General features: G+C 40.8%; 3 protein-coding genes, 4 long non-coding RNA genes, 1 other non-coding gene and 3 pseudogenes across 28 annotated transcripts, besides 19 other annotated features; 6 read left to right on the plus strand and 5 right to left on the minus strand.

Moving 5' to 3' along the window:
• Nucleotides 1,778–1,897: an enhancer, noted in NCBI's record as "active region_22643". NCBI's record gives its function as "activates an Ori minimal core promoter by ATAC-STARR-seq in GM12878 lymphoblastoid cells {active_cell/tissue: GM12878}" and the evidence as "EXISTENCE:reporter gene assay evidence [ECO:0000049][PMID:35858748]".
• On the minus strand, nucleotides 2,180–20,287 carry LOC107986382 (uncharacterized). The gene is made up of 3 exons (XR_001742515.2): nucleotides 20,144–20,287; nucleotides 17,572–17,640; nucleotides 2,180–2,486 (listed from the first exon to the last, which is right to left on the minus strand). It is a non-coding gene; the product is annotated as an uncharacterized LOC107986382 (long non-coding RNA).
• Nucleotides 20,288–72,478: 52,191 nt separating this feature from the next.
• LOC124901000 (uncharacterized) lies at nucleotides 72,479–84,429 on the plus strand. Its single transcript, XR_007058811.1, has 2 exons — nucleotides 72,479–72,607; nucleotides 84,326–84,429. It is a non-coding gene; the product is annotated as an uncharacterized LOC124901000 (long non-coding RNA).
• A 105,898-nt stretch (nucleotides 84,430–190,327) lies between these two features.
• On the minus strand, nucleotides 190,328–207,958 carry LOC105379028 (uncharacterized). Of its 8 annotated transcripts, none has more exons than XR_001742727.3 (3): nucleotides 203,246–207,958; nucleotides 198,054–198,105; nucleotides 190,328–195,469 (listed from the first exon to the last, which is right to left on the minus strand). It is a non-coding gene; the product is annotated as an uncharacterized LOC105379028 (long non-coding RNA). The 8 variants fall into 8 exon arrangements; XR_007058813.1 differs by adding an exon at nucleotides 202,396–202,458 and having other exon boundaries at nucleotides 190,328–198,105; XR_001742725.3 differs by lacking the exon at nucleotides 203,246–207,958 and adding an exon at nucleotides 202,396–203,065.
• Nucleotides 201,865–202,847: an enhancer, noted in NCBI's record as "H3K27ac hESC enhancer chr5:71403221-71404203 (GRCh37/hg19 assembly coordinates)". NCBI's record gives its function as "activates a minimal SCP1, AML or CMV promoter by ChIP-STARR-seq in naive and primed H9 embryonic stem cells {active_cell/tissue: H9 hESC(naive and primed)}" and the evidence as "EXISTENCE:reporter gene assay evidence [ECO:0000049][PMID:30033119]".
• On the plus strand, nucleotides 201,946–304,036 carry MAP1B (microtubule associated protein 1B). Of its 2 annotated transcripts, NM_005909.5 has the most exons (7): nucleotides 201,946–202,186; nucleotides 210,169–210,270; nucleotides 278,214–278,296; nucleotides 281,085–281,225; nucleotides 288,337–294,838; nucleotides 298,034–298,272; nucleotides 299,555–304,036. In NM_005909.5, the coding sequence occupies exons 1-7, from the start codon at nucleotides 202,003–202,005 to the stop codon at nucleotides 299,708–299,710; spliced, it is 7,407 nt and encodes a 2,468-aa protein (NP_005900.2). In that variant the 5' UTR covers nucleotides 201,946–202,002; the 3' UTR covers nucleotides 299,711–304,036. The 2 variants fall into 2 exon arrangements, with proteins under 2 accessions (NP_005900.2, NP_001311184.1); NM_001324255.2 differs by lacking the exons at nucleotides 201,946–202,186; nucleotides 210,169–210,270 and adding an exon at nucleotides 274,258–274,378.
• Nucleotides 203,253–203,547: an enhancer, noted in NCBI's record as "tiled region #7919; HepG2 Activating DNase unmatched - State 4:PromP". NCBI's record gives its function as "activates a minimal TATA promoter and a strong SV40 promoter by Sharpr-MPRA in HepG2 cells {active_cell/tissue: HepG2}" and the evidence as "EXISTENCE:reporter gene assay evidence [ECO:0000049][PMID:27701403]".
• Nucleotides 216,749–217,252: an enhancer, noted in NCBI's record as "H3K27ac-H3K4me1 hESC enhancer chr5:71418105-71418608 (GRCh37/hg19 assembly coordinates)". NCBI's record gives its function as "activates a minimal SCP1, AML or CMV promoter by ChIP-STARR-seq in naive H9 embryonic stem cells {active_cell/tissue: H9 hESC(naive)}" and the evidence as "EXISTENCE:reporter gene assay evidence [ECO:0000049][PMID:30033119]".
• Nucleotides 252,581–253,080: an enhancer, noted in NCBI's record as "H3K4me1 hESC enhancer chr5:71453937-71454436 (GRCh37/hg19 assembly coordinates)". NCBI's record gives its function as "activates a minimal SCP1, AML or CMV promoter by ChIP-STARR-seq in primed H9 embryonic stem cells {active_cell/tissue: H9 hESC(primed)}" and the evidence as "EXISTENCE:reporter gene assay evidence [ECO:0000049][PMID:30033119]".
• On the plus strand, nucleotides 263,938–264,011 carry MIR4803 (microRNA 4803). Its single transcript, NR_039967.1, has one exon. It is a non-coding gene; the product is annotated as a microRNA 4803 (primary transcript).
• Nucleotides 274,147–274,736: an enhancer, noted in NCBI's record as "H3K4me1 hESC enhancer chr5:71475503-71476092 (GRCh37/hg19 assembly coordinates)". NCBI's record gives its function as "activates a minimal SCP1, AML or CMV promoter by ChIP-STARR-seq in naive H9 embryonic stem cells {active_cell/tissue: H9 hESC(naive)}" and the evidence as "EXISTENCE:reporter gene assay evidence [ECO:0000049][PMID:30033119]".
• Nucleotides 289,365–289,454: an enhancer, noted in NCBI's record as "active region_22644". NCBI's record gives its function as "activates an Ori minimal core promoter by ATAC-STARR-seq in GM12878 lymphoblastoid cells {active_cell/tissue: GM12878}" and the evidence as "EXISTENCE:reporter gene assay evidence [ECO:0000049][PMID:35858748]".
• Nucleotides 304,037–313,873: 9,837 nt separating the features above from the next.
• On the minus strand, nucleotides 313,874–414,711 carry MRPS27 (mitochondrial ribosomal protein S27). 3 transcript variants are annotated; one of them, NM_001286748.2, is made up of 12 exons: nucleotides 414,620–414,711; nucleotides 408,552–408,629; nucleotides 392,103–392,173; nucleotides 390,002–390,060; nucleotides 336,118–336,159; nucleotides 332,485–332,599; nucleotides 328,590–328,668; nucleotides 326,914–327,029; nucleotides 322,737–322,839; nucleotides 320,528–320,670; nucleotides 318,154–318,321; nucleotides 313,874–315,619 (listed from the first exon to the last, which is right to left on the minus strand). In NM_001286748.2, the coding sequence occupies exons 1-12, from the start codon at nucleotides 414,690–414,692 to the stop codon at nucleotides 315,380–315,382; spliced, it is 1,287 nt and encodes a 428-aa protein (NP_001273677.1). In that variant the 5' UTR covers nucleotides 414,693–414,711; the 3' UTR covers nucleotides 313,874–315,379. The 3 variants fall into 3 exon arrangements, with proteins under 3 accessions (NP_001273677.1, NP_001273680.1, NP_055899.2); NM_001286751.2 differs by lacking the exon at nucleotides 336,118–336,159 and having other exon boundaries at nucleotides 414,652–414,711; NM_015084.3 differs by lacking the exon at nucleotides 336,118–336,159.
• Nucleotides 328,733–329,027: an enhancer, noted in NCBI's record as "tiled region #4397; K562 Activating DNase matched - State 5:Enh". NCBI's record gives its function as "activates a minimal TATA promoter and a strong SV40 promoter by Sharpr-MPRA in K562 cells {active_cell/tissue: K562}" and the evidence as "EXISTENCE:reporter gene assay evidence [ECO:0000049][PMID:27701403]".
• Nucleotides 339,473–339,767: a silencer, noted in NCBI's record as "tiled region #3458; HepG2 Repressive DNase matched - State 12:CtcfO, and K562 Repressive DNase unmatched - State 5:Enh". NCBI's record gives its function as "represses a minimal TATA promoter and a strong SV40 promoter by Sharpr-MPRA in HepG2 and K562 cells {active_cell/tissue: HepG2 | K562}" and the evidence as "EXISTENCE:reporter gene assay evidence [ECO:0000049][PMID:27701403]".
• Nucleotides 375,321–389,995, minus strand: LOC107986422 (uncharacterized). The gene is made up of 2 exons (XR_001742742.2): nucleotides 385,421–389,995; nucleotides 375,321–378,129 (listed from the first exon to the last, which is right to left on the minus strand). It is a non-coding gene; the product is annotated as an uncharacterized LOC107986422 (long non-coding RNA).
• Nucleotides 395,803–396,758: an enhancer, noted in NCBI's record as "NANOG-H3K27ac-H3K4me1 hESC enhancer chr5:71597159-71598114 (GRCh37/hg19 assembly coordinates)". NCBI's record gives its function as "activates a minimal SCP1, AML or CMV promoter by ChIP-STARR-seq in naive H9 embryonic stem cells {active_cell/tissue: H9 hESC(naive)}" and the evidence as "EXISTENCE:reporter gene assay evidence [ECO:0000049][PMID:30033119]".
• Nucleotides 396,318–396,547: an enhancer, noted in NCBI's record as "active region_22645". NCBI's record gives its function as "activates an Ori minimal core promoter by ATAC-STARR-seq in GM12878 lymphoblastoid cells {active_cell/tissue: GM12878}" and the evidence as "EXISTENCE:reporter gene assay evidence [ECO:0000049][PMID:35858748]".
• Nucleotides 402,583–402,832: an enhancer, noted in NCBI's record as "active region_22646". NCBI's record gives its function as "activates an Ori minimal core promoter by ATAC-STARR-seq in GM12878 lymphoblastoid cells {active_cell/tissue: GM12878}" and the evidence as "EXISTENCE:reporter gene assay evidence [ECO:0000049][PMID:35858748]".
• Nucleotides 402,883–403,172: a silencer, noted in NCBI's record as "silent region_16079". NCBI's record gives its function as "represses an Ori minimal core promoter by ATAC-STARR-seq in GM12878 lymphoblastoid cells {active_cell/tissue: GM12878}" and the evidence as "EXISTENCE:reporter gene assay evidence [ECO:0000049][PMID:35858748]".
• Nucleotides 406,478–406,978: an enhancer, noted in NCBI's record as "H3K27ac hESC enhancer chr5:71607834-71608334 (GRCh37/hg19 assembly coordinates)". NCBI's record gives its function as "activates a minimal SCP1, AML or CMV promoter by ChIP-STARR-seq in primed H9 embryonic stem cells {active_cell/tissue: H9 hESC(primed)}" and the evidence as "EXISTENCE:reporter gene assay evidence [ECO:0000049][PMID:30033119]".
• RN7SL153P (RNA, 7SL, cytoplasmic 153, pseudogene) lies at nucleotides 408,868–409,159 on the minus strand (annotated as a pseudogene).
• Nucleotides 413,762–414,303: an enhancer, noted in NCBI's record as "H3K27ac hESC enhancer chr5:71615118-71615659 (GRCh37/hg19 assembly coordinates)". NCBI's record gives its function as "activates a minimal SCP1, AML or CMV promoter by ChIP-STARR-seq in naive H9 embryonic stem cells {active_cell/tissue: H9 hESC(naive)}" and the evidence as "EXISTENCE:reporter gene assay evidence [ECO:0000049][PMID:30033119]".
• Nucleotides 414,304–414,844: an enhancer, noted in NCBI's record as "H3K27ac hESC enhancer chr5:71615660-71616200 (GRCh37/hg19 assembly coordinates)". NCBI's record gives its function as "activates a minimal SCP1, AML or CMV promoter by ChIP-STARR-seq in naive H9 embryonic stem cells {active_cell/tissue: H9 hESC(naive)}" and the evidence as "EXISTENCE:reporter gene assay evidence [ECO:0000049][PMID:30033119]".
• Nucleotides 414,443–414,772: an enhancer, noted in NCBI's record as "active region_22647". NCBI's record gives its function as "activates an Ori minimal core promoter by ATAC-STARR-seq in GM12878 lymphoblastoid cells {active_cell/tissue: GM12878}" and the evidence as "EXISTENCE:reporter gene assay evidence [ECO:0000049][PMID:35858748]".
• Nucleotides 414,833–415,042: an enhancer, noted in NCBI's record as "active region_22648". NCBI's record gives its function as "activates an Ori minimal core promoter by ATAC-STARR-seq in GM12878 lymphoblastoid cells {active_cell/tissue: GM12878}" and the evidence as "EXISTENCE:reporter gene assay evidence [ECO:0000049][PMID:35858748]".
• Nucleotides 414,844–462,866, plus strand: PTCD2 (pentatricopeptide repeat domain 2). 11 transcript variants are annotated; one of them, XR_948298.3, is made up of 11 exons: nucleotides 414,844–414,980; nucleotides 416,643–416,735; nucleotides 421,083–421,212; nucleotides 425,729–425,846; nucleotides 429,489–429,567; nucleotides 430,265–430,356; nucleotides 433,093–433,206; nucleotides 437,433–437,507; nucleotides 447,112–447,225; nucleotides 452,674–453,294; nucleotides 453,892–462,866. XR_948298.3 is itself a non-coding variant. In NM_024754.5 (10 exons), exons 1-10 carry the CDS (start codon nucleotides 414,854–414,856, stop codon nucleotides 452,896–452,898), a joined length of 1,167 nt encoding a protein of 388 aa, NP_079030.3. In that variant the 5' UTR covers nucleotides 414,844–414,853; the 3' UTR covers nucleotides 452,899–462,866. The 11 variants fall into 11 exon arrangements, 8 of the variants coding, with proteins under 8 accessions (NP_079030.3, XP_005248658.1, NP_001271334.1 ...); XR_241790.6 differs by having other exon boundaries at nucleotides 454,075–462,866; XR_007058635.1 differs by lacking the exon at nucleotides 447,112–447,225 and having other exon boundaries at nucleotides 454,075–462,866.
• RPL10AP8 (ribosomal protein L10a pseudogene 8) lies at nucleotides 467,690–476,864 on the plus strand (annotated as a pseudogene).
• Nucleotides 489,308–489,357: a silencer, noted in NCBI's record as "silent region_16080". NCBI's record gives its function as "represses an Ori minimal core promoter by ATAC-STARR-seq in GM12878 lymphoblastoid cells {active_cell/tissue: GM12878}" and the evidence as "EXISTENCE:reporter gene assay evidence [ECO:0000049][PMID:35858748]".
• YBX1P5 (Y-box binding protein 1 pseudogene 5) lies at nucleotides 512,030–512,997 on the plus strand (annotated as a pseudogene).

A 522,832-nucleotide genomic window follows, 5' to 3' on the forward strand; every position in this document is an offset into this window, starting at 1 on the left:
GCTTAAACAATGTACATTTATTATCTTACTGTTTCTGTGGGTCAGGAACCCAGGCATGATCTAAATGGGGGCTACACATCAAGGTCTCTCATGAGGCTACAATTAATATGTCAATCAGGACTAAGGTCTCATCTGAAAGCTTGAATGGGGAAGGATCCACTTCCAAGCTCATAAGTCGTATGTGTTTTTGTTTCCTCCAGCACCTGGCATTATGCTTTGCATGTGTAAGAGGCATTTGTTAGGAACAAAAGGGCATTTTGACTTCCATATACAGAAATATGTGGATGGGTAACTAAGTATGAGTGAAGTCACTACCCAGGGATTGATCTCTATGTTGAAGGAAGGCATGGGGATAGAGGTAATAATTTTCTAATCTGGGTGAACTATACCCCAGTTTGTGATAGGGTGTCTGGACAGATTACAGCTCTGGGTGAAAAAGTCTAAATAACAATGATAACAGCTTCCATTTATTGAGCAACTAACTTGTGCCAGATACTGTGCTGAGCAGATGAGAATGCAGAGGCCTAGGGGGGTTAAGTATCTTGCCTGAGAGTCATAAAGCTAATAAATGGCAGAGCTGGAAAACCTTATTCTATTAATGTCAAAGTGCATGTTCCCAACCACTACGCTTTATGCCCTCTGATAGATGGCCTTTTGGGTAGGGCACAGAGCAATTTAGCTCTGTGGGGAGTGAGGTATAGTGCTGCCTTAATCTCACAGTTCTTTTGTCCAAGAGAAATGTTAAGAAAGGATAAAAACTTTCACAGCAAGGTACTATTTAAATTGCTTTCCTTTTTATGTGGGCTAGTTTTAACAGCAAACAAGCCATAAATCAATGCCTAACCTCTGGCACAGCTTAGCAGTTAGGGTTGGGGAGAGGAGAAAATGATCACTCACAGTCAGGGTTGGGGAGAGGAGACAATGATCACTCACAGTCAGCAGCAGTGCCTGGAGATGGGCAGTGAGGCTGGTCTTCCAGAGTGGGTGGTCAGCAGAGCAGGATGCCATGGAGCAGAGCAGGAAGCCAGTGGCAAATGTGCAAGACCAGGCTGTGTTCCTTGTCAGCTGTCCCCTTGGCTTCCAGCCAGGGCAGGATTTTCTCCTCCAAGTCAGGTTATTATGCCCTTGTGGTTTGGGGGCTTCAAGGTCCCAAACCATTAACATCATAATCATATCACTCTCAGCAGATTTCTGTCCAGCATCCCCCATGATTTATTGTGAACACAAATAAGAAACACACTTATCAGTCAGGACAAGCCAGCTACCAGCCAGCCTAACTAGTAAAAATAACTAAACAATTTGATATTTCTATATACTGCACCCAGATATGCACAAACATATGCCCTTAAATACTAAGGCATTAGCATTAGTATTCTTGGCACTAAGGAAGTAACAATAATGATGCAGTGAATTATCACGGGAAGGAGCAAGGTCATTTTTCTTCCAGGATTTTTCAGACCCAGCATTTACTGCATGTCCTTCTGATGGTGGCTCTTTTTCTGTTACTTGTTATACTCTAGAATATTTGATGTTTTCTTGAAACTTCTTAAACTGTGCTAGGATGTGTCACTCATGGGCCAAAAGTGCTCTACCTCATCCCAGCTTTCCAGCTCCTCTTTCTCTCCTGACAGATGCTGCCATCCTACACCTCCCCAGCCGAGTACCACTGGGTGGAGGGACAGGAGACACAGAGACTTATCCCTTTTCTGAGTGTCACTGTCCATAGACACGCTACAAATATCTGGGCTTGTCAATGCTATATGACTAGAACCAAGTACTAAAGTGTGTGTATGCATAAGGGAAGGAATGGCTGGGCATGCCCAGACAGGCCAAAGAGTCAGTATTGAGGCAAAGTTATTTATAGAAGACAACCTGAGAATATAAACAAGTGACAGTTGAAACAGAAGGGAAACGTGAAAAACTGTCTTTATGGTGCTTCTTAAACTTTGCTGCACATTAGGATCATCTGTCATTTTGAAAACTTATAATATCTAGGCCACAGCTCCAACTAATCAAATCAGAATCTCTGGTGATAGAATCCTGGCAAAAATATTCTTTAACTCCTCAAGTCTCCTACACTGATGACCTAACAGAGGAGAAGTCTCACGCATATTTACATGTAAAAACTATGTTAGTTAATATCTATCACTGCATAACAGTGTTATCACAAACTCAGTCGTTTAAACAACACACATTTATTATCTCACAGTCTGTGGGTCAGGGATCCAGGCAGGACTTAACTGGGGGTGGTGCTTCAAGGTCTTTCATGAGGCTGCAATCAAAGTGTCAACCAGGGCTGAGGTCTCGTCTGAAAGCTGAGTGGTAAGTATCCACCTCTAAGCTCACATGGTTGTTGGCAGGATTCAGTTTCCTGTGCCTGTTGGACTGTGGGCCTCACTTTTTTTACTGACTGTTGGCTGGAGGCTGCCATCAGTTCCTGTCTATGTGGGCCTCCGAGTGATCACTTGTTCATCAAAACAAGCAAGCTGAGAAGGTAAAAAAGAGAGTCTGCTTTAGCAGGATGGAAGTTATTACAGAGTCTAACTGCCAAAGTGACATCCCATCTTCTTTCCTATATTCTGCTGGTTAGAAGCAAGTCATAGGTTCTGCCCTCCCTTAGGCGGGGGGATAACACAGAGGTGTGAATACCAGGAATTGGGGATAATTGTGGGCTATTTTAGAATCTGTCCAACACAAATACTATGTAACACAGTCTCTACTATTCTATGCACATCTGGCAGTCAGTAAAAAATTCTAAGTTACACAAAAAGGCAAGGAAAAAATCAAACGATTGTCAATAGGTGAAGCAATTAACAGAACAAGTTTCAGAGATGATCCCAATGTTGGTGCTAATAGAGAGAAACTTATTAGTAGACAGGCTTATTTGTAGAATCACCATAGTTATGGTGACTCCATGAACTTGAAGATAGAGCAATAAGAACTATCCATACTGAAATACAAATAAGAAAGGAGTGAAGAATAAAAAGAACACCACATCCAAGATCTGTGGGGCAACATCAAATGGAAGCTCAGAGGACTCCAAGCGTACAGACACACACACACACACACACACACACACACACACACACGACTTCTTATATCCAAACTGCTGAAAATCAAAGGTAAAGATAAAATATTGAGGACAGCCAGAGAAAAAATACACTTTACAGTTGAGGAGCAATGATAAGAAATATAGCAGAGTAGAAATGATGTGAACCAGAAGACAAAGGTGTGACATCTTAAGGAATTTTTTTAAAAAGCTGTTAGCCCAGGATTTTATACCCAGAGAAAATACTTTTAATAGGTGAAGATGAAGTAAAAACTTTTCAGAAAAAAGACTTATCATAGGACTACAATCTCATGAGAAACCTTAAGCTAGAGCCACCCAGCTAAGCCAGTACAAAATTCCTGACCCATAGAAGCTGGGAAATAAAACAAGTTCATTGTTTTAAGATGCTAATTTTGGGGGGTTGTTTTTTATGTAGCAATTAATAGAGACAGCTTCTCTGGTAAATTCTACCAAATATTTAGGGCAGAAATAATAACAGTTTTAACCAAACTGTTCCAGAAAATAGAAGAGGAGAAAATACTTCCCAATTCATTTTATAAGGCTAGCATAACCTTGATACCAAAACTATATATAGACTTTGTATAAATGAAAATTAAAGACCAATAACTCACATAAATGTAGACACAAAAATCCTTAACAAAATATTTGCAAATTGAGTCTAGCAATATATAAAAAGGATAATATATCTTATCCAAATGGGGTTTATTCTGGGAATGTAAGATTTCAAAATGTTAGAATAAATCAATTTCACCTTATTAACAGACTAGAAACAAAATATCATATTATCGCAATTGATGCAGAAAAATTATTCGAAAAAATTTAATATCTCATTGTGTTAAATCTCTCAGTAAACTAGTAAAAATGGTAACTTCCTTAAATTGATAAAGAATATTTACCAAAAACCCATAGCTAATATCATGCTTAATGGTGGAAGACTAAAATAGTTTCGCTGAGATTGGAAATAAAGCAAGGATGTCTCCTCCTACTATTCCTATACAGTATCATACTAGATATCCAAGCTAGCATAACAAGGCAAGAGAAAGAAATAAGAAGGTATAGATTGGAAAGGAAGAAATAAAATTATCTTAATTAACAAACAACATAATTGCACACACAGAGAATACCCGCAAAACCTGTAAAGATGTTTTTAGGTCTTATAAGTGAATTCAGCAAGATCATATGATACAAAGTCAATATTTTAAAAATTAAGTGTGTTTATATTTACTAGCAACAGACATTTGAAAATAGAAATCTAAAAAATAAAACCATTTATATATAAGACATAAAATACTAGAGATAGTATTGGCTAAATTTGTATGCTGAAAACTACAAAACATTGGTGAGAGATAACAAAAAGAGCTAAATAAATGAAGAATTATACCCTTTTCATGGATTAGAAAACTCAACATTGTTAAGATATCAGTTCTCTCCAAGCTAGTCTATAGATTCAATACTTAATCAAAATCTGGCCTGGCATTTTTATGAAAATTTTTCATCTAATTCTAAAATTTATGTAGAAAAGCAAAGACAACAGAATAGCCAAAGCAATTTTTTAAAAGACCAGATTTGGAGGACTCACACCACCTAATTTCTGTATTATTATAAAGCTACAGTAATTGAGACAGTGGGGTAATGGTGAAAGGACACACATGTATATCAACAATACCAAATACAGATTGTGTGTGTGTTATGTGTGTTTGCGCATATACACCCTCACAAACTGTATCTACAAAATTGATTTTTAACAAGAGTGTAAAGGCAATACAATGAAGAAAAAAAGTATTTTTTTTCAACAAATGATGCTGGAAAAATTAGATACTCATTGTTGTGATATTGCAAAATATATATTTGGTCTTTTTCCCTGGTTCTTGGCTCAAAGCTCCTAAAACTTTCAGAGTGACAGGGGTGATAGAAACATCTTTTATTATAATATTTGGTCTTAGCCCTGGTTCCTGACGCAAGAGCTTCAGGAATCTCTGGAGTGATGAGTGTCTTTTTTTATACTAGTGAGATGACTGGGACTGGAGGTTCTTAGGTAGCTTCAGGATGAGGGCTGGTCACCAGAAAGACCAAGGTGTGATTAGAGATTTGGAACTTTCAGCCCTACCTCCTGACCTCATGGGAGGAGAGAGGGGCTGGAAATTGAATTAAATCACCAATAATTCAAAGGCCAATAATTCATCAATCATGCCTATGTAATGGAAACTCCATCAAAACCTTAAAGTACGAGGTCAGAGACCTCCCAGGTTGCTGAACACATTAGAGGTTCTGGGAGGGTGGTGTGCCGTATGCATTTCTCCCATCTGGTTGTTCCTGAGTTGAATTATTTATAATAAAGTGGTAATAGTAAGTAAACTGTTTTCCTGAGTTCTATGAGTCATTCTAGCAAATTATTCAACCCAAGGATGGAGTCATGGGAATCTCTGATGTATTGCTGGTTGGTCAGGGGTACAGGAGGCCTGGGACTTGTGAATGGCGTGTATAATGGGGAGCAGTTTTGTAGAACTGGCCCCTTAATATATGGGGTGTGGTGTTAACTTTGAGCAGTTAGTGTCAGGATTGAATTGAATCATTGAACATCCAGCTGGTATCCTGGAGAGTTGGAAAATTGTTGTAGGTGTAAGAACCGTAAGAACCGCACATGCTTGGCTTCAGAAGTGTTCCAAAGGTTTGAACGGATAATACTAATTGGAAAAACAAACAACCAAACAAACAAATGAAAAGAATCTCGGTCCATAACCTGCACCATGTAACCTGAAAGACTATACACTGAAAGGTAAAACCCAACAATACTTTAAAAATCCTTGTTGAAAACATAGGATAAACTCTTTGTGAACTTGATAGAGGCAAAGATTTCCTAATGGAGACAAAAAGCACAAGCCAGAGAAGACAAAGTTAAATGCCATCACAACGAAAACTTCAGCTTTTTGAAAGACACTATTAAGAAAATTTAAAAAAAAATCCAGAGATTGGGGGAAAATATTTAAGACAGAATCTGAGGAGAAACGGTATCTAGAATTGATAGAAAACTCTGAAAACCATAATAAGAAAACAAGGCCGGGCGCGGTGGTTCACGCCTGTAATCCCAGCATTTTGGGAGACCGAGGCCGGTGGACCAACTGAGGTCAGGAGTTTGAGACCAGCCTGGCCAATATGGTGAAATCTCTCCTCTACTAAAAATACAAAATTAGCTGGGTGTGGTGGTGCATGCCAGTAACCCCACCTACTCGGGAGGCTGAGGCAGGAGAATTGCTTGAACCTGAGAGGCAGAGGTTGTGGTGAGCCGAGATCATGCCATTGCACTCCAACCTGGGCAACAAGAGCGAAACTCCATTTCAAAAAAAAAGAAAGAAAGAAAAGAAAAGAAAACAAGAAACTCAATTTTTAAAAATAGGCTAAAGATTTGGATAGATCTTTACCAAAGAAGAAATATGATGGCAACTACTAATAAGTACATAAAGAGATGCTCAACATCATTAGTAATTAGGGAAATAAAATTAAAATTACAAGTGAATACCACCATATATACCATAAATACAAGAATAATGACATTTTTTTACAATCTGAAAGTACTAAGTGTTGGCAAGGATGTGAAACAACTGGAACTTTCATACATTGCTGGTGGAAGAGCCATTTTGCTGGTTCAGCAACTTGGGAAAACAGTTTGGTAGTTTCTTATAAAGTTAAATACACACTTATTGTACAGTTCAGCAATCCTACTCCTAGGTATTTATCCAAAATAAATTTAGACATACGTCCACAAAAATCTTGTACCTGAATACTTACAGCAGCTTTATTCATGATTGTCCTAAACAAGAAGCAACCCAAATGTCTGTAAACTAGTGACTGGATTAAAAAAATTTGTGTTACAGCCTTAAAATGGAATACAATTCAGTTGCAAAAAGCAATAAAGTATTGATCTAGGCAAAATTACAGAGACAAAAAGCAGATCAAAGATTGCCAGGAGCTGGGGGTAGGGAGGGAAGTGGATTGACTACAAAGGGACATTAGAAAAGTTTTTGGGCTGATGGAAATATTGTACATCTTCATTGTGGGTGTAGTTACACAAAGATCTGTACATCTACAAAGGATACATTTTACTTTATGACAATTATATCTCCATACAGGTGACTTTTAAAAAATCGTGAAGAGATGAAAACTCAATTATGATATCTTTGCTTCTCACCAATATTGTACTAGAGGTCCTGGTTTGTACAATAAGACCGAAAGAGGAAATAAAAGGCTCCATATTGTCATTATTGGTGGATAGTATAATTTTCCACATAGAAAATAAACCAAAAGTGGTCCAAGAAAAACTATTATAATTAATAAGACAGTTTAGCAAGTTCACAAATGATAAAATCTATATGCAAAAGTCAATTCCATTTCTATTTGTCAGAATTTGCACTTTAATAAAGATATTATTTATAATTCTACCAAAGAAGATTACCTGTGAATAAATCTAATGAATGCTGTGAAGAAAATTGAAGACAGGGGAAGAGAAATGCCTGCCCAGCTCAGTAACCAAGGTGTTTCCCTGTTAAAATACCTATGAAATTATTAACAGGAAAAAGATTATGCCATTGCTGGAACTACATTGTGGCAGACTGCAAGGTTGTCTTGGGAAACACAAGTTCACCTAAGACAATATGAGGAAGGTATAAAACAGTGTAAAGGAAAATAACTTTGGGCACATATCCAGTAGCTGGGGCAGTCAGCTCTTTGTACCCAACAGAGAACTCCAATATTGCCTTTTATTTGGGTATCCACACAGCCCAGGATCCACTGGTGAGTAATAGAAAGTTGGAAATAAAAACAAAAAAAAATCAGTCTAACTTATTTTCCTTTAATATTTGATTTATTACGATAATAATAAAAATCACAAAATGTTTACATGGAATAATACAATGATCACCCTTGTACCCACCACCCAGCTTCATGAAAAGTTTGCCGTATTCTAGTAATGTTTTCACTTTCCTCTATTTCTGTTCATGAGGAAACAATTGCATGGAAGAAAAGGAGGATGGGTAACAGGACAAGTTTGTCTTTACCTCTTTTTTCTCATGATTATAAAGGGAAACAAAAATTCCATTCACAACTCCAAGACATAGCATGATGCATGTTAACATGGGTAACTAAAGAGGCAGTATCTAGAGGATTCAGAGAAGAGGCAAATGGTGATGTGTCTTTCAAATGCTCTTCATAGGTGAGCAAGGTGTGTCAGCAGGCGGGCAAATGGCCATGGATTAGGACCACTGTCCATGATGACATGTTGAAAGTAAACCCAAGGGTAGACCTGGCCCCAGAGCTCACAAGCATCACAAGCTGCTAACTGTGGACAGTGGTGAGCAGAATTTACTAACCCACCTCACTTGAAATTTCTGGTGTGTATCTCTACTTCTGTCTCCTGATTTTAGCCTGAGTGAGCATTGAGGGTTTTGAATTCTATATGGGTGGTTGATCAAGATCAAACCACAAAGATTATAGGAATATTTGCAGAGTTTAAGGATCTACATTGACATTATTAGGGTTCCAGACGGGGTTGGGAAAGGGTGCTAAGTAAATCACAGAGCCTTCACTTCCTAGACTCGGACACAGACTCAAGGAACAAGCAGGGTTTCTAAGGGGATTTCAGCCTTGTGGGGTCACAGGAAAGCCCAACTGGCTTTGACAGGTATGGCCTCTTACTGCTTAAATGTTGGGCTCTTATTTTAGATATTTTTGCCCCAGGGTTTAGCTGCATTTCTTCCTCACTCAGTTAAAAAATTCTCACTAGGTTCAAAGACTTCATAAGGATGTTTAAACCTACTTCACTGATCCAGGAAATGGTGCCTGGTAAGAACTAAAAATAAACCAGAAAGGCTCAGGCTGGGTTTCAATGGCAGACTCCAAGGAGTTCGAAGGATTTCTAAACTTGGCCAAAGGCTTTCCTGCTTTTCTATTTCAAGTTCATTCACTTGAGAATTTTCAAAATCTGAAGATCATTCCTTCCTTTTCCTGGAATTGAAAATAGAAGAACCCTGGCTTAACTTTGGAGCAGATTGCAATTTATATTTTGGTCCTTCTGTGATGCGATTATGATTGTATAATGAGGTAGTTAAGGGTATGGACATTGGAATCAGACAACCTGGGTTCAAACCCCAGCTTGTTTACTGACTGCCTATCAGGCCTTAACCTCTCTCAGCCTCAGTTTCTTTTTCTGCAAAGTCAGAGTTGATATGAGGATTAAATACACACATTATGTGTGTGTTTAACACAGGTACTAGAACACAGTGAGTATTCAGTAAATGGCAGCTCCTACCTTACTCTTATTATTTCAAACAAAACTTTCTCTTAATTTTCTATAATCATCTTGGAAATGAAGCCAATAGTATTCCAGGTTGTGTGTGAGTGTTAGTGTGTGTATCTGTGTGGGTGGGCGGAAGGTGGGGGGTGGTCAATACATTCATGTAACTTCTAGTCAGAGCTGCTACTGACTAACATCTGTTTCCTCATATTGCTGGGCACACAACTAAGGCCACCTTTCCCAGACTCCCTTGTAGTAAGGTGATGCCATGTAACTATGTTCTAGCCAAAAATGTGAACAGAAGTGGTATGTGCCATTTGTAGTCTTGGCCCATGGATATTTCCCTTTAAGTCCTCCTTCCTGCTCTTTCCCCTGGGATGGAGATGATTGTGGTGATCTTAGAAACTCTAGATGAAGATGACAGAGCCCCTGTCAGCCTGAGTCCTTGAATGACAGTTGGGGGATGGAAGCAAGACAACCTCCACTGAGAAGGAACATCTACCTTGGACTAAGATAAACTTCTACTGTGTCTGAAACATTATGTTATTAATTGTTATTTGTTATAATAACTAGATCCAAATGCCTAGTGCCTTCTTGATCACCTCCTTCCTTAATTTATACTTCTTTTTAGCTTTCCATTTAAAATTCTTGACTTAAGTAAAAGTTAAAGCAGAGTTTCCCGGGAGGCCAATTAACCAAAATCAACATCTAGGAGTGTCTATTGATTTTACGGAGTGCTTCTGCTCTTTATTTCCTAAGACCCAGGGATCTTGGGAATTAAGCCTCACTAAGACAGAATTTTGAGGGTGAATGTGGGAAGGTTCGGACTACCTGGATTTTACTGTTCTTGACATCAGAGACTTAAGTGTAACAAGTAGAGTTCACTTAGACACGTGTCTCCATTTGAACATACTTAAAAGGGTTCGTGAAAACGAACAAAGGCTTAGTTGAGAATGACTAGAATCACTAATGGAAATTAGATTCAATTTAAAACATACAGTTAATTGCAAAAAGTATAAAGAATATACAGCAGGTTTTCACATCAGTCTCTAGTTCCTGCCTACTTACAGAATAGTCACCCTTAACAAATAAAATTCAGGAAAGAGTCTCTACTCCAAGTCTCTGTATCCTCTTTTGTGGGTTCCCTGTTGCTATTGTCCCCAGGCCACTGTGCACCAGAATCTTTCTTTCTTTAAGTACTTGCTTTATGTACTAAGTCTTACTAATTGTCTCCAGACAACTCTGCTTTTTCCTAATGTGCCTGGCAAAATGTTGGCTGCTTCCTTTACCTGTTAATAAAAATGATTGCCCATTCGCACCTGCTTGTACCACCAGGTGGGCCTGAGGGCAGGTCTGCCCAACTTGGTGCTGCTTCCCAACTCCCAAGTACCTGAGCACACCATCTAGGGGCCTGGGGATCACCCAGCCCAGTCCACCATGAGTGGCACCTGAGCACTCTTCCTGGGATCTGAGGTTGGCTCCATTCAACTTGGTGCTACCATCAAAGCTGACACTCACCTGTAGGTCTGGGGACTGGACCACCCAACCTGTTGCAATGACTGCCAATACCAATGTGGACCACTTGGGTCCCGGAGGGTTGTTCCACTACTACTATTGCCATTAACCATGCCACACATTTTCTTCCCAATAGCTTGAGAACCTACTCACCCACCCAACTCACTGCTGTCATTCCCAGCACCCAAGCAATCCACCTGGAGGCTCAATAATTGACTGGCTTGGAGCTGCTAACACCAGGACCAGTGTATGCCACCCTGGGGCTCAAGGACAGGCATGCTCAGCCCACCGCTGCCACCACTGAGGCTTCAAGACTTGCCCAACTGATGTCCTAATCCTCAGCCAAACTTTACCACAGCCCCCATTAACAAATGCACCCTAAGCCATCAAGGAAATCACAGACGTCACTGATGTAACCATACAGAAACTACAGTACTGCATGCACCCAGAATCAAAACCAAAGTGCCCTACCCAAAAAACACAATAGATATAACTTCAGGAAAAATTCCTCCCCTATGAAATCAAATTTAAAAAATGGGAAGAAGTGACTGTTACACCAGATGTGCAGTTATCAATGTAAAAACATACGAAACTTTAAAAAGCAAGGAACTGTAACACCTTCAAAGGAATATAATCATTTTCCACTAACAAATTCCAACCAAAAAAAATTTACAGAATTCCAGAAAAATTCAAAATATTGATACTGAAGGAGTTCAGTGGGATACAAGACAATTCTGAAAAACAATATTAAAAAATGAGAAAAACTATTCAGGATATGAATAAGATATCCTCATATCAAAGGGACAGATTTGAAAAAGAATAAAACTGAAATTCTCAAACTGAAAACTACATTGAATTAAATACAAAATACATTCAAAAGCCTCAATAATAGGCTAGGTCAGGCAGAAGAAAGAATATCAGAACTTTAAGGCAGGTCATTTGAAGTAATCCTGTCAGATTAAAACAAATAATAAAGAATAAGCAAAGCCTTTGCAACATGTGGGGCCCTTTCATAAAATGCAATATTTGAATTTTTGGTGTTCCAGAAGGTGAAGAGGAAACAAAAGAGTTAGAAAGCCTATTTAACAAAATAATAGATAAAAACTTCCCAAGTCTAGCAAGAGATTTAGACATCCAGATATAAGAGGCTCAAAGATCCCTAAACAGATAAAATTCAAAAAGGTCTTTTTCATAGCACATTATAGTCAAACTGTCAAAAATCAAAGACAAAGATAAAATTCTAGAGAATCAAGAGAAAAACACTTAGTCACAATAAAGATATCCCCGTCAGACTAACAATGGATTTCTCAGCAAAAACCTTCAGGACTAGAGAGAATGGGATGATATTTAAAGTGCTGAAGGAAAAAAAATTCCAGCCAAGGATACTATGTCCAGTAAAAGTATCATTCATGAAGGAAGAAGAAATAAAGTCTTTCCCAGAGAAGCAAAAGCTGAGGAAATTTATCCTTACTAGACTGGCCCTTTGAGAAATGTTTAAAGGATTTCTATAACTGGAAGAAAAAGAACAATAAGTACCATCATGGAAACACATGAAAATATAAAAACCACTGCTAGAGCAAACACACAAACAAGGAAGAGAAAAACTTAAATGTTACTGCTACAGAATACCACCAAACCACAATGAAAACAGTAACAGAGAAAGAAAGAAACAAATGATATACCAAACAAGATATTAAGTAATAAAATGAAAGGAATAAGCCCTTATATATCAATAATAAACTTTAGTGTAAATGAATTAAACTTGCTACCTAAAAGATATGGACTGGCTGAATGGATTAAAAAAATGATTCAATGATATACTGCCTATGAGAAACTCATCTCACCTCTAAAGACACATAAAATGACAACAAAGTGATGGAAAAAGGTATTGCAGGCAAACAGAAAGCAAAAGTGAGCAGGAGGAGCTATATTAATATCAGAGAAAACAGACTTTAAGACAAAAACAGTAAAAAAATACGAAGAAGCTCATTATATAATGATAAAGGGATGAATTTAGCAAGAATATATAACAATTCTAAACATATGTGCATCCAATACCAAAATATCCAAATACGCAAAGAAAATATTGTTAGGCATAAGGGGAGAGACAGACCCAAATATAATAACACTTAGGGACTTCAGTACCCTATTCTCAGCATTATACAGATCATTTACACTGAAAATTAAAAGAACATTGAATTTAAACTTCACATTAAACCAAATGGACCTAACAAATATTTACAAAACATTTTATCCAACAACTGCAGAATACACATTCTTCTCATTGGCACACAAAACGTTCTCCAGGATACGTCATATGTTAGGACAAAATCAAGTCTCAACAAATTTAAAAAAAATCAAAATCATATCAAGTATCTTCTCAGACCACAGTAGAATATAAGCTAGAAATCAACAACAAGAGAAACTTTGGAAACTGTACAAATATATGAAAATTAAACTACATGCTTCTGAATGACAAGTGGGTCAAGGAAGAAATTAAGGGGGAAATTAAAAAAATTCTTGAAATAAATAAAAATGAACATATTATGTAACAAAACCTATGGGATACAGCAAAGCAGTGCTAAAAGGAAACTTTTTAGTAGTAAATACCTACATCAAAAAACTAAAAAGATTTCAAACTAATTATTTGATGATGCATCTCATGGAACTAGAAAAACAAGAACAAACCAAACCCAACATTTGTAGAAGGAAAGAATTAATGATGACCAGAGCAGAACTAAACAAAATAGACACTAAAAACCAATACAAAGAATCAATGAAATTAAAAGCTGAGTCTTTTGGAGATGAAAATCAACAAACCACTTGCTAGGCTAACCAAGAAAAAAATTAGAGAAGACCCACGTAAATAAAACAAGAAATGAAAAAGTAGACATTACTACTGGTATCACAGAAATACAGAAGATCATCAGAGACTAATATAAACACCTATACACTGACAAACTAGAAACTCTAGAGGAAATGGATGAATTCCTGGAAACATACAACCTACCAAGATTGAATTAGGAAGTAGCAGAAACCTTGAGCAAGGCAATAAGAAAAAGCATGATTGAATTAGCGATGAAAAGTCTCCCAAAAAAGAAAAATCCAAGACCAGATAGCTTCATGGCCGAATTCTACTAAACTTTCAAAGCAAAACTAACACACCAATTCTCAAAAAAATAAGGAAAGGGAAATATTCTCTTCAAGGCCTCAAAAAATTAAGGAAAGGGAAATATTCTCTTCAAGGCTAGCATTACCCTGATACCAAAGCTAGACAAGGATACAACAAAAAAAGAAAATCACAGGCTAATATCCCAGATGAATATAGATGCAAAAATTCTCAAGAAAATACTAGCAAGCCAAACCCAACAACACATCAAAAAAATTATATACTATGGTCAAGTGGGATTTATCTCAGGAATGCAAGAATTGTTTAACATACATGAATCAATAAACATGATATATCAACAGAATGAAAGACAAAAACCATATAATCCTCTTGATAGACACAGAAAAAGCATTTGATAAAATTCAACATTCCTTCATGACAAAAACTCTCAACAAACTGGGCTTAGAAGGAATTTACTTCAACATAACAAGGGTCATATATGACAAACCCACAGCTAATGTCAAATTGAATGGGGAGAAACTAAAAAGTCTTTCCCACAAGAAGTGGAACAGGACAAGGATGCCCGCTTTCACTACTCCTATTCAACATAGTACTGGAAGTTCTAGCCAGAGCAATCAGGCAAGAGAAAACAATAAAAGGGATCCAAATTAGAAAAAAGAAAGTCAAATTGTCCGTCTTTGCTGATGACATGATTTTACATCTAGAAAAACCTAAAGTTTTCACCAAAAACACTTTTAGATCTGATAAATAAATTCAGTAAAGTTTCAGTATACAAAATCAACATACAAAAATCAGTGACATTTCTATATACCAATAATAAACTAGCTGAGAAAGAAATCAAGAAGTCAATCCCATTTACAATGGCTACAAAAAAACCACCTAGGAATAAATTTAACCAAGGAGGTTGTAGAGGTGAAAGCAACTCCATCTTGGTTGCTAATCAGCCATGTTGACTTCTCATTAACCCCAGTTCCAAGAAGGCCTCTAAGATTTCCAGTTTATCTATTATTCCTTGTGTAAGAGCAGACACTTAACATAAATCCTGCCCTTAGGTCAAAGCAACCTTGATGTCATTGTACCTCAATTGCCCTACATATCCCTTCCAAATCACATGTACCAGTTTCCTATGGTATATAACCCCTGAATCTGGATAAGGGCAGGGATCCACCACCTTGTCTTGCTGCCACCTAAGACATAGACATAACTTCTGTTCATAAGTCATGATTAAATGTTTCTTTCTAAGAAACTGGATTTATCAGTCTCCTTCTTTTGTCTGTCAGCTTCCATGGACTTTGGGGGCAGGTTTGCATAGGCCTGCCCACCATGGAACAGAGGTGAAAGATCTCTAAAAGGAAAACTACAAAACACTGATAAAATAAATTGAAGAGGGCACAAACATCCCATGCTCATGGATCAAAAGAATTAATATCATTAGGAAGACCATACTGCCCAAAGATATCTATAGATTCAATCCAAGCCCTATCAAAATGCCAATGTCATTTTTTTCATAGAAATAGAGAAAAAATTTAAATTTGTATGGAACTGAAAAAGAACCTGAATAGTCAAAGCAATCCTGAACAAAAAGGACAAAGCTGGAGGCATCACACTACCTGACTTCAAAATATATTGCAAGACTATAGTAACCAAAACAGCATGGTATTGATATAAGAACAAGCACATAGACCAATGGAAGAGAATAGAAAATCCAGAAATAAATCCACATATTTCTAGACAACTGATTTTCAACCATGGTGCTAAGAACATACATTGAGGAGAGGACATGGGAAGCTGGATATCAATATACAGAAGAATGAAACTAGACTCCTATCTCTCACCATATATAAAAATCAACTCAAGATGGATTAAAGACTTAAACATAAGACTGAAACTATAAAATTAATAGAAGAAAACATAGGGAAAACACTTTATGGCATTGGTCTAGGCAAAGATTTTATCGCTAAGACCTCAAAAGCACAGGGAGCAAAAACAAAAATAGAAAAAATGGGATTATATTAAATTTAAAAAGTGTCTGCACAGCAAGGAAACAATCAACAGAGTGAAGAGACAATCTACTGAATTGGAGAAAATATTTTCAAACTCTTCATCAGACAAGGAACTAATACCCAGGTTATGTCAGAAACTCAAACAACTAAGTGATGTTAGGCATATATATATCATCAGGGAAATGCAAATCAAATGTGATATCTACCACAATGAGATATCATCTCATCCCAGTTAGAATGGCTATTATTAAAAAGACAAAAAAAAAAAAACAAGTGCTAGTAAGATGATGCAGAGAAGAGAAAATTTTTATACATGGTTGATGGGAATGTAAATTAGTACAGCCACTATGGAAAACAGTATGAAGATTCTCAAAAAGTAAAAACAGAGTTACCATATGACCCAGTAATCCCACTACTGGATATTTATCTGTAGGAAAATAAATCAGTATATCAAAGAGATACCCATACTCACATGTTTATTGCAGCACTATTCATAATAACAAATATATGGAATTAACCTAAATGTCAATCAATGGACAAATGAATAAAAAAAAGTGTTATATGTACAAGGTGGAATATTATTAAGCCATTGAAAAGGAATGGAACTATGTCATTTTGAGCAACATGGATGGAACTGGAGTTCCATTATGTTAAGTGAAATAAGCTAGACACAGAAAAATAAATTTTGTATGTTCTCTCTCATATGTGAAAGCTAAAAAATTTGATCTCATGGAGACAGAGAGTAGAATGATAAATACCAGAGGCTGGAATGGGGTGTGGGTGGGAGGGGAGGATGATGAGAGGTTGTTTAATGGATACAAACATACAGTTAGATAGAAGGTATATGTTTATATGTTTGACAGCAGAGCGGGGTGACTGTAGTTAGCAACAATGTATTGTATATTTCAAAGTAGCTAGAAGAGAGAACTTGAAATATCCCCAACATACAGAAATGATAAATACTCAAGGTAACAGATACCCCAAATACCCTGACTTGATCATTACACTTTCTATGCATGTAACAAAATATCATATATACCTCCATAAATATGTAAAATATTATGTATTAATACAAAAATGGCTGGCTGTTAATGAATATAACTAGCTTACCAGAGCCCTCTAGCTGCCCTCTTTCTGCAATAGTGATGACTAGGAAGTTGCTAAGCTTTTTCACCCTTGTATAGCACCTTGATATTTCCTGTGTGAGTCACACCATTACTATCCCTCCAACAACAGAGGCTGAAAAAAATTACACTCCAGGCCTTGTTTCTCACACAATAGGGCTTGGCAGCATGCTCCACCCTCAGATTCTATTCCTAGGGCTTACCCTCCAAGGAGTCTGCAATGGACTGGATGTTTTTGTCTCCCCTTTTTCCTCCCAAATTCATATGATAAAAAGCTCATCCTAATGTGATGGTATTTGGAGAAGAGGCCTTTGGGAGGTCATTAGGTCATTAGGATGGAATCCTCATGAATGGGATTCAGGCCAGTATAAGAAGAGGCCAGAGAGCTAGCTATTTTTTGCTCTTCTATGTGAGATACAATGAAAAGTCAGATATCTACAAACCAGGAAGTAACCTCTCGCCAGACACTGGATCTGCTGGCTCCTTTATCTTGGACTTGCCAGGCTCCACAACTGTAAGAAATAAATGTTTCTTGATAAAATAAATGTTTGTTGTACCAGTCTATGATAATTTGTTATAGCAGCCTTAACTGACCAAAACAGTAAATATATTACGTACATACAAGATGTGAACACAAACCAAAACTCCTTATTGAGTCCACTAAAGCTTTCCATGAGAGTTCTGAGAATAGTTCTGCCAAAACAAGTGTTGGAAGGAGTATGAAGGGGTTGCTGGAGCTTGGAGGTAGTGACCTACCAATTCAAATTAGATGTTATGTAGCTCATGGTAGATGTGTAGGTAGATAGCTAGCGCCCTTGATTGCCAATGAGTAAGCAATGTTAGTTGAAAAACAGAACTAGAATTAAGGGTAGTTCTGTAGTTAAGGATACAGATTCCCAGGGTACTCCACTATAATCCACACTGTACTTGCAAAGATTAAAATATTATTCAAAAGAAACAAAATTGTATGAAGGAAATTCCAAAATCCCATAGCCTTCATATTCCAAAACCAGGTTTTTTTGAAAAGAATTCCAGGATACATTTCAAAACAGAGAAGTTTCTAATTTTCAGATCATTATTCATTCTGAAGTTATGACAAAGCAACAATTGATTTGAACAGGTAATGCATAATTAATTGAAGTCAATAAATTAGAATTCCCCTTAAGACAGAATCAGTCCTTCTTGTCCTGGATCTTTGGCTGTTTTCAGCAGTTTTGTACTGAGCTAAACTAGATGGGAAGTTTTCCTTAAGAATTTCCAAGGAATGGGAAGAATGGTGAATACTTGGGAGTACATCTTCCTTAGGGAAGGAGAGAAAGGAATGTAGGTTGCACAACCAATATGCAGTAGGTGCTTTATAGATACTATTTATTCACTTGATGTTCTCAAATATCAAAGTTAGTGTTATTATTTTCATTTCGCATATATAGTTAAGCAAGTTGAACACGATCAGTTGACTATTAAGTAGAAGACATAGTACTCAAATGTGACCTGCTGGGCTTCAAAACTCATCTTTTCACTGTCAGATGCCCTGGTATCTATCACAGAGCATGAGTTATCTTCCTACTAAATGCAGATGGTTTAAGAAGAGAATGCAATAATGACTATTATAAGGTCAGCAAGAAGTTCTAGTTCTACAACTGAGCCCTAGAACTTTCTCTCTAAATACTTCAACAGGAGTCTTGTTTCTTCTAATGTTCAACTGCCTTCTGACCCAGGCTGAAGTATTCCTTTGTAATTGGCAGAGTTTCAATTCATAGTGATTCAGTAGTACAGAGAAATGGGTAGGCTTTGATTTTTCAATCCATTTCAGCCACCAAATCTCACTCTGCTCTCCTTTCTTTGGCCTCTAGTGAAGTTGTTGTTGAGCTTTAGTATACATAAAAAACAGCTGATGGAATTGTTTAAAAATGAATGTTTTGGCTTCTATCCTAGAAAGCCAAGAGGTTTGGGGTGAGGCCAAGAATCTGCATTTTTTACAAACATCTCAGGTGATCAGGGAAATCTGAGTTTGTAAGTGCCTTAATTTTCCTTATTACTCTCATTTTCCTTTTATGTTTTTGTTTTAATCTCACACTCTGTTGGGATTGGGATTTCTTTTATAAGCCATGCTCTTTTGTTCTCTGCACTTCTAGAACTGCCCTGCTAGTGTATGGTCTGGGGGTATGAAGGCTCAGGACTAAAACCAGAAAAACAGAGGTAACATCTAATAGCTAGAGGCTCTAAGAGGGAAAATGCTTCAGTTAGGAGGCATAGAAGAGGCTACTAAATAAAATGTTAGTGGTGTAATATTATTCTTCTGGAAAAAATATGGCCATATAGTCAAGACAAACACAAAAGAGGGACACAAACCTGAAGGAATCAAGCCAAAAAGGTAAAATCCCAGAACAAACTGAGGCTCGTGAAAAGTGGTAAGGGCAAAAACCAAGGGCTCTTAGGAAGCTACACAGGGATTAAGAGCAACGAAGAAATAAAGGCCAGGAGCAGATGATGTAATGTTGACAGACAGCAAGACAAGCAGCACTGCTCATTTCCTGTTTTACTTCCCTACTCCATCAGGGAGAAGGATCTCCAAGCTGCAAATTTATAGAATAAACATTTCTTAAGGAAAATGTAATCCAAAGATGAAGTTGGGGCTTGGGAAAGATCTATTTGCACAGTGAGTGCGGCTTTTAAGACCAGAAGAATTACATTACAGAGCACCCCAAATTGGCACTGGAGTTGCAAGGGTTGTTGGTTATCTTTAAGGGCTATGGAGAAAGAGGTGCCAAATGACCAGAGGCAAGCAAATCTCTTGATTTTTCTTTAAGTTTGTTTTTAAAAAACCACTGCTCTGAATACCCTGTAGAATCCTAGAAGAGATGACAATTCATTTGGAGAAAGGAGTGTCTGTAAAGGAGTCAGCCCCTCCACAGGCTCAAGTACCTATTGGAGGCAAAGCTTAGAAGGATACATTTTTAGCTTAGACCCTTGGTGCCAGGCTGCCTGGTACTGGGAGATGGGTGGCTGGCTTACCTCGACTCCACTCAGAGGAAGGCCTTGCCAGAAAGACCCGGGAATGCAAACAATCTCCTGGCAACAGTGATCTCCTTTGCCCTGCCAATGTCTGGTGAGAGAGAGAGGTGGAGAGACAGAGAGAGAAGAAGAGAGAGAGAGAGAGAGACGCAAACACACACACACACACACGCACACACACACACACACACACACAGAAAACAGAGTTAGGAGTGAAAGAGAGAGAACAGAGAGAGTCAGGGTAGGAGGGAGGGAGAGAGGCAGGGAGAGGGGAGGGGAAAAGAGCCTGCTTCCCTACATTTGGTCTAGCATTTGGCTATTTGTTGACATCTGTGTCCCATCAATTTCTGAGTTGTTGATCAGAGTCCAAAGCAAAGGAATAGCTCAACAAGAGGAAAAATATGGGTTTGTCATACCATCCAGATCCCTCCCTGATCCTCTCAGCTGGTGATATTACCAGTAAAGAGACAGGGACTTCTGAGGAAGGTGGCTCTGACCACCAGGACCTCTGTAAAGACTTCTAATTGAACTACTTAAGGCAGAGGTTTTCAATAGGCAAGAGACAAAGGGGTGGAGCAAGATTTCCCCACAAGGGAAATTAAGAAATGCCTGGAGACACTTTGGTGGTCACAACTGAGGGGAAGGAATGCCACTGGCACCCAGTGGGTAGAGGCTGAGGATGCTGCTATAATTCCTACAATGCACAGGACAGCACCCACAACAAAATCTTATCCCAAAATCTAGCCCAAAATATTCATAGTGCTGAGGTTGAGAAACCATGTTTTAAGGGGATTTAACACCAGAGGCCTCAGTGTCCAGTGCCCAGGGCCATCCAGTAGAGTCATTGGAACAAAGAGGACCTTAGAAATCATGGTTCCTTCCCTTTTTACAGGTGAAGTGTTTGAGGCTCAGGGAGTGAAGTGGCTTGTCCAGGGACCCAGGCCATGGATTGAGGTGATTAAGAGTCTTGGAGTAAGACAGACCTGGTTTTAAATCTCAGTTCAGTTACTTAACATCTGTGTGACTTGGACATATTTTTGATTTTGGACGAGTTACTTCACCTCTTGGAGCCTGAATTATCTGACCTGTTCAATGGGCATCCTATAATAAGTCCTGCAAAGCATAATGTCAAGGAATATGTGAGAGGATGCATATAATAAATGACATCTCTAATTATGAGTAGTAGAGCTGGAGCCAAAATTTGGCTCCTGTCCTCAGTTCTGTTCCAGTTCCATTGTTTCACGTTAATACATCCCAAATCAGGACCACCCATCACTGCTGAGAGGCATGTAGTATGGTAATTGTGAGCTCTGCCACTTGGTCCAAGTGGATCAGGATTCGAAGTCCAGCTCTACCATTTTCAAGCTGATAAATAATCAACCTCCCTCTCAGCCTCAGTTTCCTTATGTGTAAAATGGGATAATGCTATGATCTACCTTATAGGCTTCTGGTGGAAGTTAGAATCAGAACCCATATTAAACACTTCAGGCTAGAGTCAGAAGAGAGTAAGGACTCAGCATATATTAGTTATAGCTAATGTTTGTGGCAGGTTGTATTTTCCCCCAAATGGCTACCACAGCATCTCCCCAATCAATATACTCTTTTTACAATGTGACTGTAACTCTCCTCCCCTCCAATAGAGGTGGGCAGTCTATGTTCTCTTTATTTGGATGTAGATAGACAAGTGGCTATGGGGCAAGTGATATTTTGTGACTTCTGGGGCTAGGTCATGAAAAATGATACACCTTTTTCCTGCATATCTTGGGATGCTCACACTTGAAACCCTGCCTCCATGCTGTGAGGAAGCCCAAGCCACACTGTGGAGAGGCCCATTTGAAGAGAAACTGACAGACAACACTAACTTGCCAGCCGTATGAATGAGCCATCTATAAGTGGAACCTCCAGTTCCAGGCAAGCTACCCCAGCTGATGCCGGCTGGAGAGAAGTGAGCTGGCTGCACTGAACCCTGTTCAAATTGCAGATTAATGAGCAAAACAAATGATCAATGTCATTTTAAACTGTCAGAGGTATTCAAACCAGAGCAACTCCATCTTGAACAGGGGCTTGGTAAAATGAGGCTGAGACCTCCTGGTTCCCAGGAGGTTAGGCATTCTTAGTCACAGGATGAGATAGGAGGTCAACACAAGATACAGGTCACAAAGACCCTGCTAATAAAACAAGATGCAGTAAAGAAGCAGGACAAAAGAGTTCATGACCAAGAACCCAAAGGCAAATGCAACAGAAGCAAAGATAAATGATGGGACCTAATTAAGCTAAAAATCTTCTGCACTGTAAAAGAAATAATCAGCAGAGTAAACAGAAAACCTACAGAGTGGAAGGAATATCTTCACAAACTATGCATCCAACAAAGGACTAATATCCAGAATCTACAAGGAACTCAAACAAATTAGCAAGAAAAAAACAAATAATACCATAAAAAATTAGCCTAAGGACATGAATAGACAATTCTCAAAAGAAGATGTACAAATAGCCAACAAACATATGAAAAAATGCTCAGCATCACTAATTATCAGAAAAATGCAAATCAAAACCACAATGAAATACCACCTTACTCATGCAAGAATGACCATAATTAAAAAATCAAAAATAATAGATGTTGGCATGGATGTAGTGAAAAGGGAACACTTTTACACTGCTTGTAGGAATGTAAATGAGTACAACCACTATGGAAAACAATGTGGAATTCCTTAAAGAACTAAAAGTAGAACTATCATTTGATCCAGCAATCCCACTACTGGGTATCTACCCAGAAGAAAGGAAGTTTTTATATGAAAAAGACACTTGTACACACATGTTTATAGCAGCACAATTCGCAACTGCAAAAATATGGAACCAGTCTAAATGCCCATCAACCAACAAGTAGCTAAAGAAAATGTGACATATATATCATACACATACACATACATATATTATGGAATACTACTCATCCATTAAAAGGAACAAAATAATGGCATTTGCAGCTACCTGGATGGAATGGGAGACCATTATTCTAAGTGAAGTAACCCATGAATGGAAAACCAGACATCATATGTTCTCACTTTTAAGTGGGAGCTAAGCTATGAGGACGCAAAGGCATAAGAATGATATAATGGACTTTGAGGACTTGCGGGGAAGGATGGTAGGGGGATGAGTGTACAGTGTACACTGTTTAGGTGATGGGTGCACCACAATCTCGATCAGAAATCACCACTAAAGAACTTATTTATGTAGCCAAAAACCATCTTTTTCCCCCAAACTATTGAAATAAAAATATATATTGCCAATATCTTCCCCCATGCTGTGACTTTTCACTGTTCTAACGGTGCTTTGATAAATAAAGTTTAATTTTAAAGAAAAAAAAAGAAGCTGGCCAAAACCTGCCAAAACCAAGATGACCACAAAAGCGACCTCTGGTCATCCTCAGTGCTCATTATACGCTAATTATATTGCATTAGCATGTGAAAAGACACTCCCACCAGGGCCATGACAGTTTACAAATGCCATCGCAATGTCTGGAAGTTACCTTATGTGATCTAAAAAGGGAAGGAACCCTCAGTTCTGGGAATTGCCTGCCCCTTTCCTGGAAATCTCTTGAATAATCCACCTCTTGTTTAGCATATGATCAAGAAATAAGCATAAAAATAGCCAACCAGCAGCCCTTGGGGTGGCTCTGTTCTTTCAGTAGCCATTCTTTTATTCCCTTACTTTCTTAATGAACTTGTTTTCACTTTACTCTGTGGACTTGCCCCAAATTCTTTCTTGCATGAGATCCAAGGACCTTCTCATGGGGTCTGGATTGGAACCCCTTTCCAGTAACAAACCCACTAAATGTTAAGACAGCTTGTTATGCAGCAATGGTTCAATATTATTTTTATTAATCTCCAAAAAGAAATTCTCCTTCTCCTTATATCATCTCTTAAGCCTCATCATCAACACCAAGAAGAAAACCAGACATAGTAGGAAATGTTGCAGCTTCTTGCCAGATCTCCTGTGATTCTTCTGTATATCTGGAGAAGATGATCAAACACCACTACCGGTTGAGGATGTGATATATGGAGATTCGGGAATCTGAGGGTTTATCTGGGGACATAGTTCAACCGATCTCTTTTGGGAGCAGGTTAATTCCAGGGCCTGACAGGCTTCTTGAAACTTGTGAACAAGGTTCTCCAACAGCACTTACTCCAGTGTTATTTTTCCCTTCCCTTCTTCCTTGCTTTCTGCCGTGAGTGTGAGACATGTGTGGGAAGGAAAAACAACGTTCTCCTCCATTCTACGTGAGTTTTTAGCTGGGACTCCCTCTAATAAAAGACAGATTAACAAGAGAAAAGCAAACAAATGTTTAATAACACACACACCTCCTGTAGATCTCAAATTAGACTTTAGGCTTAAATATTTTGTTTCTCTGAAACAAAAAAAGGAGTGTATAGGAAAAGGCCCTATTAAGATGCAATGGCCAGGAAAAGCACCATAAACCAAGGGTAAGATTTTCTATGCAGATTTAAGTGGATGCCTTCTCCACTGATGAAGAGTTTCTGATAATTTAGTAATCTTTCTCCTCCTGGTGCAGAGAGGGAGGCACCCTTAAAAATGGGAATTTCTTTTGTAAATGTAAATTTCTCTTACAAAAAGACAACTTTTCAGAGCTACTGCTGTATCTGCAGTTTGTCAAAAGAACCACTTCAAATAATCCTTATGCCAAAGAAGCATATTTGAGGGTGGCACATTCTGGTCATATTTTGGGGTGGCATGTCCTGAATCCCATCACATAAAAGGCCTTTTTTCCTCTTGAGTTTATTCACTCCTTCATACCTTATTTATGGCTTTGAAGAATGTAAGGTGAGGATAGAGTCTGATGGTGAATTGAAGAAGATTTTTGCCCTTCTTAGGAAAGCAAATGGAGTTGTTATATCCATAATTGTGCATACATGCTATGTCTGTGTGTCTGTCCATGTATGTGATAGAAGGAGTGGGAGAAGGAGTGCTACTGGGATTAGAAGTTAAAGAACTTCCCACTTTTCTTCCTGAGAACAGTAGTTGTTCAGATCCCTTTTATGTAGCCCCATTGGAAAGGTACCCAGTGTGACCACTCAGAGCCACAGATGACTAAACCCAACAATATGTCTTCTTCTTCTTTTTTTTTTTTTTTGAGACAGAGTCTTGCTCTGTTGCCCAGGCTACAGTGCAGTGGTGCAATCTTGGCTCACTGCAACCTCCACCTCCCAGGTTCAAGCAGTTCTCTGCCTCAGCCTTCTGAGTAGCTGGGATTATAGGTGCCCACCACCATGCCTGGCTAATTTTTGTATTTTTAGTAGAGACGGAGTTTCATCATCTTGGCCAGGCTAGTCTTGAACTCCTGACCTCGTGATCCACCTGCCTCGGCCTCCCAAAGTGCTGGGATTACAGGCGTGAGCCACCGAGCCCAGCCCAACAAGATATCTTCTTGAGGGGTGAGTAAGCAGGGCTTGTAAACCAAAAATTATCTAACACAGGTCTCAATCAATTTAGAAGTGTATTTTGCCAAGAGTAAGGACATGCCCAGAAGAAGAGAACACAGAAATCACAGAAACAGTCTGTGGTCTGTGCCTGTCTCCAAAGATGAATTTGGGGGCTTCAATATTAAAAGCAGAAAACTAGACTGGAGGGGAAAGAGGGAGGGTATGCTAATCCACATGTTGTAAGACAAAGGAGAAGGTAGGGGAACAGTCAACTATGTATTCATCTCATGCTCAGTAAATTGGCACCTTATATAAGGTAAGGTGAACATAGAGTTATCACCTGTGGAGATATTTAACCTTTAACTGTAGCTCTCTGCTTAGGAACAAAAGGAAAGGCAGTTTCTTGCATGACTCGGCTTTCAGCTTAATGTTTTTTTCTTTTGGCAAAGTGAATTGGGGTCCTGAGATAAGTAAGAAAGAACTCTATGTTTTATTCACAAGACAAACTAGCCCTTCTAGGTGTTTTACCAAAAGGATGAAATGGTAATGAGCTACTGGCTCCCTCCCTCTGGGAACTTCATAGGCTGGATGCTGAAGATGACCCCATCTCTCTTGGGGCAGGTGTCCAAATCTGGGAACCCAGGCTAGGGGAGGGGCAGACAGATACTTGCTGGTTTCTGGAAAAAGGACAGTATGTTAGATGCACAGCTTTCTCCAGGATCACATAGGAGACTTCTACAGTTCTGAAAGCTTCGTGTGCCCTGTCCTCTGCCTCCTCAACCTGTGTATCTTCCCCCTTCCTTTGGGGGAAAGAACCACAGGAAGAACTAAAGGAGAGCTCTGGGTTCTACTCTAGAGTGTGCTCAAGAGAAACAAGTAGGAAGTGGACTTGATACTTAGTATTCCCCAGTGACCTTAGCATTGGAACCCCACTTTTGGAAATGCCTGGGAGAAAATGTTAGAGTAGCTGAAGGATGCTTTTAGTCTTCAACAGAAAGCAGCTGTGTGTTTCTCAGTGCCCTTCTGGGTCCAGTTGTTACAAAGACTCAGCCTAGCACCTTTACTTCTGCAAAGTGGTGTTTGAGTCATTTGTCATCAGATGCACTTAAGGTAGGAGCTGTTTCCTGGCCTCCTCTTCTTAGCTCTTCCTGTACAAAAAAAAAAATTGGCATGTTTCCTAATGATGTTATTAAAGAATGATTTCAAGCATGACACTGGCTATCACTTACATAAGTTATGAAAGTCAAGAATCTGGCCCATGAAAGGTATCCAGCAAGGCTGTTACTGAAAGTGGTACAATTCAGTGTTTTAGAAGGTGGCTAAATGATCTGTGAGCTGAATGGGGCAGTGTGGTGGGAAGGAGGGGCCTCTGTTATGTCACTAGGGGAGGAAGAATGTGCCAAGGGAGGCTGCCATGGAGGGGACTGAACTGTGACTCATGCCAATGCTGGTGGGCTTGTTGGCAGAGAAGGGAGATGCCCCTGTCCTCTGAATGCTGGATGCTTTCCAGTGTCCGACCCTCTTTGCTGGGTCACAGTGATTTCATTTTTTTTTGGCTTTTTATAGTTGGCTGTGAAAATAGCCTTTCACCTTCAATGAATCACATTTAAAGCAGACAGGGAGTATAGGAGAGTAATGAGATTAATTGGCCTCCTTTTGGACTTCCTGGTAAGTCCAAGGGGCAAATTTGTGATGTGTCACCAGCAGCAACACTTTGTTGATCTTTGGACAGAAATGACAAAGCAAATACCTTTGAGGAAGGCAAAAGGGAAGCAAGTTGAGGAGATCCCTTTTCACTCCACTAGCTGGCTGCTAATCTCGGCACGCAGGTCAGATTGAACTGGAGCTGGGACATGGTCTGAGGATGCTTGGCTTAACCTCTGTTGGCAGAGGCCTGCCATGCTTGGCTGCCGCAGGAGGCCAGACTTTTCCAGAGAGTGAGGCTGGACTCAAGCATGATGGGAGGCTCCTTATCTGCCCCCACCAGGGTCTTGGGGCAAAGCCAAGCTGCTTACACCATGTGACTGGGAATGGCAGTGACTCAGAGGGAGCAAGCTAGAAGGGAGGAAGTGCTGGTGTCCTCAGCCATTGTTAGGGAAGAACGGAGGAGCCCAAGAGGAAGGCTCCAGCGCTGAGAGGACCACAGGCCTGAGGCAGTTGCCTAGCAACGGTACCCAAGCGCCTCCCTCCACCAGCCTGTCAGCAGCGTGAGGCCTCTTACCAGCTCCTACCCTCCAGTTCCTTCCTTCAAAGCCGCCCTCTATATGCCTTTTCACCAAATTCCACCTGAACAGAAATGATCCTGGGGGTGTGGGTCAGGGGGAGCCTCCAGACCACGGAATGTCTTAGAGAGCTGTGCTTTGTGTTGCTAACTGTAGTTAGGAACTCAGATGCCAGAGCCAGACCTGCATGCAAATTCCAGGGCCAACACTTGTTAGCTCTGTCATCTGGGGCAAGTTTCTTAACCTCCCAATGCTTGATTTTCTCCATCCATAAACGATAGAGAAAGATAGTACCTATCTCAATTGGGGCAATTTGAGGCTTAGTGTGGATGGAAGGATGGACGGATGGATGGATGGATGAGTAAATAGATAGACAGAAATAGAATCAATTAAAATAGTGCCTGGCACATAGAACGTCTACGTATGCGTTCATTACTAGTAGTCCTGGAGGACAGTTGGACACAAGCACTTGCTCCCAGGTGGGGCAGAGGAGCTGGGGAGGGAGCCCCAATCTCCAGTTTCATGATGGCGTGTGGTACTGGAATATCTGCTTCCAGGCCACTGTTCTAACAGTGGCTTGCTGTGGGCTCTTGGGCAAGCAGCAATTTTCCCCTTGGAGGATGGACTGAAAGGGTCTGGATTTCCTCAACTTCTCCTTGCCTTGTAGCATCCTGGATGTGACTGAGCTGAGTCACCTCTGTCTCCGCAGCTATGGGGGGATTAGAAAATGTGACAATAGGAGGGGGTTCCAGCTGAGCCCCAGAGGGAAGGTTTGGGTGAGCAATGGGTGAATAGTCTCAGATGGGGGGTGTTTAGTCCAGACCTGGGAAGGGGCAGGCAGCCAGGCTCATACTGGTATCATCTTATATTTATTTTTGTAGTTGCTCTAGGTGTTATGTATCCATTATATATACCTACCTAACTTCTCACATTCTATTTAAATTTCGCATTTTACCACTTCGAGTAGAATGTAGAAATCTTAAACCATGTATGTTCCACACCCTCCTCCTCCCTTTATGTTATAATTGCCATATATATTACACCTATATGCATTGAAAACTCTCCCTTCCAACAATGTTTTAATTTTGGCTTCCAATAGTCATACATATTTCTAGAGGACAAAATGGTTTATTATATTTACACAGATGTTTACAATTTCTGTTGCTCTTTCTTCATTCCTGAAGTTCTGATTCTCCCTCTGGGGTAATTTCCCTTCAATCTGAAGAACTTCCTGTAACTTTCTTTTTAAGTAATTTTTTTTTTTTTAGACAGAATCTTGCTCTGTTGCCCAGGCTGGGTAGAGCGGTGTGATCTCAGCTCACTGCAGCCTCTGCCTCCCAGTTCAGGTGATTTTCCCACCTCAGCCTCCCAAGTAGCTGGGACTACAGGTGTGCACCTCCACGACCAGCTAATTTTTGTATTTTTAATAGAGACAGGGTTTCGCCATGTTGGCCAGGCTGGTCTCGAACTGCTGGCTTCAAGTGATCCACCCGCCTCGGCCTCCGAAAGTGTCGGGATTGCAGGCATAAGCCACTGCACCTGGCCTAAAGTAGGTTTATTGGTAATGAAATTTGTTAGTTTTCTTCCGTCTGAGAACGTCTTGATTTCATGGGATACAGAATTATGCGTTGACAGTTCTTTTCTTTCTAGCTTGAAAAAAAATACACGGTCAATTAAATTGTTAATCTATATGCAATGTGTCATTTTCTCTGGCTGGTTTTGATATTTCTTCAGCCTTTGGTTTTCACAGTTTTCTTCTGATGGTTTTATTTGCATTTGTCTTGTTTGTGGTTCCCTGAGCTTCTTATTATCGGCAAATTTATGTCTTTCACTGAATTTGGGAAATTTCTGTAATTATTTCTTCAAATATATTTTTTTTTCTGCACCAATTTGTGTCTCCTCTTTTTTAGGGACTCCAGTCACATGCATGTTAAACTTTTCATATTGTCCCACCCCACAGGTCCTGAGTCTCTGGTCATTTCTTCAACCTACTTTCTCCCTGTCCTTCAGATTGTATCGTTTCTAATTAGTTTCAGTTAATGGACTCTTTTTTCGGTCATGTCGACTTTTTTGAAGACGGACTCCAACTTTGAGTCTATCTGGTGAATTTTTTATTTCAGATATTGTATTTCTTATTCTAAAATTCCATTTGGTTCTCTTGTTATGATTTCTGTTTCTCTTCTGAGAACTTTCCATTCAATTCAAGAGTGCTCCCTTTCTCCTCATGAAGAATGGTCATAATAGATGTTTCAAGGTCTTTATCGGTAATTCCAATATCTGGGTCATCTCGAAGTTGTCACTGGTTGATTGACTCGAGAATTAGATTTTTCTGGTTCTTGGCAGGTTGACTATTTTCGATGATATCCAAGACAGTTTATATTGTGTTGTGAGACTCTGGGCCCTGTTATACTTTGTTGTGAATCTCTGGGCCCTGAGATTCTCCTCTGGATAATGTAGAGGTTGTGTTTTGGCAGGAAATTACACCAGTCAGGCTTAGACTGTGAGTTCTGTCTCACCTTCTGTTGGTGGGTGGTACCAATGTCCATACAGTTTTGAAAGCTGTGCTTTTGGGGGAAGCCATTGAGGCTTAGTTCTCAGAGCCTTTGCTATACTTCTTGGGGTGTGTTCTACATATGCACAATTGTCTGTGAGCTCAGGATTTGTGACAGCTTACAAAAAATGGGGGATCTCCTATTTCTGCTCTCTCCTCCGAATGATTTTTCTCACACTTTCCAGCATCTGGAGTCTCCTTTTTGGAGTCCTCTCACTAGAAAGATGGAGTTTGCCTCTGAATTATATTCATTGAAGCAGGAAATAGGTGAGAGAGAAATAATAGGAAGTCCCCCTACACTTTGCACGACTGGGGCGCCTCTCCTCAGCTCCTATGTCTGGAGGGGTGACTCTTCTCTCAGAACTTCAGATGCCCACCACACCACCACATTTGGCAATTGTGCTACTATGGGGCAGGGACTGGCTTCCAGGAAGGGCTTTGAGAGAAAAAAGAGAAAACAAAACAAAACAAACCCTGGATTCTCCTTACAGTCTCCAGCTTACAGGGGCTGCTTTTCCTAATCCTCTGGCCAGAAAGACAGGCTTTCCTCAGGGTTGGGCTTTTCATGGCATGGCACATTTTCTTGATTTGGCTTGTCCTTGGGTCAAACCTAGTAGACAAAGGAAGGAAAAAGAAACCAGGAAACTCACCATGGCTGTCCTGGTAGTCCTTCAAGTTTTGATTTGCCTTCCTATTTCAACTATTATGATTTACTTTTATTTTTTAGAATCTTCAAGTGGCTGTATTTTCTATTTTGTTCAAGGTTTTATTGTAACCAGCAGGAGAGATAAAACTGTAGAAAGCATATTCCATCTTGCCTAGAACTGAGAGCCTCTAGTAAGAGCATTTTTTTAAAAAAACTTTTTATTTTGAAATAACTTTAGATTCACAAAATAGTTGCAAAGATAATACAGAGAGTTCATGTTATACCATTACCTAGCTTCCATTTATGCTAACATCTTATATAACCATGGTACATTAATCAAAATCAAGAAATTAACGTTGATACAAAACCATTAACTAAACTATAGACTTAATTTAGATTTCCTTAGTTTTCCCATTAATGTCCTTTTTCTGTCCCAGGTCCTGGTCTAGGGTACCGCATTATATCTAGTCATTGTGTCTTCTTAGTCTCCCCCAAATGATGACAGTTCCTCAGTCTTTCTTTGACTTTCATGACTTTGATACCTTTGAATAGTAGGAGTTAGATATTTTGTAGAATGTCCCCCAGTTTGGGTTGATCTGACATGTTCTCATTCATGGACTAAGGTTATGGATTTGGGGGAAGAATAGTGCCTTTCTCATCTCATCATATCAGTGGATAGTGGATATCAATGTGACTTAACATGGCGATGTTAACCTTGATCACTTTGTTAAGGTAATATTTGCCAGATTTCTCCATGGTAAAGTTACTATACGTCTCCTTCCACAAATAACTTGTTAAAAGTGAGTCTCTTTGTCTAGATCACACCCAAGAGCAGGAGAGTGAAGCACCACCTCCTAGAGAGCAGGGTATCAAAGAATTTGTTATATATTACAGCCACTAGAGTAATTAGTAAATTTTGAAAGAAATACTTTGAAGCTGTTTCCCTCTTAAAATTTCACCCACTTATTTGATCATTTATCTAGGGTTCCTGCCAGCAGCAGTTATTACTGAGGTGTTTTAATGATGATTTTCTATTTCATTCATTGCTTCTACGTTTACTTGTTGGAATTCTTCTGTAGAAAGATTTGTCCCTTGTCTCCCATTTATTTATTTATGTAATCATTTATATCAGAATAGACTCCCAGATATTTATTCTTTAGGGTTATAATCTAATATTATCACTATTTAGTTATGAAGCACAAATTGTTGTGTCTTTGGCTAGTGAGAGCTTCTTCAGTCTGGCTCCTTTATTCTTCTGCCATGCCTCCATCCGTTTTTCCTCCACCCTAGAACCGGCCATTGCTCCAAACAGCCTTGGGTCCTTTTATCAGAGAAAGATATTTAGAAACCAAAAATGGCCATTGGGCTTATGATATTTAGAAACCAAGAATGGTCCACCGGGCATGCTTGTGGCTATGAGACTGTCACTGTGTCCAGGCCCTCTCAGCGGGCAGAGCTAGGAGATACATATATGTATGCTAATCGATGTGTGGCCATAGCATTTGGCTCAGATCTTGCCTATAAGAGACATCCTGCAAGATGCCACCATCTATCTTGTTCTGTGGTTTTTTGTGGCCACAGCTTACATTCTCTACCACCCCGCAAGCTCTTGGAGAGCAGAGTTCATGCCTGAGGCACTGTTATACCCATGCTGGTGCCTAGCACATATGGAGAACTCAGTGTGAGTTCACAGATTGCATAAATGAGTTTTGGGGAATCACAGGCCTCATGATCGTCTTTTTCTTTCTTTCCTTTTATTTTCTGGTGGTAAGAGCCACAGGTGTTCATTTGAGGGAGATATTTAAAGTTATTAAAATAAAAAAGTTTTGCCATTTAAAGGGTGATCTCGCTCATGTAGAACAACTCAGTCCTTCACAATGCTGGAAGCATGAAGAGTTCCTGCATTGTTACCGAAACAGCTGCTGTTTGGGGAAATTTGATTGGCTGCTTGGCCGGGGACAAGCTGTGCTTCTGTTTGAAGTCCCCATATTTAGCTCTCCCACAGATGCCCAAGGCTAGAGCTTCATCTACCCTGCCCCCAGCCAGCCTGGCCCCACTGCCTTAGGTCCCTGATTGACCAGCCACTCTCAAACGTACGGAATAAATATTTTGTACTTTCACCAGGCCACTCGTTTTGTGCTCCTGAAAGCCAAGGACTGTGATTATAATTTCATAGCTCAGGAAGCCTCTGTACCTGTCAGGTTGGTTTCTTATTTGCAAGCCTAACTGTTTTTAGCTTCCAGTTTTCTCTAGGGCCTTCTAGGTGGGAATCTACTCCATCCCTGTTTCTAGTTGTGATGTCCCTGCTTCCTCTCTTGCCACCGGCATCCCCACCTGCTCTCTCCTCATCTTGTTTGCTATCATCAGGCAGGCTGTCCATAAGCAGGTGCTCAGCCAGTGCCCCGGGATGAGTGTGCATGTGGGCTTGGCTTGCAGGGGAAAGGTGTGGCTGGGGCTGCCAGGGCCCATGTTGAGAGCTGTGAGAAGGGTGGCCAGCCCAGACAGAGGCGTTCCCCTCCTGCTGGACTTACTTCCTGCCTGGCTAAGAGGCAAAGCAGCATGCAGTTCCAAAGCCCCTGGGTTGGGCGCCAGAGCCTGCAGGTTCAGAGTCAGCTAATGTTTGATCTTCTTGAACCTGACTCAGCAGCCGCCGGAGAGCCACCGGGCAGGCAGAGTGGCTCCTTGCAAGTATCACGGAATCACATGGGTTGCTGTGAGCCACTGCCTGGTATTTGCTGTGGCTATTTGCTATAGGGATGTCTGTGAGTAGCCAGGGTGTCTCTCCCCACACCCCATATACTCGTAACAAAGATCTCAGGGGTGGAATATGATTGAAGGAAAGTGAATTTTCTGGGGAGGCAGAAGGGGAATTCAGAGTAAGAACAGGCCTGGGAGATAGAGGTCAGACTCAGTGAGGAGAGGGGAGGAGTCATGAGCATCTTCCCAGGACCTCCAGATCAGCAGGAGCTGAGAGGCATGCCTAGATCAGCAGTGACACGGCATCTTTGTTGCTCATCTTCACTCTCTCTCTCTGCCTCTCATTTCCCTCCCACTCAGAGGACTGCAATACAGAGTGACAGAGAGCAGCACCCTATTCGTGCCCTGCATGTCACTAAAGGAAACAGAAGGATTCCTTCGACTACCACCTGCCTCTGGCACACAGCTGAAGTGTCCCTGGGAGCTGTGGGACAGCTGGCCCTCCTGCTGTCCCCACCCCAGGCAATCTCTGAGGAGCTCTGCAAAGGACTGGCTTGCATTTGCTTCTTGCACACTCCAGTCCTCCTCATCCTCCAGGCCCTACCCATCTGTTCTATCTGAGCTGATGGGAGACTAGAAGGCAGAGACAGCCTTTGGGATAGTTGTGTTGCCCCAGGGGCAGTGCCACTGCTATGTGAGCACTTAACTCACTTTAAATGGCTCCAGCCTGCGCTTCCTCTCCTCTGACTGGAGAGACGATTCCACAGTATTAATTTCCTATGCATAACGTTCTCCCTGGGCCAGGCTTTCAGGCTGTTATCCTGAGAATACAGACAAGCAGCGTCAGAACTCCACCCAGACTTAGCAAATTCTTCAATGCCAGCAGATGATTTTCTAAGGCAACTTAACTTGAGAGAGTTCCAAGACAGAGTTTACCAGAAACCATTGGGAAAATGCCTGATTGCCCTGGTGGCAGCCTGGGTGACCCTGGATTCGGGGAAAAGAGAAGATGGTAATACCTCAAAGAGCATTTAAATGAAACTTCTTGAAAAGAAAAATGTATTCTTTTTTTTTGGTAAATACTTTTCAAGGTTTTATTGCAAACCGAAATTGATTTATTACACACACACAAAGTTGTGAGATGGGAGGAGGGAAGGATAGTACATATTATAACCATGTTAATTACAGTACATTAAAATGGTGGTTTATATGACAAATAAGCCTGTAAGTTTAAATATACTAGTGTTATAACTCAATGTACAGATTTTCTTTATACAACACATATAATTACCAGGAATGCAAAAAAAAAGAAAACATAAATAATGCCCATTTTACAGGTGACATTTTAAACAATGAACACACAAACAGTTCTGGCTGACAACTGGGGCATTGGTCCATAAAAACCCTTTCTAAAAATAGAAATAGTTGTAGCAGCAATGCTCTTTTTAAGCAACTGAATACAAGTCATTAGAAGACCATTTCAATAAATTTTAGTTATTAACCGTATCTTACAAAAATGTCTACACATAAATTTATCTTCCAAATATGGAAGAAACAAAGTCCCACGTTGTAGTGTCCTGTAAGAGTCACCTTGATGCTTATAACAAAATCCATCTGTGGTCAAGCATACCACACTCATATGACCGTTAACACAGCATATCCACAAGGAAAAATAAAGAACTGAAACAATCTGCGATAGGAAAAGAAATGTATTCTATCGAATGTTAAAACTTCAAAAATATTTCTATTTTAGGTGGACAGACATATATATTTAATTTTCTCAAATAGCAACCATTGAAACTAATTTAATTTTTTTTCTTTTTGGGCAGCTAATTGTCACGGACTGCTAATGCCATGGTGTCCTCAGTGGTTTTGAAGAGGTGTGGCATTTCCTACCCCTACTTAAATGATCTCAGACTGACTCTCTGAGGTTCTCGTGGGGTTTTTTTCTATGTTTTCCCCTGTTTCATTTACTCTAGACTATATGAAAACTCTTGGGAATACCAGTGCACCTGTTTCTTGGGCTGCTCGTTTCCTTAATGTATAGCTTCTAGTCTATTGTGAGCTAGCAAACTGGATTTACAGACGTATGATTGTGCTTAAAGTAAGAATGATTAGATAAAAATCCTAAGGAACATACACACACACAATTAGAATTAATAAACAAATTAAGCAATGTTACAGGATACAAAAATCAGTTGTATTTCTATACATGACCAATGAACAATCCAAAAATAAACTTAAAAATTCCATTCTCAGTAGCATTAAAAATAGCAAAATGATTAGGAATAAATTTAACAAAAGAAGTATAAGACTTGTACACTAAAAATTATGAAACATTGCTAAGGGCAATTAGAGGAGATCTAAATAAGAAGGACATGTCCCATCTTTATGAATTAGGAGGCTCAATATTGTTAAGGTGCCAAGTCTTCCCAGATTCATCTTTAATTCCTGTAAAAATTCCAGCCCCAGGCCAGGAGTAGTGGCTCAAGCCTGTAATCCCAGCACTTTGGGAGGCTGAGGTAGACGCATCAATTGAGGTCAGGAGTTCGAGACCAGCCTGGCCAACATGGTGAAACCCCATCTCTATTAAAAATGCAAAAATTAGCTGGGCTTGGTGGTGGACACCTGTAATCCCAGCTACTGGGGAAGCTGAGGGACGAAAATTGATTGAACCTGGGAGGCAAAAGTTGCAGTGAGGCTAGATTGTGCCACTGCACTCCAGCCTGCATGACAGAGCAAGACCCTGTTTCAAAAAAAATAATAATTCCAGCTCCTGGCCCCACTTTTCACAGCAATGAGGCTGAACTTATATGGAAAAGCAGAAGACCCAGAATAATTAAAACAACTTTGAAAAAAGAATAACAGAATTGGAAGACCTTGTCTTCTCAATTTCAAAACTTACTAAAGAGCTACAATGATCAAAACAGTGTGGTACTCACATCAGGGTCAGCAGATAGATCAACAGAACAGAATTGAGAGCCCAGAAACAAAATCTGTACTTACAGTCTCATCTCAGCTAATCTTAATGGAAGCAAGGTATGAGTAAACTATGGGGCAACCAGATTGGTTGCTCAGAGGTAATGTATTCTTTCTTTCTTGACGTCTGGAGTTTGGGGATGGTTAGTGTAGCTTTGTCAGTATTCCCTGTGCTGCACCTATTCCAGCCTTCCTGGCCATCCTCCTCTGAACTCCTAGAGGGCTGGTGATTGTTTCACAAAGTCAGTACTTACTGCAAATTCTTTTATCCTGCTGCTGTTCTATATGTCTTGGTCAAGAAGGCAGAAATCTTGTACTGTAACATTTTGTGTCCTTTGGAAGGCCCAACAAGGCCTTGTCATGTCCTCTACTGCTCAACTTATTTGCTCTTAACTCTGAAGTTGTCAAAACACTGGGGAGGCAGATCCTTAGAGTTAGTGCTTCCAGCAGTGCTTCTAGCAGCAGGGAAGCGCTCCAGCAACCAGGTGTCAGGGACATAATCGAGCCAGGATGTTTGCAAAGCTGGGTCTTTGAAACTAATTGCTAGACGTTTCAGTCTCTGAAAACTGGACATTTTGGTTTCTTGTGCTCTTCTAGTTTTGTTTTTTCCCGCCATTATTCATTCCTTCTGTTTGGTAAAGATGATAAAATTCCAAAATGTGTGCAAAATGTTCTCTGATATACAGAAATAAGATGTTGTCTTTTTTATAAATTGGGAGGAGAAAAGACAAAATAGATTGCATTAACATAGATGAATTTTAGGGAACCTTTGCTTTTTTATTCTTTCGCGCCCTAGAGACCATCTAGTCCAACCCTATGCATTTTACAGATAAGAAGATTGAGGTTCACAAAAAGAAAACAAAACAAAACATGACCAGGTTAATGTGGCTTGACAGTGGCATGAGCACAATTCCATCTCAGTTCAGTCTCTACAAAGGTCAGGTGGCTTTGAACAGCAAAGCTAACACCGCGTGGAAAATGCAGGGAGGAAACCAAAGTGGAATAACTATTTCTACATCTGGGTAAAAATAATCCCCCAATTTGCCGACACCTAGAAGATCACAGGCTTGAGGGTAAAAATAAAACTTGCTTTCTGACAAAACAAATCTTGTCAGACTCATCTATTCTCTCCTTGCCTGGGAACTTGGCTGTTCAGAGGGGTGCAGCTGGCTGCATGGGGGTTCTGCTGGATTGAGCAGTGTGTCTCCCTCGGTGCAGGTTCCCTTGCCACCTTTGGCCCAGGTGACTCTGGAACCTGCTGCCAGGTTATAAGGAGCTTCCCTAGTCCCTCCCATTCCCAGGAGGGAAGTACCACCCATGGGAGATATGGCACAGGAACATGAAAGTTAGAGGATACCAAGAGGCTGAGCCCTGACAAAGGGTTTCACTTGCGCTTTATTCCCTTTTTTTAATGCCAAGCATTTCCGACCTTGCTTCCGCCCTCTGCCTAAAGGTAGGATCTTTCAACCCTTTGAGTAGTCTCAAAATTCCAGGGCTGGTGTGTCACTGGGTAATAGTGACAATCTTCAGAGGGGTTTGCAACAACTGGTGTGCAAAGGAGCTCTAAGTTTTTAAGAATTGACCCTGCAATCGAATTCTAGGATAGGGAATGTTCCAACCCATTTCTTCTTTCACGAAGAGCAGAAATTAAGAGCTGTGGTGATATCTACTCTCAGTCATCTTTCACCTTATTCGGACGTCAGTGGATAAGCTTTCCTCTCATCTTTCCTTTAAAAATATGCGTGGGCATGCACCTCATATCAAAGGAGCAAGCTATGGTGATTTCTAAACAAAAGGATTGTTTACAAAAGCTTTTCAGACAATACAGCTTTCTCTGACGCTGCGGATCCTCAGCCCATCTCCTGGAAGGGCCTCAGAGAGTCAGAGTCGTAGTGTATTGTTTCCATCTGCTCTTCAAGAGAAGGAAAGGAAAGAACCCTCCACTGTGGTGTCAAGGGGCCTCAGGCCCATGGAGCACAGTCTTCTGAGATGCCCATCACGTGCAGGACTGGCGTATTGTAAATGCTCTGCAAATGTTTGCTGCCCTGTGCCAGGACAAAGTGAAATCACCTGACGAAGGGAAAGTTGAGGAATGATACAGTTGCTCCTTGGAAGGGTTTTTGGTAAACCTGAGGCTGGGTTCATCTATTCCTTCCTTATTCCCTTTCCTGCACCCCTCTATCTCTTTCACCAAGTTTTGGCCCTCACAATGACACTCACATTTGCCCTTCTTCTCTAATTTCATGGACTCTTCCCTTGCGACCTCATCGTTATCAGCTGCATCCTTGGCAGCCTCCTTGCCAAGGCTGAGCTCTCTGCGGCTGAGTGCATTTCCTAAAGCACTGCTCCTATCCTGATAACACATTGCCCCACCCAACCACTGGCCTGACATCCCATGGCAGTAACTGACTTCAGACTCTTCTGCAGAGTTCTCAGGTGCTTCCAAGGTCTGCCCCCAGCCCTACCTATCTGGGTCCGTTTTTATTACTCCTGAGCCCATGCTTCCTTTCAACAAGACAGGTCTGCTCCACCTCTTGCAGGGTCCAGGGTTGCTCCTGCTTTTGCTTTTGCTGTACTATCATTTCGAATATCCTCTCTTTCTTTTCATGTAACTAACAAAACACTCTGGCCTCTAAACCCAGACACACCTCTTGATGAAAATATCACCAGATAGTCTAGTTCACACTAGTGATGGTGGCAATGGTGGCTATAGTAGGAACAGTGACAGATTGCTAAGCACCTATTGTATCAGCCAGTGTGATGCAGTAGTTAAGATGACTGCTTCTAGACAGGTTGCCTGGGTTCGAATTCTCTTTCTGTCACAAACTAGCTATTGACCTTGGGCAAGTTACTTAACATTTCAATGACTCAGTTTCCTGCATTATATATTGGGGAGGAGAATGGTGCCTACCTTGTAGAGTTAATCTATGTATTATAATAGTACCTGGTGTATAATAAGCACTGTCAGAATGTATCACTATATAGTAATTTATTTGTAGTCTTAAGAACAGCCCAGAAAGGCAAGTATTCTTATTTATATTTTACAGAGAAGGAAAGTGAGGCACAGAGAGATTAAGTAACTGTGCATGGTTACAGCTAATATGCAGCAGGCCCCAGTGAGGGGCAGAGCAGACCTGCCCTGCAGCTGAGCTGGACTTTTAACTCTGGTCTGCCCGCCCCTACTGACCAATGCCTACCTTCAGTGGTTATGGCACTTATGGCTATTTCCACAAAGTTTAACGTTCGGGTGTCCTCTAATTCTTCCCTGAATGCATGCTTATTTATTTCCCCAGATTTTAAGCCAATTAAGGGGAGGACTGTTTCTCACACATCGTGTAGTCGTACAGCGAAGGGCAGAAAGGGATCAAGGGCAACTGTATTCCTGTGAGTCAAGGACAGAAATGATTAACTTAAGTATAGGCAGATGGCTATGCATGGCTGGAGACCCAGAGGGATTCTCTCACCAGAAGGGCCAGGCCTCTGACCTTCCAATCCCCACAGAACTGTCCCATGGTCAACGATTCCACCCAACCAGGGAGAGGATCCCTGAGGTCCTCTGAGACTTCCTTACCAGCAGAATCATAGGAAACCTCATCAGTAGCCATAGAGCATGGACACTGGTCAGTCAGAACACACATCCGAATGGATATCGGCCCTGCCTGAGGGAATGGTTATATCCTCCAGACCTCTCTGGACTGTCTGGAGATTAGGCTTGGTTTGTGTTCTTTTAGGTGATGGTCAGTCAGTGTGGCCACAAGGAGAGGGGACACAGGAGAGGTGAGGGAAAAAGTTTATTATACTCTCAGGTCCTAAAGAGAAAGAGCCACTGCACAGTGAGTGAGGTCACAGGGGAGGGAGCACCAACGGAACCGTGGGGAGTGGAGAAAGAGAAGGAACCATGGGCAAAGGCCTTTGCTGGGGAGGAAGAGGCACCAGGGGCTTTTGTGGGTGCCTTTAAGTGTTACTAGAACACAGCCAGGGAAGGGTAGGAGGGGAAACTTGTGGCGGAGGCCACTCTTATTGCACTGGTGCACCTGGTTACCTGAGCAGGTGCTCACAGTCTGTTTGTGGGGATGTTGAGGCAACAGGAAAATATGAAGTTTTAAAGTTGTTCAGCTGAAGAATGACAAGATTCACACAGGTAGAAAGGAGAGCTTTATTTCTCATAAAGGATTGCAGCCTGCAGGGTGAGCATTCTGCATGGCTGGGAAGTGTAGCCTCCGGCCAGAAGCCAGAAACCTGCACTTTGAGGGTGGTAAGAATAAGACAGAGATTTATGCTGAAGGAGGTGGCCAAATATACATATTCAATAAGCTACAGAAGGATCCATGAATATTTATGAGAGGAGCAACATGAGCATGAGCAATTGAGCTTCATGCCTCTTCATGGGTCCCATGTACAAAAATGGTGGCATTAGCATAATCCCAGGGTGGAGACTTCAGCCCACTGACATCAAAAGGTGAAGAAGAGGACACAAAACCCTCACTGAGCATTCTCCATAGACTGGCCAGAACCACTCCATTGTAGTCTCTTAAAAAAGAATGCTGGTCAGCTGTTGTGTCAAAACTGCAAAAGAAAGTTTTGTTGTGTTAAAACTGAAATTGCTGTGTCAGGCAGTTGGTTGATACCAGTGGTGGAGCAAGTCTTTCACAAGCACTGGTGCCCGTTAAGTCCTTAGGGAAGAAAGCCCTAGTGGTGGTTAGTGAGGGAGGGGCATAACGAGGCGTGTCCGATCTCCCATCCTGCTATGACTGAGAACTCAGTTTTAAGATTTCTCTGGGATCCCCTTAACCAAGAGAGGGTCCATTCAGTCAGTTGCGGGGCTTAGAATTTTATTTTTATTTCTCAAATTTTACAATACCTGGCTTCATGTTTTCCTGTGCACCAGGGGCAAGTAACTGGTAACATCAGTGCCTTAATGCTATAGCAAGACTGGGCAAAGGGAAAGTACATTTCTTAGGGGCAGATTTCCGGCAAATTTTTCCTTAATAGGTCCCTTAAGGAGAGTCACCTCATGATCACAAGATGGCTGCCACACTTCCAGGCATCGCATCTGAGGAAGAATTAGACCCTTTGCTTGATATCTTTCATTTACCCTCTAGGTATTCTCCCCATTCTTCTTTACCCTATGTGATGATTAATATTAAGTGTCAACTTGATTGGATTGAAGGATGCAAAGTATTGTTTCTGGATGTGTCTGTGAAGGTGTTGCCAGAGGAGATTAACATTTGAATCAGTGGATTAGGAGAGGCAGACCTATCCTCAATGTGGGTGGGCACAAATCCAATCATCTGTCAATGCAGCTAGAAAAAGCAGGCAGAAGAAGGTAGAATAAGACAGTTTGCTGAGTCTTCTGGCTTTCTTCTTTTTCCCATGCTGGATGCTTCCTGCCCTTGAATATCAGACTTCAGGTTCTTCAGCCTTTGGACTCTTGGACGTACACCAGTGGTTTTGCCAGGGGCTCTCAGGCCTTTGGCCCCAGATTGAAGGCTGCACGGTCAGCTTTACTTTTGAGGCTTTGGGACTCGGACTGAGCCACTACTGGCTTCCTTGCTCTTCAGCTTGCAGAGAGCCTATCTTGGAACTTCATCTTGTGACTCTGTGAGTCAATTCTCCTTAATAAACTCCTTTTCATATATACATATATCCCATTAGTTCTGTCCCTCTGGAGAACCCTGACTAATACACCCTATCTTCTGCCCAGGAGGCTGAACTACATGAAGGTTGTTTCCAGGTTTTGGTTGGGATAGGACAATGGGGAGTCCCAGCAGATGAGGGAGGGAGGAGAGTGAGGTATTCCCTTGTTCCCTCCCTCTGGAATTGCCTGGGGTTGGCTGTACTTTTCAAGCAAAGGCCACAGCTCCTCTCCAGGTAGCCCTCCTGACACAGCTCTCTCCTGGGTGTGCTCCTTTCCCTGGGCCCTTTGGGTCTAGGGATGGGAGCAGCTCTGCTCTTACTAGCCTTGGGTACCGCACTATCTTTGTGGTCTTGTAACTGCTTGTTGGGTTCACCTTGCCTGCTGCCTAGACAGAGCTGATTTCTCAAAACAGGGGAATTGCAATAAAGAGTAATTCATGCAGAGTCAGCTGTGTGGAAGACCAGAATTTTATTATTACTCAAATCAGTCTCCCCAAGCATTCGGGGATCAGAGATTTTAAGGACAACTTTGTGGGTGGGGGGAAGCCATTGAGTCATGAGGGCTGATTGGTTAGGTAGGAGATGAAATCATAGGAAACTGAAGCTGTCCTCTAGCACTGAGTCAGTTCCTGGCTGGGGATCACAAGATCAGATGAGCCAATTTATCAATCTGGGTGGTGCCAGCTGATCCATCAAGTGCGGGTCTGCAAAATGTCTTAAGCACTGATCTTAGGATCAGTTTTGGGAGGGTCAGAATCTTGTAGCCTCCAGCTACATGACTCCTAAACCATAATTTCTAATCTTGTGGCTAATTTGTTAGTCCTACAAAGGCTGTCTAGTCCCCAGGCAAGAAGGAGGTTTTTTTTGGGAGGGAAGAGGGCTATTATTGTCTTTGTTTTAAACTATAAACTAAGTTTCTCCCAAAGTTAGTTCAGCCTACACCCAGGAATTAACAAGAACAGCTTGGAGGTTAGAAGCAAGATAGAGTTGGTTAGGTCAGATCTTTTTCACTGTCTCAGTTACAATTTTGCAATGGCAGTTTCAGTCTCCTTACCTCTGCTAATTCAAGAAACTATTCCCTTGAATTAGCCTAGTTTGAGTGTGCCCTCTGTTTCTGTTGGGACCTGAGTGCTATGGGCCTCACAAGCTTCCTCTCTCTTCTGGAGACTTCCATTTATGTTCATGGACCACATCTGATCACATGGTCACAGGTAGCTGCAAGGGAGGCTGGAAAAGCAAGAATTCAACTCTTCCGAACTCTATAATGGCAGACAGCAAGGGAGAAGGAGGTTGGGAATTACTGTGGAATCCACCAACGAAAATATCTGCCACCAACAGTAAAGATGTGAAAATAATTAAACAAACAAGTGAAAAGACTTCCAGGCCCAAGATAGACTCTGATACCCCACCCTCTTGTCAGCTCAGTATTGACCTTTCACAGTCATGAAGTTGAGCACTCTGGTCAGACGTCAGGGCTGCGGGGAACCTTAATGTTCACCTGATCAGGCCCCATATGTATTATTGGAGCCCATTTGGGACAGCACTGCTATGTGGCCATCCAGACTCACACATTTACAGGAACAGAAAGTGCACTACTCCAGAGCTCTAATCATTAGAAGGTGCTTTCTCACATAGAGCTGAACTCTTCCAAACTCCCTGCCTCTCCTTCTGCTCTGCCCTCGGGGCTAGGGGGTGGGCACAGACAACTGCCTTCTCCTCATGTCAACCCTTACAGATGTGAGGTCCTGGCATCCTCTGCCTAGGCCTCTTCTTCTCCAGGTTGCATATTTCCAGTTCCTATAGTTTTCTCTTGTTCCTGCAATACTGTACAAAGTCCTTTGCAAAGAAGCCTCAGAGTTGCTTTCTTTTTTTCATTTCAAAGACAAATTTAAATCATTTTCTCCCAAGTAAGCCAGGTTTAGAAACCAGAAATCTAGAATTATTGCTGACTCAATTGTCGTGTCTCTGCCATCACCTCACTGCAAAACATTTCTGTCCTAGAGGGATTCACACACAACACGAAGCAGCGAGGGCACTTCTCTGTCTGAAGCACACTCTGTATCTGCCCTTACAGCTGCCTGCCTGGCTGCACCAGGCAGTGATGGAGGGGCCCTGAAGTCTAATTCACACAATGCTCTGGAACTCTCTTATTAAGGCCACTAGATGGAGGGAGTGGACTCAGGGATCATCGGCAGTGCCCAATTAATAGTGTGCATGGTGGAATGGTGTCAATTAGTAATACTTATATTGCAGCATGTCCTCCAATCTATTTGTTCAAATATATTAACAACATCTCACGATAGCAAATTAAAAATTAACCCTTCATGGGTGTCTCTCCATATGCTATGGATGTAGGGAATCATTTTAGGACAGAGACTAACATTCTTTTTTTAAATGTTTTTTGTTGTACTTTAAGTTCTGGGGTACATATGCTGAATGTGAAATTTTATTACATAGGCATATACATGCCATGGCGGTTTGCTGACCCATCAACCCATCACCTACATTAGGTATTTCTCCTAATGCTATCTTTCCCCTAGCCCCCCACCCCCCAGCAGGCCCTGGTGTGTGATGTTCTCCTCCCTACGCCCATATATTCTCATTGTTCAACTCCCACTTATGAGTGAGAACATGCGGTGCTTGGTTTTCTGTTCCTGTGTTAGTTTGCTGAGAATGATGGTTTCCAGTTTCATCCATGTCCCTGCAAAGGACATGAACTCATTCTTTTTTATGGCTGCATAGTATTCCATGGTGTATATGTGCCAAATTTTCTTTATCCAGTCTATCACTGATGGACATTTGGGTTGGTTCCAAGTCTTTGCTATTGTGAACAGTGCCACAATAAACATACGTGTGCATGTGTCTTTATAGTAGAATGATTTATAATCCTTAGGTTATATATCCAGTAATGGGATTGCTGGGTCAAATGGTATAGTTCTAGATCCTTGAGGAATCATCACACAGTCTTCCACAATGGTTGAATTAATTTACACACCCACCAACAGTGTAAAAGCATTCCTGTTTCTCCACATCCTCTCCAGCATCTGTTGTTCCCTGACTTTTTAATGATCACCATTCTAACTGGGTGTGAGATGGTATCTCATTGTGGTTTTGATTTGCATTTCTCTAATGACCAGTGATGATGAGCATTTTCTCATATGTTTGTTGGCTGCATAAATGTCTTCTTTCGAGAAGTGTCTGTTCATATCCTTTGCCTACTTTTTGATGGGGTTGGTTTTTTTTTTTTGTAAATTTGTTTAAGTTTTTTGTAGATTCTGGATACTAGCCCGTTGTCAGATGGATAGATTGCAAAAATTTTCTCCCATTCTGTAGGTTGCCTGTTCACTCTGATGATAGTTTCTTTTGCTGTGCAGAAGCTCTTTAGTTAAATTAGATCCCATTTGTCAATTTTGGCTTTTGTTGCAATTGCTTTTGGTGTTTTAGACCTGAAGTCTTTGCGCATGCTTATGTCCTGAATGGTATTGCCTAGGTTTTCTTCTAGGATTTTTATCGTTTTAGATCTTACATTTAAGTCTTTAAACCATCTTGAGTTGATTTTTGTATAAGGTGTAAGGAAGGGGTCCAGTTTCAATTTTCTGCATATGGCTAGCCAGTTTTCCCAACACCACTTATTAAATAGGGAATCTATTCCCCATTGCTGGTTTGTGTCAGGTTTGTCAAAGATCAGATGGTTGTAGATGTGTGGTGTTATTTCTGAGGCCTCTGTTCTGTTCCATTGGTCTATATCTCTGTTTTGGTACCAGTACCATGCTGTTTTGGTTACTGTACCCTTGTAGTATAGTTTGAAGTCAGGTAGCATCATGCCTCCAGCATTGTTCTTTTTGCTTAGGATTGTCTTGGCTATGCAGGCTCTTTTTTAGTTCTGTATGAAGTTTAAAGAAGTTTTTTCCAATTCTGTGAAGAAAGTCAGTCGTAGCTCGATGGGGATAGCATTGAATCTATAAATTACTTTGGGCAGTGTGACCATTTTCATGACATTGATTCTTCCTATCCATGAGCATGGAATGTGTTTCCATTTGTTTGTGTCTTCTCTTATTTCCTTGAGCAGTGGTTTGTAGTTCTCCTTGAAGAGGTCCTTCACATTCTTTGTAAGTTGGATTCCTAGGTATTTTATTCTTTTTGTAGCAATTGTGAATGGGAGTTGACTCATGATTTGGCTCTCTGTTTGTCTGTTATTGGTGTATAGAAATGCTTGTGATTTTTGCACATTGATTTTGTATCCTGAGACTTTGCTGAAGTTGCTTATCAGCTTAAGGAGATTTGGGGCTGAGACGATGGGGTTTTCTAAATATACGATCCTGTCATCTGCAAACAGAGACCATTTGACTTCCTCTTTCCCTATTTGAATACACTTTATTTCTTTCTCTTGCCTGATTGCCCTGGCCAGAATTTCCAATACTATGTTGAATAGGAGTGGTGAGAGAGGGTGTCCTTGTCTTGTGCTAGGGCTTCCAGTTTTTGCCCATTCAGTATGATATTGGTTACGGGTTTGTCATAAACAGCTCTTATTATTTTGAGATACATTCCATTGATACCTAGTTTATTGAGAGTTTTTAGCATGAAGGGGTGTTGAATTTTGTTGAAGGCCTTTTCTGCATCTATTGAGATAATCATGTGGTTTTTGTCATTGGTTCTGTTTATGTGATGGATGACGTTTATTGATTTGTGTATGTTGAACCAGCCTTGCATCCCAGGGATTAAGCCGACTTGATTGTGGTGGATAAGCTTTTTTATGTGCCGCTGGATTCAGTTTGCCAGTATTTTATTGAGGATTTTTGCATCGATGTTCGTCAGGGATACTGGCCTGAAATTTTCTTTTTTTGCTAGAGACTAACATTCTAATTAGAGGAGTCTCAGCTCCTCCGTGGATCCTGCCACAAGGGCAGGAAAAATGGGAGAGATAGAAGAGATGAGTGGGTCATTAGGCAGCAAGCTGAATTAGAAAGAGGCTGGAGTGAGGATGAAGCCAAAAGGATGCGGCAGACATGTTGGTACAGGGGCAGAGAATGGGCCAAAAGGCCTTTCTGTGGGCACAGCTGTGGGGCTGGCCAGCCCAGGAAATAAATCCTTAAACTCTGGGTCTGTGGAGGGGCATTACTGCTGAGCATGGAGCAGTGTACCTTGAAGCAGGTGGCTTCAAGAAGGATTTGAATGGATTCTGGCTCAGCCTGGACTCATAGAATGCCAGCATTAGGTATGACCTTGAGGAGCTCAAGTCCAACTCTCTCGATTGTAGACAAGGCAATGGAAGCCCAGATAGGCTAAATGATTTGTTCCAAAGCACAGGGATAATAAGTAAGGCAGCTGGAGTGGAGGGCAGGATTTCTGATTCCACATGTAGTGTGCTCTCCATTGCATGAAGCCACTCCATTGTTATTTTGTTGTCTATTTTATTTATGAAATGTTTTAGGTCACTCACTCAACAAATATCTATTACAAATCAGACACTGTGCTGGGAATAAATACAAAGTTGCCCCCCACTCACACACTGCTCTCGCCAAAGGAGTTCACAGTGTTGCAGGAAAGGCCAGTAAGAATAAATAATTACAAGCAATGTGATGTGAGCCACCATAGGGGTCAAGAATATGTGAGCCATGAGCACAGAGGAGGGATCTAGGGTTAGTGATGGCTTCCTGAAGGAGAATCAATATAACAAAAATTCATTTTCATAATTATTATGCTTTAATTTAATCTCAACAATGCTAGACACTGGAAATAGCCCAACAGCAAAAGAAGGGTAAGCTAGGAGAAGGCAGTCTGGCACACAGGTGGGGAGCATGATGCATGGGCTTTAATTCAGGCAAACCTGTCTTCAATCCCATTCTGCATTGCTTCTGCACTGGGTGGTTGTGGGCAGTGATGTTTGCTCATTGGTCAGGTGGGGCCAATAATACCACATGGTGTTGTTGCTAGGATGAAATGAGAAGAGGCAGGTCATGAATTTAGCATAGTCAGGCACATAGTCGGCCCTCGATCAGTGCAGGCTTTGGGTGACTCTTGACTCACGTGGATTCCAGGTTCTGTGGCTCCAGCTGCCTATTTGGTTGGCTTTAAGAACGAGTACTTTCCCCAACCCTCAGCCTGCCCTTCATTTGAAGTGGTGAGAAGCCTCTGAATTCACAGCCTCTGAGAGCATCAACCTGTAGCTTCCCTGAGAAGAGACTACTGCTGGGAGAACAGCTGCTTCCAAAAATTCTGATGTGCTTTCTCTCTCGCTCAAAGCCTGCCGTGTTAATTAGGAAGACTGCATGCATGAACACTTGGCTTTTCTTTGCTTTTCTTTTTTAATCTCTTAAAAAAAAAACCGTCTTTTGATCAGCACCGTGAGTAAATTGCGAAGTCTCGAGTCTTGCAAAGATGTGTTAAGAATATGAAGAAGGTGCTGCCTCCTTTGACAACTGCCTCTGCACACCCTGAGATGGAGTTTCAGGGCATCTTGTCCTCTGTTCTCGGTTCCCAGATGGCCTTGCACCTGGAACAGCTCTCCTACTTTCTGCTCCCACCTGAGCCCAGCCCTAACGAGTTTGTGCAGAATTAGAAAGGTCAGGCCTAGCAGGTCCTCTCAGAAGCATGGGAGAGCTTGCTGATAAGTGGCGACCAGGTGAAACAGACTTCACCTGGGTCTGAGGCAGCCTAGGCTCACGTGATAAGGCTGTGGTTTTCCGGAGTCCTGGGAACTGCCCTGACAATGACCACCTGGGTTCACTTCCCTTGGGAGAGGGGAGGTGGGGAGGTGGGGAGTTAGGTGGGGGGAGCATTGCACTGCAGAATGGGAAGGACAGAGGTCAGAGCTGCTAAGCAGGTGTAAAGGAATGTGGAATCAGGGTTTCAAACTTCTATCTTCCTTTTGCTCCCCTATCAATTACTCTGACCTTGTTTTGTGACTACAGGAATCAAAAGAGGATGTACATGCCTAGATTTCTCTCATGCCACTCCCAAAGCAGGATTTAGGATTTTCTTGTATCCCTTAAAAAGAAAACTCACACTACAGGCATTCGTGAAAAATGTAGACTTTACTGATGATTTATAGTTGGCCAGAGAGGGTCTATATTACATAGCACATGGAATTTCATGAAAGAAAGAAAGATATGTATTAGACATTTGTGTGTGTGTGTGTATGAGTGCGATTGAAAGGGAGGGAGGGAGAAAAGTAGAGAAGAAGGAAGGAGAAAGGAAGGAAGGAAAGAAAGAAAGAAAGAAAGATGAGAGCAAGAGATTAGGGTCTCTTCTCACCAGGATCGTGCTTTTCTGAAGTCATACTTCTCTGTGTTCAGCCCCAGGGTTTCCCTCTCTCTACAGTGCTACTCCATGAAGCCTCCAGTTCTCCCTTTATTCCTGTCTGCCATTCTGAGAACTTTCTGAAAGACCTCTCTATTTCTTCCTGTCTGATCTGGGCATTTAGCTCAGGCTCCTCCAGCTTGCATCTCCCCTCTCACCATTGGCTCAGTCTCCCCCAGGCCTCAGTCCTATACCTGGCTTCCCTGGGCCCTCCGGCTCCCTCCTCTCCCTCTGCGTTTCTGCTGGGCTCCTTGTAAATGGTGCAGGCCCCTTTTGTCTTTTCATGGTGCAAAAACATTTCTATTTCCCAGGACCCACGAAGTTTTATTCATGGTTGCTTTTTTTTTTAAAAAAAAGAAAATTTAGAGAGTTTCTTCAGCTCATAAAGAAAAATCACCAAAAGATACTCTGATCTGCCTTCCAAATAAACATAGAGTAACTATCTAACAAATGTAGTGCAACTAATCATAGCAAATTAGCTTTTCTGGTACAAAACAGTCAGTCAAAATATGCTGGAGGCCTTGTGCTATCCAGATTCTTTCTTGGAGTAAAGCGAAAGACATGGCTTACGTAGCCTGCCCCTCCCTCTCTGTCTTGGCTGTCGGTGCAGTGTATCCAGGTATTAACTTTGCTGGGGGTGGGTATTTATCAGACAGCTGTGTCATAGGAAAACACCCGTGCCATCTTTCTGCTCAGCATAGCACTGAGGAAGGTGGTCCCAGGACCGTCTGTACCTATCTATCACCCTCAGGTCTGGACTCCACGCTGTGATTCATCACCACGCCCTCTCAGAGCTGGGGGCAGGTAATCTGGGCAGGGACATGAGAAATGGCCTGCAGTTTGTCAATGGCAGTGATCCAACACATTCGCTCATGGGATACGTCAGCGTTCAGAACGTAATAGCCTGCAACCAAGAAAATGAAATGTTTGAATTAGTCCATGAGAATTTAAGTTGAAACAAAAAGTGGTGTTGGATAAAATTTTCTTCAAGAATTTTGTTTTTCTTTGGAGAAAATGAAGATCTAGTTTTTGATTGACATGACAGAGCCCAAGCATACAACCCACTCATTTCAGGAGTTGACTTGCAATTTTATACATACATATATATATATAAAAAATATGCGTGTACATATAACATTATACATTATATAAATAGATATAAATTATAATACAATAACATATATTACTCTATATATCACTATCTATAGACATAGATCATTTCAATAACACTTTTCATTAAGTATACCCACCCCCTTCCCAGCTTTCTTACAGGTGTCTAAGAGTGTGTTTGTTGTTCCCGTTATGGAACAATAATCAGAAAAGCTGGCAGACTGAAGACTAACCCCAGATTGCAGCTGCTTTGGGAAGAGAGGACAAAAGTATCAATTTCATGAAAGTTTAGCTGATGACAACCAAGCAGTGTATTTCCAACCTCCATTTCCCCACGTGGCTTTCTGAATTCCTCTCCCCACCAAGAGGCACAGCTCTGCAGGGCTGCAGGTTCTCGCGCAGAGAAATGCAAAGCTGAAAGCCTGACGCCTGGGCTCAGTCCCGCGTGCCCCTCCCGGCAGGGCACGCACTCTCAGCCAGTTGAGCTAAGTGCCTGGGGCCTAGGAGGGGAGTATGCAGAGGCTTGGGGTGGAGGTGGTGCAGGGCCCGGAAGACTGGGAGGGCCTCCCTTTGTCTGTGCCAACGCAAAGCAGGATGGTTCCCAACCATGTGGCTCCCCTTCTCTGAGGCTGCTTCTCCTCATGGGGTTAATTATACCAACCTGAATCTCAGGGAGTGTGAATTAATTGCCAAACACTTTACAATTATCAGGAGCCCACGAGGTGCTTCACCACCATAAAGCATTACATCTAATTATTGTTCATAATTATAAAGGTTCGGAAGCACTAAGGTCTCCCATGGCAACCTTCACACACACACACACACACACACACACACACACACACTCTCTCTCTCTCTCTCTCTAAATCACACACACACAGTGATAGACTTTTTCATTGCAGTATTAAATGCAGCTCATAAACCTGCCATATTATTGGGTAAATATTTATTTTTATAAGCTGAGATAAGTGGTCAACTCTGGGGTAATGATTCCTTTTCTAAATGCTTCAGACAGACCAGGCCCTCAGTCTGATGACAGGCACAGGGCTCTGAGCATCAGCCAATGCGACTCACGTAATCTACAGCAACATCTTTATCAGATAGACATGATGAGGACATGAAGTGTGATTATATTTTTATGGCTTGTCAGTAAAAATTAAAATATCCTGATTGAAAGTGTTATAAAAATATAGCAAAAGCATATCCCTAAATAAACAGTGTAGGAGAATCTAAACCATCCTTCAATTGAAAGGCTGATTTACAGGGAGATGATGTGTCTCAAAACAAAAGCACAAGGGTATGAGACTTGGCAAGTTATCAGTTTGGCTTACTGACTGTTGAAATAAAAGTTCAGTATAAAAGCAGTTTGACATATACAGCCATCCCTTGGTATCCACTGGGGATTAGTTCCAGGACCTCCCATGGATGCCAAAATACACGGATGCTTAAGTTCCTGAAACAAAATGGTGTAGTATTTGCAACCAAACACTGCATGTTCACACTCATAGGTGGGAATTGAACAACGAGAACACTTGGACACAGGAAGGGAAACTTCACACACTGGGGCCTGTCATGGGGTGAGAGGAGCAGGGAAGGATAGCATTAGGAGATATACCTAATGTAAATGATGAGTTAATGGGCATTAACTCGCTATGGGCACACCAACATGGCTCATGTATACATATGTAACAAACCTGCACGTTGTGCACATGTACCCTAGAACTTAAAGTATAATAAAAAAAAAGAAAGGAAAAAAAGGTGTAGTATTTGCATATAACCTATGCATATCCTCCTGTATACTTTAAATCATCTCTAGATTACTTGTAATACCTAATACAAGGTAAATGTTGTGTACAGAGTTGTTATGCTGTATTATTCAGGAATAACGACAAAGAAAAATGTCTGTACATATTCAATACAACTGTAACTTTTTCCTCCCAAATATTTTCAATCTGCTGTTGGTTGAATCCATGGATACGGAGAGCTGACTCTGTGTGTGTGTGTGTGTGTGTGTGTGTGTGTGTGTGTGTGTGTGTGTATGGCTTCATTTCATGCATGGTTGTGGTGCCATCAGTGGAATGAAATCAACCTCATTCACATGGAAGTACTTAAAATTCAGCCATGTGTCTAGTCTGGGGCATCTGCTGTATGAAGTTTCCTAAAGGGAAACTTGGTTTTATAATAGATGTCTGGAAATCCTGCTGCTGCTGCTGCTGCTGCTGCTGCTGCTGCTGCTGCTGCTGCTACTGGAGAAGTCTTGTTTGGATGCTCTCCCCACTACCATTTGGTTGAGGAGTATATTGGTGGGCTTTGTAGTTACTAGCGGGGACTTGGCTTTCTTCTGTTCTGCATACCTGGAGCCTAGAGCTAATTTCCTCCATGAATTTCCTCCTGGGAGAAGAGCAATTCCGGCTGCTTTGCTTGACTGGAGTGTGGAGAGAAGAACACTAGGTGCTTCTGGTAAAGTCTTTGGGTCTGGGGTGATGGCCAGTGCTCTTAACTCCAGCCCACTGACCCAGTGGGGTGGAGCGATGCAGGTAGCAAAGGACAGACAGTAAAGCCTGACCATGAGCCAAAGGAGGAAAAGCTAACAAAGAAAAGAAAAGAACCACGGTGCTCTAGTGAAGGTGCATTCCTGAAGAGCCGGCTTCTTTGACTGTGCCAAGTGACCAGGTCTGGTGACTCTGTCAGTCAAAAGCACATGATAGGTATACTTTACCTGTACTGTCCAGGGAGGAATTGCAAAAGAAATAAAAATAAAAAATAGGCCTGCCTCACAATAGGTCCCAGACTAGATGTGATAAATGGGAATGGGAGCTGGAGATCCAAATGGAAAAAGACCTCAATAGGCTACAAAAAAAAAAATTGATAACTAGTAGTGAGTTGATCAAGGGCAGGTGATTGTGGAGCTGTGGCCTGCAATCAGAGCTGAGGTGTGGTTCATGAGGCTCTGCACAGGTAAGAGGGGCAGTGTAGAGTAATGGTTGGGCTGCACAGACTTGAGCTGGAATCCTAGCTCAGCTACTTTACCAGTGACTTCACCTTGCCAGCCCTCAGTTTCCTCTTCTGCAAAATGAGGGACAATACAACTGGTATATCTTAAGAAATCATTATGAGAATTAAATGAGCTATTGTATGTAAAATATTTGCCACGTTGCCTGACACACGGTGAGGGCTCCATAAATATTAGTGATCACTAATGTTAATCAATAAGTTTGAAAAAGCGGAGAGATGTAGATGAGTAATGGGAGAATATATAGGTTAGAGACATTAAGATTTAAGAATGGGGCAGTGTAATAATTGCTTACTGTCTTAGGTAAGTGTTGAAGTATAGGGTTTTACAGCTTGGACTCAGACTAAGATTGTCTGGGTTTGCATTCTGACTGCCTCTTACTAGATGTGTTTGGTAAGTTATTTACCTCTTTGTGTCTCAGTTTGCTCCTTTGTAAATGGCAATTATTATAATAATATCTACCACATAGGACTCTAATGAGAAGGAAATGAGTTAAGTTGTAAAACACTTGGAGCAATGTCTGGCACAAAGTCAGTGCTATATAATAGTGGTTATTATCATTGATATTATTATGTGGTTGTTTTGTATATAACCAGTGAAAATATATTTCTCAGTGCTAAATAAAAACCATTACTAATTATTAATTTTAAACACAAAGTATCCAACCGAAAACTGTTTGGCTGACAAAATAATCTGTGAACTACCCCAAGTCATGACCAAGTGTCTGAGGGGCCACTCATAAAAAGAAAGGATGTTGTTGACATTAGCAGTTCGTGTATGCCACTATGCTGCCATGATGGCAGTGGGGGTGTCCATCACATTTAAATCATGTTCAAAGTGAAATCCTGGCTGTAAAATGAATGCTGGAGGATAGGCAGTGATATCCAGGTGCAATAAAAATTCAGGAGTACATGGTAGTATTAGAGCCCAGCGGTAAATAGAGTCAAGTAACAAAGAGTAGAATATGAAGCTTCTTGGGCACCCTACTTCATGCCAGCCAAGGGCACACCACCATCCTCATGCAGCCACCACTGGTAACGAAAAGGAACAACCATGACAGCTTATATAGCAGTGCTGAGGCACATGTCCAGTACCAGTGCATGAGGTACATGTCTAGTAAACGTTGAGTCACTAGTTGGTTAGCATATTGCTTACACATTACCGAGCCCTTGCTTTAGTTTTTATATCATCATGAGTTACTATGCAAAGGTCAAAGGCCAGGGCAAAAGTGACAGAATCTGTGCTTTTGCAAATGCAGAGACCAAACCCGAAGTGATGAGGAGCTGATGTGGGCAGTCTGGCAGGTTCCAGCCTCCTCCTCCAAGTGGATCATATATGAGCATAGTATAGAGCTGCTAGCAACATGGAGGGAGAGTTGGAGAAAGCATAGTGTTGGCTTTGTTTGTTGGGAGTTGCATAGGAGATGTGACATCATTTGATTGTTAATTCACCCCTCTGTTTATACAACAAATATGTATTGAGCATCTTTGTGCACCAAACTCTGTACCAGATTCTGGATTACAACAGTGAACAAGATGAACGTGGCCCCTGGACTGTCGACAGGCCACCATGGTAGAGTTGGTAGGTGTTATGGTAGGAAGAATGGGGGCACAGACCATTTCTGAAGAGGGAAGGTAGAGGTTTGGGGCTACCCAAGGTGGCTGAAAAGTCCAACTCCCTAAAGAAAAAGAGATAAACCATCCATATTTGGTGTTCGTCTTAAGCAAAATCAATACATTTTGCAGCAGTCTGAAGGAGTTGTTTAAATGGCAGAGCTTGTCCCATGATAATGCCCAGCCTGTTTCAAAGCATGGCACAGCTCAGTTAGGCTGACTCCAACAAAAGCTTCACCTTCTTTATGTCATAAGCTCCTGAGGCTTGGGCGGGGCAACACAGAGGGAGTTACAGGTGCAAACACAGGATAGGGCCTGGAGGCGAACAAAGGCCGTACAGTCTGTTCCACTCTACAGATCTCGCCAAGGAACGGATGAAACTGCAGAGTGATATAAAGACCATTGACATTTTTTTAAAGACCATTGACATTTAAAAGCAAGATTTCAGTTTAATATTTCTGAAGAGCCTCAAAGACATACACAAAAGGTTTGAATAAAATCCATAATAAAATCCACGATGAATGGATCTCCATACTCCACCTCTTACCTCATGCCACAGTGCTTTGTCCAATTATCTTCTAGGGAACATGTGAAGTTGAAAAATGAAGTGGGAACTAGTGCTGTTAGCAATGCTATGGCGCCTGATACACTGCCATTTTTTTTTCTTCCAAAAAAAGTAGAAATAATTTTTTTTGCACGCTCTTCACGCTAGCCTACCAAACCTTATGGAAACCTCTCAACCATGCCATCCTGAGCTTTATCTACTGTACCTAAAGAATTTTTTGGTTGTATATATTACATTCAAGTTGGCCAATAGCATTTTCTCCATTTTACAAAGAGAATTCTGAAAAGCCAGAATGTAAATCTCTGTAGCATCTGAGGAAAAAAAAAAGAGAGTAACTAATAGCTCTAAAGGAAAATAGCGTTGAAAGAATCGAGATTCATAATTCACACGGATTTAATTACTCATTAACTGCTTGGTCTGAAACGCTGTGCTATTGCTCCATATTTTAAGCATCTCTTAAATAAGATTAATTTTTAGAATGGCAGGTAATGTTCCTCACAAGAGGAAAATAACTATTTACTCATCATCCTAGATTATATATTAAAAAGCATTTCATTGCAATTCAATTTGGTGAGTCAGAATCTTCACCCAGAGATTAGTTATCCCCATCCTGGTGTGGTGATTGTTTCCTGAGGGAAATGAGGATGAGGCAAAGAGGATGGGAGGATGGGACCTGGAGAAGACCTGTGGGCTTTTTGTGGGCCCCAAATGCGGATCGACTATCTGGGCTGCATGCGGAGACTTCACCTACGTGATAGCCCTTTTAAAAGGGTTTAATCAACAATGTTGAAATAGGCAACACTGTCTTTTTAAGATCTTGATTTTTAATTTTATATTTATTTTCCAGTTACAAAAATGAACGCATGGTATTCATTGAAAATAATTAGAAACATTTTTAAAAGCACAAAGGAATAGTGACTCTCAAAAATTGTACCTTTGGAGACACACATTGCTAACACGTCTCTTTACTGATGAGTTTACATCTATAACATTTTGAAAGAGGGACAATGCTTGATGGGAAAGGCAAAGGCCATGGGGTGGGAGTGTCTTCATATGTCCAAGAAGCAGCAAGGAGGCTGGCATGTCTGGAACAAGAGGGAGAATGTGAGAAGAGGCTCAGAGAAATACATAGGTGCTTTTGGTCAGAGGAAGTATTTGGGGTTTTATTCTAAGTGAGATAGGAAGCCACTGAAGGATATTCATCAAAAGAGTGACATAATTTTCTAAAAGATCTGGCTTCTTGGGAGAGGGTAGGAGGGTGACACACAATGGTAGAAACAGGAAGCCATTTCAGTAACCCCATCAGCAAGAGATGATGATGGCTGAGAGAAAGATGGAAGTGGTAGAGAGAGTAAAAAAAAAAAAAGGGTTAGAATCTGGATGTAATTTCAAGGTAACACCTAAATGAGTACTGATAAATGGCCCTCCAGCTCCACTGTCCATGAAGCTTGGCCACCAGGCACTCTTTGTTATTATTGCCCAAAGTGCAATCTCCCAGTGTAGCCCCACACTTACCCAAGCTATCCTAGACATTCTCTTCCTTGCACACTTACCAGGCACCCTAGAAAGCCCCTTTGTTCCTCCTCCCCCTCACCACCACTGCTCCAACTGAAAGGAAAGGCAGCAGCCACTTCTTGCATCGATAACCTTCTGTCATATTCTGTCAATATCTTCTGTGACATTATAATATGCAGTTGAATACAAAGAGAATCAACTGAAATAAAACACCACCAAGTGTGTCCCTTTCAAAGTGAAAGGCAGAGATGTTTTGCAGGCTGTTGATTAGCATGCGCAGCCACAGAACTGCTTGAGATTTAGCGCTTATGGCAGACACCTTAGAGAAGGCGTGAGGACATGGTGCCCTGGAACAGGAAGCTGCAGAGGAATGGAAGTCGGAAAGGGAAATTAGACTTCAGAGAATGTTGTCTCCCGCAATAAAGTGAGCAGCATGGACTGGACACTTTTGCATTCAGAAAGGATATTCCAATTTCTCCTGAAAGTGATCGTAACAAATGAGGTTCTTAATATGTCCCATTTTGAAACCTGTGTGTTTCATCATTCTTAAAAGCAAAATGAGTCATCTGTTTTTCTCACTATCCTTGAACCATAAAAAGAGCGGTTTTGATTCTATTGTATTTCCTTCTTCCACACTGGTAACACGAATGCAGAGGCCCCTGTGGACCACCGGCAATAATGGAAGCCATAATTGTGACTTGTGGGACGCAAGTTCATGGTGTCCCTTTCCCTGGCCCACCAGATGTGGGTAGTGTGTGGGCCTCCTCTGCGGACAGTGTGTCTGGCACCTAGGGCTGAATATTTAAATCCCCGGGAATTATCTTGGTATGTTTACATGAAAGACAAAAATCTATTTATAGTAACGAAACAAACTGGTTTATTCCCTTATCGAACAAAAATAATCAAGTAATGCAAAGTAGTATAAGTAACATAAGTTTTCTACATGTAAAAATGGCTTGGATGGAACTCAAGGGCATTATGCTGAGTGGAAAAAAAAGCCAGTTTCAAAAAATCGTGCACTTTATGATTCCATTTATGTAACATTCTTGAAATGACTAAATTGTACAGATAGAGAAGAAAGCAGTGATTACCAGGGGTTACAGATGATGGGGGGCTGGAGAAGGGGATGGGTGAGACTATAAAGGAATAGCATGAAGGAGATCCTTGCAGAGATGGGATAGTTCTGTGTCTGAATTGCAGTGATACACATGGGATAAAATGGCATAAAACTATACACACATTGTACCAATGCCAGTTTCCTGGGTTTGATATTGTACTGTAGTTATGTAAGATGTAACCATTGGGGGAAACTGGGTGACCTCTCTGTACTATTTTTGCAATGTCCTGTGAATCTATAATTATTCCAAAATAAAAGTATTTTAAAAAAAACACTACAGCATACTGTGATTAAAAGACTGAAAAGGCAAGCCACAGGCTGGGAAAATCTTTTGCAATACATTTATCTGACAAACAGCTTACATCCAAATATTTAAAGAATTCCTACAAATCAATAAGAAAAAGACAAACAAATCAATACAAATGGGCAAAAGAGGATATTCAGATGTCCACTGAGCATTTGAATAGGTGCTCAACATCATCAGTCATCAGGAAAATGCAAATTAAAACCACAATGAGATTTCACTGCATACCCATCAGAATGGCAAAATTTAAATTTCACTGCATACCCATCAGAATGGCAAAATTTAAATTTAAATTTAATTTTAATTGTAAAATACATACAATATAGAGTTTGATGAGGATATAGTACAGTTAGAGTTTCTGTCTATTGTATATGGAAGTGTAAATTAGGTCAGCCACTTGGGAAAACTCTGGAGGTTGAACTCTCCAGGAAGCAAGTTCTGTGATGAAGATTGCCATGTAGGAAGTTTATTGGGAAGTACTTTTGGGACCAACACTTGGGAAAGGAAAGGAAAAAGAAAAGAAGAAAGGAGGATTGGGTAGAGAGAAGAGTTGATATACAGGCAGTCTCAGGAAAGACTTCAGGTGACCTTACAAGGAACTCTAACCCTGGAATGACCATTCAGAATTTTTCTGATCTGGATCAAGGGGACTTGTTTTATACTTCTGTGCTGATCAGTCATTGGATGTGGGCTGGCCTGGGAAGAAGGAAGAAGGTGTGACCTTCGCTGAGGCACCTCTTCTCAGCCAAGGAGATTCTTGAAGAGGACTGACCATGGAGGGCTGTCTCCCAACAGCTGGTGAAATAGTCTTCATTTATGAAGGGAGACCTGGGTAACACCTCACAGTGCCACTGTGGTCCACCCCTGTACCAATTGGATTCACTTCATCATGAGGCTTGGAGTGTAGCTCTTCCAAAATCCTGATGGACTTCTTCTTGAACAAACTGTAGTCTTTGATATTTCAGCTGGGAATGAGGCTCATCCTCCCCATCTGCTGCTACCCAATCTAGATTTCTTTCATCCCCAGTAAGCTCCTCTGGGGTATCAATGGCTTATTTGATGGTATGACCCAGAACCTCATTTCCAAGAGAGCCAAGTCCCTGGTTACCATTCCCTTCTCAGGCCAGGGTTGCTGCACATGTCCTTTTGCCACCAGAACTGGGCATAGGAGTATTAAGAGATACCCAAATGGATTACACTGGTGTAAATAAGATTCCTTCCTGCCCTCCTCTTGATGATCTGTGCCAATTATTCTTGTCAGTATAGTGGTTCCTTTTCTTGACAGCTGGTCTCTTGGCAGAATGAGCCTAAAATTTCCAGGCTTGTTTAGTGGTATTCTTACTGTGTTCCCTAGTATATAATGATATACATGATAATGTAGATAAATCTTACAGACATTACATTGAACGGAAAAAGCCAGAACCAAAGGTTCTGTAGAGCCCAAAGTTTCTGTTTAGAAGTTCTGTAGAACTTCTAAACCTACAGAGCCCAGAGTTGCAGGGATAAGAAACACAAAATCTCTCAGTATGTCATTGGGAGTCATGTTAGGTGAGGCCTTTCCCCCTTCCATCCCCTGGCTCCTGGACCAATATATTCAATCTATTAGGAACATAGCACCATATAAAGGTCATTGATTAGAGTGTACGCTCCATCCTTGCAGGATACCACATCCAAATTGGCACTTCTGCTGTGTCTCCAATAGGTCATTCCATCTCTATCAGGCTGACTGCTTCTGGGTTATGTGGTATTTGATATAATTAGTGGATCCCATAGTGATGTGGACACTCACACAGACTCTTTGCTTTAAAGTGGTGGCTCACTCTGTAAACCCTTGAGTAATGGAGTTGGTTTAGACTCTGTGGGCAGAAAGACAAATCCATATCCAAATATGTATCTATTACTGTCAAAATGAAACACTCCCTTAATTTCATTCATTAACTTGCAGGGGTACAATGTAATTGACCTGCTACCAAGTGACTGGTTGACCTAATTAAGGGACTTATCATTGGCCTCTGTTGTTGGCAGGTTGGACATTTGACAGCAGCATTAGCAAGATCAGCCTTTGTAAGTGGGAGGCATCCTGTTGGTACCATATATAGTCTCCATCCCCACCACTATGATTACCCCATTCTTGTGCCCATTGTGCTGGCTCTGGCATGGCCAATGATAGGGGTGGCTGATGTCAACTGGTTGAGTCATTTTTGTCTCTTTGATTTTTTATTGTTTTTCCATGGTGAGTGCTCTCTGGTAGGTGTTAACATGCAATACGAAGATTTTCACTCTTCATGCTCCCTCCCATATGTCCATTTCTCTACCCAAGACTTCTTTTTTCTGATCTTTCTATCTTTCTCCTTTCTAAACCTTTGATCAGCTGACTAAGCCATTTGTCACTGCTCATGAAATCTTTGTGTATTTGATCCTCTGGCTACTTCTCTTGTCACATAAAGTAGATGACCAGATTCACTGCCCAAAGATCTGTTCATTAAGAGGATTCCCCCTCACCACTGTCTACAAGTTCACCTGTCAGTGTGAACCATCAGTCATTTTTGGCTTATGCTCAAATCCAAATCAACTCATCTATGAACTGAGTTTAGACTTTTTCCTTCTCTTGTCATCTGGTCATAAGGGACCCCATGTGGTTATAGAAATGAGCTGAAGGAGAAGCAAGTTCTTCAGCTGAAGCAATTCCCAAAGAGGGTTGGGAGCTGGCAGCAGTCCTGCAGCTGGGGGGAATGTCCTGCAGGAGAATCTGAGGGCCATGTTGCAGTGCCTACCAGCTGCATTAACTAACATTAAACATATACCTACCCTGTCACTCAGATATGTCACCCTTAGGTATATATGAAAAAGAAATGAGTGCATTCATTCATTTAAAACCTACATCTTAATTTTCATAGCAACTTTATTCATAATAGTCCTAAGCTGGAAGCAAAGCAAATGTCCATCAACAGGAGAATAAATAAATAAATTATGCATCTGGTTATACAATGGAATATGAAACTTCCATTTAAAAGAGCAAACTACTGAAATACATGATAGTGTAGGTAAATCTTACAGACATTATGTTGAGTGAAAAAAGCCAGAACCAAAAGCACATACAGTCCAATTTTATTTATATTATTTACCAAGGACAGGCAAAACTAACTTAGGGTATTAGAAGTAAGAATAGTCTTTACTTTTGGAGAAGGCTGGTGGGTATTGCCTGGGAGCTTTCTGGGATGGTAGAAATGTTTTGTATCATGATCTAGATGTTGGTTACATTAACGTGTGTGTGTGTGTGTGTGTGTGTGTGTGCATGTGTATGTAAAAGTTTATTAAGCTAGACACACAAGATTCCTGTACTTTACACATTGCACTATTTTTTTTATTTTATACTTCAATTTAGAAAAAAAGCACAGCCCAAGCACAGTGGCTCACTCTGTAATCCCAGCACTTTCGGTGGCTGAGGTGGGAGGATCACTTGAGCCCAGGAGTTTGACACCAGCGTGGGTAACATAGAGAGACCCTGTCTCTACAAAAAATAAAAAATTAGCCAGGCATTGTGGCACATGCCTGTAGTCCCAGCTACCCTGGGAGGCTGAGGTGAGAGGATCATTTGAGTCCAGAAGGTTGAGGCTGCAGTGTGAGCCATGACTGCACCACTGCACTCCAGCCTGGGCAACAGAGTGAGACCCTGTCTCTAAAGAAAAGAAAAGACCCACAAATTAATAGCATCTGCAACTGAAACAGAAAATAAAATATACAATAAAAGAGTATACTATGTGGTTCCTTAATTTGTGATGCCTCTGTTTTGGCCTTCTCAGCCATCTTTAAGAGGCAAAGTTTCAGGACATAAATACCATGCAGATGCCACCCGGCTGTGGATAAGTTACTTGGAGTCACAGTGTCATGAATTTACCCAATCTGATTCTTTTTTTGGGTTGAAGGATTTCTGCTCAGCTCTGTCCCTTCCATCTATAGCAGCTTCTTCTCTCTGACGTTCTTGGAATAATTTCCATTTCTACAGATAACTGCATTTGACAAAACATAAGCATGCTCCACTTCCCTTCTCTCCACCTCTAAATCTCCTGCCACTGGTGTCCCTCTGCCTTTTATGTTGAATTATTTGATGTCACTATACCTTATCTATTTTCAAATACCTTGTCACTTCCCTTTCCCCACCCCTCAAGGCTTTCTATGTGTGAATGATTTAGTAGGACTCAATAATCAGATATTTAAAGGTACCAGCTTCTTTTAAAATAAGACACGTTTTCTACACAATATGAACCCTTTATACACTGTGATATGAGTTATATACAGCCTTGTTCCCATGTGACTGTGCCAGGCAATGATCTGTCAGTGCTGGGGGTAGACAGGTGTGATGGGAGCATTTTATTTAAATTATTGAACCATTTTCTTCATTTGTAAAATAGAAAAGTCATAGGGTTACTGTGGAAATTATGTCAGTAGATATAAAACACTAAAACAGTTCCAGACAATGGTGAGTACCTGGAAGAGAATCTGATCAGAATCATGATGTTCACTGAGCATGTGCAGAATACATTCGTGAAAACCAACAACAGCAGGAAGATGTCTCATGCGTAAATAAATGCACCTCACTTGGGAAGGACAAGTCCCGAATGGGAAATGATCTCCTATTGTTAACAGGCAAAACAGAGGATGTGATTTAAGTTACATAGGGATAATTTTTTTTGAAGGTTGAGCTGAATTAATTATTAAAGACACGTTATGAGCAGGCAGGATAATATCAAGGAGGTCTAAATTATTTACACTTTATTGCTCTCAGTCTATGGGTGTCTGACATGTCTCATCTATTGGGGAATTCTGCAAAGTGTTCTTGGCTCAGAATATTTTCTGATAATGCATTCTTCTAAGATAATATTGCAGCATCTTACTCATTTAAAATCATCAGAAGTTCTTAAATTCCGTATCGCAAAGATTCTGCTTTTAGAAATAGCTTCTTTCAGGTTTCAGAATGTAGCTTCTACTTTATGAATTATGAGAGGGAAGAGATCTTTCCAAGGAACATGTCAGTTCTGAATGTACAATCAATGCTCTACTATTTCTGAAAACCTTAATGTAGATGTAAAAGCAAGATTAGGAAGGTCTTGCCTTCCAGATGCACCTTACTGCTTCCTCTACTTGTGTCATCCACTGGTGCCTTGGAATTCCAAAGGGCCCAAGTATGCCTATGTACCAGATTGTGTTCATTAAGTTCAGCAACCATTGTATCACGCCTACACATCCTCTGGGCAGGATGCATGGGAATGGGAGGGGACCAAGATGTTCCCATGGTAACAAGCTGTACAAATATGAAAATGGGGAGAGTATCTGTGAACAACTATGAAGAGAATTTGACAAGAGATGAGGGCTCACTGACTAATCTGGGGCTCTTTTTCATCTTTACTTATAAGCAGAGAGTTAGGAGAAGAAAAATCCTGTGCCAGGCTGGGCGTGGTGGCTCACACCTGTAATCCCAGCACTTTGGGAGGCTGAGGTGGGTGGATCACCTGAGGTCAGGAGTTCGAGACCAGCCTGACCAACATGGTGAAACCCTGTCTCTACTAAAAATACAAAAATTAGCCAGGCTTGGTGGCGCATGCCTGTAATCCCAGCTACTCGGGAGGCTGAGGCATGAGAATCGCTTGAATCCAGGAGGTGGAGGTTGCAGTGAGCTGAGACCATGCCATTGCACTCCAGCCTAGATAGCAAGAGCAAAACTCCATCTTGAAAAAAAAAAAAAAAGAGAAGAAGAAGAAGAAAGAAAAGAAAAGAAAAAGAAAAGTCCCATACTGAATTCATTGTAGTTGGCATCTATCAAGCATCTAGATTCACTGTTTGAGACCCATCCTAGCACTTCCATGCCTCCCCCAGGATTAATGACTATGGGGTCCCAGCAAAGGTCAAGTGTCTGGGATAGGTTCTAGGAGAATGCAGTACAGTACATCCAGTATTTTCTTTCTTTCTTTCCTTTTTTTTTTGAAACAGAGTCTTGCTCTGTCATCCAGGCTGGAGTGCAATGGTGTGATCTCGGCTCACTGCAACCTCCGCCTCCCGGGTTTAAGTGATTCTCCTGCCTTAGCCTCCCGAGTAGCTGGGACTACAGGTGCCCACCACCATGCCTGGCTAATTTTGGTATTTTTAGTAGAGGCTGGGTTTCACCATATTGGCCAGGCTGGTCTCGAACTCCTGACCTCATGATCCACCCGCCTCGGCCTCCCAAAGTGCTGAGATTACAGTCATGAGCCACCGCACCCGGCCACATCCACTATTTTCTATTTGAAAATGTTCCCAAGTCTGGAGAGTCCTGGCTTTAAAAATAGCTTAGTATACAGTAGTATAGTAAGGAAATTATAGTTAAAGATAATTTACTGTATATTTCAAAATAACTAGGAAAGAAGAATTATCATGTTTCCAACACAAAGAAAAGATACATGTTTGAGGTGATGGGCATCCAGTTATGCAGATTTGACCATGACACATTGTACACAGGGATCCAGATATCACATGCACCCCCAAAATATGTACAACTATTATATATCAATAAAAAAGTACAAGAAGAATAAACTGTGAAAAGATCAAGAGTCAAAAACAGAAAAGAAAAGAAAGAAATAGCCTAAAGCTAGAATGTGGGGTGGATGCAGGGATGAGGGTTATGCCAGGTTTCTCTTTGACCATTGTATGCTCATAAGGAGGTTTCTATGCTAAGAATCTCTATGTCAAGATGCTTAACTTGATTCATACCCTTTGGTTAAGGAAGAAACTAGGAATTTGAGGGACATGATTAAAAACTTCAATTAGGGACCATTTGTAGCACGTATTTATTTTCTTTTTGTAATTCTGCTATCATCTCTGGGCATCTTCTTCCAGATGTTTTGGCTGGTCACCTTGACTCTAATGGAGTCTTCAGATTATTAGAAGATGCAAGAGGAGAGCCCAAAAGTTCTTGTTCCTAACCCTTGGATATGCCTGATAAGGCCTTGTGAATCCAAATACCACATTCCTTCTTTCCAGCCATGAAGTACCTGAGAGTGGCTCTGCTTGGGCAGGTCTTGGCATTGGGCTGAAGGTGATGTCCTCTATTCCCTAGAATGGGGTAGGGACTGGGAGCCGTTACACATGACAGTGGACTGAGATGCTTTGTCTGAGTTAGTTCTTACATCTCAATTCCAATATGTGTGTCTGAGTTCATTTGGGCAGCTATAACAAAATGCCATAAACTTGTTAGCTTATAACAACAGAAATTTATTTCTCTCAGTTCTAGAGTCTGGGAAGTCCAAGATCAAGGGGCCAGCAGATTCAGCATCTGGTGAAGGCCTGCTTTCTGGTTCATAGATGGTGCCTTCTTGCTGTATTCTCACATGGGGGAAGGGGCAGGGCAGCTCTCTGGGGCCTCTTTTATAGGGGCACTAATCCCACTCATGAAGGCCTGTTGATCTAATCACCTCCCAATGGCCCCACCTCCTAATACCATCACCTTGGGGGTTGAGATTCCAACACATAAATTTTGGAGGGACACAAACATTCAGACCATAGCAGATTAATTTCCAGACTCTCAGAGAAATCCTTATCAAATAAATTAATTCAGAAGAAAATCCCCAAACTAATTAGTGTGGATCCTTTTTACCGTTCCTGTGAGTCAGAGCTGATGTGCTCACTGCCTGTGTCCCCTCCTGCCCTTGCCCCCCGCAGGGAGATAACTGAGCCATGCCTTTTGCCACCCACTCTCCCTGTCCTCTTTGCATCTTTGGCTGGCAACCCCAGAGCACTTTCCAGATCCTCTGCATCTCTCTTCACCAGATCTCTGGCCATTCCTAATTCTACATTCTGGACAGTTCCTGGCCTGTTGCTCTTGCTCTTTGCAGGAACTGTGGATGAAGCCTTGCCAGGACACAGGTCCTCAGTGCCTGTCACTGAGGTGGCCCTTCATTTAACTGAAGTCCCATTACATTAATAAGCCTCAGTTTCCCTCCCCTCAGTGACTTCAGGAAGCCTTTCTGTATCCTGGCTCTTGTTCTATGATGGTGTGTTCGATCTGTAGAGGTGGGTTTTTTTTCTTTTCACCAAATCTCAGCATTTTTCCTTTCCCTCATACTGGAGGGTTGCTTTCTGTTTCTTCCTTCCTTACCTTAGTCTCTATTACAGCAGCCCTGAAGTCTATCTGCAAGTGTGTGCATGGATCTGGGGAATGGGCAGGTAGGATTCTGGGCTCAACAGTCACATTTCTTGCTAAATTAGTGTGGTCCCAGGGGAAGGGGCTTCGGCAGATGAGGAGCCACAGAGGAGGGGGATGCAGAATTCCCCTTTCCTGGCTGATTTCTGTTTTGCCTAAAAACCATGTGGCTGTGACACCAGGGCACTGCTGTCTCCCCAGACAACAAATTTTAATAGCTCTCCTTTACTGCTGGCAATGATAATGGCTAACACAGGCTGGCTATTCACGACATGGTAAGCTTGGTACAGAATCTATCTTATTTAATCCTTGCTTTGAAGCAATTCTATTATTCTCCCCATTGTACAGATGAGGACACTGAGGACCAAGGAGTGGCAGAGCTTTGCTAGAAACTCAACTCTGACCTCAGAGCTGGAGTGCTTCCCCTAACCCCATGCTGAAAATAGTCACTGCTGTTCCGGGACTACCCTGCCAGCTTCTTAGTTGTCAGATTTCGGAAACTGTATCAACTCTCTCAAGTGGAGGGGACACTTTGAACAAATAAATATTGACAAGCACTGTCAAAATAGCTGGAGATTCTGACCCTGTCAGGCTAATCTCTGTTCTCCCTGTGAAAGCTCTGGCTTCCGTCACTCTGGGTCACATTCCGGCCTGCCTTCCTGTCAGAGTCCTACATTGCTCTCCTCTCCTCCACAATGTGCATATTGCAAGTTGGTCATCCTGTGTGTGTATTTACTTGCTGTGGCTTGTTTGGGTTCAGTTTTTTGAGTGTTCGTTTGCTTTTCCCAGACAGTATCAGATCCAGCCTTTCTGCCCCACCCCTTTTTGGAGGTACCGCTCTTTTCTACGCTATAAATGACTGACCAGTTGGGACTGAACTTGGCTGGGACAATCTCTGTTTTCACTCCCCTTCTATGTCCATCCTCTGTACTTTCAAAGTCTCCTGGGTACTCTCCTTCTTTCCTACAAGGTTGCAACTGTGTACCTTCTGTTGCCTCTCCTAGGCCTGTTGCATCCTGGAACACAGTACAGCCAATAAATGTTTGTTAAATGAATGGATGAATGAATGTAGTTCTCAATATGTATAATCATGGCACTCTGACAAAGCTGCTGTTATAATCCCTTTGTAAAGGAACCACATGCTTAATTTTAAGATAGAAGGATTGCAGCAACAACATTGCACGAGTTTTTCTCTTTTGACAGTTTCTGGTTCATCCGAGATCCCTGCACCTGCCAAACAGAAACTCACATTCACTCACACACCAGTTAGGTAAGAAGCAGCTGGCTAAGTATTGAGCTATTCTTGCCCAAGTCCACCATTTCCATGTAGGGGGTTGAAAGGAAGCTGATCATTTTCCTTCGGTTTTTTAAAGAATGTCCTTTGGGCTTTTTAGCATCCTTGTGACAGGCATCATGTTCATCTCAAGCTGTTTGGTGAGTACAGGGAGATGGGTCCCTGTGTCAGGTGCTATATTCTTGTTGAGATACAAAAGCTTCAGTTCTCAACTCTCCAGCCCTGCAGGGGAGAATGAGGTCTTATCAAGATTGCTTGGCAAAGTGTATTATTCATAAACCCACCTGGCTTATCACCAAAAAAATGTTGTGTTCACTGAGAGAGGCTCTTAAAGAATTCTCTGTTAATATTTGCTTTGTCATTTCAGAAAGCCTTTAGCTAGGCCTGATCAGACAGTTATTTCTGGCTGGGTACAAATTCTGTTTTCAGAATATTGCTTGGCTCTTTGTTCCTTTCCCCTCTGTGCTGCCCACCCCCTTGCCTGACTCATCTCTTCTAGAACCTTCTCTGTCCTTTCCCAAACCACTGGGAGTGATTTACTAAGTACATTTCCCAGCCAGCTCCCAGACACTGGCTAGAAAGACCAATTTACAGGAACAAAATGTCCCCACATTGTAACTGGGTCATGGTCCAAAATTTATTTGAAAATCAGACATTGGAATTAACAATGTTTTTTTTTTTTTTTCTCAGAGAAATAACAGTGGAGAGAAGGTCTCACGATATCCCCAGAAGCCACTTTATCTATAATGAAGCTGAATTGTAACACAAATGAGGGATCTAGGAATAGAATATGTGTCGGTGCAGAAGAGGGGACTAGTGGGGGACAGTAGGGGAGGACAGGAGGAGAAATTGGAGGGGGAAGATTTTTCTCCCTCTCTTTATTAATACAGTTCTAGTCCTGGGCCACAGTTCATAATAATCAGGTCATGTGCACACAGCCTCTTGTGGCCTTAGAGTCAGAAGTGATTGGAGTTCAGGGTCTGACTCAGGTTAAACAGACTCATACCAGCTAGATGTGCCAACCAGAATGGCAGTTAAAAAAATTGCTGGCTATCAAGCATGTTGCTACCAGTGCATTTCCTCCCTGGAAGCAAATCTGCAAGGGAAGCTGGAGTGCAATCAGAAAACTGTGTTGAGCCTCACTTAGATCAGGGATCAACTGTCACAGGACTAGACAGGACAACTTTAGACCCTACTAGTCTCTCTTCTGGCATTCTGCATAATCAAGGCTTGGGAGTTGCTTCTTTCACATTCTCTTTTCTGGGCTTTCTGGCTTTTCTTATTTATTATTATTATTTTTTGCCAGATACATTGTTGCTTTAATTATGATGATGTCTTCAATCAGATCAGAGCCAAAATTGGTAGCCTGGGAGCCATTCTGGTTTTTTTTTATTTGTTTGTTTGTTGGCTTGTTTTAGGTTGATGTAGTATTGCTCTTATCCAACATGTGCGGATTTTGTAGTATAACTAGTGGGAAACAATTTACTTTCTATGTTCTCAGGGATCACTTTAATTCAATGTCTCCAAACCTCCAAACATGTTCCAACTATACCTTCAGCTATAGATAGCATCACTATTTTGTGTGGAGGAGGCAGAAGTGGTAGAAGAAAGAGTGGAATCAGTCCATCTTATTCCACAAATCTTCAAAATTTAAAAATATTTGCTGCCTCAAATTTTTTTCAGAAGCAGCAGGAATATAAAGTAGAACAAAATACATGAAAAAACATAAAGAGTTACTTATTATCTTTTACCCTTAACTGAAATACTCTTTCTTCTAGAGAAAATGATGTCAGCTAGATGTTAGAAAGAAAGATGAACACACTAATTTATACTCATGTGCAAATGACTAGGTAACACTTCTAGTCACATTTTGAGAGTTTTCTTCTTTTGAGAGAGGGCATATAGTGATACATATGTATCTTTAGTAGAATTTCAGGCAGTGTAAGTAGCTATTTCACAGAGTAGGAAAACTTAAAGAGTATTGTGGGAAAGGTTTCAGGTTCAGGTTGGTCTTTTGCTCTGGAGTTCAGCTTCTCTCTGTTACTTATATCTTCTTTTCTTTCTGGACATCAATCTAAAAGATTTGCAAGCCTCCAAGGTTTATCACAAAAATTTTCATTCCAGTACTATCAGGACCTGTAGTTGTGGGAGTAAGAGGGAGACCAGGCTGCTAAGGGGAGAGTGAGGGCAATTTTTGGCACATTTGCACACTAGAAGTCTCCTCTACTAGCTTAACCTAACCTTTGATCCATTTCTGTTGTTCACATTTCTCACCTCTTTCCAAATGCCCAATTTTTTTTTTTTTTTTTTTTTTGTGACCATGAGCTCCCTGGCCACTTTGCTATTGGTTGACTATGACAGGTGTGCTCTCTCATCTCAGGGCCTGCCTTAGAATGCTCTTCTCCCAGATTGTCACAGCGACCCTCTGTCAACGTACTCAAATCTCTGTCCAGTGCTACCTCTTCAGAGAGCTTTCTCTGACCTACCAAAAACAGCATCTTCCTCCATTTACTATCCCCTCACCCTGCTTTATTTTTCTTCATTGCACTTATCACTACCTGGCGTATTATGTCTCTGTTGTTTAACTTTCAATCTGTCTGTTAATATCGGAATGCTAGCTGCACTTGGGAGGGATTTTTGTCTGGCTGGTCCAAAGTTAGATTCCTAGTACGAGGCCTGTGCTGGGCACAAAGTGGGCCCTCAACAAATATTTGTTAGATGAATGAATCTCCATCTTATAAATGAGAGTTTGAAGCTTAGAAAGATTAAATGACTTAGTCAAGGCCATAAGTGCCAGAGATGGGATTACAACCCAAGTCACGTGATGCCAAAGCCTATATTCTTAGCCATTGCATGTGTGTGTGTGTGTGTGTGTGTGTTTGTGTGTGTGTATCTCCCAATCTTCTCCATTAAACTCTCAGATTCTCCATCATAAGGACTATTTGTATTATATCTTGTAACCTAAATGCCTAAAATGCTCAATATGTGAAGGGGAGACTATAAATGTCAAAGGAAAAATATATCTTTGGCTAATGGATGAGTGCTTGAACAAAGAGAAGCATGTTTCCGATGAGGACACAGTACAGACAAAGACCTAAGAAACACACTGGGAATTGCAGAGTTCAAATGTCTTCCTAAATGGCTAACTTATCACCAGGGGCAGCCTAGGCAGTGCGAAAAATAAAGTCTACTGAGTAAGTATAATCATTGCACATCCCCTTTTAGCAGCTGGAGTCATTGTCCCACACCTTGCCTCACAGTGCACATACAAGTTTAAATGCCTGAGATTGCTAATTTTCCAAAGACTTCATTATCGTGAGATGAGGCCATGGCAAAAATGTGCTGGTCTTTAAAACAAGGACAGATGACAAATTGATAGCACTATAAAAGGGCCACAGGACTTAGCGCTGGCTCTGAACGTCTACCAGACAGCAGACACAATATATGTTCACTGAGAGTGTTGGATCTCAAAGATACCAATGAATTTAGAGGTGTCTGAGCAACAAAAAGATTTATTTTGTTTCTTAAATTCAGAACTCTGGACTCTCAAGGGAAGACAGTGGTTTGGCAGAAAGCAGTGGTAGAATAACCAATTATTCTATAATATTTTTCAGAGCCAACTTCCTTCTAACATTTTGTTTCCATTGCCACGGTAATCCTGCTTTCCTCAGCATAAGGAAGCAGGGAAGAGGTGAAATAAGAGCCCTCCCTTGGAATTGGATCATGTGAGCCAAAATAGTCAGATCCTTCCAGTGGGCCAGCTGGAGAAGGGTCCACAATTGTCTCCTAGAATCAGGGCTGTATACAATGACATGCACATCTTTATCCATCATGGAAATTGGTCGCTTACAATGCATCCTTTTTGTAGGCTAAAATAACTGGCATCCTTCTCTCCCGACCCATTTACATCCCCTTTTCCCTCATCACTCATCATCCTCTGCCCTTCCCCCAAACACATTGTTGTTGATTTTTATTAGCTCTGAATCAAAGAAAATGTGCTGGAGAATATTGCACCAGGGAAGCAACATTTCAATGCTTAATTACTTGAGGTGCTTCCTAAATTAAACTAGCCGGTTTCCTACCCTCTTTAATATTTTTTCTTTCTGTGTAAAGATGAAGTAAATCTCCTGTCAAAGGATTGGAGAGAAGGAACCAACCGTCTTTCACTCACCCACTTAGAACCTTCTGGAAGCCCTGACTGCCTTGCTGTAAGGTCGGCTGAATGGAAAGAGACAAAGGCTGTTGGCCCTGATAACAGAGGACATGGAGAACACTGACGGGCCAGCACAGAGAGGTGTGTGGAGAAATGGATGCCCTGTAGGGTATGCATACTACGTCTTGGCTCCTTTGAGAGATTGAGTGTTTAGATCTGGAAGAGTGTCTCTCTGGATTAATAATAAATAGATTTGTAGCTTGGACTGATGTAAATAACAAGGTTAACAGAAGGTATTGAGAAAGGACATCTCTCACCAGATCAGCAAAACAATAGACACATGTCCTTGCCCCTGGTAGGGAAATGGGAGTAAAATGTACCCTCATTCGTAACTGGTAGAAATATGAATTGTTACAGCTTTTTTGGAAGGCCATCTGGCCACAGCTATTACACTGAGCCACCTGCTCAGAGAGGCCTTCCCTGACCATCCTATCTAAGGCTCTAAGGCAGCATATTCTGAGAGTCTCTATCATATGTCCTATTTCACTTTTCTTTGTAAAATTTCCCATTATCTGAACTTTTATATATATATAATATATTCTGTGTATCACTTTATTAACATATAATTAGCATACATAAATTGCACATATTTGAAGGGTACAATTGAATATATGTGCACAGTGATGAAACCACCACCACAATCAGGATAATAAAGAAGTCCTTCACCCCGAAAAGTTCTCTCCTGCCCCTGGATAATCCATCCCACTAATTCCCTATAGGCAACCACAGAACTGCTTTCTGTCTCTGTTGATTAGTTTGCATTTTCTAGAATTTTATATAAATGGAATTATACAATATGTTCTTTTTTTAATCTGGCTTCCTTTACTCAGCATGATTGTCTTGAGATTTATTCAAAATACAAGATTTGTTCAAAATATGCTGAGTATAATGTGTTATCAATGCTCCATTGCATTTTGTTGCTGAGTAGCATCTCAATGTATGGATGTAATTTGTTTATCCATTTGCCTGTTGGTGGAGGAGGCGCGGGGGCATTTGGATTGTTTCCAGTTGTTACTGCTTATTCCAAAGAAAGCTGCTTTGAATGTTTGTTTCCAAGTGTTTGTATGGATTCATGCCTTCATTTCTCTGTGGCATATATCTAAGAGTAAATGGCTGCATCATATGGTAGGTTTAATGTGATGCTTAACATTTTAACAGACTATCAAACTGTTTTCCCAAAGAGACATATGATTTTACATTTCCACCAAGGGTGTATGAAAGGTCTCATTACCCCACATCAAAAGAATGTATAAAACAAATATGTACAGTTTAATTTAAAAATTAATTTGGGATGTACCCACCACTCAAACATGAGAAAGAGAACACTTCCTGGAACTTAGGGGCTCCTAGACTCCCTCTCTCTATCATGCCCTTCCCTTCCCACCAGAGATAACCAGTGTCCTGAATTTTGTGTTAGTTGTTCCCTTGATTTTCTTTATCACTTTACTACCTATTAATATATAGCCCCTACACATTAACTTGTTCAATTTTTCCAGTTTTTCATTTTTTGAAATGAAATCCACATGACTTATCTCCTTCACTTAGTATATTTTTGAGATACAACCACATGAATATGCACAGATATCGCTCACTTAATTTAACAGCCATTTATTATTCCATTGTATGAACAAACCTCAATTTTTATATCTGTTGTACTGTTGATGAGCATTTGAGCTGTGTACATTTGCACAAGTAAATGTGTATATATTCAAGAATGTTTGAACATATGTATGTATATACATATATATACATATATTATATATAATATATGTACGTATATATACAGTTGACCCTTGAACAACATGGGTTTGAACTGTGTGGGTCCACTGAGAGAACTTTTGAGTGTGCAAAACTTGTTTATTATTGTGTACATATATTCGAGTTTTTTTCAACCAAATATGGATCAAAAATACAGTATTTGCTGGATGCAAAACCCATGTTTATGAAAAGCCAGATTTTCCTATACGTGGGTTCTGCAGGGCCAACTACAGGACTTGAATATGTGTGCATTTTGGGATATTCTGGTGTCCTGGAACCAATCCCCTGCATATATCAAGAGATGACTCTATGAACGCATATATTATAGAGAAATTGCTGAATCATAGGGTATGCATATGTTCAGTTCTGTAAGGTACTGCCAATTGTTTCCCAAAGTGTTTGTGATAACTCATACTCCTACTAATAGCATGAAAGTTTTTGTTTCATAACAACAATACTTAACATTGTCTGATCTTTAAAGTTTTGTCAAACTGGAAGTTGTGAAATGGTATCTCACTGTAGTTTTAATTTTCACTTCTGTGAATACAAAAGTTTGATAATTTTTTCGTTGTTTATCAGCCTTAGTATTTTTTTGTGAAATTTTTCATAATTTTTCCCATTTTATTGAATTGGCAATCTCTGTATTATTAATTTGTAGGAATTTTGTATACATTCTAAATACTAAATCTTTGTTTATATTAGTTGCAAATATCTTGTCACAATTTGTGGCTTGTCTTCATTGTCTTTATAGTGTTTTTTAGAAAAAAAATTTTCAATTTTCATATATTGTTTTATCAATCTTCTCCTTTATGGATTATACTTTGTATATTTATATTTTTAAATTTTTATTTTTAATTGACAAATAACAATTATATGTACTTATGAGGTACAATGTGATGTTTTGATATGCTTACAATGTGGATTGATTAAATCAGGACAATTAACAAATCCATCGCTACATACTTATCACTTTTTGTGGTGAAAACATTTAAAATCTCTTTTAGCAATTTTGAAATACACAATGCATTATTATTTATCATAGTCACGATTCTGTTTAATAGATCACTAAAGCTTATTCCTCTTGTCTGACTGAAACTGTTGTTCATCACATTTAAGATGTTGAAAAGGAGTAGTAAAAGCAGATATTTTTCGATGTTTCCTGATCTCAAGCATTTTTACCATTAAGTATGTTGTTTACTGTTACTTTTCTTTCACTTATCATGTTAAGGAAATTTCTTTTTATTCTAAGTTTCATAAGAGTTATATTTTTGTTAAATCCGAAAGAATGATATATTTTATCAAATGCTCTTTCTGCGTCTCTTCTGTCGACCATGTGTTTACTCTTATAATTTATGACTATGATAGATTGTACTTACTAACTTTTAAAGGTTCAACCAGCCTTACATTCTTAGGATATACCCAATTTGATCTTGACGTTTCATCTGTCTTTACACATCGCTGAATTCATTTTGTTAATATTTTGTTTAGGATTCTTGCATCTACTTTTTAAGTGAGAATGGCCTGATATCTGCCTTTTTATTCTTATCTGAATATGTTATGATGGATATTCTGGATTCATAGAATGATTTGGAATATGTCCTCTTTTTATTGTTTTTTTTTTACAGCTTTATAGAGGTATAATCTATATAAAGCTAACATCCCCCTTTTTTTGCCAGAAGACAATGAAGAAAACATCTACCTTTTTTTAAGCGTACAGTTTGATGTGTTTTGGAAAAATGTATGCCTTATGCAGCTATCACCATGAGTTTTACAATACTATTATCACTCTGAAAAATTGTGGACAATTACAGTTGGATCTTTTTTAAAAAATCCAGTGTATCAATCTATGTCTTTTGATTAAAGTATTTAGTGCAGTCACATTTAGTGTAATAATTGATATGTTTGGATTTGTTTATGACTTTTTGCTATTTTATATTTGTCTAATCTCTCATTTTTCTTCCATAACTGCTTTATTTCTTACTTTGCACTACATAAATATCTTTTATTGTACTATTTTAACTCCTCTATTAACTTTTAGCTATATTTCTTTGAATTATTTTTGGTGATTATTCTGGGGATTAATATATGTGTCTTTATTTTATTATAGTCTACTTTAAGTAGCCTTATTTTCAATAAGAGATAATATGTTTGCCCCAATATAGCTTCATTACATTCCTCTTCTTTGTAATATTATTGTCATATATGTTTTCCCTTCAGCCTGAAGGACCTCCTTCAACATTTCTCATAGTGCATGTCTGCCAGGATTGATTTCCTCACATTTTGTTTATCTTGAAATTTTCTTATTTTGCTTTCATTTTGAGGAATAACTTTATTGACTATAAAATTCTTAGTTTACAGTATTTTTTCTTTATGCACTTTGAAAATGTTTGTGCAACGTATTTTGACGTCCATTTTGTATGGCAAGAAGCCAGCCATTAATTGCATCATTGTTCCCCTATATGAAATGGTCATTTTTCTTGTTGCTTTGAAGATTTTTCTCATTAGCTTTCAGTAATTTGAATATGATGCATCTAGATATGGTTTTCTTTGTGTCTATACTACTGGGATACATTGAGCATCTTGGACCTGGAAGTTAATGTTTTCACCAAGCTTGGGAAACTTTGTGTTATTATTTCTTCATATACTTTCCTGCTTCTTTCTCTCTGTTCTTCTGGAACTCCATTTAGACATATGATAAAATGGTTCATATTTCCCAGTAGATCTCTCAGTCTCTTCATTTTTCTTCCATCTTTTTTCACTGTGTTCTATGTTCAAGGTCACTGATCCTTTCCTCTGCTATCTCAAATCTGCTATTGAGGCCATTTAGTAAATTTTCTTTATTTTAGTTAGTGTATCTTTCAGTTTTAGAATTTCCATTTGATTCATTTTTATAGTTTTCATGTATCTGTTAGGGTCCCTATGTGTTCACTCATTATTAGTATATTTTCCTTTATTTTAAAGATATAATTTATTTTAATTTGTTGAATATATTTATAGTAGCTACTTTCATATCTTTGTATGCTAAATTCAACATCTGTGCCTGCTTAGAATCAGTTTCTATTGACTTCCTTTTTTCGTGAGTATGAGTAACACTTTCCTATTCTTTGCCTGTCTAGTAATTTTTGGTTAAAACCTGGGTATTGTAGGTAATACACAATAGCAATTCTGGATTTGGGGTCTTGGGGGGGTAATTGTTTTCTTGTTTGTTTGTTTTAATGGGCAATTTAATTTTCTGGACTAAAGCTTCAAAATCTGTCTCCTTTATGGTGTGAAGTTGCTGATGTCTCTGCTCAGATTGGCTTTTAAAAAACACCTGGCCCCTTGGGGCTCTCTCCTGTGCTTGCATAGTTTAGTGGTCAGCCAGCAATTAGTGCTGAGGGTGTGTTCAGACACATCAAGTCAGTAAGACTTCCACCTTCTGACCTCAAGAAAATTCGGACTTTCACTTTCCTCCTCTGCACACTTGTAATGGTGTAGTTTAGCAGTCAGAATGAGGGTGTGTAGAGAGTTTATTATTTCAGCTCTTCCATGACTCTTTTGCCTCCAAAATGTCCCCCTTAAATTTCTAGCAGTTTTCCACTAATCCTGAACCAAACCTGCCACTTCTTGCAAATAAAGCTGCAGGGTTTCCCTGCAGAGCTATAGGGGATAGGGAAACCCCACACGAGAAGGCTCAAATTCACTGTTCTATGGAACAATCTTTTTGTTCTGCCATTCTTAGAACTAAAGTCTTAGATATGCTTTTCCTGATATAGCCTTCATATGCTATTCCCATACTTTTCTGTGGGTCTATAAACAGGAAACATTTTTTTCTACTCGGGAATTGTTGGACAAGCTCTTGGAGGTTTTCTTCATGCTTCATACATAAGTATACATCTGCTGGACATTCACAAAACATAGTTTGTGAGTCCTAGGGACTTAGACTGTGACTCCTCCCAGTACTCTGGCAGGTTCTTGAGGCTTAAGCCACAGCTTCTTCTAGTTATCCTGCACCTCCGAGTAAATTTTGGCAAGAATTCCAAGACATGGCCAATAAGAAGCACCAAGAGAAGTTTGTGTCAGAAAAGAATGAGAAGGCAGCCAATTAGAAGGACCTTTGAGGGATGGTCCAAGCACAAGTTTATGAAGAGCTCAAGACCAGAGTATCTACTTGGTCCTCCAAGAATTGGTCCTGCTCTGGAGGCTTGGATCCTACATTCTTCAGATGGCCTGGGAAGCACAACGTTTTTCCTCTTAGTGGTCCTTGTCTTTTCTTTCTCTTTTATAATTGTCAAAAAGTGTTTGTGTAAGTTTAGAATCATATATTCTTTGAATTTTTGTAGGCCTAATTTTTTTTTTTTTTTTTTTTTTTGAGACAGAGTCTCACTCTTTCGCCCAGGCCGGACTGCAGTGGTGCTATCTCTATCTCGGCTCACTGCAAGCTCTGCCTCCAGGGTTCACGCCTTTCTCCTGCCTCAGCCTCCCAAGTAGCTGGGACTACAGGTGCCCATTGCTGCGCCTGGCTAATTTTTTCTATTTTTAGAAGAGACGGGGTTTCACTGTGTTGGCCAGGATGGTCTCGATCTCCTGACCTCGTGATCCGCCCGCCTCAGCCTCCCAAAGTGCTGGGATTACAGGCATGAGCCACCGTGCCCGGCCAGGCCTAAGTTTTAAAGTCACCCAGGCTTGTGGTTTTCTTTGTGCAAATATTTCTGTCTATGATTTAATGTTATATTTATTTATAGTTAGAGGACATTTCAGGTGTCATATTTTATTGTGTGCATTTTGGATATGTTGTATTTTTCTATGATTTTAAAGTTTCATTTATGTTTTCTAGTGTATTAGTTAAAAATTATTTCTAGTATCTTGTATTTATTTGTTCAATTTCTATATCATCTGTAAATTGTCCCATTTACAGCATAGGCCCATTTACCAAGGCCATTATGAAGACACTAGTGAGACATGCATTGCTGAGACATTCAGTGGTCTCTCCTGTGTAGGCCAGGATGATGGTAGGAAACATAGTCACTGAATTGGCTCCTTAACATCCATCATAATCAACAGAACCCCAAAGTTAGAGAGGCCAATTGTGACACTTAACTCCCAGAAGCCAGGGGGCCACAGTTAATTATATTAACTGGCAAGGTTGGAAAGACAGTCAAGAGGTCTTGATCTGTAGGGAGTTATGGACACGGTGAATAGAATATGGGGTATCTTAGGGCAAGCTACCATAGGGTGGTACTTAACATTAACAACAAGAAGAAGGCAAGGCAGGCCTCCCAAAGTGCTGGGATTATAGGGGTGAGCCACCATGCCCACCCACGTGGATCACGAGGTCAGGAGATTGAGACCATCCTGGCCAACATGGTGAAACCCTGTCTCTACTAAAATACAAAAAAATTAGCCAGGCATGGTGGCACATGCCTGTAGTCCCAGCTACTCAGGAGGCTGAGGCAGGGGAATCGCTTGAACCTGGGAGGCGGAGGTTGCAGTGAGCTGAGATCGCACCACTGCACTCCAGCCTGGTGATAAAGCAAGACTCCATCTAAAAAAAAAAAAAAAAAAAAAAAAGAAGGCAGGAATGGAGGAGCAGAAGCTTGAGTGCAGTTATCCCAATAAAAGTCAAGAACAAGGTTCCCAGAAGGAAATCTCCAGTAAGCACAAAATTAATAATTTCTCTATTCCTTGGTCAAAGGGACCTGCAGTCACTTACTTAGGTGAATGTACACTGGGGAAAGAGGACTACCCAGGCATTTCAAATACAATTAGATACAGGGTTGGAGTAGCTGTTGATACCTAAAAACACCATTTCATCATGGCCCACCCAGTAGAGTAGGGGCTAGCAGGAGCCAGGTAATATATGAAATCCTGACAAAAATATTGCTTACAATGGGTCAACTGAGTTTGTGGACCCACTCAGTCGTCATCTTCCCCAGTTCCTGTGTGCATAATTGGTATCAATATACCTGGCATTGGATCCTCAGCCTATGAGATAAGAGCTGTCATTGTGGGGCCAAATGGAAACTTCTGAAACTGCCTCTCCTGGCCAAAATAGTAAATTTAAAAATACCTATCACATTTCACAAGGAGATGGCAAAGAATAATGCTACCATTGAAGCTTTAAAATATGCAGAGGTGGCAGTCTTTATTATATATCCATTAATTAGTCTGGGCCCTGCAGAAACCAGATTAATCTTGGAAAATGAAAGCAGACTACTGCAAGCTCAAATAAATAGGCACCTTAATTGTAGTTGCTGTACTATACTTGGGTGCCCTTGCTAGAGCAGATTGATAAATAAGGCCTCAGACACATGGTATAAGGCTAATGCTTTTGTGAATGTGTTCTTTTCTTTTCTGATCAGAAAAGAAGTTTAGAAATAGTTCATGTTTATTTGGAACAGACAATGAATATTCATTTATAGTTTTGCCCTAGGGCTGTTAATTTTCCTGCCCTCTGTCGTAATACATTCCAAAGAGATCTAGACTGTCTGAATATCTTGTAAAACATCACATTATCCCATTACATCATGCTGATTGAGACAAATGAGCAACAGGAGGTACTATATTGAAGTCCATTTAAGACTCATGGGCTCCAGACATTGGGAGAAAAACTCTATGATGATTCAAGAACCCGCTACTTTAGTAAAGTTTTTAGGGGTGTGGTGGTCTGAGATGTGCTAAGACATCTCCACCAAAGTAAAAGAAAAATGATTGCATCTTTCATCCCTTACCACTAAGACGGAAGCACAGTGCCTGGCAGACCACTTTTTTAGGTTCTAGAGACAACACATTCTGCACGCAGGAATATTGTCCTGGCCTATGTGCCTGGTGACACAGGAGGCTGCCACCTCTGTATGTCACCCAGTGTAGGAAAGAGCTCTGCAGCAGATCCAGGCTGTGGTGCAAGCAACCCTGCTATCTTAGGCAGTTCATGCTGCTATAACAAATTACCATAGACTGGGTGGTTTAAGCAGCACATATTTAATTCTCGAAGTTCTAGAGGCTGGCAAATCCAAGCTTTAGCACCAGTAGATCTGGTGTCTGATAAGGGCCTCTTCTTAGTTTGCAGATGACTGTTCTTCTCGTTGTATCCTTACATAACAGAGAGAAGAGAGTGAGAGAAAGCTCCAGTTTCTCTTTTTTATAAGGGCACTCATCCCATTTATCAGGACTCTACTACTCTCATGACCTAATTACCTTCCAAAGACCCCATCTCCTAATATTATCACATTGAGGTTTAGGATTTCAACATATGAATTCTAGGTGAGGAGACACAAATATTCAACCCATAACACGTACCCCTCAGGCCATATAACACCTGTTAGAGGCTATGGTGTTGGCGGTATCAGTGGTGGGAAGAGATGCAGTGTGAAATTTCTGGCAAGGCTGTGTGGGTGGATCACAGCACGGGCCTTTGGAGTTCTGGAGCAAGGTCATGCCATGTGTAGCAGAGAATTATGTCTCTGGAAAAATGGCTCTTGGCATGATACTGGGCCCTGGCGGAGATAGAATGCTTGATTATTTGGAACACAATGGCCCTGCACCTGGAACTATCCATTCTGATCTGGGGTCTATCAAAACTGTCAAATCACCAAGTTGGACCAGACCAGGAGTGGTCTGTTGTAAGATGGAAATGTTACAGGATTAAGCCTATGTAGGACCAGAGGGCGCAAACTAACTGCATGAGTAGGTTATCCACACTTCCATGTCGCTCGCTAAGGTCGCACCAGTACCCATCTCCCAGCTCACACCTATGGCTGCAGGGGGCTGTCACATGATCAGCTGAGGCAGGAGGAAAAAGCCTGAACCTGGTGTATAGCTAGGTTGACTTGGTAAGAGGAAGTAAGCTGGAAACAGATGGTGCTGCATTACATCCATATTCAGGGCTGACTTGAAACTCAGTGAAAAGGAATATATTCCCAGGCGTGGAGCTGCAACCTGTGGTCATTCACTTTGAGTGTAAGGAGAAGTAGCCCAATGTAAAATTCATTTATAGATTCCTGGGTAATGTCTGATGACCTGGTTAGACGGTCAGAGATCCAGAAGGAAAAAACTGGAAGATCAGAAACAAGGCTGTGTGGGGTAGAGGCTTGTGGATGGACACATGGGAGTGGGAACAATGTGTGATTTTTCTATCACACTTTAACACCCACCAGAAAGCATTCAACAGAAGAATCATTGAATAATAAAGTAAACAAAATGAGTCAGTTAGTTGACATTAGCCAGCCCTCATCATAGCCACCCCAGAACTGGAATCATGGGCTTGTAAATATAGTTGCTGTGGTGGCAGAGATGGAGGCATCTGTTCAGGGAACCCATTTCACCACAACAAATTTGTGGGAATGGACCCTTGACCATAGAATCCACTGGTTGTATCATATACTACACCATACAGTGTACAGTATTCAGTGCAGGCAGCCTCATAGAACACAGGAATGGCCTACAGACAGCACAGCTGAAAACACAGCATGAGCTCTCACTTGCAAAGGCCAATCTAACTCTTGCTCCTTCTGAAAGTACAAACAGACAGCAGCCACCAATGTTTAGCCTTCAACATTGTGCCGTTCGCAGAGTAGACCAACTAGCCACTAGTGGCAAATTAAACACTTTAGGATCCCTCCATCTTAGAAGGCCTAGTAGCTTTCCTCACAGGGATACCTATTCTGGTTTGGATTTGCCTTACCTGTCTGCATAACTTCAGCCAGTCCCATGATTCAGGGCTTACAGAATGCCTGACATGCAGGTATGAAAATCCATACAATGCAGCTATCCAAGCAACCCCCTTCATAGCAAAGGATTTGTGGGAATGGGTTCTTGATCATGTAATCCATGAGTTGTGTCGTTGTATCACATATTGCACTATACATTGACAATCAGTCTCATAGAACACGGGAAAGATCTGCTGAAAGCAGAACTGAAGCATCAGTTTAGAGCCAACGCTCTGTAACGAAAGGTGCCATTCCTTAAGATGCAGTATATATACTAAATCAGAGACCTCTATGTAGTGCTTGTTCCCAACAGGAAGAATACATGTGTCTGGGAATCAAGGGGTGGAAGCAGGAGTGGCTCTACTTGACATTACACTCGATGATCCATTGATGAACTTCATATTTTTCATTCCCACAACTCTGAACACTGCAAAGTCAGAGGCCCAGGGGGTGTACTTTTGCCAGGATGCAGAGCAAATATCCCATTGACTACAAGCTATGCCTGTTGTTAGGGTCCATTGATCACTTGGTGTCCAAGGTCCAGCAGGAAAAAAAGAGGAATTTCCATCTTGGAAGGGACAGCTGACCCTGATCAGCAGTAAAAGGTTGGGCTGTTCTTACACAATGGGGGCTGAGAAAAATGCATGTGACAGTCAGCTGATGTACTTAGGCAGCTCCTGGTATTCTCTTGTCCAGTTTTCACTGTGAATGGATATATGCAGTGAACCTGGCTTGAGACATCTCAAACCCCTCGATGATGAAGTTTTGGGTCATACCAACCAATAAAGTAGCAAGATTTGCAAAACAGCTGAAGATAATGAAAATTTAGAATGGATAGTGAAGAAGGGAGAAGATATATATCAGTTGCAGCTTCATGACCAACTGCAGCAGCAGGGGCTGTCATTATCCTACTAATATCTCTCTTCTAAGATTTTTCTGAAGGAAAGAAGCCCATAGGAACCCTGAAGGAGTTGCTCCTTGAACATACACGGAAAGGAGATCTATGTGGCACAAAGGGTAGTATGTGACAGCCATGGAGGCAGGCTGTTCAGACTCCTTCAAGAGAGCCAGGTGTGGGAAGCATAGCTGACTGAGAATTTCTAGCTATTGCCCCTTTGTATCTACCATAGTTTTCATGCCTATGCCATGCTTTCCCTGGCTGCTGCCAGCCAATGACTGATATCATGGAGAGTACTACAGGCGGTCTCCATTTTGGCCCAATGCCAGACATATCCAGTAGGCAACATTTGTTCAGGAATACCTACCTCTTCAGCCTGATCTAGGCTTTCTTAGAACTCTGTAGCAATTTGAGACTCAACTTACATAATTATTTCTTTCCTGCCTCCTGTTACAGGTGTCAAACCTACATTGCAGCCTGAAGGATGTCTTCACTTCCTCCTGCTCCTTCGCCTTGTATCCTTCATAGATTTTTCCCGCAATAAAACTTTGCATATCTAATATCATCTTGGTGTCTGCTTTTCAGAGAACCCAAACTGGCATTGTTACATGGTCTTCCATTACATGTGAAGTGATATGATATTAAGTCAAGATATACTAGGTTAAGGATACACATTGTATTTCTCACAGCAACCATAACAATATAAAATAAGGATATATAGCTTAAAAGCCTGTAGGTGAGGTAAAATAAAATGATGTTTTAAAACTAAAATACGTTTTAAAATTCTTTTTTAAATTTTTTTAGAAAACAAAGGAGTCAAGAAAGAAGTGATAAGTAGAAAGAAACAACAAATTGGTCAAATTAAGCCTAACCATATCAATAAAATATAAATGAATTAAACGGTTCAGTTAAAAGTCAGAGATTGTTTGATTGAATAAAAAGAAAGATTCACTTGTATGTTGTTTATGAGAGATATACTTTAAATACAAAGCCACAAAGAGTTGAAAAAGAAGAATGGAAAAACTATACCATACAAACACTAATTATAAGAACTTTGATTTGACTTTGTTAATATCAGACCAAATAAACATGAAGTCCAAAAGCAATACAGGAATAACACTAAAAATCAATACAACTAAATTAAAAACTAAACAAGTCCACAATTATGAGCATAGATTTTAACAGTCCTCTCTCATTAATTGAAAGAATATGCAGATTGAAAATCAGCAGCAATATAGAACTGGGGTCTTAAAACTAAACTCATCTAAAAACTATAGCCAAATCTGGTTACCTTATTTATTTAGGTATTGTTTATAGCTGGTTTTGTATTATAGGAACAGAAATGAATAGTTGCTATTGAGAGTGTGTGGCCTGCAAAGCTGAAAATATTGACTGTCTAGCTCTTTACAGAAAGTTTGCTGACTTCTCACATAATAGAGGTAACTCAGCCAACAAATGTAATCTAATTCATATTTATAAATCACTTCCCCTACAATTACAGAGTTTGTATTCTTTTCACGCATCCATGGAACAATGTGTTTAGCAACATAAAACAAATCTCAATGCATTTCAAGTGATTGTATATATGTTCTCTCATCACAATAATTAAATTAGAAATCGGTAACAAAAAATATATCTATGAAAATCCTCAACTATTTGAAAATTTAGCAACACACTTTGTAAATAACCTAAGGGTCAAAGAGGAAATCATAAGAAAAATTTTAAAATATTTTGAACTGCATGGAAATGAGAGAACAACATGTCAAAATTAGTGGGATGCAACTATAGAAATCCTCAGGGAAAAAGTTGTAGCATTAAATGCTTACAATAGAAAACAAGTGAGATATAAAATCAATGATCTAAACTTTCACCAAAAAAGCTAGGAAAAGAGCAAATTATACCAAAATACATAGAATATAAAAATATAAATATAACAGTTCAAGTCAATAAAACAATAAGCATACAAACAATTGGCAAAATCCACAAAGCCAAGAGTTGTTTCATTGAAAAAGATTAACAAAATTGATGAGCTTAGAGCAAGATGGATCAAGAAAAAAAAGAGAGAATAATTCAACAATATTAAGAATGAGAGAGGACATTACTACAGCTCCTATAGGCATTGAAAAAATAATAAGAAAATTTTATGAACAAATTTTAATGCCAAAAATTTGGTAATTTAAATGAAATAGACAAATTTATTGAAAGATAAAACTAACACAAGAAAAAATATAAAATCTGAATAGCTATACATATCTGTTACAGAATTTAAATTCATAATTTAAAAAATACACACACACACACACAAACACACACACATACAGAAACCAGACTGCATGGCTTCACTAGTGAGCTCTATTCAACCTTTATGCAAGAAATAGTATCAATCTTATATATACTGTCAGAATGGAGAGGAGAAGGAGATGTTTCCCAACTAATTGTATAAGGTCAGCATAAGTATGATACTAAAAGCTGGCAATGACACTAAAGAAAAGAAAATTACAGACTAATATTCCTCATAAACCTAGATGCAAAAATTCTTACCAATATTGCAATTAGAATCAAGCAATTGAGGATAATATATAAAGACCAAGTGGGGCATTGTTCCAGGAAGTCAAAGTTGGTTTAATATTAGTAAAATCAATAAAAGTAAGTTTGTATATTAACAGAATCAAGGAGAAAACATACGATTGGCTCAATAGATGCAGAAAAAGCATTTGACCACAGTCCAACATTAATTCATGATGAAAATAAAAGCTCTTAACAAATTAGGCATAAAAGGAAACTTCCTCAATCTGATAAAGGCAATCTACAAAATAACAACAGCTAACATGATATATTAAAACTAAAATATTGAATGTTTCCCCTCTAAGATTAGTAACAAGTCAAGATTATCTGTTCAAATATACCACTTACATTCAACATTGTATTGGAGATCTTAGCCAGGGAAAAAAGCAACCATTAAAAAACTAAGAGACAAAAGAATTGGAAAGAAGAAGTAGAACTGTCAGAGGTTGCAGACATAAATAATCTGATTTCAAAGGAATCTACCAAAACTATTCAAACTAATAAGTGAATTTAACAAGGTCACAGGATACAAAGCCAATATATAAAAATAGATTGTATTTCTATATATTAGGAATAAAAACTAGAGCATTAAATATAAAAGTTTATATTTATAACAGCATTATAAAGCATAAAATGCTGAGGAATAAATTTATTAGAAGATGTGCAAGACCTCTGTACTGAAAACTATCAGCTATAAAACATCACTGAAACATATGAAGAAGACATAAAGAATTGGAGAGATGCATCATATTCATGGATGAGAATACTTAATATTGTTCAACTATCATTTCTCCCCAATTTAATCTAGAGATTTGATGTAGTATTAAAATCCCAGTAGGTTTTTTTGTAGAAATTATCAAGTTGACACTAAAATTTAGGTCGTAATAAAAAGTAAATAGAATAGTAAAAACAATCATTAAAAAATTACAAAGTTGGAGCATCTACACACACTACTTTCATGAGTAAATACAAAGCTATAGTAATTAAGACGGTATTGACAAAAGGGCAGGCAGATAGTTCAATGGAACAGAATAAAGTCCAGACATACATCTATACATATGTGGTCAGTTGATCTTCTCTAAAGACATCATGGTGATTCCGTAAGGAAAGAGAAGCCTTTTCTACAAATGATGCTGGAACAATTGGGTAACTGTATAGCAAAAATGTACCTCAACTGCTACCTCAGACCATGCACAAAAATTAATTTTGAGTTGGATTGTAGATTTAAATGTAAAGGCTAATCTTATATGGCCTCTTCAGAAAAACATAGGAGAATATCTTTGTGAGCTTGGGATAAGCGAAGATTTTTTAAACAGGACACAACAAGCACTAACCATTTAAAAAAAGAATTTATAAACTGGACTTCATCAACATCAAAAACTTGTGCTCTGACTTTCTTCCAATTCTGAGGCTTACTTATTTATTTTCTGTTGAAGTATTTGCAACGAGAATATTAAAGAAGTCTCTAATATAAATAATAAACAACCAAACAACCCAACACAAAAATTGGCCAGAGTTGAACAGACGCTTCACAGAAGAAGATATCCAAATTATCTGCATGCCATAACGATATGTTTGATATTACTGGTTATCAGAGAAATATCAATTAAAACCACAGTGAGATTCTGCTTCACATCCACTAGAATGAAATTAAAAAGGTTAACAACACCAAATATTAGTTAGAATATATATTGCTGGTACGATCCCTTTATAAAATTGTTTGGCTCTTTTTCATCATGTTAAATAGGCACCTATCCTACAACCCAGCAATTCTCTTCCTAGATACCCAGAGAAACAAACACATATGAATCCGTATGCAAAAGCACTTGTACTTGTACAAGAATATTCATAACTGCTTTAATCATGATCAGCGAAATCTGGAAACAACTGTCTATTAACATGAGACTAGATAAACAAGTTGGGATACATTTATTCATAAATTTAATCTGCTTAGCATTAAAAAGAAATGAATCACTGAAACCTGCAACAAAATGGATGAATCTGAACTATATTAAGTTGAACAAAAGAAGTCATATGTGAAAGGTACTTACTGTAAGATTTCATCTATATGAAGTCCAAGATAACCTAAGGTGATAAAAGTCCACATGGCAGTTGCCTCTAGGATGGAGCGAGAAGATTGCTTGGGAAGGGATACTAGAAAATATTTTGAGGTGATGGAAATGTTCTATATCTTGATTTGGGTTTGGATTAGATGGGTATATACATTTGCCAAAACTCATCACCTGCTGAAGTTTTGTCCATTTCATTACATGTAAAATATAGCTTAATTTTTTTAAAAAGAAAACAAGAAAATATTGAGGGCTTGCTGTATGTCAGGCATTGTTCCAGGCGCTGGGAATGTAGCCTTACACAAACAAAAATATCCCTGCCCTTGGGAAGGTTAATTCTAGATTATAAATCAGATGTAGAAATTAAATTCCAATATGCTAAATTGAATCTCTACCATCACAGGTTCCCCCGATGGTCAAAAGTGGCTCAGGATGTCCTACCTCCTTCCCACTCCCCATTAGCCATCTTGCCATCCTGGTGGAAGGTGCTCTCAGGATGTGAAGACAGGCCAGCCCACCGTGTTTGGAAGTGGTGTTTTGGCATTTGGGATTCCCCATAGGCCAAGACATGCTAACTGAACTGAAAATGAACCCTGAAAGAAAACTCCTCTGGGCCATATTTCATTTCTATGTAAAACAGGATTCATTCCATGACATGACAGGAATGGGATTCAGTGGGACTGGCTTGGTTTGGGCAGGTGCTTCAGGGGAGGCAGCGGCAAGGCATCCTCAGAACCTAGGATTTTGTCAATCTGCAGAGGCTGGTTTTCACACTGACCTATTAAGGGTGGGCTTTACAAAGCACATTTGGCAGATTTCAAGAGGGTAGAGGAAGAAATAGATCTCTTGCTGAGACAGAAGTTTAAATCCAAACAGCCTCCCGGGCAGCTCCAGGCATCCTGGGAGCTGTCAGCCTTTTGTGGAGTGGCCAGGCCCCCTTGTTTTCTCTAGAGTAGCTAGGTCCAAACTTGATATTAGATCTGAGAAGGGAAGAGGTTGTTGTGGAGACATCTCTTTCTCTGCCCTAGTCTGCCTCAGAAAGCTACTCACTCATATACTATGGGCAGGTTCCAAGGTGCAGACAGTATGAATGTGCTGGGCTGCAGGGCACTGAGATGGGCAAGAGTGGAGCCTGCTGGTACGAATGAACAAGAGGACTTTCAAGTTCTTTCTGGACCTCTTAGAGTTGATGTTGTGGGATGCCTTCTTTTTCTACTGAGAATTTGACAAATATTTTTATTAGTACTAATATTTATACATATAGTGGTTTGTATTTTATAAAACACGTTTCGTACAATAATCACAGCTAGATTTGTTGTTTGTGTGTGTGTGTGTGTGTGGCTGCCTATCTTAGATGCCCCCAGAAGCAGACCCTGAGATAAGAATTCAAATGCAAGTACTTTACTTGGGAGATGGAGGAAAAAATGGTAGGGGAGTAGGGAAGAGAGACAGAGAGGAAAAGGCAGCCAATTAAAAGTGCATTATGAGGTTTGTTGCCATTAGGGAAAGAAACATGAGACTCTCACCTGAGTTATCCTATTCCAGAGGGAAGGTTACAGGGATATTTCCACACCAGTTACCATCAGACATTGGCTAAGGGCCGTTCCTTGGGGGACATTCATTCCTTGGAGTGTTTGGCCCACCTCTCAGGCAGCAAAGCTGGTCTGGTGGCAAGAAAAAACCCTCAGAGAAGAAATGCTCGTGCCCACAGCTGGTGCTCACTGAAGTGTAAGGCAGGAAGTGGCACCACTATACATCCCTGTGCTCAATACTCTGTGCATTTTGGACTTAATAATCACAACAACTCTGTAACCCTGGGATCAACACCTCCATTTTAAAGAGCGGCAACTGACACTTAGAGAGAGAGGTTCAGTGGCTGCATCAAAGTTGAACTGCTCAGGGAGAGATGGGGCTTCTAACTCCAGAATTCACTCTTACCAACTATGCCATGCTGTTTTGCTTCTTAATTCCTCTAAATACACCAGAAACAAAGGTATTTTCTTATTTTGTTTTATCAATAAGGAAATGGGGGCTCACAGGCATCAACTGCCTTGCCCAAAGTCTTCCAGCTGCCTCTAAGTAGAGGGGTGCCTGCTCTCTGAAGCCCATGCACACCCTGTTGATGCACGGCCTGGTTAGGCCGCTTTACATTCCCTGTTTGCTGCCTCATGACAGACTCTGGCTTTTCTTTTGTTCTAGCCTCTGGAAGGTTGTATTTATAACTTCCTTGAAATGGGCTTCTTGAAAAATCCATTGTCCCACACAGCGATGTTAAGAGCTCATTGCCCAGGCAGTCCCTCTTATCAGCCTCTTCTTAGGGAGAATTTAGTTGATTTACTTGCTTTCAACTTCTAAGCCTTCATTTGTTTCCTTCCTCAATCGAACAAATTAGACCTCTAGTGTTTGAAGACAAGCCTATCAGAGAGGATATTTAACGCAATTAGTAGAAAAATTAAAGTGAAGTCCAAGATCAAGTGTTTAGAATGGTCAGATTTGACCGCAATAAGCCAGCCCTATTATTGGCTTGAATTTACTTCCCTTTGAGCCCAGAGAAAAATACTTCCTTGAGTTTCCAAAACCACCAGGTTTGGTCCTGAGCCACAGCTGCTTAGGGCAGACAGGATAATCTTGTTCTGCATACAGCTCAACCTATGGGGGTAAGAATTCTGACAGGGCCAAAGGAGATCAGGAGATACCGCTGGTATAGAACTTACTCCCAAAAAAAATGGCCCAAGGAAGGCCTCACCCATGGCTTGAACTCTTCCTCAGAGCCAATGGGGAACTAATTCAGCTCTCCAAGTTTCTGTCCCATTGGAGTTTGGCCACTGGTCTGACATCCAGATGTCTGGCTTCTCACTTCTGTGGGCAGATACATCAAACATCCGGTTCCCAATTAAGATAACCCTTTAAGAGAGCTTATTGGGAGGAGGGCCACTGGCAGATAATTTCCAGCAGCTGCAGATTTGGATCTCCAGTGGAGTCCACATTGAGGCATTGTGTGTGTGGCCGTGGCCATGACACAATGTGTGTGTGGCCCAGCCAAGACTGGACACAGCCCAGATACCAGCCCCATGCCATTCCTGTTTGACATAGGGCTCCTGTGATGGCCAGCTTTGCTCTGGGCTCATTTGCCTTGCTGAGCCCTTCTCAGATCTGCCCTGCCGTCTGGGGCTTACCTACCCATCCTCCTTTCTTAGCTGCTTCCTTTGGCTTGCATCATGTTCTAAGGCCATTCCCACCTACTCCTGCCCTTTCTTCCCTTCACAAATGTTTCCCTAGTGAATTTCCAGCACTTCTAGTTCCACCTGATGTTGCTCTTAAAGGACTCAAAATGATAGTAGCTGGTACACAGAATGGGGTTTGGGGGTCCAGCTCACTCACCACACAGCTGGCAAAAGAATGTCATCCTGAGAGAAATATGGGGTGCAGATAGTCCCTGGAATAAAGTGGTGTGGCTCAATTGCTGAGGATGTCATTGGTAGTGACCAGAAAAATATGTCCCAATAGAGGAGAATGCCTTTGCCAGTACAGTGATTCAGGCATTTTAGATATCTAGGGAGAGCAATAGCTACAAGGACAGTTATTACTATATCGTATTGACACCCCGTGGAGGGATAATGAGAAACAGAGGGCAGTTAATGAACAGTTCAGAACTAAGTGTGAGAGCCAGAGGCCTCTTATCTACTGCAGTAGGAGGATGATCAAAGTTGAAGAGAGGATACAGGATTCAGTTTTCCAGAACTCCAGAGATGTTTAACTGCTCAGTTAAGACAGGACTATTATGCTAAACTCAGAGGCCTGGTTGGGAAAAGCTGGGACCCTGGAACCTAGGATAGGAACCTCATGGTGGATGCCCTCAAGAATTTTAGTCATGTAGACTCCCCTGTACCTTCGGAACTTGCTAAGGCAATCCACCCATCTCTATTAAGAGCTGGTACTTCCCCTAGTGGGAAGATGCTGAAGAAGCCCTTCCCTCTGAGGCAACAAGTGCCCCTCAATAGCTGCCCACACCTCCTCTCTTGGCTAACAGGCTGATAACTAGAGTTAAATCCCAGCATAGTGTGACTGAGACATGATGGGCTTGATAAATCAGGGAAGAGATTATACCCAGAAAGAGCTGAAAAATTAGGTAGTATGTATCAGCACAGGAAAGGGAATACCCTTGGAATTGGATTTCCAGGGTGCTTGATCCAGGGGGAGCAGAACGTAAAACTGCATTAACAGGAATTCATGGACTTGGTGCACTTTCTTAGGACACAGGCAAGAACCCCCCAGTATGGGGCCAATGCCTGGCTAAGGTGGCTCTTAGCAACCTAAAGAAAGCAATGGCTAACATCGAGCAAAGTTGACTTTCCTGAGTTGCCCCAGCAGAGGCTGGTGGAGGAAGGAATAAAAAGACTTGAGGAGGAAAGAATGTTGGAATCAATATTTTATGTGAGGTCAGAAACCCACTTGAAGACTGTATTGCATAGGAAAGCCCAGAAGACACAGCATTCACTAGGGCCATCAGGAACATGCTGGTGAAGCCCATGGTGGCAGGGAGAGCTGGGCTCATGGATAGGAATGGGAGCAATGGAGCCCTGAAGTCATAGAGGCCAGGTGGCAGCATTAACCACTGGATGCCAGGGGCTGCCATTACTACAATGACCGGCAATGTCAGGGGCAGCCAAATGTGTTTGAACACAGGAAATTGTGGAGATGGTCAATGTAATATGGCCAAATAGGTGGGAAGCCAAGAGTGCTGCTTAATGCCATTAGAAGAAGGTAAGAATAGAGGAGAAGGAGGCTGAGGTAGGTTGCCTCAATACAAGGTCATGATCACTTGCTCAGTTACTAGCCCTCAGCCAATTTTCTGATCTGAAACCCATTGACTAAAGAGATGGTTGGGTCCCTAGGAGGAAGGACCCTGCTATACCATAGCATGTAGACACTGTAATGATTCCCTCAGTCCTTCCTCAAAGGGACCAATGGCCATTTACTTGTGTGACTGTATACTGGGAAAGTGGAATGGCTAGACATTTCAAAGAAGTATTGGACACAGAGTCTGAGTTGACATTGAAACCCAGAGACCCAGAATGTTTCTATAGATCCCTAATGAATGGAGATCTGGCAAGTCTGGCTTACTATGGATTCACAGGGACCCATATTTTGTATTTGGAATAACTCTCACATTGAACCCCTGGCCTGCGGGTAGGAGCTAGCACAGTGGGGAAGGCCAAGTAGAAGCCTCCAAAGCCTTCTGTTTTTGGCCTCCTGGAGAAAATAGTAAATAAAAACAATATTGCATTTAAATTTTTCTTTTTGGTAGGTCAGAGTGGGGGAGGTATGAATGATGGAGATTGGTGCCACCATTTAAAACCTAAAGCATGCAGGGCTGAATAGTAGTTCTAATCATATCTCCATTTAATTAATCAGTCTAGCCCCCGCAGATACATGATGGATCATGAAGAATGGCTATAGACTACCATAAAATTAATTAAGCAATAGCCTGGATTATAGTTCTGTGTTGAACATAGTATCTTTGCTACAGTAATTTCATAAATTCTCATATACATGGTATGTGGCTGTTGATTTGGCATTCCTTTTTATTCCAATCAGAAAGAAGGAGCAGAGACGGTCTGCATTTACATGGAACATACAATGACATTTAGTTTTGCCCCACAGCTATGCTAACTGTCCCACTCACTGTCATAACACAGTCTGAATAGGTCTGAGCTATCCAGGAATCAAGGATTGCAAGCAAGAGTAGGCCCACTTGCCATCATGTCCAGTGACCCATCTGGGGACTTTGTGCTTTACACCCCCACAATACTGGGCTTTGTAGGATTAGAGGTTCTAGTCTCTAGAGAGGGTACATTCCTGTGGAGATATAGCACATGTCCTGTTGAACTACAAGTTATGGTTGCCTCCTGGGTACTTAGGACTGCTGGTGCCCAAAGACCAGAAGGTGAGAGGTAAAGTCATCATTTTGGTAGGGAAAATTGTCCGTGGCCAGCAGGGGAGGTGAGGTTACTTTTACACAATGGGAACAGGGAGGAATATATGTGAAACTCAGTGGAGCCAACTGGGCACATTTTAGGATTATTTATCTGGTTGTACTGAGGGCTCAGATTACTTAGGAATGAGAGTTTGGGGTCATACCACAGGGCAAGCTCTCAAGGCCTGGTGAGGTGACACTGAGGATGAGGGGAATTTAGCATGGACAGTGGAGAAGGGAGACAATGACCAATTGCAGAGATGGGACTGAGTTTGCCCAACTAACCTGAGTTTCTCCTCAGGAAGAGAAGCCCGCAGGAATGGAAGGGAAGCTGTTCACTGAACACATGTGGAGAAATGGATGTGTGTGGCACAAGGAGTGGATGTGGTAGCCATTGAGGTGCTCCACTCAAATCTCTCTTCAAGAGAACCTTCAAGGACAGCAATTCATGGGCAGTTTTCAGCTGTGCACCTGTGGATCTAATGCAGCATTCCTATTGAGGCCTTGCTCTCCATTGGTTGTTTCTATCCAGTGGCCAAGCATGATAAAGCTGCTAGAACCAGCCATACCTGCCCAACTTGGAGTCCTCTAACAACAGATCTTTGCTCTGGGGCTTCCTCTTGGCCTGGCTCAGAGTTTATCAGTTTCACTGCACCCTAAATCTCCTCCCACCCAGTTCTCCTTTTTTCCCCTCTTTCCTTGCACAGGTCTCAGCTCTGCATGGGGTCCTAAAAGGTCTCCCTGTCTATTCCTGCTCTGTCCCAGGACCCTTCACAAACATTTCCCTTCTGCTTATTTTATTCTGATGGGCATCTGCTTCCTGGATGACCCAAAGTGGCATAGGAGGTCTCAGAAAATGGTAAATAAAATTCCTCTTTGCTGCCTCCACCCCCACCTGTTGCACACGCAAAAATTAGAAATAAAATTCTTCACTTCAATATGGAGAAGTAACTGGGCTCTGTCTGGGCATTTTCACAAATGCCAGGAAATAAGAATAACTGTCATGGAGAAAATCTTTAGTCCAAAGCTATTTTCAAGTGGCTTCATAATTCCAAGTTCTATTAACTTGTGTGAAATCTCTTATACTTGTCAGGTCAAATTCTTGTTTTCTGCCATGATTTAGAAGTTTTCCTGCAGAGTGGCAGAGGACAGTAATTGAACTTGTGGTCCTGAATTTTGATTGGATGAGGATTGGTCCAAATCAGATCTCTTTCAAGTTTCTCTGGGATCACCAAGGGCAACAGTCCCCTTGACTTCCAGAGAAAATCATGAAAAAGCATTAACATGTACTTTATAGCTAGCCTTGATGGACTGAAGACCCCTTCCTTATCCATCTTTTTGCTTCCAGTTGGACACCTACCAGGTGAAGGAGGGGTCTCTGCTAGGAGGAGTGTTCTTTCTCCCCCATCAAGGGCAAGGGAAATGGATACAAAAAAGCAGGAGTATTTAACCCCTTGCTGACTTCTGGAGATGACCTTTCTTCCATCTGTCACCACCAGCCAGGGCTTCAGTAGAGCCAAAAGAGTATAGCAGTCTTTGGAGAGAAACATTCATTCATCTGTTGATAGGAGTTGTCTGGAGCTTAGGTAAAAATTGCATTTTCCTCACCGTCTCTACCTGTGCCTAGAGAGCTGAGAGGCTGAAGCAATAGCAATAACTTTGACTTGGTCAACTTGTGTGCATCATAGTAATAGCGAATATTTGTAGTTTACAATGCATTTTATATACACTTTTCACACAGTTTCCATCTTGCCTGAATTCCCAGTTAAAGTTATCAGTTGGGTTAAGGCAATCCTATTAAAATGTCTCCTGAGTGGTAGGCATTTAGTGAATGTGTGTTGCATGGAACTGAGTTTATTGTAATTTAGTTGCTTATTTGTCAGTCTTCCCCACTGGTTTGAGTTCCTTGAAGGTAGAGGCTTTGTCTTTTATCTCTGTTATGTACAGCGCCTAGTACAGAGCTACACATAGGGGGAAATCAGTAATTGTCTGTTGACTGAATGAATGAATGAATGAGGGAGCAGAGCCATAATACACAAGCAAGGATGAATATATTGGAGTATCTAGAAAACAACATAGGAAAGATAGATTTGAGACTGTAAGCAATGAGACACAAGACCATCTTATTTAGTGGGAGGTGAGAGTGGTAGCAGAAGTTGACACATGGGAGGGCTTATACTCAGAGAAATAAAAGTCCATGCACTGTGGGTCCTGGGCCATGAAGAGTGGCATGGATGATGGCAGGGGGAAGAATATGGGTTGGTGCAAGTCCTCACCCTAACTTCTGCTCTGCCTCTGCTTCCACCTTGGGTCCAGTCTAGCTGGCATCAGCATCAGCATTGCTGAATGGAAGAGGGAGCCTTCCCTAATTCTCACTCCTGCCCCTGACTCTAGCCAAGCTTAGTTGCATGCAATCTAAGCAACCATAGCTTCCTTCAGCCACTGTTTCCTTTACTCTAAGTCCTTGGCCTGACATTTTATGTGGCATGGGCTCATTCAGTAATCTGTTACTCCTCAAAGATGACAATAGTAACTCATAGTGCTTTTTCCATAAAAATCAGTGGCTGTTGCCCATACATGGAAAATCTGTGAAATGCTTCTTCCATCCACTCCTCTTGACCATGCTCAATAGAATAAACTTGCCAGTGATTCCCCACGTGGTAGAAGCATTCTTGTGGGTAAGCTTGTACCTTATCATGGGAACCCGCTATTCCTTCTGAACAAGTCAGCAGGAATCATTTCAGAAGATGTGCACTCTGGGGTAGGAGCAGAGGGGGAAAGTGCTCATGTTAGGTATCACTGAATTCCACCACAAAATGTACCATAAACTTCTAGTTTCCAGTTTCATTCTGTAAATGAGGAAAAACTTAACAGATATTCATAGAATTAATTAATCTGATGAGCTGTGAGGTGAAGCAGAGTTTTAAAAAGGCTGAAAATATGTGTTATTTAAAATTTAATTATGAGAAAAAGGGAGGTTGAACAGGTGAATGAATAAAGAATAAATGTCTTAAATAGGATGATCCTAGTCACTAGAGCTCCCACACATTCCATATTCAAATGTGACCTATAACATTTCTTATTACAATCATTTTCGTACTTGAAGTAGGAGTTGATTCAGCCTAGATGTGAATTTAGGGAATGCACATGGAAATAACAAGGAATAACAAGAAAAATAACTGCTATGTATATGCTCAGTGATCTGAACTACATGAAATGAACAAAGAAAAAATAATGCATTGAAAAGGAGCAAGACCTTTTTGGAAAAACATAAGACTTAATCAAAAGATATTAACAAATATGTTTAACTATTAAAAGGGACCTAGATTTATGTCTTTAATTTCTAAACAAATGGGAGATATACCGTGTACATAGATAGGAAGACTCAATAATGTAAATAAATAATTCTCTCCAAATTATTCTATGAATTTGATGCAACTTTAACAAAAATTTTGATTCTAGAATGTATCTATAAAATCAAAGAGCCATGAAAGGACAGTGTTAAAAATGGACAAAATTGGGCTGAGAAGGAAGATGATTTTGGGCCCATGTGTTGCAGTAACAATGCTGTTTGCTAAGTCATATAGCTCTTGCCTTCTGGAATTCTGAGCACATGCCCACTGAGAGTGAGGCTAATCAATTGCTAAGATTCATGGGATTTGATAGTCAATTGTAAAGCTGTCAAAATATGTTGATTATTTCTTGTGATCTTGGTTAAGGTAGAGGAGGAAAGACCAATTTTAGTCCAAGGATACTTCACTAAAAGCAGATAGAGAAAAAGCCAGGTCAGAAAATCAGATTTCCAAGGTCCAGAATAAGACATTAATCATGTGTCTTACTAAACCACATAGATCAAATTATCAGCTTTGCACCTTTCCTGTGAACAAGATAGGTGCCCTGAGTTGGAAAGTTTGATAACTTCAAAATTATAACAGTGCTATCGAAGATGTTGGAGCACCCTGATCTCATATACCTTCAAACCACTTTCTACTAGACTCCCTTGTTGGATGAAGAAGAACGTAGAGGAACAGGTTTCACACATCAGCTTTTATTGTCATAAGCAAAGAGGATATGGTCATCATAACAGGTGGCCAAGCTGATGTACCTTCAGGAAGTAACCAGATATGGAGAGATCTTACTGGTTTAGCAACTGAACTCTCTCAAAATGAAATAAATAATTAGCTAGGATTTTTGTGGAAGCTAAAGCCCAAAAACCTAAGCCCAATGAGCAAATTTGAGTTGATCTTGGGCTGCTTAGGAAGTTCCTGGGCCCAAGTACAAAGGATACTGAAAAAACTCAGAAGTGTTTTGTTAAGGTGATATAGCCTTACAAGGGGATCCTTCCCAAGAGCCTCCTTTTGGGGTAGCCCTGAAGGACATTGGACAGATCTTTCCTCCCAAAGGTAAAAACTGGAGCAGAGAGGTTGGCTGCTCAATGCATGTATCCCATTGCCTGGATAATGATTCAACAAGCAGATGCCTTTTGAATTTGCTGGTCCTATCATTTTTCTTACTATCCCTGTCTGCCAGGAATGGTATACAGTCTAGACCTGAGGTTGATATGTTTTATCATGGGAGTTTGTTTCCCAATCCCAAGTTACTGAATAGGAGTTTTCATTTTGGTTGCACTTTTTACCATTCCTTATTAAAAACAGAGTTCTAGTCTTGACCTAGCAGTTGGACTTCCAGGAATATATCACACAGATATATTTCCACATGTTGGGTGATGCCATAAAGGAAATGATAGTTGATGGAAAGAGACCAACAAACACAGGTAAGCATACAAATTCCTTTGCTGAAAGTAAATGACATACAAACTCAAAAGACAACTATACAAAGTATCCTCCTCCGTCTAAGAAGCAAACCTCCCTGGCCTCCAAGTCCCCATGAAGGCACCCAGGTGCTGATAATACTACTGAGACTTTTAAAATATTCTTTCCACTATTTTGGGAGTAGGGGTGGTTTGCCTTCTTGGCTCCCCTCCACAGCTCTGAGGCTCCGGCTATGTGCCCCCAGGTGGTATGAGCAACTAGTAACAACCTCAGGACATCCTTGAGTGCTTTTGGGGGGGAATCAAAGGTCATTTTCAAGGATTGAATTCACAGGGCATCCTTTCACTGATCACAGGGCCGTTGCCCTTTCTACCTCCTATACCTGCATCCTCCTCCACCCAAGGCTCACTGCTCTTGCAGCATCAATTCAGCAGATTTAAGTTTGTCTTTAGAAAGCATTTTTTACATTATAGGCAGAAAACAAAACAAAGTACCTATTTCTATTACTATGATAACTGAAACAAGTATTTGAACTACCAGGGAAGGAAAGGGGTTGTATTAAATCAAAGTATTTCATGTTTTACAACTAGATGATTTGCCATTCCCTTCTCATTATGTGCTTAAAAGTAAGATGTAATTGTTAACTGAATTATTGAAGTGAGAGTAGCCAAACCAAAAAGGTGACATCCCCTGCCTTTGGCAGAAGATGCATAAACCATGCCACAGGGGAAATGGTTGAGAAAAATACTAGGGCTAAAAATGGATTCAAAAGAAAGGGGACTCTGTGGTTCTGCGGTTCCAGGGATCATAAGAGAAGAAGCAAGTATTTTGCCTATTTATGTCGTTTTTTCATGTCTATAGCTGTTGAATAACTGGCTTAAAGTCTACTGAAAAAAATTTAAACCATACTTATTGTTCTTCTCCCAGATCAATAAATGAAAAAAAAAAAAAAACCACATGACTCAGTTAAATCAAATCCTCTATCAAAACCTGAGTCATTACATGAAGGGAGGAAGCAGATGGATTAAAATGGCCTTTTGTTACAAGGATAATGGCTGCAATTGCTCAGCATGTTCAATATGCCAGAAGCTTTACATAAGCTGCTCTCAGCCCTATATAAGACACTGTAGGATTGGTGTAGTTTCCCCCACTGCACAGGGATCACCAAGACAGAGATGTTATACAGCTTTCCTGGTTCTCCCTGCTTGGACCAGGAAGAGGCCAGGCAGGTCTGTGTGCCTCCAAATTTGTCCATTGTCTCAACTTCTCATTTTCAAGTGAGAGAAAGAGGGAGGTGGGGCAGGGAAAGGCTGGGATGAAATTATTTGAAGAACAAATAATAACATTCTTGTAATAAAAGGAAATCAATCTATGCACAGTGAGTTTTATTTAGTAGTTGAAAAAATGAGAGCCATACTGATCATCATAAGGATTCTGTAAGCTCTGGGGAATAATTGTAGTGGGGGTGGGGAGGATTTAAAGAACCCATAGATAATTCTTCCTCTTCTAAACCCCTTTACACTTTATTTGAGCACATTATCTGGCGATATTAGGGCTCAATAGATATTTGGAACCAATAAGTAAATTTGTGTCTCTATCAAAATAGCATTGGTTTTTTTTTTCATCTTTGTGAAATTAATTCAAACCTAAAAGCTGTTGGAACTTTATTCTGAGCCTTAAGAGGAATGTGGCTATGTAGCCTGAGTCACATGGCATACAGTTGCAACTTCTCTCTTTTCTTTTCCTACAAATGATTAGGAACAGAGATGACTCCCTCCAAACATTACTCCTCTTTACAGCAGTCTTCCTTGGAATGTAGCACAGTGTACTAACCAAATAGCTGTAATGTATGCATTGGCCTTATATGTAAAACGTTTCAACTCTGCTGAAACTGTTTCTGCCTATGTAAGTGAAACCTTAGCTTCCCCACTTTGGAGCACTGACTCCATCCCTTTGGAGTCAGTGTTTCCCAGGTGACTATTGTCAAGTTTTGTACTCAAATAAATTCTACACCTAATAATATTTTTAGAATCTCATTATTAATGGTTGGCACCCTGGATGACGGGTATTTCTGGGTGCTTTAAATCTCCCCTCCTGGGCAGTAAGTATTTTAATATCAATAGCCTCTTACATTTATGCCACACTTTATGGCCAGATTTGGTATACATTATTTTACTCGGTGCAATTCTATGAAGTTTGAAAGACAGGCATTATTTATCCTTGTTTTGAGGACTTTGAGTCTCAGAGAGGTTAAGTGATTTGCCCACAGTCACATAGCTAACAAGTGGGAAAGCTTAAGCTTAAATTAAGGATTTCTAACTTCTGTTCTCTTTCCAACATGCAGAGTCTCTTATGAGAGATTTCTCTTTCGATTCTTCCGTGCAGTTTAACACAGCCAAGCCCTACATCTTGCTCCTAATAATGTTCCGTAAATGTCTGTTGGGTGATTTTTATGAATGAATGGCTGAAAGATGGAAGGAACGAATGAAACATTGTGAACTGGTCTAATGAGATTTGCATTTGGGCGATTTGACTTTCAGATCTGGATGGAAAGTGTTCTACACAATTTTTTTGTCTACTCACATTTCATTTAAATACATGACCTCTGGGAAGTCCTCAAAGGAGATAGCTTTGCTGCACTTTCTAGTTGAAGAATGTTTGGTTTGGGTCCTTTCAGAGGCCATAAATCTCTCTAATTAGTGCCTAATGGTTTTGGGGATGATTCTGAGCAGGTAAGCCATTAATTGAAAGAAGAATGTCATCTGCCACAGAGATTTCTCATTACATTCCATCAAATTCGAAACAGAGTCCAGTTTGGAATTCTTTTATGAACAGTGTAATTACACCACATCCTATAGTGTTTGAAAGTAGCTCTCACATTAGCATCTCTGTCGTGAGTGGGAAGGGATCCATGTAAACAGGAGCTGGGCCAGATGGGTCTCACTAAGACCCTCTCCCCACCCCGTTTCAGCTTCATTAAATTAAGCTATCCCTATGTGTGTGCAAAAGACATAAATCAACCTTTTACTTCTGTATGCATTAAAGAAATGCATCCGCTTCCATTAATTAAAAATCTCTGTTGTTGACAGTGATCAGGGTAGAACAGACGTTTCTTCCGAAGGATTCCAGGGCAGCAGATCCTGGTCAGATGCCACAGGCCTCAGGCAGGCTGGGCAGCAAGCAGAGTTCAGACATGAACCAGCCGTCCTTAACCTTGTCCTTGTCCTGGGAGGGAAGGGGCAGCAACCCAGCCAACCCAGGCCTCTGTTTCTTCACTGCAAAGGGGTGCTATCCAGGGGAACATGGCAGAAACCCTCCATGGCTGTACAGATCACAAGCCCCTGCCCTCATGAGTGGGACTCACTGGGCTTGCCAGTCACATGTAGCAGCAGTCACTTTACCTTGGGGTCTCCAGTTTTCCCCTAACTGTGATCGTTGTTTGTGATTTTCCTTTTCACTTCACCTCCTACCCTCCATCCCTTCCCCGACCCCAAACATACTCATAACCTTTTCAGGCACTCAATGTTTTCTTGCTCTGTTTCTTCCCTTCTCTGTTGCAGTTGCTCCTAAGATATCGATCAATCATTTACATCTTAGTAAGAAGTGTATAGCCAGTGTGACTCTCTCTATATATTATATATCGTATGTTTGTACATATACATATACAGTATGTAGTGTGTACATATTACATACTCCATATATAGTATGTGTATGTACATGAGTGTCTGTGTGTATACTATTAAGCTTAGCACCTCATTATAGGAAAAAAAGGTTTTGTGCCTGATTAAATAATTTTTCAGACTTTCTTCTTATATATCAATGTCCTTTTTCTGTCATAAGACAAATATCATAATAGACAAACTGGGGGAAATTTTTTAAAGTAGAGGAATCTCACCTATAATCCTATCCCCCATAATTGACTGCTATAAATATTTTGATCTATTTTTCCTATTTTCTTCATTTATAAAATAATGAAATATTTTTTGCTTACCATTCATACATTACACCCAATTCAAGAAAAAAAAAAAAACATTTGACATACAATTTTTCTTCTTATTCACCAGAGCTAACAAATGTTCTAAATTTGGTGATTTTTGTGTTAACTGTTCCCATGCATTTCTTTATCTTTTACTACAAATGTATATGTCTATAAACAAAATATGATATTGCTTGCATAACTTTAAGTTTCAAATAAATGACATTATACTACAACTTGCTTTTATTGATCTACAACTTGCTATTTTGCTCAAATTATGGTTTTGAAATATAACTATGTTGATACATGTGGATCTTATAACTGCTCTATAATATTCCACTGTAAGAATATTAGAACCCTCACAGAAGGGAGAAGGCAGTGCTCAAGGGATGTGCTGTGATATCAAAAATTGTCTTTTGATATTCAGAATTCACAGTCCAGGCAGTAGGTAAGTCAGGAGTTGATTATTAAGCTTTTAAAATAATTTTGCAAAACTTCACACACTCAGTATAAATTTAGATTAGGCATATCGTTCACCTCACTGGCCTGGAGTCCCTTATATCGACCTTTGGCACAGGGCAGTTCACCAGGAAAAGCCTCCGAGCTGTCAAATACATTAGTCTAAATGATCACGCTCGTGAGCTACAGTCAGAAGAGGATGATGCAGCTCTCACCTGAAAGCTACTCACTCTCTTACTTGAGGCATGATTCTGACAAGCTTGGTTTCATTATTTCCAAGTCCATGGTAGATTAGGGATAGCAATTTTAGAGTAGGGAGCCTGACAAGGAAGACAGCAGATAGAAAGGAAATGTGACTCCCAGCTCTGCCCTGCCGTGTTTATCCTCTCGCATGCAGGCTGATGAGCAAGAAAAACAAAGAATCAGACAGAAGAATTGAGGGGCTTTAGCATAAGGCAAATAGCTCTTTAACTACAACGTGAAACTGAGTCATCAGGAAAAAGCTGTACACCCTAGAGAAGGTGGCGAAGTGTGTGATATATTTTAGCAGCAATTCTATTGCAAGTCAGGTATTTAGAAATTTTAACTTTGGAAAAAAATAATGCTTGATGTATGCAGGGTTTACAACTTAGTAAACATTTTCACAAAGTTTGTCGTCACCACCAGTCTGTGAGCCTAGCTGAGCAAGCATTTTGCTTAGGAGCAAGGAAACGAATCCCAATGGCTTCAATGTCCTTCCCAGGCTGTCCACCCCGGGTTCCTCTGGCTCTCCACTTTGCGTGTTTCACCCTAGCAGTGTCGTCCTCCTTTCCTGGAACCCTTCCCTGGACACCTGCGCCAGGGCACTATTAAGTCAAAAGTAATAACACTGATGTGCTATAGGTGACTTCTCCGTGAACATACGCTTGAGGGCTGGACAGCCCAGTTTGACTCCTGGCTTAGTCACTTAATAGTAGTGTGGCCTCTCTGGGCCTCAATTTACAGATCTGCCACATGGGGGTAATAGTTCTACCTACACCTTAGGGTTATTTGTGATAATTAAATGAGTTCATTTACATAAAGCATTTAAACAAATACATAATATGCATTACCCAACCTATCCAGAACAAATGTGAATTCAGAAGTAGTTAGGAAAAATATATAAATGATTTGAGAGTACAAACTTGAATAGGATAATGCATCCCTGCTCTTCATAGAATATTTTAGTGCTTCTGTCCTAGTCCTACTTGATTACTAAATAGGTTTTATTCCAACTTAAAATTATTTACTTATATTTTTAAAAGTTGGGTTTATGGCCCAATAAGCTAATCATGTTTGAGTGCCAGCAAACTGGTACAGTCTGTTCCTGCTTTTAATTTATGATGTGGTTTGAGTCCCTGTGTTTGCAAAAATTTGGGAACATTGTTAATGACAATGTAATAAAAGATTTTAGTAAACAAATTTTAAGTACACAAATGAGGGCTGTGCCGCACGCAGCCTCATGCTGACTTCCTTGCCTGGTGAAGCGTCCTGCTTTAAGAAAGCAAAGTTGCCATTTTTTTACATTATAACAAGACCCTTAGTTAATGACAACTGTATGATGTTTATAGGAAGCCGCAGAACAATCCTGTGTTCTACTGGCAGCTGGTGGTTGGAGTAGCAATTGGGAAGATGTCAAAAATTCACACTTGGTTTTTAGCAAATAAATGTTTCAATGTTACTTGATGCAAAACCCTCTATTTTTCTTACAGTATTTTGGAATTGGCTGGAAAATGAGGAAGAAAGGGTGAACTGCTCGGGGGGAGCCCTCGAGAGGATCTTCCTTTTTTGTGCACTCTGTATTATTAAAGCAGCCCCACAGCGATTGTGCCTTGTCTCCCCTCTCTGTCCTCTTCTGATCATTTCTATTTATGAACATAATTTTACGTAATTTTAGTCATAATGTGGATATTGTTTTGTATTCTTAATTTTTCACCTATCATAAGCAATGCAAAAACATTTCTGCAAAGTCTCCACTTTTCTTCCTTAAAGTTGTGTGTTATTTTCTCTTATAAATTCAGCACTAGTTTATTTGCATCCTTGAACATTTTCCAGTATTTTTCTGTAATTATCTTTTTACATGTAGTTTTTGTCTTTTTTTTCTTCTTTTGAGTTGCTGTCCTGAGACTGTTGCCCAAGGTTGGGATTGAGGAATCAAAGAATGTGAACACTTCTGTTACATCGTACTGTTGGGACTTCCAAAAAAATGTGAACTAACTTATCATTGTGGAAGTGATTCTTTTTAAGGGAAGATAAAAGACAATTCTATATTTTTGAGAAAAGAGAGACAGGGCAAGAGAAGTATCAAAAGGAAAGAAAAGATGAGGAATAGCATTAAGGGCCCATTACAAATAGGATATAAAAAAAAAATCCTGAAACCCATGAGATGAGACAAGAGGGGATGTGGAAGAGAAGAGAACACCTCTTTTTTTTTTTTTTTTTTCCTCAAGACGGAGTTTCGCTCTTATTGCCCAGGCTGGAGTGCAATGGCGTGATCTCAGCTCACCACAACCTCTGGCTCCCAGGTTCAAGCGATTCTCCTGCCTCAGCCTCCTGAGTAGCTGGGATTACAGGCATGTACCAGCATGCTCGGCTAATTTTGTATTTTTAATAGAGACAGAGTTTCTCCACGTTGGTCAGGCTGGTCTTGAAATTCGGACCTCAGGTGATCTGCCTGCCTTGGCCTCCCAAAGTGCTGGGTGTGAGCCACCGCGCCCGGCCGAGAACACCTCTTTACCTTTTAAAAGGAGCTGGCTGATCCTTAAAGAATCCTCACCTGACTGCTTTTCTTTCTGAAAGCACGTAGGGAACATAGGCATGAACTCTTGCCATCTGCAAGGATCCCAAACTCAAGGGCATGTTGGATTTCAAAATGCAGGTCGCATGTTTATAACTTAAAATATAATTTCCCATGAGAAAAAAAGTAATAATAATGACATTTCACTTTTTAATCATTTTACAGTTTGGGGATATGGTACAGTTGTTCCAGTATAAATGGATATGTGGTTTCATTTGAGCCTCACAACAATTTTGGGCAGTAGGGTTGACTCTGTTTGGTTTGACACATACTAAGAAACTCAGAGCAAGAGACTTAGTATTGTCATAGCAATACATATGTGGAGTGCTTTTTTTATTTAAATGAAATTCACTGGTGGGAAACCAAAGCCCAGACTTTTCCAAAAATGGCATCTCCCTCCTCCTCCCCTCTTCCTCCTCTAACCCATGTCCTCTGGGCTAACCTTGCCTCTTTCCACATCAACACACTTGGCCACATTCCTGGTGTAGCACGTAAAAGGCTGTTTTACCCATGATTATTAATAATTTAGAAAAAGGGCAAGTTAGAAAAATATTTGCCTCCTAATTTCAAGATTTGAGGCAGTCTGTAGGCAATGATGTGAAATACATTATGCTAAGGTTATCTTTCAAGCCTTGGGCCTGTTTTGTTATACCGCTGATGCTCTTTTCCCTGACCCAGCTCCAAAGATATGAAATCAGATTGTCTGGAGTTGTGGTTCAAGGCTCTGTATTATAAAACAGACAAACAAAAACAAAAACAAAACTCTAACATGAAAGGAGACTTAAATGAAAAGATAAAGCATTTCTTATGTAAATAACAAGAAGACAACATAGAGGTGTCATTTCTCCCTAAATGAACTTTTATGTTAAATACTTCAAGATGATACTTGGAGAAAAAAAAAACTGTGAAGGGATTAGCTGATGCTAACGTTTGCTTGGGAAAATTAACAAGCATGAACAGGCTGGAATTTCTGAAAAAGAAAAGTAGTGGGGGGATTTGCCTTATGGGATTTTATAGCACGTTAGGAAGAAGCCAGCTCCTGCTGTCTTGTGGCTCTGGCACCTTCCTCACGCAGAGGCATAAGGTGACCTAAAGTCACTGTGCTTGTCTTCATCATGCCAGCACTGAGTTTTTGAGGAGATAAGTCTGGCTGTGTGCAAAGCAGGTGGAGCCAGACATAAGAGGAATGACTTCATTCTATAAGAACATTAGAGAGACTGTGGCTTGTAAGATTGAAGAAGACGTGTGTTGGTGGGGGTGTGGGGAAATGGCCACTCTCTTCTATCGGGAGTGGGTATTTATGCTTCAGATACACATGTATGAAGTATTATGTATATAAGAATCTTCTCGAAAATCTGCTAACCCTTCAACTCATTTCTTTCTTTCCTTCTGAACCCCCGTGTTATTCAAAAGCTTCCAATCCCCCAAATGTCTCAGTTTTCAGGAGCAGTGAGCTCTTCAGGGAAGATGAGGGGCAGGAAGCCATTTTCTCTTGTGCATCGTTTGTTAAGCATGTGTTTGCAAGTTACAAGTGGATCAGACAAATGTCCTTATTTGCCCAGACAATCCTGGTATATGACATTGTCCTAGTATAATTACTAACAGCTCCTCTTGTAGATGTCCCACTTGGGATGATAAACTACATGATAACCCTATTTAAAAGGCAAAGACTACCTGTATTTTAATATGGGAAGACAATAGCTTTGCCTAGAAGATAGATGCGTGACCTTGCATGTCTCTTTAATAGAGGAAGAAGGTCCCCCACACCTCCAACTGCCTCAGTGTGAACTTCCCTTGGCTTGACTCAAGGGCTTTGACTCAGGGGCTTGACTCAAGTGGTTTGAGTTAGCCTTGAGTCCTCATAAACATGGAATTATTGAGTGTTGCATCAAATGAGTCCCTTCCAAGCTGCCATTTATCTTACCAGAACTGAGTGTGTGCATGTGTATGTGCATGGGTGTGGTAGCAACGTCATCTTTCCATGGCTAAGAAGAAGTGTGGACATACAGAGAAATGCTCTGTATTACTGCAATTGCTTTTGCATTCTGTTTGCAATGAAGAGGGAGGAGAAAGAAGAGATGGAGGGGGGCAGGAGGGAGAGAGAAGTGGGGAGCAGGAAAGAAAGGGAGGGAGGGATATTTAAAGCCACTGACAATTCCAGGGTCCTCTCCCTCCCCAGTCCCAGGCACACACTTCTGTGAGAGGGGCTCTGATATAAAACCTGTCCTGGAAGAGGCAGCCTAAGTCTCAGACGCTGCTGTACAGAAGTCCTGTGACGTGGCAGTTTCTATAGCGACGAGTCTCTTTCATTGGAGAAAGCTCCCTAAAGCAGGATACACAAAACCCTAGCAACCGGTTGAAGGCTTTTTTTTTTTTTAATATGAAGATTTTTCTGCACTTGAATTCAAAAGCCCCCTTCCTAGGAAAGCAGCTTCGTAGCAGGCAGGAAAGGGCTGCCTAGCGTGTCCTGGGGTGAGGATTTGGAAAGATTTGAAAGCTGTTGTGGACCAGGGTAGGGAAAGCGAGAAAGAGAGGTTGCAGTTTAGTGCTGCCTCGACTGGCTGGATCCAGTCTGAATTCACCTTCCAGCCTTTTGTATAGGGACCCACCACCACTGCCAATTAACCCATGATATGAATCCGCCAGGGACAAAACAAAACTGCTACTGCCTCAGCAACCCCATCATGGTCTTCCCTTTCACCTGGCGTATTCCAGGCATCTTTTGCAGGGAGAAGTCAACTCAGGCATGCACACCTGAGAGCTGGGAAACAGTAAGCCTGCTTACTTGGCACAAAATAAATGCCCCATTTAGCTGATGCTTAACTCCTGCCTCTTCCCATCAACTCAGCACAAACGTCACTTCTTCAGGAAAGTCTACTGAATAAGAGATTGCACTTGGCAGCATGTAAAGAGACCCATCTGAGTAGTTTAACCAAATAGGAGTTTATTTTACACCTAAGAAGAGGCCCAGAGGTGGGCAGTCCGGGGGGCTGCCAGCTCCATAATCATCCCTGTCCTAGCTCCTCCTGTCTTTGCCTGGCTGTTGTTCTTGGCATGTTTCACCCTTGAGGTCCCTTCCTAGTCACAAAATGGCTGTTCCACCTCCAGCCAGCAGTGCAGGCAGGAACAAGAAGGAAGCAGTAAGGAGGAAGGGGCGGTGCCCACGTCAAGAAGCAAAACTCTTCCCAGAAATTGGCAGCAGATTCCACATCCATCTCATTGGCCAGGGCTGGGTCATGTGGCTTCAACCCCAAGCTCCAAGGGAGGCTAGGATATGTGGTTTCGTAGCTGGGCAAATTGCCAGCCTGAACAAAACCGTGGCTGTTTAAAGGGCAAGCTGAGGATGAGTGTGGGTGGACAACTAGCAGCATTTGCTACACTTCCGGTGTTCGTGTCTACACACATGCTATCTTCAGGTTAGGTCACCCCTCCCTGCCACACAGCGTCATGCAGTGGTGTGCTGGAAAATGTTTAACAGCCAGATGTCTGGGACAACAAAAGCCACTGTTTGCTCTTATCTGTGGTATAAATACTCCCACCGTGGCCAATTTTAAGCTATCAACATGATGTCCAACAGAGTTAGGAAGACAGACATAGTAAAACATCATTCTATAGTATTTCCAACATGCAGACATAAAAAATATAAATAACCTCAAAAGCATAGATAATAGTAAAATGTAAAATAATTAGGAAGTAATGGGTTTAAAATATGTATCTCATTTTTAATATAAATCGTGTAATTTTTAGCATATATAACTTAATATATATATTTTTGAGATGGAGACTTGCTCTGTCACCCAGGCTGGAGTGCAGTGGTGCAATCTTGACTCACTGCAATCTCTGCCTCCTGGGTTCAAGTGATCCTCATGCCTCAGCCTCCAGAGTAGCTGGGACTACAGGCACAGGCCACCATGCCTAGCTAATGCATGTATTTTTTTTTTTTTTTTTGGTATTTTTAGTAGAGACCAGGTTTCACCATGTTGGCCAGGCTGATCTCGAACTTCTGACCTCAAGTGATCCACCCACCTCGGCCTCCCAAAGTGCTGGGATTACAGTTGTAAGCCACCGCGCCTGGACTATAATTTAATTTTCAATAGTGTCTGCATTTAAAGGCTCACAGCATCCTTAAAAATGTAACCATCCACTCTCATTAGCACATTGCACACTGACTCCCACATGCCACACCTCTGTGGATCTCTGCATTTCCTACACTGTGCCTATCAGTTTATTATCATTGTGCTATTTGTGTGATTTGGTGTCAATATTTGTTCCCCCCACAAGACTGTAAACTCCACTAGGGTAGTGTTTGTGTCTGGTTTTGCTTACAATGTCAGCAGGTGCTCAATAAATATTTGAATAAATAAGTGAATCAATTCAATGTGGAACAAGGAGGTGCCTATATGCATGTATATATGTATAAACAAACAAACAAATAAATACATAAATTAGTGATTTCTGCAAAAGATCTTACATCTCAGCCTCCAGTTTTGTTTTTCTTTTATCCCCTAGTACTGGGTGTCATTCTTTTAGTATCTTAGTTCCCGAACTTTATTAAGATACAAATGGTTGATGAAGCTTTGACATCCTTTTTTTGGACATCTGTGGCTGGTGCTTACTACCTGCACAGAAAGACAGATCCTGGAGCAGCTGGGCTTTATTTTGTGACGGCCCTAAAAGGGAATGTTTGTTTTCCCTTACCCCCATGTCCACTGTGGATCTGATTCTTCAAGGACGCCTCCCTGGAAGTTAGAGGGACATTTTAGGAGGCCCATTAAGTGGCAACACATAGGCTGGGGCTGAGTGCCCATAGGTCTGGGACCTTGTCTGTTCTGAAAGAAACCAGAGGCAAAGTACTGCTTGGTTTCCCCTCTTAGAAAAAGGGTCTCCACCTCTACTCTACAGACATGCAGCAGATATCTAGGACTTCAGGCAGAGCTTTCCTGATGAGGGAGTCCTCAGCTTAGCCCCACAGACCTCAGTTTCACATTCAGCTCCTACCCAAAGGGCATCTTTTAGAAGACCAGCACCTGGTTGCCACTCTAAATGAGTCTAGCCTTTGCACAGACTTCAGGAGCCCACTCTTCCGAACCCAGTATTCAGGCAGGAAGGAAACTATGAGAGTAATGGCACCCCTATCCCCAACTCTCTGGAGACAGGGAAGCATAGAAATGAAGTAAAGAAGGAAACTGAAAATAGAGTAAAAGATCACTGAATTTTCTTAGTACCCAAAGCTGGTTCCAAAGTCAGAGAAAGGAGCTGGAATATCTCCTGCATGCGTCTGAGTTGGGATCTAACCCTGTGACTCTGGCAACTCCCAGAGTTTTCTGAGTCCTGCATCCCATCAATTGGCTTAAAAGTTTCTCCTCATTTTCTGCCATTAAAGCCAAACCCCATGGGGGATGGGTTTCAGGGCTTATTGCTTGTATCACACTAACAATTTTTCTCTTCTAAAATGAGACACAAGTGTTGGCAAATAGATAGAGGATGCGGTGACCTGTGATGTTGCATTTTGGCACTAACTGCTGCGGACTGGGCTATTTTGGATGCACTTGGGGAAAGCTTAAAGAAAGTCTAGCCTATTAACATGGTCACCGAAGACAGAACAGTCTGGCTTTGTGAAAACATTAGCAGGATGGCACTAGCAGCCTGATTTTCAGGATGTAAGTAAACTTGATTTGTCAGAGTGACAATAGAGAGAGTCCAGAAAGAGTCCAGGCTTGACTTATTAAAAACATTTACTCTTAGGCCGGGCGCGTTGGCTCACACCTGTAATCCCAGCACTTTGGGAGGCCGAGGCGGGCGGAGAACGAGGTCAGGAGATCGAGACCATCCTGGCTAACACGGTGAAACCCCGTCTCTACTAAAAATACAAAAAAAATTAGACGGGCGTGGTAACGGGCGCCTGTACTCCCAGCTACCCAGGAGGCTGAGGCAGGAGAATGGCATGAACCCAGGAGGCGGAGCTTGCAGTGAGCCGAGATCACGCCACTGCACTCCAGCCTGGGCGACAGAGCGAGACTCTGTCTCAAACAAACAAACAAACAAACAAACACAAACACACACACACACACAAAAATTCATTTACTCTTGGTTTCCTTAACCACTTTCAGGGAGTAGAAGGTTCTAAGAGGAAATATAGACTTAATACCAAGTGCCTGATGTGGAGCAAATGAAGTTTATACTTGTTGTGAAGGGGTTGTTAGCCAAGCCTGGGGTCCCAGCATGCATGGAAACATCTGGACAACTGCTGTTAGACATCAGCAGGAAGTGCCAAAGAAGTGTGGACTGTATAGGATTTTTGCAGGCTAATGACAACACTGTCCCTCTAGTGGCAGGTACCTGAATTGCAGGCCCAGTGCCTTGGGACCAATCAGCACAAGGAAGACGTTATATCTCACAAATTCAAGTGTTACCACAGCCTACATTTTTATGGGACTTACCATTTTAAAAGTTCTTTCACATGCACTTTCTCTCTTGAGTCTCACAACAGCTCTGTGAAAAACAGGTGATATTTTATTTTACAGATGGGGATGTAAAGGATAAGGGTCCATGTAGCTCTTCATGGACTCAGGTCTCCTGACTTTCAATTTAAACCTCTTTCCCCTTCTGCCCATTGAAATTAGCTTGCTTGGTGTCCCATTCAGGTCTGAGATGTCTACAATGTGAAAATGAATGGTCTCTTGTCCAAGCACTGAATTGCTCCTTTTCAAGGTAATGGTTCTGGAAACTGTGACTTTAAAGAATGAGTTAAGGTTAAAGAGTTATGAGAAGAGTAATGAGAAGGTTAAAGAAATGCTTTAACCTTAAGAGATAAATGGTGACAATTTCAGATACTGTTGATGGCAATCGGAGGAGAGTTTCCCAACTTGAAAAGCCAAACCTTGGAAGCAGCCTCCTAGTCCTCTTCTGAGTGGGACGGGGGTTGGAAGTAAACTGAAGTTGTAAAGTCTAAAAGATACTCTTGCTCCTGCAATTTCTCTCCTATCTCTGAGCTGATGTGTGTTGTTCCTTTAGAAGGTGAAATGGCTTTTATTTAGTAACTGGGGCTCAGGCTTACAATGCAAATAACCCTTGGAGAAAGAATAGATTGGCTTTCATTTTTAGTAGGTTGGAAATTATTGATTTACTGAGAGCTATTTTGCTGGACTGTGGCAGGGGAAGGGGAGATTCAGAATGCCAAGTAGAGGCCAAGAATGGAGGACGGTGGCACAGAAGCCCGCTTCTGCAGGTGCCACCATGTTGACCTGCCTGCAGGACTTTCTTCTGGGGTGAAGCAGCCTCACTTGTCCCTCACCCTGCCACCCTCTCACCACAAGCCTAAGCTGCCCAGGTAGGGCTTCAGCCATTTAGCTTGCCTGGCCTGACTCCAGGGTGAACTCTGCATTCAGCTCTCAGCTCACCAGACTGCTTCACGCTCTTCTCTTTCATGGCTCCTTGGAGGGCCATTGAGGGAGAAGAGATGGCAGAGGAGGAAGCTGCTGCAAATTTCTCTGCATCCTCTTATGCTCCAGAGGTTATATCAGAGCTTTCTCTCCAGATCTTAAGGGAAATAAGATATTGAATTAGAGACACCGGAAGGCCCCATTTGATTGACATACAGAAAGAAGAACGGTTTTCTTGACAGAGAATGTGTAAGAGAGTGCACATCCATGAGTCTATCTCTGTGTAAGAAGAAAGAACAAAGAAAATGTTTTCAATACATTCCATCACCCTAAAATAAAAGTCACTAATATTGCAAGCATTCCCTCACGGGCACAGATACATCACACACACACACACACACGCACACACACACACACACACACACCACATCACATCCCTAATAGCTTTGACAATTTTCCTCCAGCCAATGAGCTCCTTGCTGGTATCTCATGAACTTTGTGCCACAGTTCTGGTCTCTCCCATGACCTAGAACAGACTGGAGAAGAAAGTGACCAGAAAAAAGCCTGGCCTTCTTCTCTATTGATTCATCTGGTGCCCAGGGCTGCACCACCAAGGGCTTTCACTCTCCTCAGGGCCCAGAGCACCAGCTGCTGCCCAGCTCAGATCAAGTAGTGAGTGAGGACAAAGCCTGGCCAGCTACCTGGAAAGAAAGTCCTTCCTGACGGCTGAATTGTCCTCATTTTTATGTATTAGGCTGGTGCAAAAGTATTTGCGGTTTTTGCAATTAAAAGTACTACCAAAAACCACAGTTACTTTCACACCAACCTAATACATAGCAAACCACTCCCCTAACTTTGGATGGACAATTGCTCTTTTTTATGTAATAAGATCCTTTTCAACTTCCAGCCACCAAGCTACAGACCTCCAGGAAAGGCAAAGGGCAAAATTGTGCAGTCTGTCCTTAGCTTGGCTCCCTGCTTCTGTGGGAAATTCCCAGAGGGGAGAGGAAAGGAACCTGGGAATCCCTTCTTCTGAAGACAGATTGCTGGTCTAGTGTTTACACCTCCAATGCCATTGTCCAGGGCTAGTCGGCAGGGTGGTGGGGGGAGCATGGGAGTGTGTGTTTGTAATACTCTGGTCTGATTTAAACTCCTTGAATCTCTATCAGTCATCTCATATATCCCAGGAGTAGCCCATAGTTAAGTGCTTAGGCAGAGGAAGGTGGGAAAAGGTTGCTTAGGCAGAAGAGGGGGAAAAGGAATGAAAACACTTAGAAGGAAAAGAAAGATGTGGGCAGCGGTTTGAATGAAAGAGAGTGAGGGAAATAAATTACTCTTCCAATGACAAGGGGGCACTAAATAGATGGGCTTGATCCCTGCAGTGAGGCAGCAAGCAGCTGCTCAGAGCATTCTGTAGCCAAGCCTGCTGCAGTCCAGAATGGAGGGGCTGAGGCTTGGTGTTCTGCTGGATAAGCAGGAGGAAAACCTTGAAAATTTGCTTGATTCCATCAAATGCTTTTGCTGATTAAAGGCTTAGAAACTGCCAGAGTTCCTAACGCCTGTCTCTCTCAAACTAGCATGGTACAGGAGACCAAGCAGATAGTGATCTGAATTCGAAGGGAATATGAGAGATGGTGACCTGAAATCTCACCCAGCAGACGCCCCAGAGCTGGGGTCTGCCACTCTCTTGGAGAGGCTGAGGTCCTGGAATCTGGTGAGGGAATGGGGTGCAGGCTGAGTCCCAAGGCATAGGTGAGAGACATAGAACCACCAACTGATATTAAAATAACATTCTGCTTTGAGTGGAATCACTGTTTGCTGTGAGCTGCAAAAGGAAGACAAACACATCTTCTCTGAAGCTCGTGCTGATCCATGGGTGGCCTCTTGGGCAGGCAGAGTGAGAAGGGAAGACAGGAGGAACAGTCCAGCAAGCTGAAGTGACACAGCCTTCCTGCCAGAAAATCAACACCCTACCTCTTTGTCAGGGTCCTGGGCTTGGGCTGATGGCCGAAGCTCCTCTTGGGAGGAAAGTGATTCTTCCAGCTGAGAGGTTGGATTCTGGGAGGCACAGAAAAGATTCTACCACCCAATGAGCAGCCCCCGCACCTACTCTGAGGAAGGGCCAGAACACACAGGCCCCCTTGAATCTGGAGCAAACCTCTATACTGGAGGGAGCCCTGAGGGTCTCAAATGAGAAAACAGGTCCTTTCTTTGTACCCAGGTATCCCTTTATTCCTAGGGATAGTGTTTCTCTCAAGAAGATAGAATCTGGAAAAATATATTACCTGGAGACTATAAAATCCTAGATCAGAAGGCGGCTGTGGGCCCCTAAGCCCATCCTCCTCATTTACAGATGAAGAAACAGAGGCCAGGGGCCCACACTTAGCAGAACCTGGATGACAGCACAGATTTCCTCATTCCTATCCAGCCCTCAAAGCGCCTCACCCTGCCGCCTCCACTTTGTGTTCCTGCAGGAACTCCCAGCCAGTCCACCATGCACACATATTTTTTAAATAGACCTTATTTTTTATTTATTTCTTTTGTAACTTTTATTTTAGGTTCGGGGCACACGTGTGGGTTTGTTACACAGGTACATTGCGTGTCACAGGGGTTTGGGGCACAGGTGGTTTCATTACCCAGGTAATAAGCATAGTACTTGATAGGTAGTTTTTTTTATCCTCACCATCCTCCCACTCTCCACCCTCAAGTAGGCCCTGGTGTTTACTATTCCCTTCTTTGTGTCCATGTGCACTCAGTGTTTAGTTTTCACTTATAAGTGAGAACACGCAGTGTTTGGTTTTCTGTTCCTGTATTAGTTTGCTTAGTATAATGGCCTCCAGCTTCACCCATGTTCCTACAAAGGACATGATCTCATTCAGGATCTCAGCGGTTTTAGGTTCATAGCAAAATTGAGGAGAATGTACAGAGATTTCCCATATATTCCTTGCCCTAGCACATGCATAGCCTCCCCAGTTTGTCAACATTCCGCACCAGAATGGTACCTTTGCTACAATGGATGAGCCTACTTTGACACACCAGTATCACTCAAAGTCCATAGTTTACATTAAGGTTCACTCTTGGAGTTGTACATTCTGTAGGTTTGGGCAAATGTTTAATGATGTGTATAACCCATTATAGTATCATGCACAGGAGTTTGCCCTAAAAAATCCTCACATAAACAATTTTCATGGCAATTCCAATAACCAAGAACTAATCACAAGGCTTAATTGCCATAAGCGTGGGGATCCCTCTCTGGTGAACAACTGGCTGGGTGCTCACTGGCTTGAAGACATTTCCCTGCCCCATATTCCTTGTTGCTGGCACCCAGAATGGAAGTGTTTCAGTATATTCAGGTCCAGCATTAGGATGTGGGCACCTCAGACTGACAGATAGGACCAGGCAGAACCAAGCTGTGATATGTAGAGTTGACATTGTAGACAAGCTCCTGCTTCCACCCCAAAGGCTCCCTCTTCCTCCAACACACACACTTCCTCTATCCTTTCTTCTAGCTCAGCAAACTTCTTTCTATCCTTCCTAACACATCCAGTGCCCTTGCATTATATTCTCTTCTGACTGTCAAAAAATGGGACCAGGAAGGAGTTCAAGGCCAATTATTTGCTATTCAGTGTCAGTTGAGGTCTTTCCCTTTCCCTTTCCAGAGGCATTTGTAACACAGGCTTTAGCTCTTCTTATGTAATGAAAATTTTTGTTTTAGAAAGTTTGGATTTCTAAAAGGAGGTGGAAAGAATAAGGCCCTTCCCAGAGTCCTTGAAATCATCTCAAATAGCACCTACTTCTCCTACTTTGCATAGCTCAGGTTCTGGCCTCCTTTCAGCCAGAGACAATGGTGGAGAGCCAACACAGGATTTGAATAGAGAGGAGGATTTGAACTGGAAATAAATAGTCATTTGGAACAAAAGCTAAAGTTTTATTTTTCCAAAATATAAAACAAGTGAGAACTAGATAGACCCCTGGCTCTCAATGCTGTCATGCAGATGTGCTGGTATTAGATAAAAGAGTGCGGGAAAGTCCTGGATTCTGGTTCTGGGTCTACGTGCAAGTAGCTGGATGACATTGCAAATAACTATTTCTCTGAGCCTTGATTTCTTCTTTTCAAAAATGTTCCCACTGCAATATTCTGTATAGTTCAGAGGAGAAACAAAAAGCAAACCAGATGAATCCAGGCTGCCAGACTTTTCATATTCCCTGCTTTCAACAAAGGTGATTACAGTGGCTTGGAGAAGCTGTTTTCATCAAACCTTGGCCTGACCTATCTCAAGAAGAAGGCGCTAGTGGCCAACAGATTGCAAACACCACTATGACAAAGAACCCCTCTCCATTTTAAAAGGAAAGCATATTGATTTTTGGAATAGCCATTTCCTAGTATATGTAACTTTGAGCCAAACCAATGAAATTTATGAGGACTCAGCTTAATCTTATAACATTTTAAGATCAATAACAGCTGCCTGGAAGAACCTGACCATTATGGTGGTTGAAAAAGGCAGATACGAGAATATTGCAACTGTTAAAGCAAGTTGTATAACAGAGGAGAGATCTGAGCTGCTGTATCTTGTGGAAAGCACCTAGGCCTGAAACTAAAGTTAGGACTGTAAGGTACAACTTCTGGTTCTGATGCCAATCATAGATAAGCATCATCACTAAGAGAGGAACCATATTTATACTTGCTGACTATTGTAACCAGTACTTGGCTCATACTAGATACTCAATAAATATTATTTGAATCAACGTCTTGCAATGTTCCTTAATCATTGAGCCTCAGCTGTCCTTTATTATTCACTCTTTCATTTGATTCTTTCTTCAGTTCCCCTACCACCACCTCCTTGTATAGGTCGCCATTATCTTTGCCTAGATTGTTGCAGTAGACTCCTAACATTCTCATTGCCTTGGTCTTGCCCCCATCTAATCTGTTCTCCACACTGCAGCCAGAGTAATCCTTCTGAAAGGATACTCAATATTTAAAAGCCAGTCTTCTACATTGTAAAATGTATTAGCATAAAATTGTTCATAATATAATCTTATTTTCTTTCATATCTGTAGTGTCTATAGTAATGTCTCTTTGTTTAATAGCCCAACACATGGTATTTAATAAATATTCCATATGAACTTGAGAAGAATGTATTCTGAAGTTGTTTGATGCAATGTTCAATTAAGTTGTCTAATCATATTGTTCAAGCTTCTATTTCCTTAATAATTTTTTCTTTTCGTTCTATGAGGTATGTTAAAATCTTCAGTTATGATTATACATTTGTCTGTTTCTTTTAATCTATCAACTTTTGCTAAAGCAAAAGCTAAAGCTAAAACAAAAGCTAAAGCTAAAGCAAAAAGCATACTTTGAAGCTGTTATTCATTTTATACAACTTAAAACCATTAAATCTTTCTGTTGGACTTACCTTTTTGCCATAATAAAAATTTATGACAAAAGGGTAAATTCTCTTTTCTTTATTATATTAATCTAGAGAGTTAGTTACGAATTTTATTAATATTATGACCTCTAGTAATATTTCTTGACTAAAGTCTTTTTTTGGTCTGAAATTAATATAGCTACACCAGTCTTTGCTTTGCATGGTATATCTTTTTCCATCTTTTTACTGTCAGTCTTTCTGTATCCTTATATGTAAAGTTTATCTTCTATAAACATATTTAATTGGGTTTTACTTTTTAATAACTGTTAAAAATTTTCTTTAAGTTCAGTGCTCAGTCTATTTACAATTACTGTAAGTACTGATATATTTGGATTTAAGTGTATATCTTTGTGGCAATAAATGTGACAATTTAGGGAAATGTACAAGTTCCTTGAAAAGCAAAACTTTCTAAAATTAATAGAAAAATAAGTAGAATATTTCCTTATCTGATAAATAATTTGGATTTCTAGTTAAAAACACTCTTACAAAAAAATTTCAGGATTAAATGACTTTACAAATGAATTCTTCCAAATTTTTATTTTAAAAAATAATACTATTCTTACACAAACTCTTCTGAGAAAGAAAAAGAAAAAATAATGAATAATTCTCAACTTGTTTAATAAAACTAGCATTACTTTCATTAGGTGAATGCCTCAGAATGACATTTCAAGAAAAAAAAATCACAGACCAATCTTATGTATGAACATAGATGGAAAAATCCTAAACAAAACTTTGGTAAATTAAACCAAGTGATATATAAAAAGATAACACATAATGGTTATATTCCAATAATGTAAGGTTGATTTAACATTCAAAAATCAATGTAGTTCACCATATTAATAGAATAATGGAAAAAATCACATAATTATCTCAGTAGTGTAGGAAAAAGGATTTGACAAGACATTCATTCTTGATAAAAATTATCAGCAAACTAAGATTAAAAGGAAATGTTCTATAGCAAATATATTTAATAATAAAATATTACGTGCTTATCCCTGAGTTCAGCAGCAAAGCAAAGATGTTCACCATCACCACTGTCACTAATATGCTACTGTAGATCCAAGCCAGTACAATAAGCTTAGCAAAAAGGAGGTATAAAAATTGAAAAGGAAAAAATAAAACAAACATTATTTACAGACTACATGATTGTATACATAAATAATTCAAAAGAATCAATAGAAAAACTATTAAAAATAATAAATAATTTAACGATATCACTCTACACAAGGTCAAGAGATAGAAATCACTTATATATACTAGCAACAAACAATCAGAAAATGAAAAAAATTTCAAATGTTCATTTCATAATAGCATAAAATACCCCAATTGTTTAGTGATAAAACTAACATAAGATGCACAAAATCTATAAAACATTATTCAGAGACATTTTTAAGCTGTAAATCAATGGGTTAATATACCAAGTTCATAGATTGGAAGACATATATACTTTCAATATTATTATTATTAAGATGTCAATTTTTTTCCAAATTGATCTACAGAGAAAATGCAATCTCATTCTAAACCCCAGTAGGTTTTTTTTGTAGAAATTACCAGAATTCTAAAATTTACATAGAAATGCACAGAATATAGTCAAAACCATTTCGACTATATAGTAGTCAAAACCATTTTGAAAGACAAAGAACATATTTGGAAGACTTACATTTCATGATTTTGAGACTTACTATAAAATTATAGCAATCAATTCAGTGTGGTATTGGCATAAGGATCAACAAATTGCTCAATGAAACCCAGTAGAGTTCATGGATAGATCTGCACATATATGGCCAGTTGATTTTTTGACAAAAGCTTCAAGAAAATTCAATGTGGAATTCTAACTAATTGTGCAGAAACAACATGATATCTATATGAAAAAACAGAATCTAAATTCCTATTGCAAACTATTACAAAAGTTTAAGATAGTTCATAAATCTAAATGCAAAAAAGAAAACATAAAACTTCCAGAAAAAAACAAAGAATTCCATATCTGTATGTTAAGCAATAATTTCTTAGACAAAGCCAGAAAACACTTAGTATAGGAAAAAAATTGATACATTATAACTCTTCCTTCTGCTCTTCAAATGTACTATTAAGAAAATGAAAAGGCAAGTCACAGATTGTAAACAAATATTTGCAATAAATATATCTGGCAGAGGATGTGTGTCCAGAATACATAAACAACTCTTTAATAACCATGAAAAGCAAACAACCCTATTTTTTAATGGGCAAAAGACATGAACAGACATTTAACAAAATATATATAAATGGCCAGTAAACAGATTCTCAACATCATTAGTCATTAGGAAAATGCAATCTCAAACCGCAAGATATGACTTCACACCCAGTAAAATAGCTAAAATTTAAGACAGACAAGACCAGGGGTTGATGAGAATGTGGAAAAATAAGAACTCTCTAAATTGTTGGTAGAAGTATAAAACGGCACAGCCATTTTGGGATACATTTTCCAGTTGCCACTAAAAGCACACTTACATATACCCTATAACCTGCAATTCCACTCCTGGGTATTTACCCTACAGAAATGAGCACATACACCCACTAAAGATGTGTGCAAGAATATTTATAACAGCTTTATTAATAATTGGCAAAATCTGGACTCAATCCAAACACCTGTTAACAGATCAATGAATAAACAAATTGAAATATGGTCTTACAATGAAATATTACACAACAATGAAAAGAAAAAAAAGTACAGCAAAAACAAAGATGAATCTTGCAGACATAAAGTTGAATGAAAAAACTAGACTCAACAAAGAACGTACTGTATAATTCCATTTATATGAAGTTCAAAAAGAGGCAAAACCAATTCATGGTGAGAGATTTTTCGAATAGTGGTCACTTTAGTAGAAGGCACGAGGAAGCCTTCTGAGACTTGATTTGGGTGGTGTGTACATGGTGTATATATACTTAAAAATTAAGTGGTACACTTTAGATAGGATGAACAACTTGGCCTGGATTATCTGGAACTGTCTAACTTTAGTCAAACTTTAGATTTGTGCACTTTCTCACATGTATGCTATTCCTTAATTTTTACAAATCTGGAAAAGAAGAAATTTCAATAGGAAGAATAAAAAAGGTTTTCAACAGCTCTCCACTGCTCTCAGGACAAAGTCCAAACTCCTCCTCACAGCAAGTAAGTTTTTGCGGTGTGGCCCCCTTGTGACTCTTCAGTTTCACATTCTGCCTCACTTGGTGCACTCTCTCCTCCAGCTCCACTGATGGCTGGCAGCTCCCTGTACATGCCATGCACCCCCCTCTCTTTTTTAATTGACAAATAAAAATTGTATATGTTTATGGTGTACAATCTCATGCTTTCAAATATGCAAATAATGTAGAATGGTTAAATCCAGCTAACGAACTTATGCCTCATCTCACATGCTTATTTGTTTGCGGTGAGAACACTTAAAATCTACTGTCTTCACAATTTTCAAGAATACAATACATTGTTACTAAATATAGTGACTACGTTGTACAATAGATCTCTTGAACTTATTCTTCCTATCTAACTGAAATTTTGTGTCCTTTGACCAATATCTCCCAATCCCTCCCTCCCACCTCAGACTCTGGTAACCATCATTCTACACTTTCTACTTATACAAGATCAACTTTTTAGATTCCACATATGAAGGAGACCATATGATATTTGTCTTTCTGTGCCTGGCTTATTTCATTCAACATAATGTCCTCCGGGTTCATCCATGTTGTCATGTGTTGCAGAATGTCTTCTTTTTCAAGGCTGAATAGTATTCCATTGTGCATATGTACCAGATTTTCTTTATCTATTCATCTGTTGATGGACACTTAAGTTGATTCCATATTTTGGCTATAGTGAATAGGGCTGTAATGAACATGGGAGTACAGAACTTTCTTTGACATACTGATTTCATTTCCTTTGGATATATGCTCAGTAGTGGATCATAGGGTGGTTCTATTTTTAATTTTTTGAGGCACCTCCATACTGTTTTCCATAAATTGGCTCTACCAATTTACATTCTCACCAACAGTGTGCAAATCTGCCATCATTTTCTTCACATCTCTGCCATTATTTATGTTTCCTTTGCTAATAGCTATTCTAACAGGTGTGAGGTGATATCTCTCTGTAGTCTTAATCTGCATTTCCCTGATGATCAGTTATGTTGAACATTTTTTCATATATTCATATATCTGTTGGCCGTTTTTATTCTTTTGAGAAATGTCTATTCAGGTCCTTCATCCATTTTTAATTGGATTGTTTTCTCGTTGTTGCATTATTTGAGTACCTTATGCCTTTTGGATATTAGCCCCTTATCAGACGTATGGTTTGAAAATATTTTCTCTTATTTCATAGGTGTCTTTTCACTCTGCTGATTGTTTCCTTTGCCGTGCAGAAGCATTTTAGTTGGATGTAATCCCATCTGTCTATTTTTGCTTTTTATTGCCTGCCATGTCCTTTCTTGCATAGGCTAGTCCATCAGCCCAGAAACCTTTTGTTCTAGCTTTTCCCAGCTAGTTCAAATTCATCCTTCAAAACTCAGCTTGAGTATCATCAACTATAGGAAGCTTTCCCTGAGACATATCCAAGGTTTGGGATATCCTATAGCACATGTGAAAATGGTCAGTTAAGTATTTATTCCTTTATTCAATAAAACGTTATATTAAACTCCTAAAAAGGTACCAGGAAGTACACAGCCCTATAGGGTCTAACAGGGCTATTAGACACAGAAACAAACCTTGGCAGAAAAATGCAGATGCACCATTTCACCTATTCCAGGCCTGCAGGGATAAGAGGGCTTTTGACGGCCTTTGGAGAGGAAGAAATAATACCTACAAAATAACTTATTCTAACCTCTTTCAACTACTTGTTATCTACACTGATCAAAAGAAGAGATTATTTTCTTTGAGTAATCTTTTAAATAGTTGCATTTTCTTGCTTTTCTACTTTTTAATAACATCCAGAGAAGACAGTGATATTTAGCAACAGTAAATTTTCCAAGGGCTATAACTGGTTTGTGTAATTTACAAGCTGCCTGAGTATTGAGGGTTAGTTAGGATTCTCACACCAGACTACATGGTTTTGTATCCCCATCGACCACTTATGAGCTTTGGGGCCTTGGCCAAACACTTAAACTCTGTAATCCTCAGTTTCTTCACCTGCAAAATTGGAATAACAACAGTAGTTACCTCAAATTGTGCTGTAAGGATTAAGTGAATCAGTGTACATAAAAAGCTTAGAATGGTGGCTCACAGACATGGTGTCAGCACTCCAAAAGGGTAGCCATTTTACGTGGAATATGTAAAAAAAACTAGGTAACATTACAGATACTTCTCCACTCATCATTACCCCATATCTCCCCACCTGTCCTCAGCCCCAGGCTCACATTTCTCACAGCCTATTGGATGTTATCATCTGACTTCTGACTAAAATGTGAGTGACTCAAACTCAATAGCCATGAATCCCAGATCTCTTCTTTGACTTGTGCTGATTATCTGTTACCTAGCTTAAAAACATCCAGATCATTTCTTCGTACCACCATCTTCCATATCCATTATTCAGCAAGTCCTGACAATTCTCGATTTCTCACAGCCATTTCTTCCTCCTCTTCTTCTTCTTCTCCTTCCTCTTCCTCCTCCTCTTCCTCCTCCTCCTCCTCCTTCTTCTTCCTCTTCCTCCTTCTCCTTCTCTTCCTCCTCCTCCTCTTCATCTTACTCTTCCTCCTCCTTCTCCTTCTTTTTCTGTTTCTTCTTTTTTTCTTATTTCTACTGCCTCGTCCAGAAATAGAATTTTAGCTAATCACTCATTTGGGTTTCTCCATGGCGTCTTAAATCACTCTCCCCTAACTCAGACTGATCTTTCTAGAACATTCCTTGATCCCATACTCTCTTGCTTAAAAATCTTTAGTGGCACCTAATTGTTTCCGGCAATCAGTCAGACTCCACAGTCTGACATCAATGCTCACCACAATCTGACCCAAAACCTACCCTTTCACATCAATTTCTTTTATCTTCCACACAAAATTTCTCTGTCAAGTTGTATACCAATTTACGGCACTGACTAATAAACCAAGCTGGAACTAGGGCTAAGGCCTGAGGCCTGCAAGGGACCTCTTCCTTCTCTAAGCCCAAACTAAAAGCTTAGCAACAGGCCAGGCACGGTGGCTCATGCCTGTAATCCCAGCACCTTGGGAGGCTGAGGTGGGCAGATCACTTGAGGCTAGGAGTTAGAGATCAGCCTGGACAACATGGTGAAACCCCATCTCTACTAAAAATATAAAAATTAGCCAGGTGTGGTGGTGCATGCCTATAATCCCAGCTACTTGGGAAGCTGAAGCACAAGAATCACTTGGACCTGAGAGGCAGAGTTTGCAGTGAGCTGAGAGCATGCCACTGCACTCCAGCCTGGGCAACAGAGCAAGACTCTGTCTCAAAAAAAAAAAAAAAAAAAAAAAAAAAGAAAGAAAAGAAAAAATGAAGAAAAGCTTAGCAATTGTCACCATTGACCTAATGTGAATGAGGCAGAGTACCCAAATGCCAAATACCAAAGAGAAATGAAAGCAGGCAAGATGGGTCTTCCCAAGCCCAGGCCATCTGTGACCTGCCCATCCAGCCACCTGGAGAGACAAGGTAGAAGAGAGTGCCACATCCCAAGGCATCAACTATTAAGAGTTACAATGTTCCTACCCATCAACAAAGCCTGGACTTGTTATTGTCCTGGAATCTGACCAAACAGATGTGTCAGTGCTCCCAGAGTGGAAGGAACAAAGTGGAGCTCTGGTATCTCCTCTCACCTGAGGCTTCAGCGTTACAATGCTTCCCACCTCTTGACCCTTGCTCATATTGCTAACCCTGCCTTGAATAGCCTCCCCACTTTTGCCTGTTGAAACTTATCCTTCAAGATCCAGAACAACATTCTGCTTCCTGATCACCTTACTTCAATCTCATTTCTTCTAAATTCTAACAGTATTGACTATACTTCTAATTTGCTACTTATCATCTCCTGCCTCCTGCTTTGCATTATTGGCTGTGCTTTCTTTTTTTTTGAGAAGAAGTCTTGCTCCGTCGCCCAGGCTGGAGTGCAGTGGCGTGATCTCAGCTCACTGCAACCTCTGCCTCCTGGGTTTAAGTGCTTCTCCTGCGTCAGCCTCCCGAATAGCTGAGATTACAGGCACCCGATTGGCTCTGCTTTCTTGGGTATGTATATATTTACTCTTTTTTTTTTTTTGTATTTTTAGTAGAGACGGGGTTTCACTGTGTTAGCCAGGATGTTCTTGATCTCTTGACCTCGTGATCCGCCTGCTTCGGCCTCCCAAAGTGCTGGGACTACAGGCATGAGCCACCACGCCCGGCCTTACATATATTTACTCTTAACTGCACTGACAACTTTTTAAACTATAGATCGGGTCCCCAGTGTAAGTCTGGGGATATCAATTAAGATTCCCCTGTCTAATTTTTGACACTAATACCAACTACGCTTAATAAATGTGTTGATGAGTTTAATGTTTTATGCATTAGATAGATTTCAGTATGAAAGAGATCTAAAGATATGGGTAACATAGAAGAGCGTTCATTACTGCCATCCTTATAATGGCAAAAAAAAAAAAAGGAAAATAACCAAGTGTCCATTAACAAGATAATGGATAAATTAAAATATATTAAAAACACTGTACTGATGAAAATAACAAACTAGATTTATATGTATCAACAGGGATAAATCTAAAAACCTAGTACTCAATGAAAAGGGCATATTTTAGAGCTATAATCTTCCATGTATACAAATTTTAAAAAGTACAGATAAAATAATATATTCTGTAAATGAGTCCATGAAAAAACTGGCTGAAATAAATGAATCAAACTCAAGTTAAAAGTGGTCTCTAGAGAGAAAGAAATGGCCAGAGTCTTCAAACATTTTTTTATAATTTTTATTTTATTAACTGAAGTAAAACCAGCAGTATGAGAACAAGAGTGCTCATTATATTGTTCTTTGCCTTTTTCTGTATTTTTAAAGCTTCTCAAAACGAAGAGAAACAAACACAAAGATACCATTTGCTGCAGCCCTGGTCCTCCAGCGGGTGTGCTATTATTCTCCCTATTGTGTAAATATAAAGGTCAAGGAAGAGGGGAGGTGCTGAAGCTGTATGGGAGCTAAGGCATGGCCTGGGGATTGTCGCTAATGAAGGTTCACTAATTCCTTTAAAATGAAGGTTCACTAATTCCTTTAAATCAGCTGGTTTTCTTCAGATTTTCCTCTTTTTTTCTGCATGAAATGAGGGGCGAGGGGAAGAAAAAAAAAACCTTTCCTGTTGCCTGGTTACAGTTAAATGAGATTATTAAATGTTGTTTTACAACCTACTATAAAGACACGTCTCATTCTTTGTCCCTCTTTTGGATTGATGCTGTTGCCAGCAAGGGTCTGTATGTGCCTTGCACACTGTGTACAATAATAATAATAGAATCATAACAATAGCTAACAATTTTCAAGAGCTTACTCTGTGCTGGGCACTATGGTAAGTATATACAGCTTTATATACAGCTTTGTATCAGTATGAATACTTTCAGCTGCAAATATCATAAAACCCTATTCAAATGGAGTTACATAGTAAAGAACGCATTACAACACATAACTTGGAGTCTAGAGATTGGTAACTTTCACTGATTCATGCAGAGCCTCAATGATATTGACCGAGTTCTGACATTCCTTCTGCCTTTCTGTCCTATGCTTTGCAGATGCCAGTAGAAGAAGCTGGGGCTTTGTGCTTCCATACGCTTGTCTAATAGGAGAGACCCACATTGGTTCAGGTCTGCCCATACCTAGCAATTCACTGTGGAGGAGATGGAGTTTCTTATTCACTGGTTAAAGCCTTATACAGCTACAGCAGAGTGGGTGCTGGGAAGAGGACACTATGCCCACCACAGATATGTCCTTATTAATCCTCTTAATGCTCTCATGAAGTAAACACTATTATGATCTGCATTTCACAGATGGAAAAACAAGACACCAAGAGGTTAAGTGGTTTTACCAAGGATACGTGGCTTGTTAAGTGCCAAGCTCTCCATGGCATATTATGCTGCCTTCCAAGTGCCTTAGGCTGTGTGTTGACTGGGTAAGAAACGAAGATGTCCACCCTGTGGTCCACTTAAACCCTGAGGCGATGGTGGGTTACTGGCCATCTCCAGGCCTCCATGGCTCCCATCCTTCTACTCCTGAATCTCCTTTTCCTTTTCACTGACACCATCTTTTCTTCCTTCAGGGCATCCTCTCTGCAATCATGGCTGTGAGTGATAGGTGGACTTGCCAACTCCCTGATTACCTGCCATCCATGGAAAGTCAACACCTAAATATGTTGTCTTATACTACTAGATAATATATGACTATTATACTGCAAATAATCTTTTTGAAGCAAATTATAGGAATAAATTGAGACTAAGAACAATAATAAACTTGGGAAATTTACAAAGGCAACAAAATCTAACAGTTCTCTCAGACATTGAGCTGGATTTTTTCCCCAGCAAGTAGGCCTGGGGGCTTACACCAGGGGAATGGCGAGAGGCACCCTGAAGCTTGCGTCTCTCTATCTTAAGGGTCCATCTCAGGGCTCCTCTCCACTCCAGGGTGACCTCCTTACGAGGATGTCCTCAAAGCACTCACTTGTTGTCTGTCTCATCTCTGTCCTCTTTGAAAATGCTGCCACCCCTGTGGAAGTCCAGCTTTCTGGAGGGGATCGTTGATTCCCAGTGGTAGCTGTGCACCATATTCTGGGACCCCAACTCAGGCACACAGAATCAGGGTGCACGAGTCAGCCAGAATTTTATATGAGCAAGTGAGGACGTGCAGAAAAATGTGCAGATGAATCATCTACTAAATGGATCTTGTGGAAGTGCAGATTCTTCATTTCTAATAAGCTCTCAGGTGATACTAATGCTACTGGTTCAAGGCCCACACTGGGAATGGCAGGGGCGTAGATGCTGTAAATGCTGGCTGTAGGTCAGCCACCCCACTGTGAACACTACTATTGTGTTTGGGGCTTGTGGTCAAGGAAGCAGCATGTCCTCCTGGGAGCCTGCTAGGTAAACAGGCCATCCATTTTGGTCTGGCTTGATGTTTGGTTGTCACAGGCTGCCAGAGATGAGTAATTCCCTCATCTCCTCAAAGCCCTGAGAGACCAGTCCCAAAGGATGCTAGCTGGAGGAAGACAGATTTCCTCTTAATATGAAGGCTAGCTCTCAGTGCAGACAGCTCCCCAGGCCTGGGTACAGCCAAGCAGAGCCACGCTTGATGAGGGAGGGACAGATTTGGGGGAGAGCGGATTGGACTCGGAATTGTGAAGGCTCCCCTCTACCCCTGAGGCTCTATAAACCATAATTCAAGGGCAGGCTCCTCAACAGAAAATAATGATGAGTCAGAGCTTCTTGCCTTCTCAACAACCTTCCATTCCACCAAATTATTCAAAGTGATTTGTACCAGAGACCCAGATTGTCATTCTAGCCCTGTTTGTTTCGCATTTGCATTTTCTCTCTCAAAATAAAGCCCCTCCTCCTCCTTCTTTCAAAGGTCACAATGGGTTAACATCATCAATACAGCAGCAGAAGAGAAAGTGCAGTTTTAATGTGAGAAAGAAAATATTGACAGGTTTATGCAAGAGACGTAATTAACTCTATGCTCTGATGATCTGCCAGCACATCTTTCTTTCCTTCCAAACTTGTGCACTTCCATAACTCTTAAACATCCTGCTTCAGCCTTGAAAGGTAAAATATATACATATACTTTGACTCTGAGAAAATAGCCTAATCATGTGCAATTTAAATTTGGTACCTTCTTTAAAAGATAACCCAATACAGATGCGGTGGGTAATAAGCCACTTTGTACTGACTCCAACCCTCACACCCTCCATCCTCTCCTTCTGACAATCCAGCTTTCTTAAATGCTTCCTGTCTCAGCAAAGGTCAAATATTAAAAGTCAGAGAGCTCAGAAATACAAATGAACACTATCTAAGCCTCAGCAACAGAGGCTCTTTGAGAAAGACGATGCAAACACCAAAGAGTGTAAGAAAAAGCATGAAAGAAGCAGCATCACTTGTAATCAGTAGCAAGCTCTGAAGCCTGTCTGTCCCTTTTAGATGCTTCACACTTTATTATTAATCCACCAGTGACAGCAGAGCTTGGTTAGGAGGGACATCTTTCATCTCTGATCCTCTCCCTGACAACTAAAATAGGGTGAGCACATTTGCATAACAGAAGAAAGGGACAGATTGCCACTCCAGAAGGACCCGCAGGACACCTGTCAGAAATATTAAAAAGCAGGATAATCTCACAAAATATGAAATGCTTCATGTATCGGTCTGGAGAGAGTTGATGGAAAGGCTACCATGGAAAGAAATAAAATGTGGGCTCTGTCCCATCTCCAAACCCTCATCTTGTGAATGACTTGGAGTCTATTCAGCATCCTGAAGTCCTCTCTCTCTGTCCTTTGTCCCACCCATTGAAAATACTTCCAGGCTGCTATCTTTTGTTACATAACACAAGAACAGTTGAGTTAGGGGAGCTCAGGAACAATTTTCTTGGCTCTCTTCCCCACCTGAGCCAGAACATCATACCCTCCACTCCCAACACACTCCTGACCTTCACCCACCCCATCCATCTCACCTCCAGTAGGAGAACCTTGCCTGCTTATAGGGCTCTGGGAGATGTGCTCCTGTTCTCGGGTCACATTCAGACCACATAAAGACATTATTTTCAGTAGACAGAACTAAAACTGCAATTAGAACAGTATTCCAATTCAGGCCCACTGTGAGCTAAACAGGCATTCATGGCAGCCTGTGTATTACATTGTTTCTTAAAAAATGCAATCCAGGTAAACAAACCAATTTTGGGAATGTGGCTCCTTTGGTCAACTGCATCCAAGAAAGGTAAAGTTACGTCTCCCCAAAAGACTCTGCAATCTAAAGGAAACAGAGCAGGAGAATGGTGGAGCGATGGGGAATTGTTTGGGCATGGCCAAGGGAAACACAAGCCTTAACATTTTGTTGTGTTGAACTGGCTGTGGTCCACGGCCCTCGCTGCTAAACAGGACAATGGATCAGGGATTAAATTTCCTGTGCCCACTCTCAGAGAGGGGACATTTTTGCAATCCCCCAAAGATGTTTTGGCCTACAGAGACAAACAACTGGAAAGAATTGCAGCACTTGTGGGGAGGGGAAGGAGTGCAGAAGATGACAAGAGCTTTAAAAGGGATGCCCTAAAAGAACAGCAAAACAGATCACCCTGCACCCTCAGCAGCTCCAGGCAGCCAATCAAGGAGGAGAAGCCGGAAGAGTCTGAGCTTGCGAGGTGGGAGCTGCCCAGAGCTGCCTGCCTGTGACTCAGGATGGAATTTTCCTTCCAGGCAAGGAAAATAGGTTGAGGTTTTTGTTGTTATGGTCATTGATATTGATCTTCTATTGTTAGATCTCTCGCTGTCTCTCTCTGTCTCTCAGCATACACACACACAGGGAAAAACACATGCACATGTATTTTTAACCTTATCTTGACTTTACTAAAAGAATCTTCAAGCTCTTTCCTCTATTGCTGTCTCAAGGCTGAAGTCAGATTTGGGAATCATAGAATCAGTAATTTGAGAGGGAATAGGATGGTGATTTTTTTTTACTGAGTCTTACATTATGTATAGACTGAGAGGAAGGCCAAATACACACAAACACACACACACACACACACACAGGCACGCACACATATGTGTGTAGTAATTTAGGACACGTTAGACTAAGCCTGAAAGAAATAAGGCTGCTAAGCTTCAGACTCTTGACTGGAAAAAGGGAACTGCTAGCCAGAACCCAGCTGCTCTTTCCCTAGGGCAATTCTCTAACTTCAGGGAGTATGACAATCACCTGGGGAACTTCACAGACATGTGAATCCCCAGTCCCCTCCTCAGAGGTTCTGACTTAATGGGTCTAAAACCTTTTTCACTAGTTATAGTATTATTGCTTTCTCTATAAAATAGACATTTGCCATTGACTGAAGAGTGTATGTGCAAGGCCTCTCTAAGCAGCAAAGTAAGTGGGGGAAGGAATTTAGACATGCACAGCTCCAGCATGCATACATTTTCAACAGAGATGCTCAGATACTACCCAGCCCTTCTGGTTGACATTCACATGAAGCCACTGGGTCAATATAAACTGATATTTCAAGTTGGAGGTCATAATGTTGCACCTGAGGAATGCTACTGAGGGTCTTAAAAGTGTGTTTTTGCTGATGATGGAGGAAAATCAATCTCTGGCCGCCTGGAACAGTGGCCTCTTACAAGCCATGTCCAGCCATTGGTTGTTGAGGCTTAAATGGGCCAACCTCAGAGTCTCTGCCCATGAGCAAATGGCTCATTTCTTTCAAAGGAAGCAGCATACGAGGCTCTGAAGATCACATATTTTGGAAGTTTATGGCTCTTTATCATTCTTGGGTAGGAGTTTCATGTCTGCCTCTCCAGTCTTGAAAGAATAAGCCCAGGGGAACCCTTAATTCAAATGTGACCATAGGTCTCTCAAATATCTTCTAGACCAGTGTTGTCCAATTGAAATATAAAATATAATGTGAGTTATGTGTGTAATTTTAGATTTCCTATTAGCCATATCAAAAAGTAAAAAGAAAGATATAAAACATACTTTAATAATATATTTTATCTAATCTAATATATACAAAATATCATGTCAACATGTAATCAATATTTTTAAAATTAACAATAAAACATTTTACATTCCTTTTGGGGGTACAAATGTGGTGTGTATTTTATACTTAAAAAACATCTCAGTTCAGACTAGCCACGTTCAAGTACTCCATACAGCCACATGTGGTGGTAGCTACTGTACTGGACAGCACAGATCCAGACCGGGAGAGAGAGAGGGCTGAGACAGCGCCTATTCTGCACCCAGTGATGGGGAGACATGGAAGAAGAGAAGCTGATGAGTGTTGATGCATGCCCCACACCCATCCCATAAGAAAATCCCATGTTGGCTCTCCCTTCAGAATACATCCAGAATCCTGCCACTTCTCACCATGTCCACTGCTGCCACCGTGCTCCAAGCCATTATTGTCTCTCACCTGCATCACTTCTTACTGATCTTCCTCTTTCTACCCTTCCCCCTGCAGTCTATCCTTAAGGCAGCAGCCAAATCAATCCTATTGAAGTGTAAGTCAGATCATGTACCTTCTCTCTTCAAAACCCTAAAATGGATGTCCATTTCACTCAGAGTAAAGCCAAAGTTCTTACAACAGACTCTCAGGCCCTACCTGGCCTGCCTCCCCCTCCCAGAGTCACCTCTTCTTCTACTTACTCTCCCTTTTGTTTACTCTGCTTCAGCCCCACGGGCCTCTTTGCCATTCATCAAATATTCCAGAGCCTGCCAGTCTTAGGAGGAAGCTGCCTGTTCCTTCTGTGGGGATGCTCTTCCCCCATACAAGATATCTTCAAGGCTAATGCCTTACCTCCTTTGAGTTTTTGATCAAATAACACTTTCTCTCTTTGTTTTTGTTGTTGTTGTTGTTTGTTTGTTTTTGAGATGGAGTTTCACTCTTGTTGCCCAGGCTGGAGTGGAATGGCGCAATCTCGACTCACCTCAACCTCCACCTCCCGGGTTCAAGTGATTCTCCTGCCTCAGCCGCCCAAGTGGCTGGGACTACAGGCATGCACCACCACACCCGGCTAATTTTGTATTTTTAGTAGAGACGGGGTTTCTCCATGTTGGTCAGACTGGTCTTGAACTCCTGACCTCAGGTGATCCACCTGCCCTCCTCGGCCTCCCAACGTGCTGGGATTACAGGCATGAGCCACCACACCCAACCAATAATACTTTCTCTTTGAGATTTACCCTACATGGTAGTGCAAACTGCTCTCATTCCATCCAGCTCCTCCACTCTATACTATACTACTGTGTAATACACTTGTGCTGTGTTTATTATTTATTACCTGCTCCCCCATAAATGTTTCATAAAAGCAGGAATCTTTATCTGTTTTGTTACTTGCTGTATCTGCAAACCCTAGATTAGTGCCTGGCATATGGTAGGTGCTCAATAAATATTTGTTGAACAAATGACTGAATGAATGAGGTTGGAGGCATCTTGCATTTGCCTCCCAGTAGCTCAGCCCCCCAGCAGTGACGAGGACTCTGTACCACCCTTCTCAGTCATCTTCCTCATCTTCCCACCACATTGCAAAGCCTTGGGAAGAAATAGGATTAGAGTTAGGTACTCATCCTAACTAAATGAACTTTTCCCTTGGAACAATAATTCTTTCCTGTTTCTTTTTGTGTTTGTTTTTTAATCACAGGCTCCTTGTGAGGTTGGTGGCAGCTGTGAATGTTCTTCCCCAACAATTTCACATACAATTTCTGGAGGTTCATAGACCTCTGATGCACACCAGAAGAGTCCAGGGACCTCAAATTAATAATGTGTGCCCCAGAGGTTCACCCAAGTGTAGTTTTCCTATCCGTCTTTGAAATCAAATCTTTCTGCTGCTGCAAAAATAGAAACCATATCCAGAAAGAAATTACAGAGCCAACAGCAAACTTGAATGGTAATATAGTTTATCTTTTCACCTGCAGATAGCTCTGAGCTGTCTGCTCTTCCTAGGAAAACTCCACTTCATGGGGAGGTAGACCAGTAGATCACATCCAAAAGTTCTTTCTCATTCCTTATCTAAATTGCTCCTGCTTTAAGATGAATCTGCTTTCTTTAGCCAGATCTCCTGGGAAAACAAAAAACCAAGTACTTATCTTTAAAAAGTATTAGGATGTCCCTGTTCCCTTCCCCAAGTCCCTTCAGGCAAAATAAACAGAGTGATTGGCCTATTCTAAACAAGCTCACTGAAAATGCCTTTTCTCAGCAGGGTTCAAGCTCTGGCCTGAGCCAGCCCAGGAATGAGTCTGAAGAGACCCAGAGAAGCAAGCACTGAAGGACAAAGGGAGGCCCTGGGGTCCCCTCACAGATCCCTAGAAGAGAGGATACTCATCTCCTTTGCCTGGAAATGTGGCATATGATGACTAAGAAAGACACAAAGCAGGGGTTCTTTAACATCCTTCCCTAAAAGTGGCTGTCAGAGGCATGATGCTGTCCCACAGACTCTGCCTGTCACTAAAGCCCATTCTTAGTGTGGGGACAGTTAATCAGATGGTAATCTTCAAACACCCCTTTGGTCAGTGGAATGGGAAAAAAGATGAGTTTACAGTATTCTGGATTTTAGCCATTCATTGACTATAGCCTGAAAGCTTTAAAAATGCTTTACAAAATAAATACACAGAGCTCCTTTTCTGAAGCATGATTAAGTCAGAGGATAGTAAAACTCCCTGGCCCAGAACTGAAACCTTCCCATAATTATTGAAATCAAATGAAAGCATGACAGTCTGTGTCTTCACAAAGCAAAATCTATTCATTAGGCAATAAAAAGCAGTCTAGAATAAAACACAGAGTTTATATCAGAGTCTCATCAGAGGATTTGGACAGAAATTGTTCCATCAATATTTTTTGTTGGAATTGCAGTTTATTTATAAGGGAATTGCCAAGAGCCTTTGATAAACTGTGAAACTTCCTAGGTGAACGAGAACTGTATAATCAATGAAACTGAGGAAAAACATATTAAGTTCCTGGAAGAACTTAGAGAGTGAGGAGAAAGTGGAATCAAAATATTGATTGTTTATATCTGTCTCTCTTTTTCTCCCTGAGGCTAACAAGAGATCCATGGAAGCATGGGATTTTTACAAACCTTAAACATTAGCTAGCTCCCACACAGTCCCCCTCTGCTGTGCTTACTGAGCATGACTCTTCCATAACCTCTCAAGTGGAGGCTGCTTGAAGTTCATTAATTCCTTCAATTAACTACACACTACTGATGTAGCTCCCAAAGACCTTGTCTTAGTTCAGGATGCTATAACAGAATACTGTAGACTGGATGGCTGGAACAGCAGATATTTATTTCTCATAGTTTTAGAGTCTGGGAAGTCCAAGGTCAAAGTGACAGCAGATACAGTGAATGACGAGGGACTGCTTCATGATTTGCAGATGACTGTGTTCTCGTATCCTCATCTTGTGGAGAACAGAGAAACAGGAAGCAAGCTCTATGGTGTCTCTCCTTATAAAGGCACTAATTCCTTCCAGAGGACTCCACTCTCATGACCTAATTACATCCCAAAGTTCCCATCTCCAAATACCATCACTTTGGAGATTAGGGTTTCAACTTGTGGATTTGGGGGAATGCAAACATTTAGTTCATAGGAGAACCAATTCTACTAAAAGGGCAGCTCCAATTGGCATATTATATATATTCTTCTCTGGACCCAAAACTGTTGAGGAATAGCATTAATAATCATAAAAAGCCAAATAATCCTTTTAAGGAAGTTGAGTAGCTCAGCCAAGCAAAACATTTTCAAATATTTCATCCTCTGTCTTTGTCTGACTTTCATTTCTCATGGCAGGAGGGCTTTGAACAATTACAATTGGGCATGCTTTTTTGTGACGTCATCCTTTTTATTTCAGTTTGTTTGTTTTTGTATTGCCCAGACTAATTGCTTTAGAATAACACTGTTATTGCAAACAGTGATGTGATGAAGGGGAAACTGTGAAAGGCTTGGGAAAATATAATAATTTAATACATTATAAATATATATATGTTTTACAAACAGGGTCTCACTCTGTTGCCCAGGCAGCAGTGCAGTGGCACCTTCTTAGCTCATTGCAGCCTCAAACTCCTGGGCTCATGCTATCCTCCCCAGTCACTCTCCCAAGTAGCTAGGACTACAGGCATGCACCACCATACTCAGCTGGTTTTTTAAATTTTTTGTAGAGGCAGAGTCTTGCTATGTTGCCCAGGCTGTTCTCAAACTCTTGGACTCCACCAGTTCTCCCACCTTGGCCTCCCAAAATGCTGGGATTACAGGCATGGGCCACCACACCCACCCATAAATATTTTTAGAAGGAATTTTTCTGACTCCCGTGTCACAAGGGACAATAATTTCTATATTCCTTTAAGTTAATCCATACGACCTAATGAGCCACAACTACCAAAACAGGTAGGGTGCATTCTGAGAGCTGTGCAATTTGGACTGAATTATGATGGAATTGACTCAGACGGAGGCAGAAAACTCTGGACATATTAATAGCATCCAAAAGTAGATTTTAAAGAACTCATTACATGAGGATGAGATCCTGTGGAGGGGTTCAGGTTAATATATGGGTCAAATCATTGAAAGAGTTACTGAGGAAGACATTTTAAGAGACACGCATGTTGGACGCATCTTTGCACAGAGGGGACATTTAGCCTGAGCAACATATGTTTAGAATCCAGATTGAAAATCATTCTTGATTACGGATGGAGGGACAAATCTCTCTGGCCAGAAAGCTGGAGTCAGGAGACAGGTGAGATGGAAAAAGTAGACTTTGTTTCTTCCCTTGGTAACACTCACAAAAGTGTCCACCCCCAGAAACGCTGGAAAGGAGAAAGTGATTCTGTTAATAACCAACCTTAAATGAGCTAATTAAGGAAATAACAGCTTTGGGGACACCACACTCTTTATAATGGGAGGAATTGGACTCTGGAGAGTTGCTGGAAAGCTCACCTTCTGGACCATGCCCACTGACTTTACTGGAAATGGAAATCTGAAGGGGATAAGGATGACCAGGGAGAAAACGTCCTGGGATCAGACCAAGCTTGGGGCTGGTGCACAAGGCTTTGCCTTGACTTTTAAAGTTCTGTCTATAAATGTTTCTCACCCCTTTCTTTCGCACATAGTACGGAACCCTGAAAAACTATTCTTCAGGTTATAGGCTGCACCAATTGCTCAGTTTAGAGAACTTTAAGGAATCCCTTCTTAAGAAAAAAAGAATCAGTAATTGTGTCCATTTTGAGGAATTTTAATACTTGTCATGTACACATATGTGTACATACAAACCACATAATAAACAACACTTTTTCCTTTAGCTATTACAGTCCAGTTCTTGAAGTGTCAAGGTCATAAAGTTTACCAATTAGCTATTATGAACAAGTTCTTCATCAGAATAAATGGAAATTTTACTTTGCTTTAGAGAAAATACAACGTGCGCATATGCACTATATTTTGAGATCTGCATAAAAGAACATTTCTATACTATTTTAATAGAAATATTGCTCAGTTTTAAATGTATCTCAAGTTTAAATGAGTGGTATTTTCCCTTTCTAAACTAGGATTGGATCTTCTGCTCTCAGCCATCAGTTCTGGGTAAATCCAAGCTGCTTGGCTGGCTAAAAAGAGGTGTGGTTGGTTTTACCTAATGGCTACCCTCATCTGTAATCTTCTTTATGCAACTAAAAATCAGTAAGAACAACACACTTATTTTTTCTCCATATGTCCTGGAAGCAGACCTTTATACCATGCCTCACAAGACGGACAGAGGGAGGCATCTGGAGATGTTCGGACAGAATGGAAGTCAATTAGAACATTCTAATGGTGGGCATGCAGCCTGAAATCAGATATGTTACCTAGGGATGTTGGTGGATTCTATATGGCCTGTGAGAATGAACAAGCAGGTTAGTACTGGATGCTGTTGCCAAAGAATGGGCAAGGGCAGAAGTGAAAGAAGAAATGGAGAAGGCAGTAGGGTCAAATAGTGAGACTCAGATGGGAGAATCTATATCTTTGTAACAATATTTTTACCCATTGGAAAGAAGACATAGGGTAAAATTTTAGATATTGATATTCAAAATTGTTGCCATGAATGTTCATAGCAGCATTATTCACAATAGGTAAAAAGCAGAAACAGCCCACATGTCCATCAACTAATGAATGGATAAACAAATGTGGTTTCTCCATACGATGGAATATTATTTGACAATAAAAAGGAATGAAGAGCTGATATACAGTGTGGATGATCTTCAAAAATTTTATGCTTAGTGAGAGAAGTCAGAGGTGCTGTATCATTCCATTTATATGAAATGTCCAGAAAAGTCAAACCCACGGAAACAGAGTAAATTAGAGCTTGCCTAGGGCTGAGGGTGGGAATGGGAGCAATAGTAAACGAACATGGTATTTCTTTTGGGGCTGATGGAAATGATGTATGATCAGATGGTGGTGATGGTTGCACAACAATAAGGCTCAACAATAAGATTAACGTTCTGTGGCCGGGCACAGTGGTTCACGCCTGTAATCCCAGCATTTTGGGAGGCCGAGGCGGGCAGATCACCTGAGGTCAGGAGTTTGAGACCAGCCTGACCAACATGGAGAAACCCCCGTCTCTACTAAAAATACAAAATTAGCTGAGCATAATGGCACATGTCTGTAATCACAGCTACTCAGGGGGCTGAGGCAGGAGAATCACTTGAACCCAGGAGGTGGAGGTTGCGCTGAGCCGAGATCGTGCCATTGCACTCCAGCCTGGGCAAAAAGAGCAAAACTCTGTCTCAAAAAAAAAAAATAATAATTAATTAAGTAAAGTGTAACCTTACTGAAAATTATTAAATTGTACATTTAAAATTGGTGATTTTATGGTATGAAAAGTATACCTCAAAAAGCCATTATAAAAAATTGCTATCTGAGAATATTATCATTATTCTGTATTGAATGTTTAAGAACTCTATGTGTGAGTTTAAGTTCATTATGGCTTTAAATGAATTCCTCAATTTCCCTTGAGAGAAAGGTTTTGCTTTATTTTTCTTTTTAGGTAACCAAGGCTGTACTCAGATATTGCTAATAAGGAAGAAAAACTGGTGTCCTGTTTTTAAACTGAGGACACTAGGGCCAGAGGTCAGGAAGAGGGATCACCTTCCCCTTCAACACAACATCCTTCTAAAAGTTCTGCCTCTGCTTCTATAATTGTGAAGCACCTATTACTATTCCTCAAGGCCCAAAAGGGGGTTTGTAGGATGATGGATATAGGAGATGTTGGGGTTTCAAGGATGAAGAACATCTAGCAGTGAAGCAGAGAAAACAATGATGTCTAGAGTGAGAGAAAATGTGAGGGGCTGTTGGAAAATATCATCAATATTCATAGAGACTTGATATTAGTGACAAGGAGGGATAATACTCACCTAGGTGGAAAATGTTCACATCCCCTTAGCTGAAATTACTTCTTCAAGCAGATGGTTTTGAATTGCTGTGAATAGGCTCACATTTGCATAATGGCTTTTCTAGATTTTTTTTTTCTGTTACTCTCAACTAGTTGCTTTAGAATAACGTTGTTATTTCTGTTAAACTCCTCCTCCTAGGAACCAGTGCAAACATATGTAACATTTACATTTTTTTTTTGTTTGCTTCTTCACCACATAACACTGAGCCTCCTAGTAGTGTTGCAAATCTTTGGCTATTAAGGACCAGAGATGTCCCTATCCCTTTTCTTACATGTCACGTTGAGGAAGGAGGTGAAATCTTGGTGAAATTTTTCTTGACTTGATTTGGGCTAGAGCAAGGATATGACCTGGTTTCCATTGTAGAGGATCATAACATACCACCCCAAAATATGGCATTTTTCCATGTTGATTCATTTGAGCTTAAGGCAATTGAGTAACAGCAGATGCAGAAAGAGCTCTCTGACCTTCCCCTTTCAATTTATTTTTAATTTTTAATTTTTTTTATTTCAATAGGTTTTTGGGGAACAGTTGGTGTTTGTTTACATGAATTAGTTCTTTAGTGGTGATTTCTGAGATTTTGGTGCACCCATCACCTGAGCAGTGTACCCAGTGTGTAATCATTTATTCCTTGCCACCCCCCATCATTTCTCCTGAGTCCCCAAAGTCCAATGTATCATTCTTATGCCTTTGCGTTCTCACAGCTTAGCTGCCACATATGAGTGGGAATATACGATGTTTGGTTTTCCATTATTGAGTTACTTCACTTAGAGTAATAGTCTCCAATTCCATCCAGGTTGCTGCAAATGCCATTATTTCATTCCTTTTTATGGCTGAGTAGTATTCCATGGTGTGTGTTTGTGTGTGTGTGTGTATACATATATACCACAAATATATATATAAATCATATATATATATATATATATATATATATATATATATATACATATCTCACATTTTCTTTCTTTTTTTTTTTTTGAGATGGAGTCTCACTCTGTTGCCCAGGCTGGAGTGCAGTGGCACTGCAACCTCCACCTTCGGGTTTAAATCATTCTCATGCCTTAACTTCCAGAGTAGCTGGGATTACAGGCATGCACCACCACTCCTGGCTAATTTTTGTATTTGTAGGAGAGATGAGGTTCCACCATGTTGGCCAGCCTGGTCTCAAACTCCTGACCTCATGTGATCTGCCTGCCTCAGCCTCCCAAAGTGCTGGGATTACAGGTGTGAGCCACTGCACCCAGCCAATATCACATTTTCTCTATCCACTCATTGATTGATGGGCATTTGGGCTGGTTCCTTATTTTTGCAATTGCAAATTGTTTTGCTATAAACATGTGTGTGCAAGTATATTTTTTGTATAATGACTTATTTTCCTCTGGGTAGATACCTAGTAGTGAGGTTGCTGGATCAAACAGTAGGACGCCTTTTAGTTTAAATGCAGGGCACAAATTTCTTGTGAGAAAGATGCTTTCCCTATACCAGGAAGAGGAGAACATTCTTATCACTGGATATGGGGAGTCAACACCCAGATGAATCCATACAAAAAAGCCTACTGAAATAACCTTATTTTCTATTAGTTTCCCATTTATTTCCTAGCCACCTTCCCATAATCTGCTGCTTCAGCCCAACCCCCTTTTTTCCTTGTCATATTATTTTGTCTTGTCACATCTTCTGAAATTTATAATTCTTTGTTAATGTGGTATATAAGCTCTCAGGCCTATCTGCTTCTTTGGATCTTCATTTCTTACATATGAAAGCCTCCATGTATGTGTAAAATATTAATATCAAATAAAATTTATATGCTGTTTCTCCTGTCAATCTGTCTTTTGCCACTTTAATTCTCAGGCTAAGCCACAGAACCTAAGAGGAAGGAGGAAAAGTATTTCCCCTCCTTCATTATGTCTCCTAAATTTTCAAACCAACAATGTCAGTACTTCCTTAAGTTTTCCAGGGATTCTTGTGAGCCACATTACTAAGGCAGGTAGCAATTAAAAAATCATTTCTATAGTTCTTTTACTCGTTGTTCCTATTTTCACCTAGACAGATCAAGTCAAAGCCTTCTCAACATGACAGCCCTTTTTATAATTGAAGACATCTATCAAATGTTTGTCATCTAAGACTTTGTTAGTCCAGGTTAAACATCCCCAGTATATTGGCCATTTGTCAAAAGACATAAATTTTTCTTCTTGGCTGGAAGAATTTTGGTATTGTCTCAAAGTGTGTTGCCCACTTTAAGATACAATCTGATGGAAGATGTACCTGGTGTGACTATTACCCTCATTAATAACAGTGACAATTATTCATGGAAAATATAAGCAGTGCTGAGATAAAATTATGTACTGGCAGGAAGAAAAAGTTATTTGTGGGTGTTTGCTCTGAGCAGACTCTGTTAGGTGCTTTATAAACATTAGCCGGTGCAGCTCATTAAGCAAGATGGGAAGAGGAGGGAGGGTTTCTGCTCACCTAGTGGCGTCCACTCTAGGGATGAGAATTTTTATGAAAATCGTCAATTGGTTCCACCCACTTCAGATATCATCCTGAAAGGGCTCTTTCCCTTGAAAATGTACAAAAGCAAAAAAAAAGAATTAAAATTTATTAACCCCATACTATGAAATAGGAACTATGTGTAGTTTGCTCAAGAGTTGGTTGAGAATGATTAAGTCTGATAGCAAGTAACAAGTAATTTAGTTCTGAGGATAACTTCTATTCCTTCTTCACTGAGGATCACAGAAAGCCTTCCCCGGGGGTGAATGAAGCAGCAGCCTGTGTCCTAGTCCTTTCATCACCCTAGGTCTGAATCACCCACACGTTCCCTATTAGGACCACACAATTCTGGGCCTGGAGCACCAGTCTGAGGTGTCATAGTGGGTTTAATTAAATGAACTGGTGAGAAATCATAGGCATTATATCCCCAATGGCTCCAAGTTTATTCCTTAAGTGCAGCCTTCAGGAACGGTATTCTGCACATATTGGGTTCCTTTAATAAGCACTCCACCAAATGCCAGCATCACAGCTGCTCTTTATATCTATATGCTTGTGCAGGCTCTAAGCTGTAGCCACGGGGATGGCTTTAAGATTCATGGACTTTAGCAGGAAGAGAGGCACTTTTTGGGTCAGACTTTTCCAATTCAGGAGGCTTAAGATATTCACAGGTAATTCTTGAAGGAAATATCAATGCCAGAAGTAGGTTTTCTTCTACAGTGTATTTTATTTTGATACATAGGAACAATATAAGAGTATTTAGAAGTGGCCTGCCATACCCGAGAACGTGAAGAAATCACCAATGCAAGAGCCCTTTGACAGCACTGACCATGTAAACTCTGAATTGACATGTGTCATTGGGGCAGCTTGTCTTATAAATTTAATATGGATTTGTGATGTATAAAAGTTTGGGGGGCTTTTAATACCAAGAAATAGAAAACTCGGCTAACAGTGGTTTAAACAACCAAGAGTTTTGTTTTCTTGCCTAGTAAGAAGCCAGGAAGTAGGCAGTGGCGGGCTTCACTCAACTGCTCAGTGGCGTGCCAGGGCCCCTGGCCTTTCTCATTTTCTGCTCTGGCATCCTCAGATTCTTGCCTCAGGGCCACAGATGGAAGTTGCTTCTCCACAAGAAGCAAGGAGAAGGGAGAAAAGACATGGCTCCAGTAAGCTTTTTCTCCTGGGTCTGTCCCTTTATCTGAAAATAAAATATTTCCTAAACCCCTCTAGCAAGCTTCCCCTATATATCTCATCAGTCAAAATCAGATCCCACTGTCACTCTGGCTGCAAGGGAGATTGGGAAGAGGATATCTGAGAAAAGGCAATAGGATTACTATAACTGGTTTACAGACGTGAAGATTCATGAGGGGAGACAAGCACATCTTCTCCCCCAAGCAAGAACACATTGGCAGGAAGGAGAGCCATGGACATCCACGAGGGAATGCAGCAATCTGCTGTATTGTAAGCCTGTCTACTACAAAGACTCATTTCCTGTGGATCAAATTCTGAGAAAAGAAAGTCTTCAATGAAACACCGAGTCTTGTTCTCAAACTCTTTCTAGATCAAATCAATACAAAATTGGAATTCTACAAAGGAAAAATACATAATGGTGGATCTGGGTTTCTAAAAGAATTGAGAACTGAAGTATATAAGGTAAGACAATGAATGGTTTTAACAGCAAGCTGTGTTAAGAGTATCAGAATATCACCAAACATGCAGCTCCTGCTTTTCATCACTTTAATGCAATGTGTCTTTGAAAATAGAATTTCTCCTATTATGCTAAAAAACAAACAGATATTAGGTAAAGATCTGATGAGAATAAATGACAATGCTCCCTATAGCATACATATATTTGATTAAAACATACTTCCCATTTTTAAAAAGTTGGTGTTTTTAACCTCATTATTTATAAGAAGAAAAAATTTACTTGCAAAAGTAGTATCGTTTAGTGACAAAAAGAATAAGCTCTGAAGCCAGGCAAACCTGGATTCCTATTCTGACCTGCTTATTAGCCTTGATCAAGTCTCAGTGATTTCCCTGAAAAATGAGGGTAATAAGAGCACCTACCTCATAGATTGCTGTGAATCGTAAAGGTGCCAATGCACACTAAAACTTTGCATATTTCCAGGCACATAAGAAACCCTTAGCATTACCTGTCTCAATATTTTTCTTGGTTTTGTTTTGAATAAAAGCATTTGGACCTAATTTTAATTGTTAATTATAATAAATAATTTATTTGTGAGATCTTTCTCTGTTGTGGTTTACTTTAACCCAGGGATGCATTGTATCTTGTGACCTCTTCCTATTGGTGTACTGCCAAGAAAGTATAATTATTAAAATATTCTGTGATATGTTTTGATAACCCTCTAACTAGACTATGACTTTTAAAAGTCTACGGTGATGGATTGGACCACACCTAATGGAGTCCATGGTATTTCCTACATGGCACTTGTCACCCCCTGGACCACTGCACCTGGCTGCAACCACTCTGGTTTGCTGTTAACCCTCCATGCCCTGGGCTGTAGGGTCCAGATATAGTAGTTTTGGGCTGTCAAGTAGAAGTGCTGAGTTATACTGACTTTTCTCTCCCAGACTCTCCAAGTCTCTTCCAAGAAAACTTCTTGTATTCGTCTGTTCTCTCATTACCATGAAGAAATACCTGAGACTGGGTAATTTATAAAGAAAAGAGGTTTAATTTCCTCAAGGTTCTACAACCTGTACAGAAAGCATAATGCCAGCATCTGCTTGGCTTCTGGGGAGGCCTCAGGAAACTTATAATCATGGCACAAGGCAAAGGGGCAGCCAGCACTTCACTTGGCTAGAGAGGGAGGAAGAGCATGGAGAGGGAGGTGCTACACACTTGTAAATGACCAGCTCTCATGAGAACTCACTCACTATCATAAGAACAGCACCAAGAGGGAAATCCACCCTCATGATCCAATCACCTCCCACCAGGCCCCACCTTCAACATGGCAACATTGGGGATTACAAATCAAGACGAGATTTGGGCAGGGACACAGACCAAAACCATATCACTTCTCTTGGCCATGTGTTCTCAGTTCTATCTTTGAATAGTTCATTTTTTTGACCTGAGTATAAAATGGGACCATACTATTATCTAGTCACATTATCCCATTTTGCCTTCAGGAATACCATGACAGACTTTGTTGAATACTTTATCAAATCTATGTTTATCATATTTGCCTAGGCTAGCAGGTTGGCAAAGTCATCGAGGTTAAATTGGAATGCCTGTTTTTGCTACTTCCTCTCTCGCCTGTTATACAGTAAGAGCCAATATGACAGAAGTCATGTCTGATTTGTCCACAATACCAGAGACAAAATGAATAATTTTTAGTGACTCATAGACTGAATGATAAATTGACTCCATCTGACTCTCAGTGATGATTATTTTTTTTCTCTACATACTCCCATCTTTCCATTAGCAGTTATTTTTCTAGAAAAATGTCCATGATCAATGTCAAAGTCACCACTACTGTGTGGAGACAGTCTCTGATACCTCCAGCCTCACTCTTCCTCACTAACATCACACTCAGAAGGAGATCTAGATGCTGGTAAAATGGCTGACCCAGCAGGGCTCATGGAGGACAGCATTCTTTCCAAAGGCAATCTAAGCAAGGCTGAGCCAGACACAGACAAAGTTACCTAGGAAGAGACAGAGGTTGAGTGGTCCAGGGGTTTGTTTCAGTCTTTTGAATTCCAGGCTCCAGCATCTCTAATATGGTCGCAGTGGTATCCAAAAGAAAAATACCTTCAAAAAATCAATGAATCCAGGAGCTGGTTTTTTGAAAAGATGAACAAAACAGACCGCTGGCAAGACTAATAAAGAAGAAAAGAGAGAACAATGAAATAGACGCAATAACAAATGATATAGGGGATATCAGCACTGATCACACAGAAATACAAACTACCATCAGATAATACTATAAACACAAATAAACTAGGAAATCTAGAAGAAATGGCTAAATTCCTGGACACATACACCCTCCCAAGTCTAAACCAGGAAGAAGTTGAATCCCTGAATAGATCAATAACAAGTTCTGAAATTGAGGCAGTAATTAATAGCCTACCAACTAAAAAAGTCCCGGACCAGATGGATTCACAGCCAAATTCTGCCAGAGGTACAAAGAGGAGCTGGTACCATTCCTTCTGAAACTGTTCCAATCAATAGAAAAACAGGGACTCCTCCGTAACTCATTTTATGAGGCCAGCATCATCCTGATACCAAAACCTAGCAGAGACACAACAAAAAAAGAAAATTTCAGGCCAATATCCCTGAGGAACATCGATGCGAAAATCCTCAATAAAATACTGGCAAACCGAATCCAGCAGCACATCAAAAAGCTTATCCACCACGATCAAGTCGGCTTCATCCCTGAGATGCAAGGCTGGTTCAACATACTCAAATCAATAAACCTAATCTATCACATAAATGGAACCAATCACAAAAACCACATGATTTTCTCAATAGATGCAGAAAAGGCCTTTGACAAAATTCAATACCCCTTCATGCTAAAAACTCTCAATAAACTGGGTATCGATGGAACGTATCTCAGAATGATAAGAGCTATTTATGATAAACCCACAGCCAATATCATACTGAATGGGCAAAAACTGGAAGCATTCACTTTGAAAACCAGCACAAGGCAAGGATGCCTTCTCTCACCACTCCTATTCAACACAGTATTGGAAGTTCTGGCCAGGGCGATCAGGCAAGAAAAAAAATAAAGGGTATTCAAATAGGAAAAGAGGGAGTCAAATTGTCTCTGCTTGCAGATGACATGATTGTATATCTAGAAAATCCCATCATCTCAGCCCAAAATCTCCTTAAGCTGATAAGCAGCTTCAGCAAAGTCTCAGGATACAAAATCAATGTGCAAAAATCACAAGCATTCCTATACATCAATAATAGACAGAGCCAAATCATGAGTGAATTCCCATTCACAATTGCTACAAAGAGAATAAAATACCTAGGAATCCAACTTACAAGGGATGTGAAGGACCTCTTCAAGGAGAACTACAAACCACTGCTCAAGGAAATAAGAGAGGACACAAACAAATGGAAAAACATTCCATGCTCATGGATAGGAAGAATCAATATTGTGAAAATGGCCATACTGCCCAAAGTAATTTATAGATTCAGTGCTATTGCCATCAAGCTACCACTGACTTTCTTCACAGAATTGGAAAAAACTACTTTAAACTTCATATGGAACCAAAAAAGAGCCCGCATAGCCAAGACAATCCTGGGCAAGAAGAACAAAGCTGGAGGCATCACAGTACCTGACTTCAAACTATACTACAAGGCTACAGTAACCAAAACAGCCTGGCACTGGTACCAAAACAGATATATAGACCAATGGAACAGAACAGAGGCCTCAGAAATAACACCACACGTCTACAACCATTTGATCTTTGACAAACCTGACACAAAAAAGCAATGGGGAAAAGATTCCCTATTTAATAAATGTTGTTGGGAAAACTGGCTAGCCATATGCAGAAAACTGAAACTGGACCCCTTCCTTACACCTTATACAAAAATCAAATCAAGATGGATTAAAGACTTAAATGTAAGACCTGGGGCCATAAAAATCCTAGAAGAAAACCTGGGCAATACCATTCAGGACATAGGCAGGAGCGAAGACTTCATTCATGTCTAAAACACCGAAAGCAATAGCAACAAAAGCCAAAATTGACAAATGGGGTCTAATCAAACTAAAGAGCTTCTGCACAGCAAAAGAAACTATCAGCAGAGTGAACAGGCAACCTACAGAATGTGAGAAAAATTTTGCAATCTATCCATCTCACAAAGGGCTAATATCCAGAATCTACAAAGAACTCAAACAAATTTACAAGAAAAAAACAAACAGCCCCATCAAAAAGTGGGCAAAGGATATGGACACACTTCTCATAAGAAGACATTTATGCAGCCAACAGATGTATGAAAAAATGCTCGTCATCACTGGTCATTAGAGAAATGCAGATCAAAACCACAATGAGATACCATCTCACACCAGTTGGAATGGCGATCATTAAAAAGTCAGGAAACAACAGATGCTGGAGAGGATGTGGAGAAATAGGAACACTTTTACACTGTTGGTGGGAGTGTAAATTAGGTCAACCATTGTGGAAGACAGTGTGGCGATTCCTCAAGGATCTAGAACTAGAAATACCATTTGACCCAGCAATCCCATTACTGGGTATATACCCAAAGGATTATAAATCATTCTACTATAAAGACATATGCACATGTATGTTTATTGTGGCACTACTCACAATAGCAAAGACTTGGAATCAACTCAAATGTCCATCAATGATAGACTGGATAAAGAAAATGTGGCACATATACATCATGGAATTCTATGCAGCCGTAAAAAAGGATGAGTTCATGTCCTTTGCAGGGACATGGATAAAGCTGGAAACCACCATTCTCAGCACACTATCGCAAAAACGGAGAGCCAAAAACTGCATGTTCTCACTCATAAATGGGAGGTGAACAATGAGAACACATGGACATAGGGAGGGGAACATCACACACTGGAGCCTGTTGCGGGGTGGGGGGCTGGAGGAGGGATAGCATTAGGAGAAATACCTAATGTAGGTGACGGGTTGATGGGTGCAGCAAACCACCATGGCACGTGTATAGCTATGTAACAAACCTACAGTTTCTGCACATGTACCCCAGAACTTAAAGTATATAAAAAAAGAAATATCAAACAATTAAGAAAAGTTATGTGTGTAATAAAGGTATGAAATATTAAAAAAAAAAGAAAGTCTATTTTTTAAAAATCTTCTAGTTGTCTAATCTGAGTATGGAGAAGAAAGCAGAATGTGTGCTTCTTCTGAGAGGCATCAAATGTGATCCGGGGCTTCTGTGCAAGGGTCAGGTGGAAACTGCTTCTCAGAAACAATTAATAGCCTAGGACAAAACCGGTAGCACTGAAAATGGAAGCTCACAGCAGGAAAGACTTCCTCAAGTTTAGAAGAGTGACTTACTGTGATGGCCATGAAAATGGACTCAGGTGTCCTGCTAGGGGAGCATAGTTGGAGACTCAGGTCTCCTGCTAGGGGAGCATAGTTGGCCGACGGCCCCACTGCTCCCGCTCTGGACCCACTTGCACACTCATGCCAAGGCCCTGAGCTGCTCCCCAGCTACCACAGCAAGCGTACTAAGGCAGGTTCATTCCAGTGAGATGCAGGGCTCCTCCAAGGGGAATTTTGTCTCACGTACTCCCTATAGACCTGCTTAAATCTTTCTTGAAATTTTAGTATAGACTGAGATTCTTCTTACCCCATCTTCCTTCCTTCCTTCTCTCCTTCTACTGGTGTTAGACTTGTATTGCAATCCGAAAGCTCTCCTTGTCTTTCCTGCTCTCTTCTCCAAGAAATTTCTTGCACATCTAATTCCATCTTGGCATTTACTTCTTGACAAGCCTGAACTAATGCATGTAGCATTTCTTTTGGTCCAATCAGCTGAGTGCTGTTGTTGCTACAAAAGCAAAACAGATTACACAGAGAGATTGACTGTCTCTTTCAGGGTGAGGCAAGAAGAAAAAGATTAAGTATATTTCTAATGTCCTAGAGAAGGCAAGAGTGAGAGTCTTTTTTTTTTCATTGACCAATCATAAAATAATTGTTTCTCCTATAACTGATTTGTTAGACAGGGACATAATACTGTATTAGGAGTTGACAAACTTTGTTAGCCATTTGGCATGCTGAAAAGACAGGAAAAAAGGGGGGCAGCATCAATGTTGATGTTGGAACCTCCTTAAACCTGAATGTAGCACTTTGTCTTCAGCTCTGCAAAGAAGTCACAGATATAGACGAGCTGTGAGCGGTCCATAAGGGAGAGGTAAAGGCTAGTATTTTACTAGCCTCAGCAGTTTCCCTGTCTACTCTTGTATCACTTATCCATCAACAAGATGTGCACTCCACAAGATCAGCTGTTTGCATCTCTCTGGTTCACTACCTTACCCCAATTGCGTTTCAAGTGCATGGTGCATGTTAGGTGTGCTCAAGAAAGATTTGCTAAATAAACATAAGCCTGTATGTACCAGCACCCTTTCTTTTGTTCAGGGCAATGGTTTCTGCTATCTATGGAAGTTGGATGGGTGAAGGCAGGGAGCAGAGTGGGACAGGGTATTTTCACCTTGCAATTTCCATAACTGAGAAGTAAATGACCAGTAGCAGGCTGTCATTGGGTCTCTCTATGACTGCCAATACTCAAAAGTGATTCTGCTCAGGAATTAAAAAGGGGCCAGGGTCCTTCTGCATTATCTTGCCCAGATCCCCTCTCAGGGTTGGAAAATGACTTCTTTACAAGTTATGAATGAATTCTTCTACTCCATTCTTCCCAGAACACCAGCCCACTACACACATATACACACACATGATGACAAGAGAAGAGTATGCAATACTGTTACAAAGGGTTGAGGGGATGTTCCAAAGCATTACTTATTAGTTGGGATTTATTTCAATTCTGAAAAACAAAATACCCTCAAAGTATATTAACTTAAACAAGAAAGAGTTTACTGAAGTTCAAGTAGATAGCCCAGTGCTGGTAAGGTGTCATTCCATGGTGTCAGGAACTCAAGCTGCTTCTAATTTGTTGTCCTGCAATACATGGCTTTCCCAAGTTTACCTTATAATGAAAGATCACTCCAGCTCCAGCCACCATAACTACCTTCCAGAAAGAAGAGAATGGAAAAAGAAGGGAACACCTCCTTCCTTTAAGGATAATTTCCAGAGCTGCACCATCATGTTTACTAATATCCTACTGGCCAGAGTTTTTTCAAATGGCCACAACTAATTGCCAGGTAGACTGGAAAAACTGTAGTTTGTATTCTGGGCAACGAGGTGCCCAGTGAAAAAGAGGACAAATATTGGGACCACTAGCAGTTTCTAGCACTTTGGCTTTTTGGCTAAAATATATACCTGAGATAATACTCTCTCCACAAGGAGTTACCACAGCCTGCCCAAAGTCCAGGATCACTTGCAGTTCTCTGCATTGAATTGGATGTGACTACCTGTGGTCTGGTACTGTAAAGTTATCTGCTACACACATTCCAAATGTGTAATGATGGAGTAGGAATAGAAAAACACAATAAGACTCTCACTTGGAAAAGAGGAGAATAGAGAATGGAAAACACAATGCAGTCACTCGTTCATCACAATTCTTCAATCCCACCAGAAAAATATGGCATTCTTGAGGGACCCTTGTTTTTCATAGACCTAGGGGTTACAGAGTCACATGGTTCAGCAGGCCAGGCATTTGATTTATTTGACAATACAACTCTCTCAAAAACATAGTAGGCTTCTGATCTACTTTCTTCTGGTCAGTTCTATGCTTAAGTTATAACAATCTAAGATTTTATTAGTTGTGTTTTTAAGACTGAGCACTCTTTTCTTTTCTTACTGCTCTCTGTATTCTGCCCCCCGCCAGACCCACCTTAATGGCAACTGTCCTGAGCCTAGGTGAACCAATAAGCTGTTGGCAAAGAAAACACTCCTAATCTAATCTTACACCCTTAATTTAATCTGTGCTGCTAGACTGGCTCTTACTGTCTAGCAGAACACTCTTAACAGAAAGTGACTGAAAAAGCTATATGAGCCTTATCTCCTTCTAAGGCTGTTACTCAAATTCACAATTTCTAACTCCTTCAATTTGGGGTGCAGAGACAGCTAACATCAAACATGCAAGGACCTAAATTGCATCAACTTAATTGCAGGTAACAGGCAGAGTGCCTCCCCTAGCTAATCTCACTAAGGGTACGTATGTGTTCTGCAGAGAGCTGTGGGTATCCCTGCTGCATAGTTCCCTGACTTGGGGAATCTAGCTGTGGCTCCATCTCTTAACAGCCATAAGCAGTATACCCCAATGCCTCTTGCTGCTAGGGTTCCCTTTGCCTAGCAGGCAAGTGCCTTAGAGGTTTACCAGGGAGCTGGCTAATGCCCAGCCACCCTCCTCAGCCAGATGAGCCAGTGTCAGGCTGCTCCAGCCACCCTTCCTTCTGCCTGTCCACTTCACCTGGATTCTCTTCTCCCTAGCAGATCAGCAAGTCCTGTCTAGGCAGATGTGTCAGCTGGGGCAAGGAATATCACACTTTCTTTCTCTCTGGTGCCTCCAGCCTCACAAGTGAGCTTCTGCAGCTGCCTCAGCACCCTCATTTGGCTTTGCTGGGGAAATAAAAAGTCATTCACCAGGAAAACAGTACTCCTGAAGATTCTGACCACTCATCCTTCCTCGTTGTCTGCTTATGAAGACAACAGACTTGTAGTTGGGCATCGGAAATTTCTGTGGTAGATTCCATTCTGCAAACACTTAGTAAACTCTGAAAGAGCTACCTCTTCACATTGTGGTGTACTTAAGGCTTCTTTGTCTTCAGCCTTTGGCCTTAGTTCAAAAGTCAGGGCATGGGTATCCACAGGCAAAAGAATATATTTAGACCCCTAGCTTACACTATATGCCAAAATTAACTCAGAAGGAGTCAAAAACCCTAAATTTAAGAGCTAACATTATAAAACTCTTAGAAGAAAAACAGATATAAATTTACATGACTGTGAATCAGGCAATGATTTCTTAGATATGACACCTAAAGCACAAGCAACCAAAGAAAAGGAGAAAATTTTTATGTTGCCAAAATTATAAACTTTTGTGCTTCAAAGAACACCATCAAGAAAGTGAAAAGACAATCCACAGAATGGGAGAAAATCTTTGCAAATAGTATATAGAATAAGGGTCTGCTATGCACAACATAAAAAGAACTCCAACCACTTAGCAATAAAAAGACAAACAGCCTTACTAAAAATGGACAAAGAATTTGAACAGACATTTCTCCAGAGAAGATATAGAAATGATCAAGGAGCACATGACAAGATGCTCAGCATCATTAGTCATTAGAGAAATGCAAAGCAAGACCACAATGGATACCACTTCATACCCACTAAAATGGACAAATAACAAGAACAACAACAACAAAAGATGCACAATAGCAAGCATTGACAAAGACATGGAAAAATTGAAACCCTTATACTTTGCTGGTGAGAATGTAAAATGGTGCAGTCTCTTGAGAAAACAATTTGGGCCAGGTGCGATGGCTCACACCTGTAATCCCAGCCCTTTGGGAGGCCGAGGCAGGTGGATCACCTGAGGTCAGGAGTTCAAGACTAACCTGACCAATATGGAGAAACCCCGTCTCTACTAAAAACACAAAATTATCTGGGCATGGTGGCACATGCCTGTAATCCCAGCTACTTGGGGGCTGAGGCAGGAGAATCACTTGAACCTGGGAGGCTCAGGTTGTGGCGAGCCGAGATCGTGCCATTGCACTCCAGCCTTGGCAACAAGAGCAAAACTCCAACTCAAAAAAAGAAAATAATTTGGTAATTCCTCAAAAAGTTAAACAGAGTTACTGTATGATCCACCAATATCTAGGTATATATATATATACCAAATAGGATTGAAAACCTTTGTGTACCCAAAACCTTATACCTGAATATTCATAGCCAAAAGAGGAAACAATTCAGAAGTCTAAAAGCCTATAAACAGGTAAATAAAGTGCAGTATATTCATACAATAAAATATTAGCCTAAAAGGGAATGAAGTACTGATGCATGCTATAGCATGGATGAACCTTGAAAATGGTATGTTATATGAAGGGAGCCAGACACAAAATGCCAAATATATGATATATTGAGAATGGGTCAAACCAAATCAGACTTTTTGTCTTTATTAGTGGTTGACAGGGGCTGGGGGAGGGAGGAATGAAAAGTGATTGCTAATAGGTATAGGGTTTCTTTTAGGGGTGACAAAATGTTATAAAGTTAGATAGTGGTAATTATTGCACAACCTTGTGAATATATTATAAACCACTGACGTACATACCTTAAAAGAGCATATTTTATGGTATGTGAATTATAACCCAGTTTGTTTTTTAAAAAAGTCAAGCAATAGGAAGAATCCCTTTCAACTTCCCAGTTACAGGTGGAAGCAATTTGGTATGAGTGGGTTAGATTTTATCCAAAAAATTGACTATAGCTTCCAAACTAGAAGCAGTTTTTAGTACATGTTTTAATGCATTTACTAACTTTTTTCTGAAAGTGATGCACCTACAAGAGCATATCTTATGTATAGGCACATGAGTTGTGCCACTTAAAACAGCATTCCTCATTTCCAACTGCTTTGAGTGGACAGATGTACACACTTTGTTTTTTCTAAGCTATGCACAAACTTAAGGGCTTGCATGCACCATACATACACACTAATCTTCCTCTTTTCTTTCTTTCACAATAGTTCCTATAATCTCAAATCGGTACCTATTCAAAATTGGCCAAAAAGCCTGATAAATCTCAGGATATTGCAATCTGTGGGTGAGTCTCCAAGATGTCCACAGCATCCAAATGAAAATCAGAGTTGTGATAGAAGAATGGCTGTATAGACTCTAATCAAAAGATTGATTTTTGTGTAGTTGTTCTTTTTTAAAAAAACAAATTCTGAAAAATTCTGAGTTGTCTTTGAGAAGCAAAGGACAATGTTGAAGGGTATAAAGGAGTTAGTCAAGAATAATAAAAATAATCTCTTGGTAAAATGACTGAAGTTTGTAATATATTTACATCATAAAGACCACAATGTAAAAAATAAAATCAAAATAAGTGTCTAAAACCAACTGCAACAGCTCATTTCTCTTTTTAAAAATGAAACTGAGCATCTTATTTGAAGCTATTTTTATTTGCATTAGATTATTGCAAATAAACATTCTAAATGATAGAAAAGAGTTGTAATCATATAATTTGCTTTCAGTGTTTTTGTATTAACTCATTAGTCAAACCCTTCAGTGAAACATAGTTTACAAAAACATATCCATTTTTTTGTAAGCATATTATGAATAACATAGAGATGCTTTACTAATTTGATAATTAAGACCCAATATTTAGCTGGAGAGGACCAATTAAGTAAGAATAATTTAACTCTCTCTCTCTGTCTCTCTTTCTCTTTCTCTCTTGCTTGGCTGACTAAGCTTGGGGGAGCATAAAAGAATAAAGTAATCGTACTGCATTAGAACTAGTAGAAGACATTAGAGATTAACTTGGGGGCCATGACTACTGAGGAATTCAGTGAGTTGGCTTCATGGGCAGTCTGCGTAATCCTTAAGTTAGATGCAAAATGTTATAGGAATGTGCATAAGTGTATTTTTGGGGGTAGTGAGAATGTATAATCCTAGAAGATCAAGAAACCAATGTGCTGAAGAGTGACGGGTGAGGACAGTTGTCCTGGGACTTTGGAGGTGCTGTCAGATGGTCCTGGAAATACAGAACCAGTCCACTGCACAGCCAGAGATGACATGGGCTCAGTGATTCCAAAGCCCTTATAGTCAAGAATGTGAAATGCAGACGACCAGAGAAAAGAGCAATAGACAGTTCCTGATACACTCAGCTTACCCCGCTATACAATCTATAAGCATCCACATGTCCTCATTGGCTATGGAGATAAGTTATTCCAAAATACCATGGTCCTATCAGCCTGGAGGGTCTGGACTACTGGGAGTGTGTATATATATATATATGGCAAGGAAGAATGAGAGGTCGTGGTGCCATGGACAGAAGAAGAAAAATTAGCAAATGTTGGCTTGATAGGGTAAGCAAGGGTTTGGCTTTTAACACGTGGTATTCAAGGAGCAGACAGAACACCAAGGTTTAGTTGTTCCAAAAGCAACTGGAAAGACAGAAGTAAAGCTAGATGCTCCTACTATAGGAAAATTCTTTCCCCATCAGTGTTTCCTCCCTTTGGGATTCTCTCGATTCAACCCCATGACCACCACTGCACTCACCCCCAGGAGTGCATGCTCCTTTCCTCTACGACCTGCAGCAGTGTGCTAATCTGGTTTATTTGGGTTCATCAGAACAAAATGTTAGCCTTTCCCAATTCTGCCTTCAGTGACCTCACGTTGGTAGCCTGCAATTGGCTATGGTGGTGCAATTTCTATTTGCATCACAGAAATCAGCAAATGCTACAAATTAGTATCCCTCCTCCAAATGGGCTGTTAAATATTTACCAGCTTTTACCAATCACTGCTTATGAGTGAACAGAGATATAGAGTGTGTGGGGCCTTACACAGAATGGCCAAGGAAGATCTCACTGTTAGGGCAGCGTTTGGGAAGACTAAAAAGAGGTGATAAAATGAACCATGCAGGTATCTTGGGGAAGAGCATTCTTGTTACAGGAAACAGCAAATGTAAGGTACCCAGTGCAGGAGTGTCCTTGGTGTTCAAGGGACGGCAAAGAAGGCTAGTGTGGCTGGGGCAGAGTGAGTGAAGGAAAGAATGGTAGGGGATGAGGTTAGAGATAGATGAAGAAACGAGGGGCAAATCATGAAAGACCTTTTAGATGATAATAAGGAGTTTGGTTTTTACTCTGAGAGAAACGGGGAGACACTGGAGAGTATAGAGCAGTAAAGTGACATGAGTATGACATAGACCTTGAAAGGATTACTCCTTTTAATCCTTCATGTCAACTTTATGGAGGCTAGGACCAGAAGACTAGTGGTGGAGGGGATAAGAAGTGGTCATATTCTAGATCTGAATACAATAGAATTGTTATTAGTAAGCAGCTTTCAGCTCAATAAAAGAAATGAGTTTCTAATAGAGTTTTTGTCATCTCCAATGAAGTACCAAGCTTCTTGTACCTGGAAGTAACCAGGCAGACACTTGATATCCCTCACTAGAGATAGTATAGGAGAGTTTCCTATGTTGGGAGGAGTTTATACCCACTGACCTCTAATATTCTTCAATGGCCTGGGGCTTGGCTACACAAGAAAATGCTTGTTATAACTTGATGACTGATGATCGAGTTAGGACTAAGGGAGCAAATAGGGTTAGATATAGAAATTGAAATGGCTTCATTTCTGTAATAAATATGTTAATGGTTATTTTAGAGATATATTTATGACTTGGGCATAGGCATATCTAAGGGTTTGGGGGCAAAGTGGATGGGGGAGTAGTTTCGCGTTCGTGTCGCTCTCCGTGGTGCTGAAACACCAATGGTTAAGGGATAATGTTCTCCTAACTCCCTGACTCTTCCTACTTGGAGGTGAGGCCACCTGATATGTGCAGTCACATGAGGTAGAGGTGGGTTGAGTTGGGGAGGCTTGGGAACAAATAAAGTAAGGATGTCTTAGAATTCAGGATATTACAGCTGGAAAGGGTTTCAGGGAGTATCTAGTCCAATTGCTTAATTTTGCAACTGAGAAAACAGAGCAAGTCCACTTGTCCTAAGCAGCAGAGGTCCAGGACCTAGTATATCTCATCCTGGGATGAGATAAAAGTGAGAGGAGGCTAGTCCTGTGGGATTATTCTTAACATTTCCACCAGAAGTTTCTACTACTTGAGTTCTCCCTCATCGTGTGACCCTATTCACCACACCAGTGAATAAGCTTCCTCAGAAACATGTCCTGGTTTGTGCATGAATTTCCCTGATTTATACCTGGAAGCCTCCAATCTGGACTAGACATCCTTAGTTGTAATGGACTCTCTGGTTGATGTCACCCCAACTTCCCAGGCTTCTATCAATGACCTCTACTTTTTATTAATGTTACCATGCGTCTACTTGGTTTGTCATACTTTCTGAAGTACTAGAACTTGACGGAGCTGGGTATGCACTAACATGTTATACTTGTCCTTGTGTGGCTGCTTATTGAGGCTGTAGGTCTGCCGTTTGGTAGAATACAATTAACAAGATCGTAGAATAGGGGAAAGAACACATGGGTAAAGCACCCAGTAACCAGTCATGCAGAGGCTTAGTGATGTAAGAACTCACACCATAATCTGGTTAATTTTTTACTTTTTTGAGACAGGGTCTTGCTCTGTTGCCCAGGCTGGAGTGCAGTGGCTTGATGATGGCTTACTGCAGCCTCAAACTCCTGGGTTCAAGCAATCCTTCTGCCATAGCCTCCTGAATAGCTGGGACCACAGTTACATGTTACCATGCCTGGTTAATTTTTTATTTTCACTTTTTGTAGAGACAGGGATCTCTCTATGTTGCCCAGGCTGGTCTTGAATTCCTGGACTCAAGTGATCCTCCCACCTTGGCTTCCCAAAGTGCCAGGATTACAGGCATGAGCCACCACGCCTGGCTGGTTAATTTTTACAAATGAAAAATAAGAGCAAGAGTCTGCTGAGGTAGGTAATCACACTGAGTCAAGCTGGTGGGAGTTGTTTTTTTTTTTTTTTTTTTTTTTTTTTTTTTTTTTTTTGCCTGAATTATCTAGGTAAACACAGACATGCCTAAGAAATAAAAGATCTATATATATAAAGAAGCTACATTAAATCTTCATTTTAAATTTTCGTTAAATTCTAATTGTGTGTATGTTTTTTTAACTGGGCTGACAGACATTAATAACTACTGAATTAGTGAATTTCCATTGGCTCTGGATCTGTAAATAGAACAAAGCCATCTGTGGGTTAGAGACCACGGAAGCTCCTGCCTGGCCTCCCAGAGGTTCATTGTAACCTTGGGTCACAGATGGATGTGGCTCAGCTACCCTGAGTACTAGCTTCATCTGGCCTCAGAGCCCCAGAGCCAAGAGCAGGTGTAAGCCACATGCCTAGTCTCCCCAGGGGCTAGGAAAAGCCGCCTTGAGACCAAGGCTGCAAACAAAAGCTGGTAGAGGAGATTTCCTAGCTGTTTCAGACTGTGCCATAGATGTGAAACTCAAAGGCGAAGGGAAAAGTCAGCCTTCCTTATTCCAGCCTCTCCTACCTGCCTGTGTCCAAGAATGCTTCAAACCCAGAGATGCTTTTACTAAAATGGATCTCCAAGTTTGAGCCCTGGTGTTCTTACCATTTTGCTATTTAAAGTCTGCACAGGTATCTGGAGAACTGTCTGAATGGCTACCTCCCCCAGCATCTCCCTAACTAACTCACTCAATTTTTGCAGAGGGTCCTCTTTCAAAGAAATACCTGTGGCTGGGTGTGGCAGCAGGGCATGCCTGTAATTCCAGCTACTCAGGAGGCTGAGGTGGGAGGATCCCTTTTGCCCAGGAGTTTGAGACTGCAGTGAGCTATGGTTGTGCTGCTGTACTCCAGCCTGGGCTCTGTCATCCAAGCTGGGGACCCCAGCTCTAAAATGGGGTCTCTTTATTTTTAGATACCCTGTCTCTAAAATAATAAATAAAAAATTTAAAAAATAAGGAAACACCTCTGCCTCTGCTAGTCTGCCTTTCTCCCATTCTAGAAGGCCTTTTGTTTTTCTTTTCTCAAGTTTATTTCCCACTTGAGTAAATGTATTATTTCCTTTCCCTGATGTAAGAAAATTTCCTCTTACAAATGTTTTTTAGCCAATGAAGAAAATGCACTGGCAAGGACAGGGGCCTCCATCTCTCATGTGATCCAGAGAGATTCCTGTGAGCTGAGGTTTGCTCTTGGGAATGCCTGTTTGGATGCAGAGGGTTAGAATGCAGCTAAAGAAGGACCCTTGCCCAAGGTCCTCAGGTTTCCATGGCTCAGTGTGTATCTGACACCAGGGAGGTTTGAAGAGGGAGTAGGGGTGGCCAGGGATTAAATAAATGGTTGGAGGTAAGGGAGGATCTGGAAGGGCTGAGCCGTGTTCCTGTAAGGTCCTCAGGAGGCCAGGGCGCAGTGCCTGATCCTGTATTGCAGGCTGAAGCGGCTTAATTGCTGGTAATTAAGGCAGGATCTATAGTTTCTGGGCATGCCTAGTGGGGGAGGGGCTGGGTTTCTGGCCTTGGATGAGCTGCAGGAAAGCAAGCGGCTGCTCTTCTGAGCTTACAGCTCAGACACTCCCAGCAGGGCCTGTTGCTGGGCAGTTTTCAGCACTAGGAGTCTTTGCAAACCTGCTCTTTGAGGATGGAGATTGTCTTTTCAAAGGAACTCAAAGTAGAATATGAATAGTTAACCTTTATTGAGAATTTACCATAGGTCAGGAATTCTGCTAACCACGTTTAATTCTCAAAACATCTCAATGGGTGAATTTTTAATTGATGATGATAATAAAAGATTGGATAATTTGCTCAAGGTCCACAGTTCACACAGAATGCAAATTTAGTTAATTGGATTCCAGAGTCTGTGTTTGCAGGCACCACGCTCTTCTGCAGAGATTGCAAGCTGGTAGCCTATAAGCCTTCAGTGTGCCTGATCCCCACATTGCTTTAAATATAAAAATGTTCAATAAAATTAAGGATTTCTGGCTTTTTTGAAAAAATGATAATGTCTTCCAACACTGGCCCAATTTTTGCATGGCAACAATGAATTGGGACTGAGTAGCTGTTGCCCCTTCTAGAGAGGGAATCTCCAGTTTTTCTGTTTGTACTGCTTCTTCTTGCAAAACTCCTAGCCCATTTCAATCATTTATGAAAATGACATGCCTGGCCCTCGGCATTTTGAAATTGTGACACTGCCTTTTGTCAAGCAAAATAGATTAAGACATAAGAGTATGAGCTGGAATAGAGAAATGAGGTGGTAAGACCCAGTTACACGAGCCACAAGTGTCTTTGCACTTAGTCATACACTCCAAGAGCACAAGCTCATCGCTGAGGCCAATTTATCCCTAGTCTCATTTTCAAGTTCACAGATAAGCAGAGAAGGGCTGGCTCAGGGTGGGGGTAGAAATGTACAGAAATTTCAAGAAGCATTGTAGTCTGAGATAAGCAACTTTCCCCATCTACTTTTAGGATATTACTTTTCATAAAGCTTTACCATAAGTTCTGCTTTATCATCTCTGCCTGAGCTTCCAGCTGGACAGACTCCGAAATCTAAAAGCCTGCAACTTCCAAAGGAGGACATTTAGCTGCCCAAGGCTGTACAGCCACACCAGGCTGATTGCTTCTGGGTAATCAGGTGGGAAATATCATCTGCATTTAGGGTTTCCTGTGCCATCAGTCTTCTCCAGATGCCTGCAGAGTTGAGATTCACGTACCCACACCAGCAACACTGTCCCTTAAAGGGCTGTAGTGCTTTTTGGGAAGTAGAGTAAATAAAATGATTTATTAGTTTTCTTTAACCAGAAGAATCAATCACTCTGGTCAAGGCAAGGACCATCATGTGGTGACATGATGTTGAGGTCCAGCTTTTGAACTCTTCAGAGTAAGCCGAGAATGATCTTACATCAGGCACCTCCAGAGAAGCATGGACCCCTCAAGTCCACTGTGACCACCAAGCTGAGGCCATGAGACTCCGGAAAACTTTATCTTAGAATATGTCTTCTTTGCATAAAAGGAACAATTAAGCTTGGCTTCCTGACATTGAGGGTGACTAGGCTTTTCCCTAACAACCGGTAGGGCAGCTGGCATTTTCATGCTTTCACAGCCGGAAGACTCTAGCCCCAAGTTGTGTGCTCTAGTCTCTCTTCCAGACAAGTATTTTCAGAATTCTTGACTAAAATATCTCAATAAAGGCTGCTCTTTCCTAAACCTCAACCTCAGAGCTTCCCTGGAGGATGACTCATCTTGAGCAGAGGCAGCGCAGCAGACCTGTATGAGCAGGGCGTGGGCTTGGACAGCCCTGGGTTTGCAACTGGCTTCTCTGCTTGCTGGCTGGGTGGGCCTACAATTCAGTCACCTCACCTCCCTGGGCAAAGATTTCTTCATTCAAGGAATGCATAATGACCCTGCCTCCCAGGGTTGGAATAAAACTTCTTTAAAATAATGCAGCACAGAAAAGAGCTTAGAAAGATGTTTGTGTGCGGTAGTGTGAGGGGGGACAGATCATGTGTTCCAAGGGAATACAGGAAGGGTTTAATAAAAGGTCTTCCTGATTCTGTCCCCTGCCTGCGTCTCTAATTTTCTTGTTCCCATTGCCCTTTCTCACTCAGTGTGGTGTTTCTTCTGCTAAAAACATTCTTCCTACCCCTCACCCCACACTTGCCTCACTCCCTCTTCCTCCCTCTTCAGGTTGCTGCCTTCCCTGGCCTTCCAGACTGGATCAGGTCCCCAGGCCAAACTTTTTGAAACCAAGTTGTACTTTCTCTTCACAGCATTTCCTGCTGTATCTGAGATGATGCCACTATCTGTCTCCCACTATTCTTAGAACTTCCTAAGAGCAGGGCTCTCCTGTTTTGCCCACAGCTGTATCCCAAATGCCTAAAAAGAACCTGCCACATAGTAGGTCCTCAATAAATATTTGCTGAATGAGTAATAAAACTTAGCTTGATCTTTCTTTTGATTATACAACAGTCAACAGACGTATATTAAGAAATCATTCTTGGCCAGGCGTGGTGGCTCATGCCTGTAATCTCAGCATTTTGGAAGGCCGAGGTGGGCAGGTCACCTGAGGTCAGGAGTTCGAGACCAGCCTGGCCAACATGGCGAAACCCCGTCTCTACTAAAAATACAAAAATTTGCCAGGCATGGTGGCGAGCATCTGTAATCCCAGCTACCCAGGTGGCTGAGGCAGGGAGAATTGCTTGAACCCAGGAGGCGGAGGTTGCACTGAGCTGAGATCGCACCACTGCACTCCAGCCTGGGTGACAGAGTGAGACTCTGTCTCAAAAAAAAAAAATTATTCTTAACCATCTAAAATTTAACTCATAATGGATCAAAGGCCTAAATGGAAGAGCCAAAACTATAAAACTCTTAGGAGAAAACATAGGGGTAAATGCTGATGACCTTGGATTTGGGAATGGAGCCTTACAATATGACACCAAAAGCACAAGCAACAAAAGAAAAAAGTAGATAAATTGAATATTACTAAAATTAAAAACTTTTGTGTTTCAAAGGACATCATCAAGAAAGTGAAAAGGCAATCTGCACAATGGGAGAAGTTTTTCCAAATCACAGATCTGATAAGAAACTTGTATATAGGATGCATTTTAAAAATTCTTATAACTCAATAGCAAAAAGATAAATAACCCAATTTAAAAATGGGAAAAAAAATGAATAGACATTTTTCCAAAGAAGATATAAAATAGCCATTAAGCACATGAAAAGATGCTCAACATCATTAGGTATCAGGGAAATAGAAATCAAAACCATAATGAGATACCACTTAACACCTACTATAATGGCTAGAATCAAAAATTCTGATAATAACAAATATTGGTGAGGATCAGAAACCTCATTCATACGCAGCTGGTGGTAGTGTAAAATGATGCAGCCATTTTTGAAATATAGTCTAGCAGTTCCTCATAAAGTTAAAGACAGAGTTAGCGTTTGACCAGCAATTTTACTCTGTGATATACCCAAGACATATGAAAAAATGTCCATACAAAAACTTGTGTATGAATGTTCATAGCAGAGTTATTCATAATAGCCAAAAAAGAGAAAAGAACCCAAATATCCATCACCCGATAAATGGATAAATGAAATGTAGTCTATCCATACAATAGAATATTATTCAGCCATAAAGGAGGAAGTACTGATATATGCTATGACATGAATGAAAACATTCAGTTAAGTGAAAGAAGCCAGACCCAAAAGGCCACATATTATATGCTTCTATTTATATGAAATGTCCAGAATAGGCAATCCATAGAGACAGAAAGTCGATTAGTGTTTGCCTTGGGTGTGGGGGAAGGGATGGGAGGATGAGGAGTAAAAAGCTAAAGGGCACAGTGTTTCTTTGGGCCATGATGGGAATGTCATAAAATCAGTTGTAATGATGGTTTCACAACTCCGTGAATATACTAAAAAAAATCCAATTCTGTCCTTTAATGAGTCAATCATATGATATATGAATTACATTTCGAACTGCAAAAAAAGGGAAAGAGAGATCATTACATGCCCATGAATTTTTAGGTATTAAGAGAAGCATGTGACTCTCACCTGCAACGACTTAACAAGCCAGATGGGACGACAAACATATATGAAATAATAAGCAATACTAAATCAGTTATAACCAAACACTACACCACGAAGCAAAAGCTGCGGTCCTAAGAAGGCGCACAACCTATGAAGATGGGGCATCTTGCATAGGAGATATCTTAAATTCTGAATACAGAAACTACATCCTGTGACACTTGGTGTTGACACTAGCTATTTTCTAGCACTGTTGTCTGCTTTTCCATATGTTTTAGTCAGCACCTCCCAGCTAGATCGACTGTTTCATCGCTGCCTTCCCCTAGCTGCAAGCACAGTGCTTGGCACTCACTTAGGGTGGTGGGTTCTATGACTGGAGGTGGAGCCAGTGTCGGGATGTAAAGCCTCCTGTCTGAGCTGACCTGTCTCTTTTCATCATGCCTATGTCAACAAGGGATTCCTTTTTGCAAACATCTTTCCCATGTTTCATTTGTTAGCCTATCCCACAGGCCAGGAGGGCAGAAGAGCATGCTAATGTGACTGTCTGAGGAAGTAACTGGAGAATAGCAAGGAGCAGGGAGGCTGGTCTTAATTCAAGGTCTCCCAGGGGGCAAGCACCTGGCTGATCAGGGATTAGCATAGATGTTACCATCCTGCTAAACCCAGAAAGCCAGGTTGTTTATCTATTTGGGAGGTAGATTTATAGTCATGTAAGGGAGAAAAAATTGGTCTAAATCAAACTTTATTTTAGGACGAAAATAAGGGCGTGTGTGTGCAGTAGTGTAAAGAGGGCTGATCATGTCTTCAAGGGAATTAAAAACCCAAGCAAATGATAAAGTTACAAAAAAAGTGTTTGTGATCCCCAGTATCCCTGCGACCCTCTAAGATCTACAATTCTGAGATGGGGAAGATTACCTTAAGCCAGCCTCAACGTTCCTTTGGAGATCCTGTTCCATTTAATATATCATTTAATGTATTTGTTCATTTAGGCCATGACTCATTGCTTCTCTGAATTCTATTTTTTACTTGTCGTTTCTCAGTCGGATATTTTTCCACATATCAGATGTTCAACTATTTGTCTAATAGGACAATACCTACTTTGGGGCTGATAAACTGACCACATAGTTTTATTATTTGTAAATTGTAAAAGATTGTAGTAAAAATGTCTTCCCCTAAATTTGCCAAGATTGAGAAATCACCCTAAAGTCAGCATGTGATAAAATGCAAATTGTGTTATGTATTTTCTCAGGTATAATTCTGAGGCACCCAGAGGAAGATGGTAGCTACCTACCTATATGTTATTGTCTAATATTTGAACATATTCCCCATCAGGCTGGGGAAAGCAGACAAGGAACCTGAGCCAAGAGAGCAGGAATCTCAGGATGGGCAGAGCAAAATGGAGACTAACCAAGATGGTGGACCACATGGCTGCCTAGAAGTAATCATTTGTTAACCTTTACGTGTGGCTGAGTTTATAGCTGATGTATGCGTACATACAAATGATGTATTTATAGGTAAATGCATAGAAAAGTTCTAGAGTGATACACATCAAGCTGATAAATTCTGGAAAGAATACATTAAATTGGGGCCAAGGGAAGTGAAATGATTGCCTTTTACTCTAAATACCTTAACGTCATTGTTTTAACAAAAAATGAAATATATTTAAAATATATTCATAGAATCCTTGCATAATAAAAAAACATAAATAAGAGACTAACTAGAGAGGGTATAAGATTACATTCTGATTACTAAAAAAATAAAATTAGAATAGTATAATTAGGAGAGAATAAAAACCATCTGTAATCCTGCACGCAGAGATAATTGCATGAGAACATTCCTCACCCAAATCCAGAACAATGGGTTGTAGTCCAGGCAGAAGAAGTCTCTACTAGTAGAGAACTGGTACCACACTAATAGGACTGGGGGCAAGAGGCCAGAACTGGGCTTATCATCCTAAGGTCTGACCAGATGGAGCCATTGGCTAAGTAAGGAAGAAGCAAGCAGCTGGTCAGGCAGAGGGGTTGGGGCCAAAATTAGAGAGCAGAGCTTAGAGGGAACAGCACCAGCAAAGTGGAGGGAGTGGGACTGGGGACTCAGATACTGGAGTGAGATGTTCACCTTCACTACTATTTTCATTCTGTGCCCATAAATGATAAAATTCATCTGCAGGAGGTCAGGAGTTACCATTGGATCTTGGCCAAATAAGATGCTGGGATTACACACAGAGTTAACACTACCACACAGAGACCTCACCCTAGGTCTGTGGTAGAAATGGGACTGGGACGAAGCTCCTAAAAATAGGAGTTAGTGGCCTTAGAGGTCAGTCTTAGATAAGGGAAGGGAAGCCTGTGACAGAAAGAAGAGTCACTTGGAAAGAGTCTGGAAGAGTCTAGAGGCAATGGGGATGCTACTGGCATTGGGACAGTCCTTCATTGTGTGGACTGTTTGTGCATTGCAGGAGGCTGGGCACCCTGGCCTTCATTCACTGAAGAAATAGGGCCATCCCCACCCCTGCCCTAGTCAGAAGGTGACCCAACCCAACAGCACACATCCAATCATCCCTATGGATGGAAAGTATCCTCATTTGGAAAGCACCAGATCCAATGCCTAACTAACAGACGGTGGAGGGCTATAACCCACCAATTCTCTCCTGCTGCAGGAAAGTGGAACTGTGGCTTCGACCTGACTGTATGTGCCTGGACCATAGAGAATGGACTAGGTTGGAAAGGCTCTGAGGAACAGAAAAAAGAGGGGAAAGGCATAGAATCAAGAGGCACAGTAGGTGCAAGAGGGCCATCCCCACTTTACCCTCTGATGGAGAGAAGGGAAAGTCTGTGCCACCCTGAGCAGCAGCAGGAAGCACTCGGGGAACTCCTGAGAAGGGCCCTGCTTCATACCACTGGTTATGAAACAAGGCATCTATGTCAGTCCTTTAGCCTCCCGGGCTCTAGCTTTTGGATTTTGTATCTTTTTAAGGAGGTTGAAGAAAGCCAGTTGTTAGATCTGCTGTGACTATTTAAAGAAATGTGCTCTTAACCTATCACAGCATTAAACTTGAGATAGGGTCTGCCATATCAGTAAGATGTGAACTCCTCTATCTCAGGATCTCGCTATATTTAACCACTTAGACAGAAAGACAATTTTCATATTTACATAGGATATAGATAGTAATCATCCAATAAGCCTTGGTTCTAATTTTAAATGCACGTCTCTAGGCGTCTCAATAACTGGACAACATTGCAGTGCTTGCAATCTTAAATTAAGAGCTCAGTCTCTCATTCTATGTGGGAAAATGCATGGCATTTCTGGGTTTGCTCATTTCATTCTCACAAGCAAGTTAATTGCTTGAGTATATGTGTGGATACATTTTTCACCTAATGCTGGCCTACACAAAACTACTCAAGGAGCAGCTGAAAACATTTTTCTTTTTGAATTTGTGAAACAAAAACCAACAAGAGTTTAACATGGTAGATTACAAATGTAGGGCCTTGAAAGAAACAATAGGTACTCCAGCCCTTGGATAGTTCTAATCTTATTGGAAGGGAGCCCCCACATTTTCCCACTCATTTGTAGAGAAACTGAGCCAAAATCAGCTGATTGCCTCGATTTCTCTACAAAGAAGTGGGAAATGTGTGATTTGCCTCAGTTCCTCTATAAAGGAGGGGCAAAGGGGTGGGAAAGCTCTGCTTTTCTCCATTCTTTGGGGCCCACGTTGGCTCTGGGTGTAGCCCCCTATATTATCAGCTCAGAGAACTATGGGCAGTAGCAATAGCCATGAACCCTTTTTCGAGTGGTAACCCCATGTGGGGCATTGCACTAAACACTTCGCCGGTATTATCTCATTTAATCATCACGGCATCTCAGTGAGGTGGATGCTATTCATTTTACAGATGGTAAAACTGAGACAGCACTCAGGAAACTAAAACAATAACACAGTCGAGGTCTCTAAAACGCCCACTTTCCATTCTCTGAAGCATTCCCCGTTTCTGGCCATGAAAGAATAACCCCACACCTCTTGGTGTGGGATCCCAGGACACATAGGAAGAACCAGAGAAAAATGCAGGGCCTGGGTCAGGTCCTGATACTGCGGGCCCCTTGAGTGGCCCCCCGAAGGCAGGACCACATATTCATTTATCCAGTACTGTTAGGGGCAGGCTTGTAGTGCAATTTTTTGTTGTTGATGTTGTTGAGGGTCACGTAGGCCTTCCCGAGTGAAACGAAAGAATTAGTCCCTTTGGTCTGTCCCTTCCTTCCCTTGCTTATTCAGCACCTTCTTCCTGATAGCAGGGAGCAGCTGGAGTTGGTGAACTGGAACCCAAGCAGATCAATATCATGTGCACAAGAGGACGTCGTTAGCAGAGCACTAATGCTCATCATGGATACATCCAGTGTGTCAATCATTGTACAGAGGTTAAATAGACTCTGTCTAATGCCAGGAGATTCATCTTACTGGAACATGGGACATTTTTCTGCCTCGCTCACTCAATACAAATTTAGAGAAGGTAAACTACATGTTATTTTTAAATATTTGCAATAAGGGTTTGTAAGCAGTGCTTGCATAAATAATAAAAACATCATCTATCTATATATAATATATATAACATATATTCAAAACTGTAGACAAATGTCTTCCAATCACACTGTGTGCAAAACCTTTTTAAAAACTTGAATACAGTTTCCCTGTGCTAGGGACACATCCTGTAAGGTACCCAAGTGCCAAATTCTTTTGCAAAATGACACCTATGCCGGTAGTTTTCACTTAAATATTTTGCAAAATTAGTGTTCATGTTTTTGTTTTTATTTTTTGGTCGTCTTTTTTTAAATGAAGGCACAAGACTATTGCAATTAATAATGACTAACAACCTAAGTAAATCTGATTTCCCTTCCTGACGCTGCCGTCACCTGCCCATGCAGGAGTGGCCTTCTGTGGTGGTGAGCAGAGGTGGAGGTCTGTGCCACGTATGCCATCTTCCCTTCACACGGTGCCTCCTTTCTTTCCATTGTGTTGGGAGGCCTGGTTCTTTGCTCAAGCTTAAAATTATCTGTGGCCCTTTAAGGGATGTGGAAATAAACACAAGAAGACATGAAGTAACTGATACTTTTTTTTTAACTGATAGAAAATTTCTAAGAATACCTCTTCTTAAAATTAGAGTATTTCACCAAATTTGGTTAACCAAAGCCAATTCATGCAAAAATAATAGCTATATTATAGGCCATGGGTTTTGTCTTAAAGGATATTACTTTCTCATAAAAACTCCTACACAAATGCGAATGCAGAGAGATACATTTTGTCAGATGTCTAGCCACACAGATAAAATTTCTCTGCTTGTCATTTTTTGCACCTATGATCCTAAAAAGAAAAGAGAAATTATGAACTCCTGGTGCCAAAGGCATCCCTAGGCCCTAGGACACAGTGACACAAAGAAATGAAAATCCTTTCAAAGTCAGCAAATAATGATTGATCCCCAACTGCTTGGAGAGATAGAACTATCTAGCTACCCCAGGACTCGACACCTTTCACTCAAAGCCCCCAATAAGCTAGAAAGCTGGGGTCAGAGGGTTTGTGCAAGGCACTGGTCCTTAAAAAGAGTCCACAGATCTCAACTCCTTGCTGAGCTATTCAGCAGAAAGGGCTGCGTAAAGCTGGAATGCTGAAGCATCCCTATGTCATGCTGGTGTAAGTGGGTAGCACTAATGCTGGTGTGAGCTATTTATTTATGCCGCTGCTATCTTCCTGGGGCATGCTGGACCAGAGGTGGACTAGGATTTGTTTATCTTGTTATATTGGTCTTCTGCTGGATTAATTTAAAACTTCTTTTAAAATAAACTACAAGGCCCTTTAGACACCTTTAAACTGTGGCTGCATATATAAATATTTAAGAGAAGTAACAACAGAAACCATAATATGCTTCTAAAGTCTTTCACAAATACATGTGAAAGTGCTTGGTACACATTGACAAGCTTGTTCAAATAAGATATTCTCTATATCACTGCTATTTACAAACAAAAAAGATATTATCCATATCACTGAGATTTACAAACAAACAAGATATTATTCTCTATATCACTACTATTTATTTTTTTAAAAAAGGACTTTAGCCAGGCACGGTTGCTCATGCATGCAATCCTAGCACTTTGGGAGGCCGAGGCGGGTGGATCACCTGAGGTCGGGAGTTCAAGACAGCCCGACCAACATGGAGAAATCCTATGTTCCCCCTATCCCCCATAAAAAATGCAAAATTAGCCGGGCATGGTGGCGCATGCCTATAATCCCAGCTACTCAGGAGGCTGAGGCAGGAGAATCGCTTGAACCTGTGAGGCGGAGGTTGTGTTGAGCTGAGACGCACCATTACACTCCAGCCTGGGCAACAAGAGTGAAACTCCGACTCAAAACAAACAAACAAACAAAAAAGAGCTGTTGCATAGAGGTAATGATTAGGCTTAATTGTGTTAGAGAGCTTGGGTTTGGAAGGAATTCTGGAACACATAGACTAGTTCTATCCAACAGAAAGGCAAAGAAAGACCTCCATCTGTATGGTTCTGACCTCATCTGAATTGTTCTGGGTAAATCAGACAATCTAGGTAACAAACATCACCAGCACGTTAACCCTGTTTGAGCTGGTTTGCCTGTCTTTGTAGTCCAGGCAGTGCATCGTCCTCTGATATTTACCCCAACACTGTTTCTCTGTGTTCTGTGGGTCTGGGCTTGGTGTTCTCAGCAGGACATCAATCACATCAGCAATAAGAGAGGTGTTGTGCCCAAAACACAAAGGAGTTGTGGAAGGGCTCGTGATCTAAAAATTACTGCTGCTGCATTGTTTACAGGGCCTTTAAAAAGTCCAACAGAACCTTCTCCCCTTCTGGCCCAGGGCTTTGTTTGCACACAGACAAGGACAAGAAGCCAATTCTCTGCCAGGTCATTGCATTCAGACTTTCATCTTTCAGGGGATGCTAGAAACTCTTATCAGGGGAATAATCTTGTAGCCCATTAAACTGAGAGCAGCAGTTTTTTGCCTTGAAGTGCCTTTTAAGAAATTCTTTGACTGAAATCCATCCATATTCTCATTACGAATATTATATAGTCCCCAAAATATTTTCTAGGAACAGCTCTCCCCATTAGTGTTATGAAAGACCACAGCAGAGGGTCCCTGCCTCAGACAAGTGAAGGCCAAGGTGCCTGAAGGAAGGAAAGTGAGTCATAAAAGAAGTAAGTCATAAAATCACATAAAAATGTGATGTGTTGTTTGGGTTTATGTGTTTTCCTATAGTTGTGTTTTTTTATTCAGATGATTTATTCATATTATTTTCATTGAACATAACAGATTCTTTAGCCCATCTTCACCTACCTGTGACCTTGGGTTTTATGGTATGATAACAGTGTCGATTACAGTCACATTGGATACAAATCAACCCTGGAATAACCTAGTTGACAGTGTGTGGCAGACAGTTGTGGATAAACAGGGGAGACTGTCATTATTAGAGGCAGAGGGGTCGGGGCTCACATGGGAGTTACGGGCTGCATGGTGGGGACACCATGAACCCCAAGAACTAGTGAAAAGGGATGTGAGCAGCACAGTCATCCTCTTGCTGACTTTTCCATTTGGTTTCCAGGCCTGCACTTGAAAAAACAAAACATAATCATGTCTCTGAATATAACTTGGGCTTCTCCCAGCACACGGCTACTGGAAACATTACACTTTGCTTCTTCCCAGACTTCTGCATATTTTTAATTAAATTTTTATTTTTATTTTTTAAATAGAGACAGGGTCTCACTATATTGCCCAGGCTGGTCTCAAACTCCTGGGTTCAAGAGATCCTCCTGCCTTGGCCTCCCAAAGTGTTGGGATTACAGGCATGAGCCACTGTGCCCAGCCACTAATGCATATTAATAACAAAAATAATAGCTCCCAATTTTTGAGCATTTTCTTTGTGCCATGCAATATCTACGTGCTTTATAGACATTGATTATCTTAGTTAATCCTCCCATCAGCCCTGTGAGGTGGGCTAATATTATCTCTCTTTTACAAATGAGGAACCAAATACAGAGATTGGAGGGATTGATCTGGTAGGTGGCTGGGATACAAATGGAAGTTTAATGCTTACATTAAGCAGGACACGGGAGCGTTTCTTTCTTCTTCAATTTGTTTTCACCTCCAAGGCCTTGCCTTGGTCTTCAGCCCCCTGAGCTTCACCTTTCTAGCACTGGTTCTTAACTTCTTACTGAAAGAAATGACAAGCCACTGATCTCTATGAACATCAGCTTTGTGTCGACGTCTGGGGGTGAGATGCCCTAGTCAGCAGCTCATGCTGGGGTGATGGGAAGAGTGAGCAGAAAGTTTTTTTGTGTATTGCCCACCAGTGGCATCATATTTAAGCTCTTGAACAGTGCTGAGATGCATCAAAATAGGGGACATTTAGAAGAGCCTGGGGCCTTAGGGGGCCTCTTTAAAGAACAACCACCTCGGAGGAGTTTTCAGTTATCAGCCAAAGAATCCATTTCCTCCCACAAGCATAGAGCTTTGAGGGCATATTTTATGCTGTGGCTTCTGAGAGCCTATTTTTATCACTGTCCAGTTATTGATGAACTGAAATGTCTTTTATTTTCCATTGACACTGTCATCTTTTGCTATTTATTTTAGGTAAATATAATGTTGTGAGGGCAAAACTTCACCTCTATTTCCACAAAACAGAAGAGGAGCAATTTATGAAGCTATTTGATTCATTCTCAAGGAGATTCTTTCTTAGTTAATAAAGATGGTTGCAGTCCTGTTTTGAGTTTCTGGGTGGGACTTTTCTTTTCTTTTCTTTTTTCTCTCTTTTTTTTTTCTTTTTGAGATGGAATCTTGCTCTGTCATCCAGGCTGGAGTGCAGTGGCTCGATCTCGGCTCACTGCAACCTCTGCCTCCTGGGTTCAAGTGATTCTCCTGCCTCAGCCTCCTGAGTAGCTGGGATTACAGGTGCCTGCCACCACATCCGGCTAATTTTTGTATTTTTAGTAGAGACGGGGTTTCATCATGTTGGTCAGGCTGGTCTTAAACTCCTGACCTCGTGATCCACCCACCTCAGCCTCCCAAAGTGCTGGGATTACAGGCTGGGTGGGACTTTTCAATATGAAAGATCTTAGATTTTTAAAGTTTGTCATTTGCCTCTGCTGCTGTGTGGAGATTTCCATTTTGGAAACATTTTGCTCAGCGTCAGGACTATGTGAGCTGCTGCAGTTATGTGACCTCCTTCCCTGTCCCTTCCAGAGGGCAAGGATTTCTGCTGGGAAGGGCTGAACAGACACAGCCACGAGCTCTTGCACTGTCATTCCTCAGTCCCTGCAGGAGGATGTCCTAGAGCAACTTACAGAGCTGAGCGCTGCTCTGCCCCCTGCAGTCCCCGGGGACACGGGGGTGGGGGGAGCCCAGGGCTGTCTCCAGCAAGCTGTCCATCATTGTGGCGATTCAGAAAGCTGACCTGAGATCCAGCTGGACTTCCTGTGCCAGTACCTTCCCAGCAGCTTCCTTGAGAAATCGGCAGGCACCATCTTCCCTTCCCCTGGGAAAACTAAAGGAGTGATCCAGAAAGATCAAGACACTATGTCCCCTAATTCCCTCCCTGTTAATTTTCCTGTGAGAGAGAAACTTCTCAAAGACAGTGTTTGCCAAGGAAAATCAAGAGGGAACCTTGCCCCATGGGCTATTTTTCTAAGGGAAAGCTTAGAGAGTATGTGAAACCACCTGACTTTTAAGCCTAGAAATCAAATTTGAAATGTAGTATAAGAAATGTAGGATTTCCTTAGGTGAGGAATTATGATTTTATTTTAAACAACTTTTGAATAAGTAATGCAGTCACATGGGTCAAAATTTAAACAGATAGACAATAAATGGTCTTTCATGCCACCCTATGCTGTAGCCACTCAGTTTCAACCTTCTTGTGTATCCATTCAGAGATCTTTCATGCATTCACAGCACATGTATATCTACTCGCCACTTTTCCCACGAATGGTAGCACATTACGTTTAGCACCTTGCTTTTTTTCTTTTTTTTGAGATGGAGTCTCACTCTGTCACCCAGGTTGGAGTACAGTAGTGTAATCTTGGCTCACTGCAACCTCCGCCTCCCAGGTTCAACTGATTCCTGTGCCTCAGCCTCCTGAGTAGCTGGGATTACAGTATTTTTAGTAGAGACTGGGTGTCACCACGTTGGCCAGGCTGGTCTCACACTCCTGACCTCAGGTCCTCCTGCCTCGGCTTCCCAAAGTGCTGGGATTACAGGCGTGAGCCACTGTGCCTGGCCGCACCTTGCTTTTTTTCATTTTACAGTATATTTTACAGGTCTTTTGATATCTGTCCATAAAGAACCTTCTCTTCTCTATGGCCACGTAGTATTCTGCCATGCGAATGTACTATTAGTTCTCTATACTGTCCCCTATGGTTGGGCAATTATTTTCTATGGTTTAGCTATTCAAATCTGGACTAGTCACTGAGAACAGTTGGGAATCTGTCTACTTGGAGATATTTAAAAATGAAAGTTATCACATGGACACATAGAGGGGAACAACACATACTGGGGCCTATCAGAGGGTAGAAGGTGGGAGGAGGGAGATGATCAGGAAAAATAACTAATGGGTACGAGGCTTAATACCTGGGTGATGAAGTAATCTGTACAACAAACCCCCATGACACACGTTTACCTATATAGCAAACCTGCACATGTAAGCCTGAACTTAAAATAGAAGTTAAAAAAAAAGAAAGTTTAAATTGTACCTATAGGAGAGTGTCCCTGACAGTCCCTTTTCAACAAAGATGGTGTCAGCTGACGACTGCTGAAAACATGGACCCAGAATCCTCCACAGCAGGCCCTAAGGCACTAGGTGGCTGCTAAGAAGGATTCATTCACCTTTACAGCATTTTAAAAAATGAATGTGAAAACTTTAATATAGTATTTGATAATAACTTAGAAACATATCCACGTGTGCTCAAATGAGGGTTATCCTAACGTTTGCATTTAAAGCACTATAGTTAACACATTAAACCCCAGAACACATTTGACATCTGTTCCATGCTGCCATTGCGCTTAACCTGGGAACCTTCCCTTCACCTTATGGTGTGCATTTCTAATGCAGTAGAGAAGGATTCATTGCCTTCTAATTCAGAGCTTTAAAGAGTCAAACTGAAGCTATATTGATTAGCCTTCAACAACATTTGAGCTACATTTAATTATAGTCTTCAAATCAATTTCCCCATTTTGGAGCTACATTATTTATATCACTGACATAATAACATCTATTTTTGATAGATCTCAGAACCTTGCCCCATCAGCCATATTGCTAGAACAAAGGTTCTTGGAACATGTGCTGTAGGGGGAAGTGGAGGCAGGTGGAACAGCACATCCTTCTGAAATCCAGTTTGGAGAGCTGGACTTGAAATAAATGGCTCAAGAAGAACAGCTGGTTCAAGTTCTCAGTTAGATCACAGAGCACAGTGCTTTTTCTGGGGCTCACTCTTAGAAGCCTGTGAAGTAACCGAATTGTGCACAGGCCACTAGGAGATGCCAGCCGAGAGGTCACTTTGCCTGTGTGCTGTGATTTCCTTTATGGATGAGAACTGAGGCCAGGTGCCTCAGCTTCCTCTCATTGAAGTCCCAGTGCCAGGCATGTTTTTATAAGACATGGGTAAAACAAGCAAAGAGCTTCTTTTTCCCATATGCCTTGGTTCTGTCTCTAAGGCCCATTAGTCCCACCAGCCACCTCACCCACATGGTTATGCTTTCACCCAAGTGCCTTTGGCCATGCTGGCTCATGGCTCTAACCATCACCTGGTGAGGAGGATGAACCCTAAATCTCAGGTTATAAGGAGGGCAGCTGGCCTTCAGGTCTTTGTCCACAAAACCCAGGGCTAGATATACATGGACAATACCCTCTACAGAGGCTGCATCCCCTGAGTTCTAATCTTCATTAGAGAGTCTTAGAATTAGAATCTTAGAATTACCTTCACCAACAAGATCTGGAGACAAGTCATGTCAAGCACTGCTCTTTCTCACCCTCCCACACCTCCACTCTCAGAGCCTGGTCCTCTGAGATGCCTAACTTCCTTTAGAGTATTCCACCTGTCCCACCACACCCTGGGCACTAGAGGGCTAGCAACCAGGCATGATGAGGAGACAGTTAACAGGAACATTTCCCTGAGTTCATTACTCTTGTTCTGCTGTGGTCACTGTGACCCTCGAAGAAGACCACAGGAGAAAAGACTACACTGTGAGTGGGTGGCTGTGGTCTTGGTGGGTGTGACTATGAGTGAAGAAAAGAGGTAGAGCCAAGGGTTAAGGAGCTGACTTGGGGACTACAACATATCCCTACAGAAATTTCATCAATTTAGTCATTCACTCATTAATTTCACAAATATATATCACGTCTTTACTATGTGCCAAGAACTGTTTTATATGCTGTGGATATAGTCGGGGATGAACAAAATAGGTAATAACATTGCCTTTAGGTCACAATATGGTGAAATCATTTCCTGGTCATTTTTAGTTGTTTTAATTTTTCTAAAAATAGACACAGAAACATACATACCAAAATGCAGAGTAGCCATCTTTTTACTTTCTAATAGAAGTATATTGCAAGAAGGTGTATGCCTCAAAAACGTTAGCATGGGCTAAAAACCCCATGCTTGTAATTTCAGTTCAGTACCCCATTACAATAAGACTAGCCTCCCATAGAAAATGAGAGAAGATACAGCACTGCTCCAAAAAATGGAGGATCTTCTGGAAAATTGTTAATACATGCCAACACTTAGAACAGTAACAGACTCATGGCAAGCACTCTAGACGTGTCAGCTATCGGCATCATCATTGCCTTCATCATTATATTAGGCAAAAAGAGAAGCATATGCAAAGGTCTGAAGGTGAGAGAGAACATGGCATGTTCAAGGAGCTTAAAGGAACTTGTGATTGGTGAAAGATGGTGAGATATTGATATTGAGACCGGGAGGGGACAGACCATGGGGAACCTTGTAAGTCATGTCAAAGAATTTGGACTTTGGCCCCAGGGAGCTACTGATATGTTCTCACTGTCCTCTCCATACTCTGTAAGTTAGGGTCTCATATCCATTCCTCTTGACTTCTCAAATGGAATATTATTTGGCCTCTCTGCTTCTCCTTTTCCTCTTCTTCCATAGCCTGGTTGTAGCTGTCATAGCTTCCTATCATTCGTAAGATAGGGCTCCCATTAGCTCTCTTACTCTAAAACCTTTAGTGGCTACCCATTGTCCACAGAATCCAGCCAGTTGTCTGAATCTGTCATGTAAGCAGTGCTATGCTTTACTCTCCCTGGCATGCCCCCTACATCTAGTCACATAGAGCTACTTGTTTCCAAATGCCTCCATGCTTTCAACACCCTCCCTAAATGCCCCATCTCAATCCTGAAATCTGGCTGATCACTGAGCCCAAGGAAATGGTCATCCAGGATATTATTATAGAATCAAAACAAATCCAGTCTTTATAGCAGTAGGTTGGAGATAAAGTGGGTGAAAAGAGGGACTACACGGCAGGAAGCAAATCAAATTATCCTCCCTCCCTCCCTCCCTTCCTTCCTTTCTTCGTCTCTTCTGACAAACATCTCTGTCGGGTGGTTAAAAATACTTGGCCCAATGCCTTGCAGCTCACCTAGATGCTCTGGTATTGCCATGTTTCCCTGCTTAATTACTGTTATCAACTTTCTAGATTTTTGTAAACTCAACACAGTGAATAATGAGGTAAATAAAACTGATGAACTCCTTTGCTATGTACACAGACTATTTCTATAAAAATGTCACACGTATTATTAGCTTGGATTTAATCTTCTTCTCTTGCATCTTACAAATTTTTCCTAATGAACCTATTGGCTTTCCAGTGAGGGCATTATTTACTCAGTGTTAGATTTTTAATTCCTCTGGATTGATTACAGTCTGTGTATTTATTGCTTCTAACATTTCTGCACTGAATAATTTCCCCCAGTGAATATGCATCTGAAATTCAACAAATCAGACAGGCCTGAAGCCTGGGGCACAGCATTAACTAGTTCTGGCCAACCCTGGACCTTGGATCAGCTACTTACCCTCTCTAGTCAGTTTCTTTACTTCAACCAGAAAAAGCTTTCCACCCGCTCTTAGTTCACAGGGTTGCCAGAAGACTAAATAACGCAAAATATTCCCGTAAAGGATTTTTTAAAATAAAAGGACCAGTCTTTAAAATTGCACAATTCAACACAATTGTTGAATTGTTATTCAACAATTATTGGGAGCCTCCTATGAATCAGCTGGACTCAAGCACCAGGGTGACAAAATGAATCAGCCAGATATTGTTGTTAGACCCCCTACCCCTCACCCAGCCTTCGGAAGCTTATACACTAGTGGGACAGACAGGCATCTAAACAACTTTCTATCTTGTTTTCAAGCACATAGAAAAATTAGCAATAGGTGAGTTTATTTTAGACAGAAAAAAATAGGCTCAATCAGATGACAGTTTTAAAAATAAAGTTCTTTGTAGAATGCAGAAAACCTCTAAAGCAAAAGATACTTTGTGCCTTTCTTTGGAGTGCAAACTGTCCCTGAAAAATAACAAATCCTTTGGACTGAATTCCTGAATTATTGAAAAGCATGCCAAAAAAGTAAAAAACAAACACTGAAGGTCAAAAATGGGGATGTAGAAAAAGGAAGCATGGCTAAGTCAGGGTTCTTTCAGGGAGAAAATCGTTGATGACAATAGGCACTAGGCTTAGTGAAAGATCTAAATACAGAACCCATTAGAAATCTAAGATAGCTCAAAATTTATCATATAGGTCAGGCTTTACCAAACTATGACCAATGCAGAAGCCTGGAAATGTGTACTGCAAATGCATACTTGGAAAAGAAATTATTCTTTGCTTACTCTTTCTGCAGCTGGCTAGGACAAGCAATCTAGAAATAACTTCCAAGTACGGGCGGAATGACAGGGAAGCTCTAGAGCTACACTCACACTTTCGCGATGTCCCCATCATCAAGGCATAATGGAGACTTAGACACATGAGGCACTGGATCCAGTCCAGGAAAGAATGAGGTTAAGGGAAATAAGCCCCAAAGCCCAAGGCTTGCAGGAGGTACTGGCTTATAACAGGAGGGACCCTTTTTGCATCTCCTCTAACAATAGTTAGCATCTACTGAGCACCTACTATGTGCCTCACACTGTGCTAAGCACTTTAGTTGTTTTTAAATGTCCTTCAATACTTATTTGAAATAAGGACTGTTCTCACTGCATTTTAGAGATAAAATTAAGGCAGAGAGAGATTAAGCAACTTGCCCATAATCAATTCAGCTATTGAGTCCAAGACCCGGAATGAACCCAGTGCCTCTGTTTGTAACCTCTGAGCTGTAAGGGGTGGTTCCTCCCTTCCAAAGACTACGTTGTCCAGCCTGAGATGAAAGAAACACTTCTTGCAACATTTTCCCTGGGGCTCACTCTACCATGATGAACTTTTCTGTGATTAGGTTGCCAGGGTGTTTGAAAGAGTATATGAAAGAAAATTAATGAATTCTCTCTCCCAGAGTTAGAGATGGGTAAGGGTGAGGTCAGGGTAAGTTTTAATAGGAGCCAAATAAAATAAAGATAAAAACATGAGCAGTGGCAGAAGCCCTCAGAAAAGGAACAACCAGGAATCAGCAATGTGGCCCAAATAGCAGCAAGGCCAGTCAGCTGGACTCCCGGTGTACTAGGGTGAAAGGGAGATTCAGACAGGGGGATGACATGAACTAGGTTCAGAATCACAAAACTGCAGGGGCATGTTGAGAAAAGGGGTCTTTCCAGAAAATGTGCTCAGTGGTGGAGGCTAGGAAGAAAGATGTAAGCAGAAGGACTTCAGGGACTCCCCCTGGACACAGGAGGCACTAGAAAGAGAAAGAGCCTGGCCTAACCAGTGCCCGAGAGAGATGCATCAGCTAGGACTGAGGAACGCAGCCCAGGCTTCCTGGGGTACTGCTATCTGACAGCCTCCCTATGAGGCTGGCCCCTCTGCAGATTCCATCGCCTGACTCAGGGAGAGTGAGGGCCCTGCAGATTGTTCATGTCACTGGGGAAGGGTGGGTTGGGGGGTGGGTGGCACAGATCATTTGTGTCACTTTGTCACTAGGCAAAAGGGCAGAATCCGCCATCTTCTATCAAGACTCAGAATTCCTGCAGTAGCCAAGATGTTCAGATCCAGGCCCACTATACCTTGAGTTACCACCGTGAAGACTATTCCCTAGGAATGGGAGGCCACATTGAATTATACTCCCATATTTAAGAAACTCCTCTGATACAACAGATACATCCTTCCCCAAAATGGAATTTAACAGTTTGGTGACCCGGCACAACCACTAGTTGTGGCCTGAAAGTAGGCATGAAAACCTTTGAGAATCCACTTTTCAGCTGATTTTAAATTCCTTGCACAGCCTCCAAAGAGCACCTTGAGCCCTTGGTGAATTCCTTACCCAAAGCTCGCTCACTGATTGCCTTTGGATGACGTTGTTCTGATTGCCTTTAGATGATGTTGTTCACCAGCTGTAGCCACACTAGGTGAGGAGAAACTGGATGAATCCTTTGTCAGCCTAATTGGCTACACTCAGCTGCCTAAAAATAACAGACATGCCATATCTCCAAAGCTTTGGAAATAGGGTGGCAGGCAAGATTTTTATTTTTTAATTCCATGTTCCTCCATTTGCAAATGTCTGGAAAAGAACAGAATTCACCAGTATACCCAATAGGCCCCTGAGTTGGCAGATGCTGCACGTCCCAGTCTACCGAAACCTCGCCCCTCGGTTTGCCAGGCTCATAGCAGACCTCAAGGCAAGAATCTGGGCTTTCCCAACTCACTCCACCTCCCAGAGAATTCAAGACTTGAGGAAAATGGAAATCTGTGATGCTTAACCAGCAAGCAGGGAATCCCTCCACTAGGAAATGTCTAAGGTTCCTTTAATGTGAGTAGAAAAGCAAAGGCTAGGCAGGGTGCTGTGTCTCATGCCTGTAATCCCAGCACTTCGGGAGGCGGAGGCGGGTGGATCAACTGAGGTCAGGAGTTCGAGACTGGCCTAACCAATATGGTGAAACCCCGTCTCTACTAAAAATACAAAAATTAGCCAGGCATGGTGGCATGCGCCTATAATCCCAGCTACTAGGCAGGCCGAGACAGGAAAATTGCTTGAACCCTGGAGGCAGAGGTTGCAGTGAGCCGAGGTCGCGCCACTGCACTCCAGCCTGGGTGACAGAGCGAGACTCCATCTCAAAAAAAGAAAGAAAGAAAGAAAAAAAGAAAAGCAAAGGCTAGACCCCAGAACCCTCTGATTCTTTGTTAGACTGTCTAATTCCAGCCACAATTCAGATGTTTTATCCTCATTCAAACCTGAAACCTGGATAATCTCTCTTCTTGCATAGTATACTAAGGTCCCCCTGCAAAGACAGATGTGTGACAGGGAAGTTTCTTTCTGTATTTCTGGACTAAGTCAGGTAGATGTGAGAAGTGATGGAATTGCTAATCATGAAAATGTAAATAACTTTAAACAAAAATGTTTGTTGCTGTTTGCTGTCCACACATTTGGAAGTCACAGTCATTATTCCATAGGCACAATTTTGAGGTCTGATGTCTTTGAAAATATTTTCATAAACAAAATGTTGGTGTTAATTTTTAAAGTGGTATTTTAAAATGAGTTTAAAGCAGCATTAATCTGCAGCCACAGTACAAAATAATATGACTATGTGTAAATTAACACAGTATAAGCTGAGTTCACAGGTTTCAGGATCAAATTTTTGAAGATGAAGCAGTGAGCACTGAAATTCTGTTTAAGCAGAATCTTCTGACACTCCCGTGGTAGCTCCTCTTTCCTTCTTCCAATAATTTGAATTTAATTATGACAATTTGAATATTTTTCAAAATAAGGTCTACCTTCATCTCTGTAACAACAGACATATGGCTTCATTTAACTTAAATTGCTATGGTTTCATTTAACTTAAATTATTAATTGGTGTATTTGGGGGTATTTTTTTGCAGTCACACACAGAGTAAAACTTCATGTATACGGCCGGGCCCGGTGGCTCACTCCTGTAATCCCAGCACTTTGGGAAGCCGAGGTGGGCGGATCATGAGGTCAGGAGATCGAGACCATCTTGGCTAAAATGGTGAAACCCCGTCTCTACTAAAATGTGGTGGCAGGCGCCTGTAGTCCCAGCTATTCGGGAGGCTGAGGCAGGAGATGGCGTGAACCCAGGAGGCGGAGCTTGCAGTAAGCTGAGATCCTGCTACTGCAGTCCGGCCTGGGTGAAAGAGCAAGACTAAGTCTCAAAAAAAAAAAAAAAAACTTCATGTATACAAAAATCAGCTACCCTAAAACTGTAGGGAGACAAGAAATGGCTCAGGACCAGAAACTAAATAAAAAGAGGTCTCTAGTTAACCAAAGAAATCTTGGAAAATTCATGCACTAAAGACTTACGCATTTTACTCAAGGGGCAACTCAGAATCTGTTTAGAATCTATTTGACATACTATTCTAAACTTATAGATTGTAAACTACGTAAAAAGGAGAAATAATTCAAGGTATTTCTTCAAGTTCATAATGTTAACATCATCAGTAAGTGATGGCTGACGGCCCATCAGCAATGAAGGAGGCAAACAAAAAAGAAACCACAAAACAATAACTGAAATCCCCTATATGAAGTAGATACAGAACAACTTATTACAGGGGCAGCATCCCAATATTCCATCACTGTATTTCAGCCAGTGTTCACAATGGTGACTCAGAGTGATCAAAGAAAGGTAAGCTGGGTTTAGAACTCTCTCTGCAAGCAAAAAAAAAAAAAGACTACATATTGGGTACAGTGTACACTGCTTGGGTGACAGGTGCTCTAAAATCTCAGAATTCACCACTGAACAACTCATCCATGTAACAAAAAACCACCTGTACCCAAAAAATTATTGAAATAAAAAAATAAAGTTTAATAATAGAAAAGTAAAAAAACAAAAACCAAAAAAAACACTCTCTGCAGGGAGAGAAATGTTTAGGATATTTTAGAAATAATGCTTTGAAAATACTAAAATTACAAAATATATAAAAGAACCAGAAACAGGCGCTTGAAAGTTAAAATTGAGTTATTCATTCATTCAGCAACTCTCAGTGAGTATTCTTATGTACCAGGTACTGTGCTAGTCACGTCTTGGGGACACTGAGAGCAGATCCTGCTCTTAAGAAACGCATGTTCTAAGTTAGAAGCTTCAAAGCATGGTCAGAACCCCCTGGTGGTTCATGAGATCCTTCTGGGGGTCTTGGAGATACACACTATTTTCCTAATAATATTAAGATGGCATTTGTACTCATGGTGCAAAAATAGCAGTGGGTATCCTTAGCCTGAATCAGGCAGGCAATACCAAATATGCTGGCAGCTGTTGTATTGTTCACCCCCAAACACACACACACAAAATGTCCAGAGCAAAGCAGGAAAAATGATTAATTGTATTACATTTCACCCTAAAGCATATATTTTTAAAATATTCTGTGTAATAAAATGGGACATAGCCGGGCGCAGTGGCTCAAGCCTGGAATCCCAGGACTTTGGGAGGCTGAGGCGGGCAGATCACTTGAGGTCAGGAGTTTGGGACCAGCCTGGCCAACATGGTGAAACTCTGTCTTTACTACAAATACAAAAATTAGCCGGGTATGGTGGCAGGCGTCTGTAATCCCAGCTACACGGGAGGCTGAGGCAGGAGAATCACTTGAACTTGGGAGGCAGAGGTTCCAATGAGCCGAGATTACGCCACTGGACTCCAGCCTAAGCTACAGAGGGAGACTCCATCTCACAAAGATAAGATAAGATGAGATAAGATAAGATAAGATAAGATAAGATAAGATAAGATAAAATAAAGTGGGACGTACATATGAAGCACTTTGCTATATAGTGTGGTACAATGGCTGATCGGAGAAAACACACTTGAGTGATTGAGTTGCAAGCTGAACTAACCACTTTTCTCACAGAACACAATTTTCACTTGAGAGAATGATGGACAAACTGTGGTTATTCAAACTTGAGTATTTGGCAGATATTTTCTCAAAAATGAACAAAGAGAGCCTGCCATGTTACAGAAAACAACTGACAGTATTTGTTGCCAATAATAAAATTTGATCTTTTAAGTGAAATTTAGAGTTTTTGAAAACTTGAACTTACAGCTCTCCAATAATTAAAGACTCTTCTAATGAGAATAATAGTGATACAAACTTATTTTTTAATATTATATAATAAAATTATGAAATTAGAATGATGTGCATAACTCAGTTGACCCATATTTTTCAAATGACCAAAAAGCATGACATTACAAAATCATGCATGGATAAAAGATCCACTCAACGTGAAAAATAGGATAGATGTACTTTAATGTAACAGAATACAAACAGTTCATTAATTTTCTTTCGGATTACACGTTGAAACTAAACTTTAAAAATCTATACCTGTCAAGTTTCAGCATAGTATCAAAGAGGAGTATCTACAATTACCTTAAAAGGTTATTAAAATATCCTTCTCCAACTGTGTGTATGTGTATGAATGACTGAATTTTCCTCATACACTTCAACCCAAAACAATTTATTGCAACATATTGAATGCAGAGGCAGATATGGAAGTCTACTGTAAATATGTAAAACAATGCCACTTTTCTTTCTGGAATTTTTATTTTGAAAAATAGTTATTTTCCTACAAATATGTTCTTACATGCTAACATGTAATAAATAGGTTTATTGTTATTTTTTAATGAATTAATAAACAATTTTAAGAATTTCTCAATTTAAATTTCTAGTACAGTAAATATCCGCATAAAGAATTCTGCAGGGTTCTCAATAAAATTTTTTTTTTTTTTGAGACAAGGTCTCACTCTGTCACCTGAGCTGGAGTGCAATGGCACGATCATGGCTCACTGCAGCCTCGGCTCCCCTGGGCTCAAGCAATCCTCCCATCTCAGACTCCCAAGTAGCTGGGACTATAGGCATAAGCCACCATGCCTGGCTAATTTGTATTTTTTGTAGAGATGGGTTTTGCCATGTTGCCCAGGCTGGTCTTGAACTCCTGGGCTCAAGAGATCCACCCACCTTGGCCTCCCAAAATGTTGGGATTACAGGTACCGCACCTGTAATCCCCAGTAATTTTTAAGTGTTCAAAAGGTCCTGAGACCAAAACGTTTGAGAACTATCAGTCTAAGAGGACATAGCTAGACCTATAAATAAGTATAATAATTCTAACCTACTACAATAAGGGCTGTGATAGGAAGAAGCACAGGATAACATGGGGGGATACGGGAGCGGCATCTAGTTCAGTCTTGGAGAGTCAAGGAAGGTGCCCTAGAGAAGGCTATCTTTAAGCTAGAACTTGATAGATGAGAAGTTAGCATGCTAAGAGGGATGGAATGTCCAAATCAGAAGGAAGAGCTTCTGCAAAGTTCTGGAGAAAGGAGAGAATATGGCTCATTCATGAAAATAAAAGTTATTTGGTAAAGCTAGAACATAGTTTGTGGTAACCTAGGCTGTGCAGATTATATTATTGTTTCAATAAAATAAGCATATATGTATAGTGAAGGGTTAAGAATAGACTCTGGTCTCAAGTATACATAACACTAATAAGAAAAAAAATAAGCTGGACCTGGTCTCTGGTATGCTGTACTCATTTACATAAAGTTTAAAAGGGCCACCTTAATAAGTTGCCACAAATATATAATTGGAAGTTGTGATCTATATTCCATGATATCTAAATATAAGCCAAAATTTAGGCTCTCTTTAAAAGTTTTTTATATATATATTTAAAGGAATTCTAATGAGATAAAGTTTGACTTGAATTGGAAACATTACAGGCATAAATTTAAAGCCCATATTCTTTATAAATACTTTACTTTCATCCAGATCAGTGGAAGTTATCTCATGACTTCAGGTCATGGCCAACAGTGATTTCCTGTAAAAGTGGCATGGTTTGTAAGATGGACTTTGCCATGTCTTGGTGGCCTTTTTGTCATCTTTGGCATATGGCTAGTTTCCTGATTTTCCATTTCTGTTCTGTTTTAATAGTGTATTTGTCCTTCCAGACTATGAAAAATCTTTCAATCAAATGACCCCAAAACCTCCACCAGGAGTGCTGTGTTGGCAGATTTCAAGGTAGGTGTACCCTCTGCAGATGAGGCCAGGTAACCAGCAATGTTAGGGGCACGTCCATACTCAAAGCCCCTGGCTTATTTTATGGGCATTCCTGAGCTGGAACATGGTTTCTGAGAGTGATTTTTCTCTTTTGGGTGGGAGTTCAAAAGAAGCAGAAATAGATATTTCTTACTCAGAGGTTAGATCTGGTATTATTGATATCTTGGAACAGAAAGCCACCTACACTCACATCACTGTGACCTTTGGATAACAGGCTGCTGCTATGTGTTATGAATTAGGACTCACTGTCAGGAAAACGCGGTGGCCAAAGCCACATTGCTACATTTTACAAGCCTTTTCTGAGGGACTCTATTTAATTTGTAAATGTTGTTTGTAAGTAAGGTACTCCAGAGGATATTTTGCCAACGATTATTTCTGTTAACTTGTTTGTAAGTCTGCACACATGTTGCTTTGCCAGTATATCTTTGCTATTATCTGTTGATTTACTTGTCTATATATTTTGTGGCTCCTGAGAACTCTGAAGGGCAAAATAATACAACGATGGGTGGATAATAGGGTCACAGAGATTTTTTGTTGTTGTTGTTTGTTTTGTTCTGTTTTTCTTTGAGACGGAGTCTCTCTTTGTCACCAGGCTGGAGTGCAGTGGTGCGATCTCAGCTCACTGCAACTTCCACTTCTCAGGTTCAAGTGATTCTCCTGCCTCAGCCTCCCAAGTTGCTGGGACTACAGTCACGTGCCACCATGCCCAGCTAATTTTTGTGTTTTTAGTAGAGACGGGGTTTCACCGTGTTAGCCAGGATGGTCTCGATCTCCTGACCTCGTGAGCCACCCACCTCGGCCTCCCGAAGTTCTGGGATTACAGGCGTGAGCCACTGCGCCCGGCTGTATGACAGTTTTTACAGTCTATTATATTTTATGTTAAGGCATTAGCAAAAAAAAAAAAAAAAAAAATAGGGCATCAAAAACATGTCAAAGCAAATAAAACTAGTTTGAAAATAAGATCAACTCTAAAACTGTAGACACTGCCCACATCTCCCAAAAGATTTTTAAAACAGTAGACATTTAAATATGCTGTATCTCCCCTGCAACTGGCATTGTGTCTGATACCCACTGAGTAAATGCTGAATGAGTAAATGAATGAGTCACAACTCTATGACATAGAGATGCTAGATATCCACATTCTACAAATGAGAAAATTGAGACACAATGCAGTGAAGTAGCTTGTCCTTGTCCAATAGCTAATAAATGGGACTGGGTTTAAAGTTGGGTAACCTGACTATAAGCTCACTTAATTAACCTCTGCATCATACTACACATACTATAACATTATATTAGTGACTTTTTTTGAGATTGTTTATATTTAGGTAGTGTGTCATGTTCCCATCAAATACGCTGGTTGAATATTTAATAATTGTTTTTTAGTATGGAAAGAAATCAGATACACAAATATTAGTGTAACTTCCTCGCTGTCAAGAATCACTTACTGGGATAAGTTCACCAGTGACAGTGTCAAGCTCTCAGAAGACACCTTGCAAGGGTGGAAGACAAGCACAGGGGCCCTCATGTTCCAAGGACCTCAGTAGCCCCTCTTCCACACTCCCACCCTGCGTGCCACTACTTAATGCTGCTGTCATTATGAAAGTAAAATACCTTTCCAGATCAAATCCAAAACCGTCTTTTACAATTACCCTTTGTTTCACTTTGGTTTGCTTTCAGTCATGATGATTAACATATTTTGAAGTTTCATATACTTAAAAGGAAGTAGATTTTTATATTTACCCCAGGAGGGCATCTGGTTTAAAAGGTTAAGAAATGACAGTTTTGTCATGTTTTCTCCAGGTTGCGATACTCTCTGTGAGTGACAGTCATCATAACCTTCCCATGCCTGTTTTGTGTTCTGGAGTGCACAAGTGTGAGAGCTCAGAGACATGATGTTTCTGAGGCCTACTGCACACAGGGAAGGCTGAACTAATCCTGGGCACACGGGGGCTGTGACGAGTCTGGTTATCATCCCATGCTGTTTCTGTTTGGGCTGTATTGTACTATTTCCACTGTACTGCCAGTGGAATCTTTCTGATGCCATGGCCACTAGAGTGGCCAGATTCTCGCTCCCTAGTGTGGATGAAGAAACTGTGGTTCTGGGGTATTCAAGAAGCCATGTCAGGCCGGGCGTGGTGGCTCATGCCTGTAATCCCAGCACTTTGGGAGGCTGAGGCGGGCGGATCACCTGAGGTCAGGAGTTCGAGACTAGCCTCGCCAACATTGTGAAACCCCATCTCTACTAAAAATACAAAAATTAGCCGAGTGTGGTGGCACGTGCTTGTACTTCCAGCTACTCTGGAGACTGAGGCAGGAGAATCACTTGAACAGGGAGGCAGAGGTTGCAGTGAGCCAAGATTGACCCACTGCACTCCAGCCTGGGCAACACAGCAAGACTCTGTCTCAAACAAAACAAAATAAAACAAACAAACAAAAAAAGAGAGGAGCCATCTCATTCCACATGGAATCTGTGCCACTTCACAATTTTTTGTGCTGCATTTTGGCCAGCGAACTTTCCTTTATTCTCCTCTAAAGGATGTTAAGTTCTCACCATACACACATACAGATGGTAGCTATGTGTAGGGCTGGAGATATTGATTAATTTGATTGTGGTAATCATTTCACAATGTATATGTATATCAAACCATCACATTGTATACCTTGAATATGTAAAATTTTATTTGTCATTTATACCTCAATAAAACTGGGGAAAAAGATGTTTAAAATACCCTTTCTCCACTTTTTCTGGTTTCCCATATCTGCACTTCTTCCTCCCTGGAGAGTAAGGCCTATGAAGGGAGGTATCAAGTCTGTTTTTCTCATCATTGCATCTCCAGCGACTCCAGCAGTATCTGCTACGTGGCAGATGCTTGCTAAAGATGTGTTGATTGAATGAATGTCTGAACAACCAAATAAGTGAATATCCCTTTGTGCCCAGATATCACAATTTGAAAACTTTGTTTTTCATCTGGTATCTGTATATGACTTTACTTTTTAAAAGTTCACACACATATAGAAAGACTTCATCTCTGCAGTAACTAATCCATAAGCAACTATAGAATTCTTAAGAACCAAGCTCCGTTCAGAAATGGCAAATTGAAATGCCATCTGAGGGGAAATCAGATACTTGCTGACCATGGGATTTGAGAGAAACTGCCCAGTTTCCTAAAGCACAACTTCGATTGTATCACTATTTTAAAACCCAGTGGTTTTCAGATGCTCTTGCCCAGCTCCTACTGATTTAGAGGGTGAACGCTGCATATGCTGACCATGCTGCGAATGAGAAGCACAAAGACTAGAAGTGCCAAGGCAGGGGGCTTCACAGCAGCCCCGATCTTTTGGTCTGTTCCTGCCCAATTCTACCATATTATAGTTCGTAACATGGAGCAGGATTGGGGCACATCTGTACTAAATGTCAGGCTTCATGGAGCTTCCCAGAAAGAATTACACAAAGAAATTACATCTCTTGAAGTGTCTAATCCACCTGTGCTCATTTCCCATGGCTGTTGTAACAAATTACGACAATCTTAGTGGTTTAAAACAACATGAATTTATTATTTTATAGTTCTGGAGGTTGGAAGTCCTACAGTCAAGGTGTCAGCAGGGTTTTGTTCCTGCTGGAGTCTCTAGGGGAGGATCCATTTTCTTGCCTTTTCCAGCTTTTAGAGACCACCCACATTCCTTGGCCCATGGCCCTCTCCTTCCATCTTCACATCTCTCTCTCACCACTGCGTCCATCATCACAGCTCATCTGTGACTCTGACACTCCAGTCTCCCTATTATAAGGACCCTTGTGATTATACTGGGCCCATTCATGTAATTCAGAGTCACCTCCCCAGCTCAAAATCCTTAATCACATCTGCAAAGTCCCTTTTGTCAGCTAGAGTAACATATTCACATATCTCAGGGATTAGAATGTGAACATTGCAGAGGGTGAGGGCGTCATTCCATCTACCACTCCACCCGTCTGCTTTCTTCCTATCAGCCTCAAAAAGTGCCCTCCAGATCCTCCACTCTCCAAGGCACCTGGTGACAGAATACACTCACTGGCTCCTGGAGGCATCCTCCTTCTGAGCTTTCCTAGTGCTCCCAGCTGGATGAAACTACTTGTTTGTCCATACTCCTTTGTGCAACCTGGACTGTTCAGGGCATCCCTTTCTGCTGTTGGACACTTTATTTGTACGCACATACGTTACTTTCCTGATAACCTGAGCCAAGAACCAACTTTGTGCCCTCCTAGGGCCTAGAATGATGTGAGGCAGATTGCTGCTGCTCAATTATTGCTGTTAGTGCTTAGCAGGACACACAAGACCCGTCTCCCTGAGCCTGGTGCCATCCAGATGTTCCTGTCAGAGTCCAAAGACAGTACTCCTCATTGCCACCCCAGAGCACTTCTGCTAGTGAGTGACATCTTCCATTCCTGTGAGCGGGGAGGACTCCACAACTGCTGCCCATTTAGACTACTTCATCCCCAGGGACTGCTGGTAGCCTGGGAAGGGAGCCTGCATTTACGTCTGCAGCTTCCCACCTTCTGCAAGTAAGCTTGTTATTGTTTTGCTGTTTGCTGTGGCAGTGGCTGCTGTTCTGCAGTGCCAGCTGAGAAGCTTTTCTCCAAGCAGCCTTGGTTATTTCCACTATAATTCTTTTCCCCTCAGGATGCCATCCTCTACATGTGTCGGTATGACTCACTTGGTACTTGTACTTGGTAAAAGCCAGAGTTTAATGAAAAGACATCGGTCGAGAACTTTGCAGTCTCATTTGCAGCCACATCCTGGGTAGGACTTGCCTTAACTCAGGTGGAATCTTTCCTCCCCAGCAGTCAAGAGATGCAGAAGTAACAACTACCTAACTGCCAAGTACTAGGCAAAACTTGGGGCTGGGGTTGAAGTGCATTAAAGGGCAGGCATGTGAGAGAATAAAAATATGAAATCAAAGTTTCTGCTCTTACAGATTTCAAAATCAATTGGGAAGAAATGTAAGTTACTAAGTAATTGCAAAATTTTGTAAAATCTTCTAGCAGCAAAATGTAGAGCTGGGGAAAAAATGTGGATCCTTATCTTATAGTCTACATCTGGATAAATCCAAAATATTAAAAGTAAAGTCTTAAAATTACTAGGAAAAAACCCTGAGAGAATTTTTCTTACATAATTTCAGAATGGTAAAGGTCTAAGTATAATATAGGACCCAGAAGCCATATGAATGAAAGAATAGGTAAATTTAATGACAAAAAAAACTTCCCATGGCAAAATGCACAATATGAAAAGTCAAAAAACAAATGCCAATCTGAGAAAAATATTTGTAAATCATATTACAGAAAAAAGTTAATTTCCCAAATGTATAAAGAATATGATATGGTTTGGATTTGTGTCCCACCGGCAATCTCGTGTCGAATTGTAATCCCTAATGTTGGAGGAGGGGTCTGGCAGGAGGTGACTGAATCATGGGGGCAGATTTCCTCCTTGCTATTCTCACGATAGTGAGATCTCACAAGATCTGGTTGCTTAAAAGGGTGTAGCACCTCTTCCTTCTCTCTCTTCCTCCTGCTCTGGCCATGTGTAGATGTGCCTGCTTCCCCTTCACCTTCTGCCATGATTGTTAAGTTTCCTGAGGCCTCCTCAGCCATGCTTCCTGTATAGCCTGTGGAACTGTGAGCCAATTAAACCTCTTTTCTCTATAAATGACACCATCTCAGGCATTTCTTTGTGGCAATGTGATAAAGGAGTAATACAGAATATATACAAATCAATAAGAAAAACACTAACCATCTACTAGAAAAAATGGGCAAAGCATATAAGCTGACAGTGCACAGAAAAGGAAATGCAGATGGCCCTTAAACATATGCCAAGATGTTCAGTCTTATATATAATAAGGGAAATGGAACTAAAATCACACAGAGACATAATTTTTAAATTATGTTAAATGGGCTAAAATTTAAAAGTTTGAAAATACTTACATTTTGAGGCATCAGCAGCCCACCCATCTATTACTGGCAGAAGTATATACTGGTACAACACCTATAGGAGGCAAGTTTTTAAGATCTTCCAAAATTGCAAACATGCATATCCTGGACTCAGCAATTTGCTAGAAATTTATCCTATGGATAGTCTCTAACCTGTGGGAAAAGACATATACAGAACTTTATTTACTACAGCACTGTTTATATTATCAAAAGACTGGAAGTCATCATCAACAGAGGAGTGATAAAAATAGAAGAGTGATAAATTATGATATTCACACAAAATGGAATTCTATGCATTGCTCAAAAAGCAATAGGGATACTCCTTATGATGGTTATGGAAATATTTCAAAGATATGGTAAGTGATAAAAACAAGATGACAGAACAGTTTGTTCAGTGTGCTGCTGTTAGTATACAAAAGAAAGGAGGAGTAAACTGCTAGCTATTTTCAAGAATAAGCTCAATATATTTCTACCAGTTCTTTTTGCTCATGCTGTTCTGTTCATGTAGATTGTCCTTTCTCCATCTCTGCCTGTTGAAAAATATTGTTCTTCCAGGACAATTTCAAATACTTCTTCCTCTATGAACCTTTATTGATCTCCTGAGTTAAGCACTCTCTCAGTTGAACAAATCTAAAATTATTAGGAGAATAGTTTTAAGGTTTGGAATGAGAGATCCTTTCTAAGACAGACAACCCCCATTAACTCATAAAGAAAGAAGCTTAGCCTAACCTTATAAGAAATTTAATAATTTGTATGGTCACAGACATAATAAATAGACATAAATACAAAATCTGATGACACACTGAGAGGAAATATCTGCAACATATATTGATGACGAAAGCTTATTATCCAGATTATATAAAGAGCTTCTAAAAGCCAGTAAAGATAAAAACAATAGTCCAATCAGAAAAAAGACACATCTTGAAGAGTTAAGCCAATAAAGAAAGAAAAGCAGTTTAAAAGGTGCTCAGTTTTAAACAGTAAATATTTCTCTCCCTTTGGTGAGTAAAAAATAAGAAGACTTACATTATGATGTGGGGAAAGAGGCAATGATGTGGAAGGAATATAAATTGTTAAATTCTTTTCAGAGGGTAATTTGGCAGGAGTCATCAAATGTTAAAATTAGGTATCACCTTCAACCCATCTGTTTGGCTTCTAGATCTAGGCATCTGTGCTCAGAGAAACATATATGAGTATAGAAGCACTTACAAGCATGGTCATTGCACACTATTTATAATAGAAAAAAACCAAACACCACCTAAAGGACCACCAAGAGGGGAAAGAGTAAAGGAAATATGGTAGATTCATTCTATGAGCTACTGTGCAGCAGTTTTTAAAAATAGATTTTTACATATTTGAAAAGAGCTTCAAAGGGAAAATGCCATTTGAAGAACAGTATATAAAATATTGTTCTATTTATATGGGGAAGATACATGTATACAGTCAGCCCTCCATATCCACCAGTTCTGCATCTGTGGATTCAACAAACCATGGATTGTAATTATTCAGAAAAAAATATATAAAAAAAGAATGGTTGAATCTGTTCTGACCATGTGCAGACTTTTTTCTTGTCATTATTTCCTAAACAATACAGTATAACAACTATTTACATAGCATTTACACTGTTTTAGATATTATAAGTAATCAAGATTATTTAAAGTATACAGGAGGATGTGCGTAGGTTATAAGCATCATTTTATATAAGGAACTTAGGCGTCCCTGAATTTTGGTATTCACAGGGGACAGAGTCCTAGAACCAATCCCCTACATATATGTGTACATTCTACACACACACACACATGCACACAAAATAGTTTAGCCTCTAGGAAGGGGAAGAGAACTAGGGGTAGCAAAGAAAGAACTTTCATTTTCTTCTTTATACATTTATAGGATGTTTTTTGTTTTTCTTGTTGTTGAAGGATAGTGATGTGAAGGACCCAGTTCACACAGTTAGGAAAAGGGACTTGATTTCAGTCAATTGGCCTTCCAGTGTGATATTTTTTTTCCACTGTTCCACCAAAAGAAAATAAGAGGCACTTTCGGAGTCAAGGATGATTGAATAGAAAGAAGTATAAGATATTTTCCTCTGGCTATGAAGTTCACTATGGAATTTTCAGAAACATGCCTCTTCTAACTAACCTAATAGCCACTGTTAAGAGTTAGGCCCATTTAGTTTATGGGCATAGAGAATGGCTGCAGCCATCAATGACATAGCGTATAGATTATCCTTTTAAAATGTTCTCTAATACTTCATACCTTGTAAGTCTTTTCCCTAATTTTCCTTTTGTTTCTTTCCCCAGGCTCTCTGGAATTTTTCTATAGCTAGCTTAAAGTTTGGAAAGAAAGGACTGATAAATGCTGAGTAAACAGACTATTTCTTGACCCTTAAATGACATACTGTCTTAAGTTACACTCTAGAGAATGACTTTAATTCTAACTAACAACACAACACTGGAGGTTCATTCAATGTGAGATTTACTCTGACTGTTTTATTCTTCCCACCAATCAACACTTGGGCTGTGCTTCATTTCCTTTATTTGCTTTAAATTCAATAGCATCAGTGAAGGTACCATATAGGGGAGGTCATAGACTTTGAAATATGACATAGCAGAGTTCTTTTCACAAGTTTTCAACTTACTATCTTTGTGATTTGGAGGAATTGTCTAACTTTTCTCCATGTCAGTTTTTCATCTGTCAAACAGCAATAATAATAACTAATGGCAAAAAAGAAATCACAATGACATTAGAAAATGTTATGAAATGAATGATAATGACAATAAAGACACAACACATCAAAATGTGTACAGGGCAGCTAAAGCAGGAGTTAGAAATATTTAGCCTTAAATGTATTTATCAGAAAAGAAGGAAAACTGACAATTAATTACTTAAGCTTCTCAAGCAGCTACAATAGGAAGTAAGATAAAACCCAAAGAAATTAGGAGCAAAACAGCATGGATAAAAACAGCTTCAATGAAAATATATATACACATACATAAAATAGAAAACTATCAATAATGTCAAATGTAGGTTTTTGTAAAGATTAACAAAATTGATAAACCCCTAGCTGGACTGATCAAGAAAAAAACAAAGAAAATACAAATTATCGAGATCAGAAATGAGAAAGAGACATCAATACAGACTTTAAGCCATCAAAAATATAAATAATACCAGTGGGAATTCACTGAAGTACTTTAAGCACCTAGCACACTACCATGGCTCATAGAAGCCATTCATTTAGTCATTGAATATGCTTTGACTGAGCATATGCCCTATGCTGAGCAAGAGGAATGCTAAGGTATATGGGTGGCTGGGTGGGTGTGAAAAGGGTGTGTGGGGGTGGGGATAGACATGTTCTTTGCTCCTGTGGAGCATAGAGTTCAACTAGTCTTTTCTTTATAAATTACCCAGTCTGTGGTAATCTGTTACAGCAACAGAAAATGGACAAAAGTAGTGCTCTCATCAGGAGGAAAAGCAAGGGAAAGCCTGTGTTGGAGGGAAGGATGGTTTGGCACAAAGTCATTGTGGCTGATGCTGGAAAGTAAGGGCAAGTGGAGGGGCCAGATGAAGCTGCTGAGATAAATGGGGACCAGCTTGTAGGTGACACTGAGAAGTCTGGTCTTTATTCTAAAATGGGGAGCCATTTGTGTTTTAAGTGGAGATGGGGCAACAAAACCAGATCAGAAAAGATCATTCTCCATATTGTGTGAAGCATGGATTGGGTGAGTCATTGTGGATATACAGATGCCAGTAAGGTGACTATTGAGGTTGCATGGGAAAAAAAAATAGCTAGACCTACTGTTTACAATATAAATTAAACTGGAAATAGCTCAAATGTTCACCAACAATGGACTGGTTGAGTAAATTATAGTAAATAAACATAATGGGTTACTATGCAGCTATAAATAAAAATGAGGAATATTAACATATATTATTGTAGCGTTATAGCCGGGATATAGTGTTTGATGAAATAAGCAAAGTGGAGAAAATTGTATGTATATGCTGCTACTTGCATTTTTAAAGTGAAAGGCTAAATCAAGGTAAAAAATTGTTACTCACAGGAAGAGACAGGGAGAAAGCTGGAGGGGACAGGGATAGAGGCTAAAGTTCTCCAAATACAAATTGTTTTGTAGATTTCACCTTGGAACCATGTAAATATTTTACATTACTATAAAGCAAAATTAAATTGTAAAAATCAATTCATAAAAACTGAAAACAAAATGAAACAAATGAACATAACTATGCACTGAGTTAGTGGCACGATCATATATAACAGAATTAATTACACTTTAAAACTATATAGCTTAGGCTGGGCACGGTGGCTCACACCTATAATCCCAGCACTTTGGTAGGCTGAGGCGGGCAGATCATCTGAGGTCAGGAGTTTGAGACCAGCCTGGCCAACATGGCGAAACCCCATCTCTACTAAAGGTACAAAAATTAGCCAGGCATGGTGGTGGGTGCCTGTAATCCCAGCTACTGAGAAGGCTGAGGCAGGAGAATCGCTTGAACCTGGGAGGCAGAGGTTGCAGTGAGCCGAGATGGCGCCACTGCACTCCAGCCTGGGCAACAAGAGTGAGAATCGGTCTCAAAAAAAAAAAAAAAAAAAAAACAAAAACAAAAAAAACAACCAACCAACCAAACAAACAAACAAACAAAAAAACTATATACCTTAAAATGTTTTTAGTAATCACATTGTTGGCAAAAGTGTTGCATTCGTATCTAAAACTACCATGAGGGTAATTTGTATATATTGTGGAACAAGAAAAATGAGAAACTATCTGCTGTTCTAATTCTGTCACCTTGGAGTCTTTGAAAACTGGAATTCTAGGCATAGGACAAAGGAAATACAGATGCAAGATAAAACGTTAGGCAAAATCCCTGTAGTCCCGATTCTGAGTTAGAGGTATAAGTATGAACTCATACTTGAAAAACAATTTATTTCATATTTCTGTCCACTGAAAATATCTAGAAACAATGATCAAAATAGTAGTAGCACCTGGTATACAGGGGTCTCCAAATACCATTACCCACGTAAGGAACTTGGATTCCATAGAGAAACGGCTCATTCCAGGTTCTGAGGCCAGATATGTGCAAGGTAAGCTAGGGATACCTTACCATACTACTGGCCAAAGATGAAAAAATGAAAGCATCAATATGAATAATGTAAGTTATATTTGTAATGATACAAAAAATTAGTCACCTTTAGAGAATGATTTGGAATAAATTAATTATTTTGAAAATCAGTAAATAAAGAGAAAAAATCATTTGTTTATCCTTCTTTTCCTGTACATACCGTACCTCAGGGTAATCAACTGACAGGATAACGCTTCTCCTAACAGAAGTCTTCTAGCTGTCAAATAAATAATAACAAAATTAGAATATTATCATTTTTTCAATCCATAGTGAAATAATGGATCTAGGTAATGATCATCAATAGCTGCTAAAATCACAGAATGAGGGTTAACTAGTCTTTAGGTGCCTTCTGATGGAAGATCACAATATTACCTATGAAGTATACATGTAAAAAATATCAAATCTGCATCTGATCAAGACTTTAGTTCTCTCAGAAAATTCAGAAGATAGAAGAACATGTTAAATAACACAACAGGTGATGCAATCGGCAAAATTTATGCTTTGTGAAACTCTGCTGAACAATGTTGCCACTATTCAACAGAAAATTACAAGGAAAAAAATAGCAGGATTACATAGATCAAAGGAGTTTAAGACTGATGAATCAGTTGAAATATATAGACATTATTTCAATCTTGATTTAAAGAAGCAAACTATAAAAATCTATGGATTGGGGATAATGGGTATGTGGGTGTTACTTACATTATACTCTCTCTGTTTGAAATTTTCCATAGTAAAATGTTAAACAATAACAGCCAAAAACAACTAACCCCATACCAAAAACAACTAATCCCTATTAAGTGCTCATTATATGCAAGGCACTGTTTTAAGTAATTTGCATATTTAAACTGTCCTCCTGTCCATGAGGTCGGTACTCATCTCTACTATACAAATGAGAAAACCAAGGTATAGAGTGGTTAAGCACCTTGCTTAAGGCCACACAGCTAATAAATTATGGTATTAGGATTCAAAACCAGGCAGTCTGACTCCAGAACCCATTTTCTAACCGGTACACTAGTACCTATCACAATGATGCTAGCTTGGACTAGGTTGGTGATAATGGAGAAACGTGGATGGATTGAAGAGATACTGAAGGTGAAATTGACCAGACTCCATGCTGGATTGCACACGAGGCTAAGGGTCAGGGGAGAGTCCAAAATATTTGTGAGGTTTTGGTTTGCATCATGGGATACATGGTGTTATGGTTCATTGAAATAACAAGAATGAGAGAGGATCCCGTTTAGAGGTAAAAGATGATTTGGGTTTGGAGCATGTCAAGATTCTGGTGCCTTTGGTATATCCAGGTGATGTCAGTTGAGCAGCTGGCAATATTGGTGCTCTTATATGTTAGTTTTCCCCCTTTTTCCTCCTTAGAACTGTATACATTTTCTTGGGATGAAGAGGGGAAGGGGCTACTTTTCTAGTATTGAAGTATAATAATGTAATATTCTGTTCTTGTTTCAGAGGTGTTGTAGCAGTATCACTTGCACATTTTATAAGACTGCTTTTGCTCCATTGTCTTAGTAACTGGGAGAAAACAGGTCAATGAATCAACCATCCCTTGATTGCTTACTATGCCCAGCCACTGTATTAGGTGCTTACACATTCTATCATTTCCTTCTTTCTTACAGTTACTTTAACAGTTATAAAGATGTTCTTCTTCTCATTAAATAAGGAGATGGAAGATCAAAAAGAGTAAGTCACTTGCCAAAGTTACCGAGCTGTAAAGTAGTATTCTGCATCCCTAGTCTGTGTTCTCCCATTATGCCTCTATTTTTCAAAGTGTGGGTGATGACTTAGGTGGTCACGGTCATGGTGTTTAATTGCACAGACACACACAGTAAGAAAGCGCTCTGTTATAATTTTCATCCAATCTTCTGTTGCAACATGGAGAACAACTCAGTTAGGTGTTAGTATCTCTTTAATACCTCTCTAACACTTGGCCAATCTCTGTTTTCAACCAAGAAAGGAGAGCCTTGGACTCAGAGTCTTGAGCAAATCATAACAGTATGTAGCAGGAATTTGATCACATCTTATCTTCATTGTGTATATTTTTAGGGATACTTTCTATTAATAAGTGATATTAGTGTTTCCATTTATACAGCAACATAGAATTGCATTTAAAAATAAATTTAAGTAAAAGAAATAAACTGCATAAAAGAAAACTATTACATACATAAAAGTAACAATGGTTCAAAGAAAGGAAAACCAAACACAAACTAGATGAGGCTGGAATCCAACGGATGACCTTTAGAAAACAGTGCTCTTCACCATATTTCCTGCCCCTCACCCCAGTTATGGGCTTTGGTGCTGGCCTTACTTCTTGAACAGCAATTGAATATCTTAACCAAAATATTATCTGGAAACACTTCATCTAGTTACTGGTGAATGCAGCTAGTTGGAAACACTTCATCTAATTACTGGTGAATGCAACTCTCTAGTGATCCTGTCACAGATCCCAAATACTGCGGGCCAGACGGTATTTTCATTCTGCATTGATCAGATTGACATGTTGGATGGAACCCCCCAGCCCTTGGCTGCCCAGCATGTCTCCCATGCCAGGGTGTCAGGAAAGATATAAGAGCAAAGAGTACATGACCAATAAGTCATGGCAGCTAACACCTAAGACACTGGGTTATTTTGGAAATCTTAAGAATATCTAGGTGATTATCTATCTATCTATCTATCTATCTATCTATCTATCTATCTATCATCTATATTTTACTAACAGGCATTCTAGTATTAAAGCTATGTTGACTAATTTCCATCTATTCCTCTTCCTTAAAGCTCGAATTCCCCAGTCTTCTATGATACCATGTTTGCACATTTTGCTCTTTCCTCACCCTCCTCCCCTTTTCTGGGACAGAAGCTATATTCAGTATGTTTGTGAGAAACGGTTGTAAATAGGCTGCCTTAAAAAAAAAAACAAAAAAACAAAAACAAAAAACACATTTTTTAGTTCTTCTAAACACAAACAAAGGCAATAAAAATTCCCAATGCTACAGGTATTTTAAAAGACATCATTGTCACGAGGTAATTTTGCTTGTGTGTTCCCCAAGGAACTGAAAAGTACATTATAGTCACTGTAACCCTGCTGAGTAGAGACAGTATCTTCTCTTTATTCTTTGTTATTACTGATACTATCTGTTCAGCACATTAAGGAAAGAAATTGGTATCTAATATAATACATCTGCATTTCTCTCATTTCCCATGAGCACCACAAAGCCAGTACTTTTTCATCCTTGGCCCTGCCAGAGTAGAATCCAAGGCCTGAACAATAGTAGGCTTAAGTTTTGCATTTTTGATGTATTCTTTAAGTGAAGGTGGTAAATATTGATATTGGTAAATATCAGTAAATTCGTCTTCTTAAAGCCACAAGGTCAAAGAAAAGACAGGTTCCGTCTTCCTAGGCGGGGTACCCACAGCCCCGCATCTGCCCACTGTGGCTATCCCAGTTCCTGAGAACCTGGCTACATCATACACAGCACACAAGGCAGAGGCCTGACTAGTGCAACTCCAACAAGAGAAAAGACCCCCACTCCGAAAATGGAAACTCATCCCATTCCCATGCACAGACAGGGTGAGGGTGAGGAGTGGGCAGTGGGTGTGTACGTGGTGGGTGGTGTAGGTTGAGAGCGTCTTCCCCCTTCACGGCTGCAGCAGGAGCTCAGCGGGCGCCCCAGCCCCTTGGCTCGCGGCCCTGCCCCGACCATTGTCCGCACACCTCGTCCCTCCAGCTTCCGGGCCGCGGGCGAGATGATTTGCTGCAGATGACATCAGCCCCGGGCCAACGGCTGGAAGAGCGGAGGCAGCCACCGCGTGAGGATGTGCCGGGTGGTCCTTTCCTCCTCCTCTTCCTCCTCCTCCCGGCTCCCTGCCTAGTCTCCATATAAAAGCGGCGCCGCCTCCCCGCCCTCTCTCACTCCCCGCTCCTCTCCGCCGCGCACTCTCCGCGGCGCTGGGAGAGGGCGGAGGGGGAGGCGGCGCGCGGCGCCAGAGGAGGGGGGACGCAGGGGGCGGAGCGGAGACAGTACCTTCGGAGATAATCCTTTCTCCTGCCGCAGTGGAGAGGAGCGGCCGGAGCGAGACACTTCGCCGAGGCACAGCAGCCGGCAGGATGGCGACCGTGGTGGTGGAAGCCACCGAGCCGGAGCCGTCCGGCAGCATCGCCAACCCGGCGGCGTCCACCTCGCCTAGCCTGTCGCACCGCTTCCTTGACAGCAAGTTCTACTTGCTGGTGGTCGTCGGCGAGATCGTGACCGAGGAGCACCTGCGGCGTGCCATCGGCAACATCGAGCTCGGTAAGTGGCCCCGCGCCCCCAGAGACGCGCGCTGGGAGACGCGCAAACACGACCCCACCCAGGGCGCGACGGTCACTGCGCTCCTCCCGCGCGCCCCGCACCCATGCCTCTCCTCGTCACCTCTCATACTTGGTCCAGACCCTTTCTGGGCTAATTAAGAATAATCCGAATTATTAGATATGAGACCCAGAGGGAGAGTCTCCAATAACCTTGAGGGATCTGTCACCACGCTGAGTCCGCAGCCTGTGCTGAGTTGGCCACCGCCTCTCCCGCTAAGTGAAATGCAGGTGTCAGGGGAGCAGAGGCCACAATAAAGCCGCAACCGCAGGAGGCAGAAGGGTGGGGGAGACCTGATGCAACCACTCCTTTCAGTCCTCTTCTGGCCTCAGGAAAAGGCTGGGACCCCCACCACCGCAGACCTGGGGCCGAAGCCCATGTGCCAGGGCCCGCGTGGGATTCATCCTCACCACGGCTACCTCAGCCCCTGAGAAACGCCTTTTCTGATTTCAAACCTCCCGATCCTTTCTTTCCTCAGAATGACTAGGCTAGTCCTAGGGCCACGCCCGCTCCCCCCGCCCCCCCCTCCCCGGGGAGATGCTGGGATGCAGAACCGCCTGCGCTTCGCCACCAGACAGAGCCCGCCTCGCTACCGCCCTTGGGGCCTTGGCTGCAGCTCTCAGAAAGGACAATGGGACCCCAAGTTGCGGGGTGGGGCTGCTGCTTTTAGAAGTCCCAGCCTCGGGAGTGGTAGCTTGAAGGGGGTCGGTGAGGGAGACGTCAGCGGGTAGGGTCAGCTCCTCGCCCGGTGCTCGCACCAGTGGCGCGCTCTGCGGAGGCCGAATAGCGGTACGCCGGGGACCCTGGGCGGGGCCGTGAGGGTCCGGCGGGCACAGCCTCGGGCGCACAGAGAGACCGCCCCCAGCCCCACCCGAGCTGCCGCAGTGCCTCCGGACCGCCCGCCACACCTGCCCCCCCACACTGCGGCGCCCCCGTCGGGCACGGCTGGCTGGGCTTGCGCTCCGCCCGGGCCTCGGGCTGGCGGGGGCCGCGCGCCCCCACCTCTCAGTTTGCCTGGCTTTGTTGCCCTGGGAGTCCCTGGGTGGGCAGCTCTGGTCTCTGCCTTTCCCTTTATCCCTGGCGTCCCGGCCCTCCCCTCGCTCCTGACAGAGGTCGCCGGGTCCCTCCGCAGCCCCAGCCCGCGCTCTATTCTCCTGGGGTGGTGCTGAAGCGTTTCTCCGGGAGACACCGGTTGGTGGGCGTGGTGCAGTCCGCACTGCGGTCTCTACGGCAGCCCGAGGCGGACAAAGGGCGTTCACGCAGCCCTCGTTCCCCACTCCCCCTCCCCAATAAAAGACGAAAGAAAAACCTTGTTTTAGATGAAAAAATAAATGCTTGTCATCTGCCTCTGCAGTTGGAAACGGCCACTTGTCCCCAGAACAAAAGGCTGCAGGGTGGGGACTGGAGTTGCAGACCTGGTTCTTTTGTTTAACTTTAAAGCACTTGATTTTCCCTTTTAGCTTAAAAAAAAAAAAGAAAAAAAATGTGAGCAGAAAGTCATAGTATTTTATTCCAAAAAATTCAAGAACAAGAGATATTTCAGTAGTGAAATGTCTTATTTGAGCATCTCAATAACCCTTCATTTTCAGACTATATAGGCCTTTGGTCTAATCTGTTCTAATTTAGTTTATTTGCACAATTTTCTCCTGGAAAAATTTTACACATACTGACTTTGGGTGTGGCTATTGTGGGAATCAATGACTTTGGATTTTTTTCTTTAAAAAATTATTTGTAAGTAGCATTTCTGGGAAATAGGAATATATTAGGAGGTGCTTTTCTATCTACAAAATCTTCATAACCATTCGATGTGGTGGTGCTAGGAGAGGGATCATCAACCCCGTTTTAGAGCTGGGGGCCCAGAGAGGCAGGAAGGGTAAGAGAACCGGCTCAAGGTCACAGCACTCATAAGTGACAGAAGTACCAGTACTGCAGCGTCACTCGTTTTCTGACCCTGTCATGATGTTAGTGCAGGGTTGGCTAACATCCTATGATGGGAGGAAGGTTTCAGTACAACAGTTTTCAGGGCTTGCCTTTGTATGGCCATCCACTTGTGGGCAGCGCCCCATGCTGGGAGATGGTTCAGCAATCACCTTCGGATCGTAATTATCTTCCTGCTTTGTTACTCATCTGATCATCCTTTCAGCGCCCTATTCCTCAGAGGGTTTATACAAGCTGCATCTATTTATGGAGAAAACAGACGCATCCACGTACTGCTATGAAGAAGGGCTCCCTGCCTTTACTCGTTTTTACACTACTAGCACTTAGTGACAAAATTCAGATTTGTCTTCTTGACATTAATTTTTTAAAAAATTCGGTTGAAGTATTATATAGAGAGGAAAGGGCACAAATCAAAGATGAGCAGCTCAACGAATTTTCACAAAACGGACACGCCTGGGTTACCCAGATCAAGAAACAGACATTACTGGAACCCCAGAAGCCCCCTTGTGTTCCCTTTGCAATAGACATCATGGCTTCCTGATTTTTTAATTCCCTAATTTGGTCAGGTTTTTGCATGGAACTCCGAAATGACTGTATTGATCCCATTAAGAATCAACCAAGTGAGTGAGCAGAGCCGTTTCTTTACACACCGTAGCAGATGCTGCTTTTCCTCTGAAGATGGCTCTCCTGGGTTCTGGGGTCTTGGCTGCAGCTCAAGATGCAGGCCCTTCCAGCGCTAAGTGAAAATCCTGCTCCCATAGCTTTTCAGACAGTCTGAGATGACTTAGCAACAGAGCAGGCTGGTCCTGTTTTCCTGTGCACGACAAGCTGCTGCTTCAGCCGCCAGGTCTCAGCTGGGCCTCCTCCAGAGGCCACTGCTGTTGTTGCTTGGTGCCTTTGGGCCTTGTTGTGTGAAGCAAGATGGAGCTGCTCCAGGGGGGCCAGCTCTGATGATTGTGTGTTGCAGGCTGGGAAGGCAGTTCCGCATCTGTTACTCTTTCTTCCTATTTCCCCTCCTGCCTTAACTGAGATTCTGGGTTTGGAGACCCTGGCGACTTGGATTCTTGCCATCCGATTACTGAGGGCTCTCTGGGAAGCCTAGAAAATAATCTATAAATCTGTAGAGACATGGTGGTAATGCAGTAAATCAACAGGCCTGGAACGTCCCAATGTGGATGCTTCGTAAATGCCTCTTGAAACCAGGGAAGAGAGATGGTCCCTCTTGCTTTCTCAACTATATTCGGAAAGCATAATGAAAGCTTTGGACATGTCTCCTCCAGAGTTTGGAACAATAGTGTTTCCTCGGACTAGGCTAGCTTCATTTATTTAGTTATGCAGGACTTTATTCCAAATCGTTTTCGCTACCACCAACTACTACTCTTTGGCACCTCCTTTTTCTCCTCCCTAATTAGCCCCCAGCATGGATTTAGCTAGTGGTTCTCATTTTCAGCAAAACCCTGCTTCTTGGTTTTATTTTAATACATAGAGGACATACATCCGTGTCTTGCAAACTGAATTCTAGAGCCTTGTGAACGTTTTCATTGTTTCATTTTTTTTTTAAGGAACTAAAACATATAAAGAATATTAAGTGTCTGTTGGATGTTTTCAATTACCGTTAGATTATAACTTTTCCTTTAGTTAACACTGGGAATCAGCAAGATTTGTTGGTGAAAAGATAGATGAATGTAACATCTACTGCTCTGCATTTTTAGATAAAAGTTTAGCTGATTACATTGTTACATTCTGATGTCACTTAACTGAATGTCCTTCAGTCTAAGATGGTAAGAGAATTTAAAACCCAGGAAAGATTTGGGGTTTAGTTTTCCTTTTCTTTTAACAGGGGAAATAAGAAACCAATACCATATGTGGTGAGAATTAAATGTTAGAGAGTCTTAAATTTACTATATTTGCCTATACTTTTCAAAGTCGAAGACAGATGGATTTCTGCTTGCACTGCTTAATTGGTATTATCTACGACAGCTCTGTGATCCATGCTGAAACACAAGGCAGTCCCCAAATTTAAGGTCATTAAATTGTTCACCTTCTCTAAGGGCTTACTTTAAAAAAATAAGTTATAACTTTTTAGACAAGCAAATAATTATGTCACTTCTCATTTGCTTGTGTTGTAAGATGTTATCTCAGACCTAAATTATTTATTATCAATGCTTTGAAACTATGAGCTCTGTATGTAAGATATTATCGTCATTACATACATATGTTATGAACATCAAGTTGCTGGCTTTAAAAAAAGAAAAAAAGCAAATTAAAGATGAGTTCAAGGGAAAAAATAAGAATTTTTTCCTCTGAGAAATAAAGCATTCCTAAATGTAGCATTTCCTTTAGTTCATTTATTTAGTTTATGATTTCAATCTGATTTCAGACCACTTTTTAGCATAGTTTTACAAATATAATCTTATGATTCTAGGTTAATGATTTAGGTACTTGGAAAAAATATCCAAAAGCCTGTTTTTCAGAGGGAGCAACTAAAGCCCATAAAGGAAAATCAACTTGCCAAAGGCCCAAATAACTGTCAGATAGAACCCATGTGCCATCAACATACAATGCATGGTCATTTCATTTTGCTTTCTTCAATCCACTGTCACCTTTAGAAATATGAATTTTAGCTTTTAAATGGGAGGTGCTTTTTTAAATTGTTGGTTTCATTAAACAACCCTGCAAAATGCTTACATGATTGGAAAACTTGGAACAATCTAGCCTGTACACACCAAGAGTACCTGACTTCTCCTCATTTTTCACCCTGACTTGTTCTTTAATGACCCCTCCCTGCCTCCCTGCCCCATAACCTATTCTTTTCTCCTTTTCTCATCTGTGTATATCATGTGCATGTCAGCCTCCCTTGTGTGCACTGCTACCACCTGGGGTCAGAGAACTGAGAAGGAAAGATCTTTTGTTGCTCCCTGGTCCCAAGGAGCTCACTTTCAGGGCTGGGCAATAGCCACAGAGCAGGCCCAGATTGTTCTCAGAGATGACGGATGCCTTTTGGCTCCAGACATTGAAAGAATGGGGTTCACTGCCTCCAACTGCCTGGAGTTATTCTGCCCCCACCTGGGTAAGCCCAGAAGGGGTACAGTCTTAGAATGCTGGGGAAACAAAGCCTCCAGGAAGAGCTTGACTTGGTGTATATTGGGGTGAAAATTAGAAAGAGGGCTTCCCTGCTCCCCAACAGAGACCAGGATGACTTGCTTCTGAAAGCCTCTTTAGAACCTCTTCACCAACACCCCAGGATGCCCTCCAGCCAGATTCAGAGAGGGGAGAATATGGGAAGGGCCAAAGAGATATTTTTCTGTCCTGTAAACTTTAGAGGGCTCACTGTTGGCTCCTTGTTAGGCACAAAGGGGAACTACATAAACCTACTAAATGCAATATGAACCTTCATTAACAACTACTCTTTGCCTTTACCAATATTATCCAGCAGGAGATACAAAGTAATTACAAATTATTTTATTTCTAAAATTGGTATGGAAAGTGGCCTGATTCCAAAATTTTCCTTTCCAACTAAAATAGCTGGCAAATCCAACATAACCTTTATTTTATAAGTGGTAGTAGTGGTTGTGCATTGCTAAGAAACAATTTGGGTGGAAATTGCTCTCTTGAAAAAAGAACCCTACATTTTTAGTTTCATTGGGAGTGTAAAAATGAGAAATATTTTTATCAGCCGTTTACTAGTATAATTTAGAAATTACTAAGTGGATTTATCATTTAGTACTTTTTCTATTGCTAAATTACAAATATGTCAAAAATAAAATATGTATGAAAATATAAAGCAAACATTTAATTGTGTGTGCCATGACAAGTTAACTGAAGCCAAGGGAAAATGGCAAGTAACAATGTAAGAGCAAGTCTGCAGATAACCCTGGATGAAGTCATTCAAATAATGTACCAATTTAGACATTACTTAGAACAAAGACAGAAAAATTGTATGAATTTAATTTAAATGCATATGTCTCATTATTAACTTATTGACCCAGCTTGACAGGGTAGAAGACAAAGTAGAGCTCAGACCTGGAACAAGGAGAATTCAGTCAACAATACCAATTAAGCAGCTCAGACAGGAACTCGATTTTTTTGCACTAGACTAGTATATAGTGTATACATTGAAGTAAAATATTCTAATGAATTCAGACCTCTCAACCTGTCAAGCTCTCTGTGAAACAAAAAGAACCCATTTATCATTTCTGCACTAAAAAGATCTGCGAAATCTCAACATGCCTTTCTTGTTAAAATTCAAATACTCCATTAGCACAAATGCAAACTGAGGCTATTAATGTTTCCAGGAAGAGCCATAAAATTCTCCCTTATAATTTGACCTTTCCTTAAGCACGTTAACTCTTCCACATCTGAATTCTTCCCATTGATCATATGAGAAATTTCTGCCTGTATTTAGTGGACACACATCTATTTGAAAATATTCCTCCTGGTTGAAAAGGTCTGTGGTGTGTAATCTAAAGATATTTTAGATGTGCAGTGAACTGAGTTTCCAGAATCTTTTTTTTTTGTAATGTCTATGTATAATCCACCTTGATTCTTTACAGGATAGGAAGACTGAATACAATATAACCAAGGGTAAATACAAATATGCCTTAAGGATCCAGTGTGTATTTAAGTAACACACTGCTATTTATTCCTTCAAGTCTGTATACATGACTAATGTCCAACAAAAATGATTACATGACTGGGTGTTAATTTAGAGATAGTTCACCTGCTGTGTTATACCTAGAGGTTCAAGCCCTTACCTTTAGGAGGTATGCAATAAATGTCTGTTGTTCTAGAGATTTGTTCCTGGCAATTGAGAATGCTGTATACAAAGGTACAATGATGGATACCACACACTGGCTCCACCATGAGCAACCTATTAGGAAAAATGTAATATATAATATGTAAACATGTAAAACACACACACACACCAGAGTTCTGGGGTTCCCCAACTTTCCCTGGCTTACTCTCCAGACCTCCCTTCTATGATGCTCTCTGGGGTTCCCTCTGGGCCATCCCCTTTGGGAGGGCAGGAGAAAGAGGACAGTGGGAGGAGGAAGGAAGAGGCTAGAGAGTAGGGCATGAGCACAGGAAGCTGCCCTCATCCCGCCTCTTGCCCTCCTGTTCCTCTCACCCTGGATATTCCTTTCAGCCTAGGGAAAGGAAGTCTGATAGGACTTCCTTTCCGTTCAGCCTAGGGTAGGAATAGCTGATTCATGTCCCCAACTCCATAAATGTTTTATAAAGTATAAAAAGTTGCCATTTTTCTTTGCCTCTGGATAAGAAAATTGAATACAATGAACAATTGTGAATAAAAGAGCTGCCTGCCAAGCTACTCAGGTAACAGAAAAGTGCCTGGAAGGACAGACAGGCCAAGTCTTGAAGATTGAGTGGATCCACTCTGTTTATCAAAGATCACATAAATCTTGGATTGATATCCAGGGCTCGATAAACCAAAGTCAAAAACGGGATTGGTAAAGGAAAGAAATTACACATGTATACTACCAGAACATCATTTTAGAAACAAAGGCCCGTGCTTGAATGGCAGCCCCCGTGTATTTTCTTTGCCTTTATTCTACATTTTCTTGCCACCTACAAGTGGAGTTAGTCTGTCTACAAGCTAGAGTTAGTCTGTTGGCCTCTTAGCTTCTTAAGAACTAACATCTTCCTGCCCTTTCTAGTCCCTCCCTGGAGTACAGCCTGTCATTTTCCTAACAACTGTTTTCTTTGACTCTTCCAGAAGAGGTGCATTTACTTTTTATGAGGGGCAGAAGCTCAGTCCACACTGCTAATTATCCCTCCCTTGTGGCCTGGTGGAGAGACCTCCCTGGCCCTCCCATTTTGTGGGCATCCACTGCTAAGCCACCAAGCTCTTCAGAAAAGGAGTTCCCACATCCTCCCTGAAAGCCTGAGAAATATTACAGTGATGTTGTCCAAACCACTCTGAAATGACTAACTGGAAGTCTCTCAACTGTCTTTCTTTCCCTCCCTAGGAATCCGATCATGGGACACAAACCTGATTGAATGCAACTTGGACCAAGAACTCAAACTTTTTGTATCTCGACACTCTGCAAGATTCTCTCCTGAAGTCCCAGGTGAGGCTTCCGCTCAGTGTTGGTCAGCCTAGAATTCCAAAGGACAAGGAGCAAGCTAGAAAGCTTTGTCTGAGGCAGCAAAAAGACTCTCTTATTGCTAAAAGGATACTTTGTATTTGTTATTATCAACTAGGTTAGCCAGCAGCCACAGTTTAGGAAGTCACTCTAGGTTATCACTGTGTGGGTTATCTATTTTGTGGATTCTTAATGAGTTTTTAAGTTCTAGGGTTGTGTATGTGTATATATATACACACACACACATCAATGATCACACAAATTTTGAATTGATATCCAGGGCTTGAGAAAGAGAGAGAGAGAAAGAGAGAGAGATAGTATAGTGTGTGTATGTGTATCTCACTGTACTCTGAGCTCAAGGGACTACAAACTATTTAAATGTTAATCTTACTCAAATGAAATTCTGAATACAAATTGGATGCTCCTAGGATCCCAGAACTGTCTTCCTGCAAAAGAAAAAGGAAACATATACTGCATTTCAAAATGAAATATACATCATCATTTCATAATTGCATTATCACCCGCCATTGCATTACCACTTATCTTTCTTCGTGTGGGTAAAAGAATCTGATATTACAAACTTCTGTTAAAATAGCCTTTTTTTCAGAGATGAAAAAGAATATCAAAGAATAATTAAAGGTAAGGATGCAAAAATTTGTCATATGTGAAGATGTTCCCACTAACCAGCCACCTTCCTGGGGCTATGATCTGACCCATGCCTCTGGCGCTGGAGATGTATTCATACTGACCCATCTCGTCTTCTTCTTGTGAGCAATAACCTATATTCCTCCCATTTGGTCACATTTAGGAATTATGAGACAGTTTCTGGCCCATAAAGACTCCAAACCTGGAATATATTTCTCCAGACCTTTGCCATTGACCCATCAGAAACACTGTATTACATCTTATTTCTTGACCATCACTTGAATTTTACATAAGAGAAAGCTATTTTCTGCCCATATGCTTTTGTTATATGATTCCTAATTTTATTGGCATTGATATAACATCAGGAATGAGATTCAGCCTATTTTGACTGGTTAGGTCATATTCCATTAGTCGTGTATATACATTGATATTTGAAATCACTTTTATAGAATATCAGTGCCTTCGTGAATCACATTTGGCTGCAGTAATATGCCCATAGGACTGTCTCAGTTCTTCCTTTTGAGTTTAATATTAGAATAAAATCCCATACATTTCAGTTATTGAAATGCATTGTAGCTTTCAAGTATGGAATTGAGTAAATGTGCTAAGAAAAGCTTAGCAAGAAATGGTTTATTAAAAGTTAACTTCCTGCAAAGCCACATGAAAAATCAGTTTTTAAGTAACTTTGCTTTGAGAAAAAAGGAATCCAGAGACTGTCAGACAGCATATGATTTGCTGAAGGAAAGGTACAGTATAAGGTTGTTTCTCTTGTTGTTATTTTATTGTATTTTTGTCTTGCGATATCTCCGTATCTTTTAAAACCATCTCACAAAAAAAATGAGGGAAGTGCTGTTTTCCAAAAAGTATGATTATTTCAAAATGTAAAAACTACAAGCTTTTATTTTTTCTCTGTAGGTTGTTCTGGCTTTTTTACTATGATTGTTTGTAAGACTTCTTTTTTTGTGTGTACAAGTCATGTGGTTCTCATTGTGTTCATTCATATTTGGACTGACTTTATAGAGTGACAACTGCATATTGCATAATGAAAGGCTGCAAGCATTGCTGAAGAATTAACCATTTCTAGACCCAAGACCTAGTATTGCTCCTGTGGAGTAGGAAGATCAAGTTCCCCCAAACTGTCACTTTAGCCTAATGTACCCCATTCTCCTCTCCTTTCTCCTGCTATCACCTTCAGTAAGGATTAGTTACCTACCTAGTTGTATAGTGTTATGCTAGAGGCTGTGTTTGGAGATTGGCCTTTGGACACACAGCATCTTTACTATTCTTGCCAATGCTAGAAAGGACTGATATTACGACTTTCCCTGTCAAGCCTATGAGTACGCTTTACAGGCCAAGGCTCCCCTCTGGGAATTAAGCATCTAGAATAGAGCCATTATAGTCATGCTCCTGTGTGGGGAGCATGAAGGTTTCCAACCAGGACTGTAAGGTGATAAAAGCACATGTCAGATTCAGTTTCAGATAAGTGTGTTTTAAAGAGAAGAGATGTTAGAGGATAAGAAGACATGGAGATCACAGGATGATCACTGGATTGGGCCCAGGGAAGCCTTTAGCTTTTCCTGAACAAACTGGAAAGGTTTTATGGAAAAATTTGAAGTCTGTTTTTAAGTGGGTCCAAGTCTAGTGGTCTCTAGCTAACTCATGTACTTCAGTTCCCCTGAAATGGAATTAGCTGAACATTTTCCTTTAGAGTTTCAAGAATCTTTCATTGTTTTTTGAGACAGGGTCTCACTATGTTGCCCAGGCTGCTCTCAAACTCCTGGGCTCAAATGACCCTCCCACCTCAGCCTTCCAAGTAGCTGGGATTACAGGTACATGCCACCACACCTGCCTAATTTCAAGAATCTTAAATTAACTTAGAACCAAGGAGCAAGATGAAGGATGGATCCCCTAAAAAAAAATAGAGCCATTTTTCAGCCAGGTAAAACATTGTTAAAAATAGCACCTACAATATACCAGGCATTATAGGGTGCTTGGTGAGTGAGGACACTGTGAAGAACAAAACAAATACAGTCATTACCTTTATTACACTTATATTCTTGTGAGAGGAGAAGGCATTTAACAATCATATACAGACCAACATAAAATCTAGCCCCCTGCATCAAATCCAGGCTTCAAACAGATTTTTGGGAGGTTTGGGTTTAAAAAAACATAGAGACGGGGTCTCACTATGTTGCCCAGGCTGGTCTTAAACTCCTGGGCTCTAGCAATCCACCTGCCTTGGCCTCCCAAAGTGCTAGGATTATAGGCATGAGCCACCATGCCCAGCCACAGTTTTGTTTTGTTTTAAGGCCAGCAGAGTTATAGTAAAATATTTATTGCCTTTTATGACATAAGTAAATTAAGGCTCAAGTCACCCATATATCTGTCTTATGTTCCTGTTGGTTATGATAGCTTTTGTTGTTTTTTAATAATTGGAGTTCACTTGTAAAGACTGAAGATAGCCTCAAATTGCAGCTAACAGATTGTGCAAATGGCACAAGATTGATTCCTTTATACTAGTTTATCCCTTATACTAGTTTTTAAATATGGTTTTGAGATTTGATTTGACTATTTCTTCAGGATTGTAGGTCTCATTCAAGACCACTCTGAAAGACTTAGTCATCTTGAATAATATCCTTTGAGCAGGAATCTGAAATATGAGTGCTTTCTGTACACAAGGTGGGTGGTGGGTGCCTCAGTTCCCCAGAATGTTAGTTCTGTGATCTTTAAGCTCTGTCCAACTCTGGCATACTGTAATTCTTGGAGTGGTCAGTCATCTGGGCTTATCTTACTATTATTTTGCCTTACTATTGCAGCCTTGCCTTGCCTAAAGATCACTCAACAAACCTTTGCTGTGTGCCCAGGGCAGGTCTCTGCTGATTTGCCTTGATGTAAAGCCATTCCTGGCCACATCTAAGCTGGATCAAGTGAGAACAGTCATCTTGAAAGAAAAGGTTAGGTGTTCCTTTATGAACACTCTCTAATCTTTTACTCAAAGGAAAGTTCAGTAGTTGAGTCTTTTCAAAATAGAGCAACAGTCTTTTGTTGTTGTTGTTGTTGTTTTGAAACAGTCTTAGCTATGTCATCGCCCAGGCTGGAGTGCAGTGGTGCAATCTTGGCTCACTGCAACCTCAACCTCCTGGGCTCAAATGATCCCCCCACCTCAGCCTCCTGAGTAGCTGGGACCATAGGTGTGCACCATCACACCTAGGTAATTTTTTGTATGTTTTGTAGAGATTGGATTTCCCCATGTTGCCCAGGCTGATCTCGAACTCCTGAGCTCAAGCAATCTGTCTGCCTTGGCCTCAAAGTTCTGGGATTATAGGTGTGAGCCACTGTGCCCGGCCAGAACAACAGTCTTATATTTCTTTAAAGTTATGATTTTAAATACTATCATAAAATTTTTATTTACCTATTATATCATATGTTTTTTGTACCCTAATCATGTTGGATGAGAATCATTTTGGTTAAGTCTGACCACAAAAGCAAAGCTAGGCTTACCATGCTGTACAGGGTTTATTTCATTTTCCGTTGCCATTTGCTTCTTTCCCAAATGTAACTTTAGGACTGTCTATGTATAGTAGTAAAGAAGGATATCTCCCAGGGGTTGTAAGAAGTGCCCCATAATTATCTGTCGTAGACAGACATCATTTTGAAACAAGCAAACAAATAAAAACTATTCTCAGGACAAGTGATGTCAGACTGAAAATCAGTTTCAATTTTTATTTTTTCCCTTAATTTTGCCACTTTTATCTGCCTATTAAAATAATTTAAAAATTTTGATCATCTGACTCCTCATCAGCAGCCTAGCATAATGATGAAGAGTACAGATTCTGGAGTCAAACTGCCTTGTTTGATCTTAACCCCACGGTTTATTTGCTGTGTCATCTTGGACAAGTTAACTAACCGTTTTCAGTCTTCTTGTTTGTAAACAAGGATGATCAGTTCCACCTCATAGTTTCTTTCTTTTTTTTTTTTTTTTTGAGATAGAGTCTTGCTCTGTTGCCCAGGCTGGAGTGCAGTGGCGCAATCTCGGCTCACAGCAAGCTCCGCCTCCCGGGTTCACACCATTCTCCTGCTTCAGTCTCCCGAGTAGCTGGGACTACAGGCGCCCACCACCATGCCTGGCTATTTTTTTTTGTATTTTTAGTAGAGACGGGGTTTCACTGCATTAGCCAGGATGGTCTCGATCTCCTGACCTCATCATCCGCCCACTTCAGCCTCCCAAAGCACTGGGATTACAGGCGTGAGCCACTGCGCCCGGCCCCACCTCATAGTTTCAATGCAGATCAAATGAATTAAAGTGTGTAAAGCTCTTAAGACAGGGCTTGTCACATGGAAACAAATGTGAACGAGTGCTGTCTCCCTTCTGGAGTATCTATTTGACTTGTATATTTGGTGATTGTTATTATCCGTGGGAAATACCGGGTATTGATATTTGGCTAGTTTCCTTTTTGTAGTAATTTTAAATTTGTATTAAAGATGTTTCTCAGAGAAACGACTGCTTTCAGCATTCTCAGAAGGCGCAGAGCTGCTGACTATGTGTAAAGGGTGACAACATTCTATGGCTGAGCTTCTAAGGTCCTTTGGGCTTGAGAGCAAAAAGCCGGCAATGCTTTAAAGTGCTGGCTGGTAAAGCAGAGCCTGAGAGGGGGTTGGAGACCATTTGCAAAATGGTCCTGTGGGTGCCCACGCAAGGGCTGTCAGGGAACGTGTGCACAGTTTGAGGGCTGGCCTGCCTCCTTGCTATGATAACCCATCCATGGTCACTCCCTCCACGCCGTTCTACACTCGCTTTTCTCTTCTGCTCTCACCAATCAACAGGTGACTATAGACGTTGCCAGGTTTAAGAAACAGATTTCTTGTGGTTTATTTTCTTAGCTGAATACACAGTAAGACCTTGATATATTTACATTTTGTCACTAGTTTTATAACATCTAGATCACATTCACAAAAATCATCATAAAATGTGATGGATGGTGTATATGGGCAGTTTTGTTTTAAGAACCGATGCCTTTTTCCTAGAAGATAAACGAACCACAGCTGAGCATCTTTAGATTTGTGCTGAGTGATTGCTAAAAACATCTTGCCTGGAGATTGGTTTTCGATGGAGAATTAGAATCAGCCCTTTGAATTTCAGTCATGCGAATCTTCTCCCTTTGACATTAATGAGGCACGGGTTACAACTAATATTTACCAGTTGAGTGATAAGAAAATGAGAAAATACTCTTAGAAAAGGTCTAAGAATATTTTAAGCCATCTTTCTCTGTCTAGACTTGTGTGTTTAGTCTGTTGTGTGTAGAATTATAGCTTAATTGTATGTGCCTAGAATACATCAACTGCTCTATGACAGGGAGTAATGAATGTGTTTTCAGCCCTGCTCCAACCTTTAAACAATAAGGCACACAAATATATGTTCTAGCGGCATTCAAGGGGCTGACTCACCCTCAGGGAACCTGCAATTTCAGAGGGACAGCCGATTCTTTATCCTCATGTTTTCTGTGTTGTTTGTGTACACGCACAGGTCTAGGTACTTGTCCCCATGCCTGTGAGGCTCTGCTCATCTTTCCTCATTGCATCATCATACAAGGTTATAGGAGAAATCGTGGTATGTTAGAAGAAAATGACAAATAGAGAGCATTATATTCGTTAAGGTAACCAGATCTCTGTTTAATATTCCTTGAGGTCATTGCTGCCTGCCTGGGAAGGAGAGTCCCATTTTAATGCAAATCCCTAGCCTTTCTCCCACTTGCCCCGTGCCCTGAGCCCTCCTGGCCCGGTTGCAGGGAACAGAGTGATCGGCAGCTCCTCATGCTGTCCGCTCTCACCCCAGTGCTCCCATTGAGACTTTGCCGCCCAAGCAGCAGACAGCCCAGTCACCCCCACCTGCATCCTTTTCTAGCGGTGAAAGAGCCAGACCTTCCAAGGAGAAGATTAGAATTTTATAGTGTACGCAGCATAAGGCATAATTCCTGCAAGCTTTACATCTTGGTCAACTTTCAAATTTCAGGATTCTTTATATCCAGATCCTCACATACAAGGGAATTTTTTCCCTTGGTGCAGGTGTGGCCAGCAGAAAGGAATAAAATGGCATTTCACTGCCATGTTCAGGCTTCCTCATTCCTCAGGGTAGTTAATAATGGGCTCTTTCAGACCACCCTAGAAATACCTATTCATCTCACTTTTTTTTTTTTTTTTTAAGAGTGGAAAGGATGTTTTACTCTGCTGACTGTAATGGCTCTCACGCAGTTCCTAATGGGCACTGTGGAACCACTCAGCATAGACAGGCATAGGCAGGAAGGTAGCAGAAAATGGGCTGCCTGGGCCCAGGAGCCATTTTAGGAGATGTCAATAACCCCTCCATTAAACCCAACTAAGTGCGTTCCACGACAGCTGCTAACCAAGGACAGCACCTCATGCTGAGTGTCACTGCTTTTGTCTTCATCTCCAGAGACCAAAGAGAGCTCATGATTTTTGTTAGTAGAGTTTTTTTTTAAAGGTTTTTTTTAAGTATGCAGCAACAGCAAACCATCAAGCAAGCACAGTCTCTTTGCTTTTTCTGCCTGCTTTTTGGTCTTCCTCTGGGGCAGTTTGTTCAGCACCTATGGTAGCCTACTAGAAATAATGGTGGAAGATGAAGAATAAAGCATAAACTAATAGATCACTTTAAAAGTGCCAAGTAATGTTTTTGAGTGCTTATTAATAAGAAAGCAACTGTAAGGGAATATTTGGAAGAATGAAGTATTTCCCACTGTTTATAATTTTGTTGGGAAAATAAGTCATTCACAGCTTTAAAATTCACTGTGTTTCTCAACAAAGAAAGAGAGTTTCTTTTTATTTTTTTAATCTCTTTTTGTTTTTGAGACAGGTTCTCCCCTCTGTCACCCAGGCTGGAGTGCAGTGGTGCAATTACAGCTCACTGCAGTCTCTGCCTCCTGGGATGAAGCTACCCTCTCGTCTCAGCCTCTGAAATAGCTGGGACTACCAGCCTGCCACTATGCCCAGCTAATTTGTTTTTTTTGTTTTTTTTTTAGTTTTTTTTGAAGATGGAGTCTCACTCTGTCGCCCAGGCTGGAGTGCAGTGGTGCGATCTCGGCTCACTGCAAGCTATGCCTCCCAGGTTCACGCCATTCTCCTGCCTCAGGCTCCCGAGTAGCTGGGACTACAGGCGCCCGCCACGACGCCCGGCTAATTTTTTGTATTTTTAGTAGAGACAGGGTTTCACTGTGTTAGCCAGGATGGTCTCGATCTCCTGACCTCGTGATCTGCCCGCCTCGGCCTCCCAAAGTGCTGGGATTACAGGCGTGAGCCACCGCACCCGGCCTATGCCCAGCTAGTTTTTAAATTATTTTGTAGAGAAGGAGTCTCACTCTGTTGCCCAGTCTGGTCTTGAACTCCTGGCCTCAAGCGATCCTCCTGCCCCCACTTCCCAAAGTGTTGAGATTACAGGTGTGAGTCACCCTGCCCAGCGTGAGAGTTCTCTTAATTTGCGAACTGTGTATATGTGTCAGAGAGAGAGAAAGAGAGAGTGTGTGTGTCTAATTCCTAAAGAAGAAAGGGGTGAAAATGGAGAGTATAATAAGCATTGCATTTTGATTGTTCAACCATGGGTTTAGTCACAATGACAAAGGTTACCCAGGTACCAGCACCCCACTCCCAGCTGCAACCCAGGACTAATTAAATGCTACCTAGGCAACGATCAAGTATCCCCAGACATCATACTCCAGGGCTTACCCCTTTTGTTTTCTCGGCTGTGATCTAAGGGTAATTTCTATTGCATGTGAAGTCAGATTTCCTTGGTCTGAGAGAAACGTGAGAAAGTAAGAGGTACTCTGGGGAAGCGCACTTAGTGCACCACAGGGACTGGAGAAATTAACATAAATACAAGACAATAATAATGTTATTTTAATAAACTCTTCTAGGTTAAAGGATTGCCTATAGTCAGGACTGGTGAAATTGATGCTTATAGAAAATGCAACAAGAGCGTCTACATGTGATTTAAAAATAAAAGTAAGTAATTAGGAATGAAAATTGAAAAGCTAGGGTAGTGTTTTATTGAATGTGGCTCCTCTCTGCAGTTGTACCGCACCTCATTTGAAACACTCAAGCTGAGGTTGCCTCTCAAAATTGCTGCCTTGCATTCCTGAGGGGTTAAGACGAAATATGAACATCCTGAGGACTGTCTTTGTTGTCATAGAGGGAAGTCCTCTAAACACGCACTTTGCCATTAATCTGGCCATTTCTTTCTCAATAAAACAGGTTTTCAATGGGAGCTGTGAGTAAACACGCCACTGTTGAGCATTGTGGCTCAAATTCAGATTTCTTGTTGGCTTCTCACGTGGATAGTGCGAGGAAGGAACAGCTATTCCCCTGAGGGAGCAACACGTTTTTAGTGCACCTGGCCCCAGGAACACTGCTCTACATAGATGTGGCTTTTTGGATCCTGAAGTGTATCCATCAATGGGAATGTCACATTTGGAGAAGTTATCCTTATTGCAATAAAATTAAAGATCAAATAAGTTCTGGAACCCAGGCGAACAATGCTTCCTTAGTGCAGAGCCATTTTGAGCAGTTGTCTCTTGTGCCTTTTAAAAACCTCTCACTTGGAAGTTTTGATGTGTGAAAGATGTGAAAACTGCCTAAGAGAATTCTTCCTCTTTTTAATGGAGCTCGATGCCTGTTTAGGGATGATGTAGCAACCGCTTTTTTATCTAGAATTCCAGATAGTTTCCCAGCTCAAATACTAGGAGTTTTTGGTGGTGCAATTCAATTGAAAGTGGTATTTGGTGTGAAGTTCCAGCAGCCCCACAAGATGCTCAAGTGCCTTGTAGTTAGTTTAGTATAATGTGCATATGTGTTTGTGTGTGTGTGTTTGCATACATGAGAGAAAGAGAGAGAGAGAAAACCTTATCTGTTCTCATCTATTATAAAGGAGACAATCCTTTCATTTTATATGGTATCTCCTTTTGAAGGTGTCCTGTTAGTGTCCTATTATCAGCCAATCTGTCATTAAATATTTATGTTCCTGCAGCAAGGCACAGTTCAGTTCCTAGCTCTGCAGGCCATAAGAAGACTTGTAAGTAAATCCTGTCTTCAGTTGTTTACAATTGAGTATGGAAATAAGATAACTAATGAAACAAGCCAGTCTATAATAAGTGCCAAATGAGAATTTTGCAAGGAGGTCCTTCTGTAAATTCTATTTGTTCAGGCTATTTTAAAAAAATCTGTGTGCATAAAAAAAGCATTAAAATAATATTATCCATGCAAATTGGGGCATAAATGCAACAGATCCTAATGCACTGAATCATCTTTGTGACCAGGGAATTTTGAATCCAGCCTGAATTAAAATATTTCCTAGTTTGGAGCTACATTTTAGATTAAGCCCATTAATTCAATGATGAAGAGTTAGAATCGATAATTTAAGAATTCACCCTTCTGAAATCATGTGAGAACAAAACTCCTGACCTGGATGTATAAGCTTAATTTCAAGATTGTCTTTATCTTTGAGTGCTGGAAAATTGTCCATTGGCAGACTCTGAAGACACTAGGGAAGAGATTGTGAAAGTGAAATGTTTTAAGGAAATAAATGTGAAGTAATTGTTTCACTGCCCTGAGGCTAGAATGGGTACTTTGGAGAGTGTCTGATTCAGCTGTCCCTGTGTTGAGGGAAGCAGGGAGGGGACACCAATTGCAAGCTGCTTTCCAGGACCCTTCCCCCTCCGGAGAGACCAGGAAGCCTGACCTAGTGCAGCAGCTCTGGGCCACACCTGAGAGCATTGTTGCCCATGGTGCTCCCTGAAGAGCTGCTGTCAGTCCTTTCCTTTTCTGTAAAATAAAGGGATTAGGCTAGATCAGGTCATCTTAACTTTGTTCTGCCAGCCATTAGTTCTGCAAAACATTAATAGTCAGTGGAAAAGAATTTCATGGTGACTTAAGTTTGAAAACTGTGACATACTCCATCTAATTTTTTGAGGAGGCATAAATTGTATGTGTATAAACTTGTTCAATTTTGTCTAACCATACATTTCCTTAGCCTATTTGACTAGTCACTTCTATCACCACTCTCTCCCATGGATCTAGATTCCTGTAAAACACAATCTGGGAAAGGATGGATTAAATGATTGCTGAGTCCCTTCCAGTTTTTTTATTCCATTATTCTATGAATTTTTACTAAATTGTCTCATCACTCGTATGTAGATGGGAGCTTGTCTTACTTCATTCAGCTTACAATGGCTTTTAATCCAGGCTTTAAAATATCAATGAAAGAATTTCATTTAGAAAAAACTGCCTGTCCCATCCATGAGTATTCTTAATTTTAGGAAAGATGCACAGCTTTATGACACTCAGGCTGATTTCCCAGTTTGGGAATTCTTGGCCCTGGCTTTTCCCACCTGTCTTTACCTTGCAGACAAACCAAACAAGACAAAATTTAATCATGTTTGCACAATGTCAAACACTTGCATAGAGACTATCCCCAAAGTCAGCTCATGGGTGTTTTATCTTCACAGTGCCAAATAGGAAATAGCTACATATGTTTCCCATTAAAATGAGAATTTCCATGTTGGTATCTGGTGTTGCATTGAGCTTCAGGTTAGCTGCTTATTCACTGATCTTTGGAAGGAGGCTGAAGATTGAACCTCAAGAGTTCTAGGGATTATCTGCAGGTTGAAGGTGTTAAAAGTCCCAGGCACATTGTTTGTTATCGCTAACTGCGGATGGCCTGAATTTTAATAAGCATGGTCAACTGTGCATATCTTGTCATGTGAACTACCAATTAGCACACCATAATTTAGCAAGTTAGTACATGCAGATATGAACACCCTTGGGAAGGAAGCAATTTTCGAATCAGATTATTACTGACAGTGTACAATTTACATGCAGGTAATCATTATCAGAAAGTCATGATTATCCAGAAGGAAAAGTGATTTTTGTGGTAATATATCTTTGAATGGCTGTTGATTTTTAATACCTTTAAGGTAAAAACTTCAATTTGTTCCATCCCTAATTTGATCATATTTGCAAAAAAGTGTTAATTCACTCATTAAAACCTAGGCGTCTGATGGGTACAGCAAACCACCATGGCACGTGTATACCTATGTAACAAACCTCCACATTTTGCACATGTATCCCAGAACTTAAAGTATAATTTTAAAAAAGTTAAAAAAAAACCTAGGTGTGATATTATGTGTTTACAACAAAGCTTACCAAGTATTCTAAAATAACAGAAAGAAATAATTTATGTACAATAACAACATTAATGATAATATATCCATGGATAATACGTTTTGGTTAATCAAATATTCTAGCTAATTGAGAGTTGCCAATAATCCCTCGTGGGATTATTATTTTTCAAAGTTGTAGAATCCAATAATACAGTCATTTCTTTTACACAAACACCTAAAATTTATCTAGAATTAACTTAGAATTTCCTAAACCAAATTTATACATTAGCCCAAGATATACTTAAATTATTTATAGAAGACATGAACTTACAAATCTGTTGTTTCTTCTCCCACCCAAATAGAATAATATCTTCAAAGACAGTCTTTTTTTAAAAAAGGACATATTGTTCCCCTTAGGTAGATACTGGCATTTTATTGAAATATAGTTCAAGAGACATGCATTCAGGCAAGATGAGTGCACACCGTGCTACCTACTTGGAACCCAAACTCAGAACAGTAGAATTGAATCTTCCTTGGAAGACTCAGGAGGAAGATCATCTCTCTGTGCCTCAGGGTCCTCATGATGAACCTATTGGTAATTATACTGTAAACATGAGGGTGTGCGGATTAGTAGCGATTTCTTATCACTGAATCATTAGTGAGCAAACTATTTATTTTGAGGTGGTGTCCTCAATACTAATATGATTGTGCTTCAATATAGAACAAGGAATATCCCTGGATGTTATAGTCCTTCTGAAAAAGAGTCATTGATTGCAGATATTGTTTTAAAAAAAAAAAAAAACACTCAAAACTGCTACAGAGAAAAAAGAAAGTGTGAAAAAAGAGACCATGGCTATCTTCTAGGTTATTCGAAGAAAATACCTGAGTTTGCAAGTATGCACTAGCTCACTGCATTTGCACTGTCCTGATGTGCATACAGTGGGGTGCACCCGCCTCTAAGTCCCAACCATTTTTTTCTTTCTACTTCCTGTATCCCCTTGCCTATGAAAACATAATTTTTATTTTATTTTATTTTTTGAGAAAGGGTCTCACTCTGCGCCCAGGCTGGAGTGCAGTGGCACCGTCATGGTTCACTGCAGCCTTGAATTTCTGGGCTCCAGTAATCTTCCCACCTCAGCTTCCTAAGTAGCTAGGGCTGTAGGCACATGCCAAGGCAAACAACTAATTTTATATTTTCATTTTTAAATTTTTGTAGAGACAGGGCCTTGCTAAGTTGCCCAGGCTGGTCTCAATCTCCTGGCCTCAAGCAGTCCTCCTGCCTTGGCCTCCCAAAGTGCTGGGATTACAGTGTGAGCCACTGCATTTGGCTGAAAACGTAATTTTTTAAATAGACAATTGCCTTCTCTGTTGCACCATCTCCCTCCAAATAAGCTAATAAACACAAGAATCCAACCAAAAGGTAAGAGAGATGAGAAGTGAGATTTTTTTTAAAGGCTTAATCACTTGTGCTTTAAGATTTATCTGGAATATCTTTAGATCCTAGGAAGAGACAAGGTTGTCTAGCTAATTGTGTAGCCATTTACATGTACATATGTAATTGTATGTGTGTGTGTATGTGTATGGCTTTGTTTTTATATTGTATCAAAATGTATTTCGCTTTTCAAGAAGCATTAGAAGATCCAAGTAAATAGGGCCGGGTGTGGTGGCTCACGCCTGTAATCCCAGCACTTTGGGAGGCCAAGGTGGGCAGATCACTTGAGATCAGGAGTTCAAGACCAGCCTGGCCAACATGGCGAAACCCTGTCTCTACTAAAAATAGAAAAAATTAGCCAGGCGTGGTGGCAGGCACCTGTAGTCCCAGCTACTCGGGAGGCTGAGGCAGGAAAATCTCTTGAACCTGGGAGGCAGAGGTTGCAGTGAGCCGAGATTGTGCCACTGCACTCTAGCCTAGCTGACAGAGTGAGACTCCGTCCTAAAAAAAAAAAAAAGTAAATATCTGTTGATGAAAAAACTGACACTTCCTATGGGTTTACCTCCTTTCCTTCCGTTGTTTTCTCTTTGGTATCCCTCACGCGTTTTCCCCTCTCCGCTGCAGTCACCTATTTCCCACTTGTTTTTCTTCTCTCCTTCTTCTTTTTCTTATTGTGTCCTCCCTGCCACCAGTCACAGGCTTGTGGTCTACAAATAATGCTGGTTTGGGTTTATTTTAAAACATCTAACATGAGATCAGTGCCTGCTTTTTAAAGAAGCATTACATTATGTATTAGTTATACAAATTATTAGACAATGTCTTATCTTTATTTTATTGTTTTACACATAGAACAGAGACTATTTGGAGCCTTTGGAATAACATTCCAGCGTATAAATATAAATGAAATAGTTTGGCAAATTAACTCTCTCCAGGGGTCATCTAGAAATATGATTCTGTCATCAGATAGAAATTCTATTGCTAGAGTCCTTTAGCCAGCAAATGGATTTTCTATGCTTGGTGAGCAAATTCATCACAAATTTGAAGCTAGTTACAAATAAAATAAAATAAAATAAATTAATTAAAAAGAAATTTTAAAAATCCCAACTTACAGTTTAAAAAGAAGAAAAGTGGAAAAAAAAAAAATGAACAAACAAAAAGACGAAAGGGCTTAAATTAAATAATCATAGGGATACATTGTTTAATCTTTCCGAATTCTAACTTTTCAGAAATGGCTTTTTCCCAATGTCAACTGAATCATAAGAAAAAAGGAATGCAATTATCTTTTAACCATCGAAATAGGGAGGCCTTAGGCTAATTAATGGCCCTTGATAAAGAGCCTTAGAATAGTGCCAGGCATGTGGGCTTAGTATGTGTATGACAATGAATGATGAGGTGTCATAGGCTTGAGAAACTAAAGTTAGCGCTTAGGTTTGAAAAATAAACTGCATAAGAAATCTCACATCTTTTATTAATTATCTATATTGCAAACAATTTCTTTGTTGCAGATTTCCTTTAAACATTAAGATGTGGTAAAGTGTTTATTTACAAAAACTATCAATTACTTTTCAGAGACTTGGCAGTCTAGAAGCTCTGGTAAAGAGCCAGTGTCTTGAACTCCATGGACAGAGCACTTAAGGAATGGAACCGGGGGCAGAAAATCTGAGCTTTAATCCCAGTTCTACTGCTAAGTAGATTTGTGCCATTGTGGACAAGTTGCCTAGCATTTATGAACTTCAGTTTTATTATCTCTAAGGTCCTATTTATGTTAATATTCTCTCATACAAGTGAAAAAAGTCATTCAAATAATGTTTTTTCAAAAAATAGTTTACATATAAAGTTGGCAAACATAGCTGATGTATAAACCAAGATGTGTGGTTTTTCCAGAAAGTTTTTTGAGATTCTTAGGACACAATTACTTGCTTGGCTGAATATACTCATTTCACAAATATATTGTTTGTCTAATGGGATCTGGTAATGTGTCAGTACTAAGGTTAATAAAAATAAGCAAATGAAGACACAGTCCCTATACGGTCTCCCATGGAGCTCTCAGTCAAGGTGAGGAGACAGACATTGATGAAATAGTCACACAAATTTGTATTACAAGCTGTGCTAAGTAGGAGGGAAAATAATATGGTGCTATCTAAATATGTAAAAGGAGAAACTGATGTGGTAAGGGGTAAGTAAACTTTAGAGCTGAGATTTATGAAGAGTGCTTTTTATTTTACATTTAAGACATTGGACACTGTATTTTTCCCTTTTTAAAAATTAATTTTATTATTATTATTTTCCCTTATGTTTCCTTTTTAATACAGCATTAGCAATTCAGCCTAGTTTTATAGGTATAGAGTACGCAGATTTATCCTGGACTTCATATGGATCAATGTGAGGTTATAATAGCACATTTCTGAGGAAATAGGAACAATCCAATAGAAGTGATTCTAAAATATTTTCATAAGATATTCTTATAAGGATTCCACTACTCTGCTCTGAGTTAAGAATAAAGTAAAAGAAAACTATCTGAATATTTATTGGCCTCTTAAAAACATGGGATTGATGACAAGTTTTCTGGGCTGCAAAAATTCTAATGATAAATAGAGAAAGGAAAGCAACCAACATTTCTGAGATCAGAATGGAAAGGTTTGTGTTGTAACATAATTAGGGCTCCAGAGTGCCTATAGAATCATAGTTTATGTCCATGGTACTTAGAGGTTCATTCAATACCTTCCTCCCAGTGTCTTCTCTGTACTTGCTTATGAGTTCCTCACCTGGTCATTGTTAGGCCAGTCATCTCTCAGAGTGTTTGCTTTCTTCAGGCCAACAGTACGCAGCCTTCTTGCATCACGTCTGATTATCTTTCATACACCATTTACTTTTTGGTTGAAATGTCCACTTCTTTTCTACCATGTTGATTGATATCTCTTGGTCCTATGTGATGAAGTATCTAAAATTTCAACTTTTGCATATAAAGATACTTCTATTACTTGGAGGATATTACTGAAGCAAATAACCTGTATATTATTTAGAACCAATGGCCCTTGTTGGAAAAAATAAAGCCTGCCTTCACCATTAAATCTAATGAAGAACAGATTTTCTTGTTCTATGTAGTATTTTACTTGAAGGTGTTCATAATTCAGTTGCGAAGTAATTTTCTCAGTAGCGTGTGCACAAATCTCAGCTGATCTGAATCTATCTGAAATTAAAATACGGTGTAAGGAAATGTTGAGATACAAGTATTTTTCATTAATTTTTTTCTGAAATGCTCTGAACCCTTTCAGCCTGGAGACTTTTTTCCGCTAGCAAAGTTCTTTCCCATGTGCTCTTATCATTGTTTCTCTTCCTGTTCTGATTTCAGCCTTAAGAATATGTATAATTCTTAAAATGGAACTTCTTAGATCTCATCCTCCAACTCATCATTTCCTCTTCGATCTTCTTCTGTGTATTCTAGGAGAACATTTCACATTTGTCCTGTACATCACTGGGTCAATATTCTGCAGGATTTGTTCTGCTCTTGAGTGCCTTAAATGCAGATTTAAATTCTGCTATTGCATTTTGTATTTCCTTGAATTCTTTTGTTCATTCCACTGGGGACTTCTTTCTAAATCTCTGCCTGTCATTCAGCCCACCCTGTTTTTATTGTTCTCTGTCGTTTCATAGTGGCAACGTCTGCATCTTTTATAGGAGCCAAGTGTCATTTTCTAAAATTTTATTTTGTTCCTATGGAAAGTCATTTTTAGAGATATATTTTTTCCACCAAATCTCAAGACAGTGCTCATTTTTCCTTGTGCTGCAGAGTCTTTTCAAAGGTCCCATTTAGAGCTCTGTTTGTTTCCTCCTTCCTGTATAAGAAGGAGGTTCAGGAATCCCTGAAACTCCCTGTCCAGGTTCAGCATTTGCCAGCAGAGGGTTGTAGGGACTCCTTAGCAAGGCTGCCCACTTGGGAGCTGGCAATTTTACCCGCTCATCTAGAACCTGGAAGTCAGGTTCAGGTGTATAACCTCCACCCTGGGTCCATGGTCCCTGAGCAGCCATGCATCTGGCGTGGGATGCTAGCCTGGGAAGAAATAGTCTGTCTTTACTGTCCAAGTTTCTGCCTGTAATCCTAGAGAATTAGATAGAACTTGCATTTCTTCTTTGTACAAATATTACAGACCATGACCAGCATGCACTCCTCTCCAGGATCCTCCTGCCTCTGCCTGTACTTACAGGTGTTTTTCCTGAGACAACTGTCCAGCTCAGGCTGTAACGCAGAACAGCTCTCTCCTCTACCCCCAGCTCTGTTGGGATCTGAGGTGAGGCGCTGGAGGCGGGATGGAGAGCAGTGGAAAAGGAGGTATCTGATACCCTGCAGTAAGCTTCTTTTTCCTGTCTTGCATCCTAGGATTAGGGGCAGGTATTTGAAGAGTGTGTCAAAAACTTTCCAACCTTCTTTGAGTCCAGCAGAATGGTAAAGCGTGGGGGCCCAGGAGCTACAGTGGCCAAGTTCAAATATGGGCTTCACCTCATGCACAAGGTCTCTGTGCCTCAGTTTCCTTATCTATGAACCTACTTTACAGAGGATTTATGAAAATTCAGTAGCTATAAGGCATGTAAAGTGTAGAAATACATTTTTAAGAGATGTTTAAATAACAATGCTTTTACAAAATACAAAGACAGTCTTAATAATGATTAATGCTTTTAACTTGCCATTCAAGGAAATGAATAAGAAATGTTGGTAAAGCAGGAAAAGCTGATTCATCTTGACTCAGTGTTCAAACCAACTGTACCATTATAAAGTCTACAGTATTATTCAGCCATAATTGGTTCAGGATTATGGTTTCTTTGTAGCATTATCAGTTCTCTATACTTGAAGTTCCCAAGAGCCAAACATTTCCATTTTTCTTTAATCAGAATCTGTCACATTTCAAAACTCCCTTTCTTCTTTATGGATATTGTGGAAAATCCCTTCCTGCAACCTCCAGCTTCCGCCAAAAGTGTCACATGCATTCTTATTGTCACTATGTGAACACCTTATGAATGAGGGCTTTCTTTTTTAACTTTAGTTTTCACATGTTTGTGAGTGAGAGTTTTGTGTGTGTACATGTTGTCTTTTGTGACACCACAGTTTGATTTGATTGAAAAAGAAAAATGCAATTTTATTTAAATTGCTACTTGGGGATATAAACTTTGTATCAGAACATCAAGCCTGAATCCATGGTCAGTGAAGTCCTTTGATTTCTGCTCCTTTTAGTATTGTCGCAGCAAGACTCCCTCACTGCATTAGTGGGTTCCATTGTATTTCCAAGGAGGGCCCAGTGAGAAGGGCTTGCCTGCACCTCACGGCCACCTCCCTTCTTCTGCAGGGTAAGCCTTGTAATTATAGCAGACATTACATTTGTCTCCAGCTTCTAGGGGATGATGTCATTGCATGTCAAACAGGGGATTAGCATGAGGAGAGAAGTCCTATTGACATTTTCATTTTCATTAAGAAGAATTTGGTTTTGCTTCATTTTGTTAACGGAAGCTGTTGTCTTACCACATAGGAGAATTTTTTTTTTTTAAAGAAAACTTGAAAACGTAGAAGCAGGCATGTGCTGACTGCATGAATAAAAATATACTCTGTAGTGGCACTCTATCAATTAGTGAAAGCGTCTGGGACACAAAGCATGCCTGGGAAATCTCCTCCTTTTCTTACAAAAGCAGAATATCATTCTTCTCAAAGCTCACAATGGCCTGGGCCCTGCTGCAGAAAATGTTCCTGAAAAAGGAAGGCAGAGACTTGGCCACTGCTGAGTAGAAAAGGAAGGCAGGCGGCTGGTCCCATCAGACCTCTGAAATATTTTGCTTTTTCGTGATGGCATTGATCTAGTATGTCTTAAAGTCTCATTCCTTATGTCTCAGGGTAAGGCTCTTAGTTCCCTTCCCATATGAAAAAATTAATCAGGAGCGAGGTGGAATCCTGATGTTTCAGATGCTTTGAGCCCAGAGCTGAGTTGGTGGAAGAGTATAATTTTTATCAGTCATTTCCAGCCCCTCCCGCAATAGGAAGAAAATCATTGTCAGACTTGGGGTAGGGAGTTGTGGCCTCCTTTCAAGCAATCTAACAATAACCCTGAGTCAGAAAATCTAGGTTCAAATACCAGCTCTGGCTTTTACTGGGCTATGTAACTGTAGGCAGCTTATGGGATTGCTCCGAGCCTTAACTTTCTCATCTGTCCAATGGCATTAATTGGCAATAGTACTTGCATCTCAAAGGGTTATGCCTGGTACCTATCAACCATTGTTTTTCACCTCTAAAAATTATTTCCTTTCAAAACATGGGCCAGTGTTCTGAGGTGACCTTATTACTTGAGTGAGTAAAGGTGGTGGTTTTCTTTTTTTCTCTCTCTCTCTCATTTGTGTCAGTGTTTTGCAAGTACAGGTCAGGTAGCCAACTCTTACCAGTCTTGATTTCCTCCTTGTGGAGTAGACCCAGTAGCTATGAGATTGAGGGTCACCTGGATTAGACTGGCTTTGGAATTTCAGGTTTTTTGAATTTTCCCAAAGCACTGGAAGAAAAAGAGTCCTTGTGAATTTTTCTTGGGAGTTTTTAGAAACCCTTACAATAGTTCTCAGTTCTCCATATTTGGATCCCAGAATGTTCCTAGCATCTAGTTTCCCTGGAACAGAGTCATCCTGTGAAAAAGGATGAATCCAATCCAGATCAGACCCTCTTGTGAGGTGATAATTTTCCATCCAGATTTCCCTGGGACCTTTCCATTTGCATTCTTGTTTTGCCTTGAAAGGCAGCTGGTGAGCTATTTCTTTTTCCTCATTGGACTTTTCATGTCCAATTACCTAGATGATTATTGCTCCTGTAGGACTGATATTTTAGAAAGAATTTGGAATAACACTGGGTTTTGAGGTGTAGCCCAACAGGATTTGACCAGGAGTCTCCATTTACAGTTCTTCAAGGCCAGTGCATTTGGTGAGCTGGTTGGAAGGAAACTTTGGAGTGTTCTAGAAAGAACTAGACCATCTGAATCACCTGTCCTGATGCCCTTGTGTGGAATAAAGGAGAAGGCACTGCCTTGTGCTGAGTACTTAAGTGTGCTGAGCACCTAGGTACTAAGTAAAGTGCTAGTTACTGTACTAAACATACCCATGGGCATGTGCTATCCCCTGAGTTTCTCCTGAACCTATGGAATATTGCCCTCATTTCCTCTATTCCCACCCCCAGCACTCCTTGAACTATCTGACATACAGGACAGCTCTCTTACCACAAGCTACCTGAATGTAAATATAATTCAAAGGAAGGACATTACAAACAGGAAATCAGCAATTGACTATGGAAGCTGAAATTGCTGTCTGGAGATGGCCAGATACTCTTTTCCTGGGTGGCTCAAGGAGTAGTCGGGTCATCTTCCCAGGGCCTCAATTGTGTCCTCTCCAAGCTGTCAGTATGGCCCTGTCATCCAAGACTTGTCCTCATCTCTGGGTTCAGTTCTCTGGGATAATTTAAAACCTACCTCCTTCTCCCCAAGACCTCATAATCTAGATGGAAGGAAAAGGGGGACATTCTCAGTTGTTTTTCATAATCATTTTACTACTACCCTCTGTCAGATCCTGCCCCAAGTCACACCTAGCCTAATGTTTTGTACCTTGACTCAATTGTTGGCCAGCCACTCCCTTTCCCTCCAATTAGGGTGTGTCCTTGAGTTGTTTTGTATCCTCTTCTGATTATAAACTATAAACATATACATTTTGACTACTGACCCCAAGCCAAACTACAAGGAAAATATTGTCCAGAGGGTGCTAATATGGGTGCTTAAATAATATGTGAATTATTATTATTTTTTGCCAAGCCCATACCAAGATTTATTTTGTTATTAAAAATGTGTGAACTTGGTTTTGAGTATTTTACATTTGGTCATTTTGAGTTGCAGGGAGATTCTGATTTCTGCATCTTCTTCCACCCTATGGGCCAAGTGCCCTTCACTGCTACTGAAGGCTTGTTTATGGCACATGAAATTGGCTAGGTTATTAGCATGATTTGCATTTTTGTTTATGTCAGAACTGTAGGCTGAGTAATAATTCACAGTACAAAAAAGTCAGTTCAGTTTATTCATAAGGATGGCTTATGACAAAGCAGCAATTCCATTTTTATCTTCCTAGGCATGTCAGACCATTTGCTGATAGATCCTGTAGACTGGTGTTGACCTCCACATATATGAGTGAATTCAATGACCTATTGGCCCTATTGCTATAGTCAATCATCTTGACAGCCTAAATTTCTGTAGAACCTTGAGTGTATTATTTTCTTAGACTAGTCTACAAGGGATGATAGGCAATAAATATGTTCCATGACTATTGTTTTATGTAAGCCACAAATTAAATCATATTTTCTAGTTGAATTACATAAAAAGCTTATGATCTTTAACTGCTGAGATCCATCTTCATTCAGAATTAAATGGCAGGAGCTTCCCTTAATTTACCTGGCCAAATCAAGCAAATATTGATTTTAAATGATCTGTATAGGTCTGAAGCTCTGGTTTGAAGATGTCTGTTTGAAAATACCTTTTGTGAAAATAAATAATAAAGTTACTCCTCCCTGTTTATCTGATTGTTAAATTTTGTCAATAATTATGATTCCTTAAAACAAAGTACAGGCTCCTATGCCCAGAATTGACAACAGAAATGGCTTTGAGATGATTCAGAACTATACTTTCTCTTATTAACATCTAATATGTATCAAAGCCTTTTCTCCCCGTTTAAGTAGAGAAGTAACCTTAAAAATATTTAAATGTGATCAAAGGATCTTGGTCATAGGATTCATGTGTAAGAAATGTCATAAATAGCCTCAATCAATTACTCATTTTTCATTTCCAAAGTTTTAAAATAGTTGACATGGAAAAAGTATTAATATGCATCGTATCTTGGAAACATGAAGAATTATCAACTATTCTGTTTCTTTACCAGCAGGTGGCATGACTTGTTGCTCTGCTGGTGACAATATAAAACCTAACCCACCCTATCACTTTAAATTGTTACATAATTAAAAGAGATTCCTAAAGTACTTGCCCCAAATATAAAAGTTGAAAGTTTAATATCCTTATGATATAAAGAGTTCTTACAAATAAATAAGTAAAACTTTAACATTTCAGTAGAAAAATAGGTGTAGGATATGAACATTCAATTTACATACACACAGAAGGTGGGTGGAGAAAGACACACATATACACATACCAAATGGCCAATAAACGTATGAAAAATGTTCAACCTCTTTATAAATTAAGGAATACAAATGAACCCAGGAAGATACACATTTTTACCTCCAAGTTGCAAGGTTTTAACAAATGATACCACTGATCACTGGCAAAGAGGACAAGATAGGCACCTTCATATTCTGCTATTTGGATATAAACAACCTTCTGAAATGAAATTTTTCAATATATATGAAGAGTCATAGAAATGCTCACGTACTTCACCCAGTAATTCCCTACCAGGAATTTATTCTATGGAAATAAGCAGAGATATGCACAAAAAATGTTATGTAAAAAAATGCTTATTGCTACGTTATTTCTCTATGTGAAAAACTGGAAAAAAACCTGAAGTTCTCAACAATAGGGCATGTATAATCAGTAATGATTAATCAATAGAATTCAGTATTTGGCCTGCATTATTATAAACCATATCTTCGAAGAATCTTTACTGATGTGTAATGTTGAGTGACAAGGGAAGGGTTCATGAAGGTATTTTTCAATTTGATCACAATTTGATACCAAAATAATTTTTGTCTTTTCCTTGACACCCAATTTCAATGACACCCAAATTGTAATATGGGTTATCACTGAGCAGTAGGTGAACAGGTTATTTTAATTTTCTTCCTTATCTTTTTCTGTGTTTTTTACATTTTATGCAGTGGGCACATAGTATTTTACAGTCAGGAAAAAGTATACACATTTTCAAAAATGGTAAGCCAAGCATTGGAGACATGAATCACTATCGCTTTTGTATTCCTCATGGAAATGAGATTCAATAGTAAGTTACGTGTCTGGGGAAAATAGAGCTCATTTGAGTCAGAGGTTGGAAAGCTCTTATGAATACTAACCTCAGAAACCTCAAAATAGTATGTGGTAGAATAATGACATGGCACGAAAAGCCACGGATGTCAGTCTGAGTTAAGGTTAGAGTAGATACATACAACAGTCATAAGAGAAAAAAACTTACTAATCTATGATCTCCAGTTCTGGTAACCTCTAGGGTCGGTCTGTGCCTCCATATCAAACCTTTATCACAGTGCAGTGTACTGGGGCTGCTGCAACTTGGAAGCCTGGGTTCTCGTTCTGGCTGCTCTGCAAATATATTTTGTACTTAACCTTGGGCAAGTCACCAACTCTCTGAACTGAGAGTTTTCTTCCAGGGCTGGATCGTTATTCATTTTTGGAGTTTGGCATTCTGATGCACTTTCTAGCCCTGCAAGGTAAGATGTAAGTCTCCGGGGTGTCTGGCCAATGCTGAAGCAGATTGAGGCTCCTTTTGGGCCAACCCTTGGATCAGAGGTGTCCGAAGTCATCTTGGTTCAGTCGTTTTTTAATAATAAGTTGCCGTGACATAAGTTATTGGAAAGGACCACAGTTGAGGGTAAGAAAGGCAGTTTGATTCTCTTGTGGAGGTTATAAAATGAAAGCAGAGATCTGTCCCTGAATATGAGGAAACCTCGTATATAGTTTAACAATGTATTTTTTTCTTACATAAAAATCTAAGTTTGAAATTACCATCAGACTAAATTTCATCCCATCTGTGGTAGAGATGGTTTTAAAATTGAGACTTTAGAGGCAGCAGATCTTTATCCTGTACACCTGATACATAAGAAAAGCCCAGTTCAGAGGACTTTAGTTTTTAACCTTAAAGACAAACATATTCAGACATATATTGTATAAGGATGTATTACAAACTTTTTTTTTTTTTGAGACAGGGTCTTGTTCTGTCACCCAGGCTGGAGTGCAGTGGCGCGGTCTCAGCTCACTGCAACCTCCGCCTCCAGAGGCTCAAACAGTCCTCCTGCCTCAGCCTCCCAAGTAGCTAGGACTACAGGTGCATGCCACCATGCCCAGCTAATTTTTGTATTTTTTGTAGAGACGAGGTTTTCCCATGTTGCCCAGGCTGGTCTTGAACTCCTGGGCTCAAGCAATCTGCCCTCCTCAGCCTCCCAAAGTGCTGGGATTATAGGCAAGAGCCACAGGACCTGTCCTACAAACTTCTTTTACCTTAACCATGGTATAGAAAATACAGGCTGATCCATGCATACATCTAAAATTGAAACAAAAGTTTAACAAAACAATGCCTATCCTTATTATCTGCAATGCATTATGACATTTTCTAGTCTGTTTTATTCTATACTATTAAGAAACACTGGCTTTGACCATTTCATGCTACAGTAAAGTATTGCAGCCTTCATTTGAAGAACACTGGTATAGAGGTTTTTGAAGAGGTGCGCATAAGGGAGAGAAAAACAGCTGCATGTCCTGACAACTATTAAGTATCACTCATAAATTTATTTTCAGCAACATGGGAAAGGAAAATAGATCCTTTCTTTATTAAGTTAATTGTGACAGAAACTGGGACAAAAATAACGTGGGAGGAACATGTTAAAAGAGGAGATTTACACATATCCAGTGTTTTCCAGCAAGAAGAATGCATCTGAAAGAGGTAAAACTGTGATTATCGAAGCAATCCTATTACACCTATGCAGATGAATGAAATCACCAACTTTAGGCAACATGAAAAAATAAAAGGGCCAAGATCAAAGTGGACCTGGTATTATTTCTAGCGTCCATCTTGGATTTTTCTTTTTTTGTCTGAATCCCCATCTCAGGGTATGAGTCGTTATGAATCAAAGGATCACCGCCCAATAAAACCATTCTAGACAGAAACCTTTTGGGGTTGGGGGTGCACCATTCTCCTCTTCTACAGCTTCCAGACCACTCATTGCCCATGGATACCCACCAGCCTCCCACGTTCACACGACTCCATCTGCTTTTTTTGGTGTCTGTGTCTTCTGGAGCATTGACCAGGCCAGTATAGGGTACCGTTCCCTGCACCCAGAGTTTCACTCCCACCTCAAACTCTTTTACCTCCTGGGGTACATGTCCACGCTTTACTCCTCTCCTGCCCTCCAGCTTCTTTCTTTCTTTCCTCCCATTTCTCCTCTCTTCCCCTCCCTTTTGCCTTTGCTCTGCAGAGACACTGGTGCCGTGACACACATCTGAGCATGGCTGGTGGGGCTGACCAGTGGTCACCAGTGCAGGATTTAAGTGGTTGGAGCTTAATAGTAGCTACAAGTCTTTAATTTCTTCAGCAGGTTTTTAATGGCCTTTGATGCACGTTAGAAAAGACATGGAAAGTCCTGAATTCAGAGCCTTCATGCTGGGTATTGTATAGTCAGACCAGCCCTGTCTCTGGACTGAATGGGTCTCTTGAAATCATAAATGCATTGCTTAGGGATCAGTAGCCTCGGAGTGACCTTTCTCACTCATGGCTTTCCTGAGGCTCAGAAAGGCCAGGCCTTGTCCTGGGTGAGCCAGCCTCTCAGTACCCTGATGGCATGACTCAGAAAGCTGGACAATGCCCTAGAATGACTTTCTCCATTAAGCCCAAGAAATATTGCATAGAATCAGTCTGTCTGGAAATTCCTTATATGGAGAGGTTCTGAGACGATTGTATGTTTGGTTTGCAAGAGGATCATGGTTTAAAAAAAGAAAAAAAAGCCTAAGGCAGTGATATCATATTACTTACAGGCTTGGTTAAAAAAGATAGAGAAAATACTCCTTCAAACGTTTCCACCCTAATTCTGGATTACACTGGGGACGACAGCAAATCCCATTCCACTGGTTCTGGCTGACCTTCCCTGCATCTTGGAGCAAGGAACTCTCACTGTCTGCCTGTTTCTCCCAGCACAGCACTGCAGAGAGGCCCAGAGGCTATAAAGCCCTGCCACGTGTTTCTCCAAATGGGTGGTTTTTATTATTTCTGGAATGCAGTCCCCAGCCCCAAATCCTAATATGCTGACAAGGCAAAAGCAAAAGAGACCTGTGGAACCCCACCCAGTGACAGTTTGGTGTCCCTCCCCATCTGGGCTTGGTGCCCACCCTGTGACCCTCACTCTTCCTACTTCCCCCAAGGTGGCTGGGAGTGGAAGGCGAATTGGAGCACATTCAAAGCCAGAGTGGAAGGGAGTGATTTAAGATCTTCCTGTGAGATGGAGTCCTGGGCGGTCGCTTATTGTGCAGACTGGATTGTGCTATGGGATCTGCTCTGCCTGTGGAGGGGGACTGTGTTTCTACATCCACCTCATTTCATCAGGCAAGGAGGAGGGGCAGGTAGTCTGCAAAATTCCGCTATGTGGTTTAACACAGTGAAGACCTGAAACCTCCTTGATCACCAGGAAAGAGATGGGGAAACTGTACCTAGGCGTTTCTAAGCCAGGAGACCGGAGCTCGCTGAGGAATAATTATGTGGAAACAAATGTAAAGTTAAACCTTAAAAAGACAATTTAAAATATATTTACATAAAGTTATATACTTCTCATTTTAAAAGATGATTTAAGGAGATTTGGGCCTAAGTAAGGAGACATGAAATAAAAGAAAAAAGGGATTTTTTTTCAGGAAAAAAAGTGCTCCCCAAGTAGAACAAGAAAAATTCTCCAGCATAAGTTTCAATTAAAAAAAAAAAAAGTAAATTGACTCTAGCACATGGTATGGGGCTAAATAATAGAGTGGAGCAGAACTGTTATGGGTCATTTTTATATAGGCCGTAGTGCGTAAACATTTTCGACTGTGTTTTTTATTCTATTTCTTAATAGATGAGGGGTGGCATTGAGGCATAGAGTTTTTAAGTGATTTGAAGTCAAGATATAATCATTCTTGGCCCAGCTTCATAGTTCATTCTCCAAAAATAAGATTTTCTAGTTGTTGTGTGAAATCCATAGTGAAAAGTCTGATTGCATAGGTGTCCATATGCTGGAGTTCTAATCATAGATTCTTCTGTTGTGTTCTCTTGTGTGTGTGTGAGTGTGTGCGTGAGTGTGTGCAGTTGCTATAGAAAGACAAATACCAACTAAGTGTAGAAACATCTTTGCACGTATCATAGAGAAGCTGTATAATTTTATCAGGATTCCCAGAGAAGAAAATGTGAAATGTTAGTCCCAATAATTTAGTAACAAAAGAATACACTGCCGTGTTGAGATGCCAAATAGAAAAGATAATATTTAGTGCAATCCAAGTGGCAAACAAATACATTTCCTTTTTAGGGCTATGGGGTGAGGCAGTACAGTGAGGCCTTGTTTAAGTACCCTCAACAGAATCCAGCCTTTTAAAAACCAATTCAAGGTCATCATTATGAACGTCATCCACAATTGAATTATGTCTTTATATTTGCAGTGTCTTCTTGGAGAGGACGTATCGGTTTGCCACCAGACAGAATGATGCCAGCTCTGGTTTTTTAATTCATATGTCTTTTAAAAAACATATCTGTCTTGGTATCCTCCCTCGATATCACACTGCCAGTAGTTTTTTTCTAAACTACCTTCAGTGTGCTTGTTTCTAAGTACTCTTCTATGTTAGTTCCCCAGGGCTGCCATAACAAAGTATCATCAACTGGGTGGCGTAAGTAACAGAAATGTATTGTCTCACATTCCAAGAGGCCGAAGGCTGGTTCCTTCTGGGGGTACTGAGGGAGAATCTGTTCCATACCTTTCTCCTCATTTCTAGTGATTTCTGCCATCCTCCCTCCTTAGCCTCCCAAGTAGCTAGAACCACAGGTGTGCACCATCATGCCCAGCTAATTTATTTATTTTTTTTGTAAAGACAAGGTCTTGTTTTGTTGCCTAGGTAGGTCTTGAACTCCTAGGCTCAATACTTGGCGTACTTGGCTTGTAGATGTATCATTCCATTATCTACCTCCAGTGTCACGTGGCGTGTTCTCCCTGTTTGTCTCTGTGTTTTCTCTTCTTATTCAGTCATTGAATAAGATTCCCACCCTAATCCAGTGTGACCTCATTTTAACTAATGACTTCTATAAAGACCCTTTTTCCAAATGAGGTCACATTCTGAGGTTTCCACGTGGACATTTGTGGGGAATACTGTTCAATCTAGTACACCTTCCTTCTATGTTGTTGTTCTGAATCTGCTGTGGATTGGAAAATCTAGTCACTAAGCTTGTTAGACCTCCTCTCTAAAGAAGAAAAAGAGAGAGAGAGACTTGATCCCGAATCTTCCCTAAGGAGTCTTCCGTCGTATAAAGTCTTTGAGCTGTAAGTGCTTTGACTTAGTGGTATCTATTTTGCCTGCTCAGAGGCTTTCCCTCGCTCTACCTTTTAATGTTTTTTTACTGAATTCAAAGCTAAATTTTAAGTTTTCTTTTCAGAGACAGGATGGTGCAGGGATGCGATCATGGCTCACTGCAGCCTTGAACTCCTGGGCTCAAGAGATCCTCCCTCCTTAGCCTACAAAGTAGCTAGGACCACAGGTGTCCACCATCACGCCCAGCTAATTTTTTAATTTTTTTGTAGAGACGAGGTCTTGCTATGTTTCCCAGGCCGGTCTTGAACTCCTAGCCTCAAGCGATCCCCCCACCTCAGCTTCCCAAAAGTACTAGGATTACAGGCATGAGCCACCATGCCAGGCCCACGCTGAATTTCTCACAGCTGATGCTGCTGGATAAAGAACTTCTGACACATGAAGTGTTACGCTTGGGTCTTTTAAACAGTTTTTTAGAGTGTTGGGGAGAAAATTAGCTAAGTAATGCTTCTGAGAGGTAGTCTAGGCCATGACTAGAAAGGCATGAGAAGAGGCTGCGTGGGAGAGGTACTAGAATGCACTCCTTCTTATAACTGAAACACAGATCCTTCTCTTCCCCTGGCCATCTGAGTTGTAGGAGACTGTTGTTGCTTGTGTGAGATTCTAGAGGGCCCCATCCCTGCCTATCTCTGGTGCTGCCTGTGAATTATACTCTGTTTTGGTGAAAATCACGCTCTGTCCAGCTGTGGGGAGCACTGTCTGGGACAAATTCCCTTCTCAGTTCAGTTTGTTAATAGTTTTTAAGAACTACCTTTGTGCAGATTTGTTCCCTGGACTGTTGAAAGGGAGGGCACTAGTCTTTAAAGACAGTGATAGAAACCCTAGTGGAAAATGCTCACCAACACAGTATGAAATGATAGAAAGATACTATTGGGAATTTGGGATCTCTGGCTTCAACCTTTTTATTTCTCTGCCAAAAGAAAATACGAAACCTCAGAGGAACACAAAGAAAGAGAATGATATTAAGCACAGAATGATTTTAATCTTTGGCAGCAACCCATATGCTTAAAAAAAAAAAAGAGGGAACCGTGTTTCCATTGTCATGCACCTGTCATTACACTGAATGAGTTCTTTTTCTCTCTTGATGGATGGTGGTCTTAAAAGCTTGCTGTTTTTCATTAGCAAAGTGAAATGGGGTGCCAGTGCTAATGCTTTGTCATTCTGATGGAGAATAATACATGAATCAGTGTAATTATTCAGTGTTTGCATAATCAGCAAGATTTTGAAGGGGAATGTTGCACAACTCAGAAGTGGCCTAATTTCACCTGACAATATTCCATTCAGACTCCAAGCATCTCCTTCAAGAAGCAGTGAAGTGTTGGTGGATTTCCTTAAGGCCCCATACAATGATGATGGGAAATTGAGTTGTCCTAAATCACTAGTTAATTATGATATGCCCAGCGGTCACTTGGAGGTTCTTGCTCTAGATCTCAGTTTATATTCATCCCTATTGTTTTAGAAATGTCATTTATTTATCATGCATGAAGCATGACATATTGTTCCACGTGGGTTCAGTAACGAACCACCAGCCAAATCCATTAAATTTCATTGAGGAGTGAAGTAAGACCCAGAAATGTGGGCAATTTGAGAGGAATCCCCCCAGGATGGCTCAAGTTGGATAAAGAGATAGGTCAAAGAAGAGACGCATTGGGAGTGATTTTGGAAAGCTAGGTAATTTTAATTTACACTCTTTTTTTAAAGAGAGTCTCTTTTACAAGAAAGTAGCCTATTAGTTGAGATGTTTTAGGGACCTTTGCAATGCCAGTTGGAAGGAGGGAGACTGAATTTTTTATTAACTCTTTTAAATCAATTTATTCCAGCCCAGCATGACACCAGAACCAAAAAATCTGAACAATGCCCCAGGGCTGGATCTTACAGTGACCCAGCTCATCTAATTTGGACTAGATTGCTTTTTTCATTAAAGCTAAAAATAATGTCAGGCAGGCCACCTTTCTAGTGATTTCTGTGGGTGAATCATGTCCTATGGAGGAGGCCTTGCCTTTCTCAGACGTAGCCAGTGCCATTTGAGTCCGGGTTTGCTCCCCTTTTCTCTGTGAAGCCAGCCTGCGTTGATCTTCATGAGGGGAGTGAACAATAATCGTAGATAACGTTTACTAAATGCTTCCCATGTGCCAGGTGCTGCTCTAAGCACTTTCTGTGTATGCGCCAATGTAATCCTCATAGCCTTCCAAGAGGGAGGCCCTATTATTATCCTCATGCCACCACGAGGAACCTGAGGCACAGCATGGTTAAACAGCATGCCCAAGGTCACACAGCCAGTGAGTAATGGAGATGGGGTTCAGATCCCAGCAATCTGGTCCTCAGAGCTTACTGCTCAATTCTGAAGACCCTCAAATACCACTGGGAAGTTCTTTAACTCAGGAACTTCTGTTTTCCAAGGCAGGACTCCTAAGAACCTTATAGGCTTGAGGCAAATGCATTCCATGTACAGGAAGTATGTGCTTTTGACACATAGCATCAGCCTCTTTCTGGGGCAACTGAAAACTTTTTCAAAAGCAGCACCTCCTTGGCTATGGGATGCAAGGATACTGTCATTCACGTCTGATGGAAAAATACATTTTATCCAAATCTTCTTTTTTTTTTTTTTTTTTGAGACAGATCTTGTTCTGTGGCCCAGGCTGGAGTGCAGTGGCATGATCTTGGCTCACTGCAACCTCTGACTCCCAGGTTCAAGCAATTCTCCTGCCTCAGCCTCCCAAGTAGCTGGGACTAAGGGACTACAGGCCTGCGCCACCACGACTGGCTAATTTTTGTATTTTTAGTAGAGACAAGGTTTCACCGTGTTGGCTAGGCTGGTCTCGAACTCCTGACCTCAAGTGATCCACTCACCTCGGCCTCCCAAAGTGCTGGGATTACAGGCGTGAGCCACTGTTTCTGGCCCAAAATCTTCTTAAAAAACAAAAGAAAATGGCAAAGCCTAGAACCAAGATGTCACCTTTCTCGGTAAAGCTGAATCAGAAAGGCCCATCTTTGTTGCTGGGGCAATATCTTGAAGGTTACCTGTGCCTCATCACTTGCTCTGTAACTATTTGTATTCCAGGTAATATGCGTCACTGGATGAATCCTTTTTAGTGATTAAAAAAAAAAAGAAAGGGGTCTCTACCCTTATGGGGTAGTGAGACATTAAGCAGATAATCACAAAATGCAGAGAAAGAAAGGCAAGCCCCTGGCATAGATGCTTGGTCCCTGGAAGCCCAGGGCAAGGCCTGCGAGGACACGCCCCAGCTGTGCATCTGCTGGGTGATCAATTGGCCAGTATTCCTGTGCCCTCCCAGGGACTACCCATCCTCTCCTCCAGTACAGACAGAAGGTGAGTGGTGTGCTGATGGCCAGCTGGGAGGGAGGTCTTGAGAGACATGTCAGGGGAAAAAATTGGTTACTATTTGATGGAGTGGGCTTGGTGGTTTGTTGCCTGGGAAACTTGCTGACTATAAAATGAACCAGAGGAGGATCCAGTTTGCTGTCTGCACTGACAGATTTACAGACAGGAAAACAAAGCCTTCTTACCGGATCCAAGTTAACATGAAAATTAAAAGGAGTCTATGCAAAGCGGAGTTCAGGACAGTGGTTTCTAAAGTTTCTTTTACTTACACAGGAAAGAAAATCACCCAAACTAGGTGAATGGTAAGTTTCTCTAAATGTCAGAACAATCGATTATAAGGCATTACTCAGTTTATAGCCAATTATCTACATTGATTAAGTATAAATTTCATGATAGTTATGAGAGATATTAAGATTTTAAAAATGGAAATTATTTTATAAAATACTTTTAAAAACCCATCTTTTGCACTGCACTTATGGAACCAAAGAACAGCTTAGTCAAGCCACTTCTGAAACTGTCTTCCATGAAAATTTCACCCTGAGGCTGCACAGGGCTCCTTAACATCCCCTCTCCTTCCTGTCTTCTGAGAATTAGGGGAACAGTCCCTCAGCCCCTCTGTTCATGGAGACCAGCTGAGACCCACAGAAGGGCCCATACCCAGGGAGATCTTTGCTGAGAGCATCTAGGAAATCAGCCACCTGTCCTTGATGTTACCCTGCCAGTTTTGAATATCCTTCTTTTCAAATTAATTGCAGAAAGACCAGGCTAGCTAAAACATTCATCAGAACCACTTGGTAGGGCAGGGGTTGCACTTATGAATGTACAGTTTTCAGAGGGTCTTCCAGGGTAGGACCTGGGAATCTGCATTTTGAACAAGCTCACAAGATGATTCTTCTGTTCATCAGACTTGGAGAGCCACTGCCCTAGGACGTGGATCCACTTGCCACGCACCGAGGAGATGTTGAGGTGGGAAAAGGAAACAGGAACGGGAAGGAGGTGTGTTTGCAGTAATGCAGGAGAAGACTCCTTGCTCTTTAATGCTCTTCGAAATAGCCCAGACCATGTGTTTGGACTGTGTACAAAGGGAGCAGCCACACTGTGGTGTGCTCAGGGAGAGGAGTTAGGAGATGGCAGCCTAACTCTCCAACTTGGAGCATTCACATGGCTGATCTTTCTCCTTGAACTTACTGAGGTTCTTCCCTACTCATTTCACTTAGCTAAGAATTACTACTCCCTCTTCAGGACCCAGCCTTCCCCTTCACCTGGATTAATTTAGGTCCCCTGTTATGTACCCTGCAGCTTGTGATTATCTGCTTACTACCTCACCCTCCATGAGAGTAGAGACCATGTCTTATTCATTGCTGTATCCACCAGCACCTAGCACAATGCTGGCACATAGTGGCTGCCCATTAAAGATTATCTTATTTTTAAAAAAATTGAATATAGTACTCTCATGTAAATCCCTGCACAGTTTTCTGCTCTTTCTAGATTTTAGAAAACTACTAGTTTGGTGCAAAAGTAATTGCCGTTTTTGCCATTTAATGTAGTAGACCACCTCTGAGGTCTTAAGCCTCATTGTTCCCTCAAACTAACTTGGAAAGAAATTTCCTGTTTCTAACTAAATGATTTATTCCCTTTCGGGAAAATGTACTAATTAAGCCTGTTTAAACTTAGGAGGGGCGGTAAGCAAAATCTCGTTTTTCTTTTTCCACAATAGACATTTGTTTCACTGTATGGTCTCATCATCTATCAGATGAGGACTGAATTTTATAAGACACGTTTGGTGATTTGTTGGCTTTATTGAAAAGATCACTAGCTCATTAGTAAGACTCTGGCCCAGCCTTCTAAGGCTGGAGAAGAACTTGATTTTTAAACAGTTTGTTGAGCGTCTCCAGGACACCCTCTGGACAGAGTCTGTTTGCTCAGTGGGGATACTGCTATCCTCTTCTGTCACCCCTCTGTGCTTTTATTCAGAACCATAGAGATAGTGGGCTGATGGGTTGGAAGAGAAAATGGGACGGGGATGAGGGCAGGAGGTGAGGGCAAAAGGGAAGAACTTCTCTTCATTTTCTACTTCCAGATACACCCTATATCCAGGAGGGAGGAAGTGGGACAAATGAAATAGAAATAAGAATTTAAGTGTATTCCTCAAAGCTGGCTTCTCTATGCATATTTGGTTTTTCTTCCTGAATATTGATGTAGCCACTTGAGTGCGCCACTGGGAGGAAAATCCTTAGCAGGATTAAGTTTATTTTAGGATTTGGCTGTGTGTATGTGTCTGAGTGGGTATATCATGTGGGATCTCATTTTCCAGAATAAGAGCTAGGCCTAGGCCATTTCCGCATCTTTTACATACCTAGGTTTTTACCCATTTTTTGAAATTGGGCTGATATTAAGTCCCATTTAGCTTTTACAAAAATAAATATGTTGACTTGGTGTGCAATATAAACAGAATGGCCCATTTAAAACAGCACCATAGTTTCCTAGGTCTTGATATCTGCTATTTTTACTTTATTAGATATGAATTACTGACTCAGAATCCATTTAATATTTTATACCGTTATTACTCAGAAAACCTAATTTGCATTCTTGTCTCTCATGTTTTAAATTTTTCTCTGGTGGTAACTGGCATGTATTAATATTTTAAGCATCACCGACTGGCTGCAAGCCGAAATGACCCCAAACATTCTGGAACTACCTGTTCTGCCTAATTTGCCAGTGAGGGATAACTTAAGCCCAGAGAGGGCTGCATATAGGACAGATTTTTTCCTTAAGCACCCATAACTTTCTTTTTTAACTTTTATTTTAAGTTCAGGGTACAAATGCAGGTTTGTTACATAGGTAAATGTGTGTCATGGGGGTTTGTTGTACAGATTATTTCATCACCCAGGTGTTAAGCCTAGTACCCATTAGTTATTTTTCCTGATCCTCTGCCTCCTCCCACCCTCCACCCTCCGATAGGCCCCAGTGCGTGTTGTTCCCCTCGATGTGTCCATGTATTTTCATCATTTAGCTCCCACTTGTAAGTGAGAACATACAGTATTTGGTGTTCTGTTCCTGCATTAGTTTGCTAAGGATAATGGCCTCCAGCTCCATCCATGTCCCTGCAAAGGACATGATCTCACTCTTTTTTATGAAGCAGCCATAATTTTCTTGCATCCTAATAGTGCAGCAGTTGGTGTCTGGGTAGGTCAGCTGTGGAGGTGATGCACAGCAGAGTTAGCGGGCAGCTGTTGAGTGCCATGTTTACAAAGCTTTGGATAAATGGGGGTGTCTTGGTCCATTTTGTGTTGCTATAAAGGAATACCTGAGGCTGGATTGTTTATGTAAAAAAAGAGGGGGTTTGGCTCATGGATCTGCAGGCTGTACAAGAAGCCTGGCGTTGGCATCTGCTTGGCTTCTGGTGGGGGCTTTTGTGTTTCATCAAGACATGGAGGCAAAGGTCAAAGTGAAAGTGGGCATATTTGAAGAGGGACCAAACAGAAGGAAGAATCTTGCTTTATAACAACCCACTCTCCTGGGAACTAATCCCATCTTGCCAGAACCAGGACAAACTCACTTCATGAGAACAGCACCAAGCCATTCATGAGGGATCTGCCCCCATGACCCAGACCCCTCCCACTAGGCCTCACCTCAGACACCCTCACATTGGGGATCAAATTTCAACATGAGATTTGGCAAGAACAAACAAGTCATGTCCAAAGCATTGCAGTGGGGAAGTCATTGATCATAGAACATAAAGTGAAGAAAACAGGACCAAAATATTGTGTTTCCACTGTGCCCTCAACTATGTAAAAAAATGGCTATGTGGAAAAAGTACTGGAAGGAAACATGGTCAAAGATGAACAAGGATGATTGTCTCTGGGTAAAGTGATTAGACACCTCTGCTTGCTGCTTCTTCATTTGTGGCATCCATATTGTCCACAATGGGTGTGGATTTGTTTTCATAATTTTTTAGAGGGTTTTAAAGAAAAACTGTCTCTGTGAGACTGAAATAGGTGTGGTCCCAAACTGGCAGTGCTGAGCTGGGCTCACCCAGGGGCCAGCCTCTCTCTCTGTGTTTTTTACAGTTCCCTCCCTGTTCTTTAGATAGTAAATAATCATTGTGTCATCACTGGGTTGTGTTTTTAATCACTTTTGACATTTCACAGTGATTCCTTTTTCTAAACACATTTTTATTTTTAGATAACTTTAGATTTACAGACCAGTTGCAGAGATAGTACAGAGAGTTCTTGTTTCCCCTTCACCCTGCTTCCCCTACTGTTAGCAACTTACATAACCGTGCTACTTTTTATCAAAACTAAGAAATTAACATCCTGTTAGTTAAACTACATGGCAGATTTTTTCCTGATCTCTCCAGGTTTTCCACTGAATGTCCTTTTACCATGCCATGATCCAATGCGGTATCCCACATTGTATTTAGATTGTGGTTCTTTCTAAAGGTGCACACCAGAACAGCATTCTAGCAGGGTGTGTTCCTAAATTATCCTATCTATGGATATGTTTTTTTTTACGTAAAAAGTAGATGTTTTTTTCCTCCAGGAGTGGAGAGAGGGACACAGTGAAGCAATTGGCCTCTAGCTCTTTGAAATAAATGGGATTCCTTGTTCTGCAAAACCTGGGGTCGGACCCCGTTCACTCCCCTTCCTACCCTGAGCATTATGTGGACTGACACCAGGTCTGTGAAGGAAAAACTGAAGAATAAAGAAAGCATTTGGAAAATCCCATGGTTGTTTTATTTTATTTTATTTTATTAGACAGAGTCTCACTCTGTCACTCAGGCTGGAGTGCAGTGGCGCAATCTCGGCCCACTGCAACCTCCACCTCCTGGGTTCAAGCAATTCTCCTGCCTCAGCCTCCTGAGTAGCTGGGATTATAGGCACCCGCCAACACGCGCAGCCAGTTTCTGTATTTTTAGTAGAGATGGGGTTTTACTATGTTGGCCAGGATAGTCTTGAACTCCTGACCTCGAGTGATTCACCCAGAATGCTGGGATTACAGGCATGAGCCACCGTGCCTGGCCCCATGGTATTTTTATAGCATTTCTTATAAATCAACCAAGTTTCTTGAAAACAATAATTTTTGTTCAGAAGTACTGTTGTGAGTGAGGAGAACATTGTGCAGCTCAGCCTGTGGACATACAGTGGCTGCAGCGTGGGCCCCAGGCTGCTCTCATGCTCGCTGGGCCTGCTGGGTCTGCTGGGCCTGCTGGAACAGGAAGCAGCAACGCAATTCCACCAGAGGAACCACAGGGAAACCAAGGCTGACTGAAGTCTGAGAAGAAAGCCTGTCTAGAGTCACAGGAGTGAAAATAAGAAAACAAAATTTAGTCAGGAAATTGCACCATGGAAATGTCTGGCGTCAGGTTCTATAAATTCCGACCCGACTATAGTCAAGTATTTGCCGAGCCACCTCGTGTTTGCTTCAGATCTGTGTTTGCTGCTTCTTTTTGCACAGATTTGTCTTTTGTTTCCTTCCCATTAAAAACAGGAGGCAGCGGGTTAGCTGTGCTGGGTTACACAGCAGCAGATGGTGTTGCCCACCATGGGCAGAGATCTCACATGAGAGAGCGGGGAGGGAGGGTGGACATGTCACACCCATGCCATTTTCCTGCTGGAAACTCTACCTCACACATGCAGGGACCACAATGGATTTGACAAGAACCACTCATATAAAGGCAGAAAGTCTTTTAATTACATAAAATCTGAAACTATGTGTTAGAAGCAGTGGTCTCTTGCCATTTCTGTGGATACCCATCTTCCATATAGTCTTACTCAAAGTTAATTGAAGACAAGCAGAAGTGAGGCCTGGAGTCAGTGTGGGGGTGATTTGTAATGACAAGTTGGAATTGAATCCTGGTGGGACATCACAGAGCTGGGTGATATGTGGCGTGTGGTGGTGGTGGTGGTGGTGAAGAAGACGGGTTCTTAAGAATACAAACCCTTGAACATGTCAGATTTAGTCTACTTTCCCTTCTTGATTCTCTGGGTTCCCCTTCTGTTAGTCTTCAATCAAGTCCTTTTTGGAAAGATTCCTTTCCCTTTGTTTAGAGAACATTGGTCAACTTTGAATAACAAATGAGAATAGAAATGACAAAAACGTCTCCAGGTCTCAGCTGTGGGACCTTATGAGCAGTGTTGCACAAAGACATTCCCCCCAAAGCCTGCTACTGTTACTTTTAGGATGTTCATTTAAAAAAAAAATCTCTTTTCCCTAGGTCGGGAAGATGACCTTCACCATATAATTTCGGACTAAAATCTGCAGATTGTAACCATAGTTAGGAGGCAGTTCTTCATTAAAATACCCTGCATTTAATCTTTCACATATTGTACAAAAGTAAAACCAAAACAAAATAATACTGAATGGTAAAGTAATATTATTTTTTTATTTTGCTAAAATTCCATGGGGTGTTCATTTTCTTTATGACTCGTCTCTTATTCCTAGCTCATTCTCGTGTGTCTATCACAGTGAAGTTGCTGTAGACACCCTCAGATTTCTAGAAATAGTATCTGAAGTGTTCCCAGAGGGAATAGGATTTAGGGCCAAGGAATTAGGATGGTCCCACTCTGTGCCCATGTATAATGCCACACAGACTGAGTGACTTTCCTCCAAATGGATATCGGGCTGGCATATTTTGGGACCTATTGAATGTTTTTGGTCCCATTCCAGTTTACTGTTAACAGCCTCATCTATTTGTGAACAGACACAGGAGTAGTATCTATATGACACAAAGGGATGTTTGACAACTTTTAGCTAATTTGGCCACTACAGATGGCCATGGGCAGGTGAGAGCCAGAACAAAGTGTTGGAGCACTGAGGTTTATCATTCAGCGGTCCCCGGCTTCCTGCCCAGCTGAGCTCATGACCTTTGCCAACCAGAGTTTTCCTGAATAAACAAACACAGGTCCCCTACCAGATGGAGAGGTGCTTAATAGAACCAGGCTGCCAGGCCTAGCAATTGTGCCACTAGTTGTGACCAGGCTTGGGAAATTTAGAAGCTGTGTCTTGTTTGCTGGGGCCTCTTTCCCCAGATCTGCTAGTTCTGGAGATTCCAGTAGGCACTGAGCATCTCACTGGTTCCTCTGTGTGCATTTTTCCTTGTGCTGTGAACCAGCATCCTGGTAATTCCTGTTAATCTCTGCACTTCTTCAGAGTGTCTTCTAAACCAGGAATCCTTTATCTGGGGAACTTTTACCCTGATAAATGCTGGTGCACTGCAAATTATTGAATGTCATTAGGGTGCCCCAGAAGCTAGATTATTCTAGACTCCAGATTGAACAATGGCTTATGTATTTTTCTGAGGAGGGCATATCCTGCGAAGGGAAGCCCAGACGTTCTGGTGAGTTGGAGGTGCATTGTTACCGTGTCCTTACACACTGTGTCCATTCACTGGTTTAGCACTTGATTGTAACAGCATATATTATTTTCTAAACTTTTTATCTACAAAATCTCGCCTCATCAACAAAATTGTTAAACTCCTCAAGAGTAGTGATCCTATGTTTGGTACATTTTGCTCCCCCCAGAGTACTGTATAGCAAAGAGCTAACTGGTGAAATGGCTTAAATTATAGGTCAAGGAGCTGGGATTTAATCCTGAGGGAACTGAGGAGCCATTGGTGGTTCCTGAGCTATGGACCAACTTAATAAAAACAGTAATTGAGAATGTGATTCATCGAGACTGTGTTGGCACAAAAATGGAGGTTATAGTTTTATGTATTCCCGTCCCTGGAAGTTTCTGATAGTTATACTAACAATAAGAATATGTGACAGATTAAATGAAAAATATAGCAGGATGTTTAAGTCTACACAAAGGTAAGGTCCTTCATTGTGACAATATGCAGTTTTGCACATACAACCATATTTGGAGCCTGTCTACACCATGTTCCCAGCATCAGTGGAGTCAGGAGAGTGGTGATGTTCTGACTGGTAGGGGCTGTTTTTGAAATATTTTCTAAAATCTCTTCATTTGTTAACAGTTTCCTCTCTAGTCTTGAGTAGCCTTTCTGTAGAAAATCTGAAAGCGTACAAGAGGTAATTGATTGATTGATTTTCTTTTCTTTTTTTTTTTTTTTTTTGAGACGGAGTCTCACTCTGTTGCCCAGGCTGGAGTACAGTGGCGCAATCTCATCTTAGTGCAATCTCTGCCTTTCAGGTTCAAGCGATTCTCCTGCCTTAGCCTCCCAAGTAGCTGGGATTACAGGGGCCTGCCACCATGCCTGGCTAATTTTTGTATTTTTAGTAGAGACAGGGTTTTACCACATTGGTCAGGTTGGTCTTGAACTCCTGACCTCAGGTGATCCACCCGCCTTGGCCTCCCAAAGTGATGGGATTACAGGTGTGAGCCACTGCGCCCAGCTTGATTTTCATTTTGAACATGCATATGGCCCCCCAAGCTTGCATCCCTGCCCTCTCTTCCTGCTTCTCACCTCCTCTCCTTCAGAAACACTGGTTTTCCTTTATGGCACCCACCACCACACTTGCTACTCCTGGCTGCCACTGCATGAAGGCAACAGGAAAGCCCAGCCTGGTACCCTACACCTGTGTACCAACCACCTCTGCTCCTCAACCTCACTTCCTTATGTACTGAATTTCTTAAGCCCTCTCTTGGGATAAACATTAAAGGTAGCAGCAAAAAATAGAAACCTGTCTGACTAAGTGAGCAAGAAGACGATAGGCGAAAGCAGGAAATTTTTTAATCTCATCCTCTTAAAACGTAAACAAAAACAAGGCAACTTGAAAATGAAATAGCATGGCCACAAAATAAGAGCTATGGTGTGCAAACTGAGCAGTAAAAGCATAAGATATGATAGAGATGCTTAAGGACAGTAGAAAGATGAGCTATCCACTTCTGACCTCAGATTTCATGGACGTTTGTGATAACTCAGATTCGGACAGTGCTTTCCAATGCAGTTCCCATATGTTACCCCATTTAAATCTCAGAGCAACCCTGAGATAAGAATTGTCGTTGTTCCCATTTTGCAAACCAGGACTTGGTAAGATTTAGGGACTCAAACATGATTCTTCTGGTTCCAGCTTCTGTTGCCGTGCACAATATGGGAAGCAGTGTTTCCTCTGACCCACACAGGGACACAGAGCAAGACCAAAGTACCCCAGAGGTCCAACTGAGTATCAGAGCAGAAAAGAGCTCTCAAGAGTAGCCAGTCCAAACTCACTCCCCATTCCCCACTGCCCTTTTACAGATGAGGAAACAGACTCACAAAGACCTTGTAAGTCACGAGTCAGAACTGAGTAGTAGCATCATTACGGGCTGGAAGATGTTAAACCTTCCCAGTTCCTAATCCTTGTAGGTTTATTTGTAGAAGGCAATAAATTATAAGTCAGCTCCTCACAGCAGCCCAAGTGGCCAGTGACCAGCACTTAGTCAGTGCTTAGAAAATGTGTGTTAAACAGATGGAGGAATGATTCACTGACTTTAATTGTAACCGTATGCAAATCAGTGCATTTCTTTTATATCTGTCTTGACCTACTTTTCCTACCCAAAGATGTTGTTTTTCACTCAGTTTGGAATGAGAGGGTAATGTTTGTAGAAATCCCAAGACAATCAGCTGAGAGGCCCTGTAAGTGCATAAAGTACCATTAGTGGTATTATTGAGTTGCTTTTCTATGGTACTGTGGGTTAATCAAAGGCCTTTGTCATTGTTGTTTTAAACACAAATCTCCAATTTATTATTTAGTTCGTTGCTTTTATTAACTTATTTGAAATGCAAATAGCAGCAAACACAGGTCAACAGCTGCAGCTGTGGGATGCAGCCAGTGAGAGCCAAGGGACAAGATGGAGATGGGATTCCCGGGGACAGGGAGCCATGGGCTTCCCCACCCTCCCTGGGGACTGACTGGGGAGGACACCTTTGATTACAGGGATCGGGGAGGGTCTCAGGGGCAAGTGGGCAGCAGAATCTAAAAGGAATGATTGATCTCAGTCCCTGGAAGTGGAGAAAAATGACTAGACAGCCTGTACCTTCCTGATAAGTTTCCCCTAATAGATTCTTGCTGTAAAAGCAAAGCCCAAAACCTTCCAGTAATTGCTTCTGGACTGTGGGAAATGACAGTGCTGAAGGAAATAATACAGGCAAAGCAGTTTCAGTAATGCCTTGCACATAGAAAGCAGTTACTAAATGCTAGCCTTTATCACTCTTTCTTGCTCTGTCACCCAGGCTGGAATGCAATGGCACGATCTTGGCTCACTGCAACCTCAGCCTCCCGGGTCCAAGCGATTCTCCTGCCTCAGCCTCCCAAGTAGCTGGGATTACAGGCATCTGCTACTACACCTGGCTAATTTTTTTTTTTTTTTTTTTTTGAGATGGAGTCTCGCGTTCGCCCAGGCTGGAGTGCAGTGGCACGATCTCAGCTCACTGCAGGCTCCGCCCCCCGGGGTTCACGCCATTCTCCTGCCTCAGCCTCCCGAGTAGCTGGGACTTCAGGTGCCTGCCACCTCGCCCGGCTAATTTTTTGTATTTTTAGTAGAGATGGGGTTTCACTATATTGTCCAGGGTGGTCTCGAAATCCTGACCTTGTGATCCGCTCACCTCAGCCTCCCAAAGTGCTGGGATTATAGGCATAAGCCACCGTGCCTGGCCTATCCCCCGATTCTTATGATAGCCCTTGTAATCTGATGTATTAGTAAGAGATAGTGGGAAACTCTAAACGATGCAAACCTAAATGAACCTTAAATCTTGTCTCACTTCATACAACGATTTAGGTGATTAAAGCAGTTGGAGAAAAGAAAGAGGAGAGGTGTTTGGGAAAATGTGAATGGATTCCTTTAAACACAGCACAAGGGAGCTGCCCTATGGTTGAAGGGGAAGGAAGTTTTCAATGGTGTTTGAATTATGTGATTTGAGTATGACTAATTTGGAGAGGACCACTGATGTATTGATTGGTAAAGTAATGACAACTTGAAATTTTGGTGATTTCCTAATGAGACCCAAATCCTGGGCTCAGTGGAAATGAATATGGAAGGCGACAGGTAGGATTGATGTAATAAAAAGCTGGTGCCCTTATTGTTCTAAGACTCGTATGTGGTGAGGCAGTTTGGGTATAAGTGCTCATGGGCAGAAGACATTTGAATGGAGCATAACTAGAGACAAGAATCTGGGCCCAGAGAGGTTTTATGTAAATGCATATAATTTGATGTTGAAAGGGTTCACTTATGCAGAAAGTTAGAGATTTGGGCAACATGGCCTAATCACTAGTGATTATAGCAACACCCATTTCTTGAGTATCCACATGCCAGGCTTCTTACCTGTAAGACCTCACTTAATCCTCACAACAGCCATATGGGGTGTGAGTACTGTTATTCCCATGTACGATTGAGGAACCTGAGGGTCAGAGAGATTAAATAATCAGCCCAAGGTCATAGTTAGCAAGTTGTAGGGCTGGGATTTGAACTTATGTTTGCCAGTCTCCAAAGCCTCTTTCAGAGCCTCTAGAAGAGAAGGAACCTTGTGCAATCAAGACTGGAAGAAAAAAAACAGTCCTAGATGAAAGATTGTAAAAAGGCTGCTTTTGGAACTCACAGAAGGGTACTGAAAAAAAACTGTAGAAAGGTGATCTTTCTTTGAAGAAGAGTGTTTAGATTAGTACAGTATGTTACTACTCTGTTGTCCCTACATTTGGACTTATTTCTTAGGAGTCCTTGGTGATTCTTTGGAATTTCTCTGAAGAGAGCAAAAATGTCTGGTGTCTGGAAGCTACTAAAAAGGCAGATAGATAGTGTATGTTAACATAATGAAAAATATCACTAGATGCCTACTTCCTGTGGACTAGCAAGTAAACACTGGGCCATCTTCAAGCTTGGCTGTGTATGTACAAATATCTGTTTAAGTTGACCATCTGCTGTTGTATTGTTGATAAACACCATTATACCAGTGATTTAACTTATGCCCTGGAGGAAGAAGTGCCTTCTAGAATCTCTTAATGGCCATAAAACATTGGCGTTGATAGATTTTAGAGGCAGGCAGCCTTCAAGGCATTCAATGATGAAAATAAAGAAACATTTGTGAAAATTCAGTGAAGATTTCAGAGGCCCTACAGGAACTAGGAGCTTCATACCAAGTTCACATTTGAGTCTGAGTTCAGTTTTAAAGGAAATGACTTTCCATGACAGAATAGTGTGAGATCCAGGCCTTACTCATGGTTGTTGAGTACATGCAGCCTCCAGCCACACGAAATAATACGTTCACCTGGTAAAGAGTGGGGGCTTCATCAGAATCACACCCAACTAGCTCCTTCTCTATGCCTTGTCTTCCTCCAGCGTCTTGTAGAGCTAAAATGTGATGACTCTTTTAGTTTGTATGGAGGAGGGTAAAAATGTGTTTTCAAACTGAGCAAGGGAAGAAGTTTCAGCCATTCCTTTATCTTCTTCCCCTTTTTTTGTATTTCCATTTTCACTTTGAGCATAAATGGGAATCAGAAGGTAGGAGGGAGGATGTTATTATGGATCAGGGACCGAGAATAAAGGGCAGTTTTCAGCTGTATGTTGGAAACTTAAAAAAAAAAAAAAATCCAAACCAAAAAAACTTTCTGTATTCATTCCGTTTTGGAAAAGACTCTGAAAAAGGAATCACATCTTTGATCAAGAGCAATGGTATTAGGTCTTTTACTACAAATTATACTTTTCTGTGAGCCTGTATTTATTTTGCCAGGCTTGAAATAGCTGATGTTATTTAAACAACTGTGTGACTATTGTCTAGGAAATGAGTGTAGGCTGGGAATAGCCTGGCTGATTACATTGTTTAGAAATGAGCCTTATTTTTTGCAGTCCCTTTAGGTGGGAGGGTTCATGAATGTTCCTGTGGTTGGTTGTTCCATGGTGTCTTCTGTTTATATCAAGTCAGTAGCCTCATGATGTCATCATTTTATTCTACCGTATATCATTTTAAGCCTACTGAAGAATGAACAGAGCTAGTTCCATTCCTTGAGACAGATATATAGGCAACATCAAAGAAGACTAATCTTTGATTAGTCTTTGAAATCTCCTAATCTACAGAAAGTAGAGACTAGGGCAAACAGTGGGGCTCCCACCCTCTCCACCTCAGGGACCAGAATCCTCATTGTGATTTGCTACAGGCTTCTTTGTCTCTGGAGAGCTTCAAGAGCAAGCTAGACTGACCATGGAAATAAGTGACAGTTCATTGGTCAGGGGCCTCAAAGTGTTACCTGGATGAATGAGAGGGTCTAGACTTAGGCCCAGAGAGAGCTGGGGATTTCATAGGCTAGAAAGACCCCAGAACATAGTACAATTCAGTTGCCTAACTCCAGTGTACACCATTTACATCATATGACTAGTGAATGGTACCCCTGGGCCTGGGGAGAACATGTTGTTTCTCCTTAAGATTCTGGTACATCCACCTTCAAAGATCCCAGGCCAGGGGACTGAGAAGAGTGCAACCCTGAGTCAGCCAGGGTGTTTGACTCAGTGGTACTCAGGGGACAGAGAGAGAAGATGAGCCTCCATGCCAGATGCATGTGGGTTTGAGTCACAACTTTGGCACTCACAAGCCACCTGGCTTTGGATCAATCACTTAATCTCTCTATACCCTGGTTTTCCATGTGTACAGTGAAGTCAGTCATACAGCTGCCATTGAGAAATGGAATCAATGTCATAATAATACTCAAACAATACATAATAAGCAGTCAATACATGGTGGCTATTGTGGCTCATATGAATAATAGTACTAGTGCTGGTGTGCCAATGAAAGGACAAACAAATGAAAAATACTGCTCTCTGTGAGACTCTTTTCAACCCAAAGGGCATCTTGCCCTGCATGGCCAGGATTCTGCAGATAGATGGACAGGGAAGTTGCAGTTGGTGAAGAGTCACAGTGGCATTCCTGACTTCCTCTGCCTGTCTTTTCTATCCCAAGGGACTTCTGCTCCCTCAGCTCACACTTAGGTTCTGCTGATGGTGTGCTGAAAACATAGGTGTTGAAAAAAAGCAGAGCTGGCTCAGCGCAGTGGCTCACACCTGTAATCCCAGCACTTTGGGAGGCTGAGGCGGGCAGATCACTTGAGGTCAGGAGTTCCAGACCAGCCTGGCCAACATGATGAAACCCTGCCTCTACTAAAAATACAAAAATTAGCCAGGCATAGTAGTGGGCGTCTGTAATCCCAGCTATTCTGGAGGCTGAGGCAGGAGAATTGCTTGAACCCGGGAGGCGGAGGTTGCAGTGAGCCGAGATCGCGCCACTACACTACAGCCTGGGTGACAAAGCGAAATTCCGTCTCAAAAAAAAAAAAAAAAAAAAGAAAGAAAGAAAGAAAGAAAAGAAAAAAACAGAATTGACAGCCAGTTCAGAAACCTTATGAAGAGCTAGTACTAAGTTATCATCACCAGAGAGTGAAAAGGACCTTCAAGTCCAAGACAGCACTGCAGACACATCACGCCATGCCAGGCAGGGGACTGAACTCAGTGCTGCGTGCAACCTAACATTCTGTGATGAAGGATTAAGTCATGCCACTAGCAAAGTGGGTGTGATTGGCGAGAGATGAGTGTCTGAGCTGGGGAGAAAGGAAAGAACCAAAATAATGGCAGAAATATTTTTATCCTGTAAAAGTAAAAGTCACTGTCAGTGTGACAATTGAAAGACCTTTTCATTCCCTCTGAGATATTTTCAAAGTGATTAACTTGAAAAATCTTCGATGTAAGGGCTGTAACATGACTGGGGGGGCATCTTTTTTTTTTCTCCTTCTTCTCTTACTTCTTGGAGGAAAGATGAAATAAAATGGTTTTAAGAAAACGAAAGACATCCTGAAAAAGAAAGTTAACAAAAACACAAAAGGAAAAAGCTCCCTATAAAAAGCTTACTACCTGCTCCCTGCAGTTACAGGTATCATTTTATGTTAGCGCTTATGAAATATTTCTAAAAAAAAATAAAGATGTTCACATGGGTTTTGCTTCCTTGCTTAAATTCTGTCACCTCGGTGGAGTCCAGGGTCTTTGCTGCTTACACACATTGTGCGGGACCCAACATAGTAGGGACTTGGTAAATGTTAAACCATCATCATTAAAAAAACACTTTCTCTTCCACTTTGAGTCCTTTAAGTTTTATGAATGCATGCGGGCAGAATATTAATTCCAGCACAGTGAGTGTTGCTCAGGAGTGATTATGCCACCTGGCTTGAAGCCTTCCAGTGCACTTGTGGGGATTTTCATTTCACTCATCATTTAAAGTTTGTCATGAGGGGTCTCTGTGAAAGAAAAATATAGAGGAGCCTCGGCTGGGTGTGGGGGCTCACGCCTGTAATCCCAGCACTTTGGGAGGCTGAGGTGGGCAGATCACGAAGTCAGGAGATCGAGACCAGCCTGGCCAACATAGTGACACCCTGTCTGTCCTAAAAATACAAAAATTAGCTGGGCATGGTGGTGCGTGCCTATAGTCCCAGCTACTTGGGAGACTGAGGCAGGAGAATTGCTTGAACCTGGGAGGTGGAGGTTGTGGTGAGCCAATATCACGCCACTGAACTCCAGCCTGGGTGACAGAATGAGACTCCATCTCAAAAAAAAAAAAAAAAAAAAAGAAAGAAAAATATAGAGAAACCTAAGGAGAGAAGACTCACTGGACATACTGTGTGAAGAGTTCTCTGACTCTAGATAGCTTTGTAAATAAGGCAGTTATGTTTCCTAGTCTATTTCTTTTCCAAAAGAAGGGAGGATGTGTGATTGCCTCTAGCCCAACATTTGTAGCCAACTGGATGAGATTCCATGCTTTTACCATCATTGACCCAAATAGGTAACCTAAGAATTGAGCTTAAACTGCTTCTCTTGCAGCCCATCTGTGCTTCCAATAAGGAATCTGAGTCATGTCTAGATTAGGAATCAGATACTTTTTTTGCCACTTGAGATGAGCTCATTTAATAGAATGCTTCCATTTGGTGTGGGATAAAGTATGGATATAGGAAGGAGGTGTCGGGATCATAGAGCTGTAAGGGCATGAGGTCCTGTGGGAGCAACCTCAGCCTCTTGCTTTGGGGAGGGTGAATGTGTGGATACCTGCACATTACTCCTGGCTCTGCCATTATCTTGCTGTGTGACTTCGGACAAGTCACTTAGCCTTTCTGAACCTTAATGTCTTCATCTGTAAAACAGAGGTTTGGAATAGATCCATATAAATTCATATTTCTGTAACCCTGTGTTACAGGCTATATGACTTTTTTCTTTTTTCTTTTCTTTCTTTCTCTCTCTCTCTTTTTTTTTTTTTCTTTTTTTTTTTTTTTTTTTTTGAGACAGGGTCTTGCTCTGTCACCCAGACTGGAGTACAGTGGCACAATCAGGGCTAACTGCAGCCTTGACCTCCAGGCTCAAGTGATCCTCCCACCTCAACATCCCAAGTAGCTAGGACAAGTACTTGGGACATGTACCACCACACCTGGCTAATTTTTTGTAGAGGCAGAGTCTTGTTATGTTGCCCAGGCTGGTCTTGAGCTCCTGGGTTCAAGTGATCCTCCTGTCTTGGCCTCTCAAACTGCTGGGATTACAGGCATGAGCTGCCACGCCCAGCCTGCTATAAGACTTCTAATTGGACTGCATCATTTCATCCCAGAGACCTGGTTCCCAGGGTTTTCACAAGGTAGGAGGCATTGTTTCATAGTTCAGGTGAGGGTGTTGATAATCTAGGCCAGGACTGTGACAAGGGTGACATCATCTGTGGTATGAAATTTATTTTTAGCATCAGAATTTTGGGGGCATCTTGAGTTGAAGAGCAGTGGTTCCTTCATTGAATGACACTAATTTGGCTATTCTCTGGGTCTCTTCTTACAGTTTAAAAAGGGGCTGATGATGGGCTGGATGGGAACTGTTTCCCTGGTAATGTTGCCAACTCATCTCTTTGCTGGTGCCAGCTTTCTTGTCTGAGTTGTAGAGCTCATGCCTGATATGACAGTGGCAAAGGATCATGGAAATCATGTGCAGGGTAACCAGGGAACCAGCGCAGTTGCCTTCAGTAATTAACTAAGACATCCATTCTGAGGTGGGTGGGACCTCAGTTCCAGCTCCTCTGCATATCCTCAGGGACAGGGTAAGGCTTGTGGTCTTAAACAGAAGAGCTCTCAGTCCGCTGGGTGAACATTGCTTTCCCTGCGTGTTTTTACTTGCAAGGGTATTTTGTTCAAACAATTTTAATATTTATTTGTTAGGGGGTTTTATCTCTATTCATAGGTGATATTTACCCATGAATGAGTATTTTTCTTGGAAGAGTCTCTTTCCTTTCTTCCTTGTTTTTTTCCCTCTTTTCAACTGGGTTTACCTGTTAGCAATTGGACATATATGTCTTGTATGATACAGTGCCCTACTGTTGCTATTTTAATACCATGAGAACTTTGAAAGGCTAAAACCAAAGTACAGGACCCACTGAAGCCTACACTTTACAAATAAAAGGTAATTTTGTCAGCTAATTTGTAGTGGATTCCTTGACCTTAATCTTTCTTGGTCCCCTGGTCAAAATATAGTCACCCAATTTGCTTTTTTTCACATGTCCATATTTTAATTCTTTGCCAATCATTGTCTGATAATTGTCTTAATTATTTGTTTATTTTTGCTCCTCTGCCCCTACTAGAATGGAAGTCTTGCTGACCACTATCTCCAGGACCTGGCATATAGGAAGTTCCTAATATATATTTGTCAAATCAATGAATGAATGAATAGATACTTAAGTCATAGAATATACGTCAAGTCCACAGACCCAGAATCTAAAATAAATCGGAATTTAAAATGTTGTACATCAGTTGGTTAAAACGCTAATAGAATAGAGATGTTACTTAGGGGATTCAATGGTCCGAAGGAGTCTGTGGCCAGGAGGAAGAACCAAGAACAACCAACAGTCCTGTTCCTGGCCAAAAACCAGGAACAGGACCTTGGGCAAGTCACATGACCTCTTGGGCTCAGTTTTCCCATCCACTAAATAAGAGGATGGGATGTAATGATCATTAGTTCACTTAGCCATTTATTGAACAGGACTATATCACTACCCTAGATGAAAAAGCAGTGCCATATAACCATAAACATATTCATTACATATAAAATATGCATTACTATTAAAATGTGAAAAAGCTCATAAGTGTATCACCCCAATCTTGCATACTGCCAGTAGAACATGTACTGCATGTTGGGAGACACCGTGATAGAGCATGCTATGTGCTGTGACAGAGCAAGCTACAAAGCCTAACTGTAGAACCAGATAGACTAGAAGGGAGAAATCCTAGTGATAGCAAACATTTCAGTAGCTCTGAGATCCCATCATGTTCTACCCTCACAACAACTCTTAGGGTAGGCATTATTATTATCCCCATTTAATAGACAGGGCTCAGTGTTACTTGCTCCAAATGACACTAGTGGCAAGAGGACTTAAACCCAGGTCTTCTGGCTGCAAGTCCCAGGCCCTGAAATTTTACCCTGTAATATGCTAGCTGTGGTTTGGCAAATGTAGGAGAAACTACATCATGTACAAGGTATATCCCAGCACTTTAAGCCTCAGAGAGTTTTCTCAACATTTTCTCCTAGAGTAATAGCTTCTGTGGCTTGTACAGAGCCTCCCTAAGCAGCACTGATTTCATGATCGTCAACAGAATCCAGGGAGGTAAGGGCAGTGTGCAGACCCCTTTCCAGCCTCTGGGGAGAGAAAGAAGTGGCCACTGGAACCTTGGTGGAGAGGAGTATTCCAGGATCCCGGTACACGATGGGCATCTGTTTGTAAAAATGCATGTAAATTTGGCCTCCAAAATATTCCGTGTAGTCTAGTTCTCACTGAACTGTGGCCCACTGATAACAGCAGTGTTCACTCCCTAGAGAGGTCGAGACAGCAGCTTCCCAGCACTCAGAGGTGTCTTCCTGATTCTCCCCCTGGCTCTGTGAGATAACTCCCTTTAGCCCTTTTTTTGTCTGCAGCCAGCAAGACCTGGTGATAATGTGAGGCCCGAGGCCGAGCTAATCCTCCCTGTAGAAATCCAACAGTGAAGCGTCTTGTCTTTATGACTATTCGCCGAGGATGTGTAAAGGGAAATGCAAGCCCCAGGCAGCAGTAGCTGGCTGGGTTCCAGAGTCAAAACTGAATTAAAAACTCATTAAGTAGTACTTTGAGCTCGCAAGCTGACTGGCGCGCAGTGCTGGGAAAGCTGATGGTGGAGGAAGGGAAGGGCTGGCTTCTTCCCGTTGGCAAATGGCAGACTGTGGGCAGGACGGGGCAGTCCAGGAAACAAGATGAAACACAGCCCACTTGTCTGTCATGCAGACATGTTTGTGAGTATAGCTTTTGGTACAGCCACATAATGTATGCTAATTGCTATATTCCTTCTTTTTTTTTTTTTTTTCCACGGGAAATGGCTCGGTGAGAAAGCTCTGAAACCAAAGAGGCAATGCAGAAATGCCAAAATGCAGACATTACAAAAGAGAGAGGAGGAACAAAGGGAAACAGGGGATCCAAATTTACATCATGGTTTAGCGTTCTGCTAAATCAGCACCTCCCTGGTCCATGCAAGTCATATGGAAAATAATTGAGCAGAATTTCCTATTTGGGTTGATTTTCACTGCATCTATCTCATAGGTTGCAATTTGTTAATTGGATTTTTTTTAAAACAAGAAGCAAAAATTTTACCCCCAAGGACTAGAAAGTTAGCAAGTTAAGTTGAAACTCCAAAGTAATTATCAGAGCTTCCAGAAAATATTAATAAGACAGTATGAGCTGGTTCTCTCTCTACTACTGTTCTGAACAAGACACTTCTCAGTTGACCACAAGACTCAGATGCAAACTGGGGAAAGCACACAACTGAGCCCACTTAAAAGAATCATCCATCTGTAAGAAAACTCATTCAGAATATTTTGTATGTGCCAAGCTGTGTACCTCTAGTGTTCCGTTAGATATCCTTTTGCAACTGTCATTCTTTAAATCAAATAAAAACAGACCAAGATATTAAAGGAATGCTTTGTCTAATGAAGCAAGAGTGCACAGACATTTTATATTGAAAGAGAATGGACCAGAAATGAGAAATATATTTTACTTTGTCATTGGAGTCAAAAGAAGTATTGATAAGTAGACTTTCTTTCCCCCAGTAACCCTTCATTTTTTTTAAATAAAAAAGTAACATTCTTTAGAGCAGTTTTGTAGTTACGAAACAGGAACTTTTATAATGAATTTGATTAGATGTGACGGAAGGAAATGCAAGTATTTTTCAGAACGATGTAGATAACACATTAAGGCATCATCTTCTGTCATTTAAGAATTATGAGAATAAAGAGAACTGGAGTCGGGAATGTGGTTAGACTCTCCTCTGGAGGGATAGCTGACGCACGGAAAGCACTGCTCCTCCACTTGGCTCTTGCCCCTGTCCAGCTCCTGTCGCTTGGCCAAGGCCCTGAGCTGAGGAGGGCCTCAGGCTTGCTCACCTCCTGCCTTTCCAATCCTTAACTTTGAAGCCTTGCATTTTCCAGATATCTGAGTTTACACTGAGCAGTGGTGCCCTCGGCAACCTTAGGGTGCTCCATCTCACCTTCCAGCTTCTCCAGCAACAGCCTCTGCTCCAAAATAAATGAGGTGTTCAGTGTTGCTTTCTGGGCAGGAATCAGATGTTCTTTCTTTCAGTTAAACTCCAGAGCTCTGGCAGAGCTTGATTTGGTCCATTTTTCTCTAGGGCCGGCTTACCTGTTGGCATTTTTACAGAGACAAAATATGCTCCCAATTTATACTATTTTATTTACGAAAGAGCAAAGAGTAATACATTCTAAGAACTTTGATTAGCATACATATGGATCATTGCATATATTCCAAGTGTATATAAATACATAAAAAATACCCAATGGAGAATAATGCAAGACAGGAATGTAGAAAGTGATTTTATGCATGCTGCCTTTCTTAAGAGAACTTGTTACTTCTCATGGAAATTAAAATCTGGGGATTTGCTCAAGGGCAATTTTCCCCAAAGTCCCCAGATTATTTCCCTCCCTCCTTGGACTCATTTTAAACTAAAATTTCAGTCTTTTAAAAAGAAGATAGAAGAGGACAGAATTTATTTGACTACCTTGTTTGACTTGCTCTTTGTCATGGGTTTCAGACCTGTTTCTCAGGAGAGCTACGTCTGTTGGTTCAGAGTACATTTATCAATGCCTTGAAAATGCCCATTGGCCAGATTTGGTTGAATTGCCTCAGAAACAAATCTCTGTTTGTTAAGTAAACCATTAATTAAATATATGGCCCAGAACTTAATTCCTTTGGTTTACTACATCACATTTTCCTAAATAAGCAGATGTATTCTTTCAATTATAATATCCCAGAGGTCAACGGTACTCATCTTAAAACAAATAAAAAATAGGTTGTTAAGGTAAGAAATCAACCTTCAGCAAAAAATATGGTTTGGGGGCATACTGTGGCACCCCATTAATAGTGACCTTGTGAAGACCTTGTCGTTGAATATAAAATCAAAATGAAATCTAACGATGCCTCATTTTAATTCCTTAAGAGATCTTAAGGGGTGGCAGAATGACCACAGGCAAAATCCAATGCGCGTGTGAGAAAACCAAACACACAAACAACTCCTGACACTTTGGGGCAGTTTTTGGCCCTAATCACTTGAAAAGAGCTAGGCAATGTCTTCTTTTTAATTATTTATGCATGGCAGTGGGTTTCTTCTAATGATGGCCCAGGTGTATATTTTTCAGATCCTGAAGGTAGATCACCTGATTTGCTTACTTCTAAAGACAAAGTAAGCAAATCACACTTTGATTGTTTACTTTGCTTGTTAAATCCCTCTGAGTGGGATTTAACATAATAGTGTGGATTGAATCACACACACATTTCAACCCACACTATGATGTTAAATCCCATTCAGAAGTGGAGTGAGTGTTTGTGTGTAACTATGGGTATCTATATTTTTAGTTGTCCTTTTTTGCAAAAGATTGTCATCACCTAAATCCCTATAGGTGGAAGGCTCGGATCTAGGCTTTGTGAGATTTACATAGAAATTGCCACCTTCACAGGAAGTTCAATGAGAGGTACATGAAAGTATGTAAAAGCATTTTGTTAACTAGAGTCTTATAAGTTGGTTGGAGGCAATAGCTCATATAAATACTATGTACATCCTCTAATTGAGCTATATAGTATAGAGACTGTTAACTGCTATACCAGAATTTGGGGATAAGAGACAACTCTGGGAATTGAAGTGGACAGAGAGATACTCCCTGAGGAAATAAAAATATGAGCTGAACATGTAAGAAATGGATTAGATTTAAGTAGGTATGATGCCTTATTTTATGGCACAGTAAATTCTATCACCAAACAACACTCTTTATTTAAAACAACCTTCAAGCAAAGTATCCCACTAGGGCAAAAAATGAATGCAGTGACCAACTGGCATGAATATCTGATTTACTAAAAATTTAGATTCCTGTTAGTGGAAATTAAATGAACACATCAGCATTGTAAATTACCAGTCTATTTCATGTAAGCTTTAGTAGTATGGCTCTTTAAGTTGAATGCTATTAGGTGAAATGGAAAACTCAATGGCTAATTTAAAAGCCAAGGGCCTGCATCCTATCCGTCAAAGTATGATTCTCCATAGGCCTGAGTCAGCAGCAAGCTGGGTTTCACATCTCTTTATCTGCTCTAAAAACAATGGTATGAAGGGAAGCTTTTACAAGAAGGTCAGCTCTCTGTATGATGTTTCCAAGAGAGTACTCAATAGTTCGTGCAAGCATTTACCCTTTACTAAATGTTTTATTTAGCCTTTTAATAAATCTTTTACTGCTGAAATACAGGGTTTGGATTTGGTTGAAGGAGAAGTGGTGAAAGGTTTAGTTGGAGAAAGTTCTTTTATTAAATTTCTCCTCCTTCTGCCCACCGAGAGGAGCTGGGACTATCCCATACACAGTGGCTCAGTATCCCCTGTGGCAGAGCCTCTGAAGAGGTGATCAGAACAGTTAACCTGCCAAGACCTTGTTGCGTGGTCCTCTTTGATGTTTAATATAGCCAGACGCGGTTGTTCACGCCTGTAATCCCAGCACTCTGGGAGGCTGAGGTGGGTGGATCACCTGAGGTCAGGAGTTCGAGACCAGTGAAACCCTGTTTCTACTAAAAATACAAAAAATGATCCAGATGTGGTAGCAGGTCACTGTAATCCCAGCTAGTCGGGAGGCTGAGGCAGGAAAGTAGCTTGAACCCAGGAGGCAGAGGTTGCAGTAAGCCGAGATCGTGCCACTGCACTCCAGCCTGGGCAACAAGAGCAAAACTCCATCTCAAAAATAAAATAAAATAACATAAAATAATGTTTAATATATAGGGCTAGAATATCTATCCAAAGCTTTATGTTCATGTAGCTTATCAAGCCTTCAAAAGTGACACCCTTCTCTTGCTGCTGCGTGTCAGGACAACATAGAGTAGGAAAGGGTAAAGTGAAAGGGGGAAAAGACTGAAGTCTTCCCTGCTCAGAATAAGGAAAAAGGGTAAAGAGGAAAACATGAGCAAATATGGTGGCTTTTCGGGGGACATTTTTGAGATAAACATAGCAAAGGATAGTGCCTGAAGATGCAGTCGAGGTCTTGAAAGACCATCTGTGGGCCAAGAGTTTAAAGAAAAGGCATTTAACAGTGTAAGAAGGACAGCTGCAGTGGCTCACACTTGTAATCCCAGCACTTTGGGAGGCTGAGGTGGGAGGATCACTTGAGCCCAAGAGTTTGAGACCAGCCTGGGCAACATAGTGAGACCCCATCTCTACAAAAAACAGAAGAAATTAGCTGGGCATGGTGGCACACACCTGTAGTGTTAGCTACTTGGGGATGCTGAGTTGGGAGGATCACTTGAGCCCAGGAGGTCGAGGCTGCAGGGGGCCATGTTCATGCCACTGCACTCCAGCCTGGGTGATAGAGTGAGACCCTCCCTCAAAAAAAATTTTTTTTTTAAAGTGGAAGAAACGTGTTTGGGATTCAATCAAACCCAAATGGGAGAAGTTGAGAACTAGGCTTTAAATGAGACATCATTTTGGTTTCCCAGACAGGGCCTGTAACTAAGGATAAAGAACAGGAAAGTAGAATCAGGACTGTGCCCCTGGTGTGCCGAGAATCACCCTTCAGGTCTGGAAGAGGGAAGAACCAAGGTCACTGGGAACCGGGTGTGCTGTTCTGGGCAGCTAGGCATCCAGCCATGACTGAACAACACAGGCACCGTGCAAAGAGGAAATGCGTAGGTGCTGATTCTGTCGTCACTTACGAATGATCCATCTCCACCTCACCCTTTGAAATGATGCAGTGGAGTTTTGAAATGATGCAGTGGAGGAATAAACACAATTCATACAAACAACAAAAATCACAGGTCCCTTGGGTTGGGCTAAGGCTTTATGTCAAATCCTGTAATGATATGACCAGATTTATTCATCCTGGCTGGGGTGCAGGACCTGAGTGTCCACCTGTACATTACTTATTACAGATGGTGGCAGCTGAGGCACCACTTCAGCCAGGACCAGAGCTCAGGTCTTGAACCTCATCCTTTTTGGTCAGGATCTTGACCTTAAGAAGTCCCTTCCTGGCCAATCACCAAGCTGGTTGCTGTGGCCCAGCCTGATGCTGCCACTACCAATGATATTGTCCCCCTCGCAGTTTTACTGGGGAAAAATCAACTCATACTATTTCTCCCTGGCCTAGAGCTAACAACTTTCTGAGGGATGGAAATCAGTAGATTCTAGGTTTAATATGTGTTATGTCGGCCATTTGCATTTTTTCTTTTTTTTTGGTTTTCTTTTCAATAGCCAAATACCAAAAAAGACTAATTAGATTTTTGTTTTTAAAAGGCAGCTGGTTTTGAGACCGAATAATAGTTTGATGATTTGGTTTGATAATAACAGATGAGGGTGAAAGGTCAACCATTTCCCTGGATTTGATCAATGGCAGTAGTTTGATGGCAAATTAAATATCAGATAAACCTGTCAAGTGACTCCAAGAATCAATATTTACTGGGAAAAGTTGTTTGAGCCTTTAATGATTACATTTGCTCCCAAGGGAAATAATGCTAGAAATATGTTCAGGTATTAGGATAGGAATACATAAAAATCATGTGAGGATGATTTTAAAGGAGGTCACTTATTATGTTGTTATTGATCAATAAGGTATTCATCATCTGTGTTTCTGGCCAAGCCTAGCGCCAAGCATGAGAGCCACATTTCTGCCTCTTATTGGACAGAGCCATCTGGAGATCCTACAGGGACCTCAAACTCAGCATGCCTCCAAGCAAACTCTCTGTCATCTGTCTTCCTGCTTCCCTTTAGAATAGCTTATTAGTTGAAAGCTTGGACTTTGGATACTGAACACCTGGTCTCCATCCCAGTTCCGCTACTAACTAATGCAGACCGTTGGGCTGTTGCTCCACTGCCCTGTGCCGCCTTTGCCTCCTGTGTGCAATGGGGATAGTGGCTTCCTCATAGCATTAATGTGCACATTACATCAGATCACAGACATAAAGAGCTTAGGTCAGGTCTTGAATATACCTTAGCCATTTTTCTTATTCAGCCCTTTATGCAATATTGATTGCGCATCTGCTGTGTATCAGACCCTCCTTATGACTTACGATTCCTGATTTAGAAACTGTAAAAACACTGTCTCCTGTTTAAACCGTATTTCTTCAGGATAGGGGTAGCATCTCATTCATGTTTTAATCTCAGTGCTCAGTTTATGAACGTAGCACTAATTTGCCTGAATTAACCTCCAGAAAACCATGTCTTCTATAAGTAATTCACATTGTTTTAACAAATAGGAAATACAAAAGCAGGAGAAGACCATGAAGATTTTTTTAAAAAGGTGTCTGAAACCTACTCTAGTCTCAAGAAAGTCAGGTCTAATTAACCATGTGAAAGTGGCTTTTTTGTGGTAAAAATAGCTGATATCGGTAATCTTTTGGTTTTACCTAATACTGCACAGGGCACCTGGCACACCACAGGGTTTCATCACAACAAAAATAATTCCCAGATCCATATCTCAAATGCTGGGATTATTCTATAACATTCTGAGGATAATGTACCTCAGATCTTATTCTTAAAGATTAAGGATCTGGACCTCGTAAACACTTAAAACAATCTGAGAAGCAGTGAGGGACAGTGAAAAGAGAGTGGGGATCACGAGTCCTGTGGACTGGATTTAAAACCTAGTTCCTGCTGGGCGTGGTGGCTCAAGCTGTAATCACAGTACTTTGGGAGGCCAAGGCAGGAGGATTGCTTCAGCCCAGTAGTTCGAGACCAGCCTGGGCAACATGGCAAAACCTCATCTCTACAAAAAGTACAAAAAAATTAGCCAGCCATGGCGGCCTGTGCCTGTGGTCCCAGCTATTCAGGAGGCTGAGGTGAAAGAATCACTTCAGCCCGGGAGGTTAAGGCTGCAGTGAGCCATGTTTGTACCACTGCACTCCAGCCTGGGTGACAGAGCGAGAAACCTCGTCTCAAAATAAATAAACAAATAAACAGATAAATCCTAGTTCAGTAGCTTATTTTGTCTCTCTGATGCTGGACAAGACAGCTAACTCTTATTGAGGAACCTGTCCCAATAGCTTCTATTTGTCCATCTATAAAATAGCAAGAATGATAAACATTGACCTTTGTGATATGCAAATGAGGTAATATGAAAATAAAAAATTGTATAAACCATAAAGTCCATCACAAATGAAGGGTAGTGTTACTATTTTAGTACCCACTCTCCAATAGAACTGACCACAATATGCATAGGAAATGCCTATGACAGGCCACTCCTCGTCTTTGAGATTCAGTTTTCTCTTCTGTAAAACAAGAGGAAGAGAGAGGGGACGAAATTGTCGCCAGGACTCCTTCAGGTCCTCCCATTCTGTGAGGTGAGGAAATTCTGATTTCTTACACTGTATGAGTGACAAATCCTGCTAGGCTTGCGGGGGCCACATTTCCTTCTTGGCTGCTGGACCCCTTACATTTTACATGCAGAGGAGGAGACTCCTTTCTTGTGCGTTGAGGGGCATGTGTATTTTCCTTTGTCTGCAGCAGGTTTTGCTTAGAGAACAGGGCACTCACAGATCCCACCTTGTCTCAGCCTGGAGGAAACCAAATCAGAGACTTGGAACCCTGTCATTAGAGCTTAAGTAAGTGGACACAGAAGAAAGTGCTTTGGAAATGGTGAAGCAAACACCAACACAAATAGGCATTGAACTCTGCTTCCTTTCTTCCTTCCTTCCTTCCTTCCCTCCCTCCCTCCTTCCTTCCCTCCTTCCCCCTTTCCCCCTTCCCCCTTCCCCTCTTTGGCCCTTCCTTCCTTCCCGCCTTCCCTCCTTCCCTCCCTCCTTCCTTCCTTCCCTCCCTCCCTTCCTTCCCTCCCTCCCTCCCTTCCCTCCCTCCCTCCTTCCTTCTATCTTTCCTCCTTTTCCTTCTTTTGACAGGATTTCACTCTGTTGCCCAGGCTGGAGTGCAGTGGTGTGATCTCGGCTCACTACAGCCTCAACCTCCTGGGCTCAAGTGATCCTCCCACCTCAGCCTCCCGAGTAGCTGAGATCACAGGCGTGCACCACCATGCCTGACGAATTTTTGTATTTTTTGTAGAGATGGAGTTTCACCATATTGCCCAGGCTGGTCACTGTATTTAAAGAGACCTGGAGTTGGCTCACCTGACAGGTTACCCCATCACCCTTCACTCCATGTGCCTTTTTTATTTTTATTTTTAATCTGTAGCTTCTGTACTTTGTTGAAGATGTAACCCTTAGGCTATTTTATCAACCACAGCTGGTGCCAGGATTGGGCTTTGCTGGTTCTACTTAGGTGCCCTCCAGGGAGCCCAAGTTTCAACACCATCTACGTTATTTATTTCTACTTCTTTCAGCCAGAGGATAAAACAGAGAAAAAGGGAGCAAACTTCTTCCTTCCACTGTCTTTCACCTTAACCCTTGATATCCTTGATTCTCATCCCTTTGCCTTGAGAATTTTTAATAGGGAGAAGAAAAAAAGGAAGAGGAAAACCTAAGAGAATGGGACTGGGTAGGAGAGAAACACCGAAGAGAGGATTTAGAAAGCAGGTCAAATGAGAATCCTGCACATGGAAAACCAAACCAAAACCACTGACAACAAAAAGAAAACTAACAACCACAAGGTCCAGGAAGTATAGAGAAAATTAGGTATAGACTCAAATTAGGTAATAACTAAATTCCCTGTAACACAAAAGATATCCAAGGTAAAAAAATGTTGTCTAACTCACAAGCAATGATCAATTTATTTAAACTAAAGAACATTATTTGCGAAGTCTCCTGAACTTGAGTTTTTTTATTCTCTTAAGAAAACAAGTGTTCAAAATTTGGAGAGCCATAGATTCAGGAACATTTTCAGAGATGAAACAGATACATAAACAAAAATTTATTTCCCACAGAAAAGAAATGTCATTTCTAGGAATATTAGGGGAAGGTGGGAAAGAACTTGGCTGATGGTTCAGCAGAAACCAAGAAGGAATTGCCCTCAGGGCGTGTGTGGGAGGCCATAGTGCCCTGCTGGGTCCACACACACGTGTGTGCACGCACACACTCACACACACTTAGGCAATTCAGCAGGCGTTGGCTGACCAGCAGCCAACCCTGGCTGCACACTTACCTCTTACAAAGGAGAATCTTGGCATCACAGCTTGAAAATCTTTATTTTGGATGGGAGTGGATCAGGAAAAGGAGAAAGGAATAGTGTCACAGCACTGACCTTGGCCTTGAGTGGCCTCATGGAGCGTGACAAGGGTCCCCAGGCCTGTTCTTCCACACTGTCAAGTCAGTAAACCTCAGCTCTTTCGTCCATGAAGAGAAGATAATATTTGCCCCACTACTTCATAAAAATGCTGTGAGACAAAACAAAGAACTACCTGAAGGACAAAATGCTTTGGCAACTCTAAGGCACTCTACACATGCAAGATTTTATTGCTGTGTTCTGGTGATGGACTCTCTGGTGATCAAAGGATTAGATTTTGTCACTACCCATTTCTATGTATTAGCCTTGTATTCAGTCATTTTTGGACCCAGGAGGGATGGCACCTGGCACATAGAACGTGCTCCAATGTGTGCATGACCTTAAAACCAGCACGCACATTGAATTATGCTTTTGCCACCTTTTTGTTCATGTTCCCTGTTGCCTCTGAGACACCCAGCCTAGAAAAAGTTCTTTTCCAAGCCTCAGGCTGAGATGTGCAAGAGCGGATGAATGCGAAAAGATGAATGAGTTGATTGGGGGAGTTAATTTGATGCAGAGGACCCCTGAGAAATCCAGCTACCTCCAGGGCTAGGAGTTTTACTTCCCTGGAGACAGATTCTGTGTAATTTCCTGGTAACAGGTGGCCTTCTGTTTTCTGTGCTGATGCTATTGGTCTTTGGGGATCCGTGGAATTAGAACCAAGTCTCCTACCACCTTTGTTTTCTAACAGCACCTCTGTGGCAGGGGTGAGGGTTTTGTGTCTCACCCTGCTTTGGGATCATGTCCTCCCTCAGGGCTGAGGTAGGTTTTTGCTCCAGGGGAGCCGAGGAAGTCTTCTGTTAGGCTGGGTTGCCTCGATCCTTCTCCTGGACCCTCTCCGGAGCTCTAAGCTGGGGCACCTGGGATGGAGAGCCGCTCATTGTAGCTTCTCAGAGCATGGTTACTGGGTAAACTATGTTCACCTCTTTCTCTTCCTCTCTGTTTTTCGTGCTTAGAAATGATGTGGTGGGATGGAGGGGCACAGGGAGAACCACCTGGGGGCTGCTTGTGAGGCTTCCTTATTTGCTGGTACCTTTCCTCCCTCTGAAAAGGAAGTTTTGGGGATTCCTTCCGGCCAGGCCTCTGGGCCCCAGCGTTAGTTGCCAGGGATAGAGAAGACTTCTGTGAGGGGCTCTGGAAGAAAAGGTTCACTACAAAACTCTGCTGCTTCAGGCGTCTCCCCTCCTGCCTCACCAGCTCCCATTCTCTTCAAATCAACCACACATTTGCTTTACCTGCCATGTGGGTTTCTGCAGAAAGGAGGCCTGGAGCTGGAAATGATTTCACACCATAAGCTGCTATTACAAGCTTCTGGGAGACCTGTTGGTTAGTTATTAATTCTTAGTTCCTGTACCAAGCACCTTTCATTTCTTGCTCTTAGCCATTTAGCTAAATTTTACTCTCAAGAGTGTTTTTTGCACGAGGGGTTAGAGGTTAGAGGTTTCCGCTCAAAAAAATTTACTTTGGTAAAGAGGTTGAGTTGAATAACTCTGACTCTATCATTTTCTCTTCCTTCCCTTCCTCCCTCTCTTTTTTCCTTCCTTCCCTCCTTCCTTCCTCCCTTCCCTCCTTCTCTTCTTCCTTCTAATGAAAAGAGACTTCATTTTTTATTTTTTGAGGCGGAGTCTCACTCTGTTGCCCAGGCCGGAGTGCAATGGCATGATCTCAGCTCACTGCAACCTCTGCCTCCCGGGTTCAAGTGATCCTCGTGCCTCAGCCTCCCAAGTAGCTGGGATTACAGGCATGCACCACCATGCCTGGCTAATTTTTGTGTTTTTAGTAGAGACAGCGTTTCACCATGTTGGCCAGGCTGGTCTCAAACTCCTGACCTCAAGTGATCCACCTGCCTCGGCCTCCCAAAGTCCTGGGATTACAGGCATGAGCCACCGTGCCTGGCCTGAAAAACAGACTTTAAAATCAAGACATTTAGTGCTTGTGGTCTTTCTTGATCGACCAAACTTTACTTTTAGCTAAATCAACCCAGTCCTTTTTTATCTCACACATTTTTCTCTCTAACTCCAGAATCTTCACATTGTAAGTTACTCCAGTGTTGAACCTGGGCAGGGGGCTGGAAGTAGTTGGTAGGTGAAGAGAGGGCAGCAGTGGGAGCTGACAGAGCAGGGAGGCAGAGATGGGGACAGGACGGCTTTTCTCCTGGCTAAAGCCCCTGCCCATGCCCTGCCCCTCAGTCCTGGTTACCAATAGTTCAGGACCCTCCTCATCATCTCCCTTTCATACTGAGTAGAAATCAGAGGCTTGCTTTATTCTTCAACTACCATTTCTATTTCCTTCTTCCAAAACCAGGGTGAAGCCTCTGAGGGGTGTGTGTGTGTGTGTGTGTGTGTGTGTGTGTGTGTGTGTGTGTGTAGATGAATGCTAAACTCTGTGGAGAAGAGATCCCGCAAGCATCCTAGAAATTTACATACATAGAAAATAATATTTTGCTTTAGGAGATTTCAGAATCAGCTGAATGTAGCAAAACATAAGCTACTAAAAAAGCCAAACCTTATAAGACACATAGGTTCAATTAATCTGTCACATTTTCAAAAAGGAATAAAATCCCAACAACAGCCAAAAAATGCAGGCTTCCTTTTGAGTTCCAAACCCAGCTTTGGGAGAGCACAAACAAAAGTCTCATTGTCTGCAAGGCCCCTCCTGCTTCGAGGGTCCTTAGACTGTCCTCTTTTGATTCTGAGGTGGCGCGGACCCCTTTTGTCACACACAATCTTCTCCACTGCCCCCGCCCCGCCACCCAGGTCGAGGCTTCACAATCATGCTGAGTTTTGTGGGGAAGCCCTCAAAGACTTTTTCTTATGAAGCGATAAGTGACACAATCATTCCAGGTCGAGCCCCCGCTTTTGCTGCCCTCAGACCGATGCCGGGGAAAGTTAACAATTCATGGGGCTGCCTAAGGGTTTCCCTGTGAGGTGTCGAATGGAGAATGCGGACTACAATGGTGGAGAGAGAGGCTGGAACCCGGCTGCCTTTCTTTCCTGGGAACTTCTTTTCTGAGGCAACTGAATGAGACCTTTACAAGCCAGGGTGGTGGCCTCCCTTCAGAATGCCTGGCCCGTTTCCCAGTGTGAAACATTCCCCAAATATGCAACTTTGTGAGCATCCCAGCCGCCTGCGCTGAGAACCCGCCCGCCTGCCGCAGGAAAGCTGGCACCCACGGGTATGCCAGGGGTGGGGGCGCGTCAGGGCCCCTCTGCCAGGCTTGGCCAGATGCTGGGGCGGCCCAGCCCCAGGTTACGTCGTCCCCAGAAAGAATCTGGCCAACAGTCTGGCCGTGACAAGAGCTGGAAGCTTCTCTCTCTCCCTTTAAATCCCCTCCTTCATTCAAATCCGATCCTATAAAAAGGCTTTTGTTGAAGGAGCAGCCATGGCATCTTGGTGCACGTCTGTGCCATTCCTCTCAATATTTCCAAAGATGGACAAAAGAGAACATCGTTAGTTGAATTCCTGGGCAAACTGGTCTGAAGATTGACTTGGAAGGAGTGGAGGTAAATGGCAACTGTCACGTGGCATTTGTTTTGTTTGCAACTGATGAAGCCAAAGAGGAAAGGAACTGCCGGTGGATGGTAAGAAGGCTCCTGCCAGGGGCCACCTCGGCAGCAGGCGAGCTCACTGTGTGTTTGGGGAAGAGCGTGCTGTGGAGGCAGGTGGACTGTGCAGGCTGCTGTCGCCTGGACATGGGTGTTGAAGGGTGCAGCTAGCGGGCTCAGGGCGTTGTGTAGGATCACTTCAGAAAGAAAGAGGCTGGGATTTCATTACCATCACTTGTGGAGGGAGCCACTTTATGTACCTTGCTCAAGTCTACTTGTATGGATTCCTGCAGAATACAGACGTGATGACAGTCATACCCGGACACTGCACTGGCTGATGCTCTGGGTGCCCACAACAAAATTGTGACCAAAGAAATGACTATTCCTTCTCCTTGGTCTTAAGCTTTTGCTTAATTTCATCTCAACCTAGTGCCTTTGAAGCTCTTGAAATCTTTGTTTCAAGAAGACCACTGATGGAAAGACCTAGAAAGAGGATAGTTTCATGTGTCTTGCCAATTTTCATTTTATCATTTTCTTATTTAATTTGATTTTCTTTTGCTTTAAATGCACATGGTTGTCAAAACCAAAAACAACCAAAAAGCCGAAAAGCAATGTCCAATAAATTACAGTATTTAGCATTCATAATAAATGAACTTTCTTTCCTGTGGTTTATTCTTCTTAAGCCTCCGTTCTTTGTCTGCTCAAACTGTGGGACTTTGTTCTGTTTTGGAGTTTATTTTTAGGCTTTTGGAGTAAGACATCACATATTTTCTCTTAATTTTAACTTCTTTTATGTGGGGTATTCTGCCACCGTTGCCTTTTTTTGGCCAATATTCTCTTAATATTTTCTGCCTTCCTGCTTTTGTAAGCTCATCTCTGATTTTATTTCTTTGGACCTTTCCCTAACTGTCTTTTGGCATTTGGTGTCTGTGCCTTGTCTGTTTTAACAAATTTTAGTTCCAGTAACCAACCCCATAGGGCAGTGAAGCAGAAGGACTCTAGATCCAGGTGACCCGGGTCCAAATCCTGGCTTGACCACTTACTAGTTGTGTGACTTTGGGCAGGTTAATTCTCTTCTGTAGACTCATTGCTTTCGACAGTAAAGGGGGATAATCATAGTAGCTATGTCACAGAACTCTTCTGAGGATTAAACGAAGCCATGTATGTGAAGTCTTAGAACGGTGCCTGACATCATCATTGTTCTGTTTAGGCTTCTGTCTGTGATGTGGGGTTTGTTGGTAAATGTTAGCTGTTACTGAAAGTAGGATGGTGGGGGAGAATGGGCTTGGTAACAGTGATGGTGGTTGGTGGTGAGTATTTCAACATGTTGCTGTTTCTGTAGTACTTCTGGTCCTTCCTGATATAAAGGAAAAAGAACCAGTGTATCCTGAACTGCTTTATGTTTTTTATTTTCTAATTGCTTTATTGAGATCTAGTTTGCATACCATACAATTTACCCATTTATAGTGTACTAGTGAATGTTTTTTGGTATATTATTAATTTTTAAGTCGCGATAAAATATAACATTTGCCGTTTTAACTATTTTTAAATGTACAACTTGGTTTCATTAATTACATTCACAAGGTTGTACAACCATCCCCTCTTTTTTTATTTTATCAAGTTTTTGAGACAGAGTCTTGCTCTGTTACCCAGGCTAGGGTGCAATGACATGTTCTTGGCTCACTGCAGCCTCGACCTTCTGGGCTCCATTGATTCTCCTGCCTCAGCCTCCCATGTAGCTGGGACCACAGATGTGTGCCACCACACCCAGCTATTTTTTTTTTTTTTTTGAGACGGAGTCTCGCACTGTTGTCGGGGCTGGAGTGCAATAGTGCAATCTCGGCTCACTGCAACCTCTGCCTCCTGGGTTCACGCGATTCTCCTCTTGTCTCAGCCTCCCAAGTAGCTGGGATTACAGGTGCACATCATCACACCTGGCTAATTTTTTGTATTTTTAGTAGAGACGGGGTTTCATTATGTTGGCCAGACTGGTCTCGAACTCCTGACCTCGTGATCCACCTGCCTTGGCCTCCCCAAGTGCTGGGATTACAGGCATGAGCCACCGCACCTGGCCTTTTTTTTTTTTTTTTTTTTTGGAGACACGGGGTCTCACTTTGTTGCCCAGGCTGGTTTTGAACTCCTGGGTTCAAGCAATCCTCCTGCCTCAGCCTCCCAAAGTGCTGGGATTATAGGCATAAGCTACTGCATCCGGCCTTCATCACCTCTATTTTAAAAACATTTTCATCACTCCAAACAGAAACTGTACCCACTAAGCAATAACTCCCCATTCCCCTTCCCTTAGTCCCTGGAACCTTCTAATCTACTCTCTAACTCTATAAAGTTGCCTATTCTAGAGATTTCATGTAATTGGAATCACCATGTTTATCCTTTTGTGTCTGGCTTATTTCATTTAGCATAATGTTTCCTAGGTTCATCCATGTTTTGGCATTATCAGAACTTCATTCATTTTTATGTTTGAATAATCTTCCATTGTATTGATATACCACATTTTACCCAATCATCAATAGATGGACATGTGGGTTGTCTTACCATTTGGCCATTGTGAATAATGCTACAATTAACATTGGCATACAAGCATCTGTTCGGGTTCCTGCTTTCAAATCCACCTGGAAGTGGGCTTGCTGGGTCATACAGTAATTCTATTTTAGCTTTTTGAAGAACTGGCCAACTATTTTTCTAGAAAACAGTTGCTTTTGGTCATTCTCTCCTCTTGTATTTCTCTCCTCTGGTGTCTGCCTCTCTCAGATTCTTTTCCATTTCCTCCTGCTGCCTGAGAGTCATTGTACTTCCAAGCAGCAGACATGTTTGTGTCTACCCTCCCAACCATGCGTCTCCCTCCCACATTTCGGAGAGAACACCCACTTCCCTGTCCTTAGCAGCTGCCCAAGCATGTATCACCAACTGGGCCACACATCTGCCTGATCATTTCATCCCATTGTCCAGGGAGGGGGAGTCTTCATAGAAGGTCATGCACAGGTCTCCATCCACTTTGGCTGGAGGGCTGGTTCAGCCACCGAATGACCCTAGGACCTGTGAGCAGGGGGAGTCAGCGTTGTGGAGCCACAGCCCCGCAGGGTTTCAGCCCTCCTTAGACAGGCGGTCATCACACCAACGCCTTGCTTTGTTGTTCTCTGTCCACTGTGCATGTTTTTAGGAGGCAGTTTGGCCACCCTGTTTCATGGGAGGGTTGTTCTCCACTTTTCATTTGCTTACGGTGTCTCCAGTTTCCTATGAGCAAGTGAATTAATTAATGAATACTCCAACAGACTGTAAGCCTGCCTCAGACAGCCATTCTGGTTGTTGGGCTAATTGTTAGCTGGGGTTTCTGGATGTCATTCATTTCACAATAAGGCTCCTAATTAATCTCAGTGCAGTTCTCACCAGAAGAAAGGCTGATACGGAGAAACATCCCCAATTACCATGAGAAAGGAAATGTCAAGAGCCCCGTTGAGTTTTCCTGGCACCCACCCTTGTCTCAGATGAAAACCGCCATTACCGCAAGGAGGCTGCCTAGACCGACCCTGAAAACTGGAGAGTGTGAGAGCGGGAGGAGCCCCCGACCACACAAACCCAGCCTGGGGAGGAACCTACTAGTGGCTGCACCCTCTTTTTTAATAGCACCAATTGTGTTTCCCAAGATGATGTAGAGAATTTCAGTGCTGTGTACCACGTCGGAGGCAGAAATTCCTCTGCTGTCCCAGGAGCAGGCAGGGCAGTTTTTATCTGGAAAAGCTAAAGGTCTCCTCTTTTGTTTGTGTTTTTGTGCCTGCAGGACAAAAGATCCTTCATCACCGAAGTGACGTTTTAGAAACAGTGGTCCTGATCAACCCTTCTGATGAAGCAGTCAGCACCGAGGTAAGCATTCAGCTCTGTAGAATCTGGGGCCGGGCCCCACACACTGGATAGGGACCCAGTGGATTAGAAGGGCTGGGCAAATGGGGGCAGGAGAGGGACACAACAGAGAGAAGTTCTGGGTTAAGAGGTCTTTCTCAACCCCCATTAAGTGGCTGGTTCCCTGCATCGGTACCATCCAGACCACTCCTCCTGATAAGGACAAAGAAGAAGATAGTAGCTGGAACTGTAAGATTTTGTCCAGGCAAGGGAGTATGAATTTGGGGTATTTATGCTGGGGGTGGTGGGGAGTGCTGCTGGGATGGAGTCTGATAGGGATGTATTAGGGAAAAGAGACGCAAGCCCTCAGGCCGCGACATACAGGGCAAACCTGGAGAAGAATGGCATCTCAAGAATGGCATCTCAATGCAAGCCCCATTCAGAGCTCTCCTGCACACTCCTATCGCTGTGGAAAGGCAGGCTAGCATAGTGGTCAGGAGCATGGGCTGGCACCAGGTCACCTGGGTTCATAATCCCACATCTGCCTCTTACTAGGTGGGAGCCTCAAGCAAGTTATTTACTGTCTTTGTCTCCGTTTGCACCTCTGTAAAATGGGGGTCATAATAGTTTCTACATTTAATGTTCATATTTAATGTTGTGCTTAGAAGTGCCAAGTGCTTAGAACAGAGCATGGCACATAATGACTGAAATGTAAATATTAGCTGTGATTGTTATTATTACCACCATATGAAACTGTTGCTATGGAGAGTCACTGGGTATTTTGGAGCCCAGTGTGACATAAGAACTTGGTTGAAGCCAAGAGTCCCTGGTCACCCAGGCCAGAGGAGTTGCTATCACTCCACTTTCCACTTCCTTTATTATAGTTGAGCGCTTTTGAGATAGAGTTGCTTCTCGGACATGAAAGCAGCCAAAGTCCCTGGGAACCTTCATTGTTTGCAGCGTCCCTTCTACCCACACTTTGAGCATCTCTGTGACTGTATCCTGTTTTTGTAAATGGAGATATAATTCAAGGACCATAAAATTCATCCCTTTAAAGTGTGTAATTTGGTGGTTTTTAGTGTATTTACAAAGTTTTGCAACCATCACCCTTATCTAATTCTAGAATACGTCTATCACGCCCCAAAAGCCCTGAGCTCATCAGCAGTCGGTCTCCATTCTTCCCCGATGCCGACAACTGCGAACCTGCCTGTCCTGATTTGCCAATTCTGGACATTTCATATAAATATAATGATATACTATGTGGCCTTGCGTGTCTGGCTTATTTTAGCCTAACAGTTTCAAGGTTCATCCATGTCGTAGCATGTGTCAGTACTGCATTCGTTTCCAGGCTGAACAGTGCCAGTGTATGGATAGCCCACATCTGTGTATCCATTCCTCAGTTGACGGACACTTGAGTTGCTTCCACTTTTTGGCTGTTGTGATGTCACCTGTCATGACTGACTTCTGCCTGCTTTAGATCAGCAGGACCTCTGACAATCCATGAAGGTGTGAAGCTGAGGAAAGTGATGGGATAGCAATCTCTGTTACTAACAGAATCGGGAAGTAATTACAGCTTGAAAAAAGCTGGAGAATTACAGCCTGGGCAACATGGTAAAACCCTGTCTCTACCAAAAATACAAAAAATTAGCCGGGCATGGTGTTGCATGCCTGTGGTCCCAGCTACTCAGGAGGCTGAGATGGAGGATTGTTTGAACCCAGGAGGCAGAGGTTGCAGTGAGCCGAGATGGCGCCACTGCACACTGCACTCCAGCCTGAGCAACAGAGTGAGACCCTGTCTCAAAAGGAGAAAAAAAAAAAAAAAAGCTGGAAAATTAATATATGTCCAGGCAAACTGCCCGGAAGAGTTGTGAGAAAGGAAAAATATGGAATTTTATAAAAGGAATCCAGGCTTGCCTGTGGAGCAGATGGGGCTGAAACAATTACTTAGGTACATGTGTTTTTTGCATGATTACACTGTGGGGTTCTTGGGTAAGGGGTCATGGTCTGTTTACTTTTGTATCCTCCCCTCAGTGCCTAACATGATGCCTGGCAAGTAGGATGTGCTGAACATTCATGAACTGGGCTCAGAATGGATACCTTGGTGCTTAGAGTGGTGTTTGCTGAAGGACAGCTGGCTTCCTGCCACTGAAAAGTGCACAGAGAGTTCCTTAGCGCAAACCATGTGCAATTATCTCAAAGATTGCTATTTAGGGGCAGCCTTTTCTTTATATTCAATGTCAAGCACCTTACTGATGCCACTGGAGACTGCCGTGGAGCTGTGTGTGTGCTTGCTGCACGCCTTGGAAGGGCATATGGGAGGGGTTGGTTTGGGACCCTAGTTTGGAACACCGTGCTTACTGAGGAGGCCACTGGGGAACCTGGACTGTACATGGTGATTCAGCCTGTGAGATAGTTCCGTCTTCCCTGGTTTCGCAGACCACGTGCTGCTAGCAGACATTTCTAACAGCTGTGGAACAAATGATTACCAGCTGTGAAGACTGCTTTGAAAAAGAGGAGGAAACTAGGGGGAGAAAGTCAACTATCGCTACTGTCGTGATTGTAGAGAAACTTTGAAAATGGCATTCTTGGGCAAACTGATAACTACACTTATTGGCTTTGTGGATGATCCTACAGCCAGGGATCCATTCAACCCTCCCGTGCTCTTCTGGCCTCCAGGAGAAATTAGACCTTTGGGGAATGAATGCTTTTTGCTGGTAATAAACTCCCATGGCTCCGAAGGCTAGCCCTGTCCTGAAGGTGGGATGGCAGCACTGCCCATGGCTCAGGGCCTACGTTCTGTGCTTTATTTCAGGTGCGCTTAATGATCACTGATGCTGCCCGACACAAGCTGCTCGTGCTGACCGGGCAGTGCTTTGAAAATACCGGAGAGCTCATTCTCCAGTCCGGCTCTTTCTCCTTCCAGAACTTCATAGAGATTTTCACCGATCAAGAGGTAGGTTCGTGTCTGAGAATATCTGTGCTTCTAGTGGCTTGGTTGCCTTAGGTTCCTCTTTGAGAGCACTGGGGGAGACAAAAGAAGAAGGGAGGGAACCTCACAGCTCTCCTGAAATAAGCAAAACTGCATGATCCAAAATACTTTATTTCTATGGCTCATTGCCAAAAGAATTTAGAGCACTCATTTACAATTAATTGGAATCATTCTTAATGTGCCTGAGATATAGATGGGAGGGGTTGGAACAGTCAACACTTTACAGATGGTAAAAATGATGGAGAAACTTGAAATGTCAGAGCCCAAAAGAAAACCTGCGTTTCCTGTTTTCTGAAATAATACTCCAAAGATATCTGGGGCTTTTGGCACCTCGTTTTCCAGGCCTAATTATTTCAGATTTCTTTTACTTTAATGCCTGGCCCCAGTGTTTGAACTTGGGCTGTTTGAACAGCCCACAAAAGAGAGAGGGCTTTACAAAAGGAGCCACGTAGGAAAATGGGGCACGTCTGTGACCCAAGAAAAAGATGGCTAAAGTAGCTGGACTGAAGCTGGATCATTCATATTTCTAATGCGTATCTTATTCAAAGATGACACATATAAAGTGTTGAAAACTGTGTGAAGTTAGTCGTATTTTGTAAAATGAGATCAAAGATTTTGATATGCTTATTTCTGCTTGGGAATTTATCCTGGCTGGGAAACTTTCCAAAGTAATGCACCTTGTTTATCTAGCTTACATGTTTATAGCAATTACAGAAACAATTCAGACCCATCCCCATAGCAGGTTGGGGCCTGCCTGTGGCCGATAGCAGATTTCTACATGGAGGGACTGAGGGATGTTCTGATAAGAAGAGTCCCCACATCTGTTTAAAACTGTCTTTCTGAGGTGGTGGCTTGTCTGTCTCATGTGTACTGTGAAGGGCCACGTGTCCTTCTGCACTTAATTTTCCTTGGCCCTGAGGTTCAGAGAAAGCTCTGTTTGTACTTTTCATCACTGGCAAGAACTGTAAGCACACTGCCCAACTTCATCTGAGTCACCTGGAGGCTTCTTTAAAAACACTGATCAGAAGGCATAATAATGTTCACTCTCCAGCCACTGGGGTGGGGAGAATGTAAAACTGTGAAAAGGAACATTTTTGAAGCCACAGCTGTCAGAAGGTGTGGCGTCATCTGCATCTTGAAACACATACCAGGATGGGATCCCCCAGGCAGGCAGCTCCTTTCTCAGAGGCTTCAGAGCTCACTCACAGTTGGTTCATCTTTACCACTTCAAAATGCAAGCTTTGGCTGTGTCTTCTTCCAAGGCCGCTAGAGTTCACGCATCTTGCCTCATTCATCTCGGTATCCATTGCACCTGCACATAGTAAAGGCCTAGTAAGCCGCTGTTCAATTGCATTGAAATTCCAAAGCTAGGGCTACAATTCTCACTCTGCCTACTGTCCTGAAGTTGTTGTTTGATCACTATAATGTCAGAATGTTTTGCAAGATTATGTCCCCATGTGCATGTTGTACCCGGAGGCAGGTGGGCATTTGTCTAGTAGCTCTGGGGTCACACACATTATTAGCATCTTGCCTCAGGGAAGAGAGAAAGCTGCAGAAGGCTGGAAGTGGCCCAATGACATGGTGAGCAGTTAAGTGGCCTGCTTATAGCTCATTTGCATGCACATGGGCACTTTCCACATTCCTGTGCAGTTCTGTAGTTATTTTCTAGTGGTTGGTTTCTACCCAAGTCATTGGTTTGTCTTTTTTGCCGAAAAACCAGACAAAGGAAATATGTAAAGAAAAGTGTCATTGCCAAGATTTTCAATAAGGAAGTAACACGATTTGGCATATTTGCATCTCAAATAATATCCCTCCTTCCCCTTCTTTAAATAAGGTTGTTATGAATATTGCTGCTTAATCATTTTTACTAGATTATGGAAGCAAAATTTTAGCACCATGGACTGTGCACGTGTCAGATTTTGCCACTAATTACAGAAAAAAAAATTTGCCCTAACTGAAGAACTCGAGTTCCGTGGAAGGGCAGATTCCCCAGGGTTTATACTTATTGGGGTAGGTTCTGGAGGACACATATTTTGATTATACTCAGGCAGGTATCATTATGGTCAGAGACCATGTCATATTCTCTTCTGCCACCCACAAAGAAAGGATGCCACAGCTAAAGTGAATTGAAAACCACTGGACTGGACCAGTGGTTATCAGCCTTTTGGAGCTAGGATTGCCCATTGTTGCCTTGGAAAAATGGTTGAGTAACTGAATAACAAACGGACCTTGAAGACCACTTGTTGTCCAGCTCTTTTCCTTTTATCCAGTCCTTGAAACATACTAGTTAACTCCAGGGAAACCAAAACCACAATTTGGGACAAACAAAAATGATACTTTTTAAAAAATATAAGAACAGCTAAAAATAAATGGACTGAAAAAATAGAACTATCAGTACACTTTGAGCTTCAGGTTTTGGAGTCTTAATCACTGGAGATCAATTAACAAAACCAGAACTAACAGACGGTACAATTGTCTGGCTAACCCCACTCCTCCCTGAAATCCAGGGATGGTGAAATCATCATCTCCTGGGGACATTTTTCAGTCTCTGTGTTGGAAAGTTTTTCCTTATTTGTCTCATTGTATCTTCAAGGAAGTGATGTGATCCCTTTCCCACCTACAGTGTCTTAGTTACCCTTCACCAACACTGCCGATTTTTTCCCTTTCAGATTAATCATCTTCAGTTTTACCCACAGTTCTTCATAACCCTGCTCACTGTCCTTCAAACTTGTTCCTCTGTCAAGAAAGGGAGGTGAAGGCCAGGTGCTATGGCCCATGCCTGTAATCCCAGTACTTTGGGAGGCCAGAGTGGGAGGATCACGTGCGGCTAGGAGTTCTAGGTTGCACTCAGTTATAATCTGCACTGCACTCCAACCTGGGCAACAGAGCAAGATTCTGTCTCTTAAAAAAAAAAAAACTATACTTAAAACATTAAAAAAATAAAATAAAAAGAAGAGGAGATGGGATGGGTATGGGGGGAATTCAGGAGTTTAGTCCTGGTCATGTTTTAGTGCCTTGAAATCAGACAGTTGGATTTATGAGAACAGAGCTCAGGGAACTCAGAGTCGGGCTGGAGATACTAATTTGAAATCCATTAGCATATTAGAGGTATTTGAAGCCCAGAAGACACATGATGTGACCTAGAGTGAGAAACATTTTAAGAAGAGAAAGGGCCCAGGTCCAGTGTTGACAGGTCATAAGGCCAAGAGGAAGGAGCCAGTAAGGGAGACTTGTTTCAGGTTTTTGCTTGTTGGTCTAATTTCTCTAAAATGTCATGACTCAAACTGGACACCCTATTCAGGAGTCATTTGACCAGGTTAGGATTGTGAGAGTTGATAATGTCTATAGTTTTCAATACCATCTTCTATTAAAGAAGTCTAAAAGTGACTTTTGACCATCACCATACACCATTAATGGTCAATGGGGAAGTCAATGGGGAAGAGATGCAGGCTTTGAGGGGCTCGACAATTTATATAATTTAAGGGCTCTTTTTTAAGAAAAATGAAACAATTATTAATATACAGTTAAGTACAGGGCCATGCCAATGAGGTACCTTGAAGTTTAAGCTTCTTTGGCTTCATGATAAATCCATTTGACTGTCAACTAAAATCCCTGAGTCTTTTCCATGGATATTATTGTTAAGCCACATCTCCCAATCCTGTAGTTTACCCTGCTGGTTTATTGAACCTTACATTTATCCCTTTAGAATGCCATCCTGTTAGAATTGACTTAGCCACCATCATCCCAATGTCAAGAGCTTTTATAAATACCTTAATTCTGCCATTCCACATTTTGCTGTGTCTCCCATTTTCATACCATGCACAAATATGATATGCATGCCTTCGCCATTTTTATCCAAGTGAATACAGGCCAGAAAATGAGACTTGAGGCAGCCCATCATAGACCTCCCTCCAGGTTGACATTAAGCAGCACTATTTATATGGCTGGCTGGAAATCCACCTAATTCTACTATCACACTGTTCAGGGGTCCTATTAAATGTCTGGCTAAAACCCAGAGATACACTGTCTACTGTATTTCCTCATCAGCCAAGCAAGTAACCTAATCAAAAAGGAAATGTAGTTCGTAGGCCATGGTTTAGAAATTCAAATCTTGTTTCATTAATCTCATCTGCAGTAAAACCATTTATTTCTTACATCTTCCTTCCTCTTCCAGTATGCCTGCATTTAATCAGAAAAAGTAATTAACAAAAAAGATTATCTTTGTCCCAAAGCATATTCCTCCTTGTTGCATCTGTCATCCAACTTTGTAAGAACCAGGGTAGCACTCAGTGTGGTTACATCTGAAGTACCCACTCCAGGAAGATAACATGTGTTGAACTGGCCAAGTTTGGCACACAGATCAACAAACATCTACTGAGCCTGATTATGTATTGAGGAAACAAAGATAACTAAGATACAAAGATACAGAAGATATATTTCCTGCTATCAGAAATGTTTAGAGTAGTGGGTTATAATAGTTACCATTTATCATGGTGATGATTTCCCAATTTGTTCAGAAGAAGCCTCAGTTTCCAAGTCTAAGAACTAGTCACAAGCTTCCTTGCCACTGCTAACATTGTTGGATCCTCCTTATGGTTCTCATCTATTCATTGAATAAGCTTGGTCAGGTGCTGCCGTGGGCTGGCCACTCTTAAGACCCTGTCTTTGCCCTTGAGGCACTCTCTACTGTGCTTGTTGGCCCACAGGTCTGGAAAGAGGCTGTGGGGGAAAACACGGGCTTCATTCTGTTGTGTAGTTCCAAGGATGTAGGAGTTGTTCTTCCTCCTCCTCCCTCTGCCCAATTCCATCTGTCTGTTTTATGACTGAGGGCTCTGTCCAGCCCTGTCTCTGCATTCTTGTCTCATCATTCAGAATGTGCTGCTGTTTCTTCAGAGGGACCAGATTTTCCTTCTCTGGAAAGAAACCTGTCAAAGCAATGCTGGCTTTCTTTTCTGCTTTGCCTTGTACATCACGGTTGTTCATTCACCAGTGTCTCTTGGCTATCTTTCATGACCTCTGACTTCTCAGAATTCTGTGCAATCTTGTTTTGTTTTGGGGTCATTTCCTGCATTTCATAGAAATTCTCTGGATAGAGGTGAAAAGACGGAAAGTAGGAAGATATTCCTTAAGTCTTTCTACCTTCTGCTTCAACCTGGTAATTACATACTTTACATAAAAAGAGCCAGTGATTGAATGCCCCCTACTCACAGCTGGATTATACCCTTGGCTGCCACACCTCTCAGCTAGGGTGGAATTTCAAAAATTAAAATGAACTAAACTTAATTTTTAAGTTTCACTATTAAAGATACAGCAGTTATTCTAGATTTGCCCCCTAAAACATATTATAAAACATGAATAGTTTGCATGTGCTTTGTGTGAAAATTGGGATCTAGAGACTTTTAATTGTGCTATAGTGATTGTGATGAGAGTCTCTGCTAACTATTGTACAAAAAACCATATTTGATGCCCTATGTTTGCTTTGGCCAGCAAATCATTTGAGCAAAGATGCCTGTCCCCTCTACCCAAAGATGGTATTACCATTTGCTTTTTCACTTTTCTTAGCTCCCAAAAACAGGAGTTGATTCTTATCCTTTTTACAGAAAATTGTGAAGTCACAGAAAAACAGCAAAGTTTTATTATTTTGTTATTTTGCGGCCCTTTACATAAAATGTTATGCTTAGGACTAATATGCTAACAAAACAAAAATGACTATTTTACTGCAATATTGCAGTCGAATATAGGAAAACTCAGATTCTATAAATTATTCTTACACACATTCATAATAGTAGCCTCAGAATGCTGATAGTCAGGAGATAGAGGAAACTAATCTAATACTAGAAGGTAAGAGTTCAGACCTGCTGGCTCAGGGATGCCTGGACCAAATGAAACCTTGGCTTTACCCCTTGATCATTTGTCATCCAGAATACAGAGCCCTTTTCAGTCGAAACTCTGAGCTGATTTGTGAGCTTTACTGAGACGGAAAGAATATTGGAGTTGATGGCATGATTCTCCATCACTAATTTGCTAGGCTAAGACCATGAAATATATGGCCATAATATGGAGTGAGAGAGACAAGTAGTGTTTTTATTAAACCACAATTTCTGTTTTGGTCCTGATTTGCTTTTCTATGTTTACATCCTTGGGAAGTACTAAACAATGTGTTGAAAAATGTTTCAGCCACATTTGATCTTAGCTGCTCACACCCAACTTGCCCTGAAAAGAATGGGAGCAGTAAGAGAACAGAGTGGCTCACTGTGGAGTTAAACATGAGCAAATGGGGAACGAACTTGGCCAAACCACTTTAATGTCATGGCTTTAATAAAAAAGTATTTGTATCTGCAGAGAATATGCTGGGTGACCCACTCATGTTTCAATCAGCGTGCACTGATGCCAGAAACCAGTAATTTTTTGTAGTAATAGGCAATCCGTAACTTCTTGTCTCCTATGGGGAAAAACCCACCAAGGTTTTTTCTTTTTTACATGCCAGATCCTGAAAGGAGGCCACAACAAGTGCCCTGTTAATCTGAATTTCTTTAAGGTATCCATCAGGCCTTTTTTTTTTTTTTTTTTGCCAAGTCTAGTGGAATAAAAGAAAATATTTTTTATTAGTGGTGAAATGACCCAGACAGCTTTCTCTTGTGATAGTTTAACGTTTTTTTTTAAAGGGCATCTTTGCCTTTATTCTAGGGGTAATATTCAAAGTGTTTCATAACCACTGCAGCACAATCCTCAGTTGCCCAGGTGGTCACTGGTGTTAGAACTGGAGCAGAGTACTGGCATTCCCCTGCTGGGCAGGAATAGATGGTGGAGGGGTTGTTGGGGAGGTGCCAGGGCGAGTGGGTACTGGTTGAGGTAGAAGCCAGTAGCAGCGGGGCTCAGGACAAAGGCTGTTCACCTTCCAGTAGGGAAGTATTTCAGCATTTAAGCAACCAACATCACTATGAGAGTGCATGTCTGAAACTGGTCCTATGTGCATCCTGTGATCCTGTAACACATAGTTATAGCTGGAGATGATGGATCAGTGATGATAATCACTTACACCTTTTCTTTCTTTCTTTCTTTCTTTAAAACCCAGATCGGGGAGTTACTAAGCACCACCCATCCTGCCAACAAAGCCAGCTTAACCCTGTTCTGTCCTGAAGAAGGGGACTGGAAGAACTCCAATCTTGACAGACACAATCTCCAAGACTTCATCAATATTAAACTCAATTCAGCTTCTATCTTGCCAGAAATGGAAGGACTTTCTGAGTTTACCGAGTATCTCTCAGAATCAGTGGAAGTCCCATCTCCCTTTGACATCTTGGAACCTCCCACATCGGGTGGATTTCTGAAGCTCTCCAAGCCCTGCTGTTATATTTTTCCAGGAGGGAGGGGCGATTCTGCCTTGTTTGCAGTGAATGGTTTCAATATGCTCATCAATGGCGGATCAGAGAGAAAATCCTGCTTCTGGAAGCTCATCCGACACTTAGACCGAGTGGACTCCATCCTGCTCACCCACATTGGGGATGACAATTTGCCTGGAATAAACAGCATGTTACAGCGGAAAATTGCAGAGCTCGAGGAAGAACAGTCCCAGGGCTCCACCACAAATAGTGACTGGATGAAAAACCTCATCTCCCCTGACTTAGGAGTTGTATTTCTCAATGTACCTGAAAATCTCAAAAATCCAGAGCCAAACATCAAGATGAAGAGAAGCATAGAAGAAGCCTGCTTCACTCTCCAGTACCTAAACAAATTGTCCATGAAACCAGAACCTCTGTTTAGAAGTGTAGGCAATACTATTGATCCTGTCATTCTTTTCCAAAAAATGGGAGTAGGTAAACTTGAGATGTATGTGCTTAATCCAGTCAAGAGCAGCAAGGAAATGCAGTATTTTATGCAGCAGTGGACTGGTACCAACAAAGACAAGGCTGAATTCATTCTGCCTAATGGTCAAGAAGTAGATCTCCCGATTTCCTACTTAACTTCAGTCTCATCTTTGATTGTGTGGCATCCAGCAAACCCTGCGGAGAAAATCATCCGAGTCCTGTTTCCTGGGAACAGCACCCAGTACAACATCCTGGAAGGGTTGGAAAAGCTCAAACATCTAGACTTTCTGAAGCAGCCACTGGCCACCCAAAAGGATCTCACTGGCCAGGTGCCCACTCCTGTGGTGAAACAAACAAAACTGAAACAGAGGGCTGATAGCCGAGAAAGTCTGAAGCCAGCCGCAAAACCACTTCCTAGCAAATCCGTGCGCAAGGAGTCAAAAGAAGAAACCCCTGAGGTCACAAAAGTGAATCACGTGGAAAAGCCACCCAAAGTTGAAAGCAAAGAAAAGGTAATGGTGAAAAAAGACAAGCCAATAAAAACAGAGACCAAACCTTCAGTGACTGAAAAGGAGGTTCCCAGCAAAGAAGAGCCATCTCCAGTGAAAGCCGAGGTGGCTGAGAAGCAAGCCACAGATGTCAAACCCAAAGCTGCCAAGGAGAAGACGGTGAAAAAGGAAACAAAGGTAAAGCCTGAAGACAAGAAAGAGGAGAAAGAAAAGCCAAAGAAAGAAGTGGCTAAAAAGGAGGACAAAACACCTATCAAGAAGGAGGAAAAACCAAAAAAGGAAGAGGTGAAAAAAGAAGTCAAAAAAGAGATCAAGAAAGAAGAGAAAAAAGAACCCAAGAAAGAGGTTAAGAAAGAAACACCGCCAAAGGAAGTCAAGAAGGAAGTTAAGAAGGAAGAGAAGAAGGAAGTGAAAAAGGAAGAAAAGGAACCCAAAAAAGAAATTAAGAAGCTCCCTAAAGACGCAAAGAAATCATCTACTCCTCTGTCTGAAGCAAAAAAACCAGCTGCTTTAAAACCAAAAGTACCCAAGAAGGAAGAGTCTGTCAAGAAAGATTCTGTTGCTGCCGGAAAGCCAAAGGAGAAGGGGAAAATAAAAGTCATTAAGAAGGAAGGCAAGGCCGCAGAGGCTGTCGCTGCAGCTGTCGGCACTGGAGCCACCACAGCAGCTGTCATGGCGGCAGCTGGAATAGCAGCCATTGGCCCTGCCAAAGAACTCGAAGCTGAGAGGTCCCTTATGTCATCTCCTGAGGATCTAACCAAGGACTTTGAAGAGTTAAAGGCTGAAGAGGTCGATGTAACAAAGGACATCAAGCCTCAGCTGGAGCTAATCGAAGACGAAGAGAAACTGAAGGAAACTGAGCCAGTCGAAGCCTACGTCATCCAGAAGGAGAGAGAAGTCACCAAAGGTCCTGCCGAGTCCCCTGATGAGGGAATCACTACCACTGAAGGGGAGGGCGAATGTGAACAGACACCTGAGGAGCTGGAGCCCGTCGAGAAGCAGGGAGTAGACGACATTGAAAAATTTGAAGATGAAGGAGCCGGTTTTGAAGAATCTTCAGAGACTGGAGACTATGAAGAGAAGGCAGAAACTGAGGAGGCTGAGGAGCCAGAAGAGGATGGGGAGGAACACGTATGTGTGAGCGCCTCCAAGCACAGCCCCACTGAGGATGAGGAAAGTGCCAAGGCGGAGGCTGATGCATACATCAGGGAGAAGAGGGAGTCTGTGGCCAGTGGGGATGACCGAGCCGAAGAAGACATGGATGAGGCCATTGAGAAAGGAGAGGCTGAACAATCTGAAGAGGAGGCTGATGAGGAGGACAAAGCTGAAGATGCCAGAGAGGAGGAATATGAGCCGGAAAAAATGGAAGCTGAAGACTATGTGATGGCTGTGGTCGACAAGGCTGCAGAGGCTGGTGGTGCCGAGGAGCAGTATGGATTCCTCACCACACCAACCAAGCAACTAGGAGCCCAGTCTCCTGGCCGAGAACCTGCATCTTCAATTCATGATGAGACTTTACCTGGAGGCTCAGAGAGCGAGGCCACCGCTTCTGATGAGGAGAATCGAGAAGACCAGCCTGAGGAATTCACTGCCACCTCTGGCTACACTCAGTCTACTATTGAGATATCCAGTGAGCCCACCCCCATGGATGAGATGTCTACCCCTCGAGACGTGATGAGTGATGAGACCAACAATGAAGAGACGGAGTCCCCTTCTCAGGAATTCGTAAATATCACCAAATATGAATCTTCATTGTATTCTCAGGAATACTCTAAACCTGCTGATGTTACACCGCTCAACGGATTTTCTGAAGGATCAAAAACAGATGCCACTGATGGCAAGGATTACAATGCTTCAGCCTCTACCATATCACCACCCTCTTCCATGGAGGAAGACAAATTCAGCAGATCTGCTTTACGTGATGCTTACTGCTCTGAAGTGAAAGCCAGCACCACTTTGGACATCAAAGATAGCATCTCAGCTGTTTCAAGTGAAAAGGTCAGCCCATCGAAGAGCCCGTCCCTGAGTCCATCTCCACCATCACCCTTAGAAAAGACCCCCCTGGGTGAACGTAGTGTGAACTTCTCTCTGACGCCCAATGAGATTAAAGTCTCTGCAGAGGCAGAAGTAGCCCCGGTGTCTCCTGAGGTGACCCAAGAAGTAGTTGAAGAACATTGTGCTAGTCCTGAGGACAAGACTCTGGAAGTGGTGTCACCATCTCAGTCCGTGACTGGCAGTGCTGGTCACACACCTTACTATCAATCTCCTACTGACGAGAAATCCAGTCATCTCCCTACAGAAGTCATTGAAAAACCACCAGCAGTTCCAGTGAGTTTTGAATTCAGTGATGCCAAAGATGAGAATGAAAGGGCTTCAGTAAGCCCCATGGATGAGCCCGTGCCTGACTCAGAGTCTCCTATTGAAAAAGTTTTGTCTCCTTTACGCAGCCCGCCCCTCATTGGATCCGAGTCTGCTTATGAAAGTTTTCTAAGTGCTGATGACAAGGCTTCTGGCAGAGGTGCCGAAAGTCCTTTTGAAGAAAAGAGTGGAAAACAAGGCTCTCCAGACCAAGTAAGTCCAGTTTCTGAAATGACTTCTACTAGTCTTTACCAAGACAAACAGGAAGGGAAAAGCACAGACTTTGCACCAATAAAAGAAGACTTTGGCCAAGAAAAGAAAACTGATGATGTTGAAGCCATGAGTTCTCAACCAGCACTGGCTCTGGATGAAAGGAAATTAGGAGATGTTTCTCCCACACAAATAGATGTCAGTCAGTTTGGATCTTTTAAAGAAGACACTAAGATGTCCATTTCTGAAGGTACTGTCTCAGACAAGTCAGCTACTCCTGTTGATGAGGGCGTAGCAGAAGACACGTACTCTCATATGGAGGGTGTGGCCTCAGTGTCCACAGCCTCAGTGGCTACGAGCTCATTTCCAGAGCCAACAACAGATGATGTGTCTCCATCTCTGCATGCTGAGGTTGGCTCCCCACATTCCACAGAAGTAGATGACTCCCTTTCAGTGTCTGTTGTGCAAACACCTACCACATTCCAGGAAACAGAAATGTCTCCATCTAAAGAAGAATGCCCAAGACCGATGTCAATTTCTCCACCAGATTTCTCCCCTAAAACTGCAAAGTCCAGGACACCCGTTCAAGATCACAGATCTGAACAGTCCTCAATGTCTATTGAATTTGGCCAAGAATCTCCTGAGCAATCCCTTGCTATGGACTTCAGTCGACAGTCTCCAGATCACCCTACAGTGGGTGCAGGCGTGCTTCACATCACTGAAAATGGGCCAACTGAAGTGGACTACAGTCCTTCTGACATGCAGGACTCCAGTTTATCACATAAGATACCACCTATGGAGGAGCCGTCCTACACCCAAGATAATGATCTTTCTGAGCTCATCTCAGTATCTCAGGTAGAGGCCTCCCCGTCCACCTCTTCTGCTCATACCCCTTCTCAGATCGCTTCTCCTCTCCAAGAAGATACTCTATCCGATGTTGCTCCTCCCAGAGATATGTCCTTATATGCCTCACTCACCTCTGAAAAAGTGCAAAGTCTGGAAGGAGAGAAGCTCTCTCCAAAATCTGATATCTCTCCACTCACCCCACGAGAGTCCTCTCCTTTATATTCACCTACTTTTTCAGATTCTACCTCTGCAGTCAAAGAGAAAACAGCAACTTGCCACAGTTCCTCTTCTCCACCAATAGATGCAGCATCCGCAGAGCCCTATGGCTTCCGTGCCTCAGTGTTATTCGATACAATGCAACACCATCTAGCCTTGAATAGAGATTTGTCCACACCTGGCCTGGAGAAGGACAGTGGAGGGAAGACACCTGGTGACTTTAGCTATGCCTATCAAAAGCCTGAGGAAACAACCAGGTCCCCAGATGAAGAAGATTATGACTATGAGTCTTATGAGAAGACCACCCGGACCTCAGATGTGGGTGGCTATTACTATGAGAAGATAGAGAGAACCACAAAATCTCCAAGTGACAGTGGCTACTCCTATGAGACCATTGGGAAAACTACCAAGACCCCTGAAGATGGTGACTATTCCTATGAAATTATTGAGAAGACCACACGGACCCCTGAAGAGGGTGGGTACTCATATGACATAAGTGAAAAGACCACCAGCCCCCCCGAAGTGAGTGGTTACAGCTATGAAAAGACTGAGAGGTCTAGAAGGCTTCTGGATGACATCAGCAATGGCTATGATGACTCTGAGGATGGTGGCCACACACTTGGGGACCCCAGCTACTCTTATGAAACCACTGAGAAAATTACCAGTTTCCCTGAGTCTGAAGGTTATTCCTATGAGACATCTACAAAGACAACACGAACCCCTGATACTTCCACATACTGTTACGAGACTGCAGAGAAAATCACTAGAACCCCTCAGGCATCCACATATTCCTACGAGACTTCAGACCTATGCTACACTGCAGAAAAGAAGTCCCCCTCAGAAGCCCGTCAGGATGTCGATTTATGCCTCGTGTCCTCTTGTGAATACAAGCACCCCAAGACAGAGCTTTCACCCTCTTTCATTAATCCCAATCCTCTTGAGTGGTTTGCCAGTGAAGAACCCACTGAAGAATCTGAAAAGCCCCTCACTCAATCAGGGGGAGCCCCACCGCCTCCAGGAGGAAAGCAACAGGGCCGACAGTGTGATGAAACCCCTCCCACCTCAGTCAGCGAGTCAGCCCCATCCCAGACCGACTCTGATGTTCCCCCGGAGACTGAAGAGTGCCCCTCCATCACGGCCGATGCCAATATCGACTCTGAAGACGAGTCGGAAACCATCCCCACAGACAAAACTGTCACGTACAAACACATGGACCCACCTCCAGCTCCCGTGCAAGACCGCAGCCCTTCGCCACGCCACCCTGATGTGTCCATGGTGGACCCAGAGGCCTTGGCCATTGAGCAGAACCTGGGCAAAGCTCTAAAGAAAGATCTGAAAGAGAAGACCAAAACCAAAAAGCCAGGTACAAAGACCAAGTCATCTTCACCTGTCAAAAAGAGTGATGGGAAGTCTAAGCCCTTGGCAGCTTCACCAAAACCAGCGGGCTTGAAAGAATCCTCGGATAAAGTGTCCAGGGTGGCTTCTCCTAAGAAGAAAGAATCTGTGGAAAAGGCAGCAAAACCCACCACCACTCCTGAGGTCAAAGCTGCACGTGGGGAAGAGAAAGACAAGGAGACCAAGAATGCTGCCAATGCCTCTGCATCCAAGTCGGCCAAGACCGCCACTGCAGGTAGGTTGAGAAGGCTGGGCATTGGATATATGTCACAACCATTCTACTTGCGTTTACAGCCTTTATATTTCCCTGTTTGGCTTTGTACTGGGAAGATGAGGGAGCACAATTGATGCTTTACCTTCCCTGTACTCTTCTCCTCTGCCCAAAGGTATATATCTCAGTCCAGTGTGGCCTTAAGGCTTGGAAATAGCTCAGTGTATGGTTCAAAGCAGCTGTGATTCATCACTGGGATTCCTGATTTTGTGCCGTTTTCGAACACAGCAACTACAGCCCTGTTCTAAATCTTCAGAACCAAGGATGTGTCTTTCAGGTGCTTCTGGAAGACTGGTTTCAGCCATACTGGCCTCAGAATCCAGCAGGGTAACACAGGCCAGGAGCTCCCAAAGGCCTAAGGAGAACCAGAGGTTTCACATCAAGACTGGATCAACCAGTCTAGACCCAAGATTTAGAGTCCTTTTTTAAAAAAAATTTTTTTTAAATTAAAAATGTTTACATTTTTATTTAAAACATCACCAGGTTGGAGATAAATCCTCATTAAAGGCAGTGTTCCATTTTCTTATCAGCCAAAAAATACTATAATTTCAGTTGACCAGTGAGTGTCCGGTGAAAATTGAGAGAAAAACATTGATGGCTCTGCTCTTACCCTTCTCTTACCCCATGGCCTCATTAGTAGAGACTCAATGCTATTTCAGATTAAAATTCCACTGGGAAGCTAGATGCATGGCCTCATGCCTGTAATTTCAGCACTTTGGGAGGCTGAGATGGAAGGTTAGCTTCAGCCCAGGAAGTTGAGACCAGCCTGTGCAACATAGCAAGACCCTGTCTCCACAAAAAAAAAAAAATGTTTTTTAATTAGCTGGGTGTGGTGGCACGTGCTTATAGTCTTAGCTACTTGGGAGGCTGAGGCAGGAGGATCACTTCAGCCCAAGAGATCAAGGCTGCAGTGAGCCAGAATTGTATGTATCACTGCATGCCAAGCCTGGGTGACAGAGCAAGACCCTGTCTCTCAAAAATAAATAAATAAGCAAATGAAATGCCACTTGGCAAGAGCAGGTATCCCTGATTTTTGATCATTCATGTTTTTGGTCATGATTCTCAGATTTATCAGGTTCTCAGCAATGACCTGGGCTTTTGATGGAACTGGTCTATGGCAGTACTGCTTCATTTTGTTGCTTCACATCAATCACAAGGATTGGCATTCATACATTTTATTTGCTTTAGGTAATTATTCAGAGATTTTTAGATCACAATTCACAAAGTAATGTAAATGGACCCAAACATGTAAGGCACAACATAATTTAAATAACATTGCCCTGATTTATTAGGGAAAATCTGATAGAGTAATCTTTGGAGCTCTCCAATTAAGTACACTTTAGGATACATTTGTTAAAACTGCAAATTTTTACTTTAAACAATATGGAGTATCAATTTTAAGGCTCAGTTCTCAGCACATTTGGCCTTTCTACATGCACATAGAAAATAATCGGAATTTTTTCATGTTTAAAATGAATGAAAAACCACCAGATAATTAACCCTTTCATCTGAAAGAGTTGACAACTGACCTGCACTTAGGAGAAAACATGAAATCCATTTAAACAGATAAAACCAACTGCAAATTTGCCAGAACATATACATCCTAGCCCACACAATTTTTAAAAAAACTTTTTTTGGACATTTAAAGAGGTAATTTAAAGGCAAAGTAATAAGTGAAAATGAGTTAATTTTCATTTATTTTGGAGATGCTTTTAGATGTCTAAAAAGGCAAAGTTGCAGTACTAATTGACTTTTAAAGCAAACCTGGGCAGTTCTGTCAGTTTGTGCTTCTGTGAGCAATATTCATTTGATGTTGATGGTAGTGATTTAGAGTAGAGGGCGAAATTGGCAGACATGTTTAATTACTGGAAGAACTGTAACTCACAAACTTCTAGTACAAGTCAGAATTCTTTAGGAATTCTTTGGATATTTTGAGGGCTTTCGGCTCAGATTCATTAAAATAAACTATTGATCTATTCATAGAATGAATTAGCTTATCCAATTATTACTTTGGCTGATTCTCACCACTCCCTAACCTCTCTAAAAATAAAACTGTACAGTTGATAGAATTAGCTGGTGGTTTTCAATCTGGGATGATAGTCTTTAAATATCCTATGGAGAAAGAGGATTAAGCATGTAAAATCTAGCTGGTGTTTTAATTGGCTTTACAGCAATGAAACCAGCTGCATATTAGAATCGCCTGGGGTGCTTTTAAAAGACAGTAGTTCCAGGCCCCAACCCAAGCCCACTTAAGTCAGACTCTAGAGAATGAGGCCTGGGTGTCAGTATTAAGCATCCGAGGTGATTCTGATTATATAGTCAGGCTGAAGAACCACTGCCTCAAAATGCTAGTTCTATTAACATTTCAAAAGCTTTAAACTTCCTAACTGGAACAAGTTAGTTTTCCCAGACCTTTGTGATTTGACTGGGGGTTTTGGTTGCAGTCTGATATGTCCTGATTAGCTAGAGAAAGCCTAGTCTTTCTGAACCTTCCTTTGCCCAAGTTTGGCATCCAGCCTTGTCTAGGGAAAGAAGTATCACTTTTCAGAATACTGTGCTAAGGAGAGAATATGGTGTTTCATCAGTTTATGAATGAGATGGAGGTGCTGAGGGCCTTGGAAATCATATGGGGTTAAGATCAAAACTATTTGCTAGGTAGAATGTTAGGGTATAATATCCAGCTGTGGACAAAATTGCTATCAATGAGACCCTAAAATAGAGCACTAAGATCACTTAGCTATGTTTTGCCAAATACAGACGTTTTCTTTTGACTTTTAAAATCTACTTCTTAGATCACTTATCAAATAAAGAAACACATTAACAACTTCTTTAGGAGGAGTATTATATCTAGTGCCATCTTGGGAAAGGCCTTCAAACTCTTCTTGCTTCCTAATATTGGTTGTCCACAAAGGGAAACTATCCCATTCTTCATTTCTCCTATTGAGGTGGTAAACAACCATGTTATGTTTTGTCACATTGCTAGCGTAAATGCCCTTGACAGATTACCAGGGAGATGGAAATGCTGTCACCACTTTGCATGTCTCAGAGGACCTACTTGTGATTGAATAGGGAAGGTGTGATTGAGTGGGGAACATGTGCTGGATGTATGGTCTCTTCACCTTGCTATGACCTTGCTTTGTCTTTGTTTATTTACCCAAGGACCAGGAACTACCAAGACGACCAAGTCATCTGCTGTGCCCCCAGGCCTCCCTGTGTATTTGGACCTGTGCTACATTCCTAACCACAGCAATAGTAAGAATGTTGATGTGGAATTTTTCAAGAGAGTGCGGTCTTCCTACTACGTGGTGAGTGGGAATGACCCTGCTGCTGAGGAGCCCAGCCGGGCTGTCCTGGACGCTTTGTTGGAAGGAAAGGCTCAGTGGGGCAGCAACATGCAGGTGAGAACTCCTCGACAGTGTCTGCACTGCCGATTGAGCTGTGTCCAGAGGCAATGGGAAGGAACCATGTTTAAAGAGGCACCTCATGTGGCTGATCGTGGATCCACATGAGGTGCCTCCTGTGTCTGTCACACACGAAATATCCTGAGAACAAAGTCAGTTTAACACACAGTAGGTAGTCTGAAATAATATTCTTGGCACCACCACCAACCACGGCCTTGGAGGAAAGACACCTTAACTAAAGCAGAAACCATTTATCTGCAAAATGGGCCTAAGATTAATTGCCCTTCCTCCAGTATGCCAAGAGTCTTGTGTGTGTGAATCAAAGCGGTCATATTTCCATATGAGAGCTCCTGAGGAATTGCCTTTCTTCCTTTGTGTTTTATGAGTAGACTGCGGCTAGGAATATGGCCATTTAGAAAAACAGCTCTCCATGTGAAATTCCACAGCAGGAGCATTGCTGAATATAGTCCCTCACAGGACACTCCCAACTCCCAAACATCATGCCTGACCACAAACCATCCCTTATTTATTTAATGACAGGGTCTCCCTATGTTGCCCAGGCTGGTCTCGAACTCCTGGCCTTAAATGATTCTTAGAACCAGCTATTATTAATTCAGCTGTGATCTTTGCTTATCAAGTTTTATTTGTGGTTCTGTACAAAATTACCTAGTAAATTGTGCTTGTATCATATTATATAGAATTACTTGTTATTTAATCATATGAAATCTAATGAGAGGCACCCAGTGGCTCCCTACTGAATGCTAGATGGAATTTATACTATTCAGGACATTACTTACCCACCCCATACCTCCATCCCCAACCACACACATAAAGTAAAGGTGCAGATCTTTGTTCTCAGGACAAAATGTTAGTTACTCACAATGAGTGGGCTTTTGAGGGCTTTGAAGTGCGCGATAAAATCCTTGGATTAAATATGCAATATCTTTTATGCAAAACTTACCAGTTGTGTTAAAGGAAATACAAAAAATTGTACCCTAACGGAAGCACTTCTCTTAACAGTAAAGAACTGAGAAACTGATTAATTGCTTTTTGGTTCCAGCCTTCAGTTTCCCTTAGAAACAATAGCTTTTCTTTGCAGCTTTATTCTGGTTCCTGGAAAATATACATTGAAAAATCCTTTGCATTTCTTGAGGAAAATAGAAAAGTTTTCTCTCATTTCCCTTCTTCTTCCAGTGGTCTAATACCTTGCTATTCAATTTTTTTCATATGGTTTCTGTTTCTGCCCTTAAATAGCTATTTTTTTTTTCTCTCCCTGCAGGTGACACTGATCCCAACTCATGACTCAGAAGTGATGAGGGAATGGTACCAGGAGACCCATGAGAAACAGCAAGATCTCAACATCATGGTTTTAGCAAGCAGCAGCACAGTGGTTATGCAAGATGAATCCTTCCCTGCATGCAAGATTGAACTGTAAAAACCAAGGCCAGCCACACCACAGGATCTGAACTTTGTTTCCAGAAATTCTTCAATTTGAAATCACCTTTTCTAAAAAGTCAATTCATCTAGTTAAGTCGCTGAACAATTACCTGCCAAATGCTATACTGTGTCATGGTGATGCAAGTCACTAAATTTCTCAGTTTTTGCTGATTGCTAAGGGAAATAACAGTATTTCCACAATAGGGTTCAAATTCCTGCAAAATTACCTACCCCAGTTCATCTCTGCTGAACATTTGGAAACCATGCACTAGCCAACCCAACTGACTTCTGCTAGGTAGAGGCATTTGTCTTAGAGAGAGAGAGAGCGCGGGAGAGAGTGAGAGAGAGTGAGAGCACAAAGATAACGCAGGAGAGAGAGAGAGAAAGAATGAGAAAGAAAAGGAATGCAAGAGAAGGAGATGTAATGACAGAGAGTTCTGGTGAGATACCCAGAGAGAAAAAGAGAGAGCAGGGTGGGGTAAGGAGGAGAAAATAAACCAACAATTAGGTCTGCATTTTCTCAGGCAGTAGGCATTCTTTAGTCTACATAGGCAAAGTTTTCCATTTTTGTCAGTCTGAGTCATCAAAAAGAGTCTTAATTTTCTAAAACAAGTTGGCTAGAAGAAAGTAAAAAGAACAACACTTGTTATGAGGGCATGTGATATTTTCACATCTTAATTAAGCTCCTTCAGTTTGAAGGCTGCACACTGACATAATGTAGTGAGTGTAGACTGGCCATGCAAGTGGTTTGGGCCCCATTCAGAACTCTCAGACTCTAAACACACAAGTAGATTGATCTAAGGCATGCTCCCAGCATTTGTCCACCCACTTAGTCCACTCTGAGTCGATTAACCTGCATGCAGCAACACCCAAGTCCACCCCAATTAACTGAAGCAAATACCAAAGCAGTTGGGAGTACATATGGTAGACAATTTGCCTTAGGAAGTGACTTGAATGTACAAAGATACTTGATGCACTTATTTTTTAATGTGAGACAGCAAGTTTATAAAACATCCATATAGGATTATAGATACTTAAAGGAACACGTGGGTGAGCGTGTGTGGGGGTACTAGAAGCTGATCTGATTGGTCCAACAGTTTGATGCTGAGTCATGCGTGTTGAATCCCACTTCAGTGCACCTGTGGCCTCTCAGTCAAACAAGTTGTGCCTTTCACAGCTTCTTTACTACTGCAAGTTCAAGACTGAAATGGCTTCTATGATCAGAACTGGGAAAACAGTGAATCTTATGGTGGAAGAGGTTCTCAGCAAGTGTACAGTATTTACCTTCCTTTGTCTTACATTGGCTTTTTAAATTTTCCATTAATTTCAACATAATTATGGGAACAAGTGTACAGAAGAATTTTTTTTTTAAGATATGTGAGAACTTTTCATAGATGAACTTTTTAACAAATGTTTTCATTTACAGGAAATTGCAAAGAAAATTCTCAAGTGATAGTCTTTTTTTTTAAGTGTTTCGTAAGACAAAAATTGAATAATGTTTTTTGAAGTTCTGGCAAGATTGAAGTCTGATATTGCAGTAATGATATTTATTAAAAACCCATAACTACCAGGAATAATGATACCTCCCACCCCTTGATTCCCATAACATAAAAGTGCTACTTGAGAGTGGGGGAGAATGGCATGGTAGGCTACTTTTCAGGGCCTTGACAAGTACATCACCCAGTGGTATCCTACATACTTCTTTCAAGATCTTCAACCATGAGGTAAAAGAGCCAAGTTCAAAGAACCCTAGCACAAATTTGCTTTGGGATTTTCTTTTCTGGAAAAAAAAAATAAAAGAAATAGTACATTGAAAACAAATGAATTCTCAACTCCTACGGTTCATGTAGAGTTTAGAGAAAATTTCCATCATTGTCATCATTGAACTGTGAACCTGGGAAGCCAGATCATGATTAACACTGACATCAAGTTTCAAGTTGCAGATCAATGCACCCAGTGTTCAGATGAGGCAAACTTCTCCGTGACAACTGTGCTGTGCTCTGTCACATTACATTTCCTGCAGACTCTAAGATCTACGGAGTAGAGAACAATGACCTCATTTTATTTTCTATGTTAGTTATTTATTTCAAAATTAACATTTTAGTTGATTTTTGTCTGATAAGTCTATGTTTTGCACTGCTAACTATGATGAGGGTTTAAAAAAATGCTTCTTCAGGGTCCTTTCACTGAGGACCTATGCAGTCTACTTAATGCTGTGAATTACATTTTTCAAATGTTTAATTTTTTAAAGAAAATTAATATTCTATTTTTGTTAGGCTTCTCTAGAAATGCAGCTTTTATTTATTACCCCATTTCTTTCAAGTCCTTGGAAAATAACATATTAAGGGTACAAGAAATTAACACATGATGGAAAAGTCATTGTGACGCCAATGAATTTCATTGAGTATAAACTCATCTACTTCAAATTTATTTTATAACACAACCTAAGATACTCAAGATAATTATTTAATGGTTAGCTCTTAAGTTGAATTGGTCTACATAATGCGTGGGAAGAAAACCAGATTTTTAGCCTTCTTGCCAAATCCAGACCTCTGGTTGATTTTTCTTTGACAGAAGATGCAAGTTATTTTCCAATTTCACAATTAAATGTATTTAACCTGAACATTATTTTGCTTTAAAAACTATAAACATTGTAGGAGAATTATAGCCAGTCTTCAGTTATAACCACTCCACCCTCCTCACTTTCTCTCTCTCTCTCTCTTTTTTTTTTTTTTTTTTTTTGCTATGGGATTTAATGGGAAAAATATGTAAAAACTGTCACTAGTCAGCTGGCTCTTTTTCCTATGAAATCTATCAGTACCTTTCTCCATCCGTTGTTCTCAATATGACCACAGAGCCTGAGTATACCAAGAAAACCAATATTCGCATTACAGGTTGCTCCTGTCCTTCCAGACACCTTTCCTGCCTGTGTGACTAACCTAATTTTGCTAGTTCCATAAATACACGATTAGTTTAGTAACAGCCATCACAATGTACCATGTACATTCATGGTGAGAGCTAAAGATCGACACAGACTTCTAGGAGCTTTGTTCATACTGATTACTTAATCCAATTGTATAGATTGAATATTTGAGTGGAAGGAATTTACACTCTGTTTAAATGATGGGATTCTATCGAGATAGCACTCATGATCATGACCTTTTTGGTAGTATTCTTAAACAAAATTCTACAGAGACTAAATGTTAGCGATGATCCTCCATTTTCAATTTTAACCAATTCTGTCCCCTTTCTCAAAACCCTGAGCCCTGTGCATGCTTTCTCAGTCTTGTGGTGGGACTGGATACAATGACTAACTTCCCCTCCTCCCCTCTTTAAACACCATTTTCCATGGAGTTCAAAAAAATTTTTTTTCTTAACGTTACATATCATAGTGAATGGTTTCCCCAGTGTATATGAATGTTTTAAGTGTCTCCAATAGCTTATGCAGTCTAGGAGCTTTCCAATACTCATTTAATTAAGATTTAATCATTTGCTAATGGAAATCTTACCACCTTTCATTTTCCCTCTGTTACCAAATTTCAGCTCTTAGGAGCTGCTCTACAATTCTGAATTTGCTTTTCTTGCCTCTCTTTAGTCACCTGTCACAGGAGGTTCCTGCTCAGTAATGATATTGTGAGTTAGGATAATAACTTTTTTTTTTTGTGCTTCAGATTTAGAAGAAAAGATCCTGTTTCCATTTGAAAGGAACTGTAAGCTTTTATCTTTTAACCAACTGAACAATACACCAAAAGCAGCCTAGGGATGAGCATTTCTTTGAAAGCAATTAGGTTATTCACCTGGTATTAAAACTATTTACTGTTAAAAAATCTGTGACTTCATGAAGTTGATTTTTAAAGGCAGCATCAAAAACTGAAAAGGAAGGGAAAAAATAGGCAGCTTCTCTGCACTTGTTTGGAGCTCCCCAAAACAGGAGCCATGGAGAAGTGGCATCAAGACCGGGCTGCCCTTTCGAGAACACCCTGTGGCAGTTCAGAGACACGCTTTTCCTACACTGCATGCAGCCCCTCTTTCCAGCACTGGAAAGAAGTGGTCTTGAGCCCAGCTGAGAAGCACTTCACACTCCTCTCTCTTGTTCTGAATGGTGTTTGTGTCAGTCTGCAGCTGTGTATGGTATTATGTCTTATAATCCTGCATCACTTCTATCCTATCCAGTCATATCTAATGTAGAAAATTAGTTTCCAGTGAAAGTAATATGTAGTGCTTTTATGATATTTGTGTGCAATATCCCCTCTTCCATTGAGGATATTTGATGTAAAGGAAAAAAAAAAACTCAGTTCCACAATAAAATACAAAAGTGGCAAAAGTTCATGTGTGTGCTGTGCTGTCTTTTGCTTTGTGTTCCTGAGTTGGGCTTTGCCACTCACGCAGAATGCTGGGCAGTCAGGGCATGACGGCAGGGGGTGACTACGTTCTTTTCAAGATGGGCTCCCTGGCTTTTGGCAAACTGCCGAAAGCATCTTGCTAATGCTTGCAACTGCTACCTCGTTAACTTTTATAGCCAAGCTCTAGAGGATGTGAGCGTGTAAGGACAGAAACTGGGAGGTGAAGGGAAGGAACAATTAAAATTATTGCTTAAAAAAAAGAAAAAAAAAAGGATAGCTGGGTGCAGTGCTACATGCCTGTGATCCCAGTACTTTGGGAGGCCAAGGTGGGAGAATCATTTGAGCCCGGAAGTTCAAGGCTGTAGTGAACCATGATTGTGCCACTGCACTCCAACCTGGGCAACAGAGAGAGACTCTGTCTCTAAAAAAAAAAAAAAAAAAAAAGAAAGAAAAGATAGACCAGACCAGAACCTGTCATATTCAGCAATTGTGCTCAGTACCTATCTTTTTCTTAGTTCCTTGCTCACTGTTACAGAATATCCTCTATCTAACATAATATGTTGTGGATTTGACTCACACCCAGGAACTAGCAGTTGTTGGGAAAAAGTGATTATATATGTAGCAAAGAATACCTAACAAGAGGAGGATTTCCTCCCTGTCATTCAAATGATTATTACACATTTACCCTGTACCTGGCAGTAGGTTATATTACAAGATATAACCTAACTGCTGCCCTAACTGATTGGGGGAAGACAGACCAGCAGAGGCAATGATACCACATCGTGATGGGGGCTCCTAAAATTCAAGAGCGAGCTTAGGTGACCATAGGAAAAGCACCGCAAATGATGTCTCGGCTGAGCTCTGGAGTGTGTGTGTGTGTGTGTGTGTGTGTGTGTGTGTGTGTGTGTGTGCATTGGTTGGACCAAAAGTAAATTCCAGGCAGAGACAAGAGCTCACACAGGGTCTCAGCAGAGAGCAGGATCAGCATATGTTAAGGAGCACAGACTGCTCACAATGGCAGCATGTAAATGGGGGAGGCCCTGGCACTTCAGTTTCCCACCATGTGGCCACAAAAAACATGCCCATAAGGTTCTTAATAGAGACCTCCAAGACTGGGCCCTGCCTGTCTGCAGAGATGGTCCTTTAGCCTCAAAAGACCCCAGCAGCCTGTCCTGAGTTATTATGATATCCCTCTGTGTGTCATATCCACTCCTTTTGATCTTAACATTTCCCCTCCAAACCATGGGGCTACATTGAATGGTCCTATCAGAAATCACTGCTTGCTAAGAGGGATTCTGAAATCCCTCCAGAAATTAAAGGGTTAAGCATGTGAGCACTCAGGGTGGGAAATCATCACTTACAGATTTTAATTTCATCTATCAGACTCAAATTAAATAGTAAATAAGTTGTTTTCTATTCCACTGCCAAATTGTTCAGTTCCAGGAAGCCTTCCTTCTGGCCTGAAGCCAGGGTGGCCAACTATCTTGGTTTGCTCAGGACTGCCCTGATTTCAGCACTGAAAGTCCTGTGTCCCAGAAAACCCCTCAGTCCCTGGGAACCAGTGAGGGCTAGTCACCCTACCTGAACCCTGCCCTGCTGTTTACATCCCCTTCTCCCCCCATCTAGGCACAATGGAGGGGGAAAAGTTGGCGGCAGCTTTCCTTCAGTTTCTTTTTTCCTATCTTCTGAGAAAATCAACAAAGGTCTGTTGAGGTCCTGTGATCATATTTTCTCTCTCTTCTTAATTGTACCGCTCATTCTGGATGATTTTCTATATCCCTACAATGCTTTTTTTAACACACTCCTGACTCATGAATTCTTGGTCCCTTGCATAATTCCAGAACTATTTCCTCTTTGATCTTGTATTGTATGCCTTGGAAATTCACCGGAGCCATATATGCAGTTTTGGTCACACCTAGTTCGTTTAATATGAGCAGTTCTTCTGGATACTTCTCCAGGGGTTACTGGCAATGTTTTCACAGATGGTGGAGCAGGGCTTCTGAGGTCTGCTTGATTCACAGGGAGATCTCGCCGTACACCAACAGACACAGCTCTATTTCATGGCTCAGATTGTCCCCACTAAAACCAGAAATGCATGCTGCTTTAATGCAGTCTCAGGAATTTAAATGCCATGTGTAAACTGATGATTTTTATAGTTATATCTGCAGCCTGTACATCATCCCTTACCTCCAAATTCATATATCCAGTGCCCATTAAAATCTCCATGTGGATATCCAATAGGAGTCTTTAAAATACCCTAAACCAAATGTAACATGTCCCCAAACAAACCCCTGATCTCCATTTGCAAACTGCTTCTCTCCTAGGCTTTTCTACCTCAGTAAATGGCAAATACATATTCTTGTTGTTCAGGCCAAAAATTTTGGCCCATCAGCAAATCAACTGGCCGGCAAGTACTGCTGGCTTGACCTTCAAAATATATCAGTCTGATACCTTCTCCTCACATTCACGGTTACTACCCTTGTCCAAGTCAATCATTTCTCTCCTGGTTTATTGCAGGAGCATCCTAATTGACCTTCCGGTTTCCTATCTTTGCCCTCCTAGCTTATTCTCCATGTTGCAGCTACAGTAGAGTAATCCTCTAAAAATGTTAAGTCAGATCATGCCACCCATGCTCAAAGCTCTTGAGTAAGTTCTCATCTTAGAGTAAAAGCCAATGTCTTTACTGATGGGCTAAGAAGGCTTACACAATTCATTCCTCCTCTACCCCTTCTCTCCGACTTCATTTCCCACTTCTTTCCACCTTACACATTCTGCTCCAGCCATACTGGCCTCCTTGCTATTCCTCAGGCATTCAGCCTTTCATCTCAAGGCCTTTATGCTATTTCCTTTGCTCAACATGCATTTTCTCCAGGTGATTCCACGGTTTTCAATCTCACCCATGTGGGTTTTTGTTCAAATGTCATTTTCTCAGGAAGGCCTTCCCTAACCACCTTATCTTAAGTTGCAATCTCCACCATTTACCTAGCACTCTCTTTTTCTCTACCTTCCTGGTCTCCATATGACTATTATTTTTGTGATCAAGGTTGGGGCAAAGCCCAGTGTGGTGGCTCACACCTGTAATCCCAGCACTTTGGGAGGCCAAGGCGGGTGGATCACTTGAGGTCAGGAGTTTGAGACCAGCCTCACCAACGTGGTGAAACCTCGTCTCTAGTGAAAATACAAAAATTAACCAGGCGTGGTGGTGCGTACCTGTAATCCCAGCCACTCAGGAGGCTGAGGCAGGAGAATCCAGCCTGGGTAACAGAGTGAGACTCTGTCTCAAAAAAAAAAAAAAAAAAAAAAAAGATGGGAACTAATGAGCCAGAGCCTGGGAAACACTCATACCCAGCAGTGGCCCAGCATGCTATCAATGGAGGACATTTGTAATGGGCATTAATGGTCTATTCTACCTACTATCATATGCATATTCACTTTGGAGGGTGTTTTAAGGATTAGAAGTTTGAACTCTGCAGAGATGAAGCATCATGGGAAATAAAAGCCAAAAAACCAAACAATTCTACCACTGAGGGCATCAGAGGATATAATACCCCTTTTATACATCTTCATCATAGTCCTTGATCCAGCATTTAAAATCCATGATGAAATTTATTTTCAGGTGCTTTTTACAAGAATAAACTTCTTGTTTTCTGAATATGTCCAGCTCAGATCTGGACTCTCTTTTGTACATAATAATCACACAGCTCAAGCAATGATTTTGTTTTAAACAAAGATCCTAGTGGTTACTGCCACAACCTCAGCAGCGTTGCCACCATCGTTTGTTTGGATTTCCCTGTTACCACACAGGTAATAACATCCTCAAAGCAGTATGCAGTATCAGCAAAAAGGCCAAATCAATGGGGAATAAGAGGTTATTTTCAAGCTAAGAGGCTGTTATTTAGAATAAAAGGAAATTTTGCTTTGTTGAAAAGCGCTCCTTTCCAACCATTTCCTAAAGCAAAATTTTAAAAATTGATCATTTTCAGAATTCGAAAAGCTCATGAAAATACAACCACACCACATTTTCTGCTTTGATGACTCACTAAAGTCAAAGCTCTCTGAGACCTTTTTCCACTTCATCTCTTTCTCACCTATGCGCAGGGTGCCAGCAGAATCACCTTCCACTGACTCACGCAAGGTCACTTCACAGCATCTACATTTTGGAACTCAAAAGTCCTACTCCAGTTACAACCAGACAGCAAAACCATACAAATCACCATTTACTCTTTTCCCTAATGGATCTTACTTAGGAAGAATAATGGCCTACTCTGCATCATTGCATATTTTATATTTATATTCAGAGTTAGACAAGAAACAGCTACTATTATTCTTCTAGCCTGAAATATCATTTGTGAATGAGCTATTTGCTACAAATATCATTGTTGGGTCTCATCTACATTCCCTGAAAAAGTCCTGTGAATGCTCCATCTGTAAACCCTAGGCCAGGGTTTCTAACGTCGGCACTACTAACATCTTGGACCAGATAGCTCCTTGTTGTGAGGGACTGTCCTGTGCACTGTAAGATGTTTAGCAGCATCCTTGACCTCTACGAACGAGATGCTAATAGCAGCCCCTCAAAATACCTTGACATTATCAAATGTCAGATGCTAATAGCAGCCTAATCAAAAATACATTGGCATTACCAAACGTCCCCTGGAAACAAAATCACTCTTGGTTGAGAACCACTGCCCTGGGCTTACTCCTGGTCATCTGCAGACAGTTCTCCACCAGTGGATGGTGTTTCTCTAACGACACCTTTCAACTGTGTGTTGACAGGTGCGAATGTGCCAGCCTCACTAGAATCTAAGTTCTTCCTGGTCTCTGCCCAAGGGTGTTTCCTGGTCATGGGAGTGTGATGGCGCTGCACTAGGAGTAGGCTATAGTGCTCCCAACCCATGAGGGAATAGACTGAATGGGCAAATACTTAGCTGCTTCCTTGCCTTTCAGAGGAACTGCTGAGGTGTGCTCTTCAGAGTCTCTCAGAGGGTCCACAGCAAGAATGAGCTGGTTTCCACAATCCACTCAATTATGCACCCTTTGTTGGCTCTCCTTTCTACCCTGTCTCAATTTCTCCTTCCCTCACCTGCTTTAGTAAGATCACCTCCAACTAATGCACCGGCACTCAATTTCTGTCTCCTGTCTTGCTTTAGGGGGAACCTAAACTGAGACAGTGATCTTCCGAGTTTGGGACTGCACTTTAGGAGTCAGATATGGGTTTGACCCTGGCTCTCCAATTCACAGAGGGAAACCCTGGCATTTAATCACTTCTCTAAGTCTTTGTTATCTTGTATATAGAAAGAGCTGTAATAATGGGCATATTCTTGTGGGTTAAATAAGATCATGCATACAAAAATTTAATATGGCACTTGGCTATAGATGGTCAATAAACATTGGCTTTTATTATTGGTCTATAAATGATAAGATTTGTGTTACAGCTTCATCACTTCCTAACTCCCTGCTTTGAGGCAGGTGTGATATACATATGTAGAAGAGAATTCTGATATGATACACCATGCTCACCCCCCTATTTTTTCCCCACAAACCTTCCTCCTGGTGTCAATTTTGGCTTACACTACACTTCGTAGAAATCCAAAGAGGCTTTCTTTGGCATTAAACTACCTCAGCTTAGGACATACGGCTTCTAGCATCTCAGAATTTCTGCTGGGAATTATACCTCAGTTGGAGGACTTTCCTTTTAACCTAATAAAAAATAATTCATTCAATAAATGTTTATAAGCCCCCTCCTCATGGTAATGCCTGTTCTGTGTGTTGGGCCACAACCATGAACAAGACACACAGAGTGCCTGTCTTCATGGAGTTTAAAGTCTAGGGCCAATCTCACCAATTAGTTCTAAATAATTAATTCAGAATCCATAAAATGCTTAAGGGGTTTAACACTCCAGGGGGTGTTGCAGACTTGCTGCAACAATGGCTCATAAAAAAAGCCTGGAGAAAGGGATAGCCTGAACTGAGAACCACTGAAATACCCGAATTGACCTGGCAGATCCAGGAGAAAAGGATTACAAGTCTCAGGGTAGCCTCCTGGAGTGGATACATATATCACAGGAAGCCAGAAGACCCAGCAGAGAACTATGTTCCCTCGAGGGCCAGGTGGCACGCCGCTCATCGAGGCCATTGGGAATGCACTGGGGAAGGGCACTGGTGAGCAGGCACCTGTGTCACCAGGTTTGGTAGCAGACTAGAACTCACAATAGAAAAGGAGGTTATGCTTGGTGTTGTTGGCAATAGGGATGATGGGTGTTGAAAATCTCCCCCCTCAAGCAATAGAGGCTAGGCGGTGGTGCTTCCTCCCTCCTTTCCTTTTGCAGATGTAGGACCTCCACCTGAAGGCTTTCCTCACCCAATCCCAATTCCACCTCCTTTCATTTTTCACAGGCTTTATCCCCCCAAAACTGCTTTCACTGTTACCTCTGACTCTGATGCTGATCTGCTTCCTGGGGGGCCTAAGTGACACAATGAGCTTCTAGAAATGTTTTTCATACCTAATTCTAAGTTCTCTGTTCCACCACAGCAGCTGCTTTTCCTTTCCTCAGTGGTTAAAATAAGAGAGTTTCCCAAAGCTCATCAGATACCTGCAGCAAAAAGAAAAAAGTAGAATGCTGCAGTATATTTTCAGGGAAGATGCACAAAAGTAAAGACAACAAAGAATGGCAAAACTAATTGTTTTCAGTGTGAAAAAAGGTTTTAATCAACTTTTTTGGTCTCGCTCTGTTGCCCAGGCTGGAGTGCATTGGCTCAATCTTGGCTCACTGCAACCTCTGCCTCCCAGGTTCAATCGATTCTCCTGCCTCAGCCTCCTGAATAGCTGGGATTACAGGTGCCAACCACCACACCCAGCTAATTTTTGTATTTTTTAGTAGAGACAGAGTTTTGCTATGTTAGCCGGGCTGGTCTCGAGCTCCTGACCTCAAGTGATCCTCTGGCCCGGCCTCCCAAAGTACTGGGATTACAGGTGTGAGCCACTGTGGTATAATCAACTTATTTTCAAGGCCTCTGACTACTTCTTGTAGAATCTAAACCAATCTTCTCACACACCTACCTGATTCCACAGCCAACGAGAAGGTCGGAAAACAGGATGCAAGGCTGGGTGCCAAGGCAACACAGCACTGAGGGGAGGATAATACCTTATCATTTTTCTTTCTTTTCTTCTTTCCACCGCCTTGCTTTTTTTTCCTTTTTATGGCCAAGGTAAGTATGGGATGTGGGCCAAAACAAGTTTAATCTGAATTGTTCATTTTAGCTTAATTTAAAGTATTTTCTCATGAACACATCACACAAGCCTCTGTGGAAAGAGGACCCCAGGGCAGCTTGAGGCACTCATATGTGACTAATTAATGCACAAAGCAGGCAATTAATTCCCTTCATTAGAGTTTTTCCCATCACTGGGCTTAAAGTGATCTTCCTGTGAACTCCCACATACATTAACTGTTTGTCTAACGACACCTTTCAGCTGTGTATTGACGGGTGTGGATGTGCCAGCCTCACTAGAATCTAAGTTATTTGAGGGTAAAATCTATAGTTTATTCATCCTTGTAAACTCCATAGCACTTGTATAGTGCCTTGTACACAGTATACACCGAACACTTGAGAGCTTGCGAAAGCAGTGCTGGAACAGACAGTAAGTCTGCTGCAGACAGCAAGCTTATAAGGGGTGGTCAGTGGTACCAAATGGAGCAGAGCATTTAAAAGGAAAAAAAAAAAAAAAGATCACTGTAGTTGATGACCATGTTGTGCAGCAGAGTGGTAAAGCTATAAGCCAAATTCTCAGCCTCTAATGAATGAACAATGAGCCAGTAAGTGTAGATACCCTTTCAAGAAGTTTGGAGACATAAGGAAGGAGACATAGCATGACAGCTTGACTGATGGCAGGGTAAAGGATTTTTTGCTGTTAAAAAGTGTTGAATAAGGTCTTGAATAAGACTGTAGACTTAGAAGAAGAAATCAACAGAGATGCTATAAGACGGAAAGGGAATGCTTGAATGTGTAGAACAGGTGGGCAGGTATGGGCCAAGGTCACAAATGAAGAGCCTAAGCTTTGAAAGGAGGGAGGGGATACCTATTATTTGAAAGTAGGAAGGATGATGGAGAGAACATCTGCTTGTAGTTCTGAGGGCAGGGCTTCGAGCTAACGCAGAACAGAAAAGCTATGGAAGCAAAAATGAGAGTCAATTAAAGGAAGGACTATTGAGTTGAAGAGAACAGCCATAATTTTGTAGAAGAATCTAATCAGCCTAATATTATGACTTTATATATCTACACTTAGTAAGTCAGAACCAAAGAGAAAATGAATGGTGGTGTTATCAGTTTCCTAGGGCTGCAGTAACAAAGTACCAAAAATGGTGTGGCTTAAAATAACAGTTCTGAAGGCTAGAACTCAGAAATCAAGGTGTCTGCAGGGCCAAGCTTTCTCTGACGGCTCTAGGGGAGAAGCGTCCTTACCCCTTCTAACTTCTGGTGTTTGCTGGCAAGCCTTGGTGTTCCTGGGCCTGTACGGTCACATGCTCATCTTCCCTCTGTGAGTCTGTGTGTGCAAATTTCCCCTTTTAAAAAAACACCAAATTGGATCAGGCTGACCCTGATGATCTCACTCTATATTTGATTACCTCAGTACAAACTTATTTCCAACTAAGGTCAGATTCTAAGGGACTGGGGATTAGGGATACAACTTACCTTTTTTAGGGAACACAATTCTACCCATAATAGATGGGTGCAAGGATGTAGGTCGAAGGCTGGCAAGTGAGCCTAGATAAAGGGAGTGAGAGAAAATGAAGATGCTAATGAGAACATGGGGATGGCTGACCATGGGGCCCACACTGGAAGAGAAGCAGATTCTGGAGACCAAGAGTTTGGGTGATGGGGTAAAGGCTAAGGATTAGCAGGCAGGAAATTACAGAGCAAGTTGGTTCAGCAGCAGTCATGGTACGAGACGAGCCTGGGAGAGTGGGGACTTCAGGATCTAAGATCTCGGATTCGTGATGAGGCTGGAGGTTTGGCTGTGACTATGGCAGGTCAGCTGCAGAAGGTAATTTGTTACTGGGAGATGATCCAGTTGAGGTAACCTCCAGAGGCCAGGGCACCAAGAGCAGTTTCTCCATCCACATGGAAGAAATATGGAAGATGACATCAGGGAAAGGGACAAAGGACAACTGTATTGGGAAGAGCCAATTGTGAAGGAAGGCAGGAGAGTATCCTATAGCTCAGGAGATAAGGACATGGGGAAAGGGCAGAATATTTGGAGGGGAAAGACTCCAAGAGTCCTGAGAAATGGGGCACAAGTGTGGAAGGAATCCTGAGGAGGAGGGAACATGGAAATTCCTGTGGGACCACAGTACAGTGGCAGAAGTGGTCTCTTTTGGTGAAGAAGAGAAGTAAAGTACATTGGGGCTGGAGAGGGAGGAAAAATGAAGGCAAAACGATGAGCCAAAGCCTTAACCAGATACTTCATGTTGTGACAGTCATTAATTTACTGGGCAAAAGTTGCCCTTTTGTTTGTGTTGAATGTTCCTCTTAATGTAATGAGAGAGTGGCTGAAAAACTCCTGTTGTTGGTAAACCAAAATGTTGGAACTGACTTTTGGTCACGGCCCTCTACCTAAGTAAGATTCAGCAGCTTTGCTAGTCTAAAGGGCCCTGTGTTGGATCCTGACTACTGCGGTTCTATATGGAGGCCACAGGCAGGGAGAGGAGCAGCAGGAGAGCTGCTTTGTTTCATAAAATGGGGACACTGGTACCTCCCTCATAGGGCTGCTTGGGTTTTCAGCCTACAGTTAAGTCCTTAATAAATATTAGTGGTGGCAGTTATCATTATTACAATAAATCCCATAGTTTAATGGGGGAGGGTTTAAAGTACACTCCTCAAAATCATAGTAACAATAATGAGTCCCTCTCCCTCCTCCCTTTCCCCAAAGATAAAGAGTACACTAACATGATCCCGGAACATTTATTTCCAGAGGCTTTTGATAGAAGAGCACAATCTTGAATAAAATTACACCACTGTACTTAAGGGCAACACTACATAGTAAGCAAAATCTGCTCTGAACCCTTTCACAGAAGAGACACTTCAGAAAGGAATTTTACATCTCCTGACAGTTTTACAACATTCATACCTCTGATGCACTTCAAGCCCCAACCCATCTCTCATTTTCTAACTTCTTTAACAGAAATGTGTGTTCACAAGTTGTGTGTGCATGCACATGTGCCTCTGTGTGTACACAAAAGGCTCATTTTACCTACTTGATAAATGAGCTGAGACGATGTTTTGGGAAAAAAAAAATTGGAAAAAAAATGTTACCCCAACACGATGGAGAAGCCAATCCAAAAAAGCTTCATGCTAGAGCTAGCTTTCTCCTCAGAAACTTACATCCTAAAAACATCCCTATGGGTGCCTAAAAATGGAAATCCAGTGAGTTCATGGCCTTGAGTTCACTCCTGTCCTGAATTTCTCCCAGTGCAGGTCCAGAAGGGCGAGATGTGGCAGAAAGGAGAATGTGGGAATGTGTGAGTATCCCACAGCCAGCTCACAGTGCAGCTTGCACTCAGAAAGGAGACTCAGGGACACAAGGTCTCAGGATGCACAGTTCACCTTGGCCTCATGTACCTGGGCTGGGGAGAGGGAGACCATTCAAAAGCCTGTGCTTGGCCGGGTGTGGTGGCTCACGCCTATCATCCCAGCACTTTGGGAGGCTGAGGCGGGCAGATCACTTGAGGTCAGGAGGTTGAGACCAGCCTGACCAACATGGTGAAACCCCATCTCTACTAAAAATGCAAAAATTAGAAAGGTGTGGTGGTATGCACCTGTAATCCCACCTACTAAAGGAGGCCGAGGCAGGAGAATTGCTTGAACCTGGGAGTCGGAGGTTGCAGTGAGCCAAGATTGCGCCACTGCACTCCAGCCTGGGTGACAGAATGAGACTCTGTCTCAAAAAACAAAAACAACAAAAAACAAAAGCCTGTGCTTCAACCTGACTCTTCAGCCTTGGTTTCTCCCAGTACTGTCACTGGGTCTTAGGAACTTTAATGCTCATAACTAATCCCTGTGCCCCAGGAACTCCATTATGAGCCTCAAGAGTCCTCCTTAAGGTATTCAGCTGGTGACTTCAGTCTGACCACTAGCCACCTGCATAGTTCCATAGCCCTTCTTGGCATCTCGATGGGCAGTCATGGTGCCTTGCCATGTAGGGCACATAGCCTGCTTTAAGAAAAGAAGATGGGTAGAGGAAGCTGAGGCTGTTGTCCAGGCCACTGCTGAGTCCTGGCACGGGGTTGAGTGAAGTTCTTGTGAGACAGGTGGGGCCCTGGGGGACCCTATTAGGCAGATGCCTTTGCTGCTTTCTGAGCCTGGTACTCCTGCTTCGCTTGCTCCCTCTGTTGCTGTTCTCTCTGGATCAACTGTACAAGGTCTAGATGCCACTGCTGCAGATTCTGCTCATAGGTGGCGATGTCCTCTGCTTCACAGGTGGAGAGTTTTTCCTTGACAAGCTGGGTGGTCAGACTTAAAAGACCTTCTGACTCAATTTTGCCCAGAGCTTGAAGCTTAGAATGTAAGGCCTGTTGGAAACAAATGGGAAAAATGAGAAGAAAGGTAGAGAAGTGAGAGAAAGATACAAAGAGGAAAAACTAGCCCTGAGTGACTGACTTTAGATTTGAACAAAAGTTTGCTGACTCGTAGTTTAGTCCTCATTCTAGTGGCCCAGAATGAAGTCACCTGCAAAATAACCACACATTTTGCTGGTAGAAAAAAACCATTTTGTTGGGAAATGGTCATGCTGCCTTTCATTCAGGTGCTGTTAGCTGTGGTTATTTTTTTCAGCTCAGCAATTTTGCTAAGATGCACCACATGTGATTTCTCCCCTTTCACTCAAAAACAGTAAATGGAACTCCATATGCTGTGTCTCCCTGTGTAATTTCTTGTTTTAAACCACAAAGACAGCCAGCCTCTAACAAATCTATGTTTCCACCCTGACCTAACCAAACCAAGCAGCAAACACCAAAAATAAGAATTCTAATATGCAAACAAAATGGCAGAGGCATCTGATAACTGGAGCAAGCCCAACCATACATGTGCCTTCGGAATAACTGAAACAAGTATTTGCCTTTCTGGCATTCCTCTCAACAGACGGAAATCAGTTCAAGGAATAGCTCCCCTGAGTGCCTGCACCGTTAGAAGCGTCTGCCTGCTGTGCTCCACTGCATTGGGTCTTAGGAACTCTAAGACTGCAGGTCAGTCTTTATGTATTGCCTGCTTACAGCTCCATCTGAAATGGCACCTTGGTTTGGTTGGTGTTGTGCTCCTGGAGAAGTAAGTATTAAAAACATTAATCTATTTAAGTACTTTAAGATGTACTCTCTCATTAGAGAGAGGGCCACTTACGGGGCCAGCTGTAGCTTATACCACACATCCCCATGTTCCACAAACAAATGCCACTCATTGGCACAGGAAAGGAGGCTTGCTTAACAGGGTTGGGGGTGGGCAGGGTGCCTAGGCTCCAGGAGGGGCCAGAGGCCTAGTGTGAGAGTCAATCATATAAAAATGGCTCCCAAACAAATGACCTCTGACTAATAAAAATCAGGCAACAGGAAGAAAAGGAAATGTAAAACGAAAATGATCTCTCTCTGACAACGCTCTCCATGTGGGGTTTGAGGCCAACAAGACAGCTTGGGACACCAGAATGAGGACTAAACTACGAGTTGGCAAACTTTTGTTCAAACCTAAAGTCAGTCACTCTGGGCTAGTTTTTCTCAGCTTTGCTGTCATCTAACATGAGAAAGGTAGTCTCTAGCATCCAGAGCTCTTGCGAGGAGAAATGCACTGGTGCCCAACATGTAGTTAGTAGTCAATAAATACTTGCCTTTTTAAAATTTTCATAAAAATACATTTGTAGAGGAATGAGGGCTGAGAACTTAATGCAGGCACAGGTTTCTATTCTCTGAGGCAAAGTATATAAGAAACAAGAGAAGGAAGTTTTAATTTTTAAGAATGGTATGGCAACCTTGGTCAATGTGAATGCAATGAATCATAATATATGGGGCTAAGGAGATTTTTTTCTTTAGCCTTTGTAAATACACAAGATTAAGCAAAGAGCCTGAAGGGGCAGGCATGCAAATTCTCATCCCAGCTATACTGCCAATTCTCTGGGTACCTTGGGAATATCGATTAACCTTTCTTTCTCAGTTTCAAATTATAAGAGGGAAGTTGAGCAATGACTTTACAGAAGTACTGGGAGAAATTGCTGCTAAAAATACAACAGGCTCCTCCTTACAACACTGGGAATTAGGTTCTAATTACTGAAAATATTTAAACATAATAATCTAGCAAAGTTTACATCTTATCAGTACCAAAATGACACAAGTTACACAAAACAAGTGGGAAAGTTTTTTGCTGTACCAAGAATTCCCATTCTGACAGCATTTTTTCCCCCTTTGCACTAGACAAGAATCAAAGCAGCTAAGAAGCCAAGAGTTCAAACACTGAACACGGTTCTTTCCTGACACTGATCACAGAGCATTTTGGGATGTACAGAGTTAGAAGCTACCAAAGGTAGCTTGAGTGCTCAGGGCTGTTCTGGAAAGAAACAATGCAAACTGTTTACAGCTTCTATGCAGCACAAGAGAACAATACAAAGCTGCCAAAGATGAGCAAAGAAAGATGCCCACGTCTTATCTCTACACACTCAAATGTGGCATTATAGTGTCTAACTGGGTTTTTAGGTTATCAAGCACATTTAGTGCAAGATGGAGAAATGGCCAGATACTTTCCACCTGGGGTGGGAGTCAGGTTATTGCTATGAGGAGGCAAGCAATTATCCAGCTGACAGGTGCATATCAGGAATAAGTGGGTAATGACATGCCACCTTAGTGAACAAAACTGTGACCAATTAGCTCAAGTACAAAAAGGAGCATAAAAATTCCATTGGTTTCTTTTAAGACCACTTCCTGTGCAAAGCAATAAAAATGTAATTTTTGATGTCAGTTTTTAATGCCTCTTTGTGTGACATTGATGCAGAAAGAATGCTTATCCATCACCACAGGAGAGAAGTGTGTTTTATGCGCTGCTAAGAGAGACACGTTCTGCTATGATTCACCTTAAATCGTTCCAGGTATTGAGGAAGCTTGGACTGCTCTGTTTCCTCGATGTCTAACTGCTCCACCAGTTTTTCTGACCCCTGGTTGTCTTCATCATTTTGGGACTGCTCCTCTGAAGCCCCATCAGCTGAAGTCAGAGCCTTCAGCACTGCACCCAGCACATCGAGCTGTGGAGCAGAAAGAGGGTCAGCAACCAAATGTTTTATGGCCCAAAAGCACATGGTGAAGAAAGGCTAGAGAAGGCGAAAGAAAGGAAGAATGAGCTCTAAAAGACTGTGAAAACATTTCTCTTATAAAATTGTAGGAAATATAAATGGTTATATTTTTTCACATTATAAACACCCTATCAGATGGCGTGGAAAACAGTACAAGACAAATAGTAGAAATAAGCAAGCTAGCCTGGGTATGGTGGCTCATGCCTGTAATTTCAGCACTTTGGGAGGATGATGTGGAAGAATTGCTTGAGCCCAGGAGTTTGAGACCAGCCTGGGCAACACAGGGAGACTCCATCACTTAAAAAAAAAAAAAAGCCAAGCATGGTGGTGCACCCCTGTGGTCTCAGCTACTAAGGAGGCTGAGGCAGGAAGATTGCTTGAGCCTGGGAGGTGGAGGCTATAGTGAGCCATGATCACATCACTGCACTCCAGCCTGGGTGACATAGTGAGACCCTGTCTCAAAGACAAAACAACAAAATGCCAAATAAGCGAGCTACGAATTATTTGTATAAGTGAATCCGCACAATGGCAGCTAAGTTCGCTTTTAGTTAGCCAGACAGGAATCCAGGAATTATGCTTGATGGGCACTAAAGTACCTCCCACTTCCATGTCTTTCTTCCTCAATCAGTTTGGATTTGGGACAAAGGGATAGGCAATTACAGAACACAACCAACCAAAGGCCATTTTAAGTGTATGTTAAAGCCTCTGGATACAGGCAAGGGTCCCCCTCAGAAAGATTTTTAGCTCACATGGTATCTGTAAATTAAGGATCAGTGTAATCCACATAAGCTGCTGGCAAAGACCAGAGATGCAGACATGAAATTCATTTGAATGAGGTGATTTCTGTGACTTAGGAAGTAAATTTAAAAATAGAGCATTTTTGTTTTGACCCCTCTCCCCTCTACTTTCACTTTGAGGTATATCTCCCTTGACCCACAGAGGGCCTAATCATCAGAAATGGGATATTAACAACAGCAAGGCCAGTAGAAACACCTACCTGAAACGAATTAATCCTGTCTATGTCATATCAGAACAGAAATCCTAAAAATATGCCAAGGCCTTTTAATACCACTAATACATCACATCCAAACTGGACACATAGCACATTCTTGCTGACATGTGAACTCATTTTCTACTGTTAGAATGCAAAGAATGCAAATCTGGCTGAGATTGGAAGGAATATTTCCCTGGCAAAGGATTTATGTATAATTTTGTGTTTTCAATTACCAGTACTGACTACAGCAGGGTTAAAACAAGTATAGTGAGAAATGTATATCCTTTGTTATAAACGTCTGGCAAAGAGCATAATGATTCACTAGACATAAGTATAAGGTGACAGGACAGACACCAGACCTGACCACCTCAGGACTGAAATGAAAGCCAAGGGATGACTCTAGCAACCAGAGTCAAGAAAAAACAAATATGTGGCTCTACGGTGACCTTTAAGCCATGGTAACAAGACAACCAATGTCCTTCTCAGGACTCACACTGGCTGTAAAAGCTGTTTGGACAGGAGCAGACACTGCAGCTGCCTGTGGGGTGTAAGGCGCATCATGTCTCCTGGAGTTCGAGCAACCTCATACCATCAAGGGTCCTAGGTGACCAAGAGGCATGAGCTTTGGGGCTGGTGGGAGAGTAGTGTTCTCGTCCTGGTAAAGTGAACACCTTAGAACTTTGAAAGAAACATCTGACCGAGATCTCATCAGCATCACACATTCACACAGAATGGTTTAAGATGGTTCCATCTCTGGTCCCCAGATTCATTTCTTGAGGACTTTTATGGGGAAAGATGCTATGTAGCCTCTCAGGACTACATGGTATTACAAAAACACCAAACATATTTAAAATGAAATTTTACCCTCTCTTGAGTTCCCACTGAGATTTTTTTTTTTTTGGTAAGGAGGTGAGGGACGAGGCAGTGGAATAGTTTTTTTTTCCTAGACAATGAACTATAAATCAATGTTAATCATATTTTCTAGTGCCTTTGGTCAGGAGCATTGAAAATGTTTGTGGTTTTGCATTTTTTCGACTTGATAAATACCTATTCTATAGACATATAGAAAGTAGGGGTAGTGGAAAGACAATGAAAACAAATTTAAAGCTCAGGTTATGGGAAACAGATGGCTAAATCTCACTGCCTTAGAGCTGAAGAACATACCGCTTCTCTACACAGCTTTATGTCTTCTGGGGAGGCAGCCACTTTCTCCATCACTTGAAGGGCTCTGTCAAGGTAGCCTGGTTTCCATATCAGAGGCATGTTGTGGTACACAGCCCGTAGCCCTTGCTGCAACTCCACCTTCCCTGTGGCCAAAAAGAACAATAAAGAATGCTCAGCCATGTCTTCCCACCATTTCTAAGACTGAGGACCTGAAGGCCCAAGTGAATGTTCACCTGGCAGCACTAGAAATAGAGAAGGATCATTTTAAATCTGTACCAACAGACTCATCTCATTCGGTGACACTTCAGATGGATAATGACGAATGTGGTAAAATTCACTGTATCCATTTTGTAATGCAAAATTACATGAACTTAGTTTTCTTCTTTCTCATTTGGGCTGAGGATGTATATATAAACCACTGGGCTGAGGGCAATTGAGAGGCTGACATATATGGCTCTAGGTAAGGATACTCTTAAAAAACAAGTCAACTGAGATACAATTTTTGTTTCAAGAACAAAATCTTCCCCAGAAAAAGAAATCTCACAGCTTTCCCACTGTGAAAATTTTGTCAACATCCGACAACTTTCCCTGCTAGGAAATGTCTGTCATTTTTTGAAATCCTTCAAAACACCCAATCCTTATGAAAAAAAAAAACCCCTCATCTTTCCCTTCTTTCCTTTGAGTTTCGTCAGTTTTAAAATAACAGAGTTCTCATGATCTTTTTGGATCTCTGGACATGAATGTTTCTCTGGGTACCTCAAGCCATCACACCTGGAGTTCAAGATGTGGATGCTAGACAGCAGGGTCTTCTGGTAGGGAGATGGCTGTCTGTATTCCTGTGGCACAGAACCTGGCTGCACTAATGACCAAAGTCACCTTGAGCTGCCCAGTCTTAAATCCACCTTCTTTTATCTTTCCTGGGAAGGAGGATTTGGGAAAGCCAGAGTAGGACACAAACAGACAAAGCTTATCAGGCGACAGCTAATTTTAGACCTTTAAGGTGCTTGGGGCTGGACTGCAGTTACATTCTGGGCAGCTGCTTCCATCAGGGCTGAGTGAGGCTGCACGGCAAATGACACAATGAGAGCAAAGAGCTTCTGATCTGATGGCTGCTATCACAAAGAACCAGGGCCTCTGCTCACAAACCACAACAAAGTACATATTCTTTGCCCTGTCACTTCTGACCAATTCAGGCTGTATGACAGTCCTGAATGCTGATCTGAAAGCAAAGGAAAATACATGTAAATCAATATCAAAAGTAGGTGGCAAATAAGGAAAAAATTATTTTTAAAAAGAGTGGTCAACTCCTTTGTTAGTCTGATAGACAGTCAATAAACTCTGAAGTTCCTGAGTTATTATATCAGAATCAGCACCAAGAATAACACACTACATTCTGTTGGCAAAGATCAACTTCAAAAGCAGTCAAACTGCTATAACTTTATGATTTTTAAAAAACAAAGGTAAGCAGAAGCAATGTATAATTGAGAGATGCCTAACTACTTAAGAGACGATGGGAGAGTAATGAAATAACATAAATTTAATAAACGTCTGTAAATCGGGACGTTACATTTAGGTTGAATCTTATTTACCCAGATTCCACACAACCCAGGTTCCGAGGCCACTCTTCAGAAGGCTTTGTCCTCTTAACCTGTCTGATTTTCAATGCAATCAGGGCACAAGAGGAAAGCCACCACTGCACCTCCTGGTGCAATCACATGGTACCCATGAACCACTCCACTTTTCCTGAAGTGCTACTACTTCTGCTCTTAGTTTATCTTCCCTTACCTGAAAACAATACCAAAGATACAAGTTCAACTCTAACTCTTAATTTCTTACCTTCTGGACTTTAGATCTAAAGAGACAGAAAGATCTTTGTTAATACTGGAAAAGATTCTACTAGCTAGTCTCCCTAAACAGGGCCAGAACATCCCTTTCTTTATCCCTTCTTCAGACTGATTACCACTGAATATTATTACCTATATCCACCAGAACTAGTTCTTGCTTTGCCAGTGATGGCAGGTTTTAAGAACCCTCTTTACTCTCTTATGGAGTAACTGTAAGGCCATCAAGGTCTATTTTTATGTCTAAAAACGAAGGCTAATTGGATTTCACTGGTAAATTTAAATCAAATTACAATTTTATTATGAACTGGAAGAATGCAACAATTCTAACCATGAAGAACAGTATTTGTAAGGATCATTTAGCTTACCAAGAAGTGCATAGCCATACAACTGGGAACTGAAACCCACTGAGTTCTTTTGTTTTAGGCCTGGAAGCAAAAGGGATGCACCAAAGTTCCTCTCCTCTTCCCACTGCAACAGAATATACTGGATCATGATCCATCTAAGCAATGAGTACTTTATACAAAAATGTGACTTTCAATGACATGAGGAAAAGAACATGTTATAGCATTAAGTAAACAAAGAAGAACAAAGCTATATATACATTATAATCCTAATTTTGGGATTAAAAGGTACTTACGTCAAAGAAAAATATAGGAAAGAAATACCCTATATGTTAATGGATTTTTGGGCAGTGAAATTATGAGTAATTTTGGTTTTATTCCCTGTATATCTTATTATTTTCCAAAAATTTGGCAATGAATAAGCGTTTCTTTTACAATCAGAAAAGCAAAACAAAACACAAATAAAGAGTACACTTTAAACCGACACTCGAGACAATCAAGATTCAACATGCTGTCAGCCCCACAGTCACTCATACTGCTGTGGCCTGATGGAACAAGCTTTTGAATTTTAAAGAATTTAGCAATGATAAGACTCCTTCAGAGTGTTAGAATAAATACCACTATTAAATTGCTTTTAGATAGATTTGTGCTTCTCAAAAACAAATTAGGCAGTCAGAAACAGTGATCGCTTCTTTCAGCCCAGGGTGCAAAATTACGCTTTAATGAAAATGAAGTCTTTAGAGACATGGGGGAAACAAAGGGCAAAAACACAAGCATTGCTACACCTGCTGCAGACTAGTAACAACGATGACTGGAGGACTTCCTGGCAATGCGGCCAGGGGAGAGCCTTGGCAACTCCCCAGTGGGATCTGTGATCTTCTTGGTGCCACATGAGTACACAGTGGACAGAGCTGGAGCCCTAACTCTGGCTTCAAAACATAGAACACTAAGCTCAGGTTGCCCTGCACTGGTCTCTGCACCAAGAGATTAGGGAGGAAGCAGAGAATGAATAATGTCTGCAGGCTGCAGTTACAACCACGGGCAAGTGAGGCACCCCAGATGTTCATAGGCACCCAAACCTCTTTACTGTAAGTAGGCTTTGTGCAATACAAGTGTCATTTCTTGAGGCTGCTCCCCAGTCTTTGAGAAAAGCAAAGACCTCAGAAGAAAAACAACGCCCCCCCCCAAGCACTTCTGCAGCACAGGTAAATAAAAGAGCTGGTAATTAAAAACCAGGTCATTTTACTTTCAAAACTAAGAAGTTTGATTTTCCCCACCTAAAACTGCATGAAAAGTAGGGCCGACAAATAATAAATAAGGAGCCTTACAAACATTTTTCCCCCTGTAGGGAAAAACATGAGCTACAGTAACAGGCTGTAGTAGGGGTTAAAGCCAAATGAACACTAAAATATCTAAGCACTAGATACCTTTGATGTGTTAGGAGTCGAGCAGGGGTGGTGACAGTGACTGGGATGGTTATACTTCTAAAGGACTTCAAAAAAGATGAATGAAAACAAACCAATGACTGTCTTAGAAATTTTCTGATCATTGTCTGGGGCTGCTGGAACTACTGCTGCTTATATGAAGCTATTCATGTGTCAACATAAATTAACAGATATCTTCCAAGCCTTTAGTTTCTTTTCTTTTCTTTTTTTCTCTTTGGAGACAGGGTCTTGCCCTATTGCCCAGGCTGGAATGCAGTGGTGTGATCACAGCTCACTGTAACCTCAAACTTATGGGATCAAGGGATCCTCCCAACTCAGCCTCCTGAGTAGCTAGGACTATAGGCATGTGCCACCATGCCTGGTTAATATTTTTTTTATTTTCAATTTTTGTAGAGATGAGGTCTTGCTATGTTGCCTAGCCTGGTCTCAAACTCCTGGCCTTAAGCAATCCTCTTGCCTTGGCCTCTCAAAGTACTAAGATTACAGGCATGAGCCACTGCTCCTGGCCCAAGCCTTTAATTTCTATTGTAGACACTATAATGGACTAATTCAGGTGTGGTTTCATCAATGCCTTCAAAGTTTTTCCATTTTATGCTTTGCCTCTTCCATTAATACAAAGCAAATCCTCATTCTCCCAACTTCCCCGCTTTATTCTCCACTTCATAGCTAGGCATCTTAAAAGAGTTGTCTATACCTCTAATCATTCTACAATCCATTCCAATTTGGTTTCCTGCTCCATTACTCATATGGAAACAAAGGTTACGATTTAGTGCCTCCCGTGCCACTAATGCATTTAATTGACTTTTTTTATTCCTCATCTTACCCTACCCCTTTGGAAGCATTCTACATAGCAGACCATCTCTTCCTGTGGATTCTGTGGTCCAACACATTCCTGATTTCCCTTCTTTTTGCTTTCTAGCTCATTTGCAAACATTTACACATGGAAGTATAAGTCTCCACAATTGTATCTCCAGTCCAGATCTTTCCATTAAGCCCCCAGTTCCTTGGTGAAATCTCGTGACTGTCTCAATTTCAAAATGCAACATGTTCAGAGTCACATTAATGATTTTTCTCATAACATCCAGTCTTTTCCCAAAGTTCCCTTTTGGAAACAACACATGGAACACCTTGCATCCAGACATATGAGTCAGAAACTGAGGAGAGAATATGTGACCCCTGCTTCCCTGCCTCATCTTGTTATTTACCTTCCAAATATGCCCATTGGCTACTCTCTAACTGCATCATATCCTGGTCTCTATGCTACCATTATCCCTTGCTGAGATTCATGGTAGTCTCTCGGATGGTCTGACCATAGCCATCCTTGCCCTGCTCTGATAGCTTATCCACAGTACAGCCAGAAGGACCTTATCAAAACACAGATTTGATTATTATATGCCCTCTGCTTCTAACTTTTCAAGGGCTTCTCACTGTTTTTAGAACGAACACAAAATGGCTTAGTATGGCCTACATTCTCCAACCCTCTCACCCCACGTCCTCCCTACCATTTTCTGTTGTAACTACACTGACTATCTTCTTCCAGCCCATTTCTGCTCACTAAGTTTTCTGCCACAGGGTATTTGGACATGTAATTTCCTCTTTTTGGACTGTTCTTCCCCTCCTTAGCCAGTTAATTACCAGTCATCCTTCAATAGTAACCTAAGAAATATTTCCTTAAGGAAGCCCTTCCTAACCAATTTAAGTTTAAAATACAGAGAAAACTCCCTATAATATAGTCTTTTCTTAGATTTCTCCTTTGCAGTGTTCATGATAGTCATAGTTTTATATCTCTGTGATTGTTTTGTTTAAACTCTGTGTTCTTCCTAAATTGTAAGCAGAAAATGTTTGCTCACCAGTACATAACTAGCACTTGCCAATGTATGGAATTTGTATGTGTTCAATACAGTATATTTAATGAATTAATAATGAATGTGGGGTATATCATAAGACTATGACACTCATCTTAGAAAGGCATAACATGCCATCTACTCTTTAGAATGTGGTCTGGACTAAATGACCTCTTCAGTTCCTACCCAAACTGGGATTTTTGATGTTTACAATTGAGGTTAAGGGCAGATGGCAGAGGCAGACTAACTGGCTTTACCAGGTGGCTTCGTTACCTACTAGCTGGGGGGTTACTCTGTAACATCTCTAGGCCCCAGTCTCCTTATCTGCCTAGGGTTGTTGTGAGAATTAAATGCATTAATACATTTAAAACAAGAACACAGCCTGGTGTAAAGTAAGTGCTACTTAAAATATCAGTTATTGCTATTGCTATTCTTAGGACAACAATAAGCAATGATTAAACATGCGAACCTAAGATCTGAAACCAAAACTTGATATTCTAGACTTTCCAAAACGGAACTGCCCTAGAGAAACCTTAGGAAAATACTGATACAAATGAAATAATTAGTATTTAATATCCCAGGTAATGGTCAACGTTAGCTGCCTCACTGCCTCTTTGACATGCCATGTCCAGCTCTCAGTGACTACCAATGACCCATTTCTGAATGTCTGAGGTGCACTCAGCCTAGCTCAAGTTTCAAAATATGCACGAGGACTTTCTTTTGAGATTCTCTCAAGTGGAAGAACCTCCAATTCCATTTGTTAGAAACCAGTAACCAAAATGTATACAATAAACACACATTCCTGGTTGTGCCTGGCCACAGAGCTGCAGACACCTTTTTCCAGCTTTTGAGAGCAAGCCCCTGCTTGCCTTTTCTAAAGTTCTTAATACTGCTTTAGGGAAGATCACTTACACTGAAGTCTGTCTTCTTTGCCAGGCAATGAAATAAAACATAGAGGGAGAGAAGTTGGGTGGAAGGCACTTCAAAGGCTTCTTGCATCATGACCTCAAAAACCACAGATAAAGCATCTAGCAGAAGATGAAAGTAAAAAAGAGAGGAAATTAGTTGTAGGTAATATTACTAAATCTCTATTTAACTATAAACACTCTTAAAACGTGGGGCATGGTTTAAAAAAATGCAGAATTAAGAAGTAAAATATGCGGGCTTAGGCTCTGGCCCTAGTTCTTCCACAAACAAGGTTTTTCCTCAGCCTTTAGCTTCTATTTTACATACCAGAACGAACTAAATCAGGTGCTACTGCACCAACGTCCTGAAGGACATTAAATAAACCACTCATTTCTCTTGGCTCCCAGTATCATCGTCATAATGATAAAATACTATTTGCTTCACCTACTTCAAGAGAATTTTGGACAGTTCAACCAGAAAATGGCTCAAACTGTGATGCAAATTTAAGGCATCATGTCTACCAGCTAGAACAGCTAAGGCATAAAGGAGACACATATATTCTCAAGGTCACCCTGACAGGCAGAGCAGACAGGCTGGTCTGACTGCCCTATTCTCTGCTCTGGTACCTTCTCACTGTTAAGGCAGAAGAGGACAAAATGCTAAAGGAAACCCTAAATCTCAGGTGTTATTTCAAAGACAGCAAAATAATGACTATAAAAAGGACAATAAGGCTCAGTTTAAAATACTTGTTGGAAGGGAATGGGAAATGCTCGTTCATAAATTATAAGCCCCTGAGTATAACACGTAACATAAAATATTTGTTTGCACATTAATGCTGGTCATTAAAGCCTGGAGAGCAGGCTTTAAGCAATTTTTATTTTCCCTTGATATTCTACAACATAGATGGAGGCCAAGAAAATCAAGTCAAACAATTTCCTTTCTGTAGTTACTTGGTGGTAAAGCAGAGAATATTAACAATGGCTTAAAATATAGTGCCTGTTCATATCACAAGCACAACAAATGTTTTTTACTTACTGAATTATTTTTTTAACCAATTTTTACATATATTCATAACTATAAAATAGCACTGATTTGCAGCTGTTCCTACCCAGCTGGTTTTGCACATGTCATGGTTCTGAATGAGGCCACACGCATGGATTTCTATGTTCTTTTTGCAAATGGGGAAACTGAGATAGGCAGACCAGGTAGTCATCTAATAAGTCAGTAGAAAAATAAGAACCTGGAAGGGATTTTCTTTTACACAAACAAACAAGCCAGTAATATTTTAAAAGAGCATAGGCTAAAAATTCAGTTGAAAAAAAAAATCTCATTTCTGCCAACTGTTCATTACTGAATCCAAAATTATACTTGAAAAATAAATTTACTTTATCCTTTATTTATATTCTGCATTTCAGTCAGTTTGGGAAGTGAAATTAGATTGGCCTGTATAATTAACTTACTTTTCCTCCATAATCATTTATGTACTTTGATATTTTCTATCTTAAAATAAAAATAATGTTTTTAAAAATTTTGCATAAAAGATAATCATCAAAACTTTTCTGACTAAACGAGTAATGAAGAGATGTTATTAAGAAATAAAAAAGGGGAAGTTCCTACATTTGTACACCTCCCTTTGGGAGCTGGAAGCCCTATAAACACTGAATCTGGGGTTAGTTTCTTACCTTTGTAATTTTCTTTCTTTATGAAAGAATCCATCAGTAAATTGAATGTAAAGTTATCTGGAAAAATTCCATATTGAACCTATAATGAAAATGAACATAACAGGAAAAAAAGAGAAAATTATCTAATTTAGTCTGTAATATATGCCTATGTATTATTCAGAATAAAACTTGCCACCATTAGCTTTAAAATATTTGACTATCATTTTACAGCATCTGTGACAGTGAAACAGAAGCCATGACTCATGAGGTTTGGTAACAGGAACTGTTGGTCAGGGTGAGAAAGTTGTGAGTCTGATATAAGACAACTGATAATGTAAAAACTAAGGCTCCAATTCTAACACCTCATCATAGCTTAAAAAAAACATAAAAGAAAAAAGAAAAAAAGAAACCCACACAACCCCCCTAACTGGTTCAGTGACTCTTCTTATAAAGTATGAATAACAATACAAAAACAGACTCTCATGAGAAAGCAGACATTACACAGCATTTTCTGGTTCTTAGCCTGGCTTTTAAGGTCCCAAGAAATATGCCAAGAAATATTTGCTACTAAGTTTCTAGAATGTTGTGTCATACAACTGAATACTTGAGAATTCAGATTTCTTAAAATGTGGACCCTTTAGCACCTGCAGGATGTCGACTTTCTCAGAGTGTTTTTAACAATATAGATTCCTACGTCTCAGACCTATAGAACCAGAATCTGTGGGAATTGGGCACAAAACCCTGAATTTTTAGTGAGCTTCTTGTGATTTTCATGCATACTCATTTTACTACCAATGATCCTGATTGTGGCTGCATTTTTATTTGTTTCAAATTCTTCAGTAATGTTAACCACCATTCCCCACAGGGCTCCATTCTTCCCTCTTGGAACCAGTAGAAACACCTGAGGAATTTTTCCAAACTATATCCATATCCCCTTGAGAGATTTTGATACAGTCCTAACCCCCAACTGAATCACCACTGAGCTGACTCACTGTTTCCAGGTGTTATATATAGTAGCCTCAGGTGTGCCGAAATGGAAAAATGTCTAAAAACCACTGTTTTAAAGGTTGTAGCTCATGGCCAGTGTCTATATTTCTCAAAGCAGTCATCCAAATCAGTATTAATCCCTAGGGCAGGCTAAAAACCAAAATATTTTAGGATGACAAATCATTAAAGCTGAAAGGGATTTTAGAAATCAACTGGTCAGTGATTCTCAACCCAGGCTGCAAATGAGAATCAACTGAGAGCTTTAAAAAACAAACAAACAAACAAGCAAACCCAATGAGGGATGAATAGGCAGGGATGAGGGATGATACTACAATGGTGGATACATGTCATTATACATTTGTCCAAACCCATAGGACGTACAACATCAAGAGTGAACCCTAATGTAAACTAGGACCTTTGGGTGACAACGGTTTGTCAACGTAAGTTCATCAATTGTAATAAATGTACCACACTGGGGCAGGATGTTGATTATGAGGAAGGCTATGCATGTGTTGGGGCAGGGAGTACATAGAAAATCTATGTACTTTCCACTCAGTTTTGCTGTTGAAGGAAACAAAAATATTTCTCCCCAAAATAATTGAGGATGTTAAGTTAAAGATACTGAAAATGCAGGGGAAGACTCTGCCATAGCCTCCAATTGCCTGATGGCAGCACATAAATCCTTCCTTCCTAGAACAGCACTTGCTTCTGAGCCCAGAGAAGGCATCAGCAGGCACCAGAGGAATCTGAGAACAGATTTTACTATCTTCCCACATTTTCCCACCTTTTAAAGACTGGAACTTTTCCTTCGTCTTGTCACTGTATAGGATTTATGGCCCTTGGTTGAAATACTATTCAGTAAGGCCATAAGCCACTGCCTTGAGATAGAAATGCTTTTGAACTGAGGCCTTTCCTGTGTGATGAGTACAGCATGTGTTAATAAACTTCTGCTTGTTTTTCTTTTGTTAATCTGACTTTTGTTTTCAGCAGAGTGTCTCAACTAAGAACCTAAAAGGGAAAGAAACTAAATTATGTTTTCTCCCCTATACTGTGAACCCGAAACTGACAGAAAAATTTAAACTTATTAAAAAATTTTTTTAAATTCCAATGCCTGGGCCCTAGACAGATCAATTAAACTAGAATTTCAGGAGTAGAGGCAAACATCTACAATTTTTAAAAAGCTTCTTGGGTGACCCTAATGGGCAGCCAGAGTTGGAAATCACTGATTTACTACAACCCACTTGACTTAGAGTTGAAAAAACTAAGAGCTAGAAGAATACAGTTATTTGCCTAAAGTTACCAGCAACCAGGGGAGCCTGTGGGGCTACAGCCTGGATCTTCTGATTTCTAGTTTGATGTTCTTTCCACTAAAAGACTCAAGAAGCAGCAAAAATTCTAGACCCTCCTAGTTTTGCTATCATAGGAATCTTTGAGTGTAATCTGTGACATTACACTCTGAACTGAAGAAAACAAGATTTAATCCATTCCTTCCTCTGGGCCTTCCATTTCCTCCTCTTGAGATTCAAGGCTGTCATCTTGATTGGACTTATCCAGGGACCTAGCTCAATCTTTTACTCGCTTCCTTACCTGGTTCCTCCCTTAACATACCTTATACCCCAGGAAAAAGGCAATGTATTACTGTTCAGACTGAGTCTTTGTTTTCACCCAGATATACCTCTGGTAATACTGTTTCTGCCAGCCCATCTCCACGTGCAAGCATGCATCTTTTGGTGACCATCTTAAATGGTACCTCATGTCTCTTTTAATTATTTCCTTCCAATCAGATTCCCTCATCTTAATTCTCCAAGTTGTTTTTACTGTTTTTCTTTTCTTTTTTCCTTTTTTTTTTTTTTGAGACCAGGTCTCATTCTGTTGCCTAGGCTGTAGTGCAGTGGCATCATCACAGCTCATTGCAGTCTCCACCTCCTAGGCTCAGGTGATCCTCCTACTTGAGCCTCTAGAGTAGCTGGGACTACAGGTCTCGAACTCCTGGGCTCATGTGATTCTCCTGTCTTGGCATCCCAAAATGCTAGGATTACAGGCATGTGCCACGGTGCCTGGCCTTTACAAATATTCTTGTGTGGCACCTACATTTGCCTAATATTAGATTTATAAGTAATCCTGCTTATCTGCCTTATTAAACTGTAAACTTCCTGAGGGCAAGAACAGAATATTGCTCATTTTTGTATCCACTATCAATAACCAATCCAATGTCTCACAAACAAACTGTATATAATATATATTAAGTTGAACTGGTGCAACTGGAAATAAAACATTCTGCACAGAAGGGGACTCAAAAACAAAATCAGTATTCCTTTTCAGTGCTAACTTTCAGGGTCCAGTGACATTATAGACGTAATACCTTTTCATAAAAAGACTGTTAAAATATCTTTATAGTTCAAACTAGTGTTTAGCTTCAGACTCACAATAATAACATTCTAAACCTCTGTTCATTTTGTATTTACTGCATACAGTGGAATGTAAGTAAGACTCAACTCTTGGGTGGTGTAACAGTCAGAAAGATCCTAATCCTAGAGGGCTCTCAGGCTTGATGGGAGGAGTCAGGGAACTCCAAAGACACAGGAGCAACATGGTCATGTTTTTCCCCTATACTTCACCAGAAGGAAACAGGCAAGAAATCTAAGGCTTAGCAACCGAGAATGAAATGACCACCACTGCAGAGTTCTTCCTTTTGCTTATACCTGTCCTTTTCTGAGTCACTACATTTGGAAAAGTAGCAGCTACAGGATTTTTTTTTTTAATTTATTAATGAACTTATACCCAGCTCCATTCTGTTAATAAGAATATTTGAGGCCAAATAATTTTTTAAAGTTATTTCTGGTGTTATTCTTTGCTGTACTACAATAGGTACAAACACCATATCACCTAAACTCAGGAAAACAGGCTGCAGATCCACGGAACAACTCACCTTATTTACAAGGGTATATAGGGCTTTGTCTTGTGCATCATATTTTAGACACTGCCTAATCCAGGTGTGGATAGTCCAGTTTCTCAGGTACCAGCAGTTGGGGCTGTGTCGAAACCTAAATAAGCACAAGAAGAGAGAAAACTGGTGTTAACTCTTATATGTTAAAACACATCTTCCATCGATAGGTCCTTCTCTTAGATACTTACAGAGTGCAATGTGACAGAAATTCATAAAAGTCAACAGTTGATAAAAACTTGAGAATGAAACTTATTAACCACAAAGTCTGAAATGGTAAAGAGAAGGCAAACTAATAAATAACAAAAAATTTTACAAAAATTGTATTCCTTATACCCCTTACTTCAACAGTTCATTTTAATAGATTTATGAAAAATGATTTGGGAAAAATACTCTACTAATCATGGCATTATGTAAACAGATATTTCATTAGAAGAGACGTGAAGCTTAAGCTGAAACTTTGGAAGTTTAAAACAAATGAAGAAAATGAAAAATAGGATAGCACAGCAACTCTGTAGAGGAGAATCAGCTTTGAGTAACAGTGATACTTCCTGTGGCTCTTAGGAGAGACTGGGACACTCTTCACTGAGTCAAAGGAAAACAGAGGAAAAGAAATAAAAGTTGAGTAAAATTTAACATTCATGTCCTCCAAGATCCACAATCCCACACTGCCTTCTTCACAGTTCCATTGTAGCTCATCAGTTTATCCCTTACTTCCTATAGCTCCCCACAGGGTCTTAAAAGTCTGAAGCAGCCCAGGATGAGTTATATACAGTAATAGTATACCTACAAAGGAACAGTGCTTGGAAAGGAATTCCAAATGCTGCTTTTTCCTTAGTTCACGCACATTGCTAACACCTGGGATGGAAGCTGCTACTCCCGGTTCCTGGGGTTCATGACAAAAGACTGACTGGAGATTGAGCTGCGAGATGGGGGTGGAAAGGGCTCTGTAGTCCCTCTTTTTATTTATCTACTTTGATTAGGATGGACCCTCATATGCTATACTATATCATGTTAGCTGAAATCCCTATGTTTTCCTGAATCATTCAGGAAGCAGGCCAATCGCTGGGCTCCACAAAAATCAAACTCTTTTTCTTAAAAAGAAAAAGGTGAGACAAAAACCTAGTGCTAAAGGATTCCATGCTATATTTGAGAGTCGAGGGTACAGATGAATACTAGTGGCTTTTAGAGGCTGATTATTCAGTCTGCCTCCTGCTATTTCTTGCCATCTGCTATTGGGATAGTTTCCTCTGAACAGGTTCTCTGCCAAAGTAATGGTTAAGAAAAGGAGAGGAAGTGAGAAATAGTATTTAATTTAGGATATCTATTAGTGCTCTGGTGAGAGATTTGGCAAAAATAAGATCCAAAGATGTTTTATGGATTTAGGGTCTTCTAGGCAGCCTGATTCTCTTCAATATTTTAGGTTTTGCTAGAAAATGTCTCTCTCACTCTATTTTTCTCTACAAATTAGCCCCTTTAAAATCAGAAATAGAGAAATATGTCAAATTAGGTTTAGAATAAGAGTGACGTGGCCAGAGAAAGGCATGGTATAGGGGACCTAGATACTCAATCTTATAAGATCTTCTGCACAGAAATGAAACAAAATATACCTTTAGTATTCCATGTTTTCCCTCATATTTGTTTTTATTTTTTTATTTTTATTTTTTGAGACAGGGTCTCACTGTCACCCAGGATGGAGTGCAGTGGTGCAATCCTAGCTCACTATAACCTCAAACTAACTCCTAGGCTCAAGCAATCCTTCCTCCTAAGCCTCTCGAGTAGCTGGGAGTATAGGTGCATGCCACTATGCTCAGCTTATTTTTTGTAGAAACAGGATCTCGCTGTGTTGCCCAGGCAACATTTTCAAATCAATAGTTTAGCTACTTGATTCTTGTTTCTCTGAACAATCTGAGATTTAACATGAAATGACCAATTAAAAATGAGTTTTATTTTTTAAAGAAAAAAGTCAAGTGAAGTATCAGGTGTACTGCTTCAACGATGGTGATGCTTCCTCATCAGCCTGTAAGTTCCTGTGTCAGCAGAGACAGAGACTGACTTGCTCAATACTGATTCCTGTACTGACACAATTCTTGGCCCATAGGTTTTTCAGCTAATTAAAAAAAGAGCTTTAATCAACACTGGTATTAAATGCTGTTATGTCCCGATCATTCTGTTAATGTCTATGGTATATATGAAGATATGTAAATTTCCTTTTCAGGGCATTTAGAGTCTCATTACAAAAACGATGCACACATAATTTAATAATAATACGAGGTGGAGCATGATAAGTGCTAAAGACAAAAGGGATTGCTAGAGGCTGAAGGGTTTTTGGTAGTAGCAGTTGTTGGGTTTAGTCAATTTTTCCTTTAAAAAGAAACAAAACGAAATATAATTATTTTTTGGTAATGACTTTGGGAAAAAAATATATCAAATGCCAATTACTACCCTCACTCAAGATTATTTTAAACCTAATACTCATTTTAAATCTAAGGTTCTGGCTCAGGATGTTTCCAATGGCCACTAAAGTTGTAACTTTTTTTTGATGATGAACTTTACAATAAGAATACCATGACCATATCCAACCAAACACCTTTCTCTTATTCATGATCAGCAGACCACTTTTAGGCTTTGAAAAAATAACAAAGACTGATAATGAGAGCCTAGTTTCAGACCTTCAAAGCTCAAATTAAAACATATTTAAAGCCATTTGCTAAGCTTCTAAGGCTAACTTCAACACAAGGAAGAGCAAGAAAGTCTTTTCTTCTCAAAAACCCTTCCTTCACAGACTTTCTCTCTTAGAAGCCTAAAGGGAAAGTTACTCAAGACTTCACACATCGAATACAATCATCTCTGCACAGCAGCCTTTTGAGATATTTGTCAAGACACTCAGAGAAGTCTTTAATAAGTCTACTCCCTCTCCTATCCTGGGACAAGGCTACTTGGTATGAGCTCTGCTCTCTAAGCCCTAACAATCTTAGACCCAATTATGTCTAGGGCATTTTCTTTTTTATTGTATATACATTTTGAGAGACAAAGTCTCATTCTGTCATCCAGGCTGGAGTGCAACTGCAAGATCACAGCTCACTGCAGCCTTGAACTCTTGGACTCAAGTGATCCTCCTGCCTTTGCCTCCTTCTTTATTTCTGTAGAGACAGGGTCTTGCTATGTTGTTCAGGCTGGTCTCAAACTCCTGGCCTCAAGTGATCCTCCCACCTCGGCTTCCTAAAGAGCTGGGATTATAGGCATGAGCCACTGTGCCCAGCCTTGGACATTTTCAATGAACTCTCACAAAAAATAAACTGAGGAAAAGCAGTGAAATACTTACACACATACTATAAAATATGCTGCCCAAAATGCAATTCCTGAATTTCCCAGCCAGGAAGCAAATGAACTCCTTTCTTGGCCCCCATCAGCATTAAAAAGATAAACTTACGTGAGTGGCTATCTGGAATATAAACAAGTCAAAACACTGGGCCAGCGGGGTTCAATTTTGGATGGCAAGTTTGAGAAGAATTCCTGTTGGTGACTTTTTAAGCAGTTCAGACAAATAAATGTGGGGACTTTTCAACTTCCAGTAGTAATATGTCAGGTGAGTGAGTCTCTGGAATGGGCACTTGCCTGGAATAATTCTGTGGATTGCTGGATGAGCATTCTCCCTTTCTGTCAGAAGAAAGGCAAAGAGAAAAGAATACAACTAACACATTGATTTTCCAATTTGCCTGCAAACAGACTGGCTTTTGTTCTCGCCTGCTCTGACCACCAGCCTGGCAGATTACAGCCAGCCACTGTAGGAGTCCCCTCTGTGCGCCTATGCCATCAGCTGTTTGCTCACCTCGACAGAAGCTTTATTATTGCCTAGGCCAACAGGCTGTCAAGATAGGCAAACATGTGAGTGTAGAAAAGAGAAACAAATACAACCCAAATATCCCCAACAAGGTTGTGCTCATGAAGGCTAAAGGTACTCTGAGATTTCAGCTTATAAAATGTGATTACACTTACAATTCTGAGGAAATGTGTATTTCTTGGAGGAGCATAAGAAAGAGTGACAAAGTGTACTCTCAAGTTCTAGCTCTAGTTCTAAAAGTTGGTATCCCATGGCTAAAGAGATCTCTGTCCCCAGTGTTGAGTAGGATTTTCAGGTGAAGACAGAGCTTGCCTAGGAAGCCAAACCACGGCCAATAAAATAGCAGGAACTGAGAAGCATCCTATTCTCAAAACTCAGGCCATACTCAGAACTCTTAAGGGCATCTGCCTGCACTGCTGCTCATTCAAGACTGATGTTACCAGGAAAGAAGGAGAGCAGAATCACAGGCTGCCAAAATGACATGGGAGTGAAAGTCTTGGATATCACAGAGATTTCTTAGAAGGGAAGAGAGGTTATATAAAAGAGATCAAGAGTGAAAAAAAAAAAAAAAACACCACAGACTGACTGTGATTATATAGGAGGTACTCTATTGTGTGTAAAAGTCGCATGGGATTTCTTGTTTGACCAATTTCGTCATTTAATTAAAAAAAAAAAGTGGCCTAGGCACAGTAGCTCATGCCTGTAATCCCAGCACTTTTGGTGGGTAAAGTAGGAGGATGTCTTGAGGCCAGGAGTTTGAGACCAGTCTAGGCAACACAGCGAGACCCCGTCTACACACACACACACACACACACACACACACACACACACACACTCACGGCACTCATAGCACACATACACACCAAAAATAGGGGGGAAAAAAAAGGAAAATATAGCCTTTCTTCCACGGGGTTGAAATAAAGGTTTTGTTATTGTTGAACGGCTAAAGTGGCAATGCTCATCAGCATTTTCGGTCTCACAAATAAAAATGCTCCAGGCTGGGCAGGCCCAATGCACAGATGCCAGAGCCTAGAGCCCAGCAGCTCACAGCTCCACCATTTAGCTGTAACACACTGGTTCTTCCACATGAATGAGCAAGCTTTCCACAATGTTTATCCGATTCCGAGAGCCACCAGCCCTAAACACACACATGCAGCTTTCCCTCCGCCCCAGTGAATTCTGTATCCTGTGGCAACAGGCTTTACAGATGGGAACCTCAGCCACGGAGCTGGGTAGACAGAGATGGGAGAGGGGGTCAGGGTAAAGGGAGGAAAGAAAGAATGCCAAGAAGAAAATATGGCTGGCTTCAAAGCCTGTAGTGTGGACTGAGGATCTTACCAATGAAGGAAAGTTAGCAACTATCAAAAGGAATGAGCGCTTCCTTGAACTAGAACCAAAGACCAAGAGTGTCATGTGACTATTTAAATCAGAATCTGATTCAATCACTGCTACTCACTTTCTCATTATTTTCTTTTTCATCCTGCTGGAAATTCTGCTTTCAGAATTGTTAATTTCAAAACTAACAATTATTAGTTGCCCTCAACTACCACAAATAAAATCAAATTTTGATGAGATAATTTTCTAATGACTATTATATTTTTGTCAAGTACTTAAAAAAAGAGGGCAGGGTTTAATACAGAAATCGATAATAAAAACATCAGTATTATAAGTTAAAATTTCCTGCTTGGGATCTCAGATTCTTACTCAAAGAATTTAAGGTAATTTTAACTTTCCACATACACACACTTAGCCTGCACAAAATAAAAGCACCAGGTGCTAGAGTCCCCTCCAAAACACCTCTCCCACCCTGCCAACAAAAGTCAACCAGATTGGGCTTGAATATTTCCAACGAATTCACTATCTACCTTCACAATACAGATAAAAATGTCTTTCTTTAAAAGTTCTAATTTTTAAAAAATTAAAGTCAAGTTTACAGAGATACAATGTACAAACAAAAAAATTCATACGTTCAGTTTACAGTTCTATGAATTTTGACAAATGCATCCAGTTGCATAATCATGACCACAATCAAGATAAGCCCCCTTTGTAGTCAACCTCTCCAGGGTTTGCTGGTCAATTTAAGCAAATTTTATATAGGTAACCTCCTTGGGTCCCTTTCCAGATCTAGAGTTATTAATTTTGTAAGAGGAAAAGCAAATAAGATAATAAAACCACCACAATATCATCTATTGGTTGGTTTATAATGTATATTCTGTCAATTTCCCAGAAGAATTTGAAAAAATTAAAACTCAGCTTGTGAGTAGTTTTTTTTTTGAGCCCTACATATAGTCATTAGACCTTCTGGAATCCCTGCCTGCTAATCTAAAAAGGGTGATGAGTAAGTAGATTTTTGGTAGAGAATAACAGGGGCATAGAATTTTGCAGATGTGGAGTGCTAAATAAATGCAGCATAACAACACATTTTTTGAAATGAAGATAGATAACAGAGGGACTTGTTAGATATCAAAGTCTGAATTTGTCAGACCAAGGGCTTAAAAAAGAGGCCCTTAGCATTTCACCTGGAAACACACTGGTATAAATATGACATACTAGAAACTACTCCAGGAGAGTTATTCTTATTATCCACATCCTCTCATGAAACAGAAAGCAATCAAAAGTAGGATGCATGTCACCACATTATTCTCTCTCCCTGCTCTCTGATCTGCCTGCTGTTTTGCCAGATCTAACTCTCAGTCTAGAAGACATATTTCTGCTTCATTTAAGTATTTACTGAGTAGCTACCTTTTGCTCAGGCATGGTGATCTATATTCTTTACCCACTGATCTACTAATTTCCTTTAATTCCAATTTTTTTTTGTTTTTTTAAGTAGAGACGGAAGTGTTGCTATGTTGACCAGGCTGATCTCAAACTCCTGGCCTCAAGTGATCTTCCTGCCTTGGCCTCTCATCATGCCTAGCCCTAACTCCTATCTTAAAGATGACATCTCTCCCTTTCTGATACAGAAAAAATACCTATAGACAGACTGTAAGCTCTGCTGCTCTCTCTCTCTCTCTCTCTCTTACTTTCATGGTACATAAGGGAGGCAGTCAGAATGAAGTCAGTTGTGTTCTTTGTCTAAAGCCTGGAACACTATTTTATCAGCCTCCAAAGAGCAATATGTGTAGATAACCAGGGAGGATTACTTGTGGGGAGAATGGGAGAAGAAACAAGTATTTACAGTCATCACTGAGGTGCCCATCTGGAGATGGTCCTAAAAGCAGAAAATGGCTTTGTGGCCACCACCTGACCTATCAGTGAAACTGCACCCAGAAGCAGCTGGTAAGACTTCTCCAGCCTCTCTAAAGCTATACACACACTGGCTCACAGGTCAGCTTCATGACTGAGAGGCAGTTACTGAAGGCCAAGGTTAGGCTACAGAGGGCCTTTACCTAGGAACAGCAGGATGTTGAGAAAAACTGGATCCCGGAACCAGTCCTGTTTATAAAAGCATATAAAGTTATGGAAACTGGCTTGGTTTGGACAGAGATAAGCGAAATATTTTGGTTTTTGAGTAGGAAATTTATGAGCAATAAATGAGCCAGTTTTAAATACATGCAAACATTTCCTGATGTCTCCTAAAGCTTTGGCTAGGAACTGCAGATAAAATTTCTGCAAAATCACAAATAATACAATGATTAAGATAGGAAAATCACATATATTAATTAAACACTGGTTTTGAATAATTCTGGGAAAAAGAAAGGTGAGAAAGAAAAAAAAGGAGGAAAACAAAGGAATAGAATAGAAATAAAAACCAGAATTTCTGGAGTATGCTAGGCTTAGTGAAGTTGTCAGGATTAAGTCTGCCACAAAAGAAATGAGCAGGCAAAGAGCCTGGCCCAGGAGATGAAGCACACCAGGGTAAAAGCAGAAAAGAATTAAGCCAGTGTTGAGCAGATTTATATGTGTTTGTATGTGAGATTACGGATTTCTTTAGGGGTATTTCTGAGGGAAGAGAAGCTCAGTACTAATCAGGATTTCTTAAGAATTAGATTTTTATTAAAGAAGAAAAGCATCTCAGTATTTTAAACATTCTGATTCTCTAACACATGAAAAAGTTGAATCCCTAGGCATTCTTTGTTTGTAGCAAAAGGAAGGTTGGACATACTTCCAGTGATACAATCCAATTCATAGCTAGTTTCTATTTCTGTAACTCTACTGACTCCTCTATTAAGCTTTTAAGCTCTTAAAAGGCAGGGGACAAGTTATCTATCATTTTGCGTCTACAAACAAGTGAACAAGGACTCAAGTAGGTGCCTGATAATTTGGCAACAGTGACTCGGCCTGCTAAGACTGCATAAATACCCATCATGCATGCTGAAATTCATGAGGATTATTTATATTTGAAACAGTAATTCACTTCTGGTTGTGAAGTATCCTGGCTAAAATAAAGTTGAAGCCAAGAAGAAATGCTGCCTTTTTTGTACAAGGCAGGAGGAGATGAAAGATGGCAGAGGAAGTGGAGTAGTATGTGGTCATTGTGGAAAGCCACCTAGTCCTCACTTATTCCCCCTACTGTTCCTTCTCACAATACATCAAGGATGATACATGGATTCTTTAATGCAAGTTGAGGGAACAGACAAGCTGCTAGGAGAGTGAAGCCGTTAAGTTGAGGACAGAAGCCAGAGTACATGGGTTCAAAGAATTTCCCTAACAGGAATTCAATAAAAAAACAGACTCCTTTCAACCCTGGAAGAGGCTTTGAAAGCAACCTAGGCCAAGTAAACTGGGGATAAGGGAGAGACAAAAAGTTAATACTGAATTAGAGAATCTTTAATTTAGTGCTGGTAGGGACTTTCAATATCTATTGTACACTAGACTATTTATTGAGAATTTACTAGCCCTGTTCTAGGTGACGTAAAATTATGTAATCTAATTCCTTTACTTTATAGAGGAGGAATCTTGATGTATATAGTGAGATAAAATGATTTCCCCAAGATAGTTAGCAATAGGACCTAAATTAGACCCCTCACTTTCATTATTCCACCATTGCCTCTCAACTTATTTGTAGGACATCTTTAAAAAACATTTTTGTGGTTTCACAAAGGTCTCTAACAGCGAAAAATAAACATCTCTTCTAAATTTAGGAGCAGAATCAACAGAAAAATAAACTCAGTGTAAAACAGTTCTGGAATTGCCCTGAACTAGCTGTTTAACTTTGGAAAGTCACTTGATCCTTCAGGGTTTCAGTTCCTGCAACTGTAAAATGAAGAGGTACGGTTATCTGGATCACAAACTCAACTGTCTACAGGGGCCAGTCAGTTAATATAAATGCATGAATCATGTAAGACAATAGGTACAAAGCTGCTTGTATTACAATCAAGCAAAGTGATTTCATTATACTGTTTATAAAAACACAGCTTACGGGCCAAACAAAATACACTTGAACTCTGGACTAGACCAGACCCCCGGAACTCCTTCCAGCACTTAAGTTTAATGACTGTAAAAGACAATAAGCCTATATCTACTCATTAAAACATCAGTCATATACAAGTTTCTATTAAACCAGAAAAATGGCAGTGATACAAACAAGTGAATAAAGACTCAAAGATAAACGAGCAACCATTCAGTCCACAGCTGATTTTACTTTATTCCACTAGCCTCCATTCCCCCACCATATGGTACCCACTTTGGGCAGGCAACAGAGATTATTATTATGGGAATGGTGGGCCCTGCAAATTGGCATCTAAAATTTCAAGGTGAAATGATAAAATCAGCTAAAGTTAAATTTAAGGTCCCTAAAGTACATTATAACTGAAGATCAAGTTTTATAGAAAATAAAATTTTCAGCAATTGATCACTCCATTAGTAAAGCATTTTATTTTCTACTCAAATATTTCAGTGCAATTCATCTTATATCTAAGAAAGTCATCCAAAGTAATTTTCCTACATAATATAAATTATTGTTTTATATACTGTTACTTTATCAAACCTCTGTTATCTGGCAATTCCTATAGCAGAAATGGTTGAACTCTAAAAAAAGGGGAGTAGGATAGGGTGGGCATAGAGATATTAAGAAATTACTTGACAGTTTTTGGAACATAATGACTATTTGTAGTTTAAAAAGGAAAGATATTTAAAAATTGAGACTTATTATTTGTGAGTCCAATTGGTTTTTAGAAAGGTTTACTTTACCACTCACCAAACAAACAAAAACCCTTAGTTGTTTACATGTAAAGACAGAAAAATTAAGGTGACCTTTCTTTCTTCTGCTGCCAAATAGTAAAACTCAGTATGACTATAATACATTTAATAGGCAGCTCCTCTATTTAGCTCAAGCTAGTCTCTCATACCAAAAACCAAATTTTTAAAAACTGAATATTTGAAATTATACAAACAAAATATGCTAAGAAAATTCTTAACAATGACCAAATGCAAACTTCATGTCATAGGAAGGTTAAGTACCAGAGGCAATTCCTTTTAATAGGATGACAATCATAAGAAGGAACAGTTACAATTCTGAATATGAAAGAGCTGTTTCTTTAGTAATAAACCAAATACAAAGTTCCGGGTTCATCTGTTCTGGCTGGCAAATCTTGCATAAAAAAGCCATACTTTAGCTAAACAAAAGCTTTTAGGCTGGCCCAGAAAGAGGGAATGAACAATTTGAAAAACATCTTTTACTGCCTGAGAAAATTTAAAAAGTGTCTGAAAGTGCCAGGAGACCTGCCTCAATGTGACTCAGGCAGCTTTCCAAAGTCCCTCAGCTTTCCTAAGTATGAGTCATAGGGGAAGGAGAGAGGGCTCCTTGGCAAAGATACAGGTTTTCCTCTCTGGTTCCACCCCCACCATTTTCATTTAAAAAAAAAAAAAAAAAAAAAAAAAGCTTTGATGTATAATAGTTAAATAGATTCCAGACAGGCTTAACTGAAGAAGTTTGAACACCAGGGAGGCAAAATATCATTGCAGAAGTTGCTATTGTTTGCTATTGTGATCCACAGACACAGGGAGCATCTTCTGCATCCTAAAAAGGGCTCGGCCCATTGATCATGTGTCAGATCATGGCTGCACTTTGTGGGAGAGAAGAGGATAACAAGCTATGAAAATACCTCTGCCTCCCTAGTTTCTTAAACACCACAAGCTCATATACTGAACAATTACACTGAGTTCGAAGGGGTGGGAGCTTGTCCTTTATGAGTGCACATTAAGCAGAATTTCAAGTGTGGTAGCAAGTAGACTGTCCACATATACATGGCTGCTACAATGAATGCAGCCTTTAGTGAACAGATACACTTTTTCCTTCAATAATCTTAGGCAAAAAAGTAAGAAAGCTGGGATTTTTTAAGCATGAATAAGGCAAAACTGAATGTTAAACTGCAGAGAGAATAGTTCTACTTCTATACCTATATGAAATTACTTATTACAACAGAATGGAGCATTTGATGAGGTCAAAGCTCCTCTCTTCTGCATTTGATCATTTATCAACCTACTATGAATCAGGATATTATGCTGGGCACTAAGAGACAAAGAAGAATAAACATCTCCTTGCCTTCAATAAGGTTAGATTGGGATGATCAAAAACAAGTATTTTCAGCCCCGCGTGGTGGCTCACGCCTGTAATCCTGGCACTGTGGGAGGCCGAGGCGGGCAGGTCACTTGAGGTCAGGAGTTCAAGACCAGCCTGGCCAAAATGGTGAAACCCCGTCTCTACTAAAAAATACAAAAATTAGCCTGGCGCAGCAGCACGTGCCTGTAATCCCAGCTACTTGGGAGGCTGAGGCAGGAGAATCACTTGAACCCGGGAGGCAGAGGTTGCAGTGAGCCAAGATGGCGCCACTGCACTCCAGCCTGGGCGACAGAGCAAGACTCCATCTCAAAAAAACAAAAACAGGCTGGGCGCAGTGGTTCACGCCTGTAATCCCAGCACTTTGGGAGGCCGAGGCGGGTGGATCACGAGGTCAGGAGACAGAGACCATCCTGGCTAACACGGTGAAACCCCGTCTCTACTAAAACAATACAAAGAAATTAGCCGAGTGTGGTGGCAGCTGCCTGTAGTCCCAGCTACTTGGGAGGCTGAGGCAGGAGAATGGAGTGAACCTGGGAGGCGGAGCTTGCAGTAAGCTGAGATCACGCCACTGCACTCCAGCCTGGGCGACAGAACGAGACTCCATCTCAAAAACAAAAAACAAAAAAACAAAAATAACAAAAAAACTCCAAGTATTTTTTGAGCATTGATAACAAGTTTAGAAGGTTAATTTATAAGCATCATAGGTAATTTCCCATGTATATAACACTGATTATTTCATAACACCCTGATAATAAATTTTGAAAAACTGGCTCTCAATAGGAAAATAAATCCAACTTTTCTCTCTTCTTCCCAATAGTCTGTCTTTTTTGTTTCCTTGGGTATATTTAAGAAATAAAAATGTTAGAGATAATGTTGTACCCTGCTTCTCTCACTTTCTAGAACAAGAAAGTTGGTGTCCATCATTCTCATGTTATACTTTTACTACTTAGGGATATGTTCTGTGTTGAGTTTTTCAAGGTGCATGACTTTTTGACTCTGCATTCAAGGGCCTGTCTGATAGAGAACTGAACCAAACCACAGTAATGCTGCTTCTCCAGGGGCAGAAGAGTAGGGAAAGAAGTGACAAAATTACTGTTATCACAGACATGAGAGAGGACTCGATGCCACTTTCACTGTGAAAACTAATTGCACTGCCACCAGGTAAATCTCTGACAAAGTGCTGCTCTGTGTTTGATTAGAACCCAGCCCCGACTCACTAACTGAGTCATTTAACCTAAGAATCAGTTTTATCATTTTTAAAATAGAGATGATAATACCTTAATCACTGGGTTATTATGAAAATCACATAGGAGCTATTTAGGCATTTTGCCGGCTTATAATTCTTTTTGGAACCAAACACAGTAAAAATATGCACATATACAAGCAATACTAAAATATATATTTTTAAAGACAAGGTCTCACTCTGTCACCCAGGCTGGAGTGCAGTGGCGAGATCACAGGCATAACTGTCTTTGGTAGTAGAGAGGTAGTTAAGATATCAGCATCAGAGAGAACTTCTCCTATGTTAGAACCTCAGGAAACTGATTCTAAAATGGATTCAGGATTCTAACCGGTAAAAGTTATATCCAGTTTATCTGGTAAAACTCTAGATTGATATGAAGATTAAAGAGATAAAACATGTAAAATTAAAATGCCTGGCACATGGTGCTTTCAGACAACTTGGACAGAGCAGTCAGCAGCAGCCTCATTCTAAGGGCCACTGAGTTAAGTATGAACTCTTATGATTATTACCATCCACACGGCAGGTGACTTGCAGAGCGCTGGGTACCTGTGTGCAGCAAAGACCTGACTGCCATTAGCCAGAGGGGATGGAATACAGTAGGAAGAACTGGGTCAGTAAGAGGGTAAAGAATCCTTTGCCCTCTCATTCCTCTCAAGACAGTCTCAAATGAGGAGCTGGAAGGTGAAGGAAAGGGGACAACAGAGAGGCTTTTTACAATCACAGAGGCCCAAAGCCAACCAGCAAAGTTTTGCCAGTCAGGCTGATGACTGGTGGCAGGGTTTCTGATCTTATTTATGACAGAAAAAGGTCTAGGAAGGAGAAGCAAGGGGATGACCTAAGGAGGAGTCAATTTACCTATCATGTTTTGCTCTTGGACTGCTTTCCACATGCTTGGCAAGGCACTGTTATAATACAATGGGGATTATACTGGTTTCCACAAGATTAGCAAAGCACTCTTATAATACAATGGGGTTTATACCTTGAGCTTTGTGTCAGCTCAGTGCCCACTAGCCTCTGGTTGAGGTAGACAGCTAAGGAGTGTGGATGCCTATGGAGGATAAACCGAACTACTGAAAAGAGAAGCTGCTAAGTGCTGCTCATGGCTTGGATCTGTGGTTGGGGCAAGAGCTCAGAAGAAGAAAGTAGTTATTTGTGTAGAACATGCCACCCATCCAAGGCTGGGAAATAAAGGAAAACACCAACTAAAGCAAAGCATTTGCTGCTGAGCAAGCCACTGACCCAGCTTTGTTTCTAAGAACCCCCTTTTCCATCACGTGCCCACCACTGGCAACCTGAAAGGAGTTTAAGGCTGAAAGCACCTGTTCCTGCTCCCAACCTAAATGGAACCATCAGCTCTTTCAGACAACTTGGAAAGAGCAGCTGACAGCAGTCACATGAAAACAAAGGCCACTAAGCTAAGAGAATATCTATGAACAACAAATATACAATAGTTTTTCTCATGTTGAAAAAAAATTATGGGTACAAATAACCAATAATAACTCTGTTTTAGGATTCTGATTTAAGACAGGCTCAAAAAAGGAAAGACAAGGGTGAGCTGTTGCTATAGTGACCACAGCTTTTGATTATCTCAAGGGTTTTTCACATTCCCATGCAACCATAGGAAAGTCTAATTTATCAGCAATACTTGTACCATAAGTATATTTCTCTGAATGAATACTTATAAAAAATGTAGCATACTAAAGAACTTGCTTTTTTTTTCTGAGCATTTAGAACTTTTAAAGGAAAATCATACTGAAGGAAGGCTTCTTTTGCCCTGATCAGTTTGTGAAAAATCTTTAACTGTGACTGAAAATGAGGATGATGATGATAATTAACTAAAATGTGCTGAGTACTTACCATGTGCCAAGCATTATCCTAAGTACTTTATATACATTTTCCCCTTTTTACAAAGTAGGAAAGTGAAATTGAAGGGGATTAAAATCCTAGCCTAAGAGCCCACAGTGAACCTAACACAGGTGGTTTTCCCTATAGCATTTGAAACACACTTTTGGTTGTTGTTGAGCACCAGAAGTAGGTGGCTTGCATTCAGATGGCCTGCTTTATAGAAAATGTGTCACTCTGAATAATGGAATTGCATTTGGCATAGCAGGAAATTCATATTATGAGAGGAATGTAGAAATGAAAACAACATGTTCTCATCTTTCACCTCATGTCTTTGCCAGGGTACCCTGGTGGTGCTATTTTGTTGGGGGACCGCCAAAATCCCCATAGGTCTTTTCTCCTTGGACAGTCAGAGTACCTAGAGAGGGCTCATCCAATTTCCTCACTGAGAGGTAAAATAAGCCTTGTATACCCAAGTCCAGAGTCCTTCTGGCTCACTCTCTCCAGAAAGAAAACAACCACTCCTCTGCTAGAGTTGGGTATTTCACTAACTTGTATGAAGACTTCCCGTCAATCCTCCTGTCTCAGCTCCACTCACACTTCTACTTTGGGAATCATGCTGCTTCTCATTTACGAGGCTTTCTGGGGTCCTATGGTTCGACTGCCTTGCTTCTGGACTACCTCTCCTGCCGGCTTAGGTTGTAGCTTTCTTTTTCTGCTAACTCCATTACTTTTGTTTTCTAACTTCCAAGCTTTGCTCGTTGTCTCCTCTCCCAGTCTCTTATTTTGTCAATTTTTGCCTCTTCTACCCTTTACTGTCATATCTATGGAGGTTTCTGTAGGAAATAGAGATAAGCACATATGATCAATCTATCACGTTTAATCACAACACTTCCACAGGCAGTTTGATCTGTAAACTAGTCAATGGATTATATAATCATCTAAAAGTAATGATAAAGAAAATAAAACATTCAAATATATTTCAGCAGTAATAGCCCTCTGCTTAAAAGGAAAAATAAAATTTCTTGCATAAGACACTTAACTCATCTGGATTTCAAATTAAAGAAATTCTAAGACAAAAGGCGAGAAGAGATCTTTAACAACCCTTTCACTTCTAACATCCTTCCACCACAAAGGCCAAAAATAAATCACTGCACTATATTTTGAATTCTCTGTTTAATCTAAAATATTTTACTGAAAATATTTGTATAGGGACAGAAATTAAATAAAGGATAAGCCAAAATTATTTTAAACCACAAAATGCATATATTAAGGTCCCTGTATATGGATGGTGTGCTCAGTGTTAACAAGAAATATTGTTAAGATGTAGTCTTTAAACTGTAATACATCTTTTTTTCCTGGAAAAGTCACTACTCAGGATTACACTGAGTAGTGAAAGATACTTAAATCAAGCTTGGGAAATTCTCTTGTAAGAAGATAGAAAATTATGTAATGTTGCAGCAATTTCCTTCTTCCCTCTCTCCCTCTTTCTTTCTTTTTAGAGGTTAAGTCTCACTATGCTATCTAGGCTGGTCTTGAACTCCTGGGCTCAAGCAGTCCTCCTGCCTCAGCCTCCCAAGTAGCGAGGACTACAGGCAGGTGACCCTGCATCTGGCTTAATTTTTCCTGAGATTGAAACTCCAATAATACTCATAAAATCTTCTTTGCTCTGATGATTTTTCAAAAAGCTAAGTTTTATCTATATTTGAAGGGCCAAGAAGCTAGAGGAATGGCTCCCACAAGATTATAAAACCAGCACGAAGGAATACCTAACCTAAGTTGAAGCCTAGCAGAGAACCAAGGCACTTAATGAGGCAACTTCTCATAGCCGGTTCACACAAAACCTAGGAAACTAGGGAGCATACATCATGCCATAGCCTAGCTTCCTGGTGTGTGGTGGTGTGCACACACACACATATATTAATATGTATAGAAGGGATGGAAGAAAAAAGAGACCAAGGGAGAAAAAAGACGGGAAAGAAAAACACAATAGCTACCCCCTTATTATCCTTGGGAATTCACACTAAACACTAAACTAAATACTATTTCCTCCTCCTGGAATTATATATGTGGAGCCTTTGCTTTACATGGAGGGGAAAGTCATAGCCTAGAAAGAGAAAAATGGTAGAATTTAGTGAATTCAGTACCACATTACAACAAGAACAAGGATCTCTTCTTCATTCCCATAGCAATATAGCACATAATAGCACCTACTTCCTCTAGCAAATATGAGTGAACTTTTCCTTCCTTGCAAATGCCACATGGGATGTAACATTACACAAGCCATGTCATTAGGTACATTTTATTTTGTACCAATTCAAAGGATTAAAAAAAACTAAAAAGTTGAGTTAAAAATTTGATTTGAGAGAATTCAGGTCATTCAAGAATCGGTTCTGTTGTGTGAAATGTTTAATGGTCTTTTGCTTTCTGGTTACCACTGTTCTTTTCTTCAGAGAAGTGTCTGCTGCCAAGAAATCTGAATGTCATATTTAAGTAAAATGCAGAATTTAGTAGCTCTATATAGCAGAGCTTACCCTACCACATCTAAAATGTAACACATTTCTTTTCTTTTTTTTTTTTTTTTTTTTTTTTTTTGAGACAGAGTCTTACTCTGTTGCCCAGGCTGTAGTGCAGTGGCATGGTCTCAGCTCACTGCAACCTCCACCTCCCAGGTGGAGGTGGAGAATCAAGAGATTCTCCTGCCTCAGTCTCCTGAGTAACTGGGATTACGGGCATGTGCCACCATGTCCTGCTAATGTTTACATTTTTAGTACAGATAGGGTTTCTCCATGATGGCCAGGTTGGTCTCGAACTCCTGACCTCAGGTAATCCACCCGCCTTGGACTCCCTAAGTGCTAGGATTACAGGCCTGAGCCACTGCACCTGGCCTGTAATACATTTCTTGATATACATTCAATATAAACAAATACATCTGAGATAAGAATAGCAGAAGTGGATATAGGGCTAAAAGCCTATTAAGTCAGTACCACCCTTTTCCTGAGTAAACACTCATCAGGAAATACTACTTTACCATTGTTCAATGCCCATGCCTCACACAATTCTTTCCTCTTTAGTCCAAGCTGACAACATATAGATGACATATTCAATAATAAAATAAGCACTTCATCATTTTTTGAACTCTTACATTATTTTAGTAACTATGCGAATTGCTTTTTAAAGATTATTTCATTTACTTATCGAAACAACCCTATATAAGGTAAGTATATTATCCACACTTTACAGATGAGGAAACTGAACATCAAAAGGTTAAGTAACTTTCTCAAGATCCCACAGTTAATACTGAACAAGGCCAAAATTCAAACCCAGACAGTCTGACTCCAGAGCTCTTGACTACTAAGCTGTCCTGCCTGACGCTAAAATAGGTGATCTAGGGAGCAAAGTCTCTATCAACTTTGAACCAACAACTGGGGCTTCTTCACGACCCAAGCAAGGAATCAATAAACCAGGGAGTGCTATCTCAATTAAGATTAACCTCTGGAAGAAGGAGTGTTTGTCTAGAAAACTCTGTTATTTCAAATGTTAAAGATAAAATCATTTGGTTTCAAGCATACTGAATGAAAGCCATTGTCTTGTTTCTCTCCTGATCCTGGAATGAAGTAAGTAGATTTGGCAAGCCACCTCAGCCCTAGAACTTCCACTACTATTTTGATAATCAAATGTCACCATTTGCTATTATATCCCTTCAATGACTATAATATCTAAGGTTACCACAAATGTGTATATCCGATATATTCCACGTATTATGAAGTTCTGTTTTATTCACCTACAGGCTTATGCAGAAATTGCTATCAAATGGGATAGCATGCACTTTACATTTAAGAAGCACAACTAAGACATTTCAAAATTTTAAATACTTATATGTATTAAAAAAAGAATGCGTAAAATAAAATTTAATGGAGTAGGTTGGAGAAAAACCTTTGCTGACTCAGTGGCAAGACATCCTATGATTGAATATATAGAGCCGAAAAGGCACTCTCTTCAAATTATCCATTCAACCCTTTCACTTTCATTTATAAACAAGTTTTTTGGGCCAAGAACACTTTGACAATTTCATTATGCAAATTATATTAACTGAGTCTTAATGTATTGCCCTCTTCCTTTTCACCCAGCTATCCAAAGTCACTTTAAAACTGCAGTGGGTGGAACTGCAGAAATAGATGGGTGAGGCAGACAGGAAGCAGTTTAGAAAGAAGACTCACTGAGGTCAGGGAATTATTCTATGTGATCTGATTTTACATATTTGCTTAAGTGATCCTCAAAACAAAACAATAGGTCTGTTATTTTCTCATTTTCTCAGAGCCTCTATGCTGACTCATGTTATGCTATCAGATCTCCAGAGTAAGAGGAAAACATTAGCAGGCTCTTTATAGCCTTATATATTGATCCACTGATCATCAGAAGATATATCACTATTCTTGTAAGATGCCGTGGTACGATCCTGTACAGAACTAGACGTGCCATTCTTAGTAAGCACAGGATTTGAGGTAGTCCCTAAGATGATTTCTTGAAAAAATGTAAATGGGAGAGTAAGTATAGGAGATGTACAATCATGTCACATATATAGCACTGACAGGAAGGAGAATCAAACCTAAGGTATCCCAGGTACCTGAACCCTCAACTTTGATTCTCCACCCTCCACCCAATTTTATTTATAATTGTAATGATTTTTAGTAGAATTTTCATATAACTGTACACATGCCAGTCCTATTACAAATAGCTATGTGCCTTTGGGAAAGTCTTACGTTCCTTCTCTGTTATCGTTTCCAGCGCTGTAAAATGAGGGGGTTAAATGAGAAGATCTTGAACAGCTTGAACAGACTAAAAATCAATAATATAATCCTGCCTTTGGAGGGACCACAAGTGCTCAGATTATTTTTTCCTCTCTATACTAAAATGATTACAGATTCCTTCCTCCCTAGCTGGTAAGTTTTCTGTTTCTTCTCTCTCAGAGGGCTGCTAGTGAAAAATTGACTGCTATGGCTGCTACGTTCATCCATAATCCTCCATCAGTTGAATCTGGTGGTTCCACTGCTCCCATGAAGATTCATGTGCATGGGTTTCATGAAAATTGTTTCGGAAGACCAAAATTTCATATTCTTGGCTGTGGTGGGAAGAAAGAATAAGAATAGGATTTTTATGACACTCCAAATGTACTAGTATTTTACTGTTGTTATTATTTATTTAGGGTGGATTGCAGACGTGGTGGTAAAAAGAGCAGGGATTTTAAAAATGGCTATCTCAGTTGAGATGGGATTATGTGAGCAGCAGGATGTACTGTTTATCTACCCAAGGACTTGATCTACAAGATTAAAGAATTGGAGGCTGGGTGCGATGGCTCATGCCTGTAATCCCAGCACTTTGGGAGGCTGAGGTGGGCAGATCATGAGGTCAGGAGTTTGAGACCAGCCTGGCCAACACGGTGAAACCCCATCTCTACTAAAAATACAAAAAATTGGCCGGGTGTGGTGGCAGGCGCCTGTGATCCCAGCTACTCGGAAGGCTGAGCCATGAGAATTGCTTGAACCTGGGAGGCGGAGGTTGCAGTGAGCCACGACAGGGCCACTGCACTCCAGCCTGGACAACAGAGCGAGACTCTGTCTCAAAAAAAAAAAAAAAAAAAAGAATTGGAGAATGACTGGGAAGCTTAAAAAGTCCGAGGCACCAGAGCATCTATAAAGATTAAGAAGTTCAAAACAAAGATGATATTAAAACAAACAAATGCTCTGCCCAGGAAAGCTGCTGGGAAAACCCACACATATAGGAGAAGGGCCTACTGTTCCAACGTGCACTAACATCTAATGTGTGATATAAAGAAGTCTACCATGTTCTCTGATTTTTGTTTTTAGAGGCTTATCAAGCAAAGAGAGAAAACAAATTTTGGGTTTTCTATGATCCGGACTGAATATGAATCACCTTGTTTTCATGATTTCAATGACCAAAGACCTTAGAAGAAATATAGGCACTATGGTTTGAATGTTTTTGTTCTCTCCAAAACTCAAGTTGAAACTTAACCCCCAGGACAACACTGCTGGGAAGTGGGGGCTAATGGGAGGTATTTAGGTCATGAGGGTTGAGTCCTCATGAACGGACTAATGCCACTACAAAAAGGGCTTGTGGAAGTGGGTTTGCTTTCTCTTCCACTCTGCCATGTGAAGAAGAGTGCTCCTCCCCTCAATAGAACATGGCAATCAAGGTGCCATCTTGGAAACAGAGAACTGCCCTCACCAGATAGCAAACCTGTGTGTATGCCTTGATTTTGGACTTCCCAGCCTCCAAAACTGTGAGAAATAAATCTCTGTTATTGATAAACTACTCAGTCTCAGGCATTCTGTTATAGCAGCACAAAATAGACTATGACAGTAGATAATAAAATAGCTTAGCTATAGTTGACTACTAAATCTCAGTCTCCAGCGTAAACATCTCTCCCAGCTGCAAATCCATATGTACTATGGCCTCCTGGACATCTCCATTTGGACCTCCCATAGGCTCTCTGAATACATCATAGCCAGAATTGAGCATATTATATCTACTTTCTCTCTCCCCCTCCCCCAACCATGGTTCTTTGTTCTGTGTATTTGATCTCCATTGATTCAAGATCACTTAAGATCACCCCCCATCCAGAAAACTCCATGGTCTGAATTCTACTACCAGATCTCCTAAATATCTGTTAGCCTATGTTCCACTCGGTTTAAAAATCCGATTCCCAGCTAGGCATGGTGGCTCAGCCTGTAATCCCAGCACTTTGGGAGGCTGAGGCAGGTGGATCACCTGAGGTTGGGAGTTTGAGACCAGCCTGACCAACATGGTGAAACCCTGTCTCTACTAAAAATACAAAATTAGCCAAGCATGGTGGTGCATGCTTGTAATACCAGCTACTTGGGAGGCTGAGGTAGGAGAATTGCTTGAATCCGGGAAGCAGAGGTTGCAGTGAGCCAAGATCATGCCACTACACTCCAGCCTGGGCAACAAAAGTGAAACTTCGTCTCAAAAAAAAAAAAAAAAAAATCCAATTCCCTTAGTGGCTTCTTCACAAGCTTCCATTTGAAAATCTTTTTTAAATTGCAAGAAACTATCTTTTCTGAAACAAATATGGTAATTTTCATATAAATTAATGATTATAGAAACATACAGAGAAATAAAAATCACTTGGATTCTCACCATCCAGAGCTGGTATTCTGGTGTTTATTTGACTAATTCCCTAATGATAAACATTTGTTCAATAAGATGCTTCTATTTATTTTTATTATTATAGACAAAGCTACAGTTAATTTTCTTGACTTATATATAAATTTCTCCTTAGAATAAATTCCTTTAAAAATGTGCCAATTTAAGTTACTACCACTGTTTTTTGAGTATGTGTTTCCATGAAAATAGGTATTGTTTAATTTTAAATTTTTACGAATATGACAGGTAAAAAGTATTTCATTATGTTATTTATTTGCATAATTTCTTTAGTAGTTAGGGTGGATGGACATCGTTCATAGTGCTTATTGGCTATATGCCTTTCTTCTTACTAGAACTGCCTTTCCTGCTTTTTCTATTGCAATGTTTTTATTTCTATTATTGATGACTAAAAAATCATTGTTTAACCAGTTTAATAAACAACCAATGCTATAATTACTATTTCTCATTTTTCATATCATTTTTCTCAGATTAAGGCATTTTGCTATATTTGTCATTTTAAATTTTCATATGGATAAATATGCTTTACTAAAATGCTTTTTGACATTTATGCCATGCTTAACAAGGCCTCTATGCTTCAAGAGTACACAAATATTTCCTTATTGAATTTTCACATAGATGACTTCACTTTTTAAATTTAAATCTTTTGTCCACCTGGAATTTATTCTGATGAAGGGACATAACACTGCCCTAAGAGTCCCTTTGCATTATGTATTTCCTAGGTTATATTTTCTGTCTTCCAGGCGTTGATCTTTGTTTTTCCTACTGTTTTATTTAACCTTTCAACCTACAGACTCCTAATTTCAAGAAAATCACATTTACTTTTCAGCTGCTACGGTCTAAGTCAAACAAAGCTACACTTAAAACATGTAACATAGAAAAGTTTACTACAATGTGATCGGAAAAGGAAGAGGGTATCACTTGTTCCTTATCCTACCAATTCTGTTTTTCTTTTTGTGCTAAAAACAGTAGAGACAAGTGGCCATTGATTGACACAGAAGGTAAAATTACAACATAATAAAATATGTATCAGGTACAAAAAAAATCTAGTCTAATAATGAAATGGTCAAACAGTCAAAATGTCACAAGTAATTAGGTGGTTCAAAATATACATGGAATGCTGAGTTGTGTTTCTGGGTCAACAAAATGCCAAGTTTCATATTACTTTCTACAGTAATTAACTAAATCATTTACATTAATTAATTAATTAATTGTTTTTGAGACAGTCTTGCTCTTTAGCTGAGGCTGGAGTGTAGTGGCGTGATCTCAGCTCACTGCAACCTCCGCCTCCTGAGTTCAAGTGATTCTCATGCCTCAGTCTCCCAAGTAGCTGGGATTACAGGCGTGTGTCACCATGCCAGACTAATTTTTGTATTTTTAGTAGAGACAGGGTTTCGCCATGTTGCCCAGACTGGTCTCGAACTCCTGGCCTCAAGTGATCCGCCCACCTTGGCCTCCAAAGTGCTGGGATTACAGGTGTGAGCCACTGCAACTGGCCAATCACTACATTTAAATGGAACCTTTTACGTTCTCTTGAAAGTTGCTACATTGGTGTGATTATAATGCTGATCAGGAAACGTATGTATGTATGTATGTATGTATGTTGAGACGGAGTCTCGTTTTGTTGCCCAGGCTGGAGTGCAGTGGCACGATCTTGGCTCACTGCAACCTCTGCCTCCTGGGTTCAAGCAATTCTCTTGCCTCAGCCTCCCGAGTGGCTGGGATTACAGACGCCACCACATGCCTGGGTAATCTTTGTATTTTTAGTAGAGATGGGGTTTTACCATGTTGGCCAGGCTGATCTCGAGGAAACTGATTTTTAAAAAACCCCAGTTGCTATAGACTCACAGGAAAAAAAAAAACAAAAACTGTTACTGTACTTGGATGCTATCCTGCACTTTTGTACTAGATTATGAGAGTAGAATAAAATAGGAGTAGAAAACTGAAATAAATATTCATACTTTCAGAAGCAATGGCTGATACTTATCAGAGTATTTATGAGTATTATGAGATAATTGCTGATGTAATGATTAAAGTCTGTACCATGTAATGTTATGTCCGTACTATAAAAGAGAACAAGGGAAGTCATCATTATCCATAACTTCTTTCCTGTCAATTGCCCATTACCCCACATTCCAGCATGGCTGTAAGGCAAATACAACATAGAGATTTCATCTGTAGGTCAATTCCAGTCTCTTGGTAGTGGTTGCCACATTGCTATATTGAGCAGGATTCTGAGGCAGAGTCACGACTGCTGAAATGAGTCCCAGGACCAAAGGGTGATGCCTGCCAAGAGCAGGTATCAACTGTGGCAGGATAAATGCAAATTACATGCCATATCTATAAAAACACCAATCTGTTCTGCCCCTAAACCCTTTCTAGTCAGCAAGTTCAAACACATATACCTATGCACGTGACATTCCCTAACCTCTATTAGGGAAAAACAGTATGGCATACTAGTGAAAAATTTGGCCTTTAACTCTCTGGCGAGCTATTTGCTAGCTAGCTGTGTGTATTTTGAGGCAAGCTACTTAATATTTTCTGATTCTTGGTTCTTATCTATAAAATGAGAATAAGAGTATTCACTGAAAGGGCTGTGTGGGGACTCAATCAGTAACATATGATCATGTGGTTAGCAGTCAACGAAAGGTGCTGCTGCTGCTGCTGCTATTATTTCTATGCTGAGGTTTTTTGTGAGGCCCGTTGTCTTACAGCATCCCCTTCCCCAGAAAAAAACCCATAAAAACCCAAACAAACCCAGAAAAAGCAACCCAAAGCTCAGCAAACAGAATTCAGCAAACAATAAATACTCAGTATATACTGAATACTGCTGAATGCTAGAGATACAAAGGTAAATATGGCAGGACCACTTTTAGACTGCTGTTGGACACCCCATTAAAGGATAAGCAAGGGCTATATGAAAACATCTACACTATAATCAATAGTAATAAACCAACTCTCCAGAATGAAGAGGGGTGATGAAAGCAAGTGGACAGAAAAAAAGGGGGAGAGAGTTCCATCTTGTAGACTGACAGGAGAATGTATACTGTGAAACTTCTTCCTGGAACAAAGTGAGGTCTTTTTTTTATTATTATTAAATATATTTTTAATTTATTTTATTTTAGAGATAGGGTCTTGCTCTGTCCCTGAGGCTAGATTGCAGTGGCAGGATCATAGCTCACTGCACCCTTGAACTCCTGGGCTCAAACGATCTTCCCGCCTTGGCCTCCCAAAGTCCTGTGATTACAGGCATGTATCCCATGCCCAGCCCCAAGTGAGAGATTTTTATGCTTGCCTTTGATATCCTGTAAGTACTGAATGGATCCTCTATTTAGTACAATTATTTGCACAACTGGGTTAACCATACATCCAGAAAAAAAGCAAAAATGAAAGTTTTCTCGTTTGGTCACAAGGCACCAGTTTTCATGGTTATGGAAGGCAAACTCTGGTTTGCAATGTCTAGTAAAACGAAGCATTTCCCCTTGATTATTTCTTAGGGATTTCCTTCATCAGTAACACAGTGAATTAAAGAACATTAGACCATAAGACCTTTGAGGCTAGGCACTTTCAGAATTTGTGAATATTATCCACTATTGTGCATAGTAGTAACATGAACTCAAATGAATCAATGACCATAAAACTTAAAGCCATAAAAGCCTCAGAAGAAAACATGGGGTAAATTTTCATGACACTGAATTTAGCAATGGATTTTTAGATATGACACCAAAAGCATTAACAACAAAAGAAAAAATAGAGAAACTGGAATTCATCAAAATTAAAAACTTTTTGCATTAAATATTATCAAAAAAAGCAAAAAGACAACTTACAGAGTGAAATATTTGCAATTTCTTTGATAAAAATCTAGTATGCAGAATATATAAGGAACTCTTAACAACAAAAAGACAACCCAATTAATAAATGGCAAAGTACTTTAAGAGATATTTCTCCAAAGAAGATAAACAACTGGCCAAAATAGGCACCTGAAAAGGTACTCAACATCATTAGTCATTAGGAAAATGCAAATGAAAACCACAGTGAGATATTACTCCATACCAATTAGGAGAGCTATGACTAGAAAAATGGAAAAGTATTGGTTGAGAATGTGGAAAGACTTGTACACTGCTGGAGCAAAAGTAAAATGGTGCAGCTGGCCACTATGGAAAATAGTTTGGCAGTTCCTAAAACAGCTAAAGACAGAATTACTGTAGGACCCAAAAATTCTATTCCTAGGTAGATACCCAAAAGAACTAAAAATAGGTTCTCAAGTACATGTACATGCATGTTCGTAGCAGCACTATACACAATAGCCCAAAGATAGAAACAACCCAAGCATCCATCAACAGATGAGTGAATAAATAAAATGTAGTATATACATACAAAGGAATATTATTCCACTGTAAAAAGAAATAAAGTACTGATACATGTTAAAATGTGAATGAACCTTGAAAACATGCTAAGTGAAAGAAGCCAGACACAAAGGTCTATATTGTATGATTCCATTTACATAAAATATCCAGAATAGGGAAATTCATAGAAACAAAAAGTAGACTAGGTTGCCAGCAGCCGGAGAAGCAGGTAATGAAGAATAACTGCTTAATGAATATGAGCTTTCCTTTTGGGGTAATAAAAATACTTTAGAAACAGAGATAGTTATTGCATAACATTGTGAATATACTTAATGACACTGAGTTGTTCATTTTATGGTTAATTTACTGAATTAAAGTGGTTAAATTTATCTGAATTTCATTTTTAAAAAAAAAGAGAGAGAGACTTACAAATTGAATTGTGTCTCCCAAAAATATAGGTTGAAGTTCTAACCTCCAGAACCTGTGAATGTGATCTTATTTGGAAATACGGTCTTTTGCAGATGTAATCAAGTTAAGATGAGGTCTTTGGAGGGGGTGTAGGGGGCTTAATCCAATACAATTGACATCCTTAGAGGAAGAGAAGAGGCACACACATGTGCACACAGAGGGAGAGTGCCATGTGATGGCAAAGGCACAGACTGGAGTGGGTGCATCTATAAGCCAAGAAACGCCAAGGATTGCTAGCAACACCAGAAACTAAGAGGAAGACATGGAACAGACTCTCCTGTACAGCCTTCAGGGAAAGGATGGCTCTACTGACATCTCTGATTCCAGACTTCTAGCCAGAACTATGAAAGAATAAATTCTGCTGTTTTAAGCCACCCAGTTTATGGTACTTTGTTACAGCAGCCCTAGGAAACTAAAAAATAATGGAAAAAACAACGGAGGAAGTACGCTTAGAGAAGGAAGTATGAGCGGTATGTGGAGCAACTAGACCGTGAGGGGAGCTCAGATATGAACTTCAGAGTACTTCTATGGGAAGAACTTGAGAAAATTATTCTAACCTTGCGGCTTAAGGCAGCAACAAGATTTCAAGAAAGAAGAGTTGTAGCTATTTATTTGTGTAATAGGCAATTACTGAACATTTATTGTCTTTTTAAGGACCTTTGCTAATTATGAGTTTTTATTAGACAAGGTTTCCTTAAAATGCTGATAAGCTCGCCATTTGATAATGACACAAATCTAGGCCACATATGACCAATGTAACCTGAGTAATACAAACTAAGTGCTACCAGTGTGCAATGTAACCTGAGTGATACAAACTAAGGCTGTTTGCTGGCTGAAGTGATCTGAAATGGCATCACAGGGTCTGGGCACTTAAGATTTGGCAGACTTTTAGAAGTAAGGGAATGATTCCTCACAGCAAGAGCAGTGCCCAGTTTACAAAGGAAATACAATTAATTATTTGTTGGGCAACACTGAATGATCCAGAAAAGATAATTCCATAAATGTAGGATTTACATTAGAGATTAGTGATATCTGGCTGGAAAAGTAGGCTGGAATCAAATTATATAAACAGTCTGGGCTATTCTCAAAATATGTGACATCAAGAACAGGACTGAGCCTTGGGGTGGTGGGAGCGTTCTTTACTAACTTCTAAGCCAGTAAATGATACTGGATTTTTCTTTATCACCTCAATAAAGAAAGTTTGGACAGATGTCTCACAGAGCTATAAACTAAGTGGATGATGATGTTCACATCTCTGTTTTACAACTGGGAATTGCAAATCCAAGAAGCCATTAATATAACTCGTAAAACACAAGGAATGTTGACTGTCTTAATTGAAAAAGAAGCCTGGCTCTGTTACGAAAACAAGGAAAATGACTTCAGGTAGACCTATGACATTAATAAATTTAAGGCAGAACACCTTATTTTAAATGAATGATTAGTTCACTAAAATGAAAGCAAGATTTTGATTTGAAATTCGTTAATGGTTTTTTCCTCCTATGAAGGTGGTGTATTCGAAATTTGAATACAGATGCTAGAAAATAAAGCTTCACCTAAGATAGTATCTCATAGGACAGAGGAGGGGAAGATATAAGAAAGTGGAAGGAGAAACAATAGGTCTTGGTGGAGTAGACAAAAAAATGAACCAAGCATGATGGGATATTAGAAGTTAATCATGAAGAATAACAGTGAGGCATGATAATTTGAAAGAGCACACATATCCAGATATGCAGCAGTCCCTTTATTTTCACAGAATTGAAAAGACATTCTCAAAGGCCTCCTTCTCTGACTTTTAAGACCCAGACTTTCCTTAGCTGAACCATCCGTAACGTGGTGAAGTAGGTATCTTTCTCCACCTCCCCCAAGGATTGCTAGATATAGTAAATACATGACTGCCCCAACTCCTAGCCTGAGTAAAGGAGTTAAACAGCAATCTTTCTAGGACAGGAATCTAAGTGAAGGCTGCCAAAGTGGCACCATGTGCTTTTTCATGCTCTACGTATCTACTGGCTGCTGGCCCAGTTCCTAGCTACAGGTAGAGAAATAACAAGGAAAATGTTATTGAACTACAGGAGAAGCAGCAAAGAAGATGAAGCCCATGCTGGGCGTGGTGGCTCACGCCTGTAATCCCAGCACTTTGGGAGGCCGAGGTGGGCAGATCACGAGGTCAGGAGATCCAGACCATCCTGGTTAACATGGTGAAACCCCGTCTCTACTAAAAATACAAAAAAATTAGCTGGGTGTGGTGGCACGTGCCTGTAGTCACAGCTACTCGGGAGGCTGAGGCAGAAGAATGGCCTGAACCCGGGAGGCGGAGCTTGCAGTGAGCAGAGATCGCCCCACTGCACTCCAGCCTGGGTGACAGAGCGAGATTTCGTCTCAAAAAAAAAAAGAAGATGAAGCCCGAAATGTGGTTACCACTAGGTTCATGAATCTTTTCTCACAGTAGAAAATATGCTGAATTTTATGGCTGCAGAGTCCCTAAATCTTCCCAAAGTGAGGCTCAGGGCTTCAGAGATGGCTATCTACAGAGCAGTGTCCCTTTGTATCTAAAGTGCTTCAACTTTTCCAGAGCACTTCTACATGTATGAGGTGAGTGATTCCTACACAACTTTATATGTTTATTTTAAAGATAAGAAAACTGAGGTCAGCAATGCTAAAGAATCTGACAAGAATCAGACTATATTCATTTTGGCATAACTATACGGAGTCTTCCAATTCCAATCTAGTGCTTACTGCTAACCACATGACTTCTCTGGACTGATATTCTAAGTTCAACCATGTAATTAATTTGAAACCGCCTAAAAATTTATCCTTATTTGCTCATTAAATAAGTTCATATAACATATGAACAGAGAAAGACAATGTATACACAGTCAGGATTTTAAATGGTATTAATTTGCTTATAGACTTCAGTCCATTGTTCATTCAACAAATATGATACTCTAAGTTCATCTATGTAATTAATTTGAAACCACCTAAAAATTTATCCTTATTTGCTCATTAAATAAGTTCAAACAATGTATGAACAGAGAAAGACAATGTATACACAGTCAGGATTTTAAATGGCATTAATTTGCTCATAGACTTCATTCCATCATTCATTCAACAAATATTTATTGAGGCTCAGCTATGTTCCAAGCACAGCTAAGTTCTGGGAATATAAAATCAAATAAGATATAACCATTACCCTCAAAAAGTACACCTTAGTTGGTGGTTCTCCAGAAATACATTTTGTCCAAAGTAAAAAATGCCTGCAGTCAAAATCAAATTTATGACTGCCAAAGATTCAGATATCAAAACAAATTAAAAAGAATCTGTGCTGCCTTGCAGTAATAAGATATAGAGGTCATTAAGAAAAAAAAAAAGTATGCTCTCAGATGCTGCCTTCCAAATAAATGTTCAGGGAACTTATGTGAATCACTGCAGAATACTTGGCCAAAAAGATCTGCAAGTAGAGCCCAAACAATTACTATTTGCAAAGAAAGGTAATACTTAGAAATGAAAATACAGAGAGAAGAATGATTTTTAGAGGCATTAAAAACTCCTCTCCCAGTGACTCCCAAACCCAACAAACATGTGCACCAAGATCAGCCTCAACAATTCCCCTCCTTGGTTTCAAACCTAAATTCTGTCCAGAGTTGAAAGCTAACTTTGTTTCTTAGGTGGGGAAAGAGCACCCTAAAAAGAAAAAAAAATTATAAGTCAAATCCTTAAAACATAAGAATTATAAATACAACAAACTTAATTTATCATTGCACTGTATCAGAATACAATCTTACCCTCAAAATCATTATCTTTCTTACAATCTTCTAAAAGTCCAGAGGCTTTATAGACTTCTACAAACAAGTAAAAACAAATACTCGGCAACATTTGCATTTATCCTTATTTTTCTCTTTGCTACACAAATGTTTCTGAATAGGAAGTAAAGTGTTTTGGCACCACTGGGGAAGGCGGTATGAACATGCCAGAAATATCAGTGTACTTTCAGGAGGATGAAACATACCAGTATAATTCTGTGATAATTTAAATTTAACCTGCTTGGAGGTCTGTGGAGCTGACAAACAATGTTTTTATAAAATTGAGTGATAATGGGAAATAAGTGCTCCTTCAGGCTTAGAGAAGAACCCCAAACTTCAAAAAATTATGGATCAAGGTCTTCTGTCATTCATTAACTGTTTGATTTTGGAAGTGTTTCCTCTTTGATTTACTTTCTTCTACAAAAGAGGAGCAAACATATCTGCCCTTGGAATCTTGCAGGTCTTATATGAGGATGATAAAAATGAGATGACAATGCACTCTTACATAGATACAAGTGATTATTATTTGACCTTTATTTTGATGTGATCCACAGTATCACTCTAATTGATAGGGGGTCAATTGAACTTTAGAGAGGTTTATTTATTCTCACTTCAATTTGACTAAGTATCTCTGAAGGCAGGGGGTTAGTGTAAACAGCTACTTGTACATCCACTTAAGGAAGCCCATTACTGAATGATGTAAACTAGTCAGTTCTGGGGCTAGCAGCTCAGATGGGGAGAAGGAGGGAAGGGAGGGAATATGCATCTGGTTTTCCTGTATGCTTGCTCTGATTACATTATTTGCAGGGTGCAGTATAATTCAGGATTGTTGCATATGAGTTTTCCTTGTAAAGTGGTTTATTTTCAGCACTGCCAGAAGGTGTGAACAGGAACTAAAATTGGCTGTAGCCACTGTGTACTAAGGTACAAGGCTGCATCTTTCCGAAAAAGGTACTTTTCCCTGATTATCTGTCTAGAAGAGGCAGTGTTTTTCTTGCTTGCACAAAGATGCCCTAAGGCTACCTGAGGTCCTGGTCACATATCTGAGACTTTCAGCCACCATCTCGCCCCCTGCTGGAGAAAGGGAGGAGGAAATGTATATTCAAACAGGTATCTGACTAATATTTCTAAAAATTAATGAGGCTGTTAAACATAGTTTGAGAAAGGAGGATAATGGAGGCTGAGCAAAGAATTGTAAACTTTTTCCTAAATATTAAAACATACTAGCAAGCTATAATAATTAAAACAGGTATGATGCTATTGAATGAAAGGCAGATCAGTGGAAGAGCAGAGAAAATTCAGAGACAGACTCAAACACAAATAAGAAATTAGTAAAATAAAGATAGCATATTATATCATCAGGCAAAGGATGGATTATTCAATAAATGGCATTAGGATAGCTGGGTAGCCATTTGTTTTACACACGTGTGGGGGATATGTGTATGCATGGATTTGTACCTCACACAAATCAAATCTAACTCCAGATGAATATCTAGGTGTTAAAAACAAAAGCATACATTTACTGGAGGAAAACAGAAAAATTTCTTGGGATGGATAATGTCTTTCTTAGTCTAATATAAAAGCCATAAAAAAAAAGATTGATAAATTCAATTACATAAAAAATAAAAATGTGGCCGGGTGCGGTGGCTCACGCCTGTAATCCCAGCACTTTGGAAGGCTGAGGTGGGCAGATCACCTAAGGTCTGGAGTTTGAGACCAGCCTGGCCAACATGGTGAAATCCCATCTCTACTAATAATACAAAAATTAGCCAGGCATGGCGTCACATGCCTGTAATGCCAGCTACTCAGGAGGCTGAGGCGGGAGAATCTCTTGAACCCAGGAGGCGGAGGTTACAGTGAGCTGAGATTGCATCATTATGCTCCAGCCTGGGCGACAAAAGAGAAACTCCATCTCAATAATAATAATAATAATAATAATAATAATAATAATAATAATATTAAAATGCCTACATAGCAAAAACTATCATAAAGCAAAGTAATAAAAAAAGAAAAAATACTCATTAATTAAAGGCTATTCCTTAAATCAGTAAGACAAGACCAATAACCTAGCAGAAAGACAGGATAAGGCAAAAGAAAGTCCATGGAAGTACAAATGACTCTTAAGCACATAAGAATATGCTTGTGAATTTATGAATTAGTTGAGTTAAAAAAAGAACATGCCAACCTCAGTAATAACAATATAAAATAAAACTACATTGAGAAGTCATATCTACTTTAAAATATTAATTTATAATTTAACATCTTCTTAAGAAAACTCCAGGCCCAGATAATACCTTCGGTGAATGCTATCAAGCACCGAAGAAACTCTTAAACAAACTTTCAGAAAATAAAGAAGGGAACATTTCCCAATACATTTTGTGACATTATACAATCCTGACGCCAAAACTACACAAGGCAACATAAGCAAAGAAATTTGGAGTCCAGTCTTACTGACAACATAGTGTTACTGAAAACTTAAAAAATTTAACAAATTAATACTACATCAGGACAATACACTCTTGGGAATTCATCCCAAGAACGCAAGTCTGGATTAACATTTGAAAACTGATCAAAGTAATACATTATATTAAGAAAGTGAAAAAGAAAACTCATGTAATTGTCTATATTTGTAGAAAAAACATTTAACAAAATTCAATGCCCATGTTTGATTGAAAACTCTTAGAAAACCAGGAATGAAAGGGAACTTCCTCAACCCAATAAAGGGCATCTATGAAAAACCTACAGCTAACATCGTTAATGGTGAAATATTAAATATTTTCTCTCTAAGATTGGGAACAAAGCAAAGACATGTCTGCTCCCACTACTTCTATTCAACATTGTATTGGAAGTCCTAGCTAGTGCAACAAGGCAAGAAAAATTAAAAGGCTTGAAATTTGGAAAGGAAGAGTAAATGTATTTCTCGTCACAGATAATATGGTTGGATATGTAGGAAACACGAAGGAATCTACAAACAATTACTAGCATGAATAAGTGAGTTAATCAAGCTCTCAGAATCTGGGTCAAGATACAAAAATCAACTCTCTAGCAGCAAGCAACTGGAAAGTGGAATTTAGGAAAATAATTTCACAAATAATAACATCAATATAACATACTTTAAAATACATTTAACAAGACTTGCAAATGCCTACACTGAAATTTATAAAATATTGCCGAGAAAAAAACAAAGGCAATCTTAAAAAACAAGAGTTAAACCCCGTTCATGTCAAGAAACACTCACAAATGGCCTAGGAATTGCTCTAGATTAAAAGAGACTAATGAGATATGACAGGTAAATATAATGTGTGATCCTGGTTTGGATCTTAGACTAAGAAAAAACTATGTTCATAAAGAGGATTAATGAGACAACTGACAAAATTTGAATATGGACTGTATTATAGTATTGTAATTCTGTTAAATGTTCTGATTTTAATCATTATATAGTAGTTACATGGGCAAAATCCGTAAAGTTCAAATAATCAGTATTAATAAATAATACCCATGAAAGTTAGCTGTCTATCAGTTAATAAAGTCATCTTTCTGCTTCTGAAACTGTTAAAAAAGGAGCACGTGCCAGCCATCTGCTGATATCCAGCATCTGTTGCAGGGCTCATAAAAATTATATATAGGCTCACACTGGGACACAAAACAGCCATCCAACGAATTATTTCTCCTCAAGCTCCAAAGTGCACAATCAAATAGCTCAGGAGTTATTTTAAGCTCTAGTTTTTACATTTTTCCCCTCTAAACAAACAAACAAACAAACAAACAAAGTAAGGATGGTTGCAATGAAACACTGGGATTCCCCCCCCATCTCCTGCCACATTTTAAAGATCAAGAAGTGAGGGTATAGATCAAGGGTTGGCAAACTAAGGCCTATGGGATACTTTAGGTCTGCGGTCTGTCTCTACAGCCTGTGAGCCAAGAATCGTTTTTACATTTTTAAAGGGGAAGAGCCATATCAGGCCTGATACTGTTATCCTTAGAAAGGTCTACTTGCAAGGTTGGCCCTTCACTGGTGTCTGGAAATTTGGATTTTGAGGACTTTCCCACCATTCCTTAAAACTGGTAAGAGTAGCTCATTGTGCATAAACTGTGTGAATAATGTGGTTTATGCTGAACACTTCTTTCCTTCTGGGATTATGGAATTTTGTTATGTGCTAGGCAGAGGATGCCTACATGACCAGCTCTCAGTAAAAACCTTGGACACTGAGTCTCTAATGAGCTTCCCAGGTAGACACATTTCATGTGTGTTGTCACAATTCGATACTGGATAAATTAAGGACATCCTGTGTGATTTCACTGGCAGAGGAATTCTGCAAATTTTTGCTTGGCTTCCTCCAGACTGCCCCTAACCTTTCCCCTTTGCTGATTTCACTTGGCTGTGAGTATGGCTTAGCTGCAAGTACGAGTATAGGCTGTGTCCTGTGAGTCTGCCATGGAACCTGAAGATCGTACTGGAGACTCCTGACACAGAATGGGTGAAGAAAAAAGATAGCAACGACTACAACAGAAACTGTGTGGCCTGCAAAGCCCACATTATTTACTATTTGGCCCTTTACAGAAAGTTTGTCAACCCCTGGTATAAATGAAACAAAGATGGGCTAAGGGTTGAAGGTAGGTATTGACACTGGGTAATGAATACATGAGTATATATACTATTTTGTCTAGTGTTATATATGTTTAAAATTTTCTATAATAAAAATAAGGCAAACTCATTCTAAAACTGTGTATCTTGTGATAGTAATAAATTTATTATTTACATATTAGATTTCTAGTCAACTAGGATCTTATAAGATTATCCAGCATTTTACTCCCATTTCTCCTGAGAAATTCAAGTCTTATCTCATCCCTGGAAGCTACCCTGTTCTTACATGATCACACCTCTCAGTGGATTGATCTAGGGGTAGTTACCTGGCCCAAGTAAATATATAAGCCTATCCTTCTTGCCAAAGTGGACCATCACTCAAGCTGGGCCACTGGTCCGGGATTTTTCGAGAAAGTGAGAAAAAATTAGCCTCAAATATGTTTAAGTAATTTTGTTTTTTAACAAATGTGAAAACTGATTATTTTCTGTGTGGTAAGAGAAGATAATAAAACCCTATAAAGTACAGTCATCCATTGCTTAACAACAGGATACGTCCTCACTCTCTGAGAAATGTGTTGTTAGTGATTTTGTTGTGTGAACATCACAGAGTTTACTTACACAAACCTAAATGGTGCAGCCTACTATACATCTAGGCCATACGCTATAGCCTGTTGCTCCTAGGCTACAAACCTGTACCGCGTGGGACTACACAGAATACTGTAGGCAACTGTAACACAATGGTTAAGTATTTGTGTCTAAACGTATCTAAACATAGAAAAGGTACAATAAAAATATGGGATAAAAGATATAAAATGGTACATCTATATAGGGCACTTACCATGAATAGAGCTTGTAGCACTACAAGTAGCTCTGGGTGAGTCAGTAAGCAAGCAGTGAGTAAACGTGAAGATCTAGGACATTACGCTACTGTAGACTTTATAAACACAACGTTTAGGCTACACTAAATTTATGGAAAGAAATTTCTCGCTAATAAATTAACCTTAGCTTCCTGTAACTGTTTTACTTTAAAAACTTAATTTTTTAGAAACTTTTGACTTTTCTGTAGTAACACTTAGGTTAAAACACAAACATACTGTACAGTTGCACAAAAATTCCTTATGATCTTATTCTATAAGCATTTTTCTACTTTTAATTTTTTTTAACTTTTTAAAATTCTTAGTTAAAATTTAGTTAAAAACTAAGACACAGGCCAGGCACAGTGGCTCACGTCTATAATCCCAGCACTTTAGGAGGCTGAGATGGGCAGATCACCAGAGGTCAGGAGTTCGAGACCAGTCTGGTCAATACGGTGAAACCCCGTCTCTACTAAAAACACAAATATTAGCTGGGCATGGTGGCTCACGCCTATAATCCCAGCTATTCAGGAGGCTGAGGCAGGAGAATCGCTTGAACCCAAGAGGCAGAGGTTGCAGTGAGCAGAGATCGCTCCACTGCACTCCAGCCTGGGCGACAGAGTGAGACTCTGTCTCAAAAAACAAAAACAATAACTAAAAACTTAATACACAAACACAGACCTTAGCTTAGGCCTGCACAGGGTCAGGATCACTGTCTTCCACCTCCACATCTTGTGTCACTGAAAGTTTATCAGGGCAATAACAGACATGGAGCTGGCATCTCCTATGATAACAACGCCTTCTTCTGGATACCTCCTGAAGGACCTGCCTGAGGCTGTTGAAAGTTAACTTTCTTTTTCATAAGTAGGAGTACACTCTAAAATAATGATAAAATGTATAATATAGTAAATATATAAACCAGTAGTATAGTTCATTAACAATTTTTATTATTATGTACTGTACGTAATTGTTTGTGCTATGCTTTTATATGAGTGGCAGCAGAGTAGGACTCTTTACATGAGCATCACCACAAACACACAAGTAATGCAGTTTGCTACGATGTTATAATGGCATTATGAACGCTACAATGTCATTAAGTAATAGGAATTTTTCAGCTTCATTATAGTCTCATGGGACTACTGTTGTGTATGCAGTAGGTGGCTAACTGAAACATCGTTATGCAGCACAAGACTATTCCAAACATCCAGAAAGTAAGCAGAACATGGAAGCATCCCCCTTGAAAACCAGCACAAGACAAGGATGCCCTCTCTTACCACTCCTATTCAACACAGCATTGGAAGTTCTGCCCAGGGGAATCAGGCACGAGAAAGAAATAAAGGGTATTCAAATAGGAAGAGAGGAAATCAAATTGTCTTTGTTTGCAGACGACACGATCCTATATTTAGAAAAGCCCACTGTCTCAGCTCAAAAGCTTCTTAAGCTGATAAGCAACTTCATGAAAGTCTCAGGATACAAAAATCAATGCACAAAAATCACAAGCATTCCTATGTACCAACAACACACAAGCAGAGAGCCAAATCATGAGTGAACTCCCATTCACAACTGCTACAAAGAGAATAAAATACCTAGGAATACACTAACAAGCAAAGTGAAGGACTTCTTCAAGGAGAACTACAAACCACTGCTCAAGGAAGTAAGAGAGGACACAAACAAATGAAAAAACATTCCATGCTCATGGATAGGAGGAATCAATATCGTGAACATGGCCATACTGCCCAAAGTAATTTATAGATTCAATGCTACTCCCATCAAACTACCATTGACATTCTTTACAGCATTAGAAAAAAACTATTTTAAAATTCATATGGAACCCAAAAAGAGCCCATATAGCCAAGACAATCCTAAGTGTTAGGAATAATGCTCAAAATCCTAAACAAATTGAACACTCAAACAAAGGATTCTTAGCAAAGCAATTTTACTTCTGCGCAGAGGGGTGCCTCCTTGGCCAGCTGCCATGACAGCATACCTGAACAAAGGGGCATGAAAGCCTTTATTCCTAATGCAAGTCCTGCCCCTGTACCCTTTCCCCACTGGCCGGGGTTGGGCCGTACAATTTAAACTAATCCCGGTTGGCTAAACATTTGATTTTTTTTTTTAGATAGGGTGGGCACGTAAAGCAAGTGGAGGGAAAGGGGAAGGGGTGTCTATAGTGAACCAGAAAGTTAGTCCTCTTTCCAAATAAGGAAAGGAATGTGAGCTGGTACTGATAACGCTTGGTACTGTGGCGTGCCTGGGCATTTAACAAAGGAAAAAAGGAAAAAAGGAGAAAAAAGGAGAAAAATGTGTGTGTGTGGGGGGGGTACTATGAATTAAAGAATAAAAGATTGAACAGATTATTTGAAGAGAAACCTTATCATATCCCACATTAAGTAAAAAACAAAACAAAACAAAAAGCTGGAGGCATCACGCTACCCAACTTCAAACCATACTACAAGGCTACAATAACCCAAACAGCATAGTACTGGTACAAAAACAGACACATAGACCAATGGAACAGGCTAGAGAACTCAGAAATAAGATCACACATCTACAACCATCCGATCTTTGACAAACCTGACAAAAACAAGTAATGGGGAAAAGATTCCCTATTTAATAAATGGTGCTGGGAGAACTGGCTAACCACATGCAGAAAATTGAAACTGGACCCCTTCCTTACCCCTTACACAAAAATTAAGTCAAAATGGATTAAAGATTCAAATGTAAAATCTAAAACTATAGAAACCCTAGAAGAAAATCGAGGCAGTATCATTCAGGACATAGGCACAGGCAAAGATCTCATGATGAAAATGTCAAAAGCAATTGCAACATAAACAGAAAATGACAAATGGGATCTAATTAAACTGAAGAGCTTCTGCAGAGCCAAAGAAAATATCATCAGAGTGAACAGACAAGCTATAGAACAGGAGGAAATTTGTGCAACCTATCCATCTGACAAAGGTCTAATATCCAGAGTCTGCAAGGAACTTAAATTTACCAGAAAAAAAAAAAATGCCACTAAAAAGTGAGCAAAGCGCCAGGCGTGGTGGCTCATGCTTGTAATCTCAACACTCTGTGAGGCCGAGGCGGGTGGATCACGAGGTCAGGAGATCGAGACCATCCTGGTTAACACAGTGAAACCCCATCTCTACTAAAAATACAAAAAATTAGCCAGGCGTGGTGACGGGCACCTGTAGTCCCAGCTACTTGGGAGGCTGAGGCAGGAGAATTGCTTGAACCCAGGAGGCGGAGGTTGCAATGAGCTGAGATCACGCCACTGCATTCCAGCCTGGGCAACAGAATGAGACTCCATCTCCAAAGGGGGAAAAAAAGTGAGCAAAGGACATGAACCGACACCTCTCAAAAGAAATTTATGCAGCCAACAAACATATGAAAAAAAGGTCAACATCACTGATCATTACAGAAATGCAAATAAAAACCACAATGAGATACCATCTCATACCAGTAAAAACAGCAATTATTAAAAAGTGAAAAACAACAGATGCTGGTGAGTCTGAGGAGAGATAGGAACGTTTTTACACTGTTGATGGGAATATAAATTAGTTCAACCATTGTGGAAGACTGTGTGGCAATTCCTCAAAGACCTAGAACCAGAAATACCATTTGACCCAGCAATCCTATTACTGAGTATATACCCAAAGGAATATAAATCATTCTATTATAAAGATACACATCCTGGCCAACATGGTGAAACCCCGTCTCTACTAAAAATACAAAAATTAGCTAGGCATGGTGGCGCATGTCTGTAATCCCAGTTACTTGGGAGGCTGAGGCAGGAGAATCGCTTGAACCAGGGAGTCGGAGGTTGCAGTGAGCCGAGATCTTGCCACTGCACTCCAGCCTGGCCACAGAGTGAGACTCCGTCTCAAAAAAAAAGAAAAGAAAAAAAAAGATACATGCACGTTTATGTTCATCGCAGCACCATTCACAATAGCAAAAGACATGGATTCAACTAAATGCCCATCAATGATATATTGGATAAAGAAAATGTGGTACAATACGCCATGGAGTACTGTGCAGCCATAAAAAAGGAACGAGATCATGTCCTTTGCAGGGAAAGGGATGGAGCTGGAAGCCATTATCCTCAGCAAACTAACCCAGGAACAGAAAATCAAACACCGCATGCTCTCATAAGTGGGAGCTGAACAATGAGAACACTTGGACACAGGGAGGGGAATAACACATACTGGAGCCTGTGAGATGAGGGGGTGGAGGAGGGAGAGTATCAGAAAAAATAGCTAATGCGTGCTGGGCTTAATACTTAGGTGACAGGTTGATAGCTGCAGCAAACCACTGGGCACATGTTTATTTATGTAACAAATCTGCACATGTATCCTGAAACTTAAATTAAAAAACAAAAACAAAAATAAGCAGAACATAACACCCACATACTCAACCACCTATCTTCATCAAATTTTAAAATCTGGCCAGGCGCAGTGGCTCATGCCTGTAATCCCAGCACTTTGGGAGGCCGAGGCGGGCGGATCACGAGGTCAGGAGATTGAGACCATCCTGGCTAACATGGTGAAACCCTGTCTCTACTAAAGATACAAAAAAATTAGCTGGGCATGGTGGCGAGCGCCTCTAGTCCCAGCTACTTGGGAGGCTGAGGCAGGAGAATGGTGTGAACCCAGGAGGCGGAGATTGCAGTGAGCCGAGATCGCGCCACTGCACTCCAGCCTGGGTGACAGAGCGACTCTCCATCTCAAAAAAAAAAAAAAAAAAAAAATTTAAAGTCTGTCATACTTGAGATTTTCTTTTTAAGCCAATAAAGCATTATAGATACAGTTGATGCTCCCTCATGTATATTTCCGGATCCTACTCCAACCCCATCCTGCTTCTTCATAGGTAGATAATACCTTGAATTTGTTGTTTACCATTTTTGGGCATGTTTTTTATACCCTTCACTTTATAACATGTATCCATGTAAGTGATGATATTGCTTTGCATATTTTCAAACTACATAAATGGTATCATATTATATGTACGATATTTCACCTTTTTTTTACTCATTATGTTTTGAGATAATCACCCTGATATATATGTGTATGTGTGTATAGATATGTATGCATCTATAGATAGCTTTGGCTTATTCTTTCTCACTGTTGTATGGTATTCCATTGTAAAAAAAAGTCTATCACATTTTTCTTCTTTTTCTATTGGAGGATATTTAAGTTGCTTCCAGTTTTTCATATTATGAACAATGTTAAAATGAACAGTCTTATAACTTAATCCTTATACAAGCCAGAGTTCCTTTAAGGTATATACCCCAGAGCAGAAGGCTGAGTAGAAGATGACCATGCCCATCCTCTTTTACTTCATATTGCCAAACTACTCTTCAAGGTGACTATATAATTTTAAACTCCCACTAGTAGTGAATCAGACTTCCTGTTGCTCCTCTTTGTCACAATTATTATGGAAGTCTTATTTTTGCATCTAATAAATGTGAAAATGTATCATTTTAATCTGTAATTTATCTGATTATTGAGAGTGAGCATCTATTCATATGTTAAATATGTTAACTGCCAATATGGTTTTTTATTCTGTGAACTGCTGGTTCATATTCTCTATCCACTTTTCTAAAATTCTTATCTTATTGGCCTATGGATATAATCTAGATACTAATCTTTGTTAGCTACATGCATTGCAAATCTTCCCTGGTCTTTTAATTTTGTTACTGGTGGTAACAAAATTTTTGTAGAATAGAACTTTAAAATTTTAATGCATTAAACCTTATCAGAGCAGGTGCAGTGGCTCACGCCTATAATCCTAGCCATTTAGGAGGCGAAGATGGGAGGATTGCTTGAGGACAGGAGTTTGAGACCAGCCTGAGCAACACAGCGAGACCCTGTCTCTTAAAAAACACACAACAAGCATTAAATAACAACAACAACAAAAACCATTCTGAATCATGGAAGACAACAAAACAAAACAAAACAAAATAAAACAAAAACAAAACCCCAAAAACAATTATCACTTAGTAATAAAACAAAACAAAAAAATTTATCAATCTTTTGTTATGTTTTTTGTGTCTTGTTCAAAAAAAAACAAATCCTTCAGTGTCCCCAGTGTTATACTACTATTAATATTCTCCTATATTTCCTTCTAAAAGTTTTGCTTTTTCCATTTCGGTTTTTAATCTACCTAAAAAAAATGTGTGTGAGTATGTTCATATATTTTGAAGTAAGAATGAAGAATTTTCCCATATAATTGTTAGATTATCGATTGTCTAAGTAGCATTTATTAACTAATCCATTCTTCGCCCTTTGATGTAAAAAATATCTCAGGTTTCCAGATATGTAGATACATTTCTGGGTTCTCTCTATTCTGCTCCACTAGTCTATTTGTCTACATCTAAGCCATTATCTTCATTTGTATTTTTTGTAGCTTTCTAATAAGTCTTGTTGTCTATCTTGTGGACCAATCATTTTATGTTAGTCTTCTTAAAACTGTCTTAGCTATTCTTGGTTTTATTCTTTCACTTGAATTTCAGGGTCATCTTCTCAGGTTCCCCAAAAATTTCTGCTGAGATTTTGGTTGGAATTGCACTGAATTTATAGATGAAATGTGACACTTACTGTTTAATAGTTTAAAACAAATAAAATGGAAAGATATACTTAAAAGACTGGCAAGAAACACACTAAAAACAAGTGATTTTTCCTTTATAAGTATTTTTTTTAAAAAAAGAATATGTAATTACTTTTTCCATAAACAAGAAATGATTTTAAAAATATGAAAAAAATGTATATTTCATTCTAACCTGCAAGGCTGCACAGCAGCCCAGTTTTCTATATAAGAATCAGCTCTACAAATAGAAACTCTTGCACAGCTTCTAAAAAAACCAATAAAATAAAAGTGGGGAATGCTGACAACATTAAACAACTTTAGCCATTCTGAGCTGCTCTTGTGCATGCCAGATATCAAAACTAAAATCTCTGGAAGCAGTTCCACAATTTCTATTTCAATTGCTTACATGCTCCCAGCCCACAGAACAGACCTCTCTTTTTGTGTCTAATCTGTATTTTGATTATTGATTCAATAACATCTTATCAGAGATCAGTTATGGTGCAGTTTTTTCCTAACTGGGAATCATTTTCTTGAGGCTTCTTCTCCCTTCTTCACAGATAGTAAGCAGATCTGTTGCCCCCTTCTGGTTTGTGGCTGTAAGCTTAGCAATACGGGTACACGTATGACAGATTTGATTTGCTGTCTTTTAGGGTCAGGAAGCTTCCCCCAAAATGTGATATCCTTTCTAAATGTGTGTTGAACTACTAGTGTTCCTAAGCATCTACTTCTCCACATTCCTGAGCCTTGATGGCCCTTACACCTTGATGCCCTTGGGGCAGGGGTGGTGCGGATGGTTAGGGAAACCTAAACCAGAAATCAAATACATTTTCCCATAAGAGAGAAGTATGGGAAATAAATACTCCTTGCTTCTCCCGATGTTACAATCTAGTATAGTCAACATTAAAGCTAAATTTTATTGAGCACTGACCTTCTTTGTCCCAAGACTGTTCTAAGGGCATTATAACGTTATCAATTTCTTGGAGTCTCATAAATACCCTAAAGCACAGGCACTATTTTAACACTCATTTTATGAGGGAGGAAATGGATGGCACATTCGACATTCAAATCCAGGCACTCTGGCTCAAGTCCATACTCTTGTCTACTATACTATACTGTGTCTCAGGTAAAGAGAAAGAAAGAAATATTTTTGACAGAAGACAAAACAAAATAAGTAAGCACCCCTGAATAGGTAAAACAAAATTTTATAGATGGGTCAGAGAGATCACATTCAACCGTGAAAATCAGGGTAAGTTTATGAGTGTAGCAGAATTTGGGACAGGCCTTAAAACACAGGCTGTATTCTGTTAGAAAGAGACAGTGGGGAGGGAAGAGCATAGGCAAGATATGAAAGTAGAAGGCACATTCAGAGAACAGTAGTCCATTCCAACTGGAGTCTGAAAGCACTGTGTAAGTGTGTAAGTCTGTTATTACCTGCTATTATTCAGCAAATGGAGGACTATACTAATCTATACGTATGAGATGCACAAAGTTCTCACTTGAACACATAATTTCAGTGTTTGACTTATCAAAACTCTGCCAAGATTTTTACCAATGAAGACTAATGATTGAGTTTCACCTCTTGGTAGTGTCCATCACTGAACTATGTAACAGCCAGTGCATAATGAATACACTGTTCATGTGCTGTAATGATCTGGTGTTGGAAGACCTAGTTTTAAGTCCCAGCTTTGCCTATTACTAGGTATAAAATGGTGATACTATTTGTCTTAAAATCAGCATTGCTATTAAAAAAACAGAATAGACCTCAAAATGTAAAATCTGCCTGTTCAAAACAAACATACCTGGAAATCTATCATGAAAATGAAAGCAGCCTAGACCACTAAACAGAATTCACATCAAATACTTCTAGCTCCTCAGATGTCCTCTTGCCTAGACACACAGCATCTGGAAATACTCAGGAATTTATTTGCCTTTGGCCTCAAAAACCATGATGCAATCAACTGAAACTTCTGTTCCCATAAATCTCTCCTTGAAGCTTCTGTTTATCTACTCAGCTCTCCCTTAAATATTATACCAGTTTCTGAAACGATCTCTTAATTATTTTCAAATCAAACTGCGTTACACTTAAAACCCTACTGAAGTAGGGTTTATATAATAAATATAAAACTATATTTTAGTTATGCCTTTCTCATTGCCCTGTAGCTATAATTCCTGGTACCTTAATTTGACTTTACAATTATAAAAATAGGCAGGAGAAATATTTTTCAATAAAAGGGGTTTATACTGTAGAAAAAAAAGAACTTGGATACATATTCTTATGTGAAATTTTAGGAGTTTAAGGTTTAATTTACAAATGGTTCTGTAGCTATTAGAACAGATTTACTTTAGCCTTCTCCTTTTAAATCTCATGTATATACAAGGCATCAAAAACATGTGGTTTGTGGGCCTTGCAGGAAAAAGGCAAGTACATATGTATAAAAATTAGTTACCTAGAGGATAAATAAGAGTGGATACCCAACTTCTCATACCACAAAATTTACTAAATATATTCACAAACAAGATAGTAAATGAAGTCTGTCACCTAAATCCAGAAGAGAATAAGAGATCTTCTACCCTTTCTGTTGTTTACTTTTACATCTATTAGTTTTTCTCTTGATATTCATAGTTAAGGCGGCTGGAACTTCAATTTTAAAGTGAATAAAATTCTGCGTGAGAAACTAAACAAAAAGCCAGAGCTACATGCTTTCAAAGTCTGAGGCATCTGGTGATAAAATCTTATCAGTGACATTAAGAAACATTATGTTTTAGCTATGGGAAGTGCCTTGGGAGGCATCCAAGATGATCTGCTCATCTAGAAAGCTGATGTCCAGAGAGTTCACTAACTAGTTCAAAGCTACAGATCAAAGTGGGGACTAAACTGGTCCTAAGACCCCAGTCACCTCTTTCTTCCCATCCTGACTCCTTCAGGGTCTTTTTAGTACCTCCCCCACAAGATAATACATTTTCATTGTTGAATTTCTTTTTATGTTAATTTTTTTCTAGGTTTAATTAATTCTATGTCACACTGTTAGGAGGTTTCAAAATGTTCATTGAGTCTGTATCTTTTGGTATATTACTGAAACTGCTTAGGAAAAAAAACTGACACAAAGAGATACACTGGGCTAGCTGATGAGCTTCTGAACTTGAAGTCAGGCCTCATCCACAGCTGGAGCTTGGACTTGTCACATGGCTCCAAGGGACTCACTTAGTCTATCCAGGTTGCAATTTCAGATTCCGGAAGTTGGCAGGACTTCAGAGGTCATCTGGTCTAAAATTTTCCAACTAGTGCCAATACACCAGGAAGACCCAATGGGTATGTTTTGGCAATTGTTCTTTCTCCAAAGGTCTGTGGCCAGTTCCTGTCAAACAGTCCAAGTATGGTCAAGTAGGCAAGATATGATCCAGCAAGCTTAGAAAGAAATGTGTACGTACAAAAAAAAAAGGCAAAAGAAAAACTCACCCTCTTGCTGCCTTCTAAATCTGCTTCCAATTCAATACTTCTATCATGTACAAGCCACTTTCCCACTGAGGTTCAATTTTCAGTTCATTTTTGACTCTCCTTGTTTTCTGTCTCTACATTCAACCTGCCATTAATCCTGCTGATCCAATTTTTTCCCTCCTATGTACATTTCTCTCTTTATTTCCACTGTCTACTACCACAGGACAGGTCTTTTTTCTCTATATGCATAGACAATTTCCTTATAACATTTACCAATTTTAATAAAAAATTTACCCTGTTATAAATCTTTCTGAAATACTTTTATTATGATATATACTTCTTAAGAATCTGCAGATGACTATCTTGAGGATCTTTTAAAAAATATTTTTTCAGGCTAGGTGTGGTGGCTCATGCCTATAATCCCAGCACTTTGGGAGGCCGAGGCAGGTGGATTGCTTGAGTCCAGGAGTTCAAGACCAGCCTGGGCAACATTGTGAGACCCCATCTCTAAAAAAAAAAAAAAAAACACCACCAAAAAGGCCAGGCATGGTGGCATACGCCTAAAGTCCTAGCTACCTGGGAGGCTGAGGTAGGACAATTGCCTGAGCCTGGGAAGTTGAGGGTACAGTGAGCTAAGATCCTGCCACTGCATGCCAGCCTGGGCAACAGAGTGAGACCCTGTCTTTAAATTAAAAAAAAAAAAAAAATTTGGTTAATTTCCTTCTGTGTGTGTGTGTGAGAGAGAGAGATGGAAAAAGAGAAGGGGGGAGGGAAGGGAAGGGAAGAAATGAAAAATATGTATTTTTTGAATAAGTAATATACACCCATGATATAAAATTCAAAAGTTACAAGAGACAATTCAATGAGAAGTCATCCAGGTTTCTTCCCTAAAAGAAACCAATGTTACCAGTTTTTGTGTGTATCATTCCAGAGATATTTTATGTACACACATACATATATACACATAAGCATCAAAGCACATGTATACATATTACACATAAACCACAGTGGCTACATCACACACTAAGTCCTACTCTTGTTTTTTTCACTTAATACATTTCACAATTTATTCAATAGGAAATACAAATAAAGCTTCCTCATTCTTTTCAATCACTGCACAGTATTCCACTGTACAGCTGTAGAATAATTAAACAGGCTTCTATTGATGGACGTAATCTTTTACTTTTTGCAATGGACATTTTTGGCATGAATATGAGTGTATCAGGAGGTTAAATTCCTAGAGGTGGAATTATTGGGCCAGAGGGTATTGTACTTATAATTTTGACAGATGCTGCCAAAGTTCTATCTATACAAGTTGTACCGATTTATATATCCACTAGCAATGTATGATAATGACAGATTTTGAACCCTCCCTTCTCTCCTGCCAACATTCTATTCCCTCTCTAATCTGCCTTCCTTATTTCTCATTATTCCCCAACAAACCCTGATCTCTCTGGTTAAGGCAGTTTCCATAAAGCTAGTTCTCACTTCCTCCTTCTAACTCCAGCTGTACGATTTGTTCCATCTTGAACACTTGCTCCTGTTTCCTCTACTCATCTAACCTTCAAGGCTATCTTAAGTTCTACCTCTTTTATAAATGTTTGCTGATAACAACATCAATCCTTCTTCTAGCCTGCTCAAAACATGTTTTCTCTAAAACTTACATTTTGTTACATAAATTCAGTAAATTTATCTACTTATCATATCCTGGATTTGTGTTGATTTTGAATTGTTTCACGTATCTAATGATCTTCAACCATCTAATAATCTTTTTTTGGGAGGGGGACAGGGTCTTGCTCTAGTACTCAGGCTGGAGTGCAGTGGCTCGATCATAGCTCATTGTAGCCTTGAACTTCTGGAATCAGCCTCCTAAGTAGTTAGGACAACAAGGCCCAGCCTTAGCTTCCTGAGTTGCTAGGACTATAGGCACACACCACCATGACCAGCTAATCTTTAAAAACATTTTTGTAGAAACGGAGTCTCACTATGTTGCTCAGGCTGATCTCAAACTCCTGACTTCAAGGGATCTTTCCACCTCAGTCAACCAAAGTGTTGAGATTACAGGCATGAGCCACTGCACCTAGTTGTAATATTTTTTTATTGTTGGGATTATATAATATCCTTCCTTTGAATATACCACAGTTTTAGTGCATTAAAAAATACTCTCAAAGCCTCTACTGGCTTTAAAATTTCCCGTATAAACAGAGCTGAAAATCATTTGTCTTACAGACACGAATCCGTCCTCATTTATTTCCATCTCAAATCCTGTTAGGGCAGTTTAAATTTTCCCGCAATGGAAAAAGAATGACTTTTGCAAAATCAGTCTCTTCCCTCATATTCCTTATAATCTTCTTTGTTAGTTCCTAAATATATACTATACATTCAATATGTATTTCTTGAATTGATATTGTTCCTAATGTCTCTATATTAATAATGCATGTGCGTGTGTGTATATACCTAAATATGTATGTGTGTATACACACACACATATACAAGAGGTGATTCTAAAATTGATACGGAATGGAAAGGACCGACACTAGCCAAAATAATTTTGAAAAAGAACATGCAAAAGTTGAAGGGCTTACACTACCTAATTTTAAGACTTATTTAAAAACTACAGTCATCAAGACAGAGTAGTATTGGCATTAAAATAGATAATAGAACAGAGATCAATGGAACAAAGAAGTCCAGAAATAGACTCACACAAATATAAACTAATTATCAACAAAGGTACAAAGGCAATTTAAAAATAGCCTTTTCAACAAGTGGTGCTGACACAATTAGGCATTCTTATGTCAAAAAATTAGCTTTGATCTTTACCTTATAACATACACACAAAAAAAAATTCAAAATCATAAATCTGTAGGGAAAGAAAGTATTTTGCTCAACCGTTTTTAAAATTAACATGGGATATAAAAATTCTTTTAAACAAATATAAAAAATAAATGCAGTCTTTTTATGCCCACTGAATAGACCTTTCCTGTCAGCTGCTGTTAGCTGAGCTGTCCTCTTACCTCTCTTTTCTGTGTCACAGAACCTTTGCTGCTACTGCTGGGAAATAGTATGGCTTTTCACCTCAACAAGCACTGGGTGATGGTGATACCAAAATAAAGCCGATCATAGACCTAATTATAAAACCTAAAACTACAAAACTTCTAAAACAAAATCTAGAAGAAGAATCCGTGTGGTGCTGGGTTAAGCAGATTCCTTAGATATGGGGTCTCCAACCCCCAGGCTGTGGATTGGTACCAGTCTGTTAGGAACTGGGCGGCACAGTAGGAGGTGAGCGGTGGGTGGGTGAGCATTACCGCCTGAGCTCCACCTCCTGTCAGATCAGTGGTGGTATTAGATTCTCATAGGAGCAGGAACCCTCCCTTTGCAAGGGATCTAGGTTGCATGCTCCTTATGAGAATCTAACTAATGCCTGATGATCTGAGATGGAACAGTTTCATCCCCAAACCATCCCCAACACCAACCCCCAGCTGTGGAAAAACTGTCTTCCACAAAACCAGTCCCTGGTGCCAAAAAGGTTGGTGACCCCTACCTTAGAGAACACCAAAAGCACAATCCATTAAAAAAAAAAAGTTGATAAATTGGACTTACATAAAAAATAAAAACAGGTTGGGTATGGTGGCTCATGCCTGTAATCCCAGCACTTTGGGAGGCCGAGGTAGGCAGATCACCTGAGGTCAGGAGTTCAAGACCGGCCTTGCCAACATGGTGAAACCCTATCTCTACAAAAACACAAAAATTAGCCAGGCGTGGTGGCAACTGCCTGTAATCCCAGCTACTTGGGAGGCTGAGGCAGGAGAATTGCTTGAACTTGGGAGGTGGAGGCTGCAGTGAGCCAAGATCGTGCTACCGCACTCCAGCCTGCATGACAGAGACTCCATCTCAATAAAAAACAAACAAACAAACAAAAAAAATTGACAAAAGATTCGAACACTTTACCAAAGGAAATATCATTACTCATTGGGCAAATAATTAAAGCCACAATAAGATACCACTAAACACATGTTGGTATGGCTAAATGTGTTGGCACAAATGTGGAGGAAGCGGAACTGCTGTTGGGACTATAAATGGTATAATCACTTCAGAAAACAATTTGGTAGTTTCTTAAAAAGTTAAACATTTACTTACCATATGCTCCAATCATTCTACCCCTAGCTATTTATCCCACAGAAATGAAAGCACGCATCTATACAAAGACTTGTGCATGGATGTCTGCAGCAGCACATACTCCTAGGGACTCAGGACTGGAGTCTGCAGAGGTACATAGTTAGCACACCAGAGGAATAAAATGGAATAACCATCTAAGGTATGAGATCATTCTGGGAAAGCTAGGTGGAATGCTTAAGCCAAAGCCAAAAAAATACCTTGAAGGTTCACTCTTCCTATGATGAGGCTCCAGATGAAATAATAAGACCAGTGGGAAGAGAAGTAGAGTCTGAAGCAGTGGAGGGCAAGAATTCTTTTTTTTTTTTTTTGAGATGGAGTCTTGCTCTGTCGCCCAGGCTGGAGTGCAATGGCATGATCTCGGCTCACTGCAAGCTCCGCCTCCTGGGTTCATGCCGTTCTCCCGCCTTAGCCTCCCATGTAGCTGGGTCTACAGGCGCCCACCACCATGCCCAGCTAATTTTGTTTTTGTATTTTTAGCAAAGACGGGGTTTCACTGTGTTAGCAAGGATGGTCTCGATCTCCTGACCTCGTGATCTGCCCGCCTCGGCTCCCAAAGTGCTGGGATTACAGGCGTGAGCCACTGCGCCCGGCCATGGAGGCCAAGAATTCTAATCCTTATCACAAAGCTCCCATGATCTCTGGCAATGCATGCACTATGACCAACGATCTGCTATTTTCCAGTACAGAGCTATTAACAATAATAAGCAATCTCCCAGGCCTGTGGTAAGGATCAGCAAATAAGAACTAAATAAAGAACTAGGCAATATTAAAGTATAGAAGTGCTACTAAAAAATGCTCTCAGACTCATTTCTCTCCCCTTGGGTTCTTACTCTTTTCTTAATAATGTTCAGGCATAATGCGACCTGGCAATATGCTAACAGAAAAATTTAAGATTACCTTTTATTGCTGTGAAACACAAAGTCTCTACGCCCTCAAAGGAAAATTACTGCTGCGTAAACGAATGCATGCTGTTCCCTCTTAATAATCCCTCTTAATAAACTCCCACCTTCCCCTTTTCCTACAGGCAGAAATGGATTTTTACAACATAGGCCTGGGGTGGTGCTATAGCCTTCCAAGGAACCATTGGGTATTTTTGCTTCATGAAAAATGAAGCTATTTTGGTCCTTCCTTTTTAGGCTGGCTGCCAACCCAGGACCTGGAGACATGCAGGCTGCCATCTGCCTTGGCCCAGCTGTTCCTGACCTGCTATCCATCTCCAACCAGGGATACCTGGGATCTGCCAGGTTGGCTAAGCAAATAGTGAAAGATACTTGAGACCCACGTACAGCATGGATGAATGTGTTGGCAGTACACAGCTTGCCACGCAATCTGAACTTCCTTTCTTACTGGGTGGCATGCCACTCTCCATAGCAACACTGAGAGCTGTATTCTGAGAAAAACTCATCTTCCACTGAGCTTTGCAACAGTCTTTTCTTATTGTATAACAATTCAGCATTCCCTACATGTTTGCTAAAAACTAAAAGGCTGCTTTAAAAGAATGCTATATTCTTTTTTTTTTTTGAGACAGGGGTCTCACTCTGTCACCTACGCTGGAGTACAGTGGTATGACCTCGGTTCACTGCAGCCTCGACCTCCCAAGCTCAGGTGATCTTCCCACCTCAGTCTCCCAGGTAGTTGGGACTACAGGTGTGCACCACCACACCCGGCTAATTTTTTGTATCTTTTTATAGAGATAAGGTTTGTTATGTTGCCCAGGCTGGTATTAAACCCCTGTGCTCAAGCAATCCGTCTGCCCCAAGTGCTGGGATTACAGGCATGAGCCGCTGTGCCTGGCCTAAAAAAAAATTTACATCCTTAATATAAGGAGTATATGTTATATATGTTAGAAATTTCTATGACTTATCCTTCAGGAATGACTGTTACGTTGCAGATCAAATTATCAGTTCTGATTATTGACACCCGGATAGTAGAAGGAGCAAGTTTAATTTCATACATCTCTAAACTACCATGGTCCCAACATGATTCGAAGGCCTATGTAAGCCTTTAAAAATGCAATTTGCAAATATCCTCAGTGAAGATGAGGACACTAAGTGGAAAGAGGAAATTTTTATGGCTTGAGTTTGCATTTTAGCAATGCAGTAATCAAATACTAACACAAGAATGGTTAAAGCTTGTCATAACCATGAAAATAATGGTTTTTGCCAATGGCACAATTTTACCAGTAACATGCTGTTTTATCTCCTGAAAATAGAGACATAGAGCCCGCCCCAAGGTTCACTTGTCTGCATTTGGGCAGTATACATTGGGCATGTGGACTTGGAGGTTATGGGGGGAAAGCTCAGAACTACAGACTAGGTGGCCCAGGAAAGATGCTCTCTACAAGATGAAAAAGGAAAAAGTTCCCATTGTATAAAACTCTACATACACTCACCATAACTGACTCCAGGCAGACAGATCCCTTTTAAAAGGGGATCTCTTATAGAGGAACAGCTAAGCCTGGTCTCTCTGGAATTTCTTCTGCCTTAGTTTCCTATAAAGAAATTGTAGCCCCATCTGCGATCCTTAACAATAAACCTTGCACTGAGACAGCACTGCATTGTTTTTATAGCATTGCCCCACTGCTCACATCTGATCCTTGTGGTTTCTCTCTCAGGACAGGCAGTGGCTTATACTTAAGTCTCTATGTTGGGTGTGCTCAGCCAATCTCTATGTTTTAGTCTCTGCATCAGTAAAATAAAGATGCAAATCTAATTCTTAGGAATGCTCTAAGTTTATAGTAAAGCAAAGGTAGGAACCCTTTTCTCTTCCAAATATTAACAAGAGGGCGTGTGGATAGGAAGTAGAAATTAATCCTTTGCCCAGAAAAAGAAAGTATTTTGCCTAACTGTTTTTAAAATTAACATGGGATATAAAAATTCTTTTAAACAAATATAAAAAATAAATGCAGTCTTTTTATGCCCACTGAACAGACATTTCCTGTCAGCAGCTGTTAGCTGAGCTGTTCTGTTACCTCTCTTTTCTGCGTCACAGAACCTTTGCTGCTACCACTGGGAAAGAGCATGACTTCTTACCTCACCAAGGACTGGGTGATGGTGATATCAAAATAAAGCGGAAATGCTCCTGTCTAGCACCCTGCCAGCGCTGGTCTCCTGACAGGTAGCATCTCAGGGCCTGTCCAAATCTTCTCACTCCTCACCACACCTTTTTTCCGGTGCTGTAGGGAAACTTGGGAGACTGGCTGTATCTAAATTTTCATTGTGAAGACAGAAAACCCATCAATTATATGCTTGTCTTACTTGGTAAGGTCTAAACTAAGAAAGTCTTCTTTGTAAGAAGAGAAAACAAAGACCCAGAGTATTTAAAACCCAAAAAACCTAAGGGAAGAAATAAAAATAAGTCTAAGCAAAAGAACCTATTTTTCAAACAAGATCTCACAGCAGGGTTCCTAACAATTTTTTGTCTTGAACCCTCTGGCAGTCTGATGAAGGCTTCTCAGAATTAGTTTCTTACAACAGAAACCAATTATATTGAAATACAATTATCAAGATATTAAGAAATCTTTGGGATATGGTAACATATGTGCTGCTTTATTAATGCATGAAATAACACTAGCTAGCGGTAGGTTTAATTACTAACATAATTTCTAAGCAGTGATATCTGTAACAAATGTAATGTGATATGAAAAAATCAATGATTTTTATTGGCAAGAAAGACACAGATGCTGTTAATATTATAGTCATCTGCTGCCTACATTCATAAATGAAAGAAATGCTAAATATTATTGAGGTTAGTGAAAATAAAAATATAATTTTATTCTTATGCAAGTTCACAGTCCTCTCTGAATTTTCTCTGTAGACACCGATAAGGCAGCTGGAGGCACAGTTTCTCTGGCAGAAACAGAAGCAAAAGCAAATGGCCTGTGGCAGCATGGTCTGGCCTATCTCCAGACCTATTCTTCCCCCAAGCCACGCCCTAGAGGGCCTATAAGAAACTAGCTCCAGGGCTTCTCAGAAGACAGCTTGAAAACCACTCATAAAGAGGTTTACCATTTAGCCTGCTAGTAATATCTGTGCAAGAGCACACCTATGCCTATTTTCCCAACCTCCCGGCTTAAACTATACATATCGTATAAAGTCCCTGGCTCAAATCCTTATTTCATTTTACTGTATTTATTTTTTATTATCTTATTTAAGTTTTCTTTATTTGTCACAGCCCAACAGTATGCCTTGTTTCCTTATTTTGTTTATTTTACTTTGTTTTAACTTTGTTGCTATTTTAATCACTTTTACTCTTGGTTTATTTTCCTTTTATATGGGTATTACCAGTTTTTTTTTTTTTTTTTTTTTGGCCAATGAATATAGTTGCTGGTATTGCCTTAATCATTTTTAGTTCACATTATTCTTTGGTTAGAGCTTCACCCTTTCCTTGGTGTTTTCATTTTTTATTTATAAATAGAAGGCAAAAGTTGATCATAGGATTGCCAGCTCCCAGAGAATAGACCACGGCCCAAATAAAAGTACTTAGAAATTTGTTCTCCTGCCTGCTGTCTGAATAGCAGCCTTTCTATCTCTCCTTAAAAGATCCCTTTAATGTTGAAGTCCCTAAACATTTAAGCCTATGTACTTTCAGAGATTCAAAACTTGAAATCTTCTGCTGGGATGATAGGGTGATAATAAGCTGGCAGGTACCAGCAGCACCCTGAGCTGCTGGAACTTGGAACTGTTTACTTGTGTGCCTGATGCAATGGCAGAAGCTCAATCAGCTCTTCACTGATCATTCAAGGTTTCTAAACTTCTTTGGCTCTAGACTTTACATAATAATTGCGGAAATTTGATCACTAGAAGAGGAGAAGATGTGGCAGCTACACTCCTGCTAGCAGAGCCTGGTGTTCACAGGTTATGTCAGAGAAAGAGGTGAACCAATGCCAAAGTTCTCCTGTGGGCTTGTCTGTTAAAGACGGTACTGCTTAAGGACTGAGAAATCCTAACCCCAGGCCTGCAAGCTGTGAGTTGTATAAAATTAAGAAGTTCCTTTTTCATTTCCTCACCTTAGACCTGGAATTGTAAGTTTGCTCCGAGATGTCTAAAGTCATCCCATGAGGAGATGTTAGGCATCATAATGATTGAAGGCCTAACTGGTAGAAATATTACACAGCAGTAAGTCCTTGGTGTCTTCAGGATTAACATCCCTGATTTTGATTACTTGAGATAAACCCCAAGAGTTTATAACTTGTAATTTTTAATTTTGCTAAGGCATAAGTATGTTCTGTATATTCTCTAAGGGTGGAAAGCAAGAGTGAGGCACTTAGCTAACGAGAGAACCCAGCCAATCTCCACTGTTCCGACGCAGCTTTGTAGAGTTCTACCTAGTCTCATATATATACAAGCACATGAAGTCATAAAAACATTTCTGTCTTAAAAAAAAAAAAAGCTGATAAAAAGAGAGTCAATTTTCTTGGTAATGGAAGGGAGGAGAAAGAACTAAGATAAACGATAAATCATAGCTAAAGAACTAGTTTTGATTAAAGCAAAAAATGGGATGTCCAATTAAACAGTGGCTCAGATTTATGATGGACAAGAGTCTTTTATTTGATCTATATGGAAATAGGACGTAGTGATCTTATGAAACTTTCAGTTATACCCCAGGCCACACAAAACTGAACATCATGTGAAGAATTAATCATAGAAGGTCTTAAAAACAGAATTTCAACTTTTCAGTAATACTTGGAGAATGTCTAACTTATTCAACATTAGATATCCAGCACCCAGGAAAGGGCCTGCGCACATAATAGGTGCTCGGTAAATACTTGTTGAAATGCTGAGTCACTGAAATCAATTTGATGCTACAGAAGTACTTCTGAATTTGGAACATACTTCTCCCAACACTATGGCACTGTATCTCACAGGATGAAATTCTAAAAAACAGTTTATATTTAGAAATTGAAACTATGTTCTGCATTTTGCTATAAATAAAAATATGAGAACTGGCCAGATGCCAGCCCAAATACACCCTTCATCACAGACAAAAAGTAACTACCAAAGCAGCCCTACAGTCCCAAAGAGCCACTAAAGGAAGGCAGGGCCACCTCTCATCAAGGGGTTCGTTTATCTTTATCCTAATGAAGTACAAGAGGGCACTCACAACTAAGATGACTTGCAACTAAGTTAGGACCTAAAATTTCAACTTAGGACATTGTTAAAGCCAATCTGAGATTTAAAATAAATGTTTTTTAAAGGTGTGGAATCTAGCCTACTTGAGGTTTACATTTAAATAGAAAATACCCAAAAAGTGGTAGCATCTACCCAATTCAGAAATTAAAAAAAAAGCCTCATTATTATTTAGCAAAATCAGAGAAAAACGAATACATTTTCACTAAAATACAGTAAGCTTTAAAAAATGCATCTAGAAAAAAACTACTCCCCAAAAAACCCCCCAAAACAACAACAACAACAACAAAAAATAAAAATGCATCTAGACAGAAACAACTAAAAATTCTCTTGATCAAAACAAGCAAGATCAAATGGGAAACTCTAATGCAATGCTTACTGGAAACATTTAAAATTTCAATCTGAGTCTATTTTTGGAACATAGGAACTGGAACAAATCACAAATCAGATTTTTAAAACTGAAATCGCAATAAAAATTTAGTTGTAAGGTACAATTCTGACAGATACTTGTTTGACCAGTTCTTTATTTAATGTGCATTAGGTTGTTTCAGTCTTTTGCTACCATAAATGATGTTGCACTGAACATACTTTTTGTACACATGGCTGAGTTTTGTGGGTAGTTCACAATGGAATTGTTAGCAGCTGTGAGAAAGAGTGAAGTAAATGTGGTAATGTAGAAAAGGTTTTAAAACAGTGTTAACTGAAAATAGGTACATAACAGTTCACATCGGGTAAAATTCCACCTGTAAAAAAAAAAAGGAGAGAAGAGATATACATACAGATTGAGTATCTCTAATTTGAAAAGTTCCAAAATCCACAATTTTTTGAGCACCAACATGATGTTCAAAGGAAATGCTCATTGAAGCATTGTGGATTTTCGAATTAGAGGTACTCAAACAGTAAGTATAATGCAAATATTCAAAAATCTAAAAAAATCCAAAATCTGAAACACTTCTGGTTTCAAGCATCTTAGATAAGAGATACTCAACTTGTGTGTGTGTGTGTTTGTGTGTGTGTGTATAAATTTTCACCTATCAGATTGGCAAAAAAATGCAAACATGTGAAAATACCTAACTATTGGCCAAGCTGTAAAAATACATGTCTCTCATACCTTGCTAGTGGGAATGTAAAAACTTCAACAGAAAGCAATTTGTCAATAGCGATTAAAACTATAAATATATATACTCATGAAAATTAGGTGAAAAATTACATACGTACAAGGTTATCAATTATAACATCGTATACAATACAAAAAAGAGAACAACCTAGAGGTCCATAAAAAGGGAACTGGTTTAAATAATAAACTCACAGTATGGAATAAAATGCAGTTATAAAAAATCAGAAACTCTCTCTATACTCATATGAAAAGATCTTTAAAATATAAACTTAGAAGGTGTCAAAATTATACACAACATATACCAACTTTTATGTAAAAAAGGGGTGTGAAATCACAGAGTACATAGCCAAATCAAATGGAAAACTTACTTGTAAAGGTAATACTCTGCATGATCTATCTCTTCCCGAGAGGAAATGTTGTCTATAAGCTAAAAGACAGAAAAAGAAACCTTTGGTTGAATATAAATTATGTCATATATTTGGCCTAGGGCCTAGATCACACATTGACCTTAGAAAACACAGGACACCCATTTTATTGGAACGATGGTGATGCTTAGTGGAACAATGTTCACGTGGTATGGCTCCATCCTTGAAACCCCTTTATGCTAATGCAAACAAAGAATATACAATGGCTTCTCTTTTTCTATGTGTAGAATAACCTTGATCAGAAAACGGATTGAAAGCCAAACATGAACCTTGCTCAGAACAAGGAGAGTGTTCCACTGATTATAACTAGTTACCTATTTTTTCCTTTATCTTTAAACCCTGATATTATTTTCTTTATGTTCCAAACATGGGAACATATGGCTGAAAAAATGAAGACTCTGATGGCTAAAAAACTATTGCCCAGAACATAAACATCTAAATTTAGAGAACTCAGTCTTGCAACGATTTTTTCTACTTTGATTTAGCTCTGCTATGCAACAGTAAACCTATGATTCCTTTACCAACAAACTCTCCCTTCAAACCATAAAATCTCTGAGTATGCTCATTAACTATGGTCCAAATAAACAAATAAAAAGGATTATTCCAAACACAGATTCTATTCTAAAATAGAGACTCAGAGGCAAAAAAGAAAAAAAAAGCGTAGAAGACAATGCATGTTGTGAATATAATGAAAACCTCATAAAAGAAAGAGAGGAGAGTAAAAAGAGGGAGACTTTCTAAAAATGCCTAGCACTTCTGGACTTGACTTAGAAATCCATTAAGGGCATATAAAATGTGGTTCAAACACAGAACCTGAGCTTGAGAAACAGCTCTGATTGTTTGCTGTATGGCATAAACAGATGGCATAGCCCCTCTGGGACTTGGTTGCTCCATCTGCATAAATAGGATAAAGGCACTGGCCTCGAAGAGTATAAGGCACCAATGAGAAAATGTACATAAAAACTGTAAACCTTGAAGTACTACCTAAATAAATACCAGGTATTATGGCATACAGAAGTTTTACCCATCATGTAAGGGACGAAAAATGGCCTTTCCATTCTCCTCCAATATGCCAATTATGAGTCTATTAAATGTAACTTACGAACAGTAAAATTATTTCTCAACTAAAAGGCAGAAAGAAAGGACCAGGATTCAAAAGAAAGGTAATTTCTTTCCTCTCTCTCTTCCATATTTAACAATATTTTAAATTTTATGGTGCCATTAATTTCTGTAAAAAGTTTTCACAGCTAAAATCTCATTTTAGCATCCCATTATTCCCTGGGAGGAAGATGCAACCGTACCCATGCTGAAAATGAGAAAATTGAGAGGGATCTCATTGCCCAATGTCATGAAGTGAATTCATGTTAAAGACAAGCCCAGATATATTTGAAGCAGGCAACAGAAGAGAACCTAGATATCTGGGTTTGAATCTCAGTTTTTCCACGCTTACAAGCTGTGTGAACTTGGGAAAGTTATTAAACCATGTCTTACATAGACTGTTTATTGCATAGGGAGCAGTGAGAATTAAAAAAATAATGTATGTTAAGGAACTAATACATTCAAAACTGGCATAGAAGGTGCTCAGTAATGGTTACTATTCCTGATTCCTAACCTAACATTATTCTTCCACCCATCACTCTGCTGCAGTTTAACTTTAACATTAATATCCATTCTTTTACAGACTTTCTTGGCTACCAAAAACACTTCCAATACTAACGGGTAAATATCATTACTTTGAAGGATGTATCAACTTAAAAAAACTGATGGTATCATACAGCAGAATGTCATATCCTGGAAAAAATAAATCAGATACACAAAACTGATTACTGATATCAGAATCTGGTAAATGTATTAACTTTTATTTCAGCCAAAGAAATTTGCTATTACAGTATAAAATATCTATTAGTAACTATAAAAACTTACCATACTCTCAAAAATATTTCCTATGCAAACTATTTTTTATTTACACAGCCTCATCTACATGAAGGGCCTTTCTGGCTTTCTTCCTTGTTCTTGGAAAATATATATGTTAAAATTTTCTTACCCGTGATATTGTTAAAGAACTAACAGGCAACTTTCTCTCAAATGTTTTATCCATTAAAGATGCAAGATCAGCTGTGAAGACAAAAAAAGAAAAAAAACCTTGTTAAAGATACATATTTTTTTACAATTCTTGCCAGATGGCTGCCAACATGAAGTATTAAAAGAAACGTTCTTTCTTGCTTTTTAGAAATTATTTTTATATAAATTAAAGAGGAAAAAAGAATATTCTTTAAAACATTTTAAAAATGATTTAATTGGGTTGAGAATTATTTTAAAAAAACTTTTTACCATGTATTTAGCTTTTAAAAAAATGGATCAATTTGAAAACCTAGGAGATGCTATTCTGGACATCGGCCTTCAGAAAGAATTTATGACTAAGTCCTCAAAAGCAATTGCAACAAAAACAAAAATTGACAAGTGGGACCCTAATTAAACTAAAAACCATCAACAGGGTAAACAGACAATCTACAGAATGGGAGAAAATATTCACAAACTACGCATCCGACAAAGGTCTAACACCCAAAATCTGTACGGAACTTAAACAATTCAACAAGCAAAAACCAAATATCCCCATTAAAAAATGAGCAAAAGACATGAACAGATACTTCTCAAAAGACATACAAGCAGTCAACCAACATAGGAAAAAAATGCTCAACATCACTAACCATCAGAGAAATGCAAATAAAAACCACAATGAGATACCATCTCACACCAGTCAGAATGGCTATTATTAAAAAGTCAAAAAATAACAGATGCTGGCAAGGCTGCAGAGATAAGGAAATGCTTATACACTGTTGGTAAGAATGTAAATTAATTCAGCCACTGTGGAAAGCAGTTTGGAGATCTCTCAAATAACTTAAAACAGAGCTACCGAGACCATCCTGGCTAACAAGGTGAAACCCCGTCTCTACTAAAAATACAAAAAATTAGCCGGGCGCGGTGGCGGGCGCCTGTAGTCCCAGCTACTGGGGAGGCTGAGGCAGGAGAATGGCGTGAACCCGGGAAGCGGAGCTTGCAGTGAGCCGAGATTGCGCCACTGCAGTCCGCAGTCCGGCCTGGGAGACAGAGCGAGACTCCGTCTCAAAAAAAAAAACAAAAAAAAAAAAAACAGAGCTACCATTTGATTCAGCAATCCCATTATTAGGTACATACCGAAAATAAAATAAAACATTCTACCAAAAAGACATATGCACTCGATGTTCACCGCAGCACTACTCACCATAGCAAAGACATGGAATCAACCTAACAATGGTGAATTGGATACAGAAAATATGGTACATATACACCATGAAATACTACACAGCCATAAAAAAAAAAATGAAACCATGTCCTTTGCAGCAACATGGATGCAGCTGGAGGCCATTATCCTAAGTAAATTAACGCAGGAACAGAAAACCAAATACCACATGTTCTCATTTACAAGTGGGTGGTAAGCACTGGGTATACACGGACATAAATATGGGAACAGCAGACACTGGGGACTCCTAGAGGCAGGAGAGAGGGAAGGGGGCAAGGGCTGACAAACTACCTATGCTTAGTACCTGGATGATGGAATCACTTATACCCCAAACCTCAGTGCCATGCAATATACCCATGTAACAAACCTGCACATGTACTCCCTGAATCTAAAATGAAAGTGGAAATAAAGAAGTCCAATATAATTAGCTCATGAAAGAAAAAAATAAAAGAAAAAAAAAAAAGACCTGGGATGGGGAGGGGCGGGGAAAGGATCAATAAAATATTTCTGGAAGGAGACACAAGCAAGTGTATTTCCTGATAGGTTCCCCCCAAAAAAAGAAATTAGATGATGGGAGATCCAGGGAAGAAGACTCTTCATTGCTTACGCATTTATTCCTTTTGTATTTTGAAATATATTAGCTATATATCAGGTTATAGGTGTATATTAGCTATTCAAAACATTTAAAAATTGAAATTTATCAAGTGACTTTTATACCTACCCTGAACAAATCAGAGCAGCACTCTGGTTATCCTTAATGATTTTTGGCCTGAATGATTCCTATTTTGGTTCCTTCTAGCAGAACATCCATAGGAATATTTGGTATTTCTGAGATCACACTTTTATCTCAGAGTCTGAAAATATCTGAAATCCTAGGCAGCATACTCTCTAAAATGTTTACTTCACATCTTGTCATTGCTTTTCAAATTTACAATATCCTTTTTCCCCTTCTCCTCACTCTCAGCTCATGATTTTGTGTCTCATTTCACTGAGAAAACAGAAGCAATCCAAAGAGAACTTTATCCTTCTAGCATCATGTCTACCAGGTTACTAGCATCTGTGCCCATATTCTGTGTCCTCCATTCTGTTACAAAGGTTGAATGGTGTTAAACAAAAAAGCCCTCCCTTGCCCTCATATTTCCTACCATTATGGCTCCTTTTCTCTGCTCCTCTTAACAGCAAGACTGCTAAAAAGAGTCATCTTAGATACAGCTGTTACTACCTCCTGAGCTCCCAGTCTTCAACACATTCAACTGACACCAATAACCACTGCCACATTGTTAAAATCCAGTGGTTAATTTTCTGTTCTCATCTTACTTGACTTCTATCATTTGATACAGTTGACCATTCTATCCTTCACAAAATATTCTCTTTTTTCTCTCCTTCTTGTGTTCCTTTGCAGGATCTCCTCTTCTTGACTTCTAAACATTGGAGTGCCTCTAGGACTCTAGTAGACTGCAGACTTCCCTTCTCCATCTATGCTCGGTCCCTAGGTGATCTCATTCTCTGCCACGCCTTTAACCATTACCTACAGATGGTTGGCTCCACATGTACATACCTACCCTGTCTTCTCCCTTTAACTCCAGACTTGCATTTCCAATTACATAGGTGATATTTCCATCTGGGTGTCTAATAGGTATCTAAACATCACATGTTCTCTTATTTCCTCAACCTTCCACTTTCAATATGCTTTTCCTATCTCAGTAAATGACCACCACATTGGCTGGTTTACTGAGGCCAAAAATGTAGGCATCATCCTTGACCCCATTCTTTTCACACTCTATAACCAATTTGTCAATAAATCCTACAGGCTCTAGATTTGAAAAATAACTATATATTTCTCATCACCACTACTGCTAAGCCACCAGTATCTCTCATCTCCTGACCTTGTTTTAACTACTGTCCCCACCCTTATTATCTAATCTCCACCCAGCAGTCTGAGTGAGCATTTTAAAAGATAAATCAGCCAATCAGGATAAAAACCAATAAATGCTAATCTGTGTTGTTTTTCTGTCTCTTACACTAAAAATAAAATCCATATAATTACTAATATACACACTCTCAGTCCCTAGAACAGTTCCATAAAAGGCACCTAGTAAATACCTAAAGAAATGAATCAAAGGAAGAAAAGGAAGAAAGAAAAAAGCAATTGGGTTTCCAAGGTTTGTTTACTCCCTGGTGGAAGAAATTGGTATCAAGTAATAAGGACACACCAGAAATGATCAAGTAATAAGTATTTGTTGAAAACCTATTGTTGTGCATTTAACCATTTTTTCCTCTCTTTTTTCCCTGAGGGATTGATCTCAATGACTCAGTACCTACTGGGGGAAAACAACTTTAGAACTTTAGAACTTGATACGATATGAAAGCAATTAGCTTTTCTTATGACTATCTTAAAGGGATTGAAGCCAAGTGATTAAAGCAAAATAAAAACAAAAAAGTCCTTAAACCCCCTTCACACTAAGGCAACTTAATAGCATTAAATCTACTTGCTTACAGATGTTAAATGTCTCTCTCATAATAGCAAATCTTTTGATCATTTCATAATGAAGGCTTCTGTGTTTAGATGAGAGGCAATATGAGAAATTACCTCCCTCTACCTGAAATTTACAATTTAACTTAAAATAGCAAGATCAGGATCTATGGCCTAATTAAAATGAAAAACCCATCATTTCTTTGTGGGTTTCACATCATGCACAATGTATAACCAAACTCTGGAATAAGGTGGCTTCACTGATCACCTCTGTAGTGTGGTAACTCAAGATTGCATGTGAATCCTTCGCACCAAGGCATCTTTAGTCAAGTGAAATTGGCTGGAGCCTCAGAAAAGGTAACAGCTGCAAAGCCAGCATCTAATGAATAACATTTGCATTTTCCAAGTCAGAGAAAGGTTTGCTGCTAAATATATCATGTGGCCAATCACCTCACAGTATAGCACTGCCGTGATGAATGAGGCAGAAAACTGCACAGAGCAGGGACGGCCAGGAAAGCTGGGACAGCTGCGGCGTGCAGAGGGCCAGCGCCACAGGCTTCTGGACTGTGGGCTTCCACAGTCAAAATCCCACCTCATGTTTCAGTGAGGGGCCAGCAGATGCCCAGGTTTTGTTCAAAGAGATGTGCCAAAGAAGATACTTTTTTGCTTGCTATTCAGCTCCTCAGGAATACATACTGTGGCAGATGGTTGTGGACAACAGACTATATGGGAAAATGGATCTGAAATTTGAATTCTTCATTTAACAAAACTTGAAGCTAGACAGACAATGTGGAAGTATGTCCAGAAAATAAAATGTATACTAAAAATGCCCTTCCCATTTGAAGAAAGCAATACTATTAACGATCTCAGAATATACAAGATTGTATTGAGAACCCTGCACTATTCCCAGTAAGAGTGCAATGGCCCACAAGCCTGGGTGAGGATTCAGATTGCCTGAGGGGCTTTAAAACTTCAGATTCCTAGGATTCTTTTCACCCAGAGGGAGACTCTAATTCCCTGGGTTTGAGGTAGCACGAGAGACTTAAACAATAGCCCCAGAAGATTGTAGCCAATCAAGCACGTCAGTTATGTTTGGGAGCAACCATGGGAGGGAACACAAAAGAAGTCTTAGATGTTGCTCCTAAGCTCAAAGAAGATACTGAATAGGAATTCCATTGCTGGAATAAAATGAATTAAATATCTTTAAAAAATTCCTCCTACTATAAAAATAAAACAAAATATCAATTTTCCCCCAAATATATGACTGAGCTTTCAAGAAGGTAGATGTAACTGTCAGAGGCCAAAGGCAAGATGGAAACATGAACTTGGAGTGTTTAGAGGAGCAGTCCCTTTGAGGGGAGCAGTCCTTTTGAGAGCATGTGATGATCTACAGTGATGGAGAGCTTTAGTTTCAGTGACTTATGGGGACAGAGGATAAAACCAATACTTGTAAGATGAGAAGCTTGTTCAGAGATCCTCAGGTAAAGCCAGGACCACCTAAGGGAACTACACCTGAAGTGAAAAGGTAAAACTTATCACTACAATAATGCACCCTAAAAAGTAAACAACCGGGACACTTGTCCCCTGAAGATTATAAACTACAAGTCAGCCCTCATGCCTCTTTGGGGATTTAATCCACTCTTCTTTTGTGATCCAAAATATACCAAGCTGAGAATTTTGTTTGAAGAGTTGACTTCACTATATAAAATTCTAAAAATTGTGAACTATTCTATAGAAACAAAAAAGCATATCCATGGTTGCCTGGGAATTTGGGGTATAGGGCCAGAAGCGGAAGGAGAAAAGGGTTAAAGAATAGGAGAAAACTTTGGCAGGTGACACATATGCTCATTATCTTGATCATGGAGATGACTTTATGGACATATACACCTGTACATTGGTCAAAACTGATCAAATTGTACATTTAAATATACATAGTTTATTTTATGTGAAGAATACCTCATCAAAGCTGTAAAAAGTAAACAATGAATAAGTTAAAAAGCAGGTTAGACACAGGTGAAGTGAGAGTGAACTGAAAGGCAGATAATTACACAGAATGCTGCAAAGATAAAAATGAGAACTGTAAAAGAGCAAAGATATAGAAATATGAATAAGAATGTATGATGAGACAATGATGAGAATTTTTTAGAATTGATAAAAAATATAGGTTTCTAGATTCAGGATATGTATACAATCTCAAGTCAAAAAAGTAAAATTATTATTTCAAAAACGATGAATGAGAGGATCTCAAAAGTGGCCAGAAAGAAAAGAGAAATTACAAAGAAAGAAACAACTATACTAACAGGTGTTTTCTCAATAGGAATGATAAAATCCAGAAAATAGAATAAAATGTTCAAAATGTTGCAAGTATAAACTATCAACCTAAAATTGCATATCTAGCAAGATTATCTTTAAAAAATAAGGGCAAAATATGGGTATGCTGGCATGTGCTTGTAGACCCAGCTACTCAGGAGGCTGAGGTGGGAGGATCACTTAAGCCCAGGAGTTGGAGGCCAGTGTGGGCAACACAGCAAGACCTCATCTCAAAAAAAAAAAAAAAAAAAAAAAGATAAGGGCGAAATGAAGACATTTTTGGACAAACAAAAACAGAAAATGTATTAGCAACAAATACTAAAGGAAATTTTTAGAACTCAATAAAATTGGTTAAATTGGGGGGGAACTGACTGTTTAAAATAATGTTATATGTGTTTTAAAGGATAAAACTTTATTATTAGACAAGAGCATATGGTTAGATGTGTGTGTGTGGACCTAAGGTGTCCTAAAGGATAGTAGAGTGTGATGAGCATTACAATTTAAGCTAGATATGCATTTTAGAAGTTAAAGGGCAACAATCTCTAAAAAAGTAGAGGATATAATCTCCAGACCAGTGGAGGGGAAAAAAACGTAAAAAACAAAAACAATCCAAAAGTAAAAATCAATCCAAAAATAAAAAATAAAGAAAAAAAAGAAAGATGAAACCAATCACAAAATGTGACAGAAATAAATCCAATTATATTGGTAATCATGAAATGATAATGTAAATAGACGAAATTTTCTAGTTAAAAGATAATGATTGTCAGATTGGTTAAAAATATAAAAGCTAGCTATATAAATCATATAAACACAGAAGAGTTGAAAATTATTAAAAACACACTAGGAAGCCAAAATAAAGCTGGTACAGTTGTATTAATATCAGACACAATAGATTACAGGCAAAAAGCAGTTTTATAGATTATGTGGGTCACTACATAATGACCAAAAATTCATTTTGCCAAGATAATTTTAACCTGGTGCACACCAAAGTAACACAGCTTCACAGTACATAACCACAAAATCTGTAGTACAGATGTGTTGAAAAACAAGCCTCTTAAAAAAGAGTGTGGTCTCTGGGGCAAAGTTGTGATAATGAAGGTCACTGAAGAAAAATATGAATCCTTTATTGAATCCTTCTAGCTTCAGGTGAGAAATGGTTTCAGTTTTTCTTTTCTACATAACTGCACATTACTGTTAACCTTTCAGGCAACACTAAACTCTTTCTGGGCTTATGGTCATCTGCATACCTTACCTAATTTATATAATAAAGAAACAGGTACAGATTATTATTGTCCTTCCTAGAAGAACTGATCTTGAAAAATACAGGCTGAAACTGTTTTTGTTTCCCACATTTTAAAAGAAAAACGAGGACACATGACATATATCATGCATTGAATATACAGAAGGAAGTATGGAAAACTAGCCTAGCAACCAATTTGGACATAGATTTTTAGACTTCCTTCTATTTGTCTGTCACCAGAAGCTTTAACATAAATAAATCCAATAAAGGAAAAACATGAAATCAAGCTTTGTGTACATATATATTAATGAGACTAAAGAACGGTGATGTGCACAAGTCAGACCCATCTCTAGAACTTGGCAAATATGGAAACTGGAAAATGAATAGATGCCACAGAGATGCAAATACAGAACTGACAAAAGTTAAGAAAGCAGACTTCAGAAAATCTCCATCAGGCCTCAAGAGCAGGATCTGAAATATTCATGCAAAAAGCCAAAGGCCTCTACAGCTGAAATGACACAGCAAAACTAAATCTCAGCTAAAATGGAAGAAGTGTCTGTAAGAGACAGACCTGAATGCAAATGTGTCAAGGAAATACTCTTTGGATTCAAAAAGGAGGTTCTCCAAAAACAAACCAACAGAAAACAAACCAACAAACCAAGAGAAACCAACACAAACAAGCAAAACAGTAACCCAAACCAAAATGTGTCCTATACTTTGTGATGTGAAAAATCACAAATAAAATATTTAATCCAGTAGGGCTCATGAATCCTGAATTCAGCTCAAGTCACCTGAGTGCTCGCTCCTTGTCAGAAAGACTCAAGAAAACTTCCTCTCATGGAACTCAAGGAGCTTCCCCATGAGGCCTGCCCTCCTACCAACACCCTACCCAGTTCCCCAGTGGTTTTCTCCTGAGTCCTGTTCACAGTGGATCCTATTCTGTTAACTAGTAAATGTTGATAACTTTTACCCTGTACCTCCCCAACAAATCAGCAAGTTAGTGGAGGAATTCCAGAGACAATGCTTTAACTCAGTGTTTATTTTAGCCAAAGGGAAGCCCAGTACAGAAACAATCAAAAGTTGAAATCTGATTGAAGTAGGAAAGCCCAGGGCTCTACAGAGCACAGTTGAACTATGGCCCTATCAATAAAAGTATCAACAGCAATGGATTAAAATGTCTCAATTATTTAAATCTATGAGTTCTTAATGACATTTTAAGAAGTCCTCATTCATCATTTTTGCAAGTTATTTTGAAAGCTAACTCATATACAAACTATTTCAGGGTAAGTAAACTGTTGATGAATGGAAGTTCTGTCATAAAAATTTCCTAGATAATAAATGAAAAGAAATGATAAAATTTAAACAGCAATAGTATGCAGCTTCAAATGAAATAACAAATCTAAGTAAAGATCATGAATGGCCTTTAACTTCGCAGAGGGGCAATCAAATGCTGTGTGCTTACTGACACAAGTAAACACTTACTATGAAGTATTTATACCAAAAGACAAAATAAAAAGTCCTGAATCTGATCAAGCCCCTTTCTCCAACTACCAGTTTCACAAGACATATGGAAGGCAGAGGAGCACGCTAAACACCACAATAAGGATGAAATCAGCAAATCTAGAATGTGGGAAACTCCAAAAAAGACCTGTTTTGTTCAATAAATAAATTGCAAAAAACTTACAAACTAAGATAGTTGAGACAACTCAACACATTGCAAGGTATGGACCTTATCTAGATCACATTTCAACAAACTAAATTAAAAAGAAATTTATAAGACATTTGGGAAAATGTGAACATTAATGGAATATTTAATATTACAGAAGTACTAGTTTTTTAGAATAGTATGATTAATTACGTTTTTAAAAATCCTTATCTTTTAGAGGTACATATCAAAGTACATATAAAAAAACCCCGATAATTAAGTTTGTTAAAAAGTAATCTGGTGAACAGGTGGGGAGTTGATGAAACAACACTGGTAGGGAATTGATAATTGCTGGAGCTGGGTGACAGTACACAGGGGTTTATTCTACTCTCTCTACTTCTGTATGTTTCTATTAAAAAGATTCAGAAAGAGTTAACGGGGGCACATAGCAACCAATTGTATTATACGAGGCTTTATTTGAATCCTGATTCAACCAAATCATAAAAAAAAAAATTTGAGAGTATCAGGGATACCTGAGCCAGGAGCGGTGGCTCACGCCTGTAATCCCAGCACTTGGGGAGGCCGAGGTGGGCGGATCACGAGGTCACGAGTTCGAGACCAGCATGACCAAAAAGGCAAGACCCCATCTCTGCTAAAAATACAAAAATTAGCCGGGCATGGTGGCGGGCGCCTGTAATCCCAGCTTCTCGGGAGGCTGAGGCAGGAGAATCGCTTGAACCTGGGAGGAGGAGGTTTAAGCGAGCTGAGATCGTGCCATTGCACTCCAACCTGGGCGACAAGAGCAAGGCTCTAAGAAAATAAAATAAAATAAGAAAGAGAGTATCAGGGATATCTGAACACTAACTGGATATTTCGTGATATTTACAACCCTATTAATATTTTAGGTGTGATAATGGTATTGAAAAGCACCCTTGTCTTTTGGAGATCTGTATCAAAATATTTACGGATGAAATGACTTACTGCCTGGGATCTCCTTCAAAATTATCCAAAGCATCGGGATGGGGAAACAGTAATAAAGATAAAATAAAGACTAAGAGCTGATAATTGTTGAAGCCAGGTGATGGGTAAAGGGGGCTCCTTATACCAAGGTGTCTACACCTTCAAATGTTAAAACACTAAAAAAAAAAAATCTGTGGCGTTAGAAGTCAGGATACCGGTTACCTTTGGAGAGACTAAGTGGGGGCCGCAATAAGGGCTTCTGGAGCGGTAGGAATGCTCTTGCTTCCTACACAGGTTTACTCGCTTTGTGGTAATTCATCAATGTCTATATTACGACTTGCACACTTTTCAGTATGTATATTATACTCCAATAAAAAAGTATTTTAAAGAAGAAATCGACTACTTTAATGTAGGCGGAAGATCCTATGGTAGAATCTCAGGTACTACAGCAATCACTGAGAAAGCTTTTTGGGCGGAAAGGAAAGTGAGGCTCTCGCCCGGTTTCCTCCTCTCCACGGTGGAACTGGCAGCGGCCCTGGCTGGCTGCTGAGAGCGCGGAACGGGGCGGCGTTCTGACGTTCGCGCCGGGGCCCTCTGGACGCACCGCGGGCGCAGGTCCTAGACAGCTGCATTGGCGTCCACCGCGGCCCCGGCGCTGGGAAACTGCCCTCACGCTAGGGCCCTCCCCGAGGAGCTCTCTGGCACAATCAGCCACGAGGACGAAGAGAGGGGGCACCGGAACCGCAAGCCCACTCCGAGAGGCCAGAACCTCTCTCTCGCCGTACTCCCCGGCAGGGCACGGCTCAGGGGAGACGGCGCTCTGGCACATGAAGCCCACACCCACACGCCGCAGTGTCCCTTGCTGCCTCGATCTCCAATGGGGATGGGAGCGGCGAAAGCCTCATATCGGCCCTCCTCCGTCCCCCAATCAGCGAGCCCGCTTTGAGCACCTCACGGCCCTCCGGCTGGCGGCGCCCAATCACAGCGCTCCACATGCTGGGCGCGGCCCTGCGCGCGCACGCTACCCGACAGCCCCGCGCCCACTCGCCGCGTTCCACCCGCGGGGCGGCGGATTCCCGCAGGGGCCACACTGCCACCTACTGTCCCATCTCCAGAGCTGGAGCCACGGGCGCTCTCCCTACCATGCGGCCTCCCTGCTAAGTGCCAGTAGCTCAACCCAAACGCTCAAATAAAAATGAGGGAAAACAAGTAGTGTCGTCGAGTAAAACCGAAAACAATGTCCATTTTGAAAAAAGCGGCAATAATTACCTTCCAGTACACAGTAGGAAAAAGTCTCAAAAGCTTTCTTTGTTCCAAGCAGTGTGAGTTCCAAAACATTATTTCACCTCACACGTTTTATAGAGGGCTAAAAACAAGGGGCTTAGGGACTCCTCAGTGCACATATTTCTGAAGCACCTGCATGTCAGACGGAGAGGCAGGCATTACCATCATCTCTAATTTATAGGCACAGAAACCGAGTGTGACAGCTGAAAGCCGCAGAACTGGGACTGACACCCAGAAGTCGGCCTCCCAAGTGCAGACTTCAGCACATCATACACAAGGAAGGCACAAAGTGCTGAAAGAATATAGGGCAGGAAACATCGATTCTGACTGGAGAGATTCAGGATATACAAAGATATTCTAGGCAGAGGGGACAGCTGTCTCGGTGGCAGGAAAAATTCAGTAAATGGTGGCTAGTACTGCTTTTCCAAGAAAACTAGTCTTAACTGAGGAAAGGGAACAAATGTCTCTATGTGATATTTACTCATTGCAGACTTTTTTTTTTTTGAGACAGAGTCAGCTCTGTCGCCCAGGCTGTAGTGCAGCGGCGTGATCTCTGGCTCACTGCAACCTCTGCCTCCCGGGTTCGAGCGATTCTCCTGCTTCAGCCTCCATTGTAGCTGGGATTACAGGTGTGCGCCACCACGCCCGGCTATTTTGTAATTTTAGTAGAGGCGGGGTTTCACCATGTTGTCCAGGCTGGTCTTGAACTCCTGACTTGATCTGCCTACCTCAGCCTCCCAAAGTGCTGGGATTATAGGCGTGTGCCACTGCGTGCTGCCCCGCTGCAGATTATTATACTCATTATTTGGCAAACAGTTACTGCTTACTCAGGTATCCATGACAATGTTCCCTGGATTTGTGTGACTGACTATACCCAACACCAAGACACCAAACCTAGTGGCCTCATTTCCTAATCTTCCCTACATACCTAGGAAAGTGTTAATAAGCTTTCCTGGAATTCGTCATTCCCTTATCTGTACTTCACTGCACTTTGCTTATAATTCACATATGGCACATCCGAACACGCCTTGCTGTATAACTATGAGTCCATACTGGTCTGATCACTAGAACAGTATAGTATTGGCCCTACAGAGCATTTTAGGATATGTGGAAGTTGGTCTTGATTGTCACAATGACTGAAAGGCATTACTGGCACTTAATGGACAGAAAACAGGGAATTCAGATGACCTGCAATGCTGAGACTGTCCCGTACATCAAAACACTGTCTCTAGTGGGAGCCAGGGCTGTCAGTATGGAAGACGGGAGATACAAATATGGACTGGAGCAAGGCAAGAAGAATCCCATAGGGATGAACTTGGGATTGGTGTGAACTCATTATCTGCAAAATATATATAGTATATGTATATGCATATGTGTACATGTATGTTTATGTGTATGTGCATTCATTTTTTTTCCAGAACTGTTCACTGAATGGGCCAAGAAGCAAAAATTTCACAGTAGCAAAAGGACACCTAGCACCTAGATCTTGGTTTCTAATGCCATTCCTCACCAAAAGTAACCAGAGCTCCTTGGAGAAATGGTTGATTCCAGGGCTAGGCCAGGAAGGGTACACAGTGAGCCTGAAACACCTTGTTATATGAGAGAAAGTAAGTTATCAAAAAAGAGGGGGGTGGGGGAAAATGGAAGCCAGCTTGAAAGGGCTTCTATCAGCCAAGTCTGGGATATTTAGACCACCAAAATAATTGAGAAGGGTAATGAATCATTTAAAAAATTCACAAATTGATGATTTAAACATAATGCATGATAATAAACAGATAAATGAGAAAGAAATGAGAGAAAAGGAAGAGTTCTTGCTTATAGTAGAATACTGAGTGTTAGCTAGTAAATCTGGAGAAATTTTCAGAGTTGGAAAATCATTACTTTGCAACCATTATAGTAAAGATTGATTCAGGCTAAAGCCATGAATGGATGCCAAATCTAAGAGCAAACTTTTGATAAACAACATATTTGCATTACATTAAAGTCTCTCTCCGAGAATAGCCTATTAATCAGAAGGGAGAAAAACAGTAACTCTGCAGTGGAGAAATCAGACACAGTTGACTAGGTGATCAAAACTGACATCACCAGTGAAGGCATATGATATCAGGTATGTCCACATGTGATACCCTGGCAGGGGCACAACATCACTGAGAGTATTCTGGCTGGGGAAGCATAACAATGAGAAAATAGCAGAAAAATCCAAGAAAGAGGAATATTCTATTTAAAAAAAGAGATTGGGTTCTTTAAAAATATATAGGACAATGTCATAAGAAACAAAGAAAGGATAAGGAACTATGATTCTAGACAGCATCCTGTACTGGAAGAGGAAAAATGCTATGAGAGACCCTATTATTGGGTCAATTCCCAAAACTGGGATATGAATAGTAAAGTATTATATTAATGTCAAAATTTCCGAAGTTGGTAACTGTGCTATGATTATACAATAGAATGTCCTTATCTCAGGTAATGTACATTGAAGTATTCAGGATAAAGAGCTATAATATATGAAACAAACTCCCAAATGATTAAAGAAAGTGTGTATACAGGGGGAAGGAGGAGAGAGAAAGCAAAAACAAATGAATCAAAATGGTAACGACAGGTGAACATGAGTAAAAGTAGCGCTGTGGTTTAAATATTTGTCTCCTCTGAAACTCATGTTGAAATTTAATCCCCAGTGTAACAGTTTTGAGAGGCCAGTGGATCATAAGGGCTCTCCTCTGATGAATGAATTAATCCATTCATGGACTAATGGGTTAATGGATTGATGGGTTATCACGGAAGTGGGACTGGTGGCTTCATAAGAGGAAGAGAGACCTGAGCTAGCATGCTCAGCCCCCTCGCCATGTGATGCTCTGAGCCACCTCAGGACTCTGAATAGTCCTCACCAGCAGGAAGGCTCTCACCAGATGCCACCCCTCAACGCTGGCCTTCTCAGACTCTCTAACTGTAAGAAATAAATTCGTTTTCTTGATAAATGATCCAGTTTCAGGTATTGTTATAAACAACAGAAAACAAACTAAGACAGATATAGAGGAGTTCTTTGCAGTTTTTATAAGTTTAAAATTATTTCCCGCTGGGCGCGGTGGCTCAAGCCTGTAATCCCAGCACTTTGGGAGGCTGAGGTGGGCAGATCACCTGACACCAGGAGTTCAAGACCAGCCTGGCCAATAGGCAAAACCCTGTCTCTATTAAAAATGCAAACATTAGCTGGGCGTGGTGGCGTGCGGCTGTAACCCCAGCTACTCAGGAGGTGGAGGCAGGAGAATCGCTTGAACCCAGGAGGCGGAGGTTGCAGTGAGCCGAGATGACGCCACTGCATTCCAGCCTGGGCGATAGATAGTACAGACTCTGTCTCAACAACAATGACAATAACAACAACAAAATTATTTCCAAATTAAAAGATTAAAAAAATTTGCCATGTCATTTGTGACATAATTATACCATCAAAAACAACCTGTTTATCATTAATGGAACTAACTCCATTTTTCATATAAGCAAAGTTTTTTTAATGGAAAATAAGGTGAATTTTGCAACTCTATATTGAGGGAAGACATACCTTTGAATCAATCAGAACTTTACCAAGAGTTGTTCATTCTATAAATAAAATTATGTCATTATGATAGCGCCACTCCTGGTATTTGAATTTGCCAGTATACCGCATCTCTACCCATCTACACTTCTTCCATGTCTATAATTATTCCACATTTATATGCAATATTTACCTGCTTCATTGTTTCTTACTGTAGTTTTGCCTGGACATTTGTTTACAAATTGAAATACATATTGTTTAAGTTACTTCCCCTTTGTTTCTCCTCTGTATCGTGGCGAAGGAATCATACTGATTTTTTTTTTTTTTTTTGAGATGGAGTCTTGCTCTGTTGCCCAGGCTAGAGTGTAGTGGCAAGATCTCGGCTCACTGCAACCTCTGCCTCCCGGGTTCAAGCGATTCTCCTGCCTCAGCCTCCGGAGTAGCTGGGATTACAGATGCCTGCCACTGCGCCCGGCTAATTTTTGTATTTTTTAACAGACGGGGTTTCATCATCTTGGCCAGGTTGGTCTCAAACTCCTGACCTCATGATCCACCAGCCTCAGCCTCCCAAAGTGCTGGGATTACAGGTGTGAGCCACCACACCCAGCCATATACTGGTTTTTAAAACAGTAAGTATAGATAGATTATATTAACTATGAATTTAGTTTCAAGATGGCAAAAGAAGAGTATGATAAAGTACTTGTTATAAGAAGGCTACCCTGGGCCTCTTATAGACAGAATGAGACTGTAAGTTTCTCATGGAGAAGCTGCGATTACTTATCTTCAGATCTTCCACAGCTCTGCTTCAGCTGGCCTGTGCACATACACCCATCTCAGAGCTCACAGCCAACTCTGCTTGTGCAATCACATCATCAGTAAAGAAAAGGATGAGATCTTTGAAAATCCCAATAAGGTAGCCATTAGAGACAGCAATGTCTCCTGCACTTATGGGAAAAATCCATAAACACAGGGGACTTTATTCTTAACTGACATAAGCCCAAAACACAGCTAAAGAAATCTGGGGGAATATATTAGATCAGCATAGGAATTGATCCAAAAATTACATCAGTCTCATAAAACTATCACCAATCTATTTATTTTATTAATGTTCCGATGATGTTATATATACCAAAGGGCAGGCAGTACCAAAAGTCTAAAGTATGCACATTTTTAAAAACTGCTCATTGAGTCAGTGATTTCTTTTGGGGCTTGGTATTTTACAAAAGAAAGGCTGTTGTCTGTGTAATATGACATAGGGAACAGGAGAAAAGAAAGTATAATTATAAGCCCAAAGCCTGGGAAGATGTTAACCAACTATTTCTCTAAACAGCTTACATGAGATTGTAACATTGCCTTCAAACCTGTCACCTGGTAATGAAATAGAGAAGAGTCAAAAAGGGCTCTGAAGACCACAAGAGGAGTTAAGAAAATAAAGAGACTGACAATAAGACAGGATGAAATATAAAATACGAAATTCTGTAAAACAGGCTGCATGAAAACCATATGGTAAAAATGGACAAAAAACAGAAGAAAGGAACTGTTTACATATTCTAAGGAGACTAATCATGGAGGCAAAAATGAAATATTAGAAATGAACAGGATAAAACTGATTTTGCCATGTATAAAAGTCTAACTCTTTAAGACTTAAAACATGCTTATCTGAATTGAAACATCATAAAAGCATAATTTCATATATACGTTATATGAATAAATGATGGAAGACATACAGAGTGACCGAAAATGACACATATAATAGTCCAATAGGTACCTACCAAGACAGTAATGTTCTTTTTCTCTTGCTTCCCATTTGTGGCTGTCTACATAGGCTGAAGAAAGCAGGTATCTTTTACCTGAGAAAATAGGCAATTATTTCAACACACATGGTTTTACAAGAGGTTCATTTTATATGTTTTATTAAATATATCTTCACTATCCTTTCAACTACTAGATTATATATTTTAAATAATCTAATACAGTACAGCAACCAATATCGCATAGTTGACAATTCAGTGAAGAACAAAATGCATTCAACCCCTAACAAGTGAAGATGCAGAAAAACAGGATTTTCACAATAATTTTTTAAATAAAATAAACAGGGTCTTGCTATAATGCCCAGGCTGGAATGCAGTAGCTATTCACAGGCACAATCCCACTACTGATCGGCACAGGAATTTTGATGTGCTCAGTTTCCAACCTGGTTCACCCTTCCTGAAGCAACCTGGTAGTTCCCTGCTCCTGGAACGTCAATCATCCTATCGATGCCAAACTTAGTGTGGACACTTGATCGGTATTGTGCACTACAGCCCAGAACTCCTGGGTGATCCTCCTGCCTCAGCCTCCCAAGTAGTTAGCATTACAGACACATACCACTGCGCTATGCCCATAATTTTATGGATAAAACTGCTAATTTTGTTCCTATAACTTTAAGACTAGGAGCCACTTGTTGCTAGTAAATTATAATCCAGGCAAGCCCTAGAACACCTTCTTAGAACCAAAAACACCTGCTGACTGTTGCTTAACTCATTAATTAAATGCTTTATAATTATTATGCCTAAAAAACATTTTCATCTTAGATCCACAGGTTTCAATCATTTCACATAAAGCAAGGAGTAGTATCTTACCCAATGAGCCAGCACCCTAGTGGTAAATTAAAGAAACTCACAAAGCCAAAGCTGAGGTAACGTACAAGATAGCATACCACTATTCCTAGCTCCTGGCACAATGCCTAGCCTTTGGCAGTGTTTAACAAACATGAGCTCAAGGAGTGAATGAGAAAGAATGAATGGCAAGTTCATCAAAATTTAAAACTTTTGTGCTTTGAAGTACAATCTCAGGAAAGTGAAAGTACAACCCAAAGAACAGGAGAAAATATTTGCAAAACATTTATCTAGTACAAGACTTGTATCCAAAATATTTCAATAAATCTTACAACTCAAAAATAAAAAAAAAGACAACCCAAATGAATGATGGGTAAAGGATTTAAACAGGTATACCTTTAAAAACATATATACACTGAGGTGGGTGGATCACTTAAGCTCAGGAGTTCAAGACCAGCCTGGGAAACATGGTGAAACCCCGTTTCTACAAAAAACACAAAAATTAGCCAGCCATGGTGGCATGCACCTGTAGTCCCAACTACTCAGGAGGCTGAGGTGGGAGAATCGACTGAGCCCGGGAGGCAGAGGTTGCAGTAAGTCAAGATCATGCCACTGCACTCCAGCCTGGGCAACAGAGTGAGACTCTGTTTCGAAAAAAAAAAAAAAAGAAAAAGTAAAATATATATGTATACACACACAAATAGCTAATAATCATAAGGACAGATGCTTAACATAATTTGCCATTAGAGAAATGCAAAACAAAATCACCTGGAGAAACGAATGATACTCACTACAATGACCACCATCAAAAAACAGATAATGACAACTGCTGGGGAGGATGCAGAGAAACCAGAAACTCATACCTTACTGGAGAGAACATAAAACAGTGCAGCTGCTTTTTAAAGAATTTGGTAGCTCCTCAAAATGTTAACATGGAGTTACTCTATCACCCAGCAATTCCACTCCTAGGTTTACAACCAAGAAAAATGAAAACTTGTGTCCACAGAAAATTTGTAAACAAATGTTCACAGTAGTATTATTCATAACGGACAAAAAGTGGAAACAACCCAAATATCCATCAATTGATGAATAAACAAAATGTGGTCTATCCTTACAATGGAATAGTATTTGGCAATAAAAAATGAAGTACTGATACATACTACATGGGTGAATCCTGAAAACATGTTAAGTAAAAAAGACGCCAGTCACAAAAGACCACATATTATATGATTCCATTATATGAGCAATCCAGAATAGGCAAGTCTGTAGAGACAGAAAGTAGATTCATGGTTGCTAAGGGCTAAAGGTGAGGATCAGGAAAGCTAGAGGAGAAATGGGGAGCAATTGCAAATGGGCATGGAATTTCTTTTTGGGATAATGAAAATGTCCTAAAATAGCTTGTGATGATGGCTCCAGAACTCTGTGTTTATACTAAAACCTTTGAATTGTATACTGCATTTGTTGTTTCTTTGTTTGTTTTTGAGATGGAGTTTTGCTCGTTGCCCAGGCTGGAGTGCAATGGTGTGATCTTGGCTCACTGCAATTTCCACCTCCCAGGTTCAGGTAATTCTCCTGCCTCAGCCTCCAGAGTAGCTGGGATTACAGGCGCCTGCCACCATGCTTGGATAATTTTTTGTATTTTTAGTAGAGACGGGGTTTCACCATAATAGCCAGGCTGGTCTCGAACTCCTACCTTAGGAGATCCCCCAGCCTTGGCCTCCCAAAGTGCTGGGATTACAGGCGTGAGCCACCATGCCTGGCCTGAATTGTGTATTTTAAATGGATGAATTGTATGGCATGTGAATTATACCTCAATAACTCTGTTTAAAAAAATAGAAAAACAGCCAGGTGCAGTGGCTCATGCCTGTAATCCCAGCACTTTGGGAGGCCGAGGTGGGCGGATCACCTGAGGTCGGGAGTTCGAGGCGAGCCTGACCAACATGGAGAAACCTTGCCTCTACTAAAAATACAAAATTAGCCAGGCGTGGTGGTGCATGCCTGTAATCCCAGGTACTTGGGAGGCTGAGGCAAGAGAATCCCTTGAAGCCAGGAGGTGGAGGTTGTGGTGAGCCGAGATCACGCCATTGCATTCCAACCTGGGCAATAAGAGCGAAACTCCGTCTCAAAAAAAAAAAAAAACAAACAGAAAAAATGACAGATAATTATGCTGAGGTCACAGCAGACCAAAAGCCCAACACAACTAGATAGCATGGGGGCTGATTAAACACAGTATTGGAATGCTGTTTTTATTCTCTACCTACTTTCCAGCTCAAACAAATAAACAAATACAAACACATCTGTGTGAATTTATACACAGTTCATTCTCTTACTGTGAACACAGATCTTTACTAGAATAATATATCTAAATTTGAGTTCTACAAATTAAATAATGAGGCAACAATAAGGTTTCCAAAGACGCTTTCAAAAGGAGAACTAAGAAAAGACTATAATTATTTAAATTAATTTCCATTTATTTTTTCGTTTTGGAAATGGAGTTTCGCTCTTGTTGCCCAGGCTGGAGTGCAATGGCATGATCTCAGCTCACTGCAACCGGAAGGCGGAGGCCTTCCAGGTTCAAGCGATTCTCCTGCCTCAGCCTCCTGAGTAGCTGGGATTTCAGGCATGCGCCACCACGCCTAATTTTGTATTTTTAATAGAGACAGGGTTTCTCCATGTTGGCCAGGCTGGTCTCAAACTCCTGACCTCAGGTGATCCACCCACCTCAGCCTCCCAAAGTGCTGGGATTACAGGTGTGAGCCACCACACCCGGCCTAATTTTATTTATTATTATTATTTTTTTGAGATGGAGTATCTCTCTGTTGCCCAGGCTGGAGTGTAGTGGCATGATCTTGGCTCACTGCAACCTTTGCCTCCAGGGTTCAAGCAATTCTCCTGCCCCAGGGGGATGGTTCTAGAATACCCCCTCAAATACCAAAATCTGAGAATGCAGAAGTCTCTTACATAAAATTGCACAGTATTTGCAAATAACCCACAAACATCCTCCTGCATTACTTTAAGCTGGGGTGTCCATTTTTTTGGCTTCCCTGGTCACATTGGAAGAAGAACAATTGTCTTGGGCCACACATACATAAACTACACTAACACTAATGATAGCTGATGGGCAAACAAACAAAACAAAAAATGCTAAAAATCTCCTAATATTTTAGTTAAGTTTACAAATTTGTGTTGGGCCACATTCAAAACTGTCCTGGGCTGAGGGTTGGACAAGCTGCTTTAAGTCATTTGTAGATTACTTATAATACCTAACACAATGTAAACGCAATGTAAGTGGTTGTCATGTTGTATTTTCTTTGTATTATTTTACTGTTGTATTATTTTTTATTGTTAGTTTTTGTTTTGTTTTGTAGTATTTTGATCCGCTGTTGGTTGACTCTGCAGATGCAGAATGCTCGGATAAGGAAGCCAACTGTACTCCCGCATACCAGCTACTTGCTTACTCTCTATTTATTATCTGTTATTCTCTATGCCTTCATTCTAGCATATGCTTCATTCTAGCATAAGTAATCACCTTTCTACATTCTGGAGTCAGGACAATATCTAGATCATTGCTCAAGAGTTCTGAACTGGGAGATTAAAAAGCTGGGCCAGCTGGGCACAGTGGCTCACGCCCGTAATCCCAGCACCTTGGGAAGTAGAGGCGGGTGGATCACCTGAGGTCAGGAGTTAGAGACCAGCCTGACCAACATGGAGAAACCCCGTCTCTACTGAAAATACAAAATTAGCCGGGAGTGGTGGCGCATGCCTGTAATCTCAGCTACTCGGGAGGCTGAGGCAGGAGAATCACTTGAACCCGGGAGGCAGAGGCTGCAGTAAGCCGAGATCGTGCCATTGCACTCTAACCTGGGCAACAAGAACGAAACCCGAAAAAAAAAAAAAAGGCTGGGGAGGTGATTGTGGGGAAAGACAGGTCTCCCAAAATGCCCTCTGTGTGTAGTTGTTCACGGAAACCACATAAACAGAAAATAGCTACAACAGCTAATTCTTACTAAGGTGTCAAGCGTTGTGCATAACACTGCCTAATGTGTGACATTAAACGTTTTCACCAGGTCAGCCACTTAATCTTCAGAAAACTGGTGGCCAACTCTGAGGTTTCACATTGACGTTTAATGGCTGTTCCTAAAGAAGTGCGTGCTTTTTAAAAAAATAGAGGATGGGAGGTAGGTTGGAAAGGGAAGATAAGCGGCAATGGAAAAATCGAGTGTGATTATTGCATTTTTATCAAATATGTCTGTCTGGATTATGTGGTTAGAATCACTGCAAATTTGGCTTCTATAAATACTTTAAAACTTTTTTCCAATGTTTTCATTATCAGATCCACTATGCAGGCTTTGAGTGGGCTGCCATTTAGTTCAGATATCAAAGTATTTTACAAGTAACTAATAGCATTTATTATCTACACGTGGAAAACTATAGCAAAGAAAGGTCAATCAAAAGTTGTGCTCTAGGTCATCAGATAAAATGAGATTAATACTGAAAAATTCTTCCACGAAGACCAGGGGTCCAGCTAAATGTGTGGTGGTGGGAAAAATGTTTATCTGACGTCCCTCTAAAGAAACCTCAGATGGGAGAAAAATGTCCCAGCCCCAGGAATGGACACATTTAGGTTTTTCCTTTTTTTTTTTTTTTTTTTTTTTTGAGACAGGGTCTCGCTCTGTTGCCCAGGCTGGAGTGTAGTGGCGCGATCTCTGCTCACTGCAACCTCCGCCTCCCGAGTTCAAGCGATTATCCTGCCTCAGCCCCCCGAGTAGCTGGGATTACAGGCGCGCGCCACCAGGCCCAGATAATTTCTTTGTATTTTTTAGTAGAGATGGGGTTTCGCCCTGTTGGCCAGGCTGGTCTCGAACTCCTGGCGATCCGCCCGCCTCGCGTTCCCAAAGTGCTGGGACCACAGGCGTGGGCCACCGCGCCCGGCGCACATTTGGGTTTTTCGTGGTCAGCAAAAGCACGACCACCCCAACACATAAATCTGGCGAATCATACGCAAATTCCCTCATGCTATATAACCTTCCACTGCTCTTCGTACCTTTGGACAGGAACATACTGTTATTTTAGGGAAGGAAATGGATCAGATACCTTGTCTCCTTCTTCTGCACTACCAAACACCCCAAATGGCGTCCCTAGCAATCAGATTCCAGAAACGTTTCCTCTCCTCTTGAAAGCCCACCGCTCCCTTCACCCAAAAAACAGAATAATCAGGGGCCTAATGAAGCTGTCCGGCCAACCTGCAGGAGAGAGCTGAGGAAGAACCACTTGCCGCGCCAGGAGCATCCCGCGCCGCACTATGGAGGCAGCCATCTTGGAGCGTACCAAAAGGAACAGCCAACGGGTTACGGACAGAGGAAGGGGCGGGGTTACAGCTCGACCTCTCGGGGCGCCCAGAATTGGACGAATCCCTTTTGTCGCTCTCGACGACAGGACCGACGCTCCGCCTCCTCGCCCCGGTTCCAGTAGTTGGTATGGTCCGAGACAGTATGGCTGCTGCATTTCGGCCCTCGAATCGAGTTCTCCTGCAGGCGCTGCAGATTTTGGTGTATCCTGGGGTGGGAGGCTCCGGCTCTGTCAGCTGCCGCTGCCCTCTCGGAGGTATCCGCGGCTTTAGCCTAGGGAAGGAGGGGAGGGATGGGAGAGAAGGGAGTGTTAGATCCCAGCTAGCATCTCTGTGGAGCAGCCACAGCTCCTAAGTCACTCACTGGCCTGGAGCGCACCCTCGCCCTCTAGTTGCACGTGGGTGCAGTGGTGACCACTGGGGGTCGTGGATACCCCCAGTGCCTGCAAATCGAAGGACTGCTGGGGTATTGACCTTGGGGCTGTAGTGCTCCCTCAGATGGGGCGACGTTCGTCTTCAGGAACATCCCTCCCGCCTTGGGTGACTTTTATTTATTTATTTATTTATTTTTGAGACGAAGTCTTGCTCTGTCGCCCAAGCTGGAGTGCGGTGGCGCGATCTCGGCTCACTGCAGCCTCCGCCTCCCGGGTTCAAGCGATTCTCCTGCCTCAGCTTTCCGAGTAGTTGGGACTACAGGCGTGCGCCACCACGCCCGGGTAATTTTTTGTATTTTTAGTAGAGACGGGTTTCACTATGTTGGCCAGGCTGGTTTCGAACTCCTGACCTCGTGGTCCACCCGCCTCGGCCTCCCAAAGTGCTGGGATTATAGGAGTGAGCCACCGCGCCCGGCCTTTTTCTTTTCTGCAGAGTTTGGAAGCAGAGGTCTTATGGAGTCTCAGTTCTGCTAACAATCTAAAAGACTTAACGGCACGTTTCTTCATTTTTCAAAACTATCCTCTAACATCTCTATGAAGAGAGTTAAATCTGAAGATGCTAGTGAGTGATAGTAAAAATGTTTGTCAGGCATTACTTTAATGTAGTTTACATACATTAATTCCTTTTCTCTAGACAACACCCAGCAAGAGAAGTACCATTCTTTTCTCCATTTACAGAGGAGGAACAAGGTTAAGTAATTTGCCCAAAGTCAGAGGGAACTGTTAGAGGTGGGATTTGAACACACCCAACAATAGAAACCTGCTCCTAACCACTTCACTGGACTGCCTTTCTGTAAATAAATAGCAACTTTTATTGTTACCTTGTTACTGCAGCTCACAGAACTCTGTTAGTGCGTGATTCTTCGGCCACGCTTGGTCCGTTTTATCTCATGCACAGCCAAGGATCCTAAAGAAAGGATGATGTTTCCCAAATCTACTAAGCTGTGATCAATGATTTCCATGTATCTCAAATGTATTTTGAGTCCACATCTGAGAGGCCTTAACCCCCTCATTTCACAGAGGACAAAACTGGGAGTTCCAGTGGTCATGCTGCAGCTTTTTCCACTACACTGTGCTTCTCCCTGGATAAACCAAAACTAAATATGCCTGTTTTGCATTTAAATGTTATTAGTTTTTTTTTTAAATGCCCTTGATACCCTTAACCGATGGCAAATGCCCATTTGTACTTCAAATCCCAACTTCCTGTCAACCAGTCCCCACACAGGTTTATCACTAGCTACGGTTAATCACTAGCTTCTTTCACACACACAAATAAAACCTGTTTTGCTGAGGATTTGCATTCTCTGGTAGTTCAGAAATTGTTTTTCCCAGGATTTATATTTGTACAGTTTGTACAGTTATATTTGTACCTGTCTAATGGATTATCTATAATAGATGTTAGAGGTAATCCAGCTCTATTCATGTTATTTGCTAACTTCTAAAACAGTCAAAATGACTTTACTTTTTTCTTTCTCTGATTTTTAGCTAAAAGATACCTACTTACAGATAATGTGGTGAAATTAAAAGAATTTCAACAAAAGAAAGTGGCTGTTGCATGTAATCTTTCTGGCACTAAAGGTAATAGAATCTATTTTGTTAATTCTGTCATTTATCTGTCATTTAAGTTTCTCTGTCTTTATCCCTATTCAGTGTCTCCTTCAGTGACTTTATTATGCCTTAGAAAAAGTTGAGACCATTTATTGTTAGTTTCATAGTGAACTCTTATATTTATCTTGCATTTCATACTTTGCTGCTACAACGTCTACAGCTCTCCTCTTATTCCTTCTCTTACGATCCCAGAGAAGTATTAAAGCTAGTGCTGCGATTGGTCTTGTCTAAATCTGTGCCATTAAAAGTGAGGTTTGAGGACCAGCGGCATCAGCATCTATTGGGTGGTTGATAGAAGTGCAGAGAGAAAGGCCCCAGATCATTCATATGCACAATAAAGTTTAAAAACTTCAGATGATTGGCTTTCAAACTTTTTGATGTAACCTTCAGTGAAAAATGCATTTTATGTTGCATCTCAGTACACACAAACATATCTATATATAAATGAAATCAAATGAAACAAAACAGTACTATGTGTGATGATACATTTGGTATTTTTCACTCTGTGCTAGAAAAGTCAGTAGGATCAAAAATTTCTTAAAAAACAAGAGAAACCTGACTACCAAACCTAGGATTTGGCTGGGCATGATGGCTCATGCCTGTAACTCCAGCACTTTGGGAGGCCAAGGCAGGAGGATTGCTTGAGCCAGGGAGTTTGAGATCAGCCTGAGCAGCGTAGACCTCATCTCTACAAATTTTTTTAAAGTTAGTTGGGCGTGGTGGTGCATGCCTGTAGTCACAGCTACTCCAGGGACTGAGGTGGGAGGATTGCTTGAGCCTGGGAGGTCTAAGGTGCAGTAAGCCATGATCACACCACTGCACTCCAACCTGTGTAACAGAGTGAGACCCTGTCTCAAAAAAAAGATAAATCTGGGATTTGCTTTGAAAAAAAATCCAGTGTGTTTGAGGATTGTAGTGTAGAGGAAACATAATTAGCAAAATATTGATAATGATTGAGGCTGGGTAATGGCACTTAGTGAGGGGGATTATTATCCTGTTCTTTCATTTCTTGGGTATGTTTGAAAATTTTTGTTATAAAAAGCTACAAACAAGAACACCACCCTAGGTCTTTTTCCCTTTCAGCACCTGAAAAATCTTGTGCATTCATTCTCTCCCTCCTGCACATAGAGTTCTTCCCAGCATTTCATACCTTTTATTGTGTGTGGATGCAGCAGTGGTCCCTGGGGGTTGTGGATATACCTCCTTGATCCTCCTTTATGAACACATCTAAGACTTTCCTTTTTTTTTTAATAACTCTTGGTGTCCCTACTGACTTTTTCAACCATAGACCCAGCTCTCCTTCCTCTCACTGCCAGATGTTTGTGAGCTCCTGATTAACACATTAACATTCTCTTTGTTTTGGTTTGTTTTTTAAGAGACAGTCTCGCTCTGTCACCTAGGCTGGAGTGCAGTTGGCACCATCATAGCTCGCTGCAGCCTCAAACTCTTGGATTCAAGCAATCCTGCTTTAGCCTCCTGAGTAACTAGGACTACAGTGCCACCATACCGCCTAATTTTTAATTTTTAATTTTTTTTTGTAGAGATGGTCTCACTGTGTTGAGGCTGGTCTCGAACTCCCAGGCTCAAGCTAGTATCCCGCCTCAGTCTCCTAAAGTACAAGCGTGAGCCACTGCACCCATCCTGATACTTTCTGCCTCCATTCCCTCACAATTCAGTCCTCCAGAAATCAATGTTCTCTCGCTGCTCCGCTAATCATACTGTTATATAATACCATATAGGGGGCAAAAAAATAAACCTTTGGAATGGGGGGAATATATTTATCCCCAGTTGAGTAGGCTCAATCTAGATTTCACTTCAGTCTTTTCTTTCTACCCAGGTATTTTAGATCTATGTGAGGTTTGCAGTTAGGGCTTCATGTCATCCAGTTGTGATTTCCAGTTGTCATAGTCTTCATAAGTCTGTGGCAGTTGTGTACATGTTCTGAAAGGCAATTAATATAATCAGTGCCAATCTGCTCTATTGTCAGACTGATATGTTTAAAGTCCTGTCAACCTTTCATCATTTTGAGAGCCCACAGTGGTACTCTGTTGTATACCACACTATTAACATACTCATCTCTCTGGCATCCTGGCTCTCCCGTGATGGACTCCGCCCTTTCTAGGACGGTTTCTGGTTGATCTAGTCACAGCTTTTCCCTCCACACCTGTCATTCCCAGTTCTGTTCTGTTGCTCATGCTGATTTCCTTACCTAGAATATCCCCCTCCTCCATTTCTCCAACCTGATTTCAGCCCTTTCCTTTCTCACTGGTACCCCTCCACTTTCACCAACCTGGTCTGTTCTGAGTCATAATAGTAAAGGTTGTAACAGGACTCTTCTGTCCACTCTGAGTTGTAATAGGTGTCGTAACAGGACAGAAGAGTCTTATTATGTTTATAGTATTCATGTGTCACCTCCTCCATCATTGTTTTCAGGTAGCTTTGTATAAATTTAGCTTGCCCTCCCCAAAATGCTTTTAAGTTCTTTGAGGGCAGGAACTATTCCTTACGCTTCTTGGTGTCTCACACACAAAGAAGGATACTTCCGAGTATGATTATATGATAAACAAATGTTGATTGATTTGTTTTAAAACACAAGTTATATCTGTTGAAATACTGGATTCTTAAGGTGTTGTTTTTTTTTTTTCTGAGACAGAGTCTTGCTCTGTCACCTAGGCTGGAGTACAGTGGCATGATCTCGGCTCATTGCAACCTCTGCCTCCCAGGTTCAAGCAATTCTTGTGCCTCAGCCTCCCTAGTAGCTGGGATTACAGGCGTGCACCACCACACCTGGCTACTTTTTGTATTTTTGGTAGAGACGGGGTTTCACCATGGTGGCGAGGCTGGTTTCAAACTACTGACCTCAAGTGATCCACCCACCTTGGCCTCCCAAAGTGCTGGGATTACAGGCCTGAGCCACTGCACCCGGCCTCTTAAGGTTTATTAAGGAGGATTAAGGAGTACAAGATGTAACGTCATCTCTTTGATGACTTGAGACTTTTTAGACTGGAAGTTGCTTAGAAATATTTAATAGACTAAATCCTCTTAGATCTAACAGGTGACACAAGGAATGAAAATGAGAACAATAATGTTTCTATTTACTGGCAGTTACCGAATGACAAATGCTTTACATATATCATCTCAGGTAACCCTGTGAGGAAGGTACCACGATCCTTAATTTACACATGAGGAATCAAGTCTCAGAGCAAGGGTCTCCATCAGAATGCAAGTGGCCGAGCTTAGATTTCAGCCCAGGTCCTTCCATCTCTAGAGCCTTTAACTGTTACATGGTTCTGCAAATAAAAATTGGAAGAGCCACTGCATTATCTCAAACCTAGTAGGTCTTTTCTTTTAAATTGAGAACAGTGCCTCTGCTTCTAGTTCTTGTGTTTTAGATGTATTTGTGCCTCTCCTTTCAGCAGCATTCCTTCAAAGCTCTGGGTTCTTGGAACAAATCCTATAGCTATTTCCTGGCAGCTTCTGATACTGACAACAGTTCTGCCTTCTGGAAAGCAGATGCTTGGTTGGTGCCTGCTTTGCTTTTCACCCCGCATTTTGGTGGGAATAAAGCCCCTTATTGATGACAAGAAGAGGTGCCTCCTTTTGGTTTTTGTCCCCACGGTTGATCAGATACAAAGACAAGGGAGAATGATAGACTGTGATGACACTGAAATGATTCTGTCACTGAAAAACTGTTTGCTGCTGTTTGGAGGACTGTTTTCCCCCCTGCCCATTACATAGTACTTTGGCATGCCTTCTAACAGCTGAGTAAAAAGAGACCAAGAGGAATGAAAAAGAGGTGAAGTTGAATCAAATGAAAGAAACGTGAGTCATGTGGGTCCACCATTGTGGACAAACCTACCTTCAACTCACATTTTCTTTTTAGTTTTCCCATTTGGTTCTCTGCCAGTTGACGGTTTGGGTGTCTGGCTACATTTTCTTTCTTTTTCTCATGAGTCACCTAGAGATTCAGTTATTTGAGCCAAGCCTCTGGAACAGTAATTCTCAAACTTTAGTATACCAGAGGATCACCTAGGGAATCAAAAATGCCAATTCTTGAGCTCTTACCCCACAGATTTTATTTTAGAGAGTCTTGAGTGGGCCTGGCCCTGTGCCCATGTCCCTGCCTCCTGTGACAGATGCCATCTGCTGATGCTGTTCTAGAGGAGATTGGCCAGTGATGGCAGCTGTGTGTTTCTGAACCCCTCTCAGTGCCCCTCTGCAGTGAGCCGGGGTTGGGCTTCCCCATCTTCCTGAGGTCAGACTCCTTATACTCTCAGTCAGCCTGAGTGATGGTCACCATACTGTGCTTTCTTCCAGAAACGTATTTTAGAAACTTGAAAAAGAAACTGACCCAGAACAAGCTCATCTTGAAGGGGGAGTTGATAACCTTACTACATTTGTGTGAGTCTCGGGACCATGTGGAACTGGCTAAAAATGTCATTTACAGGTGAGGCATTTCCTTAGAATGTTGCCACCCTTATCCCTTCTTACTCTGTTCCTTTCTATGAGCAGTCTGATCCACTTCGAAGTTGTTGCCACCTCTATACTAGTGACTTCCAGATCTCTTGTTCGGATGCCTACCTTGAACTCCAGACACCTACATTCACTTATTGTTGAGCACACACTTACTGGGTTCCTACTATATGCTGGGTGCTAAGGATAGAAAAGCAGATATTTTATGTCTAAAGAAGTTACCAGCCTATCACTGACATATCCCCTAGGTCTTCAAATTCATTATGTACAAATTCACTCCTCTTCTTCTGTTTTCCTTCTCACTGGCTAGTCACTCAGGACAGATATTTTGGAGCCTCTTTACTCTCATGTCATTTGCCTCTCTTTCCTGATAGGGTAAGAAATCCTCTTGGTTCTACTTCCTTGGTATCTCCCTCAGCTCTAGCCTTCCTCTCTCTATCTCCGTTAGCAGTGTCTTAGTTCACGCTTTAATGTCTCTCACCTAAATCCTTTCAGTGGACTCCTATTTTCCCTCCTCCAGTCCTGCTATACCTTTCTGATCCGTTATTAAAGTTTCCCATGTCAGAAAGAACTCGCATGTAAGCATAGCCTGCCACTGGGAAAGCCAGCAAAGGCTTCGCTTACCAGGGAGCAGTATGACATCAAATCAACAGACTTCATTTCTGAAATTAAATTCATTGCTCTTTTCCTTTTCTTTTTAAACTATTTTTTTTTTTTTTTTTGAGATGAAGTCTTGATCTGTTGCCCAGGCCAGAGTACAGTGGCACGATCTTTCAGCTCAATGCAACCTCCACCTCCAGGTTCAAGCAATTCTCTTGCCTCAGTCTCCCAAGTAGCTGGGGTTACAGGTGCCTGCCACCACACCCGGCTAATTTTTGTATTTTTAGTAGAGAGTGGGTTTTGCCATATTGGCCAGGCTGGTCTCGAACTCCTAGACTCAAGTGATCCATCCACCTCAGCCTCCCAAAGGCTGGGATTACAGGCATGAGCCACCACGCCCAGCCCTCCTTTCCATTTTTAAAAGATCTGTTTCTATATATGAACCTGTATTTATATGTACATTTATAGAGAGAAATACAAGATAATCATATAAAGAATACTGGAAGATTCTCTACCAAAAGTTAACTGGTTCTCTAGGAATTATGGATTATGTATTTTTTGTTTATCTAAATGTATATTTTTCTGATTTCTCAAACTTGTCTACAGTGGACATTAATTTTATAACATGAAAAAAATGTCTTTTTTTAAGTAAAAATTAAAAAATTCATTGAAAAATTGAAAAACACCAAAAAGTAGAGAGAAGTAATATGTCACAAATTCTGCTGTTTCAGTTGTCTGTTGCTGTATAACAACCCACACCAGAACTTAATGGCTTAACACAGTAACTATTTATTATTTCTCATAATCCTGGAGTCAGGAATTCAGGCCCATCTCCACTGAGCAGTTCTTGGTTGGTGTCAGATGAAGCCACTCACTCATCTGCAGTCAGCTGGTAGCTGGGCTGTACTACATGGTCCAAGAAGTCCTCTCTTGAGTTTGTGATGCCTCATTGCTCCTCCATGTGGCCTCTCCCTGTCTTTCTGGAGTGCCTCATTATTCATTTGTTGGTTTGAGCTGCACTGGCCCACAGCCCAGATGGGAGCTGCCAGGCATGATAGAGCTGCCCAGAATTGGCATGGCTTCTCTTGGTTAAGGCAAGTTGCCTGGCCAGACCAAAGTCAAGGGGAGGGGAAAAGGATTCTACCTCTGGATGGATGGAGCCATATGCACATACAGAGAGGGAAGAAATTGATGGCAGCCATCTTTGGGGCCTGTTGCTCCCATCTAAGAAACCACTGTTAATATTTTTGCATTTTTTTTTTTCACAGATGTAAAGATTTCATTGTTTTGGTAGATTTTGCTTTACATTGTTATAGTTATTGCTGTGTAATTATTTTCTAAATATAAATATTTTCATGTTAATCATATCCTTAGGAATCATAGTTTAATGGCAATACAGTATTTATTATATGTTAGGTATTTTCATCAACTATGCCCATATTGTTGGACATTGAAGTTTTTTCTAATATTTCACCAGTATAAATAATGTCATGATGAGAAACTCGCTGCATAAAACTTACTCTTTGTTTCCTTTTGGGGATCAGGGGGTATGAACTTTTTAAAGTTTATCAATATATAACTGTCAGATTATTTTCCAAAAGTGTTATGCTAATTTAAAGTCACACTGTATCTACAAACTTAATTCCGTATTTCAGTTTCACAAAGTTAAATCATTTCCCTTTGGCATGTTTTCCTCTCATTTTACTACACAAAGCTATTCAATGTTTATAAGAGTAGTAAAATGAGATAAATATCCTGAACACTCTTTCTACTCTTATTTTTATCATAAATATTCAAAGTATGACTTAGTTCCTTTACTGATGCTAATAAATCTCTACCCAGTTGCTGACCTTTTCCCTCTCTACTTGTAGACAGCCGGACAAGTGGAAAGATGGGTAGATCCAAGGCTCCACCAACATGTTCTCTTTCTCCCTGAGTCAGGCAGCCCGTGGCTGGGAAAGGAGAGTCACGAGCTGAAACATAAGCTTTTTATTGAGCCAAAAATGGGGAGCATCTTAATACCCTCGTTATGTTGACCAAATGCTGTTTGGTTTATTGAGGGATTTTAGACCCTCTTGAACATTTCTTGTCCAGAAGGCAATTCATTATCTCAGTGACTTTCTAGCACTTTTATTAATGTGAATGTCATTTAGCATGTTAATGTCAAATCAGAAACTTTTTTTTTGCTTTCTTTTGCTTTTAATCTGGCACAAGTTTCTCATGAGAATATTTACTGAAATATGTTGATTTTTGAAGATGTTTTCCTTAGCATGCCTTACGTTTTATAAAGATTTATATGTTGAAGACTTGTGTGCCAGGCACATCATCTCATTTAATCTTCACAAAAAAACTGAGTTGGGTTCTCTTCTTCCTTCCATTTTACAGATGAGGAGACGGAAGCACAGAGTAGTTAATTAATTTGCTCATCATCACACAAGTAGAAGAGCTAGGATTTGAATGATCAGTTTGGATTCAGAGCCTGAAAACCCTTAACCACTATCCTATATTGCCTTCCAAAAACTTAATTTATAAGTGTTGTAATGAAGCAATGAATATTATTTATAACTTCTTTTTTTTTTTTTTGAGATGGAGTCTCGCTCTGTCGCCCAGGCTGGAGTGCAGGGGTGCTATCTCGGCTCACTGCAAGCTCCGCCTCCTGGGTTCATGCCATTCTCCTGCCTCAGCCTCCCAAGTAGCAGGGATTACAGGCGCCCGCCACCACGCCCGGCTAATTTTTTTTTTTTTTGTATTTTCAGTAGAGACGGGGTTTCACCATGTTAGCCAAGATGGTCTCGATCTCCTGACCTCATAATCCGCCTGGTTCGGCCTCCCAAAGTGCTGGGATTACAGGTGTGAGCCACTGTGCCCGGCCTATTTGTAACTTCTATAAGTGGATAATGAAATGTATCAAAGTACACCTCATCATTCTATTATGGTATCATTGTAGTATATGCATTTAGAATAGACTAGCGTAATACTACTCTGACTCCTCGATGATTTTTAGCAGAAGGTAAAAAGTATCCTGTTTTATCATCAGCGCTTCTCCCCAAGGTATTTTAGATTCACTCATTATATGAATCTAAATCTGAAAGAAATATGAATATGAAGATTCTTAATGAATAAGTCTTTCTAAAATCTGATTTATGTGTAATCATGAGGTGTTGATTTTGTCATATATTGTCCTCTTGGTGTCTAAAGCAAAAAGAATTGGTTATTGAAAGTAAATTTACAGTAGTGATATGCAGTTCTGACTGGCAGACTGGCTGCCTGTAGAAATCTCAAGCCACATAGAAGACATCATTATCTTTGAGATTAGCCTTTTCCTAAAACTTAAACATTCAAAACCACATTTAATTTGTTTAGCCAGGTGATCATAGCCCAGGTGTACCTTTCTCAAGCTTAGAAAAGCAGAGAGTTGCTGTAAATTGTAAATGTGACTGTTGGTTGTCTGCCATCCTATATGAGGATGAAACCAGCCTCCAGGAGCACAGAGCATCACCCCCACTTCTTTCCCTTGTTCTCCTCTGGGTGGGGCCCATTCTGATGCACTTACAGATGCTACTAGACTCCTGCTGTTTCTTAAGGTGTGCTCACACTCAGTCTAGGGGTTGTTTCTAAATTTAGAGAATGATTACAACATACGTTTTTCCTCTGTTTCTTTTATTTTATGTCAGTCTGCTGTAAATTCTGTTTACTTGTTTAAATGATTGGTGTACTTCTGCACTCCAGGATTCCTGATTGTCTGAAATCTCCATTTCTCCCCCTCCAGACTGTGAGAGGACTTCGTTCTCTGTTGTGTCCCAGTACCTGGCACAGTACCTGCCATAGTCTGTGTCTGTCCTTTTTCCTGTGTCCTACCTTTTGGCTCATTGAATCATTTTCATTACCAGGTACCATGCAGAGAACAAAAATTTCACTTTGGGGGAGTATAAATTTGGACCGCTTTTTGTGAGGTTGTGTTACGAGTTGGATCTCGAGGAATCTGCAGTGGAGCTCATGAAAGACCAGGTTATTGTTTCCTAATTGTTTTCTCTGCCAATGTGTGTGTTTTTGGTGATATTGGAAAAGGCATGTCTTCTATGTACATTATTCCTGGGTTAGATTTTCAAAGAAAGGCTGCTGGGGCTGAATGAGCACATCTCTGCATTTTTAAGTTTCCTTGCAGTCAGTTTGTGTGAAGGGGGGTGGAGTAATATAGAACAAGTGTGGAGGAGGTATAGGTACAGATGATCCTACCTTGGATGTGTATCAATGTGGGTTGTACACCTGCTTTTTTAGGGGCTTTCAATAGAGAAGAGCTTAAGACAGTCTCCATTTAAAGACTGACATTCCTATCCTTTACCTGTATTCCCTCTCGATTTTGTATTTGTATTTTTCTGGTTGAAGACTACATTTGGGAAGTGCTTTTCTATTTTCAAAATACTTTCCGTCACATATTCTGACTTTCTGTTCCTAAAAACAAAAGTAAATAATTATTTTTACAGCTACTCATTGAATATTTACTATGTCTTCAGCATTGTGTTTAAGTACTTTAAATGTTTCATTTTATTTGTTTCTCACAATAGCCCTGATAAGGTAGATTTCCATTTTGTAGATAAAGAAACTAGGACCTAGAGACATTATAAATTCATTCATTCATTATGAAGTCATTTTGATTACTAGATGCCATGTAGAGAACAGAAACATCACTTTGGGGGAGTGTAAGCTTAGACTGCTTTTCATGAGGCTGTGTTTCCCATAATCAGAAACATTTGCTAAATTTTGGGGCCACGGCTGGCCACCAGGTACCTTTTTGTATATTTAGGAACTTACATAACAAGTTGAGTTGTTCTTCTGCCTCTTACTCTTTTTTTATACAAAATTTTCTCTGTACATGGTGGGCATGTTAACTCTAGACTTGCTCCTATTTAATGACACCTGTGTATTAGAAAGATACCCATAATATATTAGTAAGCAGAGAAAAGGTTGTTTCGGAACAGTACAGATAGTTTGATCCTGTTTTTTTTTGTTCCATAAGAAAAGACACATATTAACATTAACATTTTAACAAAATATAAATACATAGATACTGGAAAGATAGACACTAAATCACTTTATCTTTAGGGGGTAGAATTATTAAAAATTCTCACTTTTTACTTTATACATTTTTGTATTATTTGACTATTTTTAATAAACATATGTTAATGTTTCAGTTAAAGGAAAACAAAAGCTTCCCACTGTAATAAATCATAGCCATGAGTATGGTGATAAAAACAAAAATAAAAAAGATGAAAGCAAACGGGTTTTTTTTAGCCTGCTTGTATATGAAAAAGTCATGTATAGGTAAATTTTCTGGAGTAGAATGGACAAATTCGAGTAAGTGACATAGGACCTAATCCTGCTTCTAGCCGAACTTCTCTTGTTCCCTACTTACAACCCTGTAGTGTTGCCAGCATGGTAGCCACATGGAGTCATTGAACTGTGGCTAACTCAAATTTACATGTGCTGTAAGTATAAAATATATGATGGATTTTAATTACTTGTTATAAAAAGAATGCAATGTATGTTAATTTTTATATTGATTACATGTTGAAATTACATCTTGGATATAGTGGGTTAAATAATTTAGTCTATTTCTGTTTACTTTTTTAAATGAGGCTAATTGAAAATTTAGAGTCACATACATTGTGATTCTAAAATATCCTTGGTGACTCAAAATGCTTTTCCATTGGCTGGGGCTGCTCTGGTGGCTTTCCCTCACACTTAGAAGAAAACCCAGACCCTTGACTCTGACCTAGGGGGCCCATTGTGCCATCTCCCCTTTCTCCCTTGCTGACTTCACTCTGGACCTGCATGTTCTTCCTCAGCCATGGCGAGCTCACAGCCTCTAACTGGAACATTCTGCATTCTTATCCTTGAGGCTCCCTCCTTGACCTCACTGAGGTCTCTTCTCACAGTGCCTTCCCTGACTACCTTCCATCCATCTTCTCTACTTGCTCTTCATAGACTTTACTAATAGCTGAAATTAATATTTTTTTTCACTTGTCTTATTCACTGTCTTCTCCACCAGAATTTAAGCTCTACTAGATTATAAACCCTAGTAGGGTTTTGAGCAGGGTGTATATCCTGTTTATCATTTCTTTATTCTCAGCACCTAGAACAGGGTCTGCATAGTAGGTGATCGGAAAAGAGTGAACTTGAGCAAGGCATTTAATGACACATTTGAATACCATGTGTCCCATTATCATGGCACACAAAATGTTGAGATGTTAGCAAGATGTTGGTCAAAGGATACAAAATTTCAGTAAGATGGAATAAGTTCAAGGGATTTCTCTGTACAACATAGTGACTATAGTTAATGACAATGTATTGTATTCTTCAAAATTGCCTAAAGAATAGGTTTTATGTACTTTCACCACACAAAATGAGTATGTGAAGTAATGCATATGTTAATTAGCTTGGCTTAGCCATTCTGTAATATATACATATTTCAAAACAACATACTGTTTTTTGGGGTTTTTTTTGGATACAGGGTCTTGCTCCGTCACCTAAGCGGGAATACAGTGGCACTATTATCATAGCTCATTGCAGTCTCATAACTCTTGGGTTCAAGTGATCGTCCTACCTCAGTCTCCCAAGTAGCTAGGATTCCAGCCTTGTGCCACCACACCCAGCTAATTTTTTAAATTTTTATTATTTTTTTTAAGAGATGGGATCTTGCTGTATTGCCCAGGCTGGTCCTGAACTCTTGGCCTCAAGTGATCCCGCCTCTCCCTCCCAAAGTACTGGGATTACAGGCGTGAGCCACCACACCTGGCCAAATATATACAATTTTTATTTGTCAATTAAATAAATACATACAGACAAGTTGGAAAAAAATGTTGAGAACCACTGTTTTGGAGAATTATTTCAAAAGGCGAATAATCAATTCTGTATTATCCGTTGCCAAAAAAAGACCATAGTTGTGTGAGACCCTCCTGCCTTAGTCCTCAAGTATATTTATAGCTGCCATTTCATGTTAATAGCTGGCACCTAGTTTCCAGGACCACTCTGCCAGGGTTAACTGGCTAGTTTCTTTTCTCCTAAGCATGACAAATGACGGTTCCTTAAAGACGTCCTTCATGGTAATTATGAAACCCAGAGATCTCTTGCTATACCTCTCAGCATGACAGCCAAGAGAGTGGACAGCATTTTAACTTTTTTCTTTTTTTTTTTTTCTTTTTGAGACGGAGTCTCGCCCTGTCACCCAGGCTGGAGTGCAGTGGCGTGATCTCGGCTTACTGCAGCCTCCACCTCCTGGGTTCAAGCAATTCTCTGCCTCAGCCTCCTGAGTAGCTGGGATTACAGGTGCCCACCACCATGCCCAGCTAATTTTTGTATTTTTAGTAGAGACGGGGTTTCACCATGTTGGCCAGGCTGGTCTTGAACTTCTGACCTCGTGATCCACCTGCCTTGGGCTCCCAAAGTGCTGAGATTATAGGCGTGAGCCACCACGCCCGGCCAACTTTTCAAAAATAAAACCTGGGTATATAAAATATATTAGAGAATTCAGAAGGCCAAATGAGTAAAGCATGCAGAATAATAAGACCTGGCTAGATAAGAGACAGTAAAAGTACCTCCTCAATAAATAGTTTTAACTTTTAACCAAACTGTATTGTTCTTCTTCGTTAGCATTTACGAGGTTTCTTCTCAGACTCCACATCATTCAATATTTTGATGGATATGTTATTTATCAAAGGCAAATATAAAAGTAAGTACTGCAATTTCTATTTGCTGAAAAATTCTGCCATGTTTGCTGGCATAGGAACTAGGGGGAAAAATGAGTCATGCAAAAATGATTCTTCTGTAATCCCAGCACTTTGGGAGGCTGAGGCGGGTGGATCATGAGGTCAGGAGATCGAGACCATCCTGGCTAACAAGGTGAAACCCCGTCTCTACTAAAAATACAAAAAATTAGCCGGGCGCGGTGGCGGGCGCCTGTAGTCCCAGCTACTCGGGAGGCTGAGGCAGGAGAATGGCGTGAACCCGGGAAGCGGAGCTTGCAGTGAGCCGAGATTGCGCCACTGCAGTCCGCAGTCCGGCCTGGGCGACAGAGCGAGACTCCGTCTCAAAAAAAAAAAAAAAAAAATGATTCTTATATCCCTGATAAGTGGCTGAATTCTGGAGACCTTAGGAAGTTTGAAAACATTGCATTGCATGTCATCCCTTAAACTAAATATCCCAGATTTTACTTATGCTAAAATTGTGAAGCAGCTTTTAAAACATTAGTTCTTCCTGTTTGACTTGATAGTTTATTTCAACATTTAGTTAATTGCTAAATGACTTTGAGGAATAGCTTTTATTTTGTTGAAATACACTTTTCTGTAGATGGTGCTGAACAGATGAGAGCTTTGGGGGCCAACAGTAGAGGAACTCTAACACTGCGATCCACTCTTCACTTTTGGCAGGTGCTTTGCAAGTATTGATAGAGATGAAAAACCAAGATGTGAAGTTCACCAAAGATACCTATGTTCTTGCTTTTGCAATTTGCTACAAACTGGTAAGACTCTTTCCTCTTAACTTTGAGAGCATTGTGTGTAGTCTTTGAGAGAGGATTTTTCTTCTCTCTACAAATAAAATTCAGTTCCTCTGAAATCTGTTTTCCATCTGGTGCAAATGTTTTAATTTTAAATGTTTTTATTTTTAGAAAACTCAAGTTAGCCATATCAGGCAGTTTTATGGGAAAAGTAATTTTTTCATCTTTCACTCTTCTCTGGTGATTGTGTAGATAGTGAGAACAAGAGGCAATGTGTTGGGTTCAGGCTCTGCTTTAAAGTCATCACGCATGCTGGACTCTGCTAGATCCATCTTCCCTGTTGTCCTTGTCTATGGAAATCTTAGCTTCCTTCATTGGTGAGCTCAAGGACTACTTTGTCCTCATATGTGAAGGCTTTTGCAATCACCGAAACTGGAAGTGATGTTTGTCACCTCCAGATATCCCTTAATTTTGCTCTATTTGTGTCACCTCCCTGGTACTTCTGACACAGCTTAATGTACTTAGCAGATGCACGTTCCATTCTCTCCACTTGAGTGTGAGCTCCTTGAGGTTTCTTTGTATCCCACCACCTAACACAGTGCCTGGTATCCAGTAGTTCTTTAATAAACGTATGTGACATGAAAATGAAGTCCAAGGACAGAGACCATGACTTATACGTTCTTTTATCAATACAAAAAATTAGCCAGGCGTGGTGGCATGCACCTTGTAATCCCAGCTACTCTGGAGGCTGAGGCAGGAGAATTGCTTGAACCCAGGAGGCAGAGGTTGCAGTGAGCCAAGGTTGTGCCACTGCACTCCAGCCTGGGTGACAGAGTGAGACTCTGTCTCAAAAAAAAAAAAAAAAAAAAGTTATTTTATTATTACTGTACCAGGATTATTTCTTGCCCATAGAAACTCTTTCTTCAATGTTTAGTGAATGATCATTGAAATAGTGAAATGATCAATGTTTAATGTATTACTGTTGTCATTCGTATCACTTAAACTTTGGAAACCTGGCACACAAAACCTCTTTATACTGAAAACAAAGGAACATGAAGCGAAGTAGAAGAACATGGGCTGTTGAAAAACTCCCCTGAAGAATGTAGCAATACCAGTTTTCCAAAACAAGGGGATAGCTGGGTTATAGTGGAAAGAAAACCAAGTGGAAATTGAGAAACTTGGAGTCTAGTCTCAACTTTGGTATTATATAGCTTATATATATGACTTATATAGCTGTGAACTGATCACCTATCTCATTTTACAAATGAGATGGTTAGATTTGGGAGTCAGCAAACTTTTTTTATGAAAAGCTAGATAGTAAATATTTTAGGCTTTGGGGGCCACATATGTCTCTGCCTCATGTGATCTCTGCCCCATATTCTTTGTTTTTGTTTTTACAGGCCTTTAAAAATGTTAAAGTCATTCTTAGCTGTAGGCTACATTTAGCCCAAGGGTCATAGTTTGCTGACCTCTGGATTCAATAATTCTTTCCATTCATACCATTCTATGATTCTAGGAGGCCAAAAAAAAAACACCACACAGCACTAGAGCATCACTTATTCAGCATTGAAATTCCCAGCCTTCTTGTCCTCTACTTAGGGATGCCTCCCTGAGTGTATACTGCAATGACGAGAATTTCAATTCTACTTAGAGGCCATGCACAGTGGCTCACACCTGTAATCCCAGCACTTTGGGAGGCCGAGGCAGGCAGATCACCTGAGGTCAGGAGTTCGAGACCAGCCTGGCCAACATGGTGAAACCCTGTCTCTACTAAAAATACAAAAATTATCCAGTGGTGGCAGATACCTGTAATCCCAGCTACTTTGGAGGCTGAGGCAGGAGAATCGTTTGAACTGGGGAGGCAGACGTTGCGGTGAGCTGAAATCGCACCATTGCATTCCAGCCTGGGCAACAGAGCGAGACTCTGTCTCAAAAAATAAAATAAATAAATAAATTCTATTTAGGAAAGGCCAGAGGACTTTTCTCCCCTGTGTCATGTCCAAGAATAACTTGTTTCACCCAGTGGAGATGAGTTGAAAAAGTGATCTGGTCAGCCAGTACAAATTCCACATCAATTCTGGGAACTGTCCTCTCTCATCCCATTTGAACTCTATTTTGACAGGAGTTGCAACTCCCGTTATGACAGATGACAAAGTTGCACAGCCAGGCTGCTGTCATAAACCTAATCCCCTGCAGCATGCACAAAGGAAGAGGATTTGGTTTTACCACTGCTGTTTTTATATCACTGACATTCTTGGATTTTTTTTTAAAGGTTTCTGTTTTCATGGGATTCTTTTATAATTTATGTTCAAATTAGTGTTCGTGTTTTCAAATATTTGACATATGAATATTTTCAGATTGGAAATCCCCCAGAAAAAGTTTCCTGGTGTTGTTGAGCCTTAATCAGCTATTTCATATAGTAGCAGGCAGAACCTTTATACTCATAAATTATGGGGTCTTTGTCTAGAAACTAGCCTGCCCAGATACAAAGACATGTGTATGTTTTCTGGTTAAAACTGCCCCAATTCAGAAAATTGAAAATGAGCTTTAAAAATAAAGTTAATTTAGATTTGACCTGCTAGCCTATCAGTAGCCTGGTGTATTTGCAAATAGTCTTTATATGGGGCTTAATCTTTTAAGTGGCTTGAGGGAGGCTCTAGGAAATCCTTACAAAAGGAACTATAAATACTGAGCACTATTAATCATTTTATTGAACTTAAAGGTTTATAACATTAATCGAACAATCCTGTCTCCTCACAGAATAGCCCTGAGTCTTTCAAAATCTGTACTACATTAAGAGAAGAAGCTCTACTCAAAGGAGAAATTCTCTCCAGGAGAGCATCCTGTTTCGCTGTGGCATTAGCTCTGAATCAGGTAAAGCCTTGTGGTGTACATAAGTAAATTGGGAGTGGCCAGGACTTCATTACTTTTATTCGTCCTTGCTTTTCCTTTTTTCCTTCTGACTGCATCGTAAAGAAGTAGTCACCATAAAGAGACCAATGCCTTTGTTGCCATGGCAACCTATATCTATACCTATACCCACAAAGAATGATTTTATTTACAGTTGGGGACCTAACATGCATTTCTAAATAGAAGGGTAGAGAAATTTCTCAAGTAATTAAAATGAAAATTGCAAGTCATCAGATTACGTTGTAATGTTCTCAGAGAACAGTTTAATTTAATGCTCTCCAAAGTTGAATTAGCCTCAGATGAATGAGGACTGCTGTGTCAGCCCATTGTAGAAATGGGATCCATCACATATTTCATAGTTACATCCAACTACTACTGTTATTTGGGTGAGACCTTAGTGATCATTTAGCCTCATTCCCCTGACTGGACAGGTGGAGGTAGCAGAGACCCAGACATAAGAGGGGACCTCCCTGAGGTCATGCCTCAGTGATGGACAGAGTTAGAGCTGAAACCCTGGAACACCATCTCTCTGGAAGAGCCTCTCCTGAGATTTCCTATTCCAGAGCCTAAAAAATATGAAATGCTTTACATGTTTCCTATGTAGTAAAAGGAAATTTTACAGCAGAAAAATAGTAACCAAGCCAGGTTATTTTCCTGGCTGGTAAAATATAGCTGGAGAACTCTTATTATTAATTAGAAATCAAAACGTGAGGGTGATGCATTTCCATATACTGCTGGGGGGAGTCATTGAAGGACAAGCCAAGAGGTTATACACTTCCCAGCCTTCTGCTGGGCCAAGATCATTTCTTTAACTTTCTAAGCTTCTCTTGCTGTGCAGGGGAATTATTTTGTCTTCTTAGTCAGTCATGAGGTGAGTGAGGTGAATTAAAGTGTCTTTGAAGGCATGTGTTTTTCTTTCTTTGTATAGCTCCTGTAGTTTTTCTTTATTTATGTCTAAGTTACACTGTTTGGTGCACAGATACATCATCACTGTTACATCGTCATTGTGAATCCCTCACTTTAGCATTATAAAGTGCCTATCTAGGTCATGTTTACTGCTTTTGCCCTGAGTTCAACCTTATCTAATATTAGTATCTCCACCCCTCTTTTTGCTTGTTTTTCTCTTTGTTTTGATCAGGTTTGCATTTGACCAATATACAGCTTTTCCTATGCTTTATTTTTGCAATCTTTCTGAATTGTTTTGTTTTAGCTTTGTCTCTTATATACTGCATAAATTTCTGTGTTGCTTTATAATATGATGCTAATCTTTTAATATAATCCATTTGTATTAATGTGACATATATTTGATCTTGGGTCTCGTTTGATGCTTTCTGTTTCTATAACTTTTTCTACTCTCTTATGCCATGTGGTTATTTTCTCTAGTTGGTATTTTTGCTCTAGTGGTGACTTTAAAACCATAGTTTTGATTTTCTTAATTATTTAATTCTTTTGACAAGACCTGTTAATTCCCTAATATAAGTAATGGTGAAATTACTATATTTCCTCTGTTTTTCATCTTATTTTCTTCCTCCCCCATCCAATACCCAATTTTAGCTGGTATTTTATTTTGATAGTGTTCACTTTACTCTTAAATGTACTTGATTTGTCAGTTTGAAGTGATATTTTTTGGCCTGCTGATAATAAAGATAAGGAAATGGGAATGCCTTTTCTACCTTTCATCTCTTTCCCTTCTCTTTCTTTCATTAGTATTAACATTGCTTCATTGTCCAGGCATATAACATTTACACTCTGTACTATAGCCATACTCCCAACTTTTGAGTCCTTTGTATAGTTAAATAGGTTGTTTGGTGCTAGTTGTTTTTCCAGTTTTGTCTTTGTTGGCTGAAGTGAGTATTTTAGTAAATTCTTTGGAGGAATGATATCCCCTGAGTTCTTGGTATTTTAAATTATTTTATTTGCCTGTTGTTTTTGTACTTGAACTACAGTTTGGCCAGATTTACAATTTCAAGGTGACATTTTCTTTTCTTGAGGTACTTTTAGGCATTGCTTTTCTGTCTTCTAGTATGGAATATTGGAGAAATCTAGTATGGAATGTGGAGAAATCTAACGCCTGCCTGATTTTTTTCCACTTGATTGACGTGATGTTGTTCATTTTTCTCATTTCTATCTTCTATATCCATGGAAATATTTTTCAATTAGGGTTTCTTCATCGGCCAGTTATTTTCTTTTCTTTTCTGTTTTTTTTTTTTTGAGACAGAGTCTCACTCTGTCTCCCAAGCTGGAATGGAGTGGCACGATTTCGGCTCACTGCAACCTCCGCCTCCTGGGTTAAAGTGATTCTCCTGCCTCAGCTTCCTGAGTAGCTGGAATTACAGGCATGCGCCCAGCCAAATTTTTGTATTTTAGTAGGCGTGTGCCCAGCTAAATTTTTGTATTTTAGTAGAGACAGGGTTTCACCATGTTGGCCATGCCCAGCTGCTTTTTGTATTTTAGTAGAGACAGGGTTTCACCATATTGGCCAGGCTGGTCTTGAACTCCTGACCTCAAGTGATCTGCCCGCCACAGCCTCCCAAAGTGCCGGGATTACAGGCGTGAGCCACTGTACCAGTTATTTTCTTAATTTTGTTCTACTGTGTTCCTTTCCTCTTTTTAAAAATATCATCTTTATGAGTGTCATGTGGTGGTTCTTTTTTGACTATTCATCATTGAAAAGTGTAAGTTTCAGGCCTAACACTGTGGCTCCTGCGTGTAATCCCAGCACTTTGGAAGGGGGGAGGATCACTTGAGGCCAGGAGTTTGAGACCAGCCAAGACAACATAGGGAGACCCTGTCTCTACAAAAAATAAATAAATAAATAAAACAGGTGCAGTAGTACCTAGTACATGCCTGTAGTCCTTGCTGCTCAGGAGACTGAGGCAGGAAAATAGCTTGTGCCCAGGAGTTTGAGGCTGCAGTGAGCCATGATTCCACCACTACCCTCCAGCCTGGGTGACAGAGCAAGACTCTGTCTCTAAAAAATAAAAATTCTGGCCAGGTGCAGTGGCTAACACCTGTAATCCCAGCACTTTGGGAGGCTGAGGCGGGCAGATCATGAGGTCAGGAGATCGAGACCATCCTGACTAACACGGTAAAACCCTGTCTCTACTGAAAATACAAAAAAAAATTATCCAGGCATGGTGGCGGGCTCCTGTAGTCCCAGCTACTCTGGAGGCTGAGGCAGGAGAATGGCGTGAACCTGGGAGGCTGAGCTTGCAGTGAGCTGAGATTATGCCACTGCACTCCAGCCTGGGCAACAGAGCGAGACTCCGTCTAAAAAAAATAATAATAAAATAAAATAAATAAATAAAAATAAAAATTCAAAAATAAAAGAAAAACGTGTTTCTTTTAGACCGGTCATTTGTAGATTCATGTCAGAGAAAGAGAGAACAACAGAGCGGGACACCAGAGCACTGTTCTAGACTAGCAGGATTTTTCTTCATATAACCCAGAGTTTTGTCTACAAGTATGCACAGGCCTCATTTCTTTTAAGTCAACAGAAGTAGGCACTGAGGTGGTTTTTGGTACGCAGTCTCTTCTCTGCTGCTGCTGTCTTAGGAACATACTGTTTCCTATGAGTATGTCTTGCCTATGGAAACGCTTGACTAGCCTCATCTCTGCCACCACAGGATCCACGGAAGTTCTCTTTACTAGTCCTGCGCTCTGTTCTCATCATTGTAAATAGGAATTTAGGTTTTGTACTTCAGGTTGTGCCCTTACCTTTGAGAGCTGTACTGTTGTAGATTCTTTGTGAGATATAGAGCACTGTCTGCCTCTGACTGCTTTCTCCTGAACCCTGCCAGCCTCCATTTCCAATGTTTCTGGCAGTGTTTCCAGCTGTGCTGTGGCTTGAGGTTTCTATGTTCTAATTATGTATGTCAAAGACAGGCTTTGCACTTTGTTCTTCATTCCTATTTTTTTAGAAGCTGATTCCAATAGGAGAAGGGGAAATACCAACTTTATGCCTGCATCTTAAAAACTGGACTCAGGCAGGTTGTTAAAACATTCAACAATATGCGACTGGATGGAGAATTTTATGGAATGTTTAGTTTTGATTTCCGAAACATTTTATCTTTGTGGACTTCAAAACCCTGAGGTCACCTTAATAGGAATATACTGCCCTCTCTAAGTGATCTTTTACAATAACATTAGTTCCTATGATATGGAATATGATTTGTTTCTCTTCCTTCTAGAATGAGATGGCAAAAGCTGTGTCCATTTTTTCTCAAATCATGAATCCAGAAAGCATAGCCTGCATTAATTTAAATGTAAGTGATTTCTTTATGGTTTAAGGTAAGCCTTGAAATGTATTATAATAAATGTATTATAATAAAATTATACCTAAATTTTTTAGCTGTATACAATGACTTGCTCTCCCAAGGTTTTCATTCAAATCAATAGTCATTTATTGAATTCCTCTCTGAAAATTACAGTATCACCCTTGTAAGAAGAGTCAACACAGCTGTCGCTTCCAGGAGTTTGTAAACAGGTTGGAGAGAGGTAGATATGCTCATATATAAGACATGGCTAGATGCTGAAGACATGAGACGTGGCTAAGAAAGCTGTAGATGTAGGGAGGAGGAGGGGATGGAGACAGATCCTCCAGGCCCTTTACCAAGCCTTGAGAGAAACCCATGTGCCAACTGCGTCTTATTGGTAGTACCTAACTCATGGCATTGTTGCAATTAATGAGCTTATATACTTATGGTACACAAAATAGTGCCTGACATGTGGTAAGCATTCAGTAAATGTTATCTATTGTCATTCTTATTATGTTGCCAGTATGCCCATGGTCCTCTTCCCCATTAACTTACCTGGGCCACCTGGGTCACTTATTTGGGACCTTGTGGTCTGGGTCAGCAAGTGGCTGCACACATATCACCAAGACATGCAAAACCTTAATCCCTAAAACTAAAAGCATAGGAAAAAAAATTATCTCAGATTCACCAGATTCACGCTAATAATAAAGTTTGAGGCATATTACTACTCCCAGAGTTTGAGCAGTGTGTCACAAAACCTTCCTGGACCAATTATAAAAGACTGTCTTGTTATTAAGGACACCATAGCCCCCATTCAGCCTGCCCATATTGAGACTCCTTGTATACTGTGTCTACTTGTGTGGGGGGAGTTGCAAAAGAAAAAAACTTTCAGGAGCTTATAGTCTCCTGAAACAGTCAGAGGGTTGAGATGAAGAAAACATTTTCAGAAAAATGGAAATGTGTAAGCATTAGCATGACACAAACTAGGAAAACAAGTCACAATCAATGGAGTATTCCAAGATGAGTAGATGAAGGGGGTCGGGTTGGCCGGCAGGAGCAACGTGAGGGGCCCTTAGGGCGGGAACCTACTGAGCAGTGCTCTAGAGGAGGACAGGACTGTGGGGTTGGAGGGAATGAGGTGGAGGGTGTTATTTGTTGGGATATTGGTTTTGGTGGAGCATCTATTTAAAAGAATATGAACTGTGGCTGGGCACGGTGGCTCACACCTGTAATCCCAGCACTTTGGGAAGCCAAGGCAGGTGGATCATGAGGTCAGGAGATCGAGATCATCTTGGCCAACATGGCGAAACCCCATCTCTACCAAAATACAAAAAATTAGCCAGGCATGGTGGCACTTGCCTGTAGGTCCCAGCTACTCGGGAGGCTGAGGCAGGGGAATTGCTTGAATCTGGGAGGCAGAGGTTGCAGTGAGCCAAAATTGCGCCACTACACTCCAGCCTTGGCGACAGAGCAAGACTCCATCTCAAAAAAAAGAATATGAACTGTGAATTGTAACCACCTCTTACTAGCTCTGAGTCCTTAGGTTAATTTGCCCCTGGAAACCCCCCAATTTCCTTTGATCTGAAACAGTAATAGTTATTGGGGGAACCTGCCCCCAATAGTCACGTAGGTTCTTTTCTATTTTCCCTAAGTGTCGGCCAGTCTGAGAAATAAAGGGACAGAGTACAAAAGAGAGAAATTTTAAAGCTGGGTGTCCGGGGGAGACATCACATGTCGGCAGGTTCCGTGATGCCCCGTGAGCCATAAAACCAGTAAGTTTTTATTAGTGATTTCAAAAGGGGAGGGAGTGTATGAATAGGGTGTGGGTCACAGAGATCACGTGCTTCACAAGGTAGTAGAATATCACAAGGTAAATGGAGGCAGGGCGAGATCACAGGACCACAGGACCAGGGCGAAATTAAAATTGCTAATGAAGTTTCGGGCATGCATTGTCATTGATAACATCTTATCAGGAGACAGGGTTTGAGAGCAGACAACCGGTCTGACCAAAATTTATTAGGTGGGAATTTCCTTGTCCTAATAAGCCTGGGAGCGCTACGGGAGACTGGGGCTTATTTCATCCCTACAGCTTCGACCATAAAAGAAGGCTGCCCCCTGAAGTGGCCATTTCAGAGGCCTACCCTCAGGGATGCATTCTCTTTCTCAGGGATGTTCCTTGCTGAGAAAAAGAATTCAGTGATATTTCTCCAATTTCCTTTTGAAAGAAGAGAAATATGGCTGTGTTCCGCCCAGCTCACCAGCAGTAAGAGTTCAAGGTTATCTCTCTTGTTCCCTAAACATTGCTGTTATCCTGTTCTTTTTTCAAGGTGCCCACATTTCATATTGTTCAAACACACATGCTCTACAAACAATTTGTGCAGTTAATGCAATCATCACAGGGTCCTGAGGCGACATACATCCTCCTCAGTTTAAGAAGATGACGGGATTAAGAGATTAAAGACAGGCATAGGAAATCACAAGGGTATTGATTGGGGAAGTGATAAGTGTCCATGAAATCTTAACAATTTATGTTCAGAGTAAAGACAGTAAAGACAGGCATAAGAAATTATAAACGTATTAATTTGGGGAACTAATAAATGTCCATGAAATCTTCACAATTTATTTTCTTCTGCCATGGCTTCAGCCAGTCCCTCCATTTGGGGTTCCTGACTTCCTGCAACAAATAGTTGCTATCTTTTTGTTGTGGGGATTAAAATAAATTATGCATATAAAATAGTTAGCATAGTGCCTGGCAGGTAGTCTGTTCAATGAATATTTGCTAATACTAATAGTATTTTTTTGACATGAGTTAAATTAAAAGGAATATTCATTTGTACTGAATCCTAGAACCTAGTGAATAGGAATTATGCATAACTCCAAACTTCTGAAAGAGTCATACTTAAAGATAATAATGCTTTTCAGTTCTGCCCATAGTAGTTATCCTCAAATGTCATCCCACACCAGTGCCCAGGTGACTTTTCAGAGAATGACTAGATGAGTATTTATGGTAAATTTTGGAGAACAAGGTCAGGCAAGAAGTGTGCAATAAGAATTCCTCATATTGGACCTCAACTTTACTTTTCAAAATGCTTTTACATGAGAGAAAGGTGAGCCCAAGGAACCAGAAAGATGGAGAGAGTGATAACAGAGAACTTGAAAAAATGAAATGGGTTTGTAATGGAAGAAACAAAATACTAGAAAAATATCGACAGAGACATTTTAGTTTCAAAGGGCATAAACTTGGAGGGCATGAACTCAACTATATACACCTGGTAATGGATTTGATATGAACTGATGAATGCCATAAGAAAGCAGGGAAGTATGAGGGCTCAGAAATGAGTTTATAAGGCATTAATGGTGAGGCAGAGGAAGCACCAGAAAAGAGAGGGAAGGACTTGCAGCTGTGTAGAAATCCAAGCGGCTGAGAGCCCTCCCTGTCTTAGCCTGCTGCAGGTAGCTCCTGTTCATCTTGGGGGCTGAAGCAGAAACTACAGGTCTGAGCAGGTGGGTCAGCCTGAAAAGCTCACACGCTAAAGCAGGTCTGGGAGGCCAAGGTTGGCAAAGGTCCAGAGTCCAGAAGGTCAGGTCATTTGAGCAAGTGATACCAGTAAGCTAAACAGACTGGGAAGCCTGGTCTTCCAGCAGGCATACTATGTCTCTGACTTATCTGCTTCCTACTGGATATGGACAGCTCTGGTATTCCAGTATATAATTGCTTCTGAGAGAGAGAATGGCCTTCAGATGTCCCATCTATCATGATGGGACAGAATAGAACTGCTGGGATTAGCAAGATACTCTTCCACTAAAGCTAAAGCTATCCAAGTCTCTGATAACATCAGGAAGGAAAGAAAGGAGAAAAGGGGGAGAAGTGTTTTACTTGGATCATTGATCACTTTTCCTAGAATTGAAGCAAGGTTGAGGGTTTCAGTAAGAATTGGTGATAAGAAATCAAACAGTGAGGTAAGCAGGTTTTAATTTATCTAAGGTGTCATGCTTGGTACTTTAGATTTGTTATACAACTCTATCAAAACAATTTTTCTCCACATTATAGATGTGGAAAATGAAGATTCAAGGGTAAGTAAATTACCTTAGTTCTCCCAACTAAATAAATAGCAGAGTCAGGGTTTTAACACCAACAACTCTGTCTGACTGCGAAGCCTAGGGTTTCCCCGCCACTCCAGACCTACAGAGATGAAAAAGGTGCGTCTCTTTTATCCAGGACTGGGATTAGTGGCTCCTCTTGAATAATAAAAAGAACACAAGACTGGATGTCAAAAACCATGATCCCACTAGTGCATGTAAGCCACCTCTGGATTTAGATTTCTCATCTCCTTCCATCGTGGCCTATCTCTCACAGTTACAAGAATCTGGTAATGGGCTGGGTGCGGTGGCTCATGCCTGTAATCTCAGCACTTTGGAAGGCTGAGGTGGGTGGATTATTTGAAGTCAGGAGTTCAAGACCAGCCTGGACAACATGGTGAAACCCCATCTCTACTGAAAATACAAAAATTAGCTGAACGTGGTGGTGTGTGCCTGTAATCCTGGCTTACTTGGGAGGCTAAGGCAGGAGGATTGCTTGAACCTGGGAGGCGGAGGCTGCTGTGAGTGGAGATCACACCATTGCACTCCAGCCTGGGCAACAGAGCGAGACTCTGCCTCCAACAACAACAAAAATAATCTAGTAATGATTTGATTTTTTTTTTTTCCCCCAAATGAGAAGGTGCTTTGGTGGAGCTAAACATGAGCCTGCTGAGCATGAGGCTGTCCATTCCCAATAAGAGGAGCAATGCAGGGCATGATGAAAAAAGTGTGTGCTTGCCCACCAGGCAGCAGGAACAGCTCCTTTCCTCTGAGGGCTAGAAAGGAAAGTCAGCCTATGGATGCAGTGGAATGGGCGTGTTTCAGGCAAGGACTCCATAAGTAACTTTGAAGTGATACTGAGTATGAATCATCCTCTCTGAACTGCGTCACAGAATTACCCACTGTCGGGAAACTTAAAGATAGTTTCAGTGTTTAAAAATTCTCAGGAAATTCTTTCAAATGTTCAACCCAAATTTCTCATGTTGCAATATAAGCCTATGTCATCTTCCTCGGGGATGATGAAAAAGATATGGTTGCCATTCTCAAGTTTAGTAATCTTTTAGATTCTAGGTCTCTGTTAGTAGAGCACATTTTAAAAAATGACTGCATGGACCTTAGCTTCTCCAAGGCTGACTCATCTACTTGAAATCCTTAAAGGCAGCTTATTAATTATTGAGAGATGGAAACTGACAGATAGGCTGAGTAGTGTCTGTTTAGTCAGTATTCACAGAAATCAATGAAACTTTTTTCTGATATACTTTAAAAATTAATGCTTTATGCTAAAATCTTTTGCTACTGTCAACTGAAATTTGAACTTAACAAATTTTCTCCCTGACTTGATTGTTTTATTAAATTGCTCCTGTTGCCAGTGTGACCCAGAGGGCCCAGTTTCCTATTTTCCCAGCTAATACGTGATACATACTGCAATGATTTAACAGATCTCATCAAAACACATGTATGTTGACTCTGCCTTTTCAGTCTGAATTTAAACTTCTCAATCTCAAACATAGACCCTCTTTAGCAATGCTGCTTCACATCAAAGAATTAATTTCCACTTCCAAATATGTCTGAAAATAGCAGAGACCAGTGCAGGGTAACTTTCCACTGATCGTATTTGAATTCTAATCATTTATGTATAAAACTGGCATGTCTCCAATTGGAGATCCATTTTGGAATTGAATTTACCTTGCAAGGGAATTGACAAGTGGTTTTGCTGCTTTTATCATTCATTTGTTAATACAGGTGAATGTGTTAATGCCCCTTTCTCCTACCCACTTAGGTCACCCTAAAGTTCTAGCATATGCTGGGAAGTCTAGGATGCACAGGGAGGAAAGGAGACAGGACTCATTTCTCACAAATTCCTTCGTGGCAGCATCTTACTCATATGTGTGAGTTAAGAATTGCATTTGTTTGGGAGCAATGTAGACTCCAAAAATAAAAATAAAACCTGTACAAATTAGAGCATTTATTTTTCTTCCATGTAGAAAACGAGTCTGGTCAGTCCACGCCTTGTGTGGCATTCCATGATGTCATCAGGAACCCAGCCTCTTTCTATGTTTCTACTCTACCATCTTTAACACGTGACTTCCATTCATTATATCCCTGGTCCAGCAAGAAGTAGGAAAAATGGGAGTGGACAAAGAAGTTCATCCCTTTTAAAGACGCTTTCTCAAATGTCTCATCTAACAACTTGTACTGATGGTGTTATTGGCCAGAACTTAATCCCATGACCATACCTAATTGCAAAGAATACTGAGAAATGGTCTTTGAGTTTCGTACATACATGAAAGTGTCTATTAAGGTTAGGGAGTTCTGTTATCGAAAAAGGAGGAGAGAATGGATATTGGTTAGAAAACTGGCAGCCTCTACCACACTATGATATCCTACTTCAAATATAGCAAACCTAAAACAAAAATAAAAGAAACAAGAAATGTAAATTTCTGCATCCTCAGGGCTTCTGTTCCCTTTTTTGTTCAAAGGTATCTAGTAACGTATTTCCTGATGCCTCAGAAAATCAAAGAGGCAGGAAGCATGTGTTCTTTAAATAGTTTTTCTTACCAAAATTTCCCCTGTTCCTTACCAACTGAGTTTCCCTAGTCTTTTGTTGGAAATCTGTAAGATTAAGGCAATGTGCTGTACCCTACTTTCATTTTCTTTAGCTGAACCCTGAGACTGGTTTGAGATAAGCCCCTAGCTTTAAACTTTCTCTTTGCCTTTTATCGGTGACTGCCTTATGTGCATTGCCCTTCATCAGTGTATTTTAAGGTAATGAGCCTTATTTTTGAAATCCCTGCTGATTCAGAAATAGTTGCTGGAGGGAGGAAGAGAAGTTGGGAAAACTTAGGAATAAATATTGAAATCTCCCAGGGAGCACATCATTTCTAGCAGAGGGCTCTAGATGGTTTATTTTTGTAAATTGCTGGGGGAACCAAGCTCCTCTTCTTGTTTATTGTTATCGAGGGCTGGCCAGTTGCCTTGTACTACATAGCACTGCATTGAACAAGGTAGACTTGTCTTTGCCTTTGAGAGGACACCACCATCAACCAAACTGGGATGGTTTTTATTAACAAAGGTGTTAAGAACTGTGAAGAGTCAGAGATTTTATCCCACTTGTAAGCTAATGAGTTAGCCTGCCCCAGTTTCACGGATGCTAGTGGAGTATACAAGACACAGAGAAATAAAGGACAATTTATTATGTAGCAGTAGCCAGAATATTAGCATCTTTGCATCAGTTTCCTGAGCCCCAGTTCCTGTGGGGAGACATGAAAAGCTCTATGTGCCTCTTGCACACATAGGAAGTTGCTTTCAAGAGAGGAACCCTAAGCTTAGGAAACCCAAATCTCTTATAATGGCCAGTAAGCATGCCTGTCCTTTGCTTTGGATGCAACACTGTGTTTGTTGTCCACAAACATCCTTGAAAAGATAGTCTGGAATAAAAGCAGTCAGTGCTTTTGCTCTCAAGGCATGCAGAAATTTGAGAGACGCATGGAAAGTTGTCTCCCAAAAAGGGTGTGCTCGTGATTTTGCCTGGGCTTTAGAACACTGAATTTAAATTGGGTTCTTTGTATTTAGTTTACCTGGGATCATTTCATTCTGTTCTTCCGAACCAAAGACAACCCCTCATCCTGATAAGTTACTCAACAAATGCAAAATGTTGCCAAGTAGACTGGTAAGAAAACATAGCTGGTTTAATATAAAAAAGGTAAATCTCTTCCAGGAAAACTATCTTTGTAAGGATCAAGAGCCTTAAAAATGTCTCTATGCTTTGACTTGGTAATTTTACTTCTGGGAATCAAGTCTAAGACATTACCAGTTTTTAAAAGTACATATGTGCACATTGTTCAGTATAATAAAGTATGGTATATTTCCGTGATGAATTGCTATGTATGTGTTAAAAATGAGGTTTCTTTTTTCTAATATTAATGCTATGAGGAAATAAATGTCTGTTGTGTAGTAATTGACCAAAAGTAGAATCAAATTTTGGGGATAAGTTAATATATTTGGAAGATTTATACATCAAATTATAAACAGTGGTTGTAACATTGGTTGGTGAGTTCTCAGTTATTCTCACTTTCTTTAAACTTCTTCTTGAATTATACTAGTAAATATTGGTAATTGGGGGGAGATGTGTTCTTTTTTCTTGTGTTAGTTGCACAAGATAGTTGTGCACAAGTTGGTGGAAGATAGGTGGTAGTATCATTCCGAAAGCACACTACAGTACCCAGTTTTGAAAGTTCATTAATAGATAGCGTAAATAGGAGTGCCTCATTAACATTCCAGCCAGCTTCCACTCTGTGCCTGCAGTAACCTGTGTGCCTGCAACTTCCTAAAAACAGAAAACGCTGAAGGTACCATTTGCCCCTAGCCAGTTACTGTTATCCATTTTCACACTGCTATAAAGAATTGCCAGAGATTGGGTAATTTATAAAGGAAAGAAGTTTAATTGACTCACAGTATCACATGGCTGGGGAGGCCTCAGGAAATACAGTCATGGGGGAAGGCGAAGGAGAAGCAAGTGTCTTCTTCACAAGGCAGCAGGAAAGGGAGAGAGCAGGGGCAACTGCCACTTATAAAACCATCAGTTTTCATGAGAACACACTGACTATCATGAGAACAGCATGGGGGAAACTGCCCCCATGATCCAATCACCTCCCACCATGTCCCTCCCCCGACACTGGAGATTATCATTCGAGATGAAATTTGGGTGGGGACACAAAGCCAAACCATATCACTAGTCTTATGAGATTGATTGTCATATCCTCTGAATCTAGAGGATGTAGAAAGGAGGAAACCAGTATTTTTGTTCATTGAGTATCTTCTGTATACTGGTATTTTATTTAATGTTCATAAAACCCAAAATGTGAGATCTAAATCTATTTTCCCCATTTTACAAATGAGGGCATTTAAATTGAAAGATTAAGTACCAGTCCAGAGTCACTTAGCTGGTACTTGCCAGTGTCTAGATTTCAGCCCGAGTATCCAGACACCAAAATCTCTGCCCTCTCCAGTGTTACCCGTAAACAAGTTTTGAAGTTGTAGTATTTTATTTTATTTTTTTGAGATGGAGTCTTGCTCTGTTGCCAGGCTGCAGTGCAGTGCCGCAATCTCGTCTCACTGCAACCTCCGCCTCTCAGGTTCAAGTGATTCTCCTGCCTCAGCCTCCCAAGTAGCTGGGATTACAGGTTCATGTCACCACTCTCGGCTAATTTTTGTATTTTTAGTAGAGATGGGGTTTCACCATGTTGGCCAGAATGGTCTCTATCTCTTGACCTCGTGATCTGCCCACCTTGGCCTCCCAAAGTGCTGGGATTACAGGCAAAGTTGTAGTTTTTGATTAACTATTGGAAAGCACATTTTGGCTCGTAAGTGTACATTTAAAGCACGTTTTTGAACTTGTGTAAGCAAATAAATTAGGAAGTAGGATCAAAGCAGGGTAGGTGCCTATAAATGAAGGCTTATCTAACCAGGTACATTTCTCAGCATTGAGACACTCACTCAGTCTTGGTTTTGCTTGTGTCTTCTTAATATTCAGATTATAATCCATATCCAGTCAAATATGTTGGAAAACCTGATAAAGACTCTAAAAAATGCTGCAGAAGGAAATTTATCAAAATTTGTGAAAAGACATGTGTTCTCGGAGGAAGTGGTGAGTATGCAAGTGCTGCAGAAATCATTTAAAAGTGAAAGGACACTCTTAAAAATGTCCACTAATTTCTCAATTCTAAAGCTTACCTTAAAGAAATTGCCAAATATGGCAGCTTCTCTGTTGTTCCTGTTTTAAGACTTCCATGTATATGTGCAAAGATTTTTTTTTCTTCCAACAGAATATATCCTCTGAAATTCTAGGAAACTTTTCCCTTTTACCTTATTCTTTTCTCCACATTGTATTCATGGGCCCTGGCTCTCTTTTTCTTCTAGATGACGATTTTACACCTTTTTCCTTTTCCCTCAAGCCTTCAATACCTTCTCCTCACTTTTCACTCTCAGTTGATCACTGTATTTCTTGTTTCTTGGAGAAAATAGAAGTAATCAGAAAAGCATGACTGCTACATAGAGAGCCTCTGGCCCCTTGCCCTATATACCCATGATGACTGGATACATCTCTCACACCAGCCTCTTCAGTCATGCACTGGATCCCATCCTCTCTGACCCACTCCACAGCATCAGTCCAGAAGTTGACTCACTCTTTTGGCTATCATCAGTATCCCCTTCCCTGTGGGTCATTCTTGTCAGCAAACAGTAGGATATAGTATCTCTCATCTTAAAAAATAAAAAGAATCTTCTGTACAAATGAAAAGACAGACCATATGTTTAGATAAGAAGACCTAGCCTCATAAAAACTCAGTTTTTTTCAAGTTACTGTGATAATGTAATATGACTCCAATAAAAATATCACTTTGTTTTTTCTGTAAAGGTTAGTTGAAAGAACAAACAAGACTAGCTAGAAAAACCCTGTGAAAGAGGGGCAGTAAGAGTTGCTAGGTCTAGCAGATATCAAAGCATGTTAAAGTTTCTATAATTCAAACTGTGGCTTAGGACATGAATAGGGCAGCTAATGGGACAGAATAGAAAGTCCGGATACAGACCAAATTGCAGATACAAATTTAGTGTAACATAGAGACAAGCATCTCAAATCAATCTAAGTGGATAGACTAGTAAGAAGTAGTACTAGGATAAGTAGAGAGCCAATAGAAAAAGATACAGTTGTATATATTCTTATACCACAAACCAGGATACATTTCAAATGGATGAGAATTTAAATTTTTAAATTGAAATACACAAGTACTAGATATAAACATTAGTAGATTCTTTAATATCCTGGGAGTGGAAAAACTTAGCTTTCAGTCAAAATCCAAATCAGTAAAAGAAGTGATAAATTTGACTAAATAAAAATGTTAAAACCTGTTTTTTCATGTGGCAAAAAGTCTACAAGCAAAGTCAAGAGGTAAGTAATCAATTTTTAATCATACTGACAAAAGGCTAACTAGCCCTAATATTTCAAGAGCTCTTTTTGAGGCCAGGTGCGGTGGCTCATGCCTATAATCCCAGCACTTTGGGAGGCTGAGGCAGGCGGATCATGAGGTCAGGAGATCGAGACCATCCTGGCCAAAATGTAACCCCGTATCTACTAAAAATATAAAAATTAGCTGGGCGTGGTGGTGCATGCCTGTAGTCCCAGGTACTCAGGAGGCCGAGGCACGAGAATCGTTTGAACTAGGGAGTCGAGATTGCGCCACTGCGCTCCAGCCTGGCGACAGAATGAGACTCCATCTGAAAAAAAAAAAAAAAAAAAAAAAAAAGCTCTTTTTGAAAATTCTGAGAAAAGAACCAACAACCCTGAAGAAAAATGGGTAAGAGATGTGGACAGAATTTACTAAAAATGAATTGTGAATGGCCTTTAAACTTTCGAAAAGATTCTCTTGCCCATATCAAGAAAATGCTAAATAAAACTACCCTATGATATTTCTCTTGAATAGAAATCTGCAAGTTTGCCAGCCAACTTGGTTGGTGAGGCTCTGAGGAAATGGGCGCTATCATCTGAGGAAATGCTGCTACAGCGAATACAGATTGGTACACTACAAATACTTTCACCCTTTGACTCAATCCTCCCACTTCTTGGAGTATATTCTAAAAATATACTGGCAAATATAAAGAAGTTGTATGTACAAGGCTATTTGTTGCAATCCAATTTCTAATAACAGCAGACTGGAAAAAAGCCCAAATTTCCATCACTAGACAACTAGTTGTACAAATTAGGGTCTGTTCGTACAAAGGACAGGAAATGAGGAACAGCTACATCATATACTGCTATGGATTACCATTTATATGGATCACTTAAATATGTTTTTAAGTGACAAAAGTAAGATGCAAATGGGTATGTGTAGTATGCCTTAAGAAGGCGGGACCATATAGTTATTTTTATATATTTATGTTTTTGAAAAACACTACGATAAAAAAAACAAAACTTAAGTGGTTATGTTGATTTCTTTTTCAGATCTTTTTTTATAGAAATACTGCTGTTTTTGTATGTAAATTTTGTAACCTGCAGCTTTACTGACTTTATCAGTCCTAAAGGTTTTTTTGATTGAGTCTTTAGGAACCACAGTTAATTATTATGCATATTTCAAAAATGCCAAAGAAGTATATTTTAATGTTTCACCGCAGAAAAAGACACATTGGTAGATGATGGATAGTTTTGTTAGCTTGACTGAATCTTTCTACAGTATACACATAGATTGAAACATCACATTGAACTTTATAAATATACACAATTATTATTTGACAATTAAAGTAATTGACAAATTATTTTTTAAATTTAATTTTAAAAAATTAAGAAATAAAAGTTTTGAAAGTGAAAGTGAGGGACGGAAACATGAGTTCTCCGAATGTACCTTGTTTATGTATTTCATTTAGGAACCATGTAAATGCTTTGCAGAACTGTAAAGCAGAGTTAAATAAAAATGAAGAGAAAAAACAGTTCCTAAAAATTGAAAGTGAAATGAAACAAATGAACCCATGTGTCACATTGATGGCTTAAGTACACAAATTGGAATTCTTGTAGGTCATTTGAGATGTAGTAATTTGTGTATCTCTCATAGCATGTAACTTAAGGTGAAAAACAGAAGTGTAAAGAAATTGTACGTTATTGACAGTGATCATATTGTTAGTAATAATACTGATATTGTCATTTTGACCAACCAAGTGGCCTGTTGGTTGGTCCTCTCTTCCTCCCTCATTTCTCCTGCCTCTCTTTTATAGTTTGGTCCAGGCTGAAGGCTGAGACAGCAGGATTGGCACTAGAGGGCAGTGGCTGCTTCCTCCTCCTGCCACACTGTCGCCTTCCCAGCCCTGTTCCATTTCCTCACTTCCACCCAAAGGCTTCTTCCTTCTGATAAAAGGGAGCTTGTCAGGAAAATGACTAACTGGATATGGTTGATTTAACGCTTCTTTCTATTTGCAGTTTTAGCTCTGTGTAGGCTGTGATCCACCCAACCCTTTTGGAGTAAGTTTAGAAAAGTAGGGAAAGTAGAAGCATGAACAGATTTTAAAGTGCATAGTCACGTGTGTATGTGTACATGTGAAATCCAACTTCCATTTTCTCAGCAGCATTGTTGTTAACAACCATTCCTTAGACCTGAACCATCAATACATTGTCACCCATTTATATGGCTAAAGCACCCGAACAAACTTTATATTGAAAAATACTCATATAAGACTCTTGTACTTAGAAAATGAACCCTCTAGTTCAGTGTCTTCCCTCTGGTTACTGTGGGACCACTCAAGGAACAGCTTGATGAGAAATGGATTGATTCATATAACTCCAGTAGCTTTTGAGCTAGTTCTAAATATATATGTGTGAGATTGCAAGTGGAGTCCTATATTGTAAACGTCTGCATTTTACAAAGTGCATTTAATGCTTATGCCAGCAGTTATTTAAAAAGTGTTATGTAGGGAGATAAGACTATAAACTATCATAGGTGCTATTATACCACCACAGGACTATTGAAAATAATTGCTGATTTATTTCTGTAGTTATGTAACAGAACTGTTACAGTTTTTAGATCAAAATTACCTCCAGCTTGGCATGTTTGCTCTGCTGCTTTTAGAAGCCATATGCTGCACATTAAGTCATTTTCACCTTGAACATGAGGACTAAACAAGCTATTCTTTTTTAAGAACATTAAGAAGTGCTTAAGCTGCTTGTCTGCAGGCATGGTTGGGAGCCATTGTCTCAAAGGAAGATGTGCAGGTGCAAACAGTGTTATATATTTGGAAGAGGTGGAAGAGGGGCAAAGGATTTATTAGGAAGCTTGATCCCAATTAAATTCCATCAAGAAATGTGTTGAGATTGTACCCTTGATAAGGATTGAACTAAGTAAAATGCTGATTTTATTCAGAAAGCAGCTTCACATTCTCCATTCTAGTTCACCCATTTTGGGGGTTAAATACCATCATATACTTGTGACTCTACTACGTATGCCTCTAGCCCAGACCTCTCCTTCATGCCCCAGACTTGTATATCCAACAACGTTCTAGACATACCCATTTAGATGGTTCACAGCCGTCTCAATCAGGTCCAAACAGAGCTCTTGATTTTCCCTTCCAAATCTCGCCTCCCTGTCTTCTCTATCAGGAAATGATAGCACCCATCATCAAGCTATTAAAGCCCCAATTGAGAAGATAGCTTTGACACCTCCCTTTCCTTCACCCATTCAAAAATAAGTCCTTTCAGTGTAAACTCCAAAATATACCTCACATAAGTGTACTTCTCCTTCTTTTCTGTACCTTTCCCAATCTCAACTACCATTGTTTCTTATCTGGGCTATGGTGTGGGCCTCCAGAATAGTCTCCACATTTCTGTACACTCCAGTTCATTCTCTGCAACTTTTTGAACAGAAATGAGATCATTTCCCACTTTAGATGCTCTGATGGCTTTTTTAGAATAAATTTCAAAAAACTTATTGTGGAATATATATAAAGCCTATGTAATTTGGCCCTGCCTCCTCCTGCTCTAATCATTACATTGAACAAAGTTGATTCCACTGGTATATGACCTCCTTTACTTGGTGTGTTTCATTATATATGATGTGTTATTTGAACCCCCCTTTTTTTATATTAGGTATGATTTTCAAGTACTAATTTTGAATTTTGTGTGTAGCTTTTGGAATCCCTCATAGTAATACTGCTGTCTGTGTGCCCCAGTACCCTGGTTTTCACGATTTTAGGTGTATACCATACTTTTTTTTTTTTTTAAGACTCACTCTGTCGCCAAGGCTGGAGTACAGTGGCACGATCACAGCTCACTGCAGCCTCTGTCTCCTGGGCTTAAGTGATCCTCCCACTACACCAACTAATTTTTAAAAAAATTTTTTTACAGACAAAGTCTCACTGTGTTGCCTAGGCTGGCCTAGAAATCCTGTGCTCAAGCAGTCCTCCTGTCTCAGCGTCCAAAATTGCTTAGATTAAAGCATGGGCCACCTCGCCTGGCCTACCATACATTTTTGTTCATGTCCATTTCTTTTTCTTAGGGTTATAGTAAGAATAAGGAAGAAATCTTGCAGAGATGTAATGATGTGTTCTTGCTTTTTTCCAGCTGGCCAAAGTGAGGGAAAAAGTGAAGGATGTGCCTGCCCTTGTGGCCAAATTTGATGAGATCTATGGGACACTGCACATCACTGGCCAGGTCACCACTGATTCTTTGGATGCTGTGCTCTGCCACACCCCCAGGGACAGGAAATCTCACACGTTGCTATTAAACAAGAGGATGGTCAGCCGTCGCACCTTCCAGCCACTCAGCCAGTCCCTGTTGGCTGAGTAACCCTGGTTTCAGTCCACCTATGGATCTGAGGGGCCTGCTTCTAGTGAGTTATTACCTTTCCTAAGAAGCCAGGTATCGCACTTCAGCAGACAGTGTGCTGACACTTGGTCTTCTCCTGAAATTCCCAAATTCACTGAATGGTACCATGCCGATCTCTGAGAAGTTATGTTGCACCACTGTGAAGGTCTAGATGCAAGCTTGGCTCCCTCAGAAAGGCGCTTCCCTTTTGCATGGCTGAGGATCCTTGAAGGAACCTGGTCAGTCTCCGGTTCAGCTTCCGACACCAGAGTGGAACCCAGTAAGCACCATCAGGAATGAATTTCACTACAAGTGTGGATAACTCTGATTTTCAAAGGAGTAGTTACTTGCAAATTACATCCTTGCTGAATTCAGGAGGTATGAAACCCTATTTTACCATGTTAGAAAACAGCCCAGGATTTTCTCATTGCTCTGCCATCATATATGTCTATGACTTGAGCCCTTATTTTTCCATCTGCAAAACAATAATGCCTATGTGTCTTTGCATATAGATTTGAAATCTTCATTCAAGGTTTAGTAGGATCATATTTTCTCAAAAATAAGAGAAATAAGGTTCATAAGGAAACTTGCTGGGATTGTGGTTGTTTTGTTTTCTCAGCAGCACAAACAAAACCAGAATTTAGCCTTTAGGACTGCTGAGTAAGCCAAATTTAAATGACTACTGCTTTGTTCATGGGTAAGCCATGTGCTTTTCAAAATAAGTGCCACTAAAAACCACATAATGCTTTGGTTTCTATGTGGATAATAAATATTTAGTCCTATAGTTTATCTTATTTGTTAATGATTTTTCTCTCTTGAATGCCTCATATTAAAAAAAAATGTGCCATGAGAGCAGTTCAAAGCTGCTTCATACTTATGGTCTCAAATATAGTATGTGTTGAATTTTACCGTGTCTGGTCACCAGTGAGCAGAAGATACACAGTGACCCCACCTCACTTGCTCCTTTTGTTTCAGAAAGCCCAGAGGGTTGCTCAGACCTCAGGAGCTGTCTGCCAAGATTGCTGCAGACTCTTCATTGCCACCTCCAAAACTAAGACTGTTCACTTGGTTGTTGTTCTAAGGCAAGGATTATAGAGTCAGAAATTGTAGACTAGGAGAAGTCTTCTGAGTCTCCTAATTAATTCCTTCATCTTTCAGGTTAAGGAAACGATCCATGCAAGAGAGGCCCAATCTCAACTGTAGACTGTGTCCCAGTAAGAGAGTCACAGCTTCAGGTGTTTGCTGAATCCAGGTCTGAGATCACAATCCCACCTGAGGACAGGATCCGCATATGAGAGTCGCACATTGGTATAATTGATTTGTGGTAGAGCTGAGATTAGAATCCAGATTCCTAGTCTAGTATCCTTCCCACTGTACCACATTATCTCTTTTCAGAGGGGAAAAAGGAGCAGCTCTTAAGAAACAGAATACTAAGGGCCCCCATTACTGTGTGGCCCTGGGCATCCTCAGTTTCCTCATTTGGTAAATGGGGATAATGGTACCGACCTCTTAGGCTTGGTGTGAGGATGAAATGAGATAGGGAATATAAAGCAAGCAGATAGTGGCTGGCACATAGTACATGCAATATGTTTGAAACTAGTTAAGGAATTATAAAAACAAATGAGTTCTTCCTTCTGCTCAAAAATATTGAATTTCTTGTCCTTGTGCTCTGTGAAACATTGAACAGCCCCATTTAGAGAAACAAATTCTCTGCCCTCATAGAATCCTAATTGTTTCTGTATGTGTCTGGTGTTTTGCACATGCAAAAAAAAAAAAAAAAGTGCTTGGATTTCTCCACTTTCAGTCTTAGGGAATAATAGGGCATGCTTCCTGTCCCCCCAGCTTACTTTTCATCTTCTCCAACTCTCACAGTTCAAATGGCTCCAGTGCTGTGGGTGAGTGTGGCCTTGGTTGTTAGCTAACAACCATTCATTAGCGAAATAACCAAATTTTGTGAGCAGTAAATAGCAACAAGCTTCCCAATCCCTGCTGCCCAGCCGACTGGAAAAACTGGTCCATTCCACCTGTTCCCAGAAACCTCAGTACAGAGGTAGCTATATGCATAATGTTCACCCCAAAGTAATAGATGATTTTAAAGTCTTAAAAGTCCAATAAAACAGTGTTCAGTATAGGTTATGATAGGCATTTCATTCTTTAAAACTCAGTAATTCCTTTGAAAAAATGATGTTTCTTTATAAGCAGTAGTTTGCCTACATCATTTACTTGTTTTTTTCTGCTTTGGGGTTTTTTTTTTTTTGAGACACAATTTCACTCTGTCGCCCAGGCTGGAGTGCAGTGGTGTGATCTCAGCTCACTGCAACTTCTGCCTCCTGGGTTCAAGCAATTCTCATGCCCCAGCCTCCCAAGTAGCTGGGAATACAGTTGTGTGCCACCACACTGGCTTATTTTTTGTATTTTTTTAGTAGAGATGGGGTTTCACCATGTTGGCCAGGCTGGTCTCTAACTCTTATCCTCAAGTGATCTGCCTGCCTTGGCCTCCCAAAGTGCTGGGATTACAGGCATGAGCCACCGCACCTGGCCTACTTATCCTGTTAATGAAAATATTTGATTGGACAGAACATCTTATTCCTTAACTCTGTTATGTGCTTTTGTAGATTGTTTTTACTTACTGTAGATATCTGTTGCTCCAGAGTCCCAGAAATCAGTATGATGAGTTCAGCACAGTTACTAGAAGGAGACAAAAAGATATCTTCTTAATTAGGTGATATCAGGGATAGTTCTGGTTATTGATTGCTGTGTGGAAAACACTCCAAAACTCAGTGACTTTAAACAACACCAGTCATTGTGTTATTTCTCATTATCCTAAGTACTGACTGGGCTCAGCCAGACAGTTCTTATTCGGGTTCTCATGCAGTTATAGTCATCATCAGATTGTGGCCGCGACTGGCATAATCTCAAAGGCTTCCTTAGTATTTCTGGCAGTTGATGCTAGGACCTCAGCTAGTGCTGGGGCTGGAACATGTCTACACATAGCTTCCCCACAGCATGGTGGCTAGGTACTAGGAGTGACTGTCCCAAGAGGACCAGGCAGAAGCAGTTACATTTTATGACCTAGTCTCAGAAGTCTCATAACATCACTTCCACTAAAGTCCCAAGCCCCCCCAGATTCAAATGGAGGGAGCATATATCCCATCTCAGTGGTAGGAATTTCAAAGAATAAATTCTGTGAAACTGTAGTAGATAGTCTGTTTTCTCCCCTGTTTAAAACCTCCTGAGGACCTCACATGCTTCTGGATAAAGCTCAGGCTCTTCAACATGGTTTAGAAGGTCCTTCCTAATCTGGCCCACATTTGTCCATCCAGCTCCAACTCTTGCTACTCTACGCCCCTCTTCCCCTCTTGTGGAATGGCTAATTCCTACTCATCATTCAGGTCTTGGCTTAGACATCTTTTCATCTGAGAAGGCTTTCTGGTCTAGTCTCACCTGGTTAGGTGAACTCCCCATGTGCCCCATGTACCTCATTTATCAAAGTGCTTATCATATGCCTGTCACTGTCTGTTTTCTTCACTAGACTCAGGTGCCATGTCTGTCCTTTCTGCTCTGTTTGCTGGGTGCCTAGCATGGTAGGGGATGTATCAGAGGATTAGTACTTATTTAACTCACCAGCTCATTTAACTATATTGTATAACAATGTTGGTGGTCATATTGGTCCCCCATGGACAGCTTTTCGTCTCTAATACCATACACTCAGTGCAGGGTCTGAATGTCCCCCCAAACTCATATGTTGAACTCCAAATCCCCAAGGTGTTGGTATTAGATGATGTAGCCTTTGGGAAGGAATTAGGGTGGTGCCCTCATGAATGGGATTTGTGTCATTATAAAACAAGCCCAAAGAAATTTGGTCACCCCTTCCTTTAAGCGAGGTCATGGCAAAAAGACGCTGTCTATGAACCAGAAAATGGGCTCTCACTAGACACCAAATGCTGGTGTCTTGTTCTTGGATTTCCCAGCCTTCAGAACTGTGAGAAATATATTTCTGTTATTTATAAGCCACCCAGTTTTTGGTATTTTGTTATAGCAGCCTGAAGAGACTAAGACAGCCAGTCCCAACCTTCCACATTTAGACCTGACTCCAAGTTTTGCTCAGCCCACTGTGTATCCCTTCCTCCTCCCAACCAAAGTGTCCCCACTCTTTCTCTATTCTGTTCTGCCTATTATTCAAGGTCTAACTTGTGTCACTTTTTCAATGAGGCATTTGCAAGCTCTTTAAATTCTCAAGGATTCTCCATTAATTCACCATATCTATTTTGAGAATCTACAAAGGACAAGGCACTACGAAAGACTCTACATGCCACAGGGAAAAGACAGACAAGATCTCTGTCCCAACACAGAAAATTTTAGCCTGCCATGTTGACTCCCAGGGATCTTTTTGTTTCTGTAGGAGGTGCTCATTACAGAGTGGCCAAATTCCTACTGAAGAATGGACTTGGTTGTGAAATAAAACAATCCTGGGCAATATTTGTTGATAGTTTTGTTGAGGATGATTCAGGAAATAAATACAAACTTTTAACTACTCATAATGAATATTGTTGGGATATTATAATGAGGAGGTAAGGATTTACCTGCTACAATTTGGGTAGGCAAAAATGTAGGCTTCTCTGTTTCTTTGCAGTGAACTAAAACTTCTTATGAACTCTGGTTATACTGAAAACAGGAGTCATGGGAGACTTGATCTTGCTTAAAGGATATTTTAGTCTTTGATTTCTTTGAGGTAAATGTTCAATCTTTTTGCGTATCTTCCTCCTACCTTTTCATAGCCAAGATGACAGCTGAACAGGCTCTCATCTTAAACCTGAACAGGCATCAGAATCACTTGGAGAGCTTGTTAAAATACAGATTGATGGGCCCCACCCCCAGAATATCTGATTCCATACATATGAGTCAGGGCCCAAGAATTTGCATTACAAATGCATTCTCAGATGATGCCTTTGCTAGTCTGGGCAACACACTTTAAGAATAGTTGGTATAACAGAAAGCTTGTGTGTCTTGTGTGTCTATGTGGACAGGAGTTGTGGGCTTCAGATTCATCCTCTGTGTCCTCTGGTCTCAGTTGTGAGGAGGGGGAAGAGTGGGAAGTCTGGCCTTGTCTCTGGACTCCTGAGTAAATAATGTGCTGATGCAGTGTTGGGCCCAGCAGGCCTTTTAGAGGGTCATGCCAGCACCCACTGCTGAGGTCTGTAGTCTCTACCATCTGCCCTACACATAATAAGTACCCTTCCTCTGCTATTCTCTCTTGCTGACCCCAAGCCCACCAATGAATTAATTGAATCAAGAGTTCCAAGGCATTAGGTTAAAGACATTGAAAAATATATCCATTTATTTTTTCAAATATACATAAAGAAATCCATACAAACTAAGGCCAATTGTGGCAAAACTACATGAGACTTGACTAAAATAACCCACAATTCAAATTTCCTTCATAACATTTCTACCTATAAATTTGATTCAGAGAAATTACACTTCATAGATAAACTAGCCATAAAAAAGATTACAGCGGCAAAAGCTATCATCAGTAATATTTGATATGCATAAGAAACCGTGAGGAACCAAATCATGGTAAAATTGATTCTAAGGAAATGGTTGCACAAAAATAAAAGTGAAATGGTATTTTTTAAAAGGAAGTGGTTCAACTGTATTGCATAGAAAATGAATCAAGGAATTACATTGGCTTAAATGGCATTAGCTCAAAAAAGTGTTCTCAAAAATTAATGGAAATTGGTGTATTCTGATTGAGATATGTTTTATTCAATAACATGGAGTCAAAACAAGAAGATTTTTTAAATGTCCTCTGTTCCCATGGAGCTTGCATTCTGCAAGAGCAACAGACATCAAAAAGATAACTGGGCAAATGACCACATGATTGCAGTTGGGATAAGTGCTAAGTCTAGGGTAATCTTCATATCACCCTGTGGCATGTATAAAGGAAGACCTTTTGCTGGTGTTTTGTAAAACCAGTTGTCTGTGTCATTTATTTTAACATGTAAAGTACACTGCCTTGTATTGTTACAGATCTTTTTCTCCATATCCGGTCTCTCCTGAAGAACAGAGTATTCTACATTTGTTTTATATGACCCCAAGGTGCTTATGTAGCATATTATTTATACATCTAATGAGGTCTTAATATTTTTTGAAAGAGTGATTTCATTAATTAACGGCAGATTTTAGTTAATATGTACAGTCTGCCACAATATACTTTAGGCATTTCACAGTTTTCTCATAAACTGGTTGCTGTTTCTGTCCCGGTTTTACACATGACAGAGCCAAGACACAGACAAGTAGAATGACTTGCCTGTGCGGGGGTCCTGGGTTGGCCAGTGCATTCATGTACTGGACCAGGGCCCCTGTATCTTGCAGTAATGTATCCGTGGGCGTTTCCCCCCAGACATTCGAAGCACACAGCTAATCTGAGAAAGAAGTGATTTGGCGAGGGGTTGGGGGAGTAGGCGGTGGGCACAACGGTTCCAGGTGACTTTCAAGTTGCTAATGAAAGAGGATCAAAGCGCTGCTGAACTGCTCACCTCCCCGCTTGGCCTGCCTTGCCCAGCTGACTTTCTTCCAAGGGCCTCAGAGGCAGCATTACCACAGGCATTAAAGATGGGGATGGGGAAAGAAGGCCCAGAGGGAAAGGGAACCACATGCTTACCTGCTAATCACTGCCCTGCAGCTGAAACACTGCAGAGCTGGCTGCTCTGGGATAGGAGAGGAAGGCCTCATTTAATCAGGAGAAGAAAGAGAACCAGGGGCCTCTGAGATGGCCTGCAAGGCATCACGGTCTGTGAACTGGTCTGTGAACTGCGGGCCTGCCTGGAAATGCATTGTCAGAGTAGAGTGATGCTTTCTTTGTAAATCCCTTGTCTTCCCTGATTCCTTTTTCCTGACTGAATCAGGCCAAGATGCTCACCCAGAAGAGCACAGCATCACCCTGTCTTTCAATCCCCAAAGTAGCCCTTACCCCTAGACAGCAACATCATCTGTTACAATTGACAGCATGAAGGAAGGCATAACCCCTGCAAAGTGACTGCCCTACAACTCAATTTGATTTTGAATCCGCAAGTGCAAGTCTCATTCCTGGTAACTAATAGTAACAGAATCTGCTGATGTATTCTACCGCATCCCAGGGAGACTCATGTAGCCATGAAGACTGAAGAGGATTAAGTTAACCTTCCATTTTATAGCTGCAAATTACTGGGTTGATGTCAGGTAGGGTGAGGAGTATGTTCCGGTTATAGCTGGTAGCAAGATGGCTGCATGCATCATGAGGCTTTGGCCTAAAAAGCTTGTCATTATATAAAAAAGCTATAGAGAGCAGAGAAAATGTCATTTCCAATTTAGAAGATCATAATCGATTTTTAACACATTGGTCCTTAGGTGATACAGAATTCAACAAAAACGGGGCTTATAAAAAGCCAGGGTTCATAAAATTACAAAGATTATAGACAAAAATAGATAACATATAAGACTTACCAGCTGGGCAAGGTAGCTCAAGTTTGTAATCCCAGCACTTAGGGAGGCCGAGGCAGGCAGATCACCTGAGGTCAGGGGTTCTAGACCAGCCTGGCCAGCATGGTGAAACCCCATCTCTACTAAAAATACAAAAAAATTAGCCAGGCGTGGTGGCGGGCATCTGTAATTTCAGCTACTCAGGAGGTTGAGACGGGAGAATTGCTTGAACCTGGGAGACGGAGGTTACAGTGAGCCTAGACTGCGCCATTGCACTCTAGCCTAGGCGACAAGAGCGAAACTATGTTTCAAATAATAATAATAATAATAAGACTTACCATTTGCCAGGTCCTGTGCAAAGCACTTTATCTCATTTGATCCCTGGGAAACCCCATAAAGTACTATTATGCCATTTCTCAGATAAAGAAACTGAAGCTCAGAGACGTTTAGTTGCTTGCCTGTGGATATAACACTAGAGAGCGGGAGAGCACAGTATTTGAACCCAGGAGGTCTGATGCTGGAGGTCATGTTTTTAACCTTATCTCTGTATTGCCTGCCCAAGTGCTGGCTGTGTGCATGTATTCTCAATAATCCCTGGCCAACTTCCTGCTTTGCTGTCAGTAGCAGAGCTGAAGAACTTACAATAGACGGCAGAGGGCGTCCAGAGTCACTATTTTTAAAAGGTGCTAGTTTTCAAAAGCATTTCTGGAATTCAGAGAGAACAGAGGTCCACATAGCAGGCTAGACAGGAAAGGTAGCTGTAGATAGACTTTAGGGAGTATATAGAATATTGCCTTCACGCAGGTTAAGAAATATTTAGTGTTGAAAGGATACTTTTAAAAGAGAGAAAGCAGTAAAGTTGATCCTCTGCAGAAAGTAGACCAATGTAAGTATCATGCAATGTGTCCATGTGCGTGTACACGTGAGCACACATGCACACACACATTAGATGTTTTGTGAGAAAACATACACTCAGTTTCTTATGAAAGAAAAAGGATGGTCATTTGTCTCACTTGGGAAAGGGTTTCCTCCCAAATTGAGAAGGAAAATCCCCCCAATTAACTGTTTGCCTTTATTAACTAAAATCACATTTGTGTGTGAAAGAAGTAAAAAGGAATTAGGATCTTGGTTATTTTGATTGTCTCTCTACCCTTCCAGATTCATCAAATGATAGTCAACCTTACTGTCTCTTCCTGCCATCATCAGGAATGACTAAATCTTGGAGCGTTCTCCATTTAAGTGAGGGAAATGTTGGATTCCCGGTGTATTTATCACTGCCCATCTCTAAGAATAGGTCAAAGATGAAATTCCCATTATCATGAAACTTTAATATATATTGAGACTTCACAGAGCACTAACTATACTGGGGCTGGGATGGGGATTCTGATGAGAGATATCCCTGACAGAGACCAGAGCTCAGGAGGAAGAAAGGACAGATGCCCTTGTTCAAGATGACTTCTTCATGGGCATCGATAGATACATTCTTGAAAACCACCCAAAGTACCTAGAGGAGACCCTAGTGCAACTGTGCATTGTACAACAACTGATGAGGTAAAAGAAACAAACTGTTAATGACTCTAAACAATGTGGCCCACAGAGTTGGTATGGTTTGGCCACACCAGCTCAGGGATAAAGGTACTAGAAAAAATCTTGGGGAAAATCCTATTGTACATATTCCTTACATAATGTCTGTGATTTACCTCACTTATCAAATGAAAAAAACCCAAAACACCTGGTTGATGGCCATTTGGTCAAACACCTCTAGGAGTCTGGAGTTGAGTGGCCAGAACTCAGTCTTTCTTTACATGCTGTGTTAAGCAGGCTTTTATCTCATTCAGGTGTTAGAAGTGGAGGGAGGAACACAGTTAGGCTGTGTTCTACTGCACTGCATAGGGAGGCAGGGTATCACCCAGGCACAACGCCCACTTTGCAAGTAAATAATCAGTAGCATGAAGCTCACTTCTGCAGGACCCACCATGACAAAGTGGAGAGCTGGGCGGTTAACCAGTGAACCAATTGAGTGGCTCTGGGCTCCTATACCCCTTTCATTCCACAGCCTGTGATACACCCTTAGAGTCAAAATATCAAATTCAGTGGGCCATGAGTCTTGCCCAAAAGTATAAATCTTTTTTTCATATGGACTATTTGGGTCTATTTTCAAAAATCCCTTTTTCTTCTCTAAACTATCTCAATTCCACATTTCACTTTGCAGGTGTAGACATGACTTTTAGGTTGTTGATGATTTAATGCTATTGAAATGTTCTTATATGCAAAACACCTAGATAGATGCAGAGTGTGGGACAAAGACAACCAGCACATTGCTAAGCCCAAGTAGCAAATTTCCTGACCCCATTTTAAAGGTTCTGAGACAGATAGGCGGAATAGGTCCCCCTGTCTTTGAGTAGAAGAGTTGGCAAGCAAGCTGGACTAAATGGGCCATGTGCAATTTTGCTGTCTGTTCACATTTCAAATAAACTAATGTGTTATGATTTTTTTTTCTCCTTGAATTTTACTTCCTCTTCTTTCTCTGTTCTTCTATTTTGTGTCTTCCCCATCATTTTGTTAATGCTTCTCCCTTTGAAAAAAAAATATTTTAGGTCCCTTTTTCAGGTTCTTTTGTGACAGAGCTTGGCTTCCTGTGTTCTCACTCTTTCACTCACTGACTCAGAGTAGAGGCTGCTTTACTGGAACTTAGGAGAAGCCAGAGGTTTGCTTTCAGTCCTGTTTTCTCCCAAGCCTAAAACTCTTATTTCAAGGGAGAAGATGTGTAGGCCAAGTTGAGAAAAGCAAGCAACAAGCCTAAAAATCATTTTCCTCACCAGCTGCCCTTGGGCTACATCCTGTAGAAAGGTGACAAGGACACTTGGAGCTGTCCATTTGCTCCCCAAATGTGTCTCCCAATGCCCAGCATCTTATGCAGCCTTTGACATGAGTAAAGTCCCTCAAGGTAAGCCATGGGAAAGATCAACCTACTACACAACCATCTTTTACTGCAACCCAAGGTACATTTTAACTTTCCCAGTTTATTTGAAGGAGAATATTAACAAATATCAGTTTTTTCCCCTGGAAAACATAGAGGAAAGATTAAAAACAGAAAAATGTTTGCCAATTCAGTATTTCCAGGCCTAATATTCAGATACCACCTAATAACAATGAACTTTAGATGTAGGTTTAAAGCCCAACTCTGGAACTACATGTCTCATCCTCTACTTACAGCTTAGAAGATGCTTACTACCACAAAATTAATTATATTATACTACTACTTTCATCTTTATTGTTTTAAGTTGAAGCAGCCAAACTGCATTTGTCTGCAGCAATTAGGGAAGGAATATTCATTTGTAAGTTAATCCCAGTAACTAGTTCTTAGAATTGACAAATGAATAGAAAATGCTCAATCAAACCTCTGGGTAAGAATTTGAAGATTGTTTCAAGTGAGATCAGGGAAAATTGTGCAGCTAATTAAGACAACCATGGGAAAAGAGTGAACCATGATGTTCATTATGACTCAGTTCATAATACTTCTAGGTAAAGTCCACACTATTTGGAAAGCACTGCAGCATTCCTGGTGTCAAAACCTCCAAAAGCACATTAGAAAAGTGAAAGATGTTGGTCCATGATGAGCTCATCTAGTTATTTTAGGATTTCTGTAGTCACCTATGTTTGGTATTAAATGATGATAACGAAAATGCCTTTCATTATTTATCCCTGGTTATCATGCTTTCCATTCAAAATAATAAATAGAAAAGAAAACCAACTAACAAATAGCTCATGGCTGGATTTGTTCCAGTCAGTTCCAATAGAACCACAAGTTGCTAAAGAAATTTACCCATTGACAATAACAACAGCACAGCAGCGAATCTTGAGCCTTTCTTTCACACTTCCCACTGTCACTCGCTGTAGGGGCTCAGATTTTGAGAAATTTAACCTGCATGCAAATGTGTGACAGTGCTTTCCTGGCAACCTGTCATTTAATAAAGAATAGGAAATGAAAGGCCTCACTATTGCCACAAGGTTCCTTTTATGCAAGTTTCCATAACTTAGGGAGATGCCTTTGCTGCTTACTCTTTGTTTCCCTCATTCATACCACTTTGCATTACCTCAAAGCAAAGAAGGGGGACTGCTGGTCCCAGCAGTGAAAGGTCTCAGGAATGGGTCGAGATTCCTTTCAAGGGAAAAGGAAGGGCACCCTCAGATTAGATGTTCTCCAATCTGCCCTGGAACACTGAGCTGGAGCCCCAGAAACCACTGCCTAATAACAATAATTTGCATACCAAATATATTAAAGTCCTAGAAAGTCTGAAGAATACCATTTGCTTAAAGTTTAAGTAACCTCAGCAGCACTTAAGACCAAGGACTGGAATGTACAGCTGTGCAAGTCATACCCCAACTACAGGCATGTGGCAGAGGTGGGGAGTGGAGGCCAGGATCCAAGGCTGCTGCTGCCAACAGGGAGAGGCACCTTTCACTAATTCACCCAAACCCACATGTGGATGAATGGAGGCCATGAAAAGTCACCTGAACTCTTCTGCTTGATGGTGAGAATGTGGAACATGGCATCCCTCTCCCAAAGCCCCCAAGGCTTCTCAGCACCCTGAGCATCAACTCCGAAGTCCAAGTGCTAACATGCCCTGAGCCCACTGACCTCTCTAACCTCAGCTTCCCCACACCTTCCGTGCGTTATTCCTGCACCCTGGTCTTCTTTCTGTTCCTTGAAGACACCAGCACATTCCTGCTTCAGGGCGTTTGCACTTGCTGTTCCCTCTGGCTCAGTCCTGCATGTCATTCAGGTGCCTGATCAAATGTCACCTCCTCAGAGAGGCCTTCCCTGACCACCTAGTCTAAATTGCACCTTTCCTCCTCTCTATCCCTTATCTTGCCTTTAAAAAAAATATATAGCACTTACTACTTGAATTTTATATTTGTTTGTCAATGATTTGTCTTCTCGCTAGAAGAAGAGTTGGCAAATTACAGCCTGAGGGCTACGTCATACAAGCTGCCTACTTTTGTAAGTCAAGTTGCATTGGGGCACGGACACTATCATCTGTTTGCACATTGTCTTTGTTGGCCTTCACACTGCAATAGAGACTACATGGTCCACAAAGCTGAAAATATTGATCATCTGGCCTTTTACAGAAAAAGTTTGCCAACCCCTGCTCTAGACTGTAAGCCCCATGAGGGCAGGGACTCTGCCTTTTGTGTCCACACCTGTATCCCCAGCACAGAATATTGCCTGGCACTTAGGTACTCAATATCCACTGGATGCCAGTAGCAGTCCCCAAGTCCTGACAACCAAAAATGTCTCCCAACTTTGTCAAATGCTTTATGAGGGGCAATATCACCCGCTGGGGAGAACTGCTACATTAGCCTGAGTCAGGAAGACACTGGGCAGCTTGAAAGTGAAGTAGGTTAAGAACTCGCGGCCGGGCACGGTGGCTCACACCTGTAATCCCAGCACTTTGGGAGGCCAAGGCGGGCGGATCACGAGGTCAAGATACTAGTGATCAACCAGTCTGGCCAACATAGTGACACCCCATCTCTACTAAAAATACAAAAAATTAGCTGGGTGTGGTGGTGTGCACCTGTAATCCCGGCTACTCAGGAGGCTGAGGCAGGGGAATCGCTTGAACCTGGGAAGCGGAGGTTGCAGTGAGCTGAGATCACACCATTGCACTCCATCCTGGGCGACAGTCCGAGACTCCGTCTCAAAAACAAAACAAAACAAAACAAAACAAAATAAAAAAAGAACTCGCAGATGCCGCACGGGGGAAGGGGTCTATTGAAAGCCTGAGGTGATTGGGCCTCGGCTTTCTCTTGGCTTCTTTTGCTCTTGAATAAAAACCGCTGTGCCTCTTCATCTCCAGATGATCACCCAACATGATTATGACAAGTAACCGTAGAATTTGAAGAATGAACCTTAGCTACTTCCTCGCTTGGTTACCCAACCGGCCTTTCTTCCTGGGACCCATGGGGTCTGTATTATACTGAAAACCGCTGCTGAGTTCAATATGCACGAGAACAATTGAATCCTAGTAATCAATAAAAAAGAACTAGTTATTGATAAATGCAACAACATGGATGAATCTGAAAGGTGTGATACTGAGGAAAATAAGGCTGTCTCAGAAGCTGCATACTGGCTGATGCCAATACATAATTGGCAAGTGTCATTTACATGACTTTCTGGAAAAGGCAAAACAATAAAGAGAACAGATCAGTGGTTACAAGTTTTCGGTGGGGGAGAGTGTGACTACAGAAGGCAGCATGAGAGTTTTGGGGGATGATGAAACGGTTACATATCCTGATTGTGGTGGTGGTTACATGAATCCATACATGCATTAAAACTCATAAAACTGTACACCAAGAAAATGATTTTACTGTATGTTAATTAAAGAGCAAAACAAGTAGTCTTTGAAGAATACGATGGGCTTTTAATACTTGCCCATCTTCTTCTAACCACAATAAAATATTGAAAGCCATAATTTAAAAAATGCACCAGGCAACAAGGCCTTGACTATTGGTGGCAATTGAAAAGCTCAAGAGGAGAGGAGAAAGTCGATATTCTGGAACTACATGAAGAACTTTAGCTTCCTTGCTTCAATTCCTCTTTCACTTTCCATAGAACAAGGTGATCTTCACTTCTCAATCCAGGATTACCAAATTCCACCCCAGAATTGTCTGGGTTTTCTTGATGAGAAGAGAGAAAATGACTTTAGAAATCAATAGATACTGGAACAGATGTGCCAGTACACTTTGAGGTTGTGCACAGGTCACAATATTTTGTCTGATGCTCTTGTGCAGATGAAAGGGGCTCAGGGAAGTGATAAGGAAGAGCATAAAGGAGTGTGTGGGGTTAGCTTTCCAAGGTTTCAGGCAAGAGAAGGAAAAGAGCAAAATGAAATGAAAATGACTCTTGGGAGATCAATATTCTGTGTGTATTATTCATATGAACAGTATCAGCAGATTCACGCATATATGAAATGATCAATACTTCCGGGAGATTTTTTTGCTTGGCCAAAATATCTAGTTGCTCACCTATGCCGATGATGGTGAGGATGGGGGCCCAGGGTATGCATAGGAAGGCAGTGGTGACTTCTACATTGAATTGTACCCTATATGCATACAGTTGAGAGTAAGAATATTCAGCATCCCTTTCTTTTTTTTTTTTTTTGAGGAACTGCAGACTGTGGTTTACATATACATGAGAGTGCTGTTCACAGGAAAAATATTGCTTAGTTGCTTCTGCAATAAAAATAATAAGTTGCAGCATTATTGCATCAAAAAAAAAAAGAATGTGCTTGACTTCTCAGAGAACGAAATGCATGGCAACTGTAAGAATCGTAGTGTCATCCACCTGATAGTTGTCCTGAAAGAGCTGCACAAAGCACAGATGACGATGGCACAGTTGCAAACAGCAGACTTCTTTCTCTTCTCCCATCACCCAACTTTTTCAGTAACAATTTTAGATGGACAACTGAAGTGCTTGCACATTTTTTCAGAGGGAGCCTAGTGTACCAAACATCCTCAGGAGCTGTTGACTCTTTTCCCTTGGCTAAAAGTAACTGAAAACAAAATTTTAAGTTATAGCCCTTCTGTGTCTGTACGGTGCAGGCAGAGTGGGGTGGCAGAGAAGAAGTGTGTTGCAGTGGAAGTAGCTCTGACTTCAGATCATGTAGAAAGGAGAGCTTTAAATTTTTCAGTTGCATTTGACATCGTCACAACCATGCTTCCAGCTCCTCCCCCTCCGCAATGTGAGGAAAGATTGTTTTATTCTCATTTAACAGAAGCCAGAACCAAAGCATAGGTAAGCTAAGAATTTGCCAGAGATCATACAGGGGGTGGATGGGAAAACAGCACATAAAACCTGAGTCTCCTGGTTCTAGCCCCACCCACACCTACCCCCAGCTCCATTAGGCTGGCCATACGATAAAGTGTCATCTGGCTTCACCAAACACAGACCAAAAGCTAGAAGATGAAGATGGGAGATTCCCACGTGCTCTGTAGGAATCACTCAGAACTCCCCGCTCCTACTCCAGGCCTGAAGTTCTGGCACATTCCCACTTGAGAATGTTCCTGACCCCTTAAGACTTACCTCAAGTACCACCCATACAATAAGACTTTTCTGACCTATTCCTATCCTCAAATAATTGGCGACTTCCTCTGTAGAGCCAGATTATACCTTAAACACAGGGCCATTTTTGTGCCTGTAACTTTTTCACATACCTCAGGGCTTGGGTCTGGCTGTTACTCATATTCTTGAGCCTAACACGGTGCTTGTCTCATAGTAGACACTCAATGTCTGTGTGCTGAATGAAAATATGACCTGAACTTTATTCCTTAGAGGTGCAAACCAAAGGCAAGCTCAGCATGGAAAATCCTTGGGAAGTCATGTACCCTCTCTAGGCTTCAGTGTCCTCATCTGTAGAAATGAGGAGAGTAAGAAAACAATAACTCTGAAGGATTACTGTATGTAAGGTTATTGGCAAGGTGCCTGTCTCACAGTAAGCTCTTGATAGGTAGTGGCTATTTTTGGTGGCCAGTCTCCGAGGTGGGCCCAGTGACTCTGACCTCCTGGTATTCATGCCCTTGTATATAGTCCCCTCCTACACTGAATAGGACTGATCTATGTGACCAATAAGATATTGGAGAATTGCCTGAGTGTGACTTCTGAGACTAGGTTGCAAAAATTACTGAGGCTTCTGTCTTGCTCTCTTTTGGATCACTTGATCTGGGGAGAGCCAGACACCAGACACCATGTTGTGAGGACACTTCAGCAGCCCTATGGAGAAGTCCAGATGGTGAGGAGCTGGGCTTCTTGCCAGCATGAGGTGATCATCCAAGTGAGCCATCTTGTAGACTGATTCTCCAGCCCCAGTCAAGCTTTCAGATGACTGCAGTCCTGGCGATTTCTTGACTGCAACTTCAAGAGAGCCAGTTAAGCCACTCCTGAAATCTTGACTTATAGGGACTATATGAGATAAATGTTTATTGTGGATTTAAGCTGCAAAATTTGGGGGGTAACTTGTTACGGAGAAATACGTAATTAATACATGCTTATTGTAAATGGCTGTACAAATATCAATGGAGTCACCTCCTACATGGTCAGTTCCGGTTCTTGACTGATCTCTGTTCACAGGGGCTACAGGGCAAGATGACTGGTTTAACCAAATCAGGACTTCCCCTTCCCCAGATATGAAGAGGTAACTAAAGAGGACATTCTCAGCAACTTAGTATTTTCAGATCCTCACCTGACCTGAGGAAGGTGAGAATGTCTGTCATCTTGGTGCTATCTGCCACATCAGACAAACTTTCAGAGAATATCACAGGACACCAAGTCAGATAATCTCCTCTTACTTGTGTCCTGTATGTAGGTCATCTCTTAACATAGAGGGACAAGTCTTGCCCCAAGAGCTAATCTTGGGGTCCCTTCTCTGTTCCTCACCCCCAGCAGCTGGCAAACTGTCCACATGAATCCCTGGCATGAATCCACCTTCCCAAGCCTTTCACATCACAAAACTGATGAAAATGGTAACATTTTTAAAGTAGCCAATATTTGACAAAGTTTTGAGAGAAACCCTTGGTTTTTCAGGCTACACATGCCTTGGCGATATTCACAGCTTGGGTGATGGGCACAGAGACATTTGGCTTCAAGTTCTCACACAGTTGTGTTACTGTAACTCCAAACCCCCAGTCCCGTGCATTCCCCAGCGATCCTTGCTATCTCCCTAGAGTTTTGGCCGCTGCTTCTGGGGTGTTCCATTTCTCAACAATTGCTGTCATTCTTTCCTCCTGTCCTCAGTTCTCCTGCAGTCCCTGATCTGCTCTGTTCCTGTCAAAACTAAAGGTATTGGATCTCAGCCCCACCCCAAGCAAATACAATTCCTTCAGGTAACTTTCAATTGTCTGACCCTTAAGTGACCACAGACTTTTAAGGCCCCTTGAGACAACCTCAATGTAGGAATCTACAAGTGCCCTGGGCAGAAAGACAGCTCTTTGTCATACACAAAAGCATCCCTTGACTAGGAAAAAAAGGTGTCTCAATATGGGGAATATGAACTATGTCCCTCCTTCACCTCAGAAGATGAATTCTCTGCCTGCTTGGGGCACTCCTTCCTTCTGAGTAGTTGACACAGGCCACGCCTCCTTTCTTTGTTCAAGAATCCCAAAGTTCCCACTATTTTTTCCCAAGGACTTTAAACACCAATAGTCATTAGTTCTATTATGGACAGTCTGCCTTAGCTCCCCCAAATTCCCAGAGGTGCAAATATATAGACGAGACCCCACCATGATGACCTCCTTGGATTTGAACTGGATACCAAATAGGACTGTGCACAAATCTGGCCTTGACCAATTCCATTCTGTTTGAACGATTTCTCACCATTCCTACCTACAACTCTAGTACCCCATAGGTCCGCCCAATCCAGCTGTGATGGGACCATGAGGGGACATGGTGATCCTAACCAGTAGACCATTCGAAGGTGTTGGTTTGAGAATCACCCAGCATCTGGCCTGACCCAGGCCTCACAGCAAAGCCCCTTGATTTGGTAGCCAGAGGTTGCTTTCACATCTTGACATCTTCACAGTCCCCTGAAAATGGTAGCCATTTCATTGAGTCCCTGGGTGTAGTGAGTCTAATGACCTGTGCTTTAAGCACTAAAGAATGCAGTGAGTTGATTTTTCAGACTCAGCAGAGAAAGCACTGGGTAAAGAGTGTGCTCTTGGAATTATTAAATAGAATAACTCACCTCTGCTTCAGTGAAGACTGTTCCTATTATAGTAAACAATTTATCTGACACTACACTCTTAAGGAAAAGTTATTTAAGTTCTCTCCTAGCACAATACCCTCCACATTGAGGGCAGCCAATTAAGGCTTCTGCTTTGGTTGTATTGCTGTTTCCTTGGGTGGGGAGACCACAAGTTTAACTTTTGCTTGAAGGACCTCTTCCAGTGGTTTTGTCAAAGCTGTGAATTTTATTACCTCAAGTGTGTCAAGGAAGAGGGGCTCCAAATTTAGCCTAGGGCAAAAGGAAAACACAGATCAACCTGTTGCCATTTTTCTTTCTTGTTAGAGAGAAGTACTCTGTTGCCCAGGCTGTACTCAAACTCCTGGGCTCAAGAGATCTGCCCGCCTCAGCTGCCTGTGTAGCTGGGACTATAGGCACCTGCCACCATGTCCGGCTGATTTTTTTTAACATTTTTTGTAGAGGTGGGGGTCTTGCTACGTTGCCCAGGCTGGTCTCGAACTCCTGGACTCAAACAATTCTTCCTCCTCAGCCTCCCAAGTAGGCGGGACTACAGGTGTGCCACGATCCTGCTGCCATTTTTATCCACTGGATTTCCACCTACATGATTACTGAGCCCCGCAGAGTCCAGGGGTTAAACTCCACTTCAGTTTTTTCACCAATAAAACTGACAAACTAATTCATCGCCAAACTTGATACTTAATCTCTGGTAAAGGAAAGATATGTTTCAGCACCAATACTCTTTATGTTAGCCATGCCCAAATTATATAAATACCCTCAATAGCTGCAAAATGCGGGGAAGAAAGCATTTGCTGATTTTTACTCTTCCCAAAGCAAATCCACAAGTACCTTAGCCAAATTGCCTGCAACGTCTTGTAATTTCATGGTGATTTTACTTTGGAAAAGAAAAAGGAGAAATAGAAGGTAAAGTCCTAGGAACTGGACTTTATCTTAATCATCTATCTCTTCTCACACTTGGAGTGACAGGAACAGAGAATGAGGATGGAAATGGTATGATTGATACACATACAAAATCTCACCCGTGGTTAAGACTTTCAGGGGAAATTTAGACCACAGCCTCGGCTTCCCAGTACTCGCTACCCTTTGGAGTAGTTCTGTTTTTAAAAATCAAAAACACAGCATTCGGAGGCTTCAGATAGAAATTATTACAAAAAAATTGACAGAATTTCTCTTCATCAAACGTGATGCTGTACAGCAAACTTAGTTTCTGTGGAGGACAGGCAATTTTAAGCTCGTGACTATTACAGAGATGAGGAGGGAGAGGGACTAAAAAGGGTCCTTGCTTAATAAAATGAAGCCAGCTGTGAAACATTCCCTGAGATTACAGGGGCCCTCCACAGTTATGCGTGCCTAAATCACCTCGAGTCTCTTCCTATCCCAATCCATCTGACACCTGTCTCCAGGCTAATCCTTCTAATCTGAACAGCTGCCTTGGAGACGTCATGCCTTGCCTTGCCTTCAGTGACTCCCCAAGGCCTCCAAAAATGTCAGTTACGCCCTGGCCTGGCCTTTATATTGTGCAAGAATCTGGCTGCCTCTGACATTTAATCTCCCTCTATTCCAACAGAAATCTGTCACTCCAGTGCCCACACCACTTTCTGTTTACCCACCTCCACATATTTACCTGTAATGGTCTCCATTTTCTTCATCTGGAATATCTCCCTCTAACCCCTTCTCAACCACCAACTTCAACATATGATGCAAAGAGTGTGATTTGGAATTAGAGAGATCTGGGTTAAATTCTAGCTCTACTACCTGCTTGCTGTGTGTTGTTGGGCAGGTGTCTCACCTTCTCTGAACATCAGGTTCCTCATCTATACACCAAATTCTCTATACACATCAGGTTCATGGTAGGTGCTCAGTAAAGGTTAACTCCTTTTTCCTGCATGTCTACCCAAGCTCCTAAATCAACTAATTTCTATCATATGGGCCATAGCATAGGTTTGCATGTGAGCATAAGGTTTATGTTCAGTGTTGCAGATTCACCTCTATTCATTAAAGGTGTCATAAAGGAATGGGCCAGGTCAGGAATATAGAGATCATAAGACCTTCTCAGGACAAAGCTCAGAGGCCGGGGCATAAGGGCTCATTCTCTGCCAATGGCACACTGAAATTTCAGCCTCAGGGGAGTGGAACCCAATAGGAGTACTTGGAAAATAGCCAAGCAGTTCACGGACGGGAAATTATAGCATTGCCATGACTCACTGTTAGACAGTTGAAGGAGTTCCTGAATAACAATTTTTTTTTGTAATTCCTAAGAAATTTACAAAAGATGCCAATTAGCAGATTCAGTTCCACGGCACTTGAAGCTTAATTAAAAAAAAAAAAAGCAGATGCATTAGACATGCTTACAATTCCTCTCCCACTTCTAAAAAAATTGCCCCACCAACAGATGTTTAATTTGCCAGGTAATTTGCCATGTGATGAAACCCCTCTTTGCCCATATCTGATTGGTGCAAGGGTAGTCACCTGACCAAAGGGCAGCCATTCCCATAGGCTGGACAGTAACTATGAGCTATGTCCTAGTGCAAAAAAGATGAGCTGAGCCAATCATGTTCTCTGTCTTTCCTAAAACTAGGAAACACAGAAGGAATGAGCCCACAGCAACAAGAACAGAAACTGCAAGGATGCTGTGATATTATAAAGTATATATTTGGTCTTTGTCTCATTTTCTGTCATACAGCTCCTAAAATCCTTGAAATCTCCAAAGTGATAAGAGTATCTTTTGTATGCAAATGAGATGACTGGTGGCTGGCAGCCCTAGGTTGCCTCAGGATGGGGGTTGATCCCATAAAAGACCAAGGGGGGATTATAGAGTTGGAACGTTCAGCCCCATTCTCTAAACTTGGGGGAGGCTGAAGGTTAAGTTGATCATCAATGGCCAGTGATTTAGTCAATCATGCCTAAATGAAGTTTTCCTAAAACCCGAAAGTACTGGGTTCATGGAACTTCCAGATAGCTGAACAGGGGGAGGTTCCTGGAGGGCGGCTCGCCTGGGGAGGGCTTGGAAGCTCCTTGCCTCTTCCCACGTACTTCACCCTATGCCTCTTTTTCATCTGGCTTTTATCTATATCTTTTGTAACACCTTTCAGGATAAACCAGTAAACCTAAGTGTTTCCCTGAGTTCTGTAAGCCACTCTAGCAAATTAATCAAAACTAAGGAGGGGGCCATGGGACCCCTGATTTATAGCTGACTGGTCAGAGCACAGGTAAAACAACCTGGAGCTTGTGATTGTCATTGGAAGTGGGGGACAGTGTTGTGGGACTGAGCCCTCGACCTGTGGGACCTGACGCCATCTCCGGGTAGACAGTGTCAGAACTGAATTGATTTAGAGGACACCCAGCTGGTATCTGCTGCAGAACTTATTGCTTGCTTGGTGTTGAGACAATACACCCACACATTTGGTCGCAGAAGCGTTGTATGTTGTGAGAGCATAGTGAGAGAAACAGAGTTTGTTTTTTTCCTATATCCTTAGAGATGCCCTGAGGGAAGGAAAGTCAGGGACATAGCAAGCAAAACCTATGAGTAACTCACAGTTAGGGAGGTTCAGAAACCTCTAATAAGCAGGATAAGCCAGGCGGTAGAGAGGAGATCTGAGCGGAAGCACGAGGAAGAAGAAGCCGTGAGAAAGCGATGGAGACAGTACTGGGTCCCCAGAGCTGACCAGTTTCTCAGGTGACCTCAGTCCCCAATACTATCTCAGTTCCTACAATAAAACCCTCTGGTCTCAAGCTCACTTACAGCAGTATTCCTTAAAAACAAAAGAACCCAACTTAGGAGGAAAACAGTGACACATTTTACTGCAAGAAAATAAAATACAACTACTCTGAACACATGCACTATTACACAAGTCACAAACCCAGGAGAATCATGAGGATTTATTTTTAATAAGACACAAGGTGCAGGGTTAGACTGTCTTAAAGGACAGACTGTTTTCTCAGAGTATTGAAAGAAGGGGGCCTCTTAGGATTTCTGAGAGCAGCCACTAGAGTGTGAGACTTTAGGAATGTTTCCACCTGCTCCGAGGACTCTGACCATCCCTGGCAGAAAATGCCAGAGTTACTTGGTAGAGCCCTCGTTGGCAATGAGAAGCAGCGCAACCTGTGCCCTGGGATGGGCGTGCGCCTGCTAGCCCTGTGACCCTCAGCGAGTCACTTCATCTCCTTGAGACTCAGTTCCTCCTTTGTGATAGGTGACAAGCAAAGTGACTTCTGGGATATTAATCTTCTAAGTAAATGTCTTCTTTCAACTAGATTAGGAAAGGAGGCAGCCTAGAAGAAGAAAGACTGTGGCCCAGTAGTCAGGAAAGCTGCATTTCGGCCTTGTCACTTGCTGGCTGGGCAAGCTGAGCAGCTGTCTGACTTGTCTTGGTCTCACCCACAAAATGAGGAAGTTGATTTGTGTCTCATCAAAAGGGCATTTTCACTCCAAATTCTGTGATGCTAAGACCTAAACATTCCTCAATCTATGATTCCAATGGCTCTTAACATCTGTATTTAAAATTCTTTGCTGTGTTTTTTTCCCCACCCTTGACTGTGTAGAAAGAAGTCTGTGCCACAATTTCTAGGAGAACTTATTTATTTCAATTTGTCCAGTTACAGACTAAGTATAAAGAATGTTGGGGGAAAACCTGGTGTGAGTTTCACTCCAGCACTAGTTGGAACAGACATGTGAACTAATTTGGATTCCTAACGGCACAAGATCAAGGCTGGTTGCTGATGGAGAACTGTGAATCTAAATAGGAAGACAGACCAGGCCATATTCAAAGGAAAAGATGTGTCCTCTTCCCAGAAAACTATAAATCCATAAATGGAAAGTGAAGGTGTGATTCGCAAAGTGATCTTGAGAAGCATTTTAAATGTCCTTCTCAAAAATATTAAATTTATTGGTAGAAATCAGAAGTTTTGAGGTCCGTAGACACAGTGGTAGAGGCCAATAGAAAAAGCCAAGAACAAACACGGCTAGTTATAAAAGAAGTTTAGTGTCCTGCAATTTCAGTAAAAACCTAAAGGCACACATGACTCCAAGATACTGAAGGTCAGTGACTTTCATTGTTTCACCAGTTAGTTAAATGAAGGTGCAAGACTCTACAGTAATGCTCATTTCTTGTTTCTGTGGCATGAGGCACCAAGAGCATCAAAACCTCTCGAGATACTCTGTACTAGGCGTCCCACAGAGGAACCAGTGCAAGCACTGGACACTTTCGGGTATAGCCGAAGATCACCTTGAAGAACGATGAACTCAGAAGGACAAGTGCTCCCCCTGCAAACTTTAGTCCACTCTCCGCCCCAAGCTCTCTGTGTGTATGCTGGGGACCAACAACACTTTGATAAAGCCAAGGCTGTGGCTATCACCATGTGAGCTTTGGGGTGCTGAAGAAACTCAACCAGAATAAGAAGCTCATCAAGAAGTTGGCCATAAAGTATGATGACTCTGATCAAACACATCCTCAGCCCCAGCCTGAATAAAGCTGGCAAATTCCCTTCCCTGTTCATGCACAATGAAAACATCGTGGCCAGAGTTGATGAGGTGAAGTCCACAATCAACTTCCTGACGGAGGTGCTGTGTCTGGCCATGACCAATGCCATGTGAAGATGACAGACGATGAGCTTGTGTACAACATCCTTCTGGATGTTAGCTTCCTGGTGTCACTGCTCAAGGTGAATTGGCAGAATGCCCAGGCTTTATACATGAAGAGCACCATGGGCAAGCCCCAGCACCTGGACTAAGGCATGGCCTGGTAGGTCCTAGTGCCACCAAAAAACAAAAAACAAAAACTAATGAACTCTACAGTAGCCTATTATATCTGATTACTTTAGATCAACCACCTCTCTGCGTGGCTGATCTAAAATAATCAAGATATAGGCTGGGTGCGGTGGCCGACGCCTGTAATCCCAGCACTTTGGGAGGCAGAGGCAGGCAGATCACTTGAGGTCAGGAGTTCGAGACCAGCCTGGCCAACATGGTGAAACCCCATCTCTACAAAAATACAAAAATTAGCCAGGTGTGGTAGCCTGTGCCTGTAATCCCAGCTACTTGGGAGGCTGAGCTGGAGAATCACTTGAACCCAGAAGGCGGAGGTTGCAGTGAGTCAAGATTGTGCCACTGCACTCTAGCCTGGGTGACAGAGTGAGACTCTGTCCCAAAATAAATTAAATAAATAAATAAAATAAAATGATCAGATAGAAAAGGCATGGACTAGTAATTCACAGAATAAATACCTGTAGGCAAGAAAGATATGAAAAGGTGTTCAACTGCAATGGTCATTAAAATAACATTTAAAATGACCTTTTGTTTTTTGCCCATAAGAGTGACAACAAATAAATAAATGGCATCCAGTGCTGGTAAGGGTGTAAGGAATTAGCCAATCCTATATACAGTAGGTAATATAAAATTTTAAATAGGCATAGCCATTGACCTAGCAATATCAATCCTGGAAGTTCAGCCTTGAGATATTCTTCTGTGGGCATTTACTTAATAATGTTGATTTGCTCTTAATAGCAAAAACTAGAAGTTACTCACATTGGTAGTGGGTTAGTTAAAAAAACTTTGTCCATCCAAATAATAGAGTACTATATATCCCTTTTTTAAAGGGTGAATTATACCTAAATGCACTGATGTGGGAAGATTTCCATGTAGAAAAACAAGTTTTAGAAGACAATGCATAGTATGATCTGATATTCTTAAAAGGTGTACACGTGTGCACACACATTCTAAAGGGTCCTTGCCAACCTCCATTCCTTGCATCTCGCCACGCCCACCTCACACTTCGGATACCAGCGCCATAGGGAACCTCCAGCTTCCCTGATGTGTCATGCATTCTCTTAAGAACACGTGCTCTCCATCTGCCTGGAGCCCTGACCTCCTGCTCGGTGCCTGCCTAATTCCTCACCTTAATCCTATGTTACTGCAGGAATCTGGAAGGGTATACACCAAACTGTTAACATGGATGTTCCTGAGGTTGAGGTGTCAGGGTATTTTCACTTTCTGTATCATACTTTCCTGAATTGTTTGAATTCCTAATAATAATACATTGTAATTATTTTATGATTAGGAAAAAAGAACACTGCAACTATACAGACAACAACTGAAAAATAAAGAGATCAGAAGATCAGATTTTTGCCTCTTGTCCTACAACTATTGCTACATTCTGTCGTCTGTAAATTTCTCCAGTTCCAGTTAGACAGCACCCATCTGTGGACTCACAATCTCCAAATAAAGCCTGAAAAATCTAGGATAGAGGGAGTGAGATAGAGAGGAAAAGGAGGAGGTGACTTGCCAGTGATTTAAAAAGACAGAGCTTACTTCCAAATTTGAGGTTAGGAGACTTGAGTATTTTCAGTGCTACGGAATGAAAGCCCAGGCTTTGGTTCATTGCCCAGCTTCTCAGAGAAGCTAAAGAGAAATAACTTTACTAGGATCCTAGATACATTGTTTTAATTTACTCTATATTATTTAGCACCCCATACCAAAAAGAACTTCAAAGAATGTCCTTTTGTTAACTATAAAATAAATCAAAACTCAACCACTTAATTGATTTTAGGAAAACAGAGTATATTTGTAAAACCTTAGGTATCAGAATATTGAGGTTATAATCTGAGTCTCGCAATAACAAGTAGCGTTCATGTTAGCACATTCCACCCTAAACACAGCAAGTTCTTCTTTATTTTCTTCCTCTCTGTCACCTGCTGACCTCCCCACCCTCCATGCAATGAGGCTCTGGGCTCCATCGATTATCTTTCCTAAGTGCCTCTCAAATCCTTCCATGGCCACTGCTCTACCTTGGGTCCACGTCCTCTCTCGCCTAGACCACTGCCTCACCTGGTCTCCTTTTCCCGAGTGTTCTATTCTCCACATTGCAGCTACACTACTCTTAAAGTGCAAAATGTGAACATGTCCTTTCTCTGCTTTAACCCTTTTGGTGTCTCCCAGAGCTCACAAGACAAAGTCTGAACTCTGAGTCTAGGATAAGGCTTAAGAAGGCTTTCTTACTAGGCACTACCTTGGTTAGAGCAGTGATTCTCAACCCTGAGGTTTAAAAACCATTGTTTTCAATGCCAATGCATTTTGAAAACTCATCCCAGATGATTCCACCCCAAGAAGCCAGATGCCTTTAGTGAGAGAAACGCTGATGAGGGACAAGATGCTGTGTGAGGCCAAGAAGAAGGCAAGTCAGAGGTCCAGAAGTGGATGCAGCCTGGAATTTGGCATTAACCAAAGCTGGCTTTCCAGTTCAGGTTAGGCCTTTGTTCTTAGGATTTGCACCAAATAAGACTCATTTCATCTCATCGCCTGGTCCGGGAGGAAGGTGCTGGTTACATGCTCTAGTCAGGAACTCTTTGAGAAAACAATTTAAATATTGAATCTGCTCTGCTGTAAATAATGCATCAACTTATTTTGAAAAGTGAATATTTAATAAGTTGCAGTGCAGCGATTTGAATGTGGAATTTAATCTGCTTATAAAATCCACAAGTGAAAAACCAATTCATATAAATTACTATAAAGTTTCCATCACTTCTCCGAACATTTCTATATACCGGTTGCGCAAACACACTCCGTGGATGGAACAGGGGCAGGGGGAGGAATTAGATGCCACAGTTTGTTTTTATATAGTTTCTCGTTTCACTTATTTTTCTTTGCCTTCACAAAAATGAAGTCCAAACAGCATACTTCTATTGAGTATTCTTCTATTTTTTATTTATTTATTTTTTTGAGATGGAGTCTCACTCTGTGGCCCAGACTGGAGTGCAGTGGCGCAATCTTGGCTCACTGCAACTTCCGTCTCCCAGGTTCAAGTGATTCTCTTACCTCAGCCTCCCAAGGAGCTGGGATTACAGGCGCGTGCCACCTTGCCTGGCTAATTTTTGTATTTTTAGTAGAGACCGGGTTTCACCATGTTGGTCAGTTTGGTTTTGAACTCCTGACCTCAGATGATCCACCTGCCTCGGCCTCCCAAAGTGCTGGGATTACAGGTGTGAGCCACTGCACCTGGTCTTCTATTGAATATTTTAAAAAGAACTAGAGAGAGAGCAGTGTCTCTTAGGTAACTGTGCATTCTAATTTATAAGTCTTACTACAAGGGTCTTTTCCATTTATTTTTATACTAATTATGTACTCGTTGTTATTATTACCCTTGAACTAGACAGGCCTGCATTTGGATACCTGAGAGTTTAAAAATCTCTGAGAGTTACTAGTTGGGTTTGAAATCCCTGAGAGTTACTAGTTGAGTGACTTCTGGTCAATTGACTTACGCTTACCAAGCCTCTAGTTCTCTGGTTATTGTCTGTGTAAGGTAAGTATGTAAGACTTCTTAAAAACAAGCTAGAAATCGAATGCATATCAGTTCTTCTCCTCTCTTTCCTCCCTCCCCACTCCCCATCATACACTGTACCATAACCTCTGTGTTGTATTTGTGCAGTTGATGATCTCTTCTTAGGACTGAAATGTATTTTCTTGCGGTTATGTACTCTTTGATAATGTCAGTTCAGAAGGAAACATTGGCCCCACTGTAGTACAGGGGGGTATACTGTAGCACAGGAGAGCACTGGTTGGCTGTCAGGAGGCCATTCCAAGTGGCATTTATCCTGTAGGAATTCACAAGGGTTCAAGGTATTGTGTCAGCCATCCAGACATAGGACTTTATTTGTCCTATATACAGATGAAGGGTCTCTCTGCTTGGGGATTATGTATGTTAACCAAGGCCACAGAGACTGATATATACAAACCAGAATGCTGATTCTTTTCATGTATGATGAAAAATATACAATTACTGGTGAGGGGGTGGGCAGTGGTGGGGGTAGGGTGAGACAATTTATTAGAAGTACAAACCAAGGGAAATTGGCTCCACAGTGTCAATGCTTAGGTCACCCTAACAGATCTCTCTCTCTCTCTCTGTGTCTCTCCCTGTCTCTCTCTCTCTCTCTCTCTCTCACACACACACACACACACACACACACGGTTTCATTTTTCTATGTTCTAGTCTGTGCTATTCTGTTCATGCATCTCTCCAACTAAAGTCCTATAACATTCCAACCCATTGCCTTGAGTTCTCCTTGGTTGATCTCCTGGGTGTCCCAACTCTCAGATAGTCCTGTCACACTCATGGGGCTTTATTGCCTAGTTTACATGGGGGTGCTTCTTTCCTGCCTGCTGCTTCCCTCTTTGTGGGTGAAGATCAGTTGCTATAATGGCCTGGCCTTTCTTCCTCTTCCCCTTTCACTCAATTCTTCTCTTTCAGCCCCCAGGAAGACGCAGTAGCTTCTCTCCTTGGTAAATTTGGGAAAAATAAACTGGATGTAAAAAGATCAGCTTTCACCTCTATAGTTTCACTCTCCTTTTCTATGTTTTCAAGGCTAACCAGCCTCTCTGAAGACTGCTTTAAATCTTTATTCTAATATGACAATATGTTCAGTCAGCTCTCCCAGATTTTATATAACTGGGAGTTGTCTTTTTCAGCTCCCCTCAGTGCCTCTCTGCTCTGAGTTAAAATCTGTTGCTTTCAAAGCTTAATTGTCAGATGCCATTCATTCAAAAAATACTAATCAGTGCAGGTACTGTCCTGGGTTTGGGAAATAAAATGAGAAACAAAATGAACATGGTCTAGCCCTCATGAAGTTCACATTTTCATTTTATTATCTGGTCTTATTTTTGCATTCCTACCTGGGGAAAGCCTCACCACAGCACATTTTTGATGGTAGAAAGAGCTCTGAACCTTTGAATCAGGCAGATCTGGGTGGAATTCTAACTCAGCCACTCACTAGCTGTATGTCAGTAGACAGCCAATGAATTGCTCTGAGCCTTAGTTGTCTTAAAAGTTAAATTGCTATGTAGTTAAAGTCCATGATGCTGTTGTGAGAATAAAATGAAATAGTGCATGCAAAAAGTCTTAGCAGAGAACTTGGAACTGGTAAGCACCTCATAAATGTAAGAAGACACTTACTAATGTAATAAATGTACAATATAATAGCCGCTGTGCTCCCTTTTCCCCCCTGAACTTAAGCTTCTTGTGAGCTGGAACCATGTCTTACACTTCCTAAGGTCATAGTAGAAGCTCAATAAACGTGTCAATTCAATTGATTAGTTAAATGAGATTCACAATAGGCTCTTGTCTTAATTAGCCTTCTGTTTTTTTTATTGGTGATAAACATATCTGGTTTTTCCCCCAAAGCTGTGTAACTATGTAGCCATTGTAAAATATGTCTTTTAATAGCTTCATGTCTAATTTTCTATATTTCAAATATGTCTCCATAAAATCACAATAATTTTTAGCTGTGACTTTGACTAAATCTTCACTAATGTATAAATAATTTTATTGTTAAAAACTAAGAAAATTTAAACTGGTTATTTTAATAGTTTATTTATGTGTTACAATAAATCATACTGGTTATGTATACGAATGGAAGGAGACATTGACATGAAGAGTTGAAGAAAAGGTTAACATATTTTCTTTATGATTTTTGAGTACGGATGTTCCAATGATCCTGGAATTCTCATTGTTTCAAATAAAATGATGAGGTCATTGTAAAAACATCTGAGTTGAGACAGCAGAGTCATGCTTTTGCATCCTGTCCTGTGGAACTGCACTCTGATCTTCAGCTTACCACAAAAATCGGCTATAGCACCTTCAAACTGATGAAATGCTCACCTAAGCCACACTCTTCTGTCAAAGCTGGCTGTTTTCTACATCCTGGCTTCCTTGTTGCTGACTTAAAAGCTTTTCTTATTAGATTTTTATTGGAAAAGTTAACAAATTTTAGGGTATTGGCAAATTGTTCAGTAAAATTATGTTGATGATGTTAACAAGAATGTTAAAGAAAATTTTGCAGGTGATAACACACCGATGGTATGGTAGGAGTTGGGAACCTGGGCTCCCAGACCTCTCGGGGTATCAGTGGATGCTTGAACAAGGTGTTTGGGATACAAGTGGCAATGGTCCACACCCATATGTAATTTTCAGTCAAGTAGGGGAGGTAGACAATAAACACATAATTATAGATAGATAATATGTGTTAAAAGAAAAGTGAATAGGAAGCTGTAAGGAGAATAAGGAGAAGTTAGCTTTGGTAGTTGGTCAGGGGAGGCCCCGCTGAGGAGACTGAATTGAAGAAAGAGAAGGAGTCAGTTTAGGGAGGACCTGGAGAGGCGATGCCTCAGGCAGAGGAGAGCAAGGCAGAGGCTGCGTAGGATGAACTTGGCGCAGTCTCAGAAGCGTGGCTCAGCCGGGCTGGCTGGGGTACAGGGAGGACAACACCCAGCGCCAAGTTCTATTTTATTTAAAGTGCAGTGGAAAGCCACTGAGGGGTTCATAAACCAGGTCGGGACTGGAACTGATTTGCATTTTTAAGTGACTGTTCAATATTTGATGTGGAGAACATTGTAATGGGGTTCACATGGAAGCAGGAAGACCAGTTAGGAAACAAAGCGGTAGTCCAGTGAGAGATGACGGTGGCTTCTATAAGGCTGGTGGTCGTGGGCCTCAGGAAGAAAGGTGGTGTAAATCTAAAGATGCATACATAAAAATATCTCCTAGTTAGATCACTGCTTTCTTAAAATAATGAGAATTGAGTGTCTTACAGGCAATGTCGTCCTCAAAACACACACTGACATTACAGAACAATGTCTCATTTCCACATAAATGCATAGATTTGACAGGCACTTTTCATTGAATCCTCACATCTGAGCAGAAGAGAACACTCATACCAGCCATAAGCATAGGAACTCGGAGATGGTGACTGATTCTCCTGCCAAGCAAACTCCTGTTCTTCGTGATTGGCAGAGGCTGCCATGTGGGCAACAGGTCTGTCTATGTACAACTGTCTTAAAATTGGCTGGAGTATTGGGTCTGTGTGGGAGGTGTGTATTATTAAAGGTATATTGGGAAGATATAGGTAACCCTCCCAGGTTACCTTGGGAGGATGTAGTGAATGAAGATGATGTGTGTGCGTGTGTGTGTGTGAGCGTGCTAGTGTGACTTGCTGCTTTAATAGCTTATGCATCACCATAGCCAGCTATAAACGGAACAAGTTCATAGAAACTCCATTAATAAAAAGCGTCAGAGAAATGGCTTCACTTATTGACATAAGTATAAAACCTCTCCACAGTATACTTCGTATGACATCAAAATTCCTTGGCAGCAACTATAACAGATTTGAAATAAATAACTTGGTAAAATCAGTCTACAAAACCTATAGTCTGTGAGGCATAATTTGGGCCTGTTCTCTAGGTAATGAAATAATTATACAAAATGGCGTAATTTGGTTTGAACACAGTAAAGGAAAAGAAAACTCAAGACTTCCATTTAACTGTATTTTTTCTCTCAAGGTCCTGAAATCTGTGGCTTACTAGGATTTGGGAGTGGAAATCCATTTTGTTTAGGTGACTGAGATGTTTGAGGTGGGGAGAAGTTAAAAGGAAGCGGGGCTGCTACTTGAAGGTAGAACAAAAGCTGGACCCTGGATCATAGATGCGGAAAAATACTCTCTTCTCCCCTGGGTTGCATGCAGTGGGAAGACCACCCACTTCCCCAACTCCAACCCTGTCTGCCTTTCAAATCTTGTTCAAGTACCCTTTTTTTTTTTTTTTTCCTCGAGACAGAGTTTCACTCTTGTTGCCCAAGCTGGAGTGCAGTGGTTCTATCCTGGCTCACTGCAACCTCTGCCTCCCGGGTTCAAGCAATTCTCCTGCCTCAGCCTACCGAGTAGCTAGGCTTATAGGCGCCCGCCACCACGTCCGGCTAATTTTTTGTATTTTTAGTAGGAACGAAGTTTCATCATGTTGGCCAGGCTGATCTTGAACTCCTGACCTCAGGTGATGCACCCGCTCGGCCTCCCAAAGTGCTGGGATTACAGGCATGAGCCACCATGCCTGGCCTCAAGTACCTTCAATTGGCAGAACGTTATTTGCATTTAGAATCCTAAATTCAAAATAATCTGAAAATAATTGTTTTCAATTTTGCAATGAAGGAAAGCACCCAAGAAAATAGGTTGGAATTGGTGCTGAGGACCAATTCGTCACATCTGTTACAGAAGAGAGAACTGGGGGGATGATTTTAGTGGAATGAGTCTCTCCTTCCCTCAGGTCAAAAAAGAAGAGCTTCAGGGACACTACTCAGAAAGCTAGAAGTGTGTCCTCTGCAGTTTGGGCATTAGGGTGGGATGTATTCTGACTCCTGCCTGGGGAGTGTGAAAATGAGAGACACTCTGACTACAGGAGCAAAGCAATTTGGCACTGCATCATGATTGGCCTGTTCTTCTAGAGCTTCAGATTCAAGAGGAAGAAAGTAAAAGGAAGCATGAAGGTTTCTGATGTACTTGATGGCCCACATTCCAAAGAGAGCTGATGTGGAGTTGATTCATGTCTGTCCATGTGGGTTGTCTGAAGAGGAGAAGGGGCTTCACCAGGAAGAGGCTGGAGGTCAGCCATGAAATTCTTAGGAGTGAGGAAAGAGGTGTGGCATGGAACAGGAAGAGAGTACAGCATTTCCAAACATTTCCCCTAAGAAAAGGAATTGGGTTTATTGCCTGCCAGGCCTGGGGAGGATGCTGAAGGCTCACACCAGCTCCAGACAGTATCAATGGTCCTGCCTTCTTTAATCTCCTCTTTCCCCATACTTCAAAGGTCAGATACTATGGGTGCAAGAGAGAATGAAGGAGGAGATGAAAGGTGAGGGAAATGAGTGTTATGCACTTAATTGTGTCCCCCCGAATTTATATGTTGAAGCCTCAACTCCTAATGAGTTATCTCTAAAAGGTAAGGCTTTTATGGAAATAATTAAGGTTAAATGATATCATAAGCCCTTATCTAATAGGATTAGTGTACTTAAAAGACAGCAGAGAGCTTGCTTGCTGTCTCTACCATATGAGGACACAGAAAGAAGGTGGCCATCTGTAAGCCAGGAAGAGAGCCCTTACCGGGATCCAAATTGGCCAGCATCTTGATCTTGGACTCCCAGCCTCTAGAATTGTGAGAAATATATTTCTGTTGTTTAAGCCCCCCAGTCTATGTTATTTTATAAAGATAGCAAAAGCAGACTGTGAGAAGCTAAGTCGCTTCCTCTGTCTGCTGGTAACTTGCAAATGGGAGGGAGAAAGTGTTTTAGCCTTAAACCGAGTTTAGAGTTTCAATGATTATATAAAGCCAAATATTTTTGCTTACTGAATTGAGATCAAAACTTGTTATATTTTATTCCCAGAGAGTGACCAGAAATAGCATGAGATTGTTTGAGACTTCTTCCAGGAGCTGGAGAAGAACTAGTCTGAAGAGTTAATTTAGAGTCAATGGGGGCAGAAGACAAAATTGCTTGATGATTACATCCTAAGAATTGTTCTTGTTCAGCATACTGATTATAAATTAGCCTTCCAAATCAATATATCTTGTTTTATACTAGAGACACTCAGATATCCTAAAGGAGATAGAGTGACTCCAGGCCCCTTAGAAATGACTATACCTGGCAGAGCATGCCAACTGGAATCAGGTTGGCCCATCATGAAAACAAAGGAAAATGGAAGAGCCAGCTGACTGGGTGCACTTTTGGAGACATCTATTATCAGATTTCTTTCCATTTCCAAATGCACAAATGACCTCTCAAGACTTAGGGGGAATTCATATTTGTGAGGACTCGAGCCCATGCAAACCATAGCATTTAAGTTGGAGTTGTTTAATGAATCACAGCCTAATTTCCTCTGTTGCTCATGGCTATTTTGTTGTTGCTTAAAATGTTTGCCAAGAAAAGGGTTATATAACTTCTTACCTTAACATGGCAGAGCATATTTGGTAGGTGATGAGTAAACTGCCTAAGCTGTGCAGCACAGAGTCCAGTTATAACCTGTGTGGAACTGGCATTTGTGTAAATAGTCTGACAAGAAAGTTTAATTTCATTACAAGTACTTAAAGCCAAACAAGGGGATTCTGTCTGTTAGCTTCTGGTTTGGTTTCTTCAGCTACTCTGGCCTCTTTCCCAGGTGGATAATTCTTGTTACTAAAATAGTACAGCTCTAAGGCAGGCCACATGATGTTTGAACGGAGTTAGGGCAGATGGCAAACATTCTTGACCTTCTATCAGCATGAAACCAGAGTAGGTTAATGCCCTCTTAGTGGCAAGAAGACCAGTCTGGTAAAGTTTAAGAGTTAGCATTTCAAATGTATTTGTTTATTTGATATTAGAGTTTGAAGACATTGACTAACATTGTCAAAATTTGGTACACTGCTAAAGGAAATCAACATACACTTTTAAAAGTCTGTATGGAGTATAAGTTGCTCAGTTTTCATGCAGGGGTAAATAGCACCAGGTGATAATGTACTGTGTTTTGACCCTCTCCTCTGATGCTAGTTTGCCCAGAAATGAGTAAATGCCTAGCAAATTAAGGTGGGCTCATAGGTTCAAACGCCAATCAATAAAGCTAAAGATAAGCACTTAGCAATGTTGAATTAAGGAAATTGTCTAACTGAGATTAATTTCCACACCATAAAATTTGTCTGTTTCAAGTTTTCAATTGTATTATTTTTGCAGAATTATGCAACCATCACTACCACCCAGTTTTACAACTTTTTCATTGCCTCAAAGAATTGCCTCATGCCCATTTGCAGTGAATCTCTACTCCACCCTCAGCCCCAGGAAACCACTAATCTAATTTCTGTCTCTATAGATTTCATATAAATGAGATACAATATGTATTCATGTGTACATCTGGCTCCTTTCAGTTAGCATAAAGTTTGGCTTTTATGAATAATCATGCAATGAACATTTGCCTACAAGTCTTTGTATAGATACTTGATTTTATTTCTCTTGGATAGACACTTCAGAGTGGAATTACTGGTTTGTATGGTGAGTTTATGTTTATTTTTTTCAGAAACTACCAAACTATTTTCCAAAGTAGCTGTACCATTTTCCATCCCCATCAGCAATTTTCCAATTGCTTCATATTCTCTCCAACACTCTTTATTGTCCATCTTTTCTATTTTAGTCACCCTAGTGTATCGAGTAGTAACTCATTGTGGTTTTACTTTGCATTTCTCTAGTGAGCAATGACATCCAACATCTTTTCATATGCTTGTTAAACAATCCTATATCTTCTTGGTGAAATATTTGTTTAGTCCATTTTTAAATTGTGTTGTTTGTTTTCTTGTATATCGAGTTATAAGAGTTCTTTATATGTTCTAAATTCAGGTCCTTTGTTAGATACATGATTTGCAAGTACTTTCTTCTAGCCTGCGACTTGTCTTTTTGTTGACTTAGTGGGGTCTTTTGAAGTACAAAAGTTTTTGATTGTGATGAAGTCCAATTTATCAACATTCATATTTTATGGATTATGCTTTCGTTGTGACTGACTTTTTTTGTATAATGGTTCTACCATAAATGGGTGCATGGGAACATATATTCTTCTCTTTCTGTTTTGCTATATCCCTAAAGCAGCTCAAAAGTATTCTACTGAAGAAAAATAGTGATAAGGGAGTTTCATATAGGCACAGTCTCTAACATTGCTTTGAGATTGGAGAAAAATGACCTTGATTTGAATGAAGGGGAGAAAAAACCCCTAAAACGCAGCAAGAAAGTTATTCTGAGATAAATGTTGCATTAAACCTAACATTAAATTAATATTAACAGTTATTAGCAATCCAGACGAGCAGGAAGGGAAGAAGTGGTTAAAACTTAACGTTGTTATTGCTTGAGCTCGGGAGTTCAAGACCACCCTGGGCAACATAGTTGGACCCCGTCTCGAAGAACAGTTGGACCCATCTCAAAAAACAAACAACATAACATTATTGATTCTTTCTGGGGACAATAAGTGAAAAAACAGAGGACTTAATTGTTTAAGGAGGGGAGTTCTTAACTCCAGATGGTCCAAGGATGGAATGGCAGTGCTTTCTTCCCTGTTATTCACTCACCTCTTTTCTGGTGGCACAGGATGGGGCTGGTTAGTAGAGTGTAAAAGAGAGGAGAAAAAAGCCTAGCAATAGGTAAAGAAAATAGCGATGTAGATAAATTGGAGTCAGAAAACCCAGGCTTATATCCCAGCTATAGCCTCAACTAGTGAAATTCTGTCAGTACACTTGATCTCACAGTCATTGTTTCTTCCCCTTTAACATGCAGACAATAATTCCTCTTTATAGCAGAATCAGGTGGGGGTGAGGTTGGGGGAGTTGCTTGTGAATGTGCCCACTGCACTGTAGGAACCCAGAGGTCTCTACCACAAAGATGCAGAAAAGCTCTGGGCCAAAGCACCTCTAGGTGGGGCAAGAGTGTGCTAGCATGAGGTCCCAGAAGATTAGAGATTGCCACCATTCGTGGCAAAAGTCAACATTTCCTCTGAAAACCTAACCAGACATTAAGAGGAAGAATCCCAGGCTCATCAGTCATCTAACACGGAGAGTGGAATACAGGAAAAGCTCTCAGAGAGAAAGAAACTCTGTAGATTTCTGTTTTTATCTTAAGTTATTAATGGTGTGGGAGATCTTAAACAATAATTGAAAGATAAATGATACCAGAGAACAAATGAGAGCAGAAGAGTTTTGTTGAAATCTAAGCACTATCATTAAAACAAGAAAAAAGCATGAGGAATTTTTCTTATCAGGCAATTGAAGACATTGGTTGAGATAACCTCTGAGACTATTTCTTGTTTATGATTCTACCGCAAGGAAGAACTCTTCATAGAAGTAAGACTTTACGCGCCAGAAAGAGTTTTTCCAGAAGAAATTTTAAGGTGGTTGATAAGACGGAGTTGCCCAAAAAATTTCTTTAAGAGGGAAAGTATTTTGAATGAAGTAAGAAAATAAAATAAAGAATTCCTGCCTTAAGACACATACCAGTACTTAAAAATTCACATGTGGGCTGGGCATGGTGGCTCATGCCTGTAATCCCAGCACTTTGGGAGGCCAAGGCGGGTGGATCACCTGAGGTCAGGAGTTTGAGACCGGCCTGGCCAACATGGTGAAACCCCGTCTCTACTAAAAATACAAAAATTATCTGAGTGTGGTGGTGGGCCTGCAATCCCAGCTACTCAGGAGACTGAGACAGGAGAATCGCTTGAACCTGGGAGGCGGAGGTTCCAGCCTGGGCAACAAAGAGCAAACCTCTGTCTCAAAAACAAACAAACAAACAAACAAAAAACTCACATGTGAAAAATGCTGAGGACAAGTTTTAATTCTGCAGATAGAATCTCGTTTAAATAGGAATCCAGAAAAAGCTGATAATTTGGAATGTGACACTGGGGGTGGGTAGCTTTCAGATCGCAATGTTAGACATAGCAATTAAATTTGGAAAGACCTGGATATTTGCAAATAGATCTGGACCTGTACACCTGGGCTTGGAGAAATCCTGTTAACCACAAATATTACAATTAAATAGATTGTCATGGAAAAGAATATTTTCAGGGATTGGAAGTTTTCCCCTCATTCTCTGGGCTTGCAAATCTGGTTGTTAGCCCCCAGCTTAGACCCACCAAGCCAACTTATTTGTGGCATATAAAATGGCTGTGACTGAGTTCTAAAATATATGCTTCAATAGTTGAATACGATGTTGTATAAAAACTACTAAAGTAACTTCAACATTCACACTCGTGCTGGGTATTTTTCTGTTCTTCCTCTCCACTGGTGACTGCGCTGCTCTTGGCCCTGGGAGGCTTGTCCTGTATGGATTGCAACAATCAGGGCTTTTGCTCTCTGGCTTCCTGTGGGACCCTGATGAACACCACCACACCTTAGTGTTAGGCATTCGAAAAGAACCCTGATCACATTTATCAACCTCAGAAGAATAAGAATGGGAGTTTTGTTTGGGATGTGTGTGTGTGGTGTGTTTTTGTATGAAAGTGTATTTCTGTAAATAACATTTGTGCCTCCTCAAGGCCAAACTTAAGGGAAAGAAGGAAGGAGAAAATAGATAAATGAACCCTGATTCTAGGCAATGACACCCCTGTCAGAAAGCCCCTTGTGTTATGGATGCAGGGCTCTTTGCCTGCAGGTCTTTTTGTGTGTGAGATAGTAAGAGTTTTATTGTATATCTCTGTAATCCATACTAACTGCAAAAAGCCCACACAGTAGCAAGTTATACAGTATTTCTACAAAGTAAAAACTACTTATAATTCCATTAGCCAAAGCTGACACTTTACAGTATGTCCTTTGAGACTTTCTCTTTCCTCCACTTCTCCATGTATTTATTTGCGTGTGTATATTTGTGTGTTTAATTACTACAGCAACATGTGCTGATTTTGAAAAAACCCTGAATATATCAAATTGTATAGAGAAAAAAACTGAGTCAGATTTTTGTTTTGAATCAGAAGCTCCTAAAGAGGCATCAAAGTTACTTAAATATTTTTATTTCAAAATAACGTAAACTTTCTCCATACTCAGCCTTCAAAGCATGATGCTCACAGAATGTGGTTATACATTCACAGCTTGAAAACAAGTCAAGGGACACCAGCTTGGTACAATTCCCTGAAACTTCCCCAGCTTTAGTTTCCCACTAGCTCTGTTCCTCTCTTCTTTTCAACGAGTAATTATTTAGTGATAAAAAGCTTAATAATCATAATCTTAGAGGAGTTTTAAAAAGCATTAGGTAGAATTTTTTTTTCCTTCTGAATAACTTAAAGGTGTTTTTAAGGAAAAGAAAGGACTGGGCACGGTGGCTCACACCTGTAATCCTAGCACTTTGGCAGGCCAAGATGGCTGGATCTGCTGAGTTCAGGAGTTCATGACCAGCCTGGACAACATGGTGAGACCCTCGTCGCTACAAAAAAGAAAAAAAAATCAGTTGGGTGTGGTGGCATGTGCCTCTAGTCCCAGGTACCCTGGAAGCTGAGGTGGGAGGACCACCTGAGCCTGGAGAAGTTGAGGCTGCCAGTGAGCCATGATCATGCTACTGCTCTTCAGCCTGGGCGACAGGGTAATACCCTGTTTCAAGTAAACAAATGCAGAAAAAGAAAGATTTTTCATTGTAAAAATAATGTTATTGTTATAAAAACTTCAAGTAATAGAAAAACAGATATAAAATGAAGTGCAAAAGCATGCCATTCCCCTGTCAATTCTTATCTAAAACCACCTAATTCTCACACCTCAGAAATAACCACTGATTAAGCATATTTTTATAAAAAATTGAATAAACAGGACAAATTTTCTTCAGATGTTTTTAAGATATGTAACCAAAAAGTATCTGAGACAGATCTCAATCAATTTAGAAGTTTATTTTGCCAAGGTTAAGGACATGCCCAGAAGAAAAAAAAAAAACCCATAATCACAGAAACTGTCGGCGGTCTGTGCCTTTCTCCAAAGATGAATTTGAGGGCTTCGATATTTAAAGGGGAAAAGCAGGCTGGAGGGGAAAGAGGGAGGGTATGCTAATCCACCTGTTGCAAGAGAAAAGGAGCAGGTAGGGGAACAGTCAACTACGTATTCCTCTGGTGCTCAGAAAATCGGCACCTTACATAAGATAGGATGAAGGCAGAGTAGCTACCTGTGGAGATATGGAACCTTTTATCTATAGCTATCTGCTTAGGAAGAGAAGGAAAGGCAGTTTCTTGTATGACTCAGCTTTCAGCTTAATTTTTTGCCTTTGGCATAGTGAACTGGGGTCCCGACTTCTTTTTTTTTCTTCCTCTCACAGATACAAAAAGAAGGTTGGAGAAAAAGAATTAGCTTTAGTCTTGCCCATTTTAAATTGGCAGAAGGGAATCATACCTACATAAAATGGATTTAAAGCTAGAAATATGCTTATAGAATGGGTAGCAAAAAGAATGAGACAAGTTTTTTCTGTTTTCTTTTCTTTCTTTTTTTTTTTTTTTAAATTCTGAGAGAAAAATGTACCCAAAGAGAGGAATTCAACTTGGGAGGAAACTAAGAAAAGATTCAGTATTACCAAGTTTTAAGAATTGAAACTTCCAGGGAGAAGTAGAGACAGAATGTGGTTCACACACCATGGGAATGTGAAGGGAGGGCTTCAGCCAGAGGGTGACAAGTGTCACCCATGGCTGACAGTGGGAATGAAGAGAGGTGGCCTTGATTGCTGGGTGCTGAATGTTAAGCCCTCAGTCATGACCCATTTAGTGTAAAGGCAAAGGAATGGTGGGATGGACTGAAACCCACTGGTAATAAGAAAAGATTAAGCAGACAATAGAAGGCATGATGTGAGAAAAGGGACATGAATGACCCCAATGGTACATTGTCTTTTTTTTAATAATTGAAGAAGATGATGATATTTAGAGGGTCTGGCTAAGAAAATGAGAACCATTGATGTTTACGAAGTAGTACCATCTGTGAAATTTATTCTGTTTTACTTTATGGTTATAACTGTTTGCAGAACGGTCTAACAATTGCAACCAGACTTCTTAGAATTTCTTTTTTCCTTTCAAAAATAGCCGCTGTATTTTTGAAGATCTTTGTGTTGGGATTAAAGCCCTAAAGGCATTGTACATGAGAAAATAAGATCCTGCAAAAGCTTTTAAAGGATGAATTAGGAGTTTGAGCCCATTTAGGAAAGAGAGAAAAATCCTCCTTAAGGGGAAGTGGGAAGAAAAATGAGGAACAAAACTGTAAAAGAGGTAGACTACAGATGTTTACGTTCACTAACTGTGTTATCGGTTTCTGAATGTGGTGTGAAAAAAATTAATAGATGATGATTGACTAGGAAGTGCTAAAATGGAGAGAAAAGAATGAATTCTTCAAAATGGGGTTAAGCTATTTTTGTTATTGTTGTTAGGCAGTTATTATTCACTGAACTAGGTTTTCATATTTTGATTTTTAAAGTATAGGAATTATGAAGATAAAGGAAATGATATTTGGGAAAATATAAGGCTTGCTTTGTCATTTTAAAACTTATTTTGTAGCACTTTTCCCACTAGAATATGTTGCATTGTTAAGTTGAAATCTGGTTAAAATCTGTTGAAAAATCCACAACCAGTATTTTCTCTATGGGATAACAACTATGAGATGACTAGAGAAAATACTGGTTGGGTGCTCAACTCTTAAGCAGCAAAGACTTAGAAGGGAGGAATTCAGAGCAAGAATTTTTTCAAGTGGGCAGATGTAAGGCAAAGTAGCAAAAGGGATTTACATCGCTTCATGTAAAGCGATGGGAAATAATGTGGCAAAACAAGCTGTTTGCACCTCCAATCCTCAGGAGTGGTTTGTACTCAGACTATCAAAATGGCAAAGTTGGAATTACTCTGTTCAAAACCACATGCTTATTTACTACATGCTAAAAGATGAAAAGGCCTACTTACATTTCAGCCTGTTGAATATCAAGAGCCCCTGTTAGGATTACGATTCTTTTGATTGTAAGGAACAGTGTGGTCCCATGCTAATGCAGGAAAAGGACTCACAGGCTGAAAACTCAGGGGAATCTGATCACTAGGCTGTGCGGAGGGTGAGAACCAGGGCAGCCTTGGGCTCTGGCTAAATCCTTTTCTCTGACCCCTTGCTCTCTCCTTCCTTTCCCTCCCCTTTCCTTCCTACCCCGCCCTTCCCCTTCTCTCCTCTTCTTTCTTGGCAAATCTCCTTTCCTCTGTCTACTGAGCTGGTGTAAAATGGCTTCCTCTAGCTATCCCACCTTGTCTCCCTCTTTTTCTTGAATTTACACAGGCTGAATCCTCGCCCTGGACTGTTCTCCCTCTTCTTAGCCTGACTAGGTCCTGTCTGTTCTCTCAGAGTCTTCTCAGGTACAGCCTCTCCCAGGTAGCTTCTGTTGATCCCCTAAGGCTGAGATAAGTGTCCCACCTGTGAGATCCCAGGATCACAGTTATTAACCATGCCATCTCGGGTCCTTCCATTCTGTATTGCATGGCCTGACTGCTTGTCCCTTCCCACACTGCACCATGAGGCCCTTGAAGGCAGGGATGAAACCACCTTGCAAAAATTATAACAGTGAGAAAAGTATGACAGTGAAAGAGATCTGATATAACCAATCTCCATCTTGCCTTTAACCTCCAAACTGCCCTTAGTCATTCCTGGGCTTGGCCCAAGCTAACTTTGGGAGAAATGTAGTTTATAGTTTAAATAATAACTGCCCTTCCCCAAACTAAACTGCATTTGCAAAACTAATGGAAGACTACCAGGTTAGGAAGATGAGAAGAGCCTGAAATCTGCTAAAATGTAGGCATAAATGATTACCAGCCATTATTCTGGAGGTCACAAGGTTTGCACCTTCCCCCAGTTATTCCTGCAGATAACATCACTATTATAGAATCTAAGACTGGCCTTTTGAGATGTCTTTTCAGGCTTTTGCATTTCTGCAAATGTCCCCACCCGGACCCACAGCTCTTGACTCAACTGGTCCTATGGCCCCCATCCAGAAGTGGACTCAGTGTGCAAGGACTGTTTTTCACACTCTTATGATTGCATCCCCAAACAATCAGCAGCACCAATTCCCCTTCCCACCAAATTATCCTTGTAAACCCTAGCCTCTGAATTTTTGGAGATACTGATTTGAGTAATAAAACTCCTGTCACCCAGTCAGCTAGCTCTGTGCGAATTAAACTCTTTCTCTATTGCAATTCCCCTGTCTTGACAAATTGGCTTTATCTGGGCAGCAGGCAAGGATAACCTGTTGGGCTGTTACAGGAAGTATCCCTTGTTTCCCCAGCATGGAGATATCTATGAATGGTATGCCCTAGGGTTGTACAGTGACCCCCTGACCAGAAGCTTATTGGATATTTATTGAATAAATGAATGAGTGAATAAATAAATCTATCACTCACATTTCTGAATTACACAGAAATTGTATTGTCTTCTGTATTTGTCTTCATCATCATGGTATGCATCAGATTTGCTTAATTCTAGAGTTTAATTTCAGAAATCTATAGTGCAGACCAGGCATGGTGGCTCATGCCTGTAGTCCCAGCACTTTGGGAGGCCAAGGCAGGCAAATTGCTTGAGTCCAAGAATTCAAGACCAGCCTGGGCAACATGGCAAGACCTCATCTCCACAAAAAATACAAAAAACTAGCCAGGCATGGTGGCATACACCTGTAGTCCCAGCTACTCAGGAGGCTGATGTGGGAGAATCATTTGAGCCTGGTAGGTGGAGGTTACCGTGAGCAAAGATCGTGTCACCACATCCCAGCCTTGGCAACACAGCAAGACCCTGTCTCAAAAATAAAAATTATTTTTTTAAAAAGAATTCTATAGTGCAAATTAGTACAGGTCTAGCATTAAGTAAAATTGGACTGACACCAATAAAGAAGGACCCTGAGTCATTTCTTGTCTTGGATTCCTTGATTGAGAATTTCAGTAGCTGATGTATCTCAGCTGGCTAAGAAGTAGCCCACCTTTAGGGAAATAGCTCAAGATGAGTGGTTTTGTTCATATGCAGGAGACAAGCTCTGCTTTAGATGTCAAATGACTGAACTACTTGGTATTCCTCCTGAAAACTTTCACCCTCAACTAGAGAAATTTATAATGTAAAGAAAATGTGTTCATTCTCTCACCAGGCTTATAAACTCTTGCTTTGCATCTTCAGCTAGAGTTGAGAAATTGATTCTAATGTTTCTTATTTGATCTCACCATGGTCTGTGAACACCACAAATTCAGCATGTCCACAATGCGAAAATGATCTATTTCACAGTTACTGCTTCCTTCAAGAGTTCATTACCACCCACTTCAATCCAGGCTCATGCTCACCTGCAAAAGGAGGGTGAAGAGGTGGTTTTGAGCCCTGAAGTATTTTGCAGTCTAGTATAGGCAAACCTATTCAAGCTCTTTGCCGACAGCACCAGATCTGACTCTGAGTTCAGGTGTCATTTTCCCAGTGGGGCTTATGATGAATTCTTGGGATGCCAACATCAAGAAAAATCATGCTTTGTCTCCAGCTGGAAGTAGAGGGGGTAAGCTTCATTTCTTTGATGAGAAAGTGGAATTTCCCTCCCAGAGCTCATGGGGAAATTTTTGGCTTACATGATTTTGCTACCACACCCGTTGGCCTGAGTGTCCTTAAGTATAAGAATCCTATTTCCAGTTGTTGAACTGTTTGTACCAAGTTATGGATTAATTTCTCCCTTGGCTAGTTTCAGTGCCCTTGTCCAAAGTTATGTTCCTCTCAAATATCTTTTACTTAAAATAAATAAGTACAAAAAAAAATTCTCCATGGAAGCCTGAGGGGCATTCCTTACACATGTGCTCACAGGGAGTTTCCAAGAAGCAAATAAGGTTTTAGGATGGGAAGGTCAGATAGAGAATCAAGTCAGTCTTGATTAAAAATGGCCACTTAAACCGTGAGCATGTGTCATAGGTAACTACATGGAATTGTGAATTTATAAGAGGAAGCCATGTGATGTCCACTAAATATTTTTTGTTAATTTCAACACCAGGTTTTGATTTCTGGAACAATATTTTGGATTAGGCATGAGCTGAAAAGAAGTAGCTTGCAAGTACATCATTTCCTTTTGCAGTATAAATAACCTAACGGGTAGTTTGTTGGCTGGTGGCCATCCCCACTTGTAAAGCTCCAAACTAATATTTGTTCTTTCCTGGGTTAAGATTTTTCCAGAGCCACATTTAGGAACAACTGCATCCTTCCCTTATTAAGGCTCAAGCTATAAAAGAAGGAATGGAAAAGGTGGAAGCTTGTCTGTCAGCAGGGTCACTAAATATTCCATTCCAGAAAGCCAACTGGCACTTGGTCAGCCATTCAGAGTTGAAAGGCCGCAAGACACCTGGATCAGGTGCATCCTTTTGTAAGTTAACTGTACAGGAGCCACAGAATCAGACCCTATCATATTAGAACTAACCAATCAGCCTCCCAGATTCCCATGCAACTCACCCGTTGGACATCAGGTGGCGCCAACTGTGGTCATCTAGGCAAAAATATCTCCCATTTTCCTGTCTCTGATGCCTAAAATACCACCATTAAAGATTTTTATCTTCATATTGAAGAGTTGAATTCACAAGCCAGAGGTCTGGGATCTAGCTCTGCTGTTGTGGAGAGTCACTTAACTTCTTTGAGTCTTAGTTTCTCATCTGTAAAATCTGATTAATAATGCCATCCTTTAGGTTGCTGTGAGGATTAAGTGAGATATTTGTTGGTTTCAAACTTTGGCGCATATGAAAATTATCTTGGATGTTTGTTAAAAATGTATATTCTCAAATTTCCTTCAGAAGATAAAGTATATTAATTTATTTTGTAAATGTAAAGAGTTGCATGTATATAAGTAATTGCTCATATCATCCTGGGAATTCCTGCATGGGTTAATACCTTGAGTGGTAACCAGCCCATTGTATATCAAGAAAGGGATTGGGGTTAAAGAAGCTGATGTTCATTGAATATCTAATGTGGTCTAGACCCATTACACACATTATTTAATTATATGAGGTAGGTGTTAGTATTCCCATTTTACAGATGAGGAAATTGAGGCTGCGACAAGTTAAGATTCTTGCTCAGCATCGCATGGCTAACAAATGATGGGGTCTATCTGTGAATCTGGCTTTACTTGCCTCCAACTTCAAGCTCTTTCCATTATACTAGAATTAATTCATTGATTAGATCCTTTCTAAGTAACCAAAAGTAAAACCCACACTTTTAGAAGAGGAAAGAGAAAGATGAGTAAAAAGTTCTCAAAGTGCGATTCCCAGGTCAGAAGCTTTAGCATTCCCTGGGAACTTGTTAGAAATGCAAATTCTTGGGCCCCACTCCAGACCTTCTAGATCAGAAAATCTGGAAGTGGGGCCCATAAATCTGGGTTTTAACAAGCCCTCCAGGTGACTCAATGCACACTCCCATCTGACATCTGTTGCTATAGACGTGAGGAAGAGTGTGAGTGTGAGTGTGTTGTGGAGGGGTCTGGAAAGGGTGGAGGCTCAGGGCAGCATGAGGCAGGAGGCACCATGAGAAGGAGGAAGGTGACTGAAGGCAGAGGATGGCAACCTCACAGCATCCACCTTCGCTCCCACTCTTGCTCTGTTGTTCTCAGTCCAATCTTACTGTGAGGCCCCAGACAGGATGGGGCCCACAAGCTCCATGCCAAGGAATGGCATGGTCCCAGTAAAGAGTCCTCTATACCATGAAGAATCTGCTAAACATTGGAACTACTCATTCATTAATTTCAGTGACTGAAGATTTACGGCAAGCTCAACAAGAAAAGTTTAATCAAATATCAGAATGATCTCATATTGAAGGGAGACAGAAAAATATTCACTAAAAAAGTTCCCCTTTTCTTTATATTTTTGCCTTACTGAGAGGTGAAGCCAGCTGGACTTCCTGGGTTAAGTGGGGACTTGGAGAACTTTTCCGTCTTACAAGGGGATTGTAAAATGCACCAATCAGCGCTCTGTAGCTAACAAGAGGTTTGTAAAATGCACCAATCAGCACTTTGTAAAAACACACCAATCAGTGCTCTGTAGCTAGCAAAAGGTTTGTAAAATGGACCAATCAGTGCTCTGTAAAATGGACCAATCAGCGCTCTGTAAAGTGGACCAATCAGCACTCTGTAAAATGGACCAATCAGCAGGATTCTAAAAGTAACCAATTGCAGGGAGGATTGAGAAAAGGACATTCTGATAGGACAGAAACAGGACATGGGAAGGGACAAATAAGGGAATAAAAGCTGGCCAAGCCAGCCAGCAGCAGCTACCCACTAGGGTCCTCTCCGATGGTGTGGATGCTTTGTTCTTTCACTCCTCACAATAAATCTTCCTGCTCCCCACTCTTCAGGTCCGTGCCATCTTTAAGAGCTGTAACACTCACCGGCAGGTCTGCAGCTCCATTCTTGAAGTCAGCGAGACCACTAACCCACCAGAAGGAACTGACTCTGGACACATTACCTCTCCTCCCCTGCCACCTATCCAGAAAATACTATCTAGCCATTATGGGAACTATCTTGCAGTCTTTCAAATTCAAGAATTCTCCCCTCAAAAGTTTATTGAGATTTAAAAAAATGTGAATGAATGTGGGCTTCAATAACCAAAGACAAAAAGCTTGAAAGAGTATTTAAAAATAAATATCCATTGTTTGAGCCCGGGAGGTTGAGACCAGCGTGGGCAGCACAGGGAGACCCCATCCCTAAAATAAATAAATAAATATCCTTCAGAATGAAATGACGGAACTGCAATTTTTGAACTAATTAAGTCATGAATGTAAATGTAATTAACCACAAGCATATAGGCATAGGCAAGAGACTAGGAAATTACTAAATGTGTCGGAAATGGATTCTTTCATTTAATTTTTTAACATTTAAAAACTGTAGTTTTTGACAAGCAATTATGTTCACATTGTTCAAAATTTTCAAAGGTTCAAAAAGGCACACATAGGAAGTCTTCTTCTTATCCCTAACCCTTAATCACCCAGCTCCCTCCCGAAAGGCTACCAAGAACATCGGTTTATCATAAATCTTTCTGGACATGGTCTACACATTTAAACGCTTCTAGATGAGTTTCAGCAACTACACAGTCTTCTGCACCTCACTTTAAAAAAGCTAATAATGTATCTTTCAAACTATTAAAAGTAGGATATTTCACACAAAAATACGGGCCAGAATTATCAGTGTGCCTTCCAAAACTGTATTCCCAGAATGAAAGAGTATTCCCATACGAATTGCTCCTCTGTGAAGTAATGCTGACTTTCTAACCTTCTTTCTATCTGATTCCGTCATCTAATAGTGGTTTTCGCTGTTAAAGAGAAGGAGGAGATGAGCTGGTACCTCTGGTAAATACACTTTGACTGAGTGGCCGATAAGATGGGGTGCTCTGCACCAGTATCAGGTCTTGACCTTTGTAGGTCCAGAAACACCCCTTTTTGTCACCGAGAGCTGTTCCAGCTCAGTGAGGTTCTCAAAGAAAATTTATAAATGCCTGCCGAGTTTAAACAAGACACAAGAGTCAAGTGGACTCCCCTTGGCTGATAAGTCCCCTCTCTCCTCTAGATAAGTCTGTAGAAGAAACAAAATTACTATCCAGAAGGTGATTGGTAAAAGTAGAGTCAAAGCCAGAGGCATAGTTGGTGGTGTTAACAGCGTTTATCATTATATCTTTTGGTAAGAAGACTCTTACTTGTATAGTTATTTATGCTGATTATGGGCCAAGCACGGTCCTCCTGTTATTGCATTCAATTCTCACGCAATGATGTAAGGCAAGTCTTCTTATCTACATGTTACAGATGAAGAAACTGAGGCTAAGAATGGTGAAACAGCTTTCCCAAGATCACACAAAACTCCTAACTATCCTCTCCACTCCCTCTTTATGATTTTCAGGAAAATCCTTCAATGAATGCCTTCACATAGGCTAAAAAGCCTTGTCGGGGGCGATCACAGTTCTCTTGATTACATCCCAGTCCTGATGACACACACTCAGCTCTTGTGACACTGTCCATACATGCAGCCAGCATCACTGTGGCTACCTGGGTGCTAGAGATACAAGATGAAGAAGCTCCCACCTAGTGCCCTGGTCTAGCAGTGAAGAAAGATAAGTAGGTTGATATTTACAATGCAGGATGTTTCATAGAGAGAAGGTGTATCAGACATTACCCGAGGGATAGGAAATGGTTATAATAGTTAACATTTATTAGGCACTTGACTCAAAACACGAGCTGCTCTAATTTTTTGACACTTATTTAATTTTTCCAACAATCCCCTGAGGGAGGGATTATTATTATGATATCTCACTGGTGAGAAAAGAGTTGTGGAGAGGTTATGTAACTGGCCCCAATGACACACAGATAGTGTGACCTAAGCACTTCCAATATGTATTTTTCTTAGTTCAGCTCAGAGGACATGTCTGAGTTTCATGGCACCTTTTCATGACTCTTAAGAGATAACTGTGTCATTATAATTAATGATGTTCGATGATATGATAGCTAAGATAGTTTCTGTGGAGACAGAATAAAGTAGGAAGGTACCAAAGGAAACTTTGATTTTTTTTTTTAACAATGTAGTCAGCTCATCCTTGAAGGAGAGAATGGGGACAGGAGAGTTGACTTGATGTTGATAGAGACATAAGTTGTTTTCAAAATTGATAACTCATTCAATTTAAGGTGTCATGCTGTTGTGCCTGAATTAACTTCCCTTCTCCTACAGTGGCCAGCCATCCTTTCCGCTGGGAAAAGCCATGTTTTGTGGTTAGCCATAGACTATATGCCCCAGTCACCCAGGTTGATCTTCCTTTTGCAATAGCAGTCAAAAGGGAAACTAATATGGGTGACTCAACACGACCCATCACTGCCACTAGAATAAATAACCCAAACCAGAACTTACTGGCTTTTTCTTGTGTCATTTATCCAAAGACCAATATCATCTAAATTGATCTTAAAGGAGTTCCCTCTAGAGAGGGGATTTCACCAAAGTGCATAAATAAGCAAGATGAACAAATGTTTAAATTCCACATGGATGGGACCTGTAGGGAAAGGGGACCTGGGAGGCATTTCCGAAATGCCTTGAGTTGGAATGGAATGTGGAGAACTGGGAAGAGAAGACAGGAATGGCTTATTCTAGGAGAAAGTTTAAGATCTGTTCTCAGAGCATGGACTAAGAGTTAGGAGTTAGGGAAGGGAGTTGGGAGAGTAGAGGCCTCTTGGAGAGGTTGCCGCTCTCTCATTTCCCGTTTTCTGAGAACTGGCCCTCACTCACATAAATGGACCCCAAACTGCTGCATCTGAATCACTTGAACCTATTCTTTCTTAACCATAACTGATTGGTTCAGGGGACCCCTGACCTAAGTGGAACCAATTAGATTGTCTCTGAGGAATTTGGAGATTTGCACTGAGTGGTTTCAGGAGTCCATGTGGTCGAGGGAGGTCAAAGGCCTGCAATTGATGCTGATGCTGACGATTGGATCTGTCCTGGGCCCAGTCCTCTCCCAGGCTGACTGTTCGGATTCTCCTTTGATTTTCTTATTTATTTGCTTACTTAGCTACTTGTTTACTTATGTTTAAGGTAGCTAGGATTGGTTTTTGTAATTTGGGACTAGAAGAATCTTATCTAAGACAGTGAGAAAGCTGGAAAATGTCTCTTCAGGCTTCAATGACATCTTCCCAACGCTGATTGAAGTAAACAAATTTCTTCTAAGTAAGATTGACAGGTCATTTCACTGGAAATTAAGGCTCCATTGAAGTCTGAGACTACTTGAGAGTAGAAACCAAGAAAAGTGGTTTCTCTCTCTCTCTCTCCTTCTTAAATCATTTAAATTATATCTCAGGAAACAAGATTAAGGTCTGTGACTGACTCCAGCCGGGGTGGCTGAGAAGCCTATCACGTGATAATGGCTAATATTTCCAGAACACATTACTGGCTGCTAAATCAAGCTTATTGCATCAGAATACCTACAGTGAGGCCCAGAAAACTGCATTGCAACATCGTAAACAAGCTCTCTCATTAAGTTTTGTGTTATTATTTAGATTTTATTTATATATGTGGGTGTATATGTGCATATATATTTAACAGCAATGTTAGGGTAAATTCCAGTTCTTCTAAAACATTTATTATTAGTTTACTATATTAGTTTCCCAGTGTTGCCTAAACAAGTTAACATAAACTAGGTGGCTTGAAAGGACAGAAATGTATTCTCTCACAGTTTCAGAGGCTAGAAGTCTGAAATCCAGGTGTTAGTAGGCACATGCTCCCTCTGAGGGCTCTAAGGAGAATCCTTTCTTGACCCTTCTAGTTTCTGGTGTTTGCCAGCAGCCCAAACATTCTTTGTCTTGCAGCTACATCACTTCAATCTCTGCCTCCATTGTCATGTGTTGTTCTCCTTGTGTGTCTGTGTCCCTATTTCTCTCTTCTTATAAGGACCAGTCATTGGATTAAGGGCCACTCTAATCCAGTATGACCTCGTCTAAGGTTGATTATATCTGCAAAGACACTATTTCCAAATAAGGTTGCATTCACAAGTATGGGAGTTGGGACCTGAACATATCTTTTTGGTGGGACACAATTTAACCCACAACACTTCCTGTTGAACATTTATGCTTATTTCTATTTTTTCCAAATGACAATGCTGCAATATTTTACATAACTCTTTGATGTTACCCTCTCTATTTCTCTATGATAGATCACTGGAAATGAATGATGAGTCAGATAGAGTATCAATTCAAGTCCAACCAGGAAAACAGAAAACTCCCTTTACATTTTTGTAACAGTGTGGGAATTAATGCAAAAAAAAAAAAAAAAAAGAAAGATTACACAGGTGCTAGAATTCACTGCAGAGCCAACGGGGAAGGCGAGGCAATCCAGAGTTTAGGAGTGAAGCCGCTGCCATTCCTGTGAGCATCAGGAGTTGTGGGCATCAGATGGGATCTAGAACCATGACAAGCCTGGTGGTCACGAGCTGGATCTTCAGCAGTGACTTTCAGAGGTGCCACCTGAGGTAGAGCGTGGGGACCCACCTTCTCCTTTCCTCCCATCTCCAAGCTCTATACCAGTGTCCCCATGGCACTGTATAATATTTTCCTCTAATTTCAAAGGCAATAGATACTACTGTGGGAAATCTGGAAATTAGAGAAGCAACCAGAAAAATATTGAAGTCCTCTCTGATCTTACCACTCAGAGGCAACCACTGTTAACATATATGTATATATATAGTTCTTTTATGAAGTTATAGTATTCTATACATGCTATTTGATAGCTTCACTTTTAATTTTAACAATGCATTGAGAAAATAATAAAACATTTCAAATATTAAATCATTTGATAGCATTCTATAATATAGGTATATTATAGTTTTAACCTGTCTCCTGTTATTAAACTTTCTGGTTGTTTAAAATCTTAAAGATAAAGAAGATGATAATTTCAGATGGTGATAAATGCTATGAAAACAAAAACATGGTATTTGGGGGAAAGGGAGACTACTGTAGACCTAGCAGTCAGGGAAGGTCAAGAAGGGTGATATCTGAAGCTTGAGCCTAGCTGGAGCACGCCCGAGGGTGGGTGCTTTACCAAGTTCCACATGGTAGCCCCTAGAGCTGTGCTGGGCAAATTGGAGTGTTTGTATTCACTGTTTTGTGTCAGGGCTATTCAAAGCTACAGTATAAGCACCTATTTGGAACACCCATTTTATTGAAGGTTTTGGAGAAAACAATATTTTAAAACAGATTCTGATGTATTATTGAACAGAAAGAAGAAAATTCATATGAATATTTAAAACAAAACACAGAAACTCAGAGAAATGTCAAGCTTGCAGCAGACACTGGCCACTGAGACCCCTAACTCCCAAATTTGTAGGTCTGCAGTTCATTTCCTTGTGCCCTTCAGAGCACTTCCTTGGGAAAGTCTGAGAAATGCTGCAGACCTGCCATGTGCCTCATACACATTGAGCACCTCTATGGGTGCTCAATAAATATTCCAGACTTGGAATGGAATTATGTATTAATTGCCCTGTTACATGCAAAGTGAGAGTTGCCATTTACAAGTGGCTCGTTTTGTTTCTGAATGTTGAAATTTCACTGGTACTTAATATTTGCTCTCCTGAACTCTTGAACTTACATCACTGTTAAAATATACATCATGATGCAACTCAAAAATCCAGCAAGGAATCCAACAGACTCTGCCTTCAGGTCCCTAACTTAGTGATTCAGCTGCTGGGGCACAAGCCCTCGGAAGTTCCTTTCTTCTTAGCTTGTATCCTCAAGGTTTAGCCCTGTTCAAGACTCATAGTAGGTGTTCAGTGTGTGTGCGTGTGTTAGTATTTAATGATGAGAGAATGAATAACACGAGAATGAACAGTATCTTTGAAATTAACCACATCAACACAACCAGTGTTATATAAATGCAAAAATAAGATAGGAATGATTTTCTCCCAGAATAGCATAATGAAATTACTGCCCCTTGGTAATAGTCTCAGAAACAGAGACTTGTCCTAAGATCTGAAATATTCCATAGGTGCTGCAGTTTACTCTCCCAGGACAAGGGAGCCCCCCTAGGTCTCTGTCTAAATAGATTTCAAATAAAGCAATCCATTAATACATCCAGTATTCGGACCAGAAGACAAGTCTCCTTAAGTAAATAAAAGCCTCCAGGAGCCTGCAGAAAGGCAAACTGTAGAAGAAGTTTGCTTATAACAATTTGCAGACAGTTCAGGCAGAGACAGCAGCTTGCTGGCTGCCCACCCTCAGGCCCACTCTAGGTGAGATATCAGAGGCTCAGGCAAATCAAAGGCACAGACTACCTTTAAGTTCCCATCCAGGGAACTTAATTTATTGGGACTCCTGATTTGTATTTTACTTTCCTACATTAAGAAGGTGATGACAGAAAGGGCTCATGGTCACTATAAGGGGTAGGAGGCATTTTGCAAATTTGTTGAGCCTTTTAAAGTGATTATCAGACATTTGTTTTCCAAAAGAGACAGACATAATCCACCCTAATACTTGCTGTCATGTCAGATGATATGCAAGTTGTGAAGGATGTCAGATAACAGAAGTTACGAAGGAAGGTGAGAGAAGAATCTTTTCTGATATTAGATCTAAACCAGGTATTTCAGAGGGCACCTAGGAAAACAAGGCTGGGTAAAGGGAACTAGGGCCAAGACACTGTGATTGCAGAAGTGTGGCTGCCCCTAAGCAGGAGTGAGAAGGGGTCATTTGTACCGCAGACACCTCGGGCTGTTCTTGTCTAGAGTTTTCATGAAATTGAACTGATCTTCCTGGCGTGGTCTGGAGCTTGCTGTTCAAGAGTGGTTTTTCTTTTCTTCCATTTGAAGGCCAAACTGTTCAATGGGAAACCTCAGTGATCAACACCTATGCTAAGAGACCCCAACCCCAAACATAGACTGGAGGTGCTGGGCTTTTTCCCAGCTAGTTTCTGCTGTTCCTTGCTCTTCTTGTCACATTAGTAGCCTGTAGTTGACTGAGACTTCCAGAAGAAGGGGCTACAGCTCCTCTTCCTCACTCTGCCCCACTGGTGCATCACTACTAATCTCATCTCACCACCCCAAGATGTTAAGAATTATGAGAATGTGAAAAGAGTTCCCTCTAAGTCTAAGAAAAGTCTTAGACTGGCAAGTCATTCATTCCACAAATATTTGTTGAGTTCTTATCCTGTCTCAGGTTTTGTTCTAGGAGCTGGCAGTGCAGCAGTGAACAACAAAAAAAATTCCCTGCACACATGAGACTTATAATCTAGTTGAGAGAGACTGACAATAGCAAATAAATGTATGGTATGTTCGAAAGCAGTAAGTACTGTGGGTAAACTAAGGCAAGACAATGGAGGTGAAGCTGGGATGGACTGTAATATTTTAAATAGGTTGGGCAGGAAAGATGTCTCTGATAAATGCATTTGACCAGACGCCAAAGACAGTTAAGAGAATGAGCAAGGGGATAGCTGAGGAAAGGAAATTCTAGGGAGAGGAAATAGCAAGCACAAAGGCCTGAGTCCAGAATGCATGATGTCCTGTCCAAGGAGCAGCAAGAAGAATATGGTAGCGGGGAAATGAGGAGCATGGGAGACTTTTGCAGAGCTCTACCCAGAGGAGGATGGCGCTAGCTTGGACTCAGGTAGCAGTGGTAAAGGTAGTTGAGACATTGTCGTATTTATGATCGATTTTGAAGGTAGAGATTTCAAGATTTGCTAATAGATATGAAAGAGTAGAGGATCGATAGGTTGGAGAAAGACATGTTTTAGACATCCAAATGGAAATGTAGGAAAGAGAGTTGGTTATCAAGGTCTGGAATGCAGAGGAGATACTGTGGGTATTGGTGGAGTCTATGCAGATGGTATTGGGAGTGCAGAGAGAGGAGGCCCAAGGACTGAGCTCTAGGCACTCCAACAACAAGAGGTCAGGAAGATGAGAAAGGGTCAGCAGAAGAGACTGAGAAGGAGTTGTTAAGGAAGAAGGGGCAAAGAGAAGGGAGAAGTGTCCCAAATCCAGGTGAGGAAATGTTTCAAGAAGGAAATTGTGATTAGCTCTGTCCAATGCTGAGGAACAAGTAAGCTGAGGCCAGAAGATGGGGCAACGTGGAGGTGAATGGTGACATTAACAGAGTAGCTTTGGTGGAGTGTAGGGAGATGGCTTGAGAGAAAGGGGAGGAAGGAAGCAGAAACAGCAGGAAAAGATTTGCTATAAATGGGAGCAGAAAATGGGCAGAAGCTGGAAGACATGGGGTCAAAGGAATGTTTTCTTCATGATGGGAAGTAAGTGTTATTTTTTCTCCTATGTAGTGTTCATTTCTTTATTTATGACACAAGGGAGATAGGTTTGTTGTAGCCACATTAGAAAATATACAGATAAGAAAACAGGAAGAAGAAATTTATTGAAGAAACCTTTAATCGTACCATGAAGACACATGAACTCTGTCAACATCTTGGTAGGCAACCTTCCGGACTTTTTTCCATGCTGTGCAAGCTGTTTAGTCATCTCCTTTTTAAACTGAACAGTATAATTTCAATATCTCTTATGTCAACATGCATTTATGTCATCTTTATTAAATAGCTGCATAATATCTCATTTATTTGAATATACCTGGATTTGCTTAGTCAATTATTACATATTTAAATTGTTTCTTCTTTTACCTATTAAAAACATTCCTTTGTACCTATATTTTTGTGTACCTGTACAGTGATTTTCTTAGGATGAATTTAGAAGTAGAACTATGAATCTATGCACATTTTAAAAAGATGTTTAACATTTTTTTAAAAGAGATGAGATATTTAGCATATTTTTTAAAAAGATGTTTAACATATTACAATAGCATAAACAGCAATGTGATATGTTTTCTATGGCTGCTGTAGAATGGAAAATTTAAAATCTCCAAGCTTTCAAATTCAGAAATCAAAGTGAAGCCAAAGGTCCCTAGGTTTTAAATAGCAGAATCATTCAGGAAGGGAGAAACATTGATTTGTTGGCACAAGGCTTTAAAAATAAATATTTTATACAAATGAAGGTAAAAGAATATATTCAAATCGGATATTTTGAAGACTAAGGAAACAAAACTTAATTTGAGGAAAGTTTTGTTTTAAATTGTCAAACATATGCTTATTCTGTATCTTGTCATCATGAAATTCAGTCTGGGCTTGTTTGTCAGAAGCTTTCCAGTGAGATGGTGCCATTGCATACTGTTGTATAACCTTGTCTTGAGAGGATGATGCTTGCTTGTTTGTTTTTGTAGGAAATTTTATTGACATTGCATTTTTGTTAAAGGAAACTGAATTTCAATTTATTTGCCAATCGTGTAATTTTAACCCATTATCTATACCTGCACATAATTAATCTTGTTTTAATAAAAACAGGAACAAGTATAAAACTTGTTCTAATTCTCCTGGAAATAAGATTTCCCCCTCTGTATCAGTTATGGTAGATTCTTGGCTTTTTGTCTGACATCACAAAGACCTTTTTTTTTTTTTTTTTAATGATCTGGCACTGAGCAAAGTAGCATAGTTTAGTAGAAAACCTTCATGTCCTGGTTCTGCTAATTTGACTGTGAGATCTGCAAAATGGAGATAATACCTGTCTCGAAGGTGTTCATTTCCATTTAAAAAGTATGTAAAAGCCTGGGAGCTTCTGCTGCTGGTCATTTCACAGGCACTCAATAAAGAGCTATCGATTTATAATGTGTATCAGTTGCATCAGATCATGTCAGCTTCAAGGAGTGACAGATGTCTTTATTTTTCTAAAACAAATTGTGACCCGAAGACCCCAAGTAGGGGAGTCAGTATCAGTCTAATATTTGTCATTTTTCATGTTCACCCTTTCTTTTGGATTGCACTTGGACAGTGGCTCCTTATCAATGTGTCTCCAATTATGTGTGCATACACACATCCCTGTGTGTGTGTGTCTATTTGGAGGGAACAGGAAAGGAATCTGCCTATCAGATCACACTGGTCACCCTCAACATCATGGTTCCTTTTGCTGCATGCTGCTGGGGTGGAGAGCTGGCCCCCTGTTCATGGGTAAGACCACTCTAGACAGGTTTCACAGAGCTCCGCCTTTGCTAGAGTCTGGACGGAGGGACCTAGCTCTGCTCTGAAGGGCAGCAGAGTTGTTTGACATCTGGCCTCTGTAGGCAGCACACAGGTTGTATAAGTTGGATCTTGCCCCACGAGGAACTCACAAACCCTGTCTCTTTCCTAGTATCTTGGAAACCAACAACCCCATAACACGCCCTTCTTTTACCTTCAAAATGAGTTTCTCCATGCAGAAGCAATCCCCAGGTCTTTAAAAATAAGGCCTCTTTGGAGTTGTCTCCCTGGTGTTTCTGTGTGTGTGTGTGTGTGTGTGTGTGTGTGTGTGTCGTCACTGAGGCATATGAAACCACTGTTAATTCCCTCTCAAAGATAAGAGTAAAACCCTAACTGCCTAGCTTTTATTTGTGGGAGAAGGGAGTATAATCATCTTTGTTTCTTTAGAAAAGTCTAGACTAAGAAGGAACAAAAAAAATGCAACAATTAATATTACAGTAACTCATCTTGTTAAATATGAATTCATTCCAGACTCAAAATCAGGTCACATCTGGATTCCAAAGCTGACATAGATGTGAACCAAAAGAAAATCACAGGGTGGCAGTGGGGAGGGAAGCATTTGTGCAGATTGGAGAGGCCATTTATAAAGGTGAAAGGCCGGAGCCTATTGCCTGTCTAAATGCTAAGGTCTAGACTCCCAGATTCTAAAATGCGGAAGGAATCATTGAGACTCGAACTTCCCTCCCCACTTAGAGATCTGTGTCTGACATGCTTTGCCAATGAGTACTTTGTCTCACACTATGTGTGTATGGTAAGAAAGAGCTGACTTCTTCAGGAGACAGCTCATTCCATTGCTGGACAGAACAGTTTTTAATATTCTTCTGATCTTGAATTAAAAACATCCTAATGGCCACTTTTAGAATGAGTTTTGCTTTTCAAGAGTAATGTGGAGTAAGGGAAGCCCAGTGTTGAAACATTTAAAGCCAGTTGTTACATTCCACTTCCTGGATCCCTGAGTTCCCCAGTTTCTACAGCTGGAACCCCTTACCTCTCAGTACAGGCCAGTGAGGGACCAAGATGAAAGGACCTTGAATGCAAACCTCTTTGCTTCCAAATCAAGCAGTGTTATGGGTGGTTCTACTTCACCTGAATACCCTAGTTCTGATGACTAACGATAAGAGCAGCATTAGCTGACAATTACATGTGCTGGAGTCACTGTTCTAAGTACTTTGTGTGTGTGTGTGTGTGTGTGTGTGTGTACCGCTTACTCCTTGCAACTACCCTGAGGTAGGTACCATTTTTATCCCCATTTTACAGATGAGGAAACTGAGATCACATAGCTAGTTACTGGCACAACTGGGATGGCTTTAGAGTCCATGGGCTTAATCTCTAAGCCAGTGGTTCTCAAACGTGAGCATTTCTTAGAATCCCAGAGGGCCTGCTCAAACATAGACTGCTAGGTGTTTGCGATTCAGACGTCTTGTGGGAGGAGGAGTGAGGATTTGCATTTCTGACTAGTTCCTAGGTGCTGCTGCTGCCAGTCTGAGAAGGACATTTTGAGAACCACTACTGTGTGCTCACTGAATCCAGCTCTTGATTCCCATTTTTGAGTGGCTTCCTTTGTTGCCTGCCTGGTACCCTGACTCCTCAGGGACTGGCTCCCTTTTCCCTCTAAGTCTACCAGAACATTGCTGGGTCCCCACTCTCTGCTCTAAGACGCCCCATACCACCTGCTTTCCTGGGCCTTTACCTATTGTCATCTGCAAGATGTGTCTGTTCTCCAACTGCCTTCCTGGCCTTCCAGGTGCTAGAAACTTCCTCCATCATAGCCACTTCGTCGGGGGTTAATCTGGCCTGTGGATTATACTGTGTCCTGTCCCTCCACAAACTGAGTTGTAGCGATGACAGATGTCACATGTGCCTTAAAACTTCTGAATTAGATGGTATGGGTGCAGGGAATAGACTCCAGAGACCCTGAGCAGCCCCACCGCCGTCCCGGCCCGGTTAACCTCACGCCCAGCCCTGGGAGGAGCCGCAAGTGCGCAGCGGGCGCCACTCGCCATCCCCGCACCCATGAGCAAAGAGGCCCAGGCCGAGCCGCCGCCGCGACACCAAACCCAGCACCAGGGGCAGCGCACAGGGATCGGTGGCCAGGGTGCCTCACATCGGCTGCGCCTGCCCGCGAGGACAAGAAGGATGGGGTTTCATCAGCGGGAATGACACCAAGGAAGATGTATTTTGTACAGCAGACTGCCATAAAGCAGCAGCAGCTCAGGAATCACCTTCGCAGCGTGGTCGTGGAGAGCTGTGGAGTTTGGTGTTGAAGGAGCAAAGGGTGCGGAGGCGGCAAATGCCACGGGCCCTGGTGGCGGTCCAGTACGAGGCAGTACATGCAGCGACCGCAACCCTTTGAGACGCCATCCGCACTGCAGGCGCCTCGTGCACTTAGCAGTAGGATCAACAGAATAGTGGGCGTGGGTGAAAAACAAGGGATGGGAGCGCGCCCAAGGGCCAGGCCCAACCACGCGCCGGCTGCAGGCGCAGGGCCCCACCTACCACCTGCGGAGACCCACGGGCACGGACTACCACTCCAGCCCTCCTGCAGGAGCAGGGATGGGGGTGCCCACAGTCAGGCGCAGGAGAACAGGGTAGACCAGGGAGGCAGGATGTGCAGCCGGGACTCACACCCCAATTCTCCTCGCCAGAGACAGCCAGCAGTGGACACCGACCAAGACGATAAAGAAAATCAAGGGGCTAAGACCCAAGGTGAGCAGCCGCCTCAACATCAACTACCGACACAGACACCCAGAAAACTCTAAACCACAAGATGGCAAAGAGACAAAAGCAATCCATCAGCTGAGAATCCGGCTCCCAAGGCTGAGTAAATGCGGGCTTACCATCTCTACCACCATCCTGGTTATCATCCAACAAGAACAAAGGAATGCGAAATTCCAGCAACAAGAAATGAACAAAAGATTGGAGCTGAAGATCTTAAGTGCTTGTTTTTTGTCCGTTGACCAGACAACTAGAACTATCTGCATTGTCTACGCAGCATGGTATTTTGTTTTGCTTTTGAGATAGGGACTCATGATGTCACCCAGGCTGGAGTGCAGTGGTGCAGTCTCGCTCACTGCAACCTCCTCCTGGGCTCAAGAGATCCTCCCGCCTCAGCCTCTCGAGTAGCTGGGACCATAGATGCGCACATCATGCCAGGTTAATTTTTTGTTTTTGTTTTGTTTTGTTTTGTTTTGTTGAGATGGAGTCTCGCTCTTTCGCCCAGGCTGGAGTGCAGTGGCGCGATCTCGGCCCGCTGCAAGCTCGTCCTCCCGGGTTCATGCCATTCCCCTGCCTTAGCCTACCCAGTAGCTGGGACTACTGGCGCCCACCACCACGCCTGGCTAATTTTTTGTATTTTTAGTAGAGACGGGGTTTCACCGTGTTAGCCAAGATGGTCTCGATCTCCTGACATCGTGATCTGCCCGCCTCGGCCTCCCAAAGTGCTGGGATTACAGCCATGAGCCACCGTGCCCGGCCCATGCCAGGTTAATTTTTATACTGGTTAATTTTTATATACTGGTTATACAGGTTAATTTTTATACCGGGGAGGGGGAGTCTCGCAGTGTTGCCCAGGCTGGTCTCGAACTGCTGAGTTCAAGCCATCCGCTCGCCTCCAGACAGTTTTTAAAAAATTGTTTTTACCTGAAGACGTCTCTTTTTGGTAATAACAAACATTTTTTAAGCCCCCCCCCTTTTTTTTCAATATACCTTTAAAGATTTTTAAATTGTTTCATATCTGGTCAAGTTGAGATTTTTAAGAACTTCATTTTTAATTTGTAATAAAAGTTTACGACTTGGTTTTTTCAAAAAAGTCAACAAACTGTAAGGACCTGTTAATTAAAGTCTTAAATAATTTTTTTTAAAAAGGCTTCTGAGAACCTGTGATCTAGGTTAATTGTCCTAGGCCAGAGAAGTCTTAATGAACAGTGACTTCAAACCTGTGACTATCCAGAAGACCCTCCTCTGACCTTTCTCTAGGCCATGGAGGCTCAGAACTGGACATAGTGCACCACATGGAATCTGACAATTCACTGGGTTCATCATTTTCCTTCTTCCGGAATTTGATATTCTATTAATACTGCCTGTGATTGCATTAGTTTATCCTTTGGTGTGTATTCACTTTTTGTCCAAGACTTCCAAATATTTTTCAAATAAACTGTTTTCAGACCCTTCTTGCCTGCATCTTATGCTTACGTAAGTACTTTTTTTTCCTACCTTGACACAGGACTTTATAGTTATCCATGCTAACTTTCATCTGGTTTGTTTTTATATTGCATCAGCCAAAGTAATTTTTTTCTTTTTGAAATAAATCTTTTTTATTGTTTTTTAATGAAAGGAATATTTGCTCATTACAAAAATACTATGAAGTGCAGATAAACAAAAAATAACATTAAAATTTTATTATGCCACTCACCCACAGTTAATCATTGTGAATACTTCGGTGTATATCTTTCTAGAATCTTAATAAATATCTTTCTAAATTATCCATAAACAAATTTCCACACATAAATGACCCATAGCAGTAATTTTTAGATTCAGTCTTACATCTAGAGTATTTACTATTTCTTCTAGCTCTGAGTCAGCCACAAAGTGGCTTCTGTGTTTTTGTGCATGTTGTTGATAAAATATCGTATGGTATAAACAAAAACAGAATCCCGCCTCATAGCCCAATATTTTTCCCTCCGGAAGACTACTGATTCACAATTCAGCACTTCTTGTGTAGCAGTTTTTAACCAGTTAGAAATTCACGGGCCGGACGCGGTGGCTCCTGCCTGTAATCCCAGCACTCTGGGAGGCCGAGGCGGGTGGATCACGAGGTCAGGATATCGAGACCATCCGGGCTAACACAGTGAAACCCCGTCTCTACTAAAAAATACAAAATATTTGCCGGGCGTAGTGGCGGGTGCCTGTAGACCCAGCTACTCGGGAGGCTGAGGCAGGAGAATGGCGTGTACCTGGGAGGCGGAGCTTGCAGTCAGCCCAGCCGAGATCGCGCCACTGCACTCCAGCCTGGGAGACAAAGCGAGACTACGTCTCAAAAAAAAAAAAAAAAAAAAAAAAAAAAAAAAAAAAAAAAAAAAAAAAATTCGTGTACTTGCACTCTTAGTCCAGTTTTCTATGTTATTCAGACGGATAATGTGAGGGGCCTTATCTGTTTAAGTTACGATAATATGCAGCCTACAGATACGATAATATGCAGCCTACAGATATGGTAATCTAACTCTTGTAATTCCCAAATAACCGGGCTTCATATTAAATTGACTATTTGTAGATTCCAAACTTCAATATCGTACTACTGGCCAGGCGTGGTGGCTCATGTCTGTAATTCCAGCACTTTGGGAGGCTGAGGCAGGAGGATCACTTGTGCCCAGGAGTTCAAGACCAGCCTGGGCAACGTAGTACGACCCTGTCTCTATTATATATAATTTTTTTAATTGTATTGCCTTACCGGCTTTCAGAAATAAAGCCATTTGTCCATCTCCAATTTTCAGACACTTTTTCTATTCTTTTTGATTTTCCAAAAATTAATGGCAGCGATTCTACAATTATTTTTATTAGTTCTTATGTCTTGAGCTAGAATGTATCCAAGTCTGAAGAATCAAAGTCTTTCACGAAGGCTCCTTGTTCTCTTACTATCTTGGCCCCTATCTTGGACTTCAGTGCAACCACGTTTGTTCTACACCTTCAGGTTTTGAAGCTTTCTCATTTTCATAGAGAAGACAGAAGCAAAATAGAGCTGTAAAGAAGTTCTACTCACCATCTTCCATTAGCTTTAGAACTTGAGCCTCATTACACAGTTCCGGCCATTTTCTCTCTGGTTGTATCCAACAAAAGCCATTTTGATGCCTCTAGATTTTTTCATAAGCTTTGATTAATTTTTTTTCTTGGCTTCAGCCTTCTGGCTATAATTTCGACTCCTCTCCACCAATCTTTCTTTTTTCTCCTAGTCAGGTACTACTTTTTGATCTTGTGTGTGTGATCTTTTACAATCTGATTCCACTGAAGTGGCCTTAGCCACTCATTTGCTTCCTTACCTTCCTGTCTGTTTTCTTTTACCCCAAGATCATTTTTTAAAAATAATATCTTCAGATTTTTTTATAGACTCTTAGGCCACTTCTCCTTTTATATAAAGGCTCTAGCTGTATTAAAATACCTATCTCTCTCTTAAATATTTGAAATCTCAGATGCCTCATTCTGCTTTCTGTCTTCTTCTGGACACAATGGAGAGTGTATGGATATCATTCAATAAGGTTCTTAGGTTAGTAGCAGCAGAAACAGACTATGGCTACGGTAAACAAAAATGGAATTTGTTGGAGGGATTATCAAGAAGCTTAAAGCTCATGGTCAGAATCAGACTATACAACAGTCAGAACCAGGGTGGCTCCAGGAGTTTATTCAGCAAGAATTAATCTGTCCTGGTGCTAATAAAAGAGGATTTCAAAAGTTCATGGAAAAACAAAATTGAAAGATAAAAATTACAAAATATAAACTTTATGTCTCAACATAAGCTCCATCAAGGTCAAGACGCTTTTGTAAGCCATGATACCAGCCATTTAGTCCATCCTTAAAGAACTGAGGGCCCTGGAAATGTAACCATGTCAATGAAGTCTAATTTATATATTTAACAGAATAAAAATGGGTGCCCTTTAAAAAATTTTTTTTAAGATTAGGAAACAAAGAGAAGTCAGAAAGAGCCAAATCAGGACTGTAAGGTGGATGCCTAAAGATTTTCCATCAAAACTTTTACAAAATTGCCCATGTTTGATGAGATGAATGAGCAGGAGCATTGTTGTGGTAAAGAAGGACTCTCCAGTGAAGCTTTCCCAGGCGTGTGTTTGTGTGTGTGTGTTTCTGCTAAAGCTTTGGCTTTCTCGAGCACTCTCATAATAAGCAGACACTGTTGTTATTTGGCTCTCCAGAAAGTCAACAGCTAAGTGAGTTGAGCATCCCAAAACACTGTTGCCATGACCTTTGCTCTTGACTGGGCCACTCTTGGTAGCCATTGCTCTGATTGGGCTTTGTCTTCAGGATTGTCCTGGTAAAGCCATGTTTCATTTTCTGTTACAGTTCTTCAAAGAAATGCTTCAGGATCTTGATCCCACTTGTTTAAAATATCCATTGAAAGCTCTGCTCTTGTTTCAGCTGATCTGGGCACAACAGTTTTGGCACTCATTGAATGGAAAGTTTGTTCAATTTTAATTCTTCAGTCACATGTATAAGCTGAACCAGTTGAGATGTTTGTGGTGTTGGCCATTATTTCAGCTGTTATTATCAGCCCTGTTCAATTAGGGCACTTAATTGTTGGCCCTCGTCAATTATGGCAAGAACAAGATGATTTTTTTTTTTTTTTGCAAATTGATGTGGATGGTCTGCCACTGCTGGCTTCATCTTCAACACGGTCCCATCCCTTCTTAAAATGAGTTATCCATTTGTAAACTGCTGATTTATTTGAGGCCATAAACTTTTTGTATATTTTGTGGCCCCAAATCTTTAGAAAGCATCATTGTGCCCATAAACTTTTTGTAAAGCATCAATGATTTCACCATTCTTCCACCCAAGCTTCATCATAAATTTGATGTTTGTTCTTTCTTCATTTTTAGCAGATTTCATGTTGCTCTGATATGGCCTCTTTTCAAACTGAAGTCTTATCCTTCTTCACATGCCTCAAACTAGACCCTATTCAGATATGTTATAACAAGTTAGTACAAGTTTATTTTGGTACACAAAATTGAAATTCACTCAGTTTTTTCATAATATTCACTTCCATGAACAATTTGAAGACACTTCATATACTTCAGATTAAAAATCTTAAGAGAAGCAGTGAGTCTGATTGGCCCAGCATAGGTCAGATGCCTATCCCTTGGCTAGGGGAGGCTAGGGAACTCTGATTTACATGTCCAATAAGGCTACAGGCAATGGGGAGGTGGTAATGCTCCCAGAGGAAATTGAGATGCAATTACCTGTAGTGGGGTGAATACATGATAGAATGCTGAAGAACAACCGATGTCCACTGTAGCTACTGTCTCCCAAGGTTCACCTCATTTCCACTTTATTAATGGGTTCTACCTTTTTGCTCAGAGTTAAGAGTTGGCCGTATTTCCTTTATTGATCCATCTGCTTCTGAAAAAAGATGTTATTAGTAAATGATATTAGAAATTTATGAGATGTTCTGCCTTCAGCAGGATGAGACTTCCCACAGGTATCCTAGTAGTGGAAGTCCCAGGAATATTGGTAATATCTGTGCCAGTTTTAACAATACTACCAAAATTCTATTACCTTGTGGCCCCAAATCTTTTAGAAAGGAGTATCAACAAAAGCATTTGCCTCATATTAACCTGTTAAATTACTTTAGCAATCAATCACATTTGGGGCTTATTGTATAGCCATTGGGAATCACAAATATTATTCCTGAAACTTTCCCACTATTTCTTCTTGAAAATTGTTAATTGCCCCTCAATAACATTAATAACCTCTCCCATATAGATGCTGACCATCTAGCACTCAATATTCTGTGTCATCTTTCTTTCATATTTTTATAGTTTTTCTTAGACTTTTTTTCTTCCTCATCATTTCAGGATTTCCATTTCTTTTTCTTTTTAAATGAATTCCTTCAAGCCTTCATAAGTGGCTCTCAATCTTTGCCAGGAACTTATCCCAAGCCATGGTATGCCAGCCATGTAGCTACCACTCACATCTCACAACTGCCTTCTTTTAAAGACAGAATCTTCAACAAGAAGGATAAAAATATTATTGTGGTGCCTAGTTCTTAAATTTCCTATCTAGAATAGAGACATATGTAAATTTCTCCTGACTTTATCATTTGTTCCCATGTGAGCACACAGATGAGTGGTAGCAGGCTTAGGCTGGGCTCTCCTTTTCAGATATCTTCAAACAGGTGACACAGTTCTGAATTGACTGGGTCAGGAAAACTACAGTCATCTCCTTATTCTCACTACGGATAAGCTCCCAAAACACATCTTCCACCTGGAAAATTAGTGGGCATATAGATATTGGAAGAGTAAAAGTAATTCTTAGAATCATTGATTCAAAGACAAAATCCTAAGAGATGGTAATAGGGGTTGGAAGAATGAGATTAAGGGAGTAACATGGTAATAGGAAAAGCAAGATTCCTTGATAAATTTTCCTGTTAGTGAGTTTTCTCATGCCATCCTGGAGCTCTCCCCTGCCCAGCAAATTAGAATTACAGTTGAACTGGAAGGTTATTTTGTAAAGCCTTCTGACCTTTAGGCACTGTATTTGAGACTGAGGCAGGGAACAAAAGAAGTCCTAAATGTCACACACAGGTGTCATCAATCCCAGAAAGACTTGGACTTTGGTCACTTTTGAGAAACCACAGCTGCTAAGATAAATGGTGATTCCCACGAGGAGATTGTTCTGGAATCTGTCATCAGGATGCCCTTTTAGTTTTCAAGACCACTAATCTGGAAATGTGAAACTTGCTCATGATCCAGTTTTCCTTTCCTTTCAACTGCCTTTAATGAAGTCATAAGATCTGACAATGGCCAAGCAAGCAGCCATGGAGTGGATCCCAGGCTCTGGCATTTACTAGGTAAGGTCACTTTCTGGGGTACTTAGACATAAAGGAAGCTGAAGGTGAAACATTTAAGAGAGTGTATCTAAGAGTCAAAATGAGGGAGGCCAGATCCATGTTCCAGGAAATCAAGAACAGCACGAGAAGATAGACTAAAGAAAGACCATTTTACCATTAATTGGGGCTGGGAGATGAGAACTTTCTCTTTTATATAAGTGACTCTCTGTGGTATGACACCTGTGTTAAAAGCACTGGGCAGACTCAATAAGAACAACCATTCCCCCAAAAAGAAACATCTTCCATTCTCTTAACCTGAAGCAAAGTAAAAATGAAGAGCTCTAGAATTTTATCATCAGGAGCTGTTCCCCTTAATGAGTAGAAGCTGGAAAGTCAAAGGTATGGCTTATCATGCAGTATACCAAGACCAGCAGCCACTCCTAAGCATCTATTTGGACGGTCTCAGGGATGACAATGTTGTTGGGAGAAGGGACTGGGGGCTTAATTAAAGCAGATTCAGTTAGATTTTGCATTTATTTTGGGGTAGCTTCAAGGTTGAAGGAGATGTGGTCTAATGGCTATAGAGAGGCAAGAATCCTCAACCCACCTCCTCACAATCAGATTCGTTTACTCCACTGATGATTAAGTTGTGCTGAAAAAGATGCAGAGAACTGTGAAAAAGGTGTTTGTGAGGAGGACAAGACACACAACCCGACCCCGATAATACAATATATAAAAATTATTTGAAGGGAGTACAATTCAGATTTCCAGGCTATATTTCCATTTTTACCCGTGCAAGTAGAAAAAATAATGAAAAGAATGGTGAGGGAAAGAGATATAATAGTAATGAGATAATTTCACCTTATTAGAGAAAAGAGAGAGGAGTTCATCACTGTCTAAGTCCAAAAAGGTTAATGGGGAAATAATGATGAGCACATATTCTCCATGCCCAAGGTAGACATAATAAAAGAAAGCAGGCTGAAGCCATGGCTAGAGTGGAGACTGATCTGGGTAATAGAATTTCCTCCTCTACAGGCTATTAGAACTGAAAACATGCTCTTTTTCTAATATGGCTTAGTTGCAGCTTCAATGATGTTCTCACTACCTATCTATCCCTCAGGCATGATAAGCACAGTCAGCTTAAATAAGGGCACTTCCCACCAGTTTCTGCCTGGGGCTGGGGAAACAGACCCAGCTGACATCTTGACCATAACCTCATGAGAGACCATATGCTGGATCAACCCAGATAAGCCACTCCCCAATTCCTGACCCATGAGATTTTAATGCATATTGTTGTTTTAAGCAACTAAGTTTTGGGGTGATTCCTTAAGCAATTAAGTTTTGGGGTGATTCCTTAAGCAACTAAGTTTTGGGGTGATTCCTTATGCCTCTGGACCTGTGGAACAGAAGAGAAAGAATCACAGTTATTACTTTTTTAAACTATAGACATTTTATTTTTAACCCTATTGGAAACTGTCCCATATCAGTACATAAAGGGTTATTCCACTGTATGGTGGTAGGTACAACAATTTATTTAGACAATCCCCTATGGATGGACATTTAGATTATTTTAGTATTTCAAAGCATGCTTCAACGTACCTATGTGTACCATCACCTTTTTGTACACATACATATAAAAACACAGAACAAATCCCTAGAATTGGAATTGTTGATATCCAGGCTTCTCACTCAGTATCTACAGGAGTTGCCTGATCCTTGATGCATCATCTACCTACTCCTAGTTCTCACTCAAGTACTGGAACTTCTACTAACTGTAAGCTGCCTGGAGACCCTACTGTACTCATCAGATAAGGAGCACTTTATGTAAACTCAGAGAAAATAGCTGAAAACTTTATGGGTGAGTTATTAAAAACATTAAAACAGGACTATTCCAACAAGTCCATTACTGTGTCCTGCATAGACTCTTAGGTCAATAAAAAGTTCTCAAACACCTAATGTGATAAAACATAGTGTGAGAGCCAAAAAGAAATGAAAGACTTGGTCTTCACCCTTCAGAAGTTGGAAATCAATTCTCCCCACCAGTTGGGACTCAGAAGAGCTAAATTCAATCAGTTGGTTTTTCTCCCTCAACGACACAGCTCCAGTTGCCAGGGGAGAAATTGCCCTGAGGTCACTGAGGATAGAAATACACTCTTGGGTGGACTCCCTCTATCTTTTCATTTTTCTCTCACACATAGGCACACAATTTTTTTGTGATGAAGTAAAACTATACCGTTATGAATAGAGGGCATTGGTTGAATGATGTGGCTTTTCCACTATCTTCATGTACTTCTTTAATCCAGAGTGGTTTTCTTTGTTTTGATAAAATGCACATGTGTTTTTATGTACATCTAATGTTTCAGTGACTTCCAGTCTATTTTGACCATGGCTAACAGTATGAAACACATTGACAATACAATCCATCCAACCATCTACCCATCTATGTATATCTTTTTGAAAAGCATCACCAAAAGCACTTAACCTTATTATGCATAATATTTTCTGATAGTTTATATTCTAGTCTATTCCATTTTGTAAAAATGCTGGTCTCAACCCACTTAATTTCACAATCTACTAATGGGTCATGACCTGCAGTTTTAAAAACACCACACTCTCTATACCACACTACAGGCCTGGAGTAAAATCCAAGTGTTTGCCTTGTGTAATAAAAACCTTAAAAGCCTTTGAGCCCTGCTTGTTAGATTTGTTCTTCCTTTAAAAGTTAGAAGTTATCCCTGCCAAATGTGCTGGAAGCAACATAAATCCAAGACTTTCTCATAAGTCGGCATGAATATGCTGTCATTTGGGGCTGGTATTGGGAATATCAGTAAGTGCACCTTGTTCTGTCATTCTTCTTGACTGTCTGTCGCAGCTGGAGAGGTACTTTCCCTCCAGATGCCCTTTGATGGAGTTCACAGGAAAAGAATGCAAATGCTAGTCTGCCCAGGCCAAGAATCTGTCTCCCTGCAGCTGATTGGGTTACGTGGTGGGGAGAGGCGTGTGTGTCTGTCACTAGGAAGAGTAATCTGCTGTATGGGGAATCCTGGGGAATAGAGTAAAATGAGAAGGCAGATGTAAAATAATTCTCCCTAACGTTATGCCATCACACCCGGAGTAATATTAATGATCTCACATTTGTGTTTGGTCAGCCTAGGGACACAGAGGAGGGAAACTGATGTGATGGTTTGTGGGTCAGCTGTGTGTCAGGCCTTACTCTAGACACATACCTGTGTAGTCACTGGAGTAGGTGTAATAAGAGCTAATATGTTTTGGGTGCTTATTTTTCTTTAGGTATTTACAAG

This window comes from Homo sapiens, chromosome 5 (assembly GCF_000001405.40).
Source record: "Homo sapiens chromosome 5, GRCh38.p14 Primary Assembly".
In the NCBI taxonomy this organism is placed as follows: domain Eukaryota; kingdom Metazoa; phylum Chordata; class Mammalia; order Primates; family Hominidae; genus Homo; species Homo sapiens.

Excerpts from the sequence above, each read along its gene's own strand:
- MAP1B (NM_005909.5), top strand. The coding sequence starts at position 202,003 with ATGGCGACCGTGGTGGTGGAAGCCACCGAGCCGGAGCCGTCCGGCAGC. Across the intron at positions 281,226-288,336 it reads AGATTTTCACCGATCAAGAG|ATCGGGGAGTTACTAAGCAC; the intron begins GTAGGTTCGTGT and ends TTTAAAACCCAG. Across the intron at positions 298,273-299,554 it reads AGTGGGGCAGCAACATGCAG|GTGACACTGATCCCAACTCA; the intron begins GTGAGAACTCCT and ends CTCTCCCTGCAG.
- MRPS27 (NM_001286748.2), bottom strand. The coding sequence starts at position 414,692 with ATGGCTGCCTCCATAGTGCGGCGCGGGATGCTCCTGGCGCGGCAAGTG. Across the intron at positions 332,600-336,117 it reads AATCCACAGAATTATTCCAG|GTTTCGACACAGCCCCAACT; the intron begins GCAAGTGCCCAT and ends GTGCTTATTTAG. Across the intron at positions 318,322-320,527 it reads TAAAGCTGTGTAGAGAAGCG|CTCGATGTGCTGGGTGCAGT; the intron begins GTATGTTCTTCA and ends TCTGCTCCACAG.
- PTCD2 (NM_024754.5), top strand. The coding sequence starts at position 414,854 with ATGGTCCGAGACAGTATGGCTGCTGCATTTCGGCCCTCGAATCGAGTT. Across the intron at positions 416,736-421,082 it reads TAATCTTTCTGGCACTAAAG|AAACGTATTTTAGAAACTTG; the intron begins GTAATAGAATCT and ends GCTTTCTTCCAG. Across the intron at positions 429,568-430,264 it reads TATCAAAGGCAAATATAAAA|GTGCTTTGCAAGTATTGATA; the intron begins GTAAGTACTGCA and ends CACTTTTGGCAG.